The following is a 563888-nucleotide window of genomic DNA, read 5'->3' as shown; positions in this document are numbered from 1 at the left end:
ACAGTACCGGGCCCAGTACCGACCCCTGGGGCACGCCTGCCCTGATGCGCCGCTTTGTGGAGAGCGACGACTCGATCCTAACGGAGAAAGTCCTTTTGGAGAGATAGCTCGCGAGTAGCTTCACTATCGGACCTGGGAAGCCTTGGGAGTATAGCTTGTAGAGAAGCCCGGTGTGCCAGACAGAGTCAAAGGCAGCGGCTACGTCAAGTAGCACTACCCCGCAGTAACTTTTGCGATTGAAGCTTTCGGTAGCTGCTTCGACGACCCTCATTAGTTGCTGGGGCGCGGAGTGTTCCTGCCGGAAACCGAACTGAAAGTCCGGCAGGATTTGTTGTGTGCTGACGTGGTCGAGAATGGGAATGAGTAGCAGGCGTTCGTAAATTTTGCTAAGGGTTGGCAAAAGGCTGATAGGTCGGTGGTTCTGCGGGATAACCGGGTCTTTACCGGGTTTCGCGATCGCGACGACTTCTGCGTGTTTCCAGCACCTTGGAAACTTGCGAGAACGCGTGATCTCATTGAAGATATTTGCGATGTGGGCTACGGCAGGGGGTGGGAGGTGTTTCACTACTACGTTGTTGAGCTGGTCGTGGCCTGGGGCTCTTTTGTTGGGTAGGGACCTGATTACTCTGTTCACGTCGTCGGGTGTGAAGAGCGGTGTGTTTTCTTCGTCGTCGTCGGCATCGTCCGCCGCGAGGAATGTGGCGAGCTGACGTCGAACGACGGCTTCATGGTCCCTGTCCTGCGCCTCTGCGGGGCGGAACTGTTTTTCAAAGGCATCTGCCAGGGCATTTGCCTTATCTGCGGTGCTAAAGACAAGTCCGCGCTCGCCGTGCAGAGGTGGCAGTCTGGCGCGTCTTTTGGTGATCTGCTTGGTCGCCTGCCAGAGGCTATTGTCGTCCACGCGTAGGGCCGAGAGTCGCGCCGACCATTGCTGGTTGCGGTGCTCAGTGAGTGCGACCTTGAGCTCTCTTTGTAGGCGGTTCAGTAGCCTCCTAGTTACGGGGTTCTTTGTGAGCTTCCACTCTTTGGCGATCCTGTTTTTGTTTCTAATTTGGGCAAGCAGGTGCGGCGGGAGTTGCTTAACTGGGGGAGGGCCGTCCGGAGGCCGTGGTGTGGCCTCCTTTGCTGCTTGCAGGATCGTGCTGGTGAGATCTTTAAGCGCCTGTTCTGCAGAATCTGCAGTTGGAGGCGGGGCCTGGGCAATTACTGAAGTTACGTCAACTTTGAATTGCTCCCAGTTAGTGCGCTTGTATGAGGTGTGTTGTTGCTGGAGAGGTACCCAGTCTCCTATGTCGACCTCGAGAATCACGGGATTGTGATCGGAAGACATTCGGTTAACCGATTGCGCGGTCACAAATCCCGTTATTCTTTTGGTGAGCGCTATGTCGAGGACGTCCGCCCTTCCCCCGTTTCTGGGGAAGTGGGTGGGCTCCTCTGGACCCCATATGTGAAAGTGGTGGGTGCGCGCGAGTCGTTGCAGTTGACGACCAGCTCTGTTTGAGTTTCGCGAGTGCCAGTCTGCGTGCTTGGCGTTCAGGTCGCCGCCAATGAAGAGTTTTCCTCTGATTTGTCCTAGGGCTGCTATGTCGTCCTCTTCCAGAGTGTAGGAGGGAGGGCGATATGCTGCAACGACAGTGAGGGGCCCTGTGACAGTGGCAATCTCTATTGCCGCTGTTTCTATTTGCCTAGTTGCTGGTGGGTGGACCTGATGATGGGGGATTCCTCGTTTGACGTATGTTGCTACCCCGCCTCCAGCGGTGGGCCGGTCGGTCCTATAGCAGTTGTAGTTGGGTACCGACACCCTTACACCCGGTTTTAGGTGTGTCTCGGCCACCATACATACGTCTATGTTTTCATCGCGTAGGAACTCGCGGAACTCGTTGTTTTGTCCGACGATACCGTTTGCGTTGAAGACGCACATTCTGAGTCCTTGGATGTGGGGTCGTCTATCCATCACTTGGGGGAGGATTTCTCTGCTGTAGTCGCATTGTTATGCGACCCTTGGAGCACCAAATTGATGGCGGTTAGAATTTGGGCGTTCTGTTGCCTGATTTCGTGGAGCAGTTGCGTTAGGAGGCCTAACGTTTGCTCCACAACTCCTGACGGCCGTAGGGCATTTGCACTCTCTTCAGAAGTGCTGGGCTGAGGGCCTTGTGACGAGCACTCAGCTGCCGCTACTGGCTGCAGACTGGACTTACGAGTTTGAGGGGAGGAGGCTTCCCTGGACGTTTCTCCGTTAGCGGGGATCGGCTGCTGGGCTAAGTGTATTGTGGGAGTCGTTTGTTGACTCCTGTCAGTACCTGCCACTGTCGCGTAGCTTGCGCGCCGGCGCAGCCGGGGTGGGGGTGCTTTATGGGCTCGGGTGCGGCGGCCGGTTGCGCGCGCGCCCCATTGGTCGGCGGCCGCAACAGGGCGAGCTGGTAAAGGTGCGGCGGCGGCTGGCGGCGGGTGCCACTGTGTGGGGAGACGCTGACTAGAGCGGAGCGCTTGCTACTGGTGTTGCTGCTGCCGTACGTTCGTTCGAGATGCCGCCCAAGACTAGCGGGAAGGCCGCCAAGAAGGCTGGCAAGGCGCAGAAGAACATTTCGAAGGGCGACAAGAAGAAGAAGCGCAAGAGGAAGGAGAGCTATGCCATCTACATCTACAAGGTGCTGAAGCAGGTGCACCCTGACACGGGCATCTCGTCGAAGGCGATGAGCATCATGAACAGCTTCGTGAACGACATTTTCGAGCGCATTGCGGCCGAGGCTTCTCGCCTGGCGCACTACAACAAGCGCTCGACCATCACGTCCCGCGAGATCCAGACCGCTGTGCGGCTGTTGCTGCCTGGCGAGCTGGCCAAGCACGCCGTGAGCGAGGGCACGAAGGCGGTGACCAAGTACACGAGCTCCAAGTAAGGAGGTGGCTCTGGAGTGGAAGGAAGGATGGAGAAGGCTCCTCCGTTGCGAGAGCGGCAAAACGGCCCTTTTCAGGGCCACCAACTTGCCTTTTGCGGGAAGGGCGGAATTGTTGTTGTTGTTGTTTGTGTGGACGGCTGTGATGTATGTGTGCATTTTGATTGTGGGTGGGGGGGGGGCGCGTCAAAGCGTGTTGCGGGGGACGGCCACGAGGTTGGTCGCCGTGGCGTGGAATGGTGGCACGCCTCGTTGGAGTGGTTTTGACCCATTGGTGGTGGTGTGTGTGTGTTACCTGTCTGCGAGGGGGGACAGTGCGATCGGCGACTTTTGTGTCACCGTAACGACGGCCGTTTGCGGGTTTGTTTTTTGCACATCATACATGGCGAGGGTGAAATGTGAAATGTTTTTGTTTGGTTTTTTTTTGCCGCCCACTATTCCCTTTGCTGTACGCCGAGTTTGACAATGGTGCGACGTAACTGCAGCGTGGAGGTGTGTGAGTGACGTTGAAATTGAACGTGCCATTAAGACGCATTGTTGTTGTATTGTACTGTACGTGTACGGCGACACGCACGATGATGTACCATTCGACTCTGATTTTTGATAGCCGTGTCTGACTGATTGCGTACGACGCACGCACACCGATGTCGTCATTCAAGATGCACGCGTGTCCAGTGCAGTACAGTAAGCGCGACGCTAGACGGCGGCGGCGGCGGCGGCGGCGGCGGCGGCGGTCGTCGTTTGTTTGGCGAATGTCTGTACACGTGTTTGTCTGTGTCCATCCGGTATGTATGTGTTTGTTTGAAAGTGTTTTGTGTGTCGGTGACGTGGTCCGATCCGTCGCCCCCTGAGTAACTGTCGATCGGCGCGATAGACCGGCGTCACGCAACTGAACCGAAGTCTTGGGCACACCCGTCATACTGTTGTACACCGTCGCGCTGAGAACGGTGACGAAAGGTTGACTTTGATCGGTCGAATGTCTGGGCAGAACGTGAGGAATGAGGCAAGAGTGCAAGGAGGGGGGGCAAAAGAGAGAGGAAGGGAAAAAGGGGAGAAACGCATTCGTAGAGCAACGGAACGTTCCCGTGTCGGAGGCGTATTGGAGCCGCACTGAAATGCGTTTAACGGCGGCGCGGCTGCAAGTGTCTGCCGTGGTGAACGTTACCTTTGACGGCTGCATTGGGCTTTGCTTTTGCTTTTGCTTTTGCTTTCGCTTTCGCTTTCGCTTTCGCTTTCCCGGATGTACGTAACGTTTGTTGATATGGTTGTGAGGAAGAGTGTATGACAGTGCCGTGCCGTCCATGTTCGTGTGCCCTCCCATTGTGTGTATGCTATTGTCTGTGTACTTGAATGATGTATGTAGGTGTTAGTGGACATGTTTCACCAGTGGGGGGAAATGGATCGTCGATAGTTGGCGTCACTCTGTCACGGTCGAGATGACGCACCCTCCGTACAGAAAGGTGTCGAGAAAGTGTGTGTGTGTGTGTGTGCGTCCGTGAATTGGCAGTGTTTGGAGGTGGGCGTGCCCTGCATGTGGCCCGGAAGGCTGTTCGTTTGGCGGTAGTGTTGTGTGGACAGGGGAGGGGCATGCGTAACGCTGCTGGCATGGCATTTCGGGAGATGGGAGGGGGCAAACGAGGAGCGGCGGCCAAAGAAAGGCGGGACGGGGAGGGGCGCGGTGTGGGTGGCTTGCGCCTGTGCTCGGCGTTGTGGTTTGTGCAAAAGAGGAGGAGAAAAACAATGAGTTGCCAGGGAGGGGAGCGGTGTTGTGTTGTGGTTGTCGTGGTGTAGCCGCAGACGCGGCTGTCAGTGAACGTGGCGAGACGGACGGATGCGCGGAGGGGCGGGGGCGGCGCATTTCGCCGGTGCCGTGCCGTGCCGTGCCGTGCCTGACAGCCGCGTGGTCGCTGTGTTGTTGGTGGCGTGGGGGCGAGGAGAGTACCGTACGGGTGTGCTTGTGCGCCGGAAATGGCACACTGCGCCTGCCCGTCTTGGAGGCTGATGGCTGTGGTGTGGAAATGGGGCGCGGTGATGTTGAAGCAGTTGAAGAACAGAAAAGAAACCAAGAAAACGGGAGGCGTGATGCGGCGGTGGTGGTGAGAGCGGGAAAAACAAAACAAACAAAAAAAAAACAACAAAAAAAAGAAGGAAAAACAACAAGAAACAAAAAAGAAAACAAAAAGTCTATCAATATTAGAATGTAAATGGAAATGGAAATGGACCCAGGTATAACCTCCCTGCACAAATAGCAGAGAGTCCGATGATAATAGAAATGTGCCAGAATGTTAACGTCCCTACAAAACAAACCCAACGATAATATTAATGAAAGAATGAACCGTATGTAACATTGCAACAGACATAATGAAACCTGATAAATTGTATAAGGGCAGCAGCGTTGACCTTTGGCCCTGTATTCAGAATAAAAAGAGCCAAAGATCGTCACCCCAATGAAAAAGACACTGAAACACGTATGTAACATAGCAGCGATGGCGAGACATTGTAGCATCTGTGACCAGAGAGTTTGCGCTGGACCGCGCGAGTGTTGCGAGCGGTTCTCAGTCAGTCAGTCAGTCAGTCGGTCGGTCGTTGCGAGTCTGTAGGTCTGTCTAGTTGAGGGCTGTACTCTGTCAGTAGTCGTCGCGTGCAGTACGCTAATAGTCGTCATGCAGAGCGGTCGGTCAGTAGTAGCAGCCGAGTGCGGTTGTGTGATGTAGGCGGTCGGCAACACTGGTCAAGATGGTGAATAAGGTATACTGTTAATTAATATAATCATTAGATAATGAACAATTTTATTTATTGTAATTATTCTCCAACAAGTTCCCCAATAATAATTTTTATTTCAAAAGCATTTTTCAAACATTTAATTTTTTATTGAACTGAAGAGTTCGTTGCACTTCACATTTCATTCCACTTCTTTGAAGAAAAATTTCACTAAAATCACAAAAAAAAAAGAGAATATTATTATTTGCAATGCAGTTCCTCCAAGCGCTGCGCAACAAACAAGAGCAGAAATGTGACATCCATTTATTCTGAGGTAAGACTTTAATTCTGATTGTTTTGCACAGGGCCAAAGACCGATATTTCGGTTTAATTGAAGTTTCTTGTCACTGAACGGACTTTTAAATGTTGTGAAGAATTTATATTTGAGTCAGATTGCGAATTTAACATTTTTGTTGCCATTTTCAATACCTCTCATTGTGGGCGAGGTTACAATTAGCGCAATGTCCATTAGCATCCGTAAATAACATTGTCCATTATTTTAAATTTTGCGGGGAGGTTACAACGCACAAAAAAAAAAAAAAACAAAACAAAAAATTGCATTTGTATCCGCTCCTCAATTGTAGATACCCCTTACACAGCTGTGTGCAATGAATGAGTGCTGGCTGGTAATTAATTGCACTCCTTGGAGGGAAATGCCATAGGAAGTAGTCTTTAAAAAGTGAATGTTTTTCGTTAAAAGACAAAAGTTACTTTAGAAAAAAGTAATAGTGGGGCTTTTTGTCGTTGAACAAAATAAGTACAATGAACATACGTTATCAGATTTGCGCAAAATGCAGCTTCACACTACCTTTTGATTATAACACAATATACTATACATCGTCCCGAACCGTGACCAGAGTCGCGAGACGAGCAGAGCACGCCGCCGACGCCCGCTCAGTACAACCGTCCACCCGCTACTACTGTCGACCGACTACTACCTCTCCCGACTCGCGCTACAATATATATAACAACTGTTCCTGGCGACCCGGTGCGTGCCACTACTGTCGTCTGGCGCGGTCCAAGCGCCGACTAGCAACGATAAATAACTCTCTGGTCAGACAGAGATGCTGTCATGCCTCGCCATCGCTCTGGTAATGAATACATACGTGTTGCAGCGTGCGTACCACCGGAACACGCAGTGGCGGAGCCAAAGACTGTGTTGTCGAGGTCGAGTGCGAGCGGGAAGAGAGGCAGCGTCGGCACGGAGATGCAAGCGAGCGCGAGACGCACGGGGGCTGCGGCGTGGCGCGTTTGCGGTCGGCGCCTTTGGTGGCAACGGCCGGGACAAGCAGCGGTGTATGGTGTGGTGCGGGGCGGACAGGGGCGGCGGTGGACGGGGAGGAGGCGGCGCGACGACGGCATGGGGGCGAAAACGGGACGGGGGACGGCGGATGTTGAGAGGCGTCACGCGCGGACAGGACACAGACACAGAGACACACAGATTGGAAAGGGAGGGTGCGCGGTAATAGTTGGGAATGTGCGTACCGTGCGGGACGGGAGTGGGCGAGGAACACGGTCGTGGCCCCTGTTTTGGGTGCGTGTGATGACGTCGGTGTGTTGTGGGAAGGGAAGGTGCTGTGGCGGCGGCGCGTAATGGGCGTAGGCCGAAAAGAGAAAGGAACGTCGGCAGTGTGTTGGCAAGCGTCGGTTCGACTGCGACGTTGATGGGCAGGGCAGGGCGAGGTTAATGGTGGTAGGAGTAGGCGTGTGGGCGCACAAAATCTGCCGCTGCAGGCGGTGCCGTAACCGCCATGGCGGGAAGGAGAGAGGGCCAAAGAAAGAAAGAAAGAAAGAAAGAAAGAAGAAAACAAAAAAAAAAAAAAAAAAGGAGGAGGGGGGGGCGAAAGTGGAGAGGCGGTGGTGTGAGAAGGGCGGGGGCGGAAGGAAGGCAGGAAGGACAAGAGGCGAGGCGACGGCTTGCTTTGTGTATCGGTCGGTCTCTGGCTATGCTTCGTTTTCTGCAGCAGGGTCGGTGCGCGGCGTGGCTCGCGGCAGTGGGAACGCCTGGCGGCTGGACGGCCAGCAATGCGGTTGGATGGGCGGCCACAGCACCGCACCTGTGCCCGAGGAGGAGACGCTGGCGGCGGGCCCTGAGGTGAGGCCGGCTCGGCTCGGCTGGGGCTGTGGATGTGTAGGTGTGCGCCGCTGCTGCAACAACGAGTAAAACGCGAGAAGAAGGGATGGCGGTAGAGAGAGGAAAAAAAAAAGGTCGTGTTGTGTTGATGCGCAGGCAGACGCGTACAGAGAGACGAGCCCGGTCTGCAGCAGGGTGTGGCCGTGCCGAGTGCAGAGCAGCGGCGGCTCGGTTCGGTTCGGCCCGGCCCGGCCCGGCCCGGCGGGCCGCGCTGTTGTCGCGGACGTGAGCGCCCCCTGGCGGGTGGCCGGAGGCGGCGCGGCGTGTTGGACGTGTGGCTGGTGGCAGTGCACAATTTGCGAGTGGCTGGCGGTGTGGTGTGGCGGTTGGCGCGTCGGGCGGCGGAGAGAGAGAGAGAGGGGGAGGAGAGGTATGTGTTGCGGGCGCCCTTTGCTGCGCTGCGTCGTTGCGTGTGCCGTACAGGGCGGGCGCTTGTCGACTGTGTGGGCGGTGTGGCGAATTGGCGTGAAACGGCTGCCGAGAGGTGTGTGGTAGCGAGCCGGTCGGTGTCAGTGCGAAGGGGAATGTGCGTGCGTTTGGCGGTTTCGGTGTGCTTTTTGCGGCGTGAGAGTGGGGAATTAGTGGGGCCGGCTGTTGTGTTGGTTCCTTGTGTCTTGTGTCGCGTAGCTTGATGGCAACGTGGAAGGACGCCGGTTTCGTTTCGAGCCTTGCGTGTGGTTGTCGACGTTGACTGGTTGGCGTGTGCATGTGTGGGTCGCGAGTGCGTTTTTGGCTGGCTGTGTGTGTGTGTGTGTGTGTGTGTGTGTGTGTGTGTTTTGGGGGGGAAGGGGGAGGCGGTGGTGAAAGTGCAGTCGTTGCCACGGGCGCGTCGTCGGGTGGGGCTGGGGCTGTGCGTCGTGGCGGAAAGGTGGTAGGTTGCGGGAAGCGAGCCCGTCGTTGACGGTGTCGCGTGAGTTGTGACTCGAGTGGGGCGCGGGGCGCGGGACAGGAGCAGCGTGCCGCTGCGTCGTGGTCGTCAGCAGAGGCTGTGCGTGTGCTTGTCCTTTTTGTGGGCGGTTCGTGCGAGGCGTTTTTTGTTTCGTGTTGCCCTAGTTGTTAGTTTATTTTTTTTTTTGTGTTTGTTATTTTGAGACGACGACTGGTTGGTGGCGTGCGCGCGAAGTGGCGGTGTGCGCTTCCCGTGTCGTTTTGTTTTTGTTTGGTTTTTTTGTTTTTGTGTGTTTTTTTTTTGCACTGGGCCCCGGGGGGTGGGTGGGTGCGTGTGTGTCGATTGCCGGCTGGCGAAAGGTGCGCCATCGGCGGGGTGGGTCGCCGGCACAAGTAGAGGCGGCGGCGTTGTTGCTGTTGTTGTGTGGTGTTTGTTTTGTTCGGCTGTGTCGGCGAGCTGTGTTGCGGTGCGTGTGAATGGTGGTGCAAAAGTGCTGGCGTTGGGGCTGCGACTGCGACGGCGGCGAGCCGCGGGCGCGCATGATAGTGATGTTGTGAACAGCGGCTGTGTACGGTAGTGGTGTTGTTGTAGCACGACGTGCATCCGGGCCGGCGCGGAAAGCGCAGTTGCGGGCGGTTGCCCTTCGGTGCCAGCCATGTCGCGTGAGCGGCGGGTTGCTCTGGTGTCGACACGTGGTGCTCTGGGTTGTTGTGTGGTGCCCTTTGGCCGGTGGGGGTGGTTCGCGTGTGTCTCGTTCGCGCTCGGTATCTGGTCGTGGTCGTGCTGCTCCCCCGTCTGTCGGCGGTTTTCGACGTCGTCTGTACGTTTTTGTTCGTTTGCGGCGTGCCTGCCGACGTCGTCCCGTCGCGACCTTTCAACCGAAAGTGTGGCGCCCGAAGGTGAACGAACGTAACCCTGACCTCGGCGCTTTACGCTGAGCCGAGCGAACCGAACCTAACCTGTGGTGTGGCGAGGTGAGCTCAGCCTGTGAGCCCCTAACGTCTACGTAAGGTAAGCTGTCCGGCTGACGCCTCACGTTTGAACGCTTTTTTTTAACCTAGCACTGACCCCTTAACCTAACGTGTAACCTAACCTAACCTCTGACGCCTGACGTGTTTGAATGCTTAACCTAAGTTTGACGCTTAACCTAACCCAAGTCCCCTTAACCTAACCCACGTCCACCTAACCCTAACCTAACCTAGACGTGTAAACGTAATGTGTAACGCGTAACGTGTAAGGTCGGCTGTCGTGTGTGCTGACGGCAGATTGGGTTGGTCTGTAGATTCGGATTGCGGTTTGCCTCGGTCGAGGGGTTGGGTCGGAAGCGGCGAGGGGCGGCGGCGCCTGTTGCGCAGGCGGCGTCCGTTTGCGGCGGGCAATTGTTGATAAACGGCTGTGAATGTTGGCGGGCGAGAGGAGGAGGACGGCGCGCGATGTGGCCCGACGGCTGCGGGCCGATCGGGAAACGGCGGGAGGGCGACGGAAGGCGATGGGGCGGCGGAGGCGCGTTTGCACGGCCGTCATCGCCGCACGCCTCGGCTTGTGTGGCTGTGGCGCCGGCCGCGCTGGCCGGGCTGCCGCGGCGACGGTGTGGGAGTTTTGCCGAAGGTTTGGCCATTGTGGCGGGTCGTCGGCTGGGGCTGTGGGGGCGACATTTGGGCGGGGGCGGCGATTCTCGGCGGGCCGACCCAGGCTGTAGCGCGCGGTAGCTGCAGTTTGGCCGTGGTTTGCGGCGCTGCCGTGGCGACTGGTTGGCGACTGTGGTGTGGCTGTGTGTAGCCCCATCCTCGGTGGTTTGAAAGGCGCGGGCGGTTGTGGCGCAGGTTTGGGGCTGCTCCGCACAGGCTGTCGGACGTTGGGCGGTAGCAAGCGCGGGAGGCGCGGCGCGGCGGCGCGCAGAGTGGCGGCCGCTCTCTCGGCCGTCCGCGCCCGCCCGCGACACTGGCTGGGCCTTGTGATTCTCTGCTCTGCTGCTGTGCTGTGCTTGCGTGCCTGCCTGCCGTCCCGCTCGCTCTCGCTCTCGCTCTCGCTGTGTGTTACGCGCGTCGTCGAAATGGCAGATCAGGCGGCTACGAACGAGACTGCTGCGGCACCCGCCGCCACCGGCACTACGAAGAAGGCCAAGTCTGCGTCGTCTGCGAAGAAGCCGCGCGCCAAGCCTGCGCACCCGCGCACCTCTGAGATGGTGACGGCCGCCATCAAGAGTCTGAAGGAGCGCGGCGGGTCGTCGCTGCAGGCGATCAAGAAGTACATTGCCGCGCACTACAAGCTGGACGCGGAGAAGCTGGCGCCGTTTATCAAGAAGTACCTCAAGTCGGCCGTCGTGGCGGGCGAGCTGGTGCAGACGAAGGGGAAGGGCGCGTCCGGCTCGTTCAAGCTTGCCGGCGCCGGCGGCGGGGGGGCGGCCGAGGGCGGCAAGGCTCGTGCTGGCGGTGCCAAGAAGAAGCGCGCCGCTCCGGCCAGCAAGGAGAAGAAGGGCGCCCGTGCGGCCGGCGCAAAGAAGGCTGGTGGCGTGAAGGCGGCGACCGGTCGGAAGGCGGGCGCCGCCAAGAAGGCGTCTGCGGCGTCGGCCGCTCCCGCGGGTGCGAAGAAGGCGGCTGCGGCCAAGCCGGCCAAGGCCAAGTCGCCGTCGAAGGCGAAGAAGGCCGCCAAGGTTCCGACGAAGAAGCCGAAGGCGCCGCGCCCGAAGAAGGCGACGACGCCGTCTAAGGCGAAGGCTTCGCCCAAGAAGAAGAAGTAGAGTAGAGGAGAAAGAGATGGGAGAAAGGAAGGGTTTGGCGCTTGACTCCGTCGTCCCCACCCCCCGTCGTCGTCTAGTGGCGCGCAAGAGACGCGCGGCCCAAAACGGCCCTTCTCAGGGCCATCAAAGCACGTCGGGGAAGGTTTTGATTGTCGTGTTGCGTTTGGTGTGGGTGTCTGTCTGTCTGGCGTTTCTGTACGCCCGTGGGGATGCTGTTTGCGTGCCGTGGTGGTTGGATTGCGGGGGTCGGTGGCGGGTGTGGGCGGCGGTAGCGGTAAGCGGTGTTGTTGTTGATTGTCGCCGTGTTTGTGGCGGCGGCCGACGGTTGGTTTTCTGTCACGTTGTTTTGTTTGAATACGTTGGTTGGCTTGCCTGCGTTCGTTCTTCTCGGATGTCTGTCTTGTCTAGTCGTGTCTGGTCTTTGTTGTTTTGTTCCTTTGTGTGTGTGTGTGTGTGTGTTATGTTTTGCAACGGGGGGCACGTTGAGATGTGGAAGGAGTCGGCGGGGATTTCGGTGGCGTGTAGAGCGAGCGAGCGCGCCTGCCTGGCCGTTGGCCGTCGGAGTGGAGTGCGGGTTTGTTTTTGTGTTTTCGAAACGAAAGCGGCGGCCGGCCGGCCAGCCACCCGTGCGGTGTGACGTCGGCCGTTGGGTATTGTGCGCTTTGAGCGCCGGGGAGGGATGATGTGTGATTGTTGCGCGCTGCTAAGCAGGCAGGCAGAGTGAGCGGGTGTGGCGGACGGACGGGAAGTGGTGGTTGTTGTTTTTGGGTTGCGGGGCGAGAGGCAGGCGACCGACAAAGTTTGCTCGCGACGGAGAGATGTTAGTGGCCCTGAAAAGGGCCGTTTTTGTTTGTGCGGTGCGGTGCCGCGGCGCGGTTTAGGCGCGCTCGCCGCGGATGCGGCGCGCGAGCTGGATGTCCTTGGGCATGATGGTGACGCGCTTGGCGTGGATTGCGCACAGGTTGGTGTCTTCGAAGAGGCCGACGAGGTAGGCCTCGCTGGCCTCCTGCAGGGCCATGACTGCGGAGCTCTGGAAGCGCAGGTCGGTCTTGAAGTCCTGGGCGATCTCGCGCACTAGGCGCTGGAATGGCAGCTTGCGGATGAGCAGCTCTGTGCTCTTCTGGTAGCGCCTGATTTCTCGCAGGGCGACGGTGCCCGGCCTGTAGCGGTGGGGCTTCTTGACGCCTCCGGTGGCGGGCGCGCTCTTCCTCGCCGCCTTGGTGGCGAGCTGTTTGCGCGGCGCCTTTCCGCCGGTGGACTTGCGGGCCGTTTGCTTTGTGCGGGCCATAGCGGTAGCGGAGCGGCGTGCGTGGAGGTTAGGTGCGGCGCGGCGTCCGGTGCTGCCTTGACAACGGGCCCGCGCGCCTCCGTGCTGCGCTTATATGCCCTCGGTTGCGCGTGGTGGGGGGAGGGCGGGCCAGAGTCTATATAGGGGGGCGGCGGGCGCGCTGGGCGCAGACCGTAGCCGACTCGCCAGCCGCTGCAGCTGCTGTTTGTGCACGTTTTGCTTTGCCCGAGGAAGGAAGGATGACAGGCCGCGGCAAGGGAGGAAAGGGGCTCGGCAAGGGTGGCGCCAAGCGGCACCGCAAGGTGTTGCGCGACAACATCCAGGGCATCACGAAGCCCGCCATCCGCCGCCTGGCTCGCAGGGGCGGCGTGAAGCGCATCTCTGGTCTGATCTACGAGGAGACCCGCGGGGTGCTGAAGGTGTTCCTGGAGAACGTGATCCGCGACGCGGTGACGTACACTGAGCACGCCAAGCGCAAGACTGTGACGGCCATGGACGTGGTGTACGCCCTGAAGAGGCAGGGGCGCACCCTGTACGGTTTCGGCGGTTAGGCTGCGTCGCAGCGGGCGCTGGCCTTCCCGCGGCCGTGCTTGTGGGTGGGAGAGACTAGAAAACGGCCCTTTTCAGGGCCACCACACTGTTCGGAAGTTGAAAAGTGCGAAAGAGTCTGTGTTGTTTGTTTGTTTCTTTCTTTCCGTTTGAGCGACGTGATGTGACTGGGAGGGGAGAAGGAAAGGAAACGTGTCATGTGGCTGGCTGTGTGTGGGAGCTGCTTCGTTTGTGTTTGTTATTGTGTGTCGTTGTATCGATCGCGACGGAGATGGCGGGCTGTGTGTTGTTGTGCGAGAGGCGGTGATTATTTGCTTGCGTGGTTTGGCTCTGTGTGTTTGCGGCGGCGTTGGGGTTTCCGAGGCAAGGCGTGTGGGCACAGGCGGCCGGATCAGCTGTTTCGTTCGTGTCGACGGCCGTTGCGCGCGGGAGTGGAGGGCGGTGTGTCGACACGCCTCCCTGTAACAATGGTCATTATTGCTGCCGTTGTCGTTTGGAAGGCGACTGCGACCGTGCAAAATGAATGTGTGTGTGTGTGTTTGTTGGGCCACACGGGCTGTGTGGACGACAAGATGGCGGACGTGCGCCGGCGGCGGCTGTGCTGTGAAAGTGCAAAGTTAAAACAAAACAAGGTGCGGCGAGGACGACTGAAATTTTGCTTTGGACGTAGGTTTGTGTGGTGGCCCTGAAAAGGGCCGATTGTTGTGGGCCGGGCCGAGCCGAGCCGGCAAAGCGCGTTGCGTGCAGGGGAGCACGCGGCGCTGCGATTGCCTTGGCCTCCTTTAGGCCTTCTTCTCGGTCTTCTTTGGCAGCAGGACGGCCTGGATGTTGGGCAGGACACCACCCTGTGCGATGGTGACGCCCGACAGGAGCTTGTTGAGCTCCTCGTCGTTGCGGATGGCAAGCTGCAGGTGGCGCGGGATGATGCGCGTCTTCTTGTTGTCGCGGGCCGCGTTTCCGGCCAGCTCGAGCACCTCAGCCGCGAGGTACTCCATGACGGCGGCGAGGTAGACGGGCGCCCCGGCGCCGACGCGCTCTGCGTAGTTTCCCTTGCGCAGGAGGCGGTGGATTCTGCCGACCGGGAACTGGAGCCCAGCCCTGCTTGAGCGGGACTTTGACTTGCCCTTGACTTTGCCTCCCTTTCCGCGTCCGGACATGGCGATGGGCTAGCGACGGTGCACACGAAACGGAAACGAAAACGACCGGTGCGAGCGGCAGCGAGTCGAGCAGCGGAGTGCGTGCCGGCGCAGCCGGGGTGGGGGTGCTTTATGGGCTCGGGTGCGGCGGCCGGTTGCGCGCGCGCCCCATTGGTCGGCGGCCGCAACAGGGCGAGCTGGTAAAGGTGCGGCGGCGGCTGGCGGCGGGTGCCACTGTGTGGGGAGACGCTGACTAGAGCGGAGCGCTTGCTACTGGTGTTGCTGCTGCCGTACGTTCGTTCGAGATGCCGCCCAAGACTAGCGGGAAGGCCGCCAAGAAGGCTGGCAAGGCGCAGAAGAACATTTCGAAGGGCGACAAGAAGAAGAAGCGCAAGAGGAAGGAGAGCTATGCCATCTACATCTACAAGGTGCTGAAGCAGGTGCACCCTGACACGGGCATCTCGTCGAAGGCGATGAGCATCATGAACAGCTTCGTGAACGACATTTTCGAGCGCATTGCGGCCGAGGCTTCTCGCCTGGCGCACTACAACAAGCGCTCGACCATCACGTCCCGCGAGATCCAGACCGCTGTGCGGCTGTTGCTGCCTGGCGAGCTGGCCAAGCACGCCGTGAGCGAGGGCACGAAGGCGGTGACCAAGTACACGAGCTCCAAGTAAGGAGGTGGCTCTGGAGTGGAAGGAAGGATGGAGAAGGCTTCTCCGTTGCGAGAGCGGCAAAACGGCCCTTTTCAGGGCCACCAACTTGCCTTTTGCGGGAAGGGCGGAATTGTTGTTGTTGTTGTTTGTGTGGACGGCTGTGATGTATGTGTGCATTTTGATTGTGGGTGGGGGGGGGGCGCGTCAAAGCGTGTTGCGGGGGACGGCCACGAGGTTGGTCGCCGTGGCGTGGAATGGTGGCACGCCTCGTTGGAGTGGTTTTGACCCATTGGTGGTGGTGTGTGTGTGTTACCTGTCTGCGAGGGGGGACAGTGCGATCGGCGACTTTTGTGTCACCGTAACGACGGCCGTTTGCGGGTTTGTTTTTTGCACATCATACATGGCGAGGGTGAAATGTGAAATGTTTTTGTTTGGTTTTTTTTTGCCGCCCACTATTCCCTTTGCTGTACGCCGAGTTTGACAATGGTGCGACGTAACTGCAGCGTGGAGGTGTGTGAGTGACGTTGAAATTGAACGTGCCATTAAGACGCATTGTTGTTGTATTGTACTGTACGTGTACGGCGACACGCACGATGATGTACCATTCGACTCTGATTTTTGATAGCCGTGTCTGACTGATTGCGTACGACGCACGCACACCGATGTCGTCATTCAAGATGCACGCGTGTCCAGTGCAGTACAGTAAGCGCGACGCTAGACGGCGGCGGCGGCGGCGGCGGCGGCGGCGGCGGTCGTCGTTTGTTTGGCGAATGTCTGTACACGTGTTTGTCTGTGTCCATCCGGTATGTATGTGTTTGTTTGAAAGTGTTTTGTGTGTCGGTGACGTGGTCCGATCCGTCGCCCCCTGAGTAACTGTCGATCGGCGCGATAGACCGGCGTCACGCAACTGAACCGAAGTCTTGGGCACACCCGTCATACTGTTGTACACCGTCGCGCTGAGAACGGTGACGAAAGGTTGACTTTGATCGGTCGAATGTCTGGGCAGAACGTGAGGAATGAGGCAAGAGTGCAAGGAGGGGGGGCAAAAGAGAGAGGAAGGGAAAAAGGGGAGAAACGCATTCGTAGAGCAACGGAACGTTCCCGTGTCGGAGGCGTATTGGAGCCGCACTGAAATGCGTTTAACGGCGGCGCGGCTGCAAGTGTCTGCCGTGGTGAACGTTACCTTTGACGGCTGCATTGGGCTTTGCTTTTGCTTTTGCTTTTGCTTTCGCTTTCGCTTTCGCTTTCCCGGATGTACGTAACGTTTGTTGATATGGTTGTGAGGAAGAGTGTATGACAGTGCCGTGCCGTCCATGTTCGTGTGCCCTCCCATTGTGTGTATGCTATTGTCTGTGTACTTGAATGATGTATGTAGGTGTTAGTGGACATGTTTCACCAGTGGGGGGAAATGGATCGTCGATAGTTGGCGTCACTCTGTCACGGTCGAGATGACGCACCCTCCGTACAGAAAGGTGTCGAGAAAGTGTGTGTGTGTGTGTGTGCGTCCGTGAATTGGCAGTGTTTGGAGGTGGGCGTGCCCTGCATGTGGCCCGGAAGGCTGTTCGTTTGGCGGTAGTGTTGTGTGGACAGGGGAGGGGCATGCGTAACGCTGCTGGCATGGCATTTCGGGAGATGGGAGGGGGCAAACGAGGAGCGGCGGCCAAAGAAAGGCGGGACGGGGAGGGGCGCGGTGTGGGTGGCTTGCGCCTGTGCTCGGCGTTGTGGTTTGTGCAAAAGAGGAGGAGAAAAACAATGAGTTGCCAGGGAGGGGAGCGGTGTTGTGTTGTGGTTGTCGTGGTGTAGCCGCAGACGCGGCTGTCAGTGAACGTGGCGAGACGGACGGATGCGCGGAGGGGCGGGGGCGGCGCATTTCGCCGGTGCCGTGCCGTGCCGTGCCGTGCCTGACAGCCGCGTGGTCGCTGTGTTGTTGGTGGCGTGGGGGCGAGGAGAGTACCGTACGGGTGTGCTTGTGCGCCGGAAATGGCACACTGCGCCTGCCCGTCTTGGAGGCTGATGGCTGTGGTGTGGAAATGGGGCGCGGTGATGTTGAAGCAGTTGAAGAACAGAAAAGAAACCAAGAAAACGGGAGGCGTGATGCGGCGGTGGTGGTGAGAGCGGGAAAAACAAAACAAACAAAAAAAAAAACAACAAAAAAAAGAAGGAAAAACAACAAGAAACAAAAAAGAAAACAAAAAGTCTATCAATATTAGAATGTAAATGGAAATGGAAATGGACCCAGGTATAACCTCCCTGCACAAATAGCAGAGAGTCCGATGATAATAGAAATGTGCCAGAATGTTAACGTCCCTACAAAACAAACCCAACGATAATATTAATGAAAGAATGAACCGTATGTAACATTGCAACAGACATAATGAAACCTGATAAATTGTATAAGGGCAGCAGCGTTGACCTTTGGCCCTGTATTCAGAATAAAAAGAGCCAAAGATCGTCACCCCAATGAAAAAGACACTGAAACACGTATGTAACATAGCAGCGATGGCGAGACATTGTAGCATCTGTGACCAGAGAGTTTGCGCTGGACCGCGCGAGTGTTGCGAGCGGTTCTCAGTCAGTCAGTCAGTCAGTCGGTCGGTCGTTGCGAGTCTGTAGGTCTGTCTAGTTGAGGGCTGTACTCTGTCAGTAGTCGTCGCGTGCAGTACGCTAATAGTCGTCATGCAGAGCGGTCGGTCAGTAGTAGCAGCCGAGTGCGGTTGTGTGATGTAGGCGGTCGGCAACACTGGTCAAGATGGTGAATAAGGTATACTGTTAATTAATATAATCATTAGATAATGAACAATTTTATTTATTGTAATTATTCTCCAACAAGTTCCCCAATAATAATTTTTATTTCAAAAGCATTTTTCAAACATTTAATTTTTTATTGAACTGAAGAGTTCGTTGCACTTCACATTTCATTCCACTTCTTTGAAGAAAAATTTCACTAAAATCACAAAAAAAAAGAGAATATTATTATTTGCAATGCAGTTCCTCCAAGCGCTGCGCAACAAACAAGAGCAGAAATGTGACATCCATTTATTCTGAGGTAAGACTTTAATTCTGATTGTTTTGCACAGGGCCAAAGACCGATATTTCGGTTTAATTGAAGTTTCTTGTCACTGAACGGACTTTTAAATGTTGTGAAGAATTTATATTTGAGTCAGATTGCGAATTTAACATTTTTGTTGCCATTTTCAATACCTCTCATTGTGGGCGAGGTTACAATTAGCGCAATGTCCATTAGCATCCGTAAATAACATTGTCCATTATTTTAAATTTTGCGGGGAGGTTACAACGCACAAAAAAAAAAAAACAAAACAAAAAATTGCATTTGTATCCGCTCCTCAATTGTAGATACCCCTTACACAGCTGTGTGCAATGAATGAGTGCTGGCTGGTAATTAATTGCACTCCTTGGAGGGAAATGCCATAGGAAGTAGTCTTTAAAAAGTGAATGTTTTTCGTTAAAAGACAAAAGTTACTTTAGAAAAAAGTAATAGTGGGGCTTTTTGTCGTTGAACAAAATAAGTACAATGAACATACGTTATCAGATTTGCGCAAAATGCAGCTTCACACTACCTTTTGATTATAACACAATATACTATACATCGTCCCGAACCGTGACCAGAGTCGCGAGACGAGCAGAGCACGCCGCCGACGCCCGCTCAGTACAACCGTCCACCCGCTACTACTGTCGACCGACTACTACCTCTCCCGACTCGCGCTACAATATATATAACAACTGTTCCTGGCGACCCGGTGCGTGCCACTACTGTCGTCTGGCGCGGTCCAAGCGCCGACTAGCAACGATAAATAACTCTCTGGTCAGACAGAGATGCTGTCATGCCTCGCCATCGCTCTGGTAATGAATACATACGTGTTGCAGCGTGCGTACCACCGGAACACGCAGTGGCGGAGCCAAAGACTGTGTTGTCGAGGTCGAGTGCGAGCGGGAAGAGAGGCAGCGTCGGCACGGAGATGCAAGCGAGCGCGAGACGCACGGGGGCTGCGGCGTGGCGCGTTTGCGGTCGGCGCCTTTGGTGGCAACGGCCGGGACAAGCAGCGGTGTATGGTGTGGTGCGGGGCGGACAGGGGCGGCGGTGGACGGGGAGGAGGCGGCGCGACGACGGCATGGGGGCGAAAACGGGACGGGGGACGGCGGATGTTGAGAGGCGTCACGCGCGGACAGGACACAGACACAGAGACACACAGATTGGAAAGGGAGGGTGCGCGGTAATAGTTGGGAATGTGCGTACCGTGCGGGACGGGAGTGGGCGAGGAACACGGTCGTGGCCCCTGTTTTGGGTGCGTGTGATGACGTCGGTGTGTTGTGGGAAGGGAAGGTGCTGTGGCGGCGGCGCGTAATGGGCGTAGGCCGAAAAGAGAAAGGAACGTCGGCAGTGTGTTGGCAAGCGTCGGTTCGACTGCGACGTTGATGGGCAGGGCAGGGCGAGGTTAATGGTGGTAGGAGTAGGCGTGTGGGCGCACAAAATCTGCCGCTGCAGGCGGTGCCGTAACCGCCATGGCGGGAAGGAGAGAGGGCCAAAGAAAGAAAGAAAGAAAGAAAGAAAGAAGAAAACAAAAAAAAAAAAAAAAAGGAGGAGGGGGGGGCGAAAGTGGAGAGGCGGTGGTGTGAGAAGGGCGGGGGCGGAAGGAAGGCAGGAAGGACAAGAGGCGAGGCGACGGCTTGCTTTGTGTATCGGTCGGTCTCTGGCTATGCTTCGTTTTCTGCAGCAGGGTCGGTGCGCGGCGTGGCTCGCGGCAGTGGGAACGCCTGGCGGCTGGACGGCCAGCAATGCGGTTGGATGGGCGGCCACAGCACCGCACCTGTGCCCGAGGAGGAGACGCTGGCGGCGGGCCCTGAGGTGAGGCCGGCTCGGCTCGGCTGGGGCTGTGGATGTGTAGGTGTGCGCCGCTGCTGCAACAACGAGTAAAACGCGAGAAGAAGGGATGGCGGTAGAGAGAGGAAAAAAAAAAGGTCGTGTTGTGTTGATGCGCAGGCAGACGCGTACAGAGAGACGAGCCCGGTCTGCAGCAGGGTGTGGCCGTGCCGAGTGCAGAGCAGCGGCGGCTCGGTTCGGTTCGGCCCGGCCCGGCCCGGCCCGGCGGGCCGCGCTGTTGTCGCGGACGTGAGCGCCCCCTGGCGGGTGGCCGGAGGCGGCGCGGCGTGTTGGACGTGTGGCTGGTGGCAGTGCACAATTTGCGAGTGGCTGGCGGTGTGGTGTGGCGGTTGGCGCGTCGGGCGGCGGAGAGAGAGAGAGAGGGGGAGGAGAGGTATGTGTTGCGGGCGCCCTTTGCTGCGCTGCGTCGTTGCGTGTGCCGTACAGGGCGGGCGCTTGTCGACTGTGTGGGCGGTGTGGCGAATTGGCGTGAAACGGCTGCCGAGAGGTGTGTGGTAGCGAGCCGGTCGGTGTCAGTGCGAAGGGGAATGTGCGTGCGTTTGGCGGTTTCGGTGTGCTTTTTGCGGCGTGAGAGTGGGGAATTAGTGGGGCCGGCTGTTGTGTTGGTTCCTTGTGTCTTGTGTCGCGTAGCTTGATGGCAACGTGGAAGGACGCCGGTTTCGTTTCGAGCCTTGCGTGTGGTTGTCGACGTTGACTGGTTGGCGTGTGCATGTGTGGGTCGCGAGTGCGTTTTTGGCTGGCTGTGTGTGTGTGTGTGTGTGTGTGTGTGTGTGTGTGTGTTTTGGGGGGGAAGGGGGAGGCGGTGGTGAAAGTGCAGTCGTTGCCACGGGCGCGTCGTCGGGTGGGGCTGGGGCTGTGCGTCGTGGCGGAAAGGTGGTAGGTTGCGGGAAGCGAGCCCGTCGTTGACGGTGTCGCGTGAGTTGTGACTCGAGTGGGGCGCGGGGCGCGGGACAGGAGCAGCGTGCCGCTGCGTCGTGGTCGTCAGCAGAGGCTGTGCGTGTGCTTGTCCTTTTTGTGGGCGGTTCGTGCGAGGCGTTTTTTGTTTCGTGTTGCCCTAGTTGTTAGTTTATTTTTTTTTTGTGTTTGTTATTTTGAGACGACGACTGGTTGGTGGCGTGCGCGCGAAGTGGCGGTGTGCGCTTCCCGTGTCGTTTTGTTTTTGTTTGGTTTTTTTGTTTTTGTGTGTTTTTTTTTTGCACTGGGCCCCGGGGGGTGGGTGGGTGCGTGTGTGTCGATTGCCGGCTGGCGAAAGGTGCGCCATCGGCGGGGTGGGTCGCCGGCACAAGTAGAGGCGGCGGCGTTGTTGCTGTTGTTGTGTGGTGTTTGTTTTGTTCGGCTGTGTCGGCGAGCTGTGTTGCGGTGCGTGTGAATGGTGGTGCAAAAGTGCTGGCGTTGGGGCTGCGACTGCGACGGCGGCGAGCCGCGGGCGCGCATGATAGTGATGTTGTGAACAGCGGCTGTGTACGGTAGTGGTGTTGTTGTAGCACGACGTGCATCCGGGCCGGCGCGGAAAGCGCAGTTGCGGGCGGTTGCCCTTCGGTGCCAGCCATGTCGCGTGAGCGGCGGGTTGCTCTGGTGTCGACACGTGGTGCTCTGGGTTGTTGTGTGGTGCCCTTTGGCCGGTGGGGGTGGTTCGCGTGTGTCTCGTTCGCGCTCGGTATCTGGTCGTGGTCGTGCTGCTCCCCCGTCTGTCGGCGGTTTTCGACGTCGTCTGTACGTTTTTGTTCGTTTGCGGCGTGCCTGCCGACGTCGTCCCGTCGCGACCTTTCAACCGAAAGTGTGGCGCCCGAAGGTGAACGAACGTAACCCTGACCTCGGCGCTTTACGCTGAGCCGAGCGAACCGAACCTAACCTGTGGTGTGGCGAGGTGAGCTCAGCCTGTGAGCCCCTAACGTCTACGTAAGGTAAGCTGTCCGGCTGACGCCTCACGTTTGAACGCTTTTTTTTAACCTAGCACTGACCCCTTAACCTAACGTGTAACCTAACCTAACCTCTGACGCCTGACGTGTTTGAATGCTTAACCTAAGTTTGACGCTTAACCTAACCCAAGTCCCCTTAACCTAACCCACGTCCACCTAACCCTAACCTAACCTAGACGTGTAAACGTAATGTGTAACGCGTAACGTGTAAGGTCGGCTGTCGTGTGTGCTGACGGCAGATTGGGTTGGTCTGTAGATTCGGATTGCGGTTTGCCTCGGTCGAGGGGTTGGGTCGGAAGCGGCGAGGGGCGGCGGCGCCTGTTGCGCAGGCGGCGTCCGTTTGCGGCGGGCAATTGTTGATAAACGGCTGTGAATGTTGGCGGGCGAGAGGAGGAGGACGGCGCGCGATGTGGCCCGACGGCTGCGGGCCGATCGGGAAACGGCGGGAGGGCGACGGAAGGCGATGGGGCGGCGGAGGCGCGTTTGCACGGCCGTCATCGCCGCACGCCTCGGCTTGTGTGGCTGTGGCGCCGGCCGCGCTGGCCGGGCTGCCGCGGCGACGGTGTGGGAGTTTTGCCGAAGGTTTGGCCATTGTGGCGGGTCGTCGGCTGGGGCTGTGGGGGCGGCATTTGGGCGGGGGCGGCGATTCTCGGCGGGCCGACCCAGGCTGTAGCGCGCGGTAGCTGCAGTTTGGCCGTGGTTTGCGGCGCTGCCGTGGCGACTGGTTGGCGACTGTGGTGTGGCTGTGTGTAGCCCCATCCTCGGTGGTTTGAAAGGCGCGGGCGGTTGTGGCGCAGGTTTGGGGCTGCTCCGCACAGGCTGTCGGACGTTGGGCGGTAGCAAGCGCACCGGTCCGCATCATCTAAACTACCGGCAGTGGTTGAGGGAAAGTAGTATTTACCCGAAGGCATTGACTACTAGTTCTGGGGAGGAGATATGGAACTTCAGGTGTAGGAAATTGTCATCTTTATTTGCGGATTATAGAATCAAATTCATTTGGACTTCAGTGGGTTGGACACTGCCAGGTGCATTACCTGTTGAGCAGTGCGACAGGTCTTTGGTATGTGTCCCGGACATCTGACGGGACTCCAATGTTCCGTATGAGTGGGTTTTCCGAGACCACGGCTTTGTGATACAGGCGTCTGGCTTTGTGTTGAAATCGGAGAAGGACCTCGGGTTCTTGCAGAGCTTCATGTACATAACGAGACGGGAACTGCGGGTGCACGTGGAGTACTCTTCGTAAGGCCTTATTCTCCAGCGCTTGAAGACGTTGAATGTGGCGGGTGGCAGCATTGCCCCAGGCGACGCAGGCGTAGTCCATGATCGGCCGGACGAATAGCCTGTAGATGAGGAGGCCATTTGCAACTGACAGTGAGGAGCCTTCATTAAGCAGCGGGTATAGTGCTCCCAAGCGCTGGTCCACTTTCCTGCGGGTGGCCGTGACATGCTGTTGCCAAATGAGCTGACGATCCAGCACAACCCCGAGATAAGTCGCTGAGGGCAGCCACGCGATGTCTTCGCCGAAGAACCGAATCGCCGGAACTGGCGGCGGTAGTCTTCTGGTAAAGATGACGGCTTGGCTCTTCTGAGCGTTGAAGCGAATCCTCCATTGGCGGGACCATCGTTCAAGGTCGGAACAGGCGTCCTGAAGTCGGCGGTGCATGGCCTGGGGCCAGCGGCTGCGCGTGTAGATGGCGGTGTCGTCAGCATACATAGCTTTTTCCACCCTGGGGGAGGTGGGGATGTCCGATGTAAAGATGCAGTAAAGGATCGGCCCAAGAACGGAGCCCTGAGGGACGCCAGCGGCGATGCGCCGGAGAGGCGAACAGGAGTTGGCAACGCGAACAGAGAAGGTTCGCCCTCGGAGGTAGGAGGCGAGCAGCTGTACGAGGGAGCGAGGAAATCCGTGCTGCATCAATTTCCACAGGAGCCCCTGATGCCAGACGCTGTCGAACGCCTTGGAAATGTCAAGGAATACCGCCCCACAGTATTCCCGGTTGTTAAAGGCGAGGGTGATGTCTTCGACGACGCGGATCACCTGTTGTTCGGTGGAGTGGCCTCTTCTGAACCCAAATTGCTCCAGCGGTAGTATCCTCCGTCGGTCCAGGATGGTGCGGATTCTTCGTAGCAGCAGCCGTTCGAACACCTTACTGATATGAGGGAGGAGGCTGATAGGCCGATAGTTGGCCGGTTCCTTCCTGTTCTTCCCCGGTTTTGGAACGGGGATAACTGTAGCCCGTTTCCATGCCTCTGGATATGTCAGCGTCCGAAAGATGTTGTTAAAAACTGCAGCCAGCCAGAGATAGGCTGCTGGAGGAAGTTCCTTCAGGGCTCTGTTGGGTATGTCATCTGCCCCCGGTGCCTTGGCGGTGTTCAGACCAGCGATGCATGTCCGAACTTCGTCCATCGTGACGGGCGGAATTTGGTCCTCATCAGCAGCAGCAGGTTGGTCCAGGTAGTGCTGGACTTCCGCTTCCACGCGCTGAACGTGATTGACGTCAATCGGGTCGTCCACAGGGACGAAATTAGCTTCAAATACATCGGCGATGGCGTTTGCCTTGTCCTCAGGGGTGTAGACGAGTCCAGCCGGGGCTTCCAACGGAGGAATAGTCGTCCGACGTTTAGTGAAAAATCGAACCGTGTCCCAGTGATTGGCATCCGGTGTAAAGGCCTCGAGTTTCGTGGCCCACTGCTGGTTCCTGTGGGCGACGAGGGCGGCCTTAACGTCGCGCCGAAGTTGGTTGACACGTCGCTTAAGGCCGGGATCCCTGGTGAGACGCCAGTCTTTGCAGAGGCGATTGCGGAGACGTATAAGGTCCAGGATGTCGTGGGGTAACCCTGGACGAAGTGGCTGTCGCCGGCCGGCCTGCGGCGTGGACTGCCGGAGAGCTGTAGTAACAGCAGTGGTGAACCCCGCCGTGGCATCATCGACGGGTGCATCCGGTGGAGTGAATGCCAGCAGATGGGGGAGCCGATCCCGGTAGCCACCCCAGTGGGTACGTCGCAGATTCCACCGTGGCGTCTGCGGAGGAAGATGGACGTTCAGCTGGAAAATGACAGGCAGATGGTTAGAATTGAGAGCATGTCTCACTTCTGCCGACATGAACTGAGTCAGTCCCTTGGTTATTGCGATGTCCAGGACATCCGGATTGCCTCTGGAGGGGTAGCATGTCGGTTCCTCGGGTCCACAAGCGTGCGCATCAGCTTGCTCGAGGACGTGGAGGAGCCGCCGTCCGTCATAAGTGGTGGTGAGTGAGTTCCACGCCGCATGCTTTGCGTTAAAATCACCGGCGAGGAACAGCTTCCCAGGAAGGCGCAGCAATGCCTTCGCAACGTCGACGTCAATGTGCGGCTTAGGTGGGCGGTAGACGGCCACAAATGTGACTGTGCCGACCGAAGTCTCGACGGCCACAGCTGTCGCTTCCATCTTCCGCAGAGGAGGCGTCGGTACAACATAGTGGGAGATTGTCCGCTTGATGTAGATGGCTGTACCGCCACCGCGAGTGGGGCGATCATTCCGATAGCAGAGATAATTGGCGATATTGGCCCTCAGGTCCGGCTTCAGATGCGTCTCACTGACCAGGCAGATGTCGACATGCTCATCTTCCAGGAATTGGCGAACCTCCAGTAGGTCGTGGTAAATGCCATCCGCATTATAGGTGGCTATACAAAGGTCTTCATAGCGTCGGGGCCTAGGCATGTTGAGGAGGCGGAACGTCGCTGGTGGCTTGAAGCGAACCACGAATGGCCGCTTCAACCGTCGTGGCAAGAACTGCCGGGAGTGCTTGAATGGCTCGGCTCATCTCGGTGACGGCTTGCATCATGGTCTGCATGAGCACCAGAAGTTGGTTGACGTCAGCTGCCGCAGCGGGCGGTTGGGGACGGCCAAAGTCGTCAGCGCGCCGGCCTCGAAGAGGTGGAAAGGACGCCGAGGCAAGCTCAAATGCTGCTGTTGGGGGTGCCGCTGTAGAGGCGGTGCCCTTCAAGACATCCGCCGCTGTCGGAGACTGGAGGACGGAAGCCGCGCGCCGTTGCATCAGTGGAGCTCGCTCCTGTAGCGGTGCATCGATGTATCTGCTGCTGGCAGGTGTGCTTCTGAAGACACGGGTCCCAGCACGTCGAGTCTTGGCGTTGAGGGGCGGTAAACCCCTCTGTCGGCGACTAGCATCTTTGTGTTTCTGGCAGGAACGATAGCTGGCTGGGTGCCTGCCGCCACACAGTCCGCATTTGGCAGGTTCGTCCTTGGGGACGGGACACTGGCGGCTGTCATGAGGGCCACCACACTTCACACATATAAATGGCATTGTGCAGAGCCGCGCCACGTGGTTAAAGCCCTGACAGCGGAAGCACTGAGTCACTCCTCTTGATTTACGTAGCTTCTCGACAGAAACGGAGAGGGCACAAATTCTGTTGATTTTAAACACATCGCGATTTTCTTGCGTGTCCGGGAGAACCACCACACGGAGGCCTGATTTCTGCTGCGTGCCGGGCATCCGATGGTAGTCCACGACCGTCGCCTCAAATCCCAATGCAGACAATTCTTCCTTGAGTCTGTCGTTCGGAAGAGAATCGACGATGCCTCGAAATATCAGCTTCAGAGTGGGCGGGCGAACAGTGGGAAACGTGTAGCACGGTAGTCCCTCGGTTCCCACCATGTCCATAACTTTGACGTAGTCTTCAGTGGCCGTGACAGTGAGTTTTAACTTATCGCCTCCAGCCTGCTTCGCTGAGAAAGGCTGCTTCAGATTTTGCGTCAGCCAATCGTACAATTTCAAATAGGTGTCCGGATATTGGAGGACGATCGGTGGAATTTTATGCTGCGTCTGTTGTGGTTGCTGCTGCTGCTGTGGTTGTAGGTGCTGTTGAGGCTGCTGTGGTGCCTCATGATCCTGTGGCGCCTGCATCCCATCGTCGATGACGTCAAACCTGTTGCTGACAGGCACGACAGGCGCGTCTGCCGGTGCCGGGTTCTTGGCCTGCTTCTTTTTCGGCGGACGAATGAAGCCGTCGTCGGTGGGCGCCACACGGGGCAGTCCAGGTCCGGGATCGCTGCGTTTCCGTCGAAACTGGGACGTCGACGGGCGAGTAGCGTCGTCGGCGAACGACGCGTCAGAAGAATAATCCATTGCCATGTCCAGGGCCCTCGCTGTGGTCGTCAATAGATAATTGCCTGTACGCCTTTGCCGGGTCGTCATGGTGGGGGGGCCGGATGGGGCCGCCGACGAAGCGAGCTCCGCCGGACGGCGATCCGCCACACCCTTCGCTGAGCTAGATACCGAACTCATGGCAGCGCACGCGTAGCACGTCTGCTCACTACGGAAGACTAACTCGAACTGGTAGCAAGCGCGGGAGGCGCGGCGCGGCGGCGCGCAGAGTGGCGGCCGCTCTCTCGGCCGTCCGCGCCCGCCCGCGACACTGGCTGGGCCTTGTGATTCTCTGCTCTGCTGCTGTGCTGTGCTTGCGTGCCTGCCTGCCGTCCCGCTCGCTCTCGCTCTCGCTCTCGCTGTGTGTTACGCGCGTCGTCGAAATGGCAGATCAGGCGGCTACGAACGAGACTGCTGCGGCACCCGCCGCCACCGGCACTACGAAGAAGGCCAAGTCTGCGTCGTCTGCGAAGAAGCCGCGCGCCAAGCCTGCGCACCCGCGCACCTCTGAGATGGTGACGGCCGCCATCAAGAGTCTGAAGGAGCGCGGCGGGTCGTCGCTGCAGGCGATCAAGAAGTACATTGCCGCGCACTACAAGCTGGACGCGGAGAAGCTGGCGCCGTTTATCAAGAAGTACCTCAAGTCGGCCGTCGTGGCGGGCGAGCTGGTGCAGACGAAGGGGAAGGGCGCGTCCGGCTCGTTCAAGCTTGCCGGCGCCGGCGGCGGGGGGGCGGCCGAGGGCGGCAAGGCTCGTGCTGGCGGTGCCAAGAAGAAGCGCGCCGCTCCGGCCAGCAAGGAGAAGAAGGGCGCCCGTGCGGCCGGCGCAAAGAAGGCTGGTGGCGTGAAGGCGGCGACCGGTCGGAAGGCGGGCGCCGCCAAGAAGGCGTCTGCGGCGTCGGCCGCTCCCGCGGGTGCGAAGAAGGCGGCTGCGGCCAAGCCGGCCAAGGCCAAGTCGCCGTCGAAGGCGAAGAAGGCCGCCAAGGTTCCGACGAAGAAGCCGAAGGCGCCGCGCCCGAAGAAGGCGACGACGCCGTCTAAGGCGAAGGCTTCGCCCAAGAAGAAGAAGTAGAGTAGAGGAGAAAGAGATGGGAGAAAGGAAGGGTTTGGCGCTTGACTCCGTCGTCCCCACCCCCCGTCGTCGTCTAGTGGCGCGCAAGAGACGCGCGGCCCAAAACGGCCCTTCTCAGGGCCATCAAAGCACGTCGGGGAAGGTTTTGATTGTCGTGTTGCGTTTGGTGTGGGTGTCTGTCTGTCTGGCGTTTCTGTATGCCCGTGGGGATGCTGTTTGCGTGCCGTGGTGGTTGGATTGCGGGGGTCGGTGGCGGGTGTGGGCGGCGGTAGCGGTAAGCGGTGTTGTTGTTGATTGTCGCCGTGTTTGTGGCGGCGGCCGACGGTTGGTTTTCTGTCACGTTGTTTTGTTTGAATACGTTGGTTGGCTTGCCTGCGTTCGTTCTTCTCGGATGTCTGTCTTGTCTAGTCGTGTCTGGTCTTTGTTGTTTTGTTCCTTTGTGTGTGTGTGTGTGTGTGTTATGTTTTGCAACGGGGGGCACGTTGAGATGTGGAAGGAGTCGGCGGGGATTTCGGTGGCGTGTAGAGCGAGCGAGCGCGCCTGCCTGGCCGTTGGCCGTCGGAGTGGAGTGCGGGTTTGTTTTTGTGTTTTCGAAACGAAAGCGGCGGCCGGCCGGCCAGCCACCCGTGCGGTGTGACGTCGGCCGTTGGGTATTGTGCGCTTTGAGCGCCGGGGAGGGATGATGTGTGATTGTTGCGCGCTGCTAAGCAGGCAGGCAGAGTGAGCGGGTGTGGCGGACGGACGGGAAGTGGTGGTTGTTGTTTTTGGGTTGCGGGGCGAGAGGCAGGCGACCGACAAAGTTTGCTCGCGACGGAGAGATGTTAGTGGCCCTGAAAAGGGCCGTTTTTGTTTGTGCGGTGCGGTGCCGCGGCGCGGTTTAGGCGCGCTCGCCGCGGATGCGGCGCGCGAGCTGGATGTCCTTGGGCATGATGGTGACGCGCTTGGCGTGGATTGCGCACAGGTTGGTGTCTTCGAAGAGGCCGACGAGGTAGGCCTCGCTGGCCTCCTGCAGGGCCATGACTGCGGAGCTCTGGAAGCGCAGGTCGGTCTTGAAGTCCTGGGCGATCTCGCGCACTAGGCGCTGGAATGGCAGCTTGCGGATGAGCAGCTCTGTGCTCTTCTGGTAGCGCCTGATTTCTCGCAGGGCGACGGTGCCCGGCCTGTAGCGGTGGGGCTTCTTGACGCCTCCGGTGGCGGGCGCGCTCTTCCTCGCCGCCTTGGTGGCGAGCTGTTTGCGCGGCGCCTTTCCGCCGGTGGACTTGCGGGCCGTTTGCTTTGTGCGGGCCATAGCGGTAGCGGAGCGGCGTGCGTGGAGGTTAGGTGCGGCGCGGCGTCCGGTGCTGCCTTGACAACGGGCCCGCGCGCCTCCGTGCTGCGCTTATATGCCCTCGGTTGCGCGTGGTGGGGGGAGGGCGGGCCAGAGTCTATATAGGGGGGCGGCGGGCGCGCTGGGCGCAGACCGTAGCCGACTCGCCAGCCGCTGCAGCTGCTGTTTGTGCACGTTTTGCTTTGCCCGAGGAAGGAAGGATGACAGGCCGCGGCAAGGGAGGAAAGGGGCTCGGCAAGGGTGGCGCCAAGCGGCACCGCAAGGTGTTGCGCGACAACATCCAGGGCATCACGAAGCCCGCCATCCGCCGCCTGGCTCGCAGGGGCGGCGTGAAGCGCATCTCTGGTCTGATCTACGAGGAGACCCGCGGGGTGCTGAAGGTGTTCCTGGAGAACGTGATCCGCGACGCGGTGACGTACACTGAGCACGCCAAGCGCAAGACTGTGACGGCCATGGACGTGGTGTACGCCCTGAAGAGGCAGGGGCGCACCCTGTACGGTTTCGGCGGTTAGGCTGCGTCGCAGCGGGCGCTGGCCTTCCCGCGGCCGTGCTTGTGGGTGGGAGAGACTAGAAAACGGCCCTTTTCAGGGCCACCACACTGTTCGGAAGTTGAAAAGTGCGAAAGAGTCTGTGTTGTTTGTTTGTTTCTTTCTTTCCGTTTGAGCGACGTGATGTGACTGGGAGGGGAGAAGGAAAGGAAACGTGTCATGTGGCTGGCTGTGTGTGGGAGCTGCTTCGTTTGTGTTTGTTATTGTGTGTCGTTGTATCGATCGCGACGGAGATGGCGGGCTGTGTGTTGTTGTGCGAGAGGCGGTGATTATTTGCTTGCGTGGTTTGGCTCTGTGTGTTTGCGGCGGCGTTGGGGTTTCCGAGGCAAGGCGTGTGGGCACAGGCGGCCGGATCAGCTGTTTCGTTCGTGTCGACGGCCGTTGCGCGCGGGAGTGGAGGGCGGTGTGTCGACACGCCTCCCTGTAACAATGGTCATTATTGCTGCCGTTGTCGTTTGGAAGGCGACTGCGACCGTGCAAAATGAATGTGTGTGTGTGTGTTTGTTGGGCCACACGGGCTGTGTGGACGACAAGATGGCGGACGTGCGCCGGCGGCGGCTGTGCTGTGAAAGTGCAAAGTTAAAACAAAACAAGGTGCGGCGAGGACGACTGAAATTTTGCTTTGGACGTAGGTTTGTGTGGTGGCCCTGAAAAGGGCCGATTGTTGTGGGCCGGGCCGAGCCGAGCCGGCAAAGCGCGTTGCGTGCAGGGGAGCACGCGGCGCTGCGATTGCCTTGGCCTCCTTTAGGCCTTCTTCTCGGTCTTCTTTGGCAGCAGGACGGCCTGGATGTTGGGCAGGACACCACCCTGTGCGATGGTGACGCCCGACAGGAGCTTGTTGAGCTCCTCGTCGTTGCGGATGGCAAGCTGCAGGTGGCGCGGGATGATGCGCGTCTTCTTGTTGTCGCGGGCCGCGTTTCCGGCCAGCTCGAGCACCTCAGCCGCGAGGTACTCCATGACGGCGGCGAGGTAGACGGGCGCCCCGGCGCCGACGCGCTCTGCGTAGTTTCCCTTGCGCAGGAGGCGGTGGATTCTGCCGACCGGGAACTGGAGCCCAGCCCTGCTTGAGCGGGACTTTGACTTGCCCTTGACTTTGCCTCCCTTTCCGCGTCCGGACATGGCGATGGGCTAGCGACGGTGCACACGAAACGGAAACGAAAACGACCGGTGCGAGCGGCAGCGAGTCGAGCAGCGGAGTGCGTGCCGGCGCACTCACTCACTCACTCAAAATCACAGACATCATCTGTCTGGAGATGGGGGAGGCTAAGCAGCGTGGCTGCTGTTCCTCCTTTATCAGCGCTGTTGTCATCTTTGTGGCCTCTCGGTGGAATTGGCCTCTGGCTACCTCGCTGAGTTTAATCGAGCGAAGTAGTCGGCTGCTGCTTGGTCTTCTGGGGCAGGCTGTCGCCTGCCGGAGCGAAACTCTTCTTGCACCCACTTCGCTGTGACCTCAGTGATGTGGTCCCAGTCCGAAGGGGTGAAGATGGGGTGGCTGTTCAGCAGTTTGAGTTCCTTCCGTGTTACCGCGTCGTGCAACATGCCACGCGAGTGGCGAAGGTCGCACGGTACGTGCGGAAGGGGTGGCTTCGCGTGCGCCGGCGTGAAGGGGTACGGATTGTCCCCGTGAGGGTACGTCCCGTCCTTCAGCGACGCCACGATCTTCTTCAGGAAGGGCTGCACACTCCGCTCGTCAGGGAGCGGGAGGGGCAGTCCTTCGGTTTCCGCCTCTTCTTCATCCTGCGAAGAAGCGGTCGGCAAGTCGTCGTCGGATGGTTCTTCTTCTGCCTCTGTCTCCAGGCGGGGAGACGGTGCAGGTGTCCCGACGTCCACTTCCATGCGACACGCCGCCTGCATTGCTGCAGGAGGCGAGTCGGTGGACGTCTGCGTGGCGGCATCTACCAGCAGTGGCCGCCTCACAGGGGCGGGGGGAGCTGGCACAGGCGGCGACTTCTTGAGAAGCCGCAGCTCCTCCCGCAGCTGTTGAAGCTGCCGGTGGACGGCCACGAGCTCGTCCTTCGTTGCGGCCCTTTCGGCCGCGATGGCTGCTTGCAGGTCGGCCAGCGCTTGGTCGGTTGCCGCTTCGACGCGGCACGACGGGCGCCCCTCGCCGGAGCGGGGAGGCAGTGCGGCCGCCTTGGCGGCAGGAACCTCAGAGCTTGCTGTGGTGTGCTGCCGGCGGTAGCTGCAGCTGCGCGAGTTGGCGGCGTGAGGTCCGCCGCAATTCACGCATCTGTTGGCTGCTCCACGTGGTTTGGGGCAGTTTCGGGTGTCGTGTGCCGCCGCGCATTTCAAACACGCGGCTGCGTTCCTGCAGACACCCGCCACATGCCCCAGCTGCTGGCACCTGTAGCACTGCACATGTTGCAGTGATCGCCGCTTGTGCTTCGGCTTCTGTGGTCGCCTGCGGCCGCGGGAGCTCCCCAAAGCACTGATGAGATGCTCCAGCGCGGCTGCTAGCTTGTTCCCCTTGCGTCCTGCCATAGCTTGTGGTTGGAACGAACAAAGGCGTGCGCGAGCGACGTAACGGTGCGAGCCGTAGCGAGTCCAGCAGCTGCGCGTCCGTGCGTCGTGTGCGTCTGCGTGCGTCGCGTGCGTGCGTGCGTGCGTGCCGGCGCAGCCGGGGTGGGGGTGCTTTATGGGCTCGGGTGCGGCGGCCGGTTGCGCGCGCGCCCCATTGGTCGGCGGCCGCAACAGGGCGAGCTGGTAAAGGTGCGGCGGCGGCTGGCGGCGGGTGCCACTGTGTGGGGAGACGCTGACTAGAGCGGAGCGCTTGCTACTGGTGTTGCTGCTGCCGTACGTTCGTTCGAGATGCCGCCCAAGACTAGCGGGAAGGCCGCCAAGAAGGCTGGCAAGGCGCAGAAGAACATTTCGAAGGGCGACAAGAAGAAGAAGCGCAAGAGGAAGGAGAGCTATGCCATCTACATCTACAAGGTGCTGAAGCAGGTGCACCCTGACACGGGCATCTCGTCGAAGGCGATGAGCATCATGAACAGCTTCGTGAACGACATTTTCGAGCGCATTGCGGCCGAGGCTTCTCGCCTGGCGCACTACAACAAGCGCTCGACCATCACGTCCCGCGAGATCCAGACCGCTGTGCGGCTGTTGCTGCCTGGCGAGCTGGCCAAGCACGCCGTGAGCGAGGGCACGAAGGCGGTGACCAAGTACACGAGCTCCAAGTAAGGAGGTGGCTCTGGAGTGGAAGGAAGGATGGAGAAGGCTCCTCCGTTGCGAGAGCGGCAAAACGGCCCTTTTCAGGGCCACCAACTTGCCTTTTGCGGGAAGGGCGGAATTGTTGTTGTTGTTGTTTGTGTGGACGGCTGTGATGTATGTGTGCATTTTGATTGTGGGTGGGGGGGGGGGGCGCGTCAAAGCGTGTTGCGGGGGACGGCCACGAGGTTGGTCGCCGTGGCGTGGAATGGTGGCACGCCTCGTTGGAGTGGTTTTGACCCATTGGTGGTGGTGTGTGTGTGTTACCTGTCTGCGAGGGGGGACAGTGCGATCGGCGACTTTTGTGTCACCGTAACGACGGCCGTTTGCGGGTTTGTTTTTTGCACATCATACATGGCGAGGGTGAAATGTGAAATGTTTTTGTTTGGTTTTTTTTTGCCGCCCACTATTCCCTTTGCTGTACGCCGAGTTTGACAATGGTGCGACGTAACTGCAGCGTGGAGGTGTGTGAGTGACGTTGAAATTGAACGTGCCATTAAGACGCATTGTTGTTGTATTGTACTGTACGTGTACGGCGACACGCACGATGATGTACCATTCGACTCTGATTTTTGATAGCCGTGTCTGACTGATTGCGTACGACGCACGCACACCGATGTCGTCATTCAAGATGCACGCGTGTCCAGTGCAGTACAGTAAGCGCGACGCTAGACGGCGGCGGCGGCGGCGGCGGCGGCGGCGGCGGTCGTCGTTTGTTTGGCGAATGTCTGTACACGTGTTTGTCTGTGTCCATCCGGTATGTATGTGTTTGTTTGAAAGTGTTTTGTGTGTCGGTGACGTGGTCCGATCCGTCGCCCCCTGAGTAACTGTCGATCGGCGCGATAGACCGGCGTCACGCAACTGAACCGAAGTCTTGGGCACACCCGTCATACTGTTGTACACCGTCGCGCTGAGAACGGTGACGAAAGGTTGACTTTGATCGGTCGAATGTCTGGGCAGAACGTGAGGAATGAGGCAAGAGTGCAAGGAGGGGGGGCAAAAGAGAGAGGAAGGGAAAAAGGGGAGAAACGCATTCGTAGAGCAACGGAACGTTCCCGTGTCGGAGGCGTATTGGAGCCGCACTGAAATGCGTTTAACGGCGGCGCGGCTGCAAGTGTCTGCCGTGGTGAACGTTACCTTTGACGGCTGCATTGGGCTTTGCTTTTGCTTTTGCTTTTGCTTTCGCTTTCGCTTTCGCTTTCGCTTTCCCGGATGTACGTAACGTTTGTTGATATGGTTGTGAGGAAGAGTGTATGACAGTGCCGTGCCGTCCATGTTCGTGTGCCCTCCCATTGTGTGTATGCTATTGTCTGTGTACTTGAATGATGTATGTAGGTGTTAGTGGACATGTTTCACCAGTGGGGGGAAATGGATCGTCGATAGTTGGCGTCACTCTGTCACGGTCGAGATGACGCACCCTCCGTACAGAAAGGTGTCGAGAAAGTGTGTGTGTGTGTGTGTGCGTCCGTGAATTGGCAGTGTTTGGAGGTGGGCGTGCCCTGCATGTGGCCCGGAAGGCTGTTCGTTTGGCGGTAGTGTTGTGTGGACAGGGGAGGGGCATGCGTAACGCTGCTGGCATGGCATTTCGGGAGATGGGAGGGGGCAAACGAGGAGCGGCGGCCAAAGAAAGGCGGGACGGGGAGGGGCGCGGTGTGGGTGGCTTGCGCCTGTGCTCGGCGTTGTGGTTTGTGCAAAAGAGGAGGAGAAAAACAATGAGTTGCCAGGGAGGGGAGCGGTGTTGTGTTGTGGTTGTCGTGGTGTAGCCGCAGACGCGGCTGTCAGTGAACGTGGCGAGACGGACGGATGCGCGGAGGGGCGGGGGCGGCGCATTTCGCCGGTGCCGTGCCGTGCCGTGCCGTGCCTGACAGCCGCGTGGTCGCTGTGTTGTTGGTGGCGTGGGGGCGAGGAGAGTACCGTACGGGTGTGCTTGTGCGCCGGAAATGGCACACTGCGCCTGCCCGTCTTGGAGGCTGATGGCTGTGGTGTGGAAATGGGGCGCGGTGATGTTGAAGCAGTTGAAGAACAGAAAAGAAACCAAGAAAACGGGAGGCGTGATGCGGCGGTGGTGGTGAGAGCGGGAAAAACAAAACAAACAAAAAAAAAAACAACAAAAAAAAGAAGGAAAAACAACAAGAAACAAAAAAGAAAACAAAAAGTCTATCAATATTAGAATGTAAATGGAAATGGAAATGGACCCAGGTATAACCTCCCTGCACAAATAGCAGAGAGTCCGATGATAATAGAAATGTGCCAGAATGTTAACGTCCCTACAAAACAAACCCAACGATAATATTAATGAAAGAATGAACCGTATGTAACATTGCAACAGACATAATGAAACCTGATAAATTGTATAAGGGCAGCAGCGTTGACCTTTGGCCCTGTATTCAGAATAAAAAGAGCCAAAGATCGTCACCCCAATGAAAAAGACACTGAAACACGTATGTAACATAGCAGCGATGGCGAGACATTGTAGCATCTGTGACCAGAGAGTTTGCGCTGGACCGCGCGAGTGTTGCGAGCGGTTCTCAGTCAGTCAGTCAGTCAGTCGGTCGGTCGTTGCGAGTCTGTAGGTCTGTCTAGTTGAGGGCTGTACTCTGTCAGTAGTCGTCGCGTGCAGTACGCTAATAGTCGTCATGCAGAGCGGTCGGTCAGTAGTAGCAGCCGAGTGCGGTTGTGTGATGTAGGCGGTCGGCAACACTGGTCAAGATGGTGAATAAGGTATACTGTTAATTAATATAATCATTAGATAATGAACAATTTTATTTATTGTAATTATTCTCCAACAAGTTCCCCAATAATAATTTTTATTTCAAAAGCATTTTTCAAACATTTAATTTTTTATTGAACTGAAGAGTTCGTTGCACTTCACATTTCATTCCACTTCTTTGAAGAAAAATTTCACTAAAATCACAAAAAAAAAAGAGAATATTATTATTTGCAATGCAGTTCCTCCAAGCGCTGCGCAACAAACAAGAGCAGAAATGTGACATCCATTTATTCTGAGGTAAGACTTTAATTCTGATTGTTTTGCACAGGGCCAAAGACCGATATTTCGGTTTAATTGAAGTTTCTTGTCACTGAACGGACTTTTAAATGTTGTGAAGAATTTATATTTGAGTCAGATTGCGAATTTAACATTTTTGTTGCCATTTTCAATACCTCTCATTGTGGGCGAGGTTACAATTAGCGCAATGTCCATTAGCATCCGTAAATAACATTGTCCATTATTTTAAATTTTGCGGGGAGGTTACAACGCACAAAAAAAAAAAAAACAAAACAAAAAATTGCATTTGTATCCGCTCCTCAATTGTAGATACCCCTTACACAGCTGTGTGCAATGAATGAGTGCTGGCTGGTAATTAATTGCACTCCTTGGAGGGAAATGCCATAGGAAGTAGTCTTTAAAAAGTGAATGTTTTTCGTTAAAAGACAAAAGTTACTTTAGAAAAAAGTAATAGTGGGGCTTTTTGTCGTTGAACAAAATAAGTACAATGAACATACGTTATCAGATTTGCGCAAAATGCAGCTTCACACTACCTTTTGATTATAACACAATATACTATACATCGTCCCGAACCGTGACCAGAGTCGCGAGACGAGCAGAGCACGCCGCCGACGCCCGCTCAGTACAACCGTCCACCCGCTACTACTGTCGACCGACTACTACCTCTCCCGACTCGCGCTACAATATATATAACAACTGTTCCTGGCGACCCGGTGCGTGCCACTACTGTCGTCTGGCGCGGTCCAAGCGCCGACTAGCAACGATAAATAACTCTCTGGTCAGACAGAGATGCTGTCATGCCTCGCCATCGCTCTGGTAATGAATACATACGTGTTGCAGCGTGCGTACCACCGGAACACGCAGTGGCGGAGCCAAAGACTGTGTTGTCGAGGTCGAGTGCGAGCGGGAAGAGAGGCAGCGTCGGCACGGAGATGCAAGCGAGCGCGAGACGCACGGGGGCTGCGGCGTGGCGCGTTTGCGGTCGGCGCCTTTGGTGGCAACGGCCGGGACAAGCAGCGGTGTATGGTGTGGTGCGGGGCGGACAGGGGCGGCGGTGGACGGGGAGGAGGCGGCGCGACGACGGCATGGGGGCGAAAACGGGACGGGGGACGGCGGATGTTGAGAGGCGTCACGCGCGGACAGGACACAGACACAGAGACACACAGATTGGAAAGGGAGGGTGCGCGGTAATAGTTGGGAATGTGCGTACCGTGCGGGACGGGAGTGGGCGAGGAACACGGTCGTGGCCCCTGTTTTGGGTGCGTGTGATGACGTCGGTGTGTTGTGGGAAGGGAAGGTGCTGTGGCGGCGGCGCGTAATGGGCGTAGGCCGAAAAGAGAAAGGAACGTCGGCAGTGTGTTGGCAAGCGTCGGTTCGACTGCGACGTTGATGGGCAGGGCAGGGCGAGGTTAATGGTGGTAGGAGTAGGCGTGTGGGCGCACAAAATCTGCCGCTGCAGGCGGTGCCGTAACCGCCATGGCGGGAAGGAGAGAGGGCCAAAGAAAGAAAGAAAGAAAGAAAGAAAGAAGAAAACAAAAAAAAAAAAAAAAAGGAGGAGGGGGGGGCGAAAGTGGAGAGGCGGTGGTGTGAGAAGGGCGGGGGCGGAAGGAAGGCAGGAAGGACAAGAGGCGAGGCGACGGCTTGCTTTGTGTATCGGTCGGTCTCTGGCTATGCTTCGTTTTCTGCAGCAGGGTCGGTGCGCGGCGTGGCTCGCGGCAGTGGGAACGCCTGGCGGCTGGACGGCCAGCAATGCGGTTGGATGGGCGGCCACAGCACCGCACCTGTGCCCGAGGAGGAGACGCTGGCGGCGGGCCCTGAGGTGAGGCCGGCTCGGCTCGGCTGGGGCTGTGGATGTGTAGGTGTGCGCCGCTGCTGCAACAACGAGTAAAACGCGAGAAGAAGGGATGGCGGTAGAGAGAGGAAAAAAAAAAGGTCGTGTTGTGTTGATGCGCAGGCAGACGCGTACAGAGAGACGAGCCCGGTCTGCAGCAGGGTGTGGCCGTGCCGAGTGCAGAGCAGCGGCGGCTCGGTTCGGTTCGGCCCGGCCCGGCCCGGCCCGGCGGGCCGCGCTGTTGTCGCGGACGTGAGCGCCCCCTGGCGGGTGGCCGGAGGCGGCGCGGCGTGTTGGACGTGTGGCTGGTGGCAGTGCACAATTTGCGAGTGGCTGGCGGTGTGGTGTGGCGGTTGGCGCGTCGGGCGGCGGAGAGAGAGAGAGAGGGGGAGGAGAGGTATGTGTTGCGGGCGCCCTTTGCTGCGCTGCGTCGTTGCGTGTGCCGTACAGGGCGGGCGCTTGTCGACTGTGTGGGCGGTGTGGCGAATTGGCGTGAAACGGCTGCCGAGAGGTGTGTGGTAGCGAGCCGGTCGGTGTTAGTGCGAAGGGGAATGTGCGTGCGTTTGGCGGTTTCGGTGTGCTTTTTGCGGCGTGAGAGTGGGGAATTAGTGGGGCCGGCTGTTGTGTTGGTTCCTTGTGTCTTGTGTCGCGTAGCTTGATGGCAACGTGGAAGGACGCCGGTTTCGTTTCGAGCCTTGCGTGTGGTTGTCGACGTTGACTGGTTGGCGTGTGCATGTGTGGGTCGCGAGTGCGTTTTTGGCTGGCTGTGTGTGTGTGTGTGTGTGTGTTTTGGGGGGGAAGGGGGAGGCGGTGGTGAAAGTGCAGTCGTTGCCACGGGCGCGTCGTCGGGTGGGGCTGGGGCTGTGCGTCGTGGCGGAAAGGTGGTAGGTTGCGGGAAGCGAGCCCGTCGTTGACGGTGTCGCGTGAGTTGTGACTCGAGTGGGGCGCGGGGCGCGGGACAGGAGCAGCGTGCCGCTGCGTCGTGGTCGTCAGCAGAGGCTGTGCGTGTGCTTGTCCTTTTTGTGGGCGGTTCGTGCGAGGCGTTTTTTGTTTCGTGTTGCCCTAGTTGTTAGTTTATTTTTTTTTTGTGTTTGTTATTTTGAGACGACGACTGGTTGGTGGCGTGCGCGCGAAGTGGCGGTGTGCGCTTCCCGTGTCGTTTTGTTTTTGTTTGGTTTTTTTGTTTTTGTGTGTTTTTTTTTGCACTGGGCCCCGGGGGGTGGGTGGGTGCGTGTGTGTCGATTGCCGGCTGGCGAAAGGTGCGCCATCGGCGGGGTGGGTCGCCGGCACAAGTAGAGGCGGCGGCGTTGTTGCTGTTGTTGTGTGGTGTTTGTTTTGTTCGGCTGTGTCGGCGAGCTGTGTTGCGGTGCGTGTGAATGGTGGTGCAAAAGTGCTGGCGTTGGGGCTGCGACTGCGACGGCGGCGAGCCGCGGGCGCGCATGATAGTGATGTTGTGAACAGCGGCTGTGTACGGTAGTGGTGTTGTTGTAGCACGACGTGCATCCGGGCCGGCGCGGAAAGCGCAGTTGCGGGCGGTTGCCCTTCGGTGCCAGCCATGTCGCGTGAGCGGCGGGTTGCTCTGGTGTCGACACGTGGTGCTCTGGGTTGTTGTGTGGTGCCCTTTGGCCGGTGGGGGTGGTTCGCGTGTGTCTCGTTCGCGCTCGGTATCTGGTCGTGGTCGTGCTGCTCCCCCGTCTGTCGGCGGTTTTCGACGTCGTCTGTACGTTTTTGTTCGTTTGCGGCGTGCCTGCCGACGTCGTCCCGTCGCGACCTTTCAACCGAAAGTGTGGCGCCCGAAGGTGAACGAACGTAACCCTGACCTCGGCGCTTTACGCTGAGCCGAGCGAACCGAACCTAACCTGTGGTGTGGCGAGGTGAGCTCAGCCTGTGAGCCCCTAACGTCTACGTAAGGTAAGCTGTCCGGCTGACGCCTCACGTTTGAACGCTTTTTTTTAACCTAGCACTGACCCCTTAACCTAACGTGTAACCTAACCTAACCTCTGACGCCTGACGTGTTTGAATGCTTAACCTAAGTTTGACGCTTAACCTAACCCAAGTCCCCTTAACCTAACCCACGTCCACCTAACCCTAACCTAACCTAGACGTGTAAACGTAATGTGTAACGCGTAACGTGTAAGGTCGGCTGTCGTGTGTGCTGACGGCAGATTGGGTTGGTCTGTAGATTCGGATTGCGGTTTGCCTCGGTCGAGGGGTTGGGTCGGAAGCGGCGAGGGGCGGCGGCGCCTGTTGCGCAGGCGGCGTCCGTTTGCGGCGGGCAATTGTTGATAAACGGCTGTGAATGTTGGCGGGCGAGAGGAGGAGGACGGCGCGCGATGTGGCCCGACGGCTGCGGGCCGATCGGGAAACGGCGGGAGGGCGACGGAAGGCGATGGGGCGGCGGAGGCGCGTTTGCACGGCCGTCATCGCCGCACGCCTCGGCTTGTGTGGCTGTGGCGCCGGCCGCGCTGGCCGGGCTGCCGCGGCGACGGTGTGGGAGTTTTGCCGAAGGTTTGGCCATTGTGGCGGGTCGTCGGCTGGGGCTGTGGGGGCGGCATTTGGGCGGGGGCGGCGATTCTCGGCGGGCCGACCCAGGCTGTAGCGCGCGGTAGCTGCAGTTTGGCCGTGGTTTGCGGCGCTGCCGTGGCGACTGGTTGGCGACTGTGGTGTGGCTGTGTGTAGCCCCATCCTCGGTGGTTTGAAAGGCGCGGGCGGTTGTGGCGCAGGTTTGGGGCTGCTCCGCACAGGCTGTCGGACGTTGGGCGGTAGCAAGCGCGGGAGGCGCGGCGCGGCGGCGCGCAGAGTGGCGGCCGCTCTCTCGGCCGTCCGCGCCCGCCCGCGACACTGGCTGGGCCTTGTGATTCTCTGCTCTGCTGCTGTGCTGTGCTTGCGTGCCTGCCTGCCGTCCCGCTCGCTCTCGCTCTCGCTCTCGCTGTGTGTTACGCGCGTCGTCGAAATGGCAGATCAGGCGGCTACGAACGAGACTGCTGCGGCACCCGCCGCCACCGGCACTACGAAGAAGGCCAAGTCTGCGTCGTCTGCGAAGAAGCCGCGCGCCAAGCCTGCGCACCCGCGCACCTCTGAGATGGTGACGGCCGCCATCAAGAGTCTGAAGGAGCGCGGCGGGTCGTCGCTGCAGGCGATCAAGAAGTACATTGCCGCGCACTACAAGCTGGACGCGGAGAAGCTGGCGCCGTTTATCAAGAAGTACCTCAAGTCGGCCGTCGTGGCGGGCGAGCTGGTGCAGACGAAGGGGAAGGGCGCGTCCGGCTCGTTCAAGCTTGCCGGCGCCGGCGGCGGGGGGGCGGCCGAGGGCGGCAAGGCTCGTGCTGGCGGTGCCAAGAAGAAGCGCGCCGCTCCGGCCAGCAAGGAGAAGAAGGGCGCCCGTGCGGCCGGCGCAAAGAAGGCTGGTGGCGTGAAGGCGGCGACCGGTCGGAAGGCGGGCGCCGCCAAGAAGGCGTCTGCGGCGTCGGCCGCTCCCGCGGGTGCGAAGAAGGCGGCTGCGGCCAAGCCGGCCAAGGCCAAGTCGCCGTCGAAGGCGAAGAAGGCCGCCAAGGTTCCGACGAAGAAGCCGAAGGCGCCGCGCCCGAAGAAGGCGACGACGCCGTCTAAGGCGAAGGCTTCGCCCAAGAAGAAGAAGTAGAGTAGAGGAGAAAGAGATGGGAGAAAGGAAGGGTTTGGCGCTTGACTCCGTCGTCCCCACCCCCCGTCGTCGTCTAGTGGCGCGCAAGAGACGCGCGGCCCAAAACGGCCCTTCTCAGGGCCATCAAAGCACGTCGGGGAAGGTTTTGATTGTCGTGTTGCGTTTGGTGTGGGTGTCTGTCTGTCTGGCGTTTCTGTATGCCCGTGGGGATGCTGTTTGCGTGCCGTGGTGGTTGGATTGCGGGGGTCGGTGGCGGGTGTGGGCGGCGGTAGCGGTAAGCGGTGTTGTTGTTGATTGTCGCCGTGTTTGTGGCGGCGGCCGACGGTTGGTTTTCTGTCACGTTGTTTTGTTTGAATACGTTGGTTGGCTTGCCTGCGTTCGTTCTTCTCGGATGTCTGTCTTGTCTAGTCGTGTCTGGTCTTTGTTGTTTTGTTCCTTTGTGTGTGTGTGTGTGTGTGTTATGTTTTGCAACGGGGGGCACGTTGAGATGTGGAAGGAGTCGGCGGGGATTTCGGTGGCGTGTAGAGCGAGCGAGCGCGCCTGCCTGGCCGTTGGCCGTCGGAGTGGAGTGCGGGTTTGTTTTTGTGTTTTCGAAACGAAAGCGGCGGCCGGCCGGCCAGCCACCCGTGCGGTGTGACGTCGGCCGTTGGGTATTGTGCGCTTTGAGCGCCGGGGAGGGATGATGTGTGATTGTTGCGCGCTGCTAAGCAGGCAGGCAGAGTGAGCGGGTGTGGCGGACGGACGGGAAGTGGTGGTTGTTGTTTTTGGGTTGCGGGGCGAGAGGCAGGCGACCGACAAAGTTTGCTCGCGACGGAGAGATGTTAGTGGCCCTGAAAAGGGCCGTTTTTGTTTGTGCGGTGCGGTGCCGCGGCGCGGTTTAGGCGCGCTCGCCGCGGATGCGGCGCGCGAGCTGGATGTCCTTGGGCATGATGGTGACGCGCTTGGCGTGGATTGCGCACAGGTTGGTGTCTTCGAAGAGGCCGACGAGGTAGGCCTCGCTGGCCTCCTGCAGGGCCATGACTGCGGAGCTCTGGAAGCGCAGGTCGGTCTTGAAGTCCTGGGCGATCTCGCGCACTAGGCGCTGGAATGGCAGCTTGCGGATGAGCAGCTCTGTGCTCTTCTGGTAGCGCCTGATTTCTCGCAGGGCGACGGTGCCCGGCCTGTAGCGGTGGGGCTTCTTGACGCCTCCGGTGGCGGGCGCGCTCTTCCTCGCCGCCTTGGTGGCGAGCTGTTTGCGCGGCGCCTTTCCGCCGGTGGACTTGCGGGCCGTTTGCTTTGTGCGGGCCATAGCGGTAGCGGAGCGGCGTGCGTGGAGGTTAGGTGCGGCGCGGCGTCCGGTGCTGCCTTGACAACGGGCCCGCGCGCCTCCGTGCTGCGCTTATATGCCCTCGGTTGCGCGTGGTGGGGGGAGGGCGGGCCAGAGTCTATATAGGGGGGCGGCGGGCGCGCTGGGCGCAGACCGTAGCCGACTCGCCAGCCGCTGCAGCTGCTGTTTGTGCACGTTTTGCTTTGCCCGAGGAAGGAAGGATGACAGGCCGCGGCAAGGGAGGAAAGGGGCTCGGCAAGGGTGGCGCCAAGCGGCACCGCAAGGTGTTGCGCGACAACATCCAGGGCATCACGAAGCCCGCCATCCGCCGCCTGGCTCGCAGGGGCGGCGTGAAGCGCATCTCTGGTCTGATCTACGAGGAGACCCGCGGGGTGCTGAAGGTGTTCCTGGAGAACGTGATCCGCGACGCGGTGACGTACACTGAGCACGCCAAGCGCAAGACTGTGACGGCCATGGACGTGGTGTACGCCCTGAAGAGGCAGGGGCGCACCCTGTACGGTTTCGGCGGTTAGGCTGCGTCGCAGCGGGCGCTGGCCTTCCCGCGGCCGTGCTTGTGGGTGGGAGAGACTAGAAAACGGCCCTTTTCAGGGCCACCACACTGTTCGGAAGTTGAAAAGTGCGAAAGAGTCTGTGTTGTTTGTTTGTTTCTTTCTTTCCGTTTGAGCGACGTGATGTGACTGGGAGGGGAGAAGGAAAGGAAACGTGTCATGTGGCTGGCTGTGTGTGGGAGCTGCTTCGTTTGTGTTTGTTATTGTGTGTCGTTGTATCGATCGCGACGGAGATGGCGGGCTGTGTGTTGTTGTGCGAGAGGCGGTGATTATTTGCTTGCGTGGTTTGGCTCTGTGTGTTTGCGGCGGCGTTGGGGTTTCCGAGGCAAGGCGTGTGGGCACAGGCGGCCGGATCAGCTGTTTCGTTCGTGTCGACGGCCGTTGCGCGCGGGAGTGGAGGGCGGTGTGTCGACACGCCTCCCTGTAACAATGGTCATTATTGCTGCCGTTGTCGTTTGGAAGGCGACTGCGACCGTGCAAAATGAATGTGTGTGTGTGTGTTTGTTGGGCCACACGGGCTGTGTGGACGACAAGATGGCGGACGTGCGCCGGCGGCGGCTGTGCTGTGAAAGTGCAAAGTTAAAACAAAACAAGGTGCGGCGAGGACGACTGAAATTTTGCTTTGGACGTAGGTTTGTGTGGTGGCCCTGAAAAGGGCCGATTGTTGTGGGCCGGGCCGAGCCGAGCCGGCAAAGCGCGTTGCGTGCAGGGGAGCACGCGGCGCTGCGATTGCCTTGGCCTCCTTTAGGCCTTCTTCTCGGTCTTCTTTGGCAGCAGGACGGCCTGGATGTTGGGCAGGACACCACCCTGTGCGATGGTGACGCCCGACAGGAGCTTGTTGAGCTCCTCGTCGTTGCGGATGGCAAGCTGCAGGTGGCGCGGGATGATGCGCGTCTTCTTGTTGTCGCGGGCCGCGTTTCCGGCCAGCTCGAGCACCTCAGCCGCGAGGTACTCCATGACGGCGGCGAGGTAGACGGGCGCCCCGGCGCCGACGCGCTCTGCGTAGTTTCCCTTGCGCAGGAGGCGGTGGATTCTGCCGACCGGGAACTGGAGCCCAGCCCTGCTTGAGCGGGACTTTGACTTGCCCTTGACTTTGCCTCCCTTTCCGCGTCCGGACATGGCGATGGGCTAGCGACGGTGCACACGAAACGGAAACGAAAACGACCGGTGCGAGCGGCAGCGAGTCGAGCAGCGGAGTGCGTGCCGGCGCAGCCGGGGTGGGGGTGCTTTATGGGCTCGGGTGCGGCGGCCGGTTGCGCGCGCGCCCCATTGGTCGGCGGCCGCAACAGGGCGAGCTGGTAAAGGTGCGGCGGCGGCTGGCGGCGGGTGCCACTGTGTGGGGAGACGCTGACTAGAGCGGAGCGCTTGCTACTGGTGTTGCTGCTGCCGTACGTTCGTTCGAGATGCCGCCCAAGACTAGCGGGAAGGCCGCCAAGAAGGCTGGCAAGGCGCAGAAGAACATTTCGAAGGGCGACAAGAAGAAGAAGCGCAAGAGGAAGGAGAGCTATGCCATCTACATCTACAAGGTGCTGAAGCAGGTGCACCCTGACACGGGCATCTCGTCGAAGGCGATGAGCATCATGAACAGCTTCGTGAACGACATTTTCGAGCGCATTGCGGCCGAGGCTTCTCGCCTGGCGCACTACAACAAGCGCTCGACCATCACGTCCCGCGAGATCCAGACCGCTGTGCGGCTGTTGCTGCCTGGCGAGCTGGCCAAGCACGCCGTGAGCGAGGGCACGAAGGCGGTGACCAAGTACACGAGCTCCAAGTAAGGAGGTGGCTCTGGAGTGGAAGGAAGGATGGAGAAGGCTCCTCCGTTGCGAGAGCGGCAAAACGGCCCTTTTCAGGGCCACCAACTTGCCTTTTGCGGGAAGGGCGGAATTGTTGTTGTTGTTGTTTGTGTGGACGGCTGTGATGTATGTGTGCATTTTGATTGTGGGTGGGGGGGGGGGCGCGTCAAAGCGTGTTGCGGGGGACGGCCACGAGGTTGGTCGCCGTGGCGTGGAATGGTGGCACGCCTCGTTGGAGTGGTTTTGACCCATTGGTGGTGGTGTGTGTGTGTTACCTGTCTGCGAGGGGGGACAGTGCGATCGGCGACTTTTGTGTCACCGTAACGACGGCCGTTTGCGGGTTTGTTTTTTGCACATCATACATGGCGAGGGTGAAATGTGAAATGTTTTTGTTTGGTTTTTTTTTGCCGCCCACTATTCCCTTTGCTGTACGCCGAGTTTGACAATGGTGCGACGTAACTGCAGCGTGGAGGTGTGTGAGTGACGTTGAAATTGAACGTGCCATTAAGACGCATTGTTGTTGTATTGTACTGTACGTGTACGGCGACACGCACGATGATGTACCATTCGACTCTGATTTTTGATAGCCGTGTCTGACTGATTGCGTACGACGCACGCACACCGATGTCGTCATTCAAGATGCACGCGTGTCCAGTGCAGTACAGTAAGCGCGACGCTAGACGGCGGCGGCGGCGGCGGCGGCGGCGGCGGCGGTCGTCGTTTGTTTGGCGAATGTCTGTACACGTGTTTGTCTGTGTCCATCCGGTATGTATGTGTTTGTTTGAAAGTGTTTTGTGTGTCGGTGACGTGGTCCGATCCGTCGCCCCCTGAGTAACTGTCGATCGGCGCGATAGACCGGCGTCACGCAACTGAACCGAAGTCTTGGGCACACCCGTCATACTGTTGTACACCGTCGCGCTGAGAACGGTGACGAAAGGTTGACTTTGATCGGTCGAATGTCTGGGCAGAACGTGAGGAATGAGGCAAGAGTGCAAGGAGGGGGGGCAAAAGAGAGAGGAAGGGAAAAAGGGGAGAAACGCATTCGTAGAGCAACGGAACGTTCCCGTGTCGGAGGCGTATTGGAGCCGCACTGAAATGCGTTTAACGGCGGCGCGGCTGCAAGTGTCTGCCGTGGTGAACGTTACCTTTGACGGCTGCATTGGGCTTTGCTTTTGCTTTTGCTTTTGCTTTCGCTTTCGCTTTCGCTTTCGCTTTCCCGGATGTACGTAACGTTTGTTGATATGGTTGTGAGGAAGAGTGTATGACAGTGCCGTGCCGTCCATGTTCGTGTGCCCTCCCATTGTGTGTATGCTATTGTCTGTGTACTTGAATGATGTATGTAGGTGTTAGTGGACATGTTTCACCAGTGGGGGGAAATGGATCGTCGATAGTTGGCGTCACTCTGTCACGGTCGAGATGACGCACCCTCCGTACAGAAAGGTGTCGAGAAAGTGTGTGTGTGTGTGTGTGCGTCCGTGAATTGGCAGTGTTTGGAGGTGGGCGTGCCCTGCATGTGGCCCGGAAGGCTGTTCGTTTGGCGGTAGTGTTGTGTGGACAGGGGAGGGGCATGCGTAACGCTGCTGGCATGGCATTTCGGGAGATGGGAGGGGGCAAACGAGGAGCGGCGGCCAAAGAAAGGCGGGACGGGGAGGGGCGCGGTGTGGGTGGCTTGCGCCTGTGCTCGGCGTTGTGGTTTGTGCAAAAGAGGAGGAGAAAAACAATGAGTTGCCAGGGAGGGGAGCGGTGTTGTGTTGTGGTTGTCGTGGTGTAGCCGCAGACGCGGCTGTCAGTGAACGTGGCGAGACGGACGGATGCGCGGAGGGGCGGGGGCGGCGCATTTCGCCGGTGCCGTGCCGTGCCGTGCCGTGCCTGACAGCCGCGTGGTCGCTGTGTTGTTGGTGGCGTGGGGGCGAGGAGAGTACCGTACGGGTGTGCTTGTGCGCCGGAAATGGCACACTGCGCCTGCCCGTCTTGGAGGCTGATGGCTGTGGTGTGGAAATGGGGCGCGGTGATGTTGAAGCAGTTGAAGAACAGAAAAGAAACCAAGAAAACGGGAGGCGTGATGCGGCGGTGGTGGTGAGAGCGGGAAAAACAAAACAAACAAAAAAAAAACAACAAAAAAAAGAAGGAAAAACAACAAGAAACAAAAAAGAAAACAAAAAGTCTATCAATATTAGAATGTAAATGGAAATGGAAATGGACCCAGGTATAACCTCCCTGCACAAATAGCAGAGAGTCCGATGATAATAGAAATGTGCCAGAATGTTAACGTCCCTACAAAACAAACCCAACGATAATATTAATGAAAGAATGAACCGTATGTAACATTGCAACAGACATAATGAAACCTGATAAATTGTATAAGGGCAGCAGCGTTGACCTTTGGCCCTGTATTCAGAATAAAAAGAGCCAAAGATCGTCACCCCAATGAAAAAGACACTGAAACACGTATGTAACATAGCAGCGATGGCGAGACATTGTAGCATCTGTGACCAGAGAGTTTGCGCTGGACCGCGCGAGTGTTGCGAGCGGTTCTCAGTCAGTCAGTCAGTCAGTCGGTCGGTCGTTGCGAGTCTGTAGGTCTGTCTAGTTGAGGGCTGTACTCTGTCAGTAGTCGTCGCGTGCAGTACGCTAATAGTCGTCATGCAGAGCGGTCGGTCAGTAGTAGCAGCCGAGTGCGGTTGTGTGATGTAGGCGGTCGGCAACACTGGTCAAGATGGTGAATAAGGTATACTGTTAATTAATATAATCATTAGATAATGAACAATTTTATTTATTGTAATTATTCTCCAACAAGTTCCCCAATAATAATTTTTATTTCAAAAGCATTTTTCAAACATTTAATTTTTTATTGAACTGAAGAGTTCGTTGCACTTCACATTTCATTCCACTTCTTTGAAGAAAAATTTCACTAAAATCACAAAAAAAAAAGAGAATATTATTATTTGCAATGCAGTTCCTCCAAGCGCTGCGCAACAAACAAGAGCAGAAATGTGACATCCATTTATTCTGAGGTAAGACTTTAATTCTGATTGTTTTGCACAGGGCCAAAGACCGATATTTCGGTTTAATTGAAGTTTCTTGTCACTGAACGGACTTTTAAATGTTGTGAAGAATTTATATTTGAGTCAGATTGCGAATTTAACATTTTTGTTGCCATTTTCAATACCTCTCATTGTGGGCGAGGTTACAATTAGCGCAATGTCCATTAGCATCCGTAAATAACATTGTCCATTATTTTAAATTTTGCGGGGAGGTTACAACGCACAAAAAAAAAAAACAAAACAAAAAATTGCATTTGTATCCGCTCCTCAATTGTAGATACCCCTTACACAGCTGTGTGCAATGAATGAGTGCTGGCTGGTAATTAATTGCACTCCTTGGAGGGAAATGCCATAGGAAGTAGTCTTTAAAAAGTGAATGTTTTTCGTTAAAAGACAAAAGTTACTTTAGAAAAAAGTAATAGTGGGGCTTTTTGTCGTTGAACAAAATAAGTACAATGAACATACGTTATCAGATTTGCGCAAAATGCAGCTTCACACTACCTTTTGATTATAACACAATATACTATACATCGTCCCGAACCGTGACCAGAGTCGCGAGACGAGCAGAGCACGCCGCCGACGCCCGCTCAGTACAACCGTCCACCCGCTACTACTGTCGACCGACTACTACCTCTCCCGACTCGCGCTACAATATATATAACAACTGTTCCTGGCGACCCGGTGCGTGCCACTACTGTCGTCTGGCGCGGTCCAAGCGCCGACTAGCAACGATAAATAACTCTCTGGTCAGACAGAGATGCTGTCATGCCTCGCCATCGCTCTGGTAATGAATACATACGTGTTGCAGCGTGCGTACCACCGGAACACGCAGTGGCGGAGCCAAAGACTGTGTTGTCGAGGTCGAGTGCGAGCGGGAAGAGAGGCAGCGTCGGCACGGAGATGCAAGCGAGCGCGAGACGCACGGGGGCTGCGGCGTGGCGCGTTTGCGGTCGGCGCCTTTGGTGGCAACGGCCGGGACAAGCAGCGGTGTATGGTGTGGTGCGGGGCGGACAGGGGCGGCGGTGGACGGGGAGGAGGCGGCGCGACGACGGCATGGGGGCGAAAACGGGACGGGGGACGGCGGATGTTGAGAGGCGTCACGCGCGGACAGGACACAGACACAGAGACACACAGATTGGAAAGGGAGGGTGCGCGGTAATAGTTGGGAATGTGCGTACCGTGCGGGACGGGAGTGGGCGAGGAACACGGTCGTGGCCCCTGTTTTGGGTGCGTGTGATGACGTCGGTGTGTTGTGGGAAGGGAAGGTGCTGTGGCGGCGGCGCGTAATGGGCGTAGGCCGAAAAGAGAAAGGAACGTCGGCAGTGTGTTGGCAAGCGTCGGTTCGACTGCGACGTTGATGGGCAGGGCAGGGCGAGGTTAATGGTGGTAGGAGTAGGCGTGTGGGCGCACAAAATCTGCCGCTGCAGGCGGTGCCGTAACCGCCATGGCGGGAAGGAGAGAGGGCCAAAGAAAGAAAGAAAGAAAGAAAGAAAGAAGAAAACAAAAAAAAAAAAAAAAAAAGGAGGAGGGGGGGGGCGAAAGTGGAGAGGCGGTGGTGTGAGAAGGGCGGGGGCGGAAGGAAGGCAGGAAGGACAAGAGGCGAGGCGACGGCTTGCTTTGTGTATCGGTCGGTCTCTGGCTATGCTTCGTTTTCTGCAGCAGGGTCGGTGCGCGGCGTGGCTCGCGGCAGTGGGAACGCCTGGCGGCTGGACGGCCAGCAATGCGGTTGGATGGGCGGCCACAGCACCGCACCTGTGCCCGAGGAGGAGACGCTGGCGGCGGGCCCTGAGGTGAGGCCGGCTCGGCTCGGCTGGGGCTGTGGATGTGTAGGTGTGCGCCGCTGCTGCAACAACGAGTAAAACGCGAGAAGAAGGGATGGCGGTAGAGAGAGGAAAAAAAAAAGGTCGTGTTGTGTTGATGCGCAGGCAGACGCGTACAGAGAGACGAGCCCGGTCTGCAGCAGGGTGTGGCCGTGCCGAGTGCAGAGCAGCGGCGGCTCGGTTCGGTTCGGCCCGGCCCGGCCCGGCCCGGCGGGCCGCGCTGTTGTCGCGGACGTGAGCGCCCCCTGGCGGGTGGCCGGAGGCGGCGCGGCGTGTTGGACGTGTGGCTGGTGGCAGTGCACAATTTGCGAGTGGCTGGCGGTGTGGTGTGGCGGTTGGCGCGTCGGGCGGCGGAGAGAGAGAGAGAGGGGGAGGAGAGGTATGTGTTGCGGGCGCCCTTTGCTGCGCTGCGTCGTTACGTGTGCCGTACAGGGCGGGCGCTTGTCGACTGTGTGGGCGGTGTGGCGAATTGGCGTGAAACGGCTGCCGAGAGGTGTGTGGTAGCGAGCCGGTCGGTGTCAGTGCGAAGGGGAATGTGCGTGCGTTTGGCGGTTTCGGTGTGCTTTTTGCGGCGTGAGAGTGGGGAATTAGTGGGGCCGGCTGTTGTGTTGGTTCCTTGTGTCTTGTGTCGCGTAGCTTGATGGCAACGTGGAAGGACGCCGGTTTCGTTTCGAGCCTTGCGTGTGGTTGTCGACGTTGACTGGTTGGCGTGTGCATGTGTGGGTCGCGAGTGCGTTTTTGGCTGGCTGTGTGTGTGTGTGTGTGTGTGTGTGTGTGTGTGTGTTTTGGGGGGGAAGGGGGAGGCGGTGGTGAAAGTGCAGTCGTTGCCACGGGCGCGTCGTCGGGTGGGGCTGGGGCTGTGCGTCGTGGCGGAAAGGTGGTAGGTTGCGGGAAGCGAGCCCGTCGTTGACGGTGTCGCGTGAGTTGTGACTCGAGTGGGGCGCGGGGCGCGGGACAGGAGCAGCGTGCCGCTGCGTCGTGGTCGTCAGCAGAGGCTGTGCGTGTGCTTGTCCTTTTTGTGGGCGGTTCGTGCGAGGCGTTTTTTGTTTCGTGTTGCCCTAGTTGTTAGTTTATTTTTTTTTTGTGTTTGTTATTTTGAGACGACGACTGGTTGGTGGCGTGCGCGCGAAGTGGCGGTGTGCGCTTCCCGTGTCGTTTTGTTTTTGTTTGGTTTTTTTGTTTTTGTGTGTTTTTTTTTTGCACTGGGCCCCGGGGGGTGGGTGGGTGCGTGTGTGTCGATTGCCGGCTGGCGAAAGGTGCGCCATCGGCGGGGTGGGTCGCCGGCACAAGTAGAGGCGGCGGCGTTGTTGCTGTTGTTGTGTGGTGTTTGTTTTGTTCGGCTGTGTCGGCGAGCTGTGTTGCGGTGCGTGTGAATGGTGGTGCAAAAGTGCTGGCGTTGGGGCTGCGACTGCGACGGCGGCGAGCCGCGGGCGCGCATGATAGTGATGTTGTGAACAGCGGCTGTGTACGGTAGTGGTGTTGTTGTAGCACGACGTGCATCCGGGCCGGCGCGGAAAGCGCAGTTGCGGGCGGTTGCCCTTCGGTGCCAGCCATGTCGCGTGAGCGGCGGGTTGCTCTGGTGTCGACACGTGGTGCTCTGGGTTGTTGTGTGGTGCCCTTTGGCCGGTGGGGGTGGTTCGCGTGTGTCTCGTTCGCGCTCGGTATCTGGTCGTGGTCGTGCTGCTCCCCCGTCTGTCGGCGGTTTTCGACGTCGTCTGTACGTTTTTGTTCGTTTGCGGCGTGCCTGCCGACGTCGTCCCGTCGCGACCTTTCAACCGAAAGTGTGGCGCCCGAAGGTGAACGAACGTAACCCTGACCTCGGCGCTTTACGCTGAGCCGAGCGAACCGAACCTAACCTGTGGTGTGGCGAGGTGAGCTCAGCCTGTGAGCCCCTAACGTCTACGTAAGGTAAGCTGTCCGGCTGACGCCTCACGTTTGAACGCTTTTTTTTAACCTAGCACTGACCCCTTAACCTAACGTGTAACCTAACCTAACCTCTGACGCCTGACGTGTTTGAATGCTTAACCTAAGTTTGACGCTTAACCTAACCCAAGTCCCCTTAACCTAACCCACGTCCACCTAACCCTAACCTAACCTAGACGTGTAAACGTAATGTGTAACGCGTAACGTGTAAGGTCGGCTGTCGTGTGTGCTGACGGCAGATTGGGTTGGTCTGTAGATTCGGATTGCGGTTTGCCTCGGTCGAGGGGTTGGGTCGGAAGCGGCGAGGGGCGGCGGCGCCTGTTGCGCAGGCGGCGTCCGTTTGCGGCGGGCAATTGTTGATAAACGGCTGTGAATGTTGGCGGGCGAGAGGAGGAGGACGGCGCGCGATGTGGCCCGACGGCTGCGGGCCGATCGGGAAACGGCGGGAGGGCGACGGAAGGCGATGGGGCGGCGGAGGCGCGTTTGCACGGCCGTCATCGCCGCACGCCTCGGCTTGTGTGGCTGTGGCGCCGGCCGCGCTGGCCGGGCTGCCGCGGCGACGGTGTGGGAGTTTTGCCGAAGGTTTGGCCATTGTGGCGGGTCGTCGGCTGGGGCTGTGGGGGCGGCATTTGGGCGGGGGCGGCGATTCTCGGCGGGCCGACCCAGGCTGTAGCGCGCGGTAGCTGCAGTTTGGCCGTGGTTTGCGGCGCTGCCGTGGCGACTGGTTGGCGACTGTGGTGTGGCTGTGTGTAGCCCCATCCTCGGTGGTTTGAAAGGCGCGGGCGGTTGTGGCGCAGGTTTGGGGCTGCTCCGCACAGGCTGTCGGACGTTGGGCGGTAGCAAGCGCGGGAGGCGCGGCGCGGCGGCGCGCAGAGTGGCGGCCGCTCTCTCGGCCGTCCGCGCCCGCCCGCGACACTGGCTGGGCCTTGTGATTCTCTGCATCGGTCTCCGAGCAGCCGAGCTGTGTGCACGCGCGGGAGGGTGCGCTGCGAACTTTTAAGTTTGAAGTGCTCCCACTGCGTGTTAAACAAGCAATAGTGTCCTGATAGGGCCGTCTTACTAGTGATAGGCGAGATCCACCGGGATAGCCGGATGGGCTAGGGATGTTTAGCATAGGGAATGAAGAGGCACCAGGGCCTCCTCCCCAGGCGGAAGTCCAACCAATGGACATCCCCCTGGGCGGGGTACGTCCGCGCGCCTCCAGGAAAGATTCGAACCGCAGGGCATACTCAGTTTCCGCGGACAGGGCTAGGGCTAGGTCTGAGTCTGTAAAACCCCACTCTTCCCGTCGAAATCCAGATTCGACGAGACAAGACCATCCACATACGTCACTGGAAGGCCACGACAACATGACACTTCCGGCCAGCGAGACACAGCTCGCCAAATCCACCAGAAGCAGAGACGACAAGATGGCCGCCAAGCACCGGCAGGAGCTAGCGCGCCACAACATTACGGAAAACAATGTTCCATACAATTCAGACAGCGACGACGCTGCAACGAACACAGGCAATCCCAAGTTCTCAAGTGACGAGGAAATGGAATTCGACGATGGCCAGGGAGAATTCCAACGAGCCAGAAAAACTCTAAAAAGAAAAAACTCGTCAGAAACAGATGCGCCGAACAAGTTCACCGTCCCAACGGCGAACAGATACGACGCGCTGAACGACACCACCACCAACCTGGAGGCCGCTAATAACACAACAGCGGGCCCCCCACCTCAACAGCAGACCACAACCGCACCGGCGCAACGAGCGGTCCCAAAAAGACCACGCGTCCCGCCGATTACAATTGAATATCCAGGGCATTATCTAACCCTGAACAAAACCCTAAAGCAATACATGGAAGGCCCCATCAAAGCCATCCATAAAGGAAAATCTATCAAATACCATTTTGATTCGATAAAAGACCAACGCACAGCGCTGGAATTTTTCAACCACCACCGAATCGGAAACTTCACCCATCAACCGCAAGCCGACAGACAACTGAAAGTGGTCATAAAGGGCCTACCAAACACCGTCAAAGAGCAAGAAATAGAAGAAGAACTACAACTACACAACTTCGAAACGTCCAACATACACCAATACAAAAAGAGGGATGAAAACACGAAAGAGTTACGTCCAATGGATGTCTTCTGTGTAACATTAGAGAAAAAACCTGAAAACGAGGCAATATATAATACGAGATACCTACTTGACACCAAAATTACGGTAGAATCATACAAAAGCAAAGAAGGCCCCCCACAATGTAAAAAGTGCCAGGGGTTCTTCCACACAGCGAATTATTGCAACATGCCGACGCGCTGCGTCCGATGTGGTGGAGACCACAGAGCATTCCAGTGCCCATTACCGAAAGAGGGAACTCTTCACTGTGTAAACTGCAACAAAGATGGTCACCCAGCTTCATTCAGAGGCTGTGAAGAATACCAAAAGGCCATCGAAGCATACAATAAACAGCGACCGCAAAGACAAGCGCCTGAACCCAGACCAACAATTCGACCAACGGCAATGCCCACACCAGCAGAAGCCAGCCGATCAGGAAGAAGAAACTGGGCAACTCTGCCCCCACAAACAAACAACGCCACAGCCACTGCCAACAACAACGGCCTAGAAGCAATCCTCAGCTTTGTCAACAAGCTAAAAGCACTATGGGACAAAGTCCAATCCTCAAACATATTACAACAACTAACAACGCTCATGAACGACTTTACTCAGGCACCGGACATAATGTCCAAGATCACAACCGTCATTGGAGGAATGATGACTATCTTCGGCACTTTCAATGGATTTTAGGCCACCAAAGAAGAAACACCTCCGATTCTGCAATTTCAATGCAAATGGAATTGCCAACAAAAGAGAACTACTCAACGAATTCATCGAAGAGCAGAAGATAGACGTCCTCTTCGTCACTGAAACCCACCTACAGCAAAACGCAAACCTAAACCTCCGAAACATGATATGTCACAGGACAGATAGAGTCAACAGGAGGGGAGGAGGCACTGCCATATACATCCGCCCGCACATCACCCATCACCCTGAGACCACGCCACCGATGCACTCACTTGAGGCCACAGTTGTGCAAATAGAAACGGCGCAAGGCAAAATAGCCCTGGTAGCTGCGTACCTCAGCCCCAGAGCAGAGCTCAATGAACAAGACCTCACGTGGATATTTGACAACCACGAACGGGTCCTCCTATGTGGAGACCTTAATGCCAAAAGTGAAGCCTGGAACTGCAGAAGGAGCAATGCAAGAGGTGACAGACTCCATGATCTACAAGGTCGCCTTAACGCAGCAACAACAGCCCCGAAGGACATCACATACATTCCTTTCAATAGCCTCCACCGGCCAGATGTACTCGACATCTGCATGACTAAAAACCTAGATCCGGAACTGAACCTACAAGTACGAAATACACTAACATCAGACCACCTTCCAGTAATAGGCCACATCGGTGACGCAATGGAACCCCCACGACCACGACAAACCATCAACATCGACTGGGCACAATATGAACGGTGGCTAAACAACAATGTCACGCCCACAGCAGCGCTAAACACAGAACAACAAATAGAAGAAGCCATCACCACCATCACAGACAAGATAACTACAGCCTACAAACGAGCGTCCAGCAAAACAACATTCCTAGAGGTCAAACACAACACACTTCCGCCACTAATTCAGGACCTAAAATACCTGAAAAACCAGGAACGCCGCAGATGGATCCGCACCAGAGACCCTCAAGCAAGGAGGGAAGTCAACAGGCTCACACGGGAAATCCACAAACGTGCAAAAGAGTGGAAGGCAGAGGTCTGGGAGGACAGGATGTCGACACTTCAACTGCGCCTGCGGGACGACTGGAAGCTCATAAAGAACCTACGAACACCAAAACAACGAAAACCGGCCCTCAAGGACGAAAACAACATAATTTTTGATGATCTCAGGCAGGCTGAACTATTTGCATCAACATACGAATCACAAAACAGAGTAGAGCAGAGAGCAGCACAACTACCTGATGAAGAAGAATTCAACAGAAGAATCCAAACAACAATTCAGCAAATAAGGGAAAATCCAATTAACGACACAGCAGAATTAGCAACCACAGGTGAAGTCCGCACGATTATACGGCGACTAAACAACAACTCTGCGCCTGGACCAGACAAGGTGTCCAACGAACAACTGAAACACCTACCGCGCAAACCGCTCGTACTACTCACCCGCATAATCAATGCATGCCTTCAAAAAAGTCACTTCCCCGACGTGTGGAAAGTGTGCAAAATCGTCCCCATCCCGAAGAAAGGCAAAGACCTCACAAAACCAGAAAACCACCGCCCCATAAGTCTGCTACCAACAATGTCGAAAGTGCTGGAACGGGTAATACTCCCGCGAATCAGGCAACCTCTCCTTGAAAACCACGTCATACGCAGGGAACAGTTTGCCTATCAGGAAACCCTGTCAGCGGAACTGCAACTCCTCAGGATCACAGAATACATTACAAAAAACATGAACCTCTCCAGATTCACGGCGGCAATCCTTCTGGACGTGGAGAAAGCCTACGACAAAGTATGGAGAGATAACCTCCTAGTGAAATTATACGAGGACACGGATCTCCCCCGCTGCTACCTCAAACTCATTGACGACTACCTGACAAATAGAAGATGCTTTGTGGCCATAAATGGAAAAAGGTCAGAAATAAAAACCCTCCACGAGGGCATCCCACAAGGGTCAGTCATCTCCCCCACACTGTTCACAGTGTATGTAAACGACATGCCAACAACCCAGGACACAGTACTGGCCCAGTTCGCCGACGACACGGCCCTACTGGCCAGCAACAGAAGGTTGGACACCACGATCCGGAAGCTGCAAGAACAAGTCGACCTAACTGAAACATGGGCGAGACTCAACCGGATAAAAATAAATGCATCAAAAACCGAGGCCATCCTATTTACCAGACGACGCCCGGAACTCCATGACCGATTAGAAATTAACGGAGAGCGAGTTCCGTGGAAACAAACAGTCCGCTATCTAGGTGTCACCCTAGACAGCAAAATGACCTTCAAGTGGCACCTGGAAGACAAGAGAATGAAGACCACCAAAGCCATCCATGCCCTCTATCCCATCTTGGCTAGCAAGGACATGCTACCAACAACGAAACTAAAAATATACAAGGCGATAGTACTACCGGCCATGCTATATGGATGTTCCTCCTGGGGCATCACATGCAGAACCAATCTCGCAAAGCTCCAGACGCTGCAAAACAGGTGCCTGAAATTGATATTGAAGGCCCCACCATGGACAAGTACCGACAGAATCCACAGGGAACTGGAGATGCCACGCATGGCCGAACTCGTAAAGGAGGCAACAACGAGACTAGTGGACAAGGTAAACAGACTCAGACCTGACCTTAACCAGTTAGAGGAGATCGCCACGTACGAACCGGCACCCTGGCACAAAATCAGGGTGCCATTGACCATCATTCGCAACTAAGAGACTAGGATAACTACTGTAGAATATAATGGAAACATCAAGAGAGCCAGACCGAGGTCTAGGTGGAAACATCAAGCAAGCGTAGGTAGTACATAGGTTAGAAACATCAAGTAAGGATAGTTAGTACATAGGTTAGAAACATCAAGAAAGTGTAGGTAGTAAATAGGCTAGAAACAGCAAGAAAATGTATTAGCACATAGGATAGAAACATCAACACGTTCTAGGTATGAAAACGCAAAAATTAGTCACTAAATTAGCATAGAAACATCAAGAATGTTAGGATAGACTATGAAACCACAAAAAAAAAAAAAAAAGGTAGAAAAGAAATAGGCCATGACCAGAGGAAGACCACTAACGAGGCCCTAAAGGACCAAATCAGTGCCCAAAGGGACCTCCAAAGATTCAAAAATGGTGCCCCTATTTATAAATAAATAGCGACCCCAACTAAGTAACCCTACCAGCACACAAGAGGGACCAATCGCCTCAGGCGATAGCACCCTTGCCTTCAACACACAAAAAAAAAAAAAAAAAAAAAAAAAAAAAAAAAAAAAAAAAAAAAGTGATTCTCTGCTCTGCTGCTGTGCTGTGCTTGCGTGCCTGCCTGCCGTCCCGCTCGCTCTCGCTCTCGCTCTCGCTGTGTGTTACGCGCGTCGTCGAAATGGCAGATCAGGCGGCTACGAACGAGACTGCTGCGGCACCCGCCGCCACCGGCACTACGAAGAAGGCCAAGTCTGCGTCGTCTGCGAAGAAGCCGCGCGCCAAGCCTGCGCACCCGCGCACCTCTGAGATGGTGACGGCCGCCATCAAGAGTCTGAAGGAGCGCGGCGGGTCGTCGCTGCAGGCGATCAAGAAGTACATTGCCGCGCACTACAAGCTGGACGCGGAGAAGCTGGCGCCGTTTATCAAGAAGTACCTCAAGTCGGCCGTCGTGGCGGGCGAGCTGGTGCAGACGAAGGGGAAGGGCGCGTCCGGCTCGTTCAAGCTTGCCGGCGCCGGCGGCGGGGGGGCGGCCGAGGGCGGCAAGGCTCGTGCTGGCGGTGCCAAGAAGAAGCGCGCCGCTCCGGCCAGCAAGGAGAAGAAGGGCGCCCGTGCGGCCGGCGCAAAGAAGGCTGGTGGCGTGAAGGCGGCGACCGGTCGGAAGGCGGGCGCCGCCAAGAAGGCGTCTGCGGCGTCGGCCGCTCCCGCGGGTGCGAAGAAGGCGGCTGCGGCCAAGCCGGCCAAGGCCAAGTCGCCGTCGAAGGCGAAGAAGGCCGCCAAGGTTCCGACGAAGAAGCCGAAGGCGCCGCGCCCGAAGAAGGCGACGACGCCGTCTAAGGCGAAGGCTTCGCCCAAGAAGAAGAAGTAGAGTAGAGGAGAAAGAGATGGGAGAAAGGAAGGGTTTGGCGCTTGACTCCGTCGTCCCCACCCCCCGTCGTCGTCTAGTGGCGCGCAAGAGACGCGCGGCCCAAAACGGCCCTTCTCAGGGCCATCAAAGCACGTCGGGGAAGGTTTTGATTGTCGTGTTGCGTTTGGTGTGGGTGTCTGTCTGTCTGGCGTTTCTGTATGCCCGTGGGGATGCTGTTTGCGTGCCGTGGTGGTTGGATTGCGGGGGTCGGTGGCGGGTGTGGGCGGCGGTAGCGGTAAGCGGTGTTGTTGTTGATTGTCGCCGTGTTTGTGGCGGCGGCCGACGGTTGGTTTTCTGTCACGTTGTTTTGTTTGAATACGTTGGTTGGCTTGCCTGCGTTCGTTCTTCTCGGATGTCTGTCTTGTCTAGTCGTGTCTGGTCTTTGTTGTTTTGTTCCTTTGTGTGTGTGTGTGTGTGTGTTATGTTTTGCAACGGGGGGCACGTTGAGATGTGGAAGGAGTCGGCGGGGATTTCGGTGGCGTGTAGAGCGAGCGAGCGCGCCTGCCTGGCCGTTGGCCGTCGGAGTGGAGTGCGGGTTTGTTTTTGTGTTTTCGAAACGAAAGCGGCGGCCGGCCGGCCAGCCACCCGTGCGGTGTGACGTCGGCCGTTGGGTATTGTGCGCTTTGAGCGCCGGGGAGGGATGATGTGTGATTGTTGCGCGCTGCTAAGCAGGCAGGCAGAGTGAGCGGGTGTGGCGGACGGACGGGAAGTGGTGGTTGTTGTTTTTGGGTTGCGGGGCGAGAGGCAGGCGACCGACAAAGTTTGCTCGCGACGGAGAGATGTTAGTGGCCCTGAAAAGGGCCGTTTTTGTTTGTGCGGTGCGGTGCCGCGGCGCGGTTTAGGCGCGCTCGCCGCGGATGCGGCGCGCGAGCTGGATGTCCTTGGGCATGATGGTGACGCGCTTGGCGTGGATTGCGCACAGGTTGGTGTCTTCGAAGAGGCCGACGAGGTAGGCCTCGCTGGCCTCCTGCAGGGCCATGACTGCGGAGCTCTGGAAGCGCAGGTCGGTCTTGAAGTCCTGGGCGATCTCGCGCACTAGGCGCTGGAATGGCAGCTTGCGGATGAGCAGCTCTGTGCTCTTCTGGTAGCGCCTGATTTCTCGCAGGGCGACGGTGCCCGGCCTGTAGCGGTGGGGCTTCTTGACGCCTCCGGTGGCGGGCGCGCTCTTCCTCGCCGCCTTGGTGGCGAGCTGTTTGCGCGGCGCCTTTCCGCCGGTGGACTTGCGGGCCGTTTGCTTTGTGCGGGCCATAGCGGTAGCGGAGCGGCGTGCGTGGAGGTTAGGTGCGGCGCGGCGTCCGGTGCTGCCTTGACAACGGGCCCGCGCGCCTCCGTGCTGCGCTTATATGCCCTCGGTTGCGCGTGGTGGGGGGAGGGCGGGCCAGAGTCTATATAGGGGGGCGGCGGGCGCGCTGGGCGCAGACCGTAGCCGACTCGCCAGCCGCTGCAGCTGCTGTTTGTGCACGTTTTGCTTTGCCCGAGGAAGGAAGGATGACAGGCCGCGGCAAGGGAGGAAAGGGGCTCGGCAAGGGTGGCGCCAAGCGGCACCGCAAGGTGTTGCGCGACAACATCCAGGGCATCACGAAGCCCGCCATCCGCCGCCTGGCTCGCAGGGGCGGCGTGAAGCGCATCTCTGGTCTGATCTACGAGGAGACCCGCGGGGTGCTGAAGGTGTTCCTGGAGAACGTGATCCGCGACGCGGTGACGTACACTGAGCACGCCAAGCGCAAGACTGTGACGGCCATGGACGTGGTGTACGCCCTGAAGAGGCAGGGGCGCACCCTGTACGGTTTCGGCGGTTAGGCTGCGTCGCAGCGGGCGCTGGCCTTCCCGCGGCCGTGCTTGTGGGTGGGAGAGACTAGAAAACGGCCCTTTTCAGGGCCACCACACTGTTCGGAAGTTGAAAAGTGCGAAAGAGTCTGTGTTGTTTGTTTGTTTCTTTCTTTCCGTTTGAGCGACGTGATGTGACTGGGAGGGGAGAAGGAAAGGAAACGTGTCATGTGGCTGGCTGTGTGTGGGAGCTGCTTCGTTTGTGTTTGTTATTGTGTGTCGTTGTATCGATCGCGACGGAGATGGCGGGCTGTGTGTTGTTGTGCGAGAGGCGGTGATTATTTGCTTGCGTGGTTTGGCTCTGTGTGTTTGCGGCGGCGTTGGGGTTTCCGAGGCAAGGCGTGTGGGCACAGGCGGCCGGATCAGCTGTTTCGTTCGTGTCGACGGCCGTTGCGCGCGGGAGTGGAGGGCGGTGTGTCGACACGCCTCCCTGTAACAATGGTCATTATTGCTGCCGTTGTCGTTTGGAAGGCGACTGCGACCGTGCAAAATGAATGTGTGTGTGTGTGTTTGTTGGGCCACACGGGCTGTGTGGACGACAAGATGGCGGACGTGCGCCGGCGGCGGCTGTGCTGTGAAAGTGCAAAGTTAAAACAAAACAAGGTGCGGCGAGGACGACTGAAATTTTGCTTTGGACGTAGGTTTGTGTGGTGGCCCTGAAAAGGGCCGATTGTTGTGGGCCGGGCCGAGCCGAGCCGGCAAAGCGCGTTGCGTGCAGGGGAGCACGCGGCGCTGCGATTGCCTTGGCCTCCTTTAGGCCTTCTTCTCGGTCTTCTTTGGCAGCAGGACGGCCTGGATGTTGGGCAGGACACCACCCTGTGCGATGGTGACGCCCGACAGGAGCTTGTTGAGCTCCTCGTCGTTGCGGATGGCAAGCTGCAGGTGGCGCGGGATGATGCGCGTCTTCTTGTTGTCGCGGGCCGCGTTTCCGGCCAGCTCGAGCACCTCAGCCGCGAGGTACTCCATGACGGCGGCGAGGTAGACGGGCGCCCCGGCGCCGACGCGCTCTGCGTAGTTTCCCTTGCGCAGGAGGCGGTGGATTCTGCCGACCGGGAACTGGAGCCCAGCCCTGCTTGAGCGGGACTTTGACTTGCCCTTGACTTTGCCTCCCTTTCCGCGTCCGGACATGGCGATGGGCTAGCGACGGTGCACACGAAACGGAAACGAAAACGACCGGTGCGAGCGGCAGCGAGTCGAGCAGCGGAGTGCGTGCCGGCGCAGCCGGGGTGGGGGTGCTTTATGGGCTCGGGTGCGGCGGCCGGTTGCGCGCGCGCCCCATTGGTCGGCGGCCGCAACAGGGCGAGCTGGTAAAGGTGCGGCGGCGGCTGGCGGCGGGTGCCAGGTGCCAGGCCATTCCGAGGTGGGACTGCGAAGCGGACGGACGTGCGTCTACCTGTGCTCCGCGCCGCTATTGTGCTCCCAGCCCTGGAAATTCCCACCGCGCGCTCTCGCCGCCTTTGTCCAGAGCACGCCTCGTTGCTTGCTTCTCGTGTGCTTGGTCGTCGCCTTGCGTGCTCGCGCCATAGCGGCGTGTTTCGCCGGCGCTGTTTTTCTGGGTTTCCGGACGTGGTCGGGCGTGTGCTATCTGAAAAAAGCAAATTGTCGTGTCGAGAAAAGCAAAAGTCGTGTTGCACACGTACGACACGGGACGGAGCTCTAGACTACTTGGGCGCTCATTCGGACGAATGGCATAGCTCGAGGAGAAGAAGAAGAAAAGAAGAACATCCCGCCTGGAGTAGGTGGCTGTAAATCACCATCTTTCGAGAATTTCGGTGCCATAGGCGTTAGGGAAGTTGCAGTCCAGGGACCCGCCGAGCCACACAGTCAAACAGCCTGACTGTGAGGCCCGTGGTGGCATCCCGCGCCTGCCAGGTGTAGGGAAAATACATTGGCACGGAAATTGTCGAAATATAGGGAAGTACTAGTAAACCATTTCATATCGTGGCTACCCCTCCATGGAGCGCCCGCACGACTTTGAACATCAGGAGGCCAAAATGGACCCACCTGCAAACCTGTCAATATCATCTTCTGCCCCACATCCCCCACTAATCTCACCAATTCATACACCTTCACTGAGCAGCAGCTCTGACTCAGATAAGCTCATAGTAGACACCGACTCTTCTGGCTCTGACAGCAACTCTAATTCCTCAACACCTGGAATTGAACCAAATTCTCCCCTCCATCTCCGAAACGGAAAGAGAGTGACACTTATGAGGCAAGAGCAACAACTGCCTACAACCAAAAACATCGCGGAGCCAGCCCAAAAAGTGGCGCAAGGCAACCACAAAACCATCCCGCAAGAAACGAGCAGGCGCGATGCAGCGAATCAGGAACCAACTACATCACAACAAGGAGAGTTGGACACTGCCCAGCCTGCACCGCAAGACAAAGACACACAAGTCACCCAAATACCAAAGGCATCACAAGCCAGGGGAAGAAAAATACCCCCCATTACAGTTTTCGAGACAAAGGGGTATACAACTTTTATCGGCCAGATACAAGGCAAGCTAAAAGGGGCCCTCAGCACAACATACAAGGGAGACAGTATTGTCTACCAGGCGACAAACTCAGAAGACTTCTATTTCCTAAAGCAGGAATTCCGTAAAAGACAAATAGAATTCTATACATATAATGATGACCCAAAACACACACTAAAAGTGGTCATAAAGAGATTAACCCCACATTGGACCCCTGACGAAGTGAAGCAGGCCCTACTAGAAAGTGGCTTTCAGGTGCAGGGCGTGTACCAGGTGGCGCAGCCACAAACAGAAATAGACGCAGAAGGTAGAGTCATCTCTGCCCCACGCAGGAAGACCAGGAACTTCCAAGTAAATTTACTAAATACAGCAGAATCCAGAAAGATTTTCAAGCTGCAAAGACTGCTGCACATGACGATCGCAGTAGAGCTTTATAAAAAACCAGCAGGTCCAACCCAATGCTACATCTGCCAACGCTTCAGGCACGGAGCTCAGCAATGCAACATGGCCCCAAGGTGTGTGAAGTGTGCTGGACCACACCTGTCGAGCACCTGCACAAAATCGAGGGACACGCCAGCCACTTGCGCAAACTGTGGAGGGGCTCACCCTGCATCCTATGGGGGATGCCCAGTACGTATCAAGCTTGTCGAGGCCTGGGAAGCGAGACACACGACCACAGCCAGAAATGCCCCACCCCCACCCCCCCCACCATCAATCTTGGAGGAAGCGCACTTCCCCACGCCACCAACACCCGCAAACGCGGGAAGAAACCCTAATAACCAAACCACTTCACTACCTCCTCCGCAAGATTGCACAACAGGACCACCTAAAGAACACAGAAACGATAACCGCACCTTAGCCCAGGTGGTAAAAACAAACCCCCAACCGGCAAAGGTGACAAAACCAGAAGCCCAACCACGACCCCAACGTCTACCAGCAGCGCAAAGACGCCCAGCCACCCCACCAAACCAACCAGTTACCACCCAGGTCTCACGGCCCTCCCCCAAAAGGACAAAAACCCCCCCTCTGCCCACAAACCCTGCCAACAATCCAGACTCACCAACTCTCCCCACACCCATGCTATCACCAGCAGCAACATCCACAGAAGTACCTCCCCTGCCACTACTGGCACCAACCACCACAACAACTCCACCACCACAAACAGCATCCCAGCAGCTCCTGCAAGCCCCCATCTCTTCCACAACACCCCACACAGAATCAGATGTCAGAACTGTCGAGATCACAGCATCTCCAATACAGCACCAATCACCACATATCCAACAAAACCGAAATACCCAGGAGCATAGTCCAAACCAAAACCAGCCCTGGGACTTCGTCAAGAAGGTTATAAACCTTATCCAGAAATTATTAACCACCGACTTCTTCACGAAAGTGAAAAAAGCAATAAGCCAAATCCTAGCAGCTCCAGACACCTTCACGAAGGTATCAATGTTTCTCACCACCATTCTCCCACTGTTTTCCGATGGCGAATAGAAAACGACACATCACCATCGCCATCTGGAATGCAGACGGAGTATTCCACGACCGACACGAACTGGAAATGTTTCTAGAAGATTACGGCATCGACGTAGCACTAGTAAATGAAACCCATCTAACCCCTGATGAACAATTTCGAGTCAAAAATTACAATCTAATCCGGACTGACCGTCCTAACAGACCAGGTGGCGGAACTGGAGTCCTCATAAAACACCGGATATGCCACCGACAAGTCACCATCCCACCTCTAATCAACACAGAGGCAACTGCAATAGAACTCATGTTAAACCAGCACCCAACTGTCCTGGTGGCAACCTACCACCCTCCAAACGAACGCTTCCATCACAGTGACCTCGACAGCTTGCTAAATGTGAACAACAGGACCATAGTAGGGGGGGACCTGAATGCCAAGCACAGGGCATGGGGTTGCCGCACTGGAAATACAAGTGGGAACCAGCTACTGAGATACCTGGATACCCACCCAGCAGTTCAAGTGGTAGCCCCAGATGAACCCACCCACTTCCCGTACAACTCACGCCATCTGCCAGACAAGCTGGATATATTCTTACTAAAAAATATTGACCTGGGCACAAGCACAGAAGTCATAAACACGCTGAACTCTGACCATAACCCAGTCATCTTAAGATTCGAAAATGACCACATCATACCAACAGAAAGCATCCACACTACGTACCACACAAACTGGGTACGATATAAAGAACTAGTGGCACATCACATACCAGACCCAGCACCGGAATATGCATCGCCAGAAGACATAGACAAAGCCGCAGCAGACTTTACTAACATCATCAAAAGCTGTGCCCAAATCACAACTATCAAACTCACACAAAATAGGGGCAGGACCAACTTACCACCAGACCTAGCCCAATTGATAACAGACAAAAACCGGACCAGGAAGCGATGGCAAACATACCGTTACCCTCAAGATAGGAGGATAATGGACCAAATGGCCCGCGAAATCAAAACCAGACTGCATATGCTCCGGTGCAGCAGGTACCAACAGAGCTTGCAGGCAGCCGAATCAAACCCTGAACAATTCTGGCGAATCATAAAGGCTAGGCGGCAACCCCAGACAGCCACAAGACCACTGCATGGGCAACAGGGGCTGGTTTACACCCCTGCAGATAAGGCGGCCGCCATGTCAGACACCTACGAACTCCAGTTCCAAGAAAACATAGTAGAGAACGACGAGGGAGAAGCAGAGAGGCTAGAGAGGAGAATCGAGAGGCACCTCGCACGAAAACTCAATGAGAGGATTAACACCACCTTCGCAGACACAAATGAACGCGAAATAACTGCTTACATCAGGCGGATCGGCAATGCAAAGGCCCCTGGTCCTGACCTTATAAAACCCCCACTTCTTAAACACCTTCCACAACCTGCCATTTCCCATCTATCAAATATCCTCAACCACTGTCTCAAACTACAATACTTCCCTTCAGCCTGGAAGGTTGCCAAGATCATCTCAATCCCCAAACCCAATAAAGACCATCTATTCCCACAAAACTATCGTCCTATCTCGCTATTAAATCACTTATCAAAACTTCTCGAAATCCTCATCCTAAACGCCCTACTTAAATTCCTAAACGATAACACTATCCTTACCCCGGAACAATTCGGTTTTCGTGCTGGCCATAGCACCACCCAGCAAGCCATTCGCCTGGTGGAGCACATCTGTGCCGAGAAACAACATGGAGACAGCACAGCAGCCATATTCCTCGACATAGAGAAGGCGTTTGACCGTGTCTGGCATGACGGCCTACTCTACAAGCTGTCGAAGCTAAATTGCCCCAATCACCTGTTAAAAATGATTCACTCATTCCTGACAGACAGGAGGTTTTTCGCTTCAGTTGATGGAGCGAAAAGTCCAATAACTAATATAGAAGCAGGTGTCCCACAGGGATCTGTGCTTGGCCCCCTCCTCTATCTTGTGTTCACAAATGATATCCCAAAAGAGCCGGGTGGGAACATAGCGCTCTACGCTGATGACACAGCGCTATACCACAGCGGGCGTAACATAAATCGTATAACGTGTAGTCTCCAGCGGCACCTCAACAAGGTCGACCACTGGTGTAACTTGTGGAAAGTAAAAGTAAATCCGGACAAGTGCCAAGCCATAATTTTCACACACAAAATAACGAGACCCATCAGAAATCTCAACCATAATGGACAACAACTCCCATGGAGAAAAGTTATAAAATACCTGGGACTGAACATAGACAAAAATCTCACGTTCAAACAGCATATAACAGAGGCCAAAAACAAAGGTTCCGCCCGGCTCTACCAACTGTATCCCCTTCTTAAGGGCAGGGGCTTATCAACAGAGGCGAAGCTCCGAATATGGAAAACAATAATTTTGCCAGTTATTCTTTATGGATCGGAGGTGTGGAGCATGGCGGCAAACACACACCTGGCCTCACTAGAAGTGATACAAAATAAGACGTTTAGAATAATCACAGATGCCCCCTGGTTCTCCAGTAACGAGGAAATTAGAGGTATGCTAGGCCAACCAGCATTTAACCATCTCATAAAAATCAAGTCAACGAAATTCTATGAAACATCTCATTCTTCACCTTTCCCCCTCATTAGATCCCTGGGACCAGATATTCTCCCTACACACAGAACTCCCATCACTACCATTCACCGTCAGTTCAGATGACGAGCTACACTGACTTTCATCCACTCATATCATAACCATCATTAATCAAACACAGTTCATATACCCGGGGAAGACCCCCAATCAAATACAGACAAAAAGCCAATCTTAACCTAAAGGTACCATCTCGAAAGTCAGGGCATCAATAGGATGCCGGTACTTCAATTAACAAAGGGGGAAAATACCCCAAACATATCAGGTCGGGTCGGCGGGTGCCACTGTGTGGGGAGACGCTGACTAGAGCGGAGCGCTTGCTACTGGTGTTGCTGCTGCCGTACGTTCGTTCGAGATGCCGCCCAAGACTAGCGGGAAGGCCGCCAAGAAGGCTGGCAAGGCGCAGAAGAACATTTCGAAGGGCGACAAGAAGAAGAAGCGCAAGAGGAAGGAGAGCTATGCCATCTACATCTACAAGGTGCTGAAGCAGGTGCACCCTGACACGGGCATCTCGTCGAAGGCGATGAGCATCATGAACAGCTTCGTGAACGACATTTTCGAGCGCATTGCGGCCGAGGCTTCTCGCCTGGCGCACTACAACAAGCGCTCGACCATCACGTCCCGCGAGATCCAGACCGCTGTGCGGCTGTTGCTGCCTGGCGAGCTGGCCAAGCACGCCGTGAGCGAGGGCACGAAGGCGGTGACCAAGTACACGAGCTCCAAGTAAGGAGGTGGCTCTGGAGTGGAAGGAAGGATGGAGAAGGCTCCTCCGTTGCGAGAGCGGCAAAACGGCCCTTTTCAGGGCCACCAACTTGCCTTTTGCGGGAAGGGCGGAATTGTTGTTGTTGTTGTTTGTGTGGACGGCTGTGATGTATGTGTGCATTTTGATTGTGGGTGGGGGGGGGGCGCGTCAAAGCGTGTTGCGGGGGACGGCCACGAGGTTGGTCGCCGTGGCGTGGAATGGTGGCACGCCTCGTTGGAGTGGTTTTGACCCATTGGTGGTGGTGTGTGTGTGTTACCTGTCTGCGAGGGGGGACAGTGCGATCGGCGACTTTTGTGTCACCGTAACGACGGCCGTTTGCGGGTTTGTTTTTTGCACATCATACATGGCGAGGGTGAAATGTGAAATGTTTTTGTTTGGTTTTTTTTTGCCGCCCACTATTCCCTTTGCTGTACGCCGAGTTTGACAATGGTGCGACGTAACTGCAGCGTGGAGGTGTGTGAGTGACGTTGAAATTGAACGTGCCATTAAGACGCATTGTTGTTGTATTGTACTGTACGTGTACGGCGACACGCACGATGATGTACCATTCGACTCTGATTTTTGATAGCCGTGTCTGACTGATTGCGTACGACGCACGCACACCGATGTCGTCATTCAAGATGCACGCGTGTCCAGTGCAGTACAGTAAGCGCGACGCTAGACGGCGGCGGCGGCGGCGGCGGCGGCGGCGGCGGTCGTCGTTTGTTTGGCGAATGTCTGTACACGTGTTTGTCTGTGTCCATCCGGTATGTATGTGTTTGTTTGAAAGTGTTTTGTGTGTCGGTGACGTGGTCCGATCCGTCGCCCCCTGAGTAACTGTCGATCGGCGCGATAGACCGGCGTCACGCAACTGAACCGAAGTCTTGGGCACACCCGTCATACTGTTGTACACCGTCGCGCTGAGAACGGTGACGAAAGGTTGACTTTGATCGGTCGAATGTCTGGGCAGAACGTGAGGAATGAGGCAAGAGTGCAAGGAGGGGGGGCAAAAGAGAGAGGAAGGGAAAAAGGGGAGAAACGCATTCGTAGAGCAACGGAACGTTCCCGTGTCGGAGGCGTATTGGAGCCGCACTGAAATGCGTTTAACGGCGGCGCGGCTGCAAGTGTCTGCCGTGGTGAACGTTACCTTTGACGGCTGCATTGGGCTTTGCTTTTGCTTTTGCTTTTGCTTTCGCTTTCGCTTTCGCTTTCGCTTTCCCGGATGTACGTAACGTTTGTTGATATGGTTGTGAGGAAGAGTGTATGACAGTGCCGTGCCGTCCATGTTCGTGTGCCCTCCCATTGTGTGTATGCTATTGTCTGTGTACTTGAATGATGTATGTAGGTGTTAGTGGACATGTTTCACCAGTGGGGGGAAATGGATCGTCGATAGTTGGCGTCACTCTGTCACGGTCGAGATGACGCACCCTCCGTACAGAAAGGTGTCGAGAAAGTGTGTGTGTGTGTGTGTGCGTCCGTGAATTGGCAGTGTTTGGAGGTGGGCGTGCCCTGCATGTGGCCCGGAAGGCTGTTCGTTTGGCGGTAGTGTTGTGTGGACAGGGGAGGGGCATGCGTAACGCTGCTGGCATGGCATTTCGGGAGATGGGAGGGGGCAAACGAGGAGCGGCGGCCAAAGAAAGGCGGGACGGGGAGGGGCGCGGTGTGGGTGGCTTGCGCCTGTGCTCGGCGTTGTGGTTTGTGCAAAAGAGGAGGAGAAAAACAATGAGTTGCCAGGGAGGGGAGCGGTGTTGTGTTGTGGTTGTCGTGGTGTAGCCGCAGACGCGGCTGTCAGTGAACGTGGCGAGACGGACGGATGCGCGGAGGGGCGGGGGCGGCGCATTTCGCCGGTGCCGTGCCGTGCCGTGCCGTGCCTGACAGCCGCGTGGTCGCTGTGTTGTTGGTGGCGTGGGGGCGAGGAGAGTACCGTACGGGTGTGCTTGTGCGCCGGAAATGGCACACTGCGCCTGCCCGTCTTGGAGGCTGATGGCTGTGGTGTGGAAATGGGGCGCGGTGATGTTGAAGCAGTTGAAGAACAGAAAAGAAACCAAGAAAACGGGAGGCGTGATGCGGCGGTGGTGGTGAGAGCGGGAAAAACAAAACAAACAAAAAAAAAAACAACAAAAAAAAGAAGGAAAAACAACAAGAAACAAAAAAGAAAACAAAAAGTCTATCAATATTAGAATGTAAATGGAAATGGAAATGGACCCAGGTATAACCTCCCTGCACAAATAGCAGAGAGTCCGATGATAATAGAAATGTGCCAGAATGTTAACGTCCCTACAAAACAAACCCAACGATAATATTAATGAAAGAATGAACCGTATGTAACATTGCAACAGACATAATGAAACCTGATAAATTGTATAAGGGCAGCAGCGTTGACCTTTGGCCCTGTATTCAGAATAAAAAGAGCCAAAGATCGTCACCCCAATGAAAAAGACACTGAAACACGTATGTAACATAGCAGCGATGGCGAGACATTGTAGCATCTGTGACCAGAGAGTTTGCGCTGGACCGCGCGAGTGTTGCGAGCGGTTCTCAGTCAGTCAGTCAGTCAGTCGGTCGGTCGTTGCGAGTCTGTAGGTCTGTCTAGTTGAGGGCTGTACTCTGTCAGTAGTCGTCGCGTGCAGTACGCTAATAGTCGTCATGCAGAGCGGTCGGTCAGTAGTAGCAGCCGAGTGCGGTTGTGTGATGTAGGCGGTCGGCAACACTGGTCAAGATGGTGAATAAGGTATACTGTTAATTAATATAATCATTAGATAATGAACAATTTTATTTATTGTAATTATTCTCCAACAAGTTCCCCAATAATAATTTTTATTTCAAAAGCATTTTTCAAACATTTAATTTTTTATTGAACTGAAGAGTTCGTTGCACTTCACATTTCATTCCACTTCTTTGAAGAAAAATTTCACTAAAATCACAAAAAAAAAGAGAATATTATTATTTGCAATGCAGTTCCTCCAAGCGCTGCGCAACAAACAAGAGCAGAAATGTGACATCCATTTATTCTGAGGTAAGACTTTAATTCTGATTGTTTTGCACAGGGCCAAAGACCGATATTTCGGTTTAATTGAAGTTTCTTGTCACTGAACGGACTTTTAAATGTTGTGAAGAATTTATATTTGAGTCAGATTGCGAATTTAACATTTTTGTTGCCATTTTCAATACCTCTCATTGTGGGCGAGGTTACAATTAGCGCAATGTCCATTAGCATCCGTAAATAACATTGTCCATTATTTTAAATTTTGCGGGGAGGTTACAACGCACAAAAAAAAAAAAAACAAAACAAAAAATTGCATTTGTATCCGCTCCTCAATTGTAGATACCCCTTACACAGCTGTGTGCAATGAATGAGTGCTGGCTGGTAATTAATTGCACTCCTTGGAGGGAAATGCCATAGGAAGTAGTCTTTAAAAAGTGAATGTTTTTCGTTAAAAGACAAAAGTTACTTTAGAAAAAAGTAATAGTGGGGCTTTTTGTCGTTGAACAAAATAAGTACAATGAACATACGTTATCAGATTTGCGCAAAATGCAGCTTCACACTACCTTTTGATTATAACACAATATACTATACATCGTCCCGAACCGTGACCAGAGTCGCGAGACGAGCAGAGCACGCCGCCGACGCCCGCTCAGTACAACCGTCCACCCGCTACTACTGTCGACCGACTACTACCTCTCCCGACTCGCGCTACAATATATATAACAACTGTTCCTGGCGACCCGGTGCGTGCCACTACTGTCGTCTGGCGCGGTCCAAGCGCCGACTAGCAACGATAAATAACTCTCTGGTCAGACAGAGATGCTGTCATGCCTCGCCATCGCTCTGGTAATGAATACATACGTGTTGCAGCGTGTGTACCACCGGAACACGCAGTGGCGGAGCCAAAGACTGTGTTGTCGAGGTCGAGTGCGAGCGGGAAGAGAGGCAGCGTCGGCACGGAGATGCAAGCGAGCGCGAGACGCACGGGGGCTGCGGCGTGGCGCGTTTGCGGTCGGCGCCTTTGGTGGCAACGGCCGGGACAAGCAGCGGTGTATGGTGTGGTGCGGGGCGGACAGGGGCGGCGGTGGACGGGGAGGAGGCGGCGCGACGACGGCATGGGGGCGAAAACGGGACGGGGGACGGCGGATGTTGAGAGGCGTCACGCGCGGACAGGACACAGACACAGAGACACACAGATTGGAAAGGGAGGGTGCGCGGTAATAGTTGGGAATGTGCGTACCGTGCGGGACGGGAGTGGGCGAGGAACACGGTCGTGGCCCCTGTTTTGGGTGCGTGTGATGACGTCGGTGTGTTGTGGGAAGGGAAGGTGCTGTGGCGGCGGCGCGTAATGGGCGTAGGCCGAAAAGAGAAAGGAACGTCGGCAGTGTGTTGGCAAGCGTCGGTTCGACTGCGACGTTGATGGGCAGGGCAGGGCGAGGTTAATGGTGGTAGGAGTAGGCGTGTGGGCGCACAAAATCTGCCGCTGCAGGCGGTGCCGTAACCGCCATGGCGGGAAGGAGAGAGGGCCAAAGAAAGAAAGAAAGAAAGAAAGAAAGAAGAAAACAAAAAAAAAAAAAAAAAAGGAGGAGGGGGGGGCGAAAGTGGAGAGGCGGTGGTGTGAGAAGGGCGGGGGCGGAAGGAAGGCAGGAAGGACAAGAGGCGAGGCGACGGCTTGCTTTGTGTATCGGTCGGTCTCTGGCTATGCTTCGTTTTCTGCAGCAGGGTCGGTGCGCGGCGTGGCTCGCGGCAGTGGGAACGCCTGGCGGCTGGACGGCCAGCAATGCGGTTGGATGGGCGGCCACAGCACCGCACCTGTGCCCGAGGAGGAGACGCTGGCGGCGGGCCCTGAGGTGAGGCCGGCTCGGCTCGGCTGGGGCTGTGGATGTGTAGGTGTGCGCCGCTGCTGCAACAACGAGTAAAACGCGAGAAGAAGGGATGGCGGTAGAGAGAGGAAAAAAAAAAGGTCGTGTTGTGTTGATGCGCAGGCAGACGCGTACAGAGAGACGAGCCCGGTCTGCAGCAGGGTGTGGCCGTGCCGAGTGCAGAGCAGCGGCGGCTCGGTTCGGTTCGGCCCGGCCCGGCCCGGCCCGGCGGGCCGCGCTGTTGTCGCGGACGTGAGCGCCCCCTGGCGGGTGGCCGGAGGCGGCGCGGCGTGTTGGACGTGTGGCTGGTGGCAGTGCACAATTTGCGAGTGGCTGGCGGTGTGGTGTGGCGGTTGGCGCGTCGGGCGGCGGAGAGAGAGAGAGAGGGGGAGGAGAGGTATGTGTTGCGGGCGCCCTTTGCTGCGCTGCGTCGTTGCGTGTGCCGTACAGGGCGGGCGCTTGTCGACTGTGTGGGCGGTGTGGCGAATTGGCGTGAAACGGCTGCCGAGAGGTGTGTGGTAGCGAGCCGGTCGGTGTCAGTGCGAAGGGGAATGTGCGTGCGTTTGGCGGTTTCGGTGTGCTTTTTGCGGCGTGAGAGTGGGGAATTAGTGGGGCCGGCTGTTGTGTTGGTTCCTTGTGTCTTGTGTCGCGTAGCTTGATGGCAACGTGGAAGGACGCCGGTTTCGTTTCGAGCCTTGCGTGTGGTTGTCGACGTTGACTGGTTGGCGTGTGCATGTGTGGGTCGCGAGTGCGTTTTTGGCTGGCTGTGTGTGTGTGTGTGTGTGTGTGTGTGTGTGTGTGTTTTGGGGGGGAAGGGGGAGGCGGTGGTGAAAGTGCAGTCGTTGCCACGGGCGCGTCGTCGGGTGGGGCTGGGGCTGTGCGTCGTGGCGGAAAGGTGGTAGGTTGCGGGAAGCGAGCCCGTCGTTGACGGTGTCGCGTGAGTTGTGACTCGAGTGGGGCGCGGGGCGCGGGACAGGAGCAGCGTGCCGCTGCGTCGTGGTCGTCAGCAGAGGCTGTGCGTGTGCTTGTCCTTTTTGTGGGCGGTTCGTGCGAGGCGTTTTTTGTTTCGTGTTGCCCTAGTTGTTAGTTTATTTTTTTTTTGTGTTTGTTATTTTGAGACGACGACTGGTTGGTGGCGTGCGCGCGAAGTGGCGGTGTGCGCTTCCCGTGTCGTTTTGTTTTTGTTTGGTTTTTTTGTTTTTGTGTGTTTTTTTTTTGCACTGGGCCCCGGGGGGTGGGTGGGTGCGTGTGTGTCGATTGCCGGCTGGCGAAAGGTGCGCCATCGGCGGGGTGGGTCGCCGGCACAAGTAGAGGCGGCGGCGTTGTTGCTGTTGTTGTGTGGTGTTTGTTTTGTTCGGCTGTGTCGGCGAGCTGTGTTGCGGTGCGTGTGAATGGTGGTGCAAAAGTGCTGGCGTTGGGGCTGCGACTGCGACGGCGGCGAGCCGCGGGCGCGCATGATAGTGATGTTGTGAACAGCGGCTGTGTACGGTAGTGGTGTTGTTGTAGCACGACGTGCATCCGGGCCGGCGCGGAAAGCGCAGTTGCGGGCGGTTGCCCTTCGGTGCCAGCCATGTCGCGTGAGCGGCGGGTTGCTCTGGTGTCGACACGTGGTGCTCTGGGTTGTTGTGTGGTGCCCTTTGGCCGGTGGGGGTGGTTCGCGTGTGTCTCGTTCGCGCTCGGTATCTGGTCGTGGTCGTGCTGCTCCCCCGTCTGTCGGCGGTTTTCGACGTCGTCTGTACGTTTTTGTTCGTTTGCGGCGTGCCTGCCGACGTCGTCCCGTCGCGACCTTTCAACCGAAAGTGTGGCGCCCGAAGGTGAACGAACGTAACCCTGACCTCGGCGCTTTACGCTGAGCCGAGCGAACCGAACCTAACCTGTGGTGTGGCGAGGTGAGCTCAGCCTGTGAGCCCCTAACGTCTACGTAAGGTAAGCTGTCCGGCTGACGCCTCACGTTTGAACGCTTTTTTTTAACCTAGCACTGACCCCTTAACCTAACGTGTAACCTAACCTAACCTCTGACGCCTGACGTGTTTGAATGCTTAACCTAAGTTTGACGCTTAACCTAACCCAAGTCCCCTTAACCTAACCCACGTCCACCTAACCCTAACCTAACCTAGACGTGTAAACGTAATGTGTAACGCGTAACGTGTAAGGTCGGCTGTCGTGTGTGCTGACGGCAGATTGGGTTGGTCTGTAGATTCGGATTGCGGTTTGCCTCGGTCGAGGGGTTGGGTCGGAAGCGGCGAGGGGCGGCGGCGCCTGTTGCGCAGGCGGCGTCCGTTTGCGGCGGGCAATTGTTGATAAACGGCTGTGAATGTTGGCGGGCGAGAGGAGGAGGACGGCGCGCGATGTGGCCCGACGGCTGCGGGCCGATCGGGAAACGGCGGGAGGGCGACGGAAGGCGATGGGGCGGCGGAGGCGCGTTTGCACGGCCGTCATCGCCGCACGCCTCGGCTTGTGTGGCTGTGGCGCCGGCCGCGCTGGCCGGGCTGCCGCGGCGACGGTGTGGGAGTTTTGCCGAAGGTTTGGCCATTGTGGCGGGTCGTCGGCTGGGGCTGTGGGGGCGGCATTTGGGCGGGGGCGGCGATTCTCGGCGGGCCGACCCAGGCTGTAGCGCGCGGTAGCTGCAGTTTGGCCGTGGTTTGCGGCGCTGCCGTGGCGACTGGTTGGCGACTGTGGTGTGGCTGTGTGTAGCCCCATCCTCGGTGGTTTGAAAGGCGCGGGCGGTTGTGGCGCAGGTTTGGGGCTGCTCCGCACAGGCTGTCGGACGTTGGGCGGTAGCAAGCGCGGGAGGCGCGGCGCGGCGGCGCGCAGAGTGGCGGCCGCTCTCTCGGCCGTCCGCGCCCGCCCGCGACACTGGCTGGGCCTTGTGATTCTCTGCTCTGCTGCTGTGCTGTGCTTGCGTGCCTGCCTGCCGTCCCGCTCGCTCTCGCTCTCGCTCTCGCTGTGTGTTACGCGCGTCGTCGAAATGGCAGATCAGGCGGCTACGAACGAGACTGCTGCGGCACCCGCCGCCACCGGCACTACGAAGAAGGCCAAGTCTGCGTCGTCTGCGAAGAAGCCGCGCGCCAAGCCTGCGCACCCGCGCACCTCTGAGATGGTGACGGCCGCCATCAAGAGTCTGAAGGAGCGCGGCGGGTCGTCGCTGCAGGCGATCAAGAAGTACATTGCCGCGCACTACAAGCTGGACGCGGAGAAGCTGGCGCCGTTTATCAAGAAGTACCTCAAGTCGGCCGTCGTGGCGGGCGAGCTGGTGCAGACGAAGGGGAAGGGCGCGTCCGGCTCGTTCAAGCTTGCCGGCGCCGGCGGCGGAGGGGCGGCCGAGGGCGGCAAGGCTCGTGCTGGCGGTGCCAAGAAGAAGCGCGCCGCTCCGGCCAGCAAGGAGAAGAAGGGCGCCCGTGCGGCCGGCGCAAAGAAGGCTGGTGGCGTGAAGGCGGCGACCGGTCGGAAGGCGGGCGCCGCCAAGAAGGCGTCTGCGGCGTCGGCCGCTCCCGCGGGTGCGAAGAAGGCGGCTGCGGCCAAGCCGGCCAAGGCCAAGTCGCCGTCGAAGGCGAAGAAGGCCGCCAAGGTTCCGACGAAGAAGCCGAAGGCGCCGCGCCCGAAGAAGGCGACGACGCCGTCTAAGGCGAAGGCTTCGCCCAAGAAGAAGAAGTAGAGTAGAGGAGAAAGAGATGGGAGAAAGGAAGGGTTTGGCGCTTGACTCCGTCGTCCCCACCCCCCGTCGTCGTCTAGTGGCGCGCAAGAGACGCGCGGCCCAAAACGGCCCTTCTCAGGGCCATCAAAGCACGTCGGGGAAGGTTTTGATTGTCGTGTTGCGTTTGGTGTGGGTGTCTGTCTGTCTGGCGTTTCTGTATGCCCGTGGGGATGCTGTTTGCGTGCCGTGGTGGTTGGATTGCGGGGGTCGGTGGCGGGTGTGGGCGGCGGTAGCGGTAAGCGGTGTTGTTGTTGATTGTCGCCGTGTTTGTGGCGGCGGCCGACGGTTGGTTTTCTGTCACGTTGTTTTGTTTGAATACGTTGGTTGGCTTGCCTGCGTTCGTTCTTCTCGGATGTCTGTCTTGTCTAGTCGTGTCTGGTCTTTGTTGTTTTGTTCCTTTGTGTGTGTGTGTGTGTGTGTTATGTTTTGCAACGGGGGGCACGTTGAGATGTGGAAGGAGTCGGCGGGGATTTCGGTGGCGTGTAGAGCGAGCGAGCGCGCCTGCCTGGCCGTTGGCCGTCGGAGTGGAGTGCGGGTTTGTTTTTGTGTTTTCGAAACGAAAGCGGCGGCCGGCCGGCCAGCCACCCGTGCGGTGTGACGTCGGCCGTTGGGTATTGTGCGCTTTGAGCGCCGGGGAGGGATGATGTGTGATTGTTGCGCGCTGCTAAGCAGGCAGGCAGAGTGAGCGGGTGTGGCGGACGGACGGGAAGTGGTGGTTGTTGTTTTTGGGTTGCGGGGCGAGAGGCAGGCGACCGACAAAGTTTGCTCGCGACGGAGAGATGTTAGTGGCCCTGAAAAGGGCCGTTTTTGTTTGTGCGGTGCGGTGCCGCGGCGCGGTTTAGGCGCGCTCGCCGCGGATGCGGCGCGCGAGCTGGATGTCCTTGGGCATGATGGTGACGCGCTTGGCGTGGATTGCGCACAGGTTGGTGTCTTCGAAGAGGCCGACGAGGTAGGCCTCGCTGGCCTCCTGCAGGGCCATGACTGCGGAGCTCTGGAAGCGCAGGTCGGTCTTGAAGTCCTGGGCGATCTCGCGCACTAGGCGCTGGAATGGCAGCTTGCGGATGAGCAGCTCTGTGCTCTTCTGGTAGCGCCTGATTTCTCGCAGGGCGACGGTGCCCGGCCTGTAGCGGTGGGGCTTCTTGACGCCTCCGGTGGCGGGCGCGCTCTTCCTCGCCGCCTTGGTGGCGAGCTGTTTGCGCGGCGCCTTTCCGCCGGTGGACTTGCGGGCCGTTTGCTTTGTGCGGGCCATAGCGGTAGCGGAGCGGCGTGCGTGGAGGTTAGGTGCGGCGCGGCGTCCGGTGCTGCCTTGACAACGGGCCCGCGCGCCTCCGTGCTGCGCTTATATGCCCTCGGTTGCGCGTGGTGGGGGGAGGGCGGGCCAGAGTCTATATAGGGGGGCGGCGGGCGCGCTGGGCGCAGACCGTAGCCGACTCGCCAGCCGCTGCAGCTGCTGTTTGTGCACGTTTTGCTTTGCCCGAGGAAGGAAGGATGACAGGCCGCGGCAAGGGAGGAAAGGGGCTCGGCAAGGGTGGCGCCAAGCGGCACCGCAAGGTGTTGCGCGACAACATCCAGGGCATCACGAAGCCCGCCATCCGCCGCCTGGCTCGCAGGGGCGGCGTGAAGCGCATCTCTGGTCTGATCTACGAGGAGACCCGCGGGGTGCTGAAGGTGTTCCTGGAGAACGTGATCCGCGACGCGGTGACGTACACTGAGCACGCCAAGCGCAAGACTGTGACGGCCATGGACGTGGTGTACGCCCTGAAGAGGCAGGGGCGCACCCTGTACGGTTTCGGCGGTTAGGCTGCGTCGCAGCGGGCGCTGGCCTTCCCGCGGCCGTGCTTGTGGGTGGGAGAGACTAGAAAACGGCCCTTTTCAGGGCCACCACACTGTTCGGAAGTTGAAAAGTGCGAAAGAGTCTGTGTTGTTTGTTTGTTTCTTTCTTTCCGTTTGAGCGACGTGATGTGACTGGGAGGGGAGAAGGAAAGGAAACGTGTCATGTGGCTGGCTGTGTGTGGGAGCTGCTTCGTTTGTGTTTGTTATTGTGTGTCGTTGTATCGATCGCGACGGAGATGGCGGGCTGTGTGTTGTTGTGCGAGAGGCGGTGATTATTTGCTTGCGTGGTTTGGCTCTGTGTGTTTGCGGCGGCGTTGGGGTTTCCGAGGCAAGGCGTGTGGGCACAGGCGGCCGGATCAGCTGTTTCGTTCGTGTCGACGGCCGTTGCGCGCGGGAGTGGAGGGCGGTGTGTCGACACGCCTCCCTGTAACAATGGTCATTATTGCTGCCGTTGTCGTTTGGAAGGCGACTGCGACCGTGCAAAATGAATGTGTGTGTGTGTGTTTGTTGGGCCACACGGGCTGTGTGGACGACAAGATGGCGGACGTGCGCCGGCGGCGGCTGTGCTGTGAAAGTGCAAAGTTAAAACAAAACAAGGTGCGGCGAGGACGACTGAAATTTTGCTTTGGACGTAGGTTTGTGTGGTGGCCCTGAAAAGGGCCGATTGTTGTGGGCCGGGCCGAGCCGAGCCGGCAAAGCGCGTTGCGTGCAGGGGAGCACGCGGCGCTGCGATTGCCTTGGCCTCCTTTAGGCCTTCTTCTCGGTCTTCTTTGGCAGCAGGACGGCCTGGATGTTGGGCAGGACACCACCCTGTGCGATGGTGACGCCCGACAGGAGCTTGTTGAGCTCCTCGTCGTTGCGGATGGCAAGCTGCAGGTGGCGCGGGATGATGCGCGTCTTCTTGTTGTCGCGGGCCGCGTTTCCGGCCAGCTCGAGCACCTCAGCCGCGAGGTACTCCATGACGGCGGCGAGGTAGACGGGCGCCCCGGCGCCGACGCGCTCTGCGTAGTTTCCCTTGCGCAGGAGGCGGTGGATTCTGCCGACCGGGAACTGGAGCCCAGCCCTGCTTGAGCGGGACTTTGACTTGCCCTTGACTTTGCCTCCCTTTCCGCGTCCGGACATGGCGATGGGCTAGCGACGGTGCACACGAAACGGAAACGAAAACGACCGGTGCGAGCGGCAGCGAGTCGAGCAGCGGAGTGCGTGCCGGCGCAGCCGGGGTGGGGGTGCTTTATGGGCTCGGGTGCGGCGGCCGGTTGCGCGCGCGCCCCATTGGTCGGCGGCCGCAACAGGGCGAGCTGGTAAAGGTGCGGCGGCGGCTGGCGGCGGGTGCCAGGTGCCAGGCCATTCCGAGGTGGGACTGCGAAGCGGACGGACGTGCGTCTACCTGTGCTCCGCGCCGCTATTGTGCTCCCAGCCCTGGAAATTCCCACCGCGCGCTCTCGCCGCCTTTGTCCAGAGCACGCCTCGTTGCTTGCTTCTCGTGTGCTTGGTCGTCGCCTTGCGTGCTCGCGCCATAGCGGCGTGTTTCGCCGGCGCTGTTTTTCTGGGTTTCCGGACGTGGTCGGGCGTGTGCTATCTGAAAAAAGCAAATTGTCGTGTCGAGAAAAGCAAAAGTCGTGTTGCACACGTACGACACGGGACGGAGCTCTAGACTACTTGGGCGCTCATTCGGACGAATGGCATAGCTCGAGGAGAAGAAGAAGAAAAGAAGAACATCCCGCCTGGAGTAGGTGGCTGTAAATCACCATCTTTCGAGAATTTCGGTGCCATAGGCGTTAGGGAAGTTGCAGTCCAGGGACCCGCCGAGCCACACAGTCAAACAGCCTGACTGTGAGGCCCGTGGTGGCATCCCGCGCCTGCCAGGTGTAGGGAAAATACATTGGCACGGAAATTGTCGAAATATAGGGAAGTACTAGTAAACCATTTCATATCGTGGCTACCCCTCCATGGAGCGCCCGCACGACTTTGAACATCAGGAGGCCAAAATGGACCCACCTGCAAACCTGTCAATATCATCTTCTGCCCCACATCCCCCACTAATCTCACCAATTCATACACCTTCACTGAGCAGCAGCTCTGACTCAGATAAGCTCATAGTAGACACCGACTCTTCTGGCTCTGACAGCAACTCTAATTCCTCAACACCTGGAATTGAACCAAATTCTCCCCTCCATCTCCGAAACGGAAAGAGAGTGACACTTATGAGGCAAGAGCAACAACTGCCTACAACCAAAAACATCGCGGAGCCAGCCCAAAAAGTGGCGCAAGGCAACCACAAAACCATCCCGCAAGAAACGAGCAGGCGCGATGCAGCGAATCAGGAACCAACTACATCACAACAAGGAGAGTTGGACACTGCCCAGCCTGCACCGCAAGACAAAGACACACAAGTCACCCAAATACCAAAGGCATCACAAGCCAGGGGAAGAAAAATACCCCCCATTACAGTTTTCGAGACAAAGGGGTATACAACTTTTATCGGCCAGATACAAGGCAAGCTAAAAGGGGCCCTCAGCACAACATACAAGGGAGACAGTATTGTCTACCAGGCGACAAACTCAGAAGACTTCTATTTCCTAAAGCAGGAATTCCGTAAAAGACAAATAGAATTCTATACATATAATGATGACCCAAAACACACACTAAAAGTGGTCATAAAGAGATTAACCCCACATTGGACCCCTGACGAAGTGAAGCAGGCCCTACTAGAAAGTGGCTTTCAGGTGCAGGGCGTGTACCAGGTGGCGCAGCCACAAACAGAAATAGACGCAGAAGGTAGAGTCATCTCTGCCCCACGCAGGAAGACCAGGAACTTCCAAGTAAATTTACTAAATACAGCAGAATCCAGAAAGATTTTCAAGCTGCAAAGACTGCTGCACATGACGATCGCAGTAGAGCTTTATAAAAAACCAGCAGGTCCAACCCAATGCTACATCTGCCAACGCTTCAGGCACGGAGCTCAGCAATGCAACATGGCCCCAAGGTGTGTGAAGTGTGCTGGACCACACCTGTCGAGCACCTGCACAAAATCGAGGGACACGCCAGCCACTTGCGCAAACTGTGGAGGGGCTCACCCTGCATCCTATGGGGGATGCCCAGTACGTATCAAGCTTGTCGAGGCCTGGGAAGCGAGACACACGACCACAGCCAGAAATGCCCCACCCCCACCCCCCCCACCATCAATCTTGGAGGAAGCGCACTTCCCCACGCCACCAACACCCGCAAACGCGGGAAGAAACCCTAATAACCAAACCACTTCACTACCTCCTCCGCAAGATTGCACAACAGGACCACCTAAAGAACACAGAAACGATAACCGCACCTTAGCCCAGGTGGTAAAAACAAACCCCCAACCGGCAAAGGTGACAAAACCAGAAGCCCAACCACGACCCCAACGTCTACCAGCAGCGCAAAGACGCCCAGCCACCCCACCAAACCAACCAGTTACCACCCAGGTCTCACGGCCCTCCCCCAAAAGGACAAAAACCCCCCCTCTGCCCACAAACCCTGCCAACAATCCAGACTCACCAACTCTCCCCACACCCATGCTATCACCAGCAGCAACATCCACAGAAGTACCTCCCCTGCCACTACTGGCACCAACCACCACAACAACTCCACCACCACAAACAGCATCCCAGCAGCTCCTGCAAGCCCCCATCTCTTCCACAACACCCCACACAGAATCAGATGTCAGAACTGTCGAGATCACAGCATCTCCAATACAGCACCAATCACCACATATCCAACAAAACCGAAATACCCAGGAGCATAGTCCAAACCAAAACCAGCCCTGGGACTTCGTCAAGAAGGTTATAAACCTTATCCAGAAATTATTAACCACCGACTTCTTCACGAAAGTGAAAAAAGCAATAAGCCAAATCCTAGCAGCTCCAGACACCTTCACGAAGGTATCAATGTTTCTCACCACCATTCTCCCACTGTTTTCCGATGGCGAATAGAAAACGACACATCACCATCGCCATCTGGAATGCAGACGGAGTATTCCACGACCGACACGAACTGGAAATGTTTCTAGAAGATTACGGCATCGACGTAGCACTAGTAAATGAAACCCATCTAACCCCTGATGAACAATTTCGAGTCAAAAATTACAATCTAATCCGGACTGACCGTCCTAACAGACCAGGTGGCGGAACTGGAGTCCTCATAAAACACCGGATATGCCACCGACAAGTCACCATCCCACCTCTAATCAACACAGAGGCAACTGCAATAGAACTCATGTTAAACCAGCACCCAACTGTCCTGGTGGCAACCTACCACCCTCCAAACGAACGCTTCCATCACAGTGACCTCGACAGCTTGCTAAATGTGAACAACAGGACCATAGTAGGGGGGGACCTGAATGCCAAGCACAGGGCATGGGGTTGCCGCACTGGAAATACAAGTGGGAACCAGCTACTGAGATACCTGGATACCCACCCAGCAGTTCAAGTGGTAGCCCCAGATGAACCCACCCACTTCCCGTACAACTCACGCCATCTGCCAGACAAGCTGGATATATTCTTACTAAAAAATATTGACCTGGGCACAAGCACAGAAGTCATAAACACGCTGAACTCTGACCATAACCCAGTCATCTTAAGATTCGAAAATGACCACATCATACCAACAGAAAGCATCCACACTACGTACCACACAAACTGGGTACGATATAAAGAACTAGTGGCACATCACATACCAGACCCAGCACCGGAATATGCATCGCCAGAAGACATAGACAAAGCCGCAGCAGACTTTACTAACATCATCAAAAGCTGTGCCCAAATCACAACTATCAAACTCACACAAAATAGGGGCAGGACCAACTTACCACCAGACCTAGCCCAATTGATAACAGACAAAAACCGGACCAGGAAGCGATGGCAAACATACCGTTACCCTCAAGATAGGAGGATAATGGACCAAATGGCCCGCGAAATCAAAACCAGACTGCATATGCTCCGGTGCAGCAGGTACCAACAGAGCTTGCAGGCAGCCGAATCAAACCCTGAACAATTCTGGCGAATCATAAAGGCTAGGCGGCAACCCCAGACAGCCACAAGACCACTGCATGGGCAACAGGGGCTGGTTTACACCCCTGCAGATAAGGCGGCCGCCATGTCAGACACCTACGAACTCCAGTTCCAAGAAAACATAGTAGAGAACGACGAGGGAGAAGCAGAGAGGCTAGAGAGGAGAATCGAGAGGCACCTCGCACGAAAACTCAATGAGAGGATTAACACCACCTTCGCAGACACAAATGAACGCGAAATAACTGCTTACATCAGGCGGATCGGCAATGCAAAGGCCCCTGGTCCTGACCTTATAAAACCCCCACTTCTTAAACACCTTCCACAACCTGCCATTTCCCATCTATCAAATATCCTCAACCACTGTCTCAAACTACAATACTTCCCTTCAGCCTGGAAGGTTGCCAAGATCATCTCAATCCCCAAACCCAATAAAGACCATCTATTCCCACAAAACTATCGTCCTATCTCGCTATTAAATCACTTATCAAAACTTCTCGAAATCCTCATCCTAAACGCCCTACTTAAATTCCTAAACGATAACACTATCCTTACCCCGGAACAATTCGGTTTTCGTGCTGGCCATAGCACCACCCAGCAAGCCATTCGCCTGGTGGAGCACATCTGTGCCGAGAAACAACATGGAGACAGCACAGCAGCCATATTCCTCGACATAGAGAAGGCGTTTGACCGTGTCTGGCATGACGGCCTACTCTACAAGCTGTCGAAGCTAAATTGCCCCAATCACCTGTTAAAAATGATTCACTCATTCCTGACAGACAGGAGGTTTTTCGCTTCAGTTGATGGAGCGAAAAGTCCAATAACTAATATAGAAGCAGGTGTCCCACAGGGATCTGTGCTTGGCCCCCTCCTCTATCTTGTGTTCACAAATGATATCCCAAAAGAGCCGGGTGGGAACATAGCGCTCTACGCTGATGACACAGCGCTATACCACAGCGGGCGTAACATAAATCGTATAACGTGTAGTCTCCAGCGGCACCTCAACAAGGTCGACCACTGGTGTAACTTGTGGAAAGTAAAAGTAAATCCGGACAAGTGCCAAGCCATAATTTTCACACACAAAATAACGAGACCCATCAGAAATCTCAACCATAATGGACAACAACTCCCATGGAGAAAAGTTATAAAATACCTGGGACTGAACATAGACAAAAATCTCACGTTCAAACAGCATATAACAGAGGCCAAAAACAAAGGTTCCGCCCGGCTCTACCAACTGTATCCCCTTCTTAAGGGCAGGGGCTTATCAACAGAGGCGAAGCTCCGAATATGGAAAACAATAATTTTGCCAGTTATTCTTTATGGATCGGAGGTGTGGAGCATGGCGGCAAACACACACCTGGCCTCACTAGAAGTGATACAAAATAAGACGTTTAGAATAATCACAGATGCCCCCTGGTTCTCCAGTAACGAGGAAATTAGAGGTATGCTAGGCCAACCAGCATTTAACCATCTCATAAAAATCAAGTCAACGAAATTCTATGAAACATCTCATTCTTCACCTTTCCCCCTCATTAGATCCCTGGGACCAGATATTCTCCCTACACACAGAACTCCCATCACTACCATTCACCGTCAGTTCAGATGACGAGCTACACTGACTTTCATCCACTCATATCATAACCATCATTAATCAAACACAGTTCATATACCCGGGGAAGACCCCCAATCAAATACAGACAAAAAGCCAATCTTAACCTAAAGGTACCATCTCGAAAGTCAGGGCATCAATAGGATGCCGGTACTTCAATTAACAAAGGGGGAAAATACCCCAAACATATCAGGTCGGGTCGGCGGGTGCCACTGTGTGGGGAGACGCTGACTAGAGCGGAGCGCTTGCTACTGGTGTTGCTGCTGCCGTACGTTCGTTCGAGATGCCGCCCAAGACTAGCGGGAAGGCCGCCAAGAAGGCTGGCAAGGCGCAGAAGAACATTTCGAAGGGCGACAAGAAGAAGAAGCGCAAGAGGAAGGAGAGCTATGCCATCTACATCTACAAGGTGCTGAAGCAGGTGCACCCTGACACGGGCATCTCGTCGAAGGCGATGAGCATCATGAACAGCTTCGTGAACGACATTTTCGAGCGCATTGCGGCCGAGGCTTCTCGCCTGGCGCACTACAACAAGCGCTCGACCATCACGTCCCGCGAGATCCAGACCGCTGTGCGGCTGTTGCTGCCTGGCGAGCTGGCCAAGCACGCCGTGAGCGAGGGCACGAAGGCGGTGACCAAGTACACGAGCTCCAAGTAAGGAGGTGGCTCTGGAGTGGAAGGAAGGATGGAGAAGGCTCCTCCGTTGCGAGAGCGGCAAAACGGCCCTTTTCAGGGCCACCAACTTGCCTTTTGCGGGAAGGGCGGAATTGTTGTTGTTGTTGTTTGTGTGGACGGCTGTGATGTATGTGTGCATTTTGATTGTGGGTGGGGGGGGGGCGCGTCAAAGCGTGTTGCGGGGGACGGCCACGAGGTTGGTCGCCGTGGCGTGGAATGGTGGCACGCCTCGTTGGAGTGGTTTTGACCCATTGGTGGTGGTGTGTGTGTGTTACCTGTCTGCGAGGGGGGACAGTGCGATCGGCGACTTTTGTGTCACCGTAACGACGGCCGTTTGCGGGTTTGTTTTTTGCACATCATACATGGCGAGGGTGAAATGTGAAATGTTTTTGTTTGGTTTTTTTTTTGCCGCCCACTATTCCCTTTGCTGTACGCCGAGTTTGACAATGGTGCGACGTAACTGCAGCGTGGAGGTGTGTGAGTGACGTTGAAATTGAACGTGCCATTAAGACGCATTGTTGTTGTATTGTACTGTACGTGTACGGCGACACGCACGATGATGTACCATTCGACTCTGATTTTTGATAGCCGTGTCTGACTGATTGCGTACGACGCACGCACACCGATGTCGTCATTCAAGATGCACGCGTGTCCAGTGCAGTACAGTAAGCGCGACGCTAGACGGCGGCGGCGGCGGCGGCGGCGGCGGCGGCGGTCGTCGTTTGTTTGGCGAATGTCTGTACACGTGTTTGTCTGTGTCCATCCGGTATGTATGTGTTTGTTTGAAAGTGTTTTGTGTGTCGGTGACGTGGTCCGATCCGTCGCCCCCTGAGTAACTGTCGATCGGCGCGATAGACCGGCGTCACGCAACTGAACCGAAGTCTTGGGCACACCCGTCATACTGTTGTACACCGTCGCGCTGAGAACGGTGACGAAAGGTTGACTTTGATCGGTCGAATGTCTGGGCAGAACGTGAGGAATGAGGCAAGAGTGCAAGGAGGGGGGGCAAAAGAGAGAGGAAGGGAAAAAGGGGAGAAACGCATTCGTAGAGCAACGGAACGTTCCCGTGTCGGAGGCGTATTGGAGCCGCACTGAAATGCGTTTAACGGCGGCGCGGCTGCAAGTGTCTGCCGTGGTGAACGTTACCTTTGACGGCTGCATTGGGCTTTGCTTTTGCTTTTGCTTTTGCTTTCGCTTTCGCTTTCGCTTTCGCTTTCCCGGATGTACGTAACGTTTGTTGATATGGTTGTGAGGAAGAGTGTATGACAGTGCCGTGCCGTCCATGTTCGTGTGCCCTCCCATTGTGTGTATGCTATTGTCTGTGTACTTGAATGATGTATGTAGGTGTTAGTGGACATGTTTCACCAGTGGGGGGAAATGGATCGTCGATAGTTGGCGTCACTCTGTCACGGTCGAGATGACGCACCCTCCGTACAGAAAGGTGTCGAGAAAGTGTGTGTGTGTGTGTGTGCGTCCGTGAATTGGCAGTGTTTGGAGGTGGGCGTGCCCTGCATGTGGCCCGGAAGGCTGTTCGTTTGGCGGTAGTGTTGTGTGGACAGGGGAGGGGCATGCGTAACGCTGCTGGCATGGCATTTCGGGAGATGGGAGGGGGCAAACGAGGAGCGGCGGCCAAAGAAAGGCGGGACGGGGAGGGGCGCGGTGTGGGTGGCTTGCGCCTGTGCTCGGCGTTGTGGTTTGTGCAAAAGAGGAGGAGAAAAACAATGAGTTGCCAGGGAGGGGAGCGGTGTTGTGTTGTGGTTGTCGTGGTGTAGCCGCAGACGCGGCTGTCAGTGAACGTGGCGAGACGGACGGATGCGCGGAGGGGCGGGGGCGGCGCATTTCGCCGGTGCCGTGCCGTGCCGTGCCGTGCCTGACAGCCGCGTGGTCGCTGTGTTGTTGGTGGCGTGGGGGCGAGGAGAGTACCGTACGGGTGTGCTTGTGCGCCGGAAATGGCACACTGCGCCTGCCCGTCTTGGAGGCTGATGGCTGTGGTGTGGAAATGGGGCGCGGTGATGTTGAAGCAGTTGAAGAACAGAAAAGAAACCAAGAAAACGGGAGGCGTGATGCGGCGGTGGTGGTGAGAGCGGGAAAAACAAAACAAACAAAAAAAAAAACAACAAAAAAAAGAAGGAAAAACAACAAGAAACAAAAAAGAAAACAAAAAGTCTATCAATATTAGAATGTAAATGGAAATGGAAATGGACCCAGGTATAACCTCCCTGCACAAATAGCAGAGAGTCCGATGATAATAGAAATGTGCCAGAATGTTAACGTCCCTACAAAACAAACCCAACGATAATATTAATGAAAGAATGAACCGTATGTAACATTGCAACAGACATAATGAAACCTGATAAATTGTATAAGGGCAGCAGCGTTGACCTTTGGCCCTGTATTCAGAATAAAAAGAGCCAAAGATCGTCACCCCAATGAAAAAGACACTGAAACACGTATGTAACATAGCAGCGATGGCGAGACATTGTAGCATCTGTGACCAGAGAGTTTGCGCTGGACCGCGCGAGTGTTGCGAGCGGTTCTCAGTCAGTCAGTCAGTCAGTCGGTCGGTCGTTGCGAGTCTGTAGGTCTGTCTAGTTGAGGGCTGTACTCTGTCAGTAGTCGTCGCGTGCAGTACGCTAATAGTCGTCATGCAGAGCGGTCGGTCAGTAGTAGCAGCCGAGTGCGGTTGTGTGATGTAGGCGGTCGGCAACACTGGTCAAGATGGTGAATAAGGTATACTGTTAATTAATATAATCATTAGATAATGAACAATTTTATTTATTGTAATTATTCTCCAACAAGTTCCCCAATAATAATTTTTATTTCAAAAGTATTTTTCAAACATTTAATTTTTTATTGAACTGAAGAGTTCGTTGCACTTCACATTTCATTCCACTTCTTTGAAGAAAAATTTCACTAAAATCACAAAAAAAAAAGAGAATATTATTATTTGCAATGCAGTTCCTCCAAGCGCTGCGCAACAAACAAGAGCAGAAATGTGACATCCATTTATTCTGAGGTAAGACTTTAATTCTGATTGTTTTGCACAGGGCCAAAGACCGATATTTCGGTTTAATTGAAGTTTCTTGTCACTGAACGGACTTTTAAATGTTGTGAAGAATTTATATTTGAGTCAGATTGCGAATTTAACATTTTTGTTGCCATTTTCAATACCTCTCATTGTGGGCGAGGTTACAATTAGCGCAATGTCCATTAGCATCCGTAAATAACATTGTCCATTATTTTAAATTTTGCGGGGAGGTTACAACGCACAAAAAAAAAAAAAACAAAACAAAAAATTGCATTTGTATCCGCTCCTCAATTGTAGATACCCCTTACACAGCTGTGTGCAATGAATGAGTGCTGGCTGGTAATTAATTGCACTCCTTGGAGGGAAATGCCATAGGAAGTAGTCTTTAAAAAGTGAATGTTTTTCGTTAAAAGACAAAAGTTACTTTAGAAAAAAGTAATAGTGGGGCTTTTTGTCGTTGAACAAAATAAGTACAATGAACATACGTTATCAGATTTGCGCAAAATGCAGCTTCACACTACCTTTTGATTATAACACAATATACTATACATCGTCCCGAACCGTGACCAGAGTCGCGAGACGAGCAGAGCACGCCGCCGACGCCCGCTCAGTACAACCGTCCACCCGCTACTACTGTCGACCGACTACTACCTCTCCCGACTCGCGCTACAATATATATAACAACTGTTCCTGGCGACCCGGTGCGTGCCACTACTGTCGTCTGGCGCGGTCCAAGCGCCGACTAGCAACGATAAATAACTCTCTGGTCAGACAGAGATGCTGTCATGCCTCGCCATCGCTCTGGTAATGAATACATACGTGTTGCAGCGTGCGTACCACCGGAACACGCAGTGGCGGAGCCAAAGACTGTGTTGTCGAGGTCGAGTGCGAGCGGGAAGAGAGGCAGCGTCGGCACGGAGATGCAAGCGAGCGCGAGACGCACGGGGGCTGCGGCGTGGCGCGTTTGCGGTCGGCGCCTTTGGTGGCAACGGCCGGGACAAGCAGCGGTGTATGGTGTGGTGCGGGGCGGACAGGGGCGGCGGTGGACGGGGAGGAGGCGGCGCGACGACGGCATGGGGGCGAAAACGGGACGGGGGACGGCGGATGTTGAGAGGCGTCACGTGCGGACAGGACACAGACACAGAGACACACAGATTGGAAAGGGAGGGTGCGCGGTAATAGTTGGGAATGTGCGTACCGTGCGGGACGGGAGTGGGCGAGGAACACGGTCGTGGCCCCTGTTTTGGGTGCGTGTGATGACGTCGGTGTGTTGTGGGAAGGGAAGGTGCTGTGGCGGCGGCGCGTAATGGGCGTAGGCCGAAAAGAGAAAGGAACGTCGGCAGTGTGTTGGCAAGCGTCGGTTCGACTGCGACGTTGATGGGCAGGGCAGGGCGAGGTTAATGGTGGTAGGAGTAGGCGTGTGGGCGCACAAAATCTGCCGCTGCAGGCGGTGCCGTAACCGCCATGGCGGGAAGGAGAGAGGGCCAAAGAAAGAAAGAAAGAAAGAAAGAAAGAAGAAAACAAAAAAAAAAAAAAAAAAGGAGGAGGGGGGGGCGAAAGTGGAGAGGCGGTGGTGTGAGAAGGGCGGGGGCGGAAGGAAGGCAGGAAGGACAAGAGGCGAGGCGACGGCTTGCTTTGTGTATCGGTCGGTCTCTGGCTATGCTTCGTTTTCTGCAGCAGGGTCGGTGCGCGGCGTGGCTCGCGGCAGTGGGAACGCCTGGCGGCTGGACGGCCAGCAATGCGGTTGGATGGGCGGCCACAGCACCGCACCTGTGCCCGAGGAGGAGACGCTGGCGGCGGGCCCTGAGGTGAGGCCGGCTCGGCTCGGCTGGGGCTGTGGATGTGTAGGTGTGCGCCGCTGCTGCAACAACGAGTAAAACGCGAGAAGAAGGGATGGCGGTAGAGAGAGGAAAAAAAAAAGGTCGTGTTGTGTTGATGCGCAGGCAGACGCGTACAGAGAGACGAGCCCGGTCTGCAGCAGGGTGTGGCCGTGCCGAGTGCAGAGCAGCGGCGGCTCGGTTCGGTTCGGCCCGGCCCGGCCCGGCCCGGCGGGCCGCGCTGTTGTCGCGGACGTGAGCGCCCCCTGGCGAGTGGCCGGAGGCGGCGCGGCGTGTTGGACGTGTGGCTGGTGGCAGTGCACAATTTGCGAGTGGCTGGCGGTGTGGTGTGGCGGTTGGCGCGTCGGGCGGCGGAGAGAGAGAGAGAGGGGGAGGAGAGGTATGTGTTGCGGGCGCCCTTTGCTGCGCTGCGTCGTTGCGTGTGCCGTACAGGGCGGGCGCTTGTCGACTGTGTGGGCGGTGTGGCGAATTGGCGTGAAACGGCTGCCGAGAGGTGTGTGGTAGCGAGCCGGTCGGTGTCAGTGCGAAGGGGAATGTGCGTGCGTTTGGCGGTTTCGGTGTGCTTTTTGCGGCGTGAGAGTGGGGAATTAGTGGGGCCGGCTGTTGTGTTGGTTCCTTGTGTCTTGTGTCGCGTAGCTTGATGGCAACGTGGAAGGACGCCGGTTTCGTTTCGAGCCTTGCGTGTGGTTGTCGACGTTGACTGGTTGGCGTGTGCATGTGTGGGTCGCGAGTGCGTTTTTGGCTGGCTGTGTGTGTGTGTGTGTGTGTGTGTGTGTGTGTGTGTGTTTTGGGGGGGAAGGGGGAGGCGGTGGTGAAAGTGCAGTCGTTGCCACGGGCGCGTCGTCGGGTGGGGCTGGGGCTGTGCGTCGTGGCGGAAAGGTGGTAGGTTGCGGGAAGCGAGCCCGTCGTTGACGGTGTCGCGTGAGTTGTGACTCGAGTGGGGCGCGGGGCGCGGGACAGGAGCAGCGTGCCGCTGCGTCGTGGTCGTCAGCAGAGGCTGTGCGTGTGCTTGTCCTTTTTGTGGGCGGTTCGTGCGAGGCGTTTTTTGTTTCGTGTTGCCCTAGTTGTTAGTTTATTTTTTTTTTGTGTTTGTTATTTTGAGACGACGACTGGTTGGTGGCGTGCGCGCGAAGTGGCGGTGTGCGCTTCCCGTGTCGTTTTGTTTTTGTTTGGTTTTTTTGTTTTTGTGTGTTTTTTTTTTGCACTGGGCCCCGGGGGGTGGGTGGGTGCGTGTGTGTCGATTGCCGGCTGGCGAAAGGTGCGCCATCGGCGGGGTGGGTCGCCGGCACAAGTAGAGGCGGCGGCGTTGTTGCTGTTGTTGTGTGGTGTTTGTTTTGTTCGGCTGTGTCGGCGAGCTGTGTTGCGGTGCGTGTGAATGGTGGTGCAAAAGTGCTGGCGTTGGGGCTGCGACTGCGACGGCGGCGAGCCGCGGGCGCGCATGATAGTGATGTTGTGAACAGCGGCTGTGTACGGTAGTGGTGTTGTTGTAGCACGACGTGCATCCGGGCCGGCGCGGAAAGCGCAGTTGCGGGCGGTTGCCCTTCGGTGCCAGCCATGTCGCGTGAGCGGCGGGTTGCTCTGGTGTCGACACGTGGTGCTCTGGGTTGTTGTGTGGTGCCCTTTGGCCGGTGGGGGTGGTTCGCGTGTGTCTCGTTCGCGCTCGGTATCTGGTCGTGGTCGTGCTGCTCCCCCGTCTGTCGGCGGTTTTCGACGTCGTCTGTACGTTTTTGTTCGTTTGCGGCGTGCCTGCCGACGTCGTCCCGTCGCGACCTTTCAACCGAAAGTGTGGCGCCCGAAGGTGAACGAACGTAACCCTGACCTCGGCGCTTTACGCTGAGCCGAGCGAACCGAACCTAACCTGTGGTGTGGCGAGGTGAGCTCAGCCTGTGAGCCCCTAACGTCTACGTAAGGTAAGCTGTCCGGCTGACGCCTCACGTTTGAACGCTTTTTTTTAACCTAGCACTGACCCCTTAACCTAACGTGTAACCTAACCTAACCTCTGACGCCTGACGTGTTTGAATGCTTAACCTAAGTTTGACGCTTAACCTAACCCAAGTCCCCTTAACCTAACCCACGTCCACCTAACCCTAACCTACCCTAGACGTGTAAAAACGTAATGTGTAACGCGTAACGTGTAAGGTCGGCTGTCGTGTGTGCTGACGGCAGATTGGGTTGGTCTGTAGATTCGGATTGCGGTTTGCCTCGGGCGAGGGGTTGGGTCGGAAGCGGCGAGGGGCGGCGGTGCCTGTTGCGCAGGCGGCGTCCGTTTGCGGCGGGCAATTGTTGAGAAACGGCTGTGAATGTTGGCGGGCGAGAGGAGGAGGACGGCGCGCGATGTGGCCCGACGGCTGCGGGCCGATCGGGAAACGGCGGGAGGGCGACGGAAGGCGATGGGGCGGCGGAGGCGCGTTTGCACGGCCGTCATCGCCGCACGCCTCGGCTTGTGTGGCTGTGGCGCCGGCCGCGCTGGCCGGGCTGCCGCGGCGACGGTGTGGGAGTTTTGCCGAAGGTTTGGCCATTGTGGCGGGTCGTCGGCTGGGGCTGTGGGGGCGGCATTTGGGCGGGGGCGGCGATTCTCGGCGGGCCGACCCAGGCTGTAGCGCGCGGTAGCTGCAGTTTGGCCGTGGTTTGCGGCGCTGCCGCGGCGACTGGTTGGCGACTGTGGTGTGGCTGTGTGTAGCCCCATCCTCGGTGGTTTGAAAGGCGCGGGCGGTTGTGGCGCAGGTTTGGGGCTGCTCCGCACAGGCTGTCGGACGTTGGGCGGTAGCAAGCGCTCCAGTCCACTATCATCTAACTTCATCAAGTGTGAGAAATGTAGCATTTACCCGAAGGCATTTACTACACCTTCTGAGGAACGGAAAATAGAAACTTCAGGATTTTCTTTATTGTCATCTAAGGATGTGGCTGTGGGAACATACCATCTGGGGGGAACTGAAGGTTCTAATAGTTGCAACTGCTGTCGTTAGCGACTTAGCAGCGCAACGGGCCTCTGATAGAGGTCACGGTCATCCAGAGGCGCCCCAAGGGCCCTGATGAGGGGATTATCCGAAGCAGCAGCTTTATCATACATCTTCTGGGCGATGGCTTGGAAGCGAGCGAGGACTTCTTGTTCTTGCGCAGCTTCATGTAGATATCGGGCCGGAAACTGAGGATGGACGTGGAAAATCCGGCGAAGAGCCTTATTCTGCTGCGCCTGCAGGCGATGAAGGTGTCGGTGCGCCGCATTTCCCCATGCAGCACAGGCATAGTCCATAACAGGACGCACAAACATCCGGTAGATGAGGAGTCCATTATCGACAGAGAGCGCTGAGCGCTCGTTCAGCAGCGGATAAAGCGCCCCCAGCCGCTGCTCAACCTTCCGGCGAACTTCCAGCACCTGCTGCTGCCAGATGAGTTGGCGGTCCAGGACAACCCCAAGGTAGGTGGCTGTCGGCGTCCAGGGGATGACCTCGCCGAATAACTGGAGCGGCTGATCGTGTGGCGGGGTCCTCTTGCGCGTGAAGACCACGGCTTGGCTCTTCTGAGCGTTGAACCGGACACGCCAAAGAGTCGCCCATGCTTCGAGGGCGGCGCACGCATCCTGGAGACGGCGAGACATGGCTTGAGGCCACCGGCTGCGGGTGAAGATCGCTGTGTCATCGGCGTACATCGCGCGCTCCACCCGTGGAGAGGTAGGAAGATCGGCCGTATACAAGGAGTACAGGGTCGGACCGAGGACCGAGCCCTGCGGCACGCCGGCGGCAATAGGTCGGAGCGTCGAAGTCGAGTCATCAATGCGGACCACAAAGGTGCGGCCCCGCAGATAGCTGTCCATCAGGCGGATGAGGGACCGCGGAAAGCCATGCATATGGAGCTTCCACAGCAGCCCGGAGTGCCACACACTGTCGAAGGCTTTTGTGACGTCTAGGAAAATGGCGCCACAATACTCCTGGTTGTTGAAGGCCGTGGTAATCGCCTCAACAACGCGGACGAGCTGCTGCGTAGAGGAGTGGCCTCCCCGGAATCCAAACTGCTCCGGAGGCAACAGACGACGACGGTCCATAATAATCTTCAGTCGGTGAAGGAGGAGCCGTTCGAAAATCTTGCTGAGCTGCGGAAGCAAGCTGATGGGCCGATAGTTGTTGGGATTCTTCCGGTCCTTACCTGGCTTGGGTGTGGCGACAACAACAGCGTGCTTCCAGGCAGCCGGATAGGTGTGTGTCACCAGGATGGCAGTGAATAGGCGGGCCAGATAAGTATAAGCTGCAGGAGGCAGTTCCTTGAGCGCCTTCCCAGGAATGTCGTCAGCACCAGGAGCCTTGTTAGAGGCCATCGCCCGGATGCAGGTGGTCACCTCGTCGGTGGTGAAAACCGGAAGCTGATCGTCGTCGCGGCGGTCGGCAGAGAGGTAGGCCGCGAGGCTATGGTCCACATCTTGAACGAACTGAGCGTCCACAGGGTCTTCAAGAGGGACGAAGTTCGCCTGAAAGACATCAGCAAGGGCATTCGCCTTATCCACTGGAGTGTAGGCGACACCAGTCGGCGAGTCCAGAGGGGGCAGAGCGTGCTTCCGCCTGGTAAAGAAACGCACTGCGTCCCAAGCGTCGGGCTCTGGAGTAAACGACGCCAGCTTCTGCGCCCATTGCTCGTTCTTGTGAGCGCTAATGGCGGCCTTAATATCCCGGCGGAGAAGGTTGACGCGCCGCTTCAGAAGGGGGTCGTGGGTAAGGCGCCATTCCTTGCTGAGACGATTCCTCACACGGATCAGATCCAAAATGTCAGCCGGGAGTCCTAGGCGCCGGGGAAGCGTGCGCCGGGACGGCGGTGTGGATCGCAGCAGGGCTGAGTGGACGTCATCAGCGAAGGCAGAGACTTCAGCATCGACGTCGCGGACGTCGGCTTCAAGACGGGGCCGCACACGGGCGAGGACATCTGCACGATAAGCAGTCCAATCAGTGCGTCGAAGATTAAGGCGCGGCGAGGTGAAGGCGGGATCAACAGCAAGATTGAAGAGGACCGGCAGATGGTTGGAGTTTAGCTCATGAATGACATCAGCGGTCATGAACTGATGCAGGCCTTTGGTGACGGCGAAGTCAAGGACATCCGGCGTGCCGCGGGAGGGGTAGCAGGTCGGCTCCTCAGGCCCGCAAGCGTAAGCACCAACCCTGTCGATGACTTGATGAAGCTGGCGGCCGCTGTGGGTGGTGTGCAGAGAATTCCACGCCGCATGCTGGGCGTTGAAGTCGCCGGCCAAAAAGAGCTTCCCCGGGAGACGGAGCAGTGCATAGGCGTCGTCGATGTCCAGCAGGTAGCGAGGAGGACGATAGACGGAGACGAAGGTGACCACCCCCGCTGAGGTCACCACAGCCACGGCCGTCGCCTCCATCTGCCGCAACGGCGGCGTAGGTACGACATAGTGGCGGATGTTCCGCTTGACGTAGATCGCGGCGCCGCCTCCACGGGTGGGGCGGTCGTAGCGGTAGCACTTGTAGTTGGAGATGTTGGCCCGGAGACCTGCCTTCAGGTGCGTCTCCGTCACGAGAAAGATGTCGATGTTGTGAGCTTCAAGGAAGTGCTTAACTTCCAGGAGATCACGGAAGAGGCCGTCGGCGTTGTACGTTGAAATACGAAGTTCCTCGAAGCGGCGCACCCTATCCATGATGTGGGGTAGCAGCACTGCTGGTGTTAAGAACGCTTCGTATCGTGGATTCCACGGTGGCTGCCAAGGTAGCGGGCAACGCCTGGATGGCGCGGCTCATTTCGGCGACCGCCGTCATCATGGTTTGGAGTAAGGTGAAGAGGTCGTGGGAGTCGACACTCGGCTGCTGGCCGTCCTGCGGAGTGTGGTCGACGGGACGTCGGCGCTGCAACGGCGGAAAGGCGGCGGGGCCTTCTGGAACGTCCGTCGGAACGGCAGAGGACGCAGGGGCGTCTCTGCGGATGACATACGGTGCAGCAAGCGGACGTTGCCAGGCGTTAGGAGGGCGAGACTGCGAGAGTGAGGCCCGTCCCTGCTGCTGGGCCCCCGCGTGGCGGAAGCTGGCAGGAGTGCTGCTGACGACAGCGGTCCTTCGACGGCGATCCCTGGCGGTGAGCGGGGGAAGCCCCCGTTGCCGCCGACTGGCCTCCTTATGTTTAGGACACGACCTGAAGTTGGCGGGGTGTCGGCCGCCACACAGGCCACACTTCGCCGGTTCTTCTCGAGGTACCTGGCATTGCCGGCTGTCATGGGCGCCGCCACACTTGACACAAACAAAAGGCATCGTACAACCACGGGCAACATGATTGAAGCCTTGGCACCGGAAGCATTGCGTCACCCCACGTGACTTGCGGAGTGTTTCGGCAGACATCACAAGCCCGCAAAGGCGGGTGACGTTGAAAATCTTCCGATGATCTGGCGTATCAGGCAGGATCACAATTCGGAGGCCTGACCGACGGTTGGTGCCCGGTATTTTGTGATAGTCCACAATCGTGGCGGCGAAGCCGAGGTCTTCAAGTTCTTCTTTGACCCAGTCGTTAGGGAGGGACTCGAGAATCCCCCGAAGAACCACCTTCAAGGTCGGCGGCCGAACGACCGGAAACGTATAATTCGGAATGCCTTGTGCACCAAGGTAGTCCATAACGGTGGAGTAATCATCGAGGGTGGTGACAGAAAGCTTCAGCTTGTCGCCGCCAGTCTGGCGCGCGGTGAAGGGCTGCTTCAAGTGCTGCTTTAGCCACTCGTAAAATTCCTTGTAGGACGAGGACAGCTGCAGCACGATCGGCGGAATGCGCTTCTGCTGCTGCGGCGGCGGCTGATGCTGCTGCGCCTGATGCTGGAGACTGGGCTGAGCCGCATCGGCAGCGTCCTCAGGAATGTCGTCGAATCGGTTGTGCACCGGAATATCCGCCGCCTGCGGCTGAACTTGCGCAGCACGCGCTTGACGCTTCTTCGGTGGTTTTCGGAAGCCATCATCCGTCACTTCGGCAGCGCGCGAACCACCATCAGTGCCCCTCTTCTTCCGAGAAGCCGCCGTCGACGGTGTCTGCCTCTGGACGACGTCGTCGTCGATGGAAATATCTGAGAAATCAGCCAAATCGAGGTCCATATTCGAATCCGGGTCCGTCATAATCTTATTCCTCTCTTCCATAGCCCTGGTCGTCATAGGTGGGGGGCCGGATGGGGCCGCCGACGGGGCAAGCCCCGCCGGACGGCGATCCGCCACACCCTTCGCTCCGCGCACGTCTGTCTGCTGCGACATATCGCACTCGAATGGTAGCAAGCGCGGGAGGCGCGGCGCGGCGGCGCGCAGAGTGGCGGCCGCTCTCTCGGCCGTCCGCGCCCGCCCGCGACACTGGCTGGGCCTTGTGATTCTCTGCATCGGACTCCGAGCAGCTTGTGCTGTGTGTCGATCACCTAGGGGCGGCGTTATTACTTCGCACCTGGTGATCGGAGCGCAAAATTGTCGTGCCGTCAGGGTGATAGGGCGAGATAGGTGGCAGGAGAACGTGCCCGGACTAGCTGGGACTAGTAATGAGTAGTACAGGGAAAGATGAAGACCCAGGGCCTCAGACGCGGGGGCCCGACCGGGAGCAGGCCGGCCCCCCGCGCGCTGTACGTCCGCGGCCTTCGAGGCAAAGATTTAGTAGTAGGGCCGAGGCCGAGCTCGCGGGTAGGTCTGAGCCTAACTCCAACACCTCACAAGATACAGACGTAGAACTAGCAATACGACAGCAGATTCAAAAATTACAAGCACAACAAGACAGCAACATGGAGACACTTCGAAATGATAAACCAGCCAATCACGACGCACCACGTTCCGACACTGACAAAAATTCAACAAATGAAGACACCAACCAAACATATGACGACGATAACTGCTCACAATATTACCGCTCATCCGACTCTGAAATTTCTGAAACAGAAGACATGGAACAGGACGATGGGGAAGGGGAATTCCAAACCCCTCCCCCACGTAAAACAGCGAAGAGGAAAAACACAGAAGATGACACCGTACCACACAAACAATTCTCCATCCAGACTGAAAACAGATTTGAACCTCTTTCACCTCCACCTCAGCGAAGCAATAGCAATGTAAATCCAGTACTGGCACCCCATCCAACTCCATCATCATCAACTGCTCCCCAAGCTTCCGCCAGAAAGCCAAGAATCCCGCCTATCACAATTCAGTACAAGGGACATTACTTAACGCTCAATGCCGCACTCAAGAAACATATGGACGGACCAATACAGGCGATCTACAAAGGAGACACAATCAAGTACCATTTCGATTCATTGAAGGACCAAAGAACAGCACTCGACTTTTTCCAGCACCACAACATTTCCAACTTCACGCACCAACCACAGCACGAAAGACAGTTAAAAGTAGTAATCAAAGGTCTACCTGAAACAGTGACAGAAGCTGAAGTAGATAAAGACTTACGAGACCTCAACTTTATGCCGCGCAACGTCCACCAATACAAGAAGAGAGATAATAACACGAAACAACTCAGACCCATGGATGTATTCTGTGTAACGCTTGACCGGAAACCAGAAAACGATGCCATCTACCATGTCCGATACATCCTTGATACGAAAGTAACAGTCGAATCATACCAGAACAAAGATGGTCCTCCGCAATGCAAAAAGTGCCAGGGATTTTTCCACACTGCAAATTACTGCTCCATGCCCACTCGCTGTGTCCGCTGCGGTGGCGCACATAGAGCACGAGACTGTAACCTTCCAGTTAATGCCACCTCACACTGCGTTAATTGCAAACAAGACGGCCACCCCGCATCTTTTCGCGGCTGCGAAGAATTTCAGAAAGCAATTCGGATATACAACGCACAACGACCAAGAACCACCAATCCCACAGTAGCGACAATCCAACCAACCATTAAACACACACCAATGCCAACTCCAGCCGAAGCCAGCCGCAGAGGACGGAAAACATGGACAAATATTCAGACAACCCAGGAATCACCTTCAACCACCCAGGCTCACCAGACAACAAACTCAACCTCAAACCAATCAACTGGACCTGCTTCCTTCCTCGACTTCCTAAATCATATGACAAATTTCTGGAAGAATTCACAGTGGACGAACTTCATTTCAATCATTACCACCACATTTCAAAATTTCATGACTGCACCAGACTTAGTATCTAAAGTAATGGCAATTGTCGGCGGAATCATGAAATTCTTTGCAACCGACAATGGAAATTAGACCAACTAAGAGCCAAAACCTCCGTTTTTGTAATTTTAATGCGTCAGGGATTCACAACAAAGCAGACTTACTAAATGAATTTATTGAAGACAATAAGATTGACATACTATTTGCCACGGAAACTCATTTACGTCCATCACAGTCATTTAAACTTCGCAATATGATATGCCACCGAACAGACAGGACTAATCGACAGGGAGGCGGAACAGCCATCTTCATTCGATCTCATATTCGACACAACCCGGAAATCACGCCACAGATGACATCTCTAGAAGCCACAATCGTAAAAATTGAAACAACACAAGGGAAAGTAACCCTGGTGGCTGCATACCTCAGCCCCAGAGTTACACTCGAAGAAAACGACCTACTCAAAATATTTGACAATAACAATAAAATTTTACTGGCCGGTGATTTAAATGCTAAAAACACTACCTGGAACTCGCGAAGGAACAATGCACGTGGAAACACACTTTATAACTTACAAGGAAGACTGAACGCCGTAATTTCCGCTCCTCAAGACATCACCTACATTCCATTCAATCACCGCCAGCAACCCGACGTCCTGGATATCTGTATAACCAAGAACCTCGATCCTGATTTACATCTCCGAACCCTTCAAGACCTCACTTCTGACCACCTACCAGTAATCGGCCACATCGGAAATGCAATAGAACCGCCTCACCCACGACACAAAACCATTATCAATTGGGACCAGTTTCAGAGATGGCTGAATAACAACATTCGTCCCACATTGGACCTAACTACCACACAAAAAATAGAAGAAGCTATCGGATTGTTAACAGACAAAATTAAAACAGCATATAAAAAAGCTTCTGCAACTACAATATTTCCGGAATCAAACACTCACAATCTGCCACCACTCATACAAGATCTAAAATACCTGAAAAATGCAGCTAGACGCCGATGGCTCCACACTCGAAACCCGGACGACAGAAGACAGTTAAACAGACTAAAAAAGCAAATCCATCACCGAGTACAGGAATGGAGAGCCGAAGTCTGGGAAGACCGCATGAGTACACTACAACTTCGTAATACAGATGACTGGAAACTCATCAAGAACCTCCGTCGTACGAAAACACACAAACCGGCTTTACTTCATAATAATAATCTCATATTCGATGCTTTTAGCCAGGCAGAACTTTTCGCAGCCACATATGAACAGCAAAATACAATAGAACCACTTGGAAACCTACAACCCGACATCATACAATATCAACAACATGTCACAACTACAGCACAGAATATCCGTCAGACACCTCCGCGCGATCTACCAGAACTTACCACTCCAGCTGAATTAAAAACAATCATCAACCGACTTGGAAAAAACTCCGCTCCTGGACCGGACCTCATATCCAACATTCATCTCCAGAACCTGCCAAGGAAACCTATCGTCCTGCTCACCAGAATCATCAATGCCTGCCTAATCAACCAATACTTTCCTCAAGCATGGAAGATTTCTAAAATAGTACCGATACCTAAACCTGGAAAAGACCTGAAGAAACCACAGAACTATAGACCGATAAGCCTTCTCCCTACGATGTCCAAGCTCCTGGAACGTATCCTGCTCCCAAGAATCCGACAACCTTTACTCGATGGCCACGTTATCCGACAAGAACAATTTGCATTTCAAGAGAAACTATCAGCCGAACTCCAGATCCTCCGTATTACAGAACACATCACCAAAAACATGAACCTCTCACGATATACAGCCGCAGTTTTTCTAGACGTTGAAAAAGCATATGACAAAGTGTGGAAGGACAACCTACTAACTAAATTAAAAGACCAGACAGACATACCCGAATGTTACATTAAAATCATTGACAGTTTTCTACAGGACCGAAGATGTTTTGTTCAAATTGATAACAAACACTCAGCTCGAAAAACATTACAAGAAGGAATACCGCAGGGTTCGGTGCTCTCGCCGACCCTATTCACAGTATACGTCAATGACATACCAAAAACTGAAACTTCGACAATAGCCCAATTTGCAGACGACACGGCACTCCTCGAGACGCACCGACGGTTAGCAACGACAATAACTAGACTGCAACAACAAGTGGACCTTACAGAAAAATGGGCCAAAAGAAACAGGATTAAACTAAACCCGGAGAAGACAGTTGCCATACTATTTACACGCCGGCGCCCACAGATTCACGACCAAATTGAACTAAATGGAACGCAATTACCATGGAAAACATCCGTCAAATACCTCGGTGTAACAGTAGACAACAAAATGCTCTTCAAGCAGCATATTGAACAAAAACGTCTACGTATTTCAAGAACCATTCACGCGATTTACCCTCTTTTGGCTAGCAAGGAAATGTTCCAAAAAACGAAATTAAACATATACAAAGCAATAGTAATTCCCATGATACTCTACGGCTGCTCGTCGTGGGGCATAACCAGCAGAACAAATCGGAAACCACTCCAAACACTGCAAAATAGATGTCTAAAACTTATCCTGAATGCACCATGGTGGACGAGGACTACTCGCATACATGAAGAACTTAACATGCCGACCGTCGACAGTCAAATCATCACCACAACAAGAAGACTAATCGAAAAGATTGAAAGGCTCAGACCTACCACGCAGCAATTACAGGACCTAGCAACTACAGAACCAGCCCAATGGCAAAAAATAAGAGTTCCACTCTCCATCCTTCAAGACAACTAAGAGAGGAAAAAATCAATAGAACAGCTCCATCAGAACAACGAACCTTCAACAAAATATAAAAATACCAAGAATGTGAGCCTAAAGGACCAACATAATGTGCCCAAAGGCTCTCCAAAGCAAACAAGGTGTCCCATTTTTGTAAAATAAATGGTGTCCCCAATAAGCAATCCTTACCCCGCACACTTGAGGGGTCAACCTCCTCCGGAGGTAGTACCCTTGCCGACGCACAACACACCAAAAAAAAAAAAAAAAAAAAAAAAAAAAAAAAAAAAAAAAAAAAAAAATTGATTCTCTGCTCTGCTGTGCTGTGCTTGCGTGCCTGCCGTCCCGCTCGCTCTCGCTCTCGCTCTCGCTGTGTGTTACGCGCGTCGTCGAAATGGCAGATCAGGCGGCTACGAACGAGACTGCTGCGGCACCCGCCGCCACCGGCACTACGAAGAAGGCCAAGTCTGCGTCGTCTGCGAAGAAGCCGCGCGCCAAGCCTGCGCACCCGCGCACCTCTGAGATGGTGACGGCCGCCATCAAGAGTCTGAAGGAGCGCGGCGGGTCGTCGCTGCAGGCGATCAAGAAGTACATTGCCGCGCACTACAAGCTGGACGCGGAGAAGCTGGCGCCGTTTATCAAGAAGTACCTCAAGTCGGCCGTCGTGGCGGGCGAGCTGGTGCAGACGAAGGGGAAGGGCGCGTCCGGCTCGTTCAAGCTTGCCGGCGCCGGCGGCGGGGGGGCGGCCGAGGGCGGCAAGGCTCGTGCTGGCGGTGCCAAGAAGAAGCGCGCCGCTCCGGCCAGCAAGGAGAAGAAGGGCGCCCGTGCGGCCGGCGCAAAGAAGGCTGGTGGCGTGAAGGCGGCGACCGGTCGGAAGGCGGGCGCCGCCAAGAAGGCGTCTGCGGCGTCGGCCGCTCCCGCGGGTGCGAAGAAGGCGGCTGCGGCCAAGCCGGCCAAGGCCAAGTCGCCGTCGAAGGCGAAGAAGGCCGCCAAGGTTCCGACGAAGAAGCCGAAGGCGCCGCGCCCGAAGAAGGCGACGACGCCGTCTAAGGCGAAGGCTTCGCCCAAGAAGAAGAAGTAGAGTAGAGTAGAGGAGAAAGAGATGGGAAAGGAAGGGTTTGGCGCTTGACTCCGTCGTCCCCACCCCCCGTCGTCGTCCAGTGGCGCGCAAGAGACGCGCGGCCCAAAACGGCCCTTCTCAGGGCCATCAAAGCACGTCGGGGAAGGTTTTGATTGTCGTGTTGCGGTGTGGGTGTGTGTCTGTCTGTCTGTCTGGCGTTTCTGTATGCCCGTGGGGATGCTGTTTGCGTGCCGTGGTGGTTGGATTGCGGGGGTCGGTGGCGGGTGTGGGCGGCGGTAGCGGTAAGCGGTGTTGTTGTTGTTGTCGTGGTTGATTGTCGCCGTGTTTTTGGCGGCGGCCGACGGTTGGTTTTCTGTCACGTTGTTTCTTGAATACGTTGGTTGGCTTGCCTGCGTTCGTTCTTCTCGGATGTCTGTCTTGACTAGTCGTGTCTGGTCTTTGTTTGTTTCTTTGTGTGTGTGTTATGTTTTGCAACGGGGGGCACGTTGAGATGAGATGTCGGCGGGGATTTCGGTGGCGCGCCTGCCTGGCCGTTGGCCGTCGGAGTGGAGTGCGGGTTTTGTTTTCGAAACGAAAGCGGCGGCCGGCCGGCCAGCCACCCGTGCGGTGTGACGTCGGCCGTTGGGTATTGTGCGCTTTGAGCGCCGGGGAGGGATGATGTGTGATTGTTGCGCGCTGCTAGCAGGCAGGCAGAGTGAGCGGGTGTGGCGGACGGACGGGAAGTGGTGGTTTTTTTTTTATTTTTTTTTTTTTTGGGTTGTGGGGCGAGAGGCAGGCGACCGACAAATTTTGCTCGCGACGGAGAGATGTTAGTGGCCCTGAAAAGGGCCGTTTTTGTTTGTGCGGTGCGGTGCGGTGCCGCGGCGCGGTTTAGACGCGCTCGCCGCGGATGCGGCGCGCGAGCTGGATGTCCTTGGGCATGATGGTGACGCGCTTGGCGTGGATTTCGCACAGGTTGGTGTCTTCGAAGAGGCCGACGAGGTAGGCCTCGCTGGCCTCCTGCAGGGCCATGACTGCGGAGCTCTGGAAGCGCAGGTCGGTCTTGAAGTCCTGGGCGATCTCGCGCACTAGGCGCTGGAATGGCAGCTTGCGGATGAGCAGCTCTGTGCTCTTCTGGTAGCGCCTGATTTCTCGCAGGGCGACGGTGCCCGGCCTGTAGCGGTGGGGCTTCTTGACGCCTCCGGTGGCGGGCGCGCTCTTCCTCGCCGCCTTGGTGGCGAGCTGTTTGCGCGGCGCCTTTCCGCCGGTGGACTTGCGGGCCGTTTGCTTTGTGCGGCCCATAGCGGTAGCGGTAGCGGAGCGGCGTGCGTGGAGGTTAGGTGCGGCGCGGCGTCCGGTGCTGCCTTGACAACGGGCCCGCGCGTTTTTTTTTTTTTTTTTTTTTTTTTTTTTTTAGCACATTTCATTCCCTTCTCGGATGGAGAAGGGCGGGCTGTTATAGAGCATGCTTGGGCTCTTTTCAGCCAAGGGTTGTATTTATGCTGTTTTGGCACAATTTATTGTTTTGGTTGCTGGGGTGCTGGGAAAGGGGTGGATATCTCCCAATTGGGAATTTATTTGCAGGAGTTTGTTGGGGACAGTTCCGGTATTCACCTTAGCGGCCAAGGAAAACCTGCAAAACCCGGCCAGAACTGCTTGTCATGGACCTTCTCTTTATTTTCCGTGACGGAGCCGCCATTGTAGTTGGCGCTGCCGTTCCCGGTGGGCGAGGGCGGCTTCGTGTTCCGCCTCTCGCTCTCTTCTTCTTCTTTCTTCTCTCACTCTGAGGTCCTCTACCTCTGGGGAGGGAGAACTCGGAGTGAGAGGTTTGCTGCTCGTTGTCGTCTCGATTTTGTGCAGCTTCGCCTCCGTGCTGCGCTTATATGCCCTCGGTTGCGCGTGGTGGGGGGAGGGCGGGCCAGAGTCTATATAGGGGGGCGGCGGGCGCGCTGGGCGCAGACCGTAGCCGACTCGCCAGCCGCTGCAGCTGCTGTTTGTGCACGTTTTGCTTTGCCCGAGGAAGGATGACAGGCCGCGGCAAGGGAGGAAAGGGGCTCGGCAAGGGTGGCGCCAAGCGGCACCGCAAGGTGTTGCGCGACAACATCCAGGGCATCACGAAGCCCGCCATCCGCCGCCTGGCTCGCAGGGGCGGCGTGAAGCGCATCTCTGGTCTGATCTACGAGGAGACCCGCGGGGTGCTGAAGGTGTTCCTGGAGAACGTGATCCGCGACGCGGTGACGTACACTGAGCACGCCAAGCGCAAGACTGTGACGGCCATGGACGTGGTGTACGCCCTGAAGAGGCAGGGGCGCACCCTGTACGGTTTCGGCGGTTAGGCTGCGTCGCAGCGGGCGCTGGCCTTCCCACGGCCGTGCTTGTGGGTGGGAGAGACTAGAAAACGGCCCTTTTCAGGGCCACCACACTGTTCGGAAGTTGAAAAGTGCGAAAGAGTCTGTGTTGTTGCTGCGTGTGTGCGCTGTGTTGTTTGTTTGTTTCTTTCTTTCCGTTTGAGCGACGTGATGTGACTGGGAGGGGAGAAGGAAAGGAAGCGTGTCATGTGGCTGGCTGTGTGTGTGTGTGTGTGTGTGAGAGTGGAGCTGCTTCGTTTGTGTTTGTTATTGTGTGTCTTTGTATCGATCGCGATGGAGATGGCGGGCTGTGTGTTGTTGTGCGAGAGGCGGTGATTATTTGCTTGCGTGGTTTGGCTCTGTGTGTTTGCGGCGGCGTTGGGGTTTCCGAGGCAAGGCGTGTGGGCATAGGCGGCCGGATCAGCTGTTTCGTTCGTGTCGACGGCCGTTGCGCGCGGGAGCGGAGGGCGGTGTGTCGACACGCCTCCCTTTAACAATGGTCATTATTGCTGCCGTTGTCGTTTGGAAGGCGACTGCGACCGTGCAAAATGTGTGTGTGTGTTGGGCCACACGGGCTGTGTGGACGACAAGATGGCGGACGTGCGCCGGCGGCGGCTGTGAAAGTGCAAAGTTAAAACAAAACAAGGACGACTGAAATTTTGCTTTGGACGTAGGTTTGTGTGGTGGCCCTGAAAAGGGCCGATTGTTGTGGGCCGAGCCGAGCCGGCAAAGCGCGTTGCGTGCAGGGGAGCACGCGGCGCTGCGATTGCCTGGCCTCCTTTAGGCCTTCTTCTCGGTCTTCTTTGGCAGCAGGACGGCCTGGATGTTGGGCAGGACACCACCCTGTGCGATGGTGACGCCCGACAGGAGCTTGTTGAGCTCCTCGTCGTTGCGGATGGCAAGCTGCAGGTGGCGCGGGATGATGCGCGTCTTCTTGTTGTCGCGGGCCGCGTTTCCGGCCAGCTCGAGCACCTCAGCCGCGAGGTACTCCATGACGGCGGCGAGGTAGACGGGCGCCCCGGCGCCGACGCGCTCTGCGTAGTTTCCCTTGCGCAGGAGGCGGTGGATTCTGCCGACCGGGAACTGGAGCCCAGCCCTGCTTGAGCGGGACTTTGACTTGCCCTTGACTTTGCCTCCCTTTCCGCGTCCGGACATGGCGATGGGCTAGCGACGGTGCACACGAAACGGAAACGAAAACGACCGGTGCGAGCGGCAGCGAGTCGAGCAGCGGAGTGCGTGCCGGCGCAGCCGCGCTCGCACCTTTTGTACCCTGGCCTTCAGGGTGACTAGTGGTGAAGTTTTTGTCCTTGGACATTTACTTCGAATTGGGAATGTGTGATTGTTGTGTTGTGTCTTTACTTTTGCGGTATGTCTTGTGTGTTTATGTGCGTATTTGCTACTTAACTTGTACTGCCTGATCTATGGCGGTTTTTGGGTGATGATGTTGGCGAGTTGATGGGGGCTGAGAGAGGGTGATGTGATGATGGGCGAGTGTGTGTTCAGTCAAAGAATATTGACCTGGGAGTTTTGTGACGCTTGATGGTGGGGTCATATTGACCCAGTGAATTGATGAGGGGGTTTGTTGACCTGCTGGCTGTTTCGTAGAACGCTTTAGCCAGGTCAGCAAAGCGCTGTTGTAGTCGAATTACGTCCGCAGACGCGTGTAGGTCGTCTGTGGGGAATCGGGAGGGGAGGTGTAAGGCTCGTTTGAGGGCCCTATTTTGTACCCTTTGGAGTTTGAGTACGTGCGTCTTGGCCGCATAGCCCCATACTGGGCACGCGTATTCCATTATGGGGCGTATGAGGGTGCAGTAGACGCGTACTCCTAGGTCTGCTGTTAGCGCGCTACTGGTATTAAGGACTGGGTATAGTACGCTCAAGCGAGCGCTGGCTCGGCGGCGCAGGTCATCGATGTGCGCCTGCCATGTCAGCCTCTTATCTAAGGTCACCCCTAGATACTTTGCGGTGTTTCGCCAAGGGAGTTCTTGGCCGTTTAATCTTAGATTTAAGGGTGGTCGCCTGCGTGGTCCTCGCGGTCCTAATCGGCGCGTAGTCACAATTGCCTGCGTTTTCCCGCTGTTAATTGTGATGCGCCACCTTTTGGACCATTCCTCTGTGGCGTTGAGAACTCTTTGGAGGCGTCTTGTGACCAGATCCCTGTTTGGGTTGCGGGTGAAAAATGCTGTATCATCTGCATATTGTGCAGTGTGCACCAGGGGTGAGGTGGGTGTGTCTGCCGTGTACAGGCTGTACAGGACAGGCCCTAGCACCGATCCCTGGGGCACCCCTGCACGTATGCGTCTTTTTGTTGACAGGGAGTTGTCAACCCTGACGGAAAATGTCCTATTCGAGAGATAGCTTTTCAGTAGCTTTACTATCGTCCCGGGGAAGCCTTGTGTGTATAGTTTGTACAATAACCCATTGTGCCATACGGAATCGAAGGCCTTGGCTACATCAAGTAGCACTATCCCACAGTAGCTTCTGCGGTTGAAGGCCTCGGTGGCTGCTTCAACAACTCTCATGATCTGTTGGGGGGCGGAGTGTTTCTGCCTGAATCCAAACTGGAAATCAGGCAGAACTTGCTCTCTGGAGATGTGTTGCTCAATAGGTGTGATTAGGAGGCGCTCGTAGATTTTACTGAGAGTGGGCAGAAGACTAATCGGTCTGTAGTGCTGTGGGAATAATGGGTCCTTACCGGGTTTAGCTATCGCGACCACCTCCGCGTGTTTCCAGCACGCTGGAAACTCGCGGGATCGAGTAATCTCGTTGAAGACGTTCGCGATGTGTGTGATTGCCAGTGGCGGGAGGTTCTTAACTAACTGGTTTGTGAGCCGGTCGTGGCCTGGGGCCTTTTTGTTGGGCAGGGACCTAATGACTTTTGCCACGTCTTCTGGGGCGAAAAGTGGAGTGTGTTCATTCTCGTCGTCTTCAGCTGCAAGGAATACTGCAAGCTGCTGACGGACTGTGATTTCGTGGTCCTCGTCCTGCGCCTCTGCTGGTTGAAACTGTTGTTCGAACGAGTCGGCGAGCGCGTTGGCCTTGTCGACAGGGCTGAAGACAAGGCTTCCACGCTCGCCGTGCAGAGGTGGCATACGCGCGCGTGTACGTGTGAATTGCTTGGTAGCTTGCCATAGGCTGTTGTCGTCTACTTTGAGGGCTGATAGGCGGGCAGACCATTGCTGGTTGCGGTGCTCATTGAGTGCTACTTTCAACTCTCTCTGTAGACGGTTGAGCAGCCTCCTAGTTGCCGGATTTCTTGTTATTTTCCATTCTTTTGCGACCCTGTTTTTGTGCCTAATTTGCGCAAGCAGGTGCTCCGGGAGTTGTATTTGAGGAGGAGGGCCTTCCCGCTGCCGGGGTGTGGCCTCCTCAGCAGCCTGCAGGATCGTGTTGGTGAGGTCTTTAAGCGCCTGTTCTGCAGTATCTGCAGTTGGAGGCGGGGCGCGAGCTATTTCAGAAGCGACATTTACCTGAAAGTGCTCCCAGTTCGTGTGCTTATACGACACCTGGTGTTGTGGGAGAGCTACCCTTTCTCCCACGTCGACCTCGATTATAACTGGGTTGTGATCGGAGGACATTCTATTTATTGTTCTCGCGGTCACGAAGCCTGTTATTCTCCTTGTGAGAGCTATGTCAAGGACGTCTGGCCGGCCTCCGTTTTTAGGGAAGTGTGTCGGCTCTTCTGGGCCCCAGACGTCGAACTGGTGGTCTCGCGCGAGTCGTTGCAGTTGACGACCGGCTCTGGTCGTGAGTCTAGAATGCCAGTCTGCGTGTTTTGCATTGAGGTCTCCTCCTATTAGGAGCTTGCCTCTGATTTGTGCTAGTGCGGGAATGTCGTCCTCATCTAAGGTTGGGGTCGGTTGGCGGTAAGCTGCAACGACTGTGAGGGGGCCTGTAACTGTGGCTATTTCCACGGCTACCGTTTCTAACGAGCGGGTAGCTGGGGGGAATATCTGGTGATGGGGGATCCCTCTCTTTACGTATATGGCCACCCCGCCTCCTGCGGTTGGCCTGTCTCGTCTGTAACTGTTATAGTTTGGGACTGCCGCTTTTACTCCCGGTTTTAGGTGTGTTTCTGACATCATGCAAACGTCGATATTAAGCTCCTTCATGAGCTCTCGGAACTCCATGACTTGGTTGAAGATGCCGTCTGCGTTAAAGACGCACATTTTCAGACCTTGGATATGGGGGCGTCTATCCATGTTTGGCTGTTGTTGTTGCTTGGGAAGTCGCTGAGGGATGCGACTGCTTAACTGCTGCTTGTAGGGCGGCGAGGTTCTGTGCATTTTGCTGCTGAATCTCCCGCATCATCTGCGCGAGAAGATTCAGAGTTTGGGACATGACTCCCAGCACAGGATCGTCTGTGGAGGGCGAGGGCGCAGCTTCGTTCAGACTTTGAGTGACAGGATGTCTGCCAGCGGTCTGACGGTCCGAGCCCTCTGCCCGCCGCAGACTGGTCTTTGGGGCAGGGGTTAGGACTTCCCTAGGGCATTCTCCGTCGTCAGGGATCTGGTCAAGGAGAGGAGTGTCCTGGGTCGTTTCCGGGGAGCGTCGGCCGCAAGATTCCGGTCCCATCTCGGCCGGCAGAGGGGCGCTACTGCGCGCCTCAGTGTCGACCGCGATGTTTGCGAACGTCGCGGCGGCCGTCACCTCCCGGGATTTGCCTCTGTAGGGCGGCCTATCTCGTCTTGTGATTTCAGGTCGGTTTGGGGGTTTAGCTTGGGGTTTGTTTGGGGGTGCATTTGAGCCTCGATAGCGTTGGGCGTAGTTCTTATGAACCCTGCATCCCAGGTAGCTGGCGGTGTGCCCTTCGCCGCATAGCGCACACTTTATTCTTGGGTCTTCTATTTTAATTTGACAGGTCCTGGAGTCGTGTCCCTCCGCACACTTCCTGCATCGTACAGGCATGTCGCAGTGTGAGGCCACATGTCCCAGTCCCTGGCACCTAAAGCATTGTTGAGACCGATTTTTCTTTTTTAGCAGCTCGGTGGTTATGGGTATCTGCAGGACACTCCTCATAGGCTTTTTGTTTATCGGTATGTCTGGCATTACGGCGAGGTAAAGGGGCCACTTGTTATTTGAACCGGGTGGTTTCATTTGTGTGACTGTCTTAACATCGAAATTTTGGCGGATCAGGTCTTCTTTTATCGCTGAGGGCGATAGTTTGCGCGGTAGGTCGCGGATAACTATATTTAGGTTCCTGATCCTTTCGGTCGGGAAAGTGTAGTGCGGTATTTTCTTATCACTCAGTAGTTGTTTGACCGCCATGTATTCATCCATGGAGTGGAGGGTGAGCTTTATTTTATCGCCCCCTGCCGGTTTGGCTTTGAATCTATCACCTACTGAGCTCTTCACTAGATCATAGAGCTCCTTGTAATCCTTGTCAAATTCAGCGACGATTGGGGGGAGGTATGCTCGTTTCTGCGAGCCCACTGGTTGTTGGGGTGGCTCATCATTGGTCGTGGGTTCGTCGTCTATGGCGGAAAAACGGTTAGATGTTGGTGCAGCCTCCGTGGCCGGCGGGGGTGTGGGTTGGCGGATGGTTTTTCTAGCTAGTTGAAAGCCGTCACCTTCACCGCTAGTAGCGGTTTCCCCGATCTCGTTTTCCTGCTCCTGCCTGGACTCATCGATAACCAGAGGGCTATCTGATTCGGAATCGTGTTCCTTTTGTTTGTTCTCAGGTTCCGGAGATTGGCTGGAAGCTTTGAGTCGCTTTACGAGGTTTTTACGCCTGCCTCGGTTCTTTTTCTGGGTCCTGGAAAGTTTAACTTTAGGGGACGGTGGGAGGGTGGATTTGAGGTTGGGAGTGGTTTTGCGGGTTGGTTTGGGTTGGGCTTTGGAACAGGGTTTCGGAAGAATTTTTACTGGGAGACGATTCCCTTTTTCACGCCTGCGGGACGCAAGATAAGGGAGGAGGTTATTCTGTGCGTTTTCTAGTAGTAGTCTGTCAACGTCTGGATTTGGGGAATTAGTGGCGCTGCTCATACTGACAATGAAAGACGAAGTGCTGGTTTGTTGTTTGACGGCGTTAGGCGCCCTATTGATCTCGTTGGGGGCGGAAGTGGAAGCAAAGTCGAGGGCTGCCTTGGGTATGCCAGACGCCGCCTTCGTTGCCGACACCGTTAGGTTTCCGGCGGCTGTGCTTGGCCCTAACAAACTGACAGGCGCGGGACACTGGCCAGTGACCAGGCCCTGACCTGCAGAGTCCCTAACACTCGGGGGAGCAGAGCATGGCTCTGCGGCAGCAGAAGTACCCGAACCGCCCGGAAAAGCGGCCCGCGACATCGAGGAGACGACATCGACGCCGCCAGCAGCGAGCTGCTGAGACCCCGTATCGTCACCGCAGATTGAAACCGCACACGACAATTTGCTCATCGTGCAGCCTGACCGTGCTGCGCTTCGACGTGTGCACCCGTCAACGCTTTAATAAAAGCGAAGCCGAAGAAGCACCTGGATTGTCACCCGTGCAAGCGGGGGCCTATGGCTTACAGTAAGCGAGTAAGGGGAGCAAGCTCAACCCTTGACTGCCACTCAGCGAGAGCCGGCGCAGCCGGGGTGGGGGTGCTTTATGGGCTCGGGTGCGGCGGCCGGTTGCGCGCGCGCCCCATTGGTCGGCGGCCGCAACAGGGCGAGCTGGTAAAGGTGCGGCGGCGGCTGGCGGCGGGTGCCACTGTGTGGGGAGACGCTGACTAGAGCGGAGCGCTTGCTACTGGTGTTGCTGCTGCCGTACGTTCGTTCGAGATGCCGCCCAAGACTAGCGGGAAGGCCGCCAAGAAGGCTGGCAAGGCGCAGAAGAACATTTCGAAGGGCGACAAGAAGAAGAAGCGCAAGAGGAAGGAGAGCTATGCCATCTACATCTACAAGGTGCTGAAGCAGGTGCACCCTGACACGGGCATCTCGTCGAAGGCGATGAGCATCATGAACAGCTTCGTGAACGACATTTTCGAGCGCATTGCGGCCGAGGCTTCTCGCCTGGCGCACTACAACAAGCGCTCGACCATCACGTCCCGCGAGATCCAGACCGCTGTGCGGCTGTTGCTGCCTGGCGAGCTGGCCAAGCACGCCGTGAGCGAGGGCACGAAGGCGGTGACCAAGTACACGAGCTCCAAGTAAGGAGGTGGCTCTGGAATGGAAGGAAGGAAGGATGGAGAAGGCTCCTCCGTTGCGAGAGCGGCAAAACGGCCCTTTTCAGGGCCACCAACTTGCCTTTTGCGGGAAGGGCGGAATTGTTGTTGTTGTTTGTGTGGACGGCTGTGATGTATGTGTGCATTTTGATTGTGGGTGGGGGGGCGCGTCAAAGGGTGTTGCGGGGTACGGCCACGAGGTTGGTCGCCGTGGCGTGGTTTTTGACCCATTGGTGTTGGTGTGTGTGTGTGTTACCTGTCTGCGAGGGGGGACAGTGCGATCGCCGACTTTTTTTGTCACCGTAACGACGGCCGTTTGCGGGTTTGTTTTTGCACATCATACATGGCGAGGGTGAAATGTGAAATGTTTTTATTTGTTTTTTTTTTTGTTTTTTTTTGCCGCCCACTATTCCCTTTGCTGTACGCCGAGTTTGACAATGGTGCGACGTAACTGCAGCGTGGAGGTGTGTGAGTGACGTTGAAATGAACGTGCCATTAAGACGCATTGTTGTTGTATTGTACTGTACGTGTACGGCGACACGCACGATGATGTACCATTCGACTCTGATTTTTGATAGCCGTGTCTGACTGATTGCGTACGACGCACGCACACCGATGTCGTCATTCAAGATGCACGCGTGTCCAGTGCAGTACAGTAAGCGCGACGCTAGACGGCGGCGGTCGTTTTTGGCGAATGTCTGTACACGTGTTTGTCTGTGTCCATCCGGTATGTATGTATTTGTTTGTTTGGAAGTGTTTTGTGTGTCGGTGACGTGGTCCGATCCGTCGCCCCCTGAGTAACTGTCGATCGGCGCGATAGACCGGCGTCACGCAACTGAACCGAAGTCTTGGGCACACCCGTCATACTGTTGTACGCCGTCGCGCTGAGAACGGTAACGAAAGGTTGACTTTGATCGGTCGAATGTCTGGGCAGAACGTGAGGAATGAGGCAAGAGTGCAGGAGGAAAGGACAGAGGGAGAGGGGGGGGCAAAAGAGAGAGGAAGGGAAAAAGGGAGAAACGCATTCGCAGAGCAACGGAACGTTCCCGTGTCGGAGGCGTATTGGAGCCGCACTGAAATGCGTTTAACGGCGGCGCGGCTGCAAGTGTCTGCCGTGGTGAACGTTACCTTTGACGGCTGCATTGGGCTTTGCTTTTGCTTTCGCTTTCGCTTTCCCGGATGTACGTAACGTTTGTTGATATGGTTCTGAGGAAGAGTGTATGACAGTGCCGTGCCGTCCATGTTCGTGTGCCCTCCCATTGTGTGTATGCTATTGTCTGTGTACTTGAATGATGTATGTAGGTGTTAGTGGACATGTTTTACCAGTGGGGGGAAATGGATCGTCGATAGTTGCCGTCACTCTGTCACGGTCGAGATGACGCCACCCTCCGTACAGAAAGGTGTCGAGAAAGTGTGTGTGTGTGTGTGTTTAGCGAATTGCGTCCGTGAATTGGCAGTGTTTGGAGGTGGGCTTGCCCTGCATGTGGCCCGGAAGGCTGTTCGTTTGGCGGTAGTGTTGTGTGGACAGGGGAGGGGCATGCGTAACGCTGCTGGCATGGCATTTCGGGAGATGGGAGGGGGCAAACGAGGAAACGAGGAGCGGCGGCCAAAGACACGGGGAGGGGCGCGGTGTGGGTGGCTTGCGCCTGTGCTCGGCGTTGTGGTTTGTGCAAAAGAGGAGGAGAAAAACAATGAGTTGCCAGGGAGGGGAGCGGTGTTGTGTTGTGGTTGTCGTGGTGTAGCCGCAGACGCGGCTGTCAGTGAACGTGGCGACACGGACGGATGCGCGGAGGGGCGGGGGCGGGGCATTTCGCCGGTGCCGTGCCATGCCTGAAAGCCGCGTGGTCGCCGTGTTGTTGGTGGCGTGGGGGCGAGGAGAGTACCGTACGGGTGTGCTTGTGCGCCGGAAATGGCACACTGCGGCTGCCCGTCTTGGAGGCTGATGGCTGTGGTGTGGAAATGGGGCGCGGTGATGTTGAAGCAGTTGAAGAACAGAAAAGAAACCAAAAAAAACGGAAGGGGGGAGGCATGGCGTGATGCGGCGGTGGTGGTGAGAGCGGGAAAAACAAAACAAAAAAAAAGAAGGAAAAAGAACAAGAAACAAAAAAGAAAACAAAAAGTCTATCAATATTAAAATGTAAATGGAAATGGACCCAGGTATAAGCTCCCCGCACAAATAGCAGAGAGACCGATGATAATAAAAATGTGCCAGAATGTTAAGGTCCCTACAAAAGAAACCCAACGATAATATTAATGAAAGAATGAACCGTATGTAACATTGCAACAGACATAATGAAACCTGATGAATTGTATAAGGGCAGCAGCGTTGACCTTTGGCCCTGTATTCAGAATAAAAAGAGCCAAAGATCGTTACCCCAATGAAAAAGACACACGAAAGAAACAAAAAATTGCATTTATATCTGCTCCTCAATTGTAGATACCCCTTACACAGCTGTGTGCAATGAATGAGTGCTGGCTGGTAATTAATTGCACTCCTTGGAGGGAAATGCCATAGGAAGTAGTCTTTAAAAAGTGAATGTTTTTCGTTAAAAGAAAAAAGTTACTTTAGAAAAAAGTAATAGTGGGGCTTTTGTTGTTGAACAAAATAAGTACAATTAACATACGTTATCAGATTTGCGCAATGCAGCTTCACACTACCTTTTTATTGCAACACAATATACTGTACATCGTCCCGAACCGTGACCAGAGTCGCGAGACGAGCAGAGCACGCCGCCGACGCCCGCTCAGTACAACCGTCCACCCGCTACTACTGTCGACTGACTACTACCTCTCCCGACTCGCGCTACAATATATATATTTATAACAACTTTTCCTGGCGACTCGCTGCGTGCCACTACTGTCGTCTGGCGCGGTCCAAGCGCCGACCAGCAACGATAAATAACTCTCTGGTCAGACGGAGATGCTGTCATGCTTCGCCATCGCTCTGGTAATGAATACATACGTGTTGCAGCGTGCGTACCACCGGAACACGCAGTGGCGGAGCCAAAGACTGTGTTGTCGAGGTCGAGTGCGTGCGGGAAGAGAGGCAGCGTCGGCACGGAGATGCAAGCGAGCGAGACGCACGGGGGCTGCGGCGTGGCGCGTTTGCGGTCGGCGCCTTTGGTGGCAACGGCCGGGACAAGCAGCGGTGTATGGTGTGGTGCGGGGCGGACAGGGGCGGCGGTGGACGGGGAGGAGGAGGAGGCGGCGCGACGACGGCATGGGGGCGAAAACGGGACGGGGGACGGCGGATGTTGAGAGGCGTCACGCGCGGACAGGACACAGACACAGAGACACACAGATTGGAAAGGGAGGGTGCGCGGTAGTAGTTGGGAATGTGCGTACCGTGCGGGATGGGAGTGGGCGAGGAACACGGTCGTGGCCCCTGTTTTGGGTGCGTGTGATGACGTCGGTGTGTTGTGGGAAGGGAAGGGAGAATATGCTGTGGCGGCGGCGCGTAATGGGCGTAGGCCGAAAAGAGAAAGGAACGTGGGCAGTGTGTTGGCAAGCGTCGGTTCGACTGCGACGTTGTGATGGGCAGGGCAGGGCAAGGTAATGGTGGTAGGAGTAGGCGTGTGGACGCAAAAAAAATCTACTGCTGCAGGCGGTGCCGTAACCGCCATGGCGGGAAGGAGAGAGGGCCTAAGAAAGAAAGAAAGAAAGAAAGAAAGAAAGAAGAAAACAAAAAAAAAGGAGGGGGGGGGGGCGAAAGTGGAGAGGCGGTGGTGTGAGAAGGGCGGGGGCGGAAGGAAGGCAGGAAGGACAAGAGGCGAGGCGACGGCTTGCTTTGTGTATCGGTCGGTCTCTGGCTATGCTTCGTTTTCTGCAGCAGGGTCGGTGCGCAGCGTGGCTCGCGGCAGTGGGAACGCCTGGCGGCTGGACGGCCAGCAATGCGGTTGGATGGGCGGCCACAGCACCGCACCTGTGCCCGAGGAGGAGACGCTGGCGGCGGGCCCTGAGGTGAGGCTGGCTCGGCTGGGGCTGTGGATGTGTAGGTGTGCGCCGCTGCTGCAACAACGAGTAAAACGCGAGAAGAAGGGATGGCGGTAGAGAGAAAAAAAGGTCGGCACGGCCATTGCGCGATGTGGCGTGTTGTGTTGATGCGCAGGCAGACGCGTACAGAGAGACGAGCCCGGTCTGCAGCAGGGTGTGGCCGTGCCGAGTGCAGAGCAGCGGCGGCTCGGTTCGGTTCGGCCCGGCCCGGCGGGCCGCGCTGTTGTCGGCGGACGTGAGCGCCCCCTGGCGGGTGGCCGGAGGCGGCGCGGCGTGTTGGACGTGTGGCTGGTGGCAGTGCACAATTTGCGAGTGGCTGGCGGTGTGGTGTGGCGGTTGGCGCGTCGGGCGGCGGAGAGAGAGAGGAGAGGTATGTGTTGCGGGCGCCCTTTGCTGCGCTGCGTCGTTGCGTGCCGTACAGGGCGGGCGCTTGTCGACTGTGTGGGCGGTGTGGTGAATTGGCGTGAAACGGCTGCCGAGAGGTGTGGTAGCGAGCCGGTCGGTGTCAGTGCGAAGGGGAATGTGCGTGCGTTTGGCGGTTTCGGTGTGCTTTTTGCGGCGTGAGAGTGGGAATTAGTGGGGCCGGCTGTTGTGTTGGTTCCTTGTGTCTTGTGTCGTGTAGGTAGCTTGATGGCAACGTGGAAGGACGCCGGTTTCGTTTCGAGCCTTGCGTGTGGTTGTCGACGTTGACTGGTTGGCGTGTGCCGATGCACGTGCATGTGTGGGTCGCGAGTGCGTTTTTGGCTGGCTGTGTGTGTGTTGGGGGGAGGCGGTGGTGAAAGTGCAGTCGTTGCCACGGGCGTCGTCGGGTGGGGCTGGGGCTGTGCGTCGTGGCGGAAAGGTGGTAGGTTGCGGGAAGCGAGCCCGTCGTTGACGGTGTCGCGTGAGTTGTGAATCGAGTGGGGCGCGGGGCGCGGGACAGGAGCAGCGTGCCGCTGCGTCGTGGTCGTCAGCAGAGGCTGTGCGTGTGCTTGTTCGTTTTGTGGGCGGTTCGTGCGAGGCGTTTTTGTTTTGTGTTGCCCTAGTTGTTAGTTTATTTTGTTTGTGTTTTGGTTTTTGTTTGTTATTTTGAGACGACGACTGGTTGGTGGCGTGCGCGCGAAGTGGCGGTGTGCGCTTCCCGTGTCGTTTGTGTTTTTATTTTTTTTTATTTTTGTGTGTTTTTTTTTTTGCACTGGGCCCCGGGGGGTGGGTGGGTGCGTGTCGATTGCCGGCTGGCGAAAGGTGCGCCATCGGCGGGGTGGGTCGCCGGCACAAGTAGAGGCGGCGGCGTTGTTGCTGTTGTTGTGTGGTGTTTGTTTTGTTCGGCTGTGTCGGCGAGCTGTGTTGCGGTGCGTGTGAATGGTGGTGCAAAAGTGCTGGCGTTGGGGCTGCGACTGCGACGGCGGCGAGCCGCGGGCGCGAATGATAGTGATGTTGTGTACGGTAGTGGTGTTGTTGTAGCACGACGTGCATCCGGGCCGGCGCGGAAAGCGCAGTTGCGGGCGGTTGCCCTTCGGTGCCAGCCATGTCGCGTCAGCGGCGGGTTGCTCTGGTGTCGACACGTGGTGCTCTGGGTTGTTGTGTGGTGCCCTTTGGCCGGTGGGGGTGGTTCGCGTGTGTCTCGTTCGCGCTCGGTATCTGGTCGTGGTCGTGCTGCTCCCTGTCTGTACGTTTTGTTTGTTTGTTTGCGGCGTGCCTGCCGACGTCGTCCCGTCGCGACCTTTCAACCGAAAGTGTGGCGCCCGAAGGTGAACGAACGTAACCCTGACCTCGGCGCTTTACGCTGAGCCGAGCGAACCGAACCGAACCTAACCTGTGGTGTGGTGTGGTGTGGTGAGGTGAGGTGAGGTGAGGTGAGCTCAGCTCAGCCTGAGCCCCTAACGTCTACGTAAGGTAAGCTGTCCGGCTCACGCCTCACGTTTGAACGCTTTCTTAACCTACGTTTGACGCTTCTTAACCTAGCACTGACCCCTTAACCTAACGTGTAACCTAACCTAACCTAACCTAACCTAACCTAACCTCTGACGACTGACGTGTTTGAATGCTTAACCTAAGTTTGACGCTTAACCTAACCCAAGTCCCCTTAACCTAACCCACGTCCACCTAACCTAACCTACCCTAGACGTGTAAAAACGTAATGTGTAACGCGTAACGTGTAAGGTCGGCTGTCGTGTGTGCTGACGGCAGATTGGGTTGGTCTGTAGATTCGGATTGCGGTTTGCCTCGGGCGAGGGGTTGGGTCGGAAGCGGCGAGGGGCGGCGGTGCCTGTTGCGCAGGCGGCGTCCGTTTGCGGCGGGCAATTGTTGAGAAACGGCTGTGAATGTTGGCGGGCGAGAGGAGGAGGACGGCGCGCGATGTGGCCCGACGGCTGCGGGCCGATCGGGAAACGGCGGGAGGGCGACGGAAGGCGATGGGGCGGCGGAGGCGCGTTTGCACGGCCGTCATCGCCGCACGCCTCGGCTTGTGTGGCTGTGGCGCCGGCCGCGCTGGCCGGGCTGCCGCGGCGACGGTGTGGGAGTTTTGCCGAAGGTTTGGCCATTGTGGCGGGTCGTCGGCTGGGGCTGTGGGGGCGGCATTTGGGCGGGGGCGGCGATTCTCGGCGGGCCGACCCAGGCTGTAGCGCCCGGTAGCTGCAGTTTGGCCGTGGTTTGCGGCGCTGCCGCGGCGACTGGTTGGCGACTGTGGTGTGGCTGTGTGTAGCCCCATCCTCGGTGGTTTGAAAGGCGCGGGCGGTTGTGGCGCAGGTTTGGGGCTGCTCCGCACAGGCTGTCGGACGTTGGGCGGTAGCAAGCGCGGGAGGCGCGGCGCGGCGGCGCGCAGAGTGGCGGCCGCTCTCTCGGCCGTCCGCGCCCGCCCGCGACACTGGCTGGGCCTTGTGATTCTCTGCTCTGCTGTGCTGTGCTTGCGTGCCTGCCGTCCCGCTCGCTCTCGCTGTGTGTTACGCGCGTCGTCGAAATGGCAGATCAGGCGGCTACGAACGAGACTGCTGCGGCACCCGCCGCCACCGGCACTACGAAGAAGGCCAAGTCTGCGTCGTCTGCGAAGAAGCCGCGCGCCAAGCCTGCGCACCCGCGCACCTCTGAGATGGTGACGGCCGCCATCAAGAGTCTGAAGGAGCGCGGCGGGTCGTCGCTGCTGGCGATCAAGAAGTACGTTGCCGCGCACTACAAGCTGGACGCGGAGAAGCTGGCGCCGTTTATCAAGAAGTACCTCAAGTCGGCCGTCGTGGCGGGCGAGCTGGTGCAGACGAAGGGGAAGGGCGCGTCCGGCTCGTTCAAGCTTGCCGGCGCCGGCGGCGGGGGGGCGGCCGAGGGCGGCAAGGCTCGTGCTGGCGGTGCCAAGAAGAAGCGCGCCGCTCCGGCCAGCAAGGAGAAGAAGGGCGCCCGTGCGGCCGGCGCAAAGAAGGCTGGTGGCGTGAAGGCGGCGACCGGTCGGAAGGCGGGCGCCGCCAAGAAGGCGTCTGCGGCGTCGGCCGCTCCCGCGGGTGCGAAGAAGGCGGCTGCGGCCAAGCCGGCCAAGGCCAAGTCGCCGTCGAAGGCGAAGAAGGCCGCCAAGGTTCCGACGAAGAAGCCGAAGGCGCCGCGCCCGAAGAAGGCGACGACGCCGTCTAAGGCGAAGGCTTCGCCCAAGAAGAAGAAGTAGAGTAGAGTAGAGGAGAAAGAGATGGGAAAGGAAGGGTTTGGCGCTTGACTCCGTCGTCCCCACCCCCCGTCGTCGTCTAGTGGCGCGCAAGAGACGCGCGGCCCAAAACGGCCCTTCTCAGGGCCATCAAAGCACGTCGGGGAAGGTTTTGATTGTCGTGTTGCGGTGTGGGTGTGTGTCTGTCTGTCTGTCTGGCGTTTCTGTATGCCCGTGGGGATGCTGTTTGCGTGCCGTGGTGGTTGGATTGCGGGGGTCGGTGGCGGGTGTGGGCGGCGGTAGCGGTAAGCGGTGTTGTTGTTGTTGTCGTGGTTGATTGTCGCCGTGTTTTTGGCGGCGGCCGACGGTTGGTTTTCTGTCACGTTGTTTTTTGAATACGTTGGTTGGCTTGCCTGCGTTCGTTCTTCTCGGATGTCTGTCTTGTCTAGTCGTGTCTGGTCTTTGTTTGTTTCTTTGTGTGTGTGTTATGTTTTGCAACGGGGGGCACGTTGAGATGAGATGTCGGCGGGGATTTCGGTGGCGCGCCTGCCTGGCCGTTGGCCGTCGGAGTGGAGTGCGGGTTTTGTTTTCGAAACGAAAGCGGCGGCCGGCCGGCCAGCCACCCGTGCGGTGTGACGTCGGCCGTTGGGTATTGTGCGCTTTGAGCGCCGGGGAGGGATGATGTGTGATTGTTGCGCGCTGCTAGCAGGCAGGCAGAGTGAGCGGGTGTGGCGGACGGACGGGAAGTGGTGGTTTTTTTTTTATTTTTGGGTTGTGGGGCGAGAGGCAGGCGACCGACAAAGTTTGCTCGCGACGGAGAGATGTTAGTGGCCCTGAAAAGGGCCGTTTTTGTTTGTGCGGTGCGGTGCGGTGCCGCGGCGCGGTTTAGGCGCGCTCGCCGCGGATGCGGCGCGCGAGCTGGATGTCCTTGGGCATGATGGTGACGCGCTTGGCGTGGATTGCGCACAGGTTGGTGTCTTCGAAGAGGCCGACGAGGTAGGCCTCGCTGGCCTCCTGCAGGGCCATGACTGCGGAGCTCTGGAAGCGCAGGTCGGTCTTGAAGTCCTGGGCGATCTCGCTCACTAGGCGCTGGAATGGCAGCTTGCGGATGAGCAGCTCTGTGCTCTTCTGGTAGCGCCTGATTTCTCGCAGGGCGACGGTGCCCGGCCTGTAGCGGTGGGGCTTCTTGACGCCTCCGGTGGCGGGCGCGCTCTTCCTCGCCGCCTTGGTGGCGAGCTGTTTGCGCGGCGCCTTTCCGCCGGTGGACTTGCGGGCCGTTTGCTTTGTGCGGGCCATAGCGGTAGCGGTAGCGGAGCGGCGTGCGTGGAGGTTAGGTGCGGCGCGGCGTCCGGTGCTGCCTTGACAACGGGCCCGCGCGACTCCGACTCCGTTACTCATGTGCCTACCTGAGGCACGTGTGTGAGCAGGGTAAGCACTTGTGTGCTGTTCCTGCAGGACCTGAAAGAGATGTTTTTGAAAAGACTTCCTAACTGTTGTTGGGGTCCTCTCGGTGATTATCTCGTGGGTCCTGGTGTTGTTGGGGGAAGGGTTATTCCCGCAACAGGTCCGGCCAACGGGTAGTTGGTCGATGGTGTTGCTGCTGGCCCAAGCCCCGAATGAGCCGATTGCGGGATTGACCCGCTTTTTGGTAAAACTGACGTGCTAGGACTCGGAATCGGTCCCGCAACGTCAGGATACCCGTGTCTTCATGGAGAAAGGTGGTTGGGTAGAACCTGGGAAGGCCCAGCGCAAGCTTCAGCGCCTTGTTTTGGACGCATTGTAGCGATCGTATCGAGGAGTCGGCGGCATTGCCCCACACCACGGCCGCGTACTCTAACACTGGACGTACCAGTGTCAGATACAGCGTGATGCCGTGACGGGAGGGCAATGTGGACTCCGGGTTTAACAAGGGATAGAGTGCACGAAGCCGCCCTATTGCCTTGTTTCGGATCCACTGGATGTGTGGGGCCCAGGTGAGCCGCTGGTCTAGTCTCACTCCGAGGTAGGTAGCTGTTTTTGACCACGGGATGGGGCCTCCCGCGATGTGTAGGGCTTCTAGGTTTGGCGGCACTCTGCGCTTCGTAAACGCCACCGCCTGGCTCTTGCCAGCGTTAAATTTAAGGCGCCACATGGTGGCCCAAGCACCGAGCGCTTCACATCCTTGCTGGAGGCGACGCCCCATGGTATGCGCGTTCATGCTCCGGGTGAACAGAGCAGTGTCGTCCGCATAGAGGGCCAACTCTACTCCGTTCACTCGCGGAGCGTCGGCGGTGAAGAGCGAGTAGAGTATGGGGCCTAGTACCGATCCCTGCGGTACGCCGGCACGTATGGGTCTGTTTGTGGACCTTCCCTGTTCTGCCCTGACGTGGAAAGTCCTGCCAGACAAGTAGGACCTGAGAAGCACTCCGTGCGACGTCGGTACCCCGAGTACAAACAACTTGTAGACGAGGCCGTCATGCCACACGGAGTCGAAGGCGCGTGAGACGTCCAGGAATACCGCCCCAAGGTATTCCCTCGTCTCCAGCGCCCTCATAGCTGGTTCCACGAGGCGGAGCAGCTGGTGGGTCGTGGAGTGACCTCCACGAAAACCAAACTGTTCGTCTGGCAGTATGTCTTCCTGGTCCACGTGTTGCAGAAGTCGCCGCACGTAAAGTCTCTCGAAAACCTTCGAGAGACTTGGGAGGAGGCTGATGGGTCTGTAGCTGGATGGCGACCGGGGGTCCTTGTCTTGCTTCGGGATGGCCACCACCTCGGCATGTTTCCACACCGAAGGGTAGACACCCGAGGCCAGGATTTCGTTAAAGACTGTGGCCAGGTATTGCTCGTACTCCTGAGGAAGATTCCTAAGGAGTGAGTTCGGGATGCCGTCGATGCCGCCTGCCCTCCGGGCGTTGAGCGATCGGAGTTGCAATGCGACTTCTTCGGCGGTGATGGGGTCTATGCTGTCACCCTCCTTTCGTGCGTCGAGGAAGACTGGGAGACGTTCTTCCACTAGACGGACGTGGGCCACGTCGATGTCTTCTACCACGGGTCGGAAGTTTGCCTCAAAGGTGTCCGCTAGGACACTTGCCTTGGCGTCCGGCTCGCAGTAGTGGTCCTGACCGAGTTGCAGGGGAGGAATGCGCTGCCTGCGGCGCAGAAAACCTCTCACGACTCGCCATGCACTGCCGTCATCTGGGTCGAGGGACTCGACAAGGTCGGCCCATGCTTGGTTGCGGTGTTCGCGGACGGCCGCAGTGATGGCACGACGCATGCGGTTTACGCGGCGTTTCGTTTCCGGCTGTCGCGTTATTTGCCACTCACAGAAGAGATGGTTTTTCGCAGCTATGAGCTCCCGTATTGCTTGCGGGAGGCGTCGCGACCTGTCTTGCGGCCGATGAGTGCGACCAGGTGTGGCGGTCTCTGCCGCTCGCAGGAGCGCCTGATTTAGGGAGGTGATGGCGGCTTCCGCCCCCACCTCCTCCGGATCAGGGGCATCTGTGAGGTACTCCCGTACCTCGGTTTGGAAGTGCTCGACGTTGATATTTTTGAAGGATGGACGACCGGCCCGCACCGCCGCGCCGACGACGTCTATGTCGAAGATCACCGGCAAGTGATCTGATGACAAAGCCGTCCTCGTCTCGGCAGTCGTAAACCTATCGACCCCCTCAGTATAGCAACGTCGAGAACGTCAGGTTGTCCGCGCACTGGGATGTGGGTTGGGTCGTAGGGCCCTAGAATGATGGCGCCGTGTCTGAGGGCGGCGCGTTCAAGTCGGCGCCCGCTGACATTTGTGAGGCGGGAGTTCCAGTGGGCGGACTTTGCGTTAAAGTCCCCCCCGATGAACAGCCTCCCCTCCATGTCCAGTAGGGTGTCGAAATCGGCCTCTTGCAGAACACCCCGCGGCGGCCGGTATGCCGCCACGAAGGTGATTTTGCCGACAGATGTGTTGACGGTCACGCCGGTGGCTTCAACGTGCTCGAGTTGTGGCAGTTGCACCGGGTAGTGCCGCAAGGACGACCTAACATACGCCGCCGTTCCGCCGCCGTGGGTCGGCCGGTCGGTGCGGTAGCAGCTGTAGTTTGCGACCCTGACGTGCACACCGGGTTTTAGGAATGTTTCACAGACGAGGCAGATGTCTACTGCCTCGCTGTATAGAAATTCCCTAAATTCACCCTGCTGCGGTATAAGACTGTTTGCGTTAAAAACGCAAATAGTCAGGCCATGGGTATGGTCGTTATCCATGACTGGGTGGCTGGGCGATGGCCTGGAGGGCCGTCGCAGCTGCGGAGACTAGACTGGGTAGTTGTGTCATGATTCTGTTTAATGTTTGCAGTAGCGTCTGCAGATCATCACTGATAGCGCTCGCGGCCGCGGGGGCGGGTGGCGCTGGGGCTGTACTAGGCTGGCACTGTTTTGCGACGGGTGTCTGCGCAGCAGGGGCAGCCTGTCCATTTTCGGCGCGGGTCGGGGGGGGCGGTGGGAGTAGCCCAGCAGCACTGGGTTCCGGCTGTGTGTTGGTAGGTGGTTGCAGGTTGCGGGCGGGTAGGCGGCGTTCACCGCGAGGCGGGGCCTGCTGTTCAGCAGCCCGTCTCCCGGCAACGGACGCAAAACTGACTCCTGGCTGCACTTTTTTGGCAGCCTTGCCACGCTTGCGGGATTTGAATGCGTTACAGCCCCTGTAGCTAGCAACATGCGGCTCACTGCAGTTGCAGCATTTGGGCTGTTCGTCGCGCTTTTTTGCGCAGTCACGGCTTTGGTGTGCACCTGCACACTTTACGCAACGCGCGGGCATGGTGCAGTTGTGTGCAACATGGTCTAGGCCTTGGCAGGAGTAACACTGGAGCCTCTTGCCTTTGGCCTTGAGTAGTTCGACTGAAACGTCGATGTCCGCAATTTTGTCGAGTTGGAAGATTTTCCTGTTGTCCTCGTTGTCCACTAGGACGACAAGGAACAACGGCATCTTTTTGTGCGTACGCGGCGATGTCATTAATTCTACCGTGCGCGCGGAAAAACCCGACTCCGCGAGTTCTTGTTTAAGGTGGGTAGGGTCCATCTTGATTGGCAGGTGACGTATAACCACCTTTAGTAGCTTCAGGGACTCGGTGTTGTGGGTATAGCAATGGAGTCCCTGATCCCTAACGAGATCCATGAGCTTTTTGTGCTCGTCTATGGATGTTGGGAGGACCTTGTAGACGTTATTCGATTGGACTTTGAATGACTTTACTTCCACCACTTCTTTAATCATGCGGCGGAGGTCCATGAACTCGTCGTCCCACGTCACGATTACTGGAGGGGGGCGTGTCTGTTTACGTGCTGGGGCGGCGGGTTCCGCTTCCATGACAACTTCGGTTGCCTCTGCGAACCGATTTGATGTGGCTGGCGGTGGGGCGAGCACCTTCTCAAGCCTTTTGGGCTTGGCAGTGTGCCGCCGGTTTGGTACGGTAAAACCGTCTTCCTCGGCTGTAGGGGGCGCTGTGGGTGCGTCTGCAGCAGCAGCCTTCTTTTTTGTTTGGCGCCCTTCAGGCGCGGTTGCTGCAGTTTGTTCCTCGGAGTCGGAGGTGGCTGGTCGTTTCCGTGATGCCTGTTGCGCATCCATCGGCATTTCTGCCGATAGAAGTGTCCCCAGGTTGGCTTCAGGAATTTCTAGTAGAACTGGCGTTGTTGGGTGCCGTGTTGGGTTTGGGTGGTCGCTGTCAGTCAGTCCCTGCACGGCGAGGACTGGCGCACTAGCGGCTTCTTCACTGGAATTGTCCGTTGGGGCGATCAGCAGCGCACTGGCTTCTTGAGTAGCCACGTCTGGTGACGCAACACCACTCGGGGCCGCCTCCGCCGGGGCAGCAGCGTCTTGGGTTGCTACACCCGGCAGGACTCCCGGCGGAACAATCACCTCTTCTAAGGCCGAGCGCGGCAGTCCACTCAGCAGATAGGAAGCCTCTGTTGGCGGCAGCTGTGCCAGGGCGGCGCTTAATTCGTGGCGCACGAAAAGTTTGTACGCCTTTTCCGCGGCCTCTTTTTCTGCGGGTGTTGTTGGCTTTGCTGCGCGATTCATAATCACGAACAGCTCAACTGCAGAGATGGGGTGGTAGCCTGAGGGGGCGCAAGAAGCGCCGACCGTGGACGCGGTATCGCTGTAGGCGGGTGGTGTGGCGGATGCTGCCGCCGACAGAGTGCGATCTGTCGGGACAACATCCTCTTTGGCGGTTAGGCAGCTATTATTTGGGTCCATGGGGCACCTGTAATTGAGAAAGAAAAGATGTAGATATCTAACTCTAGTGATCGCTGACTGGTCCCACGTGAAGGGGGTCCTGGATCACAGCGTGCCCTATCGTTCCCTAGGCGTGACGCAAATCGATTCCTGAATCGATTTGTGCCACAGCCAGTAGCAGATAACACGACAATTTTGCCGCTAACAAACCCGCGTGCGAGTAGTCAGCAGGAGAGACAAGCTTTTGCTTTTGCCACGCGGGCGCCGTTGACCAACGCACCTTAACAAAGGCGCGCAGACAAAGACGCGCGAGAACAATAGCGCGAGCGAGACAATAGCAGCTGCGGTGAGCCAGAGCGTCCTCTCGCTACGGCGGCTCAGCGCAGTCTGTCTTCTGCTCTCCTCTGGGCTCGCGCGCCTCCGTGCTGCGCTTATATGCCCTCGGTTGCGCGTGGTGGGGGGAGGGCGGGCCAGAGTCTATATAGGGGGGCGGCGGGCGCGCTGGGCGCAGACCGTAGCCGACTCGCCAGCCGCTGCAGCTGCTGTTTGTGCACGTTTTGCTTTGCCCGAGGAAGGATGACAGGCCGCGGCAAGGGAGGAAAGGGGCTCGGCAAGGGTGGCGCCAAGCGGCACCGCAAGGTGTTGCGCGACAACATCCAGGGCATCACGAAGCCCGCCATCCGCCGCCTGGCTCGCAGGGGCGGCGTGAAGCGCATCTCTGGTCTGATCTACGAGGAGACCCGCGGGGTGCTGAAGGTGTTCCTGGAGAACGTGATCCGCGACGCGGTGACGTACACTGAGCACGCCAAGCGCAAGACTGTGACGGCCATGGACGTGGTGTACGCCCTGAAGAGGCAGGGGCGCACCCTGTACGGTTTCGGCGGTTAGGCTGCGTCGCAGCGGGCGCTGGCCTTCCCGCGGCCGTGCTTGTGGGTGGGAGAGACTAGAAAACGGCCCTTTTCAGGGCCACCACACTGTTCGGAAGTTGAAAAGTGCGAAAGAGTCTGTGTTGTTGCTGCGTGTGTGCGCTGTGTTGTTTGTTTGTTTCTTTCTTTCCGTTTGAGCGACGTGATGTGACTGGGAGGGGAGAAGGAAAGGAAGCGTGTCATGTGGCTGGCTGTGTGTGTGTGTGTGTGTGTGTGTGTGAGAGTGGAGCTGCTTCGTTTGTGTTTGTTATTGTGTGTCTTTGTATCGATCGCGATGGAGATGGCGGGCTGTGTGTTGTTGTGCGAGAGGCGGTGATTATTTGCTTGCGTGGTTTGGCTCTGTGTGTTTGCGGCGGCGTTGGGGTTTCCGAGGCAAGGCGTGTGGGCATAGGCGGCCGGATCAGCTGTTTCGTTCGTGTCGACGGCCGTTGCGCGCGGGAGCGGAGGGCGGTGTGTCGACACGCCTCCCTTTAACAATGGTCATTATTGCTGCCGTTGTCGTTTGGAAGGCGACTGCGACCGTGCAAAATGTGTGTGTGTGTTGGGCCACACGGGCTGTGTGGACGACAAGATGGCGGACGTGCGCCGGCGGCGGCTGTGAAAGTGCAAAGTTAAAACAAAACAAGGACGACTGAAATTTTGCTTTGGACGTAGGTTTGTGTGGTGGCCCTGAAAAGGGCCGATTGTTGTGGGCCGAGCCGAGCCGGCAAAGCGCGTTGCGTGCAGGGGAGCACGCGGCGCTGCGATTGCCTGGCCTACTTTAGGCCTTCTTCTCGGTCTTCTTTGGCAGCAGGACGGCCTGGATGTTGGGCAGGACACCACCCTGTGCGATGGTGACGCCCGACAGGAGCTTGTTGAGCTCCTCGTCGTTGCGGATGGCAAGCTGCAGGTGGCGCGGGATGATGCGCGTCTTCTTGTTGTCGCGGGCCGCGTTTCCGGCCAGCTCGAGCACCTCAGCCGCGAGGTACTCCATGACGGCGGCGAGGTAGACGGGCGCCCCGGCGCCGACGCGCTCTGCGTAGTTTCCCTTGCGCAGGAGGCGGTGGATTCTGCCGACCGGGAACTGGAGCCCAGCCCTGCTTGAGCGGGACTTTGACTTGCCCTTGACTTTGCCTCCCTTTCCGCGTCCGGACATGGCGATGGGCTAGCGACGGTGCACACGAAACGGAAACGAAAACGACCGGTGCGAGCGGCAGCGAGTCGAGCAGCGGAGTGCGTGCCGGCGCAGCCTGCTGCCTGCTGCTCACATCTTTTACTTTCCCCTCTTTGGGGAAGTGTGTGTGGGGGAGTTTGTAGCCTTTCGGCTTTTACTCCCCTGTGAACGTGTGTGTGTGATTTTTTTTTTCTATAGTTTTTTGGTGTCTGTGACTTGTGATGTTTGTTGTGAATGAGTCTAGTACTTGCCTGAGGTAGGCGAGAAGATTGGTGTTATATGGGAAGGAACTGGATTAGGGATTGGGTTTTGGGATTTTCTCTTCGACTTAGTCGTCGAAGATCGTCATAGGGCGCTTATGCTTATTGCGGGACATGTCGTACCGACCTAGGGAGTGGATGAGCGCGTTTTCGGATCTGGAAGAACCCTCATAGAAGGCCCTTGCCAGATCCTGAAAACGCTCTCTCAGGAGTGGGATTTCGGCTGCGGCGTGCAAGTCGTCTGTGGGGAATCCAAGAGGTAGGTGCAGTGCCCTTCTGAGGGCGCGGTTCTGCAGCCTCTGGAGTTTGTCCAGGTGCTGCTTCGCCGCGTATCCCCAGACAGGGCACGCATACTCCATTACTGGCCGGATCAGGGCCTGATAAACATTTACTGCTACTGGGAAGGGAAGGGAGCTGTTTGTGTTCAGGATAGGGTATAGAATGGACATTCTGGCGCAGACCTTCCTGTGGACCTCGTCTATGTGGGGTTTCCACGTAAGACGAGAGTCCAAGGTTACGCCAAGGTACTTGGCGGTTCTGCGCCAGGGGAGTTGGATTCCATTTAGGTGAAGGTGGAGGGGGGGACGTTGAGGAGGTTCGCGCCTTCCGAGCCTGCGGGTAATCAGCATTGCCTGCGTCTTCTCGGAGTTGATCGTGATGCGCCAGCGACGGGCCCAAGTTTCTGTGTCATCTAAAACCTTTTGTAGCCTACGGATGACCAGGTCCTTGTTCGCATTTCTCGTGTAGAAGGCTGTGTCGTCAGCGTACTGCGCAGTGTGCACCAGGGGGGCCGTCGGGGTATCCGCAGTGTACAAACTGTACAATACGGGCCCCAGGACCGATCCCTGTGGCACCCCGGCACGAATACGCCTTCTGGTGGAGGTGGCAGTTTCTACTTTGACGGAGAAAGTCCTATTCGTGAGATAGCTCTTAATGAGCTGAACTATGCTCCCGGGAAACCCTTGTGTGTACAACTTGTAGAGTAGCCCTCTATGCCATACTGAATCAAAGGCTTTGGCTACGTCTAGTAGCACTATCCCGCAGTAGCCTCTGTGGTTGAAGCCCTCTGTGGCTGCTTCAACCATTCTCATGACCTGCTGTGGGGCAGAGTGGTTCTGCCGGAACCCAAATTGGAAATCCGGCAGAATTTGCTCTCTGGTAATGTGTTCTTGTATGGGTCTTAGCAGGAGGCGCTCATAGATCTTGCTGAGTGTTGGCAAGAGGCTAATCGGCCTGTAGTGCTGCGGGAATAGAGGGTCTTCCCCTGGTTTGTGTATCGCGACCACTTCCGCATGTTTCCAGCAAGCTGGGAAAACACGGGAACGAGTAATCTCGTTGAGGACGTTCGCGAGGTGTGTGATCGCTGTGGGTGGGAGTTTTTTGACTAACTGGTTTGTGACACTGTCGTGCCCTGGCGCCTTTTTTGTAGGGAGGGACCTAATTACTCTTGCCACGTCCTCGGGGGCAAAAAGTATGGGTTCGTCCTCTGGGTCCTCCTCAGCATTGAGGAAGACGGCCAGTTGACGACTGACTACCTCTTCATGTTCATCATCCTGGGGTTCTGCCGCTTGGAACTGCTTCTCAAAGGAGTCGGCGAGGGCGTTGGCCTTTCCAGCATGGCTGTAGACCAGTCCCCGCTCGCCATGCAGTGGCGGCATCCTAGCGCGTCGTTTTGTAAACTGTTTGGTCGCTTGCCATAGTGTATGATCGTCTACTTTGAGAGATGTGAGGCGGTTTTGCCATTGCTGGTTTCTGTGCTCATTGAGCGCTACCTTCAGCTCTCTCTGTAGACGATTGAGCGGCCTCCTGGTGGCCTGATTTCTGGTGATCTTCCACTCTTTTGCCACTCTGTTCTTGTGTCGAATTTGAGCTAGCAAGTGTTCCGGGAGCTGTATTTGCGGCGGTGGGCCATCCCTTTGTGGAGGGGTGGCTTCTTCCGCTGCCTGCAAGATGGTGCCTGTTAGGTCTTGTAGCGCTTGTTCCACTGTTTCCGCAGTGGGTGGCGGAGCGCGAGCGATATCAGAGGCGACAGTTTCTTGGTATCGCTCCCAGTCTGTTCGTTTGTACGACGTCTGGTACCGTGGGAGTGCTACCCATTCTCCCACATCGACCTCCAGAATCACTGGGTTGTGGTCGGAGGACATTCTGTTGATTGTCCTTGCGGCCACGAACCCTGCGATCCTCCTGGTGAGAGCTATGTCTAACACATCGGGCCTGCTTCCGTTTTTCGGAAAATGTGTGGGCTCGACTGGACCCCATGTTTCGAAGTGGTGGGCGCGCGCTAGTTGTTGCAGTTTGGCGCCTGCTCTGGAGGTTACTCTAGAATTCCAATCGGGATGTTTGGCATTGAAGTCTCCCCCTATTATGAGTTTGCCTTCAATTTGCCCTAGAGCAGCTATGTCTCCCTCATCTATCTGGTCATGTGGGGGTCGGTAGACTGCAACAATTGTTAGGGGTCCAGTGGCAGTGGTTACTTCCACCGCCACTGCTTCGATTTTGTTGGTAGCTGGTAAGAATACCTGGTGGTGGGGGATCCCTCTTTTTACATATATGGCCACTCCTCCGCCTTGGGTTGGCCTGTCTTTACGGTAGCTAATGTAGTTGGGAACTGTCGCTTTTACTCCCGGCTTTAGGTGGGTTTCCCCCATCATGCATATGTCGATGGAGAACTCCTTCATGAGTTCTCGGAACTCGACCTCTTGATTAACAATGCCGTCTGCGCTAAAGACGCACATTGTCAGGCCTTGAATATTTGGTCGTCTATTCATGATGGGGTGTCGATACTACTGAGGAAGTCGCAGAGGGGAGCGACTGCTGGACTGTTGCCTGAAGGGCGACGAGGATCTGTGTGTTCTGCTTCTGGGCTTCCCTGAACTCCTTCATCATTTCCATGACGAGGTTCATGGTCTGCACCATTACGCCTAACAACTGATCCATGGGGGGAGAGTGTGTGTGGGGTTCCCTGGGCCTTCCTCCATCATGGTGGACCTGGTCGTTGTTGCTATGTGTTTCCCGGTGTTGTTCTCGTGATAGTGTCTGGTGTTGTGATGGTTGGGCTACGCTTTCATGGTTCCTCGGTGGAGAAACCACTTCCGCATAAGTCGCCCTCGGTGTGTCCGGCCTTGGTTTTACCCAGGCCTTGTCCGTGTGTGCTGCCATGGTTTGTTTTCTTGTGTGTCTTGGTGGGTTTATGGTGTTTTGTTTGCGTGTGTGGGGGGCGGCCTTTGCGCCCTTTGCCTGTTGTGTGTGTCGTTTGTGGACCTCACAACCTTGGTAGCCCGCCGTGTGGTTTTTGCCACACAGCGCGCACCTTATTTGTGGGTCTGTGTGGTGAAGTGTGCATGCTCTTGTGTCGTGGGCCTCGGCGCACTTCCTGCACCTTACTGGCATGGTGCAGTAGGCGGCGATGTGGTTTAGGCCCTGACACCTGAAGCACTGCACCGTCTTGTTCTTGCGGCGCAGCGGTTCGGTGGTGACAGGCACTGCCAGAACCATCTTTATCTCCCTTTTGTTCTGGGGGATGTCCGGGAGTGTGGCCTGGTATAGTGGCCACTTGCTGTTTATGTTGCCCATCTGTTGGACCGCCTTGACGACGTACCCCTGGGCAGTCAAATCTGTTTTGATTGCCTGGGGGGACACTCGTCTTGGCAGGTCTCGTATTACGATGTTTCTGTTCCTTGTTTTTGTTGTGGGGAACGTGTAGTGTGGTATGTTTTTATTTGTGAAAAGTGTTTTGACTGTTGTGTAGTGTTCGAGTGTGTGCAGTGTGATTTTGATTTTGTCTCCACCAGCAGGTTTTGCCTGGAAACTGCCTCCCCCGATTTCTGCCTTCAACAGCTCGAAGAGCTCCTCATAGCTGTGGGCAAACTCAGCAACAATCGGGGGGAGGTGGTGGGCGACTTGGTTCTGTGTTTGCGTTGTGGTGGTTTCTGTTGTCTCAGGCTCATCAGCAACCGCCTGAAATCTGTTCGGGGTGGGTTCCAATCCCCGGGCTGGCGGGAGCTTCGGCTGACGAAACGTTTTCTTCGCCAGCACGAAACCGTCCGAATCCTGCCCGGTTACGCGGTTCCCTTCCAGTGCAAGAGTTTCCTGGTCCCCTCCCAGTGTGACGACAGGTGCTGTCGGGGGCGCTGGCTCCTCAGAGGGTGTGGAAGCGGTTGGGGTGGGGGTGGTGGATTTCTTCTTCCCCTTGGAGCGCTTCTCCTTCTTGTCCTTCCTTGCACGCCGCTGGTCGGATGTGGTGGACTTGAGTGGGGGGGATTTAAGGTATTTGGAGCGGGTGGAAGACTGAGACGAGGGGGTGGGTTTGGGGAGGATTTTTGTCGGCAGACGGGGCATCTGCTTGCCATTCTTCATGGACGTGAGGAATTCTGGAAGTGTGCCGGTGGCGTGGGCAAGCAGGAGCGGGGATAGGACGAGGTTAGGAGGGGCAGGATTGCAAGTACTGACAATATATTTTGTTGTCGGCGTACTGTGTGTGACTGCGTTTTTTGGTGTGTTTCTTGCCATGTCTGGGGCGGAAAGTGGGGCTGCTGCCAGGGGGGTGCCAGTTACAGCCTTTGTTGGCACCGTTAGGTATCCCGGCTGCATTGCTGGCCCTACTGTAATTGTGGACGCGGAGGTCTGATCGGCGGCGGCGGAAACCTTCTCTGCGGTTCCGCGGCCGGCTCCCAGGTCCTGGCCCACATTTTCCCTAACCTTGGGGGGGGGCAGAGCCTAGCTCTGCGGCAGCCGAAGTGCTCGAGACGGCCGACGACGCGGCCCGCGGCAACAACAAGACGCGCTTTTTGTCGACAGCGGTTGACCGCTTCGACCCCAAAGCACCACTGGAGCTCGACATCCCGCAGTTGAAAGAGGAAACACGACAATTCTGCTGTCGGGCGTCTCCAAAAATATCCTGCCCGCCGTAATACCTTACTGCAGACCTTGACTGGGTCCCGCCGATGCTTTAATAAAAGCAAAGCCGTAGATTCCCCTGGTGTGTCACCCGTACAAGCGGGGGCCTATGACTGACAGCGCGCGAGTCAGAGGAGCAAGCTCAACCCTTGACTGCCACTCAGCGAGTGCCGGCGCAGCTCTCTCTCTGCTATATGATAGACGGCCACTAAGGTCATCTGGAGAAGGTGGAGTGTATTGTCCTTTGACATTTACTCTAAACTAACAGGAAGACTTCCTAACGGGTGATTTATGGTCCTAGCGGTATAGCAAGTGCTTTATAAACAAATTGCTGGGCGTGCCAGCAGGGGGATGGTGAAATGGCTGATGTGATGAAAGGGGGTGTCCGGACGGATGTGGGAGTCCTCGACCTGGTGGCGCGTTACACGCCTGTGGACTCCTGGTTGCTGGTGTTCTTCTGCTCCAGTGGCGGGGAAGACCTCTGTTGGTCCCACCCCTCTCCCGGAGTATAAGTCCATCTGGTGCTCGCGTCGAAGGCGGGCTGGCTGCGCGCCAGGAGAAGAATGACCTCCTCCATGGCGGTTATCCTCTTCAGAAGGATTCCTGCAAGCCCTTCTTCGGATATTGGGCTGCAGGACATCCGTTCTTCTGTGGTTGGCGGCGGCGGTTGCGCAGCCGGCGTCGAGGTGGCGGCGGGCGCTAGCGTGGCCGCAGTGTGCGACCTGCCGCGGCCGTCGCCGGCGGCCGACTGCTCTCGCTGCTGCGTGGGCCGCTGGGTGCGGCGGTGTGGCCCGCTACCCCCTCCACGGCCTGCGGCGGAGTGGCGGGGGGTCGGGGCGGCCGCCTGCGCGTCCACGCGGTCCCTTTCTCGGCTGACTGCCGGCTCTGAGCCGGCTATCGTCATCTTCTTTCGGCGAGCCTTCCCGCCTCGCCGGGATTTCTTCCGTCTTTGCTGTGGCGGCTTGTGCAGCTGCTCCTGGAGCCACTCTATGAAGACTTTGCAGCCCCTGAAGCTCGCTACGTGCTGGCCGCCACAGTTTCTGCATAGCGGCGGGTCTTCTTTGCCCCGCCGGCAATCGCGCGAGTCGTGCGCGCCTGCGCACTTTACACACGCGGGATCATTGCCGCAGTGTTTCGCGATGTGCCCGTATTGTTGGCACTGGAAACACTGCGGCCTCTGTTCCATGTCCCGTTGTGTCGGTGTTATCCTCACACCGAAACTCAGTATTGTCTCCAGAGAGAATATCTCGTTGTTTCTGGAGTGCCAGGCTGGCCCGACAAAGAGGAAGACCGGGGGCCTTCCTCTGTTTGAGCGCTGGCGGAGTTCGACAGCGCCTAGGAAGCCCAGCTGTTGGACTTCGTCGGCGACCTCGTGTGTGGAGACGATCCAAGGCAGGCCTCTTATGGTGGCCTGGATGGTTCGCCCCCACTTTGCTGCTTTCGGGACGGGCTTCTCTGCGTGGTGGCCTTCGAGGAAGACCTTCGCCGTGTCGTAGTCGTCCCAGGTGGCGAACGTCAGTGAGAAGGTGTTACCCTCACTGGTGCAGCTCGCCGTGAACTCGTCCTTCAGTAGGCTGGCGAGTTCCTTGCGCAGCTCAGTCCACGTTTTCCCGCCTTTGTACTGGATGTGGAGTGGTGGAGCTCGCGTAGATGTCTTGGCCCGCTGCTGTGTGGCATCGGCTTCTTCTTCCCCAGTCTGTGTTGCGGCAGTCGAGCTCTTCTTGGTGCTCTGCTGCACTGCTGTCGCGCAGACTGGGATGGGCTGCAGTCCATCTGCAGACGGCTGGACGTCCGTGTGATCTTCTAGGAGGCTGTGGTGTTTGCCACCTGCTGCCCCCTCGTCAGTGCAGCGCTCGCTGCTGGTACGAGCGCTTGCTTCTTCAGGAAGGCGTGCTGTAGCTGCTCCCGTTGTGTCTGTACGCCACACCGTCATAGGCGTGGTCGCGGTGTACGAGACGTTGGCATTGCTGGGGAGAATGCCGGAGTCTCGTAGCGGCGTGGCAGGAAAGAACTGCTCGAAGTAGCTTCCATCATACTTGTGGGCTGCCTGCTTCCCGAACTGCGGCCTTGTTGGCATGGCCGACGACAATTTGCTTTCTGTGAGAGTGGCGCAATTTGCACAACACACGTCCGTCTCATACGGATCACAGCAGCCGTCTGCCGGCGCAGCCCTGCTGCTCACATCTTTTACTTTCCCCTCTTTGGGGAAGTGTGTGTGGGGGAGTTTGTAGCCTTTCGGCTTTTACTCCCCTGTGAACGTGTGTGTATGATTTTTTTTTCTATAGTTTTTTGGTGTCTGTGACTTGTGATGTTTGTTGTGAATGAGTCTAGTACTTGCCTGAGGTAGGCGAGAAGATTGGTGTTATATGGGAAGGAACTGGATTAGGGATTGGGTTTTGGGATTTTCTCTTCGACTTAGTCGTCGAAGATCGTCATAGGGCGCTTATGCTTGTCGCGGGACATGTCGTACCGACCTAGGGAGTGGATGAGCGCGTTTTCGGATCTGGAAGAACCCTCATAGAAGGCCCTTGCCAGATCCTGAAAACGCTCTCTCAGGAGTGGGATTTCGGCTGCGGCGTGCAAGTCGTCTGTGGGGAATCCAAGAGGTAGGTGCAGTGCCCTTCTGAGGGCGCGGTTCTGCAGCCTCTGGAGTTTGTCCAGGTGCTGCTTCGCCGCGTATCCCCAGACAGGGCACGCATACTCCATTACTGGCCGGATCAGGGCCTGATAAACATTTACTGCTACTGGGAAGGGAAGGGAGCTGTTTGTGTTCAGGATAGGGTATAGAATGGACATTCTGGCGCAGACCTTCCTGTGGACCTCGTCTATGTGGGGTTTCCACGTAAGACGAGAGTCCAAGGTTACGCCAAGGTACTTGGCGGTTCTGCGCCAGGGGAGTTGGATTCCATTTAGGTGAAGGTGGAGGGGGGGACGTTGAGGAGGTTCGCGCCTTCCGAGCCTGCGGGTAATCAGCATTGCCTGCGTCTTCTCGGAGTTGATCGTGATGCGCCAGCGACGGGCCCAAGTTTCTGTGTCATCTAAAACCTTTTGTAGCCTACGGATGACCAGGTCCTTGTTCGCATTTCTCGTGTAGAAGGCTGTGTCGTCAGCGTACTGCGCAGTGTGCACCAGGGGGGCCGTCGGAGTATCCGCAGTGTACAAATTGTACAATACGGGCCCCAGGACCGATCCCTGTGGCACCCCAGCACGAATACGCCTTCTGGTGGAGGTGGCAGTTTCTACTTTGACGGAGAAAGTCCTATTCGTGAGATAGCTCTTAATGAGCTGCACTATACTCCCGGGAAACCCTTGTGTGTACAACTTGTAGAGTAGCCCTCTATGCCATACTGAATCAAAGGCTTTGGCTACGTCTAGTAGCACTATCCCGCAGTAGCCTCTGTGGTTGAAGCCCTCTGTGGCTGCTTCAACCATTCTCATGACCTGCTGTGGGGCAGAGTGGTTCTGCCGGAACCCAAATTGGAAATCCGGCAGAATTTGCTCTCTGGTAATGTGTTCTTGTATGGGTCTTAGCAGGAGGCGCTCATAGATCTTGCTGAGTGTTGGCAAGAGGCTAATCGGCCTGTAGTGCTGCGGGAATAGAGGGTCTTTCCCTGGTTTGTGTATCGCGACCACTTCCGCATGTTTCCAGCAAGCTGGGAAAACACGGGAACGAGTAATCTCGTTGAGGACGTTCGCGAGGTGTGTGATCGCTGTGGGTGGGAGTTTTTTGACTAACTGGTTTGTGACACTGTCGTGCCCTGGCGCCTTTTTTGTAGGGAGGGACCTAATTACTCTTGCCACGTCCTCGGGGGCAAAAAGTATGGGTTCGTCCTCTGGGTCCTCCTCAGCATTGAGGAAGACGGCCAGTTGACGACTGACTACCTCTTCATGTTCATCATCCTGGGGTTCTGCCGCTTGGAACTGCTTCTCAAAGGAGTCGGCGAGGGCGTTGGCCTTTCCAGCATGGCTGTAGACCAGTCCCCGCTCGCCATGCAGTGGCGGCATCCTAGCGCGTCGTTTTGTAAACTGTTTGGTCGCTTGCCATAGTGTATGATCGTCTACTTTGAGAGATGTGAGGCGGTTTTGCCATTGCTGGTTTCTGTGCTCATTGAGCGCTACCTTCAGCTCTCTCTGTAGACGATTGAGCAGCCTCCTGGTGGCCTGATTTCTGGTGATCTTCCACTCTTTTGCCACTCTGTTCTTGTGTCGAATTTGAGCTAGCAAGTGTTCCGGGAGCTGTATTTGCGGCGGTGGGCCATCCCTTTGTGGAGGGGTGGCTTCTTCCGCTGCCTGCAAGATGGTGCCTGTTAGGTCTTGTAGCGCTTGTTCCACTGTTTCCGCAGTGGGTGGCGGAGCGCGAGCGATATCAGAGGCGACAGTTTCTTGGTATCGCTCCCAGTCTGTTCGTTTGTACGACGTCTGGTACCGTGGGAGTGCTACCCATTCTCCCACATCGACCTCCAGAATCACTGGGTTGTGGTCGGAGGACATTCTGTTGATTGTCCTTGCGGCCACGAACCCTGCGATCCTCCTGGTGAGAGCTATGTCTAACACATCGGGCCTGCTTCCGTTTTTCGGAAAATGTGTGGGCTCGACTGGACCCCATGTTTCGAAGTGGTGGGCGCGCGCTAGTTGTTGCAGTTTGGCGCCTGCTCTGGAGGTTACTCTAGAATTCCAATCGGGATGTTTGGCATTGAAGTCTCCCCCTATTATGAGTTTGCCTTCAATTTGCCCTAGAGCAGCTATGTCTCCCTCATCTATCTGGTCATGTGGGGGTCGGTAGACTGCAACAATTGTTAGGGGTCCAGTGGCAGTGGTTACTTCCACCGCCACTGCTTCGATTTTGTTGGTAGCTGGTAAGAATACCTGGTGGTGGGGGATCCCTCTTTTTACATATATGGCCACTCCTCCACCTTGGGTTGGCCTGTCTTTACGGTAGCTAATGTAGTTGGGAACTGTCGCTTTTACTCCCGGCTTTAGGTGGGTTTCCCCCATCATGCATATGTCGATGGAGAACTCCTTCATGAGTTCTCGGAACTCGACCTCTTGATTAACAATGCCGTCTGCGTTAAAGACGCACATTGTCAGGCCTTGAATATTTGGTCGTCTATTCATGATGGGGTGTCGATACTACTGAGGAAGTCGCAGAGGGGAGCGACTGCTGGACTGTTGCCTGAAGGGCGACGAGGATCTGTGTGTTCTGCTTCTGGGCTTCCCTGAACTCCTTCATCATTTCCATGACGAGGTTCATGGTCTGCACCATTACGCCTAACAACTGATCCATGGGGGGAGAGTGTGTGTGGGGTTCCCTGGGCCTTCCTCCATCATGGTGGACCTGGTCGTTGTTGCTATGTGTTTCCCGGTGTTGTTCTCGTGATAGTGTCTGGTGTTGTGATGGTTGGGCTACGCTTTCATGGTTCCTCGGTGGAGAAACCACTTCCGCATAAGTCGCCCTCGGTGTGTCCGGCCTTGGTTTTACCCAGGCCTTGTCCGTGTGTGTTGCCATGGTTTGTTTTCTTGTGTGTCTTGGTGGGTTTATGGTGTTTTGTTTGCGTGTGTGGGGGGCGGCCTTTGCGCCCTTTGCCCGGCGCAGCCGGGGTGGGGGTGCTTTATGGGCTCGGGTGCGGCGGCCGGTTGCGCGCGCGCCCCATTGGTCGGCGGCCGCAACAGGGCGAGCTGGTAAAGGTGCGGCGGCGGCTGGCGGCGGGTGCCACTGTGTGGGGAGACGCTGACTAGAGCGGAGCGCTTGCTACTGGTGTTGCTGCTGCCGTACGTTCGTTCGAGATGCCGCCCAAGACTAGCGGGAAGGCCGCCAAGAAGGCTGGCAAGGCGCAGAAGAACATTTCGAAGGGCGACAAGAAGAAGAAGCGCAAGAGGAAGGAGAGCTATGCCATCTACATCTACAAGGTGCTGAAGCAGGTGCACCCTGACACGGGCATCTCGTCGAAGGCGATGAGCATCATGAACAGCTTCGTGAACGACATTTTCGAGCGCATTGCGGCCGAGGCTTCTCGCCTGGCGCACTACAACAAGCGCTCGACCATCACGTCCCGCGAGATCCAGACCGCTGTGCGGCTGTTGCTGCCTGGCGAGCTGGCCAAGCACGCCGTGAGCGAGGGCACGAAGGCGGTGACCAAGTACACGAGCTCCAAGTAAGGAGGTGGCTCTGGAATGGAAGGAAGGATGGAGAAGGCTCCTCCATTGCGAGAGCGGCAAAACGGCCCTTTTCAGGGCCACCAACTTGCCTTTTGCGGGAAGGGCGGAATTGTTGTTGTTGTTGTTGTTTGTGTGGACGGCTGTGATGTATGTGTGCATTTTGATTGTGGGTGGGGGGGCGCGTCAAAGGGTGTTGCGGGGTACGGCCACGAGGTTGGTCGCCGTGGCGTGGTTTTTGACCCATTGGTGTTGGTGTGTGTGTGTGTTACCTGTCTGCGAGGGGGGACAGTGCGATCGCCGACTTTTTTTGTCACCGGAACGACGGCCGTTTGCGGGTTTGTTTTTGCACATCATACATGGCGAGGGTGAAATGTGAAATGTTTTTATGTGTTTTTTTTTTTGTTTTTTTTTGCCGCCCACTATTCCCTTTGCTGTACGCCGAGTTTGACAATGGTGCGACGTAACTGCAGCGTGGAGGTGTGTGAGTGACGTTGAAATGAACGTGCCATTAAGACGCATTGTTGTTGTATTGTACTGTACGTGTACGGCGACACGCACGATGATGTACCATTCGACTCTGATTTTTGATAGCCGTGTCTGACTGATTGCGTACGACGCACGCACACCGATGTCGTCATTCAAGATGCACGCGTGTCCAGTGCAGTACAGTAAGCGCGACGCTAGACGGCGGCGGTCGTTTTTGGCGAATGTCTGTACACGTGTTTGTCTGTGTCCATCCGGTATGTATGTATTTGTTTGTTTGGAAGTGTTTTGTGTGTCGGTGACGTGGTCCGATCCGTCGCCCCCTGAGTAACTGTCGATCGGAGCGATAGACCGGCGTCACGCAACTGAACCGAAGTCTTGGGCACACCCGTCATACTGTTGTACGCCGTCGCGCTGAGAACGGTAACGAAAGGTTGACTTTGATCGGTCGAATGTCTGGGCAGAACGTGAGGAATGAGGCAAGAGTGCAGGAGGAAAGGACAGAGGGAGAGGGGGGGGCAAAAGAGAGAGGAAGGGAAAAAGGGAGAAACGCATTCGCAGAGCAACGGAACGTTCCTGTGTCGGAGGCGTATTGGAGCCACACTGAAATGCGTTTAACGGCGGCGCGGCTGCAAGTGTCTGCCGTGGTGAACGTTACCTTTGACGGCTGCATTGGGCTTTGCTTTTGCTTTCGCTTTCGCTTTCCCGGATGTACGTAACGTTTGTTGATATGGTTCTGAGGAAGAGTGTATGACAGTGCCGTGCCGTCCATGTTCGTGTGCCCTCCCATTGTGTGTATGCTATTGTCTGTGTACTTGAATGATGTATGTAGGTGTTAGTGGACATGTTTTACCAGTGGGGGGAAATGGATCGTCGATAGTTGCCGTCACTCTGTCACGGTCGAGATGACGCCACCCTCCGTACAGAAAGGTGTCGAGAAAGTGTGTGTGTGTGTGTTTAGCGAATTGCGTCCGTGAATTGGCAGTGTTTGGAGGTGGGCTTGCCCTGCATGTGGCCCGGAAGGCTGTTCGTTTGGCGGTAGTGTTGTGTGGACAGGGGAGGGGCATGCGTAACGCTGCTGGCATGGCATTTCGGGAGATGGGAGGGGGCAAACGAGGAAACGAGGAGCGGCGGCAAAAGACACGGGGAGGGGCGCGGTGTGGGTGGCTTGCGCCTGTGCTCGGCGTTGTGGTTTGTGCAAAAGGGGAGGAGAAAAACAATGAGTTGCCAGGGAGGGGAGCGGTGTTGTGTTGTGGTTGTCGTGGTGTAGCCGCAGACGCGGCTGTCAGTGAACGTGGCGAGACGGACGGATGCGCGGAGGGGCGGGGGCGGGGCATTTCGCCGGTGCCGTGCCATGCCTGAAAGCCGCGTGGTCGCCGTGTTGTTGGTGGCGTGGGGGCGAGGAGAGTACCGTACGGGTGTGCTTGTGCGCCGGAAATGGCACACTGCGGCTGCCCGTCTTGGAGGCTGATGGCTGTGGTGTGGAAATGGGGCGCGGTGATGTTGAAGCAGTTGAAGAACAGAAAAGAAACCAAAAAAAACGGAAGAGGGGAGGCATGGCGTGATGCCGCGGTGGTGGTGAGAGCGGGAAAAACAAAACAAAAAAAAGAAGGAAAAAGAACAAGAAACAAAAAAGAAAACAAAAAGTCTATCAATATTAAAATGTAAATGGAAATGGACCCAGGTATAACCTCCCCGCACAAATAGCAGAGAGACCGATGATAATAAAAATGTGCCAGAATGTTAAGGTCCCTACAAAAGAAACCCAACGATAATATTAATGAAAGAATGAACCGTATGTAACATTGCAACAGACATAATGAAACCTGATGAATTGTATAAGGGCAGCAGCGTTGACCTTTGGCCCTGTATTCAGAATAAAAAGAGCCAAAGATCGTTACCCCAATGAAAAAGACACACGAAAGAAACAAAAAATTGCATTTATATCTGCTCCTCAATTGTAGATACCCCTTACACAGCTGTGTGCAATGAATGAGTGCTGGCTGGTAATTAATTGCACTCCTTGGAGGGAAATGCCATAGGAAGTAGTCTTTAAAAAGTGAATGTTTTTCGTTAAAAGAAAAAAGTTACTTTAGAAAAAAGTAATAGTGGGGCTTTTGTTGTTGAACAAAATAAGTACAATTAACATACGTTATCAGATTTGCGCAATGCAGCTTCACACTACCTTTTTATTGCAACACAATATACTGTACATCGTCCCGAACCGTGACCAGAGTCGCGAGACGAGCAGAGCACGCCGCCGACGCCCGCTCAGTACAACTGTCCACCCGCTACTACTGTCGACTGACTACTACCTCTCCCGACTCGCGCTACAATATATATATATATAACAACTGTTCCTGGCGACTCGCTGCGTGCCACTACTGTCGTCTGGCGCGGTCCAAGCGCCGACCAGCAACGATAAATAACTCTCTGGTCAGACGGAGATGCTGTCATGCCTCGCCATCGCTCTGGTGATGAATACATACGTGTTGCAGCGTGCGTACCACCGGAACACGCAGTGGCGGAGCCAAAGACTGTGTTGTCGAGGTCGAGTGCGTGCGGGAAGAGAGGCAGCGTCGGCACGGAGATGCAAGCGAGCGAGACGCACGGGGGCTGCGGCGTGGCGCGTTTGCGGTCGGCGCCTTTGGTGGCAACGGCCGGGACAAGCAGCGGTGTATGGTGTGGTGCGGGGCGGACAGGGGCGGCGGTGGACGGGGAGGAGGAGGAGGAGGCGGCGCGACGACGGCATGGGGGCGAAAACGGGACGGGGGACGGCGGATGTTGAGAGGCGTCACGCGCGGACAGGACACAGACACAGAGACACACAGATTGGAAAGGGAGGGTGCGCGGTAGTAGTTGGGAATGTGCGTACCGTGCGGGATGGGAGTGGGCGAGGAACACGGTCGTGGCCCCTGTTTTGGGTGCGTGTGATGACGTCGGTGTGTTGTGGGAAGGGAAGGGAAGGGAGAATATGCTGTGGCGGCGGCGCGTAATGGGCGTAGGCCGAAAAGAGAAAGGAACGTGGGCAGTGTGTTGGCAAGCGTCGGTTCGACTGCGACGTTGTGATGGGCAGGGCAGGGCAAGGTAATGGTGGTAGGAGTAGGCGTGTGGGCGCAAAAAAAATCTGCTGCTGCAGGCGGTGCCGTAACCGCCATGGCGGGAAGGAGAGAGGGCCTAAGAAAGAAAGAAAGAAAGAAGAAAACAAAAAAAAAGGAGGGGGGGGGGCGAAAGTGGAGAGGCGGTGGTGTGAGAAGGGCGGGGGCGGAAGGAAGGCAGGAAGGACAAGAGGCGAGGCGACGGCTTGCTTTGTGTATCGGTCGGTCTCTGGCTATGCTTCGTTTTCTGCAGCAGGGTCGGTGCGCGGCGTGGCTCGCGGCAGTGGGAACGCCTGGCGGCTGGACGGCCAGCAATGCGGTTGGATGGGCGGCCACAGCACCGCACCTGTGCCCGAGGAGGAGACGCTGGCGGCGGGCCCTGAGGTGAGGCCGGCTCGGCTGGGGCTGTGGATGTGTAGGTGTGCGCCGCTGCTGCAACAACGAGTAAAACGCGAGAAGAAGGGATGGCGGTAGAGAGAAAAAAAGGTCGGCACGGCCATTGCGCGATGTGGCGTGTTGTGTTGATGCGCAGGCAGACGCGTACAGAGAGACGAGCCCGGTCTGCAGCAGGGTGTGGCCGTGCCGAGTGCAGAGCAGCGGCGGCTCGGTTCGGTTCGGCCCGGCCCGGCGGGCCGCGCTGTTGTCGGCGGACGTGAGCGCCCCCTGGCGGGTGGCCGGAGGCGGCGCGGCGTGTTGGACGTGTGGCTGGTGGCAGTGCACAATTTGCGAGTGGCTGGCGGTGTGGTGTGGCGGTTGGCGCGTCGAGCGGCGGAGAGAGAGAGGAGAGGTATGTGTTGCGGGCGCCCTTTGCTGCGCTGCGTCGTTGCGTGCCGTACAGGGCGGGCGCTTGTCGACTGTGTGGGCGGTGTGGTGAATTGGCGTGAAACGGCTGCCGAGAGGTGTGGTAGCGAGCCGGTCGGTGTCAGTGCGAAGGGGAATGTGCGTGCGTTTGGCGGTTTCGGTGTGCTTTTTGCGGCGTGAGAGTGGGAATTAGTGGGGCCGGCTGTTGTGTTGGTTCCTTGTGTCTTGTGTCGTGTAGGTAGCTTGATGGCAACGTGGAAGGACGCCGGTTTCGTTTCGAGCCTTGCGTGTGGTTGTCGACGTTGACTGGTTGGCGTGTGCCGATGCACGTGCATGTGTGGGTCGCGAGTGCGTTTTTGGCTGGCTGTGTGTGTGTTGGGGGGAGGCGGTGGTGAAAGTGCAGTCGTTGCCACGGGCGTCGTCGGGTGGGGCTGGGGCTGTGCGTCGTGGCGGAAAGGTGGTAGGTTGCGGGAAGCGAGCCCGTCGTTGACGGTGTCGCGTGAGTTGTGAATCGAGTGGGGCGCGGGGCGCGGGACAGGAGCAGCGTGCCGCTGCGTCGTGGTCGTCAGCAGAGGCTGTGCGTGTGCTTGTTCGTTTTGTGGGCGGTTCGTGCGAGGCGTTTTTGTTTTGTGTTGCCCTAGTTGTTAGTTTATTTTGTTTGTGTTTTGGTTTTTGTTTGTTATTTTGAGACGACGACTGGTTGGTGGCGTGCGCGCGAAGTGGCGGTGTGCGCTTCCCGTGTCGTTTGTGTTTTTATTTTTTTTTATTTTTGTGTGTTTTTTTTTTTTGCACTGGGCCCCGGGGGGTGGGTGGGTGCGTGTCGATTGCCGGCTGGCGAAAGGTGCGCCATCGGCGGGGTGGGTCGCCGGCACAAGTAGAGGCGGCGGCGTTGTTGCTGTTGTTGTGTGGTGTTTGTTTTGTTCGGCTGTGTCGGCGAGCTGTGTTGCGGTGCGTGTGAATGGTGGTGCAAAAGTGCTGGCGTTGGGGCTGCGACTGCGACGGCGGCGAGCCGCGGGCGCGCATGATAGTGATGTTGTGTACGGTAGTGGTGTTGTTGTAGCACGACGTGCATCCGGGCCGGCGCGGAAAGCGCAGTTGCGGGCGGTTGCCCTTCGGTGCCAGCCATGTCGCGTGAGCGGCGGGTTGCTCTGGTGTCGACACGTGGTGCTCTGGGTTGTTGTGTGGTGCCCTTTGGCCGGTGGGGGTGGTTCGCGTGTGTCTCGTTCGCGCTCGGTATCTGGTCGTGGTCGTGCTGCTCCCCGTCTGTACGTTTTGTTTGTTTGTTTGCGGCGTGCCTGCCGACGTCGTCCCGTCGCGACCTTTCAACCGAAAGTGTGGCGCCCGAAGGTGAACGAACGTAACCCTGACCTCGGCGCTTTACGCTGAGCCGAGCGAACCGAACCGAACCTAACCTGTGGTGTGGTGTGGTGTGGTGAGGTGAGGTGAGGTGAGGTGAGCTCAGCTCAGCCTGAGCCCCTAACGTCTACGTAAGGTAAGCTGTCCGGCTCACGCCTCACGTTTGAACGCTTTCTTAACCTACGTTTGACGCTTCTTAACCTAGCACTGACCCCTTAACCTAACGTGTAACCTAACCTAACCTAACCTAACCTAACCTAACCTAACCTCTGACGACTGACGTGTTTGAATGCTTAACCTAAGTTTGACGCTTAACCTAACCCAAGTCCCCTTAACCTAACCCACGTCCACCTAACCTAACCTACCCTAGACGTGTAAAAACGTAATGTGTAACGCGTAACGTGTAAGGTCGGCTGTCGTGTGTGCTGACGGCAGATTGGGTTGGTCTGTAGATTCGGATTGCGGTTTGCCTCGGGCGAGGGGTTGGGTCGGAAGCGGCGAGGGGCGGCGGTGCCTGTTGCGCAGGCGGCGTCCGTTTGCGGCGGGCAATTGTTGAGAAACGGCTGTGAATGTTGGCGGGCGAGAGGAGGAGGACGGCGCGCGATGTGGCCCGACGGCTGCGGGCCGATCGGGAAACGGCGGGAGGGCGACGGAAGGCGATGGGGCGGCGGAGGCGCGTTTGCACGGCCGTCATCGCCGCACGCCTCGGCTTGTGTGGCTGTGGCGCCGGCCGCGCTGGCCGGGCTGCCGCGGCGACGGTGTGGGAGTTTTGCCGAAGGTTTGGCCATTGTGGCGGGTCGTCGGCTGGGGCTGTGGGGGCGGCATTTGGGCGGGGGCGGCGATTCTCGGCGGGCCGACCCAGGCTGTAGCGCGCGGTAGCTGCAGTTTGGCCGTGGTTTGCGGCGCTGCCGCGGCGACTGGTTGGCGACTGTGGTGTGGCTGTGTGTAGCCCCATCCTCGGTGGTTTGAAAGGCGCGGGCGGTTGTGGCGCAGGTTTGGGGCTGCTCCGCACAGGCTGTCGGACGTTGGGCGGTAGCAAGCGCTCCAGTCCACTATCATCTAACTTCATCAAGTGTGAGAAATGTAGCATTTACCCGAAGGCATTTACTACACCTTCTGAGGAACGGAAAATAGAAACTTCAGGATTTTCTTTATTGTCATCTAAGGATGTGGCTGTGGGAACATACCATCTGGGGGGAACTGAAGGTTCTAATAGTTGCAACTGCTGTCGTTAGCGACGTAGCAGTGCAACGGGCCTCTGATAGAGGTCACGGTCATCCAGAGGCGCCCCAAGGGCCCTGATGAGGGGATTATCCGAAGCAGCAGCTTTAGCATACATCTTCTGGGCGATGGCTTGGAAGCGAGCGAGGACGTCTTGTTCTTGCGCAGCTTCATGTAGATATCGGGCCGGAAACTGAGGATGGACGTGGAAAATCCGGCGAAGAGCCTTATTCTGCTGCGCCTGCAGGCGATGAAGGTGTCGGTGCGCCGCATTTCCCCATGCAGCACAGGCATAGTCCATAACAGGACGCACAAACATCCGGTAGATGAGGAGTCCATTATCGACAGAGAGCGCTGAGCGCTCGTTCAGCAGCGGATAAAGCGCCCCCAGCCGCTGCTCAACCTTCCGGCGAACTTCCAGCACCTGCTGCTGCCAGATGAGTTGGCGGTCCAGGACAACCCCAAGGTAGGTGGCTGTCGGCGTCCAGGGGATGACCTCGCCGAATAACTGGAGCGGCTGATCGTGTGGCGGGGTCCTCTTGCGCGTGAAGACCACGGCTTGGCTCTTCTGAGCGTTGAACCGGACACGCCAAAGAGTCGCCCATGCTTCGAGGGCGGCGCACGCATCCTGGAGACGGCGATACATGGCTTGAGGCCACCGGCTGCGGGTGAAGATCGCTGTGTCATCGGCGTACATCGCGCGCTCCACCCGTGGAGAGGTAGGAAGATCGGCCGTATACAAGGAGTACAGGGTCGGACCGAGGACCGAGCCCTGCGGCACGCCGGCGGCAATAGGTCGGAGCGTCGAAGTCGAGTCATCAATGCGGACCACAAAGGTGCGGCCCCGCAGATAGCTGTCCATCAGGCGGATGAGGGACCGCGGAAAGCCATGCATATGGAGCTTCCACAGCAGCCCGGAGTGCCACACACTGTCGAAGGCTTTTGTGACGTCTAGGAAAATGGCGCCACAATACTCCTGGTTGTTGAAGGCCGTGGTAATCGCCTCAACAACGCGGACGAGCTGCTGCGTAGAGGAGTGGCCTCCCCGGAATCCAAACTGCTCCGGAGGCAACAGACGACGACGGTCCATAATAATCTTCAGTCGGTGAAGGAGGAGCCGTTCGAAAATCTTGCTGAGCTGCGGAAGCAAGCTGATGGGCCGATAGTTGTTGGGATTCTGCCGGTCCTTACCTGGCTTGGGTATGGCGACAACAACAGCGTGCTTCCAGGCAGCCGGATAGGTGTGTGTCACCAGGATGGCAGTGAATAGGCGGGCCAGATAAGTATAAGCTGCAGGAGGCAGTTCCTTGAGCGCCTTCCCAGGAACGTCGTCAGCACCAGGAGCCTTGTTAGAGGCCATCGCCCGGATGCAGGTGGTCACCTCGTCGGTGGTGAAAACCGGAAGCTGATCGTCGTCGCGGCGGTCGGCAGAGAGGTAGGCCGCGAGGCCATGGTCCACATCTTGAACGAACTGAGCGTCCACAGGGTCTTCAAGAGGGACGAAGTTCGCCTGAAAGACATCAGCAAGGGCATTCGCCTTATCCACTGGAGTGTAGGCGACACCAGTCGGCGAGTCCAGAGGGGGCAGAGCGTGCTTCCGCCTGGTAAAGAAACGCACCGCGTCCCAAGCGTCGGGCTCCGGAGTAAACGACGCCAGCTTCTGCGCCCATTGCTCGTTCTTGTGAGCGCTAATGGCGGCCTTAATATCCCGGCGGAGAAGGTTGACGCGCCGCTTCAGAAGGGGGTCGCGGGTAAGGCGCCATTCCTTGCTGAGACGATTCCTCACACGGATCAGATCCAAAATGTCAGCCGGGAGTCCTGGGCGCCGGGGAAGCGTGCGCCGGGACGGCGGTGTGGATCGCAGCAGGGCTGAGTGGACGTCATCAGCGAAGGCAGAGACTTCAGCATCGACGTCGCGGACGTCGGCTTCAAGACGGGGCCGCACACGGGCGAGGACATCTGCACGATAAGCAGTCCAATCAGTGCGCCGAAGATTAAGGCGCGGCGAGGTGAAGGCGGGATCAACAGCAAGATTGAAGAGGACCGGCAGATGGTTGGAGTTTAGCTCATGAATGACATCAGCGGTCATGAACTGATGCAGGCCTTTGGTGACGGCGAAGTCAAGGACATCCGGCGTGCCGCGGGAGGGGTAGCAGGTCGGCTCCTCAGGCCCGCAAGCGTAAGCACCAACCCTGTCGATTACTTGATGAAGCTGGCGGCCGCTGTGGGTGGTGTGCAGAGAATTCCACGCCGCATGCTTGGCGTTGAAGTCGCCGGCCAAAAAGAGCTTCCCCGGGAGACGGAGCAGGGCATAGGCGTCGTCGATGTCCAGCAGGTAGCGAGGAGGACGATAGACAGAGACGAAGGTGACCACCCCCGCTGAGGTCACCACAGCCACGGCCGTCGCCTCCATCTGCCGCAACGGCGGCGTAGGTACGACATAGTGGCGGATGTTCCGCTTGACGTAGATCGCGGCGCCGCCTCCACGGGTGGGGCGGTCGTAGCGGTAGCACTTGTAGTTGGAGATGTTGGCCCGGAGACCTGCCTTCAGGTGCGTCTCCGTCACGAGAAAGATGTCGATGTTGTGAGCTTCAAGGAAGTGCTTAACTTCCAGGAGATCACGGAAGAGGCCGTCGGCGTTGTACGTTGAAATACGAAGTTCCTCGAAGCGGCGCACCCTATCCATGATGTGGGGTAGCAGCACTGCTGGTGTTAAGAACGCTTCGTATCGTGGATTCCACGGTGGCTGCCAAGGTAGCGGGCAACGCCTGGATGGCGCGGCTCATTTCGGCGACCGCCGTCATCATGGTTTGGAGTAAGGTGAAGAGGTCGTGGGAGTCGACACTCGGCTGCTGGCCGTCCTGCGGAGTGTGGTCGACGGGACGTCGGTGCTGCAACGGCGGAAAGGCGGCGGGGCCTTCTGGAACGTCCGTCGGAACGGCAGAGGACGCAGGGGCGTCTCTGCGGATGACATACGGTGCAGCAAGCGGACGTTGCCAGGCGTTAGGAGGGCGAGACTGCGAGAGTGAGGCCCGTCCCTGCTGCTGGGCCCCCGCGTGGCGGAAGCTGGCAGGAGTGCTGCTGACGACAGCGGTCCTTCGACGGCGATCCCTGGCGGTGAGCGGGGGAAGCCCCCGTTGCCGCCGACTGGCCTCCTTATGTTTAGGACACGACCTGAAGTTGGCGGGGTGTCGGCCGCCACACAGGCCACACTTCGCCGGTTCTTCTCGAGGTACCTGGCATTGCCGGCTGTCATGGGCGCCGCCACACTTGACACAAACAAAAGGCATCGTACAACCACGGGCAACATGATTGAAGCCTTGGCACCGGAAGCATTGCGTCACCCCACGTGACTTGCGGAGTGTTTCGGCAGACATCACAAGCCCGCAAAGGCGGGTGACGTTGAAAATCTTCCGATGATCTGGCGTATCAGGCAGGATCACAATTCGGAGGCCTGACCGACGGTTGGTGCCCGGGATTTTGTGATAGTCCACAATCGTGGCGGCGAAGCCGAGGTCTTCAAGTTCTTCTTTGACCCAGTCGTTAGGGAGGGACTCGAGAATCCCCCGAAGAACCACCTTCAAGGTCGGCGGCCGAACGACCGGAAACGTATAATTCGGAATGCCTTGTGCACCAAGGTAGTCCATAACGGTGGAGTAATCATCGAGGGTGGTGACAGAAAGCTTCAGCTTGTCGCCGCCAGTCTGGCGCGCGGTGAAGGGCTGCTTCAAGTGCTGCTTTAGCCACTCGTAAAATTCCTTGTAGGACGAGGACAGCTGCAGCACGATCGGCGGAATGCGCTTCTGCTGCTGCGGCGGCGGCTGCTGCTGCTGCGCCTGATGCTGGAGCCTGGGCTGAGCCGCATCGGCAGCGTCCTCAGGAATGTCGTCGAATCGGTTGTGCACCGGAATATCCGCCGCCTGCGGCTGAACTTGCGCAGCACGCGCTTGACGCTTCTTCGGTGGTTTTCGGAAGCCATCATCCGTCACTTCGGCAGCGCGCGAACCACCATCAGTGCCCCTCTTCTTCCGAGAAGCCGCCGTCGACGGTGTCTGCCTCTGGACGACGTCGTCGTCGATGGAAATATCTGAGAAATCAGCCAAATCGAGGTCCATATTCGAAGCCGGGTCCGTCATAATCTTATTCCTCTCTTCCATAGCCCTGGTCGTCATAGGTGGGGGGCCGGATGGGGCCGCCGACGGGGCAAGCCCCGCCGGACGGCGATCCGCCACACCCTTCGCTCCGCGCACGTCTGTCTGCTGCGACATATCGCACTCGAATGGGTAGCAAGCGCGGGAGGCGCGGCGCGGCGGCGCACAGAGTGGCGGCCGCTCTCTCGGCCGTCCGCGCCCGCCCGCGACACTGGCTGGGCCTTGTGATTCTCTGCTCTGCTGTGCTGTGCTTGCGTGCCTGCCGTCCCGCTCGCTCTCGCTCTCGCTGTGTGTTACGCGCGTCGTCGAAATGGCAGATCAGGCGGCTACGAACGAGACTGCTGCGGCACCCGCCGCCACCGGCACTACGAAGAGGGCCAAGTCTGCGTCGTATGCGAATAAGCCGCGCGCCAAGCCTGCGCACCCGCGCACCTCTGAGATGGTGACGGCCGCCATCAAGAGTCTGAAGGAGCGCGGCGGGTCGTCGCTGCAGGCGATCAAGAAGTACATTGCCGCGCACTACAAGCTGGACGCGGAGAAGCTGGCGCCGTTTATCAAGAAGTACCTCAAGTCGGCCGTCGTGGCGGGCGAGCTGGTGCAGACGAAGGGGAAGGGCGCGTCCGGCTCGTTCAAGCTTGCCGGCGCCGGCGGCGGGGGGGCGGCCGAGGGCGGCAAGGCTCGTGCTGGCGGTGCCAAGAAGAAGCGCGCCGCTCCGGCCAGCAAGGAGAAGAAGGGCGCCCGTGCGGCCGGCGCAAAGAAGGCTGGTGGCGTGAAGGCGGCGACCGGTCGGAAGGCGGGCGCCGCCAAGAAGGCGTCTGCGGCGTCGGCCGCTCCCGCGGGTGCGAAGAAGGCGGCTGCGGCCAAGCCGGCCAAGGCCAAGTCGCCGTCGAAGGCGAAGAAGGCCGCCAAGGTTCCGACGAAGAAGCCGAATGCGCCGCGCCCGAAGAAGGCGACGACGCCGTCTAAGGCGAAGGCTTCGCCCAAGAAGAAGAAGTAGAGTAGAGTGGAGGAGAAAGAGATGGGAAAGGAAGGGTTTGGCGCTTGACTCCGTCGTCCCCACCCCCCGTCGTCGTCTAGTGGCGCGCAAGAGACGCGCGGCCCAAAACGGCCCTTCTCAGGGCCATCAAAGCACGTCGGGGAAGGTTTTGATTGTCGTGTTGCGGTGTGGGTGTGTGTCTGTCTGTCTGTCTGGCGTTTCTGTATGCCCGTGGGGATGCTGTTTGCGTGCCGTGGTGGTTGGATTGCGGGGGTCGGTGGCGGGTGTGGGCGGCGGTAGCGGTAAGCGGTGTTGTTGTTGTTGTCGTGGTTGATTGTCGCCGTGTTTTTGGCGGCGGCCGACGGTTGGTTTTCTGTCACGTTGTTTTTTGAATACGTTGGTTGGCTTGCCTGCGTTCGTTCGTCTCGGATGTCTGTCTTGTCTAGTCGTGTCTGGTCTTTGTTTGTTTCTTTGTGTGTGTGTTATGTTTTGCAACGGGGGGCACGTTGAGATGAGATGTCGGCGGGGATTTCGGTGGCGCGCCTGCCTGGCCGTTGGCCGTCGGAGTGGAGTGCGGGTTTTGTTTTCGAAACGAAAGCGGCGGCCGGCCGGCCAGCCACCCGTGCGGTGTGACGTCGGCCGTTGGGTATTGTGCGCTTTGAGCGCCGGGGAGGGATGATGTGTGATTGTTGCGCGCTGCTAGCAGGCAGGCAGAGTGAGCGGGTGTGGCGGACGGACGGGAAGTGGTGGTTTTTTTTTTTATTTTTGGGTTGTGGGGCGAGAGGCAGGCGACCGACAAAGTTTGCTCGCGACGGAGAGATGTTAGTGGCCCTGAAAAGGGCCGTTTTTGTTTGTGCGGTGCGGTGCGGTGCCGCGGCGCGGTTTAGGCGCGCTCGCCGCGAATGCGGCGCGCGAGCTGGATGTCCTTGGGCATGATGGTGACGCGCTTGGCGTGGATTGCGCACAGGTTGGTGTCTTCGAAGAGGCCGACGAGGTAGGCCTCGCTGGCCTCCTGCAGGGCCATGACTGCGGAGCTCTGGAAGCGCAGGTCGGTCTTGAAGTCCTGGGCGATCTCGCGCACTAGGCGCTGGAATGGCAGCTTGCGGATGAGCAGCTCTGTGCTCTTCTGGTAGCGCCTGATTTCTCGCAGGGCGACGGTGCCCGGCCTGTAGCGGTGGGGCTTCTTGACGCCTCCGGTGGCGGGCGCGCTCTTCCTCGCCGCCTTGGTGGCGAGCTGTTTGCGCGGCGCCTTTCCGCCGGTGGACTTGCGGGCCGTTTGCTTTGTTCGGGCCATAGCGGTAGCGGTAGCGGAGCGGCGTGCGTGGAGGTTAGGTGCGGCGCGGCGTCCGGTGCTGCCTTGACAACGGGCCCGCGCGCCTCCGTGCTGCGCTTATATGCCCTCGGTTGCGCGTGGTGGGGGGAGGGCGGGCCAGAGTCTATATAGGGGGGCGGCGGGCGCGCTGGGCGCAGACCGTAGCCGACTCGCCAGCCGCTGCAGCTGCTGTTTGTGCACGTTTTGCTTTGCCCGAGGAAGGATGACAGGCCGCGGCAAGGGAGGAAAGGGGCTCGGCAAGGGTGGCGCCAAGCGGCACCGCAAGGTGTTGCGCGACAACATCCAGGGCATCACGAAGCCCGCCATCCGCCGCCTGGCTCGCAGGGGCGGCGTGAAGCGCATCTCTGGTCTGATCTACGAGGAGACCCGCGGGGTGCTGAAGGTGTTCCTGGAGAACGTGATCCGCGACGCGGTGACGTACACTGAGCACGCCAAGCGCAAGACTGTGACGGCCATGGACGTGGTGTACGCCCTGAAGAGGCAGGGGCGCACCCTGTACGGTTTCGGCGGTTAGGCTGCGTCGCAGCGGGCGCTGGCCTTCCCGCGGCCGTGCTTGTGGGTGGGAGAGACTAGAAAACGGCCCTTTTCAGGGCCACCACACTGTTCGGAAGTTGAAAAGTGCGAAAGAGTCTGTGTTGTTGCTGCGTGTGTGCGCTGTGTTGTTTGTTTGTTTCTTTCTTTCCGTTTGAGCGACGTGATGTGACTGGGAGGGGAGAAGGAAAGGAAGCGTGTCATGTGGCTGGCTGTGTGTGTGTGTGTGTGTGTGTGTGTGTGTGAGAGAGTGGAGCTGCTTCGTTTGTGTTTGTTATTGTGTGTCTTTGTATCGATCGCGATGGAGATGGCGGGCTGTGTGTTGTTGTGCGAGAGGCGGTGATTATTTGCTTGCGTGGTTTGGCTCTGTGTGTTTGCGGCGGCGTTGGGGTTTCCGAGGCAAGGCGTGTGGGCATAGGCGGCCGGATCAGCTGTTTCGTTCGTGTCGACGGCCGTTGCGCGCGGGAGCGGAGGGCGGTGTGTCGACACGCCTCCCTTTAACAATGGTCATTATTGCTGCCGTTGTCGTTTGGAAGGCGACTGCGACCGTGCAAAATGTGTGTGTGTGTTGGGCCACACGGGCTGTGTGGACGACAAGATGGCGGACGTGCGCCGGCGGCGGCTGTGAAAGTGCAAAGTTAAAACAAAACAAGGACGACTGAAATTTTGCTTTGGACGTAGGTTTGTGTGGTGGCCCTGAAAAGGGCCGATTGTTGTGGGCCGAGCCGAGCCGGCAAAGCGCGTTGCGTGCAGGGGAGCACGCGGCGCTGCGATTGCCTGGCCTCCTTTAGGCCTTCTTCTCGGTCTTCTTTGGCAGCAGGACGGCCTGGATGTTGGGCAGGACACCACCCTGTGCGATGGTGACGCCCGACAGGAGCTTGTTGAGCTCCTCGTCGTTGCGGATGGCAAGCTGCAGGTGGCGCGGGATGATGCGCGTCTTCTTGTTGTCGCGGGCCGCGTTTCCGGCCAGCTCGAGCACCTCAGCCGCGAGGTACTCCATGACGGCGGCGAGGTAGACGGGCGCCCCGGCGCCGACGCGCTCTGCGTAGTTTCCCTTGCGCAGGAGGCGGTGGATTCTGCCGACCGGGAACTGGAGCCCAGCCCTGCTTGAGCGGGACTTTGACTTGCCCTTGACTTTGCCTCCCTTTCCGCGTCCGGACATGGCGATGGGCTAGCGACGGTGCACACGAAACGGAAACGAAAACGACCGGTGCGAGCGGCAGCGAGTCGAGCAGCGGAGTGCGTGCCGGCGCAGCTCTCTCTCTGCTATATGATAGACGGCCACTAAGGTCATCTGGAGAAGGTGGAGTGTATTGTCCTTTGACATTTACTCCAAACTAACAGGAAGACTTCCTAACGGGTGATTTATGGTCCTAGCGGTATAGCAAGTGCTTTATAAACAAATTGCTGGGCGTGCCAGCAGGGGATGGTGAAATGGCTGATGTGATGATAGGGGGTGTCCGGACGGGTGTGGGAGTCCTCGACCTGGTGGCGCGTTACACGCCTGTGGACTCCTGGTTGCTGGTGTTCTTCTGCTCCAGTGGCGGGGAAGACCTCTGTTGGTCCCACCCCTCTCCCGGAGTATAAGTCCATCTGGTGCTCGCGTCGAAGGCGGGCTGGCTGCGCGCCAGGAGAAGAATGACCTCCTCCATGGCGGTTATCCTCTTCAGAAGGATTCCTGCAAGCCCTTCTTCGGATATTGGGCTGCAGGACATCCGTTCTTCTGTGGTTGGCGGCGGCGGTTGCGCAGCCGGCGTCGAGGTGGCGGCGGGCGCTAGCGTAGCCGCAGTGTGCGACCTGCCGCGGCCGTCGCCGGCGGCCGACTGCTCTCGCTGCTGCGTGGGCCGCTGGGTGCGGCGGTGTGGCCCGCTACCCCCTCCACGGCCTGCGGCGGAGTGGTGGGGGGTCGGGGCGGCCGCCTGCGCGTCCACGCGGTCCCTTTCTCGGCTGACTGCCGGCTCTGAGCCGGCTATCGTCGTCTTCTTTCGGCGAGCCTTCCCGCCTCGCCGGGATTTCTTCCGTCTTTGCTGTGGCGGCTTGTGCAGCTGCTCCTGGAGCCACTCTATGAAGACTTTGCAGCCCCTGAAGCTCGCTACGTGCTGGCCGACACAGTTTCTGCATAGCGGCGGGTCTTCTTTGCCCCGCCGGCAATCGCGCGAGTCGTGCGCGCCTGCGCACTTTACACACGCGGGATCATTGCCGCAGTGTTTCGCGATGTGCCCGTATTGTTGGCACTGGAAACACTGCGGCCTCTGTTCCATGTCCCGTTGTGTTGGTGTTATCCTCACACCGAAACTCAGTATTGTCTCCAGAGAGAATATCTCGTTGTTTCTGGAGTGCCAGGCTGGCCCGACAAAGAGGAAGACCGGGGGCCTTCCTCTGTTTGAGCGCTGGCGGAGTTCGACAGCGCCTAGGAAGCCCAGCTGTTGGACTTCGTCGGCGACCTCGTGTGTGGAGACGAACCAAGGCAGGCCTCTTATGGTGGCCTGGATGGTTCGCCCCCACTTTGCTGCTTTCGGGACGGGCTTCTCTGCGTGGTGGCCTTCGAGGAAGACCTTCGCCGTGTCGTAGTCGTCCCAGGTGGCGAACGTCAGTGAGAAGGTGTTACCCTCACTGGTGCAGCTCGCCGTGAACTCGTCCTTCAGTAGGCTGGCGAGTTCCTTGCGCAGCTCAGTCCACGTTTTCCCGCCTTTGTACTGGACGTGGAGTGGTGGAGCTCGCGTAGATGTCTTGGCCCGCTGCTGTGTGGCATCGGCTTCTTCTTCCCCAGTCTGTGTTGCGGCAGTCGAGCTCTTCTTGGTGCTCTGCTGCACTGCTGTCGCGCAGACTGGGATGGGCTGCAGTCCATCTGCAGGCGGCTGGACGTCCGTGTGATCTTCTAGGAGGCTGTGGTGTTTGCCACCTGCTGCCCCCTCGTCAGTGCAGCGTTCGCTGCTGGTACGAGCGCTTGCTTCTTCAGGAAGGCGTGCTGTAGCTGCTCCCGTTGTGTCTGTGCGCCACACCGTCATAGGCGTGGTCGCGGTGTACGAGACGTTGGCATTGCTGGGGAGAGTGCCGGAGTCTCGTAGCGGCGTGGCAGGAAAGAACTGCTCGAAGTAGCTTCCATCATACTTGCGGGCTGCCTGCTTCCCGAACTGCGGCCTTGTTGGCATGGCCGACGACAATTTGCTTTCTGTGAGAGTGGCGCACTTTGCGCAACACACGTCCGTCTCGTACGGATCACAGCAGCCGTCTCCGCCGGCGCAGCTCTCTCTGCTCTCTTTTTATTCCTCTACCGTTAGAGGGGGGGAGTTGGTGGAGGTTTTTGTCGCCTTTGGACATTTCCTCCTCTTTTCTGTGTGTTGTTTTTGTTACTGTGCTGTTGTGAGTTGCTGTTTGTTGAGAGTCGTTGTGTGTTCTGTTTGTGTTACTGCTGGAGTAGCGACTTGGGTCTTGCATATCTGCCCCTGTGGTTTTCGTATTGCCCAAGGGTGTTTATCAAGTCGTTTTCTGAATTCCGCGCCTTGGCATAGAACGCTTCTGCCAGGGCACGGAATCTTGTTGTGAGTGGCTCTATATCTGCGGCTTCATGCAGGTCTGCCGTGGGGAAGCGCGTGGGGACGTGTAAGGCCCGTCGTAGCGCTCTGTTTTGGACCTTCTGCAAGCGATCTATCGTCGATCTGGCTGCATAGCCCCATACAGGGCACGCATATTCCAGTATCGGTCGAATTAGACTTCGATAGATCGCTACTCCTGTTGCGGGGTCGAGGGAACTGGTGCTGTTCAAGACAGGGTACAGAATCTGCATCCTGCCGTGAGCCTTTCTGCGAAGTTCCTCTATGTGACACTTCCATGTCAGGCGTCTGTCAAGTGTGACGCCGAGGTACTTCGCAGAATTTCTCCATGGCAAGTTCTGCCCCTGCAATCGCAGCAGTTGGTATGGTCTTCTTGGGGGACGGCGTTTCCCATGACGTCTGGTGAGCAGCATGGCTTGTGTTTTCTCTGAATTTATTGAGATGCGCCACTGCTTGGCCCAGTTTTCCGTCCTGTTTAGGGCGGTTTGCAGACGCCTAGTAACCAGGTTCCTGTTTGTCGAGCAGGAGAAGAATGCAGTGTCGTCTGCGTATTGTGCAGTGTGTACATGCTGAGTCGTAGGGATGTCAGCAGTGTAGACACTGTAGAGGACGGGTCCCAGGACCGAGCCCTGGGGCACGCCTGCACTGATTCTTCTCCTGGTCGACAGGGATCCATCGATCTTGACTAAGAAAGTCCTACCGGAGAGATAGTTTTTAACGATTTTGACGATCGTTCCGGGGAAGCCTAGGGTGTACATCTTGTGTAATATCCCGGTGTGCCAGACTGAGTCGAAGGCTTTTGCTACGTCTAACAAGACAAGCCCGCAGTAGCCCTTTCGGTTGAAGCTGTCTGTGGCTGCTTCAACCACCCTCATGATTTGCTGGGGGGCGGAGTGTCTTTGCCTAAATCCGAATTGGAATTTCGGCAGAATCTGCTCTCTTGTGATATAGTCCTGTATGGGAGTTAGTAGGAGGCGCTCGTAAAGTTTACTGAGGGTAGGCAGTAGACTAATTGGTCTATAGTGTTGCGGGAACACCGGGTCTTTTCCTGGTTTCGCGATCGCAATAACTTCTGCGTGCTTCCACTGCGCCGGGAATTTTTGTGATCGCGTCAGTTCATTAACTATATCGGTCAGGTGGGTGATTGCCAGAGGCGGGAGGAGTTTCAGCAATTCATTTGTGACCTGGTCGTGACCCGGGGTTTTCCTGGTGGGCAGGGACTTGATGCAGCGCGCCACATCTTCAGTATTGAAGAGTGGCGTGTAGTCATCTTCGTCGTCTGCTTCCAGGAACACGGCCAGTTCTCTGCGGACTGTTGCGACGTGTTCTCTGTCCTGTACTTCTGCTGGTCTGAACTGTTTTTCGAACACGTCGGCTAGTGCGTTAGCTTTGTCGATGGGGCTGAACTGCAGTCCGCGTTCGCCATGCAGTGGTGGCATTTTTGCGCGTCTTCTCGTGTACTGTTTGGTGGCTTGCCATAAACTATTGTCTTCTAGTTTGAGAGCTGAGAGCCTTGCCGACCATTGTTGGTTGCGGTACTCATTGAGATCTGCTTTCAGCTCTCTCTGTAGCCTATTGAGTAGCCTCCGTGTATTCTTGTTTCTGGTGAGCTTCCACTCTTTGGCGATCCTGTTTTTGTGCCGTATTTGCGCAAGCAAGTGCGGGGGGAGTTGCCTGAAGCGGGGGGGCCCCGCAGGAGGCGGTGTGGCTCCCTCAGCAGCTTGTAGGATCGCTCTTGTGAGGTCGTCTAGTGCCTGTTCTGCTGTCTCTGCAGTTGGAGGCGGGGTCTGGGCAAGTTCAGCTGCTACTGCGTTGCTGAATTGCTCCTTATTGATGCGCTTGTATGTCGCATGCAGTTGTGGGATAGAGAGCCATTCTCCCATATCGACCTCAAAAATCACGGGATTGTGGTCCGACGACATTCTGTTTACCGATGTCGCGGATACAAAGCCCACCAGATTCTTTGTGATGGCTATGTCGAGGACGTCCGGTCTTCCTCCGTTCTTTGGGAAGTGTGTCGGTTCCTCTGGGCCCCATATTTGTAACTGGTGTGTGCGCGCAAGTCGTTGCAGTTGTTGACCAGCTTGATTTCGGTGTCTCGAGTTCCAGTCCGCGTGTTTGGCATTTAGGTCCCCTGCTATTAGTAGTTTGCCTCTAATACGGCTTAGTGCAGCTATGTCGTCCTCTTCTAGTCTTTGGGAAGGGGGGCGATACACTGCAACGACTGTTAGGGGGCCAGTTACTGTGGCCACTTCGATTGCCGCCGTTTCTATTTCGGCTGTGTTGGGGGGGTATATTTGGTGGTGTCTGATTCCTTTTTTGACATATACCGCGACCCCGCCTCCGTGAGTGGGTCGGTCGTTTCTGTAACAAATGTAGTTTGGTACAGAAACTCTTAGTCCTGGTTTGAGGAATGTTTCTCCCACTAGGCATATGTCAACGTTTTCTTCCTGTACGAATTCTCTGAACTCCATGGGTTGTCGAGTAAGGTTGTCTGCGTTAAACGCGCATATTTTGAGACCTTGTATATTAGGTCTCCTATCCATGGTGGGGGACGGTTTTTCCTGAGGTGGTCGCTGCTACAGGCGACTGCTGTGCTGCCGATCTGAGATCGGCGGGGAGCTGCGTCAGTGTAGCCAGAATGCCTACAAGCTGACTCATTTGTGCCTGTAGCAGTCGGATGGACGACGCGAGTTGCTGGATTGCAACAGACTCGACTGCTTCTCGCGGACTGGTTTGTGGTTCGCATGGGGGACAGACTTCCCTAGGACTTTCGTCAGCTTGAGAAACCTGTTTACTGCTGTGTTGTGGTGGTGGTACATGGTTCGGCGGGTCAGGTGGGTCACCGGCAAGTGCACGGGAATACGTGGTAGATGCGAAGACCTGCGTTCTTACTGTTCTCTGGGGGGGTGGGGGGGGGGGGGTGGCCTGGGTGCTGGAATGCTTTTGTTGTGACTCGGGGTTGTACTGGTGTTTTTGCCCCTCTGTCTGTTTCTTGCAGCTCTGTACTCAGGGCATCCTAAGTAGCTGGCCGGGTGCGCCCCTTTGCAGTTGGCGCACTTTTCTTTTCCCTCCCCCCTCGGTAGTTTGCACTGGTCGTAGGTGTGCTCTTCAGTGCATCTAACGCACACCACTGGCATCGTGCAGTCTCGCGCGATGTGCCCTAGGGCCTGGCAGTTATAGCAGCGCCCTGGGCCCGATTTCTTTTTTAACTTCTCGGGCGTGACCGTTAGCGCCAGTATTCTTTTGACCTCCCAGATCTTTCGATTTTGGGCAGAGTCTGGGAGGGTGACCGTATGTAGAGGCCAGGGTCGGTTCGGTCGCGTCAACACCACTGAGCTGACCTCAAACCCTTCCTCCAGCAGGAACTTTTTTATGTCCGCGGTGTCGGTGGTGTGTGGTACACCGCGAAACACCAGTCTAATCGGCCTCCTCGCTGCTAGTGGGAAGGTGTAGAAATGAAATTTCCTCTCCTCTAGCACCTTCCTCACTGCCTTGTAGTCGTCGACATTTTTTGTTGTTATTTTGACTTTGTCACCGCCGGTTATTTTGGCGGTGAACCTACTTTCCCCTACCGTGTTTGTTATTACGTCGTACAGTGCCTTGTAGTTCTCAAACTGTACTACTATTGGTGGGATCCTGAGGCTCTGTCGTTGTTCGATTTCCTCAGAGTCCTCCGCCTGTTGCGATTCTCCCGCAGGTTCTCCCATCACATCGAACCTGTTGGCGGTGTGAATTGGGGTTGGTGTGGCTAAGGCGGGGGATTGTCTGGCGGTTTTTCGTGCCAGCTGGAAACCTTCCTCATCTATTTCCTGCGTGGCGGTTCCTGCGCTGCTTCCGGATCGCTCGCTCCCCTCAGCGCACGCTTCGTCCACGCTCCGGGGCTCCTCCGCTCTGGCATTCTCTCGCGGCGGCGAGCCCGCGCCGACGGCATCGGTTACATTCTGCCGCCCGCGCGCACCCGCCTCCGCGCCTTCGTGCCTTTGCGCATTCACCCTGGCACGCGGCCGCGCGGGCGCCTCGGGGCGCGCGCTAGCCGTCGCAGCGCTGGCGCTTTGTTCGGCCGCTACCTGGCCCTGCTGGCCGCCGCTACACGTGGCCCGGTCGGCCTTTGTGTTGGCAGGCGCGGTCGGCTCAGGCGCGGCTGACCCGGCCGCGTCCGCCACTTCCTGCCGCCGCGCAGCGACAGGTTTGCGCGAGGTGGTCTTACGTTTCTTTGCCGGTGACCCAGTGACTTTCTTGCTTCTTTTAGGTGACTTCTTTGCCTTCGCCTTAATTAGGCGGGCGTTTGGTGGTGTTTTGTCACCCTTGGGGAGTATGCGCGGCTGTTTCCAAGTTCTTTCGAGCTTCTTCTCGTATTTCCGCCTATCCCTACCGGTGAGGCCCGCGATTGCGTTAAGCAACAGCAACCGCGAGCTCGGGCTCATCCCGCCCTGGCTGCCCGTTAGGTCCGTCCTGTTAACCTCGTAGCAGCCAGGGGCGTTTTCTTTCTCCGTTACCGTAAGTTTGACTGGGGTGTCCATGTCCAGACTTGGAAGGATGGCTGCCAGGGGGTGTCGGTGTCTGCTTTTGGTTGGCACCGTTAGGTTTCAGGCAGATCGGTCCGACCCTAACAGTTCTGACACGCGCGGGTATCTGGCCGTTGACCAGGCCCTGGCGTGCAATTTCCCTACTCTTGGGGGGGAGCAGAGCTAGTCTCTGCGGCAGCAGGAGTACCTGTCGCAGCCTAAGTGCTCGAGCCGGCCGAAAAAGCGAACCGCGGCAGCAAGAAGACGCGCACCAAGACGCGCCAACCCACAGCTCGCAACCCGCAACGACAATTTGCTCGCAAGCTGCCGACAATCCAGCCGCTCGCCCCGCAATCTTCTTGCAACTCTGCTCCCGATTTTAAAAAAAATCAGGAGCTCGGAAGCCTTAGTGCCGAACCGTCCAGCTAGAGCGCTAGGACAATCAGCGACTAAACCCGCAAGCAGGTTCCTATGGCTGAGTAGCAACGAAGAGGGAGAGTACTAGCGCAGCCCCGCACACGCGTCCGCACTCTCCAGAAGCTACTCCCTGCCTGCTGCTCCTTTTCTGACTTCCTCACTGTGAGGAGGTTCAGGTGGAAGTTTGTGGCCTGTTGGCCTTTACTCCCCTGGGATGATTGATGAGTCTTCTTTCTTGACTTGTAGGTTGTTCTGTACTGGCAAGGAGTGCCGATAACCTATTTTCTGTATTTGTCGGTGTGACGACTTTTCTTTTTTTTCTTGGCTGTTGTTGAGGGCCCTTCCTCGGTTGGGATGTTGTGCAAAATGCATCCCGCTTTATCATACTCCCCGTTGACGAGAGCGATGATGATACAGCGCATCTGCGCATCTGTGAAGATAGGGTAGGAGTCAATCAGATTGAACTCCTCCCTAGAAAGACCCAGAAGGCCTTCAGGATACCCGAGTGGGCGATGCGGGAGTTGTGGTTTAGGATGGTTAGGAGGAACGAAGGGATAAGGGTTGTCGTGGTGGGGGTAAGTACCGTCGCGAAGCGATGCAGCGATCTTCTGCGTCACAGCGCTTGCGCTGTACATGTCCGGAAGCGGGAGGAATGGGACTTCTTCCCACTCGTCTTCGTGCGCTGCTGCCTCGGTGTCCGTCTTGGGCTCCCCTTCGGCAGGCACGTCGGTCTGCGTGGCCACCGTCGCAAACTTCTTCTCTCGTGGAGGAGTCGTCTGGCTGGCGGTGTCGACCGCTGTGGCGGAAGCTGCCTTGGCTGAGCGAAGCTCCTGCGTCAGCTCAGCAATCTGACGCCGAGCCTCGCCCAGTTCCGCCAGCATGGCCGCCCTCTCTTCCGCCATGGCGGATTTGAAGGCGGACATGGCTTCTTCTACGGCGTCGCTGAGGCGCCTGGTGATGACGTCTTCTGATCGAGTGACCACCTCTTCGCGTGTGGTGGTCACTTGCTTCTGCGTCTTCTCTGGTCCGCGCCAATTTCTCCTGTACGCGCAGGAACGGGCGTTAGCCGCGTGTGCGCCACCGCAGTTGGCGCATGTGCAGGGGGCGTCCTTCGGCTTCTTGCAGTCGCGTGTGTCGTGTGCTTGCGCACACTTCAAACATGCGACTGCTCCGCTGCAGTGCTTGGCGACGTGGCCAAGCTTTTGGCAGCGAAAGCACTGCGGTGTAGACTTCTTCTTCTTCTTCCCGGCTGGTCCTGCTAACGTGAGCAGCAACTCAGCCAAGGCAGCAGCTTTGCGTCCACTTCCGCGTCCCGACATCACGAGTAGTAACAGCGACAACGAGCTAACGTGTACTCTCCGCGGCGTGAGAAGCTACTCCTGCTGCTGCACTCATCTAATACTTTCCCCTCTTTGGGGAAGTGTGAGGGGGAGTTTATAGCCTTTTGGCTTTTACTCCCCTGTGTACATGTGTGTGTGATTTTTCTATATATTTTTGGTGTCTGTGATATGTGATGAATTGTTGTGTGTATCTGGGACTTGCCTGAGGTAGGCGAGATGATTGGTGATATATGGGAAGGAACTGGATTAGGGATTGGGTATTGGGATTTTTCTCTTCGACTTAATCGTCGAAGATCGTCATAGGGCGCTTGTGTTTATCGCGGGACATGTCATACCGACCAAGGGAGTGGATGAGTGCATTTCCGGATCTGGAAGTACCTTCATAGAAGGCCCTTGCCAGATCCTGGAAACGCTCTCTCAGGAGTGGGATATCGGCTGCGGCGTGCAGGTCGTCTGTGGGGAATCCGAGAGGTAGATGCAGTGCCCTTCTGAGGGCGCGGTTTTGCAGCCTCTGGAGTTTGTCCAGGTGCTGCTTCGCCGCGTATCCCCAGACAGGGCACGCATACTCCATTACTGGCCGGATCAGGGCCTGATAAACGTTTACTGCTACTGGGCAGGGAAGGGAGCTGTTTGGGTTCAGGATAGGGTATAGGATGGACATTCTGGCGCAGACCTTCCTGTGGACCTCGTCTATGTGGGGTTTCCACGTGAGACGAGAGTCCAAGGTTACGCCAAGGTACTTGGCGGTTCTGCGCCAGGGGAGTTGGGTTCCATTTAGGTGGAGGTGGAGGGGGGGACGTTGAGGAGGTTCGCGCCTTCCGAGCCTGCGGGTAATCAGCATTGCCTGCGTCTTCTCCGAGTTGATGGTGATGCGCCAGCGACGGGCCCAGGTTTCTGTGTCATCTAAAACCCTTTGTAGCCTACGAATGACCAGGTCCTTGTTCGCATTTCTCGTGTAAAAGGCTGTGTCATCGGCGTACTGCGCGGTGTGCACCAGGGGGGCCGTTGGAGTGTCCGCAGTGTACAAGCTGTACAATACGGGCCCCAGGACCGATCCCTGTGGCACCCCAGCACGAATGCGCCTTCTGGTGGAGGTGGCAGTTTCTACTTTGACGGAGAAAGTCCTATTCGTCAGGTAGCTCTTGATTAGCTGAACTATGCTCCCTGGAAACCCTTGTGAGTACAACTTGTAGAGTAGCCCTCTATGCCATACTGAATCAAAGGCTTTGGCTACGTCTAGTAGCACTATCCCGCAGTAGCCTCTGTGGTTGAAGCCCTCTGTGGCTGCTTCAACCATTCTCATGACCTGTTGTGGGGCAGAGTGGTTCTGCCGGAATCCAAATTGGAAATCCGGCAGAATTTGCTCTCTGGTAATATGTTCTTGCATGGGTTTTAGCAGGAGGCGCTCATAGATCTTGCTGAGAGTTGGCAAGAGGCTAATCGGCCTGTAGTGCTGCGGGAATAGAGGGTCTTTTCCTGGTTTGTGTATCGCGACCACTTCCGCATGTTTCCAGCAAGCTGGGAACTCACGGGAACGAGTAATCTCGTTGAGGACGTTCGCGAGGTGTGTGATCGCTGTGGGTGGGAGTTTTTTGACTAACTGGTTTGTGACACTGTCGTGCCCTGGCGCCTTTTTTGTAGGGAGGGACCTGATTACTCTTGCCACGTCCTCGGGGGCAAAAAGTATGGGTTCGTCCTCTGGGTCCTCCTCAGCATTGAGGAAGACAGTCAGTTGACGACTGACTACCTCTTCATGCTCTTCATCCTCGGGTTCTGCCGTTTGGAACTGCTTCTCGAAGGAGTCGGCGAGGGCGTTGGCCTTATCAGCATTGCTGTAGACCAATCCCCGCTCGCCGTGCAGTGGCGGCATCCTAGCGCGTCTTTTTGTGAATTGTTTGGTTGCTTGCCAAAGTGTATGATCGTCTACTTTGAGAGCTGTGAGGCGGTTTTGCCATTGCTGGTTTCTGTGCTCATTGAGCGCTACCTTCAGTTCTCTCTGTAGACGATTGAGCAGCCTCCTGGTGGCCTGATTTCTGGTGATCTTCCACTCTTTTGCCACTCTGTTCTTATGACGGATTTGAGCTAGTAAGTGTTCCGGGAGCTGTATCTGCGGTGGAGGGCCATCCCTTTGTGGTGGGGTGGCCTCTTCCGCTGCCTGCAAGATAGTGCCTGTCAAGTCTAGTAGCGCTTGATCTACTGTTTCGGCAGTAGGTGGCGGAGCGCGAGCGATATCAGAGGCGACAGTTTCTTGGTATCGCTCCCAGTCTGTTCGTTTGTAAGACGTCTGGTACCGTGGGAGTGCTACCCATTCTCCCACATCGACTTCTAGAATCACTGGGTTGTGGTCGGAGGACATTCTGTTGATTGTCCTTGCGGTCACAAATCCTGCGATCCTCCTAGTGAGAGCTATGTCTAACACATCGGGCCTGCTTCCGTTTTTCGGAAAATGTGTGGGCTCGACTGGACCCCATGTTTCGAAGTGGTGGGCGCGCGCTAGTTGTTGCAGCTTGGCGCCTGCTCTGGAGGTTACTCTAGAATTCCAGTCAGGGTGTTTGGCATTGAAGTCTCCCCCTATTACGAGTTTGCCTTCAATTTGCCCTAGAGCAGCTATGTCTCCCTCATCTATCTGGTCATGTGGGGGTCGGTAGACTGCAACAATTGTTAGGGGTCCAGTGGCAGTGGTTACTTCCACCGCCACTGCTTCGATTTTGTTGGTAGCTGGTAAGAATACCTGGTGGTGGGGGATCCCTCTTTTTACATATATGGCCACTCCTCCGCCTTGGGTTGGCCTGTCTTTACGGTAGCTGATGTAGTTGGGAACTGTCGCTTTTATTCCCGGTTTCAGGTGGGTTTCCCCCATCATGCATATGTCGATGGAGAACTCCTTCATGAGTTCTCTGAACTCGACCTCTTGATTAACAATGCCGTCTGCGTTAAAGACGCACATTGTCAGGCCTTGAATATTCGGGCGTCTATTCATGATGGGGTGTTGATACTACTGGGGAAGTCGCAGAGGGGAGCGACTGCTGGACTGTTGCCTGAAGGGCGATGAGGATCTGTGTGTTTTGCTTTTGGGCTTCCCTGAACTAGAAGCTACTCCGGGGTGGGGGTGCTTTATGGGCTCGGGTGCGGCGGCCGGTTGCGCGCGCGCCCCATTGGTCGGCGGCCGCAACAGGGCGAGCTGGTAAAGGTGCGGCGGCGGCTGGCGGCGGGTGCCACTGTGTGGGGAGACGCTGACTAGAGCGGAGCGCTTGCTACTGGTGTTGCTGCTGCCGTACGTTCGTTCGAGATGCCGCCCAAGACTAGCGGGAAGGCCGCCAAGAAGGCTGGCAAGGCGCAGAAGAACATTTCGAAGGGCGACAAGAAGAAGAAGCGCAAGAGGAAGGAGAGCTATGCCATCTACATCTACAAGGTGCTGAAGCAGGTGCACCCTGACACGGGCATCTCGTCGAAGGCGATGAGCATCATGAACAGCTTCGTGAACGACATTTTCGAGCGCATTGCGGCCGAGGCTTCTCGCCTGGCGCACTACAACAAGCGCTCGACCATCACGTCCCGCGAGATCCAGACCGCTGTGCGGCTGTTGCTGCCTGGCGAGCTGGCCAAGCACGCCGTGAGCGAGGGCACGAAGGCGGTGACCAAGTACACGAGCTCCAAGTAAGGAGGTGGCTCTGGAATGGAAGGAAGGATGGAGAAGGCTCCTCCGTTGCGAGAGCGGCAAAACGGCCCTTTTCAGGGCCACCAACTTGCCTTTTGCGGGAAGGGCGGAATTGTTGTTGTTGTTGTTTGTGTGGACGGCTGTGATGTATGTGTGCATTTTGATTGTGGGTGGGGGGGCGCGTCAAAGGGTGTTGCGGGGTACGGCCACGAGGTTGGTCGCCGTGGCGTGGTTTTTGACCCATTGGTGTTGGTGTGTGTGTGTGTTACCTGTCTGCGAGGGGGGACAGTGCGATCGCCGACTTTTTTTGTCACCGTAACGACGGCCGTTTGCGGGTTTGTTTTTGCACATCATACATGGCGAGGGTGAAATGTGAAATGTTTTTATTTGTTTTTTTTTTGTTTTTTTTTTGCCGCCCACTATTCCCTTTGCTGTACGCCGAGTTTGACAATGGTGCGACGTAACTGCAGCGTGGAGGTGTGTGAGTGACGTTGAAATGAACGTGCCATTAAGACGCATTGTTGTTGTATTGTACTGTACGTGTACGGCGACACGCACGATGATGTACCATTCGACTCTGATTTTTGATAGCCGTGTCTGACTGATTGCGTACGACGCACGCACACCGATGTCGTCATTCAAGATGCACGCGTGTCCAGTGCAGTACAGTAAGCGCGACGCTAGACGGCGGCGGTCGTTTTTGGCGAATGTCTGTACACGTGTTTGTCTGTGTCCATCCAGTATGTATGTATTTGTTTGTTTGGAAGTGTTTTGTGTGTCGGTGACGTGGTCCGATCCGTCGCCCCCTGAGTAACTGTCGATCGGCGCGATAGACCGGCGTCACGCAACTGAACCGAAGTCTTGGGCACACCCGTCATACTGTTGTACGCCGTCGCGCTGAGAACGGTAACGAAAGGTTGACTTTGATCGGTCGAATGTCTGGGCAGAACGTGAGGAATGAGGCAAGAGTGCAGGAGGAAAGGACAGAGGGAGAGGGGGGGGGCAAAAGAGAGAGGAAGGGAAAAAGGGAGAAACGCATTCGCAGAGCAACGGAACGTTCCCGTGTCGGAGGCGTATTGGAGCCGCACTGAAATGCGTTTAACGGCGGCGCGGCTGCAAGTGTCTGCCGTGGTGAACGTTACCTTTGACGGCTGCATTGGGCTTTGCTTTTGCTTTCGCTTTCGCTTTCCCGGATGTACGTAACGTTTGTTGATATGGTTCTGAGGAAGAGTGTATGACAGTGCCGTGCCGTCCATGTTCGTGTGCCCTCCCATTGTGTGTATGCTATTGTCTGTGTACTTGAATGATGTATGTAGGTGTTAGTGGACATGTTTTACCAGTGGGGGGAAATGGATCGTCGATAGTTGCCGTCACTCTGTCACGGTCGAGATGACGCCACCCTCCGTACAGAAAGGTGTCGAGAAAGTGTGTGTGTGTGTGTTTAGCGAATTGCGTCCGTGAATTGGCAGTGTTTGGAGGTGGGCTTGCCCTGCATGTGGCCCGGAAGGCTGTTCGTTTGGCGGTAGTGTTGTGTGGACAGGGGAGGGGCATGCGTAACGCTGCTGGCATGGCATTTCGGGAGATGGGAGGGGGCAAACGAGGAAACGAGGAGCGGCGGCCAAAGACACGGGGAGGGGCGCGGTGTGGGTGGCTTGCGCCTGTGCTCGGCGTTGTGGTTTGTGCAAAAGAGGAGGAGAAAAACAATGAGTTGCCAGGGAGGGGAGCGGTGTTGTGTTGTGGTTGTCGTGGTGTAGCCGCAGACGCGGCTGTCAGTGAACGTGGCGAGACGGACGGATGCGCGGAGGGGCGGGGGCGGGGCATTTCGCCGGTGCCGTGCCATGCCTGAAAGCCGCGTGGTCGCCGTGTTGTTGGTGGCGTGGGGGCGAGGAGAGTACCGTACGGGTGTGCTTGTGCGCCGGAAATGGCACACTGCGGCTGCCCGTCTTGGAGGCTGATGGCTGTGGTGTGGAAATGGGGCGCGGTGATGTTGAAGCAGTTGAAGAACAGAAAAGAAACCAAAAAAAACGGAAGGGGGGAGGCATGGCGTGATGCGGCGGTGGTGGTGAGAGCGGGAAAAACAAAACAAAAAAAAAGAAGGAAAAAGAACAAGAAACAAAAAAGAAAACAAAAAGTCTATCAATATTAAAATGTAAATGGTAATGGACCCAGGTATAACCTCCCCGCACAAATAGCAGAGAGACCGATGACAATAAAAATGTGCCAGAATGTTAAGGTCCCTACAAAAGAAACCCAACGATAATATTAATGAAAGAATGAACCGTATGTAACATTGCAACAGACATAATGAAACCTGATGAATTGTATAAGGGCAGCAGCGTTGACCTTTGGCCCTGTATTCAGAATAAAAAGAGCCAAAGATCGTTACCCCAATGAAAAAGACACACGAAAGAAACAAAAAATTGCATTTATATCTGCTCCTCAATTGTAGATACCCCTTACACAGCTGTGTGCAATGAATGAGTGCTGGCTGGTAATTAATTGCACTCCTTGGAGGGAAATGCCATAGGAAGTAGTCTTTAAAAAGTGAATGTTTTTCGTTAAAAGAAAAAAGTTACTTTAGAAAAAAGTAATAGTGGGGCTTTTGTTGTTGAACAAAATAAGTACAATTAACATACGTTATCAGATTTGCGCAATGCAGCTTCACACTACCTTTTTATTGCAACACAATATACTGTACATCGTCCCGAACCGTGACCAGAGTCGCGAGACGAGCAGAGCACGCCGCCGACGCCCGCTCAGTACAACCGTCCACCCGCTACTACTGTCGACTGACTACTACCTCTCCCGACTCGCGCTACAATATATATATATATAACAACTGTTCCTGGCGACTCGCTGCGTGCCACTACTGTCGTCTGGCGCGGTCCAAGCGCCGACCAGCAACGATAAATAACTCTCTGGTCAGACGGAGATGCTGTCATGCCTCGCCATCGCTCTGTTGATGAATACATACGTGTTGCAGCGTGCGTACCACCGGAACACGCAGTGGCGGAGCCAAAGACTGTGTTGTCGAGGTCGAGTGCGTGCGGGAAGAGAGGCAGCGTCGGCACGGAGATGCAAGCGAGCGAGACGCACGGGGGCTGCGGCGTGGCGCGTTTGCGGTCGGCGCCTTTGGTGGCAACGGCCGGGACAAGCAGCGGTGTATGGTGTGGTGCGGGGCGGACAGGGGCGGCGGTGGACGGGGAGGAGGAGGAGGAGGCGGCGCGACGACGGCATGGGGGCGAAAACGGGACGGGGGACGGCGGATGTTGAGAGGCGTCACGCGCGGACAGGACACAGACACAGAGACACACAGATTGGAAAGGGAGGGTGCGCGGTAGTAGTTGGGAATGTGCGTACCGTGCGGGATGGGAGTGGGCGAGGAACACGGTCGTGGCCCCTGTTTTGGGTGCGTGTGATGACGTCGGTGTGTTGTGGGAAGGGAAGGGAAGGGAGAATATGCTGTGGCGGCGGCGCGTAATGGGCGTAGGCCGAAAAGAGAAAGGAACGTGGGCAGTGTGTTGGCAAGCGTCGGTTCGACTGCGACGTTGTGATGGGCAGGGCAGGGCAAGGTAATGGTGGTAGGAGTAGGCGTGTGGGCGCAAAAAAAATCTGCTGCTGCAGGCGGTGCCGTAACCGCCATGGCGGGAAGGAGAGAGGGCCTAAGAAAGAAAGAAAGAAAGAAGAAAACAAAAAAAAAGGAGGGGGGGGGGCGAAAGTGGAGAGGCGGTGGTGTGAGAAGGGCGGGGGCGGAAGGAAGGCAGGAAGGACAAGAGGCGAGGCGACGGCTTGCTTTGTGTATCGGTCGGTCTCTGGCTATGCTTCGTTTTCTGCAGCAGGGTCGGTGCGCGGCGTGGCTCGCGGCAGTGGGAACGCCTGGCGGCTGGACGGCCAGCAATGCGGTTGGATGGGCGGCCACAGCACCGCACCTGTGCCCGAGGAGGAGACGCTGGCGGCGGGCCCTGAGGTGAGGCTGGCTCGGCTGGGGCTGTGGATGTGTAGGTGTGCGCCGCTGCTGCAACAACGAGTAAAACGCGAGAAGAAGGGATGGCGGTAGAGAGAAAAAAAGGTCGGCACGGCCATTGCGCGATGTGGCGTGTTGTGTTGATGCGCAGGCAGACGCGTACAGAGAGACGAGCCCGGTCTGCAGCAGGGTGTGGCCGTGCCGAGTGCAGAGCAGCGGCGGCTCGGTTCGGTTCGGCCCGGCCCGGCGGGCCGCGCTGTTGTCGGCGGACGTGAGCGCCCCCTGGCGGGTGGCCGGAGGCGGCGCGGCGTGTTGGACGTGTGGCTGGTGGCAGTGCACAATTTGCGAGTGGCTGGCGGTGTGGTGTGGCGGTTGGCGCGTCGGGCGGCGGAGAGAGAGAGGAGAGGTATGTGTTGCGGGCGCCCTTTGCTGCGCTGCGTCGTTGCGTGCCGTACAGGGCGGGCGCTTGTCGACTGTGTGGGCGGTGTGGTGAATTGGCGTGAAACGGCTGCCGAGAGGTGTGGTAGCGAGCCGGTCGGTGTCAGTGCGAAGGGGAATGTGCGTGCGTTTGGCGGTTTCGGTGTGCTTTTTGCGGCGTGAGAGTGGGAATTAGTGGGGCCGGCTGTTGTGTTGGTTCCTTGTGTCTTGTGTCGTGTAGGTAGCTTGATGGCAACGTGGAAGGACGCCGGTTTCGTTTCGAGCCTTGCGTGTGGTTGTCGACGTTGACTGGTTGGCGTGTGCCGATGCACGTGCATGTGTGGGTCGCGAGTGCGTTTTTGGCTGGCTGTGTGTGTGTTGGGGGGAGGCGGTGGTGAAAGTGCAGTCGTTGCCACGGGCGTCGTCGGGTGGGGCTGGGGCTGTGCGTCGTGGCGGAAAGGTGGTAGGTTGCGGGAAGCGAGCCCGTCGTTGACGGTGTCGCGTGAGTTGTGACTCGAGTGGGGCGCGGGGCGCGGGACAGGAGCAGCGTGCCGCTGCGTCGTGGTCGTCAGCAGAGGCTGTGCGTGTGCTTGTTCGTTTTGTGGGCGGTTCGTGCGAGGCGTTTTTGTTTTGTGTTGCCCTAGTTGTTAGTTTATTTTGTTTGTGTTTTGGTTTTTGTTTGTTATTTTGAGACGACGACTGGTTGGTGGCGTGCGCGCGAAGTGGCGGTGTGCGCTTCCCGTGTCGTTTGTGTTTTTATTTTTTTTTATTTTTGTGTGTTTTTTTTTTTTTGCTCTGGGCCCCGGGGGGTGGGTGGGTGCGTGTCGATTGCCGGCTGGCGAAAGGTGCGCCATCGGCGGGGTGGGTCGCCGGCACAAGTAGAGGCGGCGGCGTTGTTGCTGTTGTTGTGTGGTGTTTGTTTTGTTCGGCTGTGTCGGCGAGCTGTGTTGCGGTGCGTGTGAATGGTGGTGCAAAAGTGCTGGCGTTGGGGCTGCGACTGCGACGGCGGCGAGCCGCGGGCGCGCATGATAGTGATGTTGTGTACGGTAGTGGTGTTGTTGTAGCACGACGTGCATCCGGGCCGGCGCGGAAAGCGCAGTTGCGGGCGGTTGCCCTTCGGTGCCAGCCATGTCGCGTGAGCGGCGGGTTGCTCTGGTGTCGACACGTGGTGCTCTGGGTTGTTGTGTGGTGCCCTTTGGCCGGTGGGGGTGGTTCGCGTGTGTCTCGTTCGCGCTCGGTATCTGGTCGTGGTCGTGCTGCTCCCCATCTGTACGTTTTGTTTGTTTGTTTGCGGCGTGCCTGCCGACGTCGTCCCGTCGCGACCTTTCAACCGAAAGTGTGGCGCCCGAAGGTGAACGAACGTAACCCTGACCTCGGCGCTTTACGCTGAGCCGAGCGAACCGAACCGAACCTAACCTGTGGTGTGGTGTGGTGTGGTGAGGTGAGGTGAGGTGAGGTGAGCTCAGCTCAGCCTGAGCCCCTAACGTCTACGTAAGGTAAGCTGTCCGGCTCACGCCTCACGTTTGAACGCTTTCTTAACCTACGTTTGACGCTTCTTAACCTAGCACTGACCCCTTAACCTAACGTGTAACCTAACCTAACCTAACCTAACCTAACCTAACCTAACCTCTGACGACTGACGTGTTTGAATGCTTAACCTAAGTTTGACGCTTAACCTAACCCAAGTCCCCTTAACCTAACCCACGTCCACCTAACCTAACCTACCCTAGACGTGTAAAAACGTAATGTGTAACGCGTAACGTGTAAGGTCGGCTGTCGTGTGTGCTGACGGCAGATTGGGTTGGTCTGTAGATTCGGATTGCGGTTTGCCTCGGGCGAGGGGTTGGGTCGGAAGCGGCGAGGGGCGGCGGTGCCTGTTGCGCAGGCGGCGTCCGTTTGCGGCGGGCAATTGTTGAGAAACGGCTGTGAATGTTGGCGGGCGAGAGGAGGAGGACGGCGCGCGATGTGGCCCGACGGCTGCGGGCCGATCGGGAAACGGCGGGAGGGCGACGGAAGGCGATGGGGCGGCGGAGGCGCGTTTGCACGGCCGTCATCGCCGCACGCCTCGGCTTGTGTGGCTGTGGCGCCGGCCGCGCTGGCCGGGCTGCCGCGGCGACGGTGTGGGAGTTTTGCCGAAGGTTTGGCCATTGTGGCGGGTCGTCGGCTGGGGCTGTGGGGGCGGCATTTGGGCGGGGGCGGCGATTCTCGGCGGGCCGACCCAGGCTGTAGCGCGCGGTAGCTGCAGTTTGGCCGTGGTTTGCGGCGCTGCCGCGGCGACTGGTTGGCGACTGTGGTGTGGCTGTGTGTAGCCCCATCCTCGGTGGTTTGAAAGGCGCGGGCGGTTGTGGCGCAGGTTTGGGGCTGCTCCGCACAGGCTGTCGGACGTTGGGCGGTAGCAAGCGCTCCGTCCGCTTCTTGAGGTTATCTGCTAACTGTCTGGCGTAGGTTTTACCTTTCGGCATTTCCTACAGCTTGAGAGGGTTGTGTTAAATTTGTTCATCTTTATTTGCAGTGTGGCTTGTGTGTGTGCGGACACGGGGTGCGTGCATGATGTGGTAGGGAGCTAATTTACTTTGAAGGGCACTGCTGCATTATCTCGCGAGCAGTGCGACCGGCCGTCTGTATCTGCCGTGTGGATCCGGTTCTTCTTCCCCCAATCCTCTGATGAGGGGGTTAGTGGACATCGTTGCTTTCTCGTAGAAACGTCTCGCTATCTCCTGGTGACGCTGGAGCACTTCTGGTTCTTCAGCCGCTTCGTGCAGGTATTTGTGCGGAAATTGCGGGTGTACGTGGAATACCCGCCGAAGTATCTTATTCTGAAGGGATTGGAGTCTCTGTAGATGAGTCCTCGCAGCATTACCCCAAACTTCGCACGCGTAGTCGATGAGGGGGCGAATGTACATGCGATAAATTAATAGGCCATTTTCGACGGAAAGATCGGAGCCCTCGTTGATTATAGGATACAGCGCTCCCATGCTCTGTGATACTTTGTTCCGGATGTCGTCCACATGCGGTTTCCATGTTAGTTTCTTATCGAGGATCACCCCGAGGTAGCGCACTGTGTCTTGCCACTCCAGTTCCGTATTGTACAGTCGTAGTCGTCGTGTTGGCGATCAAGAAGTACATTGCCGCGCACTACAAGCTGGACGCGGAGAAGCTGGCGCCGTTTATCAAGTAGTACCTCAAGTCGGCCGTCGTGGCGGGCGAGCTGGTGCAGACGAAGGGGAAGGGCGCGTCCGGCTCGTTCAAGCTTGCCGGCGCCGGCGGCGGGGGGGCGGCCGAGGGCGGCAAGGCTCGTGCTGGCGGTGCCAAGAAGAAGCGCGCCGCTCCGGCCAGCAAGGAGAAGAAGGGCGCCCGTGCGGCCGGCGCAAAGAAGGCTGGTGGCGTGAAGGCGGCGACCGGTCGGAAGGCGGGCGCCGCCAAGAAGGCGTCTGCGGCGTCGGCCGCTCCCGCGGGTGCGAAGAAGGCGGCTGCGGCCAAGCCGGCCAAGGCCAAGTCGCCGTCGAAGGCGAAGAAGGCCGCCAAGGTTCCGACGAAGAAGCCGAAGGCGCCGCGCCCGAAGAAGGCGACGACGCCGTCTAAGGCGAAGGCTTCGCCCAAGAAGAAGAAGTAGAGTAGAGTAGAGGAGAAAGAGATGGGAAAGGAAGGGTTTGGCGCTTGACTCCGTCGTCCCCACCCCCCGTCGTCGTCTAGTGGCGCGCAAGAGACGCGCGGCCCAAAACGGCCCTTCTCAGGGCCATCAAAGCACGTCGGGGAAGGTTTTGATTGTCGTGTTGCGGTGTGGGTGTGTGTCTGTCTGTCTGGCGTTTCTGTATGCCCGTGGGGATGCTGTTTGCGTGCCGTGGTGGTTGGATTGCGGGGGTCGGTGGCGGGTGTGGGCGGCGGTAGCGGTAAGCGGTGTTGTTGTTGTTGTCGTGGTTGATTGTCGCCGTGTTTTTGGCGGCGGCCGACGGTTGGTTTTCTGTCACGTTGTTTTTTGAATACGTTGGTTGGCTTGCCTGCGTTCGTTCTTCTCGGATGTCTGTCTTGTCTAGTCGTGTCTGGTCTTTGTTTGTTTCTTTGTGTGTGTGTTATGTTTTGCAACGGGGGGCACGTTGAGATGAGATGTCGGCGGGGATTTCGGTGGCGCGCCTGCCTGGCCGTTGGCCGTCGGAGTGGAGTGCGGGTTTTGTTTTCGAAACGAAAGCGGCGGCCGGCCGGCCAGCCACCCGTGCGGTGTGACGTCGGCCGTTGGGTATTGTGCGCTTTGAGCGCCGGGGAGGGATGATGTGTGATTGTTGCGCGCTGCTAGCAGGCAGGCAGAGTGAGCGGGTGTGGCGGACGGACGGGAAGTGGTGGTTTTTTTTTTATTTTTTTTTTTTTGGGTTGTGGGGCGAGAGGCAGGCGACCGACAAAGTTTGCTCGCGACGGAGAGATGTTAGTGGCCCTGAAAAGGGCCGTTTTTGTTTGTGCGGTGCGGTGCGGTGCCGCGGCGCGGTTTAGGCGCGCTCGCCGCGGATGCGGCGCGCGAGCTGGATGTCCTTGGGCATGATGGTGACGCGCTTGGCGTGGATTGCGCACAGGTTGGTGTCTTCGAAGAGGCCGACGAGGTAGGCCTCGCTGGCCTCCTGCAGGGCCATGACTGCGGAGCTCTGGAAGCGCAGGTCGGTCTTGAAGTCCTGGGCGATCTCGCGCACTAGGCGCTGGAATGGCAGCTTGCGGATGAGCAGCTCTGTGCTCTTCTGGTAGCGCCTGATTTCTCGCAGGGCGACGGTGCCCGGCCTGTAGCGGTGGGGCTTCTTGACGCCTCCGGTGGCGGGCGCGCTCTTCCTCGCCGCCTTGGTGGCGAGCTGTTTGCGCGGCGCCTTTCCGCCGGTGGACTTGCGGGCCGTTTGCTTTGTGCGGGCCATAGCGGTAGCGGTAGCGGAGCGGCGTGCGTGGAGGTTAGGTGCGGCGCGGCGTCCGGTGCTGCCTTGACAACGGGCCCGCGCGCCTCCGTGCTGCGCTTATATGCCCTCTGTTGCGCGTGGTGGGGGGAGGGCGGGCCAGAGTCTATATAGGGGGGCGGCGGGCGCCCCCACCAAAACCATCGACTCCTTCAAACCCCACCTTCCCCCTGAAATTCTCAGACTTATCCGAGAAAAAAGAAAACTCTACCGCGAAATCAACAAAGACAGAAACCCCGACCTTAAAACAATCTGGAACAGGCTAAACAATGAGATTAAGCGACTCACCTCCGAACACCGACAAAAACAATGGGACGAAACCTGTTCCAAACTGGACTACAGACAAGGACGCAAATTTTGGAACAAATTCAAGACACTCACGGGACAAAACACTGACAGGACATTCAAACTAAAGGTAGACCACTCCCCCACCACCGACCCCACCCAAGTAGCAGAAGCCTTCAAAACCATCCTAGAAGACACCCACAAATTCCCACAGGACCCCCTATTTATCGAACCATTCCACCACACAGTCACCACAGAACTCCCCCTTCTACTCGTCTCCCCCACCGCCCCCACAGAAGAAGACATTAAACTGCAGAATGTAATTACCGAGAGCGAAATTAAGAAGGCCATCTTCTCTGGCAGAAACTCAGCCCCTGGCGAAAACGGGATACAGCGTCTACACCTCCGTAACTGCCCCCTCAACACCATCATCCCCCTCCTGTCCCTTCTATTCAACTTCTGCCTCTCCCACAATACCATCCCCACAGCGTGGAAATCCGCCAAAATCATCATGATCCCCAAACCAGGCAAACCCAAATCTGATCCTAAATCCTACCGCCCCATATCCCTCCTCGACGTCCTCCGCAAGACCTTTGAAAGAATAATTACAGACAGACTCTCGCACTTTACTGACAAACTCCAACTCATTCCTCACCTCCAGTCTGGCTTCCGAAAACTCCATTCCACCAATGATCCCCTTCTCAGACTCACATCAGACATAACAAGACATCAGAACCTTGGACAGTGCACGCTCGCTGTCTTTCTGGACATCGAACGGGCATTTGACAAAATCTGGCATGACGGACTTCTATATAAGCTGCTTAAGACAGGCTTCCCACCCCAGACAGTACGACTAATCCAAACCCTATTAAACGACAGACGCTGCCAAATCCACGTCAACCAAACCACCTCGGCCCCCTTCCGCCCCGAAGCAGGAGTAGCTCAGGGTGGGATTATCTCCCCCCTGCTCTACTCCCTTTACACCATCGACATCCCCACCCCGACAAGAACTAACGAACAACTCCAATTATACGCAGACGACACAGCATACTGGAATTCTGGTCCCTCGACAAACACCATCAACAACCAGACAGCGACCTACCTGACAAAACTAGAAGACTGGATGCGACAATGGCGCATCAAACCCAACCCCACCAAAACCCAACTCATCCTATTCAAACACCGCAACATCCCCAAAAAGACAAACCAAAATCCCGACCACATCTCCCTCACGCTGTGGGGCACCCAGCTCCTCCCCTCTCCCAATGCAAAATACCTGGGCGTCCACCTCGACAAGTATCTCAACCTGAACAACCATATTAAGGAGACCCTCAGCAAAGTACGTCAACGACAACAACTCATACGACGTGTTCAAGGAAAATTTACAGGCTGCAGTGACAGGACAGCCGTAAACACCTACAAAACGTTCGTCCGCCCACTGTTTGAATATGCAGCAGCGCCTCTCGCCTGCATCTCCAAAACACAAGCTGAAAGAATCTTCCGCACCGAAAGACGAATACTACGCAGCATCCTTCGCCTCCCACCCTCCACCCCCAGACAAGAGGTCTTTGAGGAAGCTAAAGTCACCCCCGTTCAAACAAGGCTAGCCATCCTGAGAGCCCGCTATGGGAAAACCATCCTCACCTCCCGTCCTGACCTACACACAATATACACACACAGAACCAGACACAGAAACAAACCAAAACACAAATACACCTACCCACCAAGAACAATCATAAACAACACCCTCCACATCATTCCTGACACAATACACCAACACGAACACGCAAGACAATTACACATACAGAATAACGACACTCCCACCCCCTCCCACCTCCAGGCACTGAACCCCGACCGCCCGCCACCATAAACTCGACCTAATCGATTGCAACAAAACGTTCAAGTGCAACAAAATGGCACATAAATCCGCCTCCACTGTCACCCCTTTCTCCATTTCTAATTCTATTTCTACCTCCTTTGCTTGAAAATTTGTAAATAGTTCTTAAGATAACAAAACATTTATATATGATCAAACCATATTTTAAGAAAATTGTAATTAGTATGTAATTTAGCAATAAGTACAAAATAAATAAGGAAAACCAAAATGTAATACCCTCATCTCTGGCCCCAATAGAGCAACAAGCTCTCCTGCGGCCCATCCGCCTCCCTTTAGGAGCGGAAATGAATAGTTTAAAAAAAAAAAAAAAAAAAAAAAAAAAAAAAAAAAAAAAAGCTGGGCGCAGACCGCAGACCACGCGCAGACCACTCGAGTCAGTGATGCCGAGCGAGACGGACGCACGCGCCGAGCGCTCCGCCGCACCGCACGCTGAAGCGACTATGTCTACTCCAGCGGACAGGGCCGCGCCCCTGGACGCACCGAGGGTCGAGTCGAGTACTTCAGGGCCACTGCCGAGTGGCTCTGATAGTACTCCTCCCCTACGGAGAGACGGTAGCGAACCGAGTGTTCTGATAAGTGCCGCAGAAACCGCGCTTACCTCCCGCGAGTACAGTGACACACGAAATCGCAGTGAAACTCGCGAGTGCAGTGACGCGGCGTACAGTGACACACGTAATCGTAGTGAAACTCGCGAGTGCAGTGACGCGGCGAGTCAACCCATGGAGAAGCCCGCCAACTCTGCTACAACACAAGGAGCGAGAGAGGACGGCCTCCAGCTTCTCATAAGTCTCATGCCTCAAGCCTCCACCACGGAGCTGCCGGCATCGGACGATGAAGAGGAGTTCATGGAACATGAACCCGAGCCAGCAAAAGAGCAGCCAACCTCACGGAAACGTGCGCAGTCGGACGATGTGCCGCCTGCCCAAAAATATCGTAAGAAGGCAAGCGCCACGCCACCGCCACCTCCGAAAAATGCGCGAAGACGCGCCAACACAAGGACGACGGACGCCGACGGCTTCACCAACGCCACCAAAACGGCAAAAGTCGCGCCACAGCAGGGGCCAGCGCCAGTCGGAGTCGCCAACAGCTACAGCGCTCTAAGCGACTCTGAGGACGAAGAGATTGTGCTACCTCCACCACAACAGCGCAGGACACCTCCGCCGATCGTCATTGAGTACAAAGGCGCCTTCAGGGAGCTGCAAAATGCACTCAACATGGCGATCGGCAAGAACAGCTATACAGTTCGCGCCGTCGGTGAAGAACTCGCAAAAGTCAACATTAAAACGACGGAGGACTACAGGAAGGTGCTAACGCTTGTAGAAGAACGTTCGTGGAATTTCTATACATACAGCGCCGACCGAAAGAAGCCACTCAAGGTAGTGTTCCGTTACCTTCCGAGGTCACTGAAGCCGGAAGAAATCAAAGAGGACCTCGAATGCATGGGCTTCGTCGTCGATGAGGTGATAAAGATGAAGCCGCTGCGCACTAGAGGTCGCGGCCCCCTGACGCTTGTGATAGCGAATAACACGGCTGAAAACAGGAAACTGTTCCAGCTGACAAGAATAGGGAACGTGGAGGTGCGAGCCGAGGAACTGAGAAACAAATCGGCATACGCGCAATGCTATCGCTGCCTCGAACCCGAACACGTCAAAAAGTACTGCCGCATGCCGGACTATTGTGTAAAGTGCGGCGAAAACCATTCCACAGAATCGTGTGCTCTCAAAGGTGTCCCACACCAAGACTTCACTCCCAAGTGCAAGTTGTGCTCAGGCGCCCACGTAGCCAGCTTTCGCGGCTGCCCAGTGCTCCTGAGTTACGGCGATCGCGCGCGCGGGAAAGCACAGCAGAAACCACAAAGGAACTCGGCCACGAGTTCCCGCCAGCCGACGGCCAGCTCCGCGAACAAAGGAAGGAGAGGTCGTCGCACTCGCCGCGGCAGGGGAAGGAATGCGGACACGCGAGCTGCACAAGGTCAGTCGCACAATAGCACCCCTCGCCGCCCTGCCCCGCCTGCTCCTCATGCCGTCCAGACGTCCACAAGCAATGGAGGACAAGCTCCACCCATCGCTGCGCCGCGAGCCCGCAGGCCTCCCACTGCCGGCCCAGCAGCGAGCCAGCAGCAGGTAGCGACGCACGCTGAGCCGCAGCAACGCCAGCTAGCTCCGCCCCCTGCGCCGCAGCCGGGCACCGCGAGCCAACCAGCTCCGCCGGCGCCCGACCCAGCCAGCATGACCGACTTCCCTCGGCCAAGATGGAGGCAGCCCAACAGCCGCAACACAGCCGTCCGCCATGCTGTCGACAGACAAAATGGCGCGCACGCCGCACGAGAGCAGGCAGCCCCGCCTCCAGCTCCGCCAGGTAACACCGGCAGCCAACCAGCACCGCCCGCGCCCGCGGCAGCCAGCATGGCTGACCCGCCGCGTTCAAGATGGCGGCTGCCGGACAGCCGCGCCGCAGCGCCCCGCCATGATGTCGGCACCCGACAAGATGGCGCGTACCGGCCGCCGGCCGTCCGCCATGTTGTCGGCCCCAGCGCTGACGACGGACGCATAGACAGAATTCTCTGCTGCATGGAGAAGATGCTGCAGCAGATGTCAGAGCTCATGGCCGTGGTGCAACACGTAGCATCCGCCATCAAACCTGCAGAATCTCATCATGCCTGAGCGCGCAAGAAACCTAAAAATCTGCATCTTCAATGCAGAGGGTCTCAACAAGCAGGGCGCCGAATTCAGGCAGATGATCAGAGAAGAAGACATCGACATCTGCCTGGTCACGGAGTCCCACCTGAAGCCAGGCGTGCGAGTGGGTGTAGCGTACTACAAATGCTACAGACACGACAGGCCGACGCACGGCGGGGGCACGGCCGTGTACGTGCGACGCACGCTGGCACACCACCAAGTACCTACTCCAGAACTGACAGCGATGGAAGCAGCAGCCGTCGTAGTCGAAACGGGAGTAGGGAAAATTACCTTCTGCGCCGTATACAGGCCGCCAAGGAGGGCGCTAAACGCAGCAGACGCAAACGCTTTACTGTCGCTCCCTGGTAAGCTGATACTAGGGGGCGACTTCAATGCTAAGCACACGGCCTGGAACAGCCGACTCACTAACACCAGCGGCCGGCGGCTGCTCAACGTGGCTGAGAGACATGAGGCGATAGTCATAGGACCGCACAGCCCGACCATTTACCCCAGAAATGGCGGGCAGCCTGACGTCCTTGACATCGCGATCATGAAGGGCACGCGTCTACACGCAACAGCCACCACCCTTACGAAGATGTCATCCGATCACTTGCCTGTCATAGTGGAATTAAACGCCGATGTCATCCATCAATCGCGCAGAGGGCTGGACCTGCGCGGTATCAACTGGGACACGTTCCGTGAAACAGTAACACAGAAACTTGAAGACGCCCCCGACGCGGCAACGCTCGGCGCCGAAGCTGCACTTAACAACCTCACTCGCAGCATCACGGACGCCGCGGCCACAGCTACACCTGAGCGGAGACAACCTGACGACTGCAAACCGCACCCGCTCCCGCAAGACATACGAGACGCCATCACGGCAAAAAACAGGCTCCAGCGCGAGTGGCAGCGCACCAGGGTCCCAGCCACCAAGCGCCAACTAAATAGAATGTGTCGTCACATTAAAGCTGAGGTGGACAGACACCGAAATGAAGAATGGGCGCGCAAAGTGGCGCAACTGAACTTGGAGGACGGCTCAGCCTGGAGGTCGGTAAAAGGCCACTTCCGCCGAGTACAACGGACTCCTCCGCTTCAAGTGGGCGCGGCGTATGTCAGCGAGCCGTCTGCAAAGGCCAACGCCCTAGCAGACGCGTTCGCTGCGAACTTTACACCAGTGGATGACCCTGTAGACGCCGCCCACATCCAACTAGTAGCAGAACGCCTCCCGGTTTTCCTCCGCGCGCAAAATGACGCAGAGGACAACTTGACGCCCATCTCGGAGGAAGAGGTGCAACAACAACTCCGTCATCTGGATAGAAAGAAGGCAGGAGGGCCTGACAATGTCACAAACCTGATTCTAAAGCAGCTGCCGGACGAAGCTACTATCCACATAACCTGCATTTTCAACCAAGTGCTACAGACGAAAACTTTCCCGACTTGCTGGAAGCACGCAGAGGTGATCGCCCTTCCCAAACCGGGCAAGGACGCACGCCAACCGAAAAACTACCGGCCGATAAGTCTGCTTCCGGCATTGTCGAAGATCTTTGAAAGACTTTATCTAGTCCGCCTACAGGCCCATATGGAAGCGGAAGGAATTTTACCGAACGAGCAGTTCGGCTTCCGGAGACATCACGCAACAACGCACCAACTGCTGCGCCTAACGGAGGAAGCGTTCGGTGCCACCGACCGACGTGAGTACTTCGGCGCTCTCCTACTCGACGTGTCTCGTGCCTTCGACTCCGTGTGGCATGACGGCCTCCTGTTCAAGCTACTTGACCTGGGGGTACCTGTGTCACACGTGAAGCTCATCAAGAGCTACCTAGAGGGCAGAACGTTTCACGTTCGGGTAGATAGTGGAATTTCCACGGAGCGCCAGGTTCTTGCGGGTGTACCTCAAGGCTCGGTCCTTGGGCCGACGCTTTACTCCGTCTACACCGCTGACCTTCCGCATACAGACCGCACACATCTCGCTCTGTATGCGGACGACACAGAAATCTTCAGCCGTAGTTGGTGCGTCAATGCACTCCAGCGGCGACTGCAATCAGCCACAGACGCCCTCACCGAGTGGGCAACAAAGTGGCGCCTAGCATATAATGGGGAGAAATCCCAAGCCCTCATTGTTGCTACGCGCCACGTGAGTGAAGACACTCCAAACGTCGCTGTACGGGGAGTCCCAGTCCCATGGAGTGCTACAGCTAAATACCTGGGGGTCACACTGGACCGTCGACTTACTTGGAGGCAACATATTGAAGAAATTAGGGGGAAAGCACTGGGGCGATTGAAACTGCTATACCCCCTACTAAACCCGACCTCCACGCTTCCGGAGCAGGTCGGCCTCACTCTCTACAAGGCCGCCATTCGACCACTACTGGAATACGCGGCCGTAGTATGGGGTAATACGGCCGAAACAAACCTAAGGAGACTCCAGACAATTCAAAATAGAGCCCTCAGGTTAGCACTCCACCTCCCATGGGACTTCCCGTCGGAGGAATTACACAGGCTTGCAGACGTTCCACCGCTCAGACAGCGATACAAAGTACTGGCGGCCAGCTTCTATGAAAAAGCCGAACTGTCACCAAATCCCCTGGTGCGCGAGCTCGGCAACAGGCCACACTGGCGGGCAACGCTCCGTTGGCCTGACCTGCTGCGACGTCGAATCGACGCACAACAGGATTAAAGAAGAGCTGCTCAGCAGTAGCAACGAAGTCAAACTGCCTCACTAAGGTGAGGCAAGCATCATACCAACCTCAGCTCAGGATGCAGAGCAACTTCGACAACCCAAAGCTTCGAAATTAATAAGAATCCAACCTGATGAAGGCAAGATCGCGAAAGGCGATCAGAACTTCACGAAAGAAGACGAGGACCTGTCCCCTGACGGAGGGTAGCACAGGTATTCCTCGACATGATGCAGTGGCTGGGCGCAGACCGTAGCCGACTCGCCAGCCGCTGCAGCTGCTGTTTGTGCACGTTTTGCTTTGCCCGAGGAAGGATGACAGGCCGCGGCAAGGGAGGAAAGGGGCTCGGCAAGGGTGGCGCCAAGCGGCACCGCAAGGTGTTGCGCGACAACATCCAGGGCATCACGAAGCCCGCCATCCGCCGCCTGGCTCGCAGGGGCGGCGTGAAGCGCATCTCTGGTCTGATCTACGAGGATACCCGCGGGGTGCTGAAGGTGTTCCTGGAGAACGTGATCCGCGACGCGGTGACGTACACTGAGCACGCCAAGCACAAGACTGTGACGGCCATGGACGTGGTGTACGCCCTGAAGAGGCAGGGGCGCACCCTGTACGGTTTCGGCGGTTAGGCTGCGTCGCAGCGGGCGCTGGCCTTCCCGCGGCCGTGCTTGTGGGTGGGAGAGACTAGAAAACGGCCCTTTTCAGGGCCACCACACTGTTCGGAAGTTGAAAAGTGCGAAAGAGTCTGTGTTGTTGCTGCGTGTGTGCGCTGTGTTGTTTGTTTGTTTCTTTCTTTCCGTTTGAGCGACGTGATGTGACTGGGAGGGGAGAAGGAAAGGAAGCGTGTCATGTGGCTGGCTGTGTGTGTGTGTGTGTGTGAGAGTGGAGCTGCTTCGTTTGTGTTTGTTATTGTGTGTCTTTGTATCGATCGCGATGGAGATGGCGGGCTGTGTGTTGTTGTGCGAGAGGCGGTGATTATTTGCTTGCGTGGTTTGGCTCTGTGTGTTTGCGGCGGCGTTGGGGTTTCCGAGGCAAGGCGTGTGGGCATAGGCGGCCGGATCAGCTGTTTCGTTCGTGTCGACGGCCGTTGCGCGCGAGAGCGGAGGGCGGTGTGTCGACACGCCTCCCTTTAACAATGGTCATTATTGCTGCCGTTGTCGTTTGGAAGGCGACTGCGACCGTGCAAAATGTGTGTGTGTGTTGGGCCACACGGGCTGTGTGGACGACAAGATGGCGGACGTGCGCCGGCGGCGGCTGTGAAAGTGCAAAGTTAAAACAAAACAAGGACGACTGAAATTTTGCTTTGGACGTAGGTTTGTGTGGTGGCCCTGAAAAGGGCCGATTGTTGTGGGCCGAGCCGAGCCGGCAAAGCGCGTTGCGTGCAGGGGAGCACGCGGCGCTGCGATTGCCTGGCCTCCTTTAGGCCTTCTTCTCGGTCTTCTTTGGCAGCAGGACGGCCTGGATGTTAGGCAGGACACCACCCTGTGCGATGGTGACGCCCGACAGGAGCTTGTTGAGCTCCTCGTCGTTGCGGATGGCAAGCTGCAGGTGGCGCGGGATGATGCGCGTCTTCTTGTTGTCGCGGGCCGCGTTTCCGGCCAGCTCGAGCACCTCAGCCGCGAGGTACTCCATGACGGCGGCGAGGTAGACGGGCGCCCCGGCGCCGACGCGCTCTGCGTAGTTTCCCTTGCGCAGGAGGCGGTGGATTCTGCCGACCGGGAACTGGAGCCCAGCCCTGCTTGAGCGGGACTTTGACTTGCCCTTGACTTTGCCTCCCTTTCCGCGTCCGGACATGGCGATGGGCTAGCGACGGTGCACACGAAACGGAAACGAAAACGACCGGTGCGAGCGGCAGCGAGTCGAGCAGCGGAGTGCGTGCCGGCGCAGCCTGCTGCTGCTGCTCACATCTTTTGCTTTCCCCTCTTTGGGGAAGTGTGAGGGGGAGTCTGTAGCCTTTCGGCTTTTCCTCCCCTGTGAACGTGTGTGTGTGATTTTTCTATAGTTTTTGGTGTCTGTGATTTGTGATGATTGTTGTGAGTGTGTCTGGTACTTGCCTGAGGTAGGCGAGAAGTTTGGTGTTATATGGGAAGGAACAGGATGATGGATTGGGTGTTGGGATTTTCTTTTCGACTTAGTCGTCGAAGATCGTCATAGGGCGCTTGTGCTTATCGCGGGACATGTCATACCGACCTAGGGAGTGGATGAGTGCGTTTTCGGATCTGGAAGAACCCTCGTAGAAGGCCCTTGCCAGATCCTGGAAACGCTCTCTCAGGAGTGGGATTTCGGCTGCGGCGTGCAGGTCGTCTATGGGGAATCCGAGTGGTAGATGCAGTGCCCTTCTGAGGGCGCGGTTCTGCAGCCTCTGGAGTTTGTCCAGGTGCTGCTTTGCCGCGTATCCCCAGACAGGGCACGCATACTCCATTACTGGCCGGATCAGGGCCTGATAGACATTTACTGCTGCTGGGCAGGGATGGGAGCTGGTTGTGTTCAGGATAGGATATAGGATGGACATTCTGGGGCAGGCCTTCCTGTGGACCTCGTCTATGTGGGGTTTCCACGTAAGACGAGAGTCCAAGGTTACGCCAAGGTACTTGGCGGTTCTGCGCCAGGGGAGTTGGGTTCCATTTAGGTGGAGGTGGAGGGGGGACGTTGAGGAGGTTCGCGCCTTCCGAGCCTGCGGGTAATCAGCATTGCCTGCGTCTTCTCCGAATTGATGGTGATGCGCGAGCGACGGGCCCAGGTTTCTGTGTCGTCTAAAACCCTTTGTAGCCTACGCAGCCGGGGTGGGGGTGCTTTATGGGCTCGGGTGCGGCGGCCGGTTGCGCGCGCGCCCCATTGGTCGGCGGCCGCAACAGGGCGAGCTGGTAAAGGTGCGGCGGCGGCTGGCGGCGGGTGCCACTGTGTGGGGAGACGCTGACTAGAGCGGAGCGCTTGCTACTGGTGTTGCTGTTCGTTCGAGATGCCGCCCAAGACTAGCGGGAAGGCCGCCAAGAAGGCTGGCAAGGCGCAGAAGAACATTTCGAAGGGCGACAAGAAGAAGAAGCGCAAGAGGAAGGAGAGCTATGCCATCTACATCTACAAGGTGCTGAAGCAGGTGCTCCCTGACACGGGCATCTCGTCGAAGGCGATGAGCATCATGAACAGCTTCGTGAACGACATTTTCGAGCGCATTGCGGCCGAGGCTTCTCGCCTGGCGCACTACAACAAGCGCTCGACCATCACGTCCCGCGAGATCCAGACCGCTGTGCGGCTGTTGCTGCCTGGCGAGCTGGCCAAGCACGCCGTGAGCGAGGGCACGAAGGCGGTGACCAAGTACACGAGCTCCAAGTAAGGAGGTGGCTCTGGAATGGAAGGAAGGATGGAGAAGGCTCCTCCGTTGCGAGAGCGGCAAAACGGCCCTTTTCAGGGCCACCAACTTGCCTTTTGCGGGAAGGGCGGAATTGTTGTTGTTGTTGTTGTTTGTGTGGACGGCTGTGATGTATGTGTGCATTTTGATTGTGGGTGGGGGGGCGCGTCAAAGGGTGTTGCGGGGTACGGCCACGAGGTTGGTCGCCGTGGCGTGGTTTTTGACCCATTGGTGTTGGTGTGTGTGTGTGTTACCTGTCTGCGAGGGGGGACAGTGCGATCGCCGACTTTTTTTGTCACCGTAACGACGGCCGTTTGCGGGTTTGTTTTTGCACATCATACATGGCGAGGGTGAAATGTGAAATGTTTTTATTTGTTTTTTTTTTTTTGTTTTTTTTTTGCCGCCCACTATTCCCTTTGCTGTACGCCGAGTTTGACAATGGTGCGACGTAACTGCAGCGTGGAGGTGTGTGAGTGACGTTGAAATGAACGTGCCATTAAGACGCATTGTTGTTGTATTGTACTGTACGTGTACGGCGACACGCACGATGATGTACCATTCGACTCTGATTTTTGATAGCCGTGTCTGACTGATTGCGTACGACGCACGCACACCGATGTCGTCATTCAAGATGCACGCGTGTCCAGTGCAGTACAGTAAGCGCGACGCTAGACGGCGGCGGTCGTTTTTGGCGAATGTCTGTACACGTGTTTGTCTGTGTCCATCCGGTATGTATGTATTTGTTTGTTTGGAAGTGTTTTGTGTGTCGGTGACGTGGTCCGATCCGTCGCCCCCTGAGTAACTGTCGATCGGCGCGATAGACCGGCGTCACGCAACTGAACCGAAGTCTTGGGCACACCCGTCATACTGTTGTACGCCGTCGCGCTGAGAACGGTAACGAAAGGTTGACTTTGATCGGTCGAATGTCTGGGCAGAACGTGAGGAATGAGGCAAGAGTGCAGGAGGAAAGGACAGAGGGAGAGGGGGGGGCAAAAGAGAGAGGAAGGGAAAAAGGGAGAAACGCATTCGCAGAGCAACGGAACGTTCCCGTGTCGGAGGCGTATTGGAGCCGCACTGAAATGCGTTTAACGGCGGCGCGGCTGCAAGTGTCTGCCGTGGTGAACGTTACCTTTGACGGCTGCATTGGGCTTTGCTTTTGCTTTCGCTTTCGCTTTCCCGGATGTACGTAACGTTTGTTGATATGGTTCTGAGGAAGAGTGTATGACAGTGCCGTGCCGTCCATGTTCGTGTGCCCTCCCATTGTGTGTATGCTATTGTCTGTGTACTTGAATGATGTATGTAGGTGTTAGTGGACATGTTTTACCAGTGGGGGGAAATGGATCGTCGATAGTTGCCGTCACTCTGTCACGGTCGAGATGACGCCACCCTCCGTACAGAAAGGTGTCGAGAAAGTGTGTGTGTGTGTGTTTAGCGAATTGCGTCCGTGAATTGGCAGTGTTTGGAGGTGGGCTTGCCCTGCATGTGGCCCGGAAGGCTGTTCGTTTGGCGGTAGTGTTGTGTGGACAGGGGAGGGGCATGCGTAACGCTGCTGGCATGGCATTTCGGGAGATGGGAGGGGGCAAACGAGGAAACGAGGAGCGGCGGCCAAAGACACGGGGAGGGGCGCGGTGTGGGTGGCTTGCGCCTGTGCTCGGCGTTGTGGTTTGTGCAAAAGAGGAGGAGAAAAACAATGAGTTGCCAGGGAGGGGAGCGGTGTTGTGTTGTGGTTGTCGTGGTGTAGCCGCAGACGCGGCTGTCAGTGAACGTGGCGAGACGGACGGATGCGCGGAGGGGCGGGGGCGGGGCATTTCGCCGGTGCCGTGCCATGCCTGAAAGCCGCGTGGTCGCCGTGTTGTTGGTGGCGTGGGGGCGAGGAGAGTACCGTACGGGTGTGCTTGTGCGCCGGAAATGGCACACTGCGGCTGCCCGTCTTGGAGGCTGATGGCTGTGGTGTGGAAATGGGGCGCGGTGATGTTGAAGCAGTTGAAGAACAGAAAAGAAACCAAAAGAAACGGAAGGGGGGAGGCATGGCGTGATGCGGCGGTGGTGGTGAGAGCGGGAAAAACAAAACAAAAAAAAAGAAGGAAAAAGAACAAGAAACAAAAAAGAAAACAAAAAGTCTATCAATATTAAAATGTAAATGGAAATGGACCCAGGTATAACCTCCCCGCACAAATAGCAGAGAGACCGATGATAATAAAAATGTGCCAGAATGTTAAGGTCCCTACAAAAGAAACCCAACGATAATAATATTAATGAAAGAATGAACCGTATGTAACATTGCAACAGACATAATGAAACCTGATGAATTGTACAAGGGCAGCAGCGTTGACCTTTGGCCCTGTATTCAGAATAAAAAGAGCCAAAGATCGTTACCCCAATGAAAAAGACACACGAAAGAAACAAAAAATTGCATTTATATCTGCTCCTCAATTGTAGATACCCCTTACACAGCTGTGTGCAATGAATGAGTGCTGGCTGGTAATTAATTGCACTCCTTGGAGGGAAATGCCATAGGAAGTAGTCTTTAAAAAGTGAATGTTTTTCGTTAAAAGAAAAAAGTTACTTTAGAAAAAAGTAATAGTGGGGCTTTTGTTGTTGAACAAAATAAGTACAATTAACATACGTTATCAGATTTGCGCAATGCAGCTTCACACTACCTTTTTATTGCAACACAATATACTGTACATCGTCCCGAACCGTGACCAGAGTCGCGAGACGAGCAGAGCACGCCGCCGACGCCCGCTCAGTACAACCGTCCACCCGCTACTACTGTCGACTGACTACTACCTCTCCCGACTCGCGCTACAATATATATATATATAACAACTGTTCCTGGCGACTCGCTGCGTGCCACTACTGTCGTCTGGCGCGGTCCAAGCGCCGACCAGCAACGACAAATAACTCTCTGGTCAGACGGAGATGCTGACATGCCTCGCCATCGCTCTGGTAATGAATACATACGTGTTGCAGCGTGCGTACCACCGGAACACGCAGTGGCGGAGCCAAAGACTGTGTTGTCGAGGTCGAGTGCGTGCGGGAAGAGAGGCAGCGTCGGCACGGAGATGCAAGCGAGCGAGACGCACGGGGGCTGCGGCGTGGCGCGTTTGCGGTCGGCGCCTTTGGTGGCAACGGCCGGGACAAGCAGCGGTGTATGGTGTGGTGCGGGGCGGACAGGGGCGGCGGTGGACGGGGAGGAGGAGGAGGCGGCGCGACGACGGCATGGGGGCGAAAACGGGACGGGGGACGGCGGATGTTGAGAGGCGTCACGCGCGGACAGGACACAGACACAGAGACACACAGATTGGAAAGGGAGGGTGCGCGGTAGTAGTTGGGAATGTGCGTACCGTGCGGGATGGGAGTGGGCGAGGAACACGGTCGTGGCCCCTGTTTTGGGTGCGTGTGATGACGTCGGTGTGTTGTGGGAAGGGAAGGGAGAATATGCTGTGGCGGCGGCGCGTAATGGGCGTAGGCCGAAAAGAGAAAGGAACGTGGGCAGTGTGTTGGCAAGCGTCGGTTCGACTGCGACGTTGTGATGGGCAGGGCAGGGCAAGGTAATGGTGGTAGGAGTAGGCGTGTGGGCGCAAAAAAAATCTGCTGCTGCAGGCGGTGCCGTAACCGCCATGGCGGGAAGGAGAGAGGGCCTAAGAAAGAAAGAAAGAAAGAAAGAAAGAAAGAAGAAAACAAAAAAAAAGGAGGGGGGGGCGAAAGTGGAGAGGCGGTGGTGTGAGAAGGGCGGGGGCGGAAGGAAGGCAGGAAGGACAAGAGGCGAGGCGACGGCTTGCTTTGTGTATCGGTCGGTCTCTGGCTATGCTTCGTTTTCTGCAGCAGGGTCGGTGCGCGGCGTGGCTCGCGGCAGTGGGAACGCCTGGCGGCTGGACGGCCAGCAATGCGGTTGGATGGGCGGCCACAGCACCGCACCTGTGCCCGAGGAGGAGACGCTGGCGGCGGGCCCTGAGGTGAGGCCGGCTCGGCTGGGGCTGTGGATGTGTAGGTGTGCGCCGCTGCTGCAACAACGAGTAAAACGCGAGAAGAAGGGATGGCGGTAGAGAGAAAAAAAGGTCGGCACGGCCATTGCGCGATGTGGCGTGTTGTGTTGATGCGCAGGCAGACGCGTACAGAGAGACGAGCCCGGTCTGCAGCAGGGTGTGGCCGTGCCGAGTGCAGAGCAGCGGCGGCTCGGTTCGGTTCGGCCCGGCCCGGCGGGCCGCGCTGTTGTCGGCGGACGTGAGCGCCCCCTGGCGGGTGGCCGGAGGCGGCGCGGCGTGTTGGACGTGTGGCTGGTGGCAGTGCACAATTTGCGAGTGGCTGGCGGTGTGGTGTGGCGGTTGGCGCGTCGGGCGGCGGAGAGAGAGAGGAGAGGTATGTGTTGCGGGCGCCCTTTGCTGCGCTGCGTCGTTGCGTGCCGTACAGGGCGGGCGCTTGTCGACTGTGTGGGCGGTGTGGTGAATTGGCGTGAAACGGCTGCCGAGAGGTGTGGTAGCGAGCCGGTCGGTGTCAGTGCGAAGGGGAATGTGCGTGCGTTTGGCGGTTTCGGTGCGCTTTTTGCGGCGTGAGAGTGGGAATTAGTGGGGCCGGCTGTTGTGTTGGTTCCTTGTGTCTTGTGTCGTGTAGGTAGCTTGATGGCAACGTGGAAGGACGCCGGTTTCGTTTCGAGCCTTGCGTGTGGTTGTCGACGTTGACTGGTTGGCGTGTGCCGATGCACGTGCATGTGTGGGTCGCGAGTGCGTTTTTGGCTGGCTGTGTGTGTGTTGGGGGGAGGCGGTGGTGAAAGTGCAGTCGTTGCCATGGGCGTCGTCGGGTGGGGCTGGGGCTGTGCGTCGTGGCGGAAAGGTGGTAGGTTGCGGGAAGCGAGCCCGTCGTTGACGGTGTCGCGTGAGTTGTGAATCGAGTGGGGCGCGGGGCGCGGGACAGGAGCAGCGTGCCGCTGCGTCGTGGTCGTCAGCAGAGGCTGTGCGTGTGCTTGTTCGTTTTGTGGGCGGTTCGTGCGAGGCGTTTTTGTTTTGTGTTGCCCTAGTTGTTAGTTTATTTTGTTTGTGTTTTGGTTTTTGTTTGTTATTTTGAGACGACGACTGGTTGGTGGCGTGCGCGCGAAGTGGCGGTGTGCGCTTCCCGTGTCGTTTGTGTTTTTATTTTTTTTTATTTTTGTGTGTTTTTTTTTTGCACTGGGCCCCGGGGGGTGGGTGGGTGCGTGTCGATTGCCGGCTGGCGAAAGGTGCGCCATCGGCGGGGTGGGTCGCCGGCACAAGTAGAGGCGGCGGCGTTGTTGCTGTTGTTGTGTGGTGTTTGTTTTGTTCGGCTGTGTCGGCGAGCTGTGTTGCGGTGCGTGTGAATGGTGGTGCAAAAGTGCTGGCGTTGGGGCTGCGACTGCGACGGCGGCGAGCCGCGGGCGCGCATGATAGTGATGTTGTGTACGGTAGTGGTGTTGTTGTAGCACGACGTGCATCCGGGCCGGCGCGGAAAGCGCAGTTGCGGGCGGTTGCCCTTCGGTGCCAGCCATGTCGCGTGAGCGGCGGGTTGCTCTGGTGTCGACACGTGGTGCTCTGGGTGGTTGTGTGGTGCCCTTTGGCCGGTGGGGGTGGTTCGCGTGTGTCTCGTTCGCGCTCGGTATCTGGTCGTGGTCGTGCTGCTCCCCGTCTGTACGTTTTGTTTGTTTGTTTGCGGCGTGCCTGCCGACGTCGTCCCGTCGCGACCTTTCAACCGAAAGTGTGGCGCCCGAAGGTGAACGAACGTAACCCTGACCTCGGCGCTTTACGCTGAGCCGAGCGAACCGAACCGAACCTAACCTGTGGTGTGGTGTGGTGTGGTGAGGTGAGGTGAGGTGAGGTGAGCTCAGCTCAGCCTGAGCCCCTAACGTCTACGTAAGGTAAGCTGTCCGGCTCACGCCTCACGTTTGAACGCTTTCTTAACCTACGTTTGACGCTTCTTAACCTAGCACTGACCCCTTAACCTAACGTGTAACCTAACCTAACCTAACCTAACCTAACCTAACCTAACCTAACCTCTGACGACTGACGTGTTTGAATGCTTAACCTAAGTTTGACGCTTAACCTAACCCAAGTCCCCTTAACCTAACCCACGTCCACCTAACCTAACCTACCCTAGACGTGTAAAAACGTAATGTGTAACGCGTAACGTGTAAGGTCGGCTGTCGTGTGTGCTGACGGTAGATTGGGTTGGTCTGTAGATTCGGATTGCGGTTTGCCTCGGGCGAGGGGTTGGGTCGGAAGCGGCGAGGGGCGGCGGTGCCTGTTGCGCAGGCGGCGTCCGTTTGCGGCGGGCAATTGTTGAGAAACGGCTGTGAATGTTGGCGGGCGAGAGGAGGAGGACGGCGCGCGATGTGGCCCGACGGCTGCGGGCCGATCGGGAAACGGCGGGAGGGCGACGGAAGGCGATGGGGCGGTGGAGGCGCGTTTGCACGGCCGTCATCGCCGCACGCCTCGGCTTGTGTGGCTGTGGCGCCGGCCGCGCTGGCCGGGCTGCCGCGGCGACGGTGTGGGAGTTTTGCCGAAGGTTTGGCCATTGTGGCGGGTCGTCGGCTGGGGCTGTGGGGGCGGCATTTGGGCGGGGGCGGCGATTCTCGGCGGGCCGACCCAGGCTGTAGCGCGCGGTAGCTGCAGTTTGGCCGTGGTTTGCGGCGCTGCCGCGGCGACTGGTTGGCGACTGTGGTGTGGCTGTGTGTAGCCCCATCCTCGGTGGTTTGAAAGGCGCGGGCGGTTGTGGCGCAGGTTTGGGGCTGCTCCGCACAGGCTGTCGGACGTTGGGCGGTAGCAAGCGCACCGGTCCGCATCGTCTAAACTACCGGCAGTGGTTGAGGGAAGGTAGTATTTACCCGAAGGCATTGACTACTAATTCTGGGGAGGAGATATGGAACTTCAGGTGTAGGAAATTGTCATCTTTATTTGCGGATTATAGAATCAAATTCATTTGGACTTCAGTGGGTTGGACACTGCCAGGTGCATTACCTGTTGAGCAGTGCGACTGGTCTTTGGTATGTGTCCCGGACATCTGACGGGACTCCAATGTTCCTTATGAGTGGGTTTTCCGAGACCACGGCTTTGTGATACAGGCGTCTGGCTTTGTGTTGAAACCGGAGAAGGACCTCAGGTTCTTGCAGAGCTTCATGTACATAACGAGACGGGAACTGTGGGTGCACGTGGAGTACTCTTCGTAAGGCCTTATTCTCCAGCGCTTGAAGACGTTGAATGTGGCGGGTGGCAGCATTTCCCCAGGCGACGCAGGCGTAGTCCATGATCGGCCGGACGAATAGCCTGTAGATGAGGAGGCCATTTGCAACTGACAGTGAGGAGCCTTCATTAAGCAGCGGGTATAGTGCTCCCAGGCGCTGGTCCACTTTCCTGCGGGTGGCCGTGACATGCTGTTGCCAAATGAGCTGACGACCCAGCACAACTCCGAGATAAGTCGCTGAGGGCAGCCACGCGATGTCTTCGCCGAACAACCGAATCGCCGGCACTGGCGGCGGTAGTCTTCTGGTAAAGATGACGGCTTGGCTCTTCTGAGCGTTGAAGCGAATCCTCCATTTGCGGGACCATCGTTCAAGGTCGGAACAGGCGTCCTGAAGTCGGCGGTGCATGGCCTGTGGCCAACGGCTGCGCGTGTAGATGGCGGTGTCGTCAGCATACATAGCTTTTTCCACCCTGGGGGAGGTGGGGATGTCCGATGTAAAGATGCAGTAAAGGATCGGCCCAAGGACGGAGCCCTGAGGTACGCCAGCGGCGATGGGCCGGAGAGTCGAACAGGAGTTGGCAACGCGAACAGAGAAGGTTCGCCCGCGGAGGTATGAGGCGAGCAGCTGTACGATGGAGCGAGGAAATCCGTGCTGCATCAATTTCCACAGGAGCCCCTGATGCCAGACGCTGTCGAACGCCTTGGAAATGTCGAGGAATACTGCCCCACAGTATTCCCGGTTGTTAAAGGCGAGGGTGATGTCTTCGACGACGCGGATCACCTGTTGTTCGGTGGAGTGGCCTCTTCTGAACCCAAATTGCTCCGGCGGTAGTATCCTCCGTCGGTCCAGTATGGTGCGGATTCTTCGTAGCAGCAGCCGTTCGAACACCTTACTGATATGAGGGAGGAGACTGATAGGGCGATAGTTGGCCGGTTCCTTCCTGTTCTTCCCCGGTTTGGGAATGGGGATAACTGTAGCCCGTTTCCACGCCTCCGGATATGTCAGCGTCCGAAATATGTTGTTAAAAACTGCAGCCAGCCAGAGATAGGCTGCTGGAGGAAGTTCCTTCAGGGCGCTGTTGGGTATGTCATCTGCCCCCGGTGCCTTGGTGGTGTTCAGACCAGCGATGCAAGACCGAACTTCTTCCATCGTGACGGGCGGAATGTGGTCCTCACCTGCAGCAGCAGGTTGGTCCAGGTATTGTTGGACCTCCGCTTCCACGCGCTGAACGTGATTGACGTCAATCGGGTCGGTCACAGGGGCGAAATTAGCTTCAAACACATCGGCGATGGCGGCGGCATTGTCCTCTGGGGTGTAGACGAGTCCAGCCGGGGCTTCCAACGGAGGAATAGTCGTCCGACGTTTAGTGAAAAATCGAACCGTGTCCCAGTGACTGGCATCCGGTGTAAAGGCCTCGAGTTTCGTGGCCCACTGCTGGTTCCTGTGGGCGATGAGGGCGGCCTTAACGTCGCGCCGAAGTTGGTTGACACGTCGCTTAAGGCCGGGATCCCTGGTGAGACGCCAGTCTTTGCAGAGGCGATTGCGGAGACGTATAAGGTCCAGGATGTCGTGGGGTAACCCTGGACGAAGTGGCTGTCGCCGGCCGGCCTGCGGCGTAGACTGCCGGAGAGCTGTAGTAACAGCAGCGGTGAACCCCGCCGTGGCATCATCGACGGGTGCATCCGGTGGAGTGAATGCCAGCAGATGGGGGAGCCGATCCCGGTAGCCATCCCAGTGGGTACGTCGCAGATTCCACCGTGGCGTCTGCGGAGGAAGATGGACGTTCAGCTGGAAAATGACAGGCAGATGGTTAGGATTGAGAGCATGTCTCACTTCTGCCGACATGAACTGAGTCAGTCCCTTGGTTATTGCGATGTCCAGGACATCCGGATTGCCTCTGGAGGGGTAGCATGTCGGTTCCTCGGGTCCACAAGCGTGCGCATCAGCTTGCTCGAGGACGTGGAGGAGCCGCCGTCCGTCATAAGTGGTGGTGAGTGAGTTCCACGCCGCATGCTTTGCGTTAAAGTCACCGGCGAGGAACAGCTTCCCAGGAAGGCGCAGCAATGCCTTCGCATCGTCGACGTCAATGTGCGGCTTAGGTGGGCGGTAGACGGCCACAAATGTGACTGTGCCGACCGAAGTCTCGACGGCCACAGCTGTCGCTTCCATCTTCCGCAGAGGAGGCGTCGGTACAACGTAGTGTGAGATTGTCCGCTTGATGTAGATGGCTGTACCGCCACCTCGAGTGGGGCGATCATTCCGATAGCAGAGATAATTGGCGATATTGGCCCTCAGGTCCGGCTTCAGATGCGTCTCACTGACCAGGCAGATGTCGACATGCTCATCTTCCAGGAATTGGCGAACCTCCAGTAGGTCGTGGTAAATGCCATCCGCATTATAGGTGGCTATACAAAGGTCTTCATAGCGTCGGGGCCTAGGCATGTTGAGGAGGCGGAACGTCGCTGGTGGCTTGAAGCGAACCACGAATGGCCGCTTCAACTGTCGTGGCAAGAACCGCCGGGAGTGCTTGAATGGCTCGGCTCATCTCGGTGACGGCGTGCATCATGGTCTGCATGAGCACCAGAAGTTGGTTGACATCAGCTGCCGCAGCGGGCGGTTGGGGACGGCCAAAGTCGTCAGCGCGCCGGCCTCGAAGAGGTGGAAAGGACGCCGAGGCAATCTCAAATGCTGCCGTTGGGGCTGCCGCTGTAGAGGCGGTGCCCTTCAAGACATCCGCCGCTGTCGGAGACTGGAGGACGGAAGCCGCGCGCCGTTGCATCAGTGGAGCTCGCTCCTGTAGCGGTGCATCGATGTATCTGCTGCTGGCAGGTGTGCTTCTGAAGACACGGGTCCCAGCACGTCGAGTCTTGGCGTTGAGGGGCGGTAAACCCCTCTGTCGGCGACTAGCATCTTTGTGTTTCTGGCAGGAACGATAGCTGGCTGGGTGCCTGCCGCCACACAGTCCGCATTTGGCAGGTTCGTCCTTGGGGACGGGACACTGGCGGCTGTCATGAGGGCCACCACACTTCACACATATAAATGGCATTGTGCAGAGCCGCGCCACGTGGTTAAAGCCCTGACAGCGGAAGCACTGAGTCACTCCTCTTGATTTACGTAGCTTCTCGACAGAAACGGAGAGGGCACAAATTCTGTTGATTTTAAACACATCGCGATTTTCTTGCGTGTCCGGGAGAACCACCACACGGAGGCCTGATTTCTGCTGCGTGCCGGGCATCCGATGGTAGTCCACGACCGTCGCCTCAAATCCCAATGCAGACAATTCTTCCTTGAGTCTGTCGTTCGGAAGAGAATCGACGATGCCTCGAAATATCAGCTTCAGAGTGGGCGGGCGAACAGTGGGAAACGTGTAGCACGGTATTCCCTCGGTTCCCACCATGTCCATAACTTTGACGTAGTCTTCAGTGGCCGTGACAGTGAGTTTTAACTTATCGCCTCCAGCCTGCTTCGCTGAGAAAGGCTGCTTCAGATTTTGCGTCAGCCAATCGTACAATTTCAAATAGGTGTCCGGATATTGGAGGACGATCGGTGGAATTTTATGCTGCTTCTGTTGTGGTTGCTGCTGCTGCTGTGGTTGTAGCTGCTGTTGAGGCTGCTGTGGTGCCTCATGATCCTGTGGCGCCTGCATCCCATCGTCGATGACGTCAAACCTGTTGCTGACAGGCACGACAGGCGCGTCTGCCGGTGCCGGGTTCTTAGCCTGCTTCTTTTTCGGCGGACGAATGAAGCCGTCGTCGGTGGACGCCACACGGGGCAGTCCAGGTCCGGGATCGCTGCGTTTCCGTCGAAACTGGGACGTCGACGGGCGAGTAGCGTCGTCGGCGAACGACGCGTCAGAAGAATAATCCATTGCCATGTCCAGGGCCCTCGCTGTGGTCGTCAATAGATAATTGCCTGTACGCCTTTGCCGGGTCGTCATGGTGGGGGGGCCGGATGGGGCCGCCGACGAAGCGAGCTCCGCCGGACGGCGATCCGCCACACCCTTCGCTGAGCTAGATACCGAACTCATGGCAGCGCACGCGTAGCACGTCTGCTCACTACGGAAGACTAACTCGAACTGGTAGCAAGCGCGGGAGGCGCGGCGCGGCGGCGCGCAGAGTTTCGGCCGCTCTCTCGGCCGTCCGCGCCCGCCCGCGACACTGGCTGGGCCTTGTGATTCTCTGCTCTGCTGTGCTGTGCTTGCGTGCCTGCCGTCCCGCTCGCTCTCGCTCTCGCTGTGTGTTACGCGCGTCGTCGAAATGGCAGATCAGGTGGCTACGAACGAGACTGCTGCGGCACCCGCCGCCACCGGCACTACGAAGAAGGCCAAGTCTGCGTCGTCTGCGAAGAAGCCGCGCGCCAAGCCTGCGCACCCGCGCACCTCTGAGATGGTGACGGCCGCCATCAAGAGTCTGAAGGAGCACGGCGGGTCGTCGCTGCAGGCGATCAAGAAGTACATTGCCGCGCACTACAAGCTGGACGCGGAGAAGCTGGCGCCGTTTATCAAGAAGTACCTCAAGTCGGCCGTCGTGGCGGGCGAGCTGGTGCAGACGAAGGGGAAGGGCGCGTCCGGCTCGTTCAAGCTTGCCGGCGCCGGCGGCGGGGGGGCGGCCGAGGGCGGCAAGGCTCGTGCTGGCGGTGCCAAGAAGAAGCGCGCCGCTCCGGCCAGCAAGGAGAAGAAGGGCGCCCGTGCGGCCGGCGCAAAGAAGGCTGGTGGCGTGAAGGCGGCGACCGGTCGGAAGGCGGGCGCCGCCAAGAAGGCGTCTGCGGCGTCGGCCGCTCCCGCGGGTGCGAAGAAGGCGGCTGCGGCCAAGCCGGCCAAGGCCAAGTCGCCGTCGAAGGCGAAGAAGGCCGCCAAGGTTCCGACGAAGAAGCCGAAGGCGCCGCGCCCGAAGAAGGCGACGACGCCGTCTAAGGCGAAGGCTTCGCCCAAGAAGAAGAAGTAGAGTAGAGTAGAGGAGAAAGAGATGGGAAAGGAAGGGTTTGGCGCTTGACTCCGTCGTCCCCACCCCCCGTCGTCGTCTAGTGGCGCGCAAGAGACGCGCGGCCCAAAACGGCCCTTCTCAGGGCCATCAAAGCACGTCGGGGAAGGTTTTGATTGTCGTGTTGCGGTGTGGGTGTGTGTCTGTCTGTCTGTCTGGCGTTTCTGTATGCCCGTGGGGATGCTGTTTGCGTGCCGTGGTGGTTGGATTGCGGGGGTCGGTGGCGGGTGTGGGCGGCGGTAGCGGTAAGCGGTGTTGTTGTTGTTGTCGTGGTTGATTGTCGCCGTGTTTTTGGCGGCGGCCGACGGTTGGTTTTCTGTCACGTTGTTTTTTGAATACGTTGGTTGGCTTGCCTGCGTTCGTTCTTCTCGGATGTCTGTCTTGTCTAGTCGTGTCTGGTCTTTGTTTGTTTCTTTGTGTGTGTGTTATGTTTTGCAACGGGGGGCACGTTGAGATGAGATGTCGGCGGGGATTTCGGTGGCGCGCCTGCCTGGCCGTTGGCCGTCGGAGTGGAGTGCGGGTTTTGTTTTCGAAACGAAAGCGGCGGCCGGCCGGCCAGCCACCCGTGCGGTGTGACGTCGGCCGTTGGGTATTGTGCGCTTTGAGCGCCGGGGAGGGATGATGTGTGATTGTTGCGCGCTGCTAGCAGGCAGGCAGAGTGAGCGGGTGTGGCGGACGGACGGGAAGTGGTGGTTTTTTTTTATTTTTATTTTTTTGGGTTGTGGGGCGAGAGGCAGGCGACCGACAAAGTTTGCTCGCGACGGAGAGATGTTAGTGGCCCTGAAAAGGGCCGTTTTTGTTTGTGCGGTGCGGTGCGGTGCCGCGGCGCGGTTTAGGCGCGCTCGCCGCGGATGCGGCGCGCGAGCTGGATGTCCTTGGGCATGATGGTGACGCGCTTGGCGTGGATTGCGCACAGGTTGGTGTCTTCGAAGAGGCCGACGAGGTAGGCCTCGCTGGCCTCCTGCAGGGCCATGACTGCGGAGCTCTGGAAGCGCAGGTCGGTCTTGAAGTCCTGGGCGATCTCGCGCACTAGGCGCTGGAATGGCAGCTTGCGGATGAGCAGCTCTGTGCTCTTCTGGTAGCGCCTGATTTCTCGCAGGGCGACGGTGCCCGGCCTGTAGCGGTGGGGCTTCTTGACGCCTCCGGTGGCGGGCGCGCTCTTCCTCGCCGCCTTGGTGGCGAGCTGTTTGCGCGGCGCCTTTCCGCCGGTGGACTTGCGGGCCGTTTGCTTTGTGCGGGCCATAGCGGTAGCGGTAGCGGTAGCGGAGCGGCGTGCGTGGAGGTTAGGTGCGGCGCGGCGTCCGGTGCTGCCTTGACAACGGGCCCGCGCGCCTCCGTGCTGCGCTTATATGCCCTCGGTTGCGCGTGGTGGGGGGAGGGCGGGCCAGAGTCTACATAGGGGGGCGGCGGGCGCGCTGGGCGCAGAGCAGACAGAGAGAGGAGTACGCAGAGAGCAGACGTCCGGCGCGCACGCATCTCTACACGCAAGACGAGCGAACATGGCTGGACGCAGGAAGGGCAGCAAGATTGCGGCCGCGCTGGAACTCCTGGTCGATGCGATCGGGACGGACCGCGGACGCAGTCGGCGCCACAAGAAGAAGAAGAGCACGGAGCAGCAATGCTTCAAGTGCCAGAGGATGGGGCACATCGCTAAAGTGTGCAGGGGCACTTTCGCGTGTCTGAAGTGTGCCGAGGCACACGACACACGCAACTGCACCAAGCCCCGCGACGCGGCTGCCAAGTGCGTGAACTGCGGCGGTGCCCACGCCGCAAACTCGCGTAGCTGCCCTTACGTGCGGGGCTACAGAAGCAAGATGGCCGCCCCACGCCCTGCCGAGGTACCTGGCGTCGAGACGGACGTCCCACCCCCCCGCTCCCGTGGGGATGGTGGACCATGCCGTCGCGAAGCCACCACGGACGACGCACTGACCGTCTTCCACACCTCCCTTGCGGCCGAAAGGGCCGCCATGAGGGAGGAACTCGTGGCTGTTCACCGCCAGCTGCAACAGCTGCGTGAGGAGCTGCGGGTCCTCAAGAAGACGTCTGCCACCAACGCCAGCTCCGCTGCGAGTCGGCCAGTAGGGGTCGACGCCTCCACCCAGACGGTGCCACCCGAGCCGCCAGTTGACGTGACGGGCGGCGTAGAGGCACCGACGGACATGGAAGTGGAGCAGCCCGCTCTCCCTCCTGACGCGGAGACCGAGCCGCGGGCACACGACGAAGGGACGCACACGGCGGAGACAGAATGCCGGCCGCTCCCTACGGAGTACAGCCTGGACTCTATGCTGCAGGTGTTCGCGTCTCTACATGGCCCAGGCGGGAAATTCCAGCTCCCGGACCTGGACATCCCTCTACCCAACATGTCAGAGACCGCTTCCTCGCAAGCTGAAGAAGCGGCAACAGACGAAGAGCTGCCCCTCCCGCTCCCAGACGAGCGGAGCGTGCAGCCCTTCCTAAAGAAGATCGCGGCGTCGCTGAAGGACGGGTCGTACCCTCACGGGGACAACCCATACCCCTTCACGCCGGCGCGCGCGAAGCCACCACTGCCTCACGTACCGTGCGATCTCACGCTCATGCGTGACATGTTGCGTGAGGCAGTAACGAAGAAGGAGCTGATTCGGCTCAATAGCCGCCCCATCTTCACCCCTTCGGACTGGCAACACCTCTGCCGGGTCACACAGAAGTGGGTGATGGAGGAGTGGCGCTCTGGCAGGCGTCAGCCTGCCCCAGAAGACATAGAGATAAACAACTACTTCGCTGGTCAAAAATCAGCGAGGTAGCCGAGGCACATTCCAAAGAGACGCCAAAAGAAGTACGACAACAGAGGAGTTAAGGAGGAACAGCAGCACTACTGCTTAGCCTCCACCATCTCCAGACTGAGGAGGTCCGTGATTTTCGAGCGAGCGAGCGAGCTGGGCGCAGACCGTAGCCGACTCGCCAGCCGCTGCAGCTGCTGTTTGTGCACGTTTTGCTTTGCCCGAGGAAGGATGACAGGCCGCGGCAAGGAAGGAAAGGGGCTCGGCAAGGGTGGCGCCAAGCGGCACCGCAAGGTGTTGCGCGACAACATCCAGGGCATCACGAAGCCCGCCATCCGCCGCCTGGCTCGCAGGGGCGGCGTGAAGCGCATCTCTGGTCTGATCTACGAGGAGACCCGCGGGGTGCTGAAGGTGTTCCTGGAGAACGTGATCCGCGACGCGGTGACGTACACTGAGCACGCCAAGCGCAAGACTGTGACGGCCATGGACGTGGTGTACGCCCTGAAGAGGCAGGGGCGCACCCTGTACGGTTTCGGCGGTTAGGCTGCGTCGCAGCGGGCGCTGGCCTTCCCGCGGCCGTGCTTGTGGGTGGGAGAGACTAGAAAACGGCCCTTTTCAGGGCCACCACACTGTTCGGAAGTTGAAAAGTGCGAAAGAGTCTGTGTTGTTGCTGCGTGTGTGCGCTGTGTTGTTTGTTTGTTTCTTTCTTTCCGTTTGAGCGACGTGATGTGACTGGGAGGGGAGAAGGAAAGGAAGCGTGTCATGTGGCTGGCTGTGTGTGTGTGTGTGAGAGTGGAGCTGCTTCGTTTGTGTTTGTTATTGTGTGTCTTTGTATCGATCGCGATGGAGATGGCGGGCTGTGTGTTGTTGTGCGAGAGGCGGTGATTATTTGCTTGCGTGGTTTGGCTCTGTGTGTTTGCGGCGGCGTTGGGGTTTCCGAGGCAAGGCGTGTGGGCATAGGCGGCCGGATCAGCTGTTTCGTTCGTGTCGACGGCCGTTGCGCGCGGGAGCGGAGGGCGGTGTGTCGACACGCCTCCCTTTAACAATGGTCATTATTGCTGCCGTTGTCGTTTGGAAGGCGACTGCGACCGTGCAAAATGTGTGTGTGTGTTGGGCCACACGGGCTGTGTGGACGACAAGATGGCGGACGTGCGCCGGCGGCGGCTGTGAAAGTGCAAAGTTAAAACAAAACAAGGACGACTGAAATTTTGCTTTGGACGTAGGTTTGTGTGGTGGCCCTGAAAAGGGCCGATTGTTGTGGGCCGAGCCGAGCCGGCAAAGCGCGTTGCGTGCAGGGGAGCACGCGGCGCTGCGATTGCCTGGCCTCCTTTAGGCCTTCTTCTCGGTCTTCTTTGGCAGCAGGACGGCCTGGATGTTGGGCAGGACACCACCCTGTGCGATGGTGACGCCCGACAGGAGCTTGTTGAGCTCCTCGTCGTTGCGGATGGCAAGCTGCAGGTGGCGCGGGATGATGCGCGTCTTCTTGTTGTCGCGGGCCGCGTTTCCGGCCAGCTCGAGCACCTCAGCCGCGAGGTACTCCATGACGGCGGCGAGGTAGACGGGCGCCCCGGCGCCGACGCGCTCTGCGTAGTTTCCCTTGCGCAGGAGGCGGTGGATTCTGCCGACCGGGAACTGGAGCCCAGCCCTGCTTGAGCGGGACTTTGACTTGCCCTTGACTTTGCCTCCCTTTCCGCGTCCGGACATGGCGATGGGCTAGCGACGGTGCACACGAAACGGAAACGAAAACGACCGGTGCGAGCGGCAGCGAGTCGAGCAGCGGAGTGCGTGCCGGCGCAGCCTGCTGCTGCTGCTCACATCTTTTACTTTCCCCTCTTTGGGGAAGTGTGTGTGGGGGAGTTTGTAGCCTTTCGGCTTTTACTCCCCTGTGAACGTGTGTGTGTGATTTTTTTTTTTTTTCTATAGTTTTTTGGTGTCTGTGACTTGTGATGTTTGTTGTGAATGAGTCTAGTACTTGCCTGAGGTAGGCGAGAAGATTGGTGTTATATGGGAAGGAACTGGATTAGGGATTGGGTTTTGGGATTTTCTCTTCGACTTAGTCGTCGAAGATCGTCATAGGGCGCTTATGCTTATCGCGGGACATGTCGTACCGACCTAGGGAGTGGATGAGCGCGTTTTCGGATCTGGAAGAACCCTCATAGAAGGCCCTTGCCAGATCCTGGAAACGCTCTCTCAGGAGTGGGATTTCGGCTGCGGCGTGCAAGTCGTCTGTGGGGAATCCAAGAGGTAGGCGCAGTGCCCTTCTGAGGGCGCGGTTCTGCAGCCTCTGGAGTTTGTCCAGGTGCTGCTTCGCCGCGTATCCCCAGACAGGGCACGCATACTCCATTACTGGCCGGATCAGGGCCTGATAAACATTTACTGCTACTGGGAAGGGAAGGGAGCTGTTTGTGTTCAGGATAGGGTATAGAATGGACATTCTGGTGCAGACCTTCCTGTGGACCTCGTCTATGTGGGGTTTCCACGTAAGACGAGAGTCCAAGGTTACGCCAAGGTACTTGGCGGTTCTGCGCCAGGGGAGTTGGATTCCATTTAGGTGAAGGTGGAGGGGGGGACGTTGAGGAGGTTCGCGCCTTCCGAGCCTGCGGGTAATCAGCATTGCCTGCGTCTTCTCGGAGTTGATCGTGATGCGCCAGCGACGGGCCCAAGTTTCTGTGTCATCTAAACCCTTTTGTAGCCTACGGATGACCAGGTCCTTGTTCGCATTTCTCGTGTAGAAGGCTGTGTCGTCAGCGTACTGCGCAGTGCGCACCAGGGGGGCCGTCGGAGTATCCGCAGTGTACAGACTGTACAATACGGGCCCCAGGACCGATCCCTGTGGCACCCCGGCACGAATACGCCTTCTGGTGGAGGTGGTGGTTTCTACTTTGACGGAGAAAGTCCTATTCGTGAGATAGCTCTTAATGAGCTGAACTATGCTCCCGGGAAACCCTTGTGTGTACAACTTGTAGAGTAGCCCTCTATGCCATACTGAGTCAAAGGCTTTGGCTACGTCTAGTAGCACTATCCCGCAGTAGCCTCTGTGGTTGAAGCCCTCTGTGGCTGCTTCAACCATTCTCATGACCTGCTGTGGGGCAGAGTGGTTCTGCCGGAACCCAAATTGGAAATCCGGCAGAATTTGCTCTCTGGTAATGTGTTCTTGTATGGGTCTTAGCAGGAGGCGCTCATAGATCTTGCTGAGTGTTGGCAAGAGGCTAATCGGCCTGTAGTGCTGCGGGAATAGAGGGTCTTTCCCTGCCGGGGTGGGGGTGCTTTATGGGCTCGGGTGCGGCGGCCGGTTGCGCGCGCGCCCCATTGGTCGGCGGCCGCAACAGGGCGAGCTGGTAAAGGTGCGGCGGCGGCTGGCGGCGGGTGCCGGTGCCAGGCCACTGGATTCCGAGGTGGGACTGCGAAGCGGACGGACGTGCGTCTACCTGCGCTCCGCGCCGCTATTGTGCTCCCAGCCCTGGAAATTCCCACCGCGCGCTCGCGCCGCCTTTGTCCAGAGCTCGCCTCGTGGCTTGCTTCTCGTGTGCTTGGTCGCTGCCTTGCGTGCTCGCGCTATAGCGGCGTGTTTTGCCGTACCGTCGGGGCTAGCGGGTCGCGCTTTGTTCTGGGTTTCCGGACGTGGTCGAGTGTGTGTTTTCAGGAAAAGCAAAACTGTCGATTCTAGAAAAGCAAAAGTCGTGTTGCACACTCAAGACCGGGGACGGAATTCTGGACCACTGAGCGCTCGTTCTGACATGGGATAGATCGAGAAGAAAGAAGAACATCGCGCCGCAAGTAGGCGACTATAAGTCAGCGATATTGTTCGAGAATTTCTGTGCCATAGGTGTTAGGGAAGCTGCAGTCCAGGGACCCGCCGAGCCACACAGTCAAACAGACTGACTGTGAGGCCCTTGGTGGTATCCCGCGCCTGCTAGGTGTAGGGAAAGGTCACTGGCACGGAAATTGTCGAAATATAGGACAAATTCTGTAAACCGTTTCATTTCACGGTTGCCCCACTATGGGGCACCCACAAGACCGACATCCAAGCGACGACGCACACAGTGTGGACCCGACAACTATCACGACCTCATCATCATCTCCTTCTTCTTCTATGGACCACTCACCCCCATCACCATCATCAGTCACTAGTTCGGACTCCGACAATCTTGTCATTGCCACCGACAGTGACACCAGCTCTATCTCGTCACTGGGCGAGGGACGTCTGCGGCGAAGCGGGAGGCTGCTTCAAAAACAGGAAAAATCTGGGCAGCCCCTGCAACCCGCTATTGCGGAAGAAAATCAACCGCTCACGCCACCTGCCTCAACAAAAGAAAACCTAAAACATGTCGAGACGGCAGAACAGGTAAATCCTGTACTGCCACAACAATGCCAGGGCACAGAAATCGAAACCACGATATCTGACCGCCCCCATAAACCAACAGCAGACACTAGTGCGAACACAGAAAGCGCAGCACCAACGCCAAACGCCACCCAGATGACGTCAGAGGGCGGCAACAGGGGACAGGAGAAAACAAGTCCAGTAGCTCTCCAGGCGCAAGGGGGCCCTACGCAAAATAGAAACCAAAGAACTAACAGAGGCCGAAGGGTTCCCCCTATCACTGTGTTCGAGACAAAAGGGTACACTACCTTGATAGGGCAGATACAAGGAAAACTAACAGGTGCCCTTAGTACCTCATACAAGGGTGATAGCATCGTCTACCAGGCTACAAACCCAGAGGATTTTCAATACCTCAAGCAAGAATTCAGAAAGCGCAATCTAGAATTCTTCACGTACAATGACGACCCAAAGAGTACTCTGAAGGTCGTCGTTAAAAGACTGACGCCCTACTGGACCCCAGAGGACGTCAAGAATGCACTCGCCGAGAAGGGCTTTCCGGTGCAAGATGTATTCCAAATGTCTAAACCGCAGACTGAAATCGATGACTCTGGAAACGTAGTATCAGCGCCAAGGAGAAAAACGGCCAATTTCCAGGTCAATCTATTGAACACGGCGGAGGCCAGAAAAATATTTAAAGTAGAAAGACTACTTCATATGAAAGTCACCATAGAATTATACCAAAAACCTAGTGGGCCAACACAGTGTTATTTATGCCAGAGATTTCGACACGGGGCAAACCAATGCGAACTCGCCCCCAGGTGCGTCAAATGCGCAGGACCGCATCTTTCTGGCGCCTGCACAAAGAAAAGGGAAGAACCGGCCATATGCGCCAACTGTAGGGGCAACCATCCAGCCTCCTTCAGGGGCTGCCCAGAAAGACTGAAGATCGTCCAGGCGTGGGAGCGCCAGCGAGCATCAGCTCCCAGAAGGCAAGAACCACTTCCCAGAATTCCACTGAGAAACCCCAACCCCCCTCCAGCTCCCCCCATGGAAGTTGTGGTTTCTGCCAGAGCAGAAACCACAAGCCCTCCAAACCCTGCCCAACCCCAACGGAGTACACAACCATCTGCTCCACAACATCAACCACGCCACGAAGAAAGCCCTATTGGCAACAGGACTTTAGCCGAGGTTGTGAAAACTGGGCGCACTCCTCCCCCCCCAAATACCCCTAAACCAAAGCCTCAACGATCCCCCCTCAAGGCAACTCTGCCTATTAACAGAACTCCACCCCAACAGGTCGCCTCTCCCCCACAAAACATACCCCTCCCCACCCCAACCCAACCTGTAATAGAGAAGGCAGAAACAACACCACTGCCCTCAACATCAAAGGCCACAAACGTACAACCACCAAGAGCCATACCAGCCCAAGACATACCCGCCGAACCCGCCCAAGCCACAGCTGCACCAGCAGTTACCAACAACACTATTAACATCGTCAGTGGCCAGACCACTGTGCAGGAACGTTCCGTTCAGGTCGAACAGGAACAGCCACTCCAGTTGCTCTCTAAGATTTGGGCGTTTATAAAGTCCCTCATTTCACCAGCCTTCCTTGAAGGAATAACTCAGCTATGCACCAAAATAGCAACAGCCCCAGACATCATCTCTACATTCTCAATACTAGCCACCAACATCCTACCACTGCTCTCCAATGGCAAATGAAGAAGAGAAGCAGCATATCACCATCGCCATCTGGAACGCAGATGGCATCTATCACGACAGGTACGAGCTTGAGATGTTCTTGGATGATCATGGAATTGATGTAGCTCTCCTCTGTGAGACACATCTAACCCCAGATGACACATTTCAGGTCCGCAACTACCAACTAATTAGGACGGATCGTCCTAACAGACAAGGTGGCGGTACAGGTATCCTAATAAAACGGCGCATATGCCATCGCCAGGTACCTGTACCAAGACTCATTAACACAGAGGCAACAGTGGTGGAAGTTGTTCTCAACAACCGCCCCACACACCTGGTGGCAGTATACCACCCACCAAGCACGACACTATTTCCTCACGACCTGGACGGTCTTCTGAACGGCAGTCACAACACAATAGTAGGAGGGGACCTGAACGCCAAGCACAGGGCATGGGGTTGCCGCACCATGAACACCAGTGGAAATCGGTTACTAAGGTACCTTGATAACCATCCAGCAGTGCAGGTCGTCTCTCCAGACGAGCCCACTCACTTCCCATATAATTCAAGATGTCGACCAGACATACTGGACATATTTCTGTTAAAAAATATCAATCTGGCAACCACCACAGAAGTTGTCAACAGTCTAAACTCTGATCACAGCCCTGTGGTGCTCAGATTTGAGGGAGATCAAGACGTACCCAACAGCAGAATACATACAACGGTGTACACCGACTGGGATAGGTACAAGCAACTGGTCGCCCTACACATCCCAGACCATGCACCAGACATGCCAACCCATGTGGAAATTGACCAGGCAATAGAGCGATTTACCAACATTATCAAGGCGTGTGGAAAGGCTGCCACCACCAAAATCACACACAACAATGGGCGATCCAACCTGCCCCCAGAACTAGCACAACTAATCTCAGATAAAAACCGCATGCGCAAAAGATGGCAGACCTACCGAGACCCCCAGGATAGGAGACGCATGAATCAAATGGCCCATGAAATACAAACCAGACTGAAACTCCTGCGATGTTCCAGGTGGGAACAAAGACTTCAGGCAGCTGAGAGAAATCCTGAAAAGTTCTGGGGGATAATAAAAGCTAGGCGGCAACCCCACAAAGCCAACAAACCACTACACGGGCAGAACGGCTTAGTATACACGCCGGAGGACAAAGCGACTGCCATGTCAAACACCCTCGAGCTCCAATTCCGGGAGAATGTCATAGAGGACGACGAGGACGAAGCAGACGCCCTGGAACAGCGGGTAGAACGACACCTCCATCGTAGACCTCGCACCCGGTCCGACACGACCTTCGAACTGACCAGCGAGCGTGTAGTTGCTGCTATCATCAGGCGAATCGGCACTGCAAAAGCCCCTGGTCCTGACAACATCAAACCATCCTTCCTTAAGGCCCTCCCCCAACCTGCAATCTCCCATCTCACTGCCATCTTAAATAATTGTCTTACAGCACAATATTTCCCTTCAACCTGGAAGGTTGCTAAAGTAATATCAATTCCAAAACCAAATAAAGATCACCTATTCCCTCAAAACTATCGACCAATCTCCCTGCTCAACCACCTGTCTAAATTACTTGAAATCCTCATCCAAAACTCCCTACTACAATTCCTATCTGCCAACAATATCCTTATCCCTGAACAATTTGGATTTCGTGCTGGGCATAGCACAACACAACAAGCCATTCGTCTGGTGGAGCACATCTGCACAGAGAAGAGCCAGGGCAATAGCACAGCTGCCATTTTCCTGGACATTGAAAAAGCGTTCGACCGGGTTTGGCATGGCGGCCTGCTATACAAGCTGTCGAAGATGAATTGCCCACTTCACCTGCTTAAAATAGTCCACTCGTTCCTGGTGGAAAGGACATTTTACTCTACAGTAGATCGAGCAGACAGCGAGCTAAAACAAATAGAAGCAGGTGTCCCACAGGGATCTGTGCTTGGCCCCCTCCTATACTTACTATACACCAACGATCTGCCGAAGGAGCCGGGCGGTAACATTGCCCTATATGCAGATGACACTGCATTATACCACAGTGGCAGAAACATCAACTATCTAGCCTACCGCCTACAGCGACACCTAGACAAAGTGACAAAGTGGTGCAATCTGTGGAAAATAAAGATAAACGCAGACAAATGCCAGACTATCTTATTCAGCCACAAAATCAAACGCCCCATAGTGAACATCACGCACAACAACCAGGTACTACCCTGGAGAGAAGTAGTTACCTACCTCGGGCTAAAACTGGATAAGAATCTGACATTTGTGCATCACATTAAAGAGGCCAGAAACAAGGGCTCCGCCCGGCTCTTTCAGTTATATCCTCTCCTTAAAGGCAGGGGACTCACAATACCTGCCAAGCTCAAAATTTGGAAAACGATCATCCTGCCAGCCATGCTGTACGGTTCAGAAGCGTGGAGTATGGCAGCGGACACCAACCTTAAACAGTTGGAAATCATCCAAAACAAAGCCTTCCGTATAGTTGCAGACGCTCCATGGTTCTCGAGCAATGAGGAGATCAGAGCAATGTTAGGACAGCCATCATTCTATCACCTCATAAAACAAAAATCATTAAAATTCTACGAATCATCCAATGCATCACCACACCAACTCATCAACTCTCTGGGAAGGGATGAAAACCCTGGCCAGAGAGCACCAATCGCCACCATCCATCGCCAATTCAGGCGTTAGTCATATAAATTCATGTGCAAACATACACTTACATCATCATCGCTGCCGCCTCCACAACCATCATCTATCCAGGGGAAAACCGACCCCTAGCCAATACCATATATAACCCTGAATCCGTACCATAAAGGAACACCTCGTAAGACAGAGCGTTTCAAGGACGCTGGTTCTTCAAGTACACCATGGGTATAGACCCAGCCATTTCGTGTCGGCGGGTGCCACTGTGTGGGGAGACGCTGACTAGAGCGGAGCGCTTGCTACTGGTGTTGCTGCTGCCGTACGTTCGTTCGAGATGCCGCCCAAGACTAGCGGGAAGGCCGCCAAGAAGGCTGGCAAGGCGCAGAAGAACATTTCGAAGGGCGACAAGAAGAAGAAGCGCAAGAGGAAGGAGAGCTATGCCATCTACATCTACAAGGTGCTGAAGCAGGTGCACCCTGACACGGGCATCTCGTCGAAGGCGATGAGCATCATGAACAGCTTCGTGAACGACATTTTCGAGCGCATTGCGGCCGAGGCTTCTCGCCTGGCGCACTACAACAAGCGCTCGACCATCACGTCCCGCGAGATCCAGACCGCTGTGCGGCTGTTGCTGCCTGGCGAGCTGGCCAAGCACGCCGTGAGCGAGGGCACGAAGGCGGTGACCAAGTACACGAGCTCCAAGTAAGGAGGTGGCTCTGGAATGGAAGGAAGGATGGAGAAGGCTCCTCCGTTGCGAGAGCGGCAAAACGGCCCTTTTCAGGGCCACCAACTTGCCTTTTGCGGGAAGGGCGGAATTGTTGTTGTTTGTGTGGACGGCTGTGATGTATGTGTGCATTTTGATTGTGGGTGGGGGGGCGCGTCAAAGGGTGTTGCGGGGTACGGCCACGAGGTTGGTCGCTGTGGCGTGGTTTTTGACCCATTGGTGTTGGTGTGTGTGTGTGTTACCTGTCTGCGAGGGGGGACAGTGCGATCGCCGACTTTTTTTGTCACCGTAACGACGGCCGTTTGCGGGTTTGTTTTTGCACATCATACATGGCGAGGGTGAAATGTGAAATGTTTTTATTTGTTTTTTTTTTGTTTTTTTTTGCCGCCCACTATTCCCTTTGCTGTACGCCGAGTTTGACAATGGTGCGACGTAACTGCAGCGTGGAGGTGTGTGAGTGACGTTGAAATGAACGTGCCATTAAGGCGCATTGTTGTTGTATTGTACTGTACGTGTACGGCGACACGCACGATGATGTACCATTCGACTCTGATTTTTGATAGCCGTGTCTGACTGATTGCGTACGACGCACGCACACCGATGTCGTCATTCAAGATGCACGCGTGTCCAGTGCAGTACAGTAAGCGCGACGCTAGACGGCGGCGGTCGTTTTTGGCGAATGTCTGTACACGTGTTTGTCTGTGTCCATCCGGTATGTATGTATTTGTTTGTTTGGAAGTGTTTTGTGTGTCGGTGACGTGGTCCGATCCGTCGCCCCCTGAGTAACTGTCGATCGGCGCGATAGACCGGCGTCACGCAACTGAACCGAAGTCTTGGGCACACCCGTCATACTGTTGTACGCCGTCGCGCTGAGAACGGTAACGAAAGGTTGACTTTGATCGGTCGAATGTCTGGGCAGAACGTGAGGAATGAGGCAAGAGTGCAGGAGGAAAGGACAGAGGGAGAGGGGGGGGGGGCAAAAGAGAGAGGAAGGGAAAAAGGGAGAAACGCATTCGCAGAGCAACGGAACGTTCCCGTGTCGGAGGCGTATTGGAGCCGCACTGAAATGCGTTTAACGGCGGCGCGGCTGCAAGTGTCTGCCGTGGTGAACGTTACCTTTGACGGCTGCATTGGGCTTTGCTTTTGCTTTCGCTTTCGCTTTCCCGGATGTACGTAACGTTTGTTGATATGGTTCTGAGGAAGAGTGTATGACAGTGCCGTGCCGTCCATGTTCGTGTGCCCTCCCATTGTGTGTATGCTATTGTCTGTGTACTTGAATGATGTATGTAGGTGTTAGTGGACATGTTTTACCAGTGGGGGGAAATGGATCGTCGATAGTTGCCGTCACTCTGTCACGGTCGAGATGACGCCACCCTCCGTACAGAAAGGTGTCGAGAAAGTGTGTGTGTGTGTGTTTAGCGAATTGCGTCCGTGAATTGGCAGTGTTTGGAGGTGGGCTTGCCCTGCATGTGGCCCGGAAGGCTGTTCGTTTGGCGGTAGTGTTGTGTGGACAGGGGAGGGGCATGCGTAACGCTGCTGGCATGGCATTTCGGGAGATGGGAGGGGGCAAACGAGGAAACGAGGAGCGGCGGCCAAAGACACGGGGAGGGGCGCGGTGTGGGTGGCTTGCGCCTGTGCTCGGCGTTGTGGTTTGTGCAAAAGAGGAGGAGAAAAACAATGAGTTGCCAGGGAGGGGAGCGGTGTTGTGTTGTGGTTGTCGTGGTGTAGCCGCAGACGCGGCTGTCAGTGAACGTGGCGAGACGGACGGATGCGCGGAGGGGCGGGGGCGGGGCATTTCGCCGGTGCCGTGCCATGCCTGAAAGCCGCGTGGTCGCCGTGTTGTTGGTGGCGTGGGGGCGAGGAGAGTACCGTACGGGTGTGCTTGTGCGCCGGAAATGGCACACTGCGGCTGCCCGTCTTGGAGGCTGATGGCTGTGGTGTGGAAATGGGGCGCGGTGATGTTGAAGCAGTTGAAGAACAGAAAAGAAACCAAAAAAAACGGAAGGGGGGAGGCATGGCGTGATGCGGCGGTGGTGGTGAGAGCGGGAAAAACAAAACAAAAAAAAAGAAGGAAAAAGAACAAGAAACAAAAAAGAAAACAAAAAGTCTATCAATATTAAAATGTAAATGGAAATGGACCCAGGTATAACCTCCCCGCACAAATAGCAGAGAGACCGATGATAATAAAAATGTGCCAGAATGTTAAGGTCCCTACAAAAGAAACCCAACGATAATATTAATGAAAGAATGAACCGTATGTAACATTGCAACAGACATAATGAAACCTGATGAATTGTATAAGGGCAGCAGCGTTGACCTTTGGCCCTGTATTCAGAATAAAAAGAGCCAAAGGTCGTTACCCCAATGAAAAAGACACACGAAAGAAACAAAAAATTGCATTTATATCTGCTCCTCAATTGTAGATACCCCTTACACAGCTGTGTGCAATGAATGAGTGCTGGCTGGTAATTAATTGCACTCCTTGGAGGGAAATGCCATAGGAAGTAGTCTTTAAAAAGTGAATGTTTTTCGTTAAAAGAAAAAAGTTACTTTAGAAAAAAGTAATAGTGGGGCTTTTGTTGTTGAACAAAATAAGTACAATTAACATACGTTATCAGATTTGCGCAATGCAGCTTCACACTACCTTTTTATTGCAACACAATATACTGTACATCGTCCCGAACCATGACCAGAGTCGCGAGACGAGCAGAGCACGCCGCCGACGCCCGCTCAGTACAACCGTCCACCCGCTTACTACTGTCGACTGACTACTACCTCTCCCGACTCGCGCTACAATATATATATATATAACAACTGTTCCTGGCGACTCGCTGCGTGCCACTACTGTCGTCTGGCGCGGTCCAAGCGCCGACCAGCAACGATAAATAACTCTCTGGTCAGACGGAGATGCTGTCATGCCTCGCCATCGCTCTGGTAATGAATACATACGTGTTGCAGCGTGCGTACCACCGGAACACGCAGTGGCGGAGCCAAAGACTGTGTTGTCGAGGTCGAGTGCGTGCGGGAAGAGAGGCAGCGTCGGCACGGAGATGCAAGCGAGCGAGACGCACGGGGGCTGCGGCGTGGCGCGTTTGCGGTCGGCGCCTTTGGTGGCAACGGCCGGGACAAGCAGCGGTGTATGGTGTGGTGCGGGGCGGACAGGGGCGGCGGTGGACGGGGAGGAGGAGGAGGCGGCGCGACGACGGCATGGGGGCGAAAACGGGACGGGGGACGGCGGATGTTGAGAGGCGTCACGCGCGGACAGGACACAGACACAGAGACACACAGATTGGAAAGGGAGGGTGCGCGGTAGTAGTTGGGAATGTGCGTACCGTGCGGGATGGGAGTGGGCGAGGAACACGGTCGTGGCCCCTGTTTTGGGTGCGTGTGATGACGTCGGTGTGTTGTGGGAAGGGAAGGGAGAATATGCTGTGGCGGCGGCGCGTAATGGGCGTAGGCCGAAAAGAGAAAGGAACGTGGGCAGTGTGTTGGCAAGCGTCGGTTCGACTGCGACGTTGTGATGGGCAGGGCAGGGCAAGGTAATGGTGGTAGGAGTAGGCGTGTGGGCGCAAAAAAAATCTGCTGCTGCAGGCGGTGCCGTAACCGCCATGGCGGGAAGGAGAGAGGGCCTAAGAAAGAAAGAAAGAAAGAAAGAAAGAAAGAAAGAAGAAAACAAAAAAAAAAGGAGGGGGGGGCGAAAGTGGAGAGGCGGTGGTGTGAGAAGGGCGGGGGCGGAAGGAAGGCAGGAAGGACAAGAGGCGAGGCGACGGCTTGCTTTGTGTATCGGTCGGTCTCTGGCTATGCTTCGTTTTCTGCAGCAGGGTCGGTGCGCGGCGTGGCTCGCGGCAGTGGGAACGCCTGGCGGCTGGACGGCCAGCAATGCGGTTGGATGGGCGGCCACAGCACCGCACCTGTGCCCGAGGAGGAGACGCTGGCGGCGGGCCCTGAGGTGAGGCCGGCTCGGCTGGGGCTGTGGATGTGTAGGTGTGCGCCGCTGCTGCAACAACGAGTAAAACGCGAGAAGAAGGGATGGCGGTAGAGAGAAAAAAAGGTCGGCACGGCCATTGCGCGATGTGGCGTGTTGTGTTGATGCGCAGGCAGACGCGTACAGAGAGACGAGCCCGGTCTGCAGCAGGGTGTGGCCGTGCCGAGTGCAGAGCAGCGGCGGCTCGGTTCGGTTCGGCCCGGCCCGGCGGGCCGCGCTGTTGTCGGCGGACGTGAGCGCCCCCTGGCGGGTGGCCGGAGGCGGCGCGGCGTGTTGGACGTGTGGCTGGTGGCAGTGCACAATTTGCGAGTGGCTGGCGGTGTGGTGTGGCGGTTGGCGCGTCGGGCGGCGGAGAGAGAGAGGAGAGGTATGTGTTGCGGGCGCCCTTTGCTGCGCTGCGTCGTTGCGTGCCGTACAGGGCGGGCGCTTGTCGACTGTGTGGGCGGTGTGGTGAATTGGCGTGAAACGGCTGCGGAGAGGTGTGGTAGCGAGCCGGTCGGTGTCAGTGCGAAGGGGAATGTGCGTGCGTTTGGCGGTTTCGGTGTGCTTTTTGCGGCGTGAGAGTGGGAATTAGTGGGGCCGGCTGTTGTGTTGGTTCCTTGTGTCTTGTGTCGTGTAGGTAGCTTGATGGCAACGTGGAAGGACGCCGGTTTCGTTTCGAGCCTTGCGTGTGGTTGTCGACGTTGACTGGTTGGCGTGTGCCGATGCACGTGCATGTGTGGGTCGCGAGTGCGTTTTTGGCTGGCTGTGTGTGTGTTGGGGGGAGGCGGTGGTGAAAGTGCAGTCGTTGCCACGGGCGTCGTCGGGTGGGGCTGGGGCTGTGCGTCGTGGCGGAAAGGTGGTAGGTTGCGGGAAGCGAGCCCGTCGTTGACGGTGTCGCGTGAGTTGTGAATCGAGTGGGGCGCGGGGCGCGGGACAGGAGCAGCGTGCCGCTGCGTCGTGGTCGTCAGCAGAGGCTGTGCGTGTGCTTGTTCGTTTTGTGGGCGGTTCGTGCGAGGCGTTTTTGTTTTGTGTTGCCCTAGTTGTTAGTTTATTTTGTTTGTGTTTTGGTTTTTGTTTGTGATTTTGAGACGACGACTGGTTGGTGGCGTGCGCGCGAAGTGGCGGTGTGCGCTTCCCGTGTCGTTTGTGTTTTTATTTTTTTTTATTTTTGTGTGGTTTTTTTTTGCACTGGGCCCCGGGGGGTGGGTGGGTGCGTGTCGATTGCCGGCTGGCGAAAGGTGCGCCATCGGCGGGGTGGGTCGCCGGCACAAGTAGAGGCGGCGGCGTTGTTGCTGTTGTTGTGTGGTGTTTGTTTTGTTCGGCTGTGTCGGCGAGCTGTGTTGCGGTGCGTGTGAATGGTGGTGCAAAGGTGCTGGCGTTGGGGCTGCGACTGCGACGGCGGCGAGCCGCGGGCGCGCATGATAGTGATGTTGTGTACGGTAGTGGTGTTGTTGTAGCACGACGTGCATCCGGGCCGGCGCGGAAAGCGCAGTTGCGGGCGGTTGCCCTTCGGTGCCAGCCATGTCGCGTGAGCGGCGGGTTGCTCTGGTGTCGACACGTGGTGCTCTGGGTTGTTGTGTGGTGCCCTTTGGCCGGTGGGGGTGGTTCGCGTGTGTCTCGTTCGCGCTCGGTATCTGGTCGTGGTCGTGCTGCTCCCCGTCTGTACGTTTTGTTTGTTTGTTTGCGGCGTGCCTGCCGACGTCGTCCCGTCGCGACCTTTCAACCGAAAGTGTGGCGCCCGAAGGTGAACGAACGTAACCCTGACCTCGGCGCTTTACGCTGAGCCGAGCGAACCGAACCGAACCTAACCTGTGGTGTGGTGTGGTGAGGTGAGGTGAGGTGAGGTGAGGTGAGCTCAGCTCAGCCTGAGCCCCTAACGTCTACGTAAGGTAAGCTGTCCGGCTCACGCCTCACGTTTGAACGCTTTCTTAACCTACGTTTGACGCTTCTTAACCTAGCACTGACCCCTTAACCTAACGTGTAACCTAACCTAACCTAACCTAACCTAACCTCTGACGACTGACGTGTTTGAATGCTTAACCTAAGTTTGACGCTTAACCTAACCCAAGTCCCCTTAACCTAACCCACGTCCACCTAACCTAACCTACCCTAGACGTGTAAAAACGTAATGTGTAACGCGTAACGTGTAAGGTCGGCTGTCGTGTGTGCTGACGGCAGATTGGGTTGGTCTGTAGATTCGGATTGCGGTTTGCCTCGGGCGAGGGGTTGGGTCGGAAGAGGCGAGGGGCGGCGGTGCCTGTTGCGCAAGCGGCGTCCGTTTGCGGCGGGCAATTGTTGAGAAACGGCTGTGAATGTTGGCGGGCGAGAGGAGGAGGACGGCGCGCGATGTGGCCCGACGGCTGCGGGCCGATCGGGAAACGGCGGGAGGGCGACGGAAGGCGATGGGGCGGCGGAGGCGCGTTTGCACGGCCGTCATCGCCGCACGCCTCGGCTTGTGTGGCTGTGGCGCCGGCCGCGCTGGCCAGGCTGCCGCGGCGACGGTGTGGGAGTTTTGCCGAAGGTTTGGCCATTGTGGCGGGTCGTCGGCTGGGGCTGTGGGGGCGGCATTTGGGCGGGGGCGGCGATTCTCGGCGGGCCGACCCAGGCTGTAGCGCGCGGTAGCTGCAGTTTGGCCGTGGTTTGCGGCGCTGCCGCGGCGACTGGTTGGCGACTGTGGTGTGGCTGTGTGTAGCCCCATCCTCGGTGGTTTGAAAGGCGCGGGCGGTTGTGGCGCAGGTTTGGGGCTGCTCCGCACAGGCTGTCGGACGTTGGGCGGTAGCAAGCGCGGGAGGCGCGGCGCGGCGGCGCGCAGAGTGGCGGCCGCTCTCTCGGCCGTCCGCGCCCGCCCGCGACACTGGCTGGGCCTTGTGATTCTCTGCTCTGCTGTGCTGTGCTTGCGTGCCTGCCGTCCCGCTCGCTCTCGCTCTCGCTGTGTGTTACGCGCGTCGTCGAAATGGCAGATCAGGCGGCTACGAACGAGACTGCTGCGGCACCCGCCGCCACCGGCACTACGAAGAAGGCCAAGTCTGCGTCGTCTGCGAAGAAGCCGCGCGCCAAGCCTGCGCACCCGCGCACCTCTGAGATGGTGACGGCCGCCATCAAGAGTCTGAAGGAGCGCGGCGGGTCGTCGCTGCAGGCGATCAAGAAGTACATTGCCGCGCACTACAAGCTGGACGCGGAGAAGCTGGCGCCGTTTATCAAGAAGTACCTCAAGTCGGCCGTCGTGGCGGGCGAGCTGGTGCAGACGAAGGGGAAGGGCGCGTCCGGCTCGTTCAAGCTTGCCGGCGCCGGCGGCGGGGGGGCGGCCGAGGGCGGCAAGGCTCGTGCTGGCGGTGCCAAGAAGAAGCGCGCCGCTCCGGCCAGCAAGGAGAAGAAGGGCGCCCGTGCGGCCGGCGCAAAGAAGGCTGGTGGCGTGAAGGCGGCGACCGGTCGGAAGGCGGGCGCCGCCAAGAAGGCGTCTGCGGCGTCGGCCGCTCCCGCGGGTGCGAAGAAGGCGGCTGCGGCCAAGCCGGCCAAGGCCAAGTCGCCGTCGAAGGCGAAGAAGGCCGCCAAGGTTCCGACGAAGAAGCCGAAGGCGCCGCGCCCGAAGAAGGCGACGACGCCGTCTAAGGCGAAGGCTTCGCCCAAGAAGAAGTAGAGTAGAGTAGAGGAGAAAGAGATGGGAAAGGAAGGGTTTGGCGCTTGACTCCGTCGTCCCCACCCCCCGTCGTCGTCTAGTGGCGCGCAAGAGACGCGCGGCCCAAAACGGCCCTTCTCAGGGCCATCAAAGCACGTCGGGGAAGGTTTTGATTGTCGTGTTGCGGTGTGGGTGTGTGTCTGTCTGTCTGTCTGGCGTTTCTGTATGCCCGTGGGGATGCTGTTTGCGTGCCGTGGTGGTTGGATTGCGGGGGTCGGTGGCGGGTGTGGGCGGCGGTAGCTGTAAGCGGTGTTGTTGCTGTTGTCGTGGTTGATTGTCGCCGTGTTTTTGGCGGCGGCCGACGGTTGGTTTTCTGTCACGTTGTTTTTTGAATACGTTGGTTGGCTTGCCTGCGTTCATTCTTCTCGGATGTCTGTCTTGTCTAGTCGTGTCTGGTCTTTGTTTGTTTCTTTGTGTGTGTGTTATGTTTTGCAACGGGGGGCACGTTGAGATGAGATGTCGGCGGGGATTTCGGTGGCGCGCCTGCCTGGCCGTTGGCCGTCGGAGTGGAGTGCGGGTTTTGTTTTCGAAACGAAAGCGGCGGCCGGCCGGCCAGCCACCCGTGCGGTGTGACGTCGGCCGTTGGGTATTGTGCGCTTTGAGCGCCGGGGAGGGATGATGTGTGATTGTTGCGCGCTGCTAGCAGGCAGGCAGAGTGAGCGGGTGTGGCGGACGGACGGGAAGTGGTGGTTTTTTTTTTATTTTTTTTTTTTTGGGTTGTGGGGCGAGAGGCAGGCGACCGACAAAGTTTGCTCGCGACGGAGAGATGTTAGTGGCCCTGAAAAGGGCCGTTTTTGTTTGTGCGGTGCGGTGCGGTGCCGCGGCGCGGTTTAGGCGCGCTCGCCGCGGATGCGGCGCGCGAGCTGGATGTCCTTGGGCATGATGGTGACGCGCTTGGCGTGGATTGCGCACAGGTTGGTGTCTTCGAAGAGGCCGACGAGGTAGGCCTCGCTGGCCTCCTGCAGGGCCATGACTGCGGAGCTCTGGAAGCGCAGGTCGGTCTTGAAGTCCTGGGCGATCTCGCGCACTAGGCGCTGGAATGGCAGCTTGCGGATGAGCAGCTCTGTGCTCTTCTGGTAGCGCCTGATTTCTCGCAGGGCGACGGTGCCCGGCCTGTAGCGGTGGGGCTTCTTGACGCCTCCGGTGGCGGGCGCGCTCTTCCTCGCCGCCTTGGTGGCGAGCTGTTTGCGCGGCGCCTTTCCGCCGGTGGACTTGCGGGCCGTTTGCTTTGTGCGGGCCATAGCGGTAGCGGTAGCGGTAGCGGAGCGGCGTGCGTGGAGGTTAGGTGCGGCGCGGCGTCCGGTGCTGCCTTGACAACGGGCCCGCACTCACTCACTCACTCACTTAACTAACGAGCAAACCTTGCTCGTGAAGGGCAGGGTAAGCATCTAGTGCTATTCCTGCTGATATTGACTTGTTGGTACTGGAGGGTACTGGCTTAATTCGGGCTGGCCTATCGGATGCGTAGCATCCTTTGGCTGTTGGAAACCTAGCTTGTCTACGAAGTCTGGATTTCGTAGACAGAATTTGATGAGTGCCTCCTTGGTCATGTTCTCTCCTAGCTTGCTGATCTCCAGGAATTCCTGGTAAGCTGGGAGCTGTTGTATTTCCGGACGAACTTGCCCAGGCGACGCACCCATTTCTGCGACCACAAAGATGTGTTCCCAGTCCGTGGGCGTGAAGACCGGGTGCTCGTTGATGATTTTCAGGTCCTTCCGCGATACCAGTCCTCTGAGGGCCTAGTTGCTCCTGACTGGTCCGTAGGGCTGGTGAGGAAGGGCCGGTTTCGTCCTGTCCGGTGGTGTGAATGGATAGGGGTTATCCAGGTGCGGGTATGTCCCGTCACGAAGAGACGCGGCGACCTTCTGCAGCACTGGCTGCACGCTGTCCGGCAAGGGGAGCGGCAGACATCCAGCCTCCTCTGCAGCAAGTGGGGGTGTCTCGGTGTGCGCCTCGTCGTCTTGTGCCTGCGGCTCGACCTCCCCGTCAGGAGGGACAGCAGGCTGCTCCACTTCCATGTCGGTGGGTGCCTCTACGTCGCCTGTCACGTCGACTGGCGGCGCGGGTGGCTCCGTTTGGGTGGAGGCGTCAACCCCCGCGGGCCGACTCGCAGTGGAGCTGGCGGTGGGGGTAGGCGTCTTCTTGAGGACCCGCAGCTCCTCACGCAGCTGTTGCAGCTGGCGGTGAACAGCCACGAGTTCCTCCCTCATGGCGGCCCTCTCGGCCGCAAGGGCGGTGTGGAAGTCGCTGCGCTTATATGCCCTCGGTTGCGCGTGGTGGGGGGAGGGCGGGCCAGAGTCTATATAGGGGGGCGGCGGGCGCGCTGGGCGCAGACCGTAGCCGACTCGCCAGCCGCTGCAGCTGCTGTTTGTGCACGTTTTGCTTTGCCCGAGGAAGGATGACAGGCCGCGGCAAGGGAGGAAAGGGGCTCGGCAAGGGTGGCGCCAAGCGGCACCGCAAGGTGTTGCGCGACAACATCCAGGGCATCACGAAGCCCGCCATCCGCCGCCTGGCTCGCAGGGGCGGCGTGAAGCGCATCTCTGGTCTGATCTACGAGGAGACCCGCGGGGTGCTGAAGGTGTTCCTGGAGAACGTGATCCGCGACGCGGTGACGTACACTGAGCACGCCAAGCGCAAGACTGTGACGGCCATGGACGTGGTGTACGCCCTGAAGAGGCAGGGGCGCACCCTGTACGGTTTCGGCGGTTAGGCTGCGTCGCAGCGGGCGCTGGCCTTCCCGCGGCCGTGCTTGTGGGTGGGAGAGACTAGAAAACGGCCCTTTTCAGGGCCACCACACTGTTCGGAAGTTGAAAAGTGCGAAAGAGTCTGTGTTGTTGCTGCGTGTGTGCGCTGTGTTGTTTGTTTGTTTCTTTCTTTCCGTTTGAGCGACGTGATGTGACTGGGAGGGGAGAAGGAAAGGAAGCGTGTCATGTGGCTGGCTGTGTGTGTGTGTGTGTGTGTGTGTGAGTGGAGCTGCTTCGTTTGTGTTTGTTATTGTGTGTCTTTGTATCGATCGCGATGGAGATGGCGGGCTGTGTGTTGTTGTGCGAGAGGCGGTGATTATTTGCTTGCGTGGTTTGGCTCTGTGTGTTTGCGGCGGCGTTGGGGTTTCCGAGGCAAGGCGTGTGGGCATAGGCGGCCGGATCAGCTGTTTCGTTCGTGTCGACGGCCGTTGCGCGCGGGAGCGGAGGGCGGTGTGTCGACACGCCTCCCTTTAACAATGGTCATTATTGCTGCCGTTGTCGTTTGGAAGGCGACTGCGACCGTGCAAAATGTGTGTGTGTGTTGGGCCACACGGGCTGTGTGGACGACAAGATGGCGGACGTGCGCCGGCGGCGGCTGTGAAAGTGCAAAGTTAAAACAAAACAAGGACGACTGAAATTTTGCTTTGGACGTAGGTTTGTGTGGTGGCCCTGAAAAGGGCCGATTGTTGTGGGCCGAGCCGAGCCGGCAAAGCGCGTTGCGTGCAGGGGAGCACGCGGCGCTGCGATTGCCTGGCCTCCTTTAGGCCTTCTTCTCGGTCTTCTTTGGCAGCAGGACGGCCTGGATGTTGGGCAGGACACCACCCTGTGCGATGGTGACGCCCGACAGGAGCTTGTTGAGCTCCTCGTCGTTGCGGATGGCAAGCTGCAGGTGGCGCGGGATGATGCGCGTCTTCTTGTTGTCGCGGGCCGCGTTTCCGGCCAGCTCGAGCACCTCAGCCGCGAGGTACTCCATGACGGCGGCGAGGTAGACGGGCGCCCCGGCGCCGACGCGCTCTGCGTAGTTTCCCTTGCGCAGGAGGCGGTGGATTCTGCCGACCGGGAACTGGAGCCCAGCCCTGCTTGAGCGGGACTTTGACTTGCCCTTGACTTTGCCTCCCTTTCCGCGTCCGGACATGGCGATGGGCTAGCGACGGTGCACACGAAACGGAAACGAAAACGACCGGTGCGAGCGGCAGCGAGTCGAGCAGCGGAGTGCGTGCCGGCGCAGCCTGCTGCTCACATCTTTTACTTTCCCCTCTTTGGGGAAGTGTGTGTGGGGGAGTTTGTAGCCTTTCGGCTTTTACTCCCCTGTGAACGTGTGTGTGTGATTTTTCTATAGTTTTTTGGTGTCTGTGACTTGTGATGTTTGTTGTGAGTGGGTCTAGTACTTGCCTGAGGTAGGCGAAAAGATTGGTGTTATATGGGAAGGAACTGGATTAGGGATTGGGTTTTGGGATTTTCTCTTCGACTTAGTCGTCGAAGATCGTCATAGGGCGCTTATGCTTATCGCGGGACATGTCATACCGACCTAGGGAGTGGATGAGCGCGATTTCGGATCTGGAAGAACCCTCATAGAAGGCCCTTGCCAGATCCTGGAAACGCTCTCTCAGGAGTGGGATTTCGGCTGCGGCGTGCAGGTCGTCTATGGGGAATCCGAGTGGTAGATGCAGTGCCCTTCTGAGGGCGCGGTTCTGCAGCCTCTGGAGTTTGTCCAGGTGCTGCTTTGCCGCGTATCCCCAGACAGGGCACGCATACTCCATAACTGGCCGGATCAGGGCCTGATAAACATTTACTGCTACTGGGAAGGGAAGGGAGCTGTTTGTGTTCAGGATAGGGTATAGAATGGACATTCCGGCGCAGACCTTCCTGTGGACCTCGTCTATGTGGGGTTTCCACGTAAGACGAGAGTCCAAGGTTACGCCAAGGTACTTGGCGGTTCTGCGCCAGGGGAGTTGGATTCCATTTAGGTGAAGGTGGAGGGGGGGACGTTGAGGAGGTTCGCGCCTTCCGAGCCTGCGGGTAATCAGCATTGCCTGCGTCTTCTCGGAGTTGATCGTGATGCGCCAGCGACGGGCCCAAGTTTCTGTGTCATCTAAAACCTTTTGTAGCCTACGGATGACCAGGTCCTTGTTCGCATTTCTCGTGTAGAAGGCTGTGTCGTCAGCGTACTGCGCAGTGTGCACCAGGGGGGCCGTCGGAGTATCCGCAGTGTACAAACTGTACAATACGGGCCCCAGGACCGATCCCTGTGGCATCCCGGCACGAATACGCCTTCTGGTGGAGGTGGCAGTTTCTACTTTGACGGAGAAAGTCCTATTCGTGAGATAGCTCTTAATGAGCTGAACTATGCTCCCGGGAAACCCTTGTGTGTACAACTTGTAGAGCCGGCGCAGCCGGGGTGGGGGTGCTTTATGGGCTCGGGTGCGGCGGCCGGTTGCGCGCGCGCCCCATTGGTCGGCGGCCGCAACAGGGCGAGCTGGTAAAGGTGCGGCGGCGGCTGGCGGCGGGTGCCAGGCCATTTTCCGAGGTGGGACTGCGAAGCGGACAGACGTGCGTCTACCTGTGCTCCGCGCCGCTATTGTGCTCCCAGCCCTGGAAATTCCCACCGCGCGCTCTCGCCGCCTTTGTCCAGAGCTCGCCTCGTTGCTTGCTTCTCGTGTGCGTGGTCGCCGCCTTGCGTGCTCGCGCTATAGCGGCGTGTTTTGCCGTACCGTCGGGGCTAGCGGGTCGCGCTTTGTTCTGGGTTTCCGGACGTGGTCGAGTGTGTGTTTTCAGGAAAAGCAAAACTGTCGATTCTAGAAAAGCAAAAGTCGTGTTGCACACTCAAGACCGGGGACAGAATTCTGGACCACTGAGCGCTCGTTCTGACATGGGATAGATCGAGAAGAAAGAAGAACATCGCGCCGCAAGTAGGCGACTATAAATCAGCGATATTGTTCGAGAATTTCTGTGCCATAGGTGTTAGGGAAGCTGCAGTCCAGGGACCCGCCGAGCCACACAGTCAAACAGACTGACTGTGAGGCCCTTGGTGGTATCCCGCGCCTGCTAGGTGTAGGGAAAGGTCACTGGCACGGAAATTGTCGAAATATAGGACAAATTCTGTAAACCGTTTCATTTCACGGTTGCCCCACTATGGGGCACCCACAAGACCGACATCCAAGCGATGACTCACACAGTGTGGACCCGACAACTATCACGACCTCATCATCATCTCTTTCTTCTTCTATGGACCACTCACCCCTATCACCATCATCAGTCACTAGTTCGGACTCCGACAATCTTGTCATTGCCACCGACAGTGACACCAGCTCTATCTCGTCATTGGGCGAGGGACGTCTGCGGCGAAGCGGGAGGCTGCTTCAAAAACAGGAAAAATCTGGGCAGCCCCTGCAACCCGCTATTGCGGAAGAAAATCAACCGCTCACGCCACCTGCCTCAACAAAAGAAAACCTAAAACATGTCGAGACGGCAGAACAGGTAAATCCTGTACTGCCACAACAATGCCAGGGCACAGAAATCGAAACCACGATATCTGACCGCCCCCATAAACCAACAGCAGACACTAGTGCGAACACAGAAAGCGCAGCACCAACGCCAAACGCCACCCAGATGACGTCAGAGGGCGGCAACAGGGGACAGGAGAAAACAAGTCCAGTAGCTCCCCAGGCGCAAGGGGGCCCTACGCAAAATAGAAACCAAAGAACAAACAGAGGCCGAAGGGTTCCCCCTATCACTGTGTTCGAGACGAAAGGGTACACTACCTTGATAGGGCAGATTCAAGGAAAACTAACAGGTGCCCTTAGTACCTCATACAAGGGTGATAGCATCGTCTACCAGGCTACTAACCCGGAGGATTTTCAATACCTCAAGCAAGAATTCAGAAAGCGCAATCTAGAATTCTTCACGTACAATGACGACCCGAAGAGCACACTGAAGGTCGTCGTTAAAAGACTGACGCCCTACTGGACCCCAGAGGACGTCAAGAATGCACTCGCCGAGAAGGGCTTTCCGGTGCAAGACGTATTCCAAATGTCTAAACCGCAGACTGAAATCGATGACTCTGGAAACGTAGTATCAGCGCCAAGGAGAAAAACGGCCAATTTCCAGGTCAATCTATTGAACACGGCGGAGGCCAGGAAAATATTTAAAGTAGAAAGACTACTTCATATGAAAGTCACCATAGAATTATACCAAAAACCTAGTGGGCCCACACAGTGTTATTTATGCCAGAGATTTCGACACGGGGCAAACCAATGCGAACTCGGCCCCAGGTGCGTCAAATGCGCAGGACCGCATCTTTCTGGCGCCTGCACAAAGAAAAGGGAAGAACCGGCCATATGTGCCAACTGTAGGGGCAACCATCCAGCCTCCTTCAGGGGCTGCCCGGAAAGACTGAAGATCGTCCAGGCGTGGGAGCGCCAGCGAGCTTCAGCTCCCAGAAGGCAAGAACCACTTCCCAGAATTCCACTGAGAAACCCCAACCCCCCTCCAGCTCCCCCCATGGAAGTTGTGGTTTCTGCCAGAGCAGAATCCACAAGCCCTCCAAACCCTGCCCAACCCCAACAGAGTACACAACCATCTGCTCCACAACATCAACCACGCCACGAAGAAAGCCCTATTGGCAACAGGACTTTAGCCGAGGTTGTGAAAACTGGGCACACTCCTCCCCCCCCAAATACCCCAAAACCAAAGCCTCAACGATCCCCCCTCAAGGCAACTCTGCCTATTAACAGAACACCACCCCAACAGGTCGCCTCTCCCCCACAAAACATACCCCTCCCCACCCCAACCCAACCTGTAACAGAGAAGGCAGCAACAACACCACTGCCCTCAACATCAAAGGCCACAAACGTACAACCACCAAGAGCCATACCAGCCCAAGACATACCCACCGAACCCGCCCAAGCCACAACTGCACCAGCAGTTACCAACAACACTATTAACATCGTCAGTGGCCAGACCACTGCGCAGGAACGTTCCGTTCAGGTCGAACAGGAACAGCCACTCCAGTTGCTCTCTAAGATTTGGGCGTTTATAAAGTCCCTCATTTCACCAGCCTTCCTTGAAGGCATAACTCAGCTATGCACCAAAATAGCAACAGCCCCGGACCTCATCTCTACAATCTCAATACTCGCCACCAACATCCTACCACTGCTCTCCAATGGCAAATGAAGAAGAGAAGCAGCATATCACCATCGCCATCTGGAACGCAGATGGCATCTATCACGACAGGTTCGAGCTTGAGATGTTCTTGGATGATCATGGAATTGATGTAGCTCTCCTCAGTGAGACACATCTAACCCCAGATGACACATTTCAGGTCCGCAACTACCAACTAATTAGGACGGACCGTCCTAACAGACAAGGTGGCGGTACAGGTATCCTAATAAAACGGCGCATATGCCATCGCCAGGTACCTGTACCAAGACTCATTAACACAGAGGCAACAGTGGTGGAAGTTGTTCTGAACAACCGCCCCACACACTTGGTGGCAGTATACCACCCACCAAGCATGACACTATTTCCTCATGACCTGGACGGTCTTCTGAACGGCAGTCACAACACAATAGTAGGAGGGGACCTGAACGCCAAGCACAGGGCATGGGGTTGCCGCACCACGAACACCAGTGGAAATCGGTTACTGAGATACCTTGATAACCACCCAGCAGTGCAGGTCGTCTCTCCAGACGAGCCCACTCACTTCCCATATAATTCAAGATGTCGACCAGACATACTGGACATATTTCTGTTAAAAAATATCAATCTGGCAACCACCACAGAAGTTGTCAACAGTCTAAACTCTGATCACAGCCCTGTGGTGCTCAGATTTGAGGGAGATCAAGACGTACCCAACAGCAGAATACATACAACGATGTACACCGACTGGGATAGGTACAAGCAACTGGTCGCCCTACACATCCCAGACCATGCACCAGACATGCCAACCCATGTGGAAATTGACCAGGCAATAGAGCGATTTACCAACATTATCAAGGCGTGTGGAAAGGCTACCACCACCAAAATCACACACAACAATGGGCGATCCAACCTGCCCCCAGAACTAGCACAACTAATCTCAGATAAAAACCGCATGCGCAAAAGATGGCAGACCTACCGAGACCCCCAGGATAGGAGACGCATGAATCAAATGGCCCATGAAATCCAAACCAGACTGAATCTCCTGCGATGTTCCAGGTGGGAACAAAGTCTTCAGGCAGCTGAGAGAAATCCTGAAAAGTTCTGGGGGATAATAAAAGCTAGGCGGCAACCCCACAAAGCCAACAGACCATTACACGGGCAGAACGGCTTGGTATACACGCCAGAGGACAAAGCGACTGCCATGTCAAACACCCTCGAGCTCCAATTCCGGGAGAATGTCATAGAGGACGACGAGGACGAAGCAGACGCCCTGGAACAGCGGGTAGAGCGACACCTCCATCGTAGACTTCGCACCAGGTCCGACACGACCTTCGAACTGACCAGCGAGCGTGTAGTTGCTGCTATCATCAGGCGAATCGGCACTGCAAAAGCCCCTGGTCCTGACAACATCAAACCATCCTTCCTTAAGGCCCTCCCCCAACCTGCAATCTCCCATCTCACTGCCATCTTAAATAATTGTCTTACAGCACAATATTTCCCTTCAACCTGGAAGGTTGCTAAAGTAATATCAATTCCAAAACCAAATAAAGATCACCTATTCCCTCAAAACTATCGACCAATCTCCCTGCTCAACCACCTGTCTAAATTACTTGAAATCCTCATCCAAAACTCCCTACTACAATTCCTATCTGCCAACAATATCCTTATCCCTGAACAATTTGGATTTCGTGCTGGGCATAGCACAACACAACAAGCCATTCGTCTGGTGGAGCACATCTGCACAGAGAAGAGCCAGGGCAATAGCACAGCTGCCATTTTCCTGGACATTGAAAAAGCGTTCGACCGGGTTTGGCATGGCGGCCTGCTATACAAGCTGTCGAAGATGAATTGCCCACTTCACCTGCTTAAAATAGTCCACTCGTTCCTGGTGGAAAGGACATTTTACTCTACAGTAGATCGAGCAGACAGCGAGCTAAAACAAATAGAAGCAGGTGTCCCACAGGGATCTGTGCTTGGCCCCCTCCTATACTTACTATACACCAACGATCTGCCGAAGGAGCCGGGCGGTAACATTGCCCTATATGCAGATGACACTGCATTATACCACAGTGGCAGAAATATCAACTATCTAGCCTACCGCCTACAGCGACACCTAGACAAAGTGACAAAGTGGTGCAATCTGTGGAAAATAAAGATAAACGCAGACAAATGCCAGACTATCTTATTCAGCCACAAAATCAAACGCCCCATAGTGAACATCACGCACAACAACCAGGTACTACCCTGGAGAGAAGTAGTTACCTACCTCGGGCTAAAACTGGATAAGAATCTGACATTTGTGCATCACATTAAAGAGGCCAGAAACAAGGGCTCCGCCCGGCTCTTTCAGTTATATCCTCTCCTTAAAGGCAGGGGACTCACAATACCTGCCAAGCTCAAAATTTGGAAAACGATCATCCTGCCAGCCATGCTCTACGGTTCAGAAGCGTGGAGTATGGCAGCAGACACCAACCTTAAACAGTTGGAAGTCATCCAAAACAAAGCCTTCCGTATAGTTGCAGACGCTCCATGGTTCTCGAGCAATGAGGAGATCAGAGCAATGTTAGGACAGCCATCATTCTATCACCTCATAAAACAAAAATCATTAAAATTCTACGAATCATCCAATGCATCACCACACCAACTCATCAACTCTCTGGGAAGGGATGAAAACCCTGGCCAGAGAGCACCAATCGCCACCATCCATCGCCAATTCAGGCGTTAGTCATATAAATTCATGTGCAAACATACACTTACATCATCATCGCTGCCGCCTCCACAACCATCATCTATCCAAGGGAAAACCGACCCCTAGCGAGTACCATATATAACCCTGAATCCGCACCATAAAGGAACACCTCGTAAGACAGAGCGTTTCAAGGACGCTGGTTCTTCAAGTACACCATGGGTATAGACCCAGCCATTTTCATGTCGGCGGGTGCCACTGTGTGGGGAGACGCTGACTAGAGCGGAGCGCTTGCTACTGGTGTTGCTGCTGCCGTACGTTCGTTCGAGATGCCGCCCAAGACTAGCGGGAAGGCCGCCAAGAAGGCTGGCAAGGCGCAGAAGAACATTTCGAAGGGCGACAAGAAGAAGAAGCGCAAGAGGAAGGAGAGCTATGCCATCTACATCTACAAGGTGCTGAAGCAGGTGCACCCTGACACGGGCATCTCGTCGAAGGCGATGAGCATCATGAACAGCTTCGTGAACGACATTTTCGAGCGCATTGCGGCCGAGGCTTCTCGCCTGGCGCACTACAACAAGCGCTCGACCATCACGTCCCGCGAGATCCAGACCGCTGTGCGGCTGTTGCTGCCTGGCGAGCTGGCCAAGCACGCCGTGAGCGAGGGCACGAAGGCGGTGACCAAGTACACGAGCTCCAAGTAAGGAGGTGGCTCTGGAATGGAAGGAAGGATGGAGAAGGCTCCTCCGTTGCGAGAGCGGCAAAACGGCCCTTTTCAGGGCCACCAACTTGCCTTTTGCGGGAAGGGCGGAATTGTTGTTGTTGTTGTTGTTTGTGTGGACGGCTGTGATGTATGTGTGCATTTTGATTGTGGGTGGGGGGGCGCGTCAAAGGGTGTTGCGGGGTACGGCCACGAGGTTGGTCGCCGTGGCGTGGTTTTTGACCCATTGGTGTTGGTGTGTGTGTGTGTTACCTGTCTGCGAGGGGGGACAGTGCGATCGCCGACTTTTTTTGTCACCGTAACGACGGCCGTTTGCGGGTTTGTTTTTGCACATCATACATGGCGAGGGTGAAATGTGAAATGTTTTTATTTGTTTTTTTTTTTGTTTTTTTTTTTTGCCGCCCACTATTCCCTTTGCTGTACGCCGAGTTTGACAATGGTGCGACGTAACTGCAGCGTGGAGGTGTGTGAGTGACGTTGAAATGAACGTGCCATTAAGGCGCATTGTTGTTGTATTGTACTGTACGTGTACGGCGACACGCACGATGATGTACCATTCGACTCTGATTTTTGATAGCCGTGTCTGACTGATTGCGTACGACGCACGCACACCGATGTCGTCATTCAAGATGCACGCGTGTCCAGTGCAGTACAGTAAGCGCGACGCTAGACGGCGGCGGTCGTTTTTGGCGAATGTCTGTACACGTGTTTGTCTGTGTCCATCCGGTATGTATGTATTTGTTTGTTTGGAAGTGTTTTGTGTGTTGGTGACGTGGTCCGATCCGTCGCCCCCTGAGTAACTGTCGATCGGCGCGATAGACCGGCGTCACGCAACTGAACCGAAGTCTTGGGCACACCCGTCATACTGTTGTACGCCGTCGCGCTGAGAACGGTAACGAAAGGTTGACTTTGATCGGTCGAATGTCTGGGCAGAACGTGAGGAATGAGGCAAGAGTGCAGGAGGAAAGGACAGAGGGAGAGGGGGGGGGCAAAAGAGAGAGGAAGGGAAAAAGGGAGAAACGCATTCGCAGAGCAACGGAACGTTCCCGTGTCGGAGGTGTATTGGAGCCGCACTGAAATGCGTTTAACGGCGGCGCGGCTGCAAGTGTCTGCCGTGGTGAACGTTACCTTTGACGGCTGCATTGGGCTTTGCTTTTGCTTTCGCTTTCGCTTTCCCGGATGTACGTAACGTTTGTTGATATGGTTCTGAGGAAGAGTGTATGACAGTGCCGTGCCGTCCATGTTCGTGTGCCCTCCCATAGTGTGTATGCTATTGTCTGTGTACTTGAATGATGTATGTAGGTGTTAGTGGACATGTTTTACCAGTGGGGGGAAATGGATCGTCGATAGTTGCCGTCACTCTGTCACGGTCGAGATGACGCCACCCTCCGTACAGAAAGGTGTCGAGAAAGTGTGTGTGTGTGTGTTTAGCGAATTGCGTCCGTGAATTGGCAGTGTTTGGAGGTGGGCTTGCCCTGCATGTGGCCCGGAAGGCTGTTCGTTTGGCGGTAGTGTTGTGTGGACAGGGGAGGGGCATGCGTAACGCTGCTGGCATGGCATTTCGGGAGATGGGAGGGGGCAAACGAGGAAACGAGGAGCGGCGGCCAAAGACACGGGGAGGGGCGCGGTGTGGGTGGCTTGCGCCTGTGCTCGGCGTTGTGGTTTGTGCAAAAGAGGAGGAGAAAAACAATGAGTTGCCAGGGAGGGGAGCGGTGTTGTGTTGTGGTTGTCGTGGTGTAGCCGCAGACGCGGCTGTCAGTGAACGTGGCGAGACGGACGGATGCGCGGAGGGGCGGGGGCGGGGCATTTCGCCGGTGCCGTGCCATGCCTGAAAGCCGCGTGGTCGCCGTGTTGTTGGTGGCGTGGGGGCGAGGAGAGTACCGTACGGGTGTGCTTGTGCGCCGGAAATGGCACACTGCGGCTGCCCGTCTTGGAGGCTGATGGCTGTGGTGTGGAAATGGGGCGCGGTGATGTTGAAGCAGTTGAAGAACAGAAAAGAAACCAAAAAAAACGGAAGGGGGGAGGCATGGCGTGATGCGGCGGTGGTGGTGAGAGCGGGAAAAACAAAACAAAAAAAAAGAAGGAAAAAGAACAAGAAACAAAAAAGAAAACAAAAAGTCTATCAATATTAAAATGTAAATGGAAATGGACCCAGGTATAACCTCCCCGCACAAATAGCAGAGAGACCGATGATAATAAAAATGTGCCAGAATGTTAAGGTCCCTACAAAAGAAACCCAACGATAATATTAATGAAAGAATGAACCGTATGTAACATTGCAACAGACATAATGAAACCTGATGAATTGTATAAGGGCAGCAGCGTTGACCTTTGGCCCTGTATTCAGAATAAAAAGAGCCAAAGATCGTTACCCCAATGAAAAAGACACACGAAAGAAACAAAAAATTGCATTTATATCTGCTCCTCAATTGTAGATACCCCTTACACAGCTGTGTGCAATGAATGAGTGCTGGCTGGTAATTAATTGCACTCCTTGGAGGGAAATGCCATAGGAAGTAGTCTTTAAAAAGTGAATGTTTTTCGTTAAAAGAAAAAAGTTACTTTAGAAAAAAGTAATAGTGGGGCTTTTGTTGTTGAACAAAATAAGTACAATTAACATACGTTATCAGATTTGCGCAATGCAGCTTCACACTACCTTTTTATTGCAACACAATATACTGTACATCGTCCCGAACCGTGACCAGAGTCGCGAGACGAGCAGAGCACGCCGCCGACGCCCGCTCAGTACAACCGTCCACCCGCTACTACTGTCGACTGACTACTACCTCTCCCGACTCGCGCTACAATATATATATATAACAACTGTTCCTGGCGACTCGCTGCGTGCCACTACTGTCGTCTGGCGCGGTCCAAGCGCCGACCAGCAACGATAAATAACTCTCTGGTCAGACGGAGATGCTGTCATGCCTCGCCATCGCTCTGGTGATGAATACATACGTGTTGCAGCGTGCGTACCACCGGAACACGCAGTGGCGGAGCCAAAGACTGTGTTGTCGAGGTCGAGTGCGTGCGGGAAGAGAGGCAGAGTCGGCACGGAGATGCAAGCGAGCGAGACGCACGGGGGCTGCGGCGTGGCGCGTTTGCGGTCGGCGCCTTTGGTGGCAACGGCCGGGACAAGCAGCGGTGTATGGTGTGGTGCGGGGCGGACAGGGGCGGCGGTGGACGGGGCGGAGGAGGAGGAGGAGGCGGCGCGACGACGGCATGGGGGCGAAAACGGGACGGGGGACGGCGGATGTTGAGAGGCGTCACGCGCGGACAGGACACAGACACAGAGACACACAGATTGGAAAGGGAGGGTGCGCGGTAGTAGTTGGGAATGTGCGTACCGTGCGGGATGGGAGTGGGCGAGGAACACGGTCGTGGCCCCTGTTTTGGGTGCGTGTGATGACGTCGGTGTGTTGTGGGAAGGGAAGGGAGAATATGCTGTGGCGGCGGCGCGTAATGGGCGTAGGCCCAAAAGAGAAAGGAACGTGGGCAGTGTGTTGGCAAGCGTCGGTTCGACTGCGACGTTGTGATGGGCAGGGCAGGGCAAGGTAATGGTGGTAGGAGTAGGCGTGTGGGCGCAAAAAAATCTGCTGCTGCAGGCGGTGCCGTAACCGCCATGGCGGGAAGGAGAGAGGGCCTAAGAAAGAAAGAAAGAAAGAAAGAAAGAAAGAAGAAAACAAAAAAAAAGGAGGGGGGGGGGCGAAAGTGGAGAGGCGGTGGTGTGAGAAGGGCGGGGGCGGAAGGAAGGCAGGAAGGACAAGAGGCGAGGCGACGGCTTGCTTTGTGTATCGGTCGGTCTCTGGCTATGCTTCGTTTTCTGCAGCAGGGTCGGTGCGCGGCGTGGCTCGCGGCAGTGGGAACGCCTGGCGGCTGGACGGCCAGCAATGCGGTTGGATGGGCGGCCACAGCACCGCACCTGTGCCCGAGGAGGAGACGCTGGCGGCGGGCCCTGAGGTGAGGCCGGCTCGGCTGGGGCTGTGGATGTGTAGGTGTGCGCCGCTGCTGCAACAACGAGTAAAACGCGAGAAGAAGGGATGGCGGTAGAGAGAAAAAAAGGTCGGCACGGCCATTGCGCGATGTGGCGTGTTGTGTTGATGCGCAGGCAGACGCGTACAGAGAGACGAGCCCGGTCTGCAGCAGGGTGTGGCCGTGCCGAGTGCAGAGCAGCGGCGGCTCGGTTCGGTTCGGCCCGGCCCGGCCCGGCGGGCCGCGCTGTTGTCGGCGGACGTGAGCGCCCCCTGGCGGGTGGCCGGAGGCGGCGCGGCGTGTTGGACGTGTGGCTGGTGGCAGTGCACAATTTGCGAGTGGCTGGCGGTGTGGTGTGGCGGTTGGCGCGTCGGGCGGCGGAGAGAGAGAGGAGAGGTATGTGTTGCGGGCGCCCTTTGCTGCGCTGCGTCGTTGCGTGCCGTACAGGGCGGGCGCTTGTCGACTGTGTGGGCGGTGTGGTGAATTGGCGTGAAACGGCTGCCGAGAGGTGTGGTAGCGAGCCGGTCGGTGTCAGTGCGAAGGGGAATGTGCGTGCGTTTGGCGGTTTCGGTGTGCTTTTTGCGGCGTGAGAGTGGGAATTAGTGGGGCCGGCTGTTGTGTTGGTTCCTTGTGTCTTGTGTCGTGTAGGTAGCTTGATGGCAACGTGGAAGGACGCCGGTTTCGTTTCGAGCCTTGCGTGTGGTTGTCGACGTTGACTGGTTGGCGTGTGCCGATGCACGTGCATGTGTGGGTCGCGAGTGCGTTTTTGGCTGGCTGTGTGTGTGTTGGGGGGAGGTGGTGGTGAAAGTGCAGTCGTTGCCACGGGCGTCGTCGGGTGGGGCTGGGGCTGTGCGTCGTGGCGGAAAGGTGGTAGGTTGCGGGAAGCGAGCCCGTCGTTGACGGTGTCGCGTGAGTTGTGAATCGAGTGGGGCGCGGGGCGCGGGACAGGAGCAGCGTGCCGCTGCGTCGTGGTCGTCAGCAGAGGCTGTGCGTGTGCTTGTTCGTTTTGTGGGCGGTTCGTGCGAGGCGTTTTTGTTTTGTGTTGCCCTAGTTGTTAGTTTATTTTGTTTGTGTTTTGGTTTTTGTTTGTTATTTTGAGACGACGACTGGTTGGTGGCGTGCGCGCGAAGTGGCGGTGTGCGCTTCCCGTGTCGTTTGTGTTTTTATTTTTTTTTATTTTTGTGTGTTTTTTTTTGCACTGGGCCCCGGGGGGTGAGTGGGTGCGTGTCGATTGCCGGCTGGCGAAAGGTGCGCCATCGGCGGGGTGGGTCGCCGGCAGAAGTAGAGGCGGCGGCGTTGTTGCTGTTGTTGTGTGGTGTTTGTTTTGTTCGGCTGTGTCGGCGAGCTGTGTTGCGGTGCGTGTGAATGGTGGTGCAAAAGAGCTGGCGTTGGGGCTGCGACGGCGGCGAGCCGCGGGCGCGCATGATAGTGATGTTGTGTACGGTAGTGGTGTTGTTGTAGCACGACGTGCATCCGGGCCGGCGCGGAAAGCGCAGTTGCGGGCGGTTGCCCTTCGGTGCCAGCCATGTCGCGTGAGCGGCGGGTTGCTCTGGTGTCGACACGTGGTGCTCTGGGTTGTTGTGTGGTGCCCTTTGGCCGGTGGGGGTGGTTCGCGTGTGTCTCGTTCGCGCTCGGTATCTGGTCGTGGTCGTGCTGCTCCCCGTCTGTACGTTTTGTTTGTTTGTTTGCGGCGTGCCTGCCGACGTCGTCCCGTCGCGACCTTTCAACCGAAAGTGTGGCGCCCGAAGGTGAACGAACGTAACCCTGACCTCGGCGCTTTACGCTGAGCCGAGCGAACCGAACCGAACCTAACCTGTGGTGTGGTGTGGTGAGGTGAGGTGAGGTGAGGTGAGCTCAGCTCAGCCTGAGCCCCTAACGTCTACGTAAGGTAAGCTGTCCGGCTCACGCCTCACGTTTGAACGCTTTCTTAACCTACGTTTGACGCTTCTTAACCTAGCACTGACCCCTTAACCTAACGTGTAACCTAACCTAACCTAACCTAACCTAACCTCTGACGACTGACGTGTTTGAATGCTTAACCTAAGTTTGACGCTTAACCTAACCCAAGTCCCCTTAACCTAACCCACGTCCACCTAACCTAACCTACCCTAGACGTGTAAAAACGTAATGTGTAACGCGTAACGTGTAAGGTCGGCTGTCGTGTGTGCTGACGGCAGATTGGGTTGGTCTGTAGATTCGGATTGCGGTTTGCCTCGGGCGAGGGGTTGGGTCGGAAGCGGCGAGGGGCGGCGGTGCCTGTTGCGCAGGCGGCGTCCGTTTGCGGCGGGCAATTGTTGAGAAACGGCTGTGAATGTTGGCGGGCGAGAGGAGGAGGACGGCGCGCGATGTGGCCCGACGGCTGCGGGCCGATTGGGAAACGGCGGGAGGGCGACGGAAGGCGATGGGGCGGCGGAGGCGCGTTTGCACGGCCGTCATCGCCGCACGCCTCGGCTTGTGTGGCTGTGGCGCCGGCCGCGCTGGCCGGGCTGCCGCGGCGACGGTGTGGGAGTTTTGCCGAAGGTTTGGCCATTGTGGCGGGTCGTCGGCTGGGGCTGTGGGGGCGGCATTTGGGCGGGGGCGGCGATTCTCGGCGGGCCGACCCAGGCTGTAGCGCGCGGTAGCTGCAGTTTGGCCGTGGTTTGCGGCGCTGCCGCGGCGACTGGTTGGCGACTGTGGTGTGGTTGTGTGTAGCCCCATCCTCGGTGGTTTGAAAGGCGCGGGCGGTTGTGGCGCAGGTTTGGGGCTGCTCCGCACAGGCTGTCGGACGTTGGGCGGTGGCAAGCGCACCACCGGTCCGCATCGTCTAAACTACCGGCAGTGGTTGAGGGAAGGTAGTATTTACCCGAAGGCATTGACTACTAATTCTGGGGAGGAGATATGGAGCTTCAGGTGTAGGAAATTGTCATCTTTATTTGCGGATTATAGAATCAAATTCATTTGGACTTCAGTGGGTTGGACACTGCCAGGTGCATTACCTGTTGAGCAGTGCGACTGGTCTTTGGTATGTGTCCCGGACATCTGACGGGACTCCAATGTTCCTTATGAGTGGGTTTTCCGAGACCACGGCTTTGTGATACAGGCGTCTGGCTTTGTGTTGAAATCTGAGAAGGACCGCAGGTTCTTGCAGAGCTTCATGTACATAACGAGACGGGAACTGCGGGTGCACGTGGAGTACTCTTCGTAAGGCCTTATTCTCCAGCGCTTGAAGACGTTGAATGTGGCGGGTGGCAGCATTTCCCCAGGCGACGCAGGCGTAGTCCATGATCGGCCGGACGAATAGCCTGTAGATGAGGAGGCCATTTGCAACTGACAGTGAGGAGCCTTCATTAAGCAGCGGGTATAGTGCTCCCAGGCGCTGGTCCACTTTCCTGCGGGTGGCCGTGACATGCTGTTGCCAAATGAGCTGACGATCCAGCACAACCCCGAGATAAGTCGCTGAGGGCAGCCACGCGATGTCTTCGCCGAAGAACCGAATCGCCGGAACTGGCGGCGGTAGTCTTCTGGTAAAGATGACGGCTTGGCTCTTCTGAGCGTTGAAGCGAATCCTCCATTTGCGGGACCATCGTTCAAGGTCGGAACAGGCGTCCTGAAGTCGGCGGTGCATGGCCTGTGGCCAGCGGCTGCGCGTGTAGATGGCGGTGTCGTCAGCATACATAGCTTTTTCCACCCTGGGGGAGGTGGGGATGTCCGATGTAAAGATGCAGTAAAGGATCGGCCCAAGGACGGAGCCCTGAGGTACGCCAGCGGCGATGGGCCGGAGAGTCGAACAGGAGTTGGCAACGCGAACAGAGAAGGTTCGCCCGCGGAGGTATGAGGCGAGCAGCTGTACGATGGAGCGAGGAAATCCGTGCTGCATCAATTTCCACAGGAGCCCCTGATGCCAGACGCTGTCGAACGCCTTGGAAATGTCGAGGAATACTGCCCCACAGTATTCCCGGTTGTTAAAGGCGAGGGTGATGTCTTCGACGACGCGGATCACCTGTTGTTCGGTGGAGTGGCCTCTTCTGAACCCAAATTGCTCCGGCGGTAGTATCCTCCGTCGGTCCAGTATGGTGCGGATTCTTCGTAGCAGCAGCCGTTCGAACACCTTACTGATATGAGGGAGGAGACTGATAGGGCGATAGTTGGCCGGTTCCTTCCTGTTCTTCCCCGGTTTGGGAATGGGGATAACTGTAGCCCGTTTCCATGCCTCCGGATATGTCAGCGTCCGAAATATGTTGTTAAAAACTGCAGCCAGCCAGAGATAGGCTGCTGGAGGAAGTTCCTTCAGGGCTCTGTTGGGTATGTCATCGGCCCCCGGTGCCTTGGTGGTGTTCAGACCAGCGATGCAAGACCCAACTTCTTCCATCGTGACGGGCGGAATGTGGTCCTCATCCGCAGCAGCAGGTTGGTCCAGGTATTGTTGGACCTCCGCTTCCACGCGCTGAACGTGATTGACGTCAATCGGGTCGGTCACAGGGGCGAAATTAGCTTCAAACACATCGGCGATGGCGGCGGCCTTGTCCTCAGGGGTGTAGACGAGTCCAGCCGGGGCTTCCAACGGAGGAATAGTCGTCCGACGTTTAGTGAAAAATCGAACCGTGTCCCAGTGACTGTCATCCGGTGTAAAGGCCTCGAGTTTCGTGGCCCACTGCTGGTTCCTGTGGGCGATGAGGGCGGCCTTAACGTCGCGCCGAAGTTGGTTGACACGTCGCTTAAGGCCGGGATCCCTGGTGAGACGCCAGTCTTTGCAGAGGCGATTGCGGAGACGTATAAGGTCCAGGATGTCGTGGGGTAACCCTGGACGAAGTGGCTGTCGCCGGCCGGCCTGCGGCGTAGACTGCCGGAGAGCTGTAGTAACAGCAGCGGTGAACCCCGCCGTGGCATCATCGATGGGTGCATCCGGTGGAGTGAATGCCAGCAGATGGGGGAGCCGATCCCGGTAGCCATCCCAGTGGGTACGTCGCAGATTCCACCGTGGCGTCTGCGGAGGAAGATGGACGTTCAGCTGGAAAATGACAGGCAGATGGTTAGAATTGAGAGCATGTCTCACTTCTGCCGACATGAACTGAGTCAGTCCCTTGGTTATTGCGATGTCCAGGACATCCGGATTGCCTCTGGAGGGGTAGCATGTCGGTTCCTCGGGTCCACAAGCGTGCGCATCAGCTTGCTCGAGGACGTGGAGGAGCCGCCGTCCGTCATAAGTGGTGGTGAGTGAGTTCCACGCCGCATGCTTTGCGTTAAAGTCACCGGCGAGGAACAGCTTCCCAGGAAGGCGCAGCAATGCCTTCGCATCGTCGACGTCAATGTGCGGCTTAGGTGGGCGGTAGACGGCCACAAATGTGACTGTGCCGACCGAAGTCTCGACGGCCACAGCTGTCGCTTCCATCTTCCGCAGAGGAGGCGTCGGTACAACGTAGTGTGAGATTGTCCGCTTGATGTAGATGGCTGTACCGCCACCACGAGTGGGGCGATCATTCCGATAGCAGAGATAATTGGCAATATTGGCCCTCAGGTCCGGCTTCAGATGCGTCTCACTGACCAGACAGATGTCGACATGCTCATCTTCCAGGAATTGGCGAACCTCCAGTAGGTCGTGGTAAATGCCATCCGCATTATAGGTGGCTATACAAAGGTCTTCATAGCGTCGGGGCCTAGGCATGTTGAGGAGGCGGAACGTCGCTGGTGGCTTGAAGCGAACCACGAATGGCCGCTTCAACTGTCGTGGCAAGAACTGCCGGGAGTGCTTGAATGGCTCGGCTCATCTCGGTGACGGCGTGCATCATGGTCTGCATGAGCACCAGAAGTTGGTTGACGTCAGCTGCCGCAGCGGGCGGTTGGGGACGGCCAAAGTCGTCAGCGCGCCGGCCTCGAAGAGGTGGAAAGGACGCCGAGGCAATCTCAAATGCTGCTGTTGGGGGTGCCGCTGTAGAGGCGGTGCCCTTCAAGACATCCGCCGCTGTCGGAGACTGGAGGACGGAAGCCGCGCGCCGTTGCATCAGTGGAGCTCGCTCCTGTAGCGGTGCATCGATGTATCTGCTGCTGGCAGGTGTGCTTCTGAAGACACGGGTCCCAGCACGTCGAGTCTTGGCGTTGAGGGGCGGTAAACCCCTCTGTCGGCGACTAGCATCTTTGTGTTTCTGGCAGGAACGATAGCTGGCTGGGTGCCTGCCGCCACACAGTCCGCATTTGGCAGGTTCGTCCTTGGGGACGGGACACTGGCGGCTGTCATGAGGGCCACCACACTTCACACATATAAATGGCATTGTGCAGAGCCGCGCCACGTGGTTAAAGCCCTGACAGCGGAAGCACTGAGTCACTCCTCTTGATTTACGTAGCTTCTCGACAGAAACGGAGAGGGCACAAATTCTGTTGATTTTAAACACATCGCGATTTTCTTGCGTGTCCGGGAGAACCACCACACGGAGGCCTGATTTCTGCTGCGTGCCGGGCATCCGATGGTAGTCCACGACCGTCGCCTCAAATCCCAATGCAGACAATTCTTCCTTGAGTCTGTCGTTCGGAAGAGAATCGACGATGCCTCGAAATATCAGCTTCAGAGTGGGCGGGCGAACAGTGGGAAACGTGTAGCACGGTATTCCCTCGGTTCCCACCATGTCCATAACTTTGACGTAGTCTTCAGTGGCCGTGACAGTGAGTTTTAACTTATCGCCTCCAGCCTGCTTCGCTGAGAAAGGCTGCTTCAGATTTTGCGTCAGCCAATCGTACAATTTCAAATAGGTGCCGGATATTGGAGGACGATCGGTGGAATTTTATGCTGCTTCTGTTGTGGTTGCTGCTGCTGCTGTGGTTGTAGGTGCTGTTGAGGCTGCTGTGGTGCCTCATGATCCTGTGGCGCCTGCATCCCATCGTCGATGACGTCAAACCTGTTGCTGACAGGCACGACAGGCGCGTCTGCCGGTGCCGGGTTCTTGGCCTGCTTCTTTTTCGGCGGACGAATGAAGCCGTCGTCGGTGGGCGCCACACGGGGCAGTCCAGGTCCGGGATCGCTGCGTTTCCGTCGAAACTGGGACGTCGACGGGCGAGTAGCGTCGTCGGCGAAAGACGCGTCAGAAGAATAATCCATTGCCATGTCCAGGGCCCTCGCTGTGGTCGTCAATAGATAATTGCCTGTACGCCTTTGCCGGGTCGTCATGGTGGGGGGGCCGGATGGGGCCGCCGACGAAGCGAGCTCCGCCGGACGGCGATCCGCCACACCCTTCGCTGAGCTAGATACCGAACTCATGGCAGCGCACGCGTAGCACGTCTGCTCACTACGGAAGACTAACTCGAACTGGGTAGCAAGCGCGGGAGGCGCGGCGCGGCGGCGTGCAGAGTGGCGGCCGCTCTCTCGGCCGTCCGCGCCCGCCCGCGACACTGGCTGGGCCTTGTGATTCTCTGCTCTGCTGTGCTGTGCTTGCGTGCCTGCCGTCCCGCTCGCTCTCGCTCTCGCTGTGTGTTACGCGCGTCGTCGAAATGGCAGATCAGGCGGCTACGAACGAGACTGCTGCGGCACCCGCCGCCACCGGCACTACGAAGAAGGCCAAGTCTGCGTCGTCTGCGAAGAAGCCGCGCGCCAAGCCTGCGCACCCGCGCACCTCTGAGATGGTGACGGCCGCCATCAAGAGTCTGAAGGAGCGCGGCGGGTCGTCGCTGCAGGCGATCAAGAAGTACATTGCCGCGCACTACAAGCTGGACGCGGAGAAGCTGGCGCCGTTTATCAAGAAGTACCTCAAGTCGGCCGTCGTGGCGGGCGAGCTGGTGCAGACGAAGGGGAAGGGCGCGTCCGGCTCGTTCAAGCTTGCCGGCGCCGGCGGCGGGGGGGCGGCCGAGGGCGGCAAGGCTCGTGCTGGCGGTGCCAAGAAGAAGCGCGCCGCTCCGGCCAGCAAGGAGAAGAAGGGCGCCCGTGCGGCCGGCGCAAAGAAGGCTGGTGGCGTGAAGGCGGCGACCGGTCGGAAGGCGGGCGCCGCCAAGAAGGCGTCTGCGGCGTCGGCCGCTCCCGCGGGTGCGAAGAAGGCGGCTGCGGCCAAGCCGGCCAAGGCCAAGTCGCCGTCGAAGGCGAAGAAGGCCGCCAAGGTTCCGACGAAGAAGCCGAAGGCGCCGCGCCCGAAGAAGGCGACGACGCCGTCTAAGGCGAAGGCTTCGCCCAAGAAGAAGAAGTAGAGTAGAGTAGAGGAGAAAGAGATGGGAAAGGAAGGGTTTGGCGCTTGACTCCGTCGTCCCCACCCCCCGTCGTCGTCTAGTGGCGCGCAAGAGACGCGCGGCCCAAAACGGCCCTTCTCAGGGCCATCAAAGCACGTCGGGGAAGGTTTTGATTGTCGTGTTGCGGTGTGGGTGTGTGTCTGTCTGTCTGTCTGGCGTTTCTGTATGCCCGTGGGGATGATGTTTGCGTGCCGTGGTGGTTGGATTGCGGGGGTCGGTGGCGGGTGTGGGCGGCGGTAGCGGTAAGCGGTGTTGTTGTTGTTGTCGTGGTTGATTGTCGCCGTGTTTTTGGCGGCGGCCGACGGTTGGTTTTCTGTCACGTTGTTTTTTGAATACGTTGGTTGGCTTGCCTGCGTTCGTTCTTCTCGGATGTCTGTCTTGTCTAGTCGTGTCTGGTCTTTGTTTGTTTCTTTGTGTGTGTGTTATGTTTTGCAACGGGGGGCACGTTGAGATGAGATGTCGGCGGGGATTTCGGTGGCGCGCCTGCCTGGCCGTTGGCCGTCGGAGTGGAGTGCGAGTTTTGTTTTCGAAACGAAAGCGGCGGCCGGCCGGCCAGCCACCCGTGCGGTGTGACGTCGGCCGTTGGGTATTGTGCGCTTTGAGCGCCGGGGAGGGATGATGTGTGATTGTTGCGCGCTGCTAGCAGGCAGGCAGAGTGAGCGGGTGTGGCGGACGGACGGGAAGTGGTGGTTTTTTTTTATTTTTCTTTTTTTTGGGTTGTGGGGCGAGAGGCAGGCGACCGACAAAGTTTGCTCGCGACGGAGAGATGTTAGTGGCCCTGAAAAGGGCCGTTTTTGTTTGTGCGGTGCGGTGCGGTGCCGCGGCGCGGTTTAGGCGCGCTCGCCGCGGATGCGGCGCGCGAGCTGGATGTCCTTGGGCATGATGGTGACGCGCTTGGCGTGGATTGCGCACAGGTTGGTGTCTTCGAAGAGGCCGACGAGGTAGGCCTCGCTGGCCTCCTGCAGGGCCATGACTGCGGAGCTCTGGAAGCGCAGGTTGGTCTTGAAGTCCTGGGCGATCTCGCGCACTAGGCGCTGGAATGGCAGCTTGCGGATGAGCAGCTCTGTGCTCTTCTGGTAGCGCCTGATTTCTCGCAGGGCGACGGTGCCCGGCCTGTAGCGGTGGGGCTTCTTGACGCCTCCGGTGGCGGGCGCGCTCTTCCTCGCCGCCTTGGTGGCGAGCTGTTTGCGCGGCGCCTTTCCACCGGTGGACTTGCGGGCCGTTTGCTTTGTGCGGGCCATAGCGGTAGCGGTAGCGGTAGCGGCGCGGCGTCCGGTGCTGCCTTGACAACGGGCCCGCGCGCCTCCGTGCTGCGCTTATATGCCCTCGGTTGCGCGTGGTGGGGGGAGGGCGGGCCAGAGTCTATATAGGGGGGCGGCGGGCGCGCTGGGCGCAGACCGTAGCCGACTCGCCAGCCGCTGCAGCTGCTGTTTGTGCACGTTTTGCTTTGCCCGAGGAAGGATGACAGGCCGCGGCAAGGGAGGAAAGGGGCTCGGCAAGGGTGGCGCCAAGCGGCACCGCAAGGTGTTGCGCGACAACATCCAGGGCATCACGAAGCCCGCCATCCGCCGCCTGGCTCGCAGGGGCGGCGTGAAGCGCATCTCTGGTCTGATCTACGAGGAGACCCGCGGGGTGCTGAAGGTGTTCCTGGAGAACGTGATCCGCGACGCGGTGACGTACACTGAGCACGCCAAGCGCAAGACTGTGACGGCCATGGACGTGGTGTACGCCCTGAAGAGGCAGGGGCGCACCCTGTACGGTTTCGGCGGTTAGGCTGCGTCGCAGCGGGCGCTGGCCTTCCCGCGGCCGTGCTTGTGGGTGGGAGAGACTAGAAAACGGCCCTTTTCAGGGCCACCACACTGTTCGGAAGTTGAAAAGTGCGAAAGAGTCTGTGTTGTTGCTGCGTGTGTGCGCTGTGTTGTTTGTTTGTTTCTTTCTTTCCGTTTGAGCGACGTGATGTGACTGGGAGGGGAGAAGGAAAGGAAGCGTGTCATGTGGCTGGCTGTGTGTGTGTGTGTGTGTGTGTGTGAGTGGAGCTGCTTCGTTTGTGTTTGTTATTGTGTGTCTTTGTATCGATCGCGATGGAGATGGCGGGCTGTGTGTTGTTGTGCGAGAGGCGGTGATTATTTGCTTGCGTGGTTTGGCTCTGTGTGTTTGCGGCGGCGTTGGGGTTTCCGAGGCAAGGCGTGTGGGCATAGGCGGCCGGATCAGCTGTTTCGTTCGTGTCGACGGCCGTTGCGCGCGGGAGCGGAGGGCGGTGTGTCGACACGCCTCCCTTTAACAATGGTCATTATTGCTGCCGTTGTCGTTTGGAAGGCGACTGCGACCGTGCAAAATGTGTGTGTGTGTTGGGCCACACGGGCTGTGTGGACGACAAGATGGCGGACGTGCGCCGGCGGCGGCTGTGAAAGTGCAAAGTTAAAACAAAACAAGGACGACTGAAATTTTGCTTTGGACGTAGGTTTGTGTGGTGGCCCTGAAAAGGGCCGATTGTTGTGGGTCGAGCCGAGCCGGCAAAGCGCGTTGCGTGCAGGGGAGCACGCGGCGCTGCGATTGCCTGGCCTCCTTTAGGCCTTCTTCTCGGTCTTCTTTGGCAGCAGGACGGCCTGGATGTTGGGCAGGACACCACCCTGTGCGATGGTGACGCCCGACAGGAGCTTGTTGAGCTCCTCGTCGTTGCGGATGGCAAGCTGCAGGTGGCGCGGGATGATGCGCGTCTTCTTGTTGTCGCGGGCCGCGTTTCCGGCCAGCTCGAGCACCTCAGCCGCGAGGTACTCCATGACGGCGGCGAGGTAGACGGGCGCCCCGGCGCCGACGCGCTCTGCGTAGTTTCCCTTGCGCAGGAGGCGGTGGATTCTGCCGACCGGGAACTGGAGCCCAGCCCTGCTTGAGCGGGACTTTGTCTTGCCCTTGACTTTGCCTCCCTTTCCGCGTCCGGACATGGCGATGGGCTAGCGACGGTGCACACGAAACGGAAACGAAAACGACCGGTGTGAGCGGCAGCGAGTCGAGCAGCGGAGTGCGTGCCGGCGCAGCCGCCTACTGCATTTGTGCTATCCTCTCTTTCGAGGAGAGCGTGTGTTGTGGAGGGTGTTGTCCTTAGGGACATTTCCTCCTATATGCTTTATGTGTGGTTTGGCTTTGCTGTGATATATGTCATGTTATGGTGCAGTGTGTATGTTGTTTCTATGCTGCCTTTTAGGCTGTGTTAGTTATTGAGCATACTTTTAGGTCGTCTGTGTCTGTCCAGTGATGCGTCGTATTGTCCCAGGTTTTTAATATGTCTGTTGTCTGATCTGGCCGAATTCTCGTAGAAGCTTTCGGCCAGTTCTTTGAATCGCTCGAGGAGCGTAGGAATTCCCGCTGCTTCGTGTAGGTCAGCAGTGGGGAAGCGGAAGGGAAGGTGTAATGCCCTTTTGAGAGCGCGGTTTTGCACTGACTGGAGTTTGCGGAGGTGCCAGTGCGCCGCATACCCCCAGACTGGGCAAGCGTACTCCATTATCGGTCGTATTAAGGAGCAGTATGTTCTAACTCCTATGTCAGCCGCTAGGGTGCTGTGGGTGTTTAGGATAGGATACAACATTTGCATCCTTCCACTGGCTTTCCGGCACAAGTCCCCGATGTGAGCCCTCCAGGTGAGCCTGGTGTCGAGGGTGACACCAAGATACCTGGCGGTACGTCGCCACGGAAGTTCTTGGCCGTTCAGCTTGAGCAGTAGCGGCTGACGGGCGGGAGCCCGCTTGCCCAGTTTCCGGGTGATCATAATGGCTTGGGTTTTCGTTTCATTGAGAGTGATGCGCCACTTTTTAGCCCAGCGGCCGGTCTCGTCCAGCGCTGTTTGCAATCTTCGCGTAACCCTGTCTCTGTTCGGGTTACGCGTGAAGAACGCTGTGTCGTCGGCGTGCTGGGCAGTGTGCACCAGCGGTACGGTCGGGAGGTCGGCAGTGTACAGGTTGTACAGTACCGGGCCCAGGACCGACCCCTGGGGCACGCCTGCCCTGATGCGCCGCTTTGTGGAGAGCGACGACTCGATCCTAACGGAGAAAGTCCTTTTGGAGAGATAGCTCGCGATTAGCTTCACTATCGGACCTGGGAAGCCTTGGGAGTATAGCTTGTAGAGAAGCCCGGTGTGCCAGACAGAGTCAAAGGCAGCGGCTACGTCAAGTAGCACTACCCCGCAGTAACTTTTGCGATTGAAGCTTTCGGTAGCTGCTTCGACGACCCTCATTAGTTGCTGGGGCGCGGAGTGTTCCTGCCTGAAACCGAACTGAAAGTCAGGCAGGATTTGTTGTGTGCTGACGTGGTCGAGAATGGGAATGAGTAGCAGGCGTTCGTAAATTTTGCTGAGGGTTGGCAAAAGGCTGATAGGTCGGTGGTTCTGCGGGATAACCGGGTCTTTGCCGGATTTCGCGATCGCAACGACTTCTGCGTGTTTCCAGCACCTTGGAAACTTGCGGGAACGCGTGATCTCGTTGAAGATATTTGCGATGTGGGCTACGGCAGGGGGTGGGAGGTGTTTCACTACTACGTTGTTGAGCTGGTCGTGGCCTGGGGCTCTTTTGTTGGGTAGGGACCTGATTACTCTGTTCACGTCGTCGGGTGTGAAGAGCGGTGTGTTTTCTTCGTCGTCGTCGGCATCGTCCGCCGCGAGGAATGTGGCGAGCTAACGTCGAACGACGGCTTCATGGTCCCTGTCCTGCGCCTCTGCGGGGCGGAACTGTTTTTCAAAGGCATCTGCCAGGGCATTTGCCTTATCTGCGGTGCTAAAGACAAGTCCGCGCTCGCCGTGCAGAGGTGGCAGTCTGGCGCGTCTTTTGGTGATCTGTTTGGTCGCCTGCCAGAGGCTATTGTCGTCCACGCGGAGGGCCGAAAGTCGCGCCGACCATTGCTGGTTGCGGTGCTCAGTGAGTGCGACCTTGAGCTCTCTTTGTAGGCGGTTCAGTAGCCTCCTAGTTACGGGGTTCTTTGTGAGCTTCCACTCTTTGGCGATCCTATTTTTGTTTCTAATTTGGGCAAGCAGGTGCGGCGGGAGTTGCTTAACTGGGGGAGGGCCGTCCGGTGGCCGTGGTGTGGCCTCCTTTGCTGCTTGCAGGATCGTGCTGGTGAGATCTTTAAGCGCCTGTTCTGCAGAATCTGCAGTTGGAGGCGGGGCCTGGGCAATTGCAGAAGTTACGTCAACTTTGAATTGCTCCCAGTTAGTGCGCTTGTATGAGATGTGTTGTTGCTGGAGAGGTACCCAGTCTCCTATGTCGACCTCGAGAATCACGGGATTGTGATCGGAAGACATTCGGTTAACCGATTGCGCGGTCACAAATCCCGTTATTCTTTTGGTGAGCGCTATGTCGAGGACGTCCGCCCTTCCCCCGTTTCTGGGGAAGTGGGTGGGCTCCTCTGGACCCCATATGTGAAAGTGGTGGGTGCGCGCGAGTCGTTGCAGTTGACGACCAGCTCTGTTTGAGTTTCGCGAGTGCCAGTCTGCGTGCTTGGCGTTCAGGTCGCCGCCAATGAAGAGTTTTCCTCTGATTTGTCCTAGGGCTGCTATGTCGTCCTCTTCCAGAGTGTAGGAGGGAGGGCGATATGCTGCAACGACAGTGAGGGGCCCTGTGACGGTGGCAATCTCTATTGCCGCTGCTTCTATTTGCCTAGTTGCTGGTGGGTGGACCTGATGATGGGGGATTCCGCGTTTGACGTATGTTGCTACCCCGCCTCCAGCGGTGGGCCGGTCGGTCCTATAGCAGTTGTAGTTGGGTACCGACACCCTTACACCCGGTTTTAGGTGTGTCTCGGCCACCATACATACGTCTATGTTTTCATCGCGTAGGAACTCGCGGAACTCGTTGTTTTGTCCGACGATACCGTTTGCGTTGAAGACGCACATTCTGAGTCCTTGGATGTGGGGTCGTCTATCCATCACTTAGGGGAGGATTTCTCTGCTGTAGTCGCATTGTTATGCGACCCTTGGAGCACCAAATTGATGGCGGTTAGAATTTGGGCGTTCTGTTGCCTGATTTCGTGGAGCAGTTGCGTTAGGAGGCCTAACGTTTGCTCCACAACTCCTGACGGCCGTAGGGCATTTGCACTCTCTTCAGGAGTGCTGGGCTGAGGGCCTTGTGACGAGCACTCAGCTGCCGCTACTGGCTGCAGACTGGACTTAAGAGTTTGAGGGGAGGAGGCTTCCCTGGACGTTTCTCCGTTAGCGGGGATCGGCTGCTGGGCTAGGTGTATTGTGGGGGTCGTTTGTTGGCTCCTGTCAGTGCCTGCCACGGTCGCGTAGCTTGCGCTACCTCGCGGTCTCGAACGGGTAGTTGCTGGTCGCGTATGTGGATTGGCCGGCGCTCTCGAGTACGTAGGTGGATTGGCCGGCGCTCTCGAGTTCGTAGGACCGCCGCCACGGTTGGTTTTCTGTATGGCGGGGGGCTTGGTGCCTTGTGCGCGTAGGCGGTACTCTTTTTGTACACGGCAGCCTTGGTAGAAGGCGCCGTGTCCAGATTCGCCGCATAGGGCGCACTTGCTTTTGGGATCGCCTCTCTCTAAGGAGCACTCGGATGTGGGGTGCCCTTCAGCGCATTTCATGCACCGAGTTGGCATGTCGCAGTGCTTGGCAACGTGCCCTAATCCTTGGCAGTTGTAGCACTGCACGTTGCCACTTTTCCTGCGTAGTGGTTCGACCGTGACGGGCACTGACAGGACGTGTGTGATGTGTTTCTGCCTGTTTTGAGGGGTGTCCGGTAAATTGGCTTGATACAGTGGCCATTTGTTACCACTGTATACTTCCCTCATGTGGGTGACGCTATTTACTTCGAAGCCCTGCCTCTGCAGGTCCTTCTTAATAGCGTCAGTGCCAACTTTGTGGGGTAAGTCCCTAATTACCAGCTTCATCAGTCGCTGCTTGGCTGTGGGGAAGGTGTAGTGGGGGACTTTATGTTCAGAGAGCAGGGCCTTCACAGCAGTGTAATCGTCCAGCTCTCTGAACATAAGTTTGATTTTGTCCCCTCCGGCGGACTTAGCAGTAAACTGCTTCTCGCCTAAGCAGTTACTGACGAGGGAGTGAAGCTCCTCGTAGTTGTTGCTGAATTCGGCGATTATGGGGGGGAGTGTGTGTCTTTGTGTGTGTGTGGGTTGTGGCGCATCACCACTCGCGGGTCCGCTCGCGGGTACCGCTTCGTCCTCGTCAGACAGCGGCAGGAACTTATTGCTTGTAGAAGCAATGCCTCTCGCCTGCTGAGTGACGGGTAAGCGGGCGGTTTTTCGCGCTTTCTGGAAGCCATCGCCATCGGTGCCAGATGTTTGGGGCTTGGTAGTGTCTGCGGAGGTGGTCTCGCGGGATTCGTCGATGACGAGGGGGCAGTCTGACTCGTCACCGCTCCCGGAGGGGGAGGGTGTACGTGCCTTGGTGGTGGGCGGTGGGATTGGTGGCGCTTTTTTGGTTTGCTTGCGCCTGACAGTGGTTTTGTGCTTTCTGGCACTTTTGACCACGTCTTTGATGCGCTTTGGTGGGGCAGATGGGTGTTGGGACGTGGTTTGTTCGGGAGGAGAGGGTTTTGGAGCGGGAGCGGTCTTTTTGGGTAGGGCTATGGGGTTTGGTTTAGGGAGGATACTGACCGGTAGGTGTTTCCTTTGCGCAGGGGTGAGGTGCTGCGCCAGCGCTTGTGCCTGCCCTGTGCTGATCATCAGGGTGGCCATAGACATCCTACCGCTGGTAGGTGGAAGAGAAGAACTTCTTTTTGTTGTATATTCCCCGTTTGCATGTCGCACGCAAGTAAGGGAAGCAAAGTCGATGGCTGCCGTGGGACTACCAGTCGCCGCCTTTGTTGCCGTCACCGTTAGGTTTCCGGCGGCAGAACTTGGTCCTATCTCACTAACAGGCGCGGGACACTGGCCAGAGGCCAGGCCCTGACCTGTGAATGCCCTAACGCTCGGGGGAGCAGAGCTATTCTCTGCGGCAGCTGAAGCGCTCGAGCCGACCGGAAAAGCGACCGGCGGAAACGAAGAGACGGCGTCGTTGCCACCAGCAGCAGGCTGCTGGGGCCCCAAGGCGCCACTGCAACTTGCCATCGCAGCCGAAGATTCGCTCGTCATAGACATGCTCGTCATAGACATAAACAATTAGCTGCGAGTGCTCGTCTACGCCTTAATAAAGGCGCATCCGAAAACACACCTGGTATGTCACCCGTACAAGCGGGGGCCTATGGCTTCGCGTCACAGACTGACGGAGACTTGCTCAACGCCCGACTGCCGCTCGGCGAATGACCGGCGCGCGCGCGCGGCCTCCTTTCGTCTGGACTGGGTGTGGAACATCCCAGGCTATCGTGAACGTAGGGTTTACCTAGAGGCATTTCCTACCAAGGCTGCAGGGTGTGGTTGGGGGTGGTCAGCGCGTATGATATCTGGAAATCGCTGAGAGGAAGAAGTGGTGGTGAGTCGTCTGGGCTGACCTGATTATTCGATCAGGGCAACGGGCCGCCTGTAGTGGTCGTGATGGTCATTATGTCGTCCTAACCTCCGGACGAGGGGATTGTCTGAAGTGCGGGTGGCAGTATAAAACCGGCGCGCTGCGTCTTTAAATCTCTCCCGGACGAGGGGTTCCTCAGCCGCCTGATGGAGGGGGCGATGAGGGAAATCACGCGGCACATGGTAAACTCGGCGCAAGAGCTTGTTTTGTAGTTGCTGGAGCCTCTGAATATGGGAGGGGGCAGCATTGCCCCAGACTTCACAGGCATAGTCCATAACCGGACGAATGCACGTGCGATAGATATGCAGTCCGTTGGCGACAGGGAGCGAGGAAGTTTCGTTGAGCATGGGGTACAATGCCCCAGCCCTCTGAGATGTCTTCCGGTGTACAGCGGTGACGTGAGGCTTCCATGTCAGGGTGCGATCGAGAATGACCCCGAGGTAGGTAGCAGTCGTGGTCCAGGTGATGGCCTGATTACAAAGCACCAGGGGCGGCACGTCAGGCGGGAGACGGCGAGTGAGGAGGATCGCCTGAGATTTGGTGGCGTTGAAGCCGATCCGCCAGTCGGTTGCCCAGCGCTCGAGGTCCTGCAGAGCAGCTTGCAGACGTCGGAGGACGGCGTCGATGTTGCGATGGCGCGAGAAAAGGGCCGTGTCATCAGCATAGATGGCACGACCAACCCTCGGAGAAATCGGCAGGTCAGAGGTGTAGACAGCATACAATATCGGGCCCAGAACACTCCCTTGTGGCACCCCAGCAAGGACCGGGCGAACAGAGGAAGTCGTGCTGCCAACTCGGACGACAAATGTACGGCCCTCAAGGTAGGAGCCAAGTAGGCGGACGAAGCACGAAGGGATGCCGAGATGGAACAACTTGAAGAGCAGGCCGTGGTGCCAGACGGTGTCAAAGGCCTTGGACACATCAAGCAAGACAAGGCCGCAAAACTCCCGATTGTTGAACGCCAGTGTCGCCTCCTCGACGACGCGGAGCAACTGTTGAGTGGTGGAGTGGTGCTGGCGGAAGCCAAACTGTTCCCGAGGAATGATGTTGTCCTGGTGAAGCAGCCGGCCGAACCTAGAGAGGAGGATCCTCTCGAAAACTTTGCTCAGCGTCGGGAGGAGACTAATGGGGCGATAATGCTCCGGTACTGTCCTGTTCTTGCCCGGCTTCGGGACCGCCACAACGACAGCCTTCTTCCAAGCTTCTGGGTACTGCAGTTGGTGAAAGACGGCGTTGAAGAGAGCGACCACGTACAGGATGGCAATCCTGGGCAGCATGCGGAGGACTCTCCCGTCAACGTTGTCGTGCCCCGGGGCCTTCGTCTGGGGAAGCCGGCGAAGATGGTCAGTGACCTCCCTTTCCGACGTTGGCACAATGGTGGCGTCACCGTGGTCGCCGTGGAGGAAGGCAGCAAGTCTGGTCTCAACTGTGCGGACGTTCTCGTTGTCGACCGGCGCCGCAAGGGGCCGGAAGTTGGCCTCAAAAGTCGTCGCCAGGGCCTCGGCTTTAGCGGCGGGCGTGGAAGCAGGTCCATCGGTAGTTGTGAGCGGCGGCATGTGTGGGCGATGCCGTGTGAGGGAACGGACCAACTCCCACGTGTCGGCCCCAGGATCAACTGAGGCAAGCTTCTCCTCCCACCGGCGGATACGGTGAGCAGCAAGGGCAGCCTTGATGACGCGGCGGAGATGATTGATGCGCCGCTTCAGCACGGGCTGGCGTGTTTCATGCCAAACTCTGTTGAGACGGTTTCGTTCTCGGATAAGGTCCCTTAAGTCGGCAGGGAGTGCTGGAGCTGCCACTGAAGAAACCCGTGGAGGCGGAGTGGAGTCAGCAACAGCCGTGGTGAGAGCCGCAGTCAGGGTGTGAAGAGCAGCATTAACATCCGTGTCCAGTGGAGGTGACTCATCTGGGAGGCGTTGCAGAACAAGCTGCCGGAAGCGCGGCCAGTCGGTCTTCCGGGTGTCGAGCTTCGCCGCAGGTGGAAGCGGAGTGACATGTAGTCGAAAGAGCACCGGCAAGTGGTCGGAGCTCAAGGCGTGCAGAACGTCGGGGGCGACAAACCAGTCGACACCCTTGACGAGACAAATGTCCAAAACGTCGGGAGCAGAGCCGTTCGAAGGGTAGTGCGTCGGCTCAGCAGGTCCATACACAGAAGCTCGTGCCCTCTCAGCAGCGTGATAGAGCCGCCTCCCACTGACGTTCAGCGTCCGAGAATTCCAGAGCTGGTGCTTGGCATTCAGGTCTCCGGCGAGGAAGAGCTTGACCCCAGCACGAAGGAGAGTGTCAGCATCATGGACGGTGAGGTGGCCTCGTGGCGGCCGGTACACGGAGAGAAAGATGACCGTTCCAAGGGACGTCTCCACTGCAACGGCCGTGGCTTCACAGGAGTCCAACCTCGGCAGAGGGACACGATAGTGTCGGAGTGTCCGCTTGACATAGATGGCTGTCCCACCGCCAGCCGTCAGCCTGTCGTCGCGATAGCAGACGTAATTCGGTGCGTTCGCTCGAAGTCCAGGCTTGAGATGGGTCTCGGTGAGGAGACACACATCCACGCTGTAATCCTGGAGGAACTGCCGGAATTCGAGAAGCGCAGGAAAGAGGCCATTCGCGTTCCACGTTACAGCCGTGAAGGTCTGGTGGCGCCTAAGGTTGTGAGCCATGGCCAGCGGATGCGATCGCCGTGGCAGTGGGGAAACTTCGGAGGGCTGCATGGACTGCAGCAGTGATGGCGGTCGGCAGCTGGGCCAGAGCGGCAGAAACAGCCACGAGGGTGGCCTGGACTTCTTGCAAGACCGCGATGAAATCAGCAGCTGCAGCAGGTGGAGCAGGCCCGTCTTCAGAGCGTCGCAGAGGCTGGACAGCAGGGGCAGGAGGAGGCGTCGTCCGGCCCTGGAGGACGTCGGCGTAGCCAAGGTCCGCCCGAGCAGCAAGCAGGCGCCGCTGGGCGGGTTGCCGCGGAGGAGTAGCAGGTGGAGCAGGCGGTGGCGCAGCTCGGCGCCGCTGCTGTTGGCCATCGGAGCGGGACGTCGGCCGCAAGGGAGGTAGTCCACGCTGGCGGCGGCTGGCTGCCTTGTGAACAGCGCAACCGCGGTAACTCGCAGGATGAGCCCGCTTGCACAGGGCACAGGTGGCTGGTTCGTCCCGGGACCGGGTACACTGCTGGCTGAGGTGACCCTCGCCACACTTGACACATCGGGGCCTCATGCGACAGAGGCGGGAAGTGTGGCCCGGCTCCTGGCAATTGTAGCATTGGACGAGGCCCTTCCGTGCGCGTAACTTCTCGACAGTCACCGAGAGGTCATAAAACCGGGTGACTTGGTAGATTTGCCTGTTATCAGGCGTATCAGGCAACACGATCTCCATCAAAGGGATGGGGCGCTGGGTACCAGGCATCTTCATCCGGGTGACTGCAGTAGGCGCGAAACCCATGGTGATGAGGCCGTCCTTAAAAGCGTCCGCCTTCATCTTCAGCGGTATGCCTCGCATGGCAACCTTGAGAACTTTGGGTCGTACGGTGGGGAAGGTGTAGTTTGGGATCCCACGTGCACCAACCATATCCATAACAGCCACGTAATCTTCAGTAGTGGCGACTGTCAGCTTCAGACGGTCTTCGCCGCAGTGTTTGGCGGTAAAAGCGTTCTTGAGGTTGGCTTGGAGCCAGTCCCGAAGCGTCAGATAATCGTCAGGGTAGTCGATAACAATCGGCGGCAGCTTAGGGCCGGAGCGATGCGTAGCATCGTCGGCGGTCGCCGGTGGAGGCTCGTCGGGATCTTCAGAGTCGGCGCCATCCTGTAGGGCGTCGTACGGATTGGCAGTAGGCACAGGGACAACGGGCGTGCGCTGTCGTGGAGCCGCCCTCTTCTTAGGTGGTGGTTTCTTGAATCCAGCGTCACTCGTACCAGAAGTGTGTTGGTCGTCACTGGCGGACGTGACAGCCGACCTCTTGCGCTGAAGCACCCTCTGCGGGGCCCCGGAAGCGCAGTCTTCACGGGGAGGGTCGGTAGAGTAGTCCATCTCATCGTCCTGGTCGCGCGTAGTCGTCATATACTCGTGGTCCTCCTGGGGTTGCCGGGTCGTCATAGGTGGAGCGTCCAATGGGGCCGCCGACGGCGCAGGCGCCGCCGGACGGCGATCAGACAGCTCCGGCGCGGCGGCGGCAGCTGCCGCGACCGCGCGCGCGTCACAAACGTCTTGCTCGCTCGCCATCTCGAACACGAGTGCGTGCGTGGCCGCGTGCGTGCGTGCGTGAATGCGTGCGTGAATGACCGGCGCAGCCGGGGTGGGGGTGCTTTATGGGCTCGGGTGCGGCGGCCGGTTGCGCGCGCGCCCCATTGGTCGGCGGCCGCAACAGGGCGAGCTGGTAAAGGTGCGGCGGCGGCTGGCGGCGGGTGCCACTGTGTGGGGAGACGCTGACTAGAGCGGAGCGCTTGCTACTGGTGTTGCTGCTGCCGTACGTTCGTTCGAGATGCCGCCCAAGACTAGCGGGAAGGCCGCCAAGAAGGCTGGCAAGGCGCAGAAGAACATTTCGAAGGGCGACAAGAAGAAGAAGCGCAAGAGGAAGGAGAGCTATGCCATCTACATCTACAAGGTGCTGAAGCAGGTGCACCCTGACACGGGCATCTCGTCGAAGGCGATGAGCATCATGAACAGCTTCGTGAACGACATTTTCGAGCGCATTGCGGCCGAGGCTTCTCGCCTGGCGCACTACAACAAGCGCTCGACCATCACGTCCCGCGAGATCCAGACCGCTGTGCGGCTGTTGCTGCCTGGCGAGCTGGCCAAGCACGCCGTGAGCGAGGGCACGAAGGCGGTGACCAAGTACACGAGCTCCAAGTAAGGAGGTGGCTCTGGAATGGAAGGAAGGATGGAGAAGGCTCCTCCGTTGCGAGAGCGGCAAAACGGCCCTTTTCAGGGCCACCAACTTGCCTTTTGCGGGAAGGGCGGAATTGTTGTTGTTGTTGTTGTTTGTGTGGACGGCTGTGATGTATGTGTGCATTTTGATAGTGGGTGGGGGGGCGCGTCAAAGGGTGTTGCGGGGTACGGCCACGAGGTTGGTCGCCGTGGCGTGGTTTTTGACCCATTGGTGTTGGTGTGTGTGTGTGTTACCTGTCTGCGAGGGGGGACAGTGCGATCGCCGACTTTTTTTGTCACCGTAACGACGGCCGTTTGCGGGTTTGTTTTTGCACATCATACATGGCGAGGGTGAAATGTGAAATGTTTTTATTTGTTTTTTTTTTTTTGCTTTTTTTTGCCGCCCACTATTCCCTTTGCTGTACGCCGAGTTTGACAATGGTGCGACGTAACTGCAGCGTGGAGGTGTGTGAGTGATGTTGAAATGAACGTGCCATTAAGACGCATTGTTGTTGTATTGTACTGTACGTGTACGGCGACACGCACGATGATGTACCATTCGACTCTGATTTTTGATAGCCGTGTCTGACTGATTGCGTACGACGCACGCACACCGATGTCGTCATTCAAGATGCACGCGTGTCCAGTGCAGTACAGTAAGCGCGACGCTAGACGGCGGCGGTCGTTTTTGGCGAATGTCTGTACACGTGTTTGTCTGTGTCCATCCGGTATGTATGTATTTGTTTGTTTGGAAGTGTTTTGTGTGTCGGTGACGTGGTCCGATCCGTCGCCCCCTGAGTAACTGTCGATCGGCGCGATAGACCGGCGTCACGCAACTGAACCGAAGTCTTGGGCACACCCGTCATACTGTTGTACGCCGTCGCGCTGAGAACGGTAACGAAAGGTTGACTTTGATCGGTCGAATGTCTGGGCAGAACGTGAGGAATGAGGCAAGAGTGCAGGAGGAAAGGACAGAGGGAGAGGGGGGGGCAAAAGAGAGAGGAAGGGAAAAAGGGAGAAACGCATTCGCAGAGCAACGGAACGTTCCCGTGTCGGAGGCGTATTGGAGCCGCACTGAAATGCGTTTAACGGCGGCGCGGCTGCAAGTGTCTGCCGTGGTGAACGTTACCTTTGACGGCTGCATTGGGCTTTGCTTTTGCTTTCGCTTTCGCTTTCCCGGATGTACGTAACGTTTGTTGATATGGTTCTGAGGAAGAGTGTATGACAGTGCCGTGCCGTCCATGTTCGTGTGCCTTCCCATTGTGTGTATGCTATTGTCTGTGTACTTGAATGATGTATGTAGGTGTTAGTGGACATGTTTTACCAGTGGGGGGAAATGGATCGTCGATAGTTGCCGTCACTCTGTCACGGTCGAGATGACGCCACCCTCCGTACAGAAAGGTGTCGAGAAAGTGTGTGTGTGTGTTTAGCGAATTGCGTCCGTGAATTGGCAGTGTTTGGAGGTGGGCTTGCCCTGCATGTGGCCCGGAAGGCTGTTCGTTTGGCGGTAGTGTTGTGTGGACAGGGGAGGGGCATGCGTAACGCTGCTGGCATGGCATTTCGGGAGATGGGAGGGGGCAAACGAGGAAACGAGGAGCGGCGGCCAAAGACACAGGGAGGGGCGCGGTGTGGGTGGCTTGCGCCTGTGCTCGGCGTTGTGGTTTGTGCAAAAGAGGAGGAGAAAAACAATGAGTTGCCAGGGAGGGGAGCGGTGTTGTGTTGTGGTTGTCGTGGTGTAGCCGCAGACGCGGCTGTCAGTGAACGTGGCGAGACGGACGGATGCGCGGAGGGACGGGAGCGGAGCATTTCGCCGGTGCCGTGCCATGCCTGAAAGCCGCGTGGTCGCCGTGTTGTTGGTGGCGTGGGGGCGAGGAGAGTACCGTACAGGTGTGCTTGTGCGCCGGATATGGCACACTGCGCCTGCCCGTCTTGGAGGCTGATGGCTGTGGTGTGGAAATGGGGCGCGGTGATGTTGAAGCAGTTGAAGAACAGAAAAGAAACCAAAAAAAACGGAAGGGGGGAGGCATGGCGTGATGCGGCGGTGGTGGTGAGAGCGGGAAAAACAAAACAAAAAAAAAGAAGGAAAAAAAGAACAAGAAACAAAAAAGAAAACAAAAAGTCTATCAATATTAAAATGTAAATGGAAATGGACCCAGGTATAACCTCCCCGCACAAATAGGCAGAGAGACCGATGATAATAAAAATGTGCCAGAATGTTAAGGTCCCTACAAAAGAAACCCAACGATAATATTAATGAAAGAATGAACCGTATGTAACATTGCAACAGACATAATGAAACCTGATGAATTGTATAAGGGCAGCAGCGTTGACCTTTGGCCCTGTATTCAGAATAAAAAGAGCCAAAGATCGTTACCCCAATGAAAAAGACACACGAAAGAAACAAAAAATTGCATTTATATCTGCTCCTCAATTGTAGATACCCCTTACACAGCTGTGTGCAATGAATGAGTGCTGGCTGGTAATTAATTGCACTCCTTGGAGGGAAATGCCATAGGAAGTAGTCTTTAAAAAGTGAATGTTTTTCGTTAAAAGAAAAAAGTTACTTTAGAAAAAAGTAATAGTGGGGCTTTTGTTGTTGAACAAAATAAGTACAATTAACATACGTTATCAGATTTGCGCAATGCAGCTTCACACTACCTTTTTATTGCAACACAATATACTGTACATCGTCCCGAACCGTGACCAGAGTCGCGAGACGAGCAGAGCACGCCGCCGACGCCCGCTCAGTACAACCGTCCACCCGCTACTACTGTCGACTGACTACTACCTCTCCCGACTCGCGCTACAATATATATATATAACAACTGTTCCTGGCGACTCGCTGCGTGCCACTACTGTCGTCTGGCGCGGTCCAAGCGCCGACCAGCAACGATAAATAACTCTCTGGTCAGACGGAGATGCTGTCATGCCTCGCCATCGCTCTGGTAATGAATACATACGTGTTGCAGCGTGCGTACCACCGGAACACGCAGTGGCGGAGCCAAAGACTGTGTTGTCGAGGTCGAGTGCGTGCGGGAAGAGAGGCAGCGTCGGCACGGAGATGCAAGCGAGCGAGACGCACGGGGGCTGCGGCGTGGCGCGTTTGCGGTCGGCGCCTTTGGTGGCAACGGCCGGGACAAGCAGCGGTGTATGGTGTGGTGCGGGGCGGACAGGGGCGGCGGTGGACGGGGAGGAGGAGGAGGCGGCGCGACGACGGCATGGGGGCGAAAACGGGACGGGGGACGGCGGATGTTGAGAGGCGTCACGCGCGGACAGGACACAGACACAGAGACACACAGATTGGAAAGGGAGGGTGCGCGGTAGTAGTTGGGAATGTGCGTACCGTGCGGGATGGGAGTGGGCGAGGAACACGGTCGTGGCCCCTGTTTTAGGTGCGTGTGATGACGTCGGTGTGTTGTGGGAAGGGAAGGGAGAATATGCTGTGGCGGCGGCGCGTAATGGGCGTAGGCCGAAAAGAGAAAGGAACGTGGGCAGTGTGTTGGCAAGCGTCGGTTCGACTGCGACGTTGTGATGGGCAGGGCAGGGCAAGGTAATGGTGGTAGGAGTAGGCGTGTGGGCGCAAAAAAAATCTGCTGCTGCAGGCGGTGCCGTAACCGCCATGGCGGGAAGGAGAGAGGGCCTAAGAAAGAAAGAAAGAAAGAAAGAAAGAAAGAAGAAAACAAAAAAAAGGAGGGGGGGGGGGAAGTGGAGAGGCGGTGGTGTGAGAAGGGCGGGGGCGGAAGGAAGGCAGGAAGGACAAGAGGCGAGGCGACGGCTTGCTTTGTGTATCGGTCGGTCTCTGGCTATGCTTCGTTTTCTGCAGCAGGGTCGGTGCGCGGCGTGGCTCGCGGCAGTGGGAACACCTGGCGGCTGGACGGCCAGCAATGCGGTTGGATGGGCGGCCACAGCACCGCACCTGTGCCCGAGGAGGAGACGCTGGCGGCGGGCCCTGAGGTGAGGCCGGCTCGGCTGGGGCTGTGGATGTGTAGGTGTGCGCCGCTGCTGCAACAACGAGTAAAACGCGAGAAGAAGGGATGGCGGTAGAGAGAAAAAAAGGTCGGCACGGCCATTGCGCGATGTGGCGTGTTGTGTTGATGCGCAGGCAGACGCGTACAGAGAGACGAGTCCGGTCTGCAGCAGGGTGTGGCCGTGCCGAGTGCAGAGCAGCGGCGGCTCGGTTCGGTTCGGCCCGGCCCGGCGGGCCGCGCTGTTGTCGGCGGACGTGAGCGCCCCCTGGCGGGTGGCCGGAGGCGGCGCGGCGTGTTGGACGTGTGGCTGGTGGCAGTGCACAATTTGCGAGTGGCTGGCGGTGTGGTGTGGCGGTTGGCGCGTCGGGCGGCGGAGAGAGAGAGGAGAGGTATGTGTTGCGGGCGCCCTTTGCTGCGCTGCGTCGTTGCGTGCCGTACAGGGCGGGCGCTTGTCGACTGTGTGGGCGGTGTGGTGAATTGGCGTGAAACGGCTGCCGAGAGGTGTGGTAGCGAGCCGGTCGGTGTCAGTGCGAAGGGGAATGTGCGTGCGTTTGGCGGTTTCGGTGTGCTTTTTGCGGCGTGAGAGTGGGAATTAGTGGGGCCGGCTGTTGTGTTGGTTCCTTGTGTCTTGTGTCGTGTAGGTAGCTTGATGGCAACGTGGAAGGACGCCGGTTTCGTTTCGAGCCTTGCGTGTGGTTGTCGACGTTGACTGGTTGGCGTGTGCCGATGCACGTGCATGTGTGGGTCGCGAGTGCGTTTTTGTCTGGCTGTGTGTGTGTTGGGGGGAGGCGGTGGTGAAAGTGCAGTCGTTGCCACGGGCGTCGTCGGGTGGGGCTGGGGCTGTGCGTCGTGGCGGAAAGGTGGTAGGTTGCGGGAAGCGAGCCCGTCGTTGACGGTGTCGCGTGAGTTGTGAATCGAGTGGGGCGCGGGGCGCGGGACAGGAGCAGCGTGCCGCTGCGTCGTGGTCGTCAGCAGAGGCTGTGCGTGTGCTTGTTCGTTTTGTGGGCGGTTCGTGCGAGGCGTTTTTGTTTTGTGTTGCCCTAGTTGTTAGTTTATTTTGTTTGTGTTTTGGTTTTTGTTTGTTATTTTGAGACGACGACTGGTTGGTGGCGTGCGCGCGAAGTGGCGGTGTGCGCTTCCCGTGTCGTTTGTGTTTTTATTTTTTTTTATTTTTGTGTGTTTTTTTTTTGCACTGGGCCCCGGGGGGTGGGTGGGTGCGTGTCGATTGCCGGCTGGCGAAAGGTGCGCCATCGGCGGGGTGGGTCGCCGGCACAAGTAGAGGCGGCGGCGTTGTTGCTGTTGTTGTGTGGTGTTTGTTTTGTTCGGCTGTGTCGGCGAGCTGTGTTGCGGTGCGTGTGAATGGTGGTGCAAAAGTGCTGGCGTTGGGGCTGCGACTGCGACGGCGGCGAGCCGCGGGCGCGCATGATAGTGATGTTGTGTACGGTAGTGGTGTTGTTGTAGCACGACGTGCATCCGGGCCGGCGCGGAAAGCGCAGTTGCGGGCGGTTGCCCTTCGGTGCCAGCCATGTCGCGTGAGCGGCGGGTTGCTCTGGTGTCGACACGTGGTGCTCTGGGTTGTTGTGTGGTGCCCTTTGGCCGGTGGGGGTGGTTCGCGTGTGTCTCGTTCGCGCTCGGTATCTGGTCGTGGTCGTGCTGCTCCCCGTCTGTACGTTTTGTTTGTTTGTTTGCGGCGTGCCTGCCGACGTCGTCCCGTCGCGACCTTTCAACCGAAAGTGTGGCGCCCGAAGGTGAACGAACGTAACCCTGACCTCGGCGCTTTACGCTGAGCCGAGCGAACCGAACCGAACCTAACCTGTGGTGTGGTGTGGTGAGGTGAGGTGAGGTGAGGTGAGCTCAGCTCAGCCTGAGCCCCTAACGTCTACGTAAGGTAAGCTGTCCGGCTCACGCCTCACGTTTGAACGCTTTCTTAACCTACGTTTGACGCTTCTTAACCTAGCACTGACCCCTTAACCTAACGTGTAACCTAACCTAACCTAACCTAACCTAACCTCTGACGACTGACGTGTTTGAATGCTTAACCTAAGTTTGACGCTTAACCTAACCCAAGTCCCCTTAACCTAACCCACGTCCACCTAACCTAACCTACCCTAGACGTGTAAAAACGTAATGTGTAACGCGTAACGTGTAAGGTCGGCTGTCGTGTGTGCTGACGGCAGATTGGGTTGGTCTGTAGATTCGGACTGCGGTTTGCCTTGGGCGAGGGGTTGGGTCGGAAGCGGCGAGGGGCGGCGGTGCCTGTTGCGCAGGCGGCGTCCGTTTGCGGCGGGCAATTGTTGAGAAACGGCTGTGAATGTTGGCGGGCGAGAGGAGGAGGACGGCGCGCGATGTGGCCCGACGGCTGCGGGCCGATCGGGAAACGGCGGGAGGGCGACGGAAGGCGATGGGGCGGCGGAGGCGCGTTTGCACGGCCGTCATCGCCGCACGCCTCGGCTTGTGTGGCTGTGGCGCCGGCCGCGCTGGCCGGGCTGCCGCGGCGACGGTGTGGGAGTTTTGCCGAAGGTTTGGCCATTGTGGCGGGTCGTCGGCTGGGGCTGTGGGGGCGGCATTTGGGCGGGGGCGGCGATTCTCGGCGGGCCGACCCAGGCTGTAGCGCGCGGTAGCTGCAGTTTGGCCGTGGTTTGCGGCACTGCCGCGGCGACTGGTTGGCGACTGTGGTGTGGCTGTGTGTAGCCCCATCCTCGGTGGTTTGAAAGGCGCGGGCGGTTGTGGCGCAGGTTTGGGGCTGCTCCGCACAGGCTGTCGGACGTTGGGCGGTAGCAAGCGCGGGAGGCGCGGCGCGGCGGCGCGCAGAGTGGCGGCCGCTCTCTCGGCCGTCCGCGCCCGCCCGCGACACTGGCTGGGCCTTGTGATTCTCTGCTCTGCTGTGCTGTGCTTGCGTGCCTGCCGTCCCGCTCGCTCTCGCTCTCGCTGTGTGTTACGCGCGTCGTCGAAATGGCAGATCAGGCGGCTACGAACGAGACTGCTGCGGCACCCGCCGCCACCGGCACTACGAAGAAGGCCAAGTCTGCGTCGTCTGCGAAGAAGCCGCGCGCCAAGCCTGCGCACCCGCGCACCTCTGAGATGGTGACGGCCGCCATCAAGAGTCTGAAGGAGCGCGGCGGGTCGTCGCTGCAGGCGATCAAGAAGTACATTGCCGCGCACTACAAGCTGGACGCGGAGAAGCTGGCGCCGTTTATCAAGAAGTACCTCAAGTCGGCCGTCGTGGCGGGCGAGCTGGTGCAGACGAAGGGGAAGGGCGCGTCCGGCTCGTTCAAGCTTGCCGGCGCCGGCGGCGGGGGGGCGGCCGAGGGCGGCAAGGCTCGTGCTGGCGGTGCCAAGAAGAAGCGCGCCGCTCCGGCCAGCAAGGAGAAGAAGGGCGCCCGTGCGGCCGGCGCAAAGAAAGCTGGTGGCGTGAAGGCGGCGACCGGTCGGAAGGCGGGCGCCGCCAAGAAGACGTCTGCGGCGTCGGCCGCTCCCGCGGGTGCGAAGAAGGCGGCTGCGGCCAAGCCGGCCAAGGCCAAGTCGCCGTCGAAGGCGAAGAAGGCCGCCAAGGTTCCGACGAAGAAGCCGAAGGCGCCGCGCCCGAAGAAGGCGACGACGCCGTCTAAGGCGAAGGCTTCGCCCAAGAAGAAGAAGTAGAGTAGAGTAGAGGAGAAAGAGATGGGAAAGGAAGGGTTTGGCGCTTGACTCCGTCGTCCCCACCCCCCGTCGTCGTCTAGTGGCGCGCAAGAGACGCGCGGCCCAAAACGGCCCTTCTCAGGGCCATCAAAGCACGTCGGGGAAGGTTTTGATTGTCGTGTTGCGGTGTGGGTGTGTGTCTGTCTGTCTGTCTGGCGTTTCTGTATGCCCGTGGGGATGCTGTTTGCGTGCCGTGGTGGTTGGATTGCGGGGGTCGGTGGCGGGTGTGGGCGGCGGTAGCGGTAAGCGGTGTTGTTGTTGTTGTCGTGGTAGATTGTCGCCGTGTTTTTGGCCGCGGCCGACGGTTGGTTTTCTGTCACGTTGTTTTTTGAATACGTTGGTTGGCTTGCATGCGTTCGTTCTTCTCGGATGTCTGTCTTGTCTAGTCGTGTCTGGTCTTTGTTTGTTTCTTTGGTGTGTGTTATGTTTTGCAACGGGGGGCACGTTGAGATGAGATGTCGGCGGGGATTTCGGTGGCGCGCCTGCCTGGCCGTTGGCCGTCGGAGTGGAGTGCGGGTTTTGTTTTCGAAACGAAAGCGGCGGCCGGCCGGCCAGCCACCCGTGCGGTGTGACGTCGGCGGTTGGGTATTGTGCGCTTTGAGCACCGGGGAGGGATGATGTGTGATTGTTGCGCGCTGCTAGCAGGCAGGCAGAGTGAGCGGGTGTGGCGGACGGACGGGAAGTGGTGTTTTTTTTTATTTTTTTTTTTTTGGGTTGTGGGGCGAGAGGCAGGCGACCGACAAAGTTTGCTCGCGACGGAGAGATGTTAGTGGCCCTGAAAAGGGCCGTTTTTGTTTGTGCGGTGCGGTGCGGTGCCGCGGCGCGGTTTAGGCGCGCTCGCCGCGGATGCGGCGCGCGAGCTGGATGTCCTTGGGCATGATGGTGACGCGCTTGGCGTGGATTGCGCACAGGTTGGTGTCTTCGAAGAGGGCGACGAGGTAGGCCTCGCTGGCCTCCTGCAGGGCCATGACTGCGGAGCTCTGGAAGCGCAGGTTGGTCTTGAAGTCCTGGGCGATCTCGCGCACTAGGCGCTGGAATGGCAGCTTGCGGATGAGCAGCTCTGTGCTCTTCTGGTAGCGCCTGATTTCTCGCAGGGCGACGGTGCCCAGCCTGTAGCGGTGGGGCTTCTTGACGCCTCCGGTGGCGGGCGCGCTCTTCCTCGCCGCCTTGGTGGCGAGCTGTTTGCGCGGCGCCTTTCCGCCGGTGGACTTGCGGGCCGTTTGCTTTGTGCGGGCCATAGCGGTAGCGGTAGCGGAGCGGCGTGCGTGGAGGTTAGGTGCGGCGCGGCGTCCGGTGCTGCCTTGACAACGGGCCCGCGCGCCTCCGTGCTGCGCTTGTATGCCCTCGGTTGCGCGTGGTGGGGGGAGGGCGGGCCAGAGTCTATATAGGGGGGCGGCGGGCGCGCTGGGCGCAGACCGTAGCCGACTCGCCAGCCGCTGCAGCTGCTGTTTGTGCACGTTTTGCTTTGCCCGAGGAAGGATGACAGGCCGCGGCAAGGGAGGAAAGGGGCTCGGCAAGGGTGGCGCCAAGCGGCACCGCAAGGTGTTGCGCGACAACATCCAGGGCATCACGAAGCCCGCCATCCGCCGCCTGGCTCGCAGGGGCGGCGTGAAGCGCATCTCTGGTCTGATCTACGAGGAGACCTGCGGGGTGCTGAAGGTGTTCCTGGAGAACGTGATCCGCGACGCGGTGACGTACACTGAGCACGCCAAGCGCAAGACTGTGACGGCCATGGACGTGGTGTACGCCCTGAAGAGGCAGGGGCGCACCCTGTACGGTTTCGGCGGTTAGGCTGCGTCGCAGCGGGCGCTGGCCTTCCCGCGGCCGTGCTTGTGGGTGGGAGAGACTAGAAAACGGCCCTTTTCAGGGCCACCACACTGTTCGGAAGTTGAAAAGTGCGAAAGAGTCTGTGTTGTTGCTGCGTGTGTGCGCTGTGTTGTTTGTTTGTTTCTTTCTTTCCGTTTGAGCGACGTGATGTGACTGGGAGGGGAGAAGGAAAGGAAGCGTGTCATGTGGCTGGCTGTGTGTGTGTGTGTGTGTGTGTGTGAGTGGAGCTGCTTCGTTTGTGTTTGTTATTGTGTGTCTTTGTATCGATCGCGATGGAGATGGCGGGCTGTGTGTTGTTGTGCGAGAGGCGGTGATTATTTGCTTGCGTGGTTTGGCTCTGTGTGTTTGCGGCGGCGTTGGGGTTTCCGAGGCAAGGCGTGTGGGCATAGGCGGCCGGATCAGCTGTTTCGTTCGTGTCGACGGCCGTTGCGCGCGGGAGCGGAGGGCGGTGTGTCGACACGCCTCCCTTTAACAATGGTCATTATTGCTGCCGTTGTCGTTTGGAAGGCGACTGCGACCGTGCAAAATGTGTGTGTGTGTTGGGCCACACGGGCTGTGTGGACGACAAGATGGCGGACGTGCGCCGGCGGCGGCTGTGAAAGTGCAAAGTTAAAACAAAACAAGGACGACTGAAATTTTGCTTTGGACCTAGGTTTGTGTGGTGGCCCTGAAAAGGGCCGATTGTTGTGGGCCGAGCCGAGCCGGCAAAGCGCGTTGTGTGCAGGGGAGCACGCGGCGCTGCGATTGCCTGGCCTCCTTTAGGCCTTCTTCTCGGTCTTCTTTGGCAGCAGGACGGCCTGGATGTTGGGCAGGACACCACCCTGTGCGATGGTGACGCCCGACAGGAGCTTGTTGAGCTCCTCGTCGTTGCGGATGGCAAGCTGCAGGTGGCGCGGGATGATGCGCGTCTTCTTGTTGTCGCGGGCCGCGTTTCCGGCCAGCTCGAGCACCTCAGCCGCGAGGTACTCCATGACGGCGGCGAGGTAGACGGGCGCCCCGGCGCCGACGCGCTCTGCGTAGTTTCCCTTGCGCAGGAGGCGGTGGATTCTGCCGACCGGGAACTGGAGCCCAGCCCTGCTTGAGCGGGACTTTGACTTGCCCTTGACTTTGCCTCCCTTTCCGCGTCCGGACATGGCGATGGGCTAGCGACGGTGCACACGAAACGGAAACGAAAACGACCGGTGCGAGCGGCAGCGAGTCGAGCAGCGGAGTGCGTGCCGGCGCAGCCGGGGTGGGGGTGCTTTATGGGCTCGGGTGCGGCGGCCGGTTGCGCGCGCGCCCCATTGGTCGGCGGCCGCAACAGGGCGAGCTGGTAAAGGTGCGCCGGCGGCTGGCGGATGGCAAACATACCGTTACCCTCAAGATAGGAGGATAATGGACCAAATGGCCCGTGAAATCAAAACCAGACTGCATATGCTCGGGTGCAGCAGGTACCAACAGAGCTTGCAGGCAGCCGAATCAAACCCTGAACAATTCTGGCGGATCATAAAGGCTAGGCGGCAACCCCAGACAGCCACAAGACCACTGCATGGGCAACAGGGGCTGGTTTACACCCCTGCAGATAAGGCGGCCGCCATGTCAGACACCTACGAACTCCAGTTCCAAGAAAACATAGTAGAGAACGACGAGGGAGAAGCAGAGAGGCTAGAGAGGAGAATCGAGAGGCACCTCGCACGAAAACTCAATGAGAGGATTAACACCACCTTCGCAGACACAACTGAACGCGAAATAACAGCTTACATCAGGCGGATCGGCAATGCAAAGGCCCCTGGTCCTGACCTTATAAAACCCCCACTTCTTAAACACCTTCCACCACCTGCCATTTCCCATCTATCAAATATCCTCAACCACTGTCTCAAACTACAATATTTCCCTTCAGCCTGGAAGGTTGCCAAGATCATCTCAATCCCCAAACCCAATAAAGACCATCTATTCCCACAAAACTATCGTCCTATCTCGCTATTAAATCACTTATCAAAACTTCTCGAAATCCTCATCCTAAACGCCCTACTTAAATTCCTAAACGATAACACTATCCTTACCCCGGAACAATTCGGTTTTCGTGCTGGCCATAGCACCACCCAGCAAGCCATCCGCCTGGTGGAGCACATCTGTGCCGAGAAACAACATGGAGACAGCACAGCAGCCATATTCCTCGACATAGAGAAGGCGTTTGACCGTGTCTGGCATGACGGCCTACTCTACAAGCTGTCGAAGCTAAATTGCCCCAATCACCTGTTAAAAATGATTCACTCATTTTTGACAGACAGGAGGTTTTTTGCTTCAGTTGATGGAGCGAAAAGTCCAATAACTAACATAGAAGCAGGTGTCCCACAGGGATCTGTGCTTGGCCCCCTCCTCTATCTTGTGTTCACAAACGATATCCCAAAAGAGCCGGGTGGGAACATAGCGCTCTACGCTGATGACACAGCGCTATACCACAGCGGGCGTAACATAAATCGTATAACGTGTAGCCTCCAGCGGCACCTCAACAAAGTCGACCACTGGTGTAACTTGTGGAAAGTAAAAGTAAATCCGGACAAGTGCCAAGCCATAATTTTCACACACAAAATAACAAGACCCATCAGAAATCTCAACCACAATGGACAACAACTCCCATGGAGAAAAGTTATAAAATACCTGGGACTGAACATAGACAAAAATCTCACGTTCAAACAGCATATAACAGAGGCCAAAAACAAAGGTTCCGCCCGGCTCTACCAACTGTATCCCCTTCTTAAGGGCAGGGGCTTATCAACAGAGGCGAAGCTCCGAATATGGAAAACAATAATTTTGCCAGTTATTCTTTATGGATCGGAGGTGTGGAGCATGGCGGCAAACACACACCTGGCCTCACTAGAAGTGATACAAAATAAGACGTTTAGAATAATCACAGATGCCCCCTGGTTCTCCAGTAACGAGGAAATTAGAGGTATGCTAGGTCAACCAACATTTAACCATCTCATAAAAATCAAGTCAACGAAATTCTATGAAACATCTCATTCTTCACCTTTCCCCCTCATTAGATCCCTGGGACCAGATATTCTCCCTACACACAGAACTCCCATCACTACCATTCACCGTCAGTTCAGATGACAAGCTACACTGACTTTCATCCACTCATATCATAACCATCATTAATCAAACACAGTTCATATACCCGGGGAACACCCCCAAACAAATACAGACAAAAAGCCAATCTTAACCTAAAGGTACCATCTCGAAAGTCAGGGCATCAATAGGATGCCGGTACTTCAATTAACAAAAAGGGGGAGAATACCCCAAACATATCAGGTCGGCGGGTGCCAGGCCATTTTCCGAGGTGGGACTGCGAAGCGGACAGACGTGCGTCTACCTGTGCTCCGCGCCGCTATTGTGCTCCCAGCCCTGGAAATTCCCACCGCGCGCTCTCGCCGCCTTTGTCCAGAGCTCGCCTCGTTGCTTGCTTCTCGTGTGCTTGGTCGCCGCCTTGCGTGCTCGCGCTATAGCGGCGTGTTTTGCCGTACCGTCGGGGCTAGCGGGTCGCGCTTTGTTCTGGGTTTCCGGACGTGGTCGAGTGTGTGTTTTCAGGAAAAGCAAAACTGTCGATTCTAGAAAAGCAAAAGTCGTGTTGCACACTCAAGACCGGGGACGGAATTCTGGACCACTGAGCGCTCGTTCTGACATGGGATAGATCGAGAAGAAAGAAGAACATCGCGCCGCAAGTAGGCGACTATAAATCAGCGATATTGTTCGAGAATTTCTGTGCCATAGGTGTTAGGGAAGCTGCAGTCCAGGGACCCGCCGAGCCACACAGTCAAACAGACTGACTGTGAGGCCCTTGGTGGTATCCCGCGCCTGCTAGGTGTAGGGAAAGGTCACTGGCACGGAAATTGTCGAAATATAGGACAAATTCTGTAAACCGTTTCATTTCACGGTTGCCCCACTATGGGGCACCCACAAGACCGACATCCAAGCGATGACTCACACAGTGTGGACCCGACAACTATCACGACCTCATCATCATCTCTTTCTTCTTCTATGGACCACTCACCCCTATCACCATCATCAGTCACTAGTTCGGACTCCGACAATCTTGTCATTGCCACCGACAGTGACACCAGCTCTATCTCGTCATTGGGCGAGGGACGTCTGCGGCGAAGCGGGAGGCTGCTTCAAAAACAGGAAAAATCTGGGCAGCCCCTGCAACCCGCTATTGCGGAAGAAAATCAACCGCTCACGCCACCTGCCTCAACAAAAGAAAACCTAAAACATGTCGAGACGGCAGAACAGGTAAATCCTGTACTGCCACAACAATGCCAGGGCACAGAAATCGAAACCACGATATCTGACCGCCCCCATAAACCAACAGCAGACACTAGTGCGAACACAGAAAGCGCAGCACCAACGCCAAACGCCACCCAGATGACGTCAGAGGGCGGCAACAGGGGACAGGAGAAAACAAGTCCAGTAGCTCCCCAGGCGCAAGGGGGCCCTACGCAAAATAGAAACCAAAGAACAAACAGAGGCCGAAGGGTTCCCCCTATCACTGTGTTCGAGACGAAAGGGTACACTACCTTGATAGGGCAGATTCAAGGAAAACTAACAGGTGCCCTTAGTACCTCATACAAGGGTGATAGCATCGTCTACCAGGCTACTAACCCGGAGGATTTTCAATACCTCAAGCAAGAATTCAGAAAGCGCAATCTAGAATTCTTCACGTACAATGACGACCCGAAGAGCACACTGAAGGTCGTCGTTAAAAGACTGACGCCCTACTGGACCCCAGAGGACGTCAAGAATGCACTCGCCGAGAAGGGCTTTCCGGTGCAAGACGTATTCCAAATGTCTAAACCGCAGACTGAAATCGATGACTCTGGAAACGTAGTATCAGCGCCAAGGAGAAAAACGGCCAATTTCCAGGTCAATCTATTGAACACGGCGGAGGCCAGGAAAATATTTAAAGTAGAAAGACTACTTCATATGAAAGTCACCATAGAATTATACCAAAAACCTAGTGGGCCCACACAGTGTTATTTATGCCAGAGATTTCGACACGGGGCAAACCAATGCGAACTCGGCCCCAGGTGCGTCAAATGCGCAGGACCGCATCTTTCTGGCGCCTGCACAAAGAAAAGGGAAGAACCGGCCATATGTGCCAACTGTAGGGGCAACCATCCAGCCTCCTTCAGGGGCTGCCCGGAAAGACTGATGATCGTCCAGGCGTGGGAGCGCCAGCGAGCTTCAGCTCCCAGAAGGCAAGAACCACTTCCCAGAATTCCACTGAGAAACCCCAACCCCCCTCCAGCTCCCCCCATGGAAGTTGTGGTTTCTGCCAGAGCAGAATCCACAAGCCCTCCAAACCCTGCCCAACCCCAACAGAGTACACAACCATCTGCTCCACAACATCAACCACGCCACGAAGAAAGCCCTATTGGCAACAGGACTTTAGCCGAGGTTGTGAAAACTGGGCGCACTCCTCCCCCCCCAAATACCCCTAAACCAAAGCCTCAACGATCCCCCCTCAAGGCAACTCTGCCTATTAACAGAACACCACCCCAACAGGTCGCCTCTCCCCCACAAAACATACCCCTCCCCACCCCAACCCAACCTGTAACAGAGAAGGCAGCAACAACACCACTGCCCTCAACATCAAAGGCCACAAACGTACAACCACCAAGAGCCATACCAGCCCAAGACATACCCACCGAACCCGCCCAAGCCACAACTGCACCAGCAGTTACCAACAACACTATTAACATCGTCAGTGGCCAGACCACTGCGCAGGAACGTTCCGTTCAGGTCGAACAGGAACAGCCACTCCAGTTGCTCTCTAAGATTTGGGCGTTTATAAAGTCCCTCATTTCACCAGCCTTCCTTGAAGGCATAACTCAGCTATGCACCAAAATAGCAACAGCCCCGGACCTCATCTCTACAATCTCAATACTCGCCACCAACATCCTACCACTGCTCTCCAATGGCAAATGAAGAAGAGAAGCAGCATATCACCATCGCCATCTGGAACGCAGATGGCATCTATCACGACAGGTTCGAGCTTGAGATGTTCTTGGATGATCATGGAATTGATGTAGCTCTCCTCAGTGAGACACATCTAACCCCAGATGACACATTTCAGGTCCGCAACTACCAACTAATTAGGACGGACCGTCCTAACAGACAAGGTGGCGGTACAGGTATCCTAATAAAACGGCGCATATGCCATCGCCAGGTACCTGTACCAAGACTCATTAACACAGAGGCAACAGTGGTGGAAGTTGTTCTGAACAACCGCCCCACACACTTGGTGGCAGTATACCACCCACCAAGCATGACACTATTTCCTCACGACCTGGACGGTCTTCTGAACGGCAGTCACAACACAATAGTAGGAGGGGACCTGAACGCCAAGCACAGGGCATGGGGTTGCCGCACCACGAACACCAGTGGAAATCGGTTACTGAGATACCTTGATAACCACCCAGCAGTGCAGGTCGTCTCTCCAGACGAGCCCACTCACTTCCCATATAATTCAAGATGTCGACCAGACATACTGGACATATTTCTGTTAAAAAATATCAATCTGGCAACCACCACAGAAGTTGTCAACAGTCTAAACTCTGATCACAGCCCTGTGGTGCTCAGATTTGAGGGAGATCAAGACGTACCCAACAGCAGAATACATACAACGGTGTACACCGACTGGGATAGGTACAAGCAACTGGTCGCCCTACACATCCCAGACCATGCACCAGACATGCCAACCCATGTGGAAATTGACCAGGCAATAGAGCGATTTACCAACATTATCAAGGCGTGTGGAAAGGCTACCACCACCAAAATCACACACAACAATGGGCGATCCAACCTGCCCCCAGAACTAGCACAACTAATCTCAGATAAAAACCGCATGCGCAAAAGATGGCAGACCTACCGAGACCCCCAGGATAGGAGACGCATGAATCAAATGGCCCATGAAATCCAAACCAGACTGAAACTCCTGCGATGTTCCAGGTGGGAACAAAGTCTTCAGGCAGCTGAGAGAAATCCTGAAAAGTTCTGGGGGATAATAAAAGCTAGGCGGCAACCCCACAAAGCCAACAGACCATTACACGGGCAGAACGGCTTGGTATACACGCCGGAGGACAAAGCGACTGCCATGTCAAACACCCTCGAGCTCCAATTCCGGGAGAATGTCATAGAGGACGACGAGGACGAAGCAGACGCCCTGGAACAGCGGGTAGAACGACACCTCCATCGTAGACTTCGCACCAGGTCCGACACGACCTTCGAACTGACCAGCGAGCGTGTAGTTGCTGCTATCATCAGGCGAATCGGCACTGCAAAAGCCCCTGGTCCTGACAACATCAAACCATCCTTCCTTAAGGCCCTCCCCCAACCTGCAATCTCCCATCTCACTGCCATCTTAAATAATTGTCTTACAGCACAATATTTCCCTTCAACCTGGAAGGTTGCTAAAGTAATATCAATTCCAAAACCAAATAAAGATCACCTATTCCCTCAAAACTATCGACCAATCTCCCTGCTCAACCACCTGTCTAAATTACTTGAAATCCTCATCCAAAACTCCCTACTACAATTCCTATCTGCCAACAATATCCTTATCCCTGAACAATTTGGATTTCGTGCTGGGCATAGCACAACACAACAAGCCATTCGTCTGGTGGAGCACATCTGCACAGAGAAGAGCCAGGGCAATAGCACAGCTGCCATTTTCCTGGACATTGAAAAAGCGTTCGACCGGGTTTGGCATGGCGGCCTGCTATACAAGCTGTCGAAGATGAATTGCCCACTTCACCTGCTTAAAATAGTCCACTCGTTCCTGGTGGAAAGGACATTTTACTCTACAGTAGATCGAGCAGACAGCGAGCTAAAACAAATAGAAGCAGGTGTCCCACAGGGATCTGTGCTTGGCCCCCTCCTATACTTACTATACACCAACGATCTGCCGAAGGAGCCGGGCGGTAACATTGCCCTATATGCAGATGACACTGCATTATACCACAGTGGCAGAAACATCAACTATCTAGCCTACCGCCTACAGCGACACCTAGACAAAGTGACAAAGTGGTGCAATCTGTGGAAAATAAAGATAAACGCAGACAAATGCCAGACTATCTTATTCAGCCACAAAATCAAACGCCCCATAGTGAACATCACGCACAACAACCAGGTACTACCCTGGAGAGAAGTAGTTACCTACCTCGGGCTAAAACTGGATAAGAATCTGACATTTGTGCATCACATTAAAGAGGCCAGAAACAAGGGCTCCGCCCGGCTCTTTCAGTTATATCCTCTCCTTAAAGGCAGGGGACTCACAATACCTGCCAAGCTCAAAATTTGGAAAACGATCATCCTGCCAGCCATGCTCTACGGTTCAGAAGCGTGGAGTATGGCAGCAGACACCAACCTTAAACAGTTGGAAGTCATCCAAAACAAAGCCTTCCGTATAGTTGCAGACGCTCCATGGTTCTCGAGCAATGAGGAGATCAGAGCAATGTTAGGACAGCCATCATTCTATCACCTCATAAAACAAAAATCATTAAAATTCTACGAATCATCCAATGCATCACCACACCAACTCATCAACTCTCCGGGAAGGGATGAAAACCCTGGCCAGAGAGCACCAATCGCCACCATCCATCGCCAATTCAGGCGTTAGTCATATAAATTCATGTGCAAACATACACTTACATCATCATCGCTGCCGCCTCCACAACCATCATCTATCCAAGGGAAAACCGACCCCTAGCCAGTACCATATATAACCCTGAATCCGCACCATAAAGGAACACCTCGTAAGACAGAGCGTTTCAAGGACGCTGGTTCTTCAAGTACACCATGGGTATAGACCCAGCCATTTTCATGTCGGCGGGTGCCACTGTGTGGGGAGACGCTGACTAGAGCGGAGCGCTTGCTACTGGTGTTGCTGCTGCCGTACGTTCGTTCGAGATGCCGCCCAAGACTAGCGGGAAGGCCGCCAAGAAGGCTGGCAAGGCGCAGAAGAACATTTCGAAGGGCGACAAGAAGAAGAAGCGCAAGAGGAAGGAGAGCTATGCCATCTACATCTACAAGGTGCTGAAGCAGGTGCACCCTGACACGGGCATCTCGTCGAAGGCGATGAGCATCATGAACAGCTTCGTGAACGACATTTTCGAGCGCATTGCGGCCGAGGCTTCTCGCCTGGCGCACTACAACAAGCGCTCGACCATCACGTCCCGCGAGATCCAGACCGCTGTGCGGCTGTTGCTGCCTGGCGAGCTGGCCAAGCACGCCGTGAGCGAGGGCACGAAGGCGGTGACCAAGTACACGAGCTCCAAGTAAGGAGGTGGCTCTGGAATGGAAGGAAGGATGGAGAAGGCTCCTCCGTTGCGAGAGCGGCAAAACGGCCCTTTTCAGGGCCACCAACTTGCCTTTTGCGGGAAGGGCGGAATTGTTGTTGTTGTTGTTGTTGTTTGTGTGGACGGCTGTGATGTATGTGTGCATTTTGATTGTGGGTGGGGGGGCGCGTCAAAGGGTGTTGCGGGGTACGGCCACGAGGTTGGTCGCCGTGGCGTGGTTTTTGACCCATTGGTGTTGGTGTGTGTGTGTGTTACCTGTCTGCGAGGGGGGACAGTGCGATCGCCGACTTTTTTTGTCACCGTAACGACGGCCGTTTGCGGGTTTGTTTTTGCACATCATACATGGCGAGGGTGAAATGTGAAATGTTTTTATTTGTTTTTTTTTTTTGTTTTTTTTTGCCGCCCACTATTCCCTTTGCTGTACGCCGAGTTTGACAATGGTGCGACGTAACTGCAGCGTGGAGGTGTGTGAGTGACGTTGAAATGAACGTGCCATTAAGACGCATTGTTGTTGTATTGTACTGTACGTGTACGGCGACACGCACGATGATGTACCATTCGACTCTGATTTTTGATAGCCGTGTCTGACTGATTGCGTACGACGCACGCACACCGATGTCGTCATTCAAGATGCACGCGTGTCCAGTGCAGTACAGTAAGCGCGACGCTAGACGGCGGCGGTCGTTTTTGGCGAATGTCTGTACACGTGTTTGTCTGTGTCCATCCGGTATGTATGTATTTGTTTGTTTGGAAGTGTTTTGTGTGTTGGTGACGTGGTCCGATCCGTCGCCCCCTGAGTAACTGTCGATCGGCGCGATAGACCGGCGTCACGCAACTGAACCGAAGTCTTGGGCACACCCGTCATACTGTTGTACGCCGTCGCGCTGAGAACGGTAACGAAAGGTTGACTTTGATCGGTCGAATGTCTGGGCAGAACGTGAGGAATGAGGCAAGAGTGCAGGAGGAAAGGACAGAGGGAGAGGGGGGGGCAAAAGAGAGAGGAAGGGAAAAAGGGAGAAACGCATTCGCAGAGCAACGGAACGTTCCCGTGTCGGAGGCGTATTGGAGCCGCACTGAAATGCGTTTAACGGCGGCGCGGCTGCAAGTGTCTGCCGTGGTGAACGTTACCTTTGACGGCTGCATTGGGCTTTGCTTTTGCTTTCGCTTTCGCTTTCCCGGATGTACGTAACGTTTGTTGATATGGTTCTGAGGAAGAGTGTATGACAGTGCCGTGCCGTCCATGTTCGTGTGCCCTCCCATTGTGTGTATGCTATTGTCTGTGTACTTGAATGATGTATGTAGGTGTTAGTGGACATGTTTTACCAGTGGGGGGAAATGGATCGTCGATAGTTGCCGTCACTCTGTCACGGTCGAGATGACGCCACCCTCCGTACAGAAAGGTGTCGAGAAAGTGTGTGTGTGTGTGTTTAGCGAATTGCGTCCGTGAATTGGCAGTGTTTGGAGGTGGGCTTGCCCTGCATGTGGCCCGGAAGGCTGTTCGTTTGGCGGTAGTGTTGTGTGGACAGGGGAGGGGCATGCGTAACGCTGCTGGCATGGCATTTCAGGAGATGGGAGGGGGCAAACGAGGAAACGAGGAGCGGCGGCCAAAGACACGGGGAGGGGCGCGGTGTGGGTGGCTTGCGCCTGTGCTCGGCGTTGTGGTTTGTGCAAAAGAGGAGGAGAAAAACAATGAGTTGCCAGGGAGGGGAGCGGTGTTGTGTTGTGGTTGTCGTGGTGTAGCCGCAGACGCGGCTGTCAGTGAACGTGGCGAGACGGACGGATGCGCGGAGGGGCGGGGGCGGGGCATTTCGCCGGTGCCGTGCCATGCCTGAAAGCCGCGTGGTCGCCGTGTTGTTGGTGGCGTGGGGGCGAGGAGAGTACCGTACGGGTGTGCTTGTGCGCCGGAAATGGCACACTGCGGCTGCCCGTCTTGGAGGCTGATGGCTGTGGTGTGGAAATGGGGCGCGGTGATGTTGAAGCAGTTGAAGAACAGAAAAGAAACCAAAAAAAACGGAAGGGGGGAGGCATGGCGTGATGCGGCGGTGGTGGTGAAAGCGGGAAAAACAAAACAAAAAAAAAGAAGGAAAAAGAACAAGAAACAAAAAAGAAAACAAAAAGTCTATCAATATTAAAATGTAAATGGAAATGGACCCAGGTATAACCTCCCCGCACAAATAGCAGAGAGACCGATGATAATAAAAATGTGCCAGAATGTTAAGGTCCCTACAAAAGAAACCCAACGATAATATTAATGAAAGAATGAACCGTATGTAACATTGCAACAGACATAATGAAACCTGATGAATTGTATAAGGGCAGCAGCGTTGACCTTTGGCCCTGTATTCAGAATAAAAAGAGCCAAAGATCGTTACCCCAATGAAAAAGACACACGAAAGAAACAAAAAATTGCATTTATATCTGCTCCTCAATTGTAGATACCCCTTACACAGCTGTGTGCAATGAATGAGTGCTGGCTGGTAATTAATTGCACTCCTTGGAGGGAAATGCCATAGGAAGTAGTCTTTAAAAAGTGAATGTTTTTCGTTAAAAGAAAAAAGTTACTTTAGAAAAAAGTAATAGTGGGGCTTTTGTTGTTGAACAAAATAAGTACAATTAACATACGTTATCAGATTTGCGCAATGCAGCTTCACACTACCTTTTTATTGCAACACAATATACTGTACATCGTCCCGAACCGTGACCAGAGTCGCGAGACGAGCAGAGCACGCCGCCGACGCCCGCTCAGTACAACTGTCCACCCGCTACTACTGTCGACTGACTACTACCTCTCCCGACTCGCGCTACAATATATATATATATAACAACTGTTCCTGGCGACTCGCTGCGTGCCACTACTGTCGTCTGGCGCGGTCCAAGCGCCGACCAGCAACGATAAATAACTCTCTGGTCAGACGGAGATGCTGTCATGCCTCGCCATCGCTCTGGTAATGAATACATACGTGTTGCAGCGTGCGTACCACCGGAACACGCAGTGGCGGAGCCAAAGACTGTGTTGTCGAGGTCGAGTGCGTGCGGGAAGAGAGGCAGCGTCGGCACGGAGATGCAAGCGAGCGAGACGCACGGGGGCTGCGGCGTGGCGCGTTTGCGGTCGGCGCCTTTGGTGGCAACGGCCGGGACAAGCAGCGGTGTATGGTGTGGTGCGGGGCGGACAGGGGCGGCGGTGGACGGGGAGGAGGAGGAGGCGGCGCGACGACGGCATGGGGGCGAAAACGGGACGGGGGACGGCGGATGTTGAGAGGCGTCACGCGCGGACAGGACACAGACACAGAGACACACAGATTGGAAAGGGAGGGTGCGCGGTAGTAGTTGGGAATGTGCGTACCGTGCGGGATGGGAGTGGGCGAGGAACACGGTCGTGGCCCCTGTTTTGGGTGCGTGTGATGACGTCGGTGTGTTGTGGGAAGGGAAGGGAGAATATGCTGTGGCGGCGGCGCGTAATGGGCGTAGGCCGAAAAGAGAAAGGAACGTGGGCAGTGTGTTGGCAAGCGTCGGTTCGACTGCGACGTTGTGATGGGCAGGGCAGGGCAAGGTAATGGTGGTAGGAGTAGGCGTGTGGGCGCAAAAAAAATCTGCTGCTGCAGGCGGTGCCGTAACCGCCATGGCGGGAAGGAGAGAGGGCCTAAGAAAGAAAGAAAGAAAGAAAGAAAGAAAGAAGAAAACAAAAAAAAAGGAGGGGGGGGGGGGCGAAAGTGGAGAGGCGGTGGTGTGAGAAGGGCGGGGGCGGAAGGAAGGCAGGAAGGACAAGAGGCGAGGCGACGGCTTGCTTTGTGTATCGGTCGGTCTCTGGCTGTGCTTCGTTTTCTGCAGCAGGGTCGGTGCGCGGCGTGGCTCGCGGCAGTGGGAACGCCTGGCGGCTGGACGGCCAGCAATGCGGTTGGATGGGCGGCCACAGCACCGCACCTGTGCCCGAGGAGGAGACGCTGGCGGCGGGCCCTGAGGTGAGGCCGGCTCGGCTGGGGCTGTGGATGTGTAGGTGTGCGCCGCTGCTGCAACAACGAGTAAAACGCGAGAAGAAGGGATGGCGGTAGAGAGAAAAAAAGGTCGGCACGGCCATTGCGCGATGTGGCGTGTTGTGTTGATGCGCAGGCAGACGCGTACAGAGAGACGAGCCCGGTCTGCAGCAGGGTGTGGCCGTGCCGAGTGCAGAGCAGCGGCGGCTCGGTTCGGTTCGGCCCGGCCCGGCGGGCCGCGCTGTTGTCGGCGGACGTGAGCGCCCCCTGGCGGGTGGCCGGAGGCGGCGCGGCGTGTTGGACGTGTGGCTGGTGGCAGTGCACAATTTGCGAGTGGCTGGCGGTGTGGTGTGGCGGTTGGCGCGTCGGGCGGCGGAGAGAGAGAGGAGAGGTATGTGTTGCGGGCGCCCTTTGCTGCGCTGCGTCGTTGCGTGCCGTACAGCGCGGGCGCTTGTCGACTGTGTGGGCGGTGTGGTGAATTGGCGTGAAACGGCTGCCGAGAGGTGTGGTAGCGAGCCGGTCGGTGTCAGTGCGAAGGGGAATGTGCGTGCGTTTGGCGGTTTCGGTGTGCTTTTTGCGGCGTGAGAGTGGGAATTAGTGGGGCCGGCTGTTGTGTTGGTTCCTTGTGTCTTGTGTCGTGTAGGTAGCTTGATGGTAACGTGGAAGGACGCCGGTTTCGTTTCGAGCCTTGCGTGTGGTTGTCGACGTTGACTGGTTGGCGTGTGCCGATGCACGTGCATGTGTGGGTCGCGAGTGCGTTTTTGGCTGGCTGTGTGTGTGTTGGGGGGGGAAGGGGGAGGCGGTGGTGAAAGTGCAGTCGTTGCCACGGGCGTCGTCGGGTGGGGCTGGGGCTGTGCGTCGTGGCGGAAAGGTGGTAGGTTGCGGGAAGCGAGCCCGTCGTTGACGGTGTCGCGTGAGTTGTGAATCGAGTGGGGCGCGGGGCGCGGGACAGGAGCAGCGTGCCGCTGCGTCGTGGTCGTCAGCAGAGGCTGTGCGTGTGCTTGTTCGTTTTGTGGGCGGTTCGTGCGAGGCGTTTTTGTTTTGTGTTGCCCTAGTTGTTAGTTTATTTTGTTTGTGTTTTGGTTTTTGTTTGTTATTTTGAGACGACGACTGGTTGGTGGCGTGCGCGCGAAGTGGCGGTGTGCGCTTCCCGTGTCGTTTGTGTTTTTATTTTTTTTTATTTTTGTGTGTGTTTTTTTTTGCACTGGGCCCCGGGGGGTGAGTGGGTGCGTGTCGATTGCCGGCTGGCGAAAGGTGCGCCATCGGCGGGGTGGGTCGCCGGCAGAAGTAGAGGCGGCGGCGTTGTTGCTGTTGTTGTGTGGTGTTTGTTTTGTTCGGCTGTGTCGGCGAGCTGTGTTGCGGTGCGTGTGAATGGTGGTGCAAAAGAGCTGGCGTTGGGGCTGCGACTGCGACGGCGGCGAGCCGCGGGCGCGCATGATAGTGATGTTGTGTACGGTAGTGGTGTTGTTGTAGCACGACGTGCATCCGGGCCGGCGCGGAAAGCGCAGTTGCGGGCGGTTGCCCTTCGGTGCCAGCCATGTCGCGTGAGCGGCGGGTTGCTCTGGTGTCGACACGTGGTGCTCTGGGTTGTTGTGTGGTGCCCTTTGGCCGGTGGGGGTGGTTCGCGTGTGTCTCGTTCGCGCTCGGTATCTGGTCGTGGTCGTGCTGCTCCCCGTCTGTACGTTTTGTTTGTTTGTTTGCGGCGTGCCTGCCGACGTCGTCCCGTCGCGACCTTTCAACCGAAAGTGTGGCGCCCGAAGGTGAACGAACGTAACCCTGACCTCGGCGCTTTACGCTGAGCCGAGCGAACCGAACCGAACCTAACCTGTGGTGTGGTGTGGTGAGGTGAGGTGAGGTGAGGTGAGCTCAGCTCAGCCTGAGCCCCTAACGTCTACGTAAGGTAAGCTGTCCGGCTCACGCCTCACGTTTGAACGCTTTCTTAACCTACGTTTGACGCTTCTTAACCTAGCACTGACCCCTTAACCTAACGTGTAACCTAACCTAACCTAACCTAACCTAACCTCTGACGACTGACGTGTTTGAATGCTTAACCTAAGTTTGACGCTTAACCTAACCCAAGTCCCCTTAACCTAACCCACGTCCACCTAACCTAACCTACCCTAGACGTGTAAAAACGTAATGTGTAACGCGTAACGTGTAAGGTCGGCTGTCGTGTGTGCTGACGGCAGATTGGGTTGGTCTGTAGATTCGGATTGCGGTTTGCCTCGGGCGAGGGGTTGGGTCGGAAGCGGCGAGGGGCGGCGGTGCCTGTTGCGCAGGCGGCGTCCGTTTGCGGCGGGCAATTGTTGAGAAACGGCTGTGAATGTTGGCGGGCGAGAGGAGGAGGACGGCGCGCGATGTGGCCCGACGGCTGCGGGCCGATCGGGAAACGGCGGGAGGGCGACGGAAGGCGATGGGGCGGCGGAGGCGCGTTTGCACGGCCGTCATCGCCGCACGCCTCGGCTTGTGTGGCTGTGGCGCCGGCCGCGCTGGCCGGGCTGCCGCGGCGACGGTGTGGGAGTTTTGCCGAAGGTTTGGCCATTGTGGCGGGTCGTCGGCTGGGGCTGTGGGGGCGGCATTTGGGCGGGGGCGGCGATTCTCGGCGGGCCGACCCAGGCTGTAGCGCGCGGTAGCTGCAGTTTGGCCGTGGTTTGCGGCGCTGCCGCGGCGACTGGTTGGCGACTGTGGTGTGGCTGTGTGTAGCCCCATCCTCGGTGGTTTGAAAGGCGCGGGCGGTTGTGGCGCAGGTTTGGGGCTGCTCCGCACAGGCTGTCGGACGTTGGGCGGTAGCAAGCGCACCACCGGTCCGCATCGTCTAAACTACCGGCAGTGGTTGAGGGAAGGTAGTATTTACCCGAAGGCATTGACTACTAATTCTGGGGAGGAGATATGGAGCTTCAGGTGTAGGAAATTGTCATCTTTATTTGCGGATTATAGAATCAAATTCATTTGGACTTCAGTGGGTTGGACACTGCCAGGTGCATTACCTGTTGAGCAGTGCGACTGGTCTTTGGTATGTGTCCCGGACATCTGACGGGACTCCAATGTTCCTTATGAGTGGGTTTTCCGAGACCACGGCTTTGTGATACAGGCGTCTGGCTTTGTGTTGAAATCTGAGAAGGACCGCAGGTTCTTGCAGAGCTTCATGTACATAACGAGACGGGAACTGCGGGTGCACGTGGAGTACTCTTCGTAAGGCCTTATTCTCCAGCGCTTGAAGACGTTGAATGTGGCGGGTGGCAGCATTTCCCCAGGCGACGCAGGCGTAGTCCATGATCGGCCGGACGAATAGCCTGTAGATGAGGAGGCCATTTGCAACTGACAGTGAGGAGCCTTCATTAAGCAGCGGGTATAGTGCTCCCAGGCGCTGGTCCACTTTCCTGCGGGTGGCCGTGACATGCTGTTGCCAAATGAGCTGACGATCCAGCACAACCCCGAGATAAGTCGCTGAGGGCAGCCACGCGATGTCTTCGCCGAAGAACCGAATCGCCGGAACTGGCGGCGGTAGTCTTCTGGTAAAGATGACGGCTTGGCTCTTCTGAGCGTTGAAGCGAATCCTCCATTTGCGGGACCATCGTTCAAGGTCGGAACAGGCGTCCTGAAGTCGGCGGTGCATGGCCTGTGGCCAGCGGCTGCGCGTGTAGATGGCGGTGTCGTCAGCATACATAGCTTTTTCCACCCTGGGGGAGGTGGGGATGTCCGATGTAAAGATGCAGTAAAGGATCGGCCCAAGGACGGAGCCCTGAGGTACGCCAGCGGCGATGGGCCGGAGAGTCGAACAGGAGTTGGCAACGCGAACAGAGAAGGTTCGCCCGCGGAGGTATGAGGCGAGCAGCTGTACGATGGAGCGAGGAAATCCGTGCTGCATCAATTTCCACAGGAGCCCCTGATGCCAGACGCTGTCGAACGCCTTGGAAATGTCGAGGAATACTGCCCCACAGTATTCCCGGTTGTTAAAGGCGAGGGTGATGTCTTCGACGACGCGGATCACCTGTTGTTCGGTGGAGTGGCCTCTTCTGAACCCAAATTGCTCCGGCGGTAGTATCCTCCGTCGGTCCAGTATGGTGCGGATTCTTCGTAGCAGCAGCCGTTCGAACACCTTACTGATATGAGGGAGGAGACTGATAGGGCGATAGTTGGCCGGTTCCTTCCTGTTCTTCCCCGGTTTGGGAATGGGGATAACTGTAGCCCGTTTCCATGCCTCCGGATATGTCAGCGTCCGAAATATGTTGTTAAAAACTGCAGCCAGCCAGAGATAGGCTGCTGGAGGAAGTTCCTTCAGGGCTCTGTTGGGTATGTCATCGGCCCCCGGTGCCTTGGTGGTGTTCAGACCAGCGATGCAAGACCCAACTTCTTCCATCGTGACGGGCGGAATGTGGTCCTCATCCGCAGCAGCAGGTTGGTCCAGGTATTGTTGGACCTCCGCTTCCACGCGCTGAACGTGATTGACGTCAATCGGGTCGGTCACAGGGGCGAAATTAGCTTCAAACACATCGGCGATGGCGGCGGCCTTGTCCTCAGGGGTGTAGACGAGTCCAGCCGGGGCTTCCAACGGAGGAATAGTCGTCCGACGTTTAGTGAAAAATCGAACCGTGTCCCAGTGACTGTCATCCGGTGTAAAGGCCTCGAGTTTCGTGGCCCACTGCTGGTTCCTGTGGGCGATGAGGGCGGCCTTAACGTCGCGCCGAAGTTGGTTGACACGTCGCTTAAGGCCGGGATCCCTGGTGAGACGCCAGTCTTTGCAGAGGCGATTGCGGAGACGTATAAGGTCCAGGATGTCGTGGGGTAACCCTGGACGAAGTGGCTGTCGCCGACCGGCCTGCGGCGTAGACTGCCGGAGAGCTGTAGTAACAGCAGCGGTGAACCCCGCCGTGGCATCATCGATGGGTGCATCCGGTGGAGTGAATGCCAGCAGATGGGGGAGCCGATCCCGGTAGCCATCCCAGTGGGTACGTCGCAGATTCCACCGTGGCGTCTGCGGAGGAAGATGGACGTTCAGCTGGAAAATGACAGGCAGATGGTTAGAATTGAGAGCATGTCTCACTTCTGCCGACATGAACTGAGTCAGTCCCTTGGTTATTGCGATGTCCAGGACATCCGGATTGCCTCTGGAGGGGTAGCATGTCGGTTCCTCGGGTCCACAAGCGTGCGCATCAGCTTGCTCGAGGACGTGGAGGAGCCGCCGTCCGTCATAAGTGGTGGTGAGTGAGTTCCACGCCGCATGCTTTGCGTTAAAGTCACCGGCGAGGAACAGCTTCCCAGGAAGGCGCAGCAATGCCTTCGCATCGTCGACGTCAATGTGCGGCTTAGGTGGGCGGTAGACGGCCACAAATGTGACTGTGCCGACCGAAGTCTCGACGGCCACAGCTGTCGCTTCCATCTTCCGCAGAGGAGGCGTCGGTACAACATAGTGTGAGATTGTCCGCTTGATGTAGATGGCTGTACCGCCACCTCGAGTGGGGCGATCATTCCGATAGCAGAGATAATTGGCGATATTGGCCCTCAGGTCCGGCTTCAGATGCGTCTCACTGACCAGGCAGATGTCGACATGCTCATCTTCCAGGAATTGGCGAACCTCCAGTAGGTCGTGGTAAATGCCATCCGCATTATAGGTGGCTATACAAAGGTCTTCATAGCGTCGGGGCCTAGGCATGTTGAGGAGGCGGAACGTCGCTGGTGGCTTGAAGCGAACCACGAATGGCCGCTTCAACTGTCGTGGCAAGAACTGCCGGGAGTGCTTGAATGGCTCGGCTCATCTCGGTGACGGCGTGCATCATGGTCTGCATGAGCACCAGAAGTTGGTTGACGTCAGCTGCCGCAGCGGGCGGTTGGGGACGGCCAAAGTCGTCAGCGCGCCGGCCTCGAAGAGGTGGAAAGGACGCCGAGGCAATCTCAAATGCTGCTGTTGGGGGTGCCGCTGTAGAGGCGGTGCCCTTCAAGACATCCGCCGCTGTCGGAGACTGGAGGACGGAAGCCGCGCGCCGTTGCATCAGTGGAGCTCGCTCCTGTAGCGGTGCATCGATGTATCTGCTGCTGGCAGGTGTGCTTCTGAAGACACGGGTCCCAGCACGTCGAGTCTTGGCGTTGAGGGGCGGTAAACCCCTCTGTCGGCGACTAGCATCTTTGTGTTTCTGGCAGGAACGATAGCTGGCTGGGTGCCTGCCGCCACACAGTCCGCATTTGGCAGGTTCGTCCTTGGGGACGGGACACTGGCGGCTGTCATGAGGGCCACCACACTTCACACATATAAATGGCATTGTGCAGAGCCGCGCCACGTGGTTAAAGCCCTGACAGCGGAAGCACTGAGTCACTCCTCTTGATTTACGTAGCTTCTCGACAGAAACGGAGAGGGCACAAATTCTGTTGATTTTAAACACATCGCGATTTTCTTGCGTGTCCGGGAGAACCACCACACGGAGGCCTGATTTCTGCTGCGTGCCGGGCATCCGATGGTAGTCCACGACCGTCGCCTCAAATCCCAATGCAGACAATTCTTCCTTGAGTCTGTCGTTCGGAAGAGAATCGACGATGCCTCGAAATATCAGCTTCAGAGTGGGCGGGCGAACAGTGGGAAACGTGTAGCACGGTATTCCCTCGGTTCCCACCATGTCCATAACTTTGACGTAGTCTTCAGTGGCCGTGACAGTGAGTTTTAACTTATCGCCTCCAGCCTGCTTCGCTGAGAAAGGCTGCTTCAGATTTTGCGTCAGCCAATCGTACAATTTCAAATAGGTGTCCGGATATTGGAGGACGATCGGTGGAATTTTATGCTGCTTCTGTTGTGGTTGCTGCTGCTGCTGTGGTTGTAGGTGCTGTTGAGGCTGCTGTGGTGCCTCATGATCCTGTGGCGCCTGCATCCCATCGTCGATGACGTCAAACCTGTTGCTGACAGGCACGACAGGCGCGTCTGCCGGTGGCGGGTTCTTGGCCTGCTTCTTTTTCGGCGGACGAATGAAGCCGTCGTCGGTGGGCGCCACACGGGGCAGTCCAGGTCCGGGATCGCTGCGTTTCCGTCGAAACTGGGACGTCGACGGGCGAGTAGCGTCGTCGGCGAAAGACGCGTCAGAAGAATAATCCATTGCCATGTCCAGGGCCCTCGCTGTGGTCGTCAATAGATAATTGCCTGTACGCCTTTGCCGGGTCGTCATGGTGGGGGGGCCGGATGGGGCCGCCGACGAAGCGAGCTCCGCCGGACGGCGATCCGCCACACCCTTCGCTGAGCTAGATACCGAACTCATGGCAGCGCACGCGTAGCACGTCTGCTCACTACGGAAGACTAACTCGAACTGGTAGCAAGCGCGGGAGGCGCGGCGCGGCGGCGCGCAGAGTGGCGGCCGCTCTCTCGGCCGTCCGCGCCCGCCCGCGACACTGGCTGGGCCTTGTGATTCTCTGCTCTGCTGTGCTGTGCTTGCGTGCCTGCCGTCCCGCTCGCTCTCGCTCTCGCTGTGTGTTACGCGCGTCGTCGAAATGGCAGATCAGGCGGCTACGAACGAGACTGCTGCGGCACCCGCCGCCACCGGCACTACGAAGAAGGCCAAGTCTGCGTCGTCTGCGAAGAAGCCGCGCGCCAAGCCTGCGCACCCGCGCACCTCTGAGATGGTGACGGCCGCCATCAAGAGTCTGAAGGAGCGCGGCGGGTCGTCGCTGCAGGCGATCAAGAAGTACATTGCCGCGCACTACAAGCTGGACGCGGAGAAGCTGGCGCCGTTTATCAAGAAGTACCTCAAGTCGGCCGTCGTGGCGGGCGAGCTGGTGCAGACGAAGGGGAAGGGCGCGTCCGGCTCGTTCAAGCTTGCCGGCGCCGGCGGCGGGGGGGCGGCCGAGGGCGGCAAGGCTCGTGCTGGCGGTGCCAAGAAGAAGCGCGCCGCTCCGGCCAGCAAGGAGAAGAAGGGCGCCCGTGCGGCCGGCGCAAAGAAGGCTGGTGGCGTGAAGGCGGCGACCGGTCGGAAGGCGGGCGCCGCCAAGAAGGCGTCTGGGGCGTCGGCCGCTCCCGCGGGTGCGAAGAAGGCGGCTGCGGCCAAGCCGGCCAAGGCCAAGTCGCCGTCGAAGGCGAAGAAGGCCGCCAAGGTTCCGACGAAGAAGCCGAAGGCGCCGCGCCCGAAGAAGGCGACGACGCCGTCTAAGGCGAAGGCTTCGCCCAAGAAGAAGAAGTAGAGTAGAGTAGAGGAGAAAGAGATGGGAAAGGAAGGGTTTGGCGCTTGACTCCGTCGTCCCCACCCCCCGTCGTCGTCTAGTGGCGCGCAAGAGACGCGCGGCCCAAAACGGCCCTTCTCAGGGCCATCAAAGCACGTCGGGGAAGGTTTTGATTGTCGTGTTGCGGTGTGGGTGTGTGTCTGTCTGTCTGTCTGGCGTTTCTGTATGCCCGTGGGGATGCTGTTTGCGTGCCGTGGTGGTTGGATTGCGGGGGTCGGTGGCGGGTGTGGGCGGCGGTAGCGGTAAGCGGTGTTGTTGTTGTTGTCGTGGTTGATTGTCGCCGTGTTTTTGGCGGCGGCTGACGGTTGGTTTTCTGTCACGTTGTTTTTTGAATACGTTGGTTGGCTTGCCTGCGTTCGTTCTTCTCGGATGTCTGTCTTGTCTAGTCGTGTCTGGTCTTTGTTTGTTTCTTTGTGTGTGTGTTATGTTTTGCAACAGGGGGCACGTTGAGATGAGATGTCGGCGGGGATTTCGGTGGCGTGCCTGGCTGGCCGTTGGCCGTCGGAGTGGAGTGCGGGTTTTGTTTTCGAAACGAAAGCGGCGCCCGGCCGGCCAGCCACCCGTGCGGTGTGACGTCGGCCGTTAGGTATTGTGCGCTTTGAGCGCCGGGGAGGGATGATGTGTGATTGTTGCGCGCTGCTAGCAGGCAGGCAGAGTGAGCGGGTGTGGCGGACGGACGGGAAGTGGTGGTTTTTTTTTATTTTTCTTTTTTTTGGGTTGTGGGGCGAGAGGCAGGCGACCGACAAAGTTTGCTCGCGACGGAGAGATGTTAGTGGCCCTGAAAAGGGCCGTTTTTGTTTGTGCGGTGCGGTGCGGTGCCGCGGCGCGGTTTAGGCGCGCTCGCCGCGGATGCGGCGCGCGAGCTGGATGTCCTTGGGCATGATGGTGACGCGCTTGGCGTGGATTGCGCACAGGTTGGTGTCTTCGAAGAGGCCGACGAGGTAGGCCTCGCTGGCCTCCTGCAGGGCCATGACTGCGGAGCTCTGGAAGCGCAGGTTGGTCTTGAAGTCCTGGGCGATCTCGCGCACTAGGCGCTGGAATGGCAGCTTGCGGATGAGCAGCTCTGTGCTCTTCTGGTAGCGCCTGATTTCTCGCAGGGCGACGGTGCCCGGCCTGTAGCGGTGGGGCTTCTTGACGCCTCCGGTGGCGGGCGCGCTCTTCCTCGCCGCCTTGGTGGCGAGCTGTTTGCGCGGCGCCTTTCCGCCGGTGGACTTGCGGGCCGTTTGCTTTGTGCGGGCCATAGCGGTAGCGGTAGCGGTAGCGGAGCGGCGTGCGTGGAGGTTAGGTGCGGCGCGGCGTCCGGTGCTGCCTTGACAACGGGCCCGCGCGCCTCCGTGCTGCGCTTATATGCCCTCGGTTGCGCGTGGTGGGGGGAGGGCGGGCCAGAGTCTATATAGGGGGGCGGCGGGCGCGCTGGGCGCAGACCGTAGCCGACTCGCCAGCCGCTGCAGCTGCTGTTTGTGCACGTTTTGCTTTGCCCGAGGAAGGATGACAGGCCGCGGCAAGGGAGGAAAGGGGCTCGGCAAGGGTGGCGCCAAGCGGCACCGCAAGGTGTTGCGCGACAACATCCAGGGCATCACGAAGCCCGCCATCCGCCGCCTGGCTCGCAGGGGCGGCGTGAAGCGCATCTCTGGTCTGATCTACGAGGAGACCCGCGGGGTGCTGAAGGTGTTCCTGGAGAACGTGATCCGCGACGCGGTGACGTACACTGAGCACGCCAAGCGCAAGACTGTGACGGCCATGGACGTGGTGTACGCCCTGAAGAGGCAGGGGCGCACCCTGTACGGTTTCGGCGGTTAGGCTGCGTCGCAGCGGGCGCTGGCCTTCCCGCGGCCGTGCTTGTGGGTGGGAGAGACTAGAAAACGGCCCTTTTCAGGGCCACCACCCTGTTCGGAAGTTGAAAAGTGCGAAAGAGTCTGTGTTGTTGCTGCGTGTGTGCGCTGTGTTGTTTGTTTGTTTCTTTCTTTCCGTTTGAGCGACGTGATGTGACTGGGAGGGGAGAAGGAAAGGAAGCGTGTCATGTGGCTGGCTGTGTGTGTGTGTGTGTGTGTGTGTGTGTGTGTGTGTGTGAGTGGAGCTGCTTCGTTTGTGTTTGTTATTGTGTGTCTTTGTATCGATCGCGATGGAGATGGCGGGCTGTGTGTTGTTGTGCGAGAGGCGGTGATTATTTGCTTGCGTGGTTTGGCTCTGTGTGTTTGCGGCGGCGTTGGGGTTTCCGAGGCAAGGCGTGTGGGCATAGCCGGCCGGATCAGCTGTTTCGTTCGTGTCGACAGCCGTTGCGCGCGGGAGCGGAGGGCGGTGTGTCGACACGCCTCCCTTTAACAATGGTCATTATTGCTGCCGTTGTCGTTTGGAAGGCGACTGCGACCGTGCAAAATGTGTGTGTGTGTTGGGCCACACGGGCTGTGTGGACGACAAGATGGCGGACGTGCGCCGGCGGCGGCTGTGAAAGTGCAAAGCTAAAACAAAACAAGGTGCGGCGAGGACGACTGAAATTTTGCTTTGGACGTAGGTTTGTGTGGTGGCCCTGAAAAGGGCCGATTGTTGTGGGCCGAGCCGGCAAAGCGCGTTGCGTGCAGGGGAGCACGCGGCGCTGCGATTGCCTGGCCTCCTTTAGGCCTTCTTCTCGGTCTTCTTTGGCAGCAGGACGGCCTGGATGTTGGGCAGGACACCACCCTGTGCGATGGTGACGCCCGACAGGAGCTTGTTGAGCTCCTCGTCGTTGCGGATGGCAAGCTGCAGGTGGCACGGGATGATGCGCGTCTTCTTGTTGTCGCGGGCCGCGTTTCCGGCCAGCTCGAGCACCTCAGCCGCGAGGTACTCCATGACGGCGGCGAGGTAGACGGGCGCCCCGGCGCCGACGCGCTCTGCGTAGTTTCCCTTGCGCAGGAGGCGGTGGATTCTGCCGACCGGGAACTGGAGCCCAGCCCTGCTTGAGCGGGACTTTGACTTGCCCTTGACTTTGCCTCCCTTTCCGCGTCCGGACATGGCGATGGGCTAGCGACGGTGCACACGAAACGGAAACGAAAACGACCGGTGCGAGCGGCAGCGAGTCGAGCAGCGGAGTGCGTGCCGGCGCAGCTCTCTCTGCTCTCTTTTTATTCCTCTACCGTTAGAGGGGGGAGTTGGTGGAGGTTTTTGTCGCCTTTGGACTTTTCCTCCTCTTTTCTGATTGTTGTTTTTGTTACTGTGCTGTTGTGAGTTGCTGTTTGTTGAGAGTCGTTGTGTGTTCTGTTTTTGTTACTGCTGGAGTAGCGACTTGGGTCTTGCATATCTGCCCCTGTGGTTTTCGTATTGCCCAAGGGTGTTTATCAAGTCGTTTTCTGAATTCCGCGCCTTGGCATAGAACGCTTCTGCCAGGGCACGGAATCTTGTTTTGAGTGGCTCTATATCTGCGGCTTCATGCAGGTCTGCCGTGGGGAAGCGCGAGGGGACGTGTAAGGCCCGTCGTAGCACTCTGTTTTGGACCTTCTGCAAGCGATCTATCGTCGATCTGGCTGCATAGCCCCATACAGGGCACGCATATTCCAGTATCGGTCGAATTAGACTTCGATAGATCGCTACTCCTGTTGCGGGGTCGAGGGAACTGGTGCTGTTCAAGACAGGGTACAGAATCTGCATCCTGCCGTGAGCCTTTCTGCGAAGTTCCTCTATGTGACACTTCCATGTCAGGCGTCTGTCAAGTGTGACGCCGAGGTACCTCGCAGAATTTCTCCATGGCAAGTTCTGCCCCTGCAATCGCAGCAGTTGGTATGGTCTTCTTGGGGGACGGCGTTTCCCATGACGTCTGGTGAGCAGCATGGCTTGTGTTTTCTCTGAATTTATTGAGATGCGCCACTGCTTGGCCCAGTTTTCCGTCCTGTTTAGGGCGGTTTGCAGACGCCTAGTAACCAGGTTCCTGTTTGTCGAGCAGGAGAAGAATGCAGTGTCGTCTGCGTATTGTGCAGTGTGTACATGCTGAGTCGTAGGGATGTCAGCAGTGTAGACACTGTAGAGGACGGGTCCCAGGACCGAGCCCTGGGGCACGCCTGCACTGATTCTTCTCCTGGTCGACAGGGATCCATCGATCTTGACTGAGAAAGTCCTACCGGAGAGATAGTTTTTAACGATTTTGACGATCTTTCCGGGGAAGCCTAGGGTGTACATCTTGTGTAATATCCCGGTGTGCCAGACTGAGTCGAAGGCTTTTGCTACGTCTAACAAGACAAGCCCGCAGTAGCCCTTTCGGTTGAAGCTGTCTGTGGCTGCTTCAACCACCCTCATGATTTGCTGGGGGGCGGAGTGTCTTTGCCTAAATCCGAATTGGAATTTCGGCAGAATCTGCTCTCTTGTGATATAGTCCTGTATGGGAGTTAGTAGGAGGCGCTCGTAAAGTTTACTGAGGGTAGGCAGTAGACTAATTGGTCTATAGTGTTGCGGGAACACCGGGTCTTTTCCTGGTTTCGCGATCGCAATAACTTCTGCGTGCTTCCACTGCGCCGGGAATTTTTGTGATCGCGTCAGTTCATTAACTATATCGGTCAGGTGGGTGATTGCCAGAGGCGGGAGGAGTTTCAGCAATTCATTTGTGACCTGGTCGTGACCCGGGGTTTTCCTGGTGGGCAGGGACTTGATGCAGCGCGCCACATCTTCAGTATTGAAGAGTGGCGTGTAGTCATCTTCGTCGTCTGCTTCCAGGAACACGGCCAGTTCTCTGCGGACTGTTGTGACGTGTTCTCTGTCCTGTACTTCTGCTGGTCTGAACTGTTTTTCGAACACGTCGGCTAGTGCGTTAGCTTTGTCGATGGGGCTGAACTGCAGTCCGCGTTCGCCATGCAGTGGTGGCATTTTTGCGCGTCTTCTCGTGTACTGTTTGGTGGCTTGCCATAAACTATTGTCTTCTAGTTTGAGAGCTGAGAGCCTTGCCGACCATTGTTGGTTGCGGTACTCATTGAGATCTGCTTTCAGCTCTCTCTGTAGCCTATTGAGTAGCCTCCGTGTATTCTTGTTTCTGGTGAGCTTCCACTCTTTGGCGATCCTGTTTTTGTGCCGTATTTGCGCAAGCAAGTGCGGGGGGAGTTGCCTGAAGCGGGGGGGCCCCGCAGGAGGCGGTGTGGCTCCCTCAGCAGCTTGTAGGATCGCTCTTGTGAGGTCGTCTAGTGCCTGTTCTGCTGTCTCTGCAGTTGGAGGCGGGGTCTGGGCAAGTTCAGCTGCTACTGCGTTGCTGAATTGCTCCTTATTGATGCGCTTGTATGTCGCATGCAGTTGTGGGATAGAGAGCCATTCTCCCATATCGACCTCAAAAATCACGGGATTGTGGTCCGACGACATTCTGTTTACCGATGTCGCGGATACAAAGCCCACCAGATTCTTTGTGATGGCTATGTCGAGGACGTCCGGTCTTCCTCCGTTCTTTGGGAAGTGTGTCGGTTCCTCTGGGCCCCATATTTGTAACTGGTGTGTGCGCGCAAGTCGTTGCAGTTGTTGACCAGCTTGATTTCGGTGTCTCGAGTTCCAGTCCGCGTGTTTGGCATTTAGGTCCCCTGCTATTAGTAGTTTGCCTCTAATACGGCTTAGTGCAGCTATGTCGTCCTCTTCTAGTCTTTGGGAAGGGGGGCGATACACTGCAACGACTGTTAGGGGGCCAGTTACTGTGGCCACTTCGATTGCCGCCGTTTCTATTTCGGCTATGTTGGGGGGGTATATTTGGTGGTGTCTGATTCCTTTTTTGACATATACCGCGACCCCGCCTCCGTGAGTGGGTCGGTCGTTTCTGTAACAAATGTAGTTTGGTACAGAAACTCTTAGTCCTGGTTTGAGGAATGTTTCTCCCACTAGGCATATGTCAACGTTTTCTTCCTGTACGAATTCTCTGAACTCCATGGGTTGTCGAGTAAGGTTGTCTGCGTTAAACGCGCATATTTTGAGACCTTGTATATTAGGTCTCCTATCCATGGTGGGGGACGGTTTTTCCTGAGGTGGTCGCTGCTACAGGCGACTGCTGTGCTGCCGATCTGAGATCGGCGGGGAGCTGCGTCAGTGTAGCCAGAATGCCTACAAGCTGACTCATTTGTGCCTGTAGCAGTCGGATGGACGACGCGAGTTGCTGGATTGCAACAGACTCGACTGCTTCTCGCGGACTGGTTTGTGGTTCGCATGGGGGGCAGACTTCCCTAGGACTTTCGTCAGCTTGAGAAACCTGTTTACTGCTGTGTTGTGGTGGTGGTACATGGTTCGGCGGGTCAGGTGGGTCACCGGCAAGTGCACGGGAATACGTGGTAGATGCGAAGACCTGCGTTCTTACTGTTCTCTGGGGGGGTGGGGGGGGGTGGCCTGGGTGCTGGAATGCTTTTGTTGTGACTCGGGGTTGTACTGGTGTTTTTGCCCCTCTGTCTGTTTCTTGCAGCTCTGTACTCAGGGCATCCTAAGTAGCTGGCCGGGTGCGCCCCTTTGCAGTTGGCGCACTTTTCTTTTCCCTCCCCCCTCGGTAGTTTGCACTGGTCGTAGGTGTGCTCTTCAGTGCGTCTAACGCACACCACTGGCATCGTGCAGTCTCGCGCGATGTGCCCTAGGGCCTGGCAGTTATAGCAGCGCCCTGGGCCCGATTTCTTTTTTAACTTCTCGGGCGTGACCGTTAGCGCCAGTATTCTTTTGACCTCCCAGATCTTTCGATTTTGGGCAGAGTCTGGGAGGGTGACCGTATGTAGAGGCCAGGGTCGGTTCGGTCGCGTCAACACCACTGAGCTGACCTCAAACCCTTCCTCCAGCAGGAACTTTTTTATGTCCGCGGTGTCGGTGGTGTGTGGTACACCGCGAAACACCAGTCTAATCGGCCTCCTCGCTGCTAGTGGGAAGGTGTAGAAATGAAATTTCCTCTCCTCTAGCACCTTCCTCACTGCCTTGTAGTCGTCGACATTTTTTGTTGTTATTTTGACTTTGTCACCGCCGGTTATTTTGGCGGTGAACCTACTTTCCCCTACCGTGTTTGTTATTGCGTCGTACAGTGCCTTGTAGTTCTCAAACTGTACTACTATTGGTGGGATCCTGAGGCTCTGTCGTTGTTCGATTTCCTCAGAGTCCTCCGCCTGTTGCGATTCTCCCGCAGGTTCTCCCATCACATCGAACCTGTTGGCGGTGTGAATTGGGGTTGGTGTGACTAAGGCGGGGGATTGTCTGGCGGTTTTTCGTGCCAGCTGGAAACCTTCCTCATCTATTTCCTGCGTGGCGGTTCCTGCGCTGCTTCCGGATCGCTCGCTCCCCTCAGCGCACGCTTCGTCCACGCTCCGGGGCTCCTCCGCTCTGGCATTCTCTCGCGGCGGCGAGCCCGCGCCGACGGCATCGGTTACATTCTGCCGCCCGCGCGCACCCGCCTCCGCGCCTTCGTGCTTTTGCGCATTCACCCCGGCACGCGGCCGCGCGGGCGCCTCGGGGCGCGCGCTAGCCGTCGCAGCGCTGGCACTTTGTTCGGCCGCTACCTGGCCCTGCTGGCCGCCGCTACACGTGGCCCGGTCGGCCTTTGTGTTGGCAGGCGCGGTCGGCTCAGGCGCGGCTGACCCGGCCGCGTCCGCCACTTCCTGCCGCCGCGCAGCGACGGGTTTGCGCGAGGTGGTCTTACGTTTCTTTGCCGGTGACCCAGTGACTTTCTTGCTTCTTTTAGGTGACTTCTTTGCCTTCGCCTTAATTAGGCGGGCGTTTGGTGGTGTTTTGTCACCCTTGGGGAGTATGCGCGGCTGTTTCCAAGCTCTTTCGAGCTTCTTCTCGTATTTCCGCCTATCCCTACCGGTGAGGCCCGCGATTGCGTTAAGCAACAGCAACCGCGAGCTCGGGCTCATCCCGCCCTGGCTGCCCGTTAGGTCCGTCCTGTTAACCTCGTAGCAGCCAGGGGCGTTTTCTTTCTCCGTTACCGTCAGTTTGACTGGGGTGTCCATGTCCAGACTTGGAAGGATGGCTGCCAGGGGGTGTCGGTGTCTGCTTTTGGTTGGCACCGTTAGGTTTCAGGCAGATCGGTCCGACCCTAACAGTTCTGACACGCGCGGGTATCTGGCCGTTGACCAGGCCCTGGCGTGCAATTTCCCTACTCTTGGGGGGGAGCAGAGCTAGTCTCTGCGGCAGCAGGAGTACCTGTCGCAGCCTAAGTGCTCGAGCCGGCCGAAAAAGCGAACCGCGGCAGCAAGAAGACGCGCACCAAGACGCGCCAACCCACAGCTCGCAACCCGCAACGACAATTTGCTCGCAAGCTGCCGACAATCCAGCCGCTCGCCCCGCAATCTTCTTGCAACTCTGCTCCCGATTTTAAAAAATCAGGAGCTCGGAAGCCTTAGTGCCGAACCGTCCAGCTAGAGCGCTAGGACAATCAGCGACTAAACCCGCAAGCAGGTTCCTATGGCTGAGTAGCAACGAAGAGGGAGAGTACTAGCGCAGCCCCGCACACGCGTCCGCACTCTCCAGAAGCTACTCAGCGAATCGCCGGCGCAGCCGGGGTGGGGGTGCTTTATGGGCTCGGGTGCGGCGGCCGGTTGCGCAAGCGCCCCATTGGTCGGCGGCCGCAACAGGGCGAGCTGGTAAAGGTGCGGCGGCGGCTGGCGGCGGGTGCCACTGTGTGGGGAGACGCTGACTAGAGCGGAGCGCTTGCTACTGGTGTTGCTGCTGCCGTACGTTCGTTCGAGATGCCGCCCAAGACTAGCGGGAAGGCCGCCAAGAAGGCTGGCAAGGCGCAGAAGAACATTTCGAAGGGCGACAAGAAGAAGAAGCGCAAGAGGAAGGAGAGCTATGCCATCTACATCTACAAGGTGCTGAAGCAGGTGCACCCTGACACGGGCATCTCGTCGAAGGCGATGAGCATCATGAACAGCTTCGTGAACGACATTTTCGAGCGCATTGCGGCCGAGGCTTCTCGCCTGGCGCACTACAACAAGCGCTCGACCATCACGTCCCGCGAGATCCAGACCGCTGTGCGGCTGTTGCTGCCTGGCGAGCTGGCCAAGCACGCCGTGAGCGAGGGCACGAAGGCGGTGACCAAGTACACGAGCTCCAAGTAAGGAGGTGGCTCTGGAATGGAAGGAAGGATGGAGAAGGCTCCTCCGTTGCGAGAGCGGCAAAACGGCCCTTTTCAGGGCCACCAACTTGCCTTTTGCGGGAAGGGCGGAATTGTTGTTGTTGTTGTTGTTTGTGTGGACGGCTGTGATGTATGTGTGCATTTTGATTGTGGGTGGGGGGGCGCGTCAAAGGGTGTTGCGGGGTACGGCCACGAGGTTGGTCGCCGTGGCGTGGTTTTTGACCCATTAGTGTTGGTGTGTGTGTGTGTTACCTGTCTGCGAGGGGGGACAGTGCGATCGCCGACTTTTTTTGTCACTGTAACGACGGCCGTTTGCGGGTTTGTTTTTGCACATCATACATGGCGAGGGTGAAATGTGAAATGTTTTTATTTTTATTTTTTTTGTTTTTTTTTGCCGCCCACTATTCCCTTTGCTGTACGCCGAGTTTGACAATGGTGCGACGTAACTGCAGCGTGGAGGTGTGTGAGTGACGTTGAAATGAACGTGCCATTAAGACGCATTGTTGTTGTATTGTACTGTACGTGTACGGCGACACGCACGATGATGTACCATTCGACTCTGATTTTTGATAGCCGTGTCTGACTGATTGCGTACGACGCACGCACACCGATGTCGTCATTCAAGATGCACGCGTGTCCAGTGCAGTACAGTAAGCGCGACGCTAGACGGCGGCGGTCGTTTTTGGCGAATGTCTGTACACGTGTTTGTCTGTGTCCATCCGGTATGTATGTATTTGTTTGTTTGGAAGTGTTTTGTGTGTCGGTGACGTGGTCCGATCCGTCGCCCCCTGAGTAACTGTCGATCGGCGCGATAGACCGGCGTCACGCAACTGAACCGAAGTCTTGGGCACACCCGTCATACTGTTGTACGCCGTCGCGCTGAGAACGGTAACGAAAGGTTGACTTTGATCGGTCGAATGTCTGGGCAGAACGTGAGGAATGAGGCAAGAGTGCAGGAGGAAAGGACAGAGGGAGAGGGGGGGGCAAAAGAGAGAGGAAGGGAAAAAGGGAGAAACGCATTCGCAGAGCAACGGAACGTTCCCGTGTCGGAGGCGTATTGGAGCCGCACTGAAATGCGTTTAACGGCGGCGCGGCTGCAAGTGTCTGCCGTGGTGAACGTTACCTTTGACGGCTGCATTGGGCTTTGCTTTTGCTTTCGCTTTCGCTTTCCCGGATGTACGTAACGTTTGTTGATATGGTTCTGAGGAAGAGTGTATGACAGTGCCGTGCCGTCCATGTTCGTGTGCCCTCCCATTGTGTGTATGCTATTGTCTGTGTACTTGAATGATGTATGTAGGTGTTAGTGGACATGTTTTACCAGTGGGGGGAAATGGATCGTCGATAGTTGCCGTCACTCTGTCATGGTCGAGATGACGCCACCCTCCGTACAGAAAGGTGTCGAGAAAGTGTGTGTGTGTGTTTAGCGAATTGCGTCCGTGAATTGGCAGTGTTTGGAGGTGGGCTTGCCCTGCATGTGGCCCGGAAGGCTGTTCGTTTGGCGGTAGTGTTGTGTGGACAGGGGAGGGGCATGCGTAACGCTGCTGGCATGGCATTTCGGGAGATGGGAGGGGGCAAACGAGGAAACGAGGAGCGGCGGCCAAAGACACAGGGAGGGGCGCGGTGTGGGTGGCTTGCGCCTGTGCTCGGCGTTGTGGTTTGTGCAAAAGAGGAGGAGAAAAACAATGAGTTGCCAGGGAGGGGAGCGGTGTTGTGTTGTGGTTGTCGTGGTGTAGCCGCAGACGCGGCTGTCAGTGAACGTGGCGAGACGGACGGATGCGCGGAGGGGCGGGGGCGGGGCATTTCGCCGGTGCCGTGCCATGCCTGAAAGCCGCGTGGTCGCCGTGTTGTTGGTGGCGTGGGGGCGAGGAGAGTACCGTACGGGTGTGCTTGTGCGCCGGAAATGGCACACTGCGGCTGCCCGTCTTGGAGGCTGATGGCTGTGGTGTGGAAATGGGGCGCGGTGATGTTGAAGCAGTTGAAGAACAGAAAAGAAACCAAAAAAACGGAAGGGGGGAGGCATGGCGTGATGCGGCGGTGGTGGTGAGAGCGGGAAAAACAAAACAAAAAAAAAGAAGGAAAAAGAACAAGAAACAAAAAAGAAAACAAAAAGTCTATCAATATTAAAATGTAAATGGAAATGGACCCAGGTATAACCTCCCCGCACAAATAGCAGAGAGACCGATGATAATAAAAATGTGCCAGAATGTTAAGGTCCCTACAAAAGAAACCCAACGATAATATTAATGAAAGAATGAACCGTATGTAACATTGCAACAGACATAATGAAACCTGATGAATTGTATAAGGGCAGCAGCGTTGACCTTTGGCCCTGTATTCAGAATAAAAAGAGCCAAAGATCGTTACCCCAATGAAAAAGACACACGAAAGAAACAAAAAATTGCATTTATATCTGCTCCTCAATTGTAGATACCCCTTACACAGCTGTGTGCAATGAATGAATGCTGGCTGGTAATTAATTGCACTCGTTGGAGGGAAATGCCATAGGAAGTAGTCTTTAAAAATTGAATGTTTTTCTTTAAAAAAAAAGTTACTTTAGAAAAAAAGTAATATTGGGGCATTTGTTGTGAACAAAATAAGTACAATTAACATACGTTATCAGATTTGCGCAATGCAGCTGCACACTACCTTTTGATTATAACACAATATACTTAGACATCGTCCCGAACCGTGACCAGAGTCGCGAGACGAGCAGAGCACGCCGCCGACGGCCGCTCAGTACAACCGTCCACCCGCTTACTACTGTCGACTGACTACTACCTCTCCCGACTCGCGCTACAATATATATATAACAACTGTTCGTGCCGACCCGCTGCGTGCTACTACTGTCGTCTGGCGCGGTCCAAGCGCCGACTAGCAACGATAAATAACTCTCTGGTCAGACAGAGATGCTGTCATGCCTCGCCATCGCTCTGGTAATGAATACATACGTGTTGCAGCGTGCGTACCACCGGAACACGCAGTGGCGGAGCCAAAGACTGTGTTGTCGAGGTCGAGTGCGTGCGGGAAGAGAGGCAGCGTCGGCACGGAGATGCAAGCGAGCGAGACGCACGGGGGCTGCGGCGTGGCGCGTTTGCGGTCGGCGCCTTTGGTGGCAACGGCCGGGACAAGCAGCGGTGTATGGTGTGGTGCGGGGCGGACAGGGGCGGCGGTGGACGGGGAGGAGGAGGAGGCGGCGCGACGACGGCATGGGGGCGATAACGGGACGGGGGACGGCGGATGTTGAGAGGCGTCACGCGCGGACAGGACACAGACACAGAGACACACAGATTGGAAAGGGAGGGTGCGCGGTAGTAGTTGGGAATGTGCGTACCGTGCGGGATGGGAGTGGGCGAGGAACACGGTCGTGGCCCCTGTTTTGGGTGCGTGTGATGACGTCGGTGTGTTGTGGGAAGGGAAGGGAGAATATGCTGTGGCGGCGGCGCGTAATGGGCGTAGGCCGAAAAGAGAAAGGAACGTGGGCAGTGTGTTGGCAAGCGCCGGTTCGACTGCGACGTTGTGATGGGCAGGGCAGGGCAGGGCAAGGTAATGGTGGTAGGAGTAGGCGTGTGGGCGCAAAAAATCTGCTGCTGCAGGCGGTGCCGTAACCGCCATGGCGGGAAGGAGAGAGGGCCTAAGAAAGAAAGAAAGAAAAAAAGAAAGAAGAAAACAAAAAAAAAGGAGGGGGGGGGCGAAAGTGGAGAGGCGGTGGTGTGAGAAGGGCGGGGGCGGAAGGAAGGCAGGAAGGACAAGAGGCGAGGCGACGGCTTGCTTTGTGTATCGGTCGGTCTCTGGCTATGCTTCGTTTTCTGCAGCAGGGTCGGTGCGCGGCGTGGCTCGCGGCAGTGGGAACGCCTGGCGGCTGGACGGCCAGCAATGCGGTTGGATGGGCGGCCACAGCACCGCACCTGTGCCCGAGGAGGAGACGCTGGCGGCGGGCCCTGAGGTGAGGCCGGCTCGGCTGGGGCTGTGGATGTGTAGGTGTGCGCCGCTGCTGCAACAACGAGTAAAACGCGAGAAGAAGGGATGGCGGTAGAGAGAAAAAAAAAAGGTCGGCACGGCCATTGCGCGATGTGGCGTGTTGTGTTGATGCGCAGGCAGACGCGTACAGAGAGACGAGCCCGGTCTGCAGCAGGGTGTGGCCGTGCCGAGTGCAGAGCAGCGGCGGCTCGGTTCGGTTCGGCCCGGCCCGGCGGGCCGCGCTGTTGTCGGCGGACGTGAGCGCCCCCTGGCGGGTGGCCGGAGGCGGCGCGGCGTGTTGGACGTGTGGCTGGTGGCAGTGCACAATTTGGGAGTGGCTGGCGGTGTGGTGTGGTGTGGCGGTTGGCGCGTCGGGCGGCGGAGAGAGAGAGGAGAGGTATGTGTTGCGCGCGCCCTTTGCTGCGCTGCGTCGTTGCGTGCCGTACAGGGCGGGCGCTTGTCGACTGTGTGGGCGGTGTGGTGAATTGGCGTGAAACGGCTGCCGAGAGGTGTGGTAGCGAGCCGGTCGGTGTCAGTGCGAAGGGGAATGTGCGTGCGTTTGGCGGTTTCGGTGTGCTTTTTGCGGCGTGAGAGTGGGAATTCGTGGGGCCGGCTGTTGTGTTGGTTCCTTGTGTCTTGTGTCGTGTAGCTTGATGGCAACGTGGAAGGACGCCGGTTCCGTTTCGAGCCTTGCGTGTGGTTGTCGACGTTGACTGGTTGGCGTGTGCCGATGCACGTGCATGTGTGGGTCGCGAGTGCGTTTTTGGCTGGCTGTGTGTGTGTTGGGGGGGGAAGGGGGAGGCGGTGGTGAAAGTGCAGTCGTTGCCACGGGCGTCGTCGGGTGGGGCTGGGGCTGTGCGTCGTGGCGGAAAGGTGGTAGGTTGCGTGAAGCGAGCCCGTCGTTGACGGTGTCGCGTGAGTTGTGAATCGAGTGGGGCGCGGGGCGCGGGACAGGAGCAGCGTGCCGCTGCGTCGTGGTCGTCAGCAGAGGCTGTGCGTGTGCTTGTTCGTTTTGTGGGCGGTTCGTGCGAGGCGTTTTTGTTTTGTGTTGCCCTAGTTGTTAGTTTATTTTGTTTGTGTTTTGGTTTTTGTTTGTTATTTTGAGACGACGACTGGTTGGTGGCGTGCGCGCGAAGTGGCGGTGTGCGCTTCCCGTGTCGTTTGTGTTTTTTTTTTTTTTTTGTCTGTTTTTTTTGTTTGCACTGGGCCCCGGGGTGGGTGGGTGGGTGCGTGTCGATTGCCGGCTGGCGAAAGGTGCGCCCATCGGCGGGGTGGGTCGCCGGCACAAGTAGAGGCGGCGGCGGCGGCGTTGTTGCTGTGTGGCGTTTGTTTTGTTCGGCTGTGTCGGCGAGCTGTGTTGCGGTGCGTGTGAATGGCGGTGCAAAAGTGCTGGCGTTGGGGCTGCGACTGCGACGGCGGCGAGCCGCGGGCGCGCATGATAGTGATGTTGTGAACAGCGGCTGTGTACGGTAGTGGTGTTGTTGTAGCACGACGTGCATCCGGGCCGGCGCGGAAAGCGCAGTTGCGGGCGGTTGCCCTTCGGTGCCAGCCATGTCGCGTGAGCGGCGGGTTGCTCTGGTGTCGACACGTGGTGCTCTGGGTTGTTGTGTGGTGCCCTTTGGCCGGTGGGGGTGGTTCGCGTGTGTCTCGTTCGCGCTCGGTATCTGGTCGTGGTCGTGCTGCTCCCCCGTCTGTCGGCGGTTTTCGACGTCGTCTGTACGTTTTGTTTGTTTGCGGCGTGCCTGCCGACGTCCTCCCGTCGCGACCTTTCAACCGAAAGTGTGGCGCCCGAAGGTTGAACGAACGTAACCCTGACCTCGGCGCTTTACGCTGAGCCGAGCGAACCGAACCTAACCTGTGGTGTGGTGAGGTGAGCTCAGCCTGAGCCCCTAACGTCTACGTAAGGTAAGCTGTCCGGCTCACGCCTCACGTTTGAACGCTTTTTTGAACCTACGTTTGACGCTTCTTAACCTAGCACTGACCCCTTAACCTAACGTGTAACCTAACCTAACCTTACCTCTGACGACTGACGTGTTTGAATGCTTAACCTAAGTTTGACGCTTAACCTAACCCACGTCCACCTAACCTAACCTAACCTAACCTACCCTACCCTACCCTACCCTACCCTACCCTATCCTACCCTACCCTAGACGTGTAAACGTAATGTGTAACGCGTAACGTGTAAGGACGGCTGTCGTGTGTGCTGACGGCAGATTGGGTTGGTCTGTAGATTCGGATTGCGGTTTGCCTCGGGCGAGGGGTTGGGTCGGAAGCGGCGAGGGGCGGCGGTGCCTGTTGCGCAGGCGGCGTCCGTTTGTGGCGGGCAATTGTTGAGAAACGGCTGTGAATGTTGGCGGGCGAGAGGAAAAGGACGGCGCGCGATGTGGCCCGACGGCTACGGGCCGATCGGGAAACGGCGGGAGGGCGACGGAAGGCGATGGGGCGGCGGAGGCGCGTTTGCACGGCCGTCATCGCCGCACGCCTCGGCTTGTGTGGCTGTGGCGCCGGCCGCGCTGGCCGGGCTGCCGCGGCGACGGTGTGGGAGTTTTGCCGAAGGTTTGGCCATTGTGGCGGGTCGTCGGCTGGGGCTGTGGGGGCGGCATTTGGGCGGGGGCGGCGATTCACGGCGGGCCGGCCCAGGCTGTAGCGCGCGGTAGCTGCAGTTTGGCCGTGGTTTGCGGCGCTGCCGTGGCGACTGGTTGGCGACTGTGGTGTGGCTGTGTGTAGCCCCATCCTCGGTGGTTTGAAAGGCGCGGGCGGTTGTGGCGCAGGTTTGGGGCTGCTCCGCACAGGCTGTCGGACGTTGGGCGGTAGCAAGCGCGGGAGGCGCGGCGCGGCGGCGCGCAGAGTGGCGGCCGCTCTCTCGGCCGTCCGCGCCCGCCCGCGACACTGGCTGGGCCTTGTGATTCTCTGCTCTGCTGTGCTGTGCTTGCGTGCCTGCCGTCCCGCTCGCTCTCGCTCTCGCTGTGTGTTACGCGCGTCGTCGAAATGGCAGATCAGGCGGCTACGAACGAGACTGCTGCGGCACCCGCCGCCACCGGCACTACGAAGAAGGCCAAGTCTGCGTCGTCTGCGAAGAAGCCGCGCGCCAAGCCTGCGCACCCGCGCACCTCTGAGATGGTGACGGCCGCCATCAAGAGTCTGAAGGAGCGCGGCGGGTCGTCGCTGCAGGCGATCAAGAAGTACATTGCCGCGCACTACAAGCTGGACGCGGAATAGCTGGCGCCGTTTATCAAGAAGTACCTCAAGTCGGCCGTCGTGGCGGGCGAGCTGGTGCAGACGAAGGGGAAGGGCGCGTCCGGCTCGTTCAAGCTTGCCGGCGCCGGTGGCGGGGGGGCGGCCGAGGGCGGCAAGGCTCGTGCTGGCGGTGCCAAGAAGAAGCGCGCCGCTCCGGCCAGCAAGGAGAAGAAGGGCGCCCGTGCGGCCGGCGCAAAGAAGGCTGGTGGCGTGAAGGCGGCGACCGGTCGGAAGGCGGGCGCCGCCAAGAAGGCGTCTGCGGCGTCGGCCGCTCCCGCGGGTGCGAAGAAGGCGGCTGCGGCCAAGCCGGCCAAGGCCAAGTCGCCGTCGAAGGCGAAGAAGGCCGCCAAGGTTCCGACGAAGAAGCCGAAGGCGCCGCGCCCGAAGAAGGCGACGACGCCGTCTAAGGCGAAGGCTTCGCCCAAGAAGAAGAAGTAGAGTAGAGTAGAGGAGAAAGAGATGGGAAAGGAAGGGTTTGGCGCTTGACTCCGTCGTCCCCACCCCCCGTCGTCGTCTAGTGGCGCGCAAGAGACGCGCGGCCCAAAACGGCCCTTCTCAGGGCCATCAAAGCACGTCGGGGAAGGTTTTGATTGTCGTGTTGCGGTGTGGGTGTGTGTCTGTCTGTCTGTCTGGCGTTTCTGTATGCCCGTGGGGATGCTGTTTGCGTGCCGTGGTGGTTGGATTGCGGGGGTCGGTGGCGGGTGTGGGCGGCGGTAGCGGTAAGCGGTGTTGTTGTTGTTGTCGTGGTTGATTGTCGCCGTGTTTTTGGCGGCGGCTGACGGTTGGTTTTCTGTCACGTTGTTTTTTGAATACGTTGGTTGGCTTGCCTGCGTTCGTTCTTCTCGGATGTCTGTCTTGTCTAGTCGTGTCTGGTCTTTGTTTGTTTCTTTGTGTGTGTGTTATGTTTTGCAACAGGGGGCACGTTGAGATGAGATGTCGGCGGGGATTTCGGTGGCGTGCCTGGCTGGCCGTTGGCCGTCGGAGTGGAGTGCGGGTTTTGTTTTCGAAACGAAAGCGGCGCCCGGCCGGCCAGCCACCCGTGCGGTGTGACGTCGGCCGTTGGGTATTGTGCGCTTTGAGCGCCGGGGAGGGATGATGTGTGATTGTTGCGCGCTGCTAGCAGGCAGGCAGAGTGAGCGGGTGTGGCGGACGGACGGGAAGTGGTGGTTTTTTTTTATTTTTCTTTTTTTTGGGTTGTGGGGCGAGAGGCAGGCGACCGACAAAGTTTGCTCGCGACGGAGAGATGTTAGTGGCCCTGAAAAGGGCCGTTTTTGTTTGTGCGGTGCGGTGCGGTGCCGCGGCGCGGTTTAGGCGCGCTCGCCGCGGATGCGGCGCGCGAGCTGGATGTCCTTGGGCATGATGGTGACGCGCTTGGCGTGGATTGCGCACAGGTTGGTGTCTTCGAAGAGGCCGACGAGGTAGGCCTCGCTGGCCTCCTGCAGGGCCATGACTGCGGAGCTCTGGAAGCGCAGGTCGGTCTTGAAGTCCTGGGCGATCTCGCGCACTAGGCGCTGGAATGGCAGCTTGCGGATGAGCAGCTCTGTGCTCTTCTGGTAGCGCCTGATTTCTCGCAGGGCGACGGTGCCCGGCCTCTAGCGGTGGGGCTTCTTGACGCCTCCGGTGGCGGGCGCGCTCTTCCTCGCCGCCTTGGTGGCGAGCTGTTTGCGCGGCGCCTTTCCGCCGGTGGACTTGCGGGCCGTTTGCTTTGTGCGGGCCATAGCGGTAGCGATAGCGGTAGCGGAGCGGCGTGCGTGGAGGTTAGGTGCGGCGCGGCGTCCGGTGCTGCCTTGACAACGGGCCCGCGCGCCTCCGTGCTGCGCTTATATGCCCTCGGTTGCGCGTGGTGGGGGGAGGGCGGGCCAGAGTCTATATAGGGGGGCGGCGGGCGCGCTGGGCGCAGACCGTAGCCGACTCGCCAGCCGCTGCAGCTGCTGTTTGTGCACGTTTTGCTTTGCCCGAGGAAGGATGACAGGCCGCGGCAAGGGAGGAAAGGGGCTCGGCAAGGGTGGCGCCAAGCGGCACCGCAAGGTGTTGCGCGACAACATCCAGGGCATCACGAAGCCCGCCATCCGCCGCCTGGCTCGCAGGGGCGGCGTGAAGCGCATCTCTGGTCTGATCTACGAGGAGACCCGCGGGGTGCTGAAGGTGTTCCTGGAGAACGTGATCCGCGACGCGGTGACGTACACTGAGCACGCCAAGCGCAAGACTGTGACGGCCATGGACGTGGTGTACGCCCTGAAGAGGCAGGGGCGCACCCTGTACGGTTTCGGCGGTTAGGCTGCGTCGCAGCGGGCGCTGGCCTTCGCGCGGCCGTGCTTGTGGGTGGGAGAGACTAGAAAACGGCCCTTTTCAGGGCCACCACACTGTTCGGAAGTTGAAAAGTGCGAAAGAGTCTGTGTTGTTGCTGCGTGTGTGCGCTGTGTTGTTTGTCTGTTTGTTTCTTTCTTTCTTTCCGTTTGAGCGACGTGATGTGACTGGGAGGGGAGAAGGAAAGGAAACGTGTCATGTGGCTGGCTGTGTGTGTGTGTGTGTGGAGCTGCTTCGTTTGTGTTTGTTATTGTGTGTCTTTGTATCGATCGCGATGGAGATGGCGGGCTGTGTGTTGTTGTGCGAGAGGCGGTGATTATTTGCTTGCGTGGTTTGGCTCTGTGTGTTTGCGGCGGCGTTGGGGTTTCCGAGGCAAGGCGTGTGGGCATAGGCGGCCGGATCAGCTGTTTCGTTCGTGTCGACGGCCGTTGCGCGCGGGAGCGGAGGGCGGTGTGTCGACACGCCTCCCTTTAACAATGGTCATTATTGCTGCCGTTGTCGTTTGGAAGGCGACTGCGACCGTGCAAAATGTGTGTGTGTGTGTGTGTGTGTGTGTGTGTGTGTGTGTGTGTTGGGCCACACGGGCTGTGTGGACGACAAGATGGCGGACGTGCGCCGGCGGCGGCTGTGAAAGTGCAAAGCTAAAACAAAACAAGGTGCGGCGAGGACGACTGAAATTTTGCTTTGGACGTAGGTTTGTGTGGTGGCCCTGAAAAGGGCCGATTGTTGTGGGCCGAGCCGGCAAAGCGCGTTGCGTGCAGGGGAGCACGCGGCGCTGCGATTGCCTGGCCTCCTTTAGGCCTTCTTCTCGGTCTTCTTTGGCAGCAGGACGGCCTGGATGTTGGGCAGGACACCACCCTGTGCGATGGTGACGCCCGACAGGAGCTTGTTGAGCTCCTCGTCGTTGCGGATGGCAAGCTGCAGGTGGCGCGGGATGATGCGCGTCTTCTTGTTGTCGCGGGCCGCGTTTCCGGCCAGCTCGAGCACCTCAGCCGCGAGGTACTCCATGACGGCGGCGAGGTAGACGGGCGCCCCGGCGCCGACGCGCTCTGCGTAGTTTCCCTTGCGCAGGAGGCGGTGGATTCTGCCGACCGGGAACTGGAGCCCAGCCCTGCTTGAGCGGGACTTTGACTTGCCCTTGACTTTGCCTCCCTTTCCGCGTCCGGACATGGCGATGGGCTAGCGACGGTGCACACGAAACGGAAACGAAAACGACTGGTGCGAGCGGCAGCGAGTCGAGCAGCGGAGTGCGTGCCGGCGCAGCAGGGCACACTCTAATTTCTTCCTCTGTCTTTAGAGAGAGGTTGTTTACTGCGAAGGTTTTTGTCCTATTCGGACATTTCCTTCAATTTTTGGTTGGTTTTTGGATGTGCCTATCTTTCGTTAATTCTGTTCTTTAGAGTATCATGTGTTTCTCTTCTGTCACTCTAGTGGTGACGGCTTTTTTGTTTTTTATTTATTTATTTATTTTTTTTTTTATTTGAAGCTACGAGTAATGGCTTTGGTCTTTTGTATCGGTCTGGTACGTTATTGTACCGACCAAGTGAGTTTATTAAATCGTTTGGCGACCTTTCCGCGTTGGCGTAGAACTGCTCCGCCAGGGTACGGAATCGCGTGTTTAATTTTACAATGTCGGCCGCTATGTGGAGGTCTTCCGTCGGGAAGCGCGGCGGTGTGTGTAGGGCTCTTCTGAGCGCTCTGTTTTGAATTTTTTGTAGCCGTTCTACCGTCGATCTAGCAGCGTAACCCCATACTGGGCACGCATACTCCAGTATCGGTCTAATTAGACTTCGATAGACGGCTACTCCTGTGCTTGGGTCAAGGGAACTTGTACTGTTGAGTATTGGGTAAAGGATCTGCATCCTGCCTAGGGCCTTTTTGCGAACCTCCTCGATGTGGCACTTCCAAGTCAGATGCTTGTCTAGTGTCACACCGAGGTACCTCGCAGAGTTTCTCCAGGGGAGGTTTTGGCCCTGCAGGTGCAGCATTTGGTAGGGTCTTCTGGGGGGGCGGCGTTTACCGAGACGTCTAGTCATCAGCATGGCTTGTGTCTTCTCGGAGTTAAGTGAGATTCGCCATTGTTTGGCCCATTCGTCTGTCTTGTTCAGGGCGGTTTGAAGACGTCTCGTGACCAGGTTCCTGTTTGTTGAGCAGGAGAAGAATGCAGTGTCATCAGCATACTGTGCTGTTTGTACGTGTTGTGTGGTTGGTATGTCTGCGGTGTAGAGACTGTACAGGGTTGGTCCAAGAACCGAACCCTGTGGTACCCCTGCATGTATTCTTCTCCTGCTTGACAGTGATGTTTCTACTTTTACGGAGAATGTCCTACCGGAGAGATAGCTTTTTATAAGTTTCACAATCTTTCCGGGGAAGCCCTGGGTGTACATTTTGTGGAGTAGCCCGGTGTGCCAAACAGAATCAAAGGCTTTTGCCACGTCTAGTAAGACTATCCCGCAGTAGCCTTTGCGGTTGAAGCTTTCTGTGGCTGCTTCAACCATCCTCATTATTTGTTGGGGGGCCGAATGATGTGGGCGAAACCCAAACTGGAATTTGGGCAGGATTTGCTCTCTACTGATGTGATCCTGTATCGGTACTAAGAGGAGGCGCTCATATAGTTTACTGAGGGTAGGCAGTAGACTAATTGGTCTGTAGTGTTGCGGGAACACCGGGTCTTTTCCAGGTTTTGCGATCGAGACTACTTCAGCGTGTTTCCACTGTGTCGGGAATTTTAGCGATCGCGTAATTTCATTAAGTATATCTGTTAAGTGTGTTATTGCCATGGGCGGGATATGTTTTAATAGTTCGTTGGTGAGCTGGTCGTGGCCTGGTGCCTTTTTTGTTGGCAGCGATTTGATGACACTCGCCACGTCTTCGGAACTGAAGATCGGCGTGTATTCCTCATCGTCGTCTGCCTCTAAAAAGGTGGCCAGTTGTCTGCGGACGATTGCGACGTGTTCTCTGTCTTGTACCTCTGCTGGCGTAAATTGTTTTTCGAACACGTCTGCTAGCGCATTTGCTTTGTCTTCAGTGCTGAATTGCAGTCCACGTTCACCATGCAGAGGGGGCATTTTTGCGCGTCTTCTCGTGAACTGCTTTGTGGCTTGCCACAAGCTGTGGTCATCTAGTTTGAGAGTTGATAGTCGTTCTGACCATTGCTGGTTGCGATACTCAGTGAGTGTAACTTTCAACTCTCTTTGTAGTCTGTTGAGCAGCCTCCTTGTGGTTTTGTTCCTAGTAAGTTTCCATTCTTTGGCGATCCTATTTTTGTGTCTTATTTGGGCAAGCAGATGCTGTGGGAGCTGCCTGGAGCGGGGGGCTCCCGCTGGCGCAGGCGTTGCTTCCTCAGCTGCTTGCAGGATCGCTTTAGTGAAGTCGTCCAGCGCTTGTTCAGCAGTCTCTGCTGTTGGAGGCGGGGCTTGGGCAAGTTCAGCAGCTATTCCGTTGCTGAACTGTTCCCAGTTTGTTCGTTTGTAATTTGTGGTGCGCTGTGGGAGCGAGAGCCATTCTCCCATGTCGACCTCTAGGATAACTGGATTGTGGTCCGACGACATCCTGTTTATCGAACTGCCAGACACGAAACCCGTGACGTGTTTCGTGAGTGCGATGTCGAGGACGTCCGCCCTGTTTCCGTTGTTTGGGAAGTGGGTGGGCTCCTCGGGGCCCCATACCTGAAACTGGTGGGTGCGCGCAAGTCGTTGCAGTTGTCGACCAGCTCTGTTGCTTACTCGTGAGTGCCAGTCTGCGTGCTTGGCATTGAGGTCTCCTCCTATTAGGAGTTTGCCTCTTATTCTCCCTAGTGCAGCTATGTCCTCTTCTTCTAACGTTTGGGAAGGGGGGCGGTAGGCTGCAACGACTGTGAGGGGCCCTGTTACAGTGGCAATTTCTATTGCGACTGTTTCAATTTGGCGAGTTGCTGGTGGGTACACTTGATGGTGTCTAATACCTCGTTTGACATATACTGCAACCCCGCCTCCAGCGGTAGGCCGATCGCGTCTGTAGCAGTTGTAGTTAGCTACAGATGCTCTTACACCTGGCTTCAGGTGTGTTTCGGCCACTAAGCATATGTCAATATCTTCCTCTTTCATGAATTCCCTGAATTCGAGGGCTTGTTGGAATAGACCGTTTGCGTTGAAGACGCACATTTTTAGACCTTGTATGTTAGGTCGTCTATCCATGTCGGGGGGTGGGGTTTCCTGAAGGCATCGCCGATGACGGCGCCTGCTTTGCTGCCGATAAGTGCTCGGCGGGGTGTTGGGTCATGGTGGCCAAGATGTTTGCCAGTTGGTTCACCTGAGCCTGAAGGGCCTTTATGGTCGCTGCTAAGTGTTCTACCGAGACGTTCTGTGTCGTGTCACGCAGACTGGGCTCTAGTGAGTAGGGGGGGGGGGGGGCTTCCCTAGGCGATTCTCCGTTGACAGGAACCTGGTTGTGTGGTGGAGGGCGAGTTGGGGCACTGACAGTTGAGGAGTATGTTCTGGATTGAAATACCCTTGTCGCTGTGGATCTTGGATATCGGCTTGGTGGTGGTGGTGGTGGGGGTGCGGTGCGATGCTTTGCCCCTGCTGTCTGTGGGTGCTTTCCCCTTAGGCGGTCCCTAGCTTTGCGGAATTCCGGGCACCCCAGGTAGCTGGCAGGATGCGCGCCTGCACAATTGCAGCACATCTCCGTACCCTCCCCCTGCGGTACCGGGCATTCCTCATACTTGTGCTTTTCACCGCACCTGACACACCTCATAGGCATGTCGCAGTCCCTAGCCATGTGCCCCACTTTTTGGCAATTGAAACATCGCCCTGGGCCCGATCTTTTCTTCAGTTTCTCCGGCGTGACTGTTACTCGCATGATCATTGTCACTTCCCATATCTTTCGATTCTGGGCGGAGTCTGGTAGGGTGACTGTGTGTAGCGGCCACGGTCGTCTAGGGTTTGTCTTGACGACCGAGCCCACTTCGAAACCTTCCCTTTCCAAGTAATGTTTTATTTCTTCTGTGTCCGTCTTGTGCGGCATGCCCCTGAATACTATTTTTATTGGTTTTTTGGCCGCTATGGGGAAGGTATAGAAGTGGGTTTGCTTTTCTTTTAGCATGGCCTTCACCGCTTTGTAATCGTCGACGGTCTTTACTGTGATCTTAAGTTGGTCCTCCCCGGTTGTTTTTGCCGTGAATTTGTTTTCTCCGAGAGTTGCATTGATGTTGTTATCGCAGGCGTGGTGGGGGTGCTTTATGGGCTCGGGTGCGGCGGCCGGTTGCGCGCGCGCCCCATTGGTCGGCGGCCGCAACAGGGCGAGCTGGTAAAGGTGCGGCGGCGGCTGGCGGCGGGTGCCACTGTGTGGGGAGACGCTGACTAGAGCGGAGCGCTTGCTACTGGTGTTGCTGCTGCCGTACGTTCGTTCGAGATGCCGCCCAAGACTAGCGGGAAGGCCGCCAAGAAGGCTGGCAAGGCGCAGAAGAACATTTCGAAGGGCGACAAGAAGAAGAAGCGCAAGAGGAAGGAGAGCTATGCCATCTACATCTACAAGGTGCTGAAGCAGGTGCACCCTGACACGGGCATCTCGTCGAAGGCGATGAGCATCATGAACAGCTTCGTGAACGACATTTTCGAGCGCATTACGGCCGAGGCTTCTCGCCTGGCGCACTACAACAAGCGCTCGACCATCACGTCCCGCGAGATCCAGACCGCTGTGCGGCTGTTGCTGCCTGGCGAGCTGGCCAAGCACGCCGTGAGCGAGGGCACGAAGGCGGTGACCAAGTACACGAGCTCCAAGTAAGGAGGTGCCTCTGGAATGGAAGGAAGGATGGAGAAGGCTCCTCCGTTGCGAGAGCGGCAAAACGGCCCTTTTCAGGGCCACCAACTTGCCTTTTGCGGGAAGGGCGGAATTGTTGTTGTTGTTGTTGTTTGTGTGGACGGCTGTGATGTATGTGTGCATTTTGATTGTGGGTGGGGGGGCGCGTCAAAGCGTGTTGCGGGGTACGGCCACGAGGTTGGTCGCCGTGGCGTGGAATGGTGGCACGCCTCGTTGGCGTGGTTTTGACCCATTGGTGTTGGTGTGTGTGTTACCTGTCTGCGAGTGGGCACAGTGCGATCGCCGACTTTTGTGTCACCGTAACGACGGCCGTCTGCGGGTTTGTTTTTGCACATCATACATGGCGAGGGTGAAATGTGAAATGTTTTTTTGTTTTTTGCCGCCCACTATTCCCTTTGCTGTAGGCCGAGTTTGACAATGGTGCGACGTAACTGCAGCGTGGAGGTGTGTGAGTGACGTTGAAATGAACGTGCCATGAAGACGCATTGTTGTTGTATTGTACTGTACGTGTACGGCGACACGCACGATGATGTACCATTCGACTCTGATTTTTGATAGCCGTGTCTGACTGATTGCGTACGACGCACGCACACCGATGTCGTCATTCAAGATGCACGCGTGTCCAGTGCAGTACAGTAAGCGCGACGCTAGACGACGACGACGGCGGCGGTCGTTTTTGGCGAATGTCTGTACACGTGTTTGTCTGTGTCCATCCGGTATGTATTTGTTTGTTTGAAAGTGTTTTGTGTGTCGGTGACGTGGTCCGATCCGTCGCCCCCTGAGTAACTGTCGATCGGCGCGATAGACCGGCGTCGCGCAACTGAACCGAAGTCTTGGGCACACCCGTCATACTGTTGTACACCGTCGCGCGGAGAACGGTAACGAAAGGTTGACTTTGATCGGTCGAATGTCTGGGCAGAACGTGAGGAATGAGGCAAGAGTGCAGGAGGAAAGGACAGAGGGAGAGGGGGGGCAAAAGAGAGAGGAAGGGAAAAAGGGAGAAACGCATTCGTAGAGCAACGGAACGTTCCCGTGTCGGAGGCGTATTGGAGCCGCACTGAAATGCGTTTAACGGCGGCGCGGCTGCAAGTGTCTGCCGTGGTGAACGTTACCTTTGACGGCTGCATTGGGCTTTGCCTTTGCCTTTGCTTTCGCTTTCGCTTTCCCGGATGTACGTAACGTTTGTTGATATGGTTCTGAGGAAGAGTGTATGACAGTGCCGTGCCGTCCATGTTCGTGTGCCCTCCCATTGTGTGTATGCTATTGTCTGTGTACTTGAATGATGTATGTAGGTGTTAGTGGACATGTTTTACCAGTGGGGGGAAATGGATCGTCGATAGTTGCCGTCACTCTGTCACGGTCGAGATGACGCACCCTCCGTACAGAAAGGTGTCGAGTAAGTGTGTGTGTGTGTTTAGCGAATTGCGTCCGTGAATTGGCAGTGTTTGGAGGTGGGCGTGCCCTGCATGTGGCCCGGAAGGCTGTTCGTTTGGCGGTAGTGTTGTGTGGACAGGGGAGGGGCATGCGTAACGCTGCTGGCATGGCATTTCGGGAGATGGGAGGGGGCAAACGAGGAAACGAGGAGCGGCGGCGGCCAAAGACGGGGAGGGGCGCGGTGTGGGTGGCTTTGCGCCTGTGCTCGGCGTTGTGGTTTGTGCAAAAGAGGAGGAGAAAAACAATGAGTTGCCAGGGAGGGTAGCGGTGTTGTGGTGTTTGTGGTTGTCGTGGTGTAGCCGCAGACGCGGCTGTCAGTGAACGTGGCGAGACGGACGGATGCGCGGAGGGGCGGGGGCGGGGGCGGCGCATTTCGCCGGTGCCGTGCCATGCCTGAAAGCCGCGTGGTCGCTGTGTTGTTGGTGGCGTGGGGGCGAGGAGAGTACCGTACGGGTGTGCTTGTGCGCCGGAAATGGCACACTGCGCCTGCCCGTCTTGGAGGCTGATGGCTGTGGTGTGGAAATGGGGCGCGGTGATGTTGAAGCAGTTGAAGAACAGAAAAGAAACCAAAAAAACGGAAGGAGGGAGGCATGGCGTGATGCGGCGGTGGTGGTGAGAGCGGGAAAAACAAAACAAAACAAAAAAAAAAGAAGGAAAAACAACAAGAAACAAAAAAGAAAACAAAAAGTCTATCAATATTAAAATGTAAATGGAAATGGACGCAGGTGTATAACCTCCCCGCACAAATAGCAGAGAGTCCGATGATAATAAAAAAGTGCCAGAATGTTAACGTCCCTACAAAAGAAACCCAACGATAATATTAATGAAAGAATGAACCGTATGTAACATTGCAACAGACATAATGAAACCTGATAAATTGTATAAGGGCAGCAGCGTTGACCTTTGGCCCTGTATTCAGAATAAAAAGAGCCAAAGATCGTTACCCCAATGAAAAAGACACACAAAAAAAAACAAAAAATTGCATTTATATCTGCTCCTCAATTGTAGATACCCCCCTTACACAGCTGTGTGCAATGAATGAGTGCTGGCTGGTAATTAATTGCACTCCTTGGAGGGAAATGCCATAGGAAGTAGTCTTTAAAAAGTGAATGTTTTTCGTTAAAAGAAAAAAGTTACTTTAGAAAAAAGTAATAGTGGGGCTTTTGTTGTTGAACAAAATAAGTACAATTAACATACGTTATCAGATTTGCGCCATGCAGCTTCACACTACCTTTTTATTATAACACAATATACTATACATCGTCCCGAACCGTGACCAGAGTCGCGAGACGAGCAGAGCACGCCTCCGACGCCCGCTCAGTACAACCGTCCAACCGCTACCACTGTCGACTGACTACTACCTCTCCCGACTCGCGCTACAATATATATAACAACTGTTCCTGGCGACTCGCTGCGTGCCACTACTGTCGTCTGGCGCGGTCCAAGCGCCGACTAGCAACGATAAATAACTCTCTGGTCAGACAGAGATGCTGTCATGCCTCGCCATCGCTCTGGTAATGAATACATACGTGTTGCAGCGTGCGTACCACCGGATCACGCAGTGGCGGAACCAAAGACTGTGTTGTCGAGGTCGAGTGCGTGCGGGAAGAGAGGCAGCGTCGGCACGGAGATGCAAGCGAGCGAGACGCACGGGGGCTGCGGCGTGGCGCGTTTGCGGTCGGCGCCTTTGGTGGCAACGGCCGGGACAAGCAGCGGTGTATGGTGTGGTGCGGGGCGGACAGGGGCGGCGGTGGACGGGGAGGAGGAGGAGGGGCGCGACGACGGCATGGGGGCGAAAACGGGACGGGGGACGGCGGATGTTGAGAGGCGTCACGCGCGGACAGGACACAGACACAGAGACACACAGATTGGAAAGGGAGGGTGCGCGGTAGTAGTTGGGAATGTGCGTACCGTGCGGGATGGGAGTGGGCGAGGAACACGGTCGTGGCCCCTGTTTTGGGTGCGTGTGATGACGTCGGTGTGTTGTGGGAAGGGAAGGGAAGGGAAGGGAGAATATGCTGTGGCGGCGGCGCGTAATGGGCGTAGGCCGAAAAGAGAAAGGAACGTGGGCAGTGTGTTGGCAAGCGCCGGTTCGACTGCGACGTTGTGATGGGCAGGGCAGGGCAAGGTAATGGTGGTAGGAGTAGGCGTGTGGGCGCAAAAAATCTGCTGCTGCAGGCGGTGCCGTAACCGCCATGGCGGGAAGGAGAGAGGGCCTAAGAAAGAAAGAAAGAAAGAAAGAAAGAAGAAAACAAAAAAAAAGGAGGGGGGGGGCGAAAGTGGAGAGGCGGTGGTGTGAGAAGGGCGGGGGCGGAAGGAAGGCAGGAAGGACAAGAGGCGAGGCGACGGCCTGCTTTGTGTATCGGTCGGTCTCTGGCTATGCTTCGTTTTCTGCAGCAGGGTCGGTGCGCGGCGTGGCTCGCGGCAGTGGGAACGCCTGGCGGCTGGACGGCCAGCAATGCGGTTGGATGGGCGGCCACAGCACCGCACCTGTGCCCGAGGAGGAGACGCTGGCGGCGGGCCCTGAGGTGAGGCCGGCTCGGCTGGGGCTGTGGATGTGTAGGTGTGCGCCGCTGCTGCAACAACGAGTAAAACGCGGGAAGAAGGGATGGCGGTAGAGAGAAAAAAAGGTCGGCACGGCCATTGCGCGATGTGGCGTGTTGTGTTGATGCGCAGGCAGACGCGTACAGAGAGACGAGCCCGGTCTGCAGCAGGGTGTGGCCGTGCCGAGTGCAGAGCAGCGGCGGCTCGGTTCGGTTCGGCCCGGCCCGGCGGGCCGCGCTGTTGTCGGCGGACGTGAGCGCCCCCTGGCGGGTGGCCGGAGGCGGCGCGGCGTGTTGGACGTGTGGCTGGCTGGTGGCAGTGCACAATTTGCGAGTGGCTGGCGGTGTGGTGTGGCGGTTGGCGCGTCGGGCGGCGGAGAGAGAGAGGAGAGGTATGTGTTGCGGGCGCCCTTTGCTGCGCTGCGTCGTTGCATGCCGTACAGGGCGGGCGCTTGTCGACTGTGTGGGCGGTGTGGTGAATTGGCGTGAAACGGCTGCCGAGAGGTGTGGTAGCGAGCCGGTCGGTGTCAGTGCGAAGGGGAATGTGCGTGCGTGCGTTTGGCGGTTTCGGTGTGCTTTTTGCGGCGTGAGAGTGGGAATTAGTGGGGCCGGCTGTTGTGTTGGTTCCTTGTGTCTTGTGTCGTGTAGGTAGCTTGATGGCAACGTGGAAGGACGCCGGTTTCGTTTGGAGCCTTGCGTGTGGTTGTCGACGTTGACTGGTTGGCGTGTGCCGATGCACGTGCATGTGTGGGTCGCGAGTGCGTTTTTGGCTGGCTGTGTGTGTGTTGGGGGGGGAAGGGGGAGGCGGTGGTGAAAGTGCAGTCGTTGCCACGGGCGTCGTCGGGTGGGGCTGGGGCTGTGCGTCGTGGCGGAAAGGTGGTAGGTTGCGGGAAGCGAGCCCGTCGTTGACGGTGTCGCGCGAGTTGTGAATCGAGTGGGGCGCGGGGCGCGGGACAGGAGCAGCGTGCCGCTGCGTCGTGGTCGTCAGCAGAGGCTGTGCGTGTGCTTGTTCGTTTTTTGTGGGCGGTTCGTGCGAGGCGTTTTTGTTTTGTGTTGCCCTAGTTGTTAGTTTATTTTGTTTGTGTTTGTGTTTTGGTTTTTGTTTGTTATTTTGAGAGGACGACGACTGGTTGGTGGCGTGCGCGCGAAGTGGCGGTGTGCGCTTCCCGAGTCGTTTGTGTTTTTATTTTTTATTTTTGTGTGTTTTTTTTTGCACTGGTCTCCGGGGGGGGGTGGGTGGGTGGGTGCGTGTCGATTGCCGGCTGGCGAAAGGTGCGCCATCGGCGGGGTGGGTCGCCGGCACAAGTAGAGGCGGCGGCGGCGGCGTTGTTGTTGTGTGGTGTGTGTATTGTTCGGCTGTGTCGGCGAGCTGTGTTGCGGTGCGTGTGAATGGTGGTGCAAAAGTGCTGGCGTTGGGGGTGCGACTGCGACGGCGGCGAGCCGCGGGCGCGCATGATAGTGATGTTGTGAACAGCGGCTGTGTACGGTAGTGGTGTTGTTGTAGCACGACGTGCATCCGGGCCGGCGCGGAAAGCGCAGTTGCGGGCGGTTGCCCTTCGGTGCCAGCCATGTCGCGTGAGCGGCGGGTTGCTCTGGTGTCGACACGTGGTGCTCTGGGTTGTTGTGTGGTGCCCTTTGGCCGGTGGGGGTGGTTCGCGTGTGTCTCGTTCGCGCTCGGTATCTGGTCGTGGTCGTGCTGCTCCCCCGTCTGCCGGCGGTTTTCGACGTCGTCTGTACGTTTTGTTTGTTTGCGGCGTGCCTGCCGACGTCGTCCCGTCGCGACCTTTCAACCGAAAGTGTGGCGCCCGAAGGTGAACGAACGTAACCCTGACCTCGGCGCTTTACGCTGAGCCGAGCGAACCGAACCGAACCTGTGGTGTGGTGAGGTGAGGGGAGCTCAGCCTGAGCCCCTAACGTCTACGTAAGGTAAGCTGTCCGGCTCACGCCTCACGTTTGAACGCTTTCTTAACCTACGTTTGACGCTTCTTAACCTAGCACTGACCCCTTAACCTAACGTGTAACCTAACCTAACCTAACCTCTGACGACTGACGTGTTTGAATGCTTAACCTAAGTTTGACGCTTAACCTAACCCAAGTCCCCTTAACCTAACCCACGTCCACCTAACCTAACCTACCCTAGACGTGTAAACGTAATGTGTAACGCGTAACGTGTAAGGTCGGCTGTCGTGTGTGCTGACGGCAGATTGGGGTTGGTCTGTAGATTCGGATTGCGGTTTGCCTCGGGCGAGGGGTTGGGTTGGAAGCGGCGAGGGGCGGCGGTGCCTGTTGCGCAGGCGGCGTCCGTTTGCGGCGGGCAATTGTTGAGAAACGGCTGTGAATGTTGGCGGGCGAGAGGAGGAGGACGGCGCGCGATGTGGCCCGACGGCTGCGGGCCGATCGGGAAACGGCGGGAGGGCGATGGGGCGGCGGAGGCGCGTTTGCACGGCCGTCATCGCCGCACGCCTCGGCTTGTGTGGCTGTGGCGCCGGCCGCGCTGGCCGGGCTGCCGCGGCGACGGTGTGGGAGTTTTGCCGAAGGTTTGGCCATTGTGGCGGGTCGTCGGCTGGGGCTGTGGGGGCGGCATTTGGGCGGGGGCGGCGATTCTCGGCGGGCCGACCCAGGCTGTAGCGCGCGGTAGCTGCAGTTTGGCCGTGGTTTGCGGCGCTGCCGTGGCGACTGGTTGGCGACTGTGGTGTGGCTGTGTGTAGCCCCATCCTCGGTGGTTTGAAAGGCGCGGGCGGTTGTGGCGCAGGTTTGGGGCTGCTCCGCACAGGCTGTCGGACGTTGGGCGGTAGCAAGCGCCCATCCGCCAGTCGTTATGTCCCAAGAAGAGGAGAGCAACACAGGATTTACCTGACGGCATTGCCTGCATTCGTCAGAGGAGAAAGGGTGTGTTGAACTTCTTTATTTGTTGTATGGCATCGGGGTATGCGGGATCATAAAAAGAAAATCATAGGGACGGAGCTGCAAGCAGCGTCCGCTTGGTGCACTCCCGAGTCTCGCCTTCCTGATGGGCCTCATCCCAGGCGCTAAACCATCTCCGGATACCATGAAAGAGACGCAGCACTCGCGTAAGCGGCCAGCGGACGCGAGCGCGGAAACACACAGCAAGAGGTCCGCCACTAGCACGCCTAGTAGCGCGCCCACGCTCCGCACCCAGCGGAAGGCGTCGCGGAAGGGATCCAGGACCCTTCACCCGACCGTGGACGACGAGGGTTTCATGCAGCCCTCCCGCAAGCACACAGCCAGGGCTGTGGTGCTTGCGCAACAGTCGGCGGTGCACACCGGCAACCGGTTCGCTGGCCTCTCCAATGATGCCAGTGAGCCCATGGACAGCCAGCAGCAGCAACAGCAGAAGTCGCCCCCTCCACCTCCCGTGGTCATCAAGTGGACCGGCGACTTCCGCGAATTTCGTGAAAAAGTAAAAGCTGTCGTTAAAGGGAACGTGACGTTCAGAGTCGCAGGGCGTGATCTGAACCGTGTCATCACCAAGACGGCAGAAGACTACCGCGGGGTCATGGACCTCGCAGAGAGAGAAGGGCTACACAGCTTCACCTACTCCTCGGAGCCGGTGAAGACGCTCAAAGTCGTGTTCCGCAAGCTCCCGTTCAGTATGGACCCGGGATACTTGCGGGAGCTGCTTGAGGACCTGGGCTTCCCGATACGCGCCACAGCGCGTATGAAGTCACCCAGGGACTTCTCCGACATGCCGCTATTTATGGCGGTTCTGGACGACACCGTCGAGAACCGCAAAATATTCCAGGTGACCCACGTGGCTGATGTCGGCGTCACCGTGGAGAAGCTGCGCAGAAGACGCGGCCCACCGCAGTGCTTCAATTGCCAGGGCCTGGACCATGTGGCGAAGTACTGCAAGATGCCTCCCCGCTGCGTGAAATGCGCTGGGGAGCATCCCAGTCGGGAGTGCAAAATCCCGCGGACGGACGCGCCCACATGCTGCCATTGCGGCGAAAAGCATGTGGCGTGTTTCCGCGGCTGCACTGCCTTCCGGCGCGCTGCAAGAAGAGGACAGCCGGCGCGTTCCGCGCGGGTGCAAAACGGAAGGAGCTACGCATCCGCTGCCACCGCCAGATCAGCTGAGCAGCGTCCTGCCGCACCCACTGACGTCCAGGGGCGTGGCAGTCAACCGGAGCCTGCGCAGGCGGCGGTAGCCGTGCGCGGGCGCGGACCGCCGAGAGAGCGCCAGCCTGAGCCGCTCGCTCGCTTCTACCTTACGGGTCTGCCCTGACCCGTGCAGGGGCAGGCTAAGCAGTCTTCTGCTATTCCTGCGTAAACCTTACGTATTGGAACTGCGGCCTCACTTCATGGATTGGCCTCTAGGTTTTCCTGGATGCGGATGTCCTGTCTCTGTTGTGGGAGTTTTCACTCCCGCAGCAGGTCCGGCCAACGGGTTGTTGGCCTGTGATGTGTAGGGTGGCCCAGATCCCTGATGAGCCGGTTTTCGGACCGTTCGGTCCGCTCGTAGAACGTCCGCGCCGATTGCTTGAAGCGGTCGCGGAGGAGGGGGATTCCTGTCTGCTCGTGTAGCCGAGCGGTCGAATATAGCCTCGGCAGGCGCAGGGCGAGCTTGAGCGCCCTGCTCTGCACCCTCTGCAGCTTTTTGTTGTGTGTTTTGGCCGCGTTGCCCCACACCACAGCCGCGTATTCCAGCACTGGACGTACCAGCGCCAGGTACAGCGTGATGCCGTGGTGAGGTGGCAGCGCAGACGAGGGGTTGAGCAGAGGGTACAGGACGCGTAGGCGCCCTATTGCTCTGCCCCTGACGTCCTCAATGTGCGGCTTCCACGTCAGCTTCTGGTCCAATGTGATCCCCAGGTAGCGGCCAGTCTTGCTCCATGGGACGGGGCTGCCCATGATGGTGACTGGCGGAAGATCAGGCGGCAGTGGTCTTCTCGTGAAGACCACCGCCTGGCTCTTCGCCGCGTTTTGCTTGAGGCGCCACTTGGTTGACCAGGCGCCAAGGGCCTCGCAACCTCTTTGGAGAAGACGGCGCATCTCGACCGCCTTCATGCTCCGCACGAACAGCGCAGTGTCGTCGGCATATAGTGCCAACTTCACCGGCGTCACGCGCGGAGCGTCGGCGGTGTATAGGGAGTACAATAGGGGCCCAAGGACGGACCCCTGCGGCACTCCAGCACGGATGTGTCGATGGGTGGATGTCCCATCGTCCAGTCTGACGTGGAAGGACCGCTCGGCTAGGTATGAGCGGAGGAGGACCCTGTGCGACGTCGGGACCCAGTGTACAAAAAGTTTGTACACGAGGCCGTCGTGCCACACAGAGTCGAATGCCCTGGATACGTCCAGGAACACCGCCCCAAGGTATTCCCGGGTCTCCAGGGCGCGCATCGCTTCTTCTACCAGCCGCATCAGCTGGTGGACGGTGGAATGGCCCCTCCTAAAGCCGAACTGCTCATCGGGTATGATGCCTTCCGCTGACACGTGGCGGAGCAGTCGTCTGGCGTACAGGCGCTCAAACACCTTCGAGAGCGCCGGCAGCAGGCTGATGGGCCGGTAGTTGGCGGCGTCCCGTGGGTCCTTGTTCGCCTTGGGGATTGCCACCACCTCTGCGTGTTTCCACACAGTGGGGTAGACCCCAGAGCGAAGGACCTCATTGAAGATGCCCGCCAGGAACGGGTATGCGCCCGCCGGCAGGCTCCTCAGCAGATGGTTGGTGACGCCGTCCGCACCGCCAGCCTTCTTGGTGTTGAGCGCTGTAATCTGCGCGGCCACCTCCTCGTCGGAGATGGGGTCGATCTCGTCTGCGTCGTCCCTGGCTTCCAGGAACACAGGGAGCTGCTCTTCCACCCGGTGGAGGTGTTCTTCGTCTACATTGTCATCCACCGGGGTGAATGACAGCTCGAAGTGGTCCGCCAGGACGCCTGCTTTGCCGTCCGGGCTGCAGACGACGTCTTGTCTGACGAGCAGAGGCGGCACGCGCTGCCTTCTGCGTAGAAAGGACTTCACAGTCCGCCACGCGCTGCCGTCCTCAGGGTTGAGGGAGGCGACGAGGTCCGCCCAGACGTTGTTCCTGTGCGCCTCAGCCGCCGCTTTGATTTCTCTCCGCATGCGGTTGAGGCGCCGTTTCGTCGCGGGTTGGCGGGTGAGCTGCCACTCCCGGAAGAGGCGGTTCTTCTCCCGTATTGCGTCCCAGATGGGAGGCGGTAGGTTACGGGAGAAGTCCCTGGTACCCTGTGGAGGGGGAGGGGAGGCCGCGTCGGCTGCTTGCAGCAGCTGGCGGGTGAGGAACTGGAGGGCGGCATCCGCACCCACTGCCGCGGGGTCAGGTGAGTTCTCCAGTGATGCCAGGACATTGTCCTGGAATCGGTCGCAGTCCAGGCGCCGGTACGTCCGCCGACGTGGTGGGAGCGTGGCTCCAGCGATGTCGATTTGGTAGACCACCGGCAGGTGGTCGGACGACATCGCGCACCGCGTGGTGGCGGTCGTGTGATGCCCGATTCCTTTGATGACGGCCACGTCGAGCACGTCTGACCGCCCCCTGGCCGGGAAGATGGTGTGTTCCCGTGGGCCCAGGACCAGGGCGCCATTCCTCTGGGCAGCGCGAAGAAGTCGGCGGCCACTGATGTTCGTGAGGCGGGAGTTCCATTCCGGGTGCTTCGCGTTGAAGTCACCCGCAATGAATGTCCTTCCCCCAAACGTCAGCAGCTCGTCGATGTCCGCCTCCTGGAGGTGTCCACGCGGCGGCCTGTATGCGGCCACGAAGGTTATTTGCCCCGCAGCCGTGGTGACGTTCACCCCGGTGGCTTCCAGGGTGGCCATGGCTGGGAGCTGCACCTGGTGGTGCCGGAGTGAGGCGCGTACGTAGATGGCGGTACCCCCGCCTGCCGTCGGCCTGTCGTTCCGGTAGCAAACATAGTTTGCCACCTTCACGCGAACTCCCGGCTTGAGGTGAGTTTCGCAGATCAGACACAGGTCGATTGCCTCGTCCTGCATGAACTGACGAAACTCACCTTGTTGTGGGAACAGGCTGTTGGCGTTGAAGCCACAGATGGTCAGGCCATGGATAAGGGCATTATCCATGGTGTGGCTTCGCGGCGACGGTAGTGGCCTGGAGGGCCCCCGTTACGGCGGTGACGAGCACCGGCAGTTGCTGTAGCAAGGCAGAGAGGGAGCTCAGCATTGCTCCCAGGTCTGCTGCTTCCAGTCCTGGTGTTGCAGCTGCAGGTGCCGCAATTGCGGCTTGCGGCGTGGCTGCGGTGGGGGGACGGGTTTGGCGTCCGCCCTGGTGTTGGACCTCCCGGGTGCCGGCTGCCTGGTTAGGCGACGTGGTGGCCGGGAATTCCGCCTGCCGCCCCCTGGGGGCGTCCAAAGACTCCCCCTTGGTGGCAGAGGCGAAACTGGTGCCTGGTTGCACCTTTCGTGCGGGTGCCGCTCGTCCTTGCTGGCGTGGGCGGCGCTTGAAGGCGGCGCAGCCTCTGTAGCTCGCCACATGAGGCTCGCTGCAGTTACAGCACTTGGGCGCCTCCTCCCTCTTCTTCGTGCAGTCCCGACTCTGGTGGGAGTCGGCGCACTTGACGCAGCGGGCCGGCATCGTGCAGTAGCGCGCCACGTGGTCAAGGCCTTGGCAGGAGAAGCACTGGGCGCGCCTCCCCTTGGCCTTGAGCGGCTCCACTTCCACACCGATCCTGGCCACCATCTGCAACTGGAAAATCTTGCGGTTTTCGAAGTTGTCCGGAAGGACAACTAGGAACAGCGGCATGGGTCTCTTCGTCCTGGGAGACTTCATGAGAGTGACCGAGCTGGCCATGTAGCCCAGCGCAGCTAGTTCCCTCTTGAGATGGTCGGTCTCCATTTTTAGCGGAAGGCGGCGGAAAACCACCTTCAGCTGCTTCACTGGCTCAGCATTGTGGGTGAAGCAGTGAAGCTTCTCCACCTCTATGAGCCGCATGGCAGCTCGGTATTCCTCCATCGTGCTGACCCAGACTCTGTATAAGTCCCGACCAGCACATTTGATCTTGGCGGAGGACGTCACCGCCTGGAACTTCTCGAGGAAGGACTGGTACGTGTCCGTCCACGATACAGTGATCGGTGGCGGAGCGGGTGCCCGCCTCTTGGGTGCCTCAGCAGCATCCATGGCCTCCTGTTCGTCGGGTACGTCGACGAATGCGTTCGCCGTCGGCAGCGGCTGCACAGTCTCGAGCCGCTTGGCCCGAGCAGTGTGCCGCCGCTTCGGGACAACGAAGCCGTCGTCAGTCCCCTTTTCTGCTTCGGAGGGGGCAGGAGCCTCCGGCATCTTCTTCCTCTGACTCCGCCTGAAATCAGAATCAGAGATTGCGGAGGACTCGTCCTCCTCCGACGCTGCAGGCCTCTTTCTAGAGGGCTGCGATGTGTCCATGTCTGTCCCCTCGATCAGGTCGCCCAGGTTAGCCTCTGGGATCATGCTGTCACGTGGCAGGACGGTGACGTCTTCTGTCGTCACGCCTGGCGGTACAGCAATCGGTGTATATGTGGTCTCTTCACTGGAAGAGACTGGAGTAGCAGTCAGCAGGACTCCAGTTTCTTCTGTAACTGGGCCTGGTGGTGCAACACTCATCGGGGCCGCCACTGGCAGAACAATGCCGTCTTCATTCGACACGCCTGGCAGGGCTCCCGACGGTACTCTCGCCTCTTCGTATACCACGCAACCGAGTGACCTCAGGTGCTGTTGGAACAAGCGGAGTGCTCGTTCGTCAGCAGCGTATTCAGGGTAAACATTGCCCCGTGATAAACGGTGTACAACGAGGTACACCTGCTCTGGCATGAGCGGGCTAATGCTCCTTGGTTGTGCCGTTGCGTAGTCCATCGTCGGTAGCTGCGTCGTCGTACGTGGGGGGCCGGACGGGGCCGCCGACGGGGCTGGCTCGGTCGCCCGGGCCAGTCCCGCCGGGCAGCGGTCCGCCACACCCTGCGCCTGAGTAGCGTGGTCCTGCTCGCACGGCATGCTAACTCGGAATGAGCCAGCCTGAGCCTCCGCCAGCGGCGGTAGCTGTGCGCGGGCGCGGACCGCCGAGAGAGCACCAGCCAGAGCCGGTCCGCTTCGTCAGAGTGTCGTCAACTTAGAAAAGGTAGTGTTTACCAAGGAGGCATTTACTACTAACAGCAGATTTTAAGAAGGAAAGAAGGTACTTCACGTTTATTGATATGTCATCATGCTGGCGGTGGAGGAAGGAGAATCACAAGAAGAGAGCGCTACTTAGCAAGTTAGCGAGTAAGTAGCGCACTGGGCCGCTTGTAGCGGTCTCGGTCATGAGATGGAGCACCAAGGCTCCGGATGAGAGGGTTTGCAGAGTCCGCAGAAGAATGATACAGCTGTCGTGCTTGGCGTTGGAAACGGGCGATGACGTAGTCCTCTTGGGCCGCCTCGTGGAGATAGCGAGACGGAAACGTGGCAGGAACGTGAAAAATACGGCGGAGAGCCTTGTTCTGTAGCTGCTGAAGGCGATGAATGTGCTTGTTGGCTGCATTTCCCCAGACGGCGCTTGCATAATCCATCACTGGGCGGATAAAGAGGCGGTAGACCAGAAGCCCATTCCTCTCGGAGAGCGCAGAGCGTTCGTTGAGGAGGGGGTATAAGGCCCCCAGACGTTGGTGCACTTTAAGGCGGACAGCCGCTGCTTGCCGTTGCCACGTCAGTGGACGGTCCATGATGACACCCAGGTAGGTGGCGGCGTCGCTCCACGCAATGTCCACACCAAACAGGCGGATCGGTGTGACCGGCGGCGAGTGTCTCCTGGTGAATATGACGGCCTGGCTCTTGAGGGCATTAAAGGAGACACGCCATCGCGTCGCCCACGCCTCGAGGTCAAAGCAAGCATCCTGCAACCGACGGTGGAGAGCTGCTGGCCATCGGCTACGGGTGTAGACAAGAGTGTCATCAGCATAGAAGGCCCTCTCGACGCGTGGAGATCGAGGGAGGTCGGACGTGTAGAGAGAATAGAGCGTGGGGCCCAGGACTGAGCCCTGCGGAACGCCCGCCGTTATCAGCCTGGTCGAGGAAAGGGCGTCGCCGATCCGCACCTGAAAGCGGCGTCCCCGCAAGTACGAGGCGAGGAGATGAACGATCTTCTTTGGGAAGCCCATATCCTTGAGCTTGTACAACAGCCCGCTATGCCACACACTATCAAACGCCTTCGAGACATCTAGGAAGATGGCGCCGCAGAATTCCCTTTTGTTGAAGGCGAGGGTGATTTCCTCCACCACACGGATCAACTGGAGGCAGGTGGAATGCCCCTTCCGAAATCCAAACTGCTCAGGTGGAAGAAGACGTCGGTGGTCCAGGAAGTCCCGTAAGCGATGCAGCAGGAGCCTCTCGAAGACCTTGCTGAGGTGGGGCAGCAGACTGATAGGCCGGTAGTTGCGAGGATCCTGGCGGGGTTTACCCGGTTTAGGAACAGCCACAACAATCGCACGCCGCCAAGCTGCTGGGTAAGTGCACGTCCGGACGATACTGTTGAAAATGGTGGCCAAGATCACGAAGGCGACGGGCGGCAATTCCTTCAGGACCCTGACGGGAAGGTCGTCAGCACCTGGCGCCTTGTTGGAAGATAGGGCGGTAACGGTGGACTTGACTTCCGCCGGAGTAATAGGAACTAGCAAGTCGTCCTCGGCGCTAATGTCGGCCGCCAAGTACGTGTCCATGGCACCCTCGACGTGTTGAACATGCTGCTGATCGATGGGATCAGCGATGGGACGAAAATTGGCTTCAAAGACGTCGGCTAACACGTTGGCTTTGTCCAAAGGGGCATAAGCGACGCCGGCCGGAACGTCCAGAGGAGGAACAGAGGCCTTCCGTTAGGTGAAAAAGCGCACAGCGTCCCAGGAATGAGCATCCGGCGTAAAGGAGGCTAGCTGCGACGCCCATTGTCGATTCTTGTGTTCAATGATGGCGGACTTGATGGTACGGCGGAGAAAGTTGACGTGCCGCTTCAGGTGTGGATCCCTTGTAAGCCGCCAGTCCTTGGAAATCCGATTGCGCTCACGAATAAGATCGAGGATGTCCGGCGGGAGGCCAGGCCGCGGCGGTGGAGATCGCCGAGGGCGCGGCGTGGAGGAATCCAAGGCATCCCCCACAGCAGCGGTGAATTCATCAATCGCCCAATCCACGTCGTGAGCGCCGTCCTCAGGGTGAAGATGTACAGAATGGGAGAGGCGGGCACGGAAACGGTCCCAGTCCGTCCTCTTGAGGTCCCGACGATCGGGCTGTGACGACCGGGAGACGGCAAGCCGGAAAAGGACAGGGATGTGATCCGAATTCAGAGCGTGGATCGACTCCGCTGTGAGAAACTGCCGCAGTCCTTTGGTGATAGCAAAGTCCAGAACATCCGGAGCACCCCTGGATGGAAAACAGGTGGGAGTATCTGGCCCACAAGCATAGGCGTCCACCTGGTCCAGCACGCGAAGAAGTCGGCGGCCGTTATGCGTCGTGGTGATGGAGTTCCACGCAGCGTGCTTCGCGTTGAGATCGCCAGCAACGAAGAGTCTGCCACGAACTTGAAGCAACGCACGAGCTTCATCCATGTTGAGAGGCCCACGTGGCGGACGATAAGCCGCGATGAACGTCACTAGGCCGACAGAGGTCTCGACCGCAACTGCCGTCGTTTCGATGGTCTGGAGCGGCGGCGTTGGTGCAGCATAGTGACGAATACTGGCCTTGACATAGATGGCAGTGCCGCCCCCGGCCGTCAGCCGGTCAGTGCGGTAGCACCGATAATTAGCAATGTTGGCCCGGAGGGCGGGCTTGAGATGGGTCTCCGTGACAAGGCAGAGATCCACATCATGGTCGAGAAGGAACTGCCGCAGATCCAAGAGGTCGTGGTACAGTCCATTTGCATTGTAAGTAACAATGCAGAGGTCCTCCAGACGCCTAATCCTGGCCATGTTGGGTAGAGTGTGCCTCGCGGGTTGCACTGAGCGCTCCTCGAACGGTCGCGTCGACCGCGGCGGCAATAGTAGCAGGGAGTGCCTGGATGGCCTTGGTCATCTCTGCGAGTGCAGCAAGCATCGTTTGAAGAAGGGTCTTCACGTCACAGTCGGCATCGAGGGGCTGACCCCTGGAGAGGGGCTGCCGGCCAGCGTCCTGAAGGCGTCGCGGTGGTAATGCTGGAAACGAGGTCTGCGACAGGTCCAACCCAGGAGCAGGAGCAGGGTCCGGAACCCCACCCCTGGCGACATCGGCAGCCGTTGGGCGCTGCAGGACGTAGGCACGGCGGCGCTCCATCAGGGTAGGCGGCTGAGAGCGAGAGGCGGCTGCAGCCCGCGTAGACGCCACGGTGTTCCTGGAGGCGCCGCGGGGTGAACGACGCTTGGCGTTCAACGGTGGAAGTCCGCGTTGGCGGCGACTGGCCTCCTTGTGCTTCGGGCAAGCACGGTAGTTGGCCGGGTGGTTGCCGCCACAGAGGCCGCATTTTGCAGGCTCCTGCCGTGGGTGAGTGCAGGCTTTACTCTCATGACCACCGCCGCATCGAACACACATTGCCAGCATGGTGCAATGACGAGCGACGTGGTTGAAGCCCTGGCAGCGGAAACACTGCAGGACTCCACGTGACTTCCGAAGCTTCTCCACCGTCACGGCCAGGGCACAGAGCCTGGTCAGTTGGAAAATTTCACGATGGCGGTCCGTGTCTGGCAGCACGGCGACCCGCAGACCTGACTTCTTGTTCGTGCCAGGGATCTTGTGGTAGTCCACGACCGTGGCGACGAAGCCAAGCTGCTCCAGCGACTCCTTCACATAGTCATTTTGAAGGGAGTTCAAAATTCCTCGGATGACAACTGTCAGAACTGGCGGCCGCACCATCGGGAAGGTATAACACGCGATACCCCGGGAGCCAACCATATCCATGACGGTCATGTAGTCGTCAGTGGCAGTCAGCGTCAGCTTAAGTTTGTCCCCGACGGCCTGCTTAGCAGTGAAGGGCTGCTTGCAATGTTGTTTCAGCCACTCGTACAACGTGCGGTAATCTTCAGGATACTGCAAGACGATGGGTGGAATCCTCGGCTGCGGCGGTGGCGCAGGGCGTGGCTGTTGCGGCGGTGGCGCCGGCGGTGCTGCCGCACCCGTTCCCGCGTCGCCTTCGTCCATAGGCTCAAAACGATTTTGCAGAGCGATCGCGTCATCAGGAACTGCCTGTCGATTGCGCGCCACTTTCTTCTTGGGAGGGCGAACAAACCCTTCCTCGTCAATTTGCGATGTGGAAGGACGTTGGCGGCCCTTGCCTCGCTGGCGCCTGTCACTCCTACGCAGGGTGGAAATAAACTGTTGTTCTGCGTCGTCCTCGACCGACGCGTCCGTAGAATAGTCCGCTGCAAAGTCCAGTGCACGTGCCGTGGTCGTCAATAGATCATTATCCATCCTCCTTTGCCGTGTCGTCATCGTTGGAGTGACTGACGGGGCCGGCGGTGGGGCAAGCCCCACCGCAGGGCGGTCAGTCCCCTCCTGGGCGCAGCTAACGTGGTCTGTACGCGTCGACATCCCCGTAGCGACTGGTACCAGCCAGAGCCTGTGCCCACGGCAGTAGCCGTGCGCGGGCGCGGACCGCCGAGAGAGCACCCAGCGCCAGCCAGGGTCGGCCGCCGGCGCGGACGGCGGAGGGAGCGCCCTGGCCGCGAGCCAGCAGTCGTTCGAGCGCAGGAGCCAGCATCCTCTCCCAGCACTGACTTTACATCCGCAGCGAGCGTCGCGGACGAAGTCAGGGCCTTGAGAGAGGATTTCAAGCTGCTCCTGCAACAACTCCCGCAGATGATTGCATCTGCAGTGCAGTCGGCCGCCCAGGCCACCACCACACCAGCTGTTCCCACACCCAAACATGGATAGACACATCCAAGGTCTAACCGTTTGCGTGTGGAACGCAAACAGCATTCGCTCCCAAGCGGGAGAATTCCGCCAGTTTCTGCGAGACGAACATGTGGACGTCTGTCTCGTCACAGAAACTTGGCTGAAGCCGGGCGTGAACGTGCGGGCGGCAAACTTCCGCTGCTACCGCACCGACCGGGTCACCCACGGCGGCGGAACGGCGGTGTACGTGAAGACGTCGTTGCGCCACCATCAGGTGCAGCTCCCGGTGACGCCAACCCTGGAGACGACCGGCGTCGTGGTCAACACCTCCGTGGGCCACGTAACATTCGTGGCGGCCTACCGGAAGCCGTCAGGACACCTCAACTCCGGGGACATTGAGACGCTGCTGTCGATGCGCGGGAACCTGTTCATCGGCGGCGATCTCAATGCAAAACACCCGGAGTGGAACTCCAGGGTCACCACCATCAGCGGCAGACGGCTCCTCCGGGTCGTCAACGACCATGACGCCGTGGTGCTGGGTCCCTTCGACCCGACGCACTACCCGGCGCGCGGCCGTCCCGACGTGCTCGACATCGCGATTGTGAAAGGGGCAGCACACAACGCGATCGCGAGCACTCGCTGTGCCCTGTCCTCCGATCACCTGCCAGTGATCTTCGACCTGGACACAGACGGTACGGCGCCTCCTGAGAACCGCTGCGCCCGCCTCAACACCGACTGGGCGCACTTCCAGCAGCACCTGGCAGAGACGGTCGCAGCCACACCTGATCCTGACGAGGAGGGGGTGGATGCAGCACTAGCAGCATTCACCCACTACACACTTGCGGCGGCAGATGCAGCAGCGCCGCGAGGACCGCGGAAGCCGAGGGACAACTCCAAACAGCTTCCGCCGGACATCCTGGCGTTGATCAGTCAGAAGAACCGGGTTTTCCGTGAGTGGCAGATCACGAGAAACCCCGCCACCAAGCGGCTGCTAAACCGCTTGCGCCGGGAGATCTCGGCGGCCGTCGGCCACCACCGTAATCGGGACTGGGCTGGCAGAATAGCCACGCTCAGGATCGATGACGGAAGCGCCTGGGCCATGACCAGGAGCTTCCTGCGCAAGGGGCAGCGCATCCCGCCGCTTCAAGTTGGCCGTGACGTCGTCGCAGAGCCGGACATGAAGGCCAGCGTGCTCGCGGACACCTTCGCCGCGAACTTCTCCACCGTGGACGATGTTGTCGACGAAGACACCATCCAGGAGGTGCAAGAGCGTCTTCCGCTGTACCTGACCCATCAGGAGGCGGATGACGTCATCGAGCCAACCACTGCAGAGGAAGTTCAACACCACCTCGACTCCTTACAGCCCAGGAAGGCGGGGGGGTGCGACAAGATCGACAACGCACTGCTGAAGAAGCTGCCACCGGAAGCAGTGCGTACTGTCACATCGATCTTCAACGCCATCCTCCGCACAGGCGCCTACCCCGATGCGTGGAAACACGCTGAGGTGGTCGCCATTCTGAAGGCTGGCAAGGACCTCAGGCTGGCGCAGAACTATCGCCCAATAAGCCTGCTGCCCTCCCTCTCGAAGACCTTCGAGAGGATACTCGCCAAACGGCTACAGCGCCACGTCAGTGAAGAAGGCCTGCTTCCTGACGAGCAGTTTGGCTTTCGCAGTGGGCACTCGACGCAGCACCAACTACTGCGACTGGTGGAGCAGGCGATGGCGGCCCTGGAGACACGCGAGTACCTTGGGGCGGTACTACTCGACGTCTCCAAGGCCTTTGATAGCGTGTGGCACGACGGCCTCCTGTATAAGCTGCTGGTACAGGGGGTACCCGTGTCGTACGTCCGCCTTCTCCAGTCATATCTGCGAGGGCGCACGTTCCATGTGCGTGCCGACGGCGGCATGTCGACGGCGCGCCACATACGTGCCGGAGTGCCGCAGGGGTCCGTCCTTGGCCCCCTGCTGTACTCCCTCTTCACCGCTGACGTCCCGAAGACGACGCCGAGGGTTCATCTGGCGCTCTACGCCGATGACACCGCGCTGTACACGCGCAGCATGAGCGCGCAGTTGATGCGCCGCCGCCTGCAGCTCGCCTGCAATGAGATTGGAGCCTGGGCCACCAAATGGCGGCTCAAGTTCAACGCAGGGAAGAGCCAGGCGGTGGTGTTTACTCGCCGCCGCATTCCCGTCGCGCTGCCGCCAGTGCGGATCATGGGAGGTCCCATCCCGTGGTCGCGTACTGGAAAGTACCTCGGCGTCACTCTGGATCGACGCCTGACTTGGGGTCCACATATCAGGGAGCTGAGGGGCCGGGCGCTTGGACGGATGCGCTCGCTCTACCCCCTCCTCAACCCCACGACGACACTGCCCACCCACTGCGGCCTCACGCTCTACCTAGCACTAATCAGGCCAGTGCTGGAGTACGCGGCCGTGGTTTGGGGAAATGCCGCCGACACTCACGTCCAGACGCTGCAACGGGTGCAGAACAAAGCCCTTCGGCTGGCGCTCCACCTGCCAAGGGACTACGACACCCGTATGCTGCACGACATCGCGGGAGTTCCGATGCTGAAGCGCCGCTTCCGCGCGCTCGCACGGAACTTCTACGAGTCGGCGAGGCGGTCCAGGAACCCGCTGGTCAGTGGACTGGGAAACCAACTCCACTGGCGCCCAGCGACCAGATGGCCAGACCGGTTGCTGGAATAACTCCAGCACCCAGTGACGACGACCAACAGATGTGAATTCGAGATGACATACCACTAAGAAAGGACCACATGCATCTAGTGAATTCAACACGCAGGAACAGCAGTTGACCTGCTTAACCTGCATAAAACCGTGCAAGGAATTGCACGTGAGTTTCACACGGCCGATTCTCTGCTCTGCTGTGCTGTGCTTGCGTGCCTGCCGTCCCGCTCGCTCTCGCTGTGTGTTACGCGCGTCGTCGAAATGGCAGATCAGGCGGCTACGAACGAGACTGCTGCGGCACCCGCCGCCACCGGCACTACGAAGAAGGCCAAGTCTGCGTCGTCTGCGAAGAAGCCGCGCGCCAAGCCTGCGCACCCGCGCACCTCTGAGATGGTGACGGCCGCCATCAAGAGTCTGAAGGAGCGCGGCGGGTCGTCGCTGCAGGCGATCAAGAAGTACATTGCCGCGCACTACAAGCTGGACGCGGAGAAGCTGGCGCCGTTTATCAAGAAGTACCTCAAGTCGGCCGTCGTGGCGGGCGAGCTGGTGCAGACGAAGGGAAAGGGCGCGTCCGGCTCGTTCAAGCTTGCCGGCGCCGGCGGCGGGGGGGCGGCCGAGGGCGGCAAGGCTCGTGCTGGCGGTGCCAAGAAGAAGCGCGCCGCTCCGGCCAGCAAGGAGAAGAAGGGCGCCCGTGCGGCCGGCGCAAAGAAGGCTGGTGGCGTGAAGGCGGCGACCGGTCGGAAGGCGGGCGCCGCCAAGAAGGCGTCTGCGGCGTCGGCCGCTCCCGCGGGTGCGAAGAAGGCGGCTGCGGCCAAGCCGGCCAAGGCCAAGTCGCCGTCGAAGGCGAAGAAGGCCGCCAAGGTTCCGACGAAGAAGCCGAAGGCGCCGCGCCCGAAGAAGGCGACGACGCCGTCTAAGGCGAAGGCTTCGCCCAAGAAGAAGAAGTAGAGTAGAGGAGAAAGAGATGGGAAAGGAAGGGTTTGGCGCTTGACTCCGTCGTCCCCACCCCCCGTCGTCGTCTAGTGGCGCGCAAGAGACGCGCGGCCCAAAACGGCCCTTCTCAGGGCCATCAAAGCACGTCGGGGAAAGGTTTTGATTGTCGTGTTGCGTTTGGTGTGGGTGTGTGTCTGTCTGTCTGGCGTTTCTGTATGCCCGTGGGGATGCTGTTTGCGTGCCGTCGTGGTTGGATTGCGGGGGTCGGTGGCGGGTGTGGGCGGCGGTAGCGGTAAGCGGTGTTGTTGTTGTTGTTGTTGTTGTCGTGGTTGATTGTCGCCGTGTTTTTGGCGGCGGCCGACGGTTGGTTTTCTGTCACGTTGTTTTTTGAATACGTTGGTTGGCTTGCCTGCGTTCGTTCTTCTCGGATGTCTGTCTTGTCTAGTCGTGTCTGGTCTTTGTTTGTTTCTTTGTGTGTGTTATGTTTTGCAACGGGGGGCACGTTGAGATGTGGAAGGAGTCGGCGGGGATTTCGGTGGCGTGTAGAGCGAGCGAGCGAGCGCGCCTGCCTGGCCGTTGGCCGTCGGAGTGGAGTGCGGGTTTTGTTTTCGCAACGAAAGCGGCGGCCGGCCGGCCAGCCACCCGTGCGGTGTGACGTCGGCCGTTGGGTATTGTGCGCTTTGAGCGCCGGGGAGGGGTGATGTGTGATTGTTGCGCGCTGCTGGCGGGCAGGCAGAGTGAGCGGGTGTGGCGGACGGACGGGAAGTGGTGGTTTATTTGTTTTTTTTTTTTTTTGGGTTGCGGGGCGAGAGGCAGGCGACCGACAAAGTTTGCTCGCGACGGAGAGATGTTAGTGGCCCTGAAAAGGGCCGTTTTTGTTTGTGCGGTGCGGTGCCGCGGCGCGGTTTAGGCGCGCTCGCCGCGGATGCGGCGCGCGAGCTGGATGTCCTTGGGCATGATGGTGACGCGCTTGGCGTGGATTGCGCACAGGTTGGTGTCTTCGAAGAGGCCGACGAGGTAGGCCTCGCTGGCCTCCTGCAGGGCCATGACTGCGGAGCTCTGGAAGCGCAGGTCGGTCTTGAAGTCCTGGGCGATCTCGCGCACTAGGCGCTGGAATGGCAGCTTGCGGATGAGCAGCTCTGTGCTCTTCTGGTAGCGCCTCCGGTGGCGGGCGCACTCTTCCTCGCCGCCTTGGTGGCGAGCTGTTTGCGCGGCGCCTTTCCGCCGGTGGACTTGCGGGCCGTTTGCTTTGTGCGGGCCATAGCGGTAGCGTTGGCGGTAGCGGAGCGGCGTGCGTGGAGGTTATGTGCGGCACGGCGTCCGGTGCTGCCTTGACAACGGGCCCGCGCGCCTCCGTGCTGCGCTTATATGCCCTCGGTTGCGCGTGGTGGGGGGAGGGCGGGCCAGAGTCTATATAGGGGGGCGGCGGGCGCGCTGGGCGCAGACCGTAGCCGACTCGCGAGCCGCTGCAGCTGCTGTTTGTGCACGTTTTGCTTTGCCCGAGGAAGGATGACAGGCCGCGGCAAGGGAGGAAAGGGGCTCGGCAAGGGTGGCGCCAAGCGGCACCGCAAGGTGTTGCGCAACAACATCCAGGGCATCACGAAGCCCGCCATCCGCCGCCTGGCTCGCAGGGGCGGCGTGAAGCGCATCTCTGGTCTGATCTACGAGGAGACCCGCGGGGTGCTGAAGGTGTTCCTGGAGAACGTGATCCGCGACGCGGTGACGTACACTGAGCACGCCAAGCGCAAGACTGTGACGGCCATGGACGTGGTGTACGCCCTGAAGAGGCAGGGGCGCACCCTGTACGGTTTCGGCGGTTAGGCTGCGTCGCAGCGGGCGCTGGCCTTCCCGCGGCCGTGCTTGTGGGTGGGAGAGACTAGAAAACGGCCCTTTTCAGGGCCACCACACTGTTCGGAAGTTGAAAAGTGCGAAAGAGTCTGTGTTGTTGCTGCGTGTGTGTGCTGTGTTGTTTGTTTGTTTCTTTCTTTCCGTTTGAGCGACGTGATGTGACTGGGAGGGGAGAAGGAAAGGAAACGTGTCATGTGGCCAGCTGTGTGTGTGTGTGTGTGTGAGAGAGTGGAGCTGCTTCGTTTGTGTTTGTTATTGTGTGTCTTTGTATCGATCGCGATGGAGATGGCGGGCTGTATGTTGTTGTGCGAGAGGCGGTGATTATTTGCTTGCGTGGTTTGGCTCTGTGTGTTTGCGGCGGCGTTGGGGTTTCCGAGGCAAGGCGTGTGGGCATATAGGCGGCCGGATCAGCTGTTTCGTTCGTGTCGACGGCCGTTGCGCGCGGGAGTGGAGGGCGGTGTGTCGACACGCCTCCCTTTAACAATGGTCATTATTGCTGCCGTTGTCGTCTGGAAGGCGACTGCGACCGTGCAAAATGTGTGTGTGTGTGTGTGTGTGTGTGTGTGTGTATGTGTGTGTGTGTGTGTGTGTGTGTGTTGGGCCACACGGGCTGTGTGGACGACAAGATGGCGGACGTGCGCCGGCGGCGGCTGTGAAAGTGCAAAGTTAAAACAAAACAAGGACGACTGAAATTTTGCTTTGGACGTAGGTTTGTGTGGTGGCCCTGAAAAGGGCCGATTGTTGTGGGCCGAGCCCAGCCGGCAAAGCGCGTTGCGTGCAGGGGAGCACGCGGCGCTGCGATTGCCTGGCCTCCTTTAGGCCTTCTTCTCCGTCTTCTTTGGCAGCAGGACGGCCTGGATGTTGGGCAGGACACCACCCTGTGCGATGGTGACGCCCGACAGGAGCTTGTTGAGCTCCTCGTCGTTGCGGATGGCAAGCTGCAGGTGGCGCGGGATGATGCGCGTCTTCTTGTTGTCGCGGGCCGCGTTTCCGGCCAGCTCGAGCACCTCAGCCGCGAGGTACTCCATGACGGCGGCGAGGTAGACGGGCGCCCCGGCGCCGACGCGCTCTGCGTAGTTTCCCTTGCGCAGGAGGCGGTGGATTCTGCCGACCGGGAACTGGAGCCCAGCCCTGCTTGAGCGGGACTTTGACTTGCCCTTGACTTTGCCTCCCTTTCCGCGTCCGGACATGGCGATGGGCTAGCGACGGTGCACACGAAACGGAAACGAAAACGACCGGTGCGAGCGGCAGCGAGTCGAGCAGCGGAGTGCTTTTTTTTTTTTTTTTTCATCTTTCATTCCTTCTCCTGATGGGAGGAGGCGGGCACATGGAGAACCTAATGTTCTTTGGTGCCTTAGCTTATCTTATATACTGCTGTTGGGGCACAATTTATTGTTTCAGTTGGGATTTTTTTTTTTTTTTTTTTTTTTTTTTTTTTTTTTTTTTTTTTTTTCCTGTATGATCTTATATTTTCTTGGCTAGTGAGAGGATGTTAAGACCCTGGCATTCGCCCAAGTGCAGGAGGGAAACCTCTCGAAAACCTCCGCAAGGGTCATTGTGTTGATGTGGTTTGATGTGCTTCTGCCTTTGTTGATTAATTGTGGCTTTCATCTTCTGTCAAGTGCCTTAGTATTTCGGTTGCGACGTTTTGAGTGGATCCGCTTTCTATTGCCATGCACTCTTTGATTATTTTCGGTGGGAATGGGTGTTTATACTGTGGGTAATTGAATTCTGTGGGCGCGTAATTTAAGAGATCTGTTGTTAGAGTTTTGTTCGTTGTCCTGTTGTTGCCAATTCTTGCTGTCAGCGTGATCCATCTGCGATTTATGGGGATAACTTTGGTGGTTTCGTATACAGTTTCATTTCTCGTCCGTCTGTTGAGCCGTCCTGCTATTCTTAAAATTTTCCTCTCTAGCGCTATTAGCCTCTGGGTGTTATTTTTGCCAGCTAACCAGACTGGGGCAGCGTATTCTAGAACTGGTCTTACAAAAGCTTTGTACGTGTGAAGTAGGGTCTCGTTGCTTGCCCCGTTTGCCCTGCCTCTTATTAGTTTAATTAGGTTGCATCTGTTGTTCGCTTTGTTTATTGTTTTTTGTATGTGGGGTGTCCATGTCAGGGTTTTGTCTATTATTGTTCCTAGGTAGGTGGCTGTATTTTTTGGTTTTATTGCTTCTCCCCATAGTCGTATATTTGTTTGTGGTATTGCTCGATTTGTTGTATGTGAGAAATGCTTATGGTTGCAGATGATCAGTTGGGTTTTCTGCGCGTTTGGTTTGATTCTCCATTTTCGCAGCCACAGCTCCAGTTTGTTTATGTAGGTGTTTGTCTTCCTGTTTATTTCGTTGATATCGTGCGCGTGACACCAATAGGCCGTGTCGTCGGCGTATAGGGCTAACCCTTCGTTCCAGCCTGTAGGGTGCGGGATGTCGGAAGTGTATAGGCTGTAGAGGAGGGGCGAGAGAATCGCTCCCTGCGGTACGCCTGCCTCTGGGTGGAAGGGTTCTGAGTGGCTTCCGTTGACATAGACTCTGGATGGTCTGTTATCGAGTATGTTTGACAGAAGTGTTGTCAGTTGGGTCGGTATACCTAGCTCATGTAGTTTATAGTACAGTCCTTTGTGCCACACTCTGTCAAACGCCCCTTCTATATCGAGGAAGAGGCCTGCAGCGTGGTTGGTCAAGTTTACTCCTTCTGTTAGTCCGCTGCAGACCCTTAGAATGGGGTCGATCGTGGCATGGTGTTTGCGGAAGCCAGCCTGAGTTTTGGGTATTAATTGTTTCTTTTCTGCGAAGGTTAGTATTCTTTTATTTATGATCGATTCGAAGGTCTTTCCGAGTACGGAGAGTAGTGTTATTGGTCGGTAGGATTTTGGATTGTTTGGGGCTTTCCCCGGCTTTAGGATCATTATGATTTTTGCCTCTTTCCATTTGTTTGGCACGGCCTGCAATCTAAGAGCGGCGTTGTAGAGAGTGCTGAGGCAGTCGATTAGTTGTTTTCTTGGGGCTAGTCGCATTTGCCGTCGTGTTATGCTGTCTAGGCCTGGTGCATTGTTGGGACCTTTTTGTAATGATTCTTCTATTTCTTCTGGCGTGATAATGTTTGTGAGTTTGGCCTCTTCTTCCGTTGGGACGTTTGGTGTTGTGAGTGTTGCGGCAATGTTTTTGTTTACTTGTTCCTCGTGGTCTGCGTCGAAGTATGCGTTCGTTGGGTGCTGGTATGTCTCTTCTAGGACGGATTTGAAAATATCTGCCTTTTGCTTGTCATTTGTTGTGATGGTGTCTTTGTAAAGTAGAGGGGGCTCGGCCGTGTGTGTAAGGCCGCCAATCCGTTTGAAGGTTTGCCAGAATTTAGTGCCTTGTGTGTGGTTGAGGTGTCGGCAGGCTAGTGTCCACCTTTCTGATCTATATTCTTGGAGCTGACGTTTTACTAGGGCGTTCAGTTGATTCCATTCTTGTTTGTAATGGATACAGCCTGTTCTCTTGAACAGTTTGTACATCTGCCTCTTGTCTTTAATGGTGTTTAGTATTCTTTGCGGGATTCTTTCGGTGTGTGGCTTGATGATCTTCGTTGGGGCGTTATCTGTGACTGCTTTTCTTATGGCGTGAGCTATGGTGTCGTTATATGCGTTTAGATGTTCAATATTCGTGATGTCTTCAGGTGTGGGTAATGATGTTTTCAATTGATTTTCATACTCTTTTATCTTTAATTTGCTGGTGTCAATTATTATCTGTCGCTGGTTTTGTGCTAGTGGGGCAGAGAGGAGCGCTGTTTGGAATATAAGGGGAAGGTGGTCGCTCCCCACGCTGTCTCCGACCCAGGGGAGATTTATTTGGCCGATTAGTGAGTCGCTGCACAGGACATGATCGGGTGATGAGGAGCCCCTGTGGTTGATGAAGGTTGGTGCTGCATTGGCGAGTCTTGTAAGTTTTGTTTCCTCCTCCTCTAAGTATGATTGTAGTTCTCGTCCGTTTTGGTTCGTGGTCGTGTCGCCGAAGGATTCCGCTCTTGCGTTGAGGTCGCCCATGATTAGGCATTGTCCTAGGTTGCACAGATAGTTGAAGAAGTCTGTCGGGATCGGTTCTCTTGGTGGCGTGTAGATTGTGACTACGTAGAATTGGAGTTTTGGGGTTTTGATTTGGAGGGCTATGGCTTGTATGTTCTCGTAGTCGTTTGGGATGTCGATTTTAATGGCTGGGATGTTTTTATTATGGAAAACTGCTACCCCTCCTGTTGGTCTGGTTTCGTTTGGGTTGTCTTTCCTGTAGCAGATATAGTCTTTGATTTTTAGTGGAAGGCTGCTGGCTTTCGTTTCTAGGACGCCAAAAATGTCTATTTGTTCTTTTTGGACTAGGTGTTCTAGTAGGGGTTGTTTGGGGCGGAAACCGTTGGCATTCACGAAACCGATCGTGGCTGGCTTGGCTGTTTCACCCGCCATCTTGAGGTCGGGATGTGTGTTAGGCCTTTTGGTTCTTAGGATTCGGACGGTTTTGTTTTGTTGGTGGGTCTGTCCTTTTTGACGTGGTTTGCGTCTTGCAGCTGTTCCTGTGGCTTACAGAAAGCTGGGGAGAGGACTGGTGGTTTGTCCTGGGCAGCGGATGGTGGCTGTTTGTTGATAGTTTGTAGATGGAGGTGTATGTTGTTGTTAATGGGCACAGGGTTAATTTTGACAGAGAAGAATTTCTTTGACACTTCGTTGATGGTGTCTGTAATTTTCGTCTTCCTTTCCGGTAGGATGTTGATGAGTGCCGTTGTCATTACTCGTAGAAAATCCTCCACCTTCACGAATTTTTCGTCCGCCGGTTTGTCTGGGCTGGTGGCTGCTGGAGGGTCTACGCACCTGATTGGTGCCGTTTCCTCCGGGGATTTCGCTTCGGTTGGTCTTTTAGGGCATCTGACGTCCATTGCGTGGTGTTCTCCATCGCAATTTGCGCATTTACGCGAGGTGTTTTCGTCTGTGCAGGCGTGTGTTGCGTGTGATCCGGCGCATCTTCCGCATTTGGGGCCCTGGTTGCATTGGTCCCTCATGTGGTCGAAGCTGTGACATCTCGTGCATTGGATGGGCTGTGGTGGCGGCATGTGTGGTGGCTCTACTTGGTATGAGCGTAGGTAGAGCTTGAAATGCTCTGAAAGCAGTCTGTCTACCGTGGCTTGGTCTCTGGTTATGACGCGAATCATGGGGGCCTCCCTTTGCGTCTTTCGTGATCGTACTCTGACTGCCCTGAGGAATGTGTAATTCTGGTTGCGAAGCTCTTCTTCGACTTCTTGGGGGGTGATATCAAAGTCAATATCTTTTATTACTACGCACATCGTGGGCCCTAGCCGTTTTGGTGTTGTTTCGGTGTTCACGCGTACATCTTTATCGTCAATCCGTCCTTCGGGTCGGTGTTGCGTGAGGAACTTCTGTACCCTTGTTCGGATGTCCTCATGTGTACTCCTGAGTACCGCCGACCTGTCTCTTCGGAGTGTGGCGTCGATTAGGTATGGTTCGACGTTGAAAATTTTTAGGGCAGAATGGAGAGACTTTTGGGTCTCTTTGGAATCTAGGTTCCGGATAACTATTGTTTGAATGCCCTTCTTGGTTTCGCTACTCTCATTTTTCGTCGGTGAGCGAATCGGGATAGATGATTTTCCCGCTGGTGTATGAGTCGCCATCTGGGATTCCAGGATGTAGTTGTTCCCGCCAGGCGATCTCGACAGCTTTAGTGAGGCCATTGGTGTTTCGGTTGGCTGATCGTCGGTTGGTGCCGAGATTGTTTTTGGGTTCTCGGCTCTGGAATTGGCCTTGTTTCTCCGCCCTGTGGAGCTCATGATGGCGCGCGATGTGTGTGTCACGGCTTTGTGTCGCGTCTTGTGACGTCACCGCTCAGAGTGAGGTGAGCGGGAACAAAGGCAGATGCGGCCGCGTGGTTTTGCCACGTGCGGCTGCGTATGTGTTGCTGGAGTGTTTCCTAGCCGCGGATGTTCTATTCTTGCCCTGATATGCAGCCTTAGCCTCTGTGAGCGCGGGTTTGCCCGACGTGAACGGGGCCCTGGTTCACAAAAATCCCTAACTAACAGCCCTAATTCCAGCTGCCTGGAATGTCTCGCCTAATAAAATCTGTGCGTCCTACGTCGACATTTTGCTTTTTTGGAATGGCAAGCCGAGCTTGTCCTTGGTAGATTTTGCAACAGCTTGCTAGCAGCAGAAGCGTAACATATACGTGCGTATCGCTCGTGTGCGTGCCGGCGCAGCCGGGGTGGGGGTGCTTTATGGGCTCGGGTGCGGCGGCCGGTTGCACGCGCGCCCCATTGGTCGGCGGCCGCAACAGGGCGAGCTGGTAAAGGTGCGGCGGCGGCTGGCGGCGGGTGCCACTGTGTGGGGAGACGCTGACTAGAGAGCGGAGCGCTTGCTACTGGTGTTGCTGCTGCCGTACGTTCGTTCGAGATGCCGCCCAAGACTAGCGGGAAGGCCGCCAAGAAGGCTGGCAAGGCGCAGAAGAACATTTCGAAGGGCGACAAGAAGAAGAAGCGCAAGAGGAAGGAGAGCTATGCCATCTACATCTACAAGGTGCTGAAGCAGGTGCACCCTGACACGGGCATCTCGTCGAAGGCGATGAGCATCATGAACAGCTTCGTGAACGACATTTTCGAGCGCATTGCGGCCGAGGCTTCTCGCCTGGCGCACTACAACAAGCGCTCGACCATCACGTCCCGCGAGATCCAGACCGCTGTGCGGCTGTTGCTGCCTGGCGAGCTGGCCAAGCACGCCGTGAGCGAGGGCACGAAGGCGGTGACCAAGTACACGAGCTCCAAGTAAGGAGGTGGCTCTGGAATGGAAGGAAGGATGGAGAAGGCTCCTCCGTTGCGAGAGCGGCAAAACGGCCCTTTTCAGGGCCACCAACTTGCCTTTTGCGGGAAGGGCGGAATTGTTGTTGTTGTTTGTGTGGACGGCTGTGATGTATGTGTGCATTTTGATTGTGGGTGGGGGGGCGCGTCAAAGCGTGTTGCGGGGTACGGCCACGAGGTTGGTCGCCGTGGCGTGGTTTTTGACCCATTGGTGTTGGTGTGTGTGTTACCTGTCTGCGAGGGGGGACAGTGCGATCGCCGACTTTTGTGTCACCGTAACGACGGCCGTTTGCGGGTTTGTTTTTGCACATCATACATGGCGAGGGTGAAATGTGAAATGTTTTTTTTTTTGTTTTTTTTTTGCCGCCCACTATTCCCTTTGCTGTACGCCGAGTTTGACAATGGTGCGACGTAACTGCAGCGTGGAGGTGTGTGAGTGACGTTGAAATGAACGTGCCATTAAGACGCATTGTTGTTGTATTGTACTGTACGTGTACGGCGACACGCACGATGATGTACCATTCGACTCTGATTTTTGATAGCCGTGTTTGACTGATTGCGTACGACGCACGCACACCGATGTCGTCATTCAAGATGCACGCGTGTCCAGTGCAGTACAGTAAGCGCGACGCTAGACGCGTACACGTGTTTGTCTGTGTCCATCGGGTATGTATTTGTTTGTTTGGAAGTGTTTTGTGTGTCGGTGACGTGGTCCGATCCGTCGCCCCCTGAGTAACTGTCGATCGGCGCGATAGACCGGCGTCACGCAACTGAACCGAAGTCTTGGGCACACCCGTCATACTGTTGTACACCGTCGCGCTGAGAACGGTAACGAAAGGTTGACTTTGATCGGTCGAATGTCTGGGCAGAACGTGAGGAATGAGGCAAGAGTGCAGGAGGAAAGGACAGAGGGGGGGCAAAAGAGAGAGGAAGGGGAAAAAGGGAGAAACGCATTCGTAGAGCAACGGAACGTTCCCGTGTCGGAGGCGTATTGGAGCCGCACTGAAATGCGTTTAACGGCGGCGCGGCTGCAAGTGTCTGCCGTGGTGAACGTTACCTTTGACGGCTGCATTGGGCTTTGCCTTTGCTTTTGCTTTCGCTTTCGCTTTCCCGGATGTACGTAACGTTTGTTGATATGGTTCTGAGGAAGAGTGTATGACAGTGCCGTGCCGTCCATGTTCGTGTGCCCTCCCATTGTGTGTATGCTATTGTCTGTGTACTTGAATGATGTATGTAGGTGTTAGTGGACATGTTTTACCAGTGGGGGGAAATGGATCGTCGATAGTTGCCGTCACTCTGTCACGGTCGAGATGACGCACCCTCCGTACAGAAAGGTGTCGAGAAAGTGTCCGTGAATTGGCAGTGTTTGGAGGTGGGCGTGCCCTGCATGTGGCCCGGAAAGGCTGTTCGTTTGGCGGTAGTGTTGTGTGGACAGGGGAGGGGCATGCGTAACGCTGCTGGCATGGCATTTCGGGAGATGGGAGGGGGCAAACGAGGAAACGAGGAGCGGCGGCCAAAGACGGGGAGGGGCGCGGTGTGGGTGGCTTGCGCCTGTGCTCGGCGTTGTGGTTTGTGCAAAAGAGGAGGAGAAAAACAATGAGTTGCCAGGGAGGGGAGCGGTGTTGTGTTGTGGTTGTCGTGGTGTAGCCGCAGACGCGGCTGTCAGTGAACGTGGCGAGACGGACGGATGCGCGGAGGGGCGGGGGCGGGGCATTTCGCCAGTGCCGTGCCATGCCTGAAAGCCGCGTGGTCGCCGTGTTGTTGGTGGCGTGGGGGCGAGGAGAGTACCGTACGGGTGTGCTTGTGCGGCGGAAATGGCACACTGCGCCTGCCCGTCTTGGAGGCTGATGGCTGTGGTGTGGAAATGGGGCGCGGTGATGTTGAAGCAGTTGAAGAACAGAAGAGAAACCAAAAAAACGGAAGGGGGGAGGCATGGCGTGATGCGGCGGTGGTGGTGAGAGCGGGAAAAACAAAACAAAAAAAACAACAAAAAAAAAGAAGGAAAAAGAACAAGAAACAAAAAAGAAAACAAAAAGTCTATCAATATTAAAATGTAAATGGAAGTGGACCCAGGTATAACCTCCCCGCACAAATAGCAGAGAGTCCGATGATAATAAAAATGTGCCAGAATGTTAATGAAAGAATGAACCGTATGTAACATTGCAACAGACATAATGAAACCTGATAAATTGTATAAGGGCAGCAGCGTTGACCTTTGGCCCTGTATTCAGAGAATAAAAAGAGCCAAAGATCGTTACCCCAATGAAAAAGACACACAAAAAAAACAAAAAATTGCATTTATATCTGCTCCTCAATTGTAGATACCCCTTACACAGCTGTGTGCAATGAATGAGTGCTGGCTGGTAATTAATTGCACTCCTTGGAGGGAAATGCCATAGGAAGTAGTCTTTAAAAAGTGAATGTTTTTCGTTAAAAGAAAAAAGTTACTTTAGAAAAAAGTAATAGTGGGGCTTTTGTTGTTGAACAAAATAAGTACAATTAACATACGTTATCAGATTTGCGCAATGCAGCTTCACACTACCTTTTTATTACAACACAATATACTATACATCGTCCCGAACCGTGACCAGAGTCGCGAGACGAGCAGAGCAGAGCACGCCGCCGACGCCCGCTCAGTACAACCGTCCACCCGCTTACTACTGTCGACTGACTACTTACTACCTCTCCCGACTCGCGCTACAATATATATAACAACTGTTCCTGGCGACTCGCTGCGTGCCACTACTGTCGTCTGGCGCGGTCCAAGCGCCGACCAGCAACGATAAATAACTCTCTGGTCAGACGGAGATGCTGTCATGCCTCGCCATCGCTCTGGTAATGAATACATACGTGTTGCAGCGTGCGTACCACCGGAACACGCAGTGGCGGAGCCAAAGACTGTGTTGTCGAGGTCGAGGTCGAGTGCGTGCGGGAAGAGAGGCAGCGTCGGCACGGAGATGCAAGCGAGCGAGACGCACGGGGGCTGCGGCGTGGCGCGTTTGCGGTCGGCGCCTTTGGTGGCAACGGCCGGGACAAGCAGCGGTGTATGGTGTGGTGCGGGGCGGACAGGGGCGGCGGTGGACGGGGAGGAGGAGGAGGCGGCGCGACGACGGCATGGGGGCGACAACGGGACGGGGGACGGCGGATGTTGAGAGGCGTCACGCGCGGACAGGACACAGACACAGAGACACACAGATTGGAAAGGGAGGGTGCGCGGTAGTAGTTGGGAATGTGCGTACCGTGCGGGATGGGAGTGGGCGAGGAACACGGTCGTGGCCCCTGTTTTGGGTGCGTGTGATGACGTCGGTGTGTTGTGGGAAGGGAAGGGAAGGGAAGGGAGAATATGCTGTGGCGGCGGCGCGTAATGGGCGTAGGCCGAAAAGAGAAAGGAACGTGGGCAGTGTGTTGGCAAGCGCCGGTTCGACTGCGACGTTGTGATGGGCAGGGCAGGGCAAGGTAATGGTGGTAGGAGTAGGCGTGTGGGCGCAAAAAATCTGCTGCTGCAGGCGGTGCCGTAACCGCCATGGCGGGAAGGAGAGAGGGCCTAAGAAAGAAAGAAAGAAAGAAAGAAAGAAGAAAAAAAAAAAAAAGGAGGGGGGGGGCGAAAGTGGAGAGGCGGTTGTGTGAGAAGGGCGGGGGCGGAAGGAAGGCAGGAAGGACAAGAGGCGAGGCGACGGCTTGCTTTGTGTATCGGTCGGTCTCTGGCTATGCTTCGTTTTCTGCAGCAGGGTCGGTGCGCGGCGTGGCTCGCGGCAGTGGGAACGCCTGGCGGCTGGACGGCCAGCAATGCGGTTGGATGGGCGGCCACAGCACCGCACCTGTGCCCGAGGAGGAGACGCTGGCGGCGGGCCCTGAGGTGAGGCCGGCTCGGCTGGGGCTGTGGATGTGTAGGTGTGCGCCGCTGCTGCAACAACGAGTAAAACGCGAGAAGAAGGGATGGCGGTAGAGAGAAAAAAAAAAGGTCGGCACGGCCATTGCGCGATGTGGCGTGTTGTGTTGATGCGCAGGCAGACGCGTACAGAGAGACGAGCCCGGTCTGCAGCAGGGTGTGGCCGTGCCGAGTGCAGAGCAGCGGCGGCTCGGTTCGGTTCGGCCCGGCCCGGCGGGCCGCGCTGTTGTCGGCGGACGTGAGCGCCCCCTGGCGGGTGGCCGGAGGCGGCGCGGCGTGTTGGACGTGTGGCTGGTGGCAGTGCACAATTTGGGAGTGGCTGGCGGTGTGGTGTGGTGTGGCGGTTGGCGCGTCGGGCGGCGGAGAGAGAGAGGAGAGGTATGTGTTGCGCGCGCCCTTTGCTGCGCTGCGTCGTTGCGTGCCGTACAGGGCGGGCGCTTGTCGACTGTGTAGGCGGTGTGGTGAATTGGCGTGAAACGGCTGCCGAGAGGTGTGGTAGCGAGCCGGTCGGTGTCAGTGCGAAGGGGAATGTGCGTGCGGGCGTTTGGCGGTTTCGGTGTGCTTTTTGCGGCGTGAGAGTGGGAATTAGTGGGGCCGGCTGTTGTGTTGGTTCCTTGTGTCTTGTGTCGTGTAGGTAGCTTGATGGCAACGTGGAAGGACGCCGGTTTCGTTTCGAGCCTTGCGTGTGGTTGTCGACGTTGACTGGTTGGCGTGTGCCGATGCACGTGCATGTGTGGGTCGCGAGTGCGTTTTTGGCTGGCTGTGTGTGTGTTGGGGGGGGAAGGGGGAGGCGGTGGTGAAAGTGCAGTCGTTGCCACGGGCGTCGTCGGGTGGGGCTGGGGCTGTGCGTCGTGGCGGAAAGGTGGTAGGTTGCGGGAAGCGAGCCCGTCGTTGACGGTGTCGCATGAGTTGTGAATCGAGTGGGGCGCGGGGCGCGGGACAGGAGCAGCGTGCCGCTGCGTCGTGGTCGTCAGCAGAGGTTGTGCGTGTGCTTGTTCGTTTTTTGTGGGCGGTTCGTGCGAGGCGTTTTTGTTTTGTGTTGCCCTAGTTGTTAGTTTATTTTGTTTCTGTTTGTGTTTTGGTTTTTGTTTGTTATTTTGAGAGGACGACGACTGGTTGGTGGCGTGCGCGCGAAGTGGCGGTGTGCGCTTCCCGTGTCGTTTGTGTTTTTTTTTTTCTATTTTTGTGTGTTTTTTTTGCACTGGGCCCCGGGGGGGGGGTGGGTGGGTGGGTGGGTGCGTGTCGATTGCCGGCTGGCGAAAGGTGCGCCATCGGCGGGGTGGGTCGCCGGCACAAGTAGAGGCGGCGGCGGCGGCGTTGTTGTTGTGTGGTGTGTGTTTTGTTCGGCTGTGTCGGCGAGCTGTGTTGCGGTACGTGTGAATGGTGGTGCAAAAGTGCTGGCGTTGGGGGTGCGACTGCGACGGCGGCGAGCCGCGGGCGCGCATGATAGTGATGTTGTGAACAGCGGCTGTGTACGGTAGTGGTGTTGTTGTAGCACGACGTGCATCCGGGCCGGCGCGGAAAGCGCAGTTGCGGGCGGTTGCCCTTTGGTGCCAGCCATGTCGCGTGAGCGGCGGGTTGCTCTGGTGTCGACACGTGGTGCTCTGGGTTGTTGTGTGGTGCCCTTTGGCCGGTGGGGGTGGTTCGCGTGTGTCTCGTTCGCGCTCGGTATCTGGTCGTGGTCGTGCTGCTCCCCCATCTGCCGGCGGTTTTCGACGTCGTCTGTACGTTTTGTTTGTTTGCGGCGTGCCTGCCGACGTCGTCCCGTCGCGACCTTTCAACCGAAAGTGTGGCGCCCGAAGGTGAACAAACGTAACCCTGACCTCGGCGCTTTACGCTGAGCCGAGCGAACCGAACCGAACCTGTGGTGTGGTGAGGTGAGGTGAGCTCAGCCTGAGCCCCTAACGTCTACGTAAGGTAAGCTGTCCGGCTCACGCCTCACGTTTGAACGCTTTCTTAACCTACGTTTGACGCTTCTTAACCTAGCACTGACCCCTTAACCTAACGTGTAACCTAACCTAACCTAACCTCTGACGACTGACGTGTTTGAATGCTTAACCTAAGTTTGACGCTTAACCGAACCCAAGTCCCCTTAACCTAACCCACGTCCACCTAACCTAACCTACCCTAGACGTGTAAACGTAATGTGTAACGCGTAACGTGTAAGGTCGGCTGTCGTGTGTGCTGACGGCAGATTGGGGTTGGTCTGTAGATTCGGATTGCGGTTTGCCTCGGGCGAGGGGTTGGGTCGGAAGCGGCGAGGGGCGGCGGTGCCTGTTGCGCAGGCGGCGTCCGTTTGCGGCGGGCAATTGTTGAGAAACGGCTGTGAATGTTGGCGGGCGAGAGGAGGAGGACGGCGCGCGATGTGGCCCGACGGCTGCGGGCCGATCGGGAAACGGCGGGAGGGCGACGGAAGGCGATGGGGCGGCGGAGGCGCGTTTGCACGGCCGTCATCGCCGCACGCCTCGGCTTGTGTGGCTGTGGCGCCGGCCGCGCTGGCCGGGCTGCCGCGGCGACGGTGTGGGAGTTTTGCCGAAGGTTTGGCCATTGTGGCGGGTCGTCGGCTGGGGCTGTGGGGGCGGCATTTGGGCGGGGGCGGCGATTCTCGGCGGGCCGACCCAGGCTGTAGCCCCATCCTCGGTGGTTTGAAAGGCGCGGGCGGTTGTGGCGCAGGTTTGGGGCTGCTCCGCACAGGCTGTCGGACGTTGGGCGGTAGCAAGCGCGGGAGGCGCGGCGCGGCGGCGCGCAGAGTGGCGGCCGCTCTCTCGGCCGTCCGCGCCCGCCCGCGACACTGGCTGGGCCTTGTGATTCTCTGCTCTGCTGTGCTGTGCTTGCGTGCCTGCCGTCCCGCTCGCTCTCGCTCTCGCTGTGTGTTACGCGCGTCGTCGAAATGGCAGATCAGGCGGCTACGAACGAGACTGCTGCGGCACCCGCCGCCACCGGCACTACGAAGAAGGCCAAGTCTGCGTCGTCTGCGAAGAAGCCGCGCGCCAAGCCTGCGCACCCGCGCACCTCTGAGATGGTGACGGCCGCCATCAAGAGTCTGAAGGAGCGCGGCGGGTCGTCGCTGCAGGCGATCAAGAAGTACATTGCCGCGCACTACAAGCTGGACGCGGAGAAGCTGGCGCCGTTTATCAAGAAGTACCTCAAGTCGGCCGTCGTGGCGGGCGAGCTGGTGCAGACGAAGGGGAAGGGCGCGTCCGGCTCGTTCAAGCTTGCCGGCGCCGGCGGCGGGGGGGCGGCCGAGGGCGGCAAGGCTCGTGCTGGCGGTGCCAAGAAGAAGCGCGCCGCTCCGGCCAGCAAGGAGAAGAAGGGCGCCCGTGCGGCCGGCGCAAAGAAGGCTGGTGGCGTGAAGGCGGCGACCGGTCGGAAGGCGGGCGCCGCCAAGAAGGCGTCTGCGGCGTCGGCCGCTCCCGCGGGTGCGAAGAAGGCGGCTGCGGCCAAGCCGGCCAAGGCCAAGTCGCCGTCGAAGGCGAAGAAGGCCGCCAAGGTTCCGACGAAGAAGCCGAAGGCGCCGCGCCCGAAGAAGGCGACGACGCCGTCTAAGGCGAAGGCTTCGCCCAAGAAGAAGAAGTAGAGTAGAGGAGAAGGAGATGGGAAAGGAAGGGTTTGGCGCTTGACTCCGTCGTCCCCACCCCCCGTCGTCGTCTAGTGGCGCGCAAGAGACGCGCGGCCCAAAACGGCCCTTCTCAGGGCCATCAAAGCACGTCGGGGAAAGGTTTTGATTGTCGTGTTGCGTTTGGTGTGGGTGTGTGTCTGTCTGTCTGGTGTTTCTGTATGCCCGTGGGGATGCTGTTTGCGTGCCGTGGTGATTGGATTGCGGGGGTCGGTGGCGGGTGTGGGCGGCGGTAGCGGTAAGCGGTGTTGTTGTTGTTGTTGTTGTTGTTGTCGTGGTTGATTGTCGCCGTGTTTTTGGCGGCGGCCGACGGTTGGTTTTCTGTCACGTTGTTTTTTGAATACGTTGGTTGGCTTGCCTGCGTTCGTTCTTCTCGGATGTCTGTCTTGTCTAGTCGTGTCTGGTCTTTGTTTGTTTCTTTGTGTGTGTTATGTTTTGCAACGGGGGGCACGTTGAGATGTGGAAGGAGTCGGCGGGGATTTCGGTGGCGTGTAGAGCGAGCGAGCGAGCGCGCCTGCCTGGCCGTTGGCCGTCGGAGTGGAGTGCAGGTTTTGTTTTCGAAACGAAAGCGGCGGCCAGCCGGCCAGCCACCCGTGCGGTGTGACGTCGGCCGTTGGGTATTGTGCGCTTTGAGCGCCGGGGAGGGGTGATGTGTGATTGTTGCGCGCTGCTAGCAGGCAGGCAGAGTGAGCGGGTGTGGCGGACGGACGGGAAGTGGTGGTTTATTTTTTTTTTTTTTTTTGGGTTGCGGGGCGAGAGGCAGGCGACCGACAAAGTTTGCTCGCGACGGAGAGATGTTAGTGGCCCTGAAAAGGGCCGTTTTTGTTTGTGCGGTGCGGTGCCGCGGCGCGGTTTAGGCGCGCTCGCCGCGGATGCGGCGCGCGAGCTGGTTGTCCTTGGGCATGATGGTGACGCGCTTGGCGTGGATTGCGCACAGGTTGGTGTCTTCGAAGAGGCCGACGAGGTAGGCCTCGCTGGCCTCCTGCAGGGCCATGACTGCGGAGCTCTGGAAGCGCAGGTCGGTCTTGAAGTCCTGGGCGATCTCGCGCACTAGGCGCTGGAATGGCAGCTTGCGGATGAGCAGCTCTGTGCTCTTCTGGTAGCGCCTGATTTCTCGCAGGGCGACGGTGCCCAGCCTGTAGCGGTGGGGCTTCTTGACGCCTCCGGTGGCGGGCGCGCTCTTCCTCGCCGCCTTGGTGGCGAGCTGTTTGCGCGGCGCCTTTCCGCCGGTGGACTTGCGGGCCGTTTGCTTTGTGCGGGCCATAGCGGTAGCGTTGGCGGTAGCGGAGCGGCGTGCGTGGAGGTTAGGTGCGGCGCGGCGTCCGGTGCTGCCTTGACAACGGGCCCGCGCGCTCGCACCTTTCTTCATGTGAGGAAGGTTCTTCTCTCTTCCCCGGCGTCTTGCAGTGTGAGCTGTTGAGCTATTCCTGCGGACAAATCTGAGATACAGGTATATGGGGTACATACATAATTTGGGTGGCTTCTTTGATTTACACTTTTTTGGTGCTATGCTATTTTCTTCTATGCTAGGTAGCGATTTTTTTTTTTTTTTTCCTCCATTCACACACACATTCATACTCACCACTTAAGGTGATCTCTGGTCACATTCATCCTATCATTCATACTTTTACTACTCGCCCCCTGTTGGTGGCGATACTATTCTAGTTAGGGAGAATATTTACAATATTTGCGTTCTTTTGGGGGGGGGGGGGTGATTTACAATAATCGGGATGGGGTTAACAGGATGGGTGTTGTCGTCTCTTGGTCTATCCCAGCAGCAGGTCCGGCCATCTGGTGTGGATGTTGCGATGCTCTCGGTGTCCAAGGGCAGAGATGAGGGGGTTCTCTGCTGCTGCCGTCCTCTCGTAGGTGTGTGCTGCTTGTCGGAACCTCTCGCGTAGGCGGGGGACCCCGGTCAGTTCGTGGAGCTCCTCGGTTGGGAAGTCCCATGGTAGGTGCAGGGCTCTCTTCAGCGCCCTGTTCTGTACGCGTTGCAGACTTCCGATGTGTTGTTCTGCTGCATTACCCCACACTACTGCGGCGTACTCTAGGAGTGGCCGCACTAGTGCGAGGTATAGTTTGATGCCCAGCTCCTGCGGTAGTGCGGAGGTGGGATTGAGAATCGGGTACAGCATCCGCAGTCGTCCCATTGCTTTGTCTTTGATATTCTTGACGTGGTCCTTCCATGTAAGACGTCTGTCCAGCGTGACTCCTAGATACAGAGCTGTTCTGCTCCAGGGGACGGCTGTTCCTCGGACTTCTATCGGTGGTAGATTCATTGGAAACTTCCTTCTGCAGATGGGTATTGCTTGAGTCTTCGTCCCATTGAACGCCAGGCGCCACTTCTTCGCCCAGTCGCAGAGGTTGTCGGTGGCTCGTTGGAGTCTGTGCCTGAGAACCCTGGCGCTTCTGTTGCGTGCATAGAGCGCGGTGTCGTCCGCATAGAGAGCTGTGTGGACGTTGGGTGCTTGTGGGATGTCGCTGGTGTAGAGAGTGTATAGCACTGGGCCTAGTACACTTCCTTGCGGTACTCCATCTAGGATGTTTCTTCTGGACGATTCTCCATTCGGGACTCTTACATGGAACGTTCTTCCTCCTAGGTAGGACTTTAGTAGCGTCACGTGGGACACTGGGACTCCTCTGTCTAGCAATTTGAACAGCAGGCCTTCATGCCATACCGAGTCAAATGCTCTGCAGACATCTAGGAATACTGCACCGAAGAATTCCCTCCGCTCCATCGCTTCCATGGCCTCTTCTGTCACTCTGAGGAGCTGCTGCGTAGTCGAGTGTCCTGCTCGGAAGCCGAACTGCGTGTTGGGTAGTATCTGGTCCTCATTTACGTGCCGTAGTAGCCTAGCCAGATATAGGCGCTCGAATACTTTCGAGATCGCCGGTAGTAGGCTTATGGGCCTGTAGCTTGCTGGTTGGGTGGCGTCTTTTCCCGGTTTGGGTATTGGTACTACTATTGCATGTTTCCATGTTCTGGGGAACTTCTTTGTCCGCAGTATGGTGTTGAAGGATCTTGCTAACACTGCGGCTGCTTCTTCTGGCATCTCTTTTAGCATCTTGTTTGTGAACAGGTCTATACCTCCCGCTTTTCTTGGGTTTAGGTATCTGAGCTGTATTTTTACTTCCTCTGTGGTGATTTCCTGTATTTGGTCATCTTCGTCCTGGGCTTCCAGGAATCTGGGGAGACGGTTGGTCACCAGTTCGATGTGTTCCGGGTCGCTGGGGTCTTCTATCGGGGTGAAAGTTTGTGCGAATATATCTGCGAGTGCGTCCGCTTTGCTGTTGGGTTCACACACCTTGTCGTTCGCCACTGTGAGTGGTGGTATTCTCTGGTAGTGGCTCAGGAGGTTCTTTGTGGTTTTCCAGGCCGTCCCATCTTCGATTCGGAGTGCTGATATTCTGGCTGCCCATGTTTGTATCCTGTGGGCCTCCACTGCAGCTTTTATTTCCCTCTGCAACCTGTTAACTTGCCTCTTGGTTGCTGGGTTCCTTGTTCTGATCCACTCCCGGAAGAGCCTGTTCTTGTCGGCTATTGATGCTCTTATTTGCGGTGGGAGGTGGTGTGGTGTGGAGTCTTGTTCTTCTTCTCTTCTTACTGGTGTGGCGGCTACTGCTGCGTCTATGGCTTTTTCCGTCACGTATCGTATGGTTTCTTCTGCTCCGGCTTCTTCTGGGTCGGGTGGGGTGGCTAGATCTTCAGCTAGCAGTTCTCTGTAGTTCTGCCATCGGGTGCCTTTCAGGTCGAGCCCTTCCTTTTGTGGGGCGAGTCCTTCCAGGGCGATGTCGTAGACTACTGGTATGTGGTCTGAGGCCAGTACATCTCGGGTGCTGGCGTGGATGGCCAGGGGGAGCCCTTTTACTAGGGCTACATCCAGTATGTCTGGGTTGTGTTGCCTCGGGTAGTACGTCGGACTGTTGGGTCCGATTATGGTTGCTTGTCTTCTTTCAGCGGCGTTCAGTAGTCTTCTTCCGCTGTTGTTGTTGACTCTCGAGTTCCATGCGTGGTTCTTTGCATTGTAGTCTCCTCCCGCGAAGACGTTCCCTGGGATGGAGAGTAGTGCTTCAATGTCCGCTGGGTCGAGAGCTCCGTTTCTTCGGGGCTGCCTGTAGACGGCGATGAAGTTGATTTTCCCGAATGTCGTGTCCACTGCTACTCCGTTTGCTTCCAGTGTGCTGAGGCGCGGGAGTTCTATAGGGTGGTGCCGGAGCGATCTTCTTACGTAGATGGCCGTCCCTCCCTTGTGCGTCGGTCTGTCCTTCCTATGGCAGTCATAGTTGGGTACTCCTACCCTGACTCCCGGTTTCAGGAAAGTTTCACATATGAGACATATGTCCACGGCTTCGTCGTATAAGAACTGACGAAATTCGCCTGCCTGGTGTGTTATTCCATTGGCATTCCACACGGCGACTCTCAATCCCTGCGCGGGTCTATTTGCCATCTTGGTTTCTTGGGGCTGGGATTGTGTTTGCCATGTATGTGGCTATCTTCTCTGGCACGCTCTTGAGCGTGACGATGGCTTCCATCATGACTGTCATGAGGGAGGCGATGTCTGCGGCTGTGGGTGCGTTTGGGGCCGCGTCTTCTCTGGCGTTGACTTTTTGTTGTGCTTCTGCGCCTGCTGTGGTACTCTGCTGCTCGTGGTGGTCGGGGCCTTGCTGCTCTTCTTCCATCCTCGGCCTCTTCTGTAGGTGGCGGCGGGGCAGCGGTCGCGGTGCTTGTGCGGGCTCCTCCTGGTTTCTTGGTGCTGCTGTTTCCGGGTTCCTGCTGCGCTGGTGGGCTGCTGGGCCAGTGCTGGGAGTGTCCCTCGGCTGGCGGCGGCGGCTCTTCGCTGTGTCGGCGTAGCTCGTTCCCGGCTTTCTGTGTGATGATGCCTCTTGTCTGGCCCGTGCATCAAGCAGGGTCTTGCACCCGCCATAGCTCGCTGGGTGCGCTTCCCCGCAGTTGAAGCATTTGGCCGGTTCTTCACGTGGGACAGGGCACTCGTCGCTGCGGTGGTCTCCCGCGCACCTGACGCACTTCTGCGGTCTGTCGCAGTAGCGAGCCACATGCCCGGGATGGAGGCACCTGTAGCATTGTGCCTGCTTCTTCTTGGCCCTTGGGTCTTCTACTGTGGTGTCGCAGGCGGCTATGGATTTGATGTCCCATATCGCCCTATTTTGGGCATTGTTCGTGGCAACTACTTCGAACAATGGCATTGGTCTTTGCGTCCTTGGGGACTTCATCTTGGTCACCGATCTTGTTGTGAACCCCAGGTCTGTCAGTGCCTTTTTCATATTTTCTGCAGTGAAAGAGTGTGGCATACCTCTTATTACCACTCTCAGTGGTTTGTCATTCCCTGACGAGTGGGTGTGGAACGGGATGCTCCTGCGTTTTAATTCCCGCAGGATTTTCACGTAGTCTTCCGCGTTTTTTGTCGTGATTTTGAGGGTGTCCCCTCCTGCTGATTTTACACGGAAGACGTGCGTTGTCGCTTCCTTCAAGCTTTCGTACAGCTCCATGTAAGAGCCACTGTACGTCGCTATGATGGGGGCGATCTTCGAGTTGCTTGTTGCCTGTGCGCTTTTCGCAGCAGCTTCTACAGGGTCTGGTTGTGCTTCTCCCAGCGTTGAGAAGCTGTTTGTTGTGGCTACTGGGGCGGGGGCCGCCTGATTGATGTGGGCTGCTGGCGCTGTCTTCTTGGGGAAGATGAACCGGTCGTCGGTGGGGCTGCGTGCGTCGCAGACCCTCTTGTCTGCGGATTCTTCTTCTTCTTCTTCTTCTGTGCTGGCGACATCCTGCGTTTTCCTTTTGCGGGAGATCGCCTCTTGGTCCATGGGCTCTGGTTCTGCTGCTGCGGGTGCTGCGTCCAGGGCGTCTTCTTCTTCCCCTCCGGCGTCGAGGTTGGGGTATAGCCCCTGCTCGTACCTGGAACTGTTGGGGGTGGTGGCTGCATCTGCAGCGTCGTGGAGGGCAATCAGCAGTTCCTGCTGGTCTTCCAGGTGGTCGCTTGGGGATGGCGACGGGGGCGGGAGTTCGAGGTCTTCCCTACTCTCTGTGTACCTGACCATTTTTCGGGGCGTGTAGAAGTGTGGACAAAGATGATAGTGCTAGCCTTTGCCTGGTGGCCGCGGGCTGGTCCCACGTGAAGGGGGCCCTGGACCACTTCTTTCCCTACTCTATCTGCCCTAGGTGGTTTTGCCTTCTTCCTGAAGAACGCGGGCGCGCTGGGAGCAGAGAAGAGCGCAGAAGACCGCAGACAGAGAGACGAAGCGCTGGAGACGCCGGCGCGCACGCATCTCTACACGCAGACGAGCGAACATGGCTGGACGCAGGAAGGGCAGCAAGATTGCGGCCGCGCTGGAACTCCTGGTCGATGCGATCGGGACGGACCGCGGACGCAGTCGGCGCCACAAGAAGAAGAAGAGCACCGAGCAGCAATGCTTCAAGTGCCAGAGGATGGGGCACATCGCTAAAGTGTGCAGGGGCACTTTTGCTTGTCTGAAGTGTGCCGAGGCACACGACACGCGAAACTGCACCAAGCCCCGCGACGCGGCTGCCAAGTGCGTGAACTGCGGCGGTGCCCACGCCGCAAACTCGCGCAGCTGCGCTTACGTGCGGGGCTACAGAAGCAGGATGGCCGCCCCACGCCCTGCCGAGGTACCTGGCGTCGAGACGGACGTCCCACCCCCCCGCTCCCGTGGGGACGGTGTACCATGCCGTCGCGAAGCCACCACGGACGACGCACTGACCGTCTTCCACACCGCCCTTGCGGCCGAAAGGGCCGCCATGAGGGAGGAACTCGTGGCTGTTCACCGCCAGCTGCAACAGCTGCGTGAGGAGCTGCGGGTCCTCAAGAAGACGTCTGCCACCAAAGCCAGCTCCACTGCGAGTCGGCCAGCGGGGGTCGACGCCTCCACCCAGACGGTGCCACCCGAGCCGCCAGTTGACGTGACGGGCGGCGCGGAGGCACCGATGGACATGGAAGTGGAGCAGCCCGCTCTCCCTCCTGACGCGGAGGCCGAGCCGCGGGCACACGTCGAGGAGACGCACACGGAGACACCCACAGCTGCTGCGGCGGAGACAGAACGCCGGCCGCTCCCTACGGAGTACAGCCTGGACACTGTGCTGCAGTGGATCGCGTCTCTTCATGGCCCAGGCGGGAAATACGAGCTCCCGGACCTGGACATCCCTCTACCCAACGTGTCGGAGACCGCTTCCTCGCAAGCTGAAGAAGCGGCAACAGACGAAGAGCTGCCCCTCCCGCTCCCAGACGAGCGGAGCGTGCAGCCCTTCCTCAAGAAGATCGCGGCGTCGCTGAAGGACGGGTCGTACCCTCACGGGGATAACCCATATCCCTTCACGCCGGCGCGCGCGAAGCCACCACTGCCTCACGTACCGTGCGATCTCACGCTCATGCGTGACATGTTGCGTGAGGCAGTAACGAAGAAGGAGCTGATTCGGCTCAATAGCCGCCCCATCTTCACCCCTTCGGACTGGCAACACCTCTGCCGGGTCACACAGAAGTGGGTGATGGAGGAGTGGCGCTCTGGCAGGCGTCAGCCTGCCCCAGAAGACATAGAGATAAACAACTACTTCGCTGGTCAAAAATCAGCGAGGTAGCCAAGGCACATTCCAACGAGAGGCCAAAAGAAGTACGACAACAGAGGAGTTAAGGAGGAACAGCAGCACTACTGCTAAGCCTCCACCATCTCCGGACTGAGGAGGTCCGTGATTTTCTAGCGAGCGAGCGAGCGAGCGAGCGAGCGCTGGGCGCAGACCGTAGCCGACTCGCGAGCCGCTGCAGCTGCTGTTTGTGCACGTTGTTGCTTTGCCCGAGGAAGGATGACAGGCCGCGGCAAGGGAGGAAAGGGGCTCGGCAAGGGTGGCGCCAAGCGGCACCGCAAGGTGTTGCGCGACAACATCCAGGGCATCACGAAGCCCGCCATCCGCCGCCTGGCTCGCAGGGGCGGCGTGAAGCGCATCTCTGGTCTGATCTACGAGGAGACCCGCGGGGTGCTGAAGGTGTTCCTGGAGAACGTGATCCGCGACGCGGTGACGTACACTGAGCACGCCAAGCGCAAGACTGTGACGGCCATGGACGTGGTGTACGCCCTGAAGAGGCAGGGGCGCACCCTGTACGGTTTCGGCGGTTAGGCTGCGTCGCAGCGGGCGCTGGCCTTCCCGCGGCCGTGCTTGTGGGTGGGAGAGACTAGAAAACGGCCCTTTTCAGGGCCACCACACTGTTCGGAAGTTGAAAAGTGCGAAAGAGTCTGTGTTGTTGCTGCGTGTGTGCGCTGTGTTGTTTGTTTGTTTCTTTCTTTCCGTTTGAGCGACGTGATGTGACTGGGAGGGGAGAAGGAAAGGAAACGTGTCATGTGGCCGGCTGTGTGTGTGTGAGAGTGGAGCTGCTTCGTTTGTGTTTGTTATTGTGTGTCTTTGTATCGATCGCGATGGAGATGGCGGGCTGTGTGTTGTTGTGCGAGAGGCGGTGATTATTTGCTTGCGTGGTTTGGCTCTGTGTGTTTGCGGCGGCGTTGGGGTTTCCGAGGCAAGGCGTGTGGGCATATAGGCGGCCGGATCAGCTGTTTCGTTCGTGTCGACGGCCGTTGCGCGCGGGAGTGGAGGGCGGTGTGTCGACACGCCTCCCTTTAACAATGGTCATTATTGCTGCCGTTGTCGTTTGGAAGGCGACTGCGACCGTGCAAAATGTGTGTGTGTGTGTGTGTGTGTGTGTGTGTGTGTGTTGGGCCACACGGGCTGTGTGGACGACAAGATGGCGGACGTGCGCCGGCGGCGGCTGTGAAAGTGCAAAGTTAAAACAAAACAAGGACGACTGAAATTTTGCTTTGGACGTAGGTTTGTGTGGTGGCCCTGAAAAGGGCCGATTGTTGTGGGCCGAGCCGAGCCGGCAAAGCGCGTTGCGTGCAGGGGAGCACGCGGCGCTGCGATTGCCTGGCCTCCTTTAGGCCTTCTTCTCGGTCTTCTTTGGCAGCAGGACGGCCTGGATGTTGGGCAGGACACCACCCTGTGCGATGGTGACGCCCGACAGGAGTTGTTGAGCTCCTCGTCGTTGCGGATGGCAAGCTGCAGGTGGCGCGGGATGATGCGCGTCTTCTTGTTGTCGCGGGCCGCGTTTCCGGCCAGCTCGAGCACCTCAGCCGCGAGGTACTCCATGACGGCGGCGAGGTAGACGGGCGCCACGGCGCCGATGCGCTCTGCGTAGTTTCCCTTGCGCAGGAGGCGGTGGATTCTGCCGACCGGGAACTGGAGCCCAGCCCTGCTTGAGCGGGACTTTGACTTGCCCTTGACTTTGCCTCCCTTTCCGCGTCCGGACATGGCGATGGGCTAGCGACGGTGCACACGAAACGGAAACGAAAACGACCGGTGCGAGCGGCAGCGAGTCGAGCAGCGGAGTGCGTGCCGGCGCAGCCCTGCTGCTCACATCTTTTACTTTCCCCTCTTTGGGGAAGTGTGTGTGGGGGAGTTTGTATCCTTTCGGCTTTTACTCCCCTGTGAACGTGTGTGTGTGATTTTTTTTTTTTTTTCTATAGTTTTTTGGTGTCTGTGACTTGTGATGTTTGTTGTGAATGAGTCTAGTACTTGCCTGAGGTAGGCGAGAAGATTGGTGTTATATGGGAAGGAACTGGATTAGGGATTGGGTTTTGGGATTTTCTCTTCGACTTAGTCGTCGAAGATCGTCATAGGCGCAGCCCGGGGTGGGGGTGCTTTATGGGCTCGGGTGCGGCGGCCGGTTGCGCGCGCGCCCCATTGGTCGGCGGCCGCAACAGGGCGAGCTGGTAAAGGTGCGGCGGCGGCTGGCGGCGGGTGCCACTGTGTGGGGAGACGCTGACTAGAGAGCGGAGCGCTTGCTACTGGTGTTGCTGCTGCCGTACGTTCGTTCGAGATGCCGCCCAAGACTAGCGGGAAGGCCGCCAAGAAGGCTGGCAAGGCGCAGAACAACATTTCGAAGGGCGACAAGAAGAAGAAGCGCAAGAGGAAGGAGAGCTATGCCATCTACATCTACAAGGTGCTGAAGCAGGTGCACCCTGACACGGGCATCTCGTCGAAGGCGATGAGCATCATGAACAGCTTCGTGAACGACATTTTCGAGCGCATTGCGGCCGAGGCTTCTCGCCTGGCGCACTACAACAAGCGCTCGACCATCACGTCCCGCGAGATCCAGACCGCTGTGCGGCTGTTGCTGCCTGGCGAGCTGGCCAAGCACGCCGTGAGCGAGGGCACGAAGGCGGTGACCAAGTACACGAGCTCCAAGTAAGGAGGTGGCTCTGGAATGGAAGGAAGGATGGAGAAGGCTCCTCCGTTGCGAGAGCGGCAAAACGGCCCTTTTCAGGGCCACCAACTTGCCTTTTGCGGGAAGGGCGGAATTGTTGTTGTTGTTTGTGTGGACGGCTGTGATGTATGTGTGCATTTTGATTGTGGGTGGGGGGGCGCGTCAAAGCGTGTTGCGGGGTACGGCCACGAGGTTGGTCGCCGTGGCGTGGTTTTTGACCCATTGGTGTTGGTGTGTGTGTTACCTGTCTGCGAGGGGGGACAGTGCGATCGCCGACTTTTGTGTCACCGTAACGACGGCCGTTTGCGGGTTTGTTTTTGCACATCATGCATGGCGAGGGTGAAATGTGAAATGTTTTTTTTTTTTTTTTTTTTTGTTTTTTTTTGCCGCCCACTATTCCCTTTGCTGTACGCCGAGTTTGACAATGGTGCGACGTAACTGCAGCGTGGAGGTGTGTGAGTGACGATGAAATGAACGTGCCATTAAGACGCATTGTTGTTGTATTGTACTGTACGTGTACGGCGACACGCACGATGATGTACCATTCGACTCTGATTTTTGATAGCCGTGTCTGACTGATTGCGTACGACGCACGCACACCGATGTCGTCATTCAAGATGCACGCGTGTCCAGTGCAGTACAGTAAGCGCGACGCTAGACGCGTACACGTGTTTGTCTGTGTCCATCGGGTATGTATTTGTTTGTTTGGAAGTGTTTTGTGTGATGGTGACGTGGTCCGATCCGTCGCCCCCTGAGTAACTGTCGATCGGCGCGATAGACCGGCGTCACGCAACTGAACCGAAGTCTTGGGCACACCCGTCATACTGTTGTACACCGTCGCGCTGAGAACGGTAACGAAAGGTTGACTTTGATCGGTCGAATGTCTGGGCAGAACGTGAGGAATGAGGCAAGAGTGCAGGAGGAAAGGACAGAGGAGGGGCAAAAGAGAGAGGAAGGGGAAAAAGGGAGAAACGCATTCGTAGAACAACGGAACGTTCCCGTGTCGGAGGCGTATTGGAGCCGCACTGAAATGCGTTTAACGGCGGCGCGGCTGCAAGTGTCTGCCGTGGTGAACGTTACCTTTGACGGCTGCATTGGGCTTTGCCTTTGCTTTTGCTTTCGCTTTCGCTTTCCCGGATGTACGTAACGTTTGTTGATATGGTTCTGAGGAAGAGTGTATGACAGTGCCGTGCCGTGCCGTGCCGTCCATGTTCGTGTGCCCTCCCATTGTGTGTATGCTATTGTCTGTGTACTTGAATTATGTATGTAGGTGTTAGTGGACATGTTTTACCAGTGGGGGGAAATGGATCGTCGATAGTTGCCGTCACTCTGTCACGGTCGAGATGACGCACCCTCCGTACAGAAAGGTGTCGAGAAAGTGTCCGTGAATTGGCAGTGTTTGGAGGTGGGCGTGCCCTGCATGTGGCCCGGAAGGCTGTTCGTTTGGCGGTAGTGTTGTGTGGACAGGGGAGGGGCATGCGTAACGCTGCTGGCATGGCATTTCGGGAGATGGGAGGGGGCAAACGAGGAAACGAGGAGCGGTGGCCAAAGACGGGGAGGGGCGCGGTGTGGGTGGCTTGCGCCTGTGCTCGGCGTTGTGGTTTGTGCAAAAGAGGAGGAGAAAAACAATGAGTTGCCAGGGAGGGGAGCGGTGTTGTGTTGTGGTTGTCGTGGTGTAGCCGCAGACGCGGCTGTCAGTGAACGTGGCGAGACGGACGGATGCGCGGAGGGGCGGGGGCGGGGCATTTCGCCGGTGCCGTGCCATGCCTGAAAGCCGCGTGGTCGCCGTGTTGTTGGTGGCGTGGGGGCGAGGAGAGTACCGTACGGGTGTGCTTGTGCGCCGGAAATGGCACACTGCGCCTGCCCGTCTTGGAGGCTGATGGCTGTGGTGTGGAAATGGGGCGCGGTGATGTTGAAGCAGTTGAAGAACAGAAGAGAAACCAAAAAAACGGAAGGGGGGAGGCATGGCGTGATGCGGCGGTGGTGGTGAGAGCGGGAAAAACAAAACAAAAAAAAACAACAAAAAAAAAGAAGGAAAAAAACAAGAAACAAAAAAGAAAACAAAAAGTCTATCAATATTAAAATGTAAATGGAAGTGGACCCACGTATAACCTCCCCGCACAAATAGCAGAGAGTCCGATGATAATAAAAATGTGCCAGAATGTTAATGAAAGAATGAACCGTATGTAACATTGCAACAGACATAATGAAACCTGATAAATTGTATAAGGGCAGCAGCGTTGACCTTTGGCCCTGTATTCAGAGAATAAAAAGAGCCAAAGATCGTTACCCCAATGAAAAAGACACACAAAAAAAACAAAAAATTGCATTTATATCTGCTCCTCAATTGTAGATACCCCTTACACAGCTGTGTGCAATGAATGAGTGCTGGCTGGTAATTAATTGCACTCCTTGGAGGGAAATGCCATAGGAAGTAGTCTTTAAAAAGTGAATGTTTTTCGTTAAAAGAAAAAAGTTACTTTAGAAAAAAGTAATAGTGGGGCTTTTGTTGTTGAACAAAATAAGTACAATTAACATACGTTATCAGATTTGCGCAATGCAGCTTCACACTACCTTTTTATTACAACACAATATACTATACATCGTCCCGAACCGTGACCAGAGTCGCGAGACGAGCAGAGCAGAGCACGCCGCCGACGCCCGCTCAGTACAACCGTCCACCCGCTTACTACTGTCGACTGACTACTTACTACCTCTCCCGACTCGCGCTACAATATATATAACAACTGTTCCTGGCGACTCGCTGCGTGCCACTACTGTCGTCTGGCGCGGTCCAAGCGCCGACCAGCAACGATAAATAACTCTCTGGTCAGACGGAGATGCTGTCATGCCTCGCCATCGCTCTGGTAATGAATACATGCGTGTTGCAGCGTGCGTACCACCGGAACACGCAGTGGCGGAGCCAAAGACTGTGTTGTCGAGGTCGAGTGCGTGCGGGAAGAGAGGCAGCGTCGGCACGGAGATGCAAGCGAGCGAGACGCACGGGGGCTGCGGCGTGGCGCGTTTGCGGTCGGCGCCTTTGGTGGCAACGGCCGGGACAAGCAGCGGTGTATGGTGTGGTGCGGGGCGGACAGGGGCGGCGGTGGACGGGGAGGAGGCGGCGCGACGACGGCATGGGGGCGAAAACGGGACGGGGACGGCGGATGTTGAGAGGCGTCACGCGCGGACAGGACACAGACACAGAGACACACAGATTGGAAAGGGAGGGTGCGCGGTAGTAGTTGGGAATGTGCGTACCGTGCGGGATGGGAGTGGGCGAGGAACACGGTCGTGGCCCCTGTTTTGGGTGCGTGTGATGACGTCGGTGTGTTGTGGGAAGGGAAGGGAGAATATGCTGTGCCGGCGGCGCGTAATGGGCGTAGGCCGAAAAGAGAAAGGAACGTGGGCAGTGTGTTGGCAAGCGTCGGTTCGACTGCGACGTTGATGGGCAGGGCAGGGCAGGGCAAGGTAATGGTGGTAGGAGTAGGCGTGTGGGCGCAAAAAAAAAATCTGCTGCTGCAGGCGGTGCCGTAACCGCCATGGCGGGAAGGAGAGAGGGCCTAAGAAAGAAAGAAAGAAAGAAAGAAAGAAAGAAGAAAACAAAAAAAAAAGGAGGGGGGGGCGAAAGTGGAGAGGCGGTGGTGTGAGAAGGGCGGGGGCGGAAGGAAGGCAGGAAGGACAAGAGGCGAGGCGACGGCTTGCTTTGTGTATCGGTCGGTCTCTGGCTATGCTTCGTTTTCTGCAGCAGGGTCGGTGCGCGGCGTGGCTCGCGGCAGTGGGAACGCTTGGCGGCTGGACGGCCAGCAATGCGGTTGGATGGGCGGCCACAGCACCGCACCTGTGCCCGAGGAGGAGACGCTGGCGGTGGGCCCTGAGGTGAGGCCGGCTCGGCTGGGGCTGTGGATGTGTAGGTGTGCGCCGCTGCTGCAACAACGAGTAAAACGCGGGAAGAAGGGATGGCGGTAGAGAGAAAAAAAGGTCGGCACGGCCATTGCGCGATGTGGCGTGTTGTGTTGATGCGCAGGCAGACGCGTACAGAGAGACGAGCCCGGTCTGCAGCAGGGTGTGGCCGTGCCGAGTGCAGAGCAGCGGCGGCTCGGTTCGGTTCGGCCCGGCCCGGCGGGCCGCGCTGTTGTCGCGGACGTGAGCGCCCCCTGGCGGGTGGCCGGAGGCGGCGCGGCGTGTTGGACGTGTGGCTGGTGGCAGTGCACAATTTGCGAGTGGCTGGCGGTGTGGTGTGGCGGTTGGCGCGTCGGGCGGCGGAGAGAGAGAGGAGAGGTATGTGTTGCGGGGGCCCTTTGCTGCGCTGCGTCGTTGCGTGCCGTACAGGGCGGGCGCTTGTCGACTGTGTAGGCGGTGTGGTGAATTGGCGTGAAACGGCTGCCGAGAGGTGTGGTAGCGAGCCGGTCGGTGTCAGTGCGAAGGGGAATGTGCGTGCGTGCGTTTGGCGGTTTCGGTGTGCTTTTTGCGGCGTGAGAGTGGGAATTAGTGGGGCCGGCTGTTGTGTTGGTTCCTTGTGTCTTGTGTCGTGTAGGTAGCTTGATGGCAACGTGGAAGGACGCCGGTTTCGTTTCAAGCCTTGCGTGTGGTTGTCGACGTTGACTGGTTGGCGTGTGCCGATGCACGCGCATGTGTGGGTCGCGAGTGCGTTTTTGGCTGGCTGTGTGTGTGTTGGGGGGGGAAGGGGGAGGCGGTGGTGAAAGTGCAGTCGTTGCCACGGGCGTCGTCGGGTGGGGCTGGGGCTGTGCGTCGTGGCGGAAAGGTGGTAGGTTGCGGGAAGCGAGCCCGTCGTTGACGGTGTCGCGTGAGTTGTGAATCGAGTGGGGCGCGGGGCGCGGGACAGGAGCAGCGTGCCGCTGCGTCGTGGTCGTCAGCAGAGAGGCTGAGGCTGAGGCTGTGCCTGTGCTTGTTCGTTTTGTGGGCGGTTCGTGCGAGGCGTTTTTGTTTTTTGTTGCCCTAGTTGTTAGTTTATTTTGTTTGTTTTTTTGTTTTTTGTTTGTTATTTTGAGACGACGACGACGACGACGACGACGACGACGACGACGACTGGTTGGTGGAGTGCGCGCGAAGTGGCGCGGGCGCGCATTGATAGTGATGTTGCGAACAGCGGCTGTGTACGGTAGTGGTGTTGTTGTACCACGACGTGCATCCGGGCCGGCGCGGAAAGCGCAGTTGTGGGCGGTTAGCCTTCGGTGCCAGCCATGTCGCGTGAGCGGCGGGTTGTGCTCTGGTGTCGACACGTGGTGCTCTGGGTTGGTTGTGTGGTGCCCTTTGGCCGGAGGGTGGTTCGCGTGTGTCTCGTTCGCGCTCGGTATCTGGTCGTGGTCGTGCTGCTCCCCGTCTGTCGGCGGTTGTTTCGACGTCGTCTGTACGTTTTGTTTGTTCGCGGCGTGCCTGCCGACGTCGTCCCGTCGCGACCTTTTAACCGAAAGTGTGGCGCCCGAAGGTGAACGAACGTAACCTGACCTTGGCGCTTTACGCTGAGCTGAGCGAACCGAACCCTAACCTAACCTTCGGTGAGGTGAGCTCAGCCTGAGCCCCTAACGTGTACGTAAGGTAAGCTGTCCGGCTCACGCCTCACGTTTGAACGCGCCTTTTAACCAACGTTTGACGCTTCTTAACCTAGCACCGACCCCTTAACCTAACCTAACGTAACCTAACCTAACCTAACCTAACCTCTGACGCCTGACGCGTTTGAATGCTTAACCTAAGTTTGACGCTTAACCTAACCCAAGTCCCCTTAACCTAACCCACGTCCACCTAACCTAACCTAGACGTGTAAACGTAATGTGTAACGCGTAACGTGTAAGGGCGGCTGTCGTGTGTGCTGACGACAGATTGGGTTGGTCTGTAGATTCGGATTGCGGTTTGCCTCGGGCGAGGGGTTGGGTCGGAAGCGGCGAGGGGCGGCGGTGCTTGTTGCGCAGGCGGCGTCCGTTTGCGGCGGGCAATTGTTGAGAAACGGCTGTGAATGTTGGCGGGCGAGAGGAGGAGGACGGCGCGCGATGTGGCCCGACGGCTGCGGGCCGATCGGAAAACGGTGGGAGGGCGACGGAAGGCGATGGGGCGGCGGAGGTGCGTTTGCACGGCCGTCATCGCCGCACGCCTCGGCTTGTGTGGCTGTGGCGCCGGCCGCGCTGGCCGGGCTGCCGCGGCGACGGTGTGGGAGTTTTGCCGAAGGTTTGGCCATTGTGGCGGGTCGTCGGCTGGGGCTGTGGGGGCGGCATTTGGGCGGGGGCGGCGATTCTCGGCGGGCCGACCCAGGCTGTAGCGCGCGGTAGCTGCAGTTTGGCCGTGGTTTGCGGCGCTGCCGTGGCGACTGGTTGGCGACTGTGGTGTGGCTGTGTGTAGCCCCATCCTCGGTGGTTTGAAAGGCGCGGGCGGTTGTGGCGCAGGTTTGGGGCTGCTCCGCACAGGCTGTCGGACGTTGGGCGGTAGCAAGCGCTCCTCCAGTCCACTATCATCTAACTTCATCAAGTGTGAGAAATGTAGCATTTACCCGAAGGCATTTACTACACCTTCTGAGGAACGGAAAATAGAAACATCAGGATTTTCTTTATTGTCATCTAAGGATGTGGTGTTGGGAACATACTATCTGGGGGGAACTGAAGGTTCTAAAAGTTGCAACTGCTGTCGTTAGCGACTTAGCAGCGCAACGGGCCTCTGATAGAGGTCACGGTCATCCAGAGGCGCCCCAAGGGCCCTGATGAGGGGATTATCCGAAGCAGCAGCTTTATCATACATCTTCTGGGCGATGGCTTGGAAGCGAGCGAGTACTTCTTGTTCGTGGGCAGCTTCATGTAGATATCGGGCCGGAAACTGTGGATGGACGTGGAAAATCTGGCGAAGAGCCTTATTCTGCTGCGCCTGCAGGCGATGAAGGTGTCGGTGCGCCGCATTTCCCCATGCAGCACAGGCATAGTCCATAACAGGACGCACAAACATCCGGTAGATGAGGAGTCCATTATCGACAGAGAGCGCTGAGTGCTCGTTCAGCAGCGGATAAAGCGCCCCCAGCCGCTGCTCAACCTTCCGGCGAACTTCCAGCACCTGCTGCTGCCAGATGAGTTGGCGGTCCAGGACAACCCCGAGGTAGGTGGCTGTCGGCGTCCAGGGGATGACCTCGCCGAAAACTGGAGCGGCTGATCGTGTGGCGGGGTCCTCTTGCGCGTGAAGACCACGGCTTGGCTCTTCTGAGCGTTGAACCGGACACGCCAAAGAGTCGCCCAAGCTTCGAGGGCGGCGCACGCATCCTGGAGACGGCGATACATGGCTTGAGGCCACCGGCTGCGGGTGAAGATCGCTGTGTCATCGGCGTACATCGCGCGCTCCACCCGTGGAGAGGTAGGAAGATCGGCCGTATACAAGGAGTACAGGGTCGGACCGAAGACCGAGCCCTGCGGCACGCCGGCGGCAATAGGTCGGAGCGTCGAAGTCGAGTCATCAATGCGGACCACAAAGGTGCGGCCCCGCAGATAGCTGTCCATCAGGCGGATGAGGGACCGCGGAAAGCCATGCATATGGAGCTTCCACAGCAGCCCGGAGTGCCACACACTGTCGAAGGCTTTTGTGACGTCTAGGAAAATGGCGCCACAATACTCCTGGTTGTTGAAGGCCATGGTAATCGCCTCAACAACGCGGACGAGCTGCTGCGTAGAGGAGTGGCCTCCCCGGAATCCAAACTGCTCCGGAGGCAACAGACGACGACGGTCCATAATAATCTTCAGTCGGTGAAGGAGGAGCCGTTCGAAAATCTTGCTGAGCTGCGGAAGCAAGCTGATGGGCCGGTAGTTGTTGGGATTCTTCCGGTCCTTACCCGGCTTGGGTATGGCGACAACAACAGCGTGCTTCCAGGCAGCCGGATAGGTGTGCGTCACCAGGATGGCAGTGAATAGGCGGGCCAGATAAGTATAAGCTGCAGGAGGCAGTTCCTTGAGCGCCTTCCCAGGAACGTCGTCAGCACCAGGAGCCTTGTTAGAGGCCATCGCCCGGATGCAGGTGGTCACCTCGTCGGTGGTGAAAACCGGAAGCTGATCGTCGTCGCGGCGGTCGGCAGAGAGGTAGGCCTCGAGGCCATGGTCCACATCTTGAACGAACTGAGCGTCCACAGGGTCTTCAAGAGGGACGAAGTTCGCCTGAAAGACATCAGCAAGGGCATTCGCCTTATCCACTGGAGTGTAGGCGACACCAGTCGGCGAGTCCAGAGGGGGCAGAGTGTGCTTCCGCCTGGTAAAGAAACGCACCGCGTCCCAAGCGTCGGGCTCCGGAGTAAACGACGCCAGCTTCTGCGCCCATTGCTCGTTCTTGTGAGCGCTAATGGCGGCCTTAATATCCCGGCGGAGAAGGTTGACGCGCCGCTTCAGAAGGGGGTCGCGGGTAAGGCGCCATTCCTTGCTGAGACGATTCCTCACACGGATCAGATCCAAAATGTCAGCCGGGAGTCCTGGGCGCCGGGGAAGCGTGCGCCGGGACGGCGGTGTGGATCGCAGCAGGGCTGAGTGGACGTCATCAGCGAAGGCAGAGACTTCACCATCGACGTCGCGGACGTCGGCTTCAAGACGGGGCCGCACACGGGCGAGGACATCTGCACGATAAACAGTCCAATCAGTGCGCCGAAGATTAAGGCGTGGCGAGGTGAAGGCGGGATCAACAGCAAGATTGAAGAGGACCGGCAGATGGTTGGAGTTTAGCTCATGAATGACATCAGCTGTCATGAACTGATGCAGGCCTTTGGTGACGGCGAAGTCAAGGACATCCGGCGTGCCGCGGGAGGGGTAGCAGGTCGGCTCCTCAGGCCCGCAAGCGTAAGCACCAACCCTGTCGATGACTTGATGAAACTGGCGGCCGCTGTGGGTGGTGTGCAGGGAATTCCACGCCGCATGCTTGGCGTTGAAGTCGCCGGCCAAAAAGAGCTTCCCCGGGAGATGGAGCAGTGCATAGGCGTCGTCGATGTCCAGCAGGTAGCGAGGAGGACGATAGACGGAGACGAAGGTGACCACCCCCGCTGAGGTCACCACAGCCACGGCCGTCGCCTCCATCTGCCGCAACGGCGGCGTAGGTACGACATAGTGGCGGATGTTCCGCTTGACGTAGATCGCGGCGCCGCCTCCACGGGTGGGGCGGTCGTAGCGGTAGCACTTGTAGTTGGAGATGTTGGCCCGGAGACCTGCCTTCAGGTGCGTCTCCGTCACGAGAAAGATGTCGATGTTGTGAGCTTCAAGGAAGTGCTTAACTTCCAGGAGATCACGGAAGAGGCCGTCGGCGTTGTACGTCGAAATACGAAGTTCCTCGAAGCGGCGCACCCTATCCATGATGTGGGGTAGCAGCACTGCTGGTGTTAAGAACGCTTCGTATCGTGGATTCCACGGTGGCTGCCAAGGTAGCGGGCAACGCCTGGATGGCGCGGCTCATTTCGGCGACCGCCGTCATCATGGTTTGGAGTAAGGTGAAGAGGTCGCGGGAGTCGACACTCGGCTGCTGGCCGTCCTGCGGAGTGTGGTCGACGGGACGTCGGCGCTGCAACGGCGGAAAGGCGGCGGGGCCTTCTGGAACGTCCGTCGGAACGGCAGAGGACGCAGGGGCGTCTCTGCGGATGACATACGGTGCAGCAAGTGGACGTTGCCGGGCGTTAGGAGGGCGAGACCGCGAGAGTGAGGCCCGTCCCTGCTGCTGGGCCCCCGCGTGGCGGAAGCTGGCAGGAGTGCTGCTGACGACAGCGGTCCTTCGGCGGCGATCCCTGGCGGTGAGCGGGGGAAGCCCCCATTGCCGTCGACTGGCCTCCTTATGTTTAGGACACGACCTGAAGTTGGCGGGGTGTCGGCCGCCACACAGGCCACACTTCGCCGGTTCTTCTCGAGGTACCTGGCATTGCCAGCTGTCATGGGCGCCGCCACACTTGACACAAACAAAAGGCATCGTACAACCACGGGCAACATGATTGAAGCCTTGGCACCGGAAGCATTGCGTCACCCCACGTGACTTGCGGAGTGTTTCGGCAGACATCACAAGCCCGCAAAGGCGGGTGACGTTGAAAATCTTCCGATGATCTGGCGTATCAGGCAGGATCACAATTCGGAGGCCTGACCGACGGTTGGTGCCCGGGATTTTGTGGTAGTCCACAATCGTGGCGGCGAAGCCGAGGTCTTCAAGTTCTTCTTTGACCCAGTCGTTAGGGAGGGACTCGAGAATCCCCCGAAGAACCACCTTCAAGGTCGGCGGCCGAACGACCGGAAACGTATAATTCGGAATGCCTTGTGCACCAAGGTAGTCCATAACGGTGGAGTAATCATCGAGGGTGGTGACAGAAAGCTTCAGCTTGTCGCCGCCAGTCTGGCGCGCGGTGAAGGGCTGCTTCAAGTGCTGCTTCAGCCACTCGTAAAATTCCTTGTAGGACGAGGGTAGCTGCAGCACGATCGGCGGAATGCGCTTCTGCTGCTGCGGTGGCGGCTGCTGCTGCTGCGCCTGATGCTGGAGACTGGGCTGAGCCGCATCGGCAGCGTCCTCAGGAATGTCATCGAATCGGTTGTGCACCGGAATATCCGCCGCTTGCGGCTGAACTTGCGCAGCACGCGCTTGACGCTTCTTCGGTGGTTTTCGGAAGCCATCATCCGTCACTTCGGCAGCGCGCGAACCACCATCAGTGCCCCTCTTCTTCCGAGAAGCCGCCGTCGACGGTGTCTGCCTCTGGACGACGTCGTCGTCGATGGAAGTATCTGAGAAATCAGCCAAATCGAGGTCCATATGCGAAGCCGGGTCCGTCATAATCTTATTCCTCTCTTCCATAGCCCTGGTCGTCATAGGTGGGGGGCCGGATGGGGCCGCCGACGGGGCAAGCCCCGCCGGACGGCGATCCGCCACACCCTTCGCTCCGCGCACGTCTGTCTGCTGCGACATATCGCACTCGAATGGTAGCAAGCGCGGGAGGCGCGGCGCGGCGGCGCGCAGAGTGGCGGCCGCTCTCTCGGCCGTCCGCGCCCGCCCGCGACACTGGCTGGGCCTGTTCTGTGCTCTGCTGTGCTGTGCTTGCGTGCCTGCCGTCCCGCTCGCTCTCGCTCTCGCTGTGTGTTGTTACGCGCGTCGTCGAAATGGCAGATCAGGCGGCTACGAACGAGACTGCTGCGGCACCCGCCGCCACCGGCACTACGAAGAAGGCCAAGTCTGCGTCGTCTGCGAAGAAGCCGCGCGCCAAGCCTGCGCACCCGCGCACCTCTGAGATGGTGACGGCCGCCATCAAGAGTCTGAAGGAGCGCGGCGGGTCGTCGCTGCAGGCGATCAAGAAGTACATTGCCGCGCACTACAAGCTGGACGCGGAGAAGCTGGCGCCGTTTATCAAGAAGTACCTCAAGTCGGCCGTCGTGGCGGGCGAGCTGGTGCAGACGAAGGGGAAGGGCGCGTCCGGCTCGTTCAAGCTTGCCGGCGCCGTCGGCGGGGGTCGGCCGAGGGCGGCAAGGCTCGTGCTGGCGGTGCCAAGAAGAAGCGCGCCGCTCCGGCCAGCAAGGAGAAGAAGGGCGCCCGTGCGGCCGGCGCGAAGAAGGCTGGTGGCGTGAAGGCGGCGACTGGTCGGAAGGCGGGCGCCGCCAAGAAGGCGTCTGCGGCGTCGGCGGCTCCCGCGGGTGCGAAGAAGGCGGCTGCGGCCAAGCCGGCCAAGGCCAAGTCGCCGTCGAAGGCGAAGAAGGCCGCCAAGGTTCCGACGAAGAAGCCGAAGGCGCCGCGCCCGAAGAAGGCGACGACGCCGTCTAAGGCGAAGGCTTCGCCCAAGAAGAAGAAGTAGAGGAGAAAGAGATGGGGAAAGGAAAGGGTTGGCGCTTGACTCCGTCGTCCCCACCCCCCGTCGTCGTCTAGTGGCGCGCAAGAGACGCGCGGCCCAAAACGGCCCTTCTCAGGGCCATCAAAGCACGTCGGGGAAGGTTTTGATTGTCGTGTTGCGGTGTGGGTGTCTGGCGTTTCTGTATGACCGTGGGGATGCTGTTTGCGTGCCGTGGTGGTTGGATTGCGGGGGTCGGTGGCGGGTGTGGGCGGCGGTAGCGGTTTTGTTGTCGTGGTTGATTGTCGCCGTGTTTTTTTTTTTGTGCGGCGGCCGACGGTTGGTTCTCTGTCACGTTGTTTTTTTGAATACGTTGGTTGGCTTGCCTGCGTTCGTTCTTCTCGGATGTCTGTCTTGTCTAGTCGTGTCTGGTCTTTGTTTGTGTTATGTTTTGCAACGGGGGGCACGTTGAGATGCGGAAAAGGAGCCGGCGGGGATTTCGGTGGTGCGTAGAGCGAGCGAGCGAGCGAGCGAGCGAGCGCGCCTGCCTGCCTGGCCGTTGGCCGTCGGTGCGGTGCGGAGTGGAGTGCGGGTATTTGTTTTTCGAAACGAAAGCGGCGGCCGGCCGGCCAGCCACCCGTGCGGTGTGACGTCGGCCGTTGGGTATTGTGCGCTCTGAGCGCCGGGGAGGGATGATGTGATTGTTGCGCGCTGCTAGCAGGCAGGCAGAGTGAGCGGGTGTGGCGGACGGACGGGAAGTGGTGGTTTGTTTGGTTGTGGGGCGAGAGGCAGGCGACCGACAAAGTTTGCTCGCGACGGAGAGATGTTAGTGGCCCTGAAAAGGGCCGTTTTTGTTTCTTTTGCGGTGCAAAGTGCCGCGGCGCGGTTTAGGCGCGCTCGCCGCGGATGCGGCGCGCGAGCTGGATGTCCTTGGGCATGATGGTGACGCGCTTGGCGTGGATTGCGCACAGGTTGGTGTCTTCGAAGAGGCCGACGAGGTAGGCCTCGCTGGCCTCCTGCAGGGCCATGACTGCGGAGCTCTGGAAGCGCAGGTCGGTCTTGAAGTCCTGGGCGATCTCGCGCACTAGGCGCTGGAATGGCAGCTTGCGGATGAGCAGCTCTGTGCTCTTCTGGTAGCGCCTGATTTCTCGCAGGGCGACGGTGCCCGGCCTGTAGCGGTGGGGCTTCTTGACGCCTCCGGTGGCGGGCGCGCTCTTCCTCGCCGCCTTGGTGGCGAGCTGTTTGCGCGGCACCTTTCCGCCGGTGGACTTGCGGGCCGTTTGCTTTGTGCGGGCCATAGCGGTTAGCGGTAGCGGAGCGGCGTGCGTGGAGGTTAGGTGCGGCGCGGCGTCCGGTGCTGCCTTGACAACGGGCCCGCGCGTTTTTTTTTCTTTTTTTTCTTTTTTTTTTTTTTTAGCACTTTTCATTCCTTCTCCTAAGGGGAGAAGGCGGGCTGTTTTAGGGCTTGTCTGTTTGCCCTTTATCAGCCATAGGGTACATTTTTATTTTATTTATTTCCATTTTTCTTGTATATCTGATTACATGCTGTTATCTTATATTGAGAGTCCTTAATTTTACGTTTTTTTTTTTTTTTTTTTTAATGGTGTATATAAAATGAGAGAATTTAGATTGATTTTGGTATGTATTAACTGAACATGTTTAGCAATATGACTAACTTAATAAAACTAATTGTTTACTTAATTTTATTTATAACTGGAAGTGACACATTTTTCTAATGGGGGATCTATTTTTAACAGCGTTTACATTGTTTTTCCCTGTGTGATACTTCTTTGTGATGGAGTATGTTGTTTTAGATGATATATTCTAGCTTAGTCTATTCTTAATACTAATGTTTACATGTTCTCCTTTCCTGTTTTGTAGTACTTGGAGCTGGTTGCTACAATGTTTTTTGCCTTATTCTAGTTTTACATATTCTCCTTTCCCTTAGGTGGTACTTGGAGCTGATTTTTTTTTGTTAACAATAGTTCTTATCTTGTCTATGGTTTCCTTAATGTTATTGTGTTTTATTCTATGGGGTGTGTTGTGTGTTGAGTGTTGAGTGTGAGGGGCTGTCGTGGTGCACTAGGTCATTGTCGCTGTGCTATTGTCTTTTGTCTAGGTGGAGTGGGGTGGTTTCGCCTTCTGTCAGTTGTGTCATTGTGGGTGCTAAGTCGGGGAACTCAGTTGTTGTATTTTGTGCTACTGTACGCGCCGGGTAAATGTATTTCTTTTTTGGGCGTCTTGCTGTGCGTGGCTTGGTCGTCAGAATGTCTTCCATGTCGGGTCGTTTGTGTAGGATGTGTGAGCCGTATCTTGCTCTGAGTTTTGTCAGTCTTGTTTGTAGAGGGGTATTTCTGTCGCCTCGTATACTTCGTCGCTAGGGGTGCGGCATGGTAGCTTTGCTATGCTGCGTAGTAGTCGGCGTTCTGTCGAGTACAGTCTGTTTGCTACTGTCTTTGGTATTCCGCCTAGTGGTGCAGCGGCGTATTCGTATATTGGTCGTATGTATGTCTTGTATGTGTGTATAGCTGTCCTGGTGGAGCAGCCATACAGTCGTCCTTGTACTTGTCGGATTAACTGTTGTCGTTTCCTCGTTTTGTTGAGCAGATATTGCAGGTGGGCTTGGTAGTTGAGGTGTTTGTCTAGGTAGACACCGAGGTATCTCGCCTTGTCAGTCAGTTGTAGGGGTTCGTTCCATAGTCGGAGTGTTATGTCTTCTTGTTTTTGCTGTCGTTTTTTTGTCAGGTTGCGGTGTTGGAATAGGACTAGTTGTGTTTTAGTCGGGTTGGGTCGGATTCTCCATTTAGTCATCCATGTCTCTAGTTTGGTCAGGTATTTTGCTGCTTTTTTTTGTATTACGTCTGTCCTGAGTCCTGTGCACCAATATGCAGTGTCATCTGCATATAGGGCGATCTTTTCATGTTGGTCTGTTGGGGTCGGTATGTCGTGTGTGTATAGCGCGTACAGTAGTGGGGATGATATTGCACCTTGTGGGACTCCCGCCTCTGGGGTGAATGGTTCAGAGGTGGCGTCTTGCACATGTACTCTGCTGTGTCGTCTGGTTATTTGAGTTTTTACTAGGCGTACGAATTTCGGTGGGATGCCGAGTTTGAGCAGTTTGAACAGGAGCCCATTGTGCCATAGACGGTCGAAGGCGCGCTCGATGTCGAGAAATATGGCTAGCGTACAGTGCGATCTGTTGAAGCCCTGGGTGATGTCGCATGTCAGTTTCAGAAGTGGGTCTGTGGTGGAGTGGTTGGGGCGGAAGCCGGCTTGGAGTAGGGGGAGTAGTTGTTTGTTGTCCACATATTTTCTTAGTCTGTCGGTCAGTATACGTTCATAAGTTTTTCCTATAACGTCCAGTAGTGAGATAGGTCGGTAGGAGAGGGGGTCCGTTCGTGGCTTGTCGGGTTTGGGGATCATTATGGTCTTACTTGTCTTCCATGCAGTCGGGATTGTTTCTGTCGTTAGGCAGTAGTTGAACATCAGTGAGAGGATTGGGATTAAGGCAGGGAGGGGGGCGTTCTGCAGGTGGATACGTTTGATGTTGTTTTGTCCTGGGGCTGAGTTTCGTCCGGTCCGTATTGCGTTGGTGATTTCAGCGTCTGTTATAGGTTTGGTCAGTTCGGAGGTGTCTTCTGTTTCTGCTGTAGGACTTGTTAGTAGGTCGGGGAGTTGGTTCTCTACGTGTCGGTAGAAGTCGTTGTCGAACTTGGCGTCTGTTGGGAAGGAGTGGATGGTTCGGAGGGCGTTCTGGAATGTGTCTGCTTGTGTTTTAGGGTCTGTGATTGGTTCGTCGTCTACTATTAGTGCCTGGTTGGGGGGTTTCTTTTGTCCAGTCAGCGTCTTGAATTTGTTCCAGAATTTTCTGCCTTCTTTGTAGTTGAGTTGGCGGCAGGTGTCGTCCCACTCTTTTTGTTTGTGCTGGGAGATTATGCGTTTCGCTTGCGCGTTTAGTCGGTTCCACTGTCGTCTTAGGTCTGGGTTATTCGTGCGTCTAATTTCGCGCTGTAGTTGCCTTTTCCGCCTTAGGATCGCTAGCGCCTCCGCCGGAATGGTGGGCCTCCAGTTCTCTATTGTCTTTTGTGGGATTGCCTCGTCTATTGCTGTTGCGAAGGTGGTTTCTAGTCGTTCGTTTAGGTGTTCCAGGTCGGCGTTGTCTGTCAGGGTAGTTGGCAGTGCTAGTTCGTCTTGTACACTCCTGGAAATGGAAAAAAGAACACATTGACACCGGTGTGTCAGACCCACCATACTTGCTTCGGACACTGCGAGAGGGCCGTACAAGCAATGATCACATGCACGGCACAGCGGACACACCAGGAACCGCGGTGTTGGCCGTCGAATGGCGCTAGCTGCGCAGCAATTGTGCACCGCCGCCGTCAGTGTCAACCAGTTTGCCGTGGCATACGGAGCTCCATCGCAGTCTTTAACACTGGTAGCATGCCGCGACAGCGTGGACGTGAACCGTATGTGCAGTTGACGGACTTTGAGCGAGGGCGTATAGTGGGCATGCGGGAGGCCGGGTGGACGTACCGCCGAATTGCTCAACACGTGGGGTTTGAGGTCTCCACAGTACATCGATGTTGTCGCCAGTGGTCGGCGGAAGGTGCAGGTGCCCGTCGACCTGGGACCGGACCGCAGCGACGCACGGATGCACGCCAAGACCGTAGGATCCTACGCAGTGCCGTAGAGGACCGCACCGCCACTTCCCAGCAAATTAGGGACACTGTTGCTCCTGGGGTATCGGCGAGGACCATTCGCAACCGTCTCCATGAAGCTGGGCTACGGTCCCGCACACCGTTAGGCCGTCTTCCGCTCACGCCCAAACATCGTGCAGCCCGCCTCCAGTGGTGTCGCGACAGGCGTGAATGGAGGGACGAATGGAGACGTGTCGTCTTCAGCGATGAGAGTCGCTTCTGCCTTGGTGCCAATTATGGTCGTATGCGTGTTTGGCGCCGTGCAGGTGAGCGCCACAATCAGGACTGCATACGACCGAGGCACCCAGGGCCAACACCCGGCATCACGGTGTGGGGAGCGATCTCCTACACTGGCCGTACACCACTGGTGATCGTCGAGGGAACACTGAATAGTGCACGGTACATCCAAACCGTCATCGAACCCATCGTTCTACCATTCCTAGACCGGCAAGGGAACTTGCTGTTCCAACAGGACAATGCACGTCCGCATGTATCCCGTGCCACCCAACGTGCTCTAGAAGGTGTAAGTCAACTACCCTGGCCAGCAAGATCTCCGGATCTGTCCCCCATTGAGCATGTTTGGGACTGGATGAAGCGTCGTCTCACGCGGTCTGCACGTCCAGCACGAACGCTGGTCCAACTGAGGCGCCAGGTGGAAATGGCATGGCAAGCCGTTCCACAGGACTACATCCAGCATCTCTACGATCGTCTCCATGGGAGAATAGCAGCCTGCATTGCTGCGAAAGGTGGATATACACTGTACTAGTGCCGACATTGTGCATGCTCTGTTGCCTGTTTCTATGTGCCTGTGGTTCTGTCAGTGTGATCATGTGATGTATCTGACCCCAGGAATGTGTCAATAAAGTTTCCCCTTCCTGGGACAATGAATTCACGGTGTTCTTATTTCAATTTCCAGGAGTGTATAATGGTTTGGAATTTCCTCCAGTCGGCTTTTGCGTATAGGCGGATGTTGCGTTGTGTGGGGTGAGGCTGTGGTGGGTTTATAGCAGTTGTGGCGAATATGATGGGGAGATGGTCGCTGGTTATGGGGTCACCTAGGAAGGGATTAGATAGGTTATTGGTTAGGATCGGGCTATGGAGGATATGGTCTGGGGTGGAGGAGCCGCGATGTCCGATGAATGTTGGTTGGTCGAGTGCAAGTCTGGATATCGGGTCGGTTGTTAGTATGTCAAAGAGTGCTCGTCCATTGTCGTTCGTTGCTGTGCAGCCTAGCTGTGTGTGGCGTGCATTCAGGTCGGTCAGCAGGATGAATTTGTTGTAGGTCGTCATCAAGTACTGCAAGAAGTCTAGTGGGATGGGGTGTCCGGGTGGGTTGTACAAACATGCGACTGTCAGCTTGCATCTTTGTTGTGTCCTGAATTGCACCACGACAGCTTCTGTATCCTGTAATTGTTGTGGGAGGGGCATCTCTTTAACTGGGATGTTGCTGTCTGTGTATATTGCTACGCCCCCCCTGCCGTCGGGTCTGTTTTTGGAATGGCAGGTGTATCTGCTTAGTTTGCAGTGTTGTTGTGGGCGTAGCCATGTTTCGGCCACGCCAAGGATGTGTATCTTATGTTGATGCATGCTGTGCATAAGTGCATGTTTCCTATTGCGCAGCCCTTGGACATTCACAAACATGATGTTTGCGCTGTCATTCTCTGTCAGTCCCGCCATCGCGCTTTTGCCGTTGTAGCTGGGGGGGAGTTGTTTACGTCGTATCTGTAATATCTGTAATTGTGACGTGGACCCTGTTGTTGCTTTGTGTCACTTCCAGATCTTTGTTTAGAAGTTGTCTGATGGTCTGTCGCAAGACAGTCTTAATCTCGTGTTTTCTATCTTGGAAGACGTTGAGCAGGACGGTAGTGAGTGTGCGGATGAAGTCTTCCTTCATGACCGCTTCTTCTTTCAGTTCTGCTGTTGTTTGGGGGCGTGGGGCAGGTTCGTCAATCGTTTTTATGACGGCTTGTGCATAAGTGTTGACTGCTTCTTTCGGTCGGCTCTGGCATTTCAGTGATAATGCCGAGTGGCTCTCTCCGCAGTTCGCGCATTTTGTGTTGTGTGGAGGCGCGTTACACCTTGAGAGCGTGTGTTCGCCGCTGCACTGTGGGCATTTTGGCTTGGCCACGCAGCCGTGCGTTTTGTGGTCGAATGACAAACATCGACCGCATTGCGCTGGCTGGGGGGGCAGTAGGTTCGATGGTTCTACCGCTCGTACCTTGTAGTCAATCCTAACACCATCGTTTAACATTCTGTCGATGGTGTCAGGATCGTGAGTCAGTACACGAAACTTCATCGTTGGCCCACCAGTTTCGCGGGAGGTAATTCTCCAGGTTTTGTGGACCTTCAATCCCTGCTCGATAAGCTGTTGTTTTACTTCTTCCTCATCCACCTCTTGCTCTACACCCTTGATTACTGCGCTAAGGGAGGGTTTGTTCAATTGCCTTCGTTGTAGCGGTTCCCTGGGTGGGAGCAGTTGCACTTTAACTGCTGGAGAGAGGTGGTTGCGGAAGAAAGTTTGCAGGGTTGGCGCAGCTTCCTCGGACGCGTATTTTATTATTGTGGAGAGGCCTCTCCTGACGTTGATATTTACAATGTTTGCCTTCATATTAGTGCTAGCGAATTGTTTGAAGGTAGTTGCGATTGTGTTCTGTGTGGTTTCTCGTGGTAAGCTGAATATTTCATAGGTGGACACTCTAGGTCTTCGTGGCGGCGTGCTGCAGTAAGAGCTCGGTGAGGTACCTCTCGATGATGGGGACCGGCTCCTCTGGTCCCGCTGGGCACATGGTATGTCGTCTGGGGATGCTGGGCTGATGGTAGCGGGGTTGGGGGGGTCACCAGTCGGTCTTCCAGTCATCTCGCATCGGTTTGGATTTTGATGTTGCGCTGGCGTGCTGTCAGTTCGGTAGTCCAAGTACTTGGGCATGTGTGTGGCCGCACTTGGGGCGCTGAGTTCCCGCTTGGTTGGCACCTTGCTTTGATGCCTGAAGGTATCCACGGGAGTGGTCAGCCCTATCTACTCGTGCGCGGGTTACGGAGCAGTGCTGCCGGCCCTCGCACGGATTTGTCCCTATAGAGGGGGGGCAGAGATGCTCTGCCGTGCAGCGCTATGTAGTGATTGGAACTGTGGCTTGCGCGCCTCCGTGCTGCGCTTATATGCCCTCGGTTGCGCGTGGTGGGGGGAGGGCGGGCCAGAGTCTATATAGGGGGGCGGCGGGCGCGCTGGGCGCAGACCGTAGCCGACTCGCCAGCCGCTGCAGCTGCTGTTTGTGCACGTTGTTGCTTTGCCCGAGGAAGGATGACAGGCCGCGGCAAGGGAGGAAAGGGGCTCGGCAAGGGTGGCGCCAAGCGGCACCGCAAGGTGTTGCGCGACAACATCCAGGGCATCACGAAGCCCGCCATCCGCCGCCTGGCTCGCAGGGGCGGCGTGAAGCGCATCTCTGGTCTGATCTACGAGGAGACCCGCGGGGTGCTGAAGGTGTTCCTGGAGAACGTGATCCGCGACGCGGTGACGTACACTGAGCACGCCAAGCGCAAGACTGTGACGGCCATGGACGTGGTGTACGCCCTGAAGAGGCAGGGGCGCACCCTGTACGGTTTCGGCGGTTAGGCTGCGTCGCAGCAGGCGTTGGCCTTCCCGCGGCCGTGGGAGAGACTAGAAAACGGCCCTTTTCAGGGCCACCACACTGTTCGGAAGTTGAAAAGTGCGAAAGAGTCTGTGTTGTTGCTGCGTGTGTGCGCTGCGTTGTTGGTTTGTTTGTTTCCGTTTGAGCGACGTGATGTTGTGACTGGGAGGGGAGAAGGAAAGGAAAGGAAACGTGTCGTGTGGCTGGCTGTGTGTGAGAGAGAGAGTGAGCTGCTTCGTTTGTGTTTGTTTCTTTGTATCGATCGCGGGCTGTGTGTTGTTGTGCGAGAGGCGGTGTGATGATTGTTTGCTTGCGTGGTTTGGCTCTGTGTGTTTGCGGTGGCGTTGGGGTTTCCGAGGCAAGGCGTGTGGGCATAGGCGGCCGGATCAGCTGTTTTCGTTCGTGTGGACGGCCGTTGCGCGCGGGAGTGGAGGGCGGTGTGTCGACACGCTCCCTTTTAACAATGGTCATTATTGCTGTCGTTGTCGTTTGGAAGGCGACTGCGACCGTGCAAAATGCGTGTGTGTTGCGCGCGCTGGGCCACACGGGCTGTGTGGACGACAAGATGGCGGACGTGCGCCGGCGGCGGCTGGGAAAGTCAAAGTTGAAACAAAACAAGGTGCGGCGAGGACGACTGAAATTTTGCTGTGGACGTAGGTTTGTGTGGTGGCCCTGAAAAGGGCCGATTGTTATTGTTGTGGGCTGGGCCGGCAAAGCGCGTTGCGTGCAGGGGAGCACGCGGCGCTGCGATTGCCTGGCCTCCTTTAGGCCTTCTTCTCGGTCTTCTTTGGCAGCAGGACGGCCTGGATGTTGGGCAGGACACCACCCTGTGCGATGGTGACGCCCGACAGGAGCTTGTTGAGCTCCTCGTCGTTGCGGATGGCAAGCTGCTGGTGGCGCGGGATGACGCGCGTCTTCTTGTTGTCGCGGGCCGCGTTTCCGGCCAGCTCGAGCACCTCAGCCGCGAGGTACTCCATGACGGCGGCGAGGTAGACGGGCGCCCCGGCGCCGACGCGCTCTGCGTAGTTTCCCTTGCGCAGGAGGCGGTGGATTCTGCCGACCGGGAACTGGAGCCCAGCCCTGCTTGAGCGGGACTTTGACTTGCCCTTGACTTTGCCTCCCTTTCCGCGTCCGGACATGGCGATGGGCTAGCGACGGTGCACACGAGGAAGGAAACGAAAACGACCGGTGCGAGCCGCAGCGAGTCGAGTCGAGCAGCGGAGTGCGTGCCGGCGCAGCCTGCCTGCCTGCTGCTCCTTTTCTGACTTCCTCACTGTGAGGAGGTTCAGGTGGAAGTTTGTGGCCTGTTGGCCTTTACTCCCCTGGGACTCTTGATGAATCTTCTTTCTTTACTTGTAGGTTGTTCTCAACTGGCAAGGAGTGCCGATAACCTATTTTCTGTATTTGTCGGTGTGACGACTTTTCTTTTTCTTCTTGGCTGTTGTTGAGGGCCCTTCCTCGGTTGGGATATTGTGCAAAATGCATCCCGCTTTATCATACTCCCCGTTGACGAGAGCGATGATGATACAGCGCATCTGCGCATCTGTGAAGATAGGGTAGGAGTCAATCAGATTGAACTCCTCCCTAGAAAGACCAAGAAGGCCTTCTGGGTACCCGAGTGGGCGATGTGGGAGTTGTGGTTTAGGATGGGTAGGCGGAACGAAAGGATAAGGGTTATCGTGGTGGGGGTAAGTACCGTCGCGAATCGATGCAGCGATCTTCTGCGTCACAGCGCTTGCGCTGTACATGTCCGGAAGCGGGAGGAATGGGACTTCTTCCCACTCTTCTTCTTGCGCTTCTGTGTCCGTCTTGGACTGTGTTGCCCCCCCTTCGGCAGGCACGTCGGTCTGCGTGGCCACCGTCGCGAACTTCTTCTCTGGTGGAGGAGTCGTCTGGCTGGCGGCGTCGACTGCTGTGGCGGAAGCTGCTTTTGCTGAGCGAAGCTCCCGCGTCAGCTCAGCAATCTGACGGCGAGCCTCCCCCAGCTCCGCCAGCATGGCCGCCCTCTCTTCCGCCATGGCGGATTTGAAGGCGGACATGGCGTCTTGTACGGCGTCATTAAGGCGCCTGACGGCGACGTCTTCTGTGCAAGTGACCACCTCTTCGTGTGTGGTGGTCACTTGCTTCTGGGTCTTCTTCTCCGCCGGTCCGCGCCAGTTCCTTCTGTAGGCGCAGGAACGGGCATTGGCCGCGTGTGCGCCGCCGCAGTTGGCGCAGGTACAGGGGGCGTCCTTCTGCTTCTTGCAGTCGCGTGTGTCGTGTGCTTGCGCACACTTCAAGCACGCGACTGCTCCGCTGCATTGCTTGGCAACGTGGCCAAGCTTTTGGCAGCGAAAGCACTGCGGTGTAGACTTCTTCTTCCTCCTGCCGGATGTTCCTGCTAGCGTGAGCAGCAACTCCGCCAAGGCAGCAGCTTTGCGTCCACTTCCGCGTCCCGACATCACGAGTAGCAACAGCGACAATGAGCTTATGCGTACCTCTCCCGGGGTGGGGGTTTGCTGCTTACATCTAATACTTTCCCCTCTTTGGGGAAGTGTGAGGGGGAGTTTGTAGCCTTTCGGCTTTTACTCCCCTGTGTACTTGTGTGTGTGATTATTTCTGTACTTTTTTGATGTCTGTGATTTGTGATGTTTGTTCTGTGTGGGTCTGGTACTTGCCTGAGGTTTGGCGAGATAATTGTAGCATTTTGGGTAGGAGTAGGATTTGGGAATGGATATTGGGATTTTTCTCTTCGACTTAGTCGTCGAAGATCGTCATGGGGCGATTGTGTTTATCGCGGGACATGTCATACCGACCTAGGGAGTGGATGAGAGCATTTCCCGACCTGGAAGTACCTTCATAGAAGGCCCTTGCCAGGTCTTCAAACGCTCTCTCAGTAGTGGGATTTCCGCAGCGGCATGCAAATCGTCGATAGGGAATCCAAGGGGTAAACGCAGTGCCCTCCTGAGGGCGCGGTTCTGCAGCCTCTGGAGTTTGTCCAGGTGCTGCTTCGCCGCGTATCCCCAGACAGGACACGCGTATTCCATGACTGGCCGGATCAGGGCCTGGTACACGTTCACTCCTACTGAGCAGGAAAGGGAGCTGGATGAGTTGAGGATTGGGTACAGGATGGACATTCTGGCACAGACCTTCCTATGGACCTCGTCTATGTGGGGTTTCCACGTAAGACGAGAGTCCAAGGTTACGCCAAGGTACTTGGCGGTTCTGCGCCAGGGGAGTTGGGTTCCGTTTAGGTGAAGGTGGAGGGGGGGCCGTTGAGGAGGTTCGCGCCTTCCGAGCCTACGGGTGATCAGCATCGCCTGCGTCTTTTCAGAATTGATGGTGATTCGCCAGCGACGGGCCCAAGTTTCTGTGTCATCTAAAACCCTTTGTAGCCTACGGATGACCAGGTCCTTGTTCGCGTTTCTTGTGTAGAAGGCTGTATCGTCAGCCCCGGGGTGGGGGTGCTTTATGGGCTCGGGTGCGGCGGCCGGTTGCGCGCGCGCCCCATTGGTCGGCGGCCGCAACAGGGCGAGCTGGTAAAGGTGCGTCGGCGGCGGGCGGCGGGTGCCAGATTCCGAGGTGGGACTGCGAAGCGGACGGACGTGCGTCTACCTGTGCTCCGCGCCGCTATTGTGCTCCCAGCCCTGGAAATTCCCACCGCGCGCTCTCGCTGCCTTTGTCCAGAGCTCGCCTCGCTGCTTGCTTCTCGTGTGCTTGGTCGCTGCCTGCGTGCTCGCGCTATAGCGGCGTGTTTCGCCGTATCGTTAGGGCTTGTGGGTCGCGCTGTGTTCTGGGTTTCCGGACGTGGTCGAGTGTGTGTTATCAGGAAAAGCAAAACTGTTGATTCTAGAAAAGCAAAAGTCGTGTTGCACACTGTGGACCGGGGACGGAATTCTGGACCACTTGAGCGCTTGTTCTGACATGGGATAGATCGAGAAGAAAGAAGAACATCGCGCCGCACGTAGGCGACTATAAATCAGCGACATTGTTCGAGAATTTCTGTGCCATAGGTGTTAGGGAAGCAGCAGTCCAGGGACCCGCCGAGCCACATAGTCAAACAGACTGACTGTGAGGCCCTTGGCGGTATCCCGCGCCTGCCAGGTGTAGGGAAAGGTCACTGGCACGGAAATTGTCGAAATATAGGACAAATTCAGTAAACCGTTTCATTTCACAGTTGCCCCACTATGGGGCACCCACAGGATCGACATCCAAGCGGCGACTCACACAGTGTGGACCCGACATCTATCGCGACTACATCATCATCTCTTTCTTCATCTATGGACCACCCACCCCCATCACCATCTTCAGTCACTAGCTCGGACTCTGACAATCTTGTCATTGCCACCGACAGTGACAGCAGCTCTATCTCGTCACTGGGCGAGAGACGTCTGCGGCGAAGCGGGAGGCTGCTTCAAAAACAGGAAAAATCTGGGCAGCCCCTGCAACCCGCTATTGCAGAAGAAATTCAACTGCACACGCCACCTGCCTCAGCAAAAGAAAACCCAAAACACGTCGAAACGGCAGAACAGGTAAATCCTGTTCTGCCACAGCAATGCCAGGGCACAGAAATCGAAATCACGAAATCTGACCGCCCCCAAAAGCCAACAGATATCAGTGCGAACGCAGAAAGCGCAGCACCAACGCCAAATGCCACCCAGACGACGTCAGAGGGCGGCAACAGGGGACAGGAGAAAATAAGTACAGTAGCTCCCCAGGCGCAAGGGGGCCCCACACAAAATAGAAATCAAAGACCTAACAGAGGTCGAAGGGTTCCCCCTATCACTGTGTTCGAGACTAAAGGGTACACGACCTTGATAGGGCAAATTCAAGGAAAGCTAATGGGTGCCCTCAGTACCACGTACAAGGGTGATAGCATAGTCTATCAGGCTACTAACCCAGAGGATTTCCAATACCTCAAGCAAGAATTCAGGAAGCGTAATCTAGAATTCTTCACGTACAACGACGACCCGAAGAGTACACTGAAGGTCGTCGTTAAAAGACTGACGCCCTACTGGACCCCAGAGGACGTCAAGAACGCACTCGCCGAGAAGGGCTTTCCGGTGCAAGACGTATACCAAATGTCTAAGCCGCAGACAGAAATCGATGACTCTGGAAACATAGTATCAGCGCCAAGACGAAAAACGGCCAATTTCCAGGTCAATCTATTGAACACGGCGGAGGCTAGAAAAATATTCAAAGTAGAGAGACTACTTCATATGAAGGTTACCATAGAATTATACCAAAAACCAAGTGGGCCGACACAGTGCTATCTATGCCAGAGATTTCGTCATGGGGCAAACCAATGCGAACTCGCCCCCAGGTGCGTTAAATGTGCAGGACCGCATCTTTCTGGCGCCTGCACAAAGAAAAGAGAAGAACCGGCCATATGTGCCAACTGTAGGGGCAACCATCCAGCCTCCTTCAGGGGCTGCCCAGAACGACTGAAGATCGTCCAGGCGTGGGAGCGCCAGCGAGCATCAGCTCCTAGAAGGCAGGAACCACTTCCTAGGGCGCCACAGAAAAACTCCAACCCCCCTCCAGCACTATCCATGGAAGAAGTAAACCCCCCACCATCCCCGACTCCTACTAGAGCAGAAACAAGTCCTCCCAACCCTACTCAAACCCAGAGGAGTACAGAACCATCCACTCCACAACATCAGTCACACCAAGACGATAGCCCTACCGGCATTAGAACCTTAGCCGAGGTTGTGAAAACTGGGCGCACTCCTCCCCCCTCAAATACCCCTAAACCAAAGCCGCAAAGATCCCCCCTCAAGGCAACTCTGCCTGTAAAAAGAACCCCACCCCCACAGGTCGTCTCTCCCCCACAAACCACACCCCTCCCCATCCCAACCCAACCTGAAACAAAGAAGGCAGAGACAACGCCACTGCCCTCAACATCAAAGGCCACAAATGTACAACCACCAAGGGCCATACCAGCCCAAGCCATACCCACCGAATCCGCCCAAGCCACAGCTGCACCAGCAGATTCCAACAACACTACTAACATCGTCAGTGGCCAGACCACTGCACAGGAAAGTTCTGTTCAGATCGAACAAGAACAGCCACTCCAGTTCCTATCAAAGATTTGGGCACTCATTAAGTCCCTCATTTCACCAGCCGTCCTTGAAGGCATAACCCAGCTATGCACCAAAGTAGCAGCAGCCCCAGACTTAATTTCAACAATCACAATACTCGCCACCAACATCCTACCACTGCTCTCCAATGGCAAATGAAGATGAGAAGCAACATATCACCATCGCCATCTGGAATGCAGATGGCATCTATCACGACAGGTTCGAGCTCGAGATGTTCCTGGACGATCATGGAATCGATGTGGCTCTCCTCAGTGAGACCCATCTCACCCCTGACGACACCTTTCAGGTCCGCAACTATCAACTAATTAGGACGGACCGTCCTAACAGGCAAGGTGGCGGTACAGGTATCCTAATAAAACGGCGCATATGCCATCGCCAGGTACCTGTACCAAGACTGATTAACACAGAGGCAACAGCGGTAGAGGTTGTTCTCAACAACCGCCCCACACACCTGGTGGCAGTATACCATCCACCGAGCACAACACTATTTCCCCACGACCTGGACGGTCTCCTGAATGGCAGTCACAATACAATAGTAGGAGGGGACCTGAACGCCAAGCACAGGGCATGGGGTTGCCGCACCACGAACACCAGTGGAAATCGGTTATTAAGGTATCTTGATAACCACCCAGCAGTGCAGGTTGTCTCTCCAGACGAGCCCACTCACTTCCCGTATGATTCAAGGTGTCGACCAGACATACTTGACATATTTTTACTAAAAAATATCAATCTAGAACCACTACAGAAGTTGTCAACAGTCTTAACTCAGATCACAGCCCTGTGGTACTCAGATTTGAGGGAGATCAGGACGTTCCCAACAACAGAGTACACACAACACTGTACACTGACTGGGAGAGATACAAGCAACTGGTTGCCTCACACATCCCAGACCATGCACCAGACATGCCAACCCACGCGGAAATAGATCTAGCCATAGAGGAGTTTACCAACATTATCAAGGCTTGTGGAAAGGCTGCCACCACCAAAATCACACATAACAATGGGCGATCCAACCTGCCCCCAGATCTAGCACAGCTAATATCGGACAAAAACCGCACACCTAAAAGATGGCAGACCTTCCGAGACCCTCAGGATAGGAGACGCATGACCCAAATGAGCCATGAAATACAGACAAGACTGAAACTCCTGAGATGTTCCAGGTGGGAACAAAGTCTTCAGGCAGCTGAGAGAAATCCGGAAAAGTTCTGGGGGATAATAAAAGCTAGGCGGCAACCCCACAAAGCCAACAGACCACTACACGGGCAGAACGGGTTGGTTTACACACCAGAGGACAAAGCGACTGCCATGTCAAACACCCTCGAGCTCCAATTCCAGGAGAATGTCATAGAGGACGACGAGGACGAAGCAGATGCCCTGGAACAGCGGGTGGAACGACACCTCCATCGCAGACTTCGCGCCAGGTCCGACACGACCTTCGAACTGACCAGCGAGCGTGTAGTTGCAGCTATCATCAGGCGAATCGGCACTGCAAAAGCCCCTGGTCCTGACAACATCAAACCACCCTTCCTTAAGGCCCTCCCCCAACCTGCAATCTCCCATCTCACTGCCATCCTAAATAATTGTCTTACAACTCAGTATTTCCCTTCAACCTGGAAGGTTGCTAAAGTAATTTCAATCCCAAAACCAAATAAAGATCACCTATTCCCTCAAAACCATCGACCAATCTCCCTGCTTAACCATCTATCAAAATTACTTGAAATCCTCATCCAAAACTCCCTACTACAATTCCTATCCGCCAACAACATCCTTATCGCCGAGCAATTTGGATTTCGTGCTGGGCATAGCACAACACAACAAGCCATTCGTCTGGTGGAGCACATCTGCACAGAGAAAAGCCAGGGCAATAGCACAGCTGCCATTTTCCTGGACATTGAAAAAGCGTTCGACCGGGTTTGGCATGGCGGTCTGCTATACAAACTGTCGAAGATGAACTGCCCACTTCACCTGCTTAAAATAGTCCACTCTTTCCTGGTGGAAAGAAAATTCTACTCTACAGTTGATCGAGCAAACAGCGAGCTAAAACAAATAGAAGCGGGTGTCCCACAGGGATCTGTGCTTGGCCCCCTCCTATATGTACTATACACAAACGATCTGCCGAAGGAGCCGGGCGGCAACATTGCCCTATATGCAGATGATACTGCATTATACCACAGTGGCAGAAACATCAACTATTTAGCCTACCGCCTACAACGACACCTAGACAAAGTGACAAAGTGGTGCAATCTGTGGAAAATAAAGATAAACGCAGACAAATGCCAGACTATCTTATTCAGCCACAAAATCAAACGCCCCATAGTGAACATCACGCACAACAACCAGGTACTACCCTGGAGAGAAGTAGTTACCTACCTCGGGCTAAAACTGGATAAGAATCTGACATTTGTGCATCACATTAAAGAGGCCAGAAACAAGGGCTCCGCCCGGCTCTTTCAGTTATATCCTCTCCTTAAAGGCAGGCGACTCACAATACCTGCCAAGCTCAAAATTTGGAAAACGATCATCCTGCCAGCCATGCTCTACGGTTCAGAAGCGTGGAGTATGGCAGCAGACACCAAACTTAAACAGTTGGAAATCATCCAAAACAAAGCCTTCCGTATAGTTGCAGACGCTCCATGGTTCTCGAGCAATGAGGAGATCAGAGCAATGGTAGGACAGCCATCATTTTATCACCTCATAAAACAAAAATCATTAAAATTCTACGAATCATCCAATGCATCACCACACCAACTCATCAACTCTCTGGGAAGGGATGAAAACCCTGGCCAGAGAGCACCAATCGCCACCATCCATCGCCAATTCAGGCGTTAGCCATATAAATTCATGTGCAAACATACATTTACATCATCATCGCTGCCGCCTCCACAACCATCATCTATCCAGGGGAAAACCGACCCCTAGCCAATACCATATATAACCCTGAATCCGCACCATAAAGGAACACCTCGTAAGACAGAGCGTTTCAAGGACGCTGGTTCTTCAAGTACACCATGGGTATAGACCCAGCCATTTCATGTCGGCGGGTGCCACTGTGTGGGGAGACGCTGACTAGAGCGGAGCGCTTGCTACTGGTGTTGCTGCCGTACGTTCGTTCGAGATGCCGCCCAAGATTAGCGGGAAGGCCGCCAAGAAGGCTGGCAAGGCGCAGAAGAACATTTCGAAAGGCGACAAGAAGAAGAAGCGCAAGAGGAAGGAGAGCTATGCCATCTACATCTACAAGGTGCTGAAGCAGGTGCACCCTGACACGGGCATCTCGTCGAAGGCGATGAGCATCATGAACAGCTTCGTGAACGACATTATCGAGCGCATTGCGGCCGAGGCTTCTCGCCTGGCGCACTACAACAAGCGCTCGACCATCACGTCCCGCGAAATCCAGACCGCTGTGCGGCTGTTGCTGCCTGGCGAGCTGGCCAAGCACGCCGTGAGCGAGGGCACGAAGGCGGTGACCAAGTACACGAGCTCCAAGTAAGGAGGTGGCTCTGGAATGGAAGGAAGGAAGGATGGAGAAGGCTCCTCCGTTGCGAGAGCGGCAAAACGGCCCTTTTCAGGGCCACCAACTTGCCTTTGCGGGAAGGGCGGAATTGTTGTTGTTGTTTTGTGGGCGGCTGTGATGTGTGCATTTTGATTGATTGTGGGTGGGGGGGCGCGTCTAAAGCGTGTTGCGGGGTACGGCCACGAGGTTGGTCGCCGTGGCGTGGAATGGTGGCACGCCTCGTTGGCGTGGTTTTGACCCATTGGTGTTGGTGTGTGTTACCTGTCTGCGAGGGGAGACAGTGCGATCGCCGACTTTTGTGTCACAGTAACGACGGCCGTTTGCGGGTTTGTTTTGCACATCCATACATGGCGAGGGTGAAATGTGAAATGTTTTGCCGCCCAGTATCCCCTTTGCTGCTGTACGCCGAGTTGACAATGGTGCGACGTAACTGCAGCGTGGAGGTGTGTGAGTGACGTTGAAATGAACGTGCCATTAAGACGCATTGTTGTTGTATTGTACTGTACGTGTACGGCGACACGCACGATGATGTACCATTCGACTCTGATTTTTGATAGCCGTGTCTGACTGATTGCGTACGACGCACGCACACCGATGTCGTCATTCAAGATGCACGCGTGTCCAGTGCAGTACAGTAGTAAGCGCGACGCTAGACGGCGGCACGGCGGCGGCGGCGGCCGCTTTTGGCGAATGTCTGTACACGTGTTTGTCTGTGTCCATCCGTATGTATTTGTTTGTTGAAATTGTTTTGTGTGTGTCGGTGACGTGGTCCGATCCGTCGCCCCCTGAGTAACTGTCGATCGGCGCGATAGACCGGCGTCACGCAACTGAACTGAAGTCTTGGGCACACCCGTCATCCTGTTGTACACCAACGGTAACGAAAGGTTGACTGTGATCGGTCGAATGTATGGGCAGAACGTGAGGAATGAGGCAAGAGTGCAGGAGGAAAGGACAGAGGGGGGGCAAAAGAGAGAGGAAGGGAAAAAGGGAGAAACGCATTCGTAGAGCAACGGAACGTTCCCGTGTCGGAGGCGTATTGGAGGCGCACTGAAATGCGTTTAACGGCGGCGGCGGCGCGGCTGCAAGTGTCTGCCGTGGTGAACGTTACCTTTGACGGCTGCATTGGGCATTGCTTTTGCTTTTGCTTTTGCTTTCGCTTTCCCGGATGTACGTAACGTTTGTTGATATGCTTCTGAGGAAGAGTGTATGACAGTGCCGTGCCGTCCATGTTCGTGTGCCCTCCTATTGTGTGTATGCTATTATTGTCTGTGTACTTGAATGATGTATGTAGGTGTTAGTGGACATGTTTTACCAGTGGGGGGGGGGGGGAAATGGATCGTCGATAGTTGCCGTCACTCTGTCACGGTCGGGATGACGCACCCTCCCTACAGAAAGGTGTCGAGAAAGAGTGTGTGTGTGTTTAGCGAATTGCGTCCGTGAATTGGCAGTGTTTGGAGGTGGGCGTGCCCTGCATGTGGCCCGGAAGGCTGTTCGTTTCGCGGTAGTGTTGTGTGGACAGGGGAGGGGCATGCGTAACGCTGGCGGCATGGCATTCGGGAGATGGGAGGGGGCAAACGAGGAAACAAGAAGCGGCGGCCAAAGACGGGGAGGGGCGCGGTGTGGGTGGCTTGCGCGTGTGCTCGGCGTTGTGGTTTGTTGCAAAAGGAGGAGAAAAAAAACAATGAGTTGCCGGGAGGGGAGCGTTGTTGTGTTGTGGTTGTCGTGGTGTAGCCGCAGACGCGGCTGTCAGTGAACGTGGCGAGACGGACGGATGCGCGGAGGGGCGGGGGCGGCGCATTTCGCCGGTGCCGTGCCGTGCCTGAAAGCCGCGTGGTCGCTGTGTGTTGGTGGCGTGGGGGCGAGGAGAGTACCGTACGGGTGTGCTTGTGCGCCGGAAATGGCACACTGCGCCTGCCCGTCTTGGAGGCTGATGGCTGTGGTGTGGAAATGGGGCGCGGTGATGTTGAAGCAGTGACGAACAGAAAAGAAACCAAAAACGGAAGGGGGAGGCACGGCGTGATGCGGCGGTGGTGGTGAGAGCGGGAAAAACAAAAGAAAGAAAACAAAAAGAAAAACAAAAAGTCTATCAATATTAAAATGTTGTAAATGGAAATGGACCCAGGTATAACCTCCCCGCACAAATAGCAGAGAGTCCAATGATAATAAAAATGTGCCAGAATGTTAACGTCCCTACAAAACAAACCCAACGATAGATAATATTAATGAAAGAATGAACCGTATGTAACATTGCAACAGACATAATGAAACCCGATAAATTGTAGAAGGGCAGCAGCGTTGACCTTTGGCCCTGTATTCAGAATAAAAAGAGCCCAAAGATCGTTACCCCAATGAAAAAGACACAAAAAAAACAAAACAAAACAAAAAAGTGCATTTATATCTGCTCCTCAATTGTAGATACCCCTTACACAGCTGTGTGCAATGAATGAATGCTGGCTGGTAATTAATTGCACTCGTTGGAGGGAAATGCCATAGGAAGTAGTCTTTAAAAATTGAATGTTTTTCTTTAAAAAAAAAGTTACTTTAGAAAAAAAGTAATATTGGGGCATTTGTTGTGAACAAAATAAGTACAATTAACATACGTTATCAGATTTGCGCAATGCAGCTGCACACTACCTTTTGATTATAACACAATATACTTAGACATCGTCCCGAACCGTGACCAGAGTCGCGAGACGAGCAGAGCACGCCGCCGACGGCCGCTCAGTACAACCGTCCACCCGCTTACTACTGTCGACTGACTACTACCTCTCCCGACTCGCGCTACAATATATATATAACAACTGTTCGTGCCGACCCGCTGCGTGCTACTACTGTCGTCTGGCGCGGTCCAAGCGCCGACTAGCAACGATAAATAACTCTCTGGTCAGACAGAGATGCTGTCATGCCTCGCCATCGCTCTGGTAATGAATACATACGTGTTGCAGCGTGCGTACCACCGGAACACGCAGTGGCGGAGCCAAAGACTGTGTTGTCGAGGTCGAGTGCGTGCGGGAAGAGAGGCAGCGTCGGCACGGAGATGCAAGCGAGCGAGACGCACGGGGGCTGCGGCGTGGCGCGTTTGCGGTCGGCGCCTTTGGTGGCAACGGCCGGGACAAGCAGCGGTGTATGGTGTGGAGCGGGGCGGACAGGGGCGGCGGTAGACGGGGAGGAGGAGGCGGCGCGACGACGGCATGGGGGCGAAAACGGGACGGGACGGGGACGGCGGATGTTGAGAGGCGTCACGCGCGGACAGAGACACAGACGCACAGAATTGGAAGGGAGGGTGCGCGGTAGTAGTTGGGAATGTGCGTACCGTGTGGGATGGGAGTGGGCCAGGAACACGGTCGTGGCCCCTGTTTTGGGTGCGTGTGATGACGTCGGTGTGTTGTGGGAAGGGAAGGGAGAATATGCTGTGGCGGCGGCGCGTAATGGGCGTAGGCCGAAAAGAGAAAGGAACGTGGGCAGTGTGTTGGCAAGCGTCGGTTCGACTGCGACGTTGATGGGCAGGGCAGGGCAGGGCAAGGTAATGGTGGTAGGAGTAGGCGTGTGGGCGCAAAAATCGGCTGCTGCAGGCGGTGCCGTAACCGCCATGGCGGGAAGGGGAGAGGGCCTAAGAAGAAAGAAAGAAAGAAAGAAAGAAAGAAATAAGAAAAAAAAGGAGGGGGGGCGAAAGTGGAGAGGCGGTGGTGTGAGAAGGGCGGGGGGCGGAAGGACGGAAGGAAGGAAGGACAAGAGGCGAGGCGACGGCTTGCTTTGTGTATCGGTCGGTCTGGCTATGCTTCGTTTTCTGCAGCAGGGTCGGTGCGCGGCGTGGCTCGCGGCAGTGGGAACGCCTGGCGGCTGGACGGCCAGCAATGCGGTTGGATGGGCGGCCACAGCACCGCACCTGTGCCCGAGGATCAGACGCTGGCGGCGGGCCCTGAGGTGAGGCCGACTGGGGCTGTGGATGTGTAGGTGTGCGCCGCTGCTGGAACAACGAGTAAAAAACGCGAGAAGAAGGGATGGCGGTAGAGAGAAAAAGGTCGGCACGGCCCATTGCGCGATGTGTGGCGTGTTGTGACGGGGTTTGCTCACGTGCCCCGTTGTGTTGATGCGCAGGCAGACGCGTACAGAGAGAGACGAGCCCGGTCTGCAGCAGGGTGTGGCGTGCCGAGTGCAGAGCAGCGGCGGCTCGGTTCGAGTTCGGCCCGGCCCGGCGGGCCGCGCTGTTGTCGCGGACGTGAGCGCCCCCTGGCGGCGCGGCGTGTTGGACGTGTGGCCGGTGGCAGTGCACAATTGCGACTGGCTGGCGGTTGGCGCCTCGGGCGGCGGAGAGAGAGAGGAGAGGTATGTGTTGCGGGCGTCCTTTGCTGCGCTGCGTCGTTGCGTGCCGTACAGGGCGGGCGCTTGTCGACTGTGTGGGCGGTGTGGTGAATTGAATTGGCGGCGTTGTGCCGCGTGTGCCCGGCCGAAGGCGTCGGGAAAAACAGAAGGAAAGGAGAGAGTGTGAGTGGGTCGGTGTGCGTAGCCCGTGATGCCGTGTCACGCCGTGTCATGTTTGTGAAACGGCTGCCGAGAGGTGTGGTGGCGAGCCGGTCTGTGTCAGCGCGAAGGGGAATGTGCGTGCGTTTGGCGGTTTCGGTGTGCTTTTTACGGCGTGAGAGTGGGAATTAGTGGTGCCGGCTGTTGTGTTGGTTCCTTGTGTCTTGTGTTGTGTAGCTTGATGGCAACGTGGAAGGACGCCGGTTTCGTTTCGAGCCTTGCGTGTGGTTGTCGACGTTGACTGGTTGGCGTGTGCCGATGCACGTGCGTGTGTGGGTCGCGAGTGCGTTTTTGGCTGGCTGGCTGTGGTGTGTGTGTGTGTGTGTATGTGTGTGTGTGTGTGTGTGTGTGTGTGTGTGTGTGTGTTGGGGGGGAAGGGGGAGGCGGTTTGGTGAAAGTGCAGTCGTTGCCACGGGCGTCGGGTGGGGCTGGGGCTGTGCGTCGTGGCGGAAAGGTGGTAGGTTGCGGGAAGCGAGCCCGTCGCTGACGGTGTCGCGTGAGTTGTGAATCGAGTGGGGCGCGGGGCGCGGGACAGGAGCAGTGTGCCGCTGCGTCGTGGTCGTCAGCAGAGAGGCTGAGGCTGAGGCTGTGCCTGTGCTTGTTCGTTTTGTGGGCGGTTCGTGCGAGGCGTTTTTGTTCTTTGTTGCCCTAGTTGTTAGTTTATTTTGTTTGTTTTTTTGTTTTTTGTTTGTTATTTTGAGACGACGACGACGACGACGACGACCACGACGACGACTGGTTGGTGGCGTGCGCGCGAAGTGGCGCGGGCGCGCATTGATAGTGATGTTGCGAACAGCGGCTGTGTACGGTAGTGGTGTTGTTGTACCACGACGTGCATCCGGGCCGGCGCGGAAAGCGCAGTTGCGGGCGGTTAGCCTTCGGTGCCAGCCATGTCGCGTGAGCGGCGGGTTGTGCTCTGGTGTCGACACGTGGTGCTCTGGGTTGGTTGTGTGGTGCCCTTTGGCCGGAGGGTGGTTCGCGTGTGTCTCGTTCGCGCTCGGTATCTGGTCGTGGTCGTGCTGCTCCCCGTCTGTCGGCGGTTGTTTCGACGTCGTCTGTACGTTTTGTTTGTTCGCGGCGTGCCTGCCGACGTCGTCCCGTCGCGACCTTTTAACCGAAAGTGTGGCGCCCGAAGGTGAACGAACGTAACCTGACCTCGGCGCTTTACGCTGAGCTGAGCGAACCGAACCCTAACCTAACCTGCGGTGAGGTGAGCTCAGCCTGAGCCCCTAACGTGTACATAAGGTAAGCTGTCCGGCTCACGCCTCACGTTTGAACGCGCCTTTTAACCTACGTTTGACGCTTCTTAACCTAGCACCGACCCCTTAACCTAACCTAACGTAACCTAACCTAACCTAACCTAACCTAACCTCTGACGCCTGACGCGTTTGAATGCTTAACCTAAGTTTGACGCTTAACCTAACCCAAGTCCCCTTAACCTAACCCACGTCCACCTAACCTAACCTAGACGTGTAAACGTAATGTGTAACGCGTAACGTGTAAGGGCGGCTGTCGTGTGTGCTGACGGCAGATTGGGTTGGTCTGTAGATTCGGATTGCGGTTTGCCTCGGGCGAGGGGTTGGGTCGGAAGCGGCGAGGGGCGGCGGTGCCTGTTGCGCAGGCGGCGTCCGTTTGCGGCGGGCAATTGTTGAGAAACGGCTGTGAATGTTGGCGGGCGAGAGGAGGAGGACGGCGCGCGATGTGGCCCGACGGCTGCGGGCCGATCGGGAAACGGTGGGAGGGCGACGGAAGGCGATGGGGCGGCGGAGGTGCGTTTGCACGGCCGTCATCGCCGCACGCCTCGGCTTGTGTGGCTGTGGCGCCGGCCGCGCTGGCCGGGCTGCCGCGGCGACGGTGTGGGAGTTTTGCCGAAGGTTTGGCCATTGTGGCGGGTCGTCGGCTGGGGCTGTGGGGGCGGCATTTGGGCGGGGGCGGCGATTCTCGGCGGGCCGACCCAGGCTGTAGCGCGCGGTAGCTGCAGTTTGGCCGTGGTTTGCGGCGCTGCCGTGGCGACTGGTTGGCGACTGTGGTGTGGCTGTGTGTAGCCCCATCCTCGGTGGTTTGAAAGGCGCGGGCGGTTGTGGCGCAGGTTTGGGGCTGCTCCGCACAGGCTGTCGGACGTTGGGCGGTAGCAAGCGCGGGAGGCGCGGCGCGGCGGCGCGCAGAGTGGCGGCCGCTCTCTCGGCCGTCCGCGCCCGCCCGCGACACTGGCTGGGCCTGTTCTCTGCTCTGCTGTGCTGTGCTTGCGTGCCTGCCGTCCCGCTCGCTCTCGCTCTCGCTGTGTGTTGTTACGCGCGTCGTCGAAATGGCAGATCAGGCGGCTACGAACGAGACTGCTGCGGCACCCGCCGCCACCGGCACTACGAAGAAGGCCAAGTCTGCGTCGTCTGCGAAGAAGCCGCGCGCCAAGCCTGCGCACCCGCGCACCTCTGAGATGGTGACGGCCGCCATCAAGAGTCTGAAGGAGCGCGGCGGGTCGTCGCTGCAGGCGATCAAGAAGTACATTGCCGCGCACTACAAGCTGGACGCGGAGAAGCTGGCGCCGTTTATCAAGAAGTACCTCAAGTCGGCCGTCGTGGCGGGCGAGCTGGTGCAGACGAAGGGGAAGGGCGCGTCCGGCTCGTTCAAGCTAGCCGGCGCCGGCGGCGGGGGGGCGGCCGAGGGCGGCAAGGCTCGTGCTGGCGGTGCCAAGAAGAAGCGCGCCGCTCCGGCCAGCAAGGAGAAGAAGGGCGCCCGTGCGGCCGGCGCGAAGAAGGCTGGTGGCGTGAAGGCGGCGACTGGTCGGAAGGCGGGCGCCGCCAAGAAGGCGTCTGCGGCGTCGGCGGCTCCCGCGGGTGCGAAGAAGGCGGCTGCGGCCAAGCCGGCCAAGGCCAAGTCGCCGTCGAAGGCGAAGAAGGCCGCCAAGGTTCCGACGAAGAAGCCGAAGGCGCCGCGCCCGAAGAAGGCGACGACGCCGTCTAAGGCGAAGGCTTCGCCCAAGAAGAAGAAGTAGAGGAGAAAGAGATGGGGAAAGGAAAGGGTTGGCGCTTGACTCCGTCGTCCCCACCCCCCGTCGTCGTCTAGTGGCGCGCAAGAGACGCGCGGCCCAAAACGGCCCTTCTCAGGGCCATCAAAGCACGTCGGGGAAGGTTTTGATTGTCGTGTTGCGGTGTGGGTGTCTGGCGTTTCTGTATGACCGTGGGGATGCTGTTTGCGTGCCGTGGTGGTTGGATTGCGGGGGTCGGTGGCGGGTGTGGGCGGCGGTAGCGGTTTTGTTGTCGTGGTTGATTGTCGCCGTGTTTTTTTTTTTGTGCGGCGGCCGACGGTTGGTTTTCTGTCACGTTATTTTTTTGAATACGTTGGTTGGCTTGCCTGCGTTCGTTCTTCTCGGATGTCTGTCTTGTCTAGCCGTGTCTGGTCTTTGTTTGTGTTATGTTTTGCAACGGGGGGCACGTTGAGATGCGGAAAAGGAGCCGGCGGGGATTTCGGTGGCGCGTAGAGCGAGCGAGCGAGCGAGCGAGCGAGCGAGCGCGCCTGCCTGCCTGCCTGGCCGTTGGCCGTCGGTGCGGTGCGGAGTGGAGTGCGGGTATTTGTTTTTCGAAACGAAAGCGGCGGCCGGCCGGCCAACCACCCGTGCGGTGTGACGTCGGCCGTTGGGTATTGTGCGCTCTGAGCGCCGGGGAGGGATGATGTGATTGTTGCGCGCTGCTAGCAGGCAGGCAGAGTGAGCGGCTGTGGCGGACGGACGGGAAGTGGTGGTTTGTTTGGTTGTGGGGCGAGAGGCAGGCGACCGACAAAGTTTGCTCGCGACGGAGAGATGTTAGTGGCCCTGAAAAGGGCCGTTTTTGTTTCTTTTGCGGTGCGAAGTGCCGCGGCGCGGTTTAGGCGCGCTCGCCGCGGATGCGGCGCGCGAGCTGGATGTCCTTGGGCATGATGGTGACGCGCTTGGCGTGGATTGCGCACAGGTTGGTGTCTTCGAAGAGGCCGACGAGGTAGGCCTCGCTGGCCTCCTGCAGGGCCATGACTGCGGAGCTCTGGAAGCGCAGGTCGGTCTTGAAGTCCTGGGCGATCTCGCGCACTAGGCGCTGGAATGGCAGCTTGCGGATGAGCAGCTCTGTGCTCTTCTGGTAGCGCCTGATTTCTCGCAGGGCGACGGTGCCCGGCCTGTAGCGGTGGGGCTTCTTGACGCCTCCGGTGGCGGGCGCGCTCTTCCTCGCCGCCTTGGTGGCGAGCTGTTTGCGCGGCGCCTTTCCGCCGGTGGACTTGCGGGCCGTTTGCTTTGTGCGGGCCATAGCGGTTAGCGGTAGCAGAGCGGCGTGCGTGGAGGTTAGGTGCGGCGCGGCGTCCGGTGCTGCCTTGACAACGGGCCCGCGCGCCTCCGTGCTGCGCTTATATGCCCTCGGTTGCGCGTGGTGGGGGGATTTTTTTTTTAACAAGAGGTGGAGCCCCTCCACGCCCACACCGGCATGATGGCCAACACAAAAGGTCTACTGCCATCTCTGCATAAGGGTTAGTATTCACTAAAGTGAGGTGTCGCAGGATGTGGGTACTGCGATGTTTGCGTACGTCTGGTTAGGATTAACCATTAATACGCGCTCATCTGGAGATAGATTGGTCGAAATCTGACGAAGGGTAGCGGTTTGAAGGGCAGAGGAAAAAAAGTGCCAAGGCAAGAGCCAAGGGAAAAAAACCTCTGCGAAAGTTAGGTCGGGCGGCAAGAGCAGTAGCGGTTGTCTTGCTGCCTGCGATAGGTTGTGCAAGGATAGGCTTTGTTAGTAGTGGGTATCATGCATGTCGATACCTTGACGTTGTGCGTTTGTGCTGCTCGGCGGCTGGCGCTGGGTGCTGGTACAGAGTCCTCGTTCAGCGTCCTGCGACCTGCAACAGTTATGTTTGTTATCGGTCTTGTGTCCGATAGGTCATATACCGGAGGCACAGTGTGAGGGAGTGTTGGGAGATTGTTCGTGCGTCTGTGGGCGAGCTCGTCGGTGTCCCTGCTGTGGCCTGTTGGTCGGCTCTAATAGCAGCTGGTAGTTGCCAGTCAGTATTGCTGATATGCAGGGGCTTACCGTCGTTTGTCGCTGTTTGCGTATGTTAGTTTACCATAGGTGGTTATGCCCTAGCTAGCAGTGTCTTTGGTCGCTTGTATTTCCACCTGTGGTTGTGATCGTAGTTTCCCAGAGTGAGGATGAAAGGATTGTTCGAGTGTCTCGAGTTCCTGTATAGTCGTGTAGCGTGTTTCTTGAATACTTCCTTGAGGGTATCAAGGCGGTATTCATGGTGAAGATCCACGGTGCGTGTGTAGCGTGGAGCATTGCTAATGATTCGTAGCACGTTGTTCTGTATGATCTGCAGGCGGCGCAGTCGTGTGGGAGCTGCATATCCCCAGACGGGAGCTGCGTACGTCATCAGAGGTCTAATCAGTGTAGTGTATAAGGACCTCGACACCCTCCTATTCAGTGTGCTTTCCCTGTTGAGCATTGGGTAGAGCTGTTTGAGCCTCGCGTGCGCTCGGTTGGCAACGTATTCGATGTGGTCCCCCCATGTAAGTTTCCGGTCCAGCCAGACACCAAGGTATCTGACTTTCTCTCGGAAACGTATTGGGCGTGTATGTAGTGTTATCGGTCTACAGTGTTGGTGTTTGCGCAGTAGTTTCGGTCTGCGTGTGAACAGAACTGCTTCGCACTTGTCGACGTTTACTTTAATACGCCATCGCTCCAGCCAAGGCTCAGCTGTTCTGAGTGCTGTCTGTATTCGTGAGTTGATGTTCGACGGTTTCCAGTCTTGCGCGAGGATGGCTGTGTCATCCGCGTAGACGGCTAACGTCGTGTTTCGTGTCGCTGGGTAGTCATTAATGTACAGGTTAAACAAGATGGGCCCCAGAATGCTTCCTTGGGGTACTCCAGCTTGGATACCGTGTTGTGTTGATTGTTTATCCTGCACGTTAGTGTTGAAACATCTGTTCGTGTGATATGAGTGTATGAGACGTACGAGTCCGTCTGGGAAACCAGCTTCGCTTAGTTTGCGTATGAGTCCGTTGTGCCAGAGACGATCGAAAGCCTTTTCGATGTCTAGGAACACGGCCCCTGTGGCTTTGTTCATGTTGTAGCCGTGTGTTATATGTTCGACTACGCGGAGGAGTTGTTGTGTTGTCGAGTGGTGATTCCTAAAGCCGAATTGCTCCGGTCTTAGGGTGTCGTTGGCGATGCAATGCCTAGTGATACGTTTTAGTATTACCTTCTCAACAATCTTGCTGAGCGAGCACAGCAGACTGATGGGACGGTAATTTTGTGGGAGGGAGTGGTCTTTCCCTGGCTTCCTGAACATCAGGACCTTGGCCGCCTTCCAAAAGTCAGGGAAGTGTTGGTGTGTCAGGATGGCATTCGTTAGGTGTGTGAGGTATTCTACGGCTTTATCCGTGAACTCCTGGAGGACACGGTTTTGAATGCCATCAGGCCCAGGGGCTTTTCTAGCGTTGGTGTGCTTGATAGCCCATGTGACTTCATTTGTGCTAGCACGTCTGATTACGTCGCGCGAGGGCTGGGCTACAAGTCGTGTAACCTCCTGGTCCGATTCAAGTGTGAATGCTGGGTCTGAAGGAACCAGATTCGGCATGAAGGACGCTGCAAGTGTTGTGGCCATAAGCTCTGCCTTCTCCGTCGCGGAGTAGGCTGGGCCGTCTGGTCCTTGTAACGTGGGAATGTAATGTTTCTCCCTGGTGAAGTGTCTGGCCAGCTGCCACACGCCAGGACGTGTGGTATCCAGCCGAGCGAGTCTCTGTCCCCATTGTTCGTTTCTGAATGTTTGGATTTTATTCCGTATTATGCCCTGGAGTCTGTTGACGTGCAGTTTATAGAACGGACGCCTGGTACGCTGCCAGTATCTCCTGAGGCGGTTCCTCATTGAGATAAGGCCCAGGATTTCCTGGGGCAGGGCCGTCGAGTGTTGTCTTGGTGTTGTAAATGGAATGGCGTCAGTCATTGCGTCTTGGACGGCAGTTGTGAGAGCCTCCACAGCCTCATCGATTTGCTGTGTGTTGTTAATTTCGTGGGTGTCAGGAATGCGACTATCAAGCGTTTCCTTGAACAGTGTCCAGTTCGCACGTTTGTAGTTAAGCATCCTGCGTGGTTCAATGTCCTGCAGTGTCTCTTCCATGTGCAGTATTACAGGCATGTGGTCTGAGTCCAGATCGTTTTCAACCGTTAGGTTGAGTGTGCATGTGATGCCCTTTATGAGGGCTATGTCTAACACGTCTGGCCTATGTCGGGCCTGTGTAGGCACGAACGTCGGAACGTCCGGCCCAAGTATAATGTAGTTTCGGCCTAGTGCGTGTTCGTACAGTTTCTTGCCGTTGGAGGTTCGTATTCGTGAGTTCCAATCGGGGTGTTTTGCGTTGAGGTCTCCAGCGGCTATTACCCGCGGTGCCATGTTGAGTACTGTGCTGATATCGCGTGTTACTATGTTTTTAGGAGGATTGTATAGCGATACCAGTGTGGTGTTGGCTCCGTTGAACTTGACCCTAACGGCCGTAGCCTCCAGTCTTTCAAGTGCTGGGAGCTCGATGTTCGTGTGGTCTATGTCTCTGTGTATAATGATTGCCGTGCCGCCTCCCCTCCTGCCATCCGCTCGGTCGGTACGATAGACGCAATAACCTGGGAGGTTTAGTTGTTTGCGAGGCGTAAGCAGTGTTTCGTTCACAAGAGCGATTCGGATACCCTTTCGCTCCATGAACGCGGCCATCTCGGCTTTTTTGTTTGCGATCCCGTTGGCATTCCAAAACAGGATCTGTGTGACTGTGTTTAAGTCTGCGTTTCGGGGCTGGTGTGGTGTATTATCCATGTAGTAGTGTAAAGAGCGGTGTGATAGTGGCTTGGAAGCTAGTCCAGTTGAGCGTACCCGACATGAACTGCATAAAGAGTTGTGAGACACACCCCATAATCTTCGTGACTACTTCGGTGGTCGTGCGTCCGGGGAATAATGTTTCCATTATTCTCTGGAATGTTGTTGTGATGTTGGTCATGTCGGCCTGGGAGTTGTTGGTCGTGTTAGCGGCCGCTTGTTCCAGTGTTGGCGTTTGGTGAGGGCTGGCCTGCGAGTCGGTTGTTCGTGTGGCAGTTGTGGGCGGCTGTGTATTTTCTGAGGTGAGTGGGTGTGTTATGTGGGTTGTTGAGTTGGTGTCCGGGATGTGTTCGTGGGTGTTGGTGTTCTGTTGACTGTGTAATTGTTGTGGTGCGGTCGTGTTCCTCGTGCTGCGGCTGTTTCTCCTTCTCCTCCTCCTCTGGCGCTGTGGTTGTCCCTGTGTGTGTGCGTTTTCTGTAGCCTGTGGTGGGCTGCAGTTCGCGATCTCAGGGGGTAGGGTGGTGTTGTTGCTTGTCTCGTGCGGTGTGCCCGGTGCGGGTGTGGTGTCATTTGTTGTGCATGTCTGTTGTGTGCCTGTTGCTGGGGGTGTTTGCTGAGCGTGTTCTGAGCTCTGGGGCTCCTCTGACCGTCCCGCGCTGCTGGGGCTGCCAGCGACCGCTCCAGCGAAGGATAAACCACTTCTTACTGGGCGCGGGGGCGGTTTTGGAACTGTGATGGCGGTTGGTTTCGCATGTTTGGCGATTTTGCGCCTCAGAGCTGCTTTGTATGCAATGCACCCTCTGTAGTTTGCCGGATGGGCAGCACCACAGTTGGCGCACTTGCGAGGTGCTGTATTGGGGAGTTTGCAGCGTTGGGTTGTGTGACCGCCGGCGCAAATGCGGCAGCGGGGTGCGAGACCGCATCTGATACCCGCGTGCGCATAGCGCTGGCAGTTGTGGCATTGTTGGGGGGTGTGCGGCGTGTTGTACACCTCTACATTAACGACCATGTGAAGAAATAATTTTAACTTCAGCAGGTCGCGGGATTTGGCCGTGTCGGCCAGCTCCGCCATGTAGTTATGTGACGGTCTCGCTGTGCCGAACTCTGACATCCGGTTTACCCGAATGCACTCCCACCCGAGAGCAGAGAGTTCGTTGTGTACCGTGTCGGTCGGGGTTCGTGAGTCTATCCCCTTAATCACGTACTGTTGTGTTTTTTCCAAGACTGTCCTGTACGTGAAGTGTTCTACCTTCCTTTCTTTGAGAAAGTCCAGTAGATTCGTGTAGTCTGCCTTGTTCGCCACGTACAGTGCGGCGTGTTCCCCGGTGAGCTTGGAGTAGTATGTTGTGGGGCTGTGCTTATTGTTAAATTCTCTGTTTAGGAGACTTAGGTCTCCATAGTTGTGAATGATGACCGGTGGGAAGCCAGTCGCGGTGTTGTTAGTGTTCTGCGTAGCTGCGTGTATGTTTGTGGTTGCTGCAGTCGCAGGGTTGTTTGTGTTGGTCCCTGTGTTGTTATTGTTTGTTCGCGGCGTGGATGGTGTTGGCAGCAGCGCTTGGCCGTTGCCTCGTGAGTTTGTGGGCTCACTTGTTTGTGTAGTTGGCTGCTGTTTGCGCCTTGGGCCGACCTGCTGCCACGGCCCGTCTTCATCAGTGTTTGTTGTGTCCTCTGTCGGCTCTGGATCCGGTTCCGTTGGTGCCTGGGCCGCCAGAGGTGAAATAGGGGGCATGTCCTTCTGTTGTTCAGCAGGTGCCTGTGTGTGTGGTGTGGGTGTTTCTGTTCGTGTGTTTTCGCTGCCCATCAGCTCTGCGATCAGCTCCACCTGTTCCGTGATCTGCTGGTCCTTCAGGGCAACCTGCTCCTGGAAGGTGGACAGCGGGACGGAAATGATGGCGGGAGTAGCCGGCAAGACCGCCTCTTGTGCTGCAGCTTTGCTGCGGGTGAGTGGTGGGGAAGCACAGGAAAGATCGGACATCTTCGCTGTTTCAGGAGTAATTATTTATTTGGATAGGGAAGGATGGAACACGACAATTTTGCTCTTTTTAAGGAGCGACAATAATGCTTTTTAGCGATAGCGCTGTGTATCCTGTTCCTACAGAAGAGGGGGGTCCCTACGACCTATCTGCGCGGAGTGCAATGCGCGGCGCAAGAGAGCGCGGGTTGAAGAGAGCGGCCTACAGTGCGCGGGGTTATCCGACGTGAACGGGCCCCTGACACTGAGATTACCCTACCAAAGAACGGGAGAGTCCCGCTGGGGAGGTTTGCAACCGAAGTTGCAGGAAGTGGAGCCGAAGCTCTTGCCACTTAGCGCCCGAAAGCGTTAAGCAGCTTGCGCGGGTTCGTGCCGCTCAGAAGAGCGTCACTGGCAGCTACGCCAGTTGTAGCTTATTGGGGACCACTCCAAGGAGCTATCCGCGGGCAGCTACGCCAGGTGCAGAGAGCAGCGTTCCGCTCGGGTCGGCTGCTCGACTGCGAGTGGGGGGAGGGCGGGCCAGAGTCTATATAGGGGGCGGTGGGAGCGCTGGGCGCAGACCGTAGCCGACTCGCCAGCCGCTGCAGCTGCTGTTTGTGCACGTTGTTGCTTTGCCCGAGGAAGGATGACAGGCCGCGGCAAGGGAGGAAAGGGGCTCGGCAAGGGTGGCGCCAAGCGGCACCGCAAGGTGTTGCGCGACAACATCCAGGGCATCACGAATCCCGCCATCCGCCGCCTGGCTCGCAGGGGCGGCGTGAAGCGCATCTCTGGTCTGATCTACGAGGAGAGCCGCGGGGTGCTGAAGGTGTTCCTGGAGAACGTGATCCGCGACGCGGTGACGTACAGTGAGCACGCCAAGCGCAAGACTGTGACGGCCATGGACGTGGTGTACGCCCTGAAGAGGCAGGGGCGCACCCTGTACGGTTTCGGCGGTTAGGCTGCGTCGCAGCAGGCGTTGGCCTTCCCGCGGCCGTGGGAGAGACTAGAAAACGGCCCTTTTCAGTGCCACCACACTGTTCGGAAGTTGAAAAGTGCGAAAGAGTCTGTGTTGTTGCTGCGTGTGTGCGCTGCGTTGTTGGTTTGTTTGTTTCCGTTTGAGCGACGTGATGTTGTGACTGGGAGGGGAGAAGGAAAGGAAAGGAAACGTGTCGTGTGGCTGGCTGTGTGTGAGAGAGAGAGTGAGCTGCTTCGTTTGTGTTTGTTTCTTTGTATCGATCGCGGGCTGTGTGTTGTTGTGCGAGAGGCGGTGTGATGATTGTTTGCTTGCGTGGTTTGGCTCTGTGTGTTTGTGGCGGCGTTGGGGTTTCCGAGGCAAGGCGTGTGGGCATAGGCGGCCGGATCAGCTGTTTTCGTTCGTGTCGACGGCCATTGCGCGCGTGAGTGGAGGGCGGTGTGTCGACACGCTCCCTTTTAACAATGGTCATTATTGCTGTCGTTGTCGTTTGGAAGGCGACTGCGACCGTGCAAAATGCGTGTGTGTTGCGCGCGCTGGGCCACACGGGCTGTGTGGACGACAAGATGGCGGACGTGCGCCGGCGGCGGCTGGGAAAGTCAAAGTTGAAACAAAACAAGGTGCGGCGAGGACGACTGAAATTTTGCTTTGGATGTAGGTTTGTGTGGTGGCCCTGAAAAGGGCCGAATGTTATTGTTGTGGGCTGGGCCGGCAAAGCGCGTTGCGTGCAGGGGAGCACGCGGCGCTGCGATTGCCTGGCATCCTTTAGGCCTTCTTCTCGGTCTTCTTTGGCAGCAGGACGGCCTGGATGTTGGGCAGGACACCACCCTGTGCGATGGTGACGCCCGACAGGAGCTTGTTGAGCTCCTCGTCGTTGCGGATGGCAAGCTGCAGGTGGCGCGGGATGATGCGCGTCTTCTTGTTGTCGCGGGCCGCGTTTCCGGCCAGCTCGAGCACCTCAGCCGCGAGGTACTCCATGACGGCGGCGAGGTAGACGGGCGCCCCGGCGCCGACGCGCTCTGCGTAGTTTCCCTTGCGCAGGAGGCGGTGGATTCTGCCGACCGGGAACTGGAGCCCAGCCCTGCTTGAGCGGGACTTTGACTTGCCCTTGACTTTGCCTCCCTTTCTGCGTCAGGACATGGCGATGGGCTAGCGACGGTGCACACGAGGAAGGAAACGAAAATGACCGGTGCGAGCCGCAGCGAGTCGAGTCGAGCAGCGGAGTGCGTGCCGGCGCAGCCTGCTGCTGCTGCTCACATCTTTTACTTTCCCCTCTTTGGGGAAGTGTGTGTGGGGGAGTTTGTAGCCTTTCGGCTTTTACTCCCCTGTGAACGTGTGTGTGTGATGTTTCTATAGTTTTTTGGTGTCTGTGACTTGTGATGTTTGTTGTGAGTGAGTCTAGTACTTGCCTGAGGTAGGCGAAAAGATTGGTGTTATATGGGAAGGAACTGGATTAGGGATTGGGTTTTGGGATTTTCTCTTCGACTTAGTCGTCGAAGATCGTCAAAGGGCGCTTATGCTTATCGCGGGACATGTCATACCGACCTAGGGAGTGGATGAGCGCGTTTTCGGATCTGGAAGAACCCTCATAGAAGGCCCTTGCCAGATCCTGGAAACGCTCTCTCAGGAGTGGGACTTCGGCTGCGGCGTGCAAGTCGTCTGTGGGGAATCCAAGAGGTAGGCGCAGTGCCCTTCTGAGGGCGCGGTTCTGCAGCCTCTGGAGTTTGTCCAGGTGCTGCTTTGCCGCGTATCCCCAGACAGGGCACGCATACTCCATAACTGGCCGGATCAGGGCCTGGTAAACATTTACTGCTACTGGGAAGGGAAGGGAGCTGTTTGTGTTCAGGATAGGGTATAGAATGGACATTCTGGCGCAGACCTTCCTGTGGACCTCGTCTATGTGGCGTTTCCACGTAAGACGAGAGTCCAAGGTTACGCCAAGGTACTTGGCGGTTCTGCGCCAGGGGAGTTGGATTCCATTTAGGTGAAGGTGGAGGGGGGGACGTTGAGGAGGTTCGCGCCTTCCGAGCCTGCGGGTAATCAGCATTGCCTGCGTCTTCTCGGAGTTGATCGTGATGCGCCAGCGACGGGCCCAAGTTTCTGTGTCATCTAAAACCTTTTGTAGCCTACGGATGACCAGGTCCTTGTTCGCATTTCTCGTGTAGAAGGCTGTGTCGTCAGCGTACTGCGCAGTGTGCACCAGGGGGGCCGTCGGAGTATCCGCAGTGTACAAACTGTACAATACGGGCCCCAGGACCGATCCCTGTGGCACCCCGGCACGAATACGCCTTCTGGTGGAGGTGGTGGTTTCTACTTTGACGGAGAAAGTCCTATTCGTGAGATAGCTCTTAATGAGCTGAACTATGCTCCCGGGAAACCCTTGTGTGTACAACTTGTAGAGTAGCCCTCTATGCCATACTGAATCAAAGGCTTTGGCTACGTCTAGTAGCACTATCCCGCAGTAGCCTCTGTGGTTGAAGCCCTCTGTGGCTGCTTCAACCATTCTCATGACCTGCTGTGGGGCAGAGTGGTTCTGCCGGAACCCAAATTGGAAATCCGGCAGAATTTGCTCTCTGGTAATGTGTTCTTGTATGGGTCTTAGCAGGAGGCGCTCATAGATCTTGCTGAGTGTTGGCAAGAGGCTAATCGGCCTGTAGTGCTGCGGGAATAGAGGGTCTTTCCCTGGTTTGTGTATCGCGACCACTTCCGCATGTTTCCAGCAAGCTGGGAAAACACGGGAACGAGTAATCTCGTTGAGGACGTTCGCGAGGTGTGTGATCGCTGTGGGTGGGAGTTTTTTGACTAACTGGTTTGTGACACTGTCGTGCCCTGGCGCCTTTTTTGTAGGGAGGGACCTGATTACTCTTGCCACGTCCTCGGGGGCAAAAAGTATGGGTTCGTCCTCTGGGTGCCGGCGCAGCCGGGGTGGGGGTGCTTTATGGGCTCGGGTGCGGCGGCCGGTTGCGCGCGCGCCCCATTGGTCGGCGGCCGCAACAGGGCGAGCTGGTAAAGGTGCGGCGGCGGCTGGCGGCGGGTGCCACTGTGTGGGGAGACGCTGACTAGAGCGGAGCGCTTGCTACTGGTGTTGCTGCCGTACGTTCGTTCGAGATGCCGCCCAAGACTAGCGGGAAGGCCGCCAAGAAGGCTGGCAAGGCGCAGAAGAACATTTCGAAGGGTGACAAGAAGAAGAAGCGCAAGAGGAAGGAGAGCTATGCCATCTACATCTACAAGGTGCTGAAGCAGGTGCACCCTGACACGGGCATCTCGTCGAAGGCGATGAGCATCATGAACAGCTTCGTGAACGACATTTTCGAGCGCATTGCGGCCGAGGCTTCTCGCCTGGCGCACTACAACAAGCGCTCGACCATCACGTCCCGCGAGATCCAGACCGCTGTGCGGCTGTTGCTGCCTGGCGAGCTGGCCAAGCACGCCGTGAGCGAGGGCACGAAGGCGGTGATCAAGTACACGAGCTCCAAGTAAGGAGGTGGCTCTGGAATGGAAGGAAGGAAGGATGGAGAAGGCTCCTCCGTTGCGAGAGCGGCAAAACGGCCCTTTTCAGGGCCACCAACTTGCCTTTGCGGGAAGGGCGGAATTGTTGTTGTTGTTTTGTGGGCGGCTGTGATGTGTGCATTTTGATTGATTGTGGGTGGGGGGGCGCGTCTAAAGCGTGTTGCAGGGTACGGCCACGAGGTTGGTCGCCGTGGCGTGGAATGGTGGCACGCCTCGTTGGCGTGGTTTTGACCCATTGGTGTTGGTGTGTGTTACCTGTCTGCGAGGGGGGACAGTGCGATCGCCGACTTTTGTGTCACCGTAACGACGGCCGTTTGCGGGTTTGTTTTGCAGATCCATACATGGCGAGGGTGAAATGTGAAATGTTTTGCCGCCCAGTATCCCCTTTGCTGCTGTACGCCGAGTTGACAATGGTGCGACGTAACTGCAGCGTGGAGGTGTGTGAGTGACGTTGAAATGAACGTGCCATTAAGACGCATTGTTGTTGTATTGTACTGTACGTGTACGGCGACACGCACGATGATGTACCATTCGACTCTGATTTTTGATAGCCGTGTCTGACTGATTGCGTACGACGCACGCACACCGATGTCGTCATTCAAGATGCACGCGTGTCCAGTGCAGTACAGTAGTAAGCGCGACGCTAGACGGCGGCGGCGGCGGCGGCGGCCGCTTTTGGCGAATGTCTGTACACGTGTTTGTCTGTGTCCATCCGTATGTATTTGTTTGTTGAAATTGTTTTGTGTGTGTCGGTGACGTGGTCCGATCCGTCGCCCCCTGAGTAACTGTCGATCGGCGCGATAGACCGGCGTCACGCAACTGAACTGAAGTCTTGGGCACACCCGTCATACTGTTGTACACGAACGGTAACGAAAGGTTGACTGTGATCGGTCGAATGTCTGGGCAGAACGTGAGGAATGAGGCAAGAGTGCAGGAGGAAAGGACAGAGGGGGGGCAAAAGAGAGAGGAAGGGAAAAAGGGAGAAACGCATTCGTAGAGCAACGGAACGTTCCCGTGTCGGAGGCGTATTGGAGGCGCACTGAAATGCGTTTAACGGCGGCGGCGCCGCGGCTGCAAGTGTCTGCCGTGGTGAACGTTACCTTTGACGGCTGCATTGGGCATTGCTTTTGCTTTTGCTTTCGCTTTCCCGGATGTACGTAACGTTTGTTGATATGGTTCTGAGGAAGAGTGTATGACAGTGCCGTGCCGTCCATGTTCGTGTGCCCTCCTATTGTGTGTATGCTATTATTGTCTGTGTACTTGAATGATGTATGTAGGTGTTAGTGGACATGTTTTACCAGTGGGGGGGGGGGGGAATGGATCGTCGATAGTTGCCGTCACTCTGTCACGGTCGGGATGACGCACCCTCCCTACAGAAAGGTGTCGAGAAAGAGTGTGTGTGTGTTTAGCGAATTGCGTCCGTGAATTGGCAGTGTTTGGAGGTGGGCGTGCCCTGCATGTGGCCCGGAAGGCTATTCGTTTCGCGGTAGTGTTGTGTGGACAGGGGAGGGGCATGCGTAACGCTGGCGGCATGGCATTCGGGAGATGGGAGGGGGCAAACGAGGAAACAAGAAGCGGCGGCCAAAGACGGGGAGGGGCGCGGTGTGGGTGGCTTGCGCGTGTGCTCGGCGTTGTGGTTTGTTGCAAAAGGAGGAGAAAAAAAACAATGAGTTGCCGGGAGGCGAGCGTTGTTGTGTTGTGGTTGTCGTGGTGTAGCCGCAGACGCGGCTGTCAGTGAACGTGGCGAGACGGACGGATGCGCGGAGGGGCGGGGGCGGCGCATTTCGCCGGTGCCGTGCCGTGCCGTGCCGTGCCTGACAGCCGCGTGGTCGCTGTGTTGTTGGTGGCGTGGGGGCGAGGAGAGTACCGTACGGGTGTGCTTGTGCGCCGGAAATGGCACACTGCGCCTGCCCGTCTTGGAGGCTGATGGCTGTGGTGTGGAAATGGGGCGCGGTGATGTTGAAGCAGTGACGAACAGAAAAGAAACCAAAAACGGAAGGGGGAGGCACGGCGTGATGCGGCGGTGGTGGTGAGAGCGGGAAAAACAAAAAAAAGAAAACAAAAAGAAAAACAAAAAGTCTATCAATATTAAAATGTTGTAAATGGAAATGGACCCAGGTATAACCTCCCCGCACAAATAGCAGAGAGTCCAATGATAATAAAAATGTGCCAGAATGTTAACGTCCCTACAAAACAAACCCAACGATAGATAATATTAATGAAAGAATGAACCGGATGTAACATTGCAACAGACATAATGAAACCCGATAAATTGTAGAAGGGCAGCAGCGTTGACCTTTGGCCCTGTATTCAGAATAAAAAGAGCCCAAAGATCGTTACCCCAATGAAAAAGACACAAAAAAAAACAAAACAAAACAAAAAAGTGCATTTATATCTGCTCCTCAATTGTAGATACCCCTTACACAGCTGTGTGCAATGAATGAATGCTGGCTGGTAATTAATTGCACTCGTTGGAGGGAAATGCCATAGGAAGTAGTCTTTAAAAATTGAATGTTTTTCTTTAAAAAAAAAGTTACTTTAGAAAAAAAGTAATATTGGGGCATTTGTTGTGAACAAAATAAGTACAATTAACATACGTTATCAGATTTGCGCAATGCAGCTGCACACTACCTTTTGATTATAACACAATATACTTAGACATCGTCCCGAACCGTGACCAGAGTCGCGAGACGAGCAGAGCACGCCGCCGACGGCCGCTCAGTACAACCGTCCACCCGCTTACTACTGTCGACTGACTACTACCTCTCCCGACTCGCGCTACAATATATATATAACAACTGTTCGTGCCGACCCGCTGCGTGCTACTACTGTCGTCTGGCGCGGTCCAAGCGCCGACTAGCAACGATAAATAACTCTCTGGTCAGACAGAGATGCTGTCATGCCTCGCCATCGCTCTGGTAATGAATACATACGTGTTGCAGCGTGCGTACCACCGGAACACGCAGTGGCGGAGCCAAAGACTGTGTTGTCGAGGTCGAGTGCGTGCGGGAAGAGAGGCAGCGTCGGCACGGAGATGCAAGCGAGCGAGACGCACGGGGGCTGCGGCGTGGCGCGTTTGCGGTCGGCGCCTTTGGTGGCAACGGCCGGGACAAGCAGCGGTGTATGGTGTGGAGCGGGGCGGACAGGGGCGGCGGTAGACGGGGAGGAGGAGGCGGCGCGACGACGGCATGGGGGCGAAAACGGGACGGGACGGGGACGGCGGATGTTGAGAGGCGTCACGCGCGGACAGAGACACAGACGCACAGAATTGGAAGGGAGGGTGCGCGGTAGTAGTTGGGAATGTGCGTACCGTGTGGGATGGGAGTGGGCCAGGAACACGGTCGTGGCCCCTGTTTTGGGTGCGTGTGATGACGTCGGTGTGTTGTGGGAAGGGAAGGGGGAATAGGCTGTGGCGGCGGCGCGTAATGGGCGTAGGCCGAAAAGAGAAAGGAACGTGGGCAGTGTGTTGGCAAGCGTCGGTTCGACTGCGACGTTGATGGGCAGGGCAGGGCAGGGCAAGGTAATGGTGGTAGGAGTAGGCGTGTGGACGCAAAAATCGGCTGCTGCAGGCGGTGCCGTAACCGCCATGGCGGGAAGGGGAGAGGGCCTAAGAAGAAAGAAAGAAAGAAAGAAAGAAAGAAATAAGAAAAAAAAGGAGGGGGGGCGAAAGTGGAGAGGCGGTGGTGTGAGAAGGGCGGGGGGCGGAAGGACGGAAGGAAGGAAGGACAAGAGGCGAGGCGACGGCTTGCTTTGTGTATCGGTCGGTCTGGCTATGCTTCGTTTTCTGCAGCAGGGTCGGTGCGCGGCGTGGCTCGCGGCAGTGGGAACGCCTGGCGGCTGGACGGCCAGCAATGCGGTTGGATGGGCGGCCACAGCACCGCACCTGTGCCCGAGGAGGAGACGCTGGCGGCGGGCCCTGAGGTGAGGCCGGCTGGGGCTGTGGATGTGTAGGTGTTCGCCGCTGCTGCAACAACGAGTAAAACGCGAGAAGAAGGGATGGCGGTAGAGAGAAAAAGGTCGGCACGGCCATTGCGCGATGTGGCGTGTTGTGACGGGGTTTGCTCACTTGCCCCGTTGTGTTGATGCGCAGGCAGACGCGTACAGAGAGAGGAGCCCGGTCTGCAGCAGGGTGTGGCTGTTGTCGCGGACGTGAGCGCCCCCTGGCGGGCGGCCAGAGGCGGCGCGGCGTGTTGGACGTGTGGCTGGTGGCAGTGCACAATTGCGAGTGCCTGGCGGTTGGCGCCTCGGGCGGCGGAGAGAGAGAGGAGAGGTATGTGTTGCGGGCGTCCTTTGCTGCGCTGCGTCGTTGCGTGCCGTACAGGGCGGGCGCTTGTCGACTGTGTGGGCGGTGTGGTGAATTGAATTGGCGGCGTTGTGCCGCGTGTGCCCGGCCGAAGGCGTCGGGAAAAACAGAAGGAAAGGAGAGAGTGTGAGTGGGTCGGTGTGCGTAGCCCGTGATGCCGTGTCACGCCGTGTCATGTTTGAGAAACGGCTGCCGAGAGGTGTGGTGGCGAGCCGGTCTGTGTCAGCGCGAAGGGGAATGTGCGTGCGTTTGGCGGTTTCGGTGTGCTTTTTGCGGCGTGAGAGTGGGAATTAGTGGTGCCGGCTGTTGTGTTGGTTCCTTGTGTCTTGTGTTGTGTAGCTTGATGGCAACGCGGAAGGACGCCGGTTTCGTTTCGAGCCTTGCGTGTGGTTGTCGACGTTGACTGGTTGGCGTGTGCCGATGCACGTGCGTGTGTGGGTCGCGAGTGCGTTTTTGGCTGGCTGGCTGTGGTGTGTGTGTGTGTGTGTGTGTGTGTGTGTGTGTGTGTGTGTGTGTGTGTTGGGGGGGAAGGGGGAGGCGGTTTGGTGAAAGTGCAGTCGTTGCCACGGGCGTCGGGTGGGGCTGGGGCTGTGCGTCGTGGCGGAAAGGTGGTAGGTTGCGGGAAGCGAGCCCGTCGCTGACGGTGTCGCGTGAGTTGTGAATCGAGTGGGGCGAGGGCGCGGGACAGGAGCAGCGTGCCGCTGCGTCGTGGTCGTCAGCAGAGAGGCTGAGGCTGAGGCTGTGCCTGTGCTTGTTCGTTTTGTGGGCGGTTCGCGCGAGGCGTTTTTGTTTTTTGTTGCCCTAGTTGTTAGTTTATTTTGTTTGTTTTTTTGTTTTTTGTTTGTTATTTTGAGACGACGACGACGACGACGACGACGACGACGACGACTGGTTGGTGGCGTGCGCGCGAAGTGGCGCGGGCGCGCATTGATAGTGATGTTGCGAACAGCGGCTGTGTACGGTAGTGGTGTTGTTGTAGCACGACGTGCATCCGGGCCGGCGCGGAAAGCGCAGTTGCGGGCGGTTAGCCTTCGGTGCCAGCCATGTCGCGTGAGCGGCGGGTTGTGCTCTGGTGTCGACACGTGGTGCTCTGGGCTGGTTGTGTGGTGCCCTTTGGCCGGAGGGTGGTTCGCGTGTGTCTCGTTCGCACTCGGTATCTGGTCGTGGTCGTGCTGCTCCCCGTCTGTCGGCGGTTGTTTCGACGTCGTCTGTACGTTTTGTTTGTTCGCGGCGTGCCTGCCGACGTCGTCCCGTCGCGACCTTTTAACCGAAAGTGTGGCGCCCGAAGGTGAACGAACGTAACCCTGACCTCGGCGCTTTACGCTGAGCTGAGCGAACCGAACCCTAACCTAACCTGCGGTGAGGTGAGCTCAGCCTGAGCCCCTAAAGTGTACATAAGGTAAGCTGTCCGGCTCACGCCTCACGTTTGAACGCGCCTTTTAACCAACGTTTGACGCTTCTTAACCTAGCACCGACCCCTTAACCTAACCTAACGTAACCTAACCTAACCTAACCTAACCTAACCTCTGACGCCTGACGCGTTTGAATGCTTCACCTAAGTTTGACGCTTAACCTAACCCAAGTCCCCTTAACCTAACCCACGTCCACCTAATCTAACCTAGACGTGTAAACGTAATGTGTAACGCGTAACGTGTAAGGGCGGCTGTCGTGTGTGCTGACGGCAGATTGGGTTGGTCTGTAGATTCGGATTGCGGTTTGCCTCGGGCGAGGGGTTGGGTCGGAAGCGGCGAGGGGCGGCGGTGCTTGTTGCGCAGGCGGCGTCCGTTTGCGGCGGGCAATTGTTGAGAAACAGCTGTGAATGTTGGCGGGCGAGAGGAGGAGGACGGCGCGCGATGTGGCCCGACGGCTGCGGGCCGATCGGGAAACGGTGGGAGGGCGACGGAAGGCGATGGGGCGGCGGAGGTGCGTTTGCACGGCCGTCATCGCCGCACGCCTCGGCTTGTGTGGCTGTGGCGCCGGCCGCGCTGGCCGGGCTGCCGCGGCGACGGTGTGGGAGTTTTGCCGAAGGTTTGGCCATTGTGGCGGGTCGTCGGCTGGGGCTGTGGGGGCGGCATTTGGGCGGGGGCGGCGATTCTCGGCGGGCCGACCCAGGCTGTAGCGCGCGGTAGCTGCAGTTTGGCCGTGGTTTGCGGCGCTGCCGTGGCGACTGGTTGGCGACTGTGGTGTGGCTGTGTGTAGCCCCATCCTCGGTGGTTTGAAAGGCGCGGGCGGTTGTGGCGCAAGTTTGGGGCTGCTCCGCACAGGCTGTCGGACGTTGGGCGGTAGCAAGCGCTCCAGTCCACTATCATCTAACTTCATCAAGTGTGAGAAATGTAGCATTTACCCGAAGGCATTTACTACACCTTCTGAGGAACGGAAAATAGAAACTTCAGGATTTTCTTTATTGTCATCTAAGGATGTGGCTTTGGGAACATACTATCTGGGGGGAACTGAAGGTTCTAAAAGTTGCAACTGCTGTCGTTAGCGACTTAGCAGCGCAACGGGCCTCTGATAGAGGTCACGGTCATCCAGAGGCGCCCCAAGGGCCCTGATGAGGGGATTATCCGAAGCAGCAGCTTTATCATACATCTTCTGGGCGATGGCTTGGAAGCGAGCGAGGACTTCTTGTTCTTGCGCAGCTTCATGTAGATATCGGGCCGGAAACTGAGGATGGACGTGGAAAATCCGGCGAAGAGCCTTATTCTGCTGCGCCTGCAGGCGATGAAGGTGTCGGTGCGCCGCATTTCCCCATGCAGCACAGGCATAGTCCATAACAGGACGCACAAACATCCGGTAGATGAGGAGTCCATTATCGACAGAGAGCGCCGAGCGCTCGTTCAGCAGCGGATAAAGCGCCCCCAGCCGCTGCTCAACCTTCCGGCGAACTTCCAGCACCTGCTGCTGCCAGATGAGTTGGCGGTCCAGGACAACCCCAAGGTAGGTGGCTGTCGGCGTCCAGGGGATGACCTCGCCGAATAACTGGAGCGGCTGATCGTGTGGCGGGGTCCTCTTGCGCGTGAAGACCACGGCTTGGCTCTTCTGAGCGTTGAACCGGACACGCCAAAGAGTCGCCCATGCTTCGAGGGCGGCGCACGCATCCTGGAGACGGTGATACATGGCTTGAGGCCACCGGCTGCGGGTGAAGATCGCTGTGTCATCGGCGTACATCGCGCGCTCCACCCGTGGAGAGGTAGGAAGATCGGCCGTATACAAGGAGTACAGGGTCGGACCGAGGACCGAGCCCTGCGGCACGCCGGCGGCAATAGGTCGGAGCGTCGAAGTCGAGTCATCAATGCGGACCACAAAGGTGCGGCCCCGCAGATAGCTGTCCATCAGGCGGATGAGGGACCGCGGAAAGCCATGCATATGGAGCTTCCACAGCAGCCCGGAGTGCCACACACTGTCGAAGGCTTTTGTGACGTCTAGGAAAATGGCGCCACAATACTCCTGGTTGTTGAAGGCCGTGGTAATCGCCTCAACAACGCGGACGAGCTGCTGCGTAGAGGAGTGGCCTCCCTGGAATCCAAACTGCTCCGGAGGCAACAGACGACGACGGTCCATAATAATCTTCAGTCGGTGAAGGAGGAGCCGTTCGAAAATCTTGCTGAGCTGCGGAAGCAAGCTGATGGGCCGATAGTTGTGGGGATTCTTCCGGTCCTTACCTGGCTTGGGTATGGCGACAACAACAGCGTGCTTCCAGGCAGCCGGATAGGTGTGTGTCACCAGGATGGCAGTGAATAGGCGGGCCAGATAAGTATAAGCTGCAGGAGGCAGTTCCTTGAGCGCCTTCCCAGGAACGTCGTCAGCACCAGGAGCCTTGTTAGAGGCCATCGCCCGGATGCAGGTGGTCACCTCGTCGGTGGTGAAAACCGGAAGCTGATCGTCGTCGCGGCGGTCGGCAGAGAGGTAGGCCTCGAGGCCATGGTCCACATCTTGAACGAACTGAGCGTCCACAGGGTCTTCAAGAGGGACGAAGTTCGCCTGAAAGACATCAGCAAGGGCATTCGCCTTATCCACTGGAGTGTAGGCGACACCAGTCGGCGAGTCCAGAGGGGGCAGAGCGTGCTTCCGCCTGGTAAAGAAACGCACCGCGTCCCAAGCGTCGGGCTCCGGAGTAAACGACGCCAGCTTCTGCGCCCATTGCTCGTTCTTGTGAGCGCTAATGGCGGCCTTAATATCCCGGCGGAGAAGGTTGACGCGCCGCTTCAGAAGGGGGTCGCGGGTAAGGCGCCATTCCTTGCTGAGACGATTCCTCACACGGATCAGATCCAAAATGTCAGCCGGGAGTCCTGGGCGCCGGGGAAGCGTGCGCCGGGACGGCGGTGTGGATCGCAGCAGGGCTGAGTGGACGTCATCAGCGAAGGCAGAGGCTTCAGCATCGACGTCGCGGACGTCGGCTTCAAGACGGGGCCGCACACGGGCGAGGACATCTGCACGTTAAGCAGTCCAATCAGTGCGCCGAAGATTAAGGCGCGGCGAGGTGAAGGCGGGATCAACAGCAAGATTGAAGAGGACCGGCAGATGGTTGGAGTTTAGCTCATGAGTGACATCAGCGGTCATGAACTGATGCAGGCCTTTGGTGACGGCGAAGTCAAGGACATCCGGCGTGCCGCGGGAGGGGTAGCAGGTCGGCTCCTCAGGCCCGCAAGCGTAAGCACCAACCCTGTCGATGACTTGATGAAGCTGGCGGCCGCTGTGGGTGGTGTGCAGAGAATTCCACGCCGCATGCTGGGCGTTGAAGTCGCCGGCCAAAAAGAGCTTCCCCGGGAGACGGAGCAATGCATAGGCGTCGTCGATGTCCAGCAGGTAGCGAGGAGGACGATAGACGGAGACGAAGGTGACCACCCCCGCTGAGGTCACCACAGCCACGGCCGTCGCCTCCATCTGCCGCAACGGTGGCGTAGGTACGACATAGTGGCGGATGTTCCGCTTGACGTAGATCGTGGCGCCGCCTCCACGGGTGGGGCGGTCGTAGCGGTAGCACTTGTAGTTGGAGATGTTGGCCCGGAGACCTGCCTTCAGGTGCGTCTCCGTCACGAGAAAGATGTCGATGTTGTGAGCTTCAAGGAAGTGCTTAACTTCCAGGAGATCACGGAAGAGGCCGTCGGCGTTGTACGTCGAAATACGAAGTTCCTCGAAGCGGCGCACCCTATCCATGATGTGGGGTAGCAGCACTGCTGGTGTTAAGAACGCTTCGTATCGTGGATTCCACGGTGGCTGCCAAGGTAGCGGGCAACGCCTGGATGGCGCGGCTCATTTCGGCGACCGCCGTCATCATGGTTTGGAGTAAGGTGAAGAGGTCGTGGGAGTCGACACTCGGCTGCTGGCCGTCCTGCGGAGTGTGGTCGACGGGACGTCGGCGCTGCAACGGCGGAAAGGCGGCGGGGCCTTCTGGAACGGCCGTCGGAACGGCAGAGGACGCAGGGGCGTCTCTGCGGATGACATACGGTGCAGCAAGCGGACGTTGCCAGGCGTTAGGAGGGCGAGACTGCGAGAGTGAGGCCCGTCCCTGCTGCTGGGCCCCCGCGTGGCGGAAGCTGGCAGGAGTGCTGCTGACGACAGCGGTCCTTCGACGGCGATCCCTGGCGGTGAGCGGGGGAAGCCCCCGTTGCCGCCGACTGGCCTCCTTATGTTTAGGACACGACCTGAAGTTGGCGGGGTGTCGGCCGCCACACAGGCCACACTTCGCCGGTTCTTCTCGAGGTACTTGGCATTGCCGGCTGTCATGGGCGCCGCCACACTTGACACAAACAAAAGGCATCGTACAACCACGGGCAACATGATTGAAGCCTTGGCACCGGAAGCATTGCGTCACCCCACGTGACTTGCGGAGTGTTTCGGCAGACATCACAAGCCCGCAAAGGCGGGTGACGTTGAAAATCTTCCGATGATCTGGCGTATCAGGCAGGATCACAATTCGGAGGCCTGACCGACGGTTGGTGCCCGGGATTTTGTGATAGTCCACAATCGTGGCGGCGAAGCCGAGGTCTTCAAGTTCTTCTTTGACCCAGTCGTTAGGGAGGGACTCGAGAATCCCCCGAAGAACCACCTTCAAGGTCGGCGGCCGAACGACCGGAAACGTATAATTCGGAATGCCTTGTGCACCAAGGTAGTCCATAACGGTGGAGTAATCATCGAGGGTGGTGACAGAAAGCTTCAGCTTGTCGCCGCCAGTCTGGCGCGCGGTGAAGGGCTGCTTCAAGTGCTGCTTCAGCCACTCGTAAAATTCCTTGTAGGACGAGGACAGCTGCAGCACGATCGGCGGAATGCGCTTCTGCTGCTGCGGCGGCGGCTGCTGCTGCTGCGCCTGATGCTGGAGACTGGGCTGAGCCGCATCGGCAGCTTCCTCAGGAATGTCGTCGAATCTGTTGTGCACCGGAATATCCGCCGCCTGCGGCTGAACTTGCGCAGTACGCGCTTGACGCTTCTTCGGTGGTTTTCGGAAGCCATCATCCGTCACTTCGGCAGCGCGCGAACCACCATCAGTGCCCCTCTTCTTCCGAGAAGCCGCCGTCGACGGTGTCTGCCTCTGGACGACGTCGTCGTCGATGGAAGTATCTGAGAAATCAGCCAAATCGAGGTCCATATTCGAAGCCGGGTCCGTCATAAGCTTACTCCTCTCTTCCATAGCCCTGGTCGTCATAGGTGGGGGGCCGGATAAGGCCGCCGACGGGGCAAGCCCCGCCGGACGGCGATCCGCCACACCCTTCGCTCCGCGCACGTCTGTCTGCTGCGACATATCGCACTCGAATGGGTAGCAAGCGCGGGAGGCGCGGCGCGGCGGCGCGCAGAGTGGCGGCCGCTCTCTCGGCCGTCCGCGCCCGCCCGCGACACTGGCTGGGCCTGTTCTCTGCTCTGCTGTGCTGTGCTTGCGTGCCTGCCGTCCCGCTCGCTCTCGCTCTCGCTGTGTGTTGTTACGCGCGTCGTCGAAATGGCAGATCAGGCGGCTACGAACGAGACTGCTGCGGCACCCGCCGCCACCGGCACTACGAAGAAGGCCAAGTCTGCGTCGTCTGCGAAGAAGCCGCGCGCCAAGCCTGCGCACCCGCGCACCTCTGAGATGGTGACGGCCGCCATCAAGAGTCTGAAGGAGCGCGGCGGGTCGTCGCTGCAGGCGATCAAGAAGTACATTGCCGCGCACTACAAGCTGGACGCGGAGAAGCTGGCGCCGTTTATCAAGAAGTACCTCAAGTCGGCCGTCGTGGCGGGCGAGCTGGTGCAGACGAAGGGGAAGGGCGCGTCCGGCTCGTTCAAGCTAGCCGGCGCCGGCGGCGGGGGGGCGGCCGAGGGCGGCAAGGCTCGTGCTGGCGGTGCCAAGAAGAAGCGCGCCGCTCCGGCCAGCAAGGAGAAGAAGGGCGCCCGTGCGGCCGGCGCGAAGAAGGCTGGTGGCGTGAAGGCGGCGACTGGTCGGAAGGCGGGCGCCGCCAAGAAGGCGTCTGCGGCGTCGGCGGCTCCCGCGGGTGCGAAGAAGGCGGCTGCGGCCAAGCCGGCCAAGGCCAAGTCGCCGTCGAAGGCGAAGAAGGCCGCCAAGGTTCCGACGAAGAAGCCGAAGGCGCCGCGCCCGAAGAAGGCGACGACGCCGTCTAAGGCGAAGGCTTCGCCCAAGAAGAAGAAGTAGAGGAGAAAGAGATGGGGAAAGGAAAGGGTTGGCGCTTGACTCCGTCGTCCCCACCCCCCGTCGTCGTCTAGTGGCGCGCAAGAGACGCGCGGCCCAAAACGGCCCTTCTCAGGGCCATCAAAGCACGTCTAGGAAGGTTTTGATTGTCGTGTTGCGGTGTGGGTGTCTGGCGTTTCTTTATGACCGTGGGGATGCTGTTTGCGTGCCGTGGTGGTTGGATTGCGGGGGTCGGTGGCGGGTGTGGGCGGCGGTAGCGGTTTTGTTGTCGTGGTTGATTGTCGCCGTGTTTTTTTTTTGTGCGGCGGCCGACGGTTGGTTTTCTGTCACGTTGTTTTTTTGAATACGTTGGTTGGCTTGTCTGCGTTCGTTCTTCTCGGATGTCTGTCTTGTCTAGTCGTGTCTGGTCTTTGTTTGTGTTATGTTTTGCAACGGGGGGCATGTTGAGATGCGGAAAAGGAGCCGGCGGGGATTTCGGTGGCGCGTAGAGCGAGCGAGCGAGCGAGCGCGCCTGCCTGCCTGCCTGGCCGTTGGCCGTCGGTGCGGTGCGGAGTGGAGTGCGGGTATTTGTTTTTCGAAACGAAAGCGGCGGCCGGCCGGCCAGCCACCCGTGCGGTGTGACGTCGGCCGTTGGGTATTGTGCGCTCTGAGCGCCGGGGAGGGATGATGTGTGATTGTTGCGCGCTGCTAGCAGGCAGGCAGAGTGAGCGGGTGTGGCGGACGGACGGGAAGTGGTGGTTTGTTTGGTTGTGGGGCGAGAGGCAGGCGACCGACAAAGTTTGCTCGCGACGGAGAGATGTTAGTGGCCCTGAAAAGGGCCGTTTTTGTTTCTTTTGCTGTGCGAAGTGCCGCGGCGCGGTTTAGGCGCGCTCGCCGCGGATGCGGCGCGCGAGCTGGATGTCCTTGGGCATGATGGTGACGCGCTTGGCGTGGATTGCGCACAGGTTGGTGTCTTCGAAGAGGCCGACGAGGTAGGCCTCGCTGGCCTCCTGCAGGGCCATGACTGCGGAGCTCTGGAAGCGCAGGTCGGTCTTGAAGTCCTGGGCGATCTCGCGCACTAGGCGCTGGAATGGCAGCTTGCGGATGAGCAGCTCTGTGCTCTTCTGGTAGCGCCTGATTTCTCGCAGGGCGACGGTGCCCGGCCTGTAGCGGTATGGCTTCTTGACGCCTCCGGTGGCGGGCGCGCTCTTCCTCGCCGCCTTGGTGGCGAGCTGTTTGCGCGGCGCCTTTCCGCCGGTGGACTTGCGGGCCATTTGCTTTGTGCGGGCCATAGCGGTTAGCGGTAGCGGAGCGGCGTGCGTGGAGGTTAGGTGCGGCGCGGCGTCCGGTGCTGCCTTGACAACGGGCCCGCGCGCCTCCGTGCTGCGCTTATATGCCCTCGGTTGCGCGTGGTGGGGGGAGGGCGGGCCAGAGTCTATATAGGGGGGCGGCGGGCGCGCTGGGCGCTGACCATAGCCGACTCGCCAGCTCTATTCGAGTCAGCGATGCCGTGCGGGACGGACGTACGCGCCGAGCGCTCCGCCACGCCGCAAGCTGAAGCGACAGTGCCGAGTCCCGCGGACAGGGCCGCGTCCCTGCACGCAAGGGTTGAGTGGAGTACGTCGGCGGCACAATCGTGTGCCACCGATAGTACTCCTCCCCTAAGGAGTGACACTAGTTTATGCGAAATCTCCGGTGTGTCCGCGTCATTTAGTGATAGTGCCGTTACCGCAGTGCCGTGTGCTACCGCGACCGTGACGCCGACATCTGTGGATATGTCGCATCCAGGTGTTACATCCACACCAAGTGACTCTGACGCAGCCCTTCAGCTGCTTGTGGGGATGCTACCCCACGCTCTGGCTACTCCACTTCCTGATAGCGACGAGGAGGATGAGGAGGCCATGGAGCACGACGCACCGCAACAACAGCAGCCTACCTCAAGGAAACGCGCCCTGACTGGCGACATACCGTCAGTCAACAAATACAGGAGGGAAAGCAACACTCCACCGCTCCCCTCCAAGCAGAACCGCAGGCGCGGCCGCACCAACACGACCGACAAGGACGGCTTCACCACCGCGATAAAAACTGCAAAGGCTGTGCTCACAAAGGACACCACACCTGTAAACGTGAGTAACAGCTTTGGCGCCCTTAGTGATGCGGAGGAAGAGGACATTGAAATGCCCAAGGCGCAACAGCGTCGCAAGCCGCCACCAATTGTCATAAAATTTGGCGAGCATTTTAGAGAGCTGCAAAACGCCATCAGCCTTTGCATTGGTAAAGACAACTATACAGTGCGCGTGACTGGTGACGAGCTCTTCAAAATATGCACCAAAACTACTGAGGACTACCAAAAAGTGTCTCAGCTGGTGCAGGACAGGAAGTGGTTCCACTATACGTTCAGTACCGTAAGAACGAAGCCGCTCAAAGTAGTGTTTCGGCACTTGCCGCGCACAATCCTGCCTTCAGAAGTAAAGGAGGACCTGGAGAACATGGGATTCGTGGTCGAAGAGGTCGTAAGAATGCGCCCTTTTCGCACACGCAGGCGTGGCCCACTTATGCTGGTAATAGCCAGCAATACAACTCATAACAGGCAGCTCTTCAGCCTCACAAAAATAAGCAATGTGGAAGTGAAAGCTGAAGAACTGCGAAACAAGGCGGCCTACGCACAATGTTACCGCTGCCTTGAAACCTGGCCACGTCAGTAAGTACTGTGCAATGCCAGATTACTGCGTGAAGTGCGGCGAGCAACACTCAACCGAGTCATGCGCGCTTAAAGGGGTGCCACACCAAGATTTCACCCCGACTTGCAAGCTCTGCAAAGGCAAACACGTGGCAAGTTACCGTGGCTGCCCAGTGCTTCTCGACTTCGCCGATCGCGCGCGCGGAAACGAAGACAAAGGAACACAAAGGCAGAGTTCCCGCCAACGCAGTACCCAGCCCCGGAAGAAGCGGAACAACAGGAGAGGCGGCCGCCGAGGCAGGGCAACGACCGCAAAAGCGCGCCAAGTCGCAGACAATGCGACGCCACAAAATGGAGTCCCCGCTCCGCGCGCATCGGCGAGAAATGGCGGACAGACTCCACCTACCGTAGCCCAGCCGGCAGCTGGCCCATCTGCAGGACAAAGCGCCGTTGCCCCGCCCACAGCGCTGCCGCGCAGGCAGGTAGTCCCGGCCGCTGCACCCCAGCAGCGCCAGGCTCCCCTCCCTGCAGCGACCCAGCGCGTCGCGGGCCAATCAGCGCGAGCCTTCCCGGCCCCGCCGGCACGCGCAGCGGACCAACCACCGGCAGCCGCGCCTAACCTTGCGAGCCCGAAGGACTTCCCGGAGCCAAGATGGCGGCGTCCCACGGCGCCCCGCCATACTGTCGGCGCCCGACAAGATGGCGGACAAATGGAGACCAACGCGCGCCATGTTGTCGGCGGCAACGCTGCCAATGAAGCCCGCGTGGAACGGATGCTCAGCTGCATGGAAACAATGATGCAGCAGATGACTGAGCTCCTGGCCGTGGTGCAGAAAGTTGCATCCGCCATCCAACCATGCAGCCATCATGCCTGAAGCGCTAAGGAGTTTAACAGCCTGCGTCTTCAACGCCGAGGGACTCCTTAAGCAGGCAGGCGAATTCCGGCAGCTTATACGGGACGAGAACATCGACGTATGTCTCGTCACCGAAACGTGGCTTAAGCCTGGCGTCCGAGTCGGCGTAGCGAACTACGAATGCTACAGGGACGACAGGCCAACACACGGAGGCGGCACAGCGGTGTATGTACGGAGGACGCTACGACACCACCGCGTCCAAATACCGGAACTGGCAAAGACAGAAGCGACTGCCGTATCAGTGGAGACGGCACACGGCGCCATAACGTTCGTCGCTGTCTACAGACCGCCTAGAGGAGCGCTCCTACCGGGAGACTACAACAAGTTGCTGGCTCTCCCCGGAAAAATCATACTGGGGGGAGACTTCAACGCGAAGCATGCGGTCTGGAACAGCAGGACGACCAACACAAGCGGGCGGCGCTTACTCCATGTCGCGGAACGCCTCGAAGCTGTCGTCATCGGTCCTCATGAACCGACAATATATCCACGGAACCGGGGCCACCCGGATATCCTGGATATCATGATCATCAAGGGCGCTCGCCTGCACGTCACGGCCGGTACGCGGCCAAAGATGTCCTCCGACCACGTACCGGTCATATTTGACCTCGACGCCGACGCTCTCCCAAGACAGCGGAGAGGGCTCGACATACGAGACATCAGCTGGGACGAGTTCCGCAACGCCGTCGCCGATTCCCTTGAGGCCACACCGGACGCGGCGGAACACGGAGCAGACGCAGCACTTCAACACATCAGGCAGTCGATAGTTGACGCCGCGGCAGCGGCCACGCCTGTCAGAGACGACGCCAACATCGACTGCCGGCCACACCCTCTGCCACGACACATCCGGGAGGCTATAGCGCAAAAGAACCGCCTACAGCGCGAGTGGCAGAGGACAAGAAATCGAGCCACAAAGCGCGAATTAAATAGATTGTGCCGGCATATCAAGGCCGATGTAGACACGCACCGCAATCAGGAGTGGGCGCGCAAGGTGGAGCAACTAAACATCGATGACGGCTCGGCGTGGAAAGCCGTAAAAGGCTACCTGCGCCGTATGCAACGGATTCCGCCGCTGCAAGTGGGAGCCGAATTCGTGAGCGAGCCGAACGCGAAGGCAGAAGCCCTAGCGGACGCGTTCGCCGCGAATTTCACTCCGGTCGACGACCCGATAGACGCCGCCCACATCCAGATGGTAGAAGAACGCCTCCCCGTCTTCCTCGATGCGGAGTATGACGAGGTAGAAGACGCCATTCCGCCGATCTCAGCCGACGAAGTCAAGCTGCAACTTCGCCACCTAAATGCTAAAAAAGCAGGTGGACCAGATGACGTAACGAACATAATGCTGAAGCAGCTACCAGACACGGCAGCCGACGTCCTCGCGTCAACCTTCAACCAGGTGCTGCTCAGCAAACAGTTCCCGTCGTGCTGGAAGCATGCTGAAATAGTAGCCCTCCCCAAGCCAGGGAAGGACATTCGAAGGGCGAAAAACTACAGGCCAATCAGCCTGCTTCCAGCACTTTCGAAAATATTCGAACGCCTGTATCTGGTCCGCCTGCGGGCGATCATCGAGGCAGAACAACTCCTACCAAACGAACAGTTTGGCTTCAGGAGTCAACACGCCACGACACACCAGCTGCTGCGCCTAACAGAGGAGGCGTTCGGTGCCATCGACCGACGCGAGTATTTCGGCGCTCTCCTGCTCGACGTGTCGCGTGCCTTCGACTCCGTGTGGCATCGGGGCCTCCTGTTCAAACTATTTGACCTGGGCGTCCCGGTGTCGCACGTGAAGCTCTTACAGAGCTACCTCGAGGGCAGAACGTTCCACGTCAGAGCAGACAGTGGAATCTCCACCGAGCGTCGTATACTTGCGGGTGTACTTCAAGGCTCGGTCGTTGGGCCGACGCTCTACTCTCTGTACACGGCCGACCCACCGCGCACAGCCCACGTCAACCTGGCGCTGTATGCGGACGACACGGCCGTGTACAGCCGCAGCAGATGCGTCGAGGCGTTGCAGCGGAAACTTCAGACGGCCACCGACGCCCTCACTGACTGGGCGAAAAAATGGCGCCTGGCTTACAATGGGGAGAAGTCCCAGGCCATCGTCATTGCGACGAGACACGTCAAGGACGACGCGCCCACAGTCTCGGTCCGAGGCGTCCCGGTCCCGTGGAACGGTACTGCGAAGTACCTGGGCGTCACATTGGACCGGCACCTCACCTGGAGGCCACACGTGGAGAGCATCAGGGGCAAAGCACTGGGTAGACTAAGACTCCTCTACCCACTGCTAAACCCCACTACGACGCTGCCTACCTGCGTCGGCCTCACGCTATATAAGTCCGTAATTCGACCTCTCCTCGAATACGAGGCGGTAGTGTGGGGCAACACGGCGCAAACTAACCTGGAGCGGCTGCAAAAACTGCAGAACAGGGCTCTCAGGTTAGCTCTTCACCTCCCAAGGGACTTCCCGACGGAGGACACTCACGTGGTCGCAGACATCGTACCGCTACGCAGGCGGTTCGAAGAAGCGGCCACAAACTTCTACAACAAAGCGGGTACATCCACCAACCCGCTGATAAGGAATCTGGGACAACGTCCACACTGGCGACGCACACTCCGCTGGCCGGACCTGCTGAGACGGCCAGCAGACGTTGCCGCCCTACCAGATAAGAAGACATTGCTACGTAACAAGTAGCGCCTAGCCACATCCGCTGCGGGAAAAAAAAAAAACCGCAGCAAGCATCAATTATCAAATTGCCCACGAAGCAGGGCAGCATAGACACCCAAAAGCTTCTCTCTAAGAAAAACCTGGAAGGACACTGATGTCCCACTTGTTGAAGGAAGGGTAGAGCGATTCTACCAGAACTTCACCCACACACCAGTAGTGTCAACCTGGAGGACACTACACCATGATGCGACAGCATTCTGCTCTGCTGTGCTGTGCTTGCGTGCCTGCCGTCCCGCTCGCTCTCGCTCGCTGTGTGTTACGCGCGTCGTCGAAATGGCAGATCAGGCGGCTACGAACGAGACTGCTGCGGCACCCGCCGCCACCGGCACTACGAAGAAGGCCAAGTCTGCGTCGTCTGCGAAGAAGCCGCGCGCCAAGCCTGCGCACCCGCGCACCTCTGAGATGGTGACGGCCGCCATCAAGAGTCTGAAGGAGCGCGGCGGGTCGTCGCTGCAGGCGATCAAGAAGTACATTGCCGCGCACTACAAGCTGGACGCGGAGAAGCTGGCGCCGTTTATCAAGAAGTACCTCAAGTCGGCCGTCGTGGCGGGCGAGCTGGTGCAGACGAAGGGGAAGGGCGCGTCCGGCTCGTTCAAGCTTGCCGGCGCCGGCGGCGGGGGGGCGGCCGAGGGCGGCAAGGCTCGTGCTGGCGGTGCCAAGAAGAAGCGCGCCGCTCCGGCCAGCAAGGAGAAGAAGGGCGCCCGTGCGGCCGGCGCGAAGAAGGCTGGTGGCGTGAAGGCGGCGACTGGTCGGAAGGCGGGCGCCGCCAAGAAGGCGTCTGCGGCGTCGGCGGCTCCCGCGGGTGCGAAGAAGGCGGCTGCGGCCAAGCCGGCCAAGGCCAAGTTGCCGTCGAAGGCGAAGAAGGCCGCCAAGGTTCCGACGAAGAAGCCGAAGGCGCCGCGCCCGAAGAAGGCGACGACGCCGTCTAAGGCGAAGGCTTCGCCCAAGAAGAAGAAGTAGAGGAGAAAGAGATGGGGAAAGGAAAGGGTTGGCGCTTGACTCCGTCGTCCCCACCCCCCGTCGTCGTCTAGTGGCGCGCAAGAGACGCGCGGCCCAAAACGGCCCTTCTCAGGGCCATCAAAGCACGTCGGGGAAGGTTTTGATTGTCGTGTTGCGGTGTGGGTGTCTGGCGTTTCTGTATGACCGTGGGGATGCTGTTTGCGTGCCGTGGTGGTTGAATTGCGGGGGTCGGTGGCGGGTGTGGGCGGCGGTAGCGGTTTTGTTGTCGTGGTTGATTGTCGCCGTGTTTTTTTTTTGTGCGGCGGCCGACGGTTGGTTTTCTGTCACGTTGTTTTTTTGAATACGTTGGTTGGCTTGCCTGCGTTCGTTCTTCTCGGATGTCTGTCTTGTCTAGTCGTGTCTGGTCTTTGTTTGTGTTATGTTTTGCAACGGGGGGCACGTTGAGATGCGGAAAAGGAGCCGGCGGGGATTTCGGTGGCGCGTAGAGCGAGCGAGCGAGCGAGCGAGCGCGCCTGCCTGCCTGCCTGGCCGTTGGCCGTCGGTGCGGTGCGGAGTGGAGTGCGGGTATTTGTTTTTCGAAACGAAAGCGGCGGCCGGCCGGCCAGCCACCCGTGCGGTGTGACGTCGGCCGTTGGGTATTGTGCGCTCTGAGCGCCGGGGAGGGATGATGTGATTGTTGCGCGCTGCTAGCAGGCAGGCAGAGTGAGCGGCTGTGGCGGACGGACGGGAAGTGGTGGTTTGTTTGGTTGTGGGGCGAGAGGCAGGCGACCGACAAAGTTTGCTCGCGACGGAGAGATGTTAGTGGCCCTGAAAAGGGCCGTTTTTGTTTCTTTTGCGGTGCGAAGTGCCGCGGCGCGGTTTAGGCGCGCTCGCCGCGGATGCGGCGCGCGAGCTGGATGTCCTTGGGCATGATGGTGACGCGCTTGGCGTGGATTGCGCACAGGTTGGTGTCTTCGAAGAGGCCGACGAGGTAGGCCTCGCTGGCCTCCTGCAGGGCCATGACTGCGGAGCTCTGGAAGCGCAGGTCGGTCTTGAAGTCCTGGGCGATCTCGCGCACTAGGCGCTGGAATGGCAGCTTGCGGATGAGCAGCTCTGTGCTCTTCTGGTAGCGCCTGATTTCTCGCAGGGCGACGGTGCCCGGCCTGTAGCGGTGGGGCTTCTTGACGCCTCCGGTGGCGGGCGCGCTCTTCCTCGCCGCCTTGGTGGCGAGCTGTTTGCGCGGCGCCTTTCCGCCGGTGGACTTGCGAGCCGTTTGCTTTGTGCGGGCCATAGCGGTTAGCGGTAGCGGAGCGGCGTGCGTGGAGGTTAGGTGCGGCGCGGCGTCCGGTGCTGCCTTGACAACGAGCCCGCGCGCTGACGCTGACGCTGACGCTGCACTGGTGAGGGTTGACCCTCGGCTTGAGACGGAAGTTCTAGCGCCGGGGCGCTTCGCCTTCCTCATGGCGGTGTGGTGAGTGGAGTCGTGGCGGTAGAGAATGGCTTGGTGGTGTGCATGTTGCTTTTTTTTTTTTTTTTTTTTTTTTTTTTTTTTTTTTTTTTTTTTTTTTTTTTTTTTAATAACCCAAAGAAGACAGGAGAGGGAGAGAGAGACAGTAGAAGAGGTGGAAATCGAAAGGCCTCATATGGCTGGCCTGGTGTGGGTTTTTTTTTTGTTTTTTTTTGTTTTTTTTTTTTTTTATAAAGAGAAAAGGATAGTAGAAGGGACAGTAAGAGAAGCAGGAAGACGAAAGGCTCAATTGACAAGCCGGCCGTTGATGAGGTGGAAGAGAAGAAGCAGAAGTGAGAATGACAGATGAAGATTATAAACATGAAGACCAGCAGAGCCGGTTGGCGACTCTGACAGTGAGGCAGACACTCGTAGATGGAGGGGTCGCAGGCAGGATCAGTTGGCAGGGAAGGGGCAGGAAGAAAGGAAGGGGACACAGGGAGTGAGGAGGGGTAGGGAAAAAAGGGGAGCTCGACCAGTGATCAGGCGGCAAGGAGGTCAGGCCATCGGGTGGTGGCCAGACGGTGGAGGCGAGTGCCGAGGGAAAGGATAAGAGGATTGGCAGACTGGCGGGAATGGTGATAGAAGGAAATGGCAGAGGAGCAGACGCGTTCATGAAGGAGGGGGATTCCAGCAAGAAAATGAAGTTCACAGGTGGGGAAACGGTAAGGGAGGCGGAGGGCAAGGCGGAGAGCACGGTTCTGTACCGTTTGGAGACGGTGGAGATGTGTAGGGGCGGCATTGCCCCACACAACGGAAGCATACTCAAGGATAGGGCGGATCAGGGATGTGTAAAGGAGGATGCCAAGATGCCGGGGAAGGGAGGAGGATGGGTTAATGAAGGGATAGAGCTGACCGAGACGCCCCAAGGCCTTGCGCCGCATGTCCTCGATGTGGGGACGCCAGATGACGGCCCTGTCCAGGGTGACCCCCAGATATTTGGCGGTCCGAGCCCATGGGGCAGGGGTGCCAAGGACAGTGACGGGGGGATAGTTGATGGGCCAACGGCGCCGACACATGATGAGAGCCTGCGTTTTAGCAGGGTTAAATGCCAGGCGCCATTTTTTGGCATACTCCATGAGAGAGTCGATGGCTGATTGGAGATGCTGTCGGAGGAGGGCCTTGCTCCGGGAGCGAGCATAAACAGCCGTATCGTCAGCATACAGGGCGAGATGAACCCGCGGAGTGGTGGGCGTGTCGGCCGTGAAAAGGCTGTACAGGACAGGGCCGAGCACACTCCCCTGAGGTACGCCCGCCCTGATGCGCCGCCTGGTGGAGGTGCCACCCGGGATTCGGACATGAAAAGTGCGGCCTTCGAGATATGTGGCGATGAGACGGACATGGGAGGTGGAGAAGCCATGCTGAAAGAGCTTGTACAGCAGTCCCTCATGCCAGACTGAGTCGAAGGCCCGGGAGACGTCGAGGAAGATGGCCCCGAAGTACTCCCGACGCTCGATGGCGTCCAGTGCCTCCTCAACGAGGCGGATGAGCTGGTGTGTGGTGGCATGGCCACGGCGGAAGCCAAATTGAACGTCGGGGAGCACGCGCTCCCGGGCAACATGTATTAGGACTCGCTTGAGGTACAGCCTCTCAAACAGTTTGGAGAGGGCGGGAAGGAGGCTGATGGGACGATAGCTGGAAGGGGAGCGAGGGTCTTTACCAGGTTTAGGGATGGCAATCACCTCCGCATGTTTCCAAGCGGAAGGGAATTGCCCGGTGGAAAGGATGGAATTGAAGGTGGAGCTAAGGATGGGGACAGAGGGCGGGGGAAGCTGCTTGAGAAGCTGTCAAGGTGTCAGGGCCGCCAGCTTTCCGAGGATGCAGGTACCGAAGCTCCCGGGTGACCTCCTCATCGGTGACGGGGGTGATGAAGTCGTCAGGGTCATGGGTGCCGAGGAACCGGTGGACATGAGCCGTGACCAGGCGGACGTGGGCGGGGTCGATGGGATCATCGACCGGTGTGAAGCCGCGCGTGAAAACGTCAGCCAAGGCGTTGGCCTTAGCGTCAGGATCGCACACAGCCTCAGCACCGACCAGGAGAGGGGGAAGACGGGGACGCGTCCGGAGGAACTGAGAGACCAAGCGCCAGGCAGATGCGTCTTGGAGATTGAGAGCAGAGAGCTTTGCTTCCCAGGCAGCATTGCGATGGGCCTGAATGGCGGCCCATATCTCGCGCTGCATTCGGTTCACTTGCCGCTTGGTGGCAGGGTTGCGAGTGCGTTGCCAGTCGCGGATGGCCCGGTTCTTAGTCGTGATAAGGGCACGGATGGCCGGGGGTAGAGGACGCAAGTGGGAGGGAGGATGAGGGGGATGGGGAGGGGTGGCAGCAACGGCAGCGGCTACGGCAGCATCCGTGAAGTGCGCGAGGGTGAGGTCAGCCCCCACCCTAGCGGCGTCGGGGATAGTGGGCAGAGCCGCCTCGACGCGCCGCCGATAGGAGTCCCAGTCTATGCCCCGCAAGTCCAAGGAGGCACAGGGGGGCTCCAGAGACCCGACAAGGTCGATGGAGTAGATGACAGGGACGTGGTCAGAGGCTAGGGCGGCTCGAGTGGTGAGCCCGCGCGCCTCCGTGCTGCGCTTATATGCCCTCGGTTGCGCGTGGTGGGGGGAGGGCGGCCAGAGTCTATATAGGGGGCGGCGGGCGCGCTGGGCGCAGACCGTAGCCGACTCGCCAGCCGCTGCAGCTGCTGTTTGTGCACGTTGTTGCTTTGCCCGAGGAAGGATGACAGGCCGCGGCAAGGGAGGAAAGGGGCTCGGCAAGGGTGGCGCCAAGCGGCACCGCAAGGTGTTGCGCGACAACATCCAGGGCATCACGAAGCCCGCCATCCGCCGCCTGGCTCGCACGGGCGGCGTGAAGCGCATCTCTGGTCTGATCTACGAGGAGACCCGCGGGGTGCTGAAGGTGTTCCTGGAGAACGTGATCCGCGACGCGGTGACGTACACTGAGCACGCCAAGCGCAAGACTGTGACGGCCATGGACGTGGTGTACGCCCTGAAGAGGCAGGGGCGCACCCTGTACGGTTTCGGCGGTTAGGCTGCGTCGCAGCAGGCGTTGGCCTTCCCGCGGCCGTGGGAGAGACTAGAAAACGGCCCTTTTCAGGGCCACCACACTGTTCGGAAGTTGAAAAGTGCGAAAGAGTCTGTGTTGTTGCTGCGTGTGTGCGCTGCGTTGTTGGTTTGTTTGTTTCCGTTTGAGCGACGTGATGTTGTGACTGGGAGGGGAGAAGGAAAGGAAAGGAAACGTGTCGTGTGGCTGGCTGTGTGTGAGAGAGAGAGTGAGCTGCTTCGTTTGTGTTTGTTTCTTTGTATCGATCGCGGGCTGTGTGTTGTTGTGCGAGAGGCGGTGTGATGATTGTTTGCTTGCGTGGTTTGGCTCTGTGTGTTTGCGGCGGCGTTGGGGTTTCCGAGGCAAGGCGTGTGGGCATAGGCGGCCGGATCAGCTGTTTTCGTTCGTGTGGACGGCCGTTGCGCGCGGGAGTGGAGGGCGGTGTGTCGACACGCTCCCTTTTAACAATGGTCATTATTGCTGTCGTTGTCGTTTGGAAGGCGACTGCGACCGTGCAAAATGCGTGTGTGTTGCGCGCGCTGGGCCACATGGGCTGTGTGGACGACAAGATGGCGGACGTGCGCCGGCGGCGGCTGGGAAAGTCAAAGTTGAAACAAAACAAGGTGCGGCGAGGACGACTGAAATTTTGCTTTGGACGTAGGTTTGTGTGGTGGCCCTGAAAAGGGCCGATTGTTATTGTTGTGGGCTGGGCCGGCAAAGCGCGTTGCGTGCAGGGGAGCACGCGGCGCTGCGATTGCCTGGCCTCCTTTAGGCCTTCTTCTCGGTCTTCTTTGGCAGCAGGACGGCCTGGATGTTGGGCAGGACACCACCCTGTGCGATGGTGACGCCCGACAGGAGCTTGTTGAGCTCCTCGTCGTTGCGGATGGCAAGCTGCAGGTGGCGCGGGATGATGCGCGTCTTCTTGTTGTCGCGGGCCGCGTTTCCGGCCAGCTCGAGCACCTCAGCCGCGAGGTACTCCATGACGGCGGCGAGGTAGACGGGCGCCCCGGCGCCGACGCGCTCTGCGTAGTTTCCCTTGCGCAGGAGGCGGTGGATTCTGCCGACCGGGAACTGGAGCCCAGCCCTGCTTGAGCGGGACTTTGACTTGCCCTTGACTTTGCCTCCCTTTCCGCGTCCGGACATGGCGATGGGCTAGCGACGGTGCACACGAGGAAGGAAACGAAAACGACCGGTGCGAGCCGCAGCGAGTCGAGTCGAGCAGCGGAGTGCGTGCCGGCGCAGCCTGCTGCTTACATCTAATACTTTCCCCTCTTTGGGGAAGTGTGAGGGGGAGTTTGTAGCCTTTCGGCTTTTACTCCCCTGTGTACTTGTGTGTGTGATTATTTCTGTACTTTTTTGATGTCTGTGAGTTGTGATGTTTGTTCTGTGTGGGTCTGGTACTTGCCTGAGGTTTGGCGAGATAATTGTAGCATTTTGGGTAGGAGTAGGATTTGGGAATGGGTATTGGGATTTTTCTCTTCGACTTAGTCGTCGAAGATCGTCATAGGCCGGCGCAGCCGGGGTGGGGGTGCTTTATGGGCTCGGGTGCGGCGGCCGGTTGCGCGCGAGCCCCATTGGTCGGCGGCCGCAACAGGGCGAGCTGGTAAAGGTGCGGCGGCGGCGGGCGGCGGGTGCCATTGTGTGGGGAGACGCTGACTAGAGCGGAGCGCTTGCTACTGGTGTTGCTGCTGCCGTACGTTCGTTCGAGATGCCGCCCAAGACTAGCGGGAAGGCCGCCAAGAAGGCTGGCAAGGCGCAGAAGAACATTTCGAAGGGCGACAAGAAGAAGAAGCGCAAGAGGAAGGAGAGCTATGCCATCTACATCTACAAGGTGCTGAAGCAGGTGCACCCTGACACGGGCATCTCGTCGAAGGCGATGAGCATCATGAACAGCTTCGTGAACGACATTTTCGAGCGCATTGCGGCCGAGGCTTCTCGCCTGGCGCACTACAACAAGCGCTCGACCATCACGTCCCGCGAGATCCAGACCGCTGTGCGGCTGTTGCTGCCTGGCGAGCTGGCCAAGCACGCCGTGAGCGAGGGTGCGAAGGCGGTGACCAAGTACACGAGCTCCAAGTAAGGAGGTGGCTCTGGAATGGAAGGAAGGAAGGATGGAGAAGGCTCCTCCGTTGCGAGAGCGGCAAAACGGCCCTTTTCAGGGCCACCAACTTGCCTTTGCGGGAAGGGCGGAATTGTTGTTGTTGTTTTGTGGGCGGCTGTGATGTGTGCATTTTGATTGATTGTGGGTGGGGGGGCGCGTCTAAAGCGTGTTGCGGGGTACGGCCACGAGGTTGGTCGCCGTGGCGTGGAATGGTGGCACGCCTCGTTGGCGTGGTTTTGACCCATTGGTGTTGGTGTGTGTTACCTGTCTGCGAGGGGAGACAGTGCGATCGCCGACTTTTGTGTCACAGTAACGACGGCCGTTTGCGGGTTTGTTTTGCACATCCATACATGGCGAGGGTGAAATGTGAAATGTTTTGCCGCCCAGTATCCCCTTTGCTGCTGTACGCCGAGTTGACAATGGTGCGACGTAACTGCAGCGTGGAGGTGTGTGAGTGACGTTGAAATGAACGTGCCATTAAGACGCATTGTTGTTGTATTGTACTGTACGTGTACGGCGACACGCACGATGATGTACCATTCGACTCTGATTTTTGATAGCCGTGTCTGACTGATTGCGTACGACGCACGCACACCGATGTCGTCATTCAAGATGTACGCGTGTCCAGTGCAGTACAGTAGTAAGCGCGACGCTAGACGGCGGCGGCGGCGGCGGCGGCCGCTTTTGGCGAATGTCTGTACACGTGTTTGTCTGTGTCCATCCGTATGTATTTGTTTGTTGAAATTGTTTTGTGTGTGTCGGTGACGTGGTCCGATCCGTCGCCCCCTGAGTAACTGTCGATCGGCGCGATAGACCGGCGTCACGCAACTGAACTGAAGTCTTGGGCACACCCGTCATACTGTTGTACACGAACGGTAACGAAAGGTTGACTGTGATCGGTCGAATGTCTGGGCAGAACGTGAGGAATGAGGCAAGAGTGCAGGAGGAAAGGACAGAGGGGGGGGGGGGGGGCAAAAGAGAGAGGAAGGGAAAAAGGGAGAAACGCATTCGTAGAGCAACGGAACGTTCCCGTGTCGGAGGCGTATTGGAGGCGCACTGAAATGCGTTTAACGGCGGCGGCGGCGCGGCTGCAAGTGTCTGCCGTGGTGAACGTTACCTTTGACGGCTGCATTGGGCATTGCTTTTGCTTTTGCTTTCGCTTTCCCGGATGTACGTAACGTTTGTTGATATGCTTCTGAGGAAGAGTGTATGACAGTGCCGTGCCGTCCATGTTCGTGTGCCCTCCTATTGTGTGTATGCTATTATTGTCTGTGTACTTGAATGATGTATGTAGGTGTTAGTGGACATGTTTTACCAGTGGGGGGGGGGGGAAATGGATCGTCAATAGTTGCCGTCACTCTGTCACGGTCAGGATGACGCACCCTCCCTACAGAAAGGTGTCGAGAAAGAGTGTGTGTGTGTTTAGCGAATTGCGTCCGTGAATTGGCAGTGTTTGGAGGTGGGCGTGCCCTGCATGTGGCCCGGAAGGCTGTTCGTTTCGCGGTAGTGTTGTGTGGACAGGGGAGGGGCATGCGTAACGCTGGCGGCATGGCATTCGGGAGATGGGAGGGGGCAAACGAGGAAACAAGAAGCGGCGGCCAAAGACGGGGAGGGGCGCGGTGTGGGTGGCTTGCGCGTGTGCTCGGCGTTGTGGTTTGTTGCAAAAGGAGGAGAAAAAAAACAATGAGTTGCCGGGAGGCGAGCGGTGTTGTGTTGTGGTTGTCGTGGTGTAGCCGCAGACGCGGCTGTCAGTGAACGTGGCGAGACGGACGGATGCGCGGAGGGGCGGGGGCGGCGCATTTCGCCGGCGCCGTGCCATGCCTGAAAGCCGCGTGGTCGCTGTGTGTTGGTGGCGTGGGGGCGAGGAGAGTACCGTACGGGTGTGCTTGTGCGCCGGAAATGGCACACTGCGCCTGCCCGTCTTGGAGGCTGATGGCTGTGGTGTGGAAATGGGGCGCGGTGATGTTGAAGCAGTGACGAACAGAAAAGAAACCAAAAACGGAAGGGGGAGGCACGGCGTGATGCGGCGGTGGTGGTGAGAGCGGGAAAAACAAAAAAAAGAAAACAAAAAGAAAAACAAAAAGTCTATCAATATTAAAATGTTGTAAATGGAAATGGACCCAGGTATAACCTCCCCGCACAAATAGCAGAGAGTCCAATGATAATAAAAATGTGCCAGAATGTTAACGTCCCTACAAAACAAAGCCAACGATAGATAATATTAATGAAAGAATGAACCGTATGTAACATTGCAACAGACATAATGAAACCCGATAAATTGTAGAAGGGCAGCAGCGTTGACCTTTGGCACTGTACTCAGAATAAAAAGAGCCCAAAGATCGTTACCCCAATGAAAAAGACACAAAAAAAAAAAAAACAAAAAACAAAAAAGTGCATTTATATCTGCTCCTCAATTGTAGATACCCCTTACACAGCTGTGTGCAATGAATGAATGCTGGCTGGTAATTAATTGCACTCGTTGGAGGGAAATGCCATAGGAAGTAGTCTTTAAAAATTGAATGTTTTTCTTTAAAAAAAAAGTTACTTTAGAAAAAAAGTAATATTGGGGCATTTGTTGTGAACAAAATAAGTACAATTAACATACGTTATCAGATTTGCGCAATGCAGCTGCACACTACCTTTTGATTATAACACAATATACTTAGACATCGTCCCGAACCGTGACCAGAGTCGCGAGACGAGCAGAGCACGCCGCCGACGGCCGCTCAGTACAACCGTCCACCCGCTTACTACTGTCGACTGACTACTACCTCTCCCGACTCGCGCTACAATATATATATAACAACTGTTCGTGCCGACCCGCTGCGTGCTACTACTGTCGTCTGGCGCGGTCCAAGCGCCGACTAGCAACGATAAATAACTCTCTGGTCAGACAGAGATGCTGTCATGCCTCGCCATCGCTCTGGCGTACCACCGGAACACGCAGTGGCGGAGCCAAAGACTGTGTTGTCGAGGTCGAGTGCGTGCGGGAAGAGAGGCAGCGTCGGCACGGAGATGCAAGCGAGCGAGACGCACGGGGGCTGCGGCGTGGCGCGTTTGCGGTCGGCGCCTTTGGTGGCAACGGCCGGGACAAGCAGCGGTGTATGGTGTGGAGCGGGGCGGACAGGGGCGGCGGTAGACGGGGAGGAGGAGGCGGCGCGACGACGGCATGGGGGCGAAAACGGGACGGGGGACGGCGGATGTTGAGAGGCGTCACGCGCCGACAGGACACAGACACAGACACACAGATTGGAAGGGAGGGTGCGCGGTAGTAGTTGGGAATGTGCGTACCGTGTGCGATGGGAGTGGGCGAGGAACACGGTCGTCGCCCCTGTTTTGGGTGCGTGTGATGACGTCGGTGTGTTGTGAGAAGGGAAGGGAAGGGAAGGGAAGGGAGAATAGGCTGTGGCGGCGGCACGTAATGGGCGTAGGCCGAAAAGAGAAAGGAACGTGGGCAGTGTGTTGGCAAGCGTCGGTTCGACTGCGACGTTGTGATGGGCAGGGCAGGGCAAGGTAATGGTGGTAGGAGTAGGCGTGTGGGCGCAAAAATCTGCTGCTGCAGGCGGTGCCGTAACCGCCATGGCGGGAAGGAGAGAGGGCCTAAGAAAGAAAGAAAGAAAGAAAAAAAAAGGAGGGGGGGCGAGAGTGGAGAGGCGGTGGTGTGAGAAGGGCGGGGGCGGAAGGAAGGCAGGAAGGAAGGAAGGAAGGAAGGACAAGAGGCGAGGCGACGGCTTGCTTTGTGTATCGGTCGGTCTGGCTATGCTTCGTTTTCTGCAGCAGGGTCGGTGCGCGGCGTGGCTCGCGGCAGTGGGAACGCCTGGCGGCTGGACGGCCAGCAATGCGGTTGGATGGGCGGCCACAGCACCGCACCTGTGCCCGAGGAGGAGACGCTGGCGGCGGGCCCTGAGGTGAGGCCGGCTGGGGCTGTGGATGTGTAGGTGTGCGCCGCTGCTGCAACAACGAGTAAAACGCGAGAAGAAGGGATGGCGGTAGAGAGAAAAAGGTCGGCACGGCCATTGCGCGATGTGGCGAGTTGTGACGGGGTTTGCTCACTTGCCCCGTTGTGTTGATGCGCAGGCAGACGCGTACAGAGAGAGGAGCCCGGTCTGCAGCAGGGTGTGGCGTGCCGAGTGCAGAGCAGCGGCGGCTCGGTTCGGTTCGGTTCGGCCCGGCCCAGCCCGGCGGGCCGCGCTGTTGTCGCGGACGTGAGCGCCCCCTGGCGGGTGGCCGGAGGCGGCGCGGCGTGTTGGACGTGTGGCTGGTGGCAGTGCACAATTGCGAGTGGCTGGCGGTGTGGTGTGGCGGTTGGCGCGTCGGGCGGCGGAGAGAGAGAGAGGAGAGGTATGTGTTGCGGGCGCCCTTTGCTGCGCTGCGTCTTTGCGTGCCGTACAGGGAGGGCGCTTGTCGACTGTGTGGGCGGTGTGGTGAATTGGCGGCGTTGTGCCGCGTGTGCCCGGCCGAAGGCGTCGGGAAAAACAGAAGGAAAGGAGAGAGTGTGAGTGGGTCGGTGTGCGTAGCCCGTGATGTCGTGTCACGCCGTGTCATGTTTGTGAAACGGCTGCCGAGAGGTGTGGTAGCGTGCCGGTCGGTGTCAGTGCGAAGGGGAATGTGCGTGCGTTTGGCGGTTTCGGTGTGCTTTTTGCGGCGTGAGAGTGGGAATTAGTGGGGCCGGCTGTTGTGTTGGTGTCTTGTGTCTTGTGTTGTGTAGCTTGATGGCAACGTGGAAGGACGCCGGTTTCGTATCGAGCCTTGCGTGTGGTTGTCGACGTTGACTGGTTGGCGTGTGCCGATGCGCGTCATGTGTGGGTCGCGAGTGCGTTTTAGGCTGGCTGTGCTGTGGTGTGTGTGTGTGTGTGTGTGTGTGTGTGTTGGGGGGGGAAGGGGGAGGCGGTGGTGAAAGTGCAGTCGTTGCCACGGGCGTCGGGTGGGGCTGGGGCTGTGCGTCGTGGCGGAAAGGTGGTAGGTTGCGGGAAGCGAGCCCGTCGTTCACGGCGTCGCGTGAGTTGTGAATCGAGTGGGGCGTGGGACAGGAGCAGCGTGCCGCTGCGTCGTGGTCGTCAGCAGAGGCTGTGCGTGTGCTTGTTCGTTTTGTGGGCGGTTCGTGCGAGGCGTTTTTGTTTTTTGTTGCCCTAGTTGTTAGTTAATTTTGTTTGTTTTCTGTTTTTTGTTTGTTATTATGAGACCGACGACGACGACGACTGGTTGGTGGCGTGCGCTTCCCGTGTCGTTTTTGTTTTTTTTTTTGCACTGGGCCCCGGGGGGGGGGGGGGGGTGGGGGGGTGCGTGTCGATTGCCGGCTGGCGAAAGGTGCGCCATCGGCGGGATGGGTCGCCGGCACAAGTAGAGGCGGCGGCGTTGTTGTTGTGTGGTGTTTGTTTTGTTCGGCTGTGTCGGCGAGCTGTGTTGCGGTGCGTGTGAATGGTGGTGCAAAAGTGCTGGCGTTGGGGCTGCGACTGCGACTGCGACCGCGGCGAGCCGCGGGCGCGCGTGATAGTGATGTTTTGAACAGCGGCTGTGTACGGTAGTGGTGTTCTTGTAGCACGACGTGCATCCGAGCCGGCGCGGAAAGCGCAGTTGCGGGCGGTTACCCTTCGGTGCCAGCCATGTCGCGTGAGCGGCGGGTTGCTCTGGTGTCGACACGTGGTGCTCTGGGTTGTTGTGTGGTGCCCTTTGGCCGGTGGGTGGTTCGCGTGTGTCTCGTTCGCGCTCGGTATCTGGTCGTGGTCCTGCTGCTCCCCGTCTGTCGGCGGTTTTCGACGTCGTCTGTACGTTTTGTTTGTTTGCGGCGTGCCTGCCGACGTCGTCCCGTCGCGACCTTTTAACCGAAAGTGTGGCGGCCGAAGGTGAACGAACGTAACCTGACCTCGGCGCTTTACGCTGAGCTGAGCGAACCGAACCGAACCTAACCTAACCTGTGGTGAGGTGAGCTCAGCCTCAGCCCCTAACGTCTACGTAAGGTAAGCTGTCCGGCTCGCGCCTCACGTTTGAACGCTTCTTAACCTAGCACTGACCCCTTAGCCTAACGTGTAACTTAACCTAACCTAACCTCTGACGCCTGACGTGTTTGAATGCTTAACCTAAATTTGACGCTTAACCTAACCCAAGTCCCCTTAACTTAACCCACGTCCACCTAACCTAACCTAACCTAACCTAGACGTGTAAACGTAATGTGTAACGCGTAACGTGTAAGGTCGGCTGTCGTGTGTGCTGACGGCAGATTGGGTTGGTCTGTAGGTTCGGATTGCGGTTTGCCTCGGGCGAGGGGTTGGGTCGGAAGCGGCGAGGGGCGGCGGTGCTTGTTGCGCAGGCGGCGTCCGTTTGCGGCGGGCAATTGTTGAGAAACGGCTGTGAATGTTGGCGGGCGAGAGGAGGAGGACGGCGCGCGATGTGGCCCGACGGCTGCGGGCCGATCGGGAAACGGTGGGAGGGCGACGGAAGGCGATGGGGCGGCGGAGGCGCGTTTGCACGGCCGTCATCGCCGCACGCCCCGGCTTGTGTGGCTGTGGCGCCGGCCGCGCTGGCCGGGCTGCCGCGACGACGGTGTTGGAGTTTTGCCGAAGGTTTGGCCATTGTGGCGGGTCGTCGGCTGGGGCTGTGGGGGCGGCATTTGGGCGGGGGCGGCGATTCTCGGCGGGCCGACCCAGGCTGTAGCGCGCGGTAGCTGCAGTTTGGCCGTGGTTTGCGGCGCTGCCGTGGCGACTGGTTGGCGACTGTGGTGTGGCTGTGTGTAGCCCCATCCTCGGTGGTTTGAAAGGCGCGGGCGGTTGTGGCGCAGGTTTGGGGCTGCTCCGCACAGGCTGTCGGACGTTGGGCGGTAGCAAGCGCGGGAGGCGCGGCGCGGCGGCGCGCAGAGTGGCGGCCGCTCTCTCGGCCGTCCGCGCCCGCCGGCGACACTGGCTGGGCCTTGTGATTCAGATGTACGCCCGCGTTTTCCTGATAGTGCTCCCCCTCAACTGGACGACGCATCCGGCGCCGTCGCACGCTTGTGTAGTAGTGTCTCACTCAACGCGCTCGCGAACGCGACAGATTTTGCCGGTGACTCGACAGTACCCACCGTGCCCTTGGCACAGTCTCTGGAGACGGCAGCAGCCGTCGGCACGTCGCAGCGCCCTGAAGACGCGCTGCAGACGCTAATAAACCTGCTACCGACACCTACAACCTCCGCCGACAGCTCCACGCCGTCAGCGGAGCCAATGGAGCAGGAAACATCTTATAAAGGTAATAGTGCGTCAAAAACAAGGAAACGCGCCAACACAGGAGATAATGAGGACCACTCCTTCCTCAAAAAGAAGAGTGTTGACCAACCACGGCAGTCAACACACCGTGCTCGGCGTAACGGCCGCGCACGTAGCAGTACCGACAAGGACGGTTTTGTGCAGCCGAAGAAGACAGCCAGAGCCGTTCCGTCGTCGGAAACGCTGGCAGCGAACACCAGCAATATGTTCGACGCGCTCTCTGATAGTGAGGAGGAAGAGGAGCATGACAACACAGCTCCACGCGGCCGTCTTCCCCCGCCACTTGTGATCGCGTATGAAAAAGACTTCCGGAGCCTACAGATCATGCTAAATGGTCTGCTGGGAAAAAACAATTATCGAGTGCGTACAGCGGGTGACACGGTGTATAAAGTGCGCGTGAATAACTGTGACCTGTACAATAAACTCTTACACGCCGCAAGAGCACAAGGCATGGAGTACTATACGTATTCCACTTCACGCAAACGACCTCTGAAGGTCGTGTTTAAAGGAGTACCGTTAAAGTACTCCAATGAACATGTAAAAGAGGACTTAGAAGACCTAGGCTTTATAGTTCAATCTGTAACAAAAATGAGGGACCCAAGAACCAACAGGCGCGGCCCTCTACGACTCGTGTGTGCGGACAGCACGGACAAAAACAGAGAGCTGTTCAAATTGAAATTTATAGGCCCGTGTGAAGTAACACCAGAAAACTTACGCCAAACAGGTGGCTATGCCCAGTGCTACCGCTGTCTCGAATTAGGACATGTAGACAAGCACTGCGGAATGCAACCGTTCTGTGTGCGTTGTGCCGCTCCTCATGCTGCGATCGAGTGCGACATGAAGGGGGAGCCGTATAAAGACTTCAAGCCGAAGTGTAAACTCTGTAACGGCGAGCACGTGGCATCTTATCGAGGATTTCCACGGCACAAAGCTTTCGCAGCGCGCCTCCGGAAAGCGGAGACGCCGAAGAAAGGCACAGTTTTGGCGGGAAACTCCAGACACCGTGGAGCCGAGGGGGAAGGACGAACAAAAGGTGGTCGCCGTCGTCGAGGTCGCCGGCGCGGGGTAAGGACCTCCAAACCCCGCCCAGGTGACACTTCACACCGTCCCCAGGCCGAGCAGACTTCAGCTCAACCGAAGACAGCCAGCGCACAAAATGGCAGGCAAGTCCCGCCCAGCGCGGCCATCGTCGCGGACGAAGCAATCCCCGAGCGGCGCAAGACGCAGGTAACACCGTCCACCTCTCCCACCAGCGAGCGCCCGCGCGCCAATCAGAGTGCGCGCCGCTGGGAGAACACCGCGCCAGCGGCACAAAATGGCGGCCCAGAGGCACCGCCACTGAACGATGCGGCCATCTTCCCCGCCCTGCGCGGGCGCCGACAGCATGGCGGACCCCAGGCAGCCACGCGCCATCTTGTCGGCAACGGCAATGGCGGCGAGCCCGCCGCTCGCCAGGCAGCACTCGACAACACACCACAAGCCGACCGCCACGACGCCGTCGGCAGCATGAGCGCCAGCTATGAGCGCATTATGATGGCAATGGAGCAGCGAATGTTCGCGATGATGGAAAAATTCATTTCCCTCGTCGTGAACGTCATCAGCGAACTTCCTGCCAAGATTGCGGCCGCTATGCAGCAGGCAACAAATATCAACAACCCCACGACCCAGCATGGCAGCGCCACGAGAAATTAAAATATGCCTCTGGAATGCCCGCGGCCTACGAGAACAGGCCGCAGAATTTCGCGAGTTAATTCGCACGGAAAATGTGGATTTATGTCTCGTGACGGAGACGTTCCTGAAGCCCGGAGTCCGCGTCGGGATACCGAATTATGTGTGTCACCGCGACGACAGGCCAACCCACGGAGGGGGAACGGCAATATACGTTCGTCGGACGCTAAGCCACTATAAGATTCACCTGCCGCCGCTGCAGACAGCCGAGGCGACCGCGGTCGCAGTAAACACGGCGCATGGAAAAATCACGGTCGGTGTCGTGTACAAGTCACCGCGTCGGCGCCTGCAACGAGAAGACATGGACAAATTGTTGTCACTTCCAGGACAACTTCTACTGGGAGGCGACTACAATTCCAAAAATCAAGTCTGGAACTCCAGACTTACGAACACGAGTGGGCGGCAGCTGCAACGCATCGTAGAGCGCCATAACGCCGTAGTTGTCGCCCCACACGAACCGACCATCTTTCCTCCTAGAGGGTTGCCTGACGTGATCGACATACTGATAAACAAAGGCGTCAGACAGAACCTGACAGCGAGCACAAGGCCGCCGATCAACTCCGATCATGTCCCAGTCATGTTCGAAGTTGAGGCGGAACTTGCGCCAATTCCAAGAAGAGGGCTCGACTTACGCGGAATCAACTGGGACCAATACCGCGAAGCCATGGTGGCAGCATTGGAACAACTCCCGGAACCGGCCGCGAACGGCGTAAACGCGGCTCTACAACACTACACAAACTGCATGGTGGAAGCAGCAACCAACGCCACGCCGCCCAGACCAGCAGCCGACCACCGAAGCTGCAAACCACAGCGTCTGCCACGAGACCTGGAGAACTTAATCTCCGAGAAAAACCGGGTTGCCAGAGAATGGCAACGCACCCGCAATCCGGCCATCAAACCGACACTCAATCGGTTGCGCCGGGAAATCAAGGTCGCAGCAGAAAAACACAGGCACCAGGAGTGGGCGACCAAGATCTCCCAGCTCAACACGGAAGATGGTTCGGCGTGGAGAACGGTTAAGAGCTTCATCCGTCGCACGATGAAAGTTCCTCCACTCCAGGTCGGAGCAGATTTTGTCAGCGAGCCGAATGCAAAGGCCAACTGCCTGGCCGATGCGTTCGCCGCTAATTTCACACCGATGGAGGACCCAGACGACGCAGCGCACATTCGACTCGTCAGGGATCGTCTTCCCCGCTACCTTGCGGCGAGAGACCCAGACGACCACATCACGCCGATAGCCGTCGACGAGGTGAAACTGCTGCTGCGTCACCTTCAAGGTCGCAAAGCCGCGGGTCCAGACATGGTGACAAATTCGCTCCTCAGGCAACTCCCAGAAGAAGCAGTGGCCAAACTTACAGAACTCTTCAATGAAGTGCTTCGTACAGAAGAGTTTCCGCAAATCTGGAAGCACGCAGAAATAGTGGCCCTACCAAAACCAGGGAAGGACGCGCGGATGGCAAAAAACTACCGTCCGATTAGCTTGCTGCCGGCGCTATCCAAACTTTTTGAGCGGCTATACATGACGCGCCTCCTGCGTCATATCACCGACGAACAAATTCTGGGTTCCGGCGAGGACACTCTGCCACACACCAAGTCCTACGGCTGACTGAGGAAGCGTTCGGAGCAGTTGACCGACGCGAGTATTTCGGTGCTCTTATGCTCGACGTGTCACGCGCCTTTGACTCGGTGTGGCACGAAGGCCTCCTGTAAAAGTTGCTTGTACTGGGGGTACCCGGGTCACACGTGAGTCTCCTGCAGACTTACCTGCGGGACAGGACGTTCCACGTTCGGGCAGACAGTGGAATCTCCACGGAGCGCCGGGTACTCGCGGGTGTACCGCAAGGCTCGGTCATCGGCCCGACGCTTTACTCGGTCTACACAGCGGACCTCCCACGTACAGGTGCAGTGAACAACGCCCTGTACGCGGACGACACCGCCGTCTACGGCCGCAGCAGATGCCCCCGAGCTCTACAACGGCGTCTGCAAGCGGCAACCGCGGCGCTAGAAGAATGGGCCACGAAATGGCGTCTGGCTTATAATCCCGAGAAAAGCCAGGCGATCATCATCGCGCTCAGGCATGTTCCGGCAGACCTCGAGCAGCTGACAGTCCGCGGAAGACCCGTACCGTGGAACAACAGTGCCAAGTATCTTGGCGTCACGCTAGACAAGCGTCTAACGTGGCGCCAACACATCGAAGAAGTGAGGAGGAAGGCACTGGGTAGACTGCGCATGTTGTACCCGGTCATCAACCCCACATCATCGCTACCAGCAGACTTAGGTCTCACCTTGTACAAAGCCACCATCAGCCCGCTGTTTGATTATGCAGCGGTGGTGTGGGGCAACGCAGCCGAGACCAACATCCGCCGTCTACAAATGGTCCAAAACAGGGCCCTCAGAACGGTGCTGCATCTTCCGTGGGACTTCAACACCGCAGAACTACACCACGTCGCAGGAGTTCCCTTACTCAGACAGCGGTTCCAACTTGCTGCCCAAGACTTCTACGAGAAGGTCGAAGTATCGCGTAACCCTAAGGTACACGATCTCGGCCATCGACCACACTGGCGCGCCACGCTGCGCTGGCCAGATCTCCTTCGCCTGCAACAATAGTGCCGCGAAGTGAAGACTTTCCTCATGTGATGTTCCAGTGCAGAACAAGACTAAAACCTCACAAAGACTTATACTAACATGGTGCACCCTATTTCTGGAAGAAAGAGCGTCAAGTACGCTGAAAACTTCCTCACAAGTATTAACGCAGAAATGCGTCACACACACACACACTTATGCACACGCACACATCTGCTCTGCTGTGCTGTGCTTGCGTGCCTGCCGTCCCGCTCGCTCTCGCTCTCGCTGTGTGTTACGCGCGTCGTCGAAATGGCAGATCAGGCGGCTACGAACGAGACTGCTGCGGCACCCGCCGCCACCGGCACTACGAAGAAGGCCAAGTCTGCGTCGTCTGCGAAGAAGCCGCGTGCCAAGCCTGCGCACCCGCGCACCTCTGAGATGGTGACGGCCGCCATCAAGAGTCTGAAGGAGCGCGGCGGGTCGTCGCTGCAGGCGATCAAGAAGTACATTGCCGCGCACTACAAGCTGGACGCGGAGAAGCTGGCGCCGTTTATCAAGAAGTACCTCAAGTCGGCCGTCGTGGCGGGCGAGCTGGTGCAGACGAAGGGGAAGGGCGCGTCCGGCTCGTTCAAGCTTGCCGGCGCCGGCGGCGGGGGGGCGGCCGAGGGCGGCAAGGCTCGTGCTGGCGGTGCCAAGAAGAAGCGCGCCGCTCCGGCCAGCAAGGAGAAGAAGGGCGCCCGTGCGGCCGGCGCAAAGAAGGCTGGTGGCGTGAAGGCGGCGACTGGTCGGAAGGCGGGCGCCGCCAAGAAGGCGTCTGCGGCGTCGGCCGCTCCCGCGGGTGCGAAGAAGGCGGCTGCGGCCAAGCCGGCCAAGGCCAAGTCGCCGTCGAAGGCGAAGAAGGCCGCCAAGGTTCCGACGAAGAAGCCGAAGGCGCCGCGCCCGAAGAAGGCGACGACGCCGTCTAAGGCGAAGGCTTCGCCCAAGAAGAAGAAGTAGAGTAGAGGAGAAAGAGATGGGAAAGGAAGGGTTGGCGCTTGACTCCGTCGTCCCCACCCCCCCGTCGTCGTCTAGTGGAGCGCAAGAGACGCGCGGCCCAAAACGGCCCTTCTCAGGGCCATCAAAGCACGTCGGGGAAGGTTTTGATTGTCGTGTTGCGGTGTGGGTGTCTGTCTGTCTGTCTGTCTGTCTGGCGTTTCTGTATGACCGTGGGGATGCTGTTTGCGTGCCGTGGTGGTTGGATTGCGGGGGTCGGTGGCGGGTGTGGGCGGCGGTAGCGGTAGCGGTGTTGTTGTTGTCGTGGTTGATTGTCGCCGTGTTTTTGCGGCGGCCGACGGTTGGTTTTCTGTCACGTTGTTTTTGAATACGTTGGTTGGCTTGCCTGCGTTCGTTCTTCTCAGATGTCTGTCTTGTCTAGTCGTGTCTGGTCTTTGTTTGTGTGTGTTATGTTTTGCAACGGGGGGCACGTTGAGATGTGGAAGGAGCCGGCGGGGATTTCGGTGGCGTGTAGAGCGAGCGAGCGCGCCTGCCTGGCCGTTGGCCGTCGGTGCGGTGCGGAGTGGAGTGCGGGTTTTGTTTTTCGAAACGAAAGCGGCGGCCGGCCAGCCACCCGTGCGGTGTGACGTCGGCCGTTGGGTATTGTGCGCTTTGAGCGCCGGGGAGGGATGATGTGATTGTTGCGCGCTGCTAGCAGGCAGGCAGAGTGAGCGGCTGTGGCGGACGGACCGGGAAGTGGTGGTTTTTTTGGTTGTGGGGCGAGAGGCAGGCGACCGACAAAGTTTGCTCGCGACGGAGAGATGTTAGTGGCCCTGAAAAGGGCCGTTTTTGTTTTTTTTTGCGGTGCGGTGCCGCGGCGCGGTTTAGGCGCGCTCGCCGCGGATGCGGCGCGCGAGCTGGATGTCCTTGGGCATGATGGTGACGCGCTTGGCGTGGATTGCGCACAGGTTGGTGTCTTCGAAGAGGCCGACGAGGTAGGCCTCGCTGGCCTCCTGCAGGGCCATGACTGCGGAGCTCTGGAAGCGCAGGTCGGTCTTGAAGTCCTGGGCGAGCTCGCGCACTAGGCGCTGGAATGGCAGCTTGCGGATGAGCAGCTCTGTGCTCTTCTGGTAGCGCCTGATTTCCCGCAGGGCGACGGTGCCCGGCCTGTAGCGGTGGGGCTTCTTGACGCCTCCGGTGACGGGCGCGCTCTTCCTCGCCGCCTTGGTGGCGAGCTGTTTGCGCGGCGCCTTTCCGCCGGTGGACTTGCGGGCCGTTTGCTTTGTGCGGGCCATAGCGGTAGCGGAGCGGCGTGCGTGGAGGTTAGGTGCGGCGCGGCGTCCGGTGCTGCCTTGACAACGGGCCCGCGCGCCGAACGAACCTGCACAATGGACTGAGGAAGATATCCTCGACTGAGGGCGAAGTACTAGCGCAACAAGGCGCTTCACCTTCTGGCATGACGGTTTGGCTAGGGAAATTTCATGGCGTTATTGTTCTGCTTGATTCTTTGTGCAATATTTGGAGTCGGCGGAGGTGGGTGGGGGCAGCATTGCCCCACACCACCACCGCGTATTCAAGGATGGGGCGAACAAGGGAGGTGTACAGTCTAACAGCAAGGTGGGTGGGGAGGGAAGAGGTTGGGTTGATGAGAGGGTAGAGCAGGCATAGCCGCCCCAGGCCCGCGCGCCTCCGTGCTGCGCTTATATGCCCTCGGTTGCGCGTGGTGGGGGGAGGGCGGGCCAGAGTCTATATAGGGGGGCGGCGGGCGCGCTGGGCCAGTCTCGCGCTGGCAGCCGCAGCGTTCGCACGCTCCGCTACTAGTGCAGAGGCGCTGAGACCGTGTCTCTTTCGAGACGCAAGCAAATTGTCGTGTTGTCGTAGGGAGTAGGGTGTTAGGGCGACAGTAGAATAGGGCAGGACTCAGGAATAGCCTGAGTTGGTTAGAGTTAGGGACTTTCCACGGCCAGGGCCCCTGCTGCGGCGGGACAAGCCCGCGTCGTGTAGGCCAAAAAAATGGAAGGGAATAAGCCAGATTCCGCGATCAGGGCCCCCTCCCCACCTCATCAACCGGCCACCGCGTCGGCCACGCCGACGCACGCCACGAGAGCAACGATGCAGCCGAAGAAAGAAGACGATGCCCCACGCAAGGACGCGCCGATGAACAAGTTCTCTATGGACGAACTTCTGGCAGAAGAACAGCAACAAATCCGAGACATCCTGCGAGGAGCGCAGGCGAGAAGAGAGGCAACAGCAAGAGACAGCAGGAATCGGAGACGCGGAAGCGACTCCGAAGAAAACGACGGGCGCACTCGTTCCGAGTCCGACATATCCGACATCTCGGATGCCGATCTCGACTCCGACAACTCTCAGATGAGCTGTGACGCCGCGGAAGACGGGACGTCCACCCAGGAAGCAGAAGAAGACCTCACTGGATTCCAGGTGGTCAGAAACAGGAGACGAAGACAGAAATCTCAGGAACAAAGTCCGGAGGAGGAGATGAAACGAGTGAAGACCGACACCACGGAATACGCCGTGCCAACCAGAAACGCATTCACCGGATTGGAACAACCAGACGAAGAACCAGCCATCCCAACAACGAGCACCTCGACAACGGCACCAACAGCAGGGGTGAAGCCCCCACCCCTTGTGGTGTACCAAACCACGGACTATCTCCGCCTTAATGCGGACATCAAGAAAAACATAGAGGGGGAACTACGGGCGATATACAGAGGAGATCACATAAGATACCACTTTGCCTCCATGGAAGACTACAAGAAAGCCTACGCCTTCCTGGAGAAGAACCAGATGCAATATTTCACGCATCAGCTTCCAGAAGACCGATGCCTGAAAGTAGTGTTCAAGGGAATACCGGAAACGGTACCACCGCAGACGATAGTAAATGTCCTCCTGGATAGAGGATATACAATCAAGGACATCCACCAGTACCGACAGAGAAACGAGAAGACGAAGAAACTAGAGCCGATGCCCGTCTACGTCATCTCGCTCCCAAAAGAGAAAAGATCAGACAAAATATACGGTGAAAGATATATACTGGACATACGGGTGAGAATAGAGAACTATCAACCCCGAGATGGACCCCCGCAGTGCAAGAGATGCCAGCAGCTCGGCCACACAGCGAAATACTGCAGGCTAAATCCGAGATGTGTAAAGTGCGCCGGCCCCCATCTGACCGCAGCCTGCACACTGAGCCAGTCAGAGGGGTGCACCTGTGTCCTCTGTGGTACCAAGGGCCATCCGGCCAACTTCAGAGGCTGTCCGGAGTACCAGCGAGCCCTGAAGCCATTCAGACCCGCAATTAATCTTCGAGGGACCAAGACAAGCCAGCCAACACCAATTACGACTCCACCGGCACCAACCAGCACAGCCGAGAACTTCCCACCTCTGCGTCAGAGGCGAACGATATCAAACACGAACGCATGGGGCCGCCAAGCGCCTCAGCCAACGGAGCCACAACGGGAAGCACCCTCGACAGGAGCCATTGAGGATGCCTTCAAACAAATTACAGATTTGGTGAAGACATTCTTCAAACCAAACCTCATAACAAAGATCAAGCAGATTGCAACAGACATAAAGAACGCGGAGGATCCGCTCTCGAAGATACTGGCACTTGCACAAGGGCTAACGTCACTCTTCGAGTAGGATGGCCCTCAACCACCCATCACGAGACATCACAGCGGCAATCTGGAACGCCAACGGCATCAAGAACAAGAAGAACGAGATTGAACAGTTCGTCATGGAACACAACATCGATGTCCTAATGGTCAATGAAACACACCTGCGCGGGAACGAGGCGTTTAAACTTAGAAATATGCACGCATACCGCAACGACAGGCTATTAAGAAGAGGAGGAGGCACAGCGGTCTTCGTGCGGCGGTCGCTGATCCACCACAAGGAAGACATACTACACCACAACCACCTGGAAGCAACGGCGGTCACTGTCAGAACTTATGCGGGGAACATCACATTTGTGGCAACATACCTGCCGCCACGAGCAGCCCTCAACAGACAAGACATAGCGGCCCTCAGCAGTTTTTCCCCAGCAACGCTGATTGGCGGCGACCTGAACGCAAAGAACCGTCAGTGGAACTCGCGGAGAAACAATCGGAACGGCAACCAACTACTGGAGATAGCGGAAGAGCTCAACATCGACATCCACGGACCGGAAGAGCCCACCTACGTCCCAGTATTCACTCGGAACCACCCTGACGTCCTGGACATCGTGCTAACGAAGGACATACCGGCGGACGTCGAGCTGACTACAATAAACGATCTCTCCTCCGACCACCTGCCAGTCCTCATACGGCTACGACGCATCTCGCTATCAGACCACCCATGGACGACGAGAGACATCGACTGGGACGCCTTCCGCCGAGCATTAAACAACACGGTCCGCCCCACGCTATCGCTTAACACGAAGGAGGAAGTGGCCACAGCGGTGGACTACTTGACAGAAAAGATCCAGGCAGCGGCCCGAAGAGCCACCACATCGACCGTCATCCAAACGCCGCACACAACGGAGCTCCCACCACTACTCCAAGAACTACGACACCAGAAAAACCGGTACAGCCGACGGTGGCAAGAGTTCAGGAACCCTCGGGATAGACAAACCATGAACCGGCTCCAACGAGAACTTCGCGCCCGCCTAACGGACTGGAGGAGGGAACAATGGGAGGACAAGGTTGGCCAATTCCAACTACAGCAAAAAGAGGAGTGGAAGCTGGTGAAGGCCATACGCCACCCTAAAGAACCGAAACGCGCCATCCGCACCAACAGAGGACTGACCTTCGAACCACTAGAGATGGCAGAAACATTCGCAGAGGCTTACGAACAGCAAAATACGCTCCATAATTACGAACTCGATGAAGAAGAAGCTCGCGCCGAAACCGCAACAGCGGAATTCATCGAAGAATTCACCAGGCGACAAACAGCGGACCAACCTCTCCTCACCACGCCAACAGAAGTCAAGAACATAATTAGAAACAGGAAAGGGACGTCAGCACCAGGAATGGACCGCATTTCGAACGCGCACCTGAAGGAACTGCCGAGGAAACCGCTAGTACTGCTAACTCGAATCTACAACAGCTGCCTCCTATTGAACCACTTTCCGCAGCAATGGAAGACAGCTAAGATCATTCCTATCCCGAAACCGGGCAAAGACCTGCAAATGCCAACGAGCTACAGGCCGATAAGTCTGCTCAGCACCTTAAGCAAGATCTTCGAAAGGGTGGTACTCAAGAGAATTCAGCAACCGCTAACAGCAGACGGAACGATCCGACCGGAGCAGTTCGGATTCCAACGGAAGCTTTCAGCAGAACTGCAGGTCGTAAGAGTGGTCGAGCACATCACCAAGAAATTCAACGCGTCACATTCCACCGCTGCGGCCTTCTTGGACTGGGACAAGGCCTATGACAGAGTCTGGCATGATAAGCTCATCCACAAACTGGCCACACAGACAACCATTCCAGACTGCTATGTACACCTGATAGCCGACTACCTCCAGGACCGCCGAATCACCGTTGCAATGGAGGGGAAGAAGTCCAGCCTCAAACAACTAAGAGCAGGCATCCCTCAAGGGTCAGTCCTCTCGCCGTCGCTGTTCAACGTGTACATCAACGACCTCCCGCTGGAAGACAACGTTAACTTGGCCCAGTTCGCGGACGACACGGCGCTGTACACTAGCGGCCGACAACATTTCGCTAACGTCAACAGATTGCAGCGCCAAATGAACAAAGTCGTCAGCTGGTGCAGAACAAACAAAGTGGTTCTAAATGCAGAGAAAACCACACTGGTATACTTCTGCAAAAAGCAACCAAGGATCGAAAGAGTGAGCATCCTGGGCCGCCGGATTCCGTGGTCACCCTCAGTCCGCTACCTGGGAGTTCAACTGGATGCCAAATTATTCTTCCACACGCACATCCAGGGAAAGAAGACCAAATGCATGCAGATGGCCAAGGCACTGACACCATTCTTCATCAGCAGCGACCTCAACCAGGACACCAAGCTCCGGCTGTACGAGGCAACCGTCCTACCAGCGCTACTCTATGGCAGTTCGGCGTGGGGCACAGCATCCAAGACCCAACTCCAGTCTCTTCAGGTAGTGCAGAATAAAGTTCTGAGATGGATACTACGAGCCCCCCCTTGGGAAAGTAACCACCTAATCCACGAAGCCACCCAAATGGACACTCTAAAAACAGCAATCAGAAAAAAGGCCGTCAAACTATATACTAAAGTAGACCAACTGCGAAATGTACTGCCCCACCTCAGGGAACTCGGAGTCACCCACCCACAACCAGGTCACCGATTTAAGGTCCCAATGTCCCTAATAGAAGAAGGGTAGCCTAGAAGCAAATGTATATATGTAAATAACGTAATTAGGTAAAATAGATAAGCAACAAAAATGGACAACAAAGCAGGTCGGCTAAGGGCCCCTGAGGCCCAAGTATGCCAGTCCCTGCAAAAGCAGTTTTTTCTTTGTAAATAAAGATTGTTAAAAACCTTCACCCAAACACACGTACACGGCGAGTCGCATCAGCGACGGGCCTGCAAACACACACATGAAAAAAAAAAAAAAAAAAGCGCTGGGCGCAGACCGTAGCCGACTCGCCAGCCGCTGCAGTTGCTGTTTGTGCACGTTGTTGCTTTGCCCGAGGAAGGATGACAGGCCGCGGCAAGGGAGGAAAGGGGCTCGCCAAGGGTGGCGCCGCTAAGCGGCACCGCAAGGTGTTGCGCGACAACATCCAGGGCATCACGAAGCCCGCCATCCGCCGCCTGGCTCGCAGGGGCGGCGTGAAGCGCATCTCTGGTCTGATCTACGAGGAGACCCGCGGGGTGCTGAAGGTGTTCCTGGAGAACGTGATCCGCGACGCGGTGACGTACACTGAGCACGCCAAGCGCAAGACTGTGACGGCCATGGACGTGGTGTACGCCCTGAAGAGGCAGGGGCGCACCCTGTACGGTTTCGGCGGTTAGGCTGCGTCGCAGCAGGCGTTGGCCTTTCCCGCGGCCGTGCTTGTGGGTGGGAGAGACTAGAAAACGGCCCTTTTCAGGGCCACCACACTGTTCGGAAGTTGAAAAGTGCGAAAGAGTCTGTGTTGTTGTTGCAGCGTGTGTGCGCTGTGTTGCCTGCGTTGTTGGTTTGTTTGTTTCTTTCTTTCCGTTTGAGCGACGTGATGTGACTGGGAGGGGAGAAGGAAAGGAAACGTGTCATGTGGCTGTGTGTGTGTGTGTGTGAGAGAGAGTGAGCTGCTTCGTTTGTGGTTGTTTTTGTTTCTTTGTATCGATCGCGATGAAGATGGCGGGCTGTGTGTTGTTGTGCGAGAGGCGGTGATTATTTGCTTGCGTGGTTTGGCTCTGTGTGTTTGCGGCGGCGTTGGGGTTTTCCGAGGCAAGGCGTGTGGGCATAGGCGGCCGGATCAGCTGTTTCGTTCGTGTCGACGGCCGTTGCGCGCGGGAGTGGAGGGCGGTGTGTCGACACGCTCCCTTTAACAATGGTCATTATTGCTGTCGTTGTCGTTTGGAAGGCGACTGCGACCGTGCAAAATGTGTGTGTGTGTGTCTTATTGTGTGTGTTGCGCGCGCTGGGCCACACGGGCTGTGTGGACGACAAGATGGCGGACGTGCGCCGGCGGCGGTTGTGAAAGTCAAAGTTAAAACAAAACAAGGTGCGGCGAGGACGACTGAAATTTTGCTTTGGACGTAGGTTTGTGTGGTGGCCCTGAAAAGGGCCGATTGTTGTGGGCCGAGCCGAGCCGGCAAAGCGCGTTGCGTGCAGGGGAGCACGCAGCGCTGCGATTGCCTGGCCTCCTTTAGGCCTTCTTCTCGGTCTTCTTTGGCAGCAGGACGGCCTGGATGTTGGGCAGGACACCACCCTGTGCGATGGTGACGCCCGACAGGAGCTTGTAGAGCTCCTCGTCGTTGCGGATGGCAAGCTGCAGGTGGCGCGGGATGATGCGCGTCTTCTTGTTGTCGCGGGCCGCGTTTCCGGCCAGCTCGAGCACCTCAGCCGCGAGGTACTCCATGACGGCGGCGAGGTAGACGGGCGCCCCGGCGCCGACGCGCTCTGCGTAGTTTCCGTTTCGCAGGAGGCGGTGGATTCTGCCGACCGGGAACTGGAGCCCAGCCCTGCTTGAGCGGGACTTTGACTTGCCCTTGACTTTGCCTCCCTTTCCGCGTCCGGACATAGCGATGGGCTAGCGACGGTGCACACGAAAAGGAAACGAAAACGACCGGTGCGAGCCGCAGCGAGTCGAGCAGCGGAGTGCGTGCCGGCGCAGCTCTCTCTCTCCCTCTCTCGCATATTTGACGTACTCGGACGTTGAGTAGTCTTGTGGTGGAGGTTCTTTGTCCTTTGACATTTCCTCCAAGCCTGTACGTTAAATTTTGCATGTAGAATGCACCTTACTTTTAGTTTTGTCCTTGCTTTTTATGCTAGTTTTTCTGAACCACTATTTTGTCTTTATGGTAATTATTATGTGTTTAATTTAGGATGCATTTTGGCCTCCTGTATTTGAGGTTGTAGGTGTTGTAATTGCCTAAGTGTTTAATTAGCTGGTTTTCAGATTGGCTCGCGGTTTGGTAGAATGCTACCGCGAGTTCTCTGAACCTGTCTTTCAGCATCTTTACTTCCGTTGCCTCGTGGGTGTCGGCAGTGGGGAAGCGCGTCCTGACATGAATTGCCCGTCTGAGTGCCCGATTTTGGACTCTCTGTAGCCTTTGCAGGTGCGTTTTGGCTGCATAGCCCCAGACTGGACAGGCATATTCGATGATGGAGCGGACAAGCGTACAGTACAGCCTCACTCCTGTAGTTGCCGCCAGGCTGCTTTCAGTATTTAGTATGGGGTAAATGTCGTTAAGTCTGGCGCTGGCCTTCCTTCTGATGTCGTCGATATGTGCGCGCCATGTCAGTCTTTTGTCAAGGGTGACACCCAGGTATTTGGCCGTGGCCCTCCATGGGATGTCGCGTCTGTGTAGTCTTAGTTGTCTGTTTTGTCGATGGCAGTGGGCAGGGTTGCGTTTGCCTTTCCTTTGGGTAAGCATTAACGCTTGTGTTTTCTCCCCATTTATTGTAATCCGCCATTTCCTGGCCCAGGCTTCCGTCTGGTGTAGAAGATTTTGGAGTCTTGTCGTCACTATCCCCCTATTTGTACTAACGGCGAAGAATGCCGTGTCGTCGGCGTATTGGGCTGTCTGGGTCTGTGGGGCAGACGGTGTGTCGGCCGTGTACAGGTTGTACAGTATTGGGCCTAACACCGATCCCTGTGGTACTCCAGCTTTGATGGTGCGCTTTGAGGACCTCGCAGTGTCCACTTTGACGCAAAATGTGCGGTTGGCTAGGTAGCTCTTCAGGAGCTTAACGACATGGCCAGGGAATCCTAACGTGTACAATTTGTACAGTAGTCCAGTGTGCCACACACTGTCGAAGGCCTTGGCTACGTGTAGCAGCACTAGTCCACAGTAGCCTTTCCGGTTAAAGGCTTCTGTTGCGGCTTCGACCACTCGCATGAGTTGTTGGGGTTCTGAGTGTTGGTTGCGAAATCCGAACTGGAATTTGGGGAGCATGTTCTCTCTTCTTATGTGCCTGTCTATGTGCACTAAGATGAGGCGCTCGTACAGCTTACTCAGTGTTGGGAGTAGGCTTATGGGGCGATGGTGCTGGGGAAAGATGGGGTCTTTTCCAGGCTTAGCGATCGCGACCACTTCCGCGTGTTTCCACTGTTTCGGGAATTTTTGTGATCACGTGATTTCGTTGAACGTTTCTGTCAATTTTTCTATCGCTAGCTGGGGCAGGTGCTTAAGCAGTTCATTGGTGAGGAGATCGTGTCCTGGGGCTTTCTTGTTGGGCAGCGTTTTGATGGCTTTCGCTACCTCCTCCGTGGAGAAGGCAGGTGCATCGTCATCGACGTCGTCATCCGCTGCCAGAAATGCGGTTAGTTGTCTGCGGACCATTCTTTCATGTTCGTGATCCTGCGCCTCTGCTGGTGTGAACTGTTTCTCAAAGACGTCGGCGAGTGCGTTGGCTTTATCTTGGGTGCTGAACACTAGTCCTCTCTCGCCGTGCAGAGGCGGCATTCTTGCGCGTCTTTTAGTGAACTGCTTGGTGGCTTGCCAGAGGCTGTTATCCTACACTTTGAGAGCTGTAAGGCGGTTTGACCATTGCTGGTTTCTGTGCTCAGTGAGCGCCACCTTAAGTTCTCTCTGTAGCCTATTAAGCAGCTTCCTGGTGTCCGGATTTCGCGTAAGTTTCCATTCCTTCGCGGTCCTGTTTTTGTGCCTAATCTGGGCAAGCAGCTGGGGTGGCAGTCGCTGTGTGTGGGGAGGGGACGGAGGTAGTTCAGGTGTTGCGCCCTGTGCTGCTTGCAGGACCGCGTCTGTGAACGTACTCAGCGTTTGTTCTGTGTCCTCTGTTGGGAGCGGGGTGTTGGTGAGTTCTTCCATGACTTGTGTTTTGAATCTTTCCCAGTCGATGCGTTTGTACGAGGTTGAATGCTGGTTGCGCGGTAACCAGCCGCCCGTGTCAATCTCGAATGTGACAGGGTTGTGATCGGACGACATTCTATTCAGCGAATGCGCCGTCACAAACCCTGTGAGACCTTTGGTGATTGCTACATCGATTACATCCGGGTTGTTTCCGTTTCTGGGAAAGTGTGTGGGCTCCTCGGGGGCCCACACGTGCATGTGGTGGATGCGCGCAATGCTTTTTAATTGTCGGCCGGCTTGGTTTGTCCTCCTGGAATTCCAGTCGGAGTGCTTGGAGTTAAGGTCTCCTCCAAGTATCAGCTTGCCTCCAATTAGTCCTAATTTGACGATGTCGTCTTCAACTAACCTGTGGTTTTTGGGTTGTCGATATGCTGACACCACAGTTACCGGTCCTGTGGATGTCTGTACCTCTAATGCTACTGTTTCCAACTGCGTCATTTCTGGTGTGTGAATCTGGTGGTGCGGAATCCCCCTTTTTATGTAGATTGCCACCCCGCCCCCTGCAGTTGGTCGGTCTCGTCTGTAGCAGAGGTAGTTTGGTGCAGAAACTCTGATTCCCGGTTTCAGGTTGGTCTCCTGCACCATGCATATGTCTATTTCTTCTTCCACCAGGAATTGTCTAAATTCTAGACCCTGAGGGAAGAGGCTCATGGCGTTAAACGTACATAGTTTGAAACCCTGAATTGCTGGCCTAGCCATGTTGCGGTGTTGTAGCGCTTGTTGTCGCAGTGGACTGCGAGGGCCTAACTGCCGATGAGATGTCGGCGGAGAGCTGGTCAAATTTCTTTGTCATGGTCTGCATCAGCTTGTCCATGAGCTTGATGACTTCCGTCAGGGCTTGGGAGAAGTGGTGTATGGGTGTGTTGCTTGTTTGTGTTGTTGTTGCTGCTGCTGGGTTCGTGTTTTCTGTTGTGGGGGTCTGTGCGGGTGATACTGCTCTTGCGTAAGAGCGTGTGTCGTCCTGTATTCGTGTACTTGGGCTGGAAGTTTGCGTGTTTGTGTTGTCTTCTTTTTCTTTGTTTCGTGGTTTTGTTTTAGTGTCTTCTGTATGCGTTTTTTGAGTGGTGCTGGTTGGTTTGTTTGTATTGTTTCGTGTTAGTGCTTGGTTGGTGTTTTTGTTGTTTGTGATCTGCCCTGTTTGTCGGGCCTTGGCCCTCTTGTGAGCTGGACAGCCTTGGTAACTGGCTGTGTGTGCGCCGCTGCAGTTTGCGCATTTTGGCTTGTCTTGGGGCGTCATTCGGCACTCCCTGGACGCGTGGTTGCCAGCGCACTTCACGCAGCGTGGTGGCATATCGCAGTGATAGTTAACATGCCCGATGATTTGGCAGTTGAAGCACTGAGGTGCCCTTGCTCTCTGCTTCAGTGGTTCCGTAGTTATTCCAAGGCCCATTAGTCGGGTTTCCTGGAACAGCTTCCGGTGCTGTGGAGTGTCGGTTAGTGTGGCACAGTAGAGCGGGTCTCGGTTGTTTGAGCCCTGTTTGCGTACCGATCTTACGTCGTATCCTTTCGCCGTTATGGCTTCTTTGATATCGACGGGATCGGTGCGTGTGGGAAAGCCTCTCAGAACGACTTTCAGGGTCTTCTGTGCGCCTGTTGGGTAGGTGTAGTGTGCTATTTTGTGAGTTTTTAGTGTGTTCTTGACGGTGGTGTAGTCTTCTAGTGTTTTTAGTGTGATTTTTATCTTATCTCCGCCGGCGGATTTTGCGTGGAAGCGCTCGTCGCCTATGGCGGCAGTGATAAGATCGTACATCTTTTTGTATGTGTCAGGGAATGTGGCTACTATGGGTGGCAGTTTCTCGTGTTTTGGGGTGTGTGTGTTTTGTTTTGTCGGTGGTGGTGGTGCTTGTGCTTGCGCGTCTTCATCGAGCGCGGCGAATTTATTTTGTGTGGCGCATGCAGTGCCGGCCGCGGTTGGTGGTGGCGTAGCCTTGGCCGTGCGCCGCGCCAGTTCGAAGGTCCCGTTATCTTCCGGTACCTTGTCTGTGGCGGGCGAACACTCTGCTGCAGCGCTGCTGCCTGTGTGTGCCTGCTTTGGGCTCTGGGGTGAGTCCGTGGCCGGTGTGTCGTGTTTGGTGTTTTGTTTGTTGTGTATTTGGGCCGATGTGTCATGTGTGTTGTGTGTTTGGGAGGACGTTTCTGCTTTTGGTTCGTCATTTGCAGTCTCGTCTGTCCCTGGTGCGTCTGCAGGAGGTGCATCTGTCGCAGTCGTGCCTGCTTTTGGTTCGTCTTTTGCGTTCCCGTCTGTCACTAGTGCGTCTGCGGGAGGCTCGTCTGTCGCAGTCGATTCCCTCACATGTATGTCGCTTGGGCATGGAGTGGCTGTCCCTGCAACTGTGTCCGCCCTGTCGGTGTCTGTCTGTGTTTGGAAAGCTAGAGAAGGAAGCACGGGCGCACCTGCTTTGCGCTTTGGTGACTTAGCGCGTTTCCTTTTCTCCCTGACGAGCAATTTTGCTGTCGTCTTTGGGAGAATTTTCCTTTCTGCTTTCCTCTCTATTTCCCTACTGTATTTTGTGTCTTGTCGTGTCTGTTCCCTCCGTTGTTCTTCTCTCCTCCGTTCCCTACGTTTTTCCGTTCTAACAACCCTCTCCATCAGCTTCCTCTCCTCTTCAGGGTCGAGGTGTGGGAGAACATTCTGAATTAGCGGGCTGTTGAGAATCGAGCCTAGTCCCCTTCGGTCCCTCCTTTCTATCGTGAACCTAGTCCCTTCTCTCGCCACATGGATCTCCACCGAGTCCTCCATCTCTGCGCGCAGGGTGGGGGCGGCAAAGTCAAAGGCTGCCAAGGGATTGCTGAGTGCGGCCTTTGTTGTCACCATTATGCGTTTCCGGCCAACACTCAGCCCTAACGTCTGACGTGCGCGGGTATACTGGCCGGCGAGCAGTTCCGTGTGGATCTGGTCGTCTTCCAGGCCCTGACACGTAAATGCCCTACTTCTCGGGGGAGCAGGGAGATACCCCGCGGCAGCTGGGGCGCCCGAGACGGGCGGCAAAGCAGCCCACGGCAACAAGAAGACGCGCCTCGCGTCGCGGCAGTAGTAACTGTAGCGACTCCCAAGGCGCCGCTCCAACTCGCTAAACACAACGACAATTTGCCCAACGGCTCCCGCTGACGGTAAAAAGCTCAGGGTGCCGCCTTGCACGATTCTAGATGAACCCGCGGGCCCTACAAGGCCCGTTTGAGTCCTAACAAGAACACAACCGGGACACTTCTCACTCGGGGCTGCACTGGAATTCACCAAATGCCCCCGCAGTGTTCCTCGCAAGCGAGGTTCCTAAGGCTTCACAGTCAGCGCGGTCGGTGGAACTAGCGTAGCCTAACACGCGTGCGTTCGCACCGGCTGCTGCTCAGCGTATGTGCCGGCGCACTGCACTGCACTGCACTGCAAATCACTGGTTTCATCTACCAGGAGGAGGGACAGGCTAAGCAGCGAAGCTGCTGTTCCTGTTTGGACCTCTAGAGCTGTTGTGTGGCCTCACTGTTGGTTTGGCCTATGTGAGCGGCCGCGTGAGGGCGGACGCTGCGTCAAAAGCGGCATAGGGGCTGCGGGAGAAGCTACTCCCGCAGCAGATCAGGCCAACGCGTGGTTGGCCTGCGGTGGACTTGCTGTCCCAGTCCACGTATAAGATGACTACCAGAGTGTTCTGCAGAGGCATAGAACACCCTGGCGGACTGCCTGATGCGATCCCGTAGCAACGGGACGCCAGCTTCCTCATGAAGCAGTCTCGTGGGGTACCGAGGCGGCTTGTGAAGTGCGAGTCGCAGCGCCCGATTTTGGACACGCTGGAGCATCGCAACGTGCGACGGAGCGGCATTCCCCCACACCACGGCGGCGTACTCGAGTACCGGCCGGACGAGGGCCAAGTACACGGTCAGGCCGTGCCGAGGGGGGAGAGTGGACGAGGGGTTCAGCAGCGGGTAGAGCGCCCGGAGACGCCCAATCGCCCGCCCCCTGATGTCGCGGATGTGCGGTAGCCAGGTGAGATGCCGGTCCAGCCGCACACCGAGGTATTGGCCTGTTGGTGACCACGGGATGGGGCCTCCCGAGATCGAGACAGGCAGCAGGGCAGGAGGCAGTCGTCTCCGAGTGAAGACGACCGCCTGGCTCTTGGCGGCGTTGAATTTGAGACGCCACTTGGTGGACCACGCCCCCAGGACGTCGCACGCAAGTTGGAGTCGGCGGCACATCGCGACCACGTTCATGCTGCGGGTGAACAGCGCAGTGTCGTCGGCGTAAAGAGCCAACTCCACGCGCGCCACCCGCGGTGCGTCGGCGGTGTACAAGGTGTACAGCAGGGGGCCGAGAACCGACCCCTGCGGTACCCCTGCACGAATCGGCCGGTCGGTGGATGTGCCGCCGGCGGCCCGGACGTGGAAGATGCGGCCCTCTAGGTAGGACCGCAGTAGAAGTGCGTGCGACGTCGGGACCCCATGTACAAGGAGCTTGTACACGAGGCCCTCGTGCCACACGCTGTCGAACGCCTTGGAGACGTCTAGGAGTACCGCCCCAAGGTACTCCCGCGTCTCCAGCGCCCTCATCGCCTGTTCCACCAGGCGTAGGAGCTGGTGCGTGGTCGAGTGGCCCCGCCGGAATCCGAACTGCTCCGCTGGAAGGAGCCCTTCGGCAGGGACGTGGCGCCACAGCCGCTCCACGTACAATCTCTCAAAAATCTTGGAGAGAGACGGGAGCAGGCTGATCGGCCGGTAATGCTCCACCTGACGCGGATCCTTGCCGGCCTTCGGGATAGCCACCACTTCCGCGTGTTTCCACGCGGAAGGGTAGATCCCGGAGCTGAGGACACAGTTAAAAGTGTCCGCTAGTGGCTGATAGAGTGCCGGCGGCAGTAGCCACAGGAGGTGGTTTGTGACTCCATCAGAGCCACCTGCCTTCTTCGGGTTGAGGCGGCGGAGCTGGAGTCCAACCTCTTCAGCTGTGATGGGCGTGATCACATCATCAGCGGCCCTGGCGGCGAGGAAAACTGGTAGGTGGTCTTCCACGAGTTGGACGTGTTCGGCGTCGAAAACATCCGCGACCGGTCGGAAGTTGTCGGCGAACACGTCTGCGAGAGCGTTGGCCTTGGCGTCCGGGGCGCAGACAACCTCGCCGCCGACATGGAGCGGAGGAACAGGCTGATGGCGGCGGAGGAAGCGCTTGGCGGTCCGCCAGGCACTCCCATCAGTCGTGTTCAGGGTGGCCACAAGGCCAGCCCAGTCACGGTTTCGGTGTTGGTCGATGGCGGCCCGGATTTCGCGCCGTGCCCGATTGAGGCGACGCTTGGTCGCAGGCTGCCTAGTGAGTTGCCACTCGCGGAAGAGGCGGTTTTTGGCCGTTATAACCTCCAGTATGTGCGGAGGAAGCTGCCGAGACATCTCTCGGGGCCGCCGCGGCTGTCGGGGAGATGCAGCGGCAGCAGCGCTAAGGGTGTGCCGCGTAAAAAAGGCCAGCGCAGCATCGGCCCCCTCCAGGGCAGGATCTGGAGCATCTTCAAAGCGGCCGAGCAGTTTGGCTTGGAATCTGGCCTCGTCAATTCCGCGGAAGGTGCGGCGAGCAGGCGGCAGGGAGGCGCCGACGACGTCCATATCGTAGACCACCGGAAGGTGGTCAGAGGACAGGGCGCAGCGGACGGTAGCCGATGTAAAGTGCCCGACGCCTTTCAGGACTGCGACGTCGAGCACGTCGGGCTGGCCTCTGTTGGGAAAGAATGTATGGTCAAATGGACCCAGAACGAGAGCGCCGTGACGTTGAGTGACGCGGAGAAGGCGTCGCCCGCTGACGTTGGTGACTCGAGAATTCCATTGCGGGCTCTTGGCATTTAAGTCACCCGCAATGAACAGTTTCCCACGCAGCGTTAGGAGGGCATCAAGGTCGGCCTCCAGGAGGTGGCCCCTCGGTGGCCTGTAGACGGCGATGAAGGTAATGACACCAGCTGTGGTGGTGACAGCCACCCCAGTGGCCTCCACCGCAGCTAGAGGCGGCAGCAGGACAGCATGGTGCTTCAGTGAGTTTGTCACATATATGGCGGTGCCTCCACCATGGGTGGGCCGGTCGGTGCGGTAGCAGCGATAGTTCGCCACACCGACGGCCACGCCAGGTTTAAGAAACGTCTCGCAGACGAGACAGATGTCTATCGCCTCATCTCGGAGGAATTGACGGAATTCCCCTTGTTGGGGAACTAAGCCGCGTGCGTTAAAGCCGCACACGGTGAGCCCATGTACATGCTCATTTTCCATGGCGGTCCGCAGGAACAACGCCGGCCTGGAGGGCGGACGTGACGGCGGTGACTAGCACCGGCAGCTGCTCGAGCAGCTGGCTCAACGAACGCAAAAGCGTGCGGAGCTCAGCTGCATCAGGAGCCGTGGGGGCCTCTGGGGCGGCCTCCAAGGCAGGAACAGCAGGCTGCGGTGGGACCGCAGGAGGCGACGTTTGCAGCGGCACAGCCCGAGGAGCAGACCGCTGTCGCGGGGCAGCAGTGGCCGGACGTTTCCGCCGCAGGGGCGGTGCGCCGCGGCCGTCGGCGGCGCCGGCGGGGGGAAGCAGCCGGTGCGGAAGGCGCGGGTGCAGGGGGAGCAGCCACATCGGACGGGGCAGGCTGCTGCAGCGCAGCGCCATCAGAGGCAGCAGGCCGCTGAGTAGAGGGGGCGGGCGCCCCCCCCTTGGCGGCATCAGCGAAGCTGGTGCCAGGCTGCACCTTGCGGGAAGGGGTAGCCCGGCCGCGATGCTGCTGGCGGCCACGTTGGAAGGCTGGACATCCCCAGTAGCTCGCAACGTGCGCGCCACTGCAGTTGCAGCACGTTGGTTTGTCCTCTCGCGGGAGCGGGCATTCCTTGCTCTGATGCTGGGCCCCGCACTTGACACAGCGGGGCGGCATCGAACAATAGCGCGACACTTGGTCGAGCCGTTGGCAGGAGAAACACTGGGCCCTCCTGCCCTTGGCCCTCAGTGGCTCCACTGCGACATCGACCCGCCCAACCCGCCGCACCTGGAAAATCTTGCGATTTTCCAGGTTGTCAACAAGGACAACCAGGTACAGCGGCATTGGTCGGTGGGTGCGTGGGGAGTTCATGAGCCCCGTGTGTCGGATGCCGAAGCCCATGTCCTCCAGTTCTTCGCGTAGATAATCCGCCCCAAACTGGAGGGGGAGGCGGCGGAACACCACCTTCAGCAGTTTGAGTGGTTCCGATGGGTGCGTGTAGCAATGGAGGCCATCTTTGCAGATGACCTCCATGACTGCACGGTAGTCCTCAGCAGAAGTCGTGAGAAGCCGGTAGAGATTATTGTCAGCAGTCCTGACGCTGGCAGTTGGCGCCACCCTGGCGATCTTCTGCTCGAACAGCCGATAAGGGCCGTCCCATTGGACGACAATCGGCGGGGGGCGCGACGCAGCAGGCCGGCGTGGCACCCCGGCGTCGTCCGAGACATCATCAGACGCGTCCTGGAAGGCGTTGGCGGTCGGCAGCGGCAGCACAGGCTGTAGGACAGCCGCCCTTGCCGTGTGCCGCCTGGCAGGGGTGACAAAACCGTCCTCATCAAGGTGGCGCGCAGCAGCAGGCCCAGAGGAGGATCTCTGCTCCCTCGCGCACACCGTCGTCTCGACCGTCTGGGCCGCAGTGGCAGCGGCGGCGCGGTAGGCCTTAGTGGCCTTCTTCCACGGCCGAGCAGTGTCGGAGGCTTGGGAGCGGCCGTCAGAGTCGTCAGCCACGTCAGCCCGGCGCTTCCGGAGCGCACGAGCATCGTCAGCGTCACGTCTGCCTGCGTCAGCAATGGCCTCCGCAAGATTTGCGTCTGGCAAGTCGTCGTCGGTAATCATGGCGGCCTCTTGGGCTGGTTTTGCACCCGCCCGGACCGCGGTAGAGCCCTTCGCGCAGGGCGCGGCAGCAACTGGCGTGGTTACGGGTTCTTGATGTTGCAGGGCCGTAGGTGCAGCCACATGCGAACCGACCTCTTGCATGGCCGGCCCCTGTGGCGCACCCTGTGAGACCGCCGTCGCCAGGGATGCAGCCTGTGCGCCTGGCGAGGCCCCCACCGGCTCACCTGTCGCCTGTCGCCCCGTGCCCGGCAGTGCAGAAGCCTTCCATATCCTGCAGTACGCAAGCATGGCAGCTTCGTCGTCCTCACGAAAGGGGTAGTCACCCCCATGTGCAAGCTTGTGCATGCGCACTTCCATGCGCTCCTGGGAGCGAGAAACATCAACAAGAGAAACGTCCAAGTCATTGTCAGGTAGTCGGCGCCAGTTCGTCATAAGTGGGGGGCCGGATGGGGCCGCCGACGGGAGCAACTCAGTCGCCTGAGCTGACCCCGCCGGACAGCGATCCGCCACACCCTTCGCTCGATCGTCAAACACGTCCTCTCGCCTCGACATCTCAGCTCGGAGTCGCGTCGCGTGCCGTCACGTGCGTCGCGTGCCTGCGTGCATGTGCCGGCGCAGCCTGCCTGCCTGCCTGCACTCATCTTTTGCTTTCCCCTCTTTGGGGAAGTGTGAGGGGGAGTCTGTAGCCTTTCGGCTTTTACTCCCCTGTGAACGTGTGTGTGTGATTTTTCTATAGTTTTTGGTGTCTGTGACTTGTGATGATTGTTGTGAGTGTGTCTGGTACTTGCCTGAGGTAGGCGAGAAGTTTGGTGTTATATGGGATGGAACAGGAAGATGGATTGGGTGTTGGGATTTTCTCTTCGACTTAGTCGTCGAAGATCGTCATAGGGCGCTTGTGCTTATCGCGGGACATGTCATACCGACCTAGGGAGTGGATGAGTGCGTTTCCGGATCTGAGCGAACCGAACCGAACCTAACCTAACCTGTGGTGAGGTGAGCTCAGCCTGAGCCCCTAACGTCTACGTAAGGTAAGCTGTCCGGCTCACGCCTCACGTTTGAACGCTTCTTAACCTAGCACTGACCCCTTAGCCTAACGTGTAACCTAACCTAACCTAACCTCTGACGCCTGACGTGTTTGAATGCTTAACCTAAGTTTGACGCTTAACCTAACCCAAGTCCCCTTAACCTAACCCACGTCCACCTAACCTAACCTAATCTAACCTAGACGTGTAAACGTAATGTGTAACGCGTAACGTGTAAGGTCGGCTGTCGTGTGTGCTGACGGCAGATTGGGTTGGTCTGTAGGTTCGGATTGCGGTTTGCCTCGGGCGAGGGGTTGGGTCGGAAGCGGCGAGGGGCGGCGGTGCTTGTTGCGCAGGCGGCGTCCGTTTGCGGCGGGCAATTGTTGAGAAACGGCTGTGAATGTTGGCGGGCGAGAGGAGGAGGACGGCGCGCGATGTGGCCCGTCGGCTGCGGGCCGATCGGGAAACGGTGGGAGGGCGACGGAAGGCGATGGGGCGGCGGAGGCGCGTTTGCACGGCCGTCATCGCCGCACGCCTCGGCTTGTGTGGCTGTGGCGCCGGCCGCGCTGGCCGGGCTGCCGCGGCGACGGTGTGGGAGTTTTGCCGAAGGTTTGGCCATTGTGGCGGGTCGTCGGCTGGGGCTGTGGGGGCAGCATTTGGGCGGGGGCGGCGATTCTCGGCGGGCCGACCCAGGCTGTAGCGCGCGGTAGCTGCAGTTTGGCCGTGGTTTGCGGCGCTGCCGTGGCGACTGGTTGGCGAGTGTGGTGTGGCTGTGTGTAGCCCCAACCTCGGTGGTTTGAAAGGCGCGGGCGGTTGTGGCGCAGGTTTGGGGCTGCTCCGCACAGGCTGTCGGACGTTGGGCGGTAGCAAGCGCGGGAGGCGCGGCGCGGCGGCGCGCAGAGTGGCGGCCGCTCTCTCGGCCGTCCGCGCCCGCCCGCAACACTGGCTGGGCCTGTTCTCTGCTCTGCTGGGAGTTAGTCTTCCGACGAGAGCGGACGTGTCGCGCGAGAGCTCGTTATGTCTACGGACGCTACTCCGGCTGAGGGTGTGGCGGATCGCCGTCCGGCGGAGAATACTTCGTCGGCGGCCTCATCCGGCCCCCCACCTATGATGACCAGGCAACGCCTCCGTGAAAACGATCTGTTGACGACCTGTGCAAGGACTTTGGATCTCGGTATGGATTGCACTCATGACTCTTCGGGTGAAGATGACGACGGCCACCAGCAGCATAGTCGTAAGCGTACCGGCGACGCCGCCACCGGGGCAGATGACGGTTTCCGGAAGCCACCAAAGAAGAAGGTCTCGAAGCAGCCGCAGCGGCGGCCTGACACGGACGCGGTGCCAACGTCTAACCGCTACGACGTCATCCAAGACGGCGCGGACGACGTTCCACCGCCCCAGCAGCAACAGCAACAGCAGGGGGCGCAGCAGCAACCGTCCCAGCCTCAGCTGCAGCGGAAGGTGCCGCCCATTGTGTTGCAGTTTAAGAACTCCTACAAGCAACTGCACACGTGGTTAAAGGAACATTGTAAGCAGTCGTTTACTGCCAAGCAGACAGGGGGTGATACCCTCAAACTCAACCTCTCCTGTACTGAGGATTATGTGACTGTAATGGATATGGTTGGGCGAGAGGGTATCCCCATGTATACCTATCCAGCGGTCCGTCCGCCGACTCTGAAGGCGCTGTTGAAGCACATTCCGGCGTCTCTCACCCATGACGAACTGAAGGAAGAACTGGAGGACCTCGGCTTCGTCGCGACGGTGGTGGATTACCATCGTATGCCCGGGACCAATCAGCTTACTGGCCACCGCGTCGTCGTCCTGCAGGACACTCCTCGGCATCGGGAAATATTCCAGCTAACCAGGATTTACGACCTCTCCGTCACCGTGACCGTCTGCGGAAGTCCCGTGGCCCGGTCCAATGCTTCCGGTGCCAAGGGTTCAACCACGCGGCCCGTCACTGCACTATGCCGCCTATGTGCGTCAAGTGTGGTGCTGGCCACGACAGCCGCCTTTGTCCACGAAGCAAGGAAGAGCCGCCCGTCTGTGGCCTGTGTGGAGGCAGTCATCCTGCCAATTTTCGTTCCTGCGCGAAGCATAAGGAGGCTAGCCGTCGGCAGCGGGGTCTTCCTCCCGTCCCGCCTTCCCGACGTGCTGATACCCGCCGGCGGCGCCAACCGCCGCCCACACGGCCGGCCAATGACAACCGTACGTGGCCCTCCCTCATGGAACGCCGGTCCGCGAGGATCCAGCCCGGTGTCACAGTGGCCGATGCACTGAAGGGCGTCTCCCACCCACGGGCTACTGCAGCTGCCGAGGTGCCAAGCGTCCCGCCGCCTCTTCCGCGCCAGGACCGCCAGCCAGCTTCTCCTTCACCCACTGCGGTGCCTCCTGTTGGGCTCCACGACGTTTTCCAGCTGCTGCAGCATCTGACCACGATGGTGACCGAGTTGACCAATGCCATCGTCAACCTGCCTGCAACCATCGCCGCCACGGTGGAGGCGACGATCTCACGCAGCCTTCAGGCTCCTACTGCAGACACTTCAGTAGCCCGGCATGCCTAGACGCCGCCGCTTGGATGATTTCCGCATCGTGGCTTATAACGCCGCCAACCTCACCTACGACCTTGAGGAGCTCCGGCAGTTCTTGTTTGAACATGACGTGGACATATGCCTGGTGAATGAGACGTTTCTCAAACCAGGCATCCGCTCCAACATCGCAAATTACCGATGCTTTCGGACCGACAGACCGACGCAGGGGAGTGGCACGGCGATCTTCATCCGCTCCTCCATCACGCATTGTGAAATTCAACCGCCTGCCATCGGGTCTATAGAAGTCACTGCTGTCCAGGTTGAAACAGCCACTGGACCGGTCACGTTTATGGCTGTCTACCGGAGCCCTCGCCGCCAGCTCCTCATCGATGATGCCTGTCTCCTTCTACGGACTCCAGGCAAATATTTGATCGCAGGTGACCTTAATTGCAAACATGCGGCCTGGAATTCATTGGTCACCAATCGTAATGGGCGCCTTCTACTCCAGGCCACTGAAGAGGTGAACGTGTATGTCTGTGGGCCTGTGGAGCCGACGTGTTATCCTAGCAGAGGGAGGCCCGACATTCTTGACATCGCCATTACTCGGGGACTTAATCAGTTCCTGACTGCTGAAGTCCTTCACGAACTGAACTCCGAACATCTGCCCGTTCTCTTTCAACTGGACGTCGCCCCGGCGCAGAGTCCGGGCCACCTCAATTTCAACCACACGGATTGGCCCTGCTTCCAGCGACGAGTTACTGCAGCCCTGCAGCAACAAGTGGATGGCGTCGGCGTACACGAGGCCTCTGTCGACCAGTTCGCTGATACTCTCACCGCCGCTCTGGAGGGAGCGACACCCCGCCAGCGCCCCAGCACATTCGCATCTTCCGCTCTCCCGGCGGAAATCCTCCAGGACATCCGCACTCGTAACCGCCTCTGCAAGGATTGGTGTGTGACCCGGGACCCACAGCTGAAGCGCCAAATCAACAGCCTGCGCCGTGACATCAAGGCGGCGATTGTCCAGCATAAGAATCGACGCTGGGCTGCGAAATTGCAGGCGTTCACCCCCGACCCCATGCACTGGAATGCGGTCCGCTTTTTTACGAAACGCAGGACACGGATACCCCCTCTTGCAACACCGACTGGGACGGCCTATCTACATGCGGATAAGGCGAATCTCCTTGCGGACATCTTTCAGGAGAATTTTACCCCCCTTCAAGATGATGTGGACCAGTTGCACGTCGCCCAGGTTGACACCGAGGTGCAGACCATCCTCCATGGGGACGAGGAGGAGGACCACGACGACATCCCGCCTATTTCCGTGGCTGAAGTCCGTGCGGGCATCAGGGCTCTCCCGGCGTCCAAGGCTCCAGGTGTTGATAACATTACTGGCCGGGTCCTTAAGAACCTGCCGCTCCTGGCAGTTGTTCGTCTCACTGCCATCTTCAATTGGGTTCTGCGGACTCGCACCTACCCTGCAGCGTGGAAGCACTCCATCGTTATTGCTGTTCCCAAGCCGGGCAAGGATCGGAAAGACCCAAAATCCTACCGGCCTATCAGTTTGCTTCCACACATCAGCAAGTTGTTTGAGCGGCTACTTCTTCAGCGACTCTGGGCCATCCTGGATCTTCGGGAAATCCTCCCGCCGGAACAGTTCGGCTTCCGCCGCGGCCACTCCACGACCCAGCAGATTGTACGTGTTGTGGAGTACATCACTCGCGCCTTCAATAACCGGGAATACTGTGGAGCGGTTCTTCTTGATGTCACCAAGGCATTTGACAGTGTGTGGCACACTGGCCTTCTTTGGAAGATGGCCCACCTTGGGTTTCCCCGGGCATACGTGCGCCTCATTGCATCGTACCTGCGGCACCGCACTTTCGCTGTCCGCGTTGAAGCAGCCCTCTCCACTGCCAGGCCCATCGTCGCTGGGGTGCCGCAGGCCTCTGTCCTGGGCCCCGTCCTTTACACTATCTTTACATCGGACCTTCCGACGTCGCCCCGTGTGGAGAAAGCCGTCTACGCCGATGATACGATGCTCTACACCAGGAGCCGGTGGCATGCAGCCATGCATTCCCGGTTGCAGCGGGCGTGCGACGATCTGGAGATCTGGGCAGCTCGCTGGCGCATCCGGTTCAACCCCCTGAAGACACAGGCCATCGTCTTTACGAGGAAGACAACGATGCCGGCCCCGCCACTTCACCTTTACGGGACCGCTCTCCCCTGGCAGAAGACTGTCCGGTACCTGGGCGTCATCATGGACGATCGCCTACTGTGGAAGCCGCATATCGACGCCGTCCGTGCAAAAGTCCACCAGCGGATGGGCGCACTGTACCCATTCCTTAATGAGGGGTCTGACCTCTCCATCCGGAATGGCCTCCTCCTCTTCCGATTATTTATTCGGCCGATTGTTGACTATGCATGTGAGGCTTGGGGCAATGCAGCCCCCACGCATATCCAGCGTCTACAGGCGCTACAGAATAAGATTCTTCGGCGGGTCTTCCATGTCCACCCGCAGTTCCCGCATGGCTACCTACACCAAGCAGCTGATGAATTGGACGTGATGCTCCGCATCCAGCAGACTGCCGACCGTTTTTACCGACGGTCGCATGCCTCTGCCAATCCCCTCATTCGAGACATTGGTGCTCCTCAAGATGTTCGCGACCGCTATCAGCGGCCTGTTGCACTCCTCGACAGATGAGAAACCGGGAGTGCACTAAGCGGACGCTGCTTGCAGCTCCGTCCCTATGATTCACTTTTTATAATCCCGCATACCCTGCTGCCATACCACAAATAAAGAAGTTCAACCCAATCTCTCTCCTCTGACGAATGCAGGCAATGCCGTCAGGTAAATCCTGTGTTATTCTCCTCTTATTGGGACATACGACTGGCGGATGGGGTCTGCTCTGCTGTGCTGAGCTTGCGTGCCTGCCGTCCCGCTCGCTCTCGCTCTCGCTGTGTGTTACGCGCGTCGTCGAAATGGCAGATCAGGCGGCTACGAACGAGACTGCTGCGGCACCCGCCGCCACCGGCACTACGAAGAAGGCGGCGGGGGGGGGCGGCCGAGAGCGGCAAGGCTCGTGCTGGCGGTGCTAAGAAGAAGCGCGCCGCTCCGGCCAGCAAGGAGAAGAAGGGCGCCCGTGCGGCCGGCGCAAAGAAGGCTGGTGGCGTGAAGGCGGCGACTGGTCGGAAGGCGGGCGCCGCCAAGAAGGCGTCTGTGGCGTCGGCCGCTCCCGCGGGTGCGAAGAAGGCGGCTGCGGCCAAGCCGGCCAAGGCCAAGTCGCCGTCGAAGGCGAAGAAGGCCGCCAAGGTTCCGACGAAGAAGCCGAAGGCGCCGCGCCCGAAGAAGGCGACGACGCCGTCTAAGGCGAAGGCTTCGCCCAAGAAGAAGAAGTAGAGTAGAGGAGAAAGAGATGGGAAAGGAAGGGTTGGCGCTTGACTCCGTCGTCCCCACCCCCCCGTCGTCGTCTAGTGGCGCGCAAGAGACGCGCGGCCCAAAACGGCCCTTCTCAGGGCCATCAAAGCACGTCGGGGAAGGTTTTGATTGTCGTGTTGCGGTGTGGGTGTCTGTCTGTCTGTCTGTCTGTCTGGCGTTTCTGTATGACCGTGGGGATGCTGTTTGCGTGCCGTGGTGGTTGGATTGCGGGGGTCGGTGGCGGGTTTGGGCGGCGGTAGCGGTAGCGGTGTTGTTGTTGTCGTGGTTGATTGTCGCCGTGTTTTTGCGGCGGCCGACGGTTGGTTTTTTGTCACGTTGTTTTTGAATACGTTGGTTGGCTTGCCTGCGTTCGTTCTTCTCGGATGTCTGTCTTGTCTAGTCGTGTCTGGTCTTTGTTTGTGTTTGTGTGTGTTATGTTTTGCAACGGGGGGCACGTTGAGATGTGGAAGGAGCCGGCGGGGATTTCGGTGGCGTTTAGAGCGAGCGAGCGCGCCTGCCTGGCCGTTGGCCGTCGGTGCGGTGCGGAGTGGAGTGCGGGTTTTGTTTTCCGAAACGAAAGCGGCGGCCGGCCAGCCACCCGTGCGGTGTGACGTCGGCCGTTGGGTATTGTGCGCTTTGAGCGCCGGGGAGGGATGATGTGATTGTTGCGCGCTGCTAGCAGGCAGGCAGAGTGAGCGGCTGTGGCGGACGGACGGGAAGTGGTGGTTTTTTTGGTTGTGGGGCGAGAGGCAGGCGACCGACAAAGTTTGCTCGCGACGGAGAGATGTTAGTGGCCCTGAAAAGGGCCGTTTTTGTTTTTGCGGGGCCGCTTCGCGGAGCGGTTTAGGCGCGCTCGCCGCGGATGCGGCGCGCGAGCTGGATGTCCTTGGGCATGATGGTGACGCGCTTGGCGTGGATTGCGCACAGGTTGGTGTCTTCGAAGAGGCCGACGAGGTAGGCCTCGCTGGCCTCCTGCAGGGCCATGACTGCGGAGCTCTGGAAGCGCAGGTCGGTCTTGAAGTCCTGGGCGATCTCGCGCACTAGGCGCTGGAATGGCAGCTTGCGGATGAGCAGCTCTGTGCTCTTCTGGTAGCGCCTGATTTCCCACAGGGCGACGGTGCCCGGCCTGTAGCGGTGGGGCTTCTTGACGCCTCCGGTGGCGGGCGCGCTCTTCCTCGCCGCCTTGGTGGCGAGCTGTTTTTTTTTTTTAAAAAAAAAAAAAAAAAAAAAAAAATCTTTATTGACAACAATATTATTTATACATGTTTAGCCCACCTCCTAACATGATTAGTGGGCCATAATGATTATTACATAGTTTAATATTTTGCAGCTAATTTACAAATAGTGTTAGTGAGCTACTTTCTAAGTTCTTAGGTAATATTAAATTCCTACAGTTACAATAATACTTTAGTTTACCTATGCATTCTATTTATGAGATACTACTTTAGGTTCCTGAGTTAGTGTTAATTTCTTGCAAAAGCAATGAGCGGTTTAATTTACCTATGTCTAATCTAGAATGACTACTAACTGCAGCGTCACAGGTGTGCCAGTGAGTATAAACCTACTTGGAGTGGCCAGGCTCCCCGAGCTAACCCCGAGGAGCGTGCCCCTGGCACTGGGCCGGCCGAGGTTAGTAATCGCTGCAGCTTCCTATGTTAGTATTCTAATCTAATCCTACTCTACTAACTTAACCTACGTCTTATTGGTGCTTTGTCGTGATCGGTTTGTTGATCCCATCCCCCTAATCCCGCACGTGGCGGTTTCCAACTACCAGAAGTCGGCCATTCCACGCACAGGCGGTATGGGACTGAGATCAAGTCCTAATCGGTTGGTTGTTCGAGAATTAGGTATTTGATATTTACCCTAGATCCCTTAGGTACTCTATTAAAACCTTTCGTGATACCTCTTCTGCCAGAGCATTCAAGGTATGAAAAGTGTCTTCCTGCCTTAAAAGGTCGTATGTCTGGTTATGTGGAAGTCTGTCTCTGTAAGTTTCCGCCACGTCATTGAAGAGAGGGCACTCGAAAACCACATGTTCGGGAGTTCCTTCCGCTGCGCCACAGTCGCACTCGGGGGTTGCCCTTTTCCCAAACCGACATAAGTATGTCGGATAGGGTCCATGACCAGTGAGGAAGTGGATGAGTCCTCGTGTGGGTTCAAAATACTTCATTGTACCACGTTCTTTGACATCAGGTAAGAACTCAAATGTTCTTCTTCCCGTTTCATCCTCCTCCCAGTTCCTTTGCCACAGTTCCTCCCCTCTGTTTCTTATCTCCCTTTTATCCTCTACTCTCACACCCATGATATCTATTATTTTTTCCCCATCTCCTTTTTTCACCCAATACCATGCCGCTTGTTCTCTAATTTTGATGTCTAGCGGGCAGAGCTGTTTGCGCGGCGCCTTTCCGCCGGTGGACTTGCGGGCCGTTTGCTTTGTGCGGGCCATAGCGGTAGCGGAGCGGCGTGGAGGTTAGGTGCGGCGCGGCGTCCGGTGCTGCCTTGACAACGGGCCCGCGCGAACGAACGAACCTGCACAATGGACTGAGGAAAATAACCTCGACTGGGGGCGAAGTACTAGCGCAACAAGGCGCTTCACCTTCTGTCATGATGGTTTGGTTAGAAAATGACTTGATTTTGTAGTGCTGCTTGGCTGTTTGTGCTTTTTTTTTTTTTTTTTAAATAAAAGAAAGATGAAAGGATAGTAAGAGAGACAGTGAGAGAAATGGAAAACGAAGGGCCGAAGTGACTGGCCGGTGGTTTAAGCTGAAGGCTCCGCTACTGGGGTAATGGCCGCGCGTGGTGTCCGTTACTGAACCTGGCGATGTTTACGGTCAATGTCGTCCATGGCTTCCATAGCTTCGCTGTCCATCTTCCGCCGACCAGACCGGTACTCTTCCTTCAGGAATACATCGATAACGTTGACTAAGGCATCCCATTGAGAGGGGGTGAAGATGGGGTGCGAATTGAGCAGGGCTATTTCCTTCTTTGTGAGCACTTCCATAAACGCGTCACGGTAGCGGTAGGTGCGCAGGTGGAGCGGCCGATGGGGAAGGGATGGTATGGGCTAGTCTGGCGGAGTGAAGGGATATGGTTGGTCGGCATAGGGGTAGGACCCATTCTTCAGTGCCGTGGCAATGTCCTTCAGGACAACCTGCACGTTGGTCACGTCAGGAAAAGGTAGGCGAATCCTCCTCTTCTTCGTTGGCTTCTCGGCGTGCGAGGAGACAGGAGGCGCCTTAGCGCCCTTGCTGGCGGCTGCCACCGCGGAGGGGGGCAGCCCAGGCGGCACATCATCCGTGTCCATGGGCGCCACCTCCAGCATTGCTGCGGGAGGGGGAGCGGCTGCCGTTTGCGTGGCCACATCGACCCCCACCGGACGACTCACAGCGGCGGGTGTTTGCGTGGCCACGGCGACCCCCACCGGACGACTCACAGCGGGGGCGGCGGCGGGAACTGGCGGCTTCTTCTTGAGAACCCGCAGCTCATCGCGCAGCTGTTGGAGCTGGCGATGGACAGCTGCGAGCTCCTCCTTCAGTGCGGCCCGTTCGGCCGTGAAGGCGGCCTGGAAGCCGGCCAGAGCGTCATCGGTGGCGGCCTCACGGCGGCGCGGCAAGCACCCCTCGCCGGAGCGGGGGGGCGGGGCGGCCGTCGTGGCACTCGACGCCGCCGCAGGACTTGGTGCGGCGGACAGACGGCGGAAATCCCGAAGGTAGGCGCAGCTACGCGAGTTTGCGGCGTGTGACCCGCCACAGTTCGCGCATCTGCTGGCCATACCACGAGGCTTCGTACAACTGCGGGTGTCGTGAGCCGCCGCGCACTTCAAGCACGCGACGGCGTTCGTGCACTCCCGCGCGGCATGCCCCAGCTGCTGGCAATTGTAGCACTGGAGGCCCTTCCGGTGTTGCTGCGTTCGCCTGCGCTTTGGCTGACGTGGGCGGCGACCGGTGAACCCCATCGCGTGGATGAGAGCTTCGAGTGCGGCGGCAAACTGCTTCACAGCCATAGCGTGACGTGCGCGGTGACAAGAGCAAGTGTGTCGCAGCGAGTCGAGCAGCGAATACTAACTCGGAATCTTGCCCACGCGAACGAACCTGCACAATGGACTGAGGAAGATATCCTCGACTGCGGGCGAAGTACTAGCGCAACAAGGCGCTTCACCTTCTGGCATGGCGGTTTGGCTAGGGAAATTTCATGGCGTTATTGTTCTGCTTGATTCTTTGGCAATTTTTTTTTTTTTTTTTTAAAGAAAGAGGAAAGGATAGTAAGAGAGACAGTGAGAGAAAAGGAAAACGAACGGCCCAATTGACTGGCCGGGAATTACGATTAGTTACAGAAGAAAGGACAGAAGGAGGAATAGTGAGAGTGAGTGAAAGCGAACGGCCATTATCCTGGCCTCTTCTGCTTCGTAGCGGCGACGCGATGTCGGCGGCAGGCAGTCTTGAAATGGCGAATTGGGGGGGGGGGAAGAGAAAGAAGTCAGAGGGTGACAGTTGAAGAAGCAGAAAAAGGAAGGGCCTATCATGATTAGGCCAACATTGGGGGTAGTGTGGGGGGAAGGGGGAGGCGTGTTGGGGGAGCGAATGACATGGCATGTGGGGGGGAATAATCTATGACGTGAGGGAGGTAGTCGGCATGAGATGAGGTGCCTGGGGCAGGCGAGGTCGTGAGGGGCGAAATAAAAGGTCGGGCCATCGAGTGGTGGCTAGTCGGTGAACACGGGTGCCCAGGGAAAGGATTAAGGGATTAGGAGAGTGACGAGTTTTGTGGTAAAAGGAGTGGGCGGCGGAGAGGATGCGGGTACGAAGGAGCGGCACTTCAGCCAGGAGGTGGAGCTCGCGGGTTGGGAAGTCGAAGGGGAGGCGGAGGGCATGCCGGAGAGCCCGGTTCTAGACGGTTTGGAGTCGGCGGAGGTGGGTGGGGGCAGCATTGCCCCACACCACCACCGCGTATTCAAGGATGGGGTGAACAAGGGAGGTGTACAGTCTAACAGCAAGGTGCGTGGGGAGGGAAGAGGTTGGGTTGATGAGAGGGTAGAGCAGGCATAGCCGCCCCATTGCCTTACGACGCACCTCGTCCATGTGGGGGCGCCAGGTTAGGCGTTGGTCCAGGGTAACACCCAAGTACTTTGCAGTACGAGTCCAGGGGACTGGGGTACCAAGGACCGCCACCTGAGGGAGCCGAACGGGAATACGGCGTCGGCAGATGATAAGGGCTTGGGTTTTGGAGGGATTAAATGCCAGACGCCAGGTCCTAGCCCAGTCGGTTAGGGAATCTGTAGCCCCCTGGAGCCGCTGTTGAAGAACTGCCGCACTCTGAGAACGAGAGAAGAGTGCAGTGTCATCTGCGTAGAGAGCTAAATGTACCCTCGGCGCAGAGGGCAGATCAGCTGTGAAGAGGGAGTAGAGTAGCGGCCCAAGTACGCTGCCCTGTGGTACTCCTGCCCTGATGCGTCGTCGCGTGGATTTCCCGTCAGGGATCCTAACATGGAAGGTGCGACCTTCCAGGTATGTGGCTATTAGCCGTACATGGGACACTGGGAAGCCAAGGGAAAATAATTTGTAGAGCAGCCCTTCGTGCCAGACCGAGTCAAACGCCCTGGACACGTCGAGGAGTATGGCCCCGAAGTACTCCCTACGTTCAATGGCGTCCAGTGCCTCTTCTACAAGGCGCAGGAGTTGGTGAGTGGGGCGTGGCACTGCCTGAAGCCAAACTGCTCATCAGGGAGGACTCGTTCTCGGGCAATGTGGATGAGCAGTCGTTTAAGGTACAGCCTCTCGAACACCTTGGAGATGGCGGGCAAGAGGCTGATGGGGCGGTAGCTGGCAGGGGAACGAAGATCCTTCCCAGCCTTGGGTATGGCGACCACTTCAGCGTGTTTCCAGGCAGAGGGATATTGCCTGGTTGTGAGGATGTTGTTGAATGTGGCCGTCAGGATGGGAATAGAAGCTGGGGGTAATTGCTTGAGGAGGGCATTCATCAGCTTATCGGGGCCGCCAGCTTTCTTGGATTTGAGGTACCGCAATTGCATTGCAACCTCCTCTTCGTTAATGGGGGTGATTTCATCCTCAGGGTCCTGGACGGCAAGGAATTGAGGGAGACGTGCCGTGACCAGGCGAATATGGCCGGGGTCAATGGGGTCATTGACCGGGGTGAAGTTGCGCGCGAAGACATCAGCCAAGGCGTTAGCCTTGGCGTCTGGTTCGGACACAAAGTCATCGCCGCCCTGTAGGGGGGGGGGGGGGCCGCGCGCCTCCGTGCTGCGCTTATATGCCCTCGGTTGCGCGTGGTGGGGGGAGGGCGGGCCAGAGTCTATATAGGGGGGCGGCGGGCGCGCTGGGCGCAGACCGTGGCCGACTCGCCAGCCGCTGCAGCTGCTGTTTGTGCACGTTGTTGCTTTGCCCGAGGAAGGATGACAGGCCGCGGCAAGGGAGGAAAGGGGCTCGGCAAGGGTGGCGCCAAGCGGCACCGCAAGGTGTTGCGCGACAACATCCAGGGCATCACGAAGCCCGCCATCCGCCGCCTGGCTCGCAGGGGTGGCGTGAAGCGCATCTCTGGTCTGATCTACGAGGAGACCCGCGGGGTGCTGAAGGTGTTCCTGGAGAACGTGATCCGCGACGCGGTGACGTACACTGAGCACGCCAAGCGCAAGACTGTGACGGCCATGGACGTGGTGTACGCCCTGAAGAGGCAGGGGCGCACCCTGTACGGTTTCGGCGGTTAGGCTGCGTCGCAGCAGGCGTTGGCCTTCCCGCGGCCGTGCTTGTGGGTGGGAGAGACTAGAAAACGGCCCTTTTCAGGGCCACCACACTGTTCGGAAGTTGAAAAGTGCGAAAGAGTCTGTGTTGTTGTTGCTGCGTGTGTGCGCTGTGTTGCCTGCGTTTGTTGGTTGGTTTGTTTCTTTCTTTCCGTTTGAGCGACGTGATGCGCCTGGGAGGGGAGAAGGAAAGGAAACGTGTCATGTGGCTGTGTGTGTGTGTGAGAGAGTGAGCTGCATCGTTTGTGTTTGTTTTTGTTTCTTTGTATCGATCGCGATGGAGATGGCGGGCTGTGTGTTGTTGTGCGAGAGGCGGTGATTATTTGCTTGCGTGGTTTGGCTCTGTGTGTTTGCGGCGGCGTTGGGGTTTTCCGAGGCAAGGCGTGTGGGCATAGGCGGTCGGATCAGCTGTTTCGTTCGTGTCGACGGCCGTTGCGCGCGGGAGTGGAGGGCGGTGTGTCGACACGCTCCCTTTAACAATGGTCATTATTGCTGTCGTTGTCGTTTGGAAGGCGACTGCGACCGTGCAAAATGTGTGTGTGTGTCTTATTGTGTGTGTTGCGCGCGCTGGGCCACACGGGCTGTGTGGACGACAAGATGGCGGACGTGCGCCGGCGGCGGCTGTGAAAGTCAAAGTTAAAACAAAACAAGGTGCGGCGAGGACGACTGAAATTTTGCTTTGGACGTAGGTTTGTGTGGTGGCCCTGAAAAGGGCCGATTGTTGTGGGCCGAGCCGAGCCGGCAAAGCGCGTTGCGTGCAGGGGAGCACGCGGCGCTGCGATTGCCTGGCCTCCTTTAGGCCTTCTTCTCGGTCTTCTTTGGCAGCAGGACGGCCTGGATGTTGGGCAGGACACCACCCTGTGCGATGGTGACGCCCGACAGGAGCTTGTTGAGCTCCTCGTCGTTGCGGATGGCAAGCTGCAGGTGGCGCGGGATGATGCGCGTCTTCTTGTTGTCGCGGGCCGCGTTTCCGGCCAGCTCGAGCACCTCAGCCGCGAGGTACTCCATGACGGCGGCGAGGTAGACGGGCGCCCCGGCGCCGACGCGCTCTGCGTAGTTTCCCTTGCGCAGGAGGCGGTGGATTCTGCCGACCGGGAACTGGAGCCCAGCCCTGCTTGAGCGGGACTTTGACTTGCCCTTGACTTTGCCTCCCTTTCCGCGTCCGGACATGGCGATGGGCTAGCGACGGTGCACACGAAACGAAACGAAAACGACCGGTGCGAGCGGCAGCGAGTCGAGCAGCGGAGTGCGTGCCGGCGCAGCCGCGCTCGCACCTTTTGTACCCTTGCCTTGAGGGTGACTAGTGGTGAAGTTTTTGTCCTTGGACATTTACTTCGAATTGGGAATGTGTGATTGTTGTGTTGTGTCTTTACTTTTGCGGTATGTCTTGTGTGTTTATGTGCGTATTTGCTACTTAAACTTGTACTGCCTGATCTATGGCGGTTTTTGGGTGATGATGTTGGCGAGTTGATGGGGGCTGAGAGAGGGTGATGTGATGGTGGGCGAGTGTGTGTTCAGTCAAAGAATATTGACCTGGGAGTTTTGTGACGCTTGATGGTGGGGTCATATTGACCCAGTGAATTGATGAGGGGGTTTGTTGACCTGCTGGCTGTTTCGTAGAACGCTTTAGCCAGGTCAGCAAAACGTTGTTGTAGTCGAATTACGTCCGCAGACGCGTGTAGGTCGTCTGTGGGGAATCGGGAGGGGAGGTGTAAGGCTCGTTTGAGGGCCCTATTTTGAACCCTTTGGAGTTTGAGTACGTGCGTCTTGGCCGCATAGCCCCATACTGGGCACGCGTATTCCATTATGGGGCGTATGAGGGTGCAGTAGACGCGTACTCCTAGGTCTGCTGTTAGCGCGCTACTGGTATTAAGGACTGGGTATAGTACGCTCAAGCGAGCGCTGGCTCGGCGGCGCAGGTCATCGATATGCGCCTGCCATGTCAGCCTCTTATCTAGGGTCACCCCTAGATACTTTGCGGTGTTTCGCCAAGGCAGTTCTTGGCCGTTTAATCTTAGATTTAAGGGTGGTCGCCTGCGTGGTCCTCGCGGTCCTAATCGGCGCGTAATCACAATTGCCTGGGTTTTCCCGCTGTTAATTGTGATTCGCCACCTTTTGGACCATTCCTCTGTGGCGTTGAGAACTCTTTGGAGGCGTCTTGTGACCACATCCCTGTTTGGGTTGCGGGTGAAAAATGCTGTATCATCTGCATATTGTGCAGTGTGCACCAGGGGTGAGGTGGGTGTGTCTGCCGTGTACAGGCTGTACAGGATAGGCCCTAGCACCGATCCCTGGGGCACCCCTGCACGTATGCGTCTTTTTGTTGACAGGGAGTTGTCAACCCTGACGGAAAATGTCCTATTCGAGAGATAGCTTTTCAGTAGCTTTACTATCGTCCCGGGGAAGCCTTGTGTGTATAGTTTGTACAATAACCCATTGTGCCATACGGAATCGAAGGCCTTGGCTACATCAAGTAGCACTATCCCACAGTAGCTTCTGCGGTTGAAGGCCTCGGTGGCTGCTTCAACAACTCTCATGATCTGTTGGGGGGCGGAGTGTTTCTGCCTGAATCCAAACTGGAAATCAGGCAGAACTTGCTCTCTGGAGAATTGTTGCTCAATAGGTGTGACTAGGAGGCGCTCGTAGATTTTACTGAGAGTGGGCGGAAGACTAATCGGTCTGTAGTGCTGTGGGAATAATGGGTCCTTTTTTTTTTTTTTTTTTTTTTTTTTTTTTTTTTTTTTTTTTTTAAAAAAAAAAAAAAAAAAAAAATCTTTATTGACAACAATATTATTTATACATGTTTAGCCCACCTCCTAACATGATTAGTGGGCCATAATGATTATTACATAGTTTAATATTTTGCAGCTAATTTACAAATAGTGTTAGTGAGCTACTTTCTAAGTTCTTAGGTAATATTAAATTCCTACAGTTACAATAATACTTTAGTTTACCTATGCATTCTATTTATGAGATACTACTTTAGGTTCCTGAGTTAGTGTTAATTTCTTGCAAAAGCAATGAGCAGTTTAATTTACCTATGTCTAATCTAGAATGACTACTAACTGCAGCGTCACAGGTGTGCCAGTGAGTATAAACCTACTTGGAGTGGCCAGGCTCCCCGAGCTAACCCCGAGGAGCGTGCCCCTGGCACTGGGCCGGCCGAGGTTAGTAATCGCTGCAGCTTCCTATGTTAGTATTCTAATCTAATCCTACTCTACTAACTTAACCTACGTCTTATTGGTGCTTTGTCGTGATCGGTTTGTTGATCCCATCCCCCTAATCCCGCACGTGGCGGTTTCCAACTACCAGAAGTCGGCCATTCCACGCACAGGCGGTATGGGACTGAGATCAAGTCCTAATCGGTTAGTTGTTCGAGAATTAGGTATTTGATATTTACCCTAGATCCCTTAGGTACTCTATTAAAACCTTTCGTGATACCTCTTCTGCCAGAGCATTCAAGGTATGAAAAGTGTCTTCCTGCCTTAAAAGGTCGTATGTCTGGTTATGTGGAAGTCTGTCTCTGTAAGTTTCCGCCACGTCATTGAAGAGAGGGCACTCGAAAACCACATGTTCGGGAGTTCCTTCCGCTGCGCCACAGTCGCACTCGGGGGTTGCCCTTTTCCCAAACCGACATAAGTATGTCGGATAGGGTCCATGACCAGTGAGGAAGTGGATGAGTCCTCGTGTGGGTTCAAAATACTTCATTGTACCACGTTCTTTGACATCAGGTAAGAACTCAAATGTTCTTCTTCCCGTTTCATCCTCCTCCCAGTTCCTTTGCCACAGTTCCTCCCCTCTGTTTCTTATCTCCCTTTTATCCTCTACTCTCACACCCATGATATCTATTATTTTTTCCCCATCTCCTTTTTTCACCCAATACCATGCCGCTTGTTCTCTAATTTTGATGTCTAGCGGGCAGAGCCCCATTATAACTAACAGAGCTCCCCCCGGTGACGTCCTATAGGCCCCCACTGATCTTAGTATCATGTTTCTCTGGACTCTTCTCACTGTCATGGCGGGCACGACCCGCGTGAGCCTGTGCGCCCAGACTCCCGAGCCGTAACCCACTACTAATGTGAGGATGCTGTTGTGATAAAGTCTGATAAGATGAGGGGGGAGATGAAAACGTTTATGTCCAATGGAAATGAGATTGTTTAATATTTGTAGAGCTTTCTGTGTTACGGCTTCTATGTGCCTTCCGAAGTTCCATCTCTCGTCAATTATGACTCCCAGATATCGTGCCTCACGTCGCCGAAGAACTGGTGAGCCATCGATTCTCACTGTAGGATTTCTTATTAGCTGACCTTTTAGTAACAGATAAGTAGACTTGCTTGGGGAAATTTTCATTTTCGTTTTAAGACACCATTGGTGTAGTCTTTCAATGGCCCTTTCAATTTTTGGTTCTATATCCTCTCGGCTACGACCGCCGACCAGCAGGAGGAGGTCATCTGCGTAGGCTATCACCTCTAGCACTTCTTCACTTTGTTGTAGTTCGTCTAACAAAGGTTCCATATGCAAGTCCCAAAACAGGGGCCCCAGTACTGAGCCTTGGGGACATCCCTTACTAATTGTTTTTCCGATTCTTCCGCTAGGGGATGATAGCCAAACCTCCCTATCCTTACAATAGCTCCTCAGACACCCATATAGCGGCCCTGGACACTCCTTCTCCCGTAAGCAGGAGAAGAGCGAAGGCCACCACAGGTTGTCGAAGGCGCCACTGATGTCCACCATGATGCCAACGACATATTTGTGCGGGGTCGAGCCGCAGACCTCAGCCGCCAGAGCGATCGCATCAGATGCCGACCGTCCCGGCCTGAAGCCGAACTGCCTGTTGCTCATCCCGCACAGCATCCGATGAGCCGTCAATCTGTCAGCCAGCAGTTTCTCCAAGAGCTTTCCGAATAGGTCCAATAAACAGATTGGCCTATAGGATTTGGCGTCAGTTGGATCTTTCTCTGGTCCCTTCTTGATTATGATTACATTTGCAGTTTTCCAGATCTTGGGAAACTTCCTTTGTTGGAGACACTCATTGAAGAGGCGAGTTAACGGCGCCACCAACTGGGGTGCCAGAAATTGCACCACCTCAGCCACAATGCCGTCTGGTCCTGGAGCTTTCCCTCGTTTCAGGGACTTTATTTGTGCAGCCACCTCCTCTTCCGAGAATGGGTAGACTGCCGTGTTGTTATTGTATTCCGTTACATATGCGTCCCGCAGTTGCTTTTGGTTTTCAGTTTCCTCGTCCGCGTTGTCGTCAGGCAGCAGGGACTGGAGAAGGACCTCAGCAGTTTCCTGCCAAGACTCCGTCATCCCGTCCCCCCGCCTGACAGTTGATAGCTCCAGAGGAGAGCGGATTTTTTCCCTTACCAATTTATAAGGGAGGCCCCACGGATCCACAGCTAACTGGTTCAGCACATAGCTTTCCCAGCTCCGTAGTCTCACTTCACGTAGTGCCTTCTGAAAACCTTGCTTAGCCTCCCTGTATTGCAGCTGCCATCTTTGTCTTTCCAGCCAGACGACACTGCGCTGGTAGTTTCTCCTTAGCCTTCTGACAGACCGACGTAACTCCTCTAATTCGGGCGACCATGGTGCTGGTGAGGCCGCCACGGCCTTCCTCCTGGTTGGTACAGCGGCCCTCACCGCTCTATGTACTGCACCCACCAGTTCCTCAGCTTGTCTGTCTATGTCGAAGTCTTCGTGTACGTCACCTTCTGGTGATGGAGGAATGTCGCACTCCCTCGCTAAGAGTTCCCAATCCGCTCTATTATAATTGTACTGCACCTCCCATCCCATGGTCCAGCGGCACTCTCTTTCACTCAAGGTGAAAGTTATTAGGTTGTGGTCGCTCGTGGTGGCATTGCCTATAACTGTCCAGTTCTTTATTAAATTGGCTGCGTTATGTGACGTTAAGGTAACGTCTATGTTCGTTCCTTGTCCTCCTCCTGCTGTGTAGGTAGGAGGATTGCCCGGCTTGTTTGCCACCACGAGCTGTGAAGCCATTAAAAAGTCCTCTACTTTATCACCATTTGCATCTCTGGTGCCGCTGTACCATAGGGGGGATTTTGCATTGATGTCAGCTGTTATTATTATTTTTCGTCCTCGCAACGCCGTGGTGACTCTTGCCAGATGTTCCAAATGCCGTTCTATTTCATCTCCATATTGGAAGTACATGTTTATGAGTATGATTACTCCCGTTGGTGACTGGAGCTCCACGACGTTGCAGTGACGAGTTGCAAATTGTGAGAGGGTAGTTACCCTTAGGAGTTTATTTGTTATTATTATTGCTGCTCTTGGATCCTCATCTCCGCTGACAATTTGCCATGTTGTAGCAGCAAAGGCTATTTTCCCAGCTTGGGAGTACGGCTCCTGCAGGCAGAGCACATCTAGTCTCCTCTCCTCCACCTCTTTACGGAGCTCCTGCATAACAAGTCGACTGTTATGCGTGTTCAGTTGTCCAATTGTTATTTCTGTCGTCGTGGAAAGTATGTGTGCATATGGTCGTCCGGCCAGGTCTTACTCCAGTCGAAAGCAATTCGTCCATTTGCCAGTACGGCCTGTTCGTAGATGTCCTGAAGGTCAAACTTTTCACTGCGTCTCTCAAAAACTTTTTTCAGTAAGTCTCGCAGGGCTCCGAAATCGGTTGGGAGATTCACTGACTTAAGCTGTATTCTATCTACAGCCTCCATTACCGAGAAGGTTACCTTTCTTCCCTCTTCGTGTCCTACTCGGACCACATGCCGTAAGGCGGTGGCCAGGGTAATCGGCTCTTCCAGTCTGGCCAGTTGCATCGTGTACTCGATGTTGGGATAAACCCTTACCGGGTCCACGGGTGGCAATCTGACCACTGGGGTGTTATGCACTGTGGGCTTCGAGCTTGTGCTTGTAACAGCACTTTCTTGTATGGGTTTTATGCTGGGTTTTATCAAAGATATCTCTGTTGTAGGATGCTCTTGCCGCTTCAGGTGGATTGTCGGCATTATTTCCCTTCGTCGAGGGGCGGGATCTATGTTAACCACTGGAGGATCTGTCTGTATATTTTTGTCTATCTTATAAGGCTCCGTTTGTACGGCCTTATCTGTTATTTCCGTTGTAGTGGCACTTGAAAGCGCCATTAGGAAGTTCTTAAATCTGGTTGCCCTCATAGCGTCCCGCCTCCTCTTACTTGGGGATTTATGTTTTGGCATCCTATTTCTTGGGCTATGATCAGCCATAGTCTATTTTTGAGATGAGTCGTTGTTCCAACATTCTGTATGTTGGGCAACTGCGTCCTGAGGCTCCGCATGACTTCTTCCCTCGGTTTTTGCAGGGAATACAGACCGCTGCTGCTTTACAGTCTTTACGGCTATGTCCACTTGTACCACATTTCGTGCAAGCCGACTCCCTGGTGCACATCCTCAGGATGTGGTCCAGGTCACCACAGTTGTGGCAGCGAGGTACCACGATGTAGTCTCTTACGTTAATTGAGTGAAAACCTACATATAGTCTGCTCATTGCTGTAATTCTTTTCCACATCTGTGCCGTGACCTCGGCTACGTGATGTACCACATCACGCCCCCGAGGCCCCGTCTTGAATCTCAATCTAAAGCTCTTTCTGAATTCCTCCTCGTCTGTGTCATCGAAATTTTGCTCTCTTATTGTATTCGTCAATTCGTCATCTGTCATGATGGTTGGAACGTCGTAGAGAATTACAAGTGGATTCCTCTTCTTGGGAGGTTCGCACTTGACAAGTGAATTTAATTTCTGATTGTTTAATATTTTGTCCTTGTCCTCTTCCGAGGCTACTTCTACTATAACTGAGTTTCTACTAGGTTTTATTCTTTTTATTCTGATCTTATCTTTGGTCGGGTTTATGGTCTTCGTAAAGAGCTCTTGTATTTTCTTGACACTGGTGTCTTGCCCAGGCAGTGTCCTGAGGAAGACCGCAGTGTCTGTTCTTTTGACTGCTTTGTCAATACTATCTTTTGTAGTATGCAGCTTTGTTGGCGCCTGCGCAGCCACCGCCGCCCAAGTCTTAGTCGGTTGGTTTCTCAATCTTTGATTTTCTTTTTCCAGTTCTTCTACTCGTCCTTCTAATTTAGCGTGGGCGATGGCCCATGCAGTAAGTTCATTTTTAATAGCTGTTAAAGCCGCTTGGCTTATCTTACCATTTTTTACGTTCTGCTCTAAGAGCAGTGAAATTCTACTGTGCCTTTGTGTCACAGATTCACCTTCTGCCTGTCCCAGCTCGTCCTGGGGAGAGGGATCAGGCGCAGTAGAAGCGCGCTTGGTCGCACAAGAATCACTCGTTTCAGATGCCGCCATGATGAGTAACGAGTGATGAAAGATGGGAGCCCGTCTCTTGCCCCGGACCGGCTCCTCTGGCATGGGGGGGGACTTCTGCAGCTCGCCCACCGACCTCGCCCCTAGGTCAAGGGCACTTCAGAGCTGCCGGGTTCAGCACGCCGTCGCCAGCGCACTGGTCCCCATCGATGGCCTCGTCGCCGACGATTTCACACGACGCTCCTCGGCAACTGCACCCCGCACTCCGGAGAGGCGGATGCACCTCTCGCCCTTCGCCGCCTACTTGCCCGAGTTTCCACCCGAAGGCCAGGGACCCACTCCTACTCAGGTGGTGGGTCGGTCCCCCAGTCGTTCGGCGGTCTGGGCCCATCTAACCTGGCCCAGGCGATGTCACCACCACCTGGGTTTGGCAGAACACGCCCCGGTTACCCAGGGGCGCGGCGAAGCACCCTTGCCGACTCGCGCCGTGATCCCACGCCGACAAACGAGGTCGCCGGCATGCAGAGCACCTGCTGGTCTGTGCCCTGCGAACAGAAAGGGACTGGTGTTCGGTCCCTCGACACAGCTCCCCCTGTGCCACGCACCCTTCGCTTTCGCATCGGGTTGGGTCGCAGCTCTCCCTTTTGACGCAAGGCAGAATGCCGAGCTTGACGTCTGGCACCACGGGAAGGCGGAAAGAGCTACTTGGGAAGGAGAGGCTGTAAGAGACGCTTCACTTCCCCGAGTGAGGACTGCCGCGGCACGCCCGACTGGAAAGCGATACGCCCCAGTGCGAGCCTCCGTGCCTTACGGCGCGCCGGCAACGGGCGGGCCCGCGCCGAAACGCGCCGTCAAGCGACTGACCTCACGCCTTACCGGGTTTAGCTATCGCGACCACCTCCGCGTGTTTCCAGCACGCTGGAAACTCGCGGGATCGAGTAATCTCGTTGAAGACGTTCGCGATGTGTGTGATTGTCAGTGGCGGGAGGTTGTTAACTAACTGGTTTGTGAGCCGGTCGTGGCCTGGGGCCTTTTTGTTGGGCAGGGACCTAATGACTTTTGCCACGTCTTCTGGGGCGAAAAGTGGAGTGTGTTCATTCTCGTCGTCTTCAGCTGCAAGGAATACTGCAAGCTGCTGACGGACTATGATTTCGTGGTCCTCGTCCTGCGCCTCTGCTGGTTGAAACTGTTGTTCGAACGAGTCGGCGAGTACGTTGGCCTTGTCGACAGGGCTGAAGACAAGGCTTCCACGCTCGCCGTGCAGAGGTGGCTTACGCGCGCGTGTACGTGTGAATTGCTTGGTAGCTTGCCATAGGCTGTTGTCGTCTACTTTGAGGGCTGATAGGCGGGCAGACCATTGCTGGTTGCGGTGCTCATTGAGTGCTACTTTCAACTCTCTCTGTAGACGGTTGAGCAGCCTCCTAGTTGCCGGATTTCTTGTTATTTTCCATTCTTTTGCGACCCTGTTTTTGTGCCTAATTTGCGCAAGCAGGTGCTCCGGGAGTTGTATTTGAGGAGGAGGGCCTTCCCGCTGCCGGGGTGTGGCCTCCTCAGCAGCCTGCAGGATCGTGTTGGTGAGGTCTTTAAGCGCCTGTTCTGCAGTATCTGCAGTTGGAGGCGGGGCGCGAGCTATTTCAGAAGCGACATTTACCTGAAAGTGCTCCCAGTTCGTGTGCTTATATGACACCTGGTGTTGTGGGAGAGCTACCCTTTCTCCCACGTCGACCTCGATTATAACTGGGTTGTGATCGGAGGACATTCTATTTATTGTTCTCGCAGTCACGAAGCCTGTTATTCTCCTTGTGAGAGCTATGTCAAGGACGTCTGGCCGGCCTCCGTTTTTAGGGAAGTGTGTCGTCTCTTCTGGGCCCCAGACGTCGAACTGGTGGTCTCGCGCGAGTCGTTGCAGTTGACGACCGGCTCTGGTCGTGAGTCTAGAATGCCAGTCTGCGTGTTTTGCATTGAGGTCTCCTCCTATTAGGAGCTTGCCTCTGATTTGTGCTAGTGCGGGAATGTCGTCCTCATCTAAGGTTGGGGTCGGTTGGCGGTAAGCTGCAACGACTGTGAGGGGGCCTGTAACTGTGGCTATTTCCACGGCTACCGTTTCTAACGAGCGGGTAGCTGGGGGGAATATCTGGTGATGGGGGATCCCTCTCTTTACGTATATGGCCACCCCGCCTCCTGCGGTTGGCCTGTCACGTCTGTAACTGTTATAGTTTGGGACTGCCGCTTTTACTCCCGGTTTTAGGTGTGTTTCTGACATCATGCAAACGTCGATATTAAGCTCCTTCATGAGCTCTCGGAACTCCATGACTTGGTTGAAGATGCCGTCTGCGTTAAAGACGCACATTTTCAGACCTTGGATATGGGGGCGTCTATCCATGTTCGGCTGTTGTTGTTGCTTGGGAAGTCGCTGAGGGATGCGACTGCTTAACTGCTGCTTGTAGAGCGGCGAGGATCTGTGCATTTTGCTGCTGAATCTCCCGCATCATCTGCGCGAGAAGATTCAGAGTTTGGGACATGACTCCCAGCACAGGATCGTCTGTGGAGGGCGAGGGCGCAGCTTCGCTCAGACTTTGAGTGACCGGATGTCTGCTAGCGTTCTGACGGTCCGCGCCCTCTGCCCGCCGCAGACTGGTCTTTGGGGCAGGGGTTAGGACTTCCCTAGGGCATTCTCCGTCGTCAGGGATCTGGTCAAGGAGAGGAGTGTCCTGGGTTGTTTCCGGGGAGCGTCGGCCGCAAGATTCCGGTCCCATCTCGGCCGGCAGAGGGGCGCCACTGCGCGCCTCAGTGTCGGCCGCGATGTTTGCGAACGTCGCGGCGGTCGTCACCTCCCGGGATTTGCCTCTGTAGGGCGGCCTATCTCGTCTTGTGATTTCAGGTCGGTTTGGGGGTTTAGCTTGGGGTTTGTTTGGGGGTGCATTCGTGCCTCGATAGCGTTGGGCGTAGTTCTTATGAACCCTGCATCCCAGGTAGCTGGCGGTGTGCCCTTCGCCGCATAGCGCACACTTTATTCTTGGGTCTTCTATTTTAATTTGACAGGTCCTGGAGTCGTGTCCCTCCGCACACTTCCTGCATCGTACAGGCATGTCGCAGTGTGAGGCTACATGTCCCAGTCCCTGGCACCTAAAGCATTGTTGAGACCGATTTTTCTTTTTTAACAACTCGGTGGTTATGGGTATCTGCAGGACACTCCTCATAGGCTTTTTGTTTATCGGTATGTCTGGCATTACGGCGAGGTAGAGGGGCCACTTGTTATTAGAACCGGGTGGTTTCATTTGTGTGACTGTCTTAACATCGAAATTTTGGCGGATCAGGTCTTCTTTTATCGCTGAGGGCGATAGTTTGCGCGGTAGGTCGCGGATAACTATATTTAGGTTCCTGATCCTTTCGGTCGGGAAAGTGTAGTGCGGTATTTTCTTATCACTCAGGAGTTGTTTTACCGCCATGTATTCATCCATGGAGTGGAGGGTGAGCTTTATTTTGTCGCCCCCTGCCGGTTTGGCTTTGAATCTATCACCTACTGAGCTCTTCACTAGATCATAGGGCTCTTTGTAATCCTTGTCAAATTCAGCGACGATTGGGGGGAGGTATGCTCGTTTCTGCGAGCCCACTGGTGGTTGGGGTGGCGCATCATTGGTCGTGGGTTCGTCGTCTATTTCGGAAAAACGGTTAGATGTTGGTGCCGCCTCCGTGGCCGGCGGGGGTGTGGGTTGGCGGATAGTTTTTCTGGCTAGTTGAAAACCGTCGCCTTCGCCGCTAGTAGCGGTATCTTCGATCTCGTTCCCCTGCTCCTGCCTGGACTCATCGATAACCAGAGGGCTATCTGTGTCGGAATCGTGTTCCTTTTGTTTGTTCTCAGCTTCCGGAGATTGGCTGGAAGCTTTGAGTCGCTTTAGGAGGTTTTTACGCCTGATTCGGTTCTTTTTCTGGGTCCTGGAAAGTTTAACTTTAGGGGACGGTGGGAGGGTGGATTTGAGGTTGGGAGTGGTTTTGCGGGTTGGTTTGGGTTGGGCTTTGGAGGAGGGTCTCGGAAGAATTTTTACTGGGAGACGATTCCCTTTTTCACGCCTGCGGGACGCAAGATAAGGGAGGAGGTTATTCTGTGCGTTTTCTAGTAGTAGTCTGTCAACGTCTGGATTTGGGGAATTAGTGGCGCTGCTCATACTGACAATGAAAGACGTAGTGCTGGTTTGTTGTTTGACGGCGTTAGGCGCCCTATTGATCTCGTTGGGGGCGGAAGTGGAAGCAAAGTCGAGGGCTGCCTTGGGTATGCCAGACGCCGCCTTCGTTGCCGACACCGTTAGGTTTCCGGCGGCTGTGCTTGGCCCTAACAAGCTGGCAGGCGCGGGACACTGGCCAGTGACCAGGCCCTGACCTGCAGAGTCCCTAACACTCAGGGGAGCAGAGCATGGCTCTGCGGCAGCAAAAGTACCCGAACCGCCCGGAAAAGCGGCCCGCGACATCGAGGAGACGACATCGACGCCGCCAGCAGCGAGCTGCTGGGACCCCGAATCGTCACCGCAGATTGAAACCGCACACGACAATTTGCTCATCGTGCAGCCTGACCGTGCTGCGCTTCGACGTGTGCACCCATCAACGCTTTAATAAAAGCGATGCCGAAGAAGCACCTGGATTGTCACCCGTGCAAGCGGGGGCCTATGGCTGACAGTAAGCGAGTAAGAGGAGCAAGCTCAACCCTTGACTGCCACTCAGCGAGAGCCGGCGCGCGCGGCCTCCTTTCGTCTGGACTGGGTGTGGAACATCCCAGGCTATCGTGAACGTAGGGTTTACCGAGAGGCATTTCCTACCAAGGCTGCAGGGTGTGGTTGGCGGTGGTCAGCGCGTATGATAACTGGGAATCGCTGAGAGGAATAAGTGGTGGTGAGTCTTCGGGGCTGACCTGATTATTCGATCAGGGCAACGGGCCGCCTGTAGTGGTCGTGATGGTCATTATGTCGTCCTAACCTCCGAACGAGGGGATTGTCTGAAGTGCGGGTGGCAGTATAAAACCGGCGCGCTGCGTCTTTAAATCTCTCTCGGACGAGGGGTTCCTCAGCCGCCTGATGGAGGGGGCGATGAGGGAAATCACGCGGCACATGGTAAACTCGGCGCAAGAGCTTGTTTTGTAGTTGCTGGAGCCTCTGAATGTGGGAGGGGGCAGCATTGCCCCAGACTTCACAGGCATAGTCCATGACCGGACGAATGCACGTGCGATAGATATGCAGTCCGTTGGCGACAGGGAGCGAGGAAGTTTCGTTGAGCATGGGGTACAATGCCCCAGCCCTCTGAGATGTCTTCCGGTGTACAGCGGTGACGTGAGCCTTCCATGTCAGGGTGCGATCGAGAATGACCCCAAGGTAGGTAGCAGTCGTGGTCCAGGTGATGGCCTGATTACAAAGCACCAGTGGTGGCACGTCAGGTGGGAGACGGCGAGTGAGGAGCATCGCCTGAGATTTGGTGGCGTTGAAGCCGATCCGCCAGTCGGCGGCCCAGCGCTCGAAGTCCTGCAGAGCAGCTTGCAGACGTCGGAGGACGGCGTCGATGTTGCGATGGCGCGAGAAGAGGGCCGTGTCATCAGCATAGATGGCACGACCAACCCTCGGGGAAATCGGCAGGTCAGAGGTGTAGACAGCATACAATATCGGGCCCAGAACGCTCCCTTGTGGCACTCCAGCAAGGACCGGGCGAACAGAGGAAGTCGTGCTGCCAACTCGGACGACAAATGTACGGCCCTCAAGGTAGTTGCCAAGTAGGCGGACGAAGCACGAAGGGATGCCGAGATGGAACAACTTGAAGAGCAGGCCGTGGTGCCAGACGGTGTCAAAGGCCTTGGACACATCAAGCAAGACAAGGCCGCAAAACTCCCGATTGTTGAACGCCAGTGTCGCCTCCTCGACGACGCGGAGCAACTGTTGAGTGGTGGAGTGGTGCTGGCGGAAGCCAAACTGTTCCCGAGGAATGATGTTGTCCTGGTGAAGCAGCCGGCCGAACCCAGAGAGGAGGATTCTCTCGAAAACTTTGCTCAACGTCGGGAGGAGACTGATGGGGCGATAATGCTCCGGTACTGTCCTGTTTTTGCCCGGCGTCGGGACCGCCACAACGACAGCCTTCTTCCAAGCTTCTGGGTACTGCAGTTGGTGAAAGACGGCGTTGAAGAGAGCGACCACGTACAGGATGGCAATCCTGGGCAGCATGCGGAGGACTCTCCCGCCAACGTTGTCGTGCCCCGGGGCCTTCGTCTGGGGAAGCTGGCGAAGATGGTCAGTGACCTCCCTTTCCGACGTTGGCACAATGGTGGCGTCATCGTGGTCGCCGTGGAGGAAGGCAGCAAGTCTGGTCTCAACTGTGCGGACGTTCTCGTTGTTGACCGGCGCCGCAAGGGGCCGGAAGTTGGCCTCGAAAGTCGTCGCCAGGGCCTCGGCTTTAGCGGCGGGCGTGTAAGCAGGTCCATCGGTAGTTGTGAGCGGCGGCATGTGTGGGCGATGCCGTGTGAGGGAACGGACCAACTCCCACGTGTCGGCCCCAGGATCAACTGAGGCAAGCTTCATCTCCCACCGGCGGATACGGTGAGCAGCAAGGGCAGCCTTGATGACGCGGCGGAGATGATTGATGCGCCGCTTCAGCACGGGCTGGCGTGTTTCATGCCAAACTCTGTTGAGACGGTTTCGTTCTCGGATAAGGTCCCTTAAGTTGGCAGGGAGTGCTGGAGCTGCTACTGAAGAAACCCGTGGAGGCGGAGTGGAGTCAGCGACAGCCGTGGTGAGAGCCGCAGTCAGGGTATGAAAAGCAGCATTAACATCCATGTCCAGTGGAGGTGGCTCATCTGGGAGGCGTTGCAGAACAAGCTGCCGGAAGCACGGCCAGTCAGTCTTCCGGGTGTCGAGCTTCGCCGCTGGTGGAAGCGGAGTGACATGTATTCGAAAGAGCACCGGCAAGTGGTCGGAGCTCAAGGCGTGGAGAACGTCGGGGGTGACAAACCAGTCGACACCCTTGACGAGACAAATGTCCAAAACGTCGGGAGCAGAGCCGTTCGAAGGGTAGTGCATCGGCTCAGCAGGTCCATAGACAGAAGCTCGTGCCCTCTCAGCAGCATGATAGAGCCGCCTCCCACTGATGTTCAGCGTCCGATAATTCCAGAGCTGGTGCTTGGCATTCAGGTCTCCAGCGAGGAAGAGCTTGACACCAGCACGAAGGCGAGTGGCAGCATCATGGATGGTGAGGTGGCCTCGTGGCGGCCGGTACACGGAGAGAAAGATGACCGTTCCAAGGGACGTCTCCACTGCAACGGCCGTGGCTTCACAGGAGTCCAACCTCGGCAGAGGGACACGATAGTGCCGGAGTGTCCGCTTGACATAGATGGCTGTCCCACCGCCAGCCGTCAGCCTGTCGTCGCGATAGCAGACGTAAGTCGGGGCGTTTGCTCCAAGTCCAGGTTTGAGGTGTGTCTCGGTGAGGAGACACACATCCACGCTGTAATCCTGGAGGAACTGCCGGAATTCGAGGAGCGCAGGGAAGAGGCCATTCGCGTTCCACGTTACAGCCGTGAAGGTCTGGTGGCGCCTAAGGTTGTGAGCCATGGCCAGCGGATGCGATCGCCGTGGCAGTGGGGAAACTTCGGAGGGCTACATGGACTGCAGCAGTGATGGCGGTCGGCAGCTGGGCCAGAGTGGCAGAGACAGCCACGAGGGTGGCCTGGACTTCTTGCAAGACCGCGATGAAATCATCAGCTGCAGCAGGTGGAGCAGGCCCGTCTTCAGAGCGTCGCAGAGGCTGGACAGCAGGGGCAGGAGGAGGTGTCGTCCGGCCCTGGAGGACGTCGGCGTAGGCAAGGTCCGCCCGAGCAGCAAGCAGGCGCCGCTGGGCATGTTGTCGCGGAGGAGTAGCAGGTGGAGCAGGTGGTGGCGCAGCTCGGCGCCGCTGCTGTTGGCCATCGGAGCGGGACGTCTGCCGCAAGGGAGGTAGTCCACGCTGGCGGCGGCTGGCTGCCTTGTGGACAGCGCAACCGCGGTAGCTCGCAGGATGAGCCCGCTTGCACAGGGCACAGGTGGCTGGTTCGTCCCGGGACCGGGTACACTGCTGGCTGAGGTGACCCTCGTCACATTTGACACAACGGGGCCTCATGCGACAGAGGCGGGAAGTGTGGCCCGGCTCCTGACAATTGTAGCATTGGACGAGGCCCTTCCGTGCGCGTAACTTCTCGACAGTCACCGAGAGGTCATAAAACCGGGTGACTTGGTATATTTGCCTGTTATCAGCCGTATCAGGCAACACGATCTCCATCAAAGGGATGGGGCGCTGGGTACCAGGCATTTTCATCCGGGTGGCTGCAGTAGGCGCGAAACCCATAGTGATGAGGCCGTCCTTAAAGGCGTCTGCCTTCATCTTCAGCGGTATGCCTCGCATGGCAACCTTGAGAACTTTGGGTCGTACAGTGGGGAACGTGTGGTTTGGGATCCCACGTGCACTAACCATGTCCATGACAGCCACGTAATCTTCGGTGGTGGCGACTGTCAGCTTCAGACGGTCTTCGCCGCAGTGTTTGGCGGTAAAAGCGTTCTTGAGGTTGGCCTGGAGCCAGTCCCAAAGCGTCAGATAATCGTCAGGGTAGTCGATAACAATCGGCGGCAGCTTAGGGCCGGAGCGATGTGGAGCATCGTCGGCGGCCGCCGGTGGAGGCTTGTCGGGGTCTTCAGAGTCGGCGCCATCCTGTAGGGCGTCGTACTGATTGGCAGTAGGCACAGGGACAACGGGCGTGCGCCGTCGTGGAGCCGCCCTCTTCTTAGGTGGCGGTTTCTTGAATCCAGCGTCACTCGCACCAGAAGCGGGTTGGTCGTCACTGGCGGACGTGACAGCCGATCTCTTGCGCTGAAGCACCCTCTGCAGGGCGCCGGCAGCACAGTCCTCATGGGGAGGGTCGGTAGAGTAGTCCATCTCATCGTCCTGGTCGCGCGTAGTCGTCATATACGCTTGGTCCTCCTGGGGTTGCCGGGTCGTCATAGGTGGAGCGTCCAATGGGGCCGCCGACGGCGCAGGCGCCGCCGGACGTCGATCAGACAGCTCCGGCGTGGCGGCGGCAGCTGCCGCGACCGCGCGCGCGTCACAAACGTCTTGCTCGCTCGCCATCTCGAACTCGAGTCCGCGTGCGTCTCGTGCGTGCGTGCGTGCGTGAATGCCAGCGCAGCCGGGGTGGGGGTGCTTTATGGGCTCGGGTGCGGCGGCCGGTTGCGCGCGCGCCCCATTGGTCGGCGGCCGCAACGGGGCGAGCTGGTAAAGGTGCGGCGGCGGCGTGCGGCGGGTGCCACTGTGTGGGGAGACGCTCACTAGAGCGGAGCGCTTGCTACTGGTGTTGCTGCCGTACGTTCGTTCGAGATGCCGCCCAAGACTAGCGGGAAGGCCGCCAAGAAGGCTGGCAAGGCGCAGAAGAACATTTCGAAGGGCGACAAGAAGAAGAAGCGCAAGAGGAAGGAGAGCTATGTCATCTACATCTACAAGGTGCTGAAGCAGGTGCACCCTGACACGGGCATCTCGTCGAAGGCGATGAGCATCATGAACAGCTTCGTGAACGACATTTTCGAGCGCATTGCGGCCGAGGCTTCTCGCCTGGCGCACTACAACAAGCGCTCGACCATCACGTCCCGCGAGATCCAGACCGCTGTGCGGCTGTTGCTGCCTGGCGAGCTGGCCAAGCACGCCGTGAGCGAGGGCACGAAGGCGGTGACCAAGTACACGAGCTCCAAGTAAGGAGGTGGCTCTGGAATGGAAGGAAGGATGGAGAAGGCTCCTCCGTTGCGAGAGCGGCAAAACGGCCCTTTTCAGGGCCACCAACTTGCCTTTGCGGGAAGGGCGGAATTGTTGTTGTTTTGTGGACGGCTGTGATGTGTGCATTTTGATTGTGGGTGGGGGGGCGCGTCAAAGCGTGTTGCGGGGTACGGCCACGAGGTTGGTCGCCGTGGCGTGGAATGGTGGCACGCCTCGTTGGCGTGGTTTTGACCCATTGGTGTTGGTGTTACCTGTCTGCAAGGGGGGACAGTGCGATCGCCGACTTTTGTGTCACCGTAACGACGGTCGTTTGCGGGTTTGTTTTGCACATCATACATGGCGAGGGTGAAATGTGAAATGTTTTGCCGCCCACTATTCCCTTTGCTGTACGCCGAGTTGACAATGGTGCGACGTAACTGCAGCGTGGAGGTGTGTGAGTGACGTTGAAATGAACGTGCCATTAAGACGCATTGTTGTTGTATTGTACTGTACGTGTACGGCGACACGCACGATGATGTACCATTCGACTCTGATTTTTGATAGACGTGTCTGACTGATTGCGTACGACGCACGCACACCGATGTCGTCATTCAAGGTGCACGCGTGTCCAGTGCAGTATAGTAAGCGCGACGCTAGACGACGACGGCGGCGGTCGTTTTTGGCGAATGTCTGTACACGTGTTTGTCCTGTGTCCATCCGTATGTATTTGTTTGTTGAAATTGTTTTGTGTGTCGGTGACGTGGTCCGATCCGTCGCCCCCCTGAGTAACTGTCGATCGGCGCGATAGACCGGCGTCACGCAACTGAACTGACGTCTTGGGCACACCCGTCATACTGTTGTACACCGTCGCGCTGAGAACGGTAACGAAAGGTTGACTTTGATCGGTCGAATGTCTGGGCAGAACGTGAGGAATGAGGCAAGAGTGCAGGAGGAAAGGACAGAGGGGGGGCAAAAGAGAGAGGAAGGGAAAAAGGGAGAAACGCATTCGTAGAGCAACGGAACGTTCCCGTGTCGGAGGCGTATTGGAGGCGCACTGAAATGCGTTTAACGGCGGCGGCGGCGCGGCTGCAAGTGTCTGCCGTGGTGAACGTTACCTTTGACGGCTGCATTGGGCATTGCTTTTGCTTTTGCTTTTGCTTTTGCTTTTGCTTTCGCTTTCGCTTTCCCGGATGTACGTAACGTTTGTTGATATGGTTCTGAGGAAGAGTGTATGACAGTGCCGTGCCGTGCCGTCCATGTTCGTGTGCCCTCCTATTGTGTGTATGCTATTGTCTGTGTACGTGCATGATGTATATAGGTGTGAGTGGACATGTTTTACCAGTGGGGAGAAATGGATCGTCGATAGTTGCCGTCACTCTGTCACGGTCGAGATGACGCACCCTCCCTACAGAAAGGTGTCGAGAAAGAGTGTGTGTGTGTTTAGCGCATTGCGTCCGTGCATTGGCAGTGTTTGGAGGTGGGCGTGCCCTGCATGTGGCCCGGAAGGCTGTTCGTTTCGCGGAAGTGTTGTGTGGACAGGAGAGGGCCATGCGTAACGCTGCTGGCATGGCATTCAGGAGATGGGAGGGGGCAAACGAGGAAACGAGGAGCGGCGGCCAAAGACGGGGAGGGGCGCGGTGTGGGTGGCTTTGAGCCTGTGCTCGGCGTTGTCGTTTGCGCAAAAGGAGGAGAAAAACAATGAGTTGCCGGGAGGGGAGCGTTGTTGTGTTGTGGTTGTCGTGGTGTAGCCGCAGACGCGGCTGTCAGTGAACGTGGCGAGACGGACGGATGCGCGGAGGGGCGGGGGCGGGGGCGGGGGCGGGGGCGGCGCATTTCGACGGTGCCGTGCCATGCCTGAAAGCCGCGTGGTCGCTGTGTGTTGGTGGCGTGGGGGCGAGGAGAGTACCGTACGGGTGTGCTTGTGCGCCGGAAATGGCACACTGCACCTGCCCGTCTTGGAGACTGATGGCCGTGGTGTGGAAATGGGGGCGCGGTGATGTTGAAGCAGTGAAGAACAGAAAAGAAGCCGAAAACGGAAGGGGGAGGCATGGCGTGATACGGCGGTGGTGGTGAGAGCGGGAAAAACAAAAAAAAAACAAAAAAACAAAAAAAAGAAGGAAAAACAACAAGAAACAAAAAAAGGAAACAAAAAGAAAAACAAAAAGTCTATCAATATTAAAATGTAAATGGAAATGGACCCAGGTATAACCTCCCCGCACAAATAGCAGAGAGTCCAATGGTAATAAAAATGTGCCAGAATGTTAACGTCCCTACAAAACAAACCCAACGATAATATTAATGAAAGAATGAACCGTATGTAACATTGCAACAGACATAATGAAACCCGATAAATTGTATAAGGGCAGCAGCGTTGACCTTTGGCCCTGTATTCAGAATAAAAAGAGCCAAAGATCGTTACCCCAATGAAAAAGACTCAAAAAAAAAAAAAAAAAAAAAAAAAACAAAACAAATTGCATTTATATCTGCTCCTCAATTGTAGATACCCCTTACACAGCTGTGTGCAATGAATGAATGCTGGCTGATAATTAATTGCACTCCTTGGAGGGAAATGCCATAGGAAGTAGTCTTTAAAAATTGAATGTTTTTCTTTAAAAAAAAGTTACTTTAGAAAAAAGTAATATTGGGGCATTTGTTGTGAACAAAATAAGTACAATTAACATACGTTATCAGATTTGCGCAATGCAGCTTCACACTACCTTTTTATTATAACACAATATACTATACATCGTCCCGAACCGTGACCAGAGTCGCGAGACGAGCAGAGCACGCCGCCGACGCCCGCTCAGTACAACCGTCCACCCGCTACTACTGTCCACTGACTACTACCTCTCCCGACTCGCGCTACAATATATATAACAACTGTTCCTGCCGACTCGCTGCGTGCTACTACTGTCGTCTGGCGCGGTCCAAGCGCCGACTAGCAACGATAAATAACTCTCTGGTCAGACAGAGATGCTGTCATGCCTCGCCATCGCTCTGGTAATGAATACATACGTGTTGCAGCGTGCGTACCACCGGAACACGCAGTGGCGGAGCCAAAGACTGTGTTGTCGAGGTCGAGTGCGTGCGGGAAGAGAGGCAGCGTCGGCACGGAGATGCAAGCGAGCGAGACGCACGGGGGCTGCGGCGTGGCGCGTTTGCGGTCGGCGCCTTTGGTGGCAACGGCCGGGACAAGCAGCGGTGTATGGTGTGGTGCGGGGCGGACAGGGGCGGCGGTGGACGGGGAGGAGGCGGCGCGACGACGGCATGGGGGCGAAAACGGGACGGGGACGGCGGATGTTGAGAGGCGTCACGCGCCGACAGGACACAGACACAGACACAGACAGACACACACAGATTGGAAGGGAGGGTGCGCGGTAGTAGTTGGGAATGTGCGTACCGTGTGGGATGGGAGTGGGCGAGGAACACGGTCGTGGCCCCTGTTTTGGGTGCGTGTGATGACGTCGGTGTGTTGTGGGAAGGGAAGGGAAGGGAAGGGATGGGAGAATAGGCTGTGGCGGCGGCGCGTAATGGGCGTAGGCCGAAAAGAGAAAGGAACGTGGGCAGTGTGTTGGCAAGCGTCGGTTCGACTGCGACGTTGATGGGCAGGGCAAGGCAAGGTAATGGTGGTAGGAGTAGGCGTGTGGGCGCAAAAATCTGCTGCTGCAGGCGGTGCCGTAACCGCCATGGTGGGAAGGAGACAGGGCCTAAGAAAGAAAGAAAGAAAGAAAGAAAGAAAAAAAGGAGGGGGGGCGAGAGTGGAGAGGCGGTGGTGTGAGAAGGGCGGGGGCGGAAGGAAGGCAGGAAGGAAGGAAGGAAGGAAGGAAGGAAGGACAAGAGGCGAGGCGACGGCTTGCTTTGTGTATCGGTCGGTCTGGCTATGCTTCGTTTTCTGCAGCAGGGTCGGTGCGCGGCGTGGCTCGCGGCAGTGGGAACGCCTGGCGGCTGGACGGCCAGCAATGCGGTTGGATGGGCGGCCACAGCAGCGCACCTGTTCCCGAGGAGGAGACGCTGGCGGCGGGCCCTGAGGTGAGGCCGGCTGGGGCTGTGGATGTGTAGGTGTGCGCCGCTGCTGCAACAACGAGTAAAACGCGAGAAGAAGGGATGGCGGTAGAGAGAAAAAGGTCGGCACGGCCATTGGGCGATGTGGCGTGTTGTGACGGGGTTTGCTCACTTGCCCCGTTGTGTTGATGCGCAGGCAGACGCGTACAGAGAGACGAGCCCGGTCTGCAGCAGGGTGTGGCGTGCCGAGTGCAGAGCAGCGGCGGCTCGGTTCGGTTCGGTTCGGCCCGGCCCGGCCCGGCGGGCCGCGCTGTTGTCGCGGACGTGAGCGCCCCCTGGCGGGTGGCCGGAGGCGGCGCGGCGCGGCGTGTTGGACGTGTGGCTGGTGGCAGTGCACAATTGCGAGTGGCTGGCGGTGTGGTGTGGCGGTTGGCGCGTCGGGCGGCGGAGAGAGAGAGGAGAGGAGAGGTATGTGTTGCAGGCGCCCTTTGCTGCGCTGCGTCGTTGCGTGCCGTACAGGGCGGGCGCTTGTCGACTGTGTGGGCGGTGTGGTGAATTGGCGGCGTTGTGCCGCGTGTGCCCGGCCGAAGGCGTCGGGAAAAACAGAAGGAAAGGAGAGAGTGTGAGTGGGTCGGTGTGCGTAGCCCGTGATGTCGTGTCACGCCGTTTCATGTTTGTGAAACGGCTGCCGACAGGTGTGGTAGCGAGCCGGTCGGTGTCAGTGCGAATGGGGAATGTGCGTGCGTTTGGCGGTTTCGGTGTGCTTTTTGCGGCGTGAGAGTGGGAATTAGTGGGGCCGGCTGTTGTGTTGGTTCCTTGTGTCTTGTGTTGTGTAGCTTGATGGCAACGTGGAAGGACGCCGGTTTCGTTTCGAGCCTTGCGTGTGGTTGTCGACGTTGACTGGTTGGCGTGTGCCGATGCACGTGCATGTGTGGGTCGCGAGTGCGTTTTTGGCTGGCTGTGCTGTGGTGTGTGTGTGTGTGTGTGTGTGTGTGTGTGTTGGGGTGGGAAGGGGGAGGCGGTGGTGAAAGTGCAGTCGTTGCCACGGGCGTCGGGTGGGGCTGGGGCTGTCCGTCGTGGCGGAAAGGTGGTAGGTTGCGGGAAGCGAGCCCGTCGTTGTCGGCGTCGCGTGAGTTGTGAATCGAGTGGGGCGCGGGGCGCGGGACAGGAGCAGCGTGCCGCTGCGTCGTGGTCGTCAGCAGAGGCTGTGCCTGTGCCTGTGCTTGTTCGTTTTGTGGGCGGTTCGTGCGAGGCGTTTTTGTTTTTCGTTGCCCTAATTGTTAGTTTATGTTGTTTGTTTTCTGTTTTTTGTTTGTTATTATGAGACCGACGACGACGACGACTGGTTGGTGGCGTGCGCTTCCCGTGTCGTTTTTGTTTTTTTTTTTTTGCACTGGGCCCCGGGGGGGGGGGGGGGTGGGTGGGTGGGTGGGTGCGTGTCGATTGCCGGCTGGCGAAAGGTGCGCCATCGGCGGGGTGGGTCGCCGGCACAAGTAGAGGCGGCGGCGTTGTTGTTGTTGTGTGGTGTTTGTTTTGTTCGGCTGTTTCGGCGAGCTGTGTTGCGGTGCGTGTGAATGGTGGTGCAAAAGTGCTGGCGTTGGGGCTGCGACTGCGACTGCGACTGCGACCGCGGCGAGCCGCGGGCGCGCATGATAGTGATGTTGTGAACAGCGGCTGTGTACGGTAGTGGTGTTGTTGTAGCACGACGTGCATCCGGGCCGGCGCGGAAAGCACAGTTGCGGGCGGTTACCCTTCGGTGCCAGCCATGTCGCGTGAGCGGCGGGTTGCTCTGGTGTCGACACGTGGTGCTCTGGGTTGTTGTGTGGTGCCCTTTGGCCGGTGGGTGGTTCGCGTGTGTCTCGTTCGCGCTCGGTATCTGGTCGTGGTCGTGCTGCTCCCCGTCTGTCGGCGGTTTTCGACGTCGTCTGTACGTTTTGTTTGTTTGCGGCGTGCCTGCCGACGTCGTCCCGTCGCGACCTTTTAACCGAAAGTGTGGCGCCCGAAGGTGAACGAACGTAACCTGACCTCGGCGCTTTACGCTGAGCTGAGCGAACCGAACCGAACCTAACCTAACCTGTGGTGAGGTGAGCTCAGCCTGAGCCCCTAACGTCTACGTAAGGTAAGCTGTCCGGCTCACGCCTCACGTTTGAACGCTTCTTAACCTAGCACTGACCCCTTAGCCTAACGTGTAACCTAACCTGACCTAACCTCTGACGCCTGACGTGTTTGAATGCTTAACTTAAGTTTGACGCTTAACCTAACCCAAGTCCCCTTAACCTAACCCACGTCCACCTAACCTAACCTAACGTAACCTAGACGTGTAAACGTAATGTGTAACGCGTAACGTGTAAGGTCGGCTGTCGTGTGTGCTGACGGCAGATTGGGTTGGTCTGTAGGTTCGGATTGCGGTTTGCCTCGGGCGAGGGGTTGGGTCGGAAGCGGCGAGGGGCGGCGGTGCTTGTTGCGCAGGCGGCGTCCGTTTGCGGCGGGCAATTGTTGAGAAACGGCTGTGAATGTTGGCGGGCGAGAGGAGGAGGACGGCGCGCGATGTGGCCCGACGGCTGCGGGCCGATCGGGAAACGGTGGGAGGGCGACGGAAGGCGATGGGACGGCGGAGGCGCGTTTGCACGGCCGTCATCGCCGCACGCCTCGGCTTGTGTGGCTGTGGCGCCGGCCGCGCTGGCCGGGCTGCCGCGGCGACGGTGTGGGAGTTTTGCCGAAGGTTTGGCCATTGTGGTGGGTCGTTGGCTGGGGCTGTGGGGGCGGCATTTGGGCGGGGGCGGCGATTCTCGGCGGGCCGACCCAGGCTGTAGCGCGCGGTAGCTGCAGTTTGGCCGTGGTTTGCGGCGCTGCCGTGGCGACTGGTTGGCGACTGTGGTGTGGCTGTGTGTAGCCCCATCCTCGGTGGTTTGAAAGGCGCGGGCGGTTGTGGCGCAGGTTTGGGGCTGCTCCGCACAGGCTGTCGGACGTTGGGCGGTAGCAAGCGCGGGAGGCGCGGCGCGGCGGCGCGCAGAGTGGTGGCCGCTCTCTCGGCCGTCCGCGCCCGCCCGCGACACTGGCTGGGCCTGTTCTCTGCTCTGCTGTGCTGTGCTTGCGTGCCTGCCGTCCCGCTCGCTCTCGCTCTCGCTGTGTGTTACGCGCGTCGTCGAAATGGCAGATCAGGCGGCTACGAACGAGACTGCTGCGGCACCCGCCGCCACCGGCACTACGAAGAAGGCCAAGTCTGCGTCGTCTGCGAAGAAGCCGCGCGCCAAGCCTGCGCACCCGCGCACCTCTGAGATGGTGACGGCCGCCATCAAGAGTCTGAAGGAGCGCGGCGGGTCGTCGCTGCAGGCGATCAAGAAGTACATTGCCGCGCACTACAAGCTGGACGCGGAGAAGCTGGCGCCGTTTATCAAGAAGTACCTCAAGTCGGCCGTCGTGGCGGGCGAGCTGGTGCAGACGAAGGGGAAGGGCGCGTCCGGCTCGTTCAAGCTTGCCGGCGCCGGCGGCGGGGGGGCGGCCGAGGGCGGCAAGGCTCGTGCTGGCGGTGCCAAGAAGAAGCGCGCCGCTCCGGCCAGCAAGGAGAAGAAGGGCGCCCGTGCGGCCGGCGCAAAGAAGGCTGGTGGCGTGAAGGCGGCGACTGGTCGGAAGGCGGGCGCCGCCAAGAAGGCGTCTGTGGCGTCGGCCGCTCCTGCGGGTGCGAAGAAGGCGGCTGCGGCCAAGCCGGCCAAGGCCAAGTCGCCGTCGAAGGCGAAGAAGGGCGCCAAGGTTCCGACGAAGAAGCCGAAGGCGCCGCGCCCGAAGAAGGCGACGACGCCGTCTAAGGCGAAGGCTTCGCCCAAGAAGAAGAAGTAGAGTAGAGGAGAAAGAGATGGGCAAGGAAGGGTTGGCGCTTGACTTCGTCGTCCCCACCCCCCCGTCGTCGTCTAGTGGCGCGCAAGAGACGCGCGGCCCAAAACGGCCCTTCTCAGGGCCATCAAAGCAAGTCGGGGAAGGTTTTGATTGTCGTGTTGCGGTGTGGGTGTCTGTCTGTCTGTCTGTCTGTCTGTCTGGCGTTTCTGTATGACCGTGGGGATGCTGTTTGCGTGCCGTGGTGGTTGGATTGCGGGGGTCGGTGGCGGGTGTGGGCGGCGGTAGCGGTAGCGGTGTTGTTGTTGTCGTGGTTGAATGTCGCCGTGTTTTTGCGGCAGCCGACGGTTGGTTTTCTGTCACGTTGTTTTTGAATACGTTGGTTGGCTTGCCTGCGTTCGTTCTTCTCAGATGTCTGTCTTGTCTAGTCGTGTCTGGTCTTTGTTTGTGTTTGTGTGTGTTATGTTTTGCAACGGGGGGCACGTTGAGATGTGGAAGGAGCCGGCGGGGATTTCGGTGGCGTGTAGAGCGAGCGAGCGCGCCTGCCTGGCCGTTGGCCGTCGGTGCGGTGCGGAGTGGAGTGCGGGTTTTGTTTTTCGAAACGAAAGCGGCGGCCGGCCAGCCACCCGTGCGGTGTGACGTCGGCCGTTGGGTATTGTGCGCTTTGAGCGCCGGGGAGGGATGATGTGATTGTTGCGCGCTGCTAGCAGGCAGGCAGAGTGAGCGGCTGTGGCGGACGGACGGGAAGTGGTGGTTTTTTTGGTTGTGGGGCGAGAGGCAGGCGACCGACAAAGTTTGCTCGCGACGGAGAGATGTTAGTGGCCCTGAAAAGGGCCGTTTTTGTTTTTTTTTTTTTTGCTGTGCGGTGCCGCGGCGCGGTTTAGGCGCGCTCGCCGCGGATGCGGCGCGCGAGCTGGATGTCCTTGGGCATGATGGTGACGCGCTTGGCGTGGATTGCGCACAGGTTGGTGTCTTCGAAGAGGCCGACGAGGTAGGCCTCGCTGGCCTCCTGCAGGGCCATGACTGCGGAGCTCTGGAAGCGCAGGTCGGTCTTGAAGTCCTGGGCGATCTCGCGCACTAGGCGCTGGAATGGCAGCTTGCGGATGAGCAGCTCTGTGCTCTTCTGGTAGCGCCTGATTTCCCGCAGGGCGACGGTGCCCGGCCTGTAGCGGTGGGGCTTCTTGACGCCTCCGGTGACGGGCGCGCTCTTCCTCGCCGCCTTGGTGGCGAGCTGTTTGCGCGGCGCCTTTCCGCCGGTGGACTTGCGGGCCGTTTGCTTTGTGCGGGCCATAGCGGTAGCGGAGCGGCGTGGAGGTTAGGTGCGGCGCGGCGTCCGGTGCTGCCTTGACAACGGGCCCGCGCGAACGAACGAACCTGCAGAATGGACTGAGGAAAATAACCTCGACTGGGGGCGAAGTACTAGCGCAACAAGGCGCTTCACCTTCTGTCATGATGGTTTGGCTAGAAAATGACTTGATTTTGTAGTGCTGCTTGGCTGTTTGTGCATTTTTTTTTTTAAATAAAAGAAAGATGAAAGGATAGTAAGAGAGACAGTGAGAGAAATGGAAAACGAAGGGCCGAAGTGACTGGCCGGTGGTTTAAGCTGAAGGCTCCGCTACTGGGGTAATGGCCGCGCGTGGTGTCCGTTACTGAACCTGGCGATGTTTACGGTCAATGTCGTCCATGGCTTCCATAGCTTCGCTGTCCATCTTCCGCCGACCAGACCGGTACTCTTCCTTCAGGAATACATCGATAACGTCGACTAAGGCATCCCATTGAGAGGGGGTGAAGATGGGGTGCGAATTGAGCAGGGCTATTTCCTTCTTTGTGAGCACTTCCATTAACGCGTCACGGAAGCGGTAGGTGCGCAGGTGGAGCGGCCGATGGGGAAGGGAAGGTATGGGCTCGTCTGGCGGAGTGAAGGGATATGGTTGGTCGGCATAGGGGTAGGACCCATTCTTCAGTGCCGTGGCAATGTCCTTCAGGACGACCTGCACGTTGGTCACGTCAGGAAAAGGTAGGCGAATCCTCCTCTTCTTCGTTGGCTTCTCGGCGTGCGAGGACACAGGAGGCGCCTTAGCGCCCTTGCTGGCGGCTGCCACCGCGGAGGGGGGCAGCCCAGGCGGCACATCATCCGTGTCCATGGGCGCCACCTCCAGCATTGCTGCGGGAGGGGGAGCGGCTGCCGTTTGCGTGGCCACATCGACCCCCACCGGACGACTCACAGCGGCGGGTGTTTGCGTGGCCACGGCGACCCCCACCGGACGACTCACAGCGGGGGCGGCGGCGGGAACTGGCGGCTTCTTCTTGAGAACCCGCAGCTCATCGCGCAGCTGTTGGAGCTGGCGATGGACAGCTGCGAGCTCCTCCTTCAGTGCGGCCCGTTCGGCCGTAAAGGCGGCCTGGAAGCCGGCCAGAGCGTCATCGGTGGCGGCCTCACGGCGGCGCGGCAAACACCCCTCGCAGGAGCGGGAGGGCGGGGCGGCCGTCGTGGATCTCGACGCCGCCCCAGGACTTGGTGCGGCGGACAGACGGCGGAAATCCCGAAGGTAGGCGCAGCTACGCGAGTTTGCGGCGTGTGACCCGCCACAGTTCGCGCATCTGCTGGCCATACCACGAGGCTTCGTACAACTGCGGGTGTCGTGAGCCGCCGCGCACTTCAAGCACGCGACGGCGTTCGTGCACTCCCGCGCGGCATGCGCAGCTGCTGGCAATTGTAGCACTGGAGGCCCTTCCGGTGTTGCTGCTTTCGCCTGCGCTTTGGCGGACGTGGGCGGCGGCCGGTGAACCCCATCGCGTGGATGAGAGCTTCGAGTGCGGCGGCAAACTGCTTCACAGCCATAGCGTGACGTGCGCGGTGACAAGAGCAAGTGTGTCGCAGCGAGTCGAGCAGCGAATACTAACTCGGAATCTTGCCCACGCGAACGAACCTGCACAATGGACTGAGGAAGATATCCTCGATTGAGTGCGAAGTACTAGCGCAACAAGGCGCTTCACCTTCTGGCATAACGGTTTGGCTATCGAAATTTCATGGCGTTATTGTTCTGCTTGATTCTTTGTGCAATTTTTGTTTTTTTTTTTGTTTTTATTAAAAGAAAGAGGAAAGGATAGTAAGAGAGACAGTGAGAGAAAAGGAAAACGAACGGCCCAATTGACTGGCCGGGAATTACGATTAGTTACAGAAGAAAGGACAGAAGGACGAATAGTGAGAGTGAGTGAAAGCGAACGGCCACTATCCTGGCCTCTTCTGCTTCGTAGCGGCGACGCGATGGCGGCGGCAGGCAGTCTTGAAATGGCGAATTGGGGGGGGGGAAGAGAAAGAAGTCAGAGGGTGACAGTTGAAGAAGCGGAAAAAGGAAGGGCCTATCATGATTAGGCCAACATTGGGGGTAGTGTGGGGGGAAGGGGGAGGCGTGTTGGGGGAGCGAATGACATGGCATGTTGGGGGGAATAATCTATGACGTGAGGGAGGTAGTTGGCATGAGATGAGGTGCCTGGGGCAGGCGAGGTCATGGGGGGCGAAATAAAAGGTCGGGCCATCGAGTGGTGGCTAGTCGGTGAACACGGGTGCCCAGGGAAAGGATTAAGGGATTAGGAGAGTGACGAGTTTTGTGGTAAAAGGAGTGGGCGGCGGAGAGGATGCGGGTACGAAGGAGCGGCACTTCAGCCAGGAGGTGGAGCTCGCGGGTTGGGAAGTCGAAGGGGAGGCGGAGGGCACGCCGGAGAGCCCGGTTCTGGACGGTTTGGAGTCGGCGGAGGTGGGTGGGGGCAGCATTGCCCCACACCACCACCGCGTATTCAAGGATGGGGCGAACAAGGGAGGTGTACAGTCTAACAGCAAGGTGCGTGGGGAGGGAAGAGGTTGGGTTGATGAGAGGGTAGAGCAGGCATAGCCGCCCCATTGCCTTACGACGCACCTCGTCGATGTGGGGGCGCCAGGTTAGGCGTTGGTCCAGGGTAACACCCAAGTACTTTGCAGTACGAGTCCAGGGGACTGGGGTACCAAGGACCGCCACCTGAGGGAGCCGAACGGGAATACAGCGTCGGCAGATGATAAGGGCTTGGGTTTTGGAGGGATTAAATGCCAGACGCCAGGTCCTAGCCCAGTCGGTTAGGGAATCTGTAGCCCCCTGGAGCCGCTGTTGAAGAACTGCCGCACTCCGAGAACGAGAGAAGAGTGCAGTGTCATCTGCGTAGAGAGCTAAATGTACCCTCGGCGCAGAGGGCAGATCAGCTGTGAAGAGGGAGTAGAGTAGCGGCCCAAGTACGCTGCCCTGTGGTACTCCTGCCCTGATGCGTCGTCGCGTGGATTTCCCGTCAGGGATCCTAACATGGAAGGTGCGACCTTCCAGGTATGTGGCTATTAGCCGTACATGGGACACTGGGAAGCCAAGGGAAAATAATTTGTAGAGCAGCCCTTCGTGCCAGACCGAGTCAAACGCCCTGGACACGTCGAGGAGTATGGCCCCGAAGTACTCCCTACGTTCAATGGCGTCCAGTGCCTCTTCTACAAGGCGCAGGAGTTGGTAAGTGGTGGCGTGGCCCTGCCTGAAGCCAAACTGCTCATCAGGGAGGACTCGTTCTCGGGCAATGTGGATGAGCAGTCGTTTAAGGTACAGCCTCTCGAACACCTTGGAGATGGCGGGCAAGAGGCTGATGGGGCGGTAGCTGGCAGGGGAACGAAGATCCTTCCCAGCCTTGGGTATGGCGACCACTTCAGCGTGTTTCCAGGCAGAGGGATATTGCCTGGTTGTGAGGATGTTGTTGAATGTGGCCGTCAGGATGGGAATAGAAGCTGGGGGTAATTGCTTGAGGAGGGCATTCATCAGCTTATCGGGGCCGCCAGCTTTCTTGGATTTGAGGTACCGCAATTGCAGTGCAACCTCCTCTTCGTTAATGGGGGTGATTTCATCCTCAGGGTCCTGGACGGCAAGGAATTGAGGGAGACGTGCCGTGACCAGGCGAATATGGCCGGGGTCAATGGGGTCATTGACCGGGGTGAAGTTGCGCGCGAAGACATCAGCCAAGGCGTTAGCCTTGGCGTCTGGTTCGGACACAAAGTCATCGCCGCCCTGTAGGGGGGGGGGGGGGCCGCGCGCCTCCGTGCTGCGCTTATATGCCCTCGGTTGCGCGTGGTGGGGGGAGGGCGGGCCAGAGTCTATATAGGGGGGCGGCGGGCGCGCTGGGCGCAGACCGTGGCCGACTCGCCAGCCGCTGCAGCTGCTGTTTGTGCACGTTTTGCTTTGCCCGAGGAAGGATGACAGGCCGCGGCAAGGGAGGAAAGGGGCTCGGCAAGGGTGGCGCCAAGCGGCACCGCAAGGTGTTGCGCGACAACATCCAGGGCATCACGTAGCCCGCCATCCGCCGCCTGGCTCGCAGGGGCGGCGTGAAGCGCATCTCTGGTCTGATCTACGAGGAGACCCGCGGGGTGCTGAAGGTGTTCCTGGAGAACGTGATCCGCGACGCGGTGACGTACACTGAGCACGCCAAGCGCAAGACTGTGACGGCCATGGACGTGGTGTACGCCCTGAAGAGGCAGGGGCGCACCCTGTACGGTTTCGGCGGTTAGGCTGCGTCGCAGCAGGCGTTGGCCTTCCCGCGGCCGTGCTTGTGGGTGGGAGAGAATAGAAAACGGCCCTTTTTAGGGCCACCACACTGTTCGGAAGTTGAAAAGTGCGAAAGAGTCTGTGTTGTTGTTGCTGCGTGTGTGCGCTGTGTTGCCTGCGTTTGTTGGTTGGTTTGTTTCTTTCTTTCCGTTTGAGCGACGTGATGCGACTGGGAGGGGAGAAGGAAAGGAAACGTGTCATGTGGCTGTGTGTGTGTGTGTGAGAGAGTGAGCTGCATCGTTTGTGTTTGTTTTTGTTTCTTTGTATCGATCGCAATGGAGATGGCGGGCTGTGTGTTGTTGTGCGAGAGGCGGTGATTATTTGCTTGCGTGGTTTGGCTCTGTGTGTTTGCGGCGGCGTTGGGGTTTTCCGAGGCAAGGCGTGTGGGCATAGGCGGCCGGATCAGCTGTTTCGTTCGTGTCGACGGCCGTTGCGCGCGGGAGTGGAGGGCGGTGTGTCGACACGCTCCCTTTAACAATGGTCATTATTGCTGTCGTTGTCGTTTGGAAGGCGACTGCGACCGTGCAAAATGTGTGTGTGTGTGTGTCTTATTGTGTGTGTTGCGCGCGCTGGGCCACACGGGCTGTGTGGACGACAAGATGGCGGACGTGCGCCGGCGGCGGCTGTGAAAGTCAAAGTTAAAACAAAACAAGGTGCGGCGAGGACGACTGAAATTTTGCTTTGGACGTAGGTTTGTGTGGTGGCCCTGAAAAGGGCCGATTGTTGTGGGCCGAGCCGAGCCGGCAAAGCGCGTTGCGTGCAGGGGAGCACGCGGCGCTGCGATTGCCTGGCCTCCTTTAGGCCTTCTTCTCGGTCTTCTTTGGCAGCAGGACGGCCTGGATGTTGGGCAGGACACCACCCTGTGCGATGGTGACGCCCGACAGGAGCTTGTTGAGCTCCTCGTCGTTGCGGATGGCAAGCTGCAGGTGGCGCGGGATGATGCGCGTCTTCTTGTTGTCGCGGGCCGCGTTTCCGGCCAGCTCGAGCACCTCAGCCGCGAGGTACTCCATGACGGCGGCGAGGTAGACGGGCGCCCCGGCGCCGACGCGCTCTGCGTAGTTTCCCTTGCGCAGGAGGCGGTGGATTCTGCCGACCGGGAACTGGAGCCCAGCCCTGCTTGAGCGGGACTTTGACTTGCCCTTGACTTTGCCTCCCTTTCCGCGTCCGGACATGGCGATGGGCTAGCGACGGTGCACACGAAAAGGAAACGAAAACGACCGGTGCGAGCCGCAGCGAGTCGAGCAGCGGAGTGCGTGCCGGCGCAGCCGCGCGCTCGCACCTTTTGTACCCTGACCTTCAGGGTGACTAGTGGTGAAGTTTTTGTCCTTGGACATTTACTTCGAATTGGGAATGTGTGATTGTTGTGTTGTGTCTTTACTTTTGCGGTATGTCTTGTGTGTTTATGTGCGTATTTGCTACTTAAACTTGTACTGCCTGATCTATGGCGGTTTTTGGGTGATGATGTTGGCGAGTTGATCGGGGCTGAGAGAGGGTGATGTGATGGTGGGCGAGTGTGTGTTCAGTCAAAGAATATTGACCTGGGAGTTTTGTGACGCTTGATGGTGGGGTCATATTGACCCCGTGAATTGATGAGGGGGTTTGTTGACCTGCTGGCTGTTTCGTAGAACGCTTTAGCCAGGTCAGCAAAACGTTGTTGTAGTCGAATTACGTCCGCAGACGCGTGTAGGTCGTCTGTGGGGAATCGGGAGGGGAGGTGTAAGGCTCGTTTGAGGGCCCTATTTTGAACCCTTTGGAGTTTGAGTACGTGCGTCTTGGCCGCATAGCCCCATACTGGGCACGCGTATTCCATTATGGGGCGTATGAGGGTGCAGTAGACGCGTACTCCTAGGTCTGCTGTTAGCGCGCTACTGGTATTAAGGACTGGGTATAGTACGCTCAAGCGAGCGCTGGCTCGGCGGCGCAGGTCATCGATGTGCGCCTGCCATGTCAGCCTCTTATCTAGGGTCACCCCTAGATACTTTGCGGTGTTTCGCCAAGGCAGTTCTTGGCCGTTTAATCTTATATTTAAGGGTGGTCGCCTGCGTGGTCCTCGCGGTCCTAATCGGCGCGTAATCACAATTGCCTGGGTTTTCCCGCTGTTAATTGTGATTCGCCACCTTTTGGACCATTCCTCTGTGGCGTTGAGAACTCTTTGGAGGCGTCTTGTGACCACATCCCTGTTTGGGTTGCGGGTGAAAAATGCTGTATCATCTGCATATTGTGCAGTGTGCACCAGGGGTGAGGTGGGTGTGTCTGCCGTGTACAGGCTGTACAGGATAGGCCCTAGCACCGATCCCTGGGGCACCCCTGCACGTATGCGTCTTTTTGTTGACAGGGAGTTGTCAACCCTGACGGAAAATGTCCTATTCGAGAGATAGCTTTTCAGTAGCTTTACTATCGTCCCGGGGAAGCCTTGTGTGTATAGTTTGTACAATAACCCATTGTGCCATACGGAATCGAAGGCCTTGGCTACATCAAGTAGCACTATCCCACAGTAGCTTCTGCGGTTGAAGGCCTCGATGGCTGCTTCAACAACTCTCATGATCTGTTGGGGGGCGGAGTGTTTCTGCCTGAATCCAGACTGGAAATCAGGCAGAACTTGCTCTCTGGAGATGTGTTGCTCAATAGGTGTGACTAGGAGGCGCTCGTAGATTTTACTGAGAGTGGGCAGAAGACTAATCGGTCTGTAGTACTGTGGGAATAATGGGTCCTTACCGGGTTTAGCTATCGCGACCACCTCCGCGTGTTTCCAGCACGCTGGAAACTCGCGGGATCGAGTAATCTCGTTGAAGACGTTCGCGATGTGTGTGATTACCAGTGGCGGGAGGTTCTTAACTAACTGGTTTGTGAGCCGGTCGTGGCCTGGGGCCTTTTTGTTGGGCAGGGACCTAATGACTTTTGCCACGTCTTCTGGGGCGAAAAGTGGAGTGTGTTCATTCTCGTCGTCTTCAGCTGCAAGGAATACTGCAAGCTGCTGACGGACTATGATTTCGTGGTCCTCGTCCTGCGCCTCTGCTGGTTGAAACTGTTGTTCGAACGAGTCGGCGAGCGCGTTGGCCTTGTCGACAGGGCTGAAGACAAGGCTTCCACGCTCGCCGTGCAGAGGTGGCATACGCGCGCGTGTACGTGTGAATTGCTTGGTAGCTTGCCATAGGCTGTTGTCGTCTACTTTGAGGGCTGATAGGCGGGCAGACCATTGCTGGTTGCGGTGCTCATTGAGTGCTACTTTCAACTCTCTCTGTAGACGGTTGAGCAGCCTCCTAGTTGCCGGATTTCTTGTTATTTTCCATTCTTTTGCGACCCTGTTTTTGTGCCTAATTTGCGCAAGCAGGTGCTCCGGGAGTTGTATTTGAGGAGGAGGGCCTTCCCGCTGCCGGGGTGTGGCCTCCTCAGCAGCCTGCAGGATCGTGTTGGTGAGGTCTTTAAGCGCCTGTTCTGCAGTATCTGCAGTTGGAGGCGGGGCGCGAGCTATTTCAGAAGCGACATTTACCTGAAAGTGCTCCCAGTTCGTGTGCTTATACGACACCTGGTGTTGTGGGAGAGCTACCCTTTCTCCCACGTCGACCTCGATTATAACTGGGTTGTGATCGGAGGACATTCTATTTATTGTTCTCACAGTCACGAAGCCTGTTATTCTCCTTGTGAGAGCTATGTCAAGGACGTCTGGCCGGCCTCCGTTTTTAGGGAAGTGTGTCGGCTCTTCTGGGCCCCAGACGTCGAACTGGTGGTCTCGCGCGAGTCGTTGCAGTTGACGACCGGCTCTGGTCGTGAGTCTAGAATGCCAGTCTGCGTGTTTTGCATTGAGGTCTCCTCCTATTAGGAGCTTGCCTCTGATTTGTGCTAGTGCGGGAATGTCGTCCTCATCTAAGGTTGGGGTCGGTTGGCGGTAAGCTGCAACGACTGTGAGGGGGCCTGTAACTGTGGCTATTTCCACGGCTACCGTTTCTAACGAGCGGGTAGCTGGGGGGAATATCTGGTGATGGGGGATCCCTCTCTTTACGTATATGGCCACCCCGCCTCCTGCGGTTGGCCTGTCACGTCTGTAACTGTTATAGTTTGGGACTGCCGCTTTTACTCCCGGTTTTAGGTGTGTTTCTGACATCATGCAAACGTCGATATTAAGCTCCTTCATGAGCTCTCGGAACTCCATGACTTGGTTGAAGATGCCGTCTGCGTTAAAGACGCACATTTTCAGACCTTGGCTATGGGGGCGTCTATCCATGTTTGGCTGTTGTTGTTGCTTGGGAAGTCGCTGAGGGATGCGACTGCTTAACTGCTGCTTGTAGAGCGGCGAGGATCTGTGCATTTTGCTGCTGAATCTCCCGCATCATCTGCGCGAGAAGATTCAGAGTTTGGGACACGACTCCCAGCACAGGATCGTCTGTGGAGGACGAGGGCGCAGCTTCGCTCAGACTTTGAGTGACCGGATGTCTGCTAGCGTTCTGACGGTCCGCGCCCTCTGCCCGCCGCAGACTGGTCTTTGGGGCAGGGGTTAGGACTTCCCTAGGGCATTCTCCGTCGTCAGGGATCTGGTCAAGGAGAGGAGTGTCCTGAGTTGTTTCCGGGGAGCGTCGGCCGCAAGATTCCGGTCCCATCTCGGCCGGCAGAGGGGCGCCACTGCGCGCCTCAGTGTCGGCCGCGATGTTTGCGAACGTCGCGGCGGTCGTCACCTCCCGGGATTTGCCTCTGTAGGGCGGCCTATCTCGTCTCGTGATTTCAGGTCGGTTTGGGGGTTTAGCTTGGGGTTTGTTTGGGGGTGCATTCGTGCCTCGATAGCGTTGGGCGTAGTTCTTATGAACCCTGCATCCCAGGTAGCTGGCGGTGTGCCCTTCGCCGCATAGCGCACACTTTATTCTTGGGTCTTCTATTTTAATTTGACAGGTCCTGGAGTCGTGTCCCTCCGCACACTTCCTGCATCGTACAGGCATGTCGCAGTGTGAGGCTACATGTCCCAGTCCCTGGCACCTAAAGCATTGTTGAGACCGATTTTTCTTTTTTAACAACTCGGTGGTTATGGGTATCTGCAGGACACTCCTCATAGGCTTTTTGTTTATCGGTATGTCTGGCATTACGGCGAGGTAGAGGGGCCACTTGTTATTAGAACCGGGTGGTTTCATTTGTGTGACTGTCTTAACATCGAAATTTTGGCGGATCAGGTCTTCTTTTATCGCTGAGGGCGATAGTTTGCGCGGTAGGTCGCGGATAACTATATTTAGGTTCCTGATCCTTTCGGTCGGGAAAGTGTAGTGCGGTATTTTCTTATCACTCAGGAGTTGTTTTACCGCCATGTATTCATCCATGGAGTGGAGGGTGAGCTTTATTTTGTCGCCCCCTGCCGGTTTGGCTTTGAATCTATCACCTACTGAGCTCTTCACTAGATCATAGGGCTCTTTGTAATCCTTGTCAAATTCAGCGACGATTGGGGGGAGGTATGCTCGTTTCTGCGAGCCCACTGGTGGTTGGGGTGGCGCATCATTGGTCGTGGGTTCGTCGTCTATTTCGGAAAAACGGTTAGATGTTGGTGCCGCCTCCGTGGCCGGCGGGGGTGTGGGTTGGCGGATAGTTTTTCTGGCTAGTTGAAAACCGTCGCCTTCGCCGCTAGTAGCGGTATCTTCGATCTCGTTCCCCTGCTCCTGCCTGGACTCATCGATAACCAGAGGGCTATCTGTGTCGGAATCGTGTTCCTTTTGTTTGTTCTCAGCTTCCGGAGATTGGCTGGAAGCTTTGAGTCGCTTTAGGAGGTTTTTACGCCTGACTCGGTTCTTTTTCTGGGTCCTGGAAAGTTTAACTTTAGGGGACGGTGGGAGGGTGGATTTGAGGTTGGGAGTGGTTTTGCGGGTTGGTTTGGGTTGGGCTTTGGAGGAGGGTTTCGGAAGAATTTTTACTGGGAGACGATTCCCTTTTTCACGCCTGCGGGACGCAAGATAAGGGAGGAGGTTATTCTGTGCGTTTTCTAGTAGTAGTCTGTCAACGTCTGGATTTGGGGAATTAGTGGCGCTGCTCATACTGACAATGAAAGACGTAGTGCTGGTTTGTTGTTTGACGGCGTTAGGCGCCCTATTGATCTCGTTGGGGGCGGAAGTGGAAGCAAAGTCGAGGGCTGCCTTGGGTATGCCAGACGCCGCCTTCGTTGCCGACACCGTTAGGTTTCCGGCGGCTGTGCTTGGCCCTAACAAGCTGGCAGGCGCGGGACACTGGCCAGTGACCAGGCCCTGACCTGCAGAGTCCCTAACACTCGGGGGAGCAGAGCATGGCTCTGCGGCAGCAGAAGTACCCGAACCGCCCGGAAAAGCGGCCCGCGACATCGAGGAGACGACATCGACGCCGCCAGCAGCGAGCTGCTGGGACCCCGAATCGTCACCGCAGATTGAAACCGCACACGACAATTTGCTCATCGTGCAGCCTGACCGTGCTGCGCTTCGACGTGTGCACTCGTCAATGCTTTAATAAAAGCGAAGCCGAAGAAGCACCTGGATTGTCACCCGTGCAAGCGGGGGCCTATGGCTGACAGTAAGCGAGTAAGAGGAGCAAGCTCAACCCTTGACTGCCACTCAGCGAGAGCCGGCGCGCGCGGCCTCCTTTCGTCTGGACTGGGTGTGGAACATCCCAGGCTATCGTGAACGTAGGGTTTACCGAGAGGCATTTCCTACCAAGGCTGCAGGGTGTGGTTGGCGGTGGTCAGCGCATATGATAACTGGGAATAAGTGGTGGTGAGTCTTCGGGGCTGACCTGATTATTCGATCAGGGCAACGGGCCGCCTGTAGTGGTCGTGATGGTCATTATGTCGTCCTAACCTCCGGACGACGGGATTGTCTGAAGTGCGGGTGGCAGTATAAAACCGGCGCGCTGCGTCTTTAAATCTCTCCTGGACGAGGGGTTCCTCATCCGCCTGATGGAGGGGGCGATGAGGGAAATCACGCGGCACATGGTAAACTCGGCGCAAGAGCTTGTTTTGTAGTTGCTGGAGCCTCTGAATGTGGGAGGGGGCAGCATTGCCCCAGACTTCACAGGCATAGTCCATGACCGGACGAATGCACGTGCGATAGATATGCAGTCCGTTGGCGACAGGGAGCGAGGAAGTTTCGTTGAGCATGGGGTACAATGCCCCAGCCCTCTGAGATGTCTTCCGGTGTACAGCGGTGACGTGAGCCTTCCATGTCAGGGTGCGATCGAGAATGACCCCGAGGTAGGTAGCAGTCGTGGTCCAGGTGATGGCCTGATTACAAAGCACCAGTGGCGGCACGTCAGGTGGGAGACGGCGAGTGAGGAGCATCGCCTGAGATTTGGTGGCGTTGAAGCCGATCCGCCAGTCGGCGGCCCAGCGCTCGAGGTCCTGCAGAGCAGCTTGCAGACGTCAGAGGACGGCGTCGATGTTGCGATGGCGCGAGAAGAGGGCCGTGTCATCAGCATAGATGGCACGACCAACCCTCGGGGAAATCGGCAGGTCAGAGGTGTAGACAGCATACAATATCGGGCCCAGAACGCTCCCTTGTGGCACTCCAGCAAGGACCGGGCGAACAGAGGAAGTCGTGCTGCCAACTCGGACGACAAATGTACGGCCCTCAAGGTAGTTGCCAAGTAGGCGGACGAAGCACGAAGGGATGCCGAGATGGAACAACTTGAAGAGCAGGCCGTGGTGCCAGACGGTGTCAAAGGCCTTGGACACATCAAGCAAGACAAGGCCGCAAAACTCCCGATTGTTGAACGCCAGTGTCGCCTCCTCGACGACGCGGAGCAACTGTTGAGTGGTGGAGTGGTGCTGGCGGAAGCCAAACTGTTCCCGAGGAATGATGTTGTCCTGGTGAAGCAGCCGGCCGAACCTAGAGAGGAGGATTCTCTCGAAAACTTTGCTCAACGTCGGGAGGAGACTGATGGGGCGATAATGCTCCGGTACTGTCCTGTTTTTGCCCGGCTTCGGGACCGCCACAACGACAGCCTTCTTCCAAGCTTCTGGGTACTGCAGTTGGTGAAAGACGGCGTTGAAGAGAGCGACCACGTACAGGATGGCAATCCTGGGCAGCATGCGGAGGACTCTCCCGTCAACGTTGTCGTGCCCCGGGGCCTTCGTCTGGGGAAGCTGGCGAAGATGGTCAGTGACCTCCCTTTCCGACGTTGGCACAATGGTGGCGTCACCGTGGTCGCTGTGGAGGAAGGCAGCAAGTCTGGTCTCAACTGTGCGGACGTTCTCGTTGTTGACCGGCGCCGCAAGGGGCCGGAAGTTGGCCAGGGCCTCGGCTTTAGCGGCGGGCGTGTAAGCAGGTCCATCGGTAGTTGTGAGCGGCGGCATGTGTGGGCGATGCCGTGTGAGGGAACGGACCAACTCCCACGTGTCGGCCCTAGGATCAACTGAGGCAAGCTTCTCCTCCCACTGGCGGATACGGTGAGCAGCAAGGGCAGCCTTGATGACGCGGCGGAGATGATTGATGCGCCGCTTCAGCACGGGCTGGCGTGTTTCATGCCAAACTCTGTTGAGACGGTTTCGTTCTCGGATAAGGTCCCTTAAGTCGGCAGACGTAAGTCGGGGCGTTTGCTCCAAGTCCAGGTTTGAGGTGTGTCTCGGTGAGGAGACACACATCCACGCTGTAATCCTGGAGGAACTGCTGGAATTCGAGGAGCGCAGGGAAGAGGCCATTCGCGTTCCACGTTACAGCCGTGAAGGTCTGGTGGCGCCTAAGGTTGTGAGCCATGGCCAGCGGATGCGATCGCCGTGGCAGTGGGGAAACTTCGGAGGGCTACATGGACTGCAGCAGTGATGGCGGTCGGCAGCTGGGCCAGAGTGGCAGAGACAGCCACGAGGGTGGTCTGGACTTCTTGCAAGACCGCGATGAAATCATCAGCTGCAGCAGGTGGAGCAGGCCCGTCTTCAGAGCGTCGCAGAGGCTGGACAGCAGGGGCAGGAGGAGGCGTCGTCCGGCCCTGGAGGACGTCGGCGTAGGCAAGGTCCGCCCGAGCAGCAAGCAGGCGCCGCTGGGCATGTTGTCGCGGAGGAGTAGCAGGTGGAGCAGGTGGTGGCGCAGCTCGGCGCCGCTGCTGTTGGCCATCGGAGCGGGACGTCTGCCGCAAGGGAGGTAGTCCACGCTGGCGGCGGCTGGCTGCCTTGTGGACAGCGCAACCGCGGCAGCTCGCAGGATGAGCCCGCTTGCACAGGGCACAGGTGGCTGGTTCGTCCCGGGACCGGGTACACTGCTGGCTGAGGTGACCCTGGTCACATTTGACACAACAGGGCCTCATGCGACAGAGGCGGGAAGTGTGGCCCGGCTCCTGACAATTGTAGCATTGGACGAGGCCCTTCCGTGCGCGTAACTTCTCGACAGTCACCGAGAGGTCATAAAACCGGGTGACTTGGTAGATTTGCCTGTTATCAGCCGTATCAGGCAACACGATCTCCATCAAAGGGATGGGGCGCTGGGTACCAGGCATCTTCATCCGGGTGGCTGAAGTAGGCGCGAAACCCATAGTGATGAGGCCGTCCTTAAAGGCGTCCGCCTTCATCTTCAGCGGTATGCCTCGCATGGCAACCTTGAGAACTTTGGGTCGTACAGTGGGGAACGTGTGGTTTGGGATCCCACGTGCACCAACCATGTCCATGACAGCCACGTAATCTTCAGTGGTGGCGACTGTCAGCTTCAGACGGTCTTCGCCGCAGTGTTTGGCGGTAAAAGCGTTCTTGAGGTTGGCCTGGAGCCAGTCCCAAAGCGTCAGATAATCGTCAGGGTAGTCGATAACAATCGGCGGCAGCTTAGGGCCGGAGCGATGTGGAGCATCGTCGGCGGCCGCCGGTGGAGGCTCGTCGGGGTCTTCAGAGTCGGCGCCATCCTGTAGGCCGTCGTACTGATTGGCAGTAGGCACAGGGACAACGGGCGTGCGCCGTCGTGGAGCCGCCCTCTTCTTAGGTGGCGGTTTCTTGAATCAGAAGCGTGTTGGTCGTGACTGGCGGACGTGACAGCCGATCTCTTGCGCTGAAGCACCCTCTGCAGGGCGCCGGCAGCACAGTCCTCACGGGGAGGGTCGGTAGAGTAGTCCATCTCATCGTCCTGGTCGCGCGTAGTCGTCATATACGCTTGGTCCTCCTGGGGTTGCCGGGTCGTCATAGGTGGAGCGTCCAATGGGGCCGCCGACGGCGCAGGCGCCGCCGGACGGCGATCAGACAGCTCCGGCGTGGCGGCGGCAGCTGCCGCGACCGCGCGCGCGTCACAAACGTCTTGCTCGCTCGCCATCTCGAACTCGAGTCCGCGTGCGTCTCGTGCGTGCGTGCGTGCGTGAATGCCAGCGCAGACGGGGTGGGGGTGCTTTATGGGCTCGGGTGCGGCGGCCGGTTGCGCGCGCGCCCCATTGGTCGGCGGCCGCAACGGGGCGAGCTGGTAAAGGTGCGGCGGCGGCGTGCGGCGGGTGCCACTGTGTGGGGAGACGCTCACTAGAGCGGAGCGCTTGCTACTGGTGTTGCTGCCGTACGTTCGTTCGAGATGCCCCCCAAGACTAGCGGGAAGGCCGCCAAGAAGGCTGGCATGGCGCAGAAGAACATTTCGAAGGGCGACAAGAAGAAGAAGCGCAAGAGGAAGGAGAGCTATGCCATCTACATCTACAAGGTGCTGAAGCAGGTGCACCCTGACACGGGCATCTCGTCGAAGGCGATGAGCATCATGAACAGCTTCGTGAACGACATTTTCGAGCGCATTGCGGCCGAGGCTTCTCGCCTGGCGCACTACAACAAGCGCTCGACCATCACGTCCCGCGAGATCCAGACCGCTGTGCGGCTGTTGCTGCCTGGCGAGCTGGCCAAACACGCCGTGAGCGAGGGCACGAAGGCGGTGACCAAGTACATGAGCTCCAAGTAAGGAGGTGGCTCTGGAATGGAAGGAAGGATGGAGAAGGCTCCTCCGTTGCGAGAGCGGCAAAACGGCCCTTTTCAGGGCCACCAACTTGCCTTTGCGGGAAGGGCGGAATTGTTGTTGTTTTGTGGACGGCTGTGATGTGTGCATTTTGATTGTGGGTGGGGGGGCGCGTCAAAGCGTGTTGCGGGGTACGGCCACGAGGTTGGTCGCCGTGGCGTGGAATGGTGGCACGCCTCGTTGGCGTGGTTTTGACCCATTGGTGTTGGTGTTACCTGTCTGCGAGGGGGGACAGTGCGATCGCCGACTTTTGTGTCACCGTAACGACGGCCGTTTGCGGGTTTGTTTTGCACATCATACATGGCGAGGGTGAAATGTGAAATGTTTTGCCGCCCACTATTCCCTTTGCTGTACGCCGAGTTGACAATGGTGCGACGTAACTGCAGCGTGGAGGTGTGTGAGTGACGTTGAAATGAACGTGCCATTAAGACGCATTGTTGTTGTATTGTACTGTACGTGTACGGCGACACGCACGATGATGTACCATTCGACTCTGATTTTTGATAGCCGTGTCTGACTGATTGCGTACGACGCACGCACACCGATGTCGTCATTCAAGGTGCACGCGTGTCCAGTGCAGTACAGTAAGCGCGACGCTAGACGACGACGGCGGCGGTCGTTTTTGGCGAATGTCTGTACACGTGTTTGTCCTGTGTCCATCCTTATGTATTTGTTTGTTGAAATTGTTTTGTGTGTCGGTGACGTGGTCCGATCCGTCGCCCCCCTGAGTAACTGTCGATCGGCGCGATAGACCGGCGTCACGCAACTGAACTGACGTCTTGGGCACACCCGTCATACTGTTGTACACCGTCGCGCTGAGAACGGTAACGAAAGGTTGACTTTGATCGGTCGAATGTCTGGGCAGAACGTGAGGAATGAGGCAAGAGTGCAGGAGGAAAGGACAGAGGGAGAGGGGGGGGCAAAAGAGAGAGGAAGGGAAAAAGGGAGAAACGCATTCGTAGAGCAACGGAACGTTCCCGTGTCGGAGGCGTATTGGAGCCGCACTGAAATGCGTTCAACGGCGGCGCGGCTGCAAGTGTCTGCCGTGGTGAACGTTACCTTTGACGGCTGCATTGGGCATTGCTTTTGCTTTTGCTTTTGCTTTTGCTTTTGCTTTCGCTTTCGCTTTCCCGGATGTACGTAACGTTTGTTGATATGATTCTGAGGAAGAGTGTATGACAGTGCCGTGCCGTGCCGTCCATGTTCGTGTGCCCTCCTATTGTGTGTATGCTATTGTCTGTGTACGTGAATGATGTATGTAGGTGTGAGTGGACATGTTTTACCAGTGGGGGGAAATGGATCGTCGATAGTTGCCGTCACTCTGTCACGGTTGAGACGACGCACCCTCCCTACAGAAAGGTGTCGAGAAAGTGTGTGTGTGTGTGTGTGTGTGTGTGTGTGTGCGTGTGTGTTTAGCGAATTGCGTCCGTGAATTGGCAGTGTTTGGAGGTGGGCGTGCCCTGCATGTGGCCCGGAAGGCTGTTCGTTTCGCGGTAGTGTTGTGTGGACAGGGGAGGGGCATGCGTAACGCTGCTGGCATGGCATTCGGGAGATGGGAGGGGGCAAACGAGGAAACGAGGAGCGGCGGCCAAAGACGGGGAGGGGCGCGGTGTTGGTGGCTTGCGCCTGTGCTCGGCGTTGTGGTTTGTGCAAAAGGAGGAGAAAAACAATGAGTTGCTGGGAGGGGAGCGTTGTTGTGTTGTGGTTGTCGTGGTATAGCCGCAGCCGCGGCTGTCAGTGAACGTGGCGAGACGCACGGATGCGCGGAGGGGCGGGGGCGGGGGCGGCGCATTTCGCCGGTGCCGTGCCATGCCTGAAAGCCGCGTGGTCGCTGTGTGTTGGTGGCGTGGGGGAGAGGAGAGTACCGTACGGGTGTGCTTGTGCGCCGGAAATGGCACACTGCGCCTGCCCGTCTTGGAGGCTGATGGCTGTGGTGTGGAAATGGGGGCGCGGTGATGTTGAAGCAGTGAAGAACAGAAAAGAAGGCAAAAACGGAAGGGGGAGGCATGGCGTGATGCGGCGGTGGTGGTGAGAGCGGGAAAAACAAAAAAAAACAAAAAACAAAAAAAAGAAGGAAAAACAACAAGAAACAAAAAAAGAAAACAAAAAGAAAAACAAAAAGTCTATCAATATTAAAATGTAAATGGAAATGGACCCAGGTATAACCTCCCCGCACAAATAGCAGAGAGTCCAATGGTAATAAAAATGTGCCAGAATATTAACGTCCCTACAAAACAAACCCCAACGATAATATTAATGAAAGAATGAACTGTATGTAACATTGCAACAGACATAATGAAACCCGATAAATTGTATAAGGGCAGCAGCGTTGACCTTTGGCCCTGTATTCAGAATAAAAAGAGCCAAAGATCGTTACCCCAATGAAAAAGACACAAAAAAAACCGCATTTATATCTGCTCCTCAATTGTAGATACCCCTTACACAGCTGTGTGCAATGAATGAATGCTGGCTGATAATTAATTGCACTCCTTGGAGGGAAATGCCATAGGAAGTAGTCTTTAAAAATTGAATGTTTTTCTTTAAAAAAAAGTTACTTTAGAAAAAAGTAATATTGGGGCATTTGTTGTGAACAAAATAAGTACAATTAACATACGTTATCAGATTTGCGCAATGCAGCTTCACACTACCTTTTTATTATAACACAATATACTATACATCGTCCCGAACCGTGACCAGAGTCGCGAGACGAGCAGAGCACGCCGCCGACGCCCGCTCAGTACAACCGTCCACCCGCTACTACTGTCCACTGACTACTACCTCTCCCGACTCGCGCTACAATATATATAACAACTGTTCCTGCCGACTCGCTGCGTGCTACTACTGTCGTCTGGCGCGGTCCAAGCGCCGACTAGCAACGATAAATAACTCTCTGGTCAGACAGAGATGCTGTCATGCCTCGCCATCGCTCTGGTAATGAATACATACGTGTTGCAGCGTGCGTACCACCGGAACACGCAGTGGCGGAGCCAAAGACTGTGTTGTCGAGGTCGAGTGCGTGCGGGAAGAGAGGCAGCGTCGGCACGGAGATGCAAGCGAGCGAGACGCACGGGGGCTGCGGCGTGGCGCGTTTGCGGTTGGCGCCTTTGGTGGCAACGGCCGGGACAAGCAGCGGTGTATGGTGTGGTGCGGGGCGGACAGGGGCGGCGGTGGACGGGGAGGAGGCGGCGCGACGACGGCATAAGGGCGAAAACGGGACGGGGGACGGCGGATGTTAAGAGGCGTCACGCGCGGACAGGACACAGACACAGAGAGAGACACACAGATTGGAAGGGAGGGTGCGCGGTAGTAGTTGGGAATGTGCGTACCGTGTGGGAGTGGGCCAGGAACACGGTCGTGGCCCCTGTTTTGGGTGCGTGTGATGACGTCGGTGTGTTGTGGGAAGGGAAGGGAAGGGAGAATAGGCTGTGGCGGCGGCGCGTAATGGGCGTAGGCCGAAAAGAGAAAGGAACGTGGGCAGTGTGTTGGCAAGCGTCGGTTCGACTGCGACACTGATGGGCAGGGCAGGGCAGGGCAGGGCAGGGCAGGGCGGGGCAAGGTAATGGTGGTAGGAGTAGGCGTGTGGGCGCAAAAATCGGCTGCTGCTGCTGCCGCTGCCGCTGCTGCAGGCGGTGAGGTAACCGCCATGGCGGGATGGAGAGAGGGGCCTTAGAAAGAAACAAAGAAAGAAAGAAAGAAAGAAAGAAACAAATAGGAAAAAAAGGAGGGGGGGCGAAAGTGGAGATGCGGCGGTGTGAGAAGGGCGGGGGCGGAAGGAAGGAAGGACAAGAGGCGAGGCGACGGCTTGCTTTGTGTATCGGTCGGTCGGTCTGGCTATGCTTCGTTTTCTGCAGCAGGGTCGGTGCGCGGCGTGGCTCGCGGCAGTGGGAACGCCTGGCGGCTGGACGGCCAGCAATGCGGTTGGATGGGCGGCCACAGCAGCGCACCTGTGCCCGAGGAGGAGACGCTGGCGGCGGGCCCTGAGGTGAGGCCGGCTGGGGCTCTGGATGTGTAGGTGTGCGCCGCTGCTGCAACAACGAGTAAAACGCGAGAAGAAGGGATGGCTGGTGAGTGCATTTAGGCGGTAGAGAGAAAAAGGTCGGCACGGCCATTGCGCGCGCGATGTGGCGTTGTGACCGGGGTTTGCTCACATGCCCCGTTGTGTTGATGCGCAGGCAGACGCGTACAGAGAGACGAGCCCGGTCTGCAGCAGGGTGTGGCGTGCCGAGTGCAGAGCAGCGGCGGCTCGGTTCGGTTCGGCCCGGCCCGGCCCGGCGGGCCGCGCTGTTGTCGCGGACGTGAGCGCCCCCTGGCGGGTGGCCGGAGGCGGCGCGGCGTGTTGGACGTGTGGCTGGTGGCAGTGCACAATTGCGAGTGAGTGGCTGGCGGTGTGGCGGTTGGCGCGTCGGGCGGCGGAGAGAGAGGAGAGGTATGTGTTGCGGGCGCCCTTTGCTGCGCTGCGTCGTTGCGTGTGACTGACTGTGTGGGCGGTGTGGTGAATTGGCGGCGTTGTGCCGCGTGTGCCCGGCCGAAGGCGTCGGGAAAGAAAAAAAAACAGAAGGAGAAAGGAGAGAGAGTGGGTCGGTGTGCGTAGCCCGTGATGTCGTGTCACGCCGTGTCATGGTTGTGAAACGGCTGCCGAGAGGTGTGGTAGCGAGCCGGTCGGTGTCAGTGCGAAGGGGAATGTGCGTTTGGCGGTTTCGGTGTGCGAGTGGGAATAGTGGGGCCGGCTGTTGTGTTGGTTCCCTTGTGTCTTGTGTTGTGTAGCTTGATGGCAACGTGGAAGGACGCCGGTTTCGTTTCGAGCCTTGCGTGTGGTTGTCGACGTTGACTGGTTGGCGTGTGCCGATGCACGTGCATGTGTGGGTCGCGAGTGCGTTTTTGGCTGGCTGTGGTATTTTGTGTGTGTGTGTGTGTGTGTGTGTGTGTGTGTGTGTGTGTGTGTGGGAAGGGGGAGGCGGTGGTGAAAGTGCAGTCGCTGCCACGGGCGTCGGGTGGGGCTGGGGCTGGGACTGTGGCTGTGGCGGAAAGGTGGTAGGTTGCGGGAAGCGAGCCCGTCGTTGACGGTGTCGCGTGAGTTGTGGGGCGCGGGGCGCGGGACAGGAGCAGCGTGCCGCTGCGTCGTGGTCGTCAGCAGAGGCTGTGCCTGTGCTTGTTCGTTTTGTGGGCGGTTCGTGCGAGGCGTTTTGTTTTTTGTTGCCCTAGTTTGTATTTTATTTTGTTTGTGTTTTGTTTTTTTGTTTTTGTTTTTCATTTTGAGACGACGACGACGACTGGTTGGTGGCGGTGTGCGTTTCCCGTGTCCTTTTTGTTTGCACTGGAGGGTGGGTGCGTGTCGATTGCCGGCTGGCGAAAGGTGCGCCATCGGCGGGGTGGGTCGCCGGCACAAGTAGTAGAGGAGGCGGCGGCGGCGGCGTTGTTGTTGTTGTTGTTGTTTTGTTCGGCTGTGTCGGCGAGCTGTGTTGCGGTGCGTGTGAATGGTGGTGCAAAAGTGCTGGCGTTGGGGGCTGCGACTGCGACCGCGGCGAGCCGCGGGCGCGCATTATAGTGATGTTGTGAACAGCGGCTGTGTACGGTAGTGGTGTTGTTGTAGCACGACGTGCTTCCGGGCCGGCGCGGAAAGCGCAGTTGCGGGCGGTTGCCCTTCGGTGCCAGCCATGTCGCGTGAGCGGCGGGTTGCTCTGGTGTCGACACGTGGTGCTGTGGGTTGTTGTGTGGTGCCCTTTGGCCGGTGGGTGGTTCGCGTGTGTCTCGTTCACGCTCGGTATCTGGTCGTGGTCGTGCTCCCCGTCTGTCGGCGGTTTCCGACGTCGTCTGTAAGTTTTGTTTTTTTGCGGCGTGCCTGCCGACGTCGTCTCGTCGCGACCTTTTAACCCAAAGTGTGGCGCCCGAAGGTGAACGAACGTAACCTGACCTCGGCGCTTTACGCTGAGCTGAGCTAACCGAACCTAACCTGACCTGTAGTGAGGTGAGCTCAGCTGAGCCCCTGACGTCTACGTAAGGTAAGGTGTGTCCGGCTGTGTAAGGTCGGTGCGGCTGCGGCCACCTGACGCCTCACGTTTGAACGCTTTAACCTACGTTTGACGCTTAACCTAGCACTGACCCCTTAACCTAACCTAACCTAACCTAACCTAACCTAACCTAACCTAACCTCTGACGCCTGACGTGTTTGAATGCTTAACCTAAGTTTGACGCTTAACCTAACCCAAGTCCCCCTAACCTAACCCACGTCCACCCCTAACCTAACCTAACCTAACCTAGACGTGTAAACCTAATGTGAAACGCGTAACGTGTAAGGTCGGCTGTCGTGTGTGCTGACGGCAGATTGGGTTGGTCTGTAGATGCGGATTGCGGTTTTTGCCTCGGGCGAGGGGTTGGGTCGGAAGCGGCGAGGGGCGGCGGTGCATGTTGCGCAGGCGGCGCCCGTTTGCGGCGGGCAATTGTTGAGAAACGGCTGTGAATGTTGGCGGGCGAGAGGAGGAGGACGGCGCGCGATGTGGCCCGACGGCTGCGGGCCGATCGGGAAACGGTGGGAGGGCGACGGAAGGCGATGGGGCGGCGGAGGTGCGTTTGCACGGCCGTCATCGCCTCACGCCTCGGCTTGTGTGGCTGTGGCGCCGGCCAGCGCGGCCGGGCTGCCGCGGCGACGGTGTGGGCCATTGTGGCGGGTCGTCGGCTGGGGCTGTGGGGGTGGCATTTGGGCGGGGGCGGCGATTCTCGGCGGGCCGACCCAGGCTGTAGCGCGCGGTAGCTGCAGTTTGGCTGTGGTTTGCGGCGCTGCCGTGGCGACTGGTTGGCGACTGTGGTGTGGCTGTGTGTAGCCCCATCCTCGGTGGTTTGAAAGGCGCGGGTGGTTGTGGCGCAGGTTTGCGGCTGCTCCGCACAGGCTGTCGGACGTTGGGCGGTAGCAAGCGCCCATCCGCCAGTCATTATGTCCCAAGAAGAAGAGAGCAACACAGGATTTACCTGACGGCATTGCCTGCATTCGTCAGAGGAGAAAGGTTGTGTTGAACTTCTTTATTTGTTGTAGGGCATCGGGGTATGCGGGATCATAAGAAGAAAATCATAGGGACGGAGCTGCAAGCAGCGTCCGCTGGGTGCACCCCCGAGTCTCAGCGGTCGAGGAGTGCAACAGGCCGCTGATAGCGGTCACGAACATCTTGAGGTGCGCCAACGTCTCGAACGAGGGGATTGGCAGAGGCGCGCGACCGTCGGTAAAAACGGCTGGCATTCTGCTGGATGCGGGGCATCACTTCCAGTTCATCAGCTGCATGGTGGAGGTATTGATGCGGAAACTGCGGGTGTACATGGAAAACCCGCCGGAGTATCTTATTCTGTTGCGCCTGAAGACGCTGAATATGCGTGGGAGCCGCATTGCCCCAGGCCTCACACGCATAGTCCACAATTGGTCGTATAAATAAGCGGCAGATGAGGAGGCCATTCCGGATGGAGAGGTCAGACCCTTCATTAAGGAACGGGTACAGCGCACCCATCCGCTGGTGGACTTTGGCACGGACGGCGTCGATGTGTGGCTTCCACAGTAGGCGATCGTCCATGATAACGCCCAGGTACCGGACGGTCTTCTGCCAGGGGAGGGCGGTCCCATAGAGTCGAAGTGGCGGTGCCGGCATCGTCGTCTTCCTCGTAAAGACGATGGCCTGCGTCTGCAGGGGGTTGAACCGGATCCGCCAGCGAGCTGCCCAGATCTCGAGGTCGTCGCATGCCTGTTGCAACCGGGAATGCATGGCGGCATGCCACCGGCTCCTGGTGTAGAGCATCGTATCGTCGGCGTAGACGGCTTTCTCCACTCGAGGCGACGTCGGAAGGTCCGAGGTAAATATAGTATAAAGGACAGGGCCCAGGACGGAGCCCTGCGGCACCCCGGCGACGATAGGTCTGGCAGTGGAGAGAGCCGCGTCAACGCGTACAGCGAAAGTACGGTGCTGCAGGTACGACGCAATGAGGCGCACATACGCTCGGGGAATGCCAAGGTGGTCCATCTTCCAGAGAAGTCCAGCATGCCAAACACTGTCAAAGGCCTTCGTGACATCTAGAAGAACCGCTCCACAGTACTCCCTGTTGTTGAAGGCGCGAGTGATGTACTCCACAACACGTACAATCTGCTGGGTCGTGGAGTGGCCGCTGCGGAAACCAAACTGTTCCGGGGGGAGGATTTCCCGAATATCCAGGATGGTCCGGAGTCGCTGAAGAAGAAGCCGCTCAGACAGCTTACTGATGTGCGGAAGCAAACTGATAGGCCGGTAGGATTTTGGGTCCTTCCGACCCTTGCCCGGCTTAGGAACAGCAATAACGATGGAGTGCTTCCATGCTGCAGGGTAGGTGCGAGTCCGCAGAACCCAATTGAAGATGGCAGTGAGACGAACCACAGCCAGGAGCGGCAGGTTCTTCAGGACCCGGCCGGTAACGTTGTCAACACCTGGAGCCTTGGACGCCGGGAGAGCCTTGATGCCTGCACGGACTTCGGCCACTGAAATAGGTGGTATGTCGTCACGGTCCTCCTCCCCGTCCCTGTGGAGGATGGTCTGCACTGCTGCGTCAACCTGGTCGACGTGTAGCTGGTCCACATCTTCTTGAAGGGTGGTAAAATTCTCCTGAAAGATGTCCGCAAGGAGATTCGCCTTATCCTCATGTAGATAGGCCGTCCCAGTCGGTGTTGCAAGAAGGGACATCCGTGTCCTGCGCTTCGTAAAAAAGCTGACCGCATTCCAGTGCATGGGGTCAGGGGTGAACGCCTGCAGTTTCTCAGCCCAGCGTCGATTCTTATGCTGGACAATTGCGGCCTTGATGTCACGGCGCAGGCTGTTGATGTGGCGCTTCAGCTGTGGGTCCCTGGTCACACGCCATTCCTTGCAGAGGCGACTACGTGTGCGGATGTCCTGGAGGATTTCCGCCGGGAGAGCGGAAGATGCGACTGTGCTGGTGCGCGGGCGGGGCGTCGCTCCCACCAGAGCTGCTGTGAGTGTATCAGCAAACTGGGCTGCAGAGGCCTCGTGAACGCCGACGCCATCCACCTGTCGCTGCAGGGCTGCAGTAACTCGCCGCTGGAAGCACGGCCAGTCTGTGCGGTTGAGATTGAGGCGGCCCGTACTCTGCACCGGGGCGACGTCCAGTTGAAAGAGAACTGGCAGGTGGTCGGAGTTCAGGGCGTGGAGACCGTCAGCAGTCAGGAACTGATTAAGTCCCTGAGTAATAGCGATGTCAAGTACGTCAGGCCTCCCTCTGCTTGGATAACACGTTGGCTCCACAGGACCACAGACATACGCGTTCACCTCTTCAGTGGCCTGGAGTAGAAGGCGCCCATTAAGATTGGTGACCAATGAATTCCAGGCGGCATGTTTGCAATTGAGGTCACCTGCGATGAAATATTTGCCAGGAGTCCGTAGAAGGAGACGGGCATCATCGATGAGGAGCTGGCGGCGAGGGCTCCATAAATGTGACCGGTCCAGTGGCTGTTTCAACCTGGACAGCAGTGACTTCTATAGACCCGATGGCAGGCGGTTGAATTTCACAATGCGGGATGGAGGAGCGGATGAAGATCGCCGTGCCACCCCCCTGCATCGGTCTGTCGTTCCGAAAGCATCGGTAATTTGCGATGTTGGAGCGGATGCCTGGTTTGAGAAACGTCTCATTCACCAGGCATATGTCCACGTCATGTTCAAACAAGAACTGCCGGAGCTCCTCAAGGTCGTAGGTGAGGTTGGCGGCGTTATAAGCCACGATTCGGAAATCATCCAAGCGGCGGCGTCTAGGCATGCTGGGCTACTGAAGCGTCGGCAGTAGGAGCCTGAAGGCTGCGTGAGATCGTCGCCTCCACCGTGGCGGCGATGGTTGCAGGCAGGTTGACGATGGCATTGGTCAACTCGGTCACCATCGTGGTCAGATGCTGCAGCAGCTGGAAAACGTCGTGGAGCCCAACAGTAGGCACCGCAGTGGGTGAAGGAGAAGCTGGCTGGCGGTCCTGGCGTGGAAGAGGCGGCGGGACGCTTGGCACCTCGGCAGCTGCAGTAGCCCGTGGGTGGGAGACGCCCTTCAGTGCATCGGCCACTGTGACACCGGGCTGGATCCTCGCGGACCGGCGTTCCATGAGGGAGGGCCACGTACGGTTGTCATTGGCCGGCCGTGTGGGCGGCGGTTGGCGCCTCCGGCGGGTATCAGCACGTCGGGAGGGCGGGACGGGCGGAAGACCCCGCTGCCGACGGCTAGCCTCCTTATGCTTCGCGCAGGAACGAAAATTGGCAGGATGGCTGCCTCCACACAGGCCACAGACGGGCGGCTCATCCTTGCTTCGTGGACAAAGGCGGCTGTCGTGGCCAGCACCACACTTGACGCACATAGGCGGCATAGTGCAGTGACGGGCCGCGTGGTTGAACCCTTGGCACCGGAAGCATTGGACCGGGCCACGGGACTTCCGCAGACGGTCCACGGTGATGGAGAGATCGTAAATCCTGGTTAGCTGGAATATTTCCCGATGCCGAGGAGTGTCCTGCAGGACGACGACGCGGTGGCCAGTAAGCTGATTGGTCCCAGGCATACGATGGTAATCCACCACCGTCGCGACGAAGCCGAGGTCCTCCAGTTCTTCCTTCAGGTCGTCATGTGTGAGAGACGCCGGAATGTGCTTCAACAGCGCCTTCAGAGTCGGCAGACGGACCGCTGGATAGGTATAAATGGGGATACCCTCTCGCCCAACCATATCCATTACAGTCACATAATCCTCAGTACAGGAGAGGCTGAGTTTGAGGGTATCACCCCCCGTCTGCTTGGCAGTAAATGACTGCTTACAATGTTCCTTTAACCACGTGTGTAGTTGCTTGTAGGAATTCTTAAACTGCAACACAATGGGCGGCACCTTCCGCTGCAGCTGAGGCTGGGACGGTTGCTGCTGCGCCCCCTGCTGTTGCTGTTGCTGCTGGGGCGGTGGAACGCCGTCCGCGCCGTCTAGGATGACGTCGTAGCGGTTAGACGTTGGCACCGCGTCCGTGTCAGGCCGCCGCTGCGGCTGCTTCGAGACCTTCTTCTTTGGTGGCTTCCGGAAACCGTCATCTGCCCCGGTGGCGGCGTCGCCGGTGCGTATACGACTATGCTGCTGGTGGCCGTCGTCATCTTCTCCTGAAGAATCAGGAGTGCAATCCATACGGAGATCCAAAGTCCTTGCACAGGTCGTCAACAGATCGTTCTCACGGAGGCGTTGCCTGGTCATCATAGGTGGGGGGCCGGATGAGGCCGCCGACGAAGTATTCTCCGCCGGACGGCGATCCGCCACACTCTCAGCCGGAGTAGCGTCCGTAGACATAACGAGCTCTCGCGCGACACGTCCGCTCTCGTCGGAAGACTAACTCCGAATGGGTAGCAAGCGCACCGGTCCGCATCATCTAAACTACCGGCAGTGGTTGAGGGAAGGTAGTATTTACCCGAAGGCATTGACTACTAATTCTGGGGAGGAGATATGGAACTTCAGGTGTAGGAAATTGTCATCTTTATTTGCGGATTATAGAATCAAATTCATTTGGACTTCAGTGGGTTGGACACTGCCAGGTGCATTACCTGTTGAGCAGTGCGACAGGTCTTTGGTATGTGTCCCGGACATCTGACGGGACTCCAATGTTCCGTATGAGTGGGTTTTCCGAGACCACGGCTTTGTGATACAGGCGTCTGGCTTTGTGTTGAAATCGGAGAAGGACCTCGGGTTCTTGCAGAGCTTCATGTACATAACGAGACGGGAACTGCGGGTGCACGTGGAGTACTCTTCGTAAGGCCTTATTCTCCAGCGCTTGAAGGGGTAGCAAGCGCACCGGTCCGCATCGTCTAAACTACCGGCAGTGGTTGAGGGAAGGTAGTATTTACCCGAAGGCATTGACTACTAATTCTGAGGAGGAGATATGGAACTTCAGGTGTAGGAAATTGTCATCTTTATTTGCGGATTATAGAATCAAATTCATTTGGACTTCAGTGGGTTGGACACTGCCAGGTGCATTACCTGTTGAGCAGTGCGACTGGTCTTTGGTATGTGTCCCGGACGTCTGACGGGACTCCAATGTTCCTTATGAGTGGGTTTTCCGAGACCACGGCTTTGTGATACAGGCGTCTGGCTTTGTGTTGAAATCTGAGAAGGACCTCAGGTTCTTGCAGAGCTTCATGTACATAACGAGACGGGAACTGCGGGTGCACGTGGAGTACTCTTCGTAAGGCCTTATTCTCCAGCGCTTGAAGACGTTGAATGTGGCGGGTGGCAGCATTGCCCCAGGCGACGCAGGCGTAGTCCATGATCGGCCGGACGAATAGCCTGTAGATGAGGAGGCCATTTGCAACTGACAGTGAGGAGCCTTCATTAAGCAGCGGGTATAGTGCTCCCAGGCGCTGGTCCACTTTCCTGCGGGTGGCCGTGACATGCTGTTGCCAAATGAGCTGACGATCCAGCACAACTCCGAGATAAGTCGCTGAGGGCAGCCACGCGATGTCTTCGCCGAACAACCGAATCGCCGGCACTGGCGGCGGTAGTCTTCTGGTAAAGATGACGGCTTGGCTCTTCTGAGCGTTGAAGCGAATCCTCCATTTGCGGGACCATCGTTCAAGGTCGGAGCAGGCGTCCTGAAGTCGGCGGTGCATGGCCTGTGGCCAACGGCTGCGCGTGTAGATGGCGGTGTCGTCAGCATACATAGCTTTTTCCACCCTGGGGGAGGTGGGGATGTCCGATGTAAAGATGCAGTAAAGGATCGGCCCAAGGACGGAGCCCTGAGGTACGCCAGCGGCGATGGGCCGGAGAGTCGAACAGGAGTTGGCAACGCGAACAGAGAAGGTTCGCCCTCGGAGGTATGAGGCGAGCAGCTGTACGATGGAGCGAGGAAATCCGTGCTGCATCAATTTCCACAGGAGCCCCTGATGCCAGACGCTGTCGAACGCCTTGGAAATGTCGAGGAATACCGCCCCACAGTATTCCCGGTTGTTAAAGGCGAGGGTGATGTCTTCGACGACGCGGATCACCTGTTGTTCGGTGGAGTGGCCTCTTCTGAACCCAAATTGCTCCGGCGGTAGTATCCTCCGTCGGTCCAGTATGGTGCGGATTCTTCGTAGCAGCAGCCGTTCGAACACCTTACTGATATGAGGGAGGAGACTGATAGGGCGATAGTTGGCCGGTTCCTTCCTGTTCTTCCCCGGTTTGGGAATGGGGATAACTGTAGCCCGTTTCCACGCCTCCGGATATGTCAGCGTCCGAAATATGTTGTTAAAAACTGCAGCCAGCCAGAGATAGGCTGCTGGAGGAAGTTCCTTCAGGGCTCTATTGGGTATGTCATCTGCCCCCGGTGCCTTGGCGGTGTTCAGACCAGCGATGCATGTCCGAACTTCGTCCATCGTGACGGGCGGAATTTGGTCCTCATCAGCAGCAGCAGGTTGGTCCAGGTAGTGCTGGACTTCCGCTTCCACGCGCTGAACGTGATTGACGTCAATCGGGTCGTTCACAGGGACGAAATTAGCTTCAAATACATCGGCGATGGCGTTTGCCTTGTCCTCAGGGGTGTAGACGAGTCCAGCCGGGGCTTCCAACGGAGGAATAGTCGTCCGACGTTTAGTGAAAAATCGAACCGTGTCCCAGTGATTGGCATCCGGTGTAAAGGCCTCGAGTTTCGTGGCCCACTGCTGGTTCCTGTGGGCGACGAGGGCGGCCTTAACGTCGCGCCGAAGTTGGTTGACACGTCGCTTAAGGCCGGGATCCCTGGTGAGACGCCAGTCTTTGCAGAGGCGATTGCGGAGACGTATAAGGTCCAGGATGTCGTGGGGTAACCCTGGACGAAGTGGCTGTCGCCGGCCGGCCTGCGGCGTAGACTGCCGGAGAGCTGTAGTAACAGCAGCGGTGAACCCCGCCGTGGCATCATCGACGGGTGCATCCGGTGGAGTGAATGCCAGCAGATGGGGGAGCCGATCCCGGTAGCCATCCCAGTGGGTACGTCGCAGATTCCACCGTGGCGTCTGCGGAGGAAGATGGACGTTCAGCTGGAAAATGACAGGCAGATGGTTAGAATTGAGAGCATGTCTCACTTCTGCCGACATGAACTGAGTCAGTCCCTTGGTTATTGCGATGTCCAGGACATCCGGATTGCCTCTGGAGGGGTAGCATGTCGGTTCCTCGGGTCCACAAGCGTGCGCATCAGCTTGCTCGAGGACGTGGAGGAGCCGCCGTCCGTCATAAGTGGTGGTGAGTGAGTTCCACGCCGCATGCTTTGCGTTAAAGTCACCGGCGAGGAACAGCTTCCCAGGAAGGCGCAGCAATGCCTTCGCATCGTCGACGTCAATGTGCGGCTTAGGTGGGCGGTAGACGGCCACAAATGTGACTGTGCCGACCGAAGTCTCGACGGCCACAGCTGTCGCTTCCATCTTCCGCAGAGGAGGCGTCGGTACAACGTAGTGGGAGATTGTCCGCTTGATGTAGATGGCTGTACCGCCACCTCGAGTGGGGCGATCATTCCGATAGCAGAGATAATTGGCGATATTGGCCCTCAGGTCCGGCTTCAGATGCGTCTCACTGACCAGGCAGATGTCGACATGCTCATCTTCCAGGAATTGGCGAACCTCCAGTAGGTCGTGGTAAATGCCATCCGCATTATAGGTGGCTATACAAAGGTCTTCATAGCGTCGGGGCCTAGGCATGTTGAGGAGGCGGAACGTCGCTGGTGGCTTGAAGCGAACCACGAATGGCCGCTTCAACTGTCGTGGCAAGAACTGCCGGGAGTGCTTGAATGGCTCGGCTCATCTCGGTGACGGCGTGCATCATGGTCTGCATGAGCACCAGAAGTTGGTTGACGTCAGCTGCCGCAGCGGGCGGTTGGGGACGGCCAAAGTCGTCAGCGCGCCGGCCTCGAAGAGGTGGAAAGGACGCCGAGGCAATCTCAAATGCTGCCGTTGGGGGTGCCGCTGTAGAGGCGGTGCCCTTCAAGACATCCGCCGCTGTCGGAGACTGGAGGACGGAAGCCGCGCGCCGTTGCATCAGTGGAGCTCGCTCCTGTAGCGGTGCATCGATGTATCTGCTGCTGGCAGGTGTGCTTCTGAAGACACGGGTCCCAGCACGTCGAGTCTTGGCGTTGAGGGGCGGTAAACCCCTCTGTCGGCGACTAGCATCTTTGTGTTTCTGGCAGGAACGATAGCTGGCTGGGTGCCTGCCGCCACACAGTCCGCATTTGGCAGGTTCGTCCTTGGGGACGGGACACTGGCGGCTGTCATGAGGGCCACCACACTTCACACATATAAATGGCATTGTGCAGAGCCGCGCCACGTGGTTAAAGCCCTGACAGCGGAAGCACTGTGTCACTCCTCTTGATTTACGTAGCTTCTCGACAGAAACGGAGAGGGCACAAATTCTGTTGATTTTAAACACATCGCGATTTTCTTGCGTGTCCGGGAGAACCACCACACGGAGGCCTGATTTCTGCTGCGTGCCGGGCATCCGATGGTAGTCCACGACCGTCGCCTCAAATCTCAATGCAGACAATTCTTCCTTGAGTCTGTCGTTCGGAAGAGAATCGACGATGCCTCGAAATATCAGCTTCAGAGTGGGCGGGCGAACAGTGGGAAACGTGTAGCACGGTATTCCCTCGGTTCCCACCATGTCCATAACTTTGACGTAGTCTTCAGTGGCCGTGACAGTGAGTTTTAACTTATCGCCTCCAGCCTGCTTCGCTGAGAAAGGCTGCTTCAGATTTTGCGTCAGCCAATCGTACAATTTCAAATAGGTGTCCGGATATTGGAGGACGATCGGTGGAATTTTATGCTGCTGCTGTTGTGGTTGCTGCTGCTGCTGTGGTTGTGGGTGCTGTTGAGGCTGCTGTGGGGCCTCATGATCCTGTGGCGCCTGCATCCCATCGTCGATGACGTCAAACCTGTTGCTGACAGGCACGACAGGCGCGTCTGCCGGTGCCGGGTTCTTGGCCTGCTTCTTTTTCGGCGGACGAATGAAGCCGTCGTCGGTGGGCGCCACACGGGGCAGTCCAGGTCCGGGATCGCTGCGTTTCCGTCGAAACTGGGACGTCGACGGGCGAGTAGCGTCGTCGGCGAACGACGCGTCAGAAGAATAATCCATTGCCATGTCCAGGGCCCTCGCTGTGGTCGTCAATAGATAATTGCCTGTACGCCTTTGCCGGGTCGTCATGGTGGGGGGGCCGGATGGGGCCGCCGACGAAGCGAGCTCCGCCGGACGGCGATCCGCCACACCCTTCGCTGAGCTAGATACCGAACTCATGGCAGCGCACGCGTAGCACGTCTGCTCACTACGGAAGACTAACTCGAACTGGGGTAGCAAGCGCGGGAGGCGCGGCGCGGCGGCGCGCAGAGTGGCGGCCGCTCTCTCGGCCGTCCGCGCCCGCCCGCGACACTGGCTGGGCCTGTGCCGCGAGGCGGCTGGGCGCATTCCGAGTTAGCATGCCGTGCGAGCAGGACCGCGCTACTCAGGCTCAGGGTGCGGCGGACCGCTGCCCGGCGGGACTGGCCCGGGCGACCGAGCCAGCCCCGTCGGCGGCCCCGTCCGGCCCCCCACCTACGACGACGCAGCTACGGACGACGGATCACGCTACGGCACACCCAAGGAGCATTAGCCCGCTCACGCCAGAGCAGGTGTACCTCGTTGTACACCGTTTATCACGGGGCAATGTTTACCCTGAATACGCTGCTGACGAACGAGCACTCCGCTTGTTCCAACAGCACCTGAGGTCACTCGGTTGCGTGGTATACGAAGAGGCGAGAGTACCGTCGGGAGCCCTGCCAGGCGTGTCGAATGAAGACGGCATTGTTCTGCCAGCGGCGGCCCCGATGAGTGTTGCACCACTAGGCCCAGTTACAGAAGAAACTGGAGTCCTGCTGACTGCCACTCCGGTCTCTTCCAGTGAAGAGACCACAGATACACTGATTGCTGTACCGCCAGGCGTGACGACAGAAGACGTCACCATCCTGGACTGAGGAAGATATCCTCGACTGAGGGCGAAGTACTAGCGCAACAAGGCGCTTCACCTTCTGGCATGACGGTTTGGCTAGGGAAATTTCATGGCGTTATTGTTCTGCTTGATTCTTTGTGCAATTTTTTTTTTGTTTTTATTAAAAGAAAGAGGAAAGGATCGTAAGAGAGACAGTGAGATAAAAGGAAAACGAACGGCCCAATTGACTGGCCGGGAATTACGATTAGTTACAGAAGAAAGGACAGAAGGAGGAATAGTGAGAGTGAGTGAAAGCGAACGGCCATTATCCTGGCCTCTTCTGCTTCGGAGCGGCGACGCGATGGCGGCGGCAGGCAGTCTTGAAATGGCAAATTGGGGGGGGGGGGGAAGAGAAAGAAGTCAGAGGGTGACAGTTGAAGATGTGGAAAAAGGAAGGGCCTATCATGATTAGGCCAACATTGGGGGTAGTGTGGGGGGAAGGGGGAGGCGTGTTGGGGGAGCGAATGACATGGCATGTGGGGGGGAATAATCTATGACGTGAGGGAGGTAGTCGGCATGAGATGAGGTGCCTGGGGCAGGCGAGGTCATGGGGGGCGAAATAAAAGGTCGGGCCATCGAGTGGTGGCTAGTCGGTGAACACGGGTGCCCAGGGAAAGGATTAAGGGATTAGGAGAGTGACGAGTTTTGTGGTAAAAGGAGTGGGCGGCGGAGAGGAAGCGGGTACGAAGGAGCGGCACTTCAGCCAGGAGGTGGAGCTCGCGGGTTGGGAAGTCGAAGGGGAGGCGGAGGGCACGCCGGAGAGCCCGGTTCTGGACGGTTTGGAGTCGGCGGAGGTGGGTGGGGGCAGCATTGCCCCACACCACAACCGCGTATTCAAGGATGGGGCGAACAAGGGAGGTGTACAGTCTAACAGCAAGGTGCGTGGGGAGGGAATAGGTTGTGTTGATGAGAGGGTAGAGCAGGCATAGCCGCCCCATTGCCTTACGACGCACCTCGTCGATGTGGGGGCGCCAGGTTAGGCGTTGGTCCAGGGTAACACCCAAGTACTTTGCAGTACGAGTCCAGGGGACTGGGGTACCAAGGACCGCCACCTGAGGGAGCCGAACGGGAATACGGCGTCGGCAGATGAGGTCCCGCGCGCCTCCGTGCTGCGCTTATATGCCCTCGGTTGCGCGTGGTGGGGGGAGGGCGGGCCAGAGTCTATATAGGGGGGCGGCGGGAGCGCTGGCCGCAGAAGACCGGCAGAGCGGCCTGAGCTGGCGAGGCGAGCGCATCGCTGCTGTTGCGCGCTTCGCTTACTCGGCCGTTGAGAGCTCGTGAAGAGGTTTTCTGTGCTGTGAGCGCTGCGGAGAGCAAATTGTCGTGCGTTGTTTTGACAACGCGTGCAAATTGTCGTGTTCCGCGCCTCGCAGCATGGGAAAGACTTGTGCGCAGAGGAAACCTGCCGCTACGAAGGGTCCTTCGGTTGTGCGACTCACTGAGTCTGCCGACCGTGCAAGGAACTCCCGAGAAGACGAGTCGCGGCCTGTCCCCCCTTTATACGTCAAGTGCAAAGGCGGGTGGACATTGCTGTTCGACACCATGACGAATTGCGCTCGGAACGAGGTGGTCTACGAGTCTGTCGATACAGACTCGCTGATCTGCGTTCGAGCCGCAAACGTGGCCGACCACAGGGCGATCAAGGTCGCAGTGGCCGACCACATCGTCGACGCGCCGCCGGCGCGTGAGAAGGCACCTTCCGTAGGAAGGATGAAGACGACTAAGGCACTCCTCAGGGGGTTGCCTTGGTGCTGTGACGAGGCAGCGGTCCGGGAAGGGCTGCTGCGAGCCGCGTTTGGTAATGCAGCCGCAAGGTTGCACAACCGGACCAACAGGAAGAGGGCGCCGCTCTATGCCGTGACCGTGCAAACGGTCGACGGCGGGAGCGACATCTTCGACTTGCGGAAGTTGCTGGGCTTCCCGGTTACGACGGAGGCTCTCCCGACCGCCATGGATCCTCAGCCACAGTGCTTCAGGTGCCGGGGCGAGGGCCATGTTGCGAAGTATTGCCGCAACGCGGCGCGGTGCGTCAAGTGCTCAGGTGAGCACGACAGCCGCGCCTGCGACCGCGGCAGCAACGCTCTGCCGACTTGTGTCCGGTGTGGCGGCCCGCACGTCGCCAGTTGGCGCGGTTGTGCGGCTTTCTCTAGCAGCAACCGTGCCGGGGGCGGCGAAGCGGCCGCGGCCGCACCGACGCAGCAGCAGAAGAGAAGACGACGTCGGAAACTGCGTAGGGCGGAGAACAGCCCGGTGCAGCTGAGGGATGGCGCAGCAGCAGATCCACCTGCCAGGGGCGGGGACGGCCGCTCGGAAACGGGCAACCAGGACGCAGCTCGCCCTCCCGCGAAGAGATGTGACCTCGGATTCGCCGTGAAGGAGGCCACAGCAGCCTTCAAAGCCGTCATGGCGGCGGAGAGGGCTGCCTTCGCAGCCGCCGTGGCTGCAGAGAAGGAAGAGGCCTTAAGGCAACTGCGAGCAGTCTTCGCCCAAGGCCTCAGTGCAGTTGTACCTGCGAACACTCCTGCGACCTCGCAGAAGGACGTTCGCGCGCCTATCCCAGCAGTTGCCCCAGCAGCACCGCAGGTGAAAGGTACAAAGAAGAAAACCGCCAGGGCAGTCTTCATCGCGCAAGCGTCGCCGCGCTGCCGCGCCGAACTTTTATGTTACAGGGAGTAAGCCACTGCGGTCGGCCCAGGAGACTACGAGGGAGCGCAGCCGCAGCACCGGACTGACCCAGCTAACGACCACGCAGTACATAGGTAACGTTGCACGATACCTCACGCTAACCCCCCTCACCTTGCATGCTCTGTCGCAGCTAGCAAACCGCTACTGCCCTTACTACCCGTCCTACTGTCGCAGAGGTTCTTTTCCCTTGGCGCTGGCCTTGGCACTTTTTTTCCTCTGCTCTTACAACCGCTACCCTTCGATCGTTTTCGACCACTTCTATCTCCTGATGGACCATGTTAATGAGTAGTCTTACCCAGACGCATGGATAACATCACAGTCTGCATCCTGTGACGCCTGATTCAAAACTAACATGCATACGGAGATGACAGTAGAACTTTTGTGTTGGTCACCACGTTGGTGCGGGCGTGGAGGGGCCCCATCCTTTGTGAAAAAAAAAATTGTGCTGGGCGCAGAGCAGCAGAGCAGAGGCAGGAGACAGGGCTCGGCGGGCGCTGGAGACTGCGGACGGAGCGCACAGGCACGTTGCACACGAGGCAGCAGAAGAAGCCGGCGCGCACGCATCTCCACACGCAAATGAACGAACATGGCTGGACGCAGAAAGGGCAGCAAGATTGCGGCCGCGCTGGAACTCCTGGTCGATGCGATCGGGAAGGATCGCGGACGCAGTCGGCGCCACAAGAAGAAGCAGCGCACTGAGCAGCAATGCTTCAAGTGCCAAAGGATGGGGCACATCGCAAAAGTGTGCAGGGGCACTTTAGCGTGTCTGAAGTGTGCCGAGGCACACGACGCACGCAACTGCACCAAGCCCCGCGACGCGGCTGCCAAGTGCGTGAATTGCGGCGGTGCCCACGCCGTAACTCGCGCAGCTGCGCCTACGTGCGGGGCTACAGAAGCAAGATGGCCGCCCCACGCCCTGCAGAGGTACCTGGCGTCGAGACGGACGTCCCACCCCACCGTTCACGCGGGGGTATTGGACTGTGCCGTCGCGAAGCCACCACGGACGACGCACTGGCCGTATTCCACACCGCCCTTGCGGCCGAAAGGGCCGCCATGAGGAAGGAACTCGTGGCTGCTCACCGCCAGCTGCAACAGCTGCGTGAGGAGCTGCGGGTCCTCAAGAAGACGTCTACCCACAACGCCAGCTCCCCTGCGAGTCGGCCAGCGGGGGTCGACGCCTCCACCCAGACAGTGCCACCCGAGCCGCCAGTTGACGTGACGGGTGCCGTAGAGGCACCCATGTCCATGTCCATGGAAGAGGAGCAGCCTGCTCTCCCTCCTGACGGGGAGGTCGAGCCGCGGGCACACGACGAGGAGACGCACACGGAGACACCCACAGCTGCTGCGGCGGAGACAGAATGCTGGACGCTCCCTAAGGAGTTCAGCTCGGACGCTGTGCTGCAGACGTTCGCGTCTCTTATGGACGGGACATACCAGTTCTCGAACAACGCCTGTCCAGCCACTCCACCCCACAGGACGAAGACCGCTTCTTCGCAAGCTGAAGAAGCAGCAACAGACGAAGAGCTGCCCCTCCCGCTCCCAGACGAGCGGAGCGTGCAGCCCTTCCTCAAGAAGATCGTGGCGTCGCTGAAGGACGGGTCGTACCCTCACGGGGATAACCCATACACCTTCACGCCGGCGCACGCGAAGCCACCACTGCCTCACGTACCGTGCGACCTTCAGCTCATGCGGCCCATGTTGCGGGAGACAGTAACGAAGAAGGAGCTGATTCTGCTCAATAGCCGCCCCATCTTCACCCCTTCGGACTGGGAACACATCTGCCGGGTCACACAAAAGTGGGTGAAGGAGGAGTGGCGCTCTGGCAGGCGTCAGCCTGCCCCAGAAGACATACCGATACACAACTACTTCGCTGGTCTAAAATCAGCGGGGTAGCCGAGGCACATTCCAACGAGAGGCCAAAAAATACGACAACAGAGGAGTTAAGGAGGAACAGCAGCACTGCTGCTTAGCCTCCACCATCTCCGGACTGAGGAGGTCCGTGATTTTCTAGCGAGCGAGCGCTGGGCGCAGACCGTAGCCGACTCGCCAGCCGCTGCAGCTGCTGTTTGTGCACGTTTTGCTTTGCCCAAGGAAGGATGACAGGCCGCGGCAAGGGAGGAAAGGGGCTCGGCAAGGGTGGCGCCAAGCGGCACTGCAAGGTGTTGCGTGACAACATCCGGGGCATCACGAAGCCCGCCATCCGCCGCCTGGCTCGCAGGGGCGGCGTGAAGCGCATCTCTGGTCTGATCTACGAGGAGACCTGCGGGGTGCTGAAGGTGTTCCTGGAGAACGTGATCCGCGACGCGATGACGTACACTGAGCACGCCAAGCGCAAGACTGTGACGGCCATGGACGTGGTGTACGCCCTGAAGAGGCAGGGGCGCACCCTGTACGGTTTCGGCGGTTAGGCTGCGTCGCATCAGGCGCAGCCGGTGTGCAGTGCTGTGCTGTGTTGGCCTTCCCGCGGCCGTGCTTGTGGGTGGGAGAGACGAAAACGGCCCTTTTCAGGGCCACCACACTGTTCGGAAGTTGAAAAGTGCGAAAGACTCTGTGTTGTTGCTGCGTGTGTGCGCTGTGTTGCCTGGCTTGCTTGCTTGCGTTTGTTTGTTTCCTTTCGTTTGAGCGACGCGATGCGACTGGGAGGGGAGAAGGAAAGGAAACGTGTCTTGTGGTGCTGTGTGTGTGTGTGAGAGAGAGCTGCTTCCTTTTTCGTTGTTTCTTTTTATCGATCGCGATGGAGACGGCGGGCTGTGTGTTGTTGTGCGAGAGGCGGTGATTATTTGCTGCGTGGTTTGGCTGTGTGTTTGCGGCGGCGTTGGAGTTGCCGAGGCAAGGCGTGGGCATAGGCGGCCGGATCAGCTGTTTCGTTCGTTCGTGTTTGGGGCGCGCGTGTGTCGACGTCCGTTTCGCGCGGGCGTGGGGGGCGGTGGGTCGACACGCTCCTTTAACAATGGTCATTATTGCTGTCGTTGTCGTTTGGAAGGCGACTGCGACTGTGCAAAATATGTGTGTGTTGCGCGCGCTGGGCCACACGGGCTGTGGACGACAAGATGGTGGACGTGCGCCGGCGGCGGCTGTGAAAGTAAAAGTAAAAGTGCGGCGAGGACGACTGAAATATTGCGTTGGACGTAGGTTTGTGTGGTGGCCCTGAAAAGGGCCGATTGTTGTGGGCCGAGCCGGCAAAGCGCGTTGCGTGCAGGGGAGCACGCGGCGCTGCGATTGCCTGGCCCCTTTAGGCCTTCTTCTCGGTCTTCTTTGGCAGCAGGACGGCCTGGATGTTGGGCAGGACACCACCCTGTGCGATGGTGACGCCCGACAGGAGCTTGTTGAGCTCCTCGTCGTTGCGGATGGCAAGCTGCAGGTGGCGCGGGTTGATGCGCGTCTTCTTGTTGTCGCGGGCCGCGTTTCCGGCCAGCTGGAGCACCTCAGCCGCGAGGTACACCATGACGGCGGCGAGGTAGACGGGCGCCCCGGCGCCGACGCGCTCGGCGTAGTTTCCCTTGCGCAGGAGGCGGTGGATTCTGCCGACCGGGAACTGGAGCCCAGCCCTGCTTGAGCGGGACTTTGACTTGCCCTTGACTTTGCCTCCCTTTCCGCGTCCGGATATGGCGATGGGCTAGCGACGGTGCAAACGAAAAGGAAACGAACGGTGCGGTGCGAGCCGCAGCGAGTCGAGCAGCGGAGTGCGTGCCGGCGCGCGCGCGGCCTCCTTTCGGCTGGACTGGGTGTGGAACATCCCAGTCTATCGTGAAAGTAGGGTTTACCGAGAGGCATTTCCTACCAAGGCTGCAGGGTGTGGTCGGCGGTGGACAGCGCGTGTGATAACTGGAAGTCGCTGAGAGGAATCGGTGGTGGTGAGTCTTCGGGGCTGACCTGATTATTCGATCAGGGCAACGGTCCGCCTGAAGTGGTCGTGATTGTCATTATGTCGTCCTAACCTCCGGACGAGGGGATTGTCTGAAGTGCGGGTGGCATTATAATACCAGCGCGCTGTGTCTTGAAATCTCTCCCGGACGAGGGGTTCCTCAGCCGCCTGATGGAGGGGGCGATGAGGGAAATCACGTGGCACATGGTAAATTCGGCGCAAGAGCTTGTTTTGGAGCCTCTGAATGTGAGAGAGGGCAGCATTGCCCCAGACTTCACAGCCATAGTCCATGACCGGACGAATGCACGTGCGATAGAGATGCAGTCCGTTGGCGACAGGGAGGGAGGAAGTTTCGTTGAGCATGGGGTACAATGCCCTAGCCCTCTGAGATGTCTTCCGGCGTACAGCGGTGACGTGAGCCTTCCATGTCAGTGTGCGATCGAGAATGACCCCGAGGTAGGTAGCAGTCGTGGTCCAGGTGACGGCCCGATTTCAAAGCACCAGTGGTGGCACGTCAGGTGGGAGACGGCGAGTGAGGAGCATCGCCTGAGATTTGGTGGCGTTGAAGCCGATCCTCCAGTCGGCGGCCCAGCGCTCGAGGTCCCGCAGTGCAGCTTGCAGACGTCGGAGGATGGCGTCGATGTTGCGATGGCGCGAGAAGAGAGCCGTGTCATCAGCATAGATGGCACGACCAACCCTCGGGGAAATCGGCGGGTCAGAGGTGTAGATAGCATACAATATCGGGCCCAGAACGCTCCCTTGTGGCACTGCAGCAAGGACTGGGCGAACAGAGGAAGTCGTGCTGCCAACTCGGACGACAAAAGTACGGCCCTCAAGGTAGTTGCCAAGTAGGAGGACGAAGCACGAAGGGATGCCGAGGTGAAACAACTTGAAGAGCAGGCCGTGGTGCCAGACGGTGTCAAAGGCCTTCGACACATCAAGCAGGACAAGGCCGCAAAACTCCCGATTGTTGAAGGCCAGTGTCGCCTCCACGACGACGCGGAACAACTGTTGAGTGGTGGAGTGGTGCTGGCGGAATCCAAACTGTTCCCGAGGAATGATGTTGTCCTGGTGAAGCAGCCAGCCGAACTTAGAGAGGAGGATTCTCTCGAAAACTTTGCTCAACGTCGGGAGGAGACTGATGGGGCGATGATGCTCCGGTACTGTCCTGTTTTTGCCCGGATTCGGGACCGCCACAATGACAGCCTTCTTCCAAGCTTCTGGATACTGCAGTTGGTCAAAGATGGCGTTGAAGAGAGCGACCACATACAAGATGGCAATCCTGGGCAGCATGCGGAGGACTCTCCCGTCAACGTCGTCGTGCCCCGGGGCCTTCGTCTGGGGAAGTCGGCGCTGATGGTCAGTGACCTCCCTTTCCGACGTCGGTAGAATGGTGGCGTCACCGTGGTCGCCGTGGAGGAAGGCAGCAAGTCTGGTCTCAACTGTGCGGACGTTCTCGTTGTTGACCGGCGCCGCAAGGGGCCGGAAGTTGGCCTCGAAAGACGTCGCCAGGGCCTCGGCTTTAGCGGCGGGCTTGTAAGCAGGTCCATCGGTTGTTGTGAGCGGCGGCATGTGTGGGCGATGCCGTGTGAGGGAACGGACCAACTCCCACGTGTCGGCCCCAGGATCAACTGAGGCAAGCTTCTCCTCCCACCGGCGGATACAGTGAGCAGCAAGGGCAGCCTTGATGATGCGGCGGTGATGATTGATGCGCCGCTTCAGCAGAGGCTGGCGTGTTTCATGCCAAACTCTGTTGAGACGGTTTCGTTCTCGGATAAGGTCCTGTAAGTCTGCAGGGAGTGCTGGAGCTGCCACTGAAGAAACCCGTGGAGGCGGAGTGGAGTCAGCGACAGCCGTGGTGAGAGCTGCAGTCAGGGTGTGGAGAGCAGCATTGACATCCGTGTCCAGTGGAGGTGGCTCGTCTGGGAGGCGTTGCAGAACAAGCTGCCGGAAGCGCGGCCAGTCGGTCTTCCGGGTGTCGAGCTTAGCCGCTGGAGGAAGTGGAGTGACATGTAGTCGAAAGAGCACCGGCAAGTGGTCGGAGCTCAAGGCGTGGAGAACGTCGGGGGTGACAAACCAGTCGACACCCTTGACGAGACAAATGTCCAAAACGTCGGGAGCAGAGCCATTCGGAGGGTAGTGCATCGGCTCAGCAGGTCCATAGACAGAAGCTCGTGCCCTCTCAGCAGCATGACCTTCAGCGTCCGAGAATTCCAGAGATGGTGCTTGGCATTCAGGTCTCCAGCGAGGAAGAGCTTGACCCCAGCACGAAGGAGAGTGTCAGCGTCGTGGACGGTGAGGTGGCCTCGTGGCGGCCGGTACACGGAGAGAAAGATGACCGTTCCAAGGGACATCTCCACTGCAACGGCCGTGGCTTCACAGGAGTCCAGCCGCGGCAGAGGGACACGATAGTGCCGGAGTGTCCGCTTGACATAGATGGCTGTCCCACCGCCAGCCGTCAGCCTGTCGTTGCGATAGCAGACATAATTTGGGGCATTCGCTCGAAGGACAGGTTTGAGGTGTGCCTCGGTGAGGAGACACACATCCACGCTGTAATCCTGGAGGAACTGCGGGAATTCGAGAAGCGCAGGGAAGAGGCCATTCGCGTTCCACATGACAGCCGTGAAGTTCTTGTGCCGCCTAAGGTTGTGAGCCATGGCCAGTGGATGCGAACGCCGTGGCGGTGGGGAAACTTCGGAGGGCTGCATGGACTGCAGCAGTGATGGCGGTCGGCAGCTGGGCCAGAGCGGCGGAGACAGCCACGAGGGTGGCCTGGACTTCATTCCAGACCGCGATGAAGTCATCAGCTGCAGCAGGTGGAGCAGGCCCGTCTTTAGAGCGTCGCGGAGGCTGGACAGCAGGGGCAGGAGGAGGCGTCGTCCGGCCCTGGAGGACGTCGGCGTAGCCAAGGTCTGCCCGAGCAGCAAGCAGGTGCCGCTGGGCGGGTTGTCGCGGAGGAATAGCAGGTGGAGCAGGTGGTGGCGCAGCTCGGCGCCGCTGCTGTTGGCCATCGGAGCGGGACGTCTGCCGCAAGGGAGGTAGTCCACGCTGGCGGCGGCTGGCTGCCTTGTGAACAGCACAACCGCGGTAGCTCGCAGGATGAGCCCGCTTGCACAGGGCACAGGTGGCCGGTTCGTCCCGGGACCGGGTACACTACAGGCTGAGGTGACCCTCGTCACATTTGACACAACGGGGCCTCATGCGACATAGGCGGGAAGCGTGGTCCGGCTCCTGACAATTGTAGCATTGGACGAGGCCCTTCCGTGCGCGTAACATCTCGACAGTCACCGAGAGGTCATAAAACCGAGTGACTTGGTATATTTGCCTATTATCAGGCGTATCAGGCAACACGATCTCCATCAAAGGGATGGGGCGCTGAGTACCAGGCATCTTCATCCGCGTGGCTGCAGTAGGCGCGAAACCCGTAGTGATGAGGCCGTCCTTAAAGGCGTCCACCTTCATCTTCAGCGGTATGCCTCGCATGGCAACCTTGAGAACTTTTGGACGTACAGTGGGGAAGGTGTAGTTGGGTATCCCACGTGCACCAACCATGTCCATGACAGCCACGTAATCTTCAGTGGTGCCGACGGTCAGCTTCAGACGGTCTTCGCCGCATTGTTTGGCGGTAAAAGCATTTTTTAGGTTGGCCTGGAGCCAGTCCCGAAGCGTCATATAATCGTCAGGGTAGTCGATAACAATCGGCGGCAGCTTAGGGCCGGAGCGATGTGTAGCATCGTCGGCGACCGGCGGTGGAGGCTCGTCGGGATCTTCAGAGTCGGCGCCATCCTGTAGGGCGTCGCACTGATTGGCAGTAGGTACAGGGGCAACGGGCGTGCGCTGTCGTGGAGCCGCCCTCTTCTTAGGTGGCGTTTTCTTCAATCCAGCGTCACTCGTACCAGAAGTGTGTTGGTCGTCACTGGCTGACGTGACAGCCGATCTCTTGCGCTGAAGCACCCTCTGCGGGGCGCCGGCAGCGCAGTCTTCACGGGGAGGGTCTGTAGAGTATTCCATCTCATCGTCCAGGTCGCGCGTAGTCGTCATATACTCGTGGTTCTCCAGGGGTTGCCGAGTCGTCATAGGTGGAGCGTCCAATGGGGCCGCCGACGGCGCAGGCGACGCCGGACAGCGATCAGACGGCTCCAGCGCGGCGGCGGCAGCTGTCGCGGCCGCGCGCGCGTCACAAACGTCTTGATTGCTCGCCATCTCGAACTCGAGACGTGTGCGTGCGTGCGTGCCGGCGCAGCCACCTGCTGCTCACATCTGTCACTTTCCCCTCTTAGGGAAGTGTGTGTGGGGGAGTTTGTAGCCTCTCGGCTTTTACTCCCCTGTGAACGCATGTGTGTGATTTTTCTATAGTTTTTTGGTGTCTGTGACTTGTGATGTTTGTTGTGAGTGAGTCTAGTACTTGCCTGAGGTAGGCGAAAAGATTGGTGTTGTATGGGAAGGAACTGGATTAGGGATTGGGTTTTGGGATTTTCTCTTCGACTTAATCGTCGAAGATCGTCATAGGGCGCTTATGCTTATCGCGGGACATGTCATACCGACCTAGGGAGTGGATGAGCGCGTTTCCGGATCTGGAAGAACCCTCATAGAAGACCCTTGCCAGATCCTGGAAACGCTCTCTCAGGAGTGGGATTTCAGCTGCGGCGTGCAAGTCGTCTGTGGGGAATCCAAGAGGTAGGTGCAGTGCCCTTCTGAGGGCGCGGTTCTGCAGCCTCTGGAGTTTGTCCAGGTGCTGCTTTGCTGCGTATCCCCAGACAGGGCACGCATACTCCATTACTGGCCGGATCAGTGCTTGGTAAACATTTACTGCTACTGGGCAGGGAAGGGAGCTGTTTGTGTTCAGGATAGGGTATAGGATGGATATTCTGGCGCAGACCTTCCTGTGGACCTCGTCCATGTGGGGTTTCCACGTAAGACGAGAGTCTAAGGTTACGCCAAGGTACTTGGAGGTTCTGCGCCAGTGGAGCTGGATTCCATTTAGGTGAAGGTGGAGGGGGGGACGTTGAGGAGGTTCGCGCCTTCCGACCCTGCTGGTAATCAGCATTGCCTGCGTCTTCTCGGAGTTGATCGTGATGCGCCAGCCGGGGTGGGGGGGTGCTTTATGGGCTCGGGTGCGGCGGCCGGTTGCGCGCGCGCCCCATTGGTCGGCGGCCACAACAGAGCGAGCTGGTAAAGGTGCGGCGGCGGCGGGCGGCGGGTGCCACTGTGTGGGGAGACGCTGGCTAGAGCGGAACGCTTACTACTGGTGTTGCTGCCGTCGCGTCGCTAGCTGTTTTGTACGTTCGAGATGCCGCCCAAGACTAGCGGGAAGGCCGCCAAGAAGGCTGGCAAGGCGCAGAAGAACATTTCGAAGGGCGACAAGAAGAAGAAGCGCAAGAGGAAGGAGAGCTATGCCATCTACATCTACAAGGTGCTGAAGCAGGTGCACCCTGACACGGGCATCTCGTCGAAGGCGATGAGCATCATGAACAGCTTCGTGAACGACATTTTCGAGCGCATTGCGGCCGAGGCTTCTCGCCTGGCGCACTACAACAAGCGCTTGACCATCACGTCCCGCGAGATCCAGACCGCTATGCGGCTGTTGCTGCCTGGCGAGCTGGCCAAGCACGCCGTGAGCGAGGGCACGAAGGCGGTGACCAAGTACACGAGCTCCAAGTAAGGAGGTGGCTCCTGGAATGGAAGGAAGGATGGAGAAGGCTCCTCCATTGCGAGAGCGGCAAAACGGCCCTTTTCAGGGCCACCAACTTGCCTTTGCGGGAAGGGCGGAATTGTTGTTGTTGTTGTTTTGTGGACGGCGGCAATAGTTACCGCTTTGGTTGCGCCGTGATGGGGTGGGGTGGCTGATGTGTGCATTTGATTGTGGGTGGGGGGCGCGTCGCGTGTTGCGGGGTACGGCCACGAGGTTGGTGCCCGTGGCGTGGAATGGAGGCACGTGTACGTGTGCACGCCTCGTTGGCGTGGTTTCCACCCATTGGTGCTGGTGTTACCTGTCTGTGAGGGGGGCAGTGCGATCGCTAATTTGTCCTTTGGATGGCCGGTTGGTTAGTTACGTGACTGAGATGGGATGGAAACCGCGATTGTTGGATGTCACCGTAACGACGGCCGTTTGAGGGTTTCTTTTGCACATCATACATGGCGAGGGTGGAATGTTTTGCCGCCTACTATGCCCTTTGCTCTACGCCGAGTTGACAATAGTGCGACGAAACTGCAGCGTGGAGGTGTGTGAGTGACATTGAAATGAACGTGCATTAAGACACATTGTACTGTACGGGCGAGTGACGTAGGCGACACGCACGATGATGTACCATTCGACTCTGATTTTGATAGTCGTGTCTGACTGATTTTGTCTGTTTGTGCGTACGACGCACGCACACCGATGTCGTCATTCAAGATGCACGCGTGTCCAGTGCAGTACAGTAAGCGCGACGCTGGACGACGACGACGGTCGTTTTTGGCGAATGTACGTACACGTGTTTGTCTGTGTCCATCTGTATGTATTTGTTTGTTTGTTTGTTGAAATTGTTTTGTGTGTCGGTGGCGTGGTCCGATCCGTCGCCTCTGAGTAACTGTCGATCGGCGCGATAGACCGGCATCACGCAACTGAACTGAAGTCTTGAACACCCGTCATACTGTTGTACACCGTCGCGCTGAGAACGGTAACGAAAGGTTGACTTTCATCGGTCGAATGTCTGGGCAAGAACGTGAGGAATAAGGCAAGAATGCAGGAGGAAAAGGACAGAGGGGGGGGGGGGGGGAGATGGGGAAATGAGAGAGGAGGGGAAAAGGGAGAAACGCAGTCCTAGAGCAACGGAACGTTCCCGTGTATTGGAGCCGAACTGAAATGCGTTTAACGGCGGCGCGGCTGCAAGTGTCTGCCGTGGTGAACGTTACCTTTGACGGCTGAATTGTGCATTGCATTGCTTTGCTTTCCCGGATGTATGTAACGTTTGTTGATATGGTTCTGAGGAAGAATGTATGACAGTGCCGTGCCGTCCATGATCGTGTGCCCTCCTATTGTGTGTATGCTATTGTCTGTGTACCGAATGATGTATGTAGGTATTGGTGGACATGTTTTATCAGTGGGGGGAAATGGATCGTCGATAGTTGCCGTCACTCTGTCGCGGTCGAGATGACGCACCCTCCCTACATAAAGGTGTCGAGAAAGTGTGTGAACCGGGGTTTGTTTGTTGTTAAAGACAAGGGACGAGAGAGAGAAGCGAAGTGGAGAGTGCGTTCTCTTGTGTGTGTGTTTTGAGAATTGCGTCCGTGAATTGGCAGTGTTTGGAGGTGGGCGTGCCCTGCATGTGGCCCGGAAGGCTGTTCGTTTCGCGGTAGTGTGTGGACAGGGGAGGGGCGCACGCGTAACGCTGCTGGCATGGCATTCGGGAGATGGGAGGGGGCAAACGAGAAAACAAGAAGCGGCGGCTGAAGACGGGGAGGGGTGCGGTGTGGGTGGCTTGCGCTGCGCTCGGCGTTGTGTTTGTGCAAAAGGAGGAAAAAAAGAGAAGAAAAACAATGAGTTGCCGGGAGGGGACCGTTGTTGTGTTGTGTTGTGTTGTGTTGTAGTTGTCGTGGTGTAGCCGCAGACGCGGCTGTCAGTGAACGTGCCGAGACGACGGATGCGCTGAGGGGCGGGGGCGGCGCATTTCGCCGGTGCCATGCCTGAAAGCCGCGTGGTCGCTGTGTGCGAGCACCGTGTGTGTTGGTGGCGTGGGGGCGATGAGAGTACCGCACGGGTGTGCTTGTGCGCCGGAAATGACACACTGCGCCTGCCTGTCTTGGAGGCTGATGGCTGTGGTGTGGAAATGGGGCGCGGTGATGTTGAAGCACTGAAGAAAAGAAAAGAAACCAAAAACGGAAGGGGGAGGCATGGCGTGATGCGGCGGTGGTGGTGAGAGCGGGAGAAAAACAAAAAAGAAGGAAAAACAACAAGAAAGAAACTAAAACTAAAAACAAAAACAAAAAGTCTATCAATATTAAAATGTAAATGGAAATGGACCCAAGTATAACCTCCCCGCACAAATAGCAAAAAGAGTCAATGATAATAAAAATGTGCCAGAATGTTAACGTCCCTACAAAATTAACGAACGAACATTGATCATAAACTCAACGATAATATTAAGTAAAGAATGAACCATGAACCGTATGTAACATCGCAACAGACATAATGAAACCCAATAAATTGTATTAGGGCAGCAGCGCTTGACCTTCGGCCCTGTATTCAGAATAAAAAGAGCCAAAGATCGTTACCTCAATGAAAAAGACACAAAAAAACTGCATCTATATCTGCTCTCAATTGTAGATACTTCTTACACAGCTTCGTGCAATGAATGCTGGCTGATAATTAATTGCGCTCCTTGGAGGGAAATGACATTGGAAGTAATCTTTAAATTGTGTGTGAAATGAATGTTTTTCTTTAAAAAAAAGTTACTTTAGAAAAAAAGTATTATTGGGGCATTTGTTGTGAACAAAATAAGTACAATTAACATACGTCATTAGATTTGCGCAATGCAGCTTCACGATATACACCGTCCCGAACCGTGACCAGAGTCTCGAGACGAGAACAGCACGCCGCCGACGTCCGCTCAGTACAATCGTCCACCCGCTACTACTGTCGACTGACTACTACCTCTCCCGACTCGCTACATATATATAACAACTGTTCCTGCCGACTCGCTGCGTGCTACTACTGTCGTCTGGCGCGGTCCAAGCGCCGACTAGCAACGATAAATAACTCTGTGGTCAGAGACTCTGTCATGCCTCGCCATCGCTGGTAATGAATACATACGTGTTGCAGCGTGCGTACCGGAACACGCAGTGGCGCAGCCTAAGACTGTGTTGTCGAGGCCGTCGACGCAGTGCATGTCGGTCGAGTGCGTGCGGGAAGAGAGGCAGCGTCGGCACGGAGATGCAAGCAAGCGAGACGCACGGGGGCTGCGGCGTGGCGCGTTTGCGGTTGGCGCCTTTGGTGGCAACGGCCGGGACAAGCAGCGGTGTATGGTGTGGTGCGGGGCGGGCAGGGGCGGCGGTGGACGGGGAGGAGGCGGCGCGACGATAGCATGGGGGCGAAAACGGGACGGGGACGGCGGATGTTGAGAGGCGTCACGCGCGGACAGACACAGACATAGACACACAGATTGGAAGGAAGGAAGGAAGGATGGAAGGAGGGAGGGAGGGACGGACGGAGGGAGGGAGGGAGGGTGCGCGGTAGTAGTTGGGAATGTGCGTACTGTGCGGGAGTGAGCCAGGACCACGGTCGTGGCCCCTGTTTTGGGTGCGTGTGATGACGTCGGTGTGTTGTGGGAAGGGCAGGGAAGGGAGAATAGGCTGTGGCGGCGGCGCGTAATGGGCGTAGGCTGAAAAGAGAAAGGAACGTGGGCAGTGTGTTGGCAAGCGTCGGTTCGATTGCGACGTTGATAGGCAGGGCAGGGCAGGGCAGGGCAGGGCAAGGGAATGGTGGTGGTAGGAGTAGGCGTGTGGGCGCAAAAATCGGCTATTGCTGCAGGCGGTGCCGTAACCGCCATGGCGGGGAGTGTGGGACGGACGATGGGTGGGGGAAGGAGAGAGGGCTTTAGAAGGGAAGAAAAAGAAAGGAAGAGAGAAAGAAAGAAAGAAAGAAAGAAAGGGGAAAAGAAGGAAGGAAGGAAGAAACAAAACAAAAACAAAAAAAAGATAAGGAGGGGGGGCGAATGTGGTGATGCGGTGAGGCTGAGGCGGTGGTGTGAGAAGGGCGGGGGCGGGAGGACAAGAGGCGAGGCGACGGCTTGCTTTGTGTATCTGTCGGTCGGTCGGTCGGTCGGTCTGGCTATGCTTAGTTTTCTGCAGCAGGGGCGGTGCGCGGCGTGGCTCGCGGCAGTGGGAACGCCTGGCGGCTGGACGGCCAGCAATGCGGTTGGATGGGCGGCCACAGCACCGCACCTGTGCCCGAGGAGGAGACGCTGGCGGCGGGCCCTCCGATGAGGCCGGCTGGGGCTGTGTCGAGCCCGCCGGGCCGGGCTGTGGATGTGTAGGTGTGCGCCGCTGCTGCAACAACGAGTAAAACGAGAAGAAGGGATGGCTGGTGAGTGCATTTAGGCGGTAGAGAGAAAAAGGTCGGCACGGCACGGCCATTGCGCGATGTGGCGTTGTGACGGGGTTTGCTCTCACTTGCCCCGTTGTGTTGATTCGCAGGCAGACGCGTACAGAGAGACGAGCCCGGTCTGCAGCAGGGTGTGGCGTGCCGAGTGCAGAGCAGCGGCGGCTCGGTTCGGCCCGGCCCGGCTCGGCCCGTCCCGGCGGGCCGCGCTGTTGTCGCGGACGTGAGCGCCCCCTGGCGGGTGGCCGGAGGCGGCGTGGCGTGTTGGACGTGTGGCTGGTGGCAGTGCACAATTGCGAGTGGCTGACGGTGTGGCGGTTGGCGCGTCGGGCGGCGGAGAGAGAGGAGAGGTATGCGTTGCGGGCGCCCTTTGCTGCTCTGCGTCGTTGCGTGCCGTACAGGGCGGGCGCTTGTCGACTGTGTGACTGACTGTGTGGGCGGTGTGGTGAATTGGCGGCGTTGTGCCGCGTGTGCCCGGCCGAAGGCGTCGGGAAAAAAAGAAGGAAAGGAGAGTGGGTCGGTGTGCGTAGCCCGCGAGTCATGTCACGCCGTGTCATGTTTCTTTTTTTTTTTTTTTTAAAAAAATCTTTATTGATTTGCCTTGTTCTTCGAGCTAACCCCGAAGAACATGCCCCTGGCACTGGGCAGGCCTCGACATTATAAATCGCTGCAGTACCTATTCTAATTTCCTATAACTAAGTCCTACAAACTAACTTATCCTACGTCATATTCGGTGTGTCATAGTCGGTAGTTGGTCCCTACTCCCCCTAGTCCTGTACATGGCGGATTCCAACTCGGGTGGGATTGGCCAGTCCACGCACAGGCGGTATGGGACCAGGGCTCTTGGTCACAATCGGTAATAATTATTTCCTTGTTCTTACTGTATCTCTCTTAAATATTCAGTTAAAACTTTTCGAGATACCTCGTTTGCCAAGGTGTTTAGTGTCTGAAAGGTTTCCTCACGTCTAAGCAGTTGATACGTGTCATAGTTAGGAAGTCTGTCTCTTAGTGTATTTGCGACATCATTGAAGAGAGGGCATTCGTAAACAACATGTTCGGGTGTACCCTCCAGATCGCCACAGTCGCACGCTGGTGTCGCCCTTTTCCCAAATCGACATAAGTATGTCGGGTAGGGTCCATGGCCAGTGAGAAAGTGAATCAGACCTCGTGTAGGCTCGAAGTACTTCATACCCAGGCGTTCCCTCACATCAGGTAGAAACTGGAAGGTTCGTCGTCCAGCCTCTTCTACAGCCCAGGTCTCCTGCCAGAGTTCCTCCCCTCTTATCCTTATTTCTCTTTTGTCCCCCAATCTGATACCCATAATATCTACAATCTTTTCGTAATTATCCCTTTTGGCCCAGTACCAGGCCGCTTGTTCCCTTATCTTGATGTCCAGAGGGCAGAGCCCCATTATGACTAACAGGGCCCCCCCTGGAGATGTTCTGTAGACACCCACAGCTCTTAGTAGCATGCTTCTCTGGACCCTTCTCACTGCCATGGCGGGCACTACCCTCGTGAGCCTGTGCGCCCAGACTCCCGAGCCGTAACCCACGACTGAGGTTAAGATGCTGTTGTGATATAGTCTGATTAAGTGTGAAGGAAGGTGGAATCTTTTATGACCTATTGAGATGAGATTGTTTAGTATCTGAAGGGCTCTCTGGGTGACGGTATCAATGTGCTTGCCGAAACTCCACCTCTCATCAATGATGACTCCTAGGTAGCGTGTCTCGTGTCGTCTAAGAACTGGTGAACCGTCTATTCTGACAGTCGGATTTCTAATGAGATGTCCTTTTAGCAGGAGGTAAGTAGATTTGCTGGGCGATATCGTCATTTTAGTCGCGTGGCACCACTGTTGGAGTTTGTCTAGTGCTGTCGCTATCTTTGGTTGAATGTCTTCGCGGCTGCGGCCGCCAACCAACAGGAGGAGGTCATCCGCGTAAGCTATCACCTCTAGCACCTCTTCACTCTGTTGTAAGCTATCTAGCAAAGGCTCCATATGGATGTCCCAGAAGAGGGGTCCTAAGACGGAGCCTTGGGGACATCCTTTAGTGATTGTCTTGCAACTCTTTCACTAGAGGATGATAGCCAGACCTCCCGATCCTCACAATAGCTCCTCAGGCAACCATATAGCGGCCCTGGACACTCTTTCTCCCGCAGGCAGGAGAAGAGCGAAGGCCATCACAGGTTGTCGAAGGCGCCACTGATGTCAACCATGATGCCAACCACGTATTTGTGCGGGGTCGAGCCACAGACCTCGGCCGCCAGGGCGATTGCATCAGATGCCGACCGCCCCAGCCTGAACCCGAACTGCCTGTCACTCATCCCGCACAACACCCGGTGTGCTGTCAGTCTGTCAGCCAGCAATTTTTCCAATATTTTGCCAAATATATCCAGCAGGCAAATCGGCCTGTAGGATTTCGTTTCTGCGGGATCCTTATCTGGTCTTTTCTTTATGATGACTACATGTGCCATTTTCCATATCTTAGGGAACTTACGCTGTCTGAGGCATTCATTGTACAGATGTGTTAGTGGTGCAGTCAGCTGGGGCGCCAGAAACTGCACCACCTCCGCCACAATGCCATCTGGCCCAGGTGCTTTTCCTCTTTGCAGAGATCTTATGTGGGTTGCTACCTCCTCTTCTGAGAAGGGGTAGACAGCCGTCTCATTGGTGTATATTTCTCGGTCTTGATCTCTGAGTTGCTGCTGCCTCTCTGTTTCCCCATCCGCACTGTCGTCAGGCAGCAGGGAGTGGAGGAGGACCCCCGCAGTCTCCTGCCAGGACTCCGTCATCCTATCCCCGTACCTGACTGTGGATAATTCCAGAGGAGAGCGGATTTTTTCTCTAACTAGCTTATATGGGAACCCCCATGGGTCCGTGACTAGCTGGTTGAGCACGAAGTTTTCCCAGCTTCTCATTCTGACTTCCCGCAGTTCCTTTTGGAATTTTCGCTTTTCCTCCCTGTACAGCAGCTGCCACCTTTGTCGTTCCTGCCAGACGACACTGCGCTGATAGTACCTCCTCAGCCTTCTAACAGACTGACGCAGTTCGCTTAGTTCGGCAGACCATGGTGACGGTGAGGCCGCCATGGCCCTCCTCCTAGTAGGTACGGCTGCCCTCACCGCTCTTGTCACTGCGTTCACCAGTTCCCCTGCCCTCTGATCCACGTCCATGTCTAAGTGCATGTCGTCTTCTGGTAATGGAGGAATGTCACACTCCCTCGCTAGGCGTTCCCAATCGGTTATTTTATAATTTAGTTGTGTTCCCAGTGGCTCTCTCCTTCTCCTATGGTGAAAGTTATCAGATTGTGGTCGCTTGTGGTGACATTCTCTGTGACTCTCCAATTTTGAAGGTTATTGGCTGTATTCGGAGTTACAAGGGTGATGTCAATGTTTGTGCCCTGTCCTCCACCTGCAGCGTAGGTGGGAGGATTGCCGGGTCTGTTAGCCACCACAAGTTGTGATGCCATAATAAATTCTTCAACCTTTTCACCATTTGCATCTCTTGTGTCACTGTACCACAGGGGGGGTTTTGCATTAATGTCGGCAGTTATTATGACTTTTCTTCCCCGCAACGCCGTGGTAACTCTCGCTAGGTGGTCTATGTGAAGTTCTATATTGTCCCCATACTGAAAGTACATATTAATGAGAGTTATAATTCCCGTAGGGGATTGAAGCTCCACGACGTTGCAGTGGCTAGTTGTGAACTGCGAGAGTGTGGTGACTCTCAAGAGTTTGTTAGTGATTATGATTGCTGCCTTCGGGTCATCCCCTCTACTGACTATTTGCCAGCTTGCGGCAGCAAAAGCTATTTTCCCAGCTAGGGAGTATGGCTCCTGTAGACAGAGTACACCAAGTCTCCTCTCCTCCACCTCCCTTCGGAGCTCTTGCATTACGAGTCTGCTGTTGTGTGTGTTAAGCTGTCCTATAGTAATTTTTGTCATTATGGGTAGTATGTATGTATTCGGTCATGTGGCCAGGTCTTACTCCAGTCGAATGCAATTCGTCCATGTGCCACTACTGATTGTTGATAAATGTCGTCAAGGTCGAATTTCTGTCCTCGTCTTTCGAATGCTTTCTTGAGCAGGTCTCGCAAGGCTCCAAAGTCGGTGGGGAGATTCACTGATTTTAGCTGGATTCTGTCAACAGCCTCCATAACCGGAAAGGTTATTTTTCTGCCGTCTTCATATCCTACACGGACCACATGTCATAAGGCAGTGGTCAGGGTAGCCGGCTGCTCCAATCTGGATAGCTGCATGGTGTACTCCAAGTTGGGGTACACCCTAACCGGATCGACCGGTGGTAGTCTAACTATTGGTGTGCACTGAGTGCTGGGGCTCATACTAGAGCTCGTCACTACATTTTCCTGTATTGGTTGGTTATTAGTGTTACTGTCCTTATGAGTTGCTGGAGCCGCAGGATGCCCTTGCCGCTGTTGGTGTGGTTTCGGCTTTGTTTCCCGGCTTCCAGAGGAGACAGTTTCTGCCATGGGGAGATTTGTTTGTATTCCTATATCCGTTGTTGGAAAATCAGTTTGTATAGCCATGTCCTTTGTTTCAGTTTTGATGACTCCCGTAAGCGACCTCAAAAAGTCCTTGAATCTATTTGCCCGCATGGCATCCCTCCTCCTTTTGCTCGGGGACTTTCGCTTTGGCATCCTGTTCGGTATACTGGGCTCAGCCATAATCAGTCCTGGAGATCAGTCTTTGCTCCAGCATTCTGTATGTGGGGCAGTTTCTACCGGTGGTTCCACAAGACTTTTTTCCTCGAATCTTACACGGTATGCAAACTGCCGCCGCCTTGCAGTCTTTGCAGCTATGGCCTTTCTCCCCGCACTTGGTACACGCCGGCTCCCTGGTGCACAGCCTTAGGATGTGATCCAGGTCACCACAGTTGTGGCAACGAGGTACCACAACATAGTCTCTTGTATTGATGGCATGGAAACCAACATACAATCTGCCCATTGTTGTTACATTTTTCCACATCGGCGCCGATACTTCGGCGACGTGATGAACAACATCACGACCCCGCGGACCAGTCTTAAATTTTAACTTAAAGTTGTTCTTGAATTCATCTTCTTTCATTTTATCAAAGTTCTGTAACCTAATTGTTTCTGCTAGTTCTTCATTCGTCATAATTGCAGGTACGTCATATAATATGACGAGAGGGTTTCTTTTTTTCGGTGGTTCACATTTGACCACCGAGTTCAATTTCTGGTTGTTCAGTAGCTTTTCTTTATCTTCTTCCGAGGCAACTTCAACGATCACGGAGTTTCTGCTTGGTTTTACCTTTTTGATTTTGATCTTGTCTTTAACAGGGTCGATAGTTTTTGTAAAAAGTTCCTGTATTTTCTTGACACTTGTGTCTTGCCCAGGTAGTGTCCTGAGGAAGACAGCCGTGTCTGTCCTTTTTGTGACCTTGTCAATGGTGTCTCTAGTCGTACTCTGTGGGCGCTTGGTGGGCGCTTGCGCAGCCACAGCTGCCCACGTCTTTGCCGGTTGCCTTCTTAACCTGTCATTTTCTTTCTCAAGTTCTTCTACTCTTCCTTCAAGTTTGGCGTGGGCAATAGCCCATGCAGCCAGCTCATTTTTTATGATGGCAAGTCCTGCTTGGCTGATTTTGACATTCTTTATTTGTTGCTCCATGAGCAACGAGATTCTCGAGTACCTCTCCATAACTGTCTCATTTTCAGCCTGTCCCTGCTCGTCCTGGGGAGAGGGATCAGGCGCAGCGGAAGACATTCGAGGCGCACACGAATCACTCGTTTCATTTGTCGCCATGATTTACGAGTGATCAAAAAAGGGGGTGGGAGCCCGTCTCTTGCCCCGGACCGGCTCCTCTGGCATGGGGGGGTAATTCTGCTGCTCGCCCACCGACCTCGCCCCAAGGTCAAGGGCACTCCAGAGCTGCCGGGTTCAGCGCGCCGTCACCAGCGCACTGGTCCCCATCGATGGCCCCGTCGTCGACGATTTCACACGACGCTCCTCGGCAACTGCACCCCGCACTCCGGAGAGGTGGATGCACCCCTCGCCCTTCGCCGCCTACTTGTCCGAGCTTCCATCAGAAGGCCGAGGACCCACTCCTACTCAGGTGGTGGGTCGGTCCCCCAGTCTTTCAGCGGTCTGGGCCCATCTAACCTAGCCCAGGCGATGTCACCACCTCCTGGTTTGGCAGAACACGCCCCGGTTACCAAGGGGCGCGGCGAAGCACCCTTGCCGATTCGCGCCGTGATCCCACGCCGACAAACGATGTCGCTGGCATGCAGAGCACCTGCTGGTCTGTGCCCTGCGAACAGAAAGGGACTGGTGTTCGGTCCCTCGACACAGCTTCCCCTGTGCCACGCACCCTTCGCTTTCGCATTGGGTTGGGTCGCAGCTCTCCCTTTTGTCGCAAGGCAGAATGCCAAGCTTAACATCTGGCACCACGGGAAGGCGGAAAGAGCCACTTGGGAAGGAGAGGCTATAAGAGACGCTTCACTTCCCCTGTGAGGACTGCCACGGCACACCCGACTGGGAAGCGATACGCCCCAGTGCGAGCCTCCGTGCCTTACGGCGCGCCGGCAACGGGCGGGCCGGCGCCGAAACGCGCCGTCAAGCGACTGACCTCACGCCATGTTTGTGAAACGGCTGCCGAGAGGTGTGGTAGCGAGCCGGTCGGTGTCAGTGCGAAGGGAATGTGCGTTTGGCGGTTTCGGTGTGCTTTGCGGCGTGAGAGTGGGAATAGTGGGGCTGGCTGTTGTGTTGGTTCCTTGTGTCTCTTGTGTAGCTTGATGGCAACGTGGAAGGACGCCGGTTTCGTTTCGAGGCTTGCGTGTGGTTGTCGACGTTGACTGGTTGGGGTGTGCCGATGCACGTGCATGTTTGGGTCGCGAGTGTGTATGGGAAGGGGGAGGCGGTGGTGATAGTTCAGTAGGTGTGTGTCGTTGCCACGGGCGTCGGGTGGGTCTGGTGGCGGAAAGGTGGTAGGCTGCGGGAGGCGAGCCCGTCGTTGACGGTGTCGCGTGAGTTGTGAATCGAGTGGGGTGGGGCGCAGGACAGGAGCAGCGTGCCGCTGCGTCGTGTTCGTCAGCAGAGGCTGTGCTTGTTCGTTTTGTAGGCGGTTCGTGCGAGGCGTTTTGTCGCCCTAGTTTTTATTTTATTTTTTGTTTTTTGTTTTTTTGAGACGACGACGACGACGACGACGACTGGTTGGTGGCGTGCGCGCGAAGTGGCGGTGTGCGTCTCCCGTGTCTTTTTGCACTGGGGGGGGGGGGGGGGTCGATTGCCGGCTGGCGAGAAAGGTGCGCCATCGGCGGGGTGGGTCGCCGGCACAAGTAGAGGCGGCGGCGTTGTTGTGTTTGTTTTGTTCGGCTGTGTCGGCGAGCTGTGTTGCGGTGCGTGTGAATGGTGGTGCAAAAGTGCTGGCGTTGGGGCTGCGACTGCGACCGCGGCGAGCCGCGGGCGCGCATTAGTGATGTTGAACAGTGGCTGTGTACGGTAGTGGTGTTGTTGTCGCACGTGCATCCGGGCCTGCGCGGAAAACCGCAGTTGCGGTTGCCCTTCGGTTGCTCTGGTGTCTGGTGTCGACACGTGGTGCTCTGGTTTGTTGTTTGGTGCCCTTTGGCCGGTGGGTGGTTCGTATGTCTCGTTGGCGCTCGGTGTCTGGTCGTGGTCGTGCTCCCCGTCTGTCGGCGGTTTTCGACGTCGTCTGTAAGTTTTTTTGCGGCGTGTCTGCCGACGACCCGTCGCGACCTTTTAACCCAAAGTGTGGCGCCTGAAGGTGGAACGAACGTAACCTGACCTCGGCGCTTTACGCTGAGCTGAACTAACCAAACCTAACCTGTAGCGTAGCGTAACCTAACCTGTGGTGAGGTGGGGTGAGGTGAGGTGAGGTCAGCCCCTACGTCTACGTAAGGTAAGCTGTCCGGCTGTGTAAGGTAGGTGCGGCTGCGGCCACCTGACGCCCCACGTTTGAACGCTTTAACCTACGTTTGACGCTTAACCTAGCACTGACCCCTTAACCCAACGTAACGTAACCTAACGTAACCTAACCTAACCTAACCTAACCTCTGACGCCTGACGTGTTTGAATGCTTAAACTAAGTTTGACGCTTAACCTAACACCGACCCCTTAACCTAACCCAAGTCCCCTTAACCTAACCCACGTCCACCTAACCTAACCTAACCTAGACGTTGTAAACCTAACGCGTAACGTGTAAGGTCGGCTGTCGTGTGTGCTGACGGCAGATTGGGTTGGTCTGTAGATGCGGATTGCGGTTTGCCTCGGGCGAGGGTTTGGGTCGGAAGCGGCGAGGGGCGGCGGTGTATGTTGCGCAGGCGGCGCCCGTTTGCGGCGGGCAATTGTTGAGAAACGGCTGTGAATGTTGGCGGGTGAGAGGAGGAGGACGGCGCGCGATGTGGCCCGACGGCTGCGGGCCGATCGGGAAACGGTGGGAGGGCGACGGAAGGCGATGGGGCGGCGGAAGTGCGTTTGCACGGCCGTCATCGCCGCACGCCTCGGCTTGTGTGGCTGTGGCGCCGGCCGCGCTGGCCGGGCTGCCGCGGCGACGGTGTGGGGGTTTTGCCGAAGGTTTGGCCATTGTGGCGGGTCGTTGGCTGGGGCTGTGGGGGCGACATTTGGGCGGGGGCGGTGATTCTCGGCGGGTCGACCCAGGCTGTAGCGCGCGGTAGCTGCAGTTTCGCCGTGGTTTGCGGCGCTGCCGTGGCGACTGGTTGGCGACTGTGGTGTGGCTGTGTGTAGCCCCATCATCGGTGGTTTGAAAGGCGCGGGTGGTTGTGGCGCAGGTTTGGGGCCGCTCCGCACAGGCTGTCGGACGTTGGGCGGTAGCAAGCGCCGGCCGGTCCGCTTCTTCAGAGTGTCGTCAACTTAGGAAAGGTAGTTTTAACCAAGGAGGCATTTACTACTAACAGCAGATTACAAGAAGGGAAGAAGGTGCTTCACGTTTATTTATATGTCATCTTGCTGGCGGTGGAGGAAGGAGAATCACAAGAAGAGAGCGCTACTTAGCAAGTTAGCGAGTAAGTAGCGCGCTGGGCCGCTTATAGCGGTCTCTGTCGTGAGATGGAGCACCAAGGCTCCGGATGAGAGGGTTCGCAGAGTCCGCAGAGGAATGATACAGTTGTCTTGCTTGGCGTTGGAAACGGACGATGACGTAGTCCTCTTGGGCCGCCTCATGGAGATAGTGAGACGGGAACGTGGCAGGAACATGAAAAATACGGCGGAGTGCCTTGTTCTGGAGCTGATGAAGGCGATGAATGTGCTTATTGGCTGCGTTTCCCCAGACGGCGCTTGAATAATCCATCACTGGGCGTATAAAGAGGCGGTAGACCAGAAGCCCGTTCCTCACGGAGACAGCAGAACGTTCGTTGAGGAGGGGGTATAAGGCCCCCAGACGTTGATGCACTTTAAGGCGGACAGCCGCTGCTTGCCGTTGCCACGTCAGCTGACGGTCCATGATGACACCCAGGTAGGTGGCGTCGTTGC

At 57.3% G+C, this 563888-nt stretch overlaps 1 protein-coding gene across 1 annotated transcript; it reads right to left on the bottom strand.

The window, feature by feature from the left end:
* Window positions 1-546971: 546971 nt before the first annotated feature.
* Window positions 546972-548408, bottom strand: LOC124712441 (actin cytoskeleton-regulatory complex protein PAN1-like). The gene is made up of 2 exons (XM_047242736.1): window positions 548076-548408; window positions 546972-547355 (listed from the first exon to the last, which is right to left on the bottom strand). Exons 1-2 carry the CDS (start codon window positions 548406-548408, stop codon window positions 546972-546974), a joined length of 717 nt encoding a protein of 238 aa, XP_047098692.1.
* Window positions 548409-563888: the final 15480 nt, after the last annotated feature.

This window comes from Schistocerca piceifrons, chromosome 8 (assembly GCF_021461385.2).
Source record: "Schistocerca piceifrons isolate TAMUIC-IGC-003096 chromosome 8, iqSchPice1.1, whole genome shotgun sequence".
NCBI lineage: Eukaryota > Metazoa > Arthropoda > Insecta > Orthoptera > Acrididae > Schistocerca > Schistocerca piceifrons.
Note: the sequence above shows the minus strand (reverse complement) of the source record. Positions and strands in the feature narration are given on the sequence as shown.

What these genes read in the sequence shown, in the direction of transcription:
- LOC124712441 (XM_047242736.1), bottom strand. Translation starts at nt 548,408, where the DNA reads ATGACGACTCGGCAACCCCTGGAGAACCACGAGTATATGACGACTACG. An exon ending in CCGACGAGCCTCCACCGCCG is followed by an intron (nt 547,356 to 548,075) that starts GTCGCCGACGAT and finishes CCCTTGCGGCAG; the next exon opens with ACGTCCCGCTCCGATGGCCA.